Source organism: Arvicanthis niloticus, chromosome 1 (assembly GCF_011762505.2).
Source record: "Arvicanthis niloticus isolate mArvNil1 chromosome 1, mArvNil1.pat.X, whole genome shotgun sequence".
NCBI lineage: Eukaryota > Metazoa > Chordata > Mammalia > Rodentia > Muridae > Arvicanthis > Arvicanthis niloticus.
In genome coordinates this window covers 26,739,510-27,316,225 of record NC_047658.1, presented here as the reverse complement: position 1 = coordinate 27,316,225, position 576,716 = coordinate 26,739,510, and the positions used below count along the sequence as shown (strand labels likewise).

At 36.7% G+C, this 576,716-nt stretch overlaps 1 protein-coding gene, 1 non-coding gene and 2 pseudogenes across 6 annotated transcripts; 2 read left to right on the top strand and 2 right to left on the bottom strand.

Moving 5' to 3' along the window:
• Positions 1-93,243: 93,243 nt before the first annotated feature.
• Positions 93,244-449,515, bottom strand: Luzp2 (leucine zipper protein 2). Of its 5 annotated transcripts, none has more exons than XM_034524880.2 (12): positions 448,737-449,515; positions 278,857-278,974; positions 265,543-265,613; positions 260,356-260,437; positions 251,620-251,682; positions 183,408-183,470; positions 178,125-178,187; positions 146,151-146,225; positions 140,870-141,034; positions 110,139-110,231; positions 97,231-97,308; positions 93,244-96,252 (listed from the first exon to the last, which is right to left on the bottom strand). In XM_034524880.2, exons 1-12 carry the CDS (start codon positions 448,796-448,798, stop codon positions 96,151-96,153), a joined length of 1,035 nt encoding a protein of 344 aa, XP_034380771.1. In that variant the 5' UTR covers positions 448,799-449,515; the 3' UTR covers positions 93,244-96,150. The 5 variants fall into 5 exon arrangements, with proteins under 5 accessions (XP_034380771.1, XP_034380780.1, XP_076791216.1 ...); XM_034524889.2 differs by having other exon boundaries at positions 278,857-278,970; positions 448,737-449,139; XM_076935101.1 differs by lacking the exon at positions 110,139-110,231 and having other exon boundaries at positions 448,737-449,154.
• On the top strand, positions 111,348-111,446 carry LOC117699437 (U6 spliceosomal RNA; annotated as a pseudogene).
• Positions 449,350-564,496, top strand: LOC117708240 (large ribosomal subunit protein uL10 pseudogene; annotated as a pseudogene).
• Positions 492,399-492,544, bottom strand: LOC117701541 (small nucleolar RNA SNORA48). Its single transcript, XR_004605760.1, has one exon. It is a non-coding gene; the product is annotated as a small nucleolar RNA SNORA48 (small nucleolar RNA).
• Positions 564,497-576,716: the final 12,220 nt, after the last annotated feature.

The window sequence follows — 576,716 nt, the reverse complement described above, 5'->3', positions numbered from 1 at the left end:
AGCTGAGGCCTCAGTTTGTTCTTGTCAAAATGAAGTATATATTTTGTGCTATGAAATGTTGGGCCTTGGATGAGGTAACTCCATTTAACCTGCAACCTTCAATCACATAGCACAGGTAGAGGTCTCCACCTCCAGAGATTTAAATATTAATGAGTTATCTAAAGGCCAGGGGCGTAGCTAATTAAGTTATTCACTCCCCTTTTCCCCTCCCTATAAAAGTCAGGCTCCCCTGGCTTTTGGCGGGGAAGCACGTACCATCTATATCCACTCAACATGCCATGAACAATAAAGCTTTGGAAAACCAGACTCCACGTGTCGCCTGGTCTCGCCACCAGATTCCCAGCCTTTGTAATCCTGGAACCTTGTCGATGCAGCTGCTGGCCCGCCCACCGACAGCTGCATGAATGTGGGACCCTCCACAGCGGTGAGGAAAGCCCGCTGCAGAGACTCCACCGGCAGACTCCCCCCAGCGAGATTTTTTTCCCCACAATGAAACTCTTATTCAGTTTATATTACTGAATGAAAATATGAAGGGAAACCTACTGCACATAGTTTGTGTAATGTTTCAGAAACATACATTCCATACCTGAGTATCTGAGTGTGTCAGACATCACTCACTTTCTTTCTTTGTAGATGCTTTATTTTGATCTTGGTCAAGCTATCATGATTTAATTATAATGAAAGGGTTAAAAAATTTCAAAACTTCCTAGCAGACTGAACAGAACCAAGAGTGCAGGTCAGCTTGGTCGTGAGCTCTGTGTTTCAGGAACTTGGCTGACCACAAGATAGATGGTTGGTTATGAATAGGCTCTTAGAGAATAGCCCATACAAAATGTTCCCCATGACTGCTCCTTGGACCCTGTCAAACTGAATAATGGGCTGGGACTTTCCACAGGTACTCTCCAATAGCCTTCCTTCACCCCCCCTGGGTTGTGGTTTCCCCCATGAGTTGTGGTTTTTGGTTTTAAATTCTGTCTCCAAAGCCCTGGGGTCAGACCCCACTGCCCCTGCGTGGGTCATGGGTCTTGACCTCAGTATACTGATTAAAATATACCTCTTGCTGATTGCATTGAGTTCAGTGTCTTGTGAGTTAATGGGTGGCCACGAATTCCCAAGGCTTGGGTGAGGTCCTCCCTTCATGGGGGCCTTACACTACCATATGAGATCACCCAACAATGTATTGTGAAGTGAGATGACTGCAGAGTTGGAGATGAAACTTGGGGATTGAATCAGGGAGAACAGAGGGCAAGTAGAAAATCTGCAGTCAGCCTTTCTGCTTCCCTGGCAGGAGCTGCCTGTGGGTTCCCAGGGAGTGCCACCTGGGGTTGAGAGCTGACAGAGAGTGTATGTAGGGTTATGGTACAAGTTGCATGACACAAGTTCAGAACAGCACAGATCTGAACAATGCTTTTCTAGCGCTGCTCAATAAGTGGGTATTGAAACTGTGAAAAATATTTTTGTTGTTTTGCTATAAATCTTTTGGCCCTAGAGAGCTCAAACATGTAATTGAACATTAATGTATACTTTGAGTGAGAAAGTAGATTGTTCTCATTGTCTGTGGATTCACCAGATAAATGTGATACAATCTCCTCAGGATACAGGAAAGATATTCCTGGCTAACAGATTACAAATGGAACTCAGATTTTTATAACCCTTCTTATTACAAGATTTATTCATTTATAATGTGTCTTTTGCTGGCGTTTATGCATATACACTAACATAAATGCTTGGTAACTAAAGAGGTCAGAATGAGGTATCAGATCTTCTGGAATGGGAGTTATGGGTGGTTATGAACCACCATATGAGTGTGGGGAACTGAACTCAGGTCCTTACAAGAGCAACAAGTGCCCTTAACCTTTGAGCCATCTCTCCAGCCATGTAAATCATAATACTCCATCTAAAATACTGATTTTGGTACCCTGTAGATCTTCAGATGGAAACAATCTCTGTGGCTCTCCTCACCACATCTGCATGTAGACCTTAGGATTGTTAGTCTCCTTGATTTCATATACCACTTCCTTATGAAGAGCTTTTTTATATATAGTTTTACTTAGGTATCTATGTGTGACCAGTGCTGAACAACCTTTAAGATATCAACAGGCAGATCCCTAAACCTAATATAAAAGTGGATTGATATCTTCACATCCTCCCATGAAGGTGTGGGCAACTTGTAAGTCAGTAATGAATGTAGCCCAGCCAAAAAAAAAAATCATAAAGTTACTTAAAATTGTATGAAATAACTTTGTTCTACTTTTTGTAACTCAATTCCATGGTTTTTGATAGTGATATTGGTAGATGACAATGTCATTTTGCAATGTTCAAAAGTTTGGGCATAATACTTGGATTATACATAATTCATAATACATTGCAAATTCTGTGAAAATAATTGTTACACTATAGTATTTACAGACTGTTGAGAATAGAAACCCTGTATTAGTTACATTTGTAAGAAACTATCCACAGATGGATGAAAAGATGGACAGGGGTGGGATGGGGCTGTAGAAATGGTACACAGTCATGCTTATCAACATCCCTGAACTCTGCTTGTGGCACTGCATGGAAGACCTCCAGGAAAAGTGCGTTCATGCTATATTGATTTTTAGTCTTACACTGATTCTTTACTTTTGAATTGTAGACCTTGTTGAGTACCACTTCACCACCTTGTATTGTCCCTCAGTTCCTACTGAGAATCTGTGCATTAATTTTTCAGTTTGCAGTATATGATTTGCTTTCTGAACAAACAAACAAAACAAAACTAAATTTGAAAATCAGCACTGAGTCTTAGTTATTCTAGCAAATGGAAGACCATCGAAAACTGTGGCTCCCAACTGTAGGCAATCTTTGCTCCTTTGAATTTACAATGTGGGTTCATAATGGCCCAGGGTTATAGAAGATGAGATGATGGAACATCAAGTCTGGATACATCAAACATAAGGATGGCAGGAGTTGACTGCCTTCCACTTCTCATCATGTAATAAAGCCAGCTCTTCTACCACCAACCCTAGTAAGGATGTATTACCCTGACAGATATAAAGCTTCACTCCTTGTTTGACCTTATTAGCCTCCCCACACCCTACAAGGCCCTGAGTATGTAAATGAATCATCTTCCAACACCCCTGCCCTGGCAAACAGTACACAAGCACACAAATCTTGCTCTAGAGATCCTGCCCATGGGGTCAAAGGTTAATAAATACCCCTTTCCACCTCAATAAACAATTCTCTGAAGCTGTTGCCTTGTGTGTTTACTGCCCACACACTCAACACAGACCAATATCCTCCACTACACTCATCCTTGTCTGTCTTAGTTTCCCTCCATCCAGTCCAGCTCAGTGTGCAAAGGACCTGGCTACCCACTTCCTCAAATGGGAAGTAGACACAGAGAAACAGTACCGGACAAAATCTTGCTCCTTCGAAGCCAACAAGAGTCACCAGCATACCACAAAAGCAATTAGGTCATCAGTCCTGCTTCCAAATATACCATCTTAGTAGAACATTTTACATTTAATCTCATCTGAGCATATGTTTTATCAACATTTTTATAACTTATTTATTGATTACCTCATGAAACACACAGATTTGTGTGTGTGTATCTATGCTTTGAAATAAAAATTTCCATTGAAATGTCTTTACTTAAGTTACTGTTACTTAATACGAACCAGAATTACCTGGGAAAAGAGTCTCTGTGAGAGATTTTATATATTGTAATGCTTTGTGGGTATGTTTGTGGAGTAGTCTTAATTTCACTGCTATGGGAAGAAGCTGTTCCCTGTGGGTGACATTCTTCCTTAGGCAAAGGGTCTTGAACTATGTGAGTGCTCAAATCAAGATGAGCCCAAGCAAGTAAGTCACCAGTATACATTCAGATGCACTCTTGATTGAGGATGTTTTATGAATAGCTGTTTGAAATTTTGCTTTGATTCCCTCACATTAGACAACTGTAGCCTGACTTTGCGAGATAAAATAAATTTTGTCTTCCCTAAGCATTTTATCACAACAACAGAAAAGAAACTAGGAGAGTGACACATTTTTTTCTGTTGTCATTATTGAACAGCATCCTTGTATCCCGTATCTAGCATGATCATCGGTTATATGATTCAAAAGCGTCCACAAGCAAATGTTAATGTGAGGAAGAAGAAAGTTGTAAGTTTATAGGAGGATAGCAAAATTTAAAATATATGCTATTTAAACTACTCCCTAGGCATGGCAGGCAGATCACCTTAACTATACTTCTACATGTAGATGTCCAGTTTGACCAACACCATTTGTTGAAGGTATTTATTGTCTTTTTTTTTTAAAGTGTGTATTATTGGCTTCTTTATAAAAAGCAAGGTGTTCATGTGTATGTAGATTTATAGAGATATTATTTTAAAAAATAAATAACATAGTTTAAAATGCCATCATAAAATTTTCAAGCAAGTGGATGAAACTAGAAAAAAAACCATCCTGAGTAAGGTAAGATAAGCCAAACCCAAATATGGTATGTGTTCCTATATATGTGGGTATTATTCATTAAGTAAATGATAATCAAGTTACAATCTATAGACTCAGGGGAGGTTAGGAATTAAGGAAGTATCTGGGGTGGACAAATGGATTTCCATTGGGTAGAGAAATAGAAGAGATTTTACAAGTGGACCTGGAGGTGGAATGGGGAGTGGAACAGGAGGATCAGGTGGGGAGGGGGAAGGGAAGGGGAAGGGAGATAAGGCAGAGGGAGAGGATGCAGAGAGTTGGAATTGAGGGACACTGAGGAATGATATGAAAACCTAGTGTAATGGAAACTTTCTAAAATACATGAAGGCAGTCCTAGTGTGGTCTAATGATAGAAGATACACACAACTGGTCATCTTTTGTCATCAAATGAAGATTTCAATAGTGAGAATGGGTTGCATTCAGTTAAGTTGTTAGGCAAGAACATGCTATGGAATCCCAAATGACCCATGCTGTTGCTAAGTAAAAGGGTTGCTCTCTGAAAACTGAGAGCAAGGACACATTTCCAAGGTTACCACTCATTAAACATGGATAAATAGAGCTAGTGCCTAAGTGGACCTAACTGTAACCCTACATTCTAGTGTCTTTGGGGTGGGAAGGTATGCTGTAGGCTACCAAAAAAAAAAAAAAAAAAAAAAAAAAAACACCAACACCAACCCAGTCATAAAACCTTTGACCTACAGTATATTCTGCCTACAAGATATGCTAGGACAACTGTGGCATGGTTGTACAGAACTTGTGGCGACAGCCAATCAGTGTCTGATTTTACTTAAGTCTCACTCGTTGAAACAACCTATATGTGACACTGCTTTGGTACTATAAAGTCCAAAGACCTATGTTAAAACCAATCATGACTGGTCTAAAAAAAATGTATCAATAAAATGACTCCTGATGATACTCTGCTGTACTCATACATCAGTGCCTTACTCAGTCATCATCAGAGAAGCTTTCTCCGCATCTGCAGAGACCCATATCCAGATATTGTACACAGAGAAAGTGGGGAAGTATCCACCAAATCCCTTCCCTCAGAGCTCAGGGAAATCTGAGGAAGAGGAGATGAAAGAAGTGAAAGAGCCAGAGCTGATGGACCACACTAGGAGAACAAGAGCTCTGAATCAACTATACAAGGCACGTAAGAACCCACAGAGGCTAAAGCTGAAGTCACAGGGCCTACATAGGTCCACTGTTGCATATGTATTATAGCTTTTAACTTAGTATTTTTATGGGACTCCTGAGTATGTGAAGGAGTGGGTCTCCGATTTCTTCCTTCTCTTGAGGATTTTTTCCCCTTCGGTTGGGTCTCCTTGTCCAACTTCAATATGATGGTTTTTGTTTTATCTATTTTTATTTTGTTTTGTCTTGTTTGGTTTTTATCCCTTAAAAGCCTGCTTTTTTCAAGTGAGAAACAGAAAAGGAGTGGGTTGGGAGGGGAGAGGAATTGGGGACGAATTGAGAGGATTGATGGAGGGTAAGCTATAACAAAGATATGTTGTATAAAAATGAATTTGTTTTCAATTAAAAAGAATCATATGTCTGTGTTGAGTTTCTCTAAAGAGGTGTGCAAGACTGAATTGTCATACTTTTAACAGTGTAGTAGCAGTAGCATGATTATAATAAACTTACATATTGTATTATTCTATGAAAAAGAAAAACATATTTAAAAAGCCTTACCACTTATTAATTATTTAAAGCCAATTTAGTAAAGCACCCACAAGTCAATTTGTTTATGAAGTCAAACATTGTTTTTCAAAAATAGTGTTAATGTAATAATTTCTTTAAAAAAGTCAATGGATCCTAAAGATTTTATAGTACAGTTTAAGTAGGTAAAATTGATTGTACCTCACAACATCCTTCTCTGTACCTAGGACATATTCTAAACATTTCAACTTATTAAGAACTGGAAAACTTATAAGAAAACTGAGAAAATTTAAGCTTCAGATTTATATTAGCTTTGAATAATTTTCTGCCAGACTATCTTTAATCACCTCTTAGCGATATACTTTAAAAATATCCCTGGATATATACTTTGGGATTCTGTGACATGATCGTCTATTGTTAGCGAGCTAGTTATGAATGCACAGCTCATGTACCTCTGCAGGTCTGCAGTGTCAAAATCTGCATTTCAATCAGGTCTCCAGTAGAGGGGCATGACTGAATTATTATACAGTTTCCTAAATAGTAATGATTTGTTACCACTGTTTATATTAACCTTGTTTTCCATTGCCAAGAACCATTCCCATTATGTTAGGTGATTTCTCAGCTTTCGTTATGTTCCCTAAAGCTGGACTCTCTGATTGCTGTCATTTTAGAACTCACTTAAGCAAGGCAGAGCCTTACAACCCCAGCTTATTTCATATTCACCGAAGAATAAGGAAGTGTGTCTTCCCAGCCTTATACTTTCAAAGTCTCCATGTATGCATAAAACATTCTCATTTAAAACAACCTGATATTTTGTTATACAAATGGCTTGTTTTAAAAGTTTATTCCTGCATTTCTTATTTACCTTGTTTTCCTGGGGCAGGGGATAGTATAAAGAAATAGGGGTTTTAGTTACTCTTCCTAAGAAAGGGTGATGAAAGGCTTGGGCTTCTGAGCACGGCTTCACCAAATTTCATGCTCAGATCCTTGTAGATTAAGTACATTTCTGAGCTGCAGGCCTCAGCACTTCCTTTATGTATCTTGCAGTAGACCTCAAAGAACTTGCCCATCCAGAAGTACAGGTAACCAAAGCATATTATTAAAAATGTTTATGTATAAATTAGTTACTGTAGGGTCCTATTTCTACAAATAAAAATTCAACAACAGACATTTTGCTTAATGTTTTGAAAGTCATGTTCCTCTTCAAGTAACATATACAACAGCATCTGATATGGAAATTTCTGGTTTCTTTGGGACTCATTTGTGTCATGTGATATCTTTCTGGAAGCTGTCTTTTGAGAAAATGTTGTGCCGAAGCAGACACATATGATGTTTTGCTGATGCAGACACATGAGAGGATGTTTTGCTGAGGCAGACACTTGAGAGGACTAGTGATGTTTGCAAAGAGTCTAAGTAGAACCCAACAGACAGTGAATGATGCTCTTGCATTGGTTTGCCTTGCAACACTTCTCTGGTCTTTGCTGATGATACTCTTGTATTGATGTGCCTTGCAATACTTTGCTGGTCTTTCCTAATCTTCACTTGTCTTGAATTTGTGGAAAGAAACATGTCGAAAAACTTCTGGCTGCTTCTTATCACTTCCATGGACTCATGCCTAGTTGACTGAGCCTTGTGGTTTCTTCTGGATAGAGCTGCTGCTACTGATTTATTTTTTGTGTTTGTTAATAGGAATGGACTGCTGCTACTATTCATGCTTCATGTTTTAGACTGGACTGCTGATATCCTGATAACAAAGATTGGAATCATCTTAAAGAACTACTTCTAAACAGGTCCATATCCCCCTTATCCTACTAACCATCTTTCTCCCCTACCTTTGATCAGTGGGCTAGAAGTGAGGCTGAAGTGTTTAAGAACCCTTATTAAAGTAGGTTTTGGAAAATCTAAGCCTACAGCATCTATTGCTTAAAAAAAACTAGTATTAGGCATTTAACATTTGCTAGAAAATAATAGTGTACCAGGTATTTACATATATGATGACAAGTGAACAAGTCAGAGATAGTTACACATTAATGTTTATTACACTGCTGTTCACAATAGCTATCTTGTTAAACTTATATGGGTTTCCAAAAAAGCTCAATGGATATATAAAATATCACACACACACATACACACACACACACACACTCACACACACACACACACACACACACACACACACTGGAATAGTTTCATTTGCAAAGAAATCTATGTAATTTTCAGGAAAATTGATGCAACTGATGATAATAATTTTAGGCAATTAAGCCAGTCTCAGAAGGAAAAATAATACTTGCTTTCATTTGTGGTTCCTGATATGTATACAAATAAAAATCACTCATGTGTGTATGGCAGGAAAGGAGAAACATGGCTGTCTAGGGGAATGGGGGGGCAACAGGAAGGGGAAGGGAGAATGGGAGAGTAGGGTGAATGGGAAGGTATACTCAACATATGATATACACAATGTGAAAATGTCGTTGTACAAAATAGTTCTTTGTATAATGAAAAAATACAATGGCAAATATTCTGATGAAACTAATCATAGTCCATCTGATAGCAGCATGAGTGACCCATAGGCTCTTCATAAAGTTTTCCTCTTCGGTGAGAGAGATGTCAGCTAGGTGGTAAATTCAGACACAATGATTCAGCAATGGTTCATGGGCAGTTTGTTTTGTGAAAAACAGAGAGACTGCTGAAAAGAACAGTATATATGTTTGGCTTACAGGAGATCTGACTCAAAACATCAGGATCATTTGCTGTCATTATCTCTTTCCCCTGACAGAAGGCCATATGAATCTGGAGTGATTTTCAGTTTTCCAAGTTTCTCCCAGAGGAGGTAACCATTTGTTGATATATTCAGCACCAGAGTTCTTTATGGATCCCCAAGTATTGGATGAATAGAAGGGAGAAGTAGATAGCAGAAGAGAAAAGGTGGAAACAGAATGCTGCATTTTCAATAATGGATAGACTACATAAGCAGTAGACTAGGAAGGAAATAAACATCTCAACAACAGACGAGGCTGCAGCTATACATCCACAAAAGACACTGAATTCAGAACAGCAGAACTCATGTTCATCTTAACTTCACATAAAATAGATTGCCCAACATAATATATCTTAGTTACTAAGCAAGTTGTGGATTTAAGGAGATTTTTATTAATAAAGAGACTGTCCATATAAATATGTACATGTTAACTTTTTTGTATTCTTATCATAATGGAATGATTCAGGGGTCAATGGATGTTATTCAGGAGTCAAAGGAATATTATTACTTTCATTGCACATCCTTATGTAGATTAAATACAGATTAAGTCAGTGTTCATTTAACAAACTGACCCACTCTTTGTTTGTTTTCTTTGGCATGAAAAAATAAGAAAGATGTATTCCTAATGTAATAAAACCTCTTGTTTCATTAATGCTTACTGGTACAGGATAGCCACAGGATTCAGACAGAAAATACCAGGCTATATTTCATATACCTACAGAACAAATATATATGCCAGCCTGAAGACCTGACTGTAAAGATTTGGGGCAAAGAGCAGAACATATTTAGTATTGAGAGCTAACTAGTTTCATGAGAAGTACAGCAACTCTGAGCAAGGACTCCTCTATTGGGATATGACCAGGGTATTTAAACTGATACACATGGGCTGGGAGCACTGGACTCATGTCCTTACTCACACCTTTCTGATCTGGATGACCTACTCCAGCCTTCCCACATTATCAGCAAGTGCTCACTACAGAGGGTTGGAATAAAATGAAGGCCGTCTTCTATAGGACAAAAATGAAAGGATGAAAGAAATTTGAAACTAACAATACCAAAGTCAAAGATGTTGGAGGACAAACAGCAAAGTAGACGATGGTGGTGGTATCAGAATAACTGGAACCTAAACCCAAATGAGCACAGTAAGAAAACACCAAACATGGTGTTTATTAACCTGGATGGTGTTGTTTGAGATTTAGTGGGTTGTTTTAAAAGTTAGTGGACTTCACTCAGGCCTGTTCACTTAGAAGGGCTTTATGAATTGCTAGAAACATTTTTAAAAGCCATTTATAGTACTCACTGGGAGAAAAATCCATACAGTGTTGTGCACTATATAAAACCTGGTATATCCAGTCCTGTCCATTTATAGCAGTAGAACAATGAGGAGAATCGCCACTGGCAGTATCCACCGAATTGGTCATATTGGGACTATGGCTGTTCTTAAAAGCAGGAATCATTGGAGTTCAGAAGACTTAGCATCCTGGAGATGACTATTCCTGTCAAGAAAGAGAGCAATGGTCTTGTAAAATTCTGCAGGCAGATTGTTGACTGTAGAAAGGACGGCAATTGGAACTACCCTCAGAACTTTGTTCTGATTACAAACAGAATCCTGTGAAACTAAGGAAGTGACCCACTCTTGCTTCTCTGACATGTGACAGATGCCTGTGTCTTCCCCTCTTCAGCAATTCCAAGGAATATAGCATTTTAAACATTCTTGCAAAGCATAAGCATGTGAGGATGACTAGAATATAAATGCATACTAAATCGTTTACTTAGATAAAAGTTCTGAAGGAGAAATGTTTTATTCACTGCAGAACTATGTTATATTTCCTCTCCTAGTTTTGGTAATACTTTCTCTGACCTCATGCCCTCTCACTCTTACCTAAGTCAATTCTGCTATAACCAAACTAATTCTTTTACACTATTTAGAGTACCTCAAGTTAATTTTTAGCAAAGTTGTATTAAATGACTTTTGCTTAGCCTAAAACTTCTTGTTCCTGCATGCATACAAGGCAGGAGTTCTACCTATGACATTTGTGGCAGACCTGTTGGTCTCTTTCTTCACCACACACCATATTGGTTTGGTGCTCCATATGTCATGTATCCTTATGATTTATTACAGTTGCTTTTGTATCTTCTTGATTTCAGACCTCCCTCACCCAATCTTAAGTCCTATGAAATAAGTATGTCATTCTTTTGTGTGGTAGGCATGCCAGTATTCTTAAGGTTCTTTTTGAAAACAAAACAAAACAAAACAAAACATAACAAAACCAATTACGTGCAACTTTGATCAAAGCAATAAATCTCTGCACCTGGATGAAACTGAAAAAGAAACATTTTTCAGTATCTGTGCTGATATCTGGATAGTAGATGAATAATAGAACATCCATTTTTACATTTCTCAAGTTTTCATTTCTGTCCACAAATATATTGTCCTTCAATTAGTCTGTAATGTCCCAAGTTTTGAACTATTTCAACACCTCACTTTTCTCAGTGATTAGGATAATTTTACTGTGAGCTCCACATACTCAGGTGCTAATGATATTTACATCAAGTGCTAATTTTGTAAAACATTTAAATCTTTGTAGTAATTGGAGACAGTATTGTTTAAAGTAGTTAATTTCTTCAAGTCATCCCAAATCTGAAAGATTCACATTTGTCTAATCAGCATTAAATAAATATATTAGGAAATGAGGTTTTATGCCTCACAGTAGATGCATAATAACTTATTCTTAGACTACTGGATGATATGAACATTGCTATCTGGAGAAAAATACAACTTGAATATTTAATCACCTGCTGATTTTGTCTTTTGCAATATTCTACATTTCCATACAAAGATAAATAAAATCAATATTTCTAGAATTCTAGTAGTCACTGGGAATCAATTTGTTGATGTGACTCTTGTTTTTACCAATAATATAATTTTGAAAAATTTATTTTTAAGTGTGTATGTGTGTGTGTGCGTGTGTGTATGTGTGTGTGTGTGTGTGTGTGAATATGAGGTCAGTGCCAATGCAGGTCAAGTTGATGGTCATGATCCCCTGGAACTAGAGATAAATGCAGTTTGTGAACTAATGAACAAGAGTGGTTGAAACTGAACTTAGATCCTCTGCTAGAGCCACAGTGCTCTTAGCAGCTGATCCATCTCTCCAACAACTGTATAGCGCAGCACTATTTTATACATCTTTTTTGAGGGAAAACTGTTTACTATTCTTCTTTGGCTAATCTGGAGCCCATGCTTCTATAATTAGGGCTGAAGGCAGGCATGTGCTATTATTCTTGGACTGTCATCCATGTGATCAAAAATGTGAATATTCAATGTATACTTGGCAACGTTAATCTGTTGACCCAGCCCTAATGAGGCTTCCCAACACCTATGATATCAGCTTCTCTACAACAAGTTTCTTAGGAAATCAAAGCATGTGATCACTTGCTCAGTTATGATTGCATTTGTATTATGATTTGTTAAAGTGTATACTTATTAAATTGATTTGCTTACTTATTTAAGTGTCAAATAGGTGCCTAGAACATAACAGAAGGAAAAAGAGCAATTCTGAGGTTGATGAGAACATAGACATATGTGCACTTGTGATCTGTCTCTCAGTGGGTCTCAGCTTTTGCTCTTCAAAATATGTTGTTGGGTCCATTGCTTAATTCCCCTTCCATCTAGCCCATCAAAATACCTTATAAAAACCATTGACATACAAATATGCCTTTCACCTTCAGTTACCTAATTTCCCTTATCTTAATCTCAAACATACAAACATAATCAGCATGATTAGTATAAAGAACTCTTAAATTACGTGGAAGAAAAATAAAGTGAGTGAGGCATAGTGTAGTGAGAATACATTGGGTAGAACCACATATTTGAGAGGCTTTTTGTATGTTATAGTTTGGAAAGTTTCATGTGTTGGGGTGAAGGATTTTAAATCAAAACAACATCATTCACTACTAAAGATTTATTCATTTAAGACCAGATTCATCTAGAACTGTAAGTGCAAAGAGTAGTTGGCATCTCCCCATCACTGAAAGGAAAAATAAATGAATCCTGGGGCTTTGTGTTGAACCCAAATGAGTTCTTTATTGTTGGTTGAAAATAAAGGGCACAGATGTTAACTGCACAGAGAGAATGAGAGTTTGGAACATAAAAGACAAGAGGACAGAGTCATCATTCAAACCCACAATTGTCCTAGATATTATCAAACTTAAGGACAGCTTTGCAAAACAAGGTCTACTGACCTGGGAAGGAGATGGCTGTGGTTTCTCTCCTATAAACAGACCTGCATTCTTCCCAGTGGAAAAAAGATGTAATTCACAATGTTTATACTAAATGTCTGAAATATTTTCCATACTGACTAACAACTTCAGTGCCAGAAGAGGGAGAACAACAAGCTTATTGAAATACTATCCATAATTCCTGATTGTTTCACAGGTCTGCATTTAAATAAGTCAATTTTTTTTTGTAACTTGTTATATGCTTAGGTTAAAAAAGATTACTTTTTCTTTTTTTCTCTCAATTTTCTTAGATAGAAAGTTTGTTTTTTTAAATACATATTCATTTTTATTTTTCATGGTACCACATTGTTAATGTAAATTGACAGCAAAGATATTTTATTTTGTTTTCTGAAGTGAAATAAAGCACCTTGTGTCCTGTTAATGATCATATCTGTGTTTGACCTGACAGGCTGTGGTGTTTTTGGAAGAGATACATGTGGTCACCTTCTTTCTACCTCATTTTTAACAGTAGCCAGCCAGAGTCAACCTCTGTCCCCCAGATACTTTCCCTCTGCTCATTCTATGTCAACACTTGCCTTGCCATTTATACAGCAGCTCATGTCACTTAACCCCAAGTTGTCATCAAATCTTTGAGGCCGCATTTTAAGGTATCCATTGCATTCATAACTTTGTTCAGTTTTATGAGTCACAGAAAGAGGAAGAATAAGTTCTACATGTGCATAGATAGAAGATTAAAAACAAATGGGTGCAAGTAGTCGCACAAAGGAACTCTGAGCCAATGGAACCAAGCTCAGGCTGAGGTCAAGTGTTTGTTCCCTTTTGATTTCAAGCTCAGTAATGTTCCCAACTCACTTTGTATCTACCTTCCTAATCCTTATCCTGATGGTTCATTCTTTCATCTCTCAAACTGCTGATCTCAAATACTAACTTTTTGTTTTTAATCTGCTACATTATGGTGACATCTTACATACTGGCATCTAAAACTAAATCATACTCCTTATCTTGATACTCACATTACATTCCCTTTTTACCCACTAATTTATTCATTTATTCACTTTTCATCCCTTCCTTCCTTCCTTCTGCCCCCACCACAGCTCCTCTCTCCATACCCCCTCTGTTTCTACTTTCAGCATACTCCTGCAGTGACTTGATGTGCCAGGGTGGAATGATTCCAAGGGGGTTCTTTTCCTTCTCACCTGACATTCCTAATTACATTTCCGCCTTAATGATCTAAGTTTCACACCTCATCCTTCATCAACATTGGCATTCTGTTATTTTTTCAAAGGTATAGAAAAACAGAAACTTTAAATGGAAGTGTTTCTATAAAAATGAAAATGTTTGGTTAAATGTAACTCTTATGACAACTTTATATGAGATAAAAAATAACTTTTTGGTGAGAGTTTTTTTTTTTTTTTTTTTTTTTTTTTTTTTTTTTTTTTTTTTTTTTTTTTGAGAGACAATGTAAGGAAGGAGGAAAAAAAAAATCCTTCAGTTTAATGCTCCCTAAAAATAAGCATATTCCTGAGTTCCAACTAGCCTGCTTCCATTTTAGTCTGTGTCCACTGCCTGGGTCTAGTGTGAGATTCTTTATACCAGTGGCTGTCAGTCAATATGTTGTGGCCTCTTTGGGAGATCTTAGAAAACTTGTAGAAACCCTAAGTCTCAGTTTTCTGTATAAATATGGTATAAAACACTATTTCCCCTCTTCCTCTTCTCTCCCTCATCCCTTCATTCCCTAACTTATCTTCCCTACTTCCTTTCCAATACCTTCCATCCCTCTCTTCAATACCTTCTCCCTCCTCTTACCTTATTCTTTTCGTTCTTTCTTTTTTTGGTTTGTTTTTTGAAACAGAGTTTTCTGTGTAGCCCCTGGTTGTCCTAAAACTTTTTTGTAGACAAAGCTGGCCTCAAACTCACAAAGATTGCCTGCCTTTGCCTCTCAAGTGCTGGGACTAAAGGAATGTGCCACTACCTGTCCTCCTTCTTTTCTTCATGTTGTTAGAAGCTGTAGGACATACTATAAATATAAGGGGTTATCCTCTCATTAAAAAGCATCAGGACACACTTTTACTTGATTTTTAAAACATTCAACCTGAAAGAAAATAAAGATAGACAGTGAGGGCTGGTTTAAAGTACTTCATTTGAGCTTTATTGGAACCATATTTTACAAATTCATAAAAGACATGTCTTTCTTTTTGAGAGCCTATTTATATGGAGAAGGATGAAAAGCAGTTAGCACAGGTGGTAAGTGATATGGATAGCTTGGGTTTCAAAGGATGATTGCAGTGTGGGGGCTGTGTTCTACTGTAGATGTAATATATTAAGCATGAAGCTTAAGCTTTGCTGTATGGCTTTTTATGCTCTTTGAGTTCCTGTTTGTACGGAGTCATAACTCAGGAAATTCAGTTTTGACAGTTTGAATATTATGTAGCTTAAAGGACCTTAAATAAGTCCGACAACACTATTCTTGTACAGAGAAATATTGTAGAATATTTAGACCTAAACTATTCAACAGATGACCCTGTATAAGCCTTCAGCAGGTTGGAAATTGATTGAAAATGCCCTCAAGTATTATAACTTTATATTAAATGTTATATTAAACCAGGTTTTGGTATTTACCTTTATGATCTTTCCATCAACAGCCCCAGTAACATGGATGTTTTCAAGATTGTTTACCTAAGCTAGTGTTTGTAATAACACAGGAGGTTCTGAAGGAACAAATTTGTTGACATGTCCCTGGCTGCTTTTAAATGCTTCCTGGTCCTCTCTACAGTTTAAATCACCAATTCCCAAACAGACCAATAAATTAGTTATTTCTAGAAATTTATAGTAAAGAATATTTCCGAAATATGTATGTTTTTAATGTGTTCTAAAAGTCATCTATGGTATACCAGCATCCCAGAGTCTAACTTAATTTTCTTCCTATTTGGTGCATTCATCAAATTGTTTCTTAGTTTCCAGCAAAACAAAATGTTGTTATAAATATAATTAATCAACATTTTGTACTTTAAGACACTGTCTACATCGATGTTAATTGTAGTCATTTATTTTCAATTGAAAGTGTTAATTCTTCACGTTTGTCTTTAATTTTCTCCATTCATGTATTTATAAAATGATTTTCATGTACTAGTTTATAGTGGAAATAATATATGTATATGTAACCATATATAACTAGAGACATAGATAATATGCAATGTAACTCTATGTATATATTAACAATGCATTAAGTGTTACAAAGAGAAGTCTCTCTGAGAGATAACATAGAGGATTAAATTTGGAGTTTATAAATTCATAGCTACAGAAAACAATTAAGAGTTCAGCTAGTTTCATAAAACCAGTAGTTGGCTAAATAAAAACATAGTTAATCATATGTAAAAACACTGTGGCAAGTTCCAGACAGGAGAACCTGCATTAAAACATATTTCTGATACTTACAGATTGAGATGTAGGCTTAGATTTTTCAAAACCTACTTTAGTAAGGGTTCTTAAACACTTTAACCTCCCTTCTAGCCCACCACCCACCAGAGGTAGTGAAAAAGAAAGGTTAATAGGGCAAAGGGGGATGTAGACCTGTCTAGAAATAGTTCTTTTGAGTGATTCTAACTTTTGTTGTCAGGATACCAGCAGTTCAGTTCACACAAATCAGCAGCAATAGCTTGATCCACTCACAAGTACCATTCACAAATCAGTAAAGGTAGTTAAATACAGAAGAAACTTGGAGGCTCTGCTAATTCACTGGAGTCCACAGAAGCAGCAAGAAGCTGATGGAATATCATGAGAAGTTCTTTAGTGCATTTCTCTCTACTAAGTCATGATAAATGATGATCAATGAAGAAGGCAAGGCAAATCAATGCCACCAGCATAGCAAAGCCCAACAAAGACCAGCAAAATGTGGCAAGGCGAACCAATCCCAGAGACTTGTCCATTATCTATTGGGTTATATTTATACTCTTTCCAAACATTCTGTCAAGCGTCCATTCCAGCAAAACATCACATGCCCCCTTTTCAGGCAGCTTCCAGAAAAACACCATGTGTCTGTTCTCAGCAAAACATCCTCTCGTGTTTGCTTCAGGAAAACATCCTCTCATAAGACAGTTTCCAGAAAAAAACATCATGACACAACTGAGTCTCCGAAGAAACCAGAAATTTGCACCTTATTGAGAATATGGCAGAATGAGACCATATTAATTCTGGTTTTTATTTTTTGCCTCATTACCACCCAAAACTTATTATCTTGATATTTATTGTTTGGAAATGTAGATTGATTACTGATCTCTGACTTTTGCACTTTTCATGTCTTCAAACTATGTATAAAACCAAGTGCTCACTATTTAGACTAGAAGACAGAAGTGTCATTATACTTCCAATTATGATAATATCTGTGTCATTCAGGGAGAGTTTGGTTTTTAGGGTGTGTGTGTGGCATGGATGCCAATGGTGGGAAGAATGAAAAGTTTATCAAAGTATAGCGTCACCTGTGCAGCTAATGCTAGGCTCATTTCACTAATATACAGTATGAAAATAGTATCAGTCTTACTTAGAACCATAAGAAAAATACACTTTAGATAGTAGATCTTTGAAAGTCATTTTAATAAGGTATATCATTTGAACACAAACTTGCATTATGAGCTGAAGGTAATAAAGAGTGTATTTTGTTGAGAATTCTCATCAAAATTAATTTTAAAAAGAATTCTTCCCACTTCTAGGAAGTCCTTAATTCATTGCTAAAGGTCAGTTGAATTTTATAAATTCATCTCAGTGATTACTTCTGTAATATTTTCTGGATTCAAAATGAGTAAATGGAAACATAGTATTAAAATAAATGTATCATTTTGTATGTTTGTTGTGTATTTGAGAAAGAAGTAGAAGACATAAAAAAGGCAAGCTAATGCAACTAACTCAAATTTTACATACCATATTTTAAAAAATAATAAACAGTAAGCATGAAAAGATATACAATGATGATACATAATATTTATCTGCAATTAAATGAAGAATATATGAATATTAAAAAGGTAAAATAACTAATTGAAAACTAGGGGGAAAGAACTTCGGAAGAAAATTTAAGAAGAGATTATTGATTTTTTATTTTTTAATATTTACTAGTTGATTAAATTTTTATTTTACAATTTAGATTTTATAATATGCATACTCATTATTTTCACTTCCCACTTCTCTACCACGCTTATCTATACTCTGCTCAAATTCTCTCATGCTCATGTTTATTTTTTTGTGATCCATCTAGATTAAACAGGGCTGTCTTTGTGACCATGGGTATAAACTTACTTGTTTGAGCCTGGTGATCTTAGCAAACTGCACACAAGTAAAGACAGTGATTCCCCTTCTCACAAAATCTACTGATAACTAAAATTTCAGAGTAAAAGAAAGGGTCTTGTGAGCTATTTCACCCTTCCTTGATGGAATTTTTTATAGGGCTTGTCCTGTGTTGACCCACTGCAGGCATCTGTAGTTAATGTGAGTTAATGCTTACAATAACAAATCTAGGGAATGATACCTTGTTACCTTTTACCCTTTTTTTGTAATGTTCCCTCAGCCTTACCAGGTTGATTTAAGTGACTTGTTCTGGGCTTATTTTCTGCATCTTTGGTAGTGATGAGTCCTAGCATTCTCCACAGTTCATTGTAATGCAGAATTTTCTGATTAAGTCAGGAGCTGCTTTGTCTATGGGTATGTGCATACAAGTTTAAAAGTCAACTGTCAGAAACTCACTAGTATTAAATTATTGGCCTTATTTATTTCTTTTGAGAAGTTGTTTTAACCTAGTGGGGCAGGTGCTATTGAATAAAGCATGGGGACTCCTAAAGGAACTAAGAATAGAATGAACACATTATCCAGTTCTACCACTCAGGGCATTAAAAGGAAAGGAAACCAGTATATGGCATAGACACCTGCATGTCTATGTTTTCTGAAACTCTGCTCACAGTAGTGTAGTCACCCTAATGAAACTTAGTAATATTTCCAAGATACAGAACATACATACATAATAAATACGTACACACATACATGCTTACATGAAAAATAGATAAATGGGTAAATCAAGAAAATGTCATAAAAATATAAGGAGAACTATTTGAGGAAGGAATGGGATCAGTGCGTGTGGGAAGGGAACAAGAAAATAATTGAGATAAATATATTAAAATGCTTTATGTAAATATATGAAAAGATAATAACATAACTCATTAGTATCTGTAACTAATATATGTTAACAAAAGCATTAAAAATATTAAGCCAAGCATGGTGGCACAACATTTAATGATCACTTCTTTAGAGGCAAAAAGCATAAAGATAGAGTTTGAGGCCAGCCTGGGTTAAACAGTGAGTAGCCTGTGCTATAGAACAAGAGAGAAAGGCTCTGATACACACACACACACACACACACACACACACACACACACACACACACCTTAAATAACTTCAATAAACGTTAGAAAATAGAAATATAAGTCATGACCAAAAAGCAGAAGATCAGATAAACTTAGATAACATTGTTGAATAGAAGACTGTTGTTAAGCAAAATGAGAAATGATTAAAGTAACTATAAAATACACAGTTTGACATTCACATTATTCATCTTAAAACCTTAAATAGAAATGTCATTAAATATGTGGTTTATTTTGAAATATGGGGATGTAAAGCAATGTAGCTAATAAATTACTTGGTGGCCCAAATATGAGATGTACAGAGAACCCAAGGACAGTAGCACAGCCTGGAGCCCAGGAAATAATACCACTTCCTTATTGTGGATATTAGACATCTGTTTAATTAAAGGCAGGCTTGCACACAAAATGCATACCTTTTATGGACAAAGTACTTTGTATTAAATTAAAATTGTATAAAATACCCCAGGATACATTTTAATTATATGCTTCTTTTTAACTACAAAAGATAAAATAATTAGCAAAATAACAGGGCAGAGAGGTGGTGTTCAGTTGTAGCAAACAGTGTTTACAGAAAAAAAAAATACCAATTTCCATAGAATGAAATGGATAAATGTGACACTACTTTTCATAGTAATTTGTGTTTGTTTACCAATTATCCTTACCTCTGATTGTGAGCCAGAATAAAACCGACAAGCTTCACAAATGGAGGATGATGATCAAATTGATAACCTCCTAAAGCAAATGATCAGAAACCCTATGATTTAAAAAGTAGAGATATAATTATCTCTTAGCTCCCCCAAATAAAATGTGGCTGTAGATGCCTTAAGAATGAGCATTGATACTGTGCAAAATATCAAGGTTTCCCGGGCGAACACTGCATATTCCTTCAAGATCCACTACTCAGATTATCATAGTTGCATGAGCTTCTGGTGACAGGCAGTTAGCCAAATGCTATTCTAATGGGGAATTACATTTTGTAGATGTGATATGACACAGCCAGGAATAGCAACTAATTCTAAATATTAGTCTTGGCTCTAACACCATCTTTAAAAAATATGAATAAAGAATAGAAAAATATTGCTTCATAGGAGGATAGTTTTCCCACAGGGAACATATTTTATTTTATTTTTTTGAAAATAGACTCTTCTTTTATGTAATGCATCCCGACAGCAGTTCCCCCCCCCTCCACTCCTCTTAGCAGCCCCACCTTCCCTTTCCCTAGATCTAGTTTCTCTTTATTGCGTCTTCAGAAAAGAACAGGAGGCCTCCAAGACAGGACAGCCAAACAGAACCACACAACATACAATAAGATAAGGCAAAACCCATCATATGGAGGCTGAACAAGACAACCCAATCCAAGCAAAAGAGTTTCAAGAGCAGGCAAAGGCGTCAGAGGTACACTTGCCCCACTGTTAGGATTCCTGGAAAAACACCAAGCTAATAGTCACAAGGTATACAGAGAGGACCTAGTGAAGACCCATGCAGACCCTAGGACTTGATGCTTCAGTCTCTGTAAGCCTATGTGAGCTCTGCTTAGTTAATTGGGTAGACCATGCTATTCTGGTCTCTTCCATTCTCTCTGACTCCTATAGTGTTTTCTTCTCCTTGTCTGCTGGTGTTCCCCAATCTCCAAAGAGAGGTGCCAGATCTAGGGAATGCACTTTCATTTACCAATTTTAAATTGAAACTCAGTTTTCTTTTTCAAATATTTAGGATGTTACCTATCAAGAGCCTGCCTCAACACTCCCCAGCCTCACAGCTATTTAACAAGCATGGGAAATACTACTACTCATGTGTTCAGAAGAATTCCATAGCATGTACTCTCTTTCTCCATCTTTTAGTAGAAGAAAGAGGGCTTGTGAGATTATAGCTTAATGCAACTTACCCTGCAGACTAAGTAGCTTGTAAGAGAATTTCAAATATTTTTCAAAATAGTGTTAATGAGTTTAGTGATCACTAATCAGGAAATATACATGAACAGCTAAGGACTCTGGCTTCCTTTATCACTTTCATGATGTAATTCCATGTTTCGTTTCTTTTTATATGTTTCATCCTCTTTTGGCTTGGCTCTTGATTTATCATTTCCTGTAAACAGTGTAATCAATTTAAAGCCAACTTCCTGGTTATTTATATTACATAGTTCAGAAGAATTATAGTCTGTCTTTTAAATAACAGGGTTTCAAGGGAAATGCTACCTGCTTATATTCTTGGCTTTGCCTCTTCAATACTCATTTATCATTATGGTTTGCTTTAATTTTATTTTGTTTCCTAGCCGTTTCAGATTTAGTCCATAAGGAAGGTTTAGGCACTGAGCAGCTGGCATCATTGAAACTCACAAGTCTGATTTAAAGACGTTTGTTCTCCAAGCTTTCTGATTATCTATCTGTCATCAGTCATTGTGACATGCAATGTCACTCAAGCTGATGGATCAACACTCATGGAGTATAAATGTCAAATCGTATCCTTTGCTTTTATCTCTCATCCTTACAGGAATTGAACACTCCCAAGAGAAGGTAAACGGCTAAAGGTACCTTCCACATTTGATGCTTTGATTTTAAAATTAAAGAAAGAGCCAAGAGGCCAGACACAAAGCAGAACTGAAACACAAATGGGAACAGGTCAGCTTTGGAATGATCAGATATGTTTATATTAAGATGTTCTTGACTTACTACTTTCATGAAAACAAATTTGGAAAACATTAGCACAATTAAAATGCATATGGAAAAGAAAGGTTCAGTGTAACCAAATGAATACATGCCCCATAAAAAAAAAGAATCCTAAGTCTTCATAAATCTTAGAAATCCTGGTAAACTTAAAATTGTCAGTTTGAATATTCACCTTAGTTATCACCACATATTTGTGGGGACTTTCTAATGTGATACAAAGGTTTTATTTTGAGGTTATAACATAGCAGGCATAAAAGCTGTATGGTACACTGGTGTTTATCATGAAATATATTAATAAAAATAAGGTATTTGAATCACTACAATGCAAAATTATTGAAGTTATAAACATTTGTATAATAGCTATGTAAACAGAGTATTTCACATAAGATATATACTCACATGCTTAATGGTTGCTGTATAATAATCATAAAAGATGTCCATATTTTCAAAATGTAAGAACCTAAGGGAGTGTAGGGAGTCATTTATAAAAGACACTGAGGTAAATGCCAATTCTATACACCATGTGCATGTTTTGGAAATTCTAGGAGAATCAGAAAGACCCTGTGTCTGTCATTTAGCTTTCAACAGTACAATATAAGAATTAAAGCTTTAGCTCCCAACACTGTAAAATGAACTTGGCTCCTGCAGGTCTCCTAAATAGAACTTTCACATATTTATTCTCTCTTTGCCTATGTCCTCTATGGAGAAAAAAAGGATTCACAATTTGGCCAAGAATGTTTTCCTATTTGCATATCACTGATTCTCCCAAGACTCAGAAGATGGTCTCATAAAAAAATTTGGCCACACTCTATTGTTTTTCTCTTGCTGGAATTCCATCCCCCACTTTGTAATGCATAGTTGCTAACCTGCCTCAGTGTATATCCTTTCATTTTTTTCTATCGGCAACCATTTTAATCATTTTCTGTGTGTTGTCACAAAGCAGTGGCATCGTTCGTTCCATGTAATATTTGTAGACACATCATGTAGAAGTGAGCTACTTAGATCAGAGGAAATTTGGAAGACTGAAATTCAAACTGTGTCAAAACGAAAACACAAAATAAAATAGGAGGATATAGCACTTTTTGCTCTTGCAGGGCAACGTTTTCCATTTACTGTCTACAGGCAAATAACTGTTTCATCCTCCTCATTGTTATTTGTTAAACCCGTTCCTGACACACATCAAGTACATAGCTGGAAATTATATTATATGTTTACAGAAGCTTCCTTCCAATTTGTAAACTCATGAGCTGACATTCTAAAACAGCATCTTAGCTCTGTCTTGGCTGATTTGTTTTTTTCAGTCTCTCATTTTCGTAATCTAAACCCCAGATTGAGTGTGGCTACTTAAATAAACTAGGTATTTTACAATGTGTGGACACATTTCAAATGTCATCACTGTCACCCCCTTGGTAATCTTATGCCGAGTCTAATTAGTCTAATTCAAGATTTATTAGACATTTCTCCCTCCATCCTTCCTTCCCTCCCCTACTCACTCCTTCCTCCCTTCCTCATCTCCTTTCCCCCTTTCTCCCCTTTCCCCCTCCCATCTGTCTTTATTTCTTTCTCCCTTCTTCCCTTCAATGGAATGAGTTTTTCCTCCTCTCTTCTTATTTCCTTTATTCTCTCCTCTTTCACCTTTCTTTTCTCCCTCACACTCTACATTTCTGTTTCCCCTTGATTGTAGATTAATTTAAGTAGCAGGCTAAGGATGAGGTGGAATCATGCAGGCACATCGTTTCAAACACTAGGCACTACTCATGATTTTCTGAGCCATGAACATTACCTGTGATGAGTCCAGCAGTGTGGTGCCCTGATACACAGAAATCTTATAGCACCTAGAAGAGCACTCTTGTACATTAGCCCTGTATACTGCTTTATCATGATATACTGAGATGCTATCATATGTGTGTATGTATGTGTATATATATATATATATATATATATATATATATATATATATTCCTCTATCTTGTTGAAACACATAATTGAGACCTTTTCTTTACTGATGACTTTTAGGGTTTTAAAATATCACCATCATTGCAAAAGAACAATTTTAAAGATTTGTTTCGCATCCTTATGAACCTCACTGAAAAATGTAAGAAATTTATGCCAATCCCTAATGAATTACTAATTTGATTTGGAATTAACTTGATTCTCCTTGCACATTGAAAATGTCTCATTGTTTCACTGCATGTGGCTTTGCACATGGCATGTGTAGGGTTGTACTTGCAGGCAAGATTCACTAGGCAGCTGCCACAGCCCAGTAGGTGCTTAGCAACCATACATTCCACCAACATGTTTCTCTTGGAAGTAATCATTTCTTTATCAAAAATAAAATAAAGAAGATTTTTCATAAATATTCTAGATGTTAAGATCAATCCCCTTTGAAATATATATATATAAGAAAAATGAGGACAGTGAAATCTATTGTGTTAAATAATTTTGTCTCTGCTGTGAATTCATTTTGGAAATGCTGTACACAAGGAACAGCTTCCTAGAGTAACAGAAAAATAGAAAAGAAAACCACTGTTTATTAGAACACTATGTGAGAAGCTGGTCTGGGAGATCCACACTTTTATTTTTTATTTGCTTTTAAAAAACACAAGAAACCAGTGGTCAATTCTCCCTTTTCAGATGTGTGTCTGTGATTCCAGTAACCTATGTGTTCTGCTTCATTTTCAGACTCAAAAAAATATGAAATGCTGTTACCTTTTAAAATTAGTAGTAAACTAATGATTTAGATGTTTGAAATTTACATGACTGTAAGTATCCATGCTCCAAAGACAGCAGTGCCAATGAAATTGTTGTAAACATAGCCTATTACTCAAACAAATTACCTTGCACACATTCATCCTAAAGTTAACCATGCAGAAACTTACATTGTAAGCTTCTAACAAAATAATCATAGAAAAAATAATCTCTAATTCGGGAGTAAGATGTATCTAAGTTTGCATCTACCTCCTTATACCAGCAGTGTGACTTTGGATAACTTATTTTAGCCTCTTTAAAAGTTTTGCTTACTAAAAAGAGAAAACAGGAATGTAAAACTCGCAAGTCTGTTGGACAAATATTAAAATATAATGGTGTATATAAATGTTAAAATATTGGACAAATATTAAAATAAATGGTCTACATAGTATCATAAAACAGTGAATAAATTACAACTTTCATGAATATAATGAAACAGTATGGTATATATCAATGATGTAAGTGCATAAATCTGGGGTTTGTTGTACATAATATGCTTGTATATGCATATATAGTGTTTACTTGTTTATACTTGAGTTTAAAAGGTCACTAGTCCCGCTCGCCCCTCCTGCAGTCTGAGGCCTGCCGGTAAGTGCACCCAGGAGCCCCCCAGACACATTCTGGGGGATCCATAGAACCCATAGCCAGTGCTAGCACGCTCCTTCTGCTGCTCGCCCCCCCTCCGGTCTGAGGCCTGCAGGGTCTGAGTCCCAGACCAGACCTCTACCAGGTCTGCAGTAGTGTGGACCCCGGATTCCACCTGAGACATACTGGAAGGTCCGCTCAACCCAGAGCCACAGAGGAACAACTGAACTCAGAGTGTCAGACAACATACCCTGAGATATCCAAGAGGAGACACTGCACCCAGAACAGCAGACATCTAGCTGGACTGCTACCTTGGAGGCACCATATCCTGAGGCATCCTAGAGATACCACTGTAATCAGGGCAGCTGGAAAAAAATCACAAAGACATCTGGACTCCTAGAAGACCAAACAAAATCGAGACAACTGGAAAGACAGGCTTCAATCAGAGACAGAAGTACAGGTAGCACTAGAATTAACCAGATGGCAAAAGACAGGCGCAAGAACGTAAGCAACAGAAACCAAAGTTACATGGCATCATCAGAACCCAGTTCCCCCATCATAGCAAGCCCTGAACACCCCATCACACCAGAAAAGCAGGATTCAGAATTAAAATCACTTCTCATGATGATGATAGAGGACTTTAAGAAAGACATAAATAACACTCTCAAAGAACAGATAGAAACCCTTAAAGAGGAAACACAAAAATCCCTTAAGGAATTACAAGAAAATGCAACCAAACGGGAGAAGGAATTAAACAAAACCATGCAGGATCTAAAAACGGAAGTAGAAACAATAAAGAAATCACAAAGGGAGAACACCCTGGAGATAGAAAACTTAAAAAAACAATCAGGAGTCATAGATACAAGTATTACCAACAGAATACAAGAGATGGAAGAGAGAATCTCATGTGCAGAAGATACCATGGAAAACATTGACACAACTGTCAAAGAAAATGCAAAATACAAAAAGCTACTAACCCAAAATATACAAGAAATCCAAGACACAATGAGAAGGCCAAACCTAAGGATAATAGGAATAGATGAGGGGGAAGACTCCCAACTTAAAGGACCAGTAAATATTCTCAACAAAATTATAGAGGAAAACTTCCCTAACCTAAAGAAAGAGCTGTCCATAAATATACAAGAAGCCTACAGAACTCCAAATAGTTTAGACCAGAAAAGAAATACTTCCCGCCACATAATAGTCAAAACATCAAATGTACAAAACAAAGAAAAAATACTAAAAGCAGTAAGGGAAAAAGGCAAAGTAACATATAAAGGCAGACCTATAAGAATTACACCAGACTTCTCACCAGAGACCATAAAAGCCAGAAGATCCTGGACTGATATCATACAGACCCTAAAAGAACATAAATGTCAGCCCAGACTACTATACCCAGCAAAACTGTCAATCATTATTGATGGAGAAACCAAAATATTCCATGACAAATCCAAATTTACATAGTATCTCAACACAAACCCAGCACTTCAAAGGATAATTGGTGGAAAACTCCATCACAAGGAGGGAAACTACAACCTGGAAAAAGCAGGAAAGTAATCTTCCAAAAACCGTAAAAGAAGGTAGCTACACAAACATATCTCCACTGCCAATAACAAAAATAACAGGAAACAACACTCATTTTTCCTTAATATCTCTTAATATCAATGGACTCAATTCTCCAGTAAAAAGACATAGACTATCAGACTGGATACGTAAACAGGACCCAACATTTTGCTGCATTCAGGAAACGCACCTCTGTGGAAAGGACAGACACTACCTCAGAGTAAAAGGTTGGAAAACAATCTACCAAGCAAATGGTCCCAAGAAACAAGCTGGAGTAGCGATTCTAATATCAAATAAAATCAGTTTTCAACCAGAAGTAATCAAAAAAGATAAAGAAGGACACTTCATATTCATGAAAGGAAAAATGTACCAAGAGGAACTTGCAATTCTCAACATCTATGCCCCAAATGTAAGGGCACCCACATACATAAAAGACACTTTACTAAAACTTAAAGCATACATTGCACCCTACACAATAATAGTGGGAGATTTCAACACCCCACTCTCAGCTATGGACAGATCATGGAAACAGAAACTAAATCGAGACACAATGAAACTAACAGAAGTTATGAACCAATTGGACTTAACTGACATCTATAGAACATTTCATCCTAAAACAAAAGAATACACCTTCTTCTCAGCACCTCATGGTACCTTCTCGAAAATAGACCATATAATTGGTCACAAAACAGGCCTCAACAGATACAAAAAGATTGAAATAATCCCCAGCACCTTATCAGACCACCATGGATTAAGACTTGTCTTTGACATGGACAAAAACATCAGAAAACCGACATACACTTGGCAACTGAACAATGCTCTACTCAATGATAACTTGGTCAAGGAAGAAATTAAGAAAGAAATTAAAGACTTTTTAGATTTAAACGAAAATGAGGACACATCATATCAAAACATGTGGGACTCATTGAAAGCAGTACTAAGAGGAAAAATCATAGCTCTAAGTGCTCACAAAAAGAAAGTGGAAAGAGCATACATCAACAACTTGACAGCAAACCTGAAAGCATTAGAACAAAAAGCTAGTATACCCAAGAGGAGTAGACGGCAGGAAATAGTCAAACTCAGGGCTGAAATCAACCAAGTCGAAACAAAAAGAACTATACAAAATATCAACAAAACCAGGAGCTGGTTCTTTGAGAAAATCAACAAGATAGACAAACCCTTAGCCAGACTAACCAAAGGGCGCAGAGACAGCATTCAAATTAATAAAATCAGAACTGAAAAGGGAGACATAACAACAGAAACAGAGGAAATTAAAAAAATTATCAGATCCTACTACAAAGGCCTATACTCAACAAAATTGAAAAATCTGGAGGAAATGGACAATTTTCTAGATAGATACCAGGTACCAAAGTTAAACGAGGAGCAGATAAACCACCTAAACAGTCCCATAACGCCTAAAGAAATAGACACAGTCATTAAAAATCTTCCCACCAAAAAATGTCCGGGGCCAGATGGTTTCAGTGCAGAATTCTTTCAGACCTTCAAGGAAGACCTAATACCAATCCTCTTCAAGTTATTCCATCGAATAGAAACAGAAGGAACACTACCCAATTCATTCTATGAAGCTACCATTACACTCATACCTAAACCACAGAAAGACCCAACAAAGAAAGAGAACTACAGACCAATCTCTCTTATGAATATTGATGCAAAAATACTCAATAAAATTCTCGCAAACCGAATCCAACAACACATCAAAACAATTATCCATCAAGATCAAGTAGGCTTTATCCCAGGAATGCAGGGATGGTTCAATATTCGGAAATCCATCAATGTAATCCACTACATAAATAAACTCAAAGAGAAAAACCACATGGTCATATCACTAGATGCTGAGAAATCATTTGACAAAATTCAACATCCCTTCATGTTAAAAGTCTTGGAAAGATCAGGAATACAAGGCCCATATCTAAACATAGTAAAAGCAATATACAGCAAGCCAGTAGCCAACATCAAACTAAATGGAGAGAAACTTGAAGCAATCCCACTAAGATCAGGGACTAGGCAAGGCTGCCCACTCTCACCTTACCTATTCAATATAGTACTGGAAGTCTTAGCTAGAGCAATTAGACAACAAAAGGAAGTCAAAGGGATACAAATAGGAAAGGAAGAAGTCAAAATTTCACTATTTGCAGATGACATGATAGTATACTTAAGTGAACCTAAAACTTCCACCAGAGAACTCCTAAACCTGATAAACAACTTTAGCAATGTGGCTGGATATAAAATCAACTCAAACAAATCAGTAGCCTTCCTCTACTCAAAGGATAAACAGGCAGAGAAAGAAATCAGGGAAATGACACCCTTCACAATAGCCACGAATAAAATAAATTATCTTGGAGTGAATCTAACAAAGCAAGTGAAAGATCTGTATGACAAGAACTTCAAGTCTCTCAAGAAAGAAATTGAAGAACATCTCAGAAGATGGAAAGATCTCCCATGCTCCTGGATTGGCAAGATTAATTTAGTAAAAATGGCTATCCTGCCAAAAGCAATCTACAGATTCAATGCAATACCCATCAAAATTCCAAATCAATTCTTCATAGAGATAGAAAGAGCAATTTACAAATTCATTTGGAATAACAAAAAACCTAGGATAGCGAGAACTATTCTCAACAATAAAAGAACCTCTGGGGGAATCACCATTCTGGACCTCAAACTGTACTACAGAACAGTAGTGATAAAAACTGCTTGGTATTGGTACAGAGACAGAAAGGACGATCAATGGAACAGAATTGAAGACCCAGAAATGAACCCGCATACCTATGGTCACTTGATATTTGACAAGGGAGCTAAATTCATCCAGTGGAAAAAGGACAGCATTTTCAACAAGTGGTGCTGGCTCAACTGGAGGTCAACATGTAGAAGAATGCAAATTAATCCATTCTTATCTCCTTGCACAAAGCTCAACTCCAAGTGGATAAAGGACCTTCACATAAAGCCAGGTACACTGAAAATATTAGAAGAGAAGTTGGGGAAGACCCTCGAATACCTAGGCACAGGGGAAAAGTTCCTGAACAGAACACCAATGGCTTATGCTCTAAGATCAAGAATCGACAAATGGGACCTCATCAAATTGCAAAGCTTCTGTAAGGCAAAGGATACTGTCAACAAGACAAAACGGCAACCAACAGATTGGGAAAAGATCATTACCAATCCTACATCTGATAGGGGGCTAATATCTAATATATACAAAGAACTCAAGAAATTAGATGCCAAACAACAAAATAACCCCATTAAAAAATGGGGTACAGAGCTAAACAAAGAATTCTCAACTGAGGAAACTCGAATGGCCGAGAAGCACCTTAAGAAATGCTCAACATCCTTAGTCATCAGGGAAATGCAAATCAAAACAACACTGAGATACCACCTCACACCAGTCAGAATGGCTAAGATCAAAAACTCAGGTGATAGTAGATGCTGGCGAGGATGTGAAGAAAGAGGAACACTCCTGCATTGTTGGTGGGGTTGCAAGCTGGTACAACCACTTTGGAAGTCAGTCTGGCGGTTCCTCAGAAAATTGGACCTGAGGACCCAGCTATACCACTTCTGGGTATATACCCAGAAAATGCCTCAACAAATAACAAAGACATATGCTCCACTATGTTCATAGCAGCCCTATTTATAATAGCCAGAAGCTGGAAAGAACCCAGATGCCCTTCAACAGAGGAATGGATACAAAAAATGTGGTACATTTACACAATGGAATATTACTCAGCTATTAAAAATAATGAATTCGAGAAATTCTTAGGTAAATGGATGGATCTAGAAAATATCATCCTGAGTGAGGTAACCCAATCACAAAAGAACACACATGGTATTTACTCACTGATAAGCGGAGATTAGCCCAAAAGTTTGAAACAACAAAGATTCAACTACCAGACTACACGAAGCTCATGAAGAAGAAAGAACAAGTGAGGATGCCTAGGTCTTTCTTAGAAGGAGTAACTAAATAACCAAGGGAGCAAATATGGAGACAAAGTGTGGGTCAGAATCTGAAGGGGGGGTTGTAGGGAGACCATTGCGTCTGGGTATTCATTCCATAGGCAGTCACCAAAAATAGATGCTGATAGGGATGTCAGGATGGGAAAGCTGACAGCAGCCTGATAAGGCTGTCTCCTTAGAGGTCTCTCAGAGTCGGACATACCCAGAGACAGATACCCACAGCTATCCATTAATCTGATCAAAGTTCCCAATGGAGGAGTTAGAGAGTAAATTGAAGGAACCGTGAACCATACGGGCTGGTGGCCCTGTAAGGAGAGCAAGAATACCAACCAGCCAGAACTCCCCAGGGTCTAAACCACCAGCCCAGGTGCACATAGGGAGAGACACATGACTCCAGCTGTATATGTAGGGGAGGATGGCCCTGTTGGGCATAGGTGGGAGACAAAATCATTGGTACCCTGAAGGCTGAGCACTGAGGGGGGTGGAATCTGAGGGTGGGGAGGGAGGCTGGGGGTAGGTGGGTAAACACCTTCATAGAGGCAGGAGGAGGGGGGATGGGATAAGGGGTTCCTGGGTGGTGGGGGAAATATGGTAAGGGGATAAAATTTGAAATGTAAATATTATATCCAATAAAAGAGGGGAAAAATAGAAAAGCGGTTAGAACCAACGTTCTTAATAAAATGTCAGCCCTCTTAAAAAAAAAAAACTATCTTGATACTAAAATTTGTTTTGAGAATTGTATATTGCAGAATGATCAGCCTTGGTGTATCTACTCAACAAGCAAGCTGGGCAGACCTGCTCAAACCTCTGAGGTCCGTGAATTCCATCTGGAGGCAGCGAAGACACAGCATCAGAGGATTGTCAACTTGCTCTCCCCCCACTCCTCTTCTAATATCTCAACGCCCATAATCAGCTTGAAGAAGCTAATGACGAGTCAGCGCCCCTATTCCCTGGGCATGGGGACTAAGGTGGTAAATGTTGGGCTGTCTCCCTAGGGAAAAGTAGTGGTTTTGTTGGAATAGAGAGGACTAGCTAGGGTTTATTGCATAGCCATAACCTATTAGTAGAAATCTGTATAATTAATATCAAGATGAAGATATTAATTCTTAAATGGCACCAATTTACTTTGTTTACAAATTTTAAGGTTTTCATTGGCATGAGCTTCTTAGTGATATAAGAGTGAGATGAATATTGTTACTCTCATAGGCATTGTACCAGTATAACACACTTAGGAATACAAAGCTTAGACCCAGTCCTTCTTTAACTTTTTTAACTGATTTGAGATGGTCAGCCTGTGAGTTAAGGGACTATAGCAAATTCATGACTTGGAGTTTATTATAAGGGTGTTCTCTATGTTTTATTTAGAAATAGCTGAGTGGAGTTAACAGGCAACAGTCCAGATTACCTTACATGGATAGCTGGTTTTCAAAACATCAGAAATCCTTAGAATTGACATGACAAACATTTCAGTATTAATGTTCATTTTCATTAGAGACCTGTCTGCTCCGGACAGCTTCCTATGTTAAATTCTAAGAAGAAATTGAGCATCCTTGGAGTTACTCCAGTTGTGGTGAGACAGCCACTAGGCAAGAATTGCCACTTTCCTTCTACAGACAAATTACTGTCCAGAAAAGGACACACTTGCAGAATAGTCGACTGATTATATCTGCCTAGACAGAGTAATCAGCCCTTAATAATTCTGCAGCACTAAGGTCTGTCAGATGATCCTGGACCAGAAGGCAGAAGAACAGATGCTCCAACGTTTTGAAGTAGAGCGAGTGTCCAGGTGTTCAGAGGTCTCTATAAATTGGCTAAGTTTTAGAAGCTATGCTTTGTGCTTCCCACAATTATAGTCAACTCAGTCATTCTGGATTTCTGATGGGGTTGAAAACTTATAGCTATTTACTTTGAGAGAAAAGATCTGAGTGTATGGTCATCAGCTGACATTCATCCTAAAGCCAAGGAAAAAGCCAGGTTCAGAAGTAAGTGTTTTAGTTAGGATAGATGACAGAGGTGCTGGTTAGTCAACAAAAGAATGGACTGGGTATTAGGACTATCTTGTACCTCACTGGTACAAATTGGCATAATTATGCTCTAATTGTATTTTGAGAGAAAAGTTTCCTTTTAACAGGAAGGGTGATGTGTAGGAGGAGCAAAGGTGGGAGGAGTACTGAGAGGAAGAAAAGGTGTAAGAAGAGGAGAAGAAGAAGGAGAGGAGAAGCTAGGTGATGAAAGAGAGATAGAGGGGGGAGACAGGGAAGCAGATGTTCATGTATCTCCACCAGTCAAAGATAGTTGTTATATCTAGGTTGGGTAGTGGGTTACACCTCTGATTGAACAATACCAAACTTATAAAGCCTATGATTAACATTTCTTAAAAAAATGTATAAATGCAAAAAGGAAAAGGGGGCATGGGATAGGGGTTTTCTAAAGGGGGGGGGGAATGGGGAAACGGGATGGTATCTGAAGTGTAAATGAAAGATCTAAAAAAAAAAAAAAAAAAATCCAATACTAGGTAGCCTTGAAAACACATACGTACAAGTAACGTTTTACAGACAGAGCAAATTTTATTTGTGAATTTAGGAATACACACATACACACACACACACACACGTATGTATGTACGTAACAATAAAAAAAGGCTGTGGATTTTTATTGAGTGGGTAGTATGTAGAGGATTTGCAGGGAGGAAAGGAAAAATAATGTAATATAATCTCAAAAGCAGGTTTTATTTTTTTAAAGCAAACGTTTAAGTGACTGTTCTGCTCTTTTTGTAATGCTGGATTGTTGCCAATTTATGCCAATCATAATTTCTTGTGTAAATGCACTAAATAGGCATTTAAATACATAAATAAATACATAGGCATGTATAGGCCAAAAAAAAAAAAGTCACTAGTCAATGTTCAAATTCAGTAGCAATAAATGGTTTCAAAGATAGCGATGCCATTATACACTGTGATATTTATTTTTATTTTATTAGTTTTTCCGAATGTATCTTCTTATAAACTTCAAGTCTTCAACTTCTATATATAGCATAAACCTCACATAAAATATATTATTTTTTCTTAGATAAATTCTATCAATGTGTTTGAAGTACTACCTTTGACAGAACAACATTAGCTACTGCCATTACATGTAAAACTCAGTAAATTAGTTTTCATGGTCAAGAGCAGCATGTTATAAATCTCTCACTTAGCTACTTTGGATTCCACTTCAACTGGATTCCTGGATGCTGAACAACATAAGGACATTAAAATTTATATGAAGCTGTAAAGACCTACTTGAGCAAGCCCAGCTAACCTCTTATTATATACTAGTCCAAGGAAGGTCCCTAGTCACTAAATTTATTAAAGAATATCTATGATATTGACAATTCTGACTGCATTTTTTTTGTTAAATCATTTCTCTAAATCTGTCTAGAAAATGACACAGAGAATCTGTGTATTTAATGAGGCAAGATGATGAAAAATTGAACAAATATTTATGGCTGAATTTCACAAAACCATCAAGCCTCATAGTACAAACATTTAAATGAACAAGAATGTGGAAGCACAGTGGGAAATATTCTCAAGATATCTGAAAATGGGACTCTCATTTCATTTATGGTTTTATTAAAGCACATAGCTGACTCTCTCAAGGATCTTGCTCATTTCATGCTCTGTTGCTAGGGAATAGCTTTGTATGTGTCTTCTTGGTGATGAGCATCTTTTGCTAACAGATGCTCTTCCTGGTTAACCAGCAGGGGGATCTTGGTCAAAATGAAATGACTCTCCAGGGAGTGGCGATCTTTCAGATTCTCCTTGTTAGTTTTGTTTTGACACAATTCTTCAATAAAAATTTTCTGCTTGTCATTAATAATCACTTCCTATTATATGTACAATTAAAAGCTATTCTGTTCGATGATAAAGCTTTTCAGTGCTAGCCTGTCCTCACCTATAAAATGTGTTAAGAAAGATGATGATGTTGTCAAAGATTAAATAAGCAAAAGTGCACTCACTATGCAGGATGGATGCTCAGTAAAACCATCATGGTAGTTATTCAAAGGAATCACCTTATGTATAATTTATGAACTACCTACATGAGTATTACTATCTTAACAATATCCTCATACTTAGTCCAGGCCTAGAACTAAGAATTAGGTTAGATAAGGAGCTTTAGACTGAATAGGGAAAAAAGATAACTTACTTTTGGGGTGTTTTTATTCTATATTTTATAGCACTTGAGATTGAGATGAAAAACTATACCAATTTGACAGATCTGGAGGTTAAAAGAATTCCCTAAGTCATAGAGTAATGTGATATTCTATTCAGAATAAGGAACCATAATTTTTGATACCTAAAGGCTACGTTATGAATTTTCAACTATACTCATCAGAATTCATTCAATGGATGCTCTCAAATACTTTTGTAATTACTTAATGATCTCCCCAACTGTTTAGCCTATGAGATTGCACTTCTTCATATACAATATTATCAGAAATCATGTGCATAGTACACAAAATCTCCAATTTTATCAAAAAAGTCAAAGCTATATTTAATTTTCCTAATTTGTGTTTTGGGAATCATTATATCTTTAGATTAACACTTCACTATGTATTAGTATCATCAGATTTACTGTATATTTTTCCTGGAAAAATATACCAATATAATCCTATTATTTTTGAAAGCCCTAGAAAGTACTGTACTAGGGTAGTTTCAAGACTCGTTCTTTAAGTTACACATTATATAGAAAACCATAATAAGACTAATAATAAGCCAACTATTATTTAACCCTTTCCTAGTCCTTCAGACACTTGACACAGTAACATAGTTTTCCTTTTCACTCTTTCTCATGTATCTTTGTTGCAAGATTTGTATTTATGAGTTGAATTTCATCTACAAAAACATATAATTAACAAAATTCATCCCATCTAGCATTGCTAGTATCTGTATGTGATAACTATTCTTGATTGTCAATTGGACCACATATGGAATTAAAATCCAAGCAGGTGGACACATTGGTAAAAAATTTTTTCTTACTTGGATTCTTTGAGGCTCAGGAAAGCCACCTTAAATCTGGGCCACACCTTCTGATAAGCCTTTATAAAGGTCATGAAAAAAGAAAGCTTTTTACTCTGCCTGCATGCCCTTACAACTTCATTCCTTCACTGGCATTAGAGCCTACTTTGTTGGGATTCTGGCATATAAGAATGACCATCTGAGACATCCAGCTCCATGAACTGAAAAACTGTTAGATTCTTGGACTTTCTGCCTGAAGACAGGCAACAACAGGATATCCAGTTCCCAGTGAGGATTCAGTATTGATAGTCTAGTAGAAGTCCAGGGCCTAAAACCAGGCCAATGACTCATTGTAATGAACATTTGAAAATAAAGAAGTGTGGCTAAAAGTGTATATTATGGGACATACTGTAACACACTATAGCTTCCCTGACTATATTTTTTTCTTTTGTGGGGGTTGCAAAATTAGAAGGCAGGTATAATGGGACAGGGGAATGAATGGGATTAAGGTATATGATGAGAAATTCCCAACAAGTCAATACAAAGTTAAATAATTAAAAACATTCCCATGGCATATAATTATGTACATGCCAGAATATGGAAAATCTGTACAACCAGAGACATAACAGATAGTAGATGCAATAAAATAACATGCTTGTACATCAAGAATTCATAATGACACACTAAACTCAAAATCAGAGCATTAGGAAGCAGAATATTCAGGTACTGGGGACATATTAATCCATAACTAAATTAATGTCCTCAAGAATGAGTATATTTACAACAGAATGTATCTATATCATAAAAGAAGAAACATCCCAACACAATAAACTATACTTATCCCTCAAGAAATATATAAAAATAATATATGAAATCCAGAGACTGTGGAATACATGAAATGATGGTATATATATGAAGGTATCAAGTGGATTGTGAGATTGATTATCTACCTTTGGGAGGCTCAGCTATCTGCATACGTTTTACTGGTTAACTTTTCACTTAATCTGCACCAGCACTGGCTGCTCTTTGAAAAGGACTCAGGTCTGATTGCCAGCATCCACATGGCAAATCAGAACTATCTGTAACTCCAGTTCCAAGGGACATAACGCCCTCTTATGGCCTCTGGATACACTAGGTATCTATAACCACATCTGCATGGCACACAGACATACACTCATATAACACACACAAACACACACACAGATACACATGTGTGTGCATATACATACACACACATGCACACATATATACATGCACACATGCATGCACACACATACATTTTAAAAAGTAATGTGAATACAAAATAAAAAGATGAGACATAAAACAATCTAGAGAAGTGGTTCACAGCCTTCCAATGCTGTGACCCTTTAATATAGTTCCTCATGTTGGGGTGACCTCCAACCATAAAATTATTTTGTTACTTCTTTATAACTAAAAAATCTCCAACTTTTATAAATAATCTGATATGCAGACTATCTGATGTATGACCCTTGTGGGGGTTGGGACACACTAATCTAGAGCAAGCAGTTTTAACTGAAAGTATCAATGATCAAATTCAGCTAAGTTATACACATGCTCAATTAAAATAATGTATTCAATTAATTAAAATTCTAGATTAAAGTAGCCATATCCACCTAAAATATAAATAAAAACTAAAAAGTAAATAATAAACACATAGTTTATATATACACTTATGTTGTATTAACAAAAAGTAGACATTGATATACAAATCATTCTTATAGAAAAAATATCCAAATAATTATAATTAAAACATGGAATGTTCCAGGAAAATAAGGCAACTGTCAAACAGCATCCATAAAATTTCATGTCTAAAGGCGAGTACAATGGCAGACATTTGTGTTCCAGAGTGCAGCAATGCTGACTGACGCCTGTAGAAATTCTTCCTGTCTCCCCTAAAGCCAAACCTCCCAAGCCTGGGAAAGTTTCACTTCTGCTTATTTCTTACCTAGCAGTTTATAATGGCAATTCTTTCTTTTTTATTTTATAGTTTTTTTAAATTTTATTTATTCACTTTACCTCCCCCATTCCCAGTCACTCCTCCTACGAGCCCTTCCCCATCTCCCTCCCCTTTTTCTCTGAGAAAATATAGCCCTCCTCCCTCCTACTCCCACCCCTCCTGTATCCCTCTCTTCCCAACAAACAAGTCTCTCTGTAGGGCTAGGCACATCCTCTCTCACTGAGGGCAGCTAGAAGAATATATCCCACAGCCAGACAACAACTTTTGGGACAGTCCTTGCTCCTGTTGTTTGAGATCCACATGAAGACTTTGCTGCACATCTGGCACATATGTGCGGGAGGCCTAGGTCCAGGCCATATATGCACTTTCATTGGTGGTTCTGCCTCCGAGAGCCCTACGGGTTCAGGTTAGTTGACTCTGTTGGTTTTCCTGTGGAGCTCCTATCCTCTTCAGGGCGTTCAATTCTTCACCAGGGTGTTCATCTAAGTCTTCCACAAGTGTTCCGAAGCTCCATCCACTGTTTGGCTGTGGCTATCTGCTTCTGTCTGAGTCAGCTGCTGGGCCAGATGCAGCTGTCTGGTACAGATGTCTGCCCTCAGTTGGAGAGGATGTGCCTAGCCCTGCAGAGACTTGTTTGCTGGGAAGACAGGGATACAGGAGGGGTGGGGGTGGGGGAGGAGGAGGGCTCTGTTCTCTCAGAGGACAGACATTGTTGGCTCCTATCTGCAAGCATAACAGAGTATCATTAATAGAGTTACGGATTGGTGCTTGCTAATGTAATGGATCTCTAACTGGGCAGGTTATTGCTTGATCATTCCCTCATGACAATTCTTATCTCGCCAGACTGTCATGATCATGACAGCATAATGAAGCATCTAATACTGCATTTACCTTCCTGTATGAATCAGATTCCAGATGTGAAAACAAAAGCAGCAGCTTTTGATAGTGCATAGTGAGGAGCTCTAGAGCATCAGAGATCTGGGGTAGGAGGCTGAGGTCTTGCCTTGCCATTCATTTACTTCCCCGGGCTGCAAGATTGTTCCCAGTCTCTAGTAGACTCCAGATATGAAAAGAGATGGTAACATGTGTGCTTCATGTCTGTCAGTACTTCCTACAACAGAAGTTTGAATAAAGAACAAAGGAGTCTTGGGGACATAAATACATGTTTACTTTCACCAGCCATGGCCAAAGTCATGCTCCATATATCTAGTTTGCAATTCAGACATTATGTAAGACAGTGCACACTATACTGCAAGAATTGGCGATCCAGCATACTCTATAACTATTTTATAATAGGTTACTAATTGATAAATATCTCATTACTATTAACATTGATTTTGTTAACTGTTTATACTTTGCTTAACAATAGAAGATAATCCCATGAAAGAAAAGAATCTTTCTACCTTGTCTTCCTCCTCCTCCTCCTCCTCCTCCTCCTCCTCCTCCTCCTCCTCCTCCTCCTCCTCCTCCTCCTCCTCCTCCTCCTCCTCCTCCTCTTCTTCTTCTTCTTCTTCTTCTTCTTCTTCTTCTTCTTCTTCTTCAAAAGCTTGGACTTTTCTCTGTTATTTACAACTGTGTTCAGGTGTGTCTGAGTATTTCTTCAAGTTACACAGCATACTACCTAAATTTCACAGACACCAGTTTCTTCTTATCTGTAGGAAATGTAGTTCAAGTGGGAGGGGACACAAACTGGCTAAAATAATTAAAACTTATACCTAAATGTGTCTCTCCAGCCTTTAGTATTGACTGTGATTATTTCTCTTAATGCCTGTCATTGCAGTGCTATGCTGTTGATTTAATTGTACTGCTAGTTTTCATGCTAATCAATAGAGTATCTCATGTTATTATGTAATAAATTTCTTTAGGAAATAGAGTGAACAAGATAAGATGTTTATAAAAATTTAATTCATATGTAAAATAAATTATATTAATTTTAATTATTTTACATAAAAAGTCTGAGCTTGTTTGAATCTTAAATGCAATAATCCAAAACAATGAGTCTGTGTGCCTGTGATCTCCTTTTGGTCCCTGCTTCAAAGTCAGTCCCTGCTGGTGCAGTCAGAGCTGATTAATTACTGAGTCTAGGAGGCCACAAGCCATTAACATGACTGTCAGACCTCCAAACTATCTGGGATGGCCTCAGTAATACAATGAATAAAATTTACATATCATTTCTGTGACTTGCTAATGAAATTACCAGAGAATTCTCTGCTGATAGCCCCCAATACATAAAAAGAAAAAAAAAGTATGGTACAAACCATACTCACAATAACATGTATCTCTATGCCATTTGCTTTGAATAATGTTTCATGAGCACCTCTAATCCAAGTTCAGAAATATCTGATATCATAAGACATCTAAAAGATTTGACTTTGCTGAAGTCTAGCACATCCTTGAGAAGTCATAGATTTCTATACAATGCTAACAAACAGCGGCTCGCTCTGTATTGCTAACTCTGATTACACAATATAGTTATCTTAGTTACTTGGCTGTGACAAAACTCCATGACCAAGTTAATTAATAAAAGAAAACATTTAATTGAGTTTACAGTTTTAGAAATCTAGAGTTTATGAGAGTGGAGCAAAGGCATAGAACATAAAAAGCCAAAAGCATAAAACCAGACCTCATTGTAAAACCAGATACTTAAATCTAATAGGACAGAAAATTCACATCTTGATCCACATGTTAGAACAAAGAGAGTTAACGGGGAATGACTTGAACTTTTGAAACTTCAAAGCCACCCCCCTCCACACACACTCCACTGACGTCTCCTTTAACAAGGTTATACCTTGTTTTTCCCAAACAGGGGATCAAGTACTCAAACATATGAGTTTATGGGGCTTTCTCATTCAAACCACCATAATAGTACTGGGTAAAATCAAATTTAATTAATGTATTTCTGAACCTTTTTTTCTAGAATAAACAATTTTTAATTCTTTTTAACTCTTAGTATGTATCAGGCCCTTTAATATATAGAATGCACTCATTATATTTCTTTTTTATTGGATATTTTATTTATTTATATTTTGGATGTTATTCCCTTTTTCCATTTTCTCCCAACCCCCTATCCCATCCCCCTCTTTGTGCTTCTAAGAGGGTGTGCCCCCACCTACCCACCCACTTCTACCTCCCCACCCTTCATTCCCCCTTCACTGGACCAAGGGCCTCCTCTCCCACTGATGCCTGACAAGGCCATATATATATGGCTGGAGCCATGGTTTCTCAAGGCTGGCCACTCTCTCCCTACCTATTCAGTATAGTACTTGAAGTCCTAGCTGAAGCAATTAGACAACAAAAGGAGGTAAAAGGAATACAAATTGGCAAGGAAGAAGTCAAAATCTCACTATTTGCAGATGATATGACAGTATACTTAAGTGACCCCAAAACTTCCACCAAAGAACTCCTAAACCTGATACACTTCAGCGAAGTGGCTGGATATAAAACTAACTCAAACAAATCAGTAGCTTACTCTACATGAACGATAAACAGGCTGAGAAAGAAATTAGGAAAATAACACCCTTCACAATAGTCACAAGTAATATAAAATACCTTGGTGTGAATCTAACCAAGCAAGTGAAAGATCTTTATGACAAGAACTTCAAGTCTCTGAAGAAAGAAATCGAAGAAGATCTTAGAAGATGGAAAGATCTCCCATACTCCTGGATTGGCAGGATTAATATAGTAAAAATGGCCATTTTGCCAAAAGCAATCTACAGATTCAATGCAATCCCCATCAAAATTCCAACTCAATTCTTCATAGAGATAGAAAGAGCAATTTACAAATTCATTTTGAATAACAAAAAAAAAAAACCCCAGGATAGTAAAAACTATTTTCAACAATAAAAGAACTTTTGGGGGAATCACCATCCTTGACCTCAAGCTGTACTACAGAGCAATAGTGATAGAAAATGCATGGTATCGGTATAGATACAGGCAGGAAGATCAATAGAATAGAATTAAAGACCCAGAAATGAACCCACACACATATGGTCACTTGATCTTTGACAAAGGAGCTAAAACCATCCAGTGAAAAAAAAAGACAGAATTTTCAACAAATGGTACTGGTTCAACTGGGATTCTGCATGTAGAAGAATGCAAATAGATCTATTCTTATCTCCTTGTACAAAGCTCAATTCCAGTGGATCAAGGACCTCCACATAAAACCAGATACACTGCAACTAATGGAAGAGAAAGTGGGGAAGAGACTCAAACACTTGGACACAGGGGAAAAGTTTCTGAACAGAACATCAATGGCTTATGCTCTAAGATCAAAATTGACAAATGGGACCTCATCAATTGCAAAGCTTCTGTAAGGGAAAGGACACTGTCAATAGGACTAAGCGGCAACCAACAGATTGGGAAAAGACCTTTATCAGTCCTATATCCTATAGAGGGCTAATATCCAAAAATATACAAAAAACTCAAGAAATTAGACTCTGGACAATCAAATAACCCTATTAAAAATGGGGTACAGAGCTAAACAAAGAATTCTCAACTGAGGAAGCTCAAGCACATAAAGAAATGTTCAACATCCTTAGTCATTAGGGAAATGCAAATCAAAACAACCCTGAGATTCCACCTCACACCAGTCAGATGGCTAAGATCAAAACTCAGGTGATAGCAGATGCTGGTGAGGATGTGGAGAAAGAGGAATACTCCTTCATTGTTGGTGGGATTGCAAGCTGGTACAGCCACTCTAGAAATAAATCTGGTGAAATTGAATTGAAATAAATCTCAGAAAATTGAACATAGTGTTAGCTGAGCATCCAGCTGTACCTTTTGGTATATATTCCCCCAAATGCTCCAACATATAACAAGGGCACATGTTCCACTATGTTTATAGCAGCCTTATTTATAATATCCAGAAGCTGGAAAGAACCCAGATGTCCTTCAACAGAGGAATGGATACAGAAAATGTGGTACATTTACACAATGAAGTACTTACTACTCAGCTATTAAAAACAATGAATTTATGAAATTCTTTGGCAAATGGATGGAACTGGAAAAATAACATCCTGAGTGAGGTAACACAAACACAAAAGAACATACATGGTATGCACTCACTGATAAGTGGATATTAGCTCAAAACCTCTAAATACTCAAGATACAACTCTCAGACCACATTAAGCTCAAGAAAGAAGAAGCTCAAAGTGGAGGTGCTTCAGTCCTTCTCAGAAGGAGTAACAAAATACTCATGGGAGCAAGTACAGAGGCAAAGTTTGGAGCAGAGACTGAAGGAGGGGCTGTCTGGAGACTGCCCCACCTGGGGGATCCATCACATGTGCAATATCCAAAGGCAGATGCAGTTGTAGATACCAAGAAGCACATGCTGACAGGAGCCTGTTATAGCTGTCTTCTGAGGGGCTCTGCCTGAGCCTGACATATACAGAGGTGGATGCTCACAGCCAAGCATTGAAGTGATCATGGGGTCCTCATTGGAAAAGGTAGAAAGAAGACTGAATGAGTTGAAGGGGTTTGTGGCCCTATGGGGATAATGACAATATCAACCAACCAGAGCTCCCAGGGTCTAAATGGCCCAGCCTGGGAACCTACATGAAGAGACTGATGGCTCCAGCAGTATTTCTGAATCTTATATAGGAAGCTGAGTAATCCAGAGTTCATGGCCCACATCTTGGTTCATATAACATTATGAGCATCACAAAGTGAGGAGATTCAAAGATTCAAGTTCTTTAATTTTGTTTTTGTATAAAGTAAGTAATTCTATCATATGGATAATACCTCATTACCAATACAATACCAATGTTGCACAAATGTTTAACAATGATGTTGTGAAATTAAAATCATTGTATTAAAAATGTCTAAGATTAGTATGTGGTCATATTCCACACATAAGACACTTGAGAGGCTTTCTGACATAAGATGGAAACAATTTTTTTTAAATCACTTTAATTGTAATGTATATATCAAGAAAAATGTTAATAGAAAATCAATTAAGCCAGCAAGCAAAACAGAACAAAAACAAGCATAATTCTTTCTAAAAGGAGTAATAGTCTCCGTAGAATATGAAAATAGAGAAGTAGCAGGCTTAACTGCCCACCTTCTTTAGTCTTGGAATGTGCCACTGAATTTACAAAAATTTTTAAGTTCTTTCCTTCCTACCTATTTACTACAACCACACACTTTAATTGGCTGATGCTACTCATGATCTATGTTATTTTCTATCTATCTATCTATCTATCTATCTATCTATCTATCTATCTATCTATCTATCCATTTATTTATTTTTACTGATTTTTTACTGATAGTAAAAAAATAAATATTGAGCATAGCTGACACAAATGAGGAGATAAAATATGTCTAAGAAAACACAAAATTACATGATCAGCTTAAGAAACAAAATAATAATTCATCAATGGCTTTATTACTACACGCAAACAGTGTGGATACTACATGGACTGAATTCCATGTTTCGTTGGCTGTTTCTTTTTTCCTTCTTATTTGGTGCTTACGAACTAGAAAACATGCAAATATATTCATCAATTAACTGAGTAATAAATCTTAAAACATTCTTAACTATGCATGCTACCCCAGTTGTCTAGACATAGAGGAAGGAGGACCAATATTTTAAAATTATCCATGGCTACATTGAGAATTGAGGTCAGCATGGATTACCAAACATCCTGTCTCAAAAACTATAAATAAGTAGATAAATAAAATGAAACAATTCAATCCAAGTAACAAAGTGGTCATTTTCCTTCCTTTCTTCCCTGTCTCTTCTTCTTTCCTTCAAACTTGACTTGTATTCTTTTTGTCTGTCATAATATGAATCACTATTTGTCATTAGCATGTCATCTATCCTGTCTGGTAGATGGCTGTAAAAAAGAAATACATCAATTGATCACTTCATTGTACAAAATTTCCTAAGGGATGAAGATATCCTTGGGGACCTGTGGTGATGAAGCCAGCAGAAGTATCAAACAGTTCCTATCAAACAGGAAGGCTCTGAAGGGTTACTGTAAAGCTAAATTAAAGGAAGAGGTTTACATTTGGGGGATTTCGTTTTAGATTGTTAAGAGCAAGGGAAATTGCACACATATCAATTTTTCAGGATCCACAGATGATCCAATTTGATATAAGACACCTGAGCAAAGACATTTTTTTGTTGGTATTTGTATTTTTTTTACTTCTATTGTTTTCAAAACTGTTTTATCATACAGAGAAATATAGAAATTTATTTCTCTTACTTCTATTTTTCTATGCATGATGGAGGGCAGTGTGTCCATAGGAAAGTCTCTAATTTTCAGGGCCAGCCAGTGACTTAGTCCACCACCAGCTGCAGGAAGGAAGCGCTGAGACTTCAGGGCAGAGATTGGCACTGTTCCTCACCACCTTCTAATCAGCACTTTATGAAGCAAAAGTAATTAAAAGATGACTTCCAGTAAAGACAAGCTGATTGGAGAAAGAGGATAGAAGTTATTTATAGAATTTAGAATAATTGTAAGACTTTCTAATGATTAGCAATGATGATATTAATCTGAAATGAGGAACAAAACTTCCCCAGTGATTTCAACATTGCTCCTGAATTTTCAGGTTTTTGCTGCCACAGTATTAAGTCCCTTATTAGGAAAAGAATTTAAATTCCAGGAGTTTAATTTACCCTGATTATTTCATTTTACTGTTGCTTTGACTGTCTCAATCTTCTTTGTGAGGTAAATATTGTGGATTTTAATTAATAATGAGACAGCCAAGGCTCAGGTGGGTTAAAGTGAAACTGCTCAAACGTCTTTGAGAGCTTTTAGAAGGTTATTGTTCAGTACAGGTGCAAAATATCCAAGGATGAGCCAAACATGCAGAGTGATTTTGAGATAGTCTCTGTAGCTGTAATCTACTAACAATATACAAGGAAACTATTGTTAAATGCATAGGGAAATGCATATGTAGTAACATTAGAAAGGAATTCACAACATTAGTGCCTTAGACATGCAGAATAATGCCAAGAGATGTCGATGTCATTCAATCAAAAGTAAATAAAAAGCAGGAAGCATTGAAATGGTATTCAAATGACAATGGTACCAATGAAACAGGGTATATTTCCAGAAACATTGTTTCAGATGCAAAGATGTAGTGATGCCTGATTAAAGCAGATTCTGATTTGAAGTTCAAGGGATTGACTTGATATCTATTGTCTTAAAACTTGCAACAACATGATCACAGGCCTTAGCTGCTAGAGACTGCCATTCTCCAGATCAGTGATATATCTCTATTCCTTGAGCCAAGTGCAAAACTGCAAGTGTAGTTTTCAGGCAGAATTGGTAAACAGAAAAAGGGCAGGATGCAGGGACAGAACACACTTGCTCACATTTGCACTGGTCATATCATACTCTAAGTCAGAAGATCACACCAGATCCCACAGGACTCTTAACATTTTTAAAGGAATGAATACTCACTTTGTAATGTAAGGACAGGCTAGAGAAACTGGAGAAAAGTAAGGCATAGGATCTGATATGATAAAGTATCTGAAAACCATTTTCATGATACGGGGATCATGTTACATTGGTTTGAGAAGAAAATGTGTTCTAATTGGTGAATGTAAAAGACATATGTTTTTGCTTTATTATGAGGAAGATGATTATAGCCACAAGAGTTACAAAGTATTAAAGCATTCTGTTTATCCTGGAACTGATCAAGCTGAGATGACAGGGTGCTGTCCAACACAGCTTCTCAGCCTATGGAATGAACACAAATGGCCAATTGTCAGGATTAGACAGGATTCTGGATAAGTATAAGAGATAATGATGTTTTTTTTTTTTTAATTTAAACTAGCTCCTGATAGCTGGGCCTCTGGTCCATTTCTCCCATATAGGGCAGGAAATCACGGCTAAATTAGATGAACTTTTGTCATTGTTGTTGGTTAGAAAAGGTGTTGTCAATATTCTTTGTAACTTGCCATTATCCGGCACTTCTGGGCAACATTGCAGTAAGGTGCTGTTTGGGAGAGATTACCTTCTTCACAGTCCAGTGATGAATAAAATGACTGAATAGCAAGACAAGGAAAGAAACTTGCTGCATCTAAAGAGTAGGAACTCTTTATCTTAGTCTGTGGTTACACATATCCTACTAATTTCAACCTCCTATATTAAAGGTTATGACAGGAGAATATAAAGCTTTTTTTTCAGTGTAGAAGTTACTCCATTGCACATTACCCAGACACACTTCCATCTTTAATGTTGTCAGAATAGAAACAGCTTACTTAGATGTTTGTGTTATAGACAGAATGAACTACCCTATGGAGTCTAGAGATGGCACCAGACAGCTGGAATATTCAATTGTAACTCTCAAGTGTTTTACATGATTTTTTTTTGGATTGATTGTCCAGCTGTAACAAAGACTAATTAAAACTCTGCACACTTATCTGTGGAGAGTAGTTGAGTTTTGCAAATATCTCAAGAAAGACTGTCTGAGAAACTTTCTTTTAAACCTGGAAGATTTTGGATGTTAAGTAGTTTTGTGATCAGTAAATTTTGTTGTTAACACAAGAAAGTGATGCTTAGTTCTTCTCTGCATGATTGATTTTAGTTCCTTATTTTACTTTATAAAGGATCTTCACTAAGTAAAAGTAAATAAATTAAAGGTTTTTAAAAAATCTGACATAAAAGAGAAAGAGTAATGAGTGACTCTTCTTTTGTATATTACAGGACTTCAATAGAAAAGGAAAAGCTCGTTCTAGAGGACAGTTCTAATGCTTCATACTGGTAAATAAGAATTCTAGAAGGTTTGGGGAAAAGTTGAGGTGATTTTTTTTCCAGAGCACTAAATGATGAAAAATATGTTATAAGAAAGATTCTAAATCTCAGAGAAGTTTCCATCATGTCTAATAGTTAATAGAAAAACAAATGAAATTACCTTAATTGGCTTTCTTTTGATTATATAAATTATAGTGAAACAATGACCTACACTTCAGAATTTATGCTGAGTAATAGAAATTGAGTTCCTACTTTCAATAAAGAGATGTTTGAGGTCGGTGATGTGGATAGTGTCTGTGATTCACCTTGTTAGAGAAAATTAAGCCCTGTTTCTTCTGGCTTCAGATGTTAGTCAATGAAAACAAAATCAGATTAAGTACATAGCATTGTGTTGGCTCATCCACACTTCTGCTTCAGGATACAATCCCAGAACCACTGAGGACATCAACTGAAGATCAGTGAAGATCAGGCCTTGCCTGAGAAGCAGATGATGATGATCTCAAAACCAGAATATGAATTGGCAGGACATCACACCTGGAGAGTCTGAGGAAATGTCTCAGGAATAAACACAGAAAGTATAAGACTACTGTGATATGCATATATCTTAAGACAGAGGGAGATGAACAGACAGGAAAACTGAGAGGAAAGTTGTGTATTACGTGGACCACATGATACAATAGTGATTCCAAATATTACATGGTGGTATCAGTCATCTTGGTTTATGTGTGGAAACACTATGTTGTCAATGCATCAGTTTAATCATCTAATGACACATGACTCAATACTTACCACTCTTTTTCAGCTTAATATTATTGCATATACATAGATATATACATATGTAACCAACATACACAGTTACATACAAATGGAAAAATATACACATGTACCAATATGAGGTATGTACATCTATATAAATGTTTTACACATATAATATGTATGTATATTATGTGTGGGGTGTATGTGCATGCAATTCTTTTAATTTGATGTTTTTATTAAAAAGCTGAAAAGGAGAGTTATGGATATTGGATCAATTTTGGTGCCAAATCCACTGGGATTGTTCACAGCATCAAAATCTGTATTTGTAATCTACACCTCATGAGGTTTGGGTTCGAATCAAGAAATAAACATGTCTTTCATTTGAAATACATTCACTTTTTGTTAACATTAACTTGTGACTAATTCATTTTATTTGAGTTGGCATTCACACAGAATAAACTTAAACCCTACCTCTGTGCTCAAGCCCATCAATGAGGGGAATACTACTATTACCAGAAGGAACTAGGGACAGAGTAAATTACTTGGGGTCAAACTTCCTGTTTAGTGTGGGCGGTAATGCCTCCTCTGAACTAGGCCTGGCAAAATGTTGATTTCTTGGACACAGCCCCAAATACAAGTTGAAAATCTATGAAAAAAATGCCACAGAAATATGGATTCAAAAGCTTTCATTGGCTACAACATTGGGTGATACTGATTTCATGACATGACTTTCAGCTAGTTGTTTGTTTTTCTCTTAAAAAGTACAGGGCTGATTTCCTGTTTCCAGTTTCACAAGTAAGTGGCTTGAAATTGCCACTCTATCCTGTAACAAGTAAAAAGCTGAGCAAAATGAAAAATCAATATATCTCGTTAGAGCTGCGAGAGAAGACAAGTCAGAGGAGAAATTGCAGCCCCCAACATTCAAGATTCTGATGGGTGGATACAGAGAAGCACCCCACAGAAGAGACATGTCTAAGGAAACAGTGTCAAGACAATCTTAACCATGGCTCTCTGATGACTAGAGAGGAGGTGGCAGTAAGTTCAAGGATTGGTCACAGCTGCCTCTGTGGTCTTCACAATAAATGTTGGAGAAAAATTGCTTTCTGCTTCTAGTGCCGATGGGAAAGAAATCATTTGAAAGATTTGGAAGCACTCCACTCAGCCTGACAAATGCTTCTTGTAGGAATATCAGAACCTGTATTTGGGCAATTTTGCCAGTGTTTCATAGATATCTTCAAAAGAAGAAACAATGTTCTCTAGTTAAGAGAATTCTGTATCACAAAAAATTAAACAACAAACAAACAAACAAACAACAACATCCCTTGTGATTGTAAGGTTGACAATTCAGACCTATATGCTTCTCAAAGGACCAAGCCCTAAACTTAGGGCTATAGAGTCCTTCTCTTCTCTCTGCCAAGGACCAGCCTTGGCTTGGAGAAGGGTTCTGAAAGGGAGTTGTTTGAGAGTGGTGAAACAACTTGAAGTCAAGTCATGGGTCCAAATTTTTCTCGAGAAAGCTTTCCAGATGGTTTTCTTTCTGTTCTGCTTTTTCTGGAAAGACAACTGTCTCTCAGGTTTTTTGTTGTTGTTGTTTTTGTTTTGCTTGAGACAGTTCTCCAGGCAGTTCTCTCTTGCTATTCTAAAAAATTCTCTGGACAACTTGCAGATTATTAGCTCAGCTTCTTATTTTACATATCAATCCAATCATTTACTCCAGATTTCCTTTTGATTATCCTATGAACTAGCAGCTCATGACCCCAGCCTCAGAACAGACTGACTTTTTTGTTCTTCTGGCCCATAGTGCTGTTGCTAGTTGGAACGTTCCACTGTTTTTGAGTTTGTTGATCATAGCTGAAACAGTTTATTCTTATCTAAGTCCCAATTCCAAACATCTAAATTAGAGAGGTCAGAGGTCCACCCTTACCTAGGTATGAAACTTGGTCCAATCAGCTGAGATGCTGAGAGAATTTACAAGGTAAAAATATGTTTATTGAAAATGTTTTTTTTGAATCAAAAGTTTATAAGCTATTTTCAGACATGCAGAAACTAATGGATTATAAAGTATCATTGAGGTGCCCTGAATTTTTAGTACATAGACTACTTCATAGAATAAAATTGGGAGATAGCAATTATTTTATGAGAAAAATTAGGTTGGAGTTTAATATTGTATATTCATACTCCTGAAATCCCATGAACTACATTAATTAATCTACAAACCTCTGAGGTATATATATTTTCAGGCATGTCATTGAGAATCTCAGATGGATATAGTCAAATTGGGAAGTGTGGACATTTGCTAACATCAACATGGTTAAAGATATGAGCTGTATTTCTCAGAACAACTTCCTTATCTCAGTGTAGAGATTTATTGACAATTTTTATAACATTTGTAATCAATAAATGCAAATAGAGCTTTATTAATTAATATTGTTTTCTCTGTAAACAAATGAAGCGGGTAGATGCCAGTTCCTCTCTCTCTACCTCATCCGTACATTCATTAGTCTTGCCAATAAACCCTGACCTCAAGCCCATGATTAAACATCAGCACAGATGCACGGAGGGGTTAGCTATTGTTGGCCAGCAACAATAGCTTCCCCTGGATCGTGCCAAAGGCTTTCCTCTACAGCCTCATTCCAGCAGCTGAAATCCCAACTCCTCAGATCAGGTAGAGAATTCCATATTTCTCTCTGTCTATGCCTAAGGATGCCATAATATTTCTCACCCCTTGCCTTGAATTATAAGTTGTTCTTTACAGCATTCATTTAGTGATCTAAAAAGACCTACATCCTAAAAGGTCCAAGTTCTAAAAGGTTTAAGTTTCTAAGATTATTTCTCCAGAACATCTGTATTCCAGGTCTGTATCCCAGAGAGTTTATATTCTGGAAAGATCACATTGGAAAAAGGTTTACATCCTTGAAATTCTACCTTTAGGAAGGTATCCATCTTCTATGTAAATCCAGAGGACTCATAGTAGGTAGGTAATCTTCTTAAATAAATTGCTTCTTAACACCATGAACAGAAATTGAGTGACATGAGTCTGATGTGTGCTTTACATTTGATTAAACAAAAATATGACATTTTCAGAGGGTTCTGTTTTAGAAATAACGTATTATCCAAGCAGATGTTACTGATATGAAGGAACTGATATGATGGCTTGAGCAAGAATATGGAAATCTTGCTGATTCACTGAGATTTTGAATCAAATGGAACTTATGTCAAATGGTCTTTTGATGTCTACTTTATTGACATACTAGAGAACCAGGATTTCAAAATCATATTATATATATGTGCTCATAAATTAAATTATCTAGAAAAAATATAGTTTGTTTGTATGATTGTAGTTGCCACATTATAAGCTTGGGTAGTAAAATGTAACTAGTATCTAAAATATTTGATGATAAGTACAGAATTGGTGATTATTACAGGCATTCTACTATATCAGTGTTCATTAGAGGGATGTTAAATGTGGAGTGTAGGAGAAGATATAACGTTGCTCTGCTTTCTCATTCTCAGTTCCTCATTAGTCTCCTGAAGAACAATCTTTTACACAAAGATTATAGGTTTACATAGGCAGAGAGAAAAACCATCATCCTAAAAATGTAGACAACATATCATTGAACATGGAGAAATTAAGTTGCTGCCTTTCTGGAGCCTTCACTCCTAGGAGCTAGTACCCATGGCAACAGGCGGTACTCTGCATGCTACCAACAGAGTAAAGACCAACCCAGTTATAGACATTTAGATCTAAAATGGTGAATGGTTTGCAAGATTCACTAGTACAACAGTGACACAAAATTTGTGAGATTAACCAATCAATATCTGATGAATTTGAGATCTACATAATAAGATGGAACCTATCCCCAACAGTGCTTAGGGGCCAAAACTGGATAGCCCAGCGACCTTTGGTAAAACAAAATACTATTATTCCAATAAATGGATGTAGCAATACAATGACTCTTAAGGACATTCTGCTATACTCATAGATCAGTACCTTGCTCAGCCATCATCAGAGAAACTTCCTCCTGCAGTGGAAGGGAAAAATACAGAGATTCAGATCCAGAAAATATTCAGAGAGTAAGAGATCTTGAAATTCCCAGTCTTAAATGAGATGTCTTCATTCAATGTTCTGGATGTCTAAAGGTTCTGGAAACCCAGTGGAAGAGGAAGTGAAAGGGTGTCAGAGCAGGGATTGAAAACACCAATGAAGCAAGGCCTTCTAAACACAGCAGTACTGATAATAGGTATAAGCTCAAAGAGACTGTGGCAGCATGCATGGGGCACAGGTTTGCACCAGATGAGGTCTCAGCACTGAAAGAATAAGTGGGAATAAGCTCTCATATCTAACTCAGAATCTACCTCCAATGGATAACCACTTGCACATGAAAAATTAGCTTTCTCCAATACAGTCTCACTGGAGATACAAGTGACTCTTAAGTTCAGGCACCATGCCCAGCAATAGATGGCCACTACAAAATAAACTCAATGCATCTTTGAAGGTTCTTTGACTTATGTTTTGTCTGGGTTTTTGTTTTTTAACCTTACAAGTCTTTTGGCATACATTATGGTTTCTGGTTTTGTGTTTTTATGGGATTCATGTGTGGCAACATATCTGTTGTGCTTTTTCTTTGTCTCCTGTTCTTATGTTTGTTTATTTTTGTCTTGTTCTTATTTGTTTGTTTTTGTTTTAAATTATTTTGTTATTATTCATTAGATGCCTGTTTATTTCCTAAGAGGCGTCAGAAAGGGTGTGGATCTGGATCAAAAGGAAGGTGGGAGGGAAAACATAATCAGAATATATTGTATGAGTAAACTCTATTTTCAAAAAGAAATAGAAAAATGTCTGTGGTATTTCTTGCTGTATTTTCTGTTTATTGATATTATTTTGCTTATGTAGTATTTCTTTTTTTTCTTTTTATTTATTTTTTATTGGATATTTTATTTACATTTCAGATGCCATCCCCTTTCCCCATTTCCCCTCCCTAGAAAACCCCTATCCCATGCCCCCTTTTCCTTTTTGCTTAATCAAAGGCTTTATAAGTTTGGTAATGCTCAATCAGAAGTGTAACCCAATACCCAACCTAGATATATCAACTATCTTTGACTGGTGGAGACACGTGAACATCTGTCTCCATGTCCCCCCCTCTTTTTCTCTCTCTTTCTCTCATCACCTAGCTTCTCCTCTCCTTCTTCTCCTCCTCTCCTTACTACTTCTCTTTCTCTCGGTACTCCTCCCACCTTAGCTTCTTCTACATATCACCCTTCCTGTTAAAATAAAACTTTTCTCTAAAAATACAATTAGAGCATAATTATATCAATTTGTACCAGTGAGGTACAAGATAGTCCTAATACCCAATCCATCATTTTGTTGAACCTCTGTCATCTCTCCTAACTAAAACACTTAGTTCTGAACCTGTGGCTCAGCTGTTAAAGGCTAGGCTCACAACCCAAAATATGTAGTGTTTCTTTGTAACATCATATAGTAATTTTAAATTATTTGTTAGGTAATCCATGTACATATATATTCTTTTTGGTTAAATTTTGAAGATATTTTCTCACTTTATTGGGGCATGATGTCCTAATTCTTGTATTCTTTAGCATCACACTTCAATCTATGCATTAAAACAAAACCCAAAACAAAGTGAAACAAAAGAAAACAAAGAAACAAACAAGCAAATGACTGCTATATCTTGTCTCTATGGGCCAGCACTAACAGTATGTACTGGTGTGATAAAGTAAGTTTTAAATTCCATGGAAAGGATGGAGACTGGAGGTATCAGGAAAATTCGTCAGCATTTAAGCACCATAGGTAAGTTTTATCATGGTTATCATGAAAGGAATCAGGATTTAAAGAGGTTTCAACTTTGAAAACTTTATCAAGATATCTATAGGAATATTAATAGTGCAAACTCAGAGTAGACTTCAGAATCGATGAACAAAGAAGAGACTTTTGATACTTTTATTATTGTTCAGACTTAAAGTACTTATCTATCTTTCACTCAGGGAAAAAAGAAAGGATGAGCCTCAGAAGAAATGTATTCTGCAAGTTTGTCTTCTAGTACTTCCACATTGAATATTCAATATACACATTAGGATACTTTATGCTTAGAAAAAAATAAGGTATTTTCAAATTTATCAGACATTGACTTTGAACTAAAGCCAATTATGGGAAGGGAACTAAAGCCATTTATGGGAAGAAGAGATGATTTTATGTCCATTGCAGAGTGATGCAGAAGTCACACGATGATTGGATGTTTTCAGGCCTGGTTCACAGTTAAGCTAATGAAACCCCATACCCATTAAAGAACCATTTCGATTATTATTTCATGTATAAGTGGGACAGGAATTGTCATAAATGCTGTGGATATCTCCTACATTAGAAAGTAAGGGGCTGGATGCTAGCAAAGGATATGTGGATGTCCCCAGAGTGTTCTCAAGCTACCAAAAAGTAAACCAAAGGCAGTGTTACTGTTGTAGAAAGTTTAGGAGATGTGTCAAGCTCACACACATGAATTATTCAGAGTTGTGGGCTATAGTCATGCTCAGTTCCACTTGCTTATTCTCTTGGCCCAAAGGGTGATGGATCTCAGAGGACTCAGCCAATTACTTCATACTTGGATAAGTAGCAACTTTAATCTCAGCTTCTATTTCTCCTCAATTACAATATGCCAGATGTTCAGGGGCTGAGCTGCTTCATGTCATTTTGTCCTTTCCTATTATAGTAGGCATTAGAAAATAATGACTTGCAGCTATGTTGAGTAATAAGGTATCAACCTCTTTTATTTTTCTGAGTCATAGCAGTTACCTCACAATACAGCCCAATGTTGACTCAAAATCCCTTGGCTATATTAGGCTATATCACCAATGAAATTGATGATGCTATAAATATTTAGAGCTGTTGACCTAAAAAGCATTGTTAGTACTTTATAAATGTTTTGGTGTATTGAAGGATGAGGCTTAAATACAGAGGAAATTCAAAGGTATTCAATACAGAACAAATTTATGAGGTATAAGAAAAATTGAAAATCTTTGTTTTGATGAGTGAGTGTGTGTGTGTGTGTGTGCTGATTTTAGTAGACATTACTGCTCCCCCCCACCTCCCGCCTCTGTAGACTCATGTTTAAATGCTTAATCCCCACTTGGTGGACATGTTTGGGATGGACTAGGAGGTGTGACCTTCTTGAAAGAAGTGTGGTCTCATTGAAGGAGATATGTCACTGGGAGTGGGCTTTGAGGTTTCAAGAGCCCACGCTATTCTCTCTCTCTCTCTCTCTCTCTCTCTCTCTCTCTCTCTCTCTCTCTCTCTCTCTCTCATCTTGGATCTGTGAATCAAATACATGCTCTCAGCTACTGCTCTAGTACCCTGCTTGCCTGCTTGCCTGCTGCCGTGTTCCCTGTCATACTAGTCATGAACTACAGAACTATAATACCCCAAATTATATGCTTTATCAGTTCCTTGACATGGTGTTTTGTTACAGCAATATAAATGTAACTAAGACATGTGTATGCAGGTACATGCCCAAATGTACCTGAAGTCCAGGAGTTGGCCTCAGGTGAGGTTCTGTGTTTTTTGTTTGTTTGTTTGTTTGTTTTTTTAGACAGGACCACTCAAATAACATGAACATTATTGATAATTAGGATGGCTGGCCACTAATGAATTCTAGAAAATTCATGTATACACACACCCTTTCTTCCCTTGGTGCCAAAGATGACAGACATTTGCTGCTATGTTTGCTTTTATGTGGGTCAGAGCTAAGTTCCTCATGATTATGCATTAGGGACTTTACTGACTAAGTCATATACCCAGCCAAAAAATGTATGTTTAAGTATTTATTTCAATTTTAATGATAACATGTTTAGTGATTATTTATCGGCTATCCTTTGTTTCTTTGTTTGTTTTGGGGGAGATGGTAACACTATTTTCAGCTAACTAGTAGGCTGGGATTGGGTAAACTGCTTGAATCCAGGAGATTGAGGTCATTTCAAACTCACTAGTTTAATGGATACACATGATATTTAAGATTTCATTCAAGAATAACTTCTGAAAAATTTAGATTCACAGAATTTCATACCTAAATACACACATACATATATAAGAATTGCATATACATCATATATATATACACATTTATAATTAAAAAGAGCAAATGTATCTAAGAGAGTCTGCATATATTATCTATGTAGTATGTCTAAAAAGCATATATATATATATATATATATATATATTCTCTATGCAATGTTTCTTTCATAGTACAGATATATCAACTATATGTTATCTGAAAAAGAAATCAGATCCCATGTGTTTGTGTTCTAAAGAGTTAACATAGACATAATAAAGTCCATGCACTGAAATTCGTGTTTTCTGTATGAGAATTCATTAAAACTTTTGTGCAAAACTTATGTAGCTCAATTTTGGAAACAATTACAATGCATATAAGCCATATGGATACACATTTGCTCTGCTTGTGAAAGTGTAGAGTAGAAGCAATGGCATCATTAATGCAGGAAATAAAATCTGTGGCACAAAAACAGTATTAATGAGCACAGCAGAGACAGGCACTCAGAGGGAGGGGTGAGTGGAAAATGAATGAAGTAAAAGGGAAGATACAGGAGAGATATAAACAGTTCAGTAGTTTATAGCATACAGTCTCAGATGAAAAGTAGTGAGATTGTTTTGATTCAGGGGAGAATGACTATCATTGCTGGGCAATTCTGTGGTCATTATGAACATCATTGGGTGTTATAGAAAATTCTCAAGTTAATAAGAAACATAGATTGAAAGATCTAGAAAAACTTCTTCAATACAATATTTGAGGAAACTATAAAGTACTTTTAAAATAAATTAAGGTAATATAAGTGAGCGATTGAAGCATATAGGGTAACTTTTTGTCTAATATCTGGACTGTACTTCCATTTTTATGTCAACGGAGATGAGAAAAACTTTAAACATGCTCACTTCCTGGGTGTGGTGTGTGGCTCATGACTGAAGGGATTTGATTTTGTTACCCACTTACTTTACTGTGTTTTCTGTAACACTTGAGATCTCTCAAAACAGCACATATTTATCACCATAGTGACCCACAATAGAGAAAAAAGACATATGTGTATTTAATGAGACTCTCAGCCCCTAGCACTAAAACTTTCATGGAAGTCTTAATGAATCAATTTAGGTATGGGTATTAATCTACTGAGACACTTCTGAAAGTGGAAAACCACACTTACCATGCATCTGTCATCCTTGGCTGTGGATGGAAGGTAAAGCCAGATGAATTGCTTTCCTCACTTGCAGCTGCTCACGCCATGCTTTGATGCTTGTTAACAGCCAGAAGCATCTTTGAGAACAGGCAGATGTCCAGTTCTATAGGATGCTTACTGCATAGTGTGACACTTTTCTCAGCTTTCCATATATCTCTCATGGATAAATCATGGCCCAAATTAGTGTAAGCTCTGAGATTTTAACAGTTCATCAGTATAGATTAGAATTCAGACATGACACTCTGCAATGAAGTCCTTAAGACTCTAACAGGGGTATGCTTTAGGATCTATTTGTCTTACATGGTATGTTCTTTTGCCTGCTCATTCTATGTGATGTGCAGGCCTACACATTTATCATGTTAGACACACATTGTGTTATTATTCTGTTAGAGAATCCTCAGGTTTCCTTTTCTGAGTTCATGATATCCAGTTTCAACCAACAATAGATTTAACTCTCTTTAAACCTAAAAAAAAAAACCTAAGCAATAAAATCCAAAATATGTAGAATGCCAGTCCTAAACTGTTATTTCCCCTAAGATAGAAATTCGTAAAACCTCAGCAGTTGCACAGGAGAAAGGGCACGTGAAGAAACTGAGCATGTGAAGAGTCCTGATTCTATTGGGATTTGTAACAAGAGTCTGATGGTTCCAAACAGTTTCAGTCACCTGTCTTAGAACAAATTTCAAGCTGCACTTAGTGCCTTTGTTTTCAGAGTGACTGCAGCCTTCACAGACATCACATAGGCTCCCTTGGGAATGAGATCTATGCCTTTGTAGAAGAAAGCAAAGACTTTCTTCTGTCATACATGTACACAAATGCTATTTCCATATCAGGCAGTCTGTAAACCAGGCCTACATATAGATTGAAGAAGAGTGTGCCTGGTGCCCATGGAATCAGAAGAGGGTACCAGATTCCCTAGAACTGGAGTTATGGACTGTTGTCAGCTGCCACGTGGTTCCTGGGAATAGAACCCATTCCCTTCCACAAGCAGCAAGCTCTCTTAACTGTTGAACAATCTCTCTTTCATGCTTCCAGAATTACTTTGTTTCTAAATTTTGAAAGTGTTTTATTGTCTCTTTCCAGTTATCTTCTGATACCATTAGTGAGTGAGTGCATCTATTTGTCTTCCTGTAAAGATGCTTGTGGGATAAATTTAGCTGAAATGAGTTCTCTCTTCTCTAGGTAAGCAGTCTATGACCATACTAATGTTGCCACACCTCTTTTGTCACAGAAGATCTGAACTGGGGAGGTAAATAGCTCTAAGTATCTTTCCCAGAGACTCCATTGGTCATTTTACTATTTCCAAAACTCAAACATTCTCTTTACTCAGACTTTCCCCCATGTCTGAAATAGAGTCCATTTACTGTCTTCTCTGTTTCCCACTAAGGCTGCATACACATATGAGGTGTTATTTTCAAGGAGAAGCTGCCTCCTCCTTGAAAATGTGCATCACGATGATGAGCACAGCTTGAAGAACAGCTTAGTTGTATGTTAGGAAGAAATGTGTCCTACAAAGGTATTGATTTTAGTTCTAAAACTAATGCACTCTGATCCTGGAGTTGAGAAAATTAAGAATATTCTGGATATAAAAACCTTAAGTTTTGAAGAAAAGGGTCACCAAAGAAAAAAAGCAAGACGAAAAAAATATCTATGGTTAAATCAGAACCAGCTCTGTTTTTATAGAAGGGATTTTTAAAAACATAACTGGATGTGGTCATTAAGTATATAAATGTGATCAGGCTTAAAATAGTTTATAGATAGGTTTTTATAATCCTCTCTTCCGAGAGGAAGAAGAAGTAGAAACAAACATCTGTGGTATTCAAATACTGTGTTTTTATATTATATTCACCAATAAAGGGGAACAATCTTCTTAGAGAAAGTGGTGCTACAAAAATATCAGGTGCATTGTACAGCACGATCTGAAAACGTCTCTTGGAATAGGGAGAGAAATCTGTCTTTAAAATAGGTGTGGGCAAGTCATGTAATACACAGTTGAAGAGATTTCAAGGCCAGTCTCAATTAAGATAAGCAATGAAATTAACAATGATGGCATTGGATTGTAATTTATAGAAAAACTCTAGACAAGTACATCCTTGTAGAAATAAATAACAATCAGGTAGAGGTAGAGTGAAAGGGCTTGCTAAAAATATTAATAAAGGTGGAAAAATAACAGGCACAGAAACTCTATCAAGCAACACAGAAAGGTGCTAAAATTATAAATAGAAAATGATAATTATGTGTTCTTAAAAGTTCTTCTGCAGAGATGATCTTTGAATCATAGGAAATCTCTGATTTTACTGTTCACAATCCTAGAAGGCAACACCTTTCACTGCAAAAGTGTTATCAGACACACAGTACCCTTCTCCTCCTGTTATGATGCAGAGGGAAGCTATGCATTACATTATCTGCAGTGCTTCTTCTTTATGTATTTAAACGTGAGTATTAGATACAATTAGAGAAATAAGAGACCATCAATTGTCAAGGTTATGGCAAAATTGGTGACAGGGAAGCTTTTGCTCTGGATGATGGGCAAATAAACAACTAAAAGTTGTACTCAGTAGTAGGTGAAGTTCAAACCTGAAGTATAACAACATAATAAAGGAGACGGCTTGTTAAATTAGAATAGGTGAGTTTATAGTATTATCTCAATGCTAACTTCATTTTGAATATTGTTTTACAGTTACATAAAGTAACGGGACTTAGAAAGTTGGGTGAATGACAAACATGTTCATATATAATGTAGGAGTCAGGGAGTTGGATAAATGGCATACATATGTCTTTGGCAGTACTTTTGAAAGCTTTTGGAAAGCTTTAATTATTTAATAATTCAAAATGTCACTTTGTGGACTTGTTGTTAGAAGCTAATTATAAAAACCAATTTATAATGAATACTACTAAATTAGTACTTTAAAGTGAATTTTACAGATATTCAAATGTGTGTGCATTGATACACAACAAAAAATAAAAAATAAAAACAAGAAAGAGAGATGCGTATTTTTCACAACATAAAACTGCAAAAGTTCATTTAAAAATGTCTATAATGTGCTACATTATTTCTGTATTTCTATTCTGTGCTCTGTATTTCTATTCAATTATGTGGGATGGTGGGCTGTGAGAGGCAGCTGGGTACCCAGTCGAGCTGGTTTCAAACCCTGGAGACCCTCAGGGATGGTAGGAGTTTGGCTTTGCTCCTGGGACCCCTGGTTGCTTTCACATAGCCACAGCCCTCTATGGCCATCCCAGAGAGGTTTGTGGCCATTGGTCAAGTAGCACAGGTAGAGGGTGTGACTACAGGCCACAGAGCCTCAAGACATCTCCATATTCATGAGATATCTAAAGGCCAGCAGGCTTAGCCAATTAAGCATTCCTTCCCAGATCCTTCTCCTTGCAAAAGGTGTTTAACCTCAGGTCTGCTCTGAGAATATTGAGGCCCACCATGTGGAACCCTGGAGAAGGTCTTTAACTACTGAGCTGCCTTCTAACTTCCTGCCAACGAGCTCTCTGTTCTAGCCCCGGAGATCCAGCCAAGACCCAGCCAAGCAAGTCGCTCTGGCCAAGAGTCTTTTCCTCAAAGGACGCTGCCAGAGCTTGTCCCTCTTGCCCCTTCAGCTGCAGCCAATCCAGGCCATGCACAACCCTCCTCTTCCTCCCCCTCCCCCCAGTTTCGGTCCTTCCAAGGCCTCTCAGCTTTACCTGAGAGCACAAGGGCTTGAGACCAGTAGTCCCTGGCCGCCTCCTGGCCTGGCGATCCCCAACCCAAGAGCTCCGGCCCCCATTGGGGTCTCAGATTGTGTTCTCTCCACCCCTGGAGCACAGTCCTGCGGCTTCTCACAATCCCGATGTCTGCCCAGCGCAGTGTGGAGTGAACTCAATCAAATTCCTGTGTCTCTGCCTCCCTGAGCCCCAGCTCCAGCCCCTTGCAACAGTAGGTGTGGGACCCACATTTCAACCCAAAGGACCCATGCCCGCCCTCGCACGCTACAGCTACAGCCCAACACAAATATTGTATTTTTTTGTCTGAAAAAAAAATACATTGACATGTATGTGACCACATGTTATCAGTGAGGTCCTTTTTACAAGGTTTTTTTTTTTTTTCTTCAATTGGTAAAAAGCTATTTTGCTCTTAGTGATCACATTTAGTTTACCATTACTCAAAATAAAATAAAATAAAATAAAATAAAATAAAATAAAAATACTTTCTGAATGACATGCAATTATGATTTGTGTGTAGGTGATTAGATCACCACCCAGAATTTTTTCCCAAGAATTATAGTCTCCACTAATTTAAAATTAATTAATTAAACCAAGAGTGTGCTTTTAAAGAGAAAAATTTTTAAATGTTACTTTAACTATTGAATTAGAAAACGATATCCTAAACAAGAGTGTACATTACTATAAGCATTGTGTGGGCAGGGTTATTCGTTCAATTCAACACTGCAAACACATTTCAAAGGGAATTTCTTGCCACAGTGGTTATTATTACAGTTAAAAGGGTTCAAATGTGACTGTTAAAGACTATTTTGTTTTCTTTGCAGCTTACATAGTACCTTCTACTACTTACTATGAGAATGACCGAAGTGGTGAGAAAGTTTCCTGGTCATTATTGACTTGGTTTCTCCATGCCCTATAATCAAATATGTGGTGTCTTCAGCAACAGCCTCTTGCCAGCAAATTTTTGTGGGCAAGCAAGAGCAGTGGCAATACTCTCCATTGTTTTGGCATCTCCGGGACAACCTGGTACAAACAACCAAGAAGATTCATTCAACACCTGGCACTGGATTTTATCATTTGTAAACCTATAAAGTGTGGGATGTACATAATCCCCTGGTAAGGTAATTCCAATTAAACTCTTGCACAGTAAACTTTTCATATATATATGTGTATAGTTTCATATATATGTGTGTGTGTATGTATGTATATGTATATATGTATATATGTGTTATAAAACAACCAATTACTTTCTGATTGAATTTAAGGCCAGACCTACAGGAGGATACACAGGTGTAGTACTGAAGATTTGGCCTAAAACTTATGTTGGGAGTTCACCTACTACTATTATTTTGATAAATAAAGATAACATTAAACCGCCCTCAGGATTCATATATCTCTATCCATTGATTAGTACATCTCTCAGACTTCATAAGAAAACTTTCCTTGTGTAGTGGATGGCAGTCAATCCAGAAACTCACAAGTGATCAAAGTGCAGAAAAGAAGACTGAGGAATCATCCCAAAAGAAAAGGGATGGAACAGTTCTAAGAACTAGAGTTTGTGTTAGAACTTTCTTCCTGAGATTCCAGAGCTTCTGCATAAATGGACTCACTGTAGTTGTGGTGGCCCACAAAAGTTATGAACCAGACCAACACAGTCAACACTGTATAGTTGGGTGGTCAGAGGTTAGGCATCTTTACTCCTGAGTGAGGATATATGGGCAATTAGTGGCTTCATTGGGAGGAAGAGTTGTGACTTCTGATAGATCTACCACATTCTAGTGGGTGACCATACATCTGTAAGTATTTGGACAGCATAAATTGTAGTATGATGTCATAAATTGGAGATGATGAGTTATTGAACAGAGAAATGAACTAAAGGAGATATGATGTTGAAGGAGAGGTACATGGGTAGATCTAGGAGGAATTCAAGGTGAGAACGGAGGATGACTATGACAGAAATACATGATATAAAATTCTCAGATATAAAAGCACAGCATTTGTAAAAGTGTTAATTCATTGATCTTAAGTAATAAACATGGATATTATATTAGTATTTACAACATTTCAGAGGAAAAAACATCATTTCCTGTTATTCCACTCAACTTATTTTTATAAACAAAACTCTTTAGTAATAAGCATAAAATAAAAATACAAAACCCTTTGTAATAAAAAGAAACAAAACTCTCAGGTAGCATACTAGTTAATTGTGCTGTGACATAATATTTTATGAAGGCAATTCAAAGACAGAGGAGAGTTTATTTGGGGGGTTACAGTCAGTCATGGCAGAGAAAACACAACAATGGCAGGAGCATGGGAAGGCTGGTTGTACTGTGACCACAGTCAGGCAGAGAGCGGTGAATTCTGGTGCTCAGCAGGACTTCTGCATTTGAGATTCCAGCCATTGGATAGATGAGTCTTCCCACATCAGTAGAACTTTTTCAGAAACACTCAAGATACATCCAGGAGGTAGATTTCCATGGTAATCCTAAATCCAGTCAATTTGACAGTGAAGATTAATTGACACAGGAATTTTAAGTAATTCAGTGAGTTCAGTCATACAATACAAATTAGTAATATTTCTATCTATGAAATTGTCTTCCTAAAATTCCTCATTTTTCTTTGCTGATCTTTACTAAGTTAACAGATACTTAGAGTATACTGGCTAAAACTCATTTTATAATGCAAATGTTACTTTGTTTAGTTCAGTATGAATGTGAAAGATTTGATGGGGTGTGGAGGCTGAGAATGGTGAAATCTCTATTTATAGAGGACCAGGAGGTTAATTCAGCACCAGCTTTATTGGTATTCTTGTGACACTGACTACTAGGAGAAATAGAAGCTTTGGCAGCTACATTACAGTGGCTGTCATATACCCAAAGTACCTAAAATGTTCTCATTTCTCAAATATCAAATGATAGTTTTAAATACTTACATTATGGTAATAGATATGCTAATTACCAGAGTTGTAACACCAATTTAAGTACATTTGCTTCTTTATTACAACATAGAGCCTTGCTGAGCATAACAAAATAAAAATAGTATAGCTTTATTTCTCTTTCAGTCTTCAAAATGCAGTGTTTTCCTGTTTTGCTGAGTTGCAAAGAATAGTGCCAGCCATGGGAGTGTTGCCTGCATCCTAGAGTAACACCTCTCTACAGCATGGGTCGTTATGTAGTTTACCCTGTGGATAAATTGGAAATTAAAATTACTCAATCAGTTAATGAAGCACTAGGCAGAAATTCAAGGATAAATATTGTAAACGCAAGTAAAACACTAATAGTTTAACTTAAGACTAATAGTTTTAAACACCATCACATAAATGTATCAGAAAGAGTCCTGACACACAAAGTGTCTATTATAGTCGTCTGTGTTGTGATACTGGTTTCAAATTTATTACATGAATCTCTTTACTCATGCCTTGTTCAGTGACATTTATTCCTTTTTTTCTTTCTTTTTCTTATATTCTATTTTTTGTTGGATATTTTCTTTATTTACATTTGAAATGTTATCCCCTTTCCTGGTTCCCCCTCCTCCCAAAATTCCCCATTCCATATCCCCTCCCCATGCTTCTATGAAGGTGTTCCCTCAATCATACACCCATTGCAACCTTCCCACCCTGGCATTCCCCTACACTGGGGCATTGAGCCTTTCCAGGTCCAAGGACCTCTCCTCTCATAATGCCTGACAAGGCCATCTTCTGCTACATATGTGCCTGGAGCCATGAGTTCCTCAGTCAATGGTGATTTGATAGGATGAATGGGATTATTTCAATCTTCTTGTATCTGCTGAGGCCTATTTTGTGACCAATTATATGATCAGTTTTCAAGAAGGTACTGTGAGGTGCTGAGAAGAAGGTATATCATTTTGTTTTAGCATGAAATGTTATATAGATATCTGTTAAATCCATTTGGCTCATAAGTTCTGTTAGTTTCAATGTGTCTCTGTTTAGTTTCTGTTTCTATGATCTGTCCATTGCTAAGAGTGGAGTATTGAAGTCTCCCACTATTATTGTGTGAGGTGCAATGTGTGCTTTGAGCTTTAGTAAAGTTTCTTATATGTATGTGGGTGCCCTTGCATTTGGAGCATAGATGTTCAGAATTGAGAGTTCATCTTGGAAGATTTTTCCTTTAACAAGTATGAAGTGTCCTTCCTTATCTTTTTTGATAACTTTTGGTTGAAAGTCAATTTTATTCGATATTAGAATGGTTACTCCAGCTTGTTTCTTGGGACCATTTGCTTGGAAATATTTTTTTCCATTCTTTTACTCTGAGGTAGTGTCTGTCTTTGTCACTGAGGTGCATTTCCTGTATGCACTAAAATGCTGGGTCCTGTTTAAGTATCCAGTCCATTAGTCTATGTCTTTTTATTGAGGAACTGAGTCCATTGATGTTAAGAGATATTAAGAAAAAGTGATTGTTGCTTCATGTTATTTTTGTTGTTAGAGATTGAATTATGTTTGTGTGGCTATCTTCTTTTGTATTTATTGAAAGATTACTTTCTTGCTTTTTTTTTTCCCTCCTTGTGTTGGAGTTTTCTATCTATTATCCTTTGTAAGGCTGGATTTGTGGAAAGATATTGTGTAAATCTGGTTTTGTCATGGAATATCTTGGTTTCTCCATCTATGGTAATTGAGTTTTTTGCTGGGTATGGTAGCCTTGGATGACATTTGTGGTCTCTTAGTGTCTGTATGACATCTACCCAGGATCTTGTAGCTTTTATAGTCTCTGGTGAGAAGTCTGATGTAATGCCATTCAACCAGGAGTGTTTTTCTTCTTTGACACATAGCAGAGTATTCAGTTAATAGGAATGCTTGTCACTCTTTAGAATGAAACACATACACATACATACACACTCACACACACACACACACACATACGGGGAGTGTGTGTGAATATTGTTATCAGTTTGGCAGCTGAATTCTAGTTAAAGTTCTTTAATTTTATGATAACTATGTTTTTCTTTTTTACTACCAAGTGTCATTTTCAATACCTTTCATTTGTCTACTTCTGGCAGCCTTACCACTCTTAGAACACCCTAGATCAAAACTATGAATTTAACAGACATAAGCACATTTTGTAACTGCCCTAAGACACATCTCCTGAATAAAATCAAGACTCTGGGGATTCATCGTTTACAAGGAAGTTGTGGAGTTAATGCTTATCCAAGTACCTGATAGTGAGTGTGCTTTTAATTGTTCCTTTTAATAAACAGCTTTTCTTAGTATTTGTATTTTGTACAAAAATGCTGAAGTGTATTTTTCCTAACAAAACTCTTCTTTCATTGACATAGATTTAGACTTTTTTTTTTTTTAATATTTTATCATTCAATTAAAGCAAGGAAAGTGGCTTGTGCTGACCGTGACATGCTATGTCTGCTGGAAGCTTTAATTTATCATACAGATTTTCACATTGACTGGTATCAACCCAGAGAGTTAAAAACTGAAATTCCCAACTCATCAAATCAACCATGGCAAGTTGAAATTATGAGAAATAGTGTATGCTTTTCCACATAAGAACAATGTCAAAAAAATGATGATAAAATAGCACTGCAGTACATTTTAAGTGCGCTCAAGTTGACAGCTGGGATAAAAATGAAGGACCTCAAGTTTGCTGTTCTCTGATACATGTTACTGAAAGAGCAAAAGAGCACCAAGCTTACATGTATGATAAAATTTCCCAAACTCATAGATTAAGATCTCTTCTCTTCTTTCACTTATTCAATATTCCTACAGGAAGATATCTAAAAATTGTACTCTGATTACATCTTTTAAAATGCTTATGAAAGTCCCATTAAAAAAATAAATGCACTATAATGTTTGGAGTAGAATTTAGATCTGGAAGTAACATATGTTGGGTATAAATTTAGTTGTCAAGTATTATGACTTAACATTTATTCAAATTATCTAAAATTACTGGCTAGTAATTATCTTTTGGCTATGGAGACAGATATGGAGTAGAGAAATGATGTAGGGAGAGACAGATGCATTTATAAGAAGATTATATTTCTAAATTTATTGGTATGGACCACGTACTTGTGTAAGTTTATATGCCATATATATATATATATATATATATATATATATATATATATATTTATATTCTGCAGTTATTGATTATTTCCCTCATGAATAATCATCTTCCAAATGTTTCATCTTCAGACAACATTTTAATAAAATATTTGGAACACCTAGCTTTTAGTTTGTAGTCAATACTGAGAGAGATGCAGTTTTTATTGAATAGGTCAATATTTTCATGGTAAAAATAAGCTTTAACACAAATGCCTATTATTATAAAGTAACATTTTATATTTAAAATAAATATAAAAATTATATCCCCAAACTTATTTATTGATTTATTCTTTTGAAATCATTTCCAAATTCTTGTTTGAGAGACAAGAGCACTATGTTCATAGCAACTTCTCCTTCCCAATCTTCTATTGAGATCATAGTGATTGTGTATCTGCACAGTTCTAGTTAAAAGTTTTAAATTATTTAAAAAGACTTAATACAAATAACATGTTCCAAAAGAATTATTGTTATTTACATGTGTAGTGAGATCCACTCTTGAGCTTTAAAAAGTCAGGGCTGTTCTAAGCTGTGAACATATCATTGATACAACCTATACCGATTCTGTCACCATGGCAGCAAGCATGCTTATTTATGTCTTTCTCCCCCCTTTTATATACAATGATGTTTGTTTTCCCTTCTCATTTATATTTGCCAACAACTTTATTTTAGGAAAGCACTAAATTTTATGCAATTTTGTATTATTCATTGTTTTTACACCCAATTTGTCAAGCAGTGTAATGTGTGTACATATTTGTGTGAGTGTATGTGTATGTGTGTTTGTGTGTGTGTGTGTGTGTGTGTGTGTATGCATTTAAATGAACAAAGGTAAGGTTAAGTGAATGAACTAAGTTTACCTGGTTTGGGCTTTATATCACACAGTAAAATATCAAATGAATTTGTTGAAGAGAAAACAATGAAACCAAAGTGTATTCAAATAGAAAAAAAATAAATACAAGAGTGCCTAAGGATAATACATATAACTACAATCTTCCAGCCACTACAGAACTCTGATAGAGAGAGGCTATATTATTACGGTGCCCTTGACTATATGTGTCTCATAAAAAAGTTGATCCTTCCACCATTAACACATATTGGACACCACACTAAACAAGGAAATATTTTAGATACTTAATTGATAAATAACTTAGTAGATATCATGGCATTTATATGATATTACATGGTTATGTGGAATGGCTAAAATTGCTAGTGTATCCTATAAACTTTAAAATTGTAGTTCTTTAGGGCTGAGAAAGTGGCACAGTGGGGAGAGGGTTTGAGATACAAGAGTGAGGATCTGAAATCAGATTTCCAGTATGTGTATATAAATGACAGGATTTTCAGAACTCTTCTAGAACCTCACTGCTGGAGCTGCAGAAGTGATCACCTATTAGTATATCCTGAGGCTCACTAGTTAGTGTAGCTCTCAACCCAGTGAACTTCAGGTTCAGTGAGTGATTCTATTTTAAGAGAAAAATGGATAATGAAAAAGAAGAATCCTGATATCTTCTGGCTTATAAATACATTCATGGGCACAAACTTACAAGCACATGCACATACATGCGTACCACACACAAACATATAATTATATAAAAAGATGGTTCCTGTGACATATACAAACTTGATCTTAAAACATTCTATTGATTCATTAAATGTTTTCTTTGAGTCCTGAGGAATAGTATTTTACATTATGAGTCTACAAGATGTTAAATACACAGAAAATTAACTCCTTTTTTGCTCCATATTCTTTTTGTTTGCTTGAATTTTATGTTCTTTATTAGATATTTTATTTACATTTCAAATGTTATTTCTTTTCCTAATTTCCCCTCTGGAAACCTCTATTCCATCCCCCTCCCCGTCTATGATGGAGCTCCCCCAACCACCCTCCTGTTACCCCCCCCCCCACAACCACCCATCCATTCCCTTCTCCCTGTCCTGTCATTCCCCACACTGGGGCATTAAGCCTTTACAGGACCAAGGGTCTCTGCTCCCATTAATACCTGACAAGGTCATCCTCTGTTACATAGGTGGCTGGGGCCATGGGTTCCTCCATGTGTACTCTTTGGTTGGTGATTTAGTCCCTGGTAGCTCTGGGGGGCCTGGTTAGTTGTTTTTGTTATTCTTCCTATGGGGTTGCAAACCCCTTCAGTGTCTTCAGTCCTTTCTCTAACTCCTCCATTGGGGACCCCATGCTCAGTCCAATGGTTGGCTGCAGACATCTGCCTCTGTATTTGTCAGGCTCAGGAGACAGATATATCAGGTTCCTGTCAGCATGCACTTCGTGGCATCCACAATAGTGTCTAGGTTTGGTGTCTGTATATGGGATGGAGCCACAGGTGGGACAGTCTCTGGATGGCCTTTCCTTCAGTCTCTGCCCTACATTTTGTCTCCGTATTTCCTCCTATGAATATTTTGTTTCCCCTTTTAAGAAGCACTGAAACATCCACACTTTGGTTTTCTTTTTTCTTGAGCTTCATGTGGTCTGAGAGTTGTATTTTGGGTATTCTGAGTTTTGGGGCTAATATCCACTTATCAGTGAGTGCACACCATGCGTGTTCTTTTGGACTGGGTTACCTCACTCAGGATGATACTTTCTAGTTCCATCCGTTTGCTTAAGAAGTTCATGAATTCATTATTTTTAATACTGAGTATTACTCCACTGTGTAAATGTACCACATTTTCTGTATCCATTCCTCTGTTGAAGGACATCTTGGTTCTCTCCAGCTTCTGGCTATTATAAATTAGACTGGTATGAACATAGTGAAGCATGTGTCTTTGTTATATGTTGGAGCATCTTTTGGGTATATGTCTTTGTGTGGTATAGCTGGGTCCTCAGAGAGTATTATGTCCAATTTTCTGAGGAACTGCTATACTGATTTCCACAGCAGTTGCACCAGCTTGCAATCCCAACAATGGAGGAGTGTCCTTCTTTCTCCACATCCTCGCTAGTCACCTGAGTTTTTAATCTTAGCCATTCTGACTGGTGTGAGGTGGAATCGCAGGTTTTTTTTTTTTTTTTTTTTTTTTTTTTTTGCATTTCTCTGGTAGCTAAGAATGTTGAGCATTTATTTAGGTGCTTCTCAGTCATTCAATATTGAAAATTGACTCTTATAAAAAGTATTTATCTTTGACCATGTATTAAATTGTATTATTAAAAACAATCATTTAAATGTTTTGGAAAGATAGCTCAGTGGTTAAAATCATGTGCTGGCATTCCAGAGGAGCAGATTTTAATTCCCAGTACCTATGCCTATCAGCTAAAAACAAAGGAATCTAAAATAATTCTCTCTGGCCTTCATTGGCACTTGCATGTGTATGTGCATATTCACACAAAGACACACATAAAAATTTTTAAAAGGTAAATTAATATTCATTTTATCTAATTAAGAGCAACTGAAATGAGATCACTATAAAGTAACCACAGAAGTCAATGTCTTATGCACCCCAAATTCAGAATATACTTCTTTCTAGTTCAATGTCTAAGTTGAAGTGTCTTTCCTACTTTACACTAAATTCTCCATGCAGAGCAAAATTAATACTACTAAAGTTCATATTACTTGTATTGTTAAGCATAGTGTAAGCCTTTCCAAGGCAAGTGCTAAAATCACTAGCTATAGTTATCCTTTGTAACCTGCAAGTGATAGTATAACATTGATAAATACTCAAAATAATTCCTCGCAGTTCTCAAATGTACTTATAACTAAAGGATCATTTGAAAATAAAAATTTAAAGACATTGTTTTCTTTTATTATGCTTTCACTTAATAGATTTTTCTAGATACAGAATATTCTAAAAGTAGTACAGAATTAGTTAGAAAGAAATGCTCTCAGACACATTTTAGGCAGATATACTCTGCACAATGACTGGGGAGGAAAATAATTTTCAATAGTTGCACAACTTCTTTACACTGAGTTTGTCTGAGCTTCACATGAACAAGGTTCAATGAGGGTCTCTGCAGAATTGTATACAAAATGTTGCCTCCTATCCAAGGTCAACGGCAAACAGCTCAGAGAATTAGCATTGTTAGAACTATTGTGACAGGAGAGTCTGGAGCAGGTGGTGTTTCCTCACACTTTCATTACTTCAAGTTAAAAGTAAGGTGGACACATGTGACAGAGACTAATCTAATCACCTGATAGTTAAGCAGAGAGGAAAAAAAGAAGTAGGGGGTGGTGATGGCAAGACTAAAAATAACAGTGGGGTGACTTTGAAAAATCACAAAAGGTACAATTTCAGTGACTCTATTCCTTTGGAAAAAATTTTAATATTTTCATAAACCCTCTAAACATGGCTCCCAGCTGAGGAGACAGCATTCATCACAAGACCCTGCAGGAACTTTTCTTATTCCTAAGAACTCTGGTACCTACAATACTTGGTTCTCTGTGGATTTAATATCTATGGGCAGGTGACAATGTCTCCCAACAAGTCTCTTCTATTAGTCTGTGGTCTGATCAATAATCTATGCTTATTTTTTCCTCCAAATCTGTCAAAAGCTCAAGAAGCAAACATACTATTTATAAGATAATGTGACTATCTATAGTCAAGAAAAAACAAACAAATGAACAAACAGATAAGTTGAACTAAGTTTATTAATGTTAAATTTTATTGTGATTCTGCCAGGTGTGCCCTGTGTGTATCATATTTGAAATACAGAGCTGCTTTTTAATAGCTTGTAAAACATAAGGGATGAAATTACTCCAAAGATTCATTCTTAATGTCTTTCTTTCAAATAATACTCACTTTCAAAATTTAATTTAAAAATAGATAATACACTGCAACATTCAAAGTATTTAATAGCTGCAGCTTCCATATGAATAAGTTCAATGAAAATTACTCTTAGAATGAGAGATTATAATTTGCAACAAATTAACATAAATATCATTTTAAGACTATTTTCTAGCCATTATCTGACTATTCATGTGCTCACATAGAGAACTAAATTACAGTTTCTGACACTTAGCAAGGTACTGGTATCCATTTTTGTCTTTGGAGCACGAAAGGTGCCTCATTCAAAGCAGCAACACTCACAATCACTGAGAGGCTCCCTAACCACCAAGCAGAATGTACACACTCCCTAAAATATGCCACTTGCCCGTGTATGTAGTCAGTAGAACAGGAAGAAATGATGCTTCACAATCAAGATGCTGAGTTGCATTGAAATAAAAGTAAAAGTTCCACACCAATTAAGGTTGAGTTATTAAAAGGTCTTTAAAAAAACCTAACATAGCGGAGTGTTCTAGTGTAGTCTATGACAATTCGGTGTCTTCCAGATTACATATAATCAAAACGTATCTCAGTAACAGGAATGATATGTAACTGAAGAGAGCATCAGTGGAACTGATTAGTGGAACTTTGATCTAATATGTACCACCTGCTAATGTCAAAGTATTTTATGTTATTGGAAAGTGTGTATGATACCCATATGTGGTGGTTTGAATATGCTTGGCTTAGGGAGTGGCACTTTTAGGGGGTATGTCCATTTTGGAGTATATGTGGCCTTGCTGGAGGAAGTGTGTCACTGTGGGAGTGTGCTTTGAGACTCTCCTAGTTGCCCAGAAGACAGTCTGTCCCTGGCTTCTTTTAATGAAGATGTACAACTCTCAGCTCCTCCAGCACTATGTCTGCTTGCACACTGTCATGCTTCCTGCCATGATGATAACGGACTGAACCTCTGAAAGTGTAAGCCAGCCCCAATTAAATGTCCTTTTTTAAGAGTTGCCATGGCCATGGTTTATCTTCATAGCAAGGGAAACCCAAACTAAGATAGAAATTCATAGCAGGGACTGGAGTATTGCTGTGATAGGCTGTGATGTTTTTGTATGAAGGAATTTATATGGAGGATTTTGGGACTTTGAATTTTAGAAGCCATGCAATGTTTTCAGTGGGGCTCAATGGACCATCTTACTAGGAATATGGAGGGCACTTGTGCTGAGAATGATTTGAAGAGATTCCAGGGGAGAAGATTTTAGTGTGAGGCCTAGAAGACAAACTCTTTTGATCCAGATGTTAAAGAATAGCAGCCCTGAAAAACTTAGGCACAGGTAAAGTCATATATAACTTTAATCCTGTGAGACAGAAGCAAGCACATCTCTGAGTTCAAGCCCAGCCCTAGGACAAATTCCAAGTAGAGAAAAGCTTAGGTCATGGCTTGGTGGTATATGCTTTTTATCCCAGAACTGTGGATACAGAGACATGCAGATCTCTGAGTTCAAAGTTAGCTTACAGAGCAAATTCCAGGACAACTATGCTTAAGCAGTGAAGGAGTTGGAAAACAAAAAGCTGATGATAATGTTATACAACAAGGGAACTGTGTTCCAGCCCTAGCAAACAGCAGAACTTGGCAGCTTTGGCCATGTGGCTCTGGCTTTAGAGTCAAGACTAGAAGGGGTTACTGGCACAATTAATGTTGGTTAGCTGGAGATAAGATATAATGATGAGTAAGAAGAGACCAACATCACTGTGGTGAAATCTTCTGGGAAGTATTTTCTGAGAGCACAGAAAAGCTGTGTTCCAGAGATAGCCAAGGTTGTACTGCATAATGCAGCTGGACTTGGTAATGTGTAAGAATCACCAAGATAGTATTAGTTTTGAAGGGGTCATGGAAAGCAGCTGAAGTCTGGCACTATTAGAGTCCAGGGGAGGCCTTTGGTGAATATGCAGACTCAGTTGCAATTGACGGCTCAGGACTGAAGGGGTCATGCAAAGAAGTTGAGGATTGGCACCATGAAGAGAGCCTATGACAGGCTATTGGTAAAGCCTTGCTGCACTTGAAGAACTAGTATATTGGAGATGCTAGTCCCATGGTATAATAACCCATACCACCAGCAACAGTGGAATGCAGTCAACCAGAGCCTAGAGTGCTGCATAGGTCAGAGCTGTAGATGTGACCTAAGGCATTTGGGGTTCCCAGAAGATTATGAGTGGATCACAGACACTGGAACAAGATGCTGTGAAGTTGACTTGGAGAACCTAAGATGTTAAAGTTTCCAGAGCATGGGATATCTGCTGAAGAAAGCTGCTAGCAGGAAGTGGAACCAGCACCGGAGAGTTGCAGTCAAAAAAGATGAAAAAGGAGTTGCAGATCTGAAGACCACTTTTACATCAGACATGGAGATGCAGACTTTGGACTTTGCCCTTCTGGCTTCATGTCTTGCTTTGGGGATTACAGGTAAGTGATTGGATGAATCTCAAAAGAGACTCTGAACTTTGAACTTTTAACATTGTTGAGACTGCTGTAGACTACATGGACTTTGGAAGTTGGACTAAATGTAATTTTAATGCTATGACTAGGTATGGACCCCATAGATTCATGTGTTTGAACAAGCCTATGGGGACCAGGGAGTGGAATGTGATGGTTTCTATATGCTTGGCCCAGGAAATGGCAGTATTAGGAGGTGTGGCCTTGCTGGAGTAGGTGTGTCACTGAGGATGTGGGCTTTAAGACCCTTACTTTAGTTGCCGGGAAGTGAGTCTTTTCCTAGCAGCCTTCAGATGAAGATGTAGAACTCTCAGATCTGTCTGCATCATGCCTGTCTGGATGCTGTCATGCTCCTGTTTGACAATAATGGACTGAATCTCTGAACCTGTAACCAGCCCCAATTAAATGTTGTCTTTACAAGAGTTGCGGTGGTCATGGTGTCTGTTCACAGCAATAAAACCCTAAGACACCTGAATAACGAGTAGCAATGAATGTAGAGACTGTTGGCTGCACAATACTAGACATATTAAATATTTGAGGGTTTAGCCATAAACAAGCATTTATACTAGCTTCTCTAGGTTCAGAGACTATTGTGTAATAATGTACAGAAAGAATGTAAAATATGGAAGCTATAAAAGGGGGGGGGATGTCTTTAGGGCATTGCACAGCCATAACAATTGTGACTGTCTCAGCACTCTGCACTGTGCCCCCACAACACTGGACCTGGCAACAGCCAGTCATGTGTGGGAAAGGGGCCCATGGGCCCTAATCCTCCTGCTGAAATATTCTGGGTAAGAGAAAATTATTATACTTAGATGTCCAATGACTAACGAGCCCATTAAACTCCATTGGATACTGCAATACTCTTACTCAGCCTGCAATAAACTCAGTAGGTAATAAAACAAAACAAAACAAAACAAAACAAAACAAAAGATATGAGAAAGAGACCTGAAGGGTGGGGCTATTGACATGTGTGGGAGGGATATAAAAGAGAGCCAAGGTATGAGTGATCAGATCACATCGTACACATGGATGAAAGTGTCAAAGGATAAATTATATATATATATATATATATATATATATATATATATATATATATATATGAATATCTTACCACTTTTACTTTCAAGTAAATCAAATAGCAAAATTTATGGCTCTGAGTTTTCTGTGAAAGAATTTTTCTTCGATTCTGTGCTTTGTGACTGTTCTAGAAGTAGGTTAGAGCAACAGCTACCAAAATTGGAATCATCTTTTGCATACTGTGCAGAACCATCTTTAAACTAAGTGTTTCACCAGACAGAACTTCTCCACAAACCTCAGCTGTACAATGGAAAATGAAAAATGGTCTCGTGGGAGTGAGGGAATGAGCATTGGTGCTGCTGTATCATGGGTTTTCTTGCTCTGTTGAGACAACCTGTCTCATTTAGTACAGGCCACTTCTAGTTGACCAGAGAGGGCTGCTATACAGGCCCCAGTGTGTGTCTTACAAAGACTCTTTGATCATATGTTAACTTTGTGACTCTGATTCTAATCAGGGAAAGAAAAAAAGCCTAAGTTGTCTTTCTTTTCAAAAGGAGTTTTCCGCCGGGCGGTGGTGGCGCACGCCTTTAATCCCAGCACTTGGGAGGCAGAGGCAGGCGGATTTCTGAGTTCGAGGCCAGCCTGGTCTACAGAGTGAGTTCCAGGATTGCCAGGACTACACAGAGAAACCCTGTCTCGAAAAACCAAACCAAACCAAACCAAACCAAACCAAACCAAAACAACAACAACAACAAAAAAACCAAAAAGGAGTTTTCAGAAATAAAGAATAAATGAACATTTTCTTCACAAACTGCCAGTGGTAGGTTGTAATTCACATGTAGTATTTTCAGAGATATCATATAAGACACTACCTGTTGGTAACAGTTCTACTTCCATTATCTCACCTATGGAGTGTTTCTGTGATCCAGAAGTGGCCCTCTTGAGGAATGATGTTTTGTTTTAGTCATTATAAGTGAACAACTTTCAGGCTCTTTAGGAAACTGAGAAAGAAATTTCTCTCTGTTTCTGTGTGTGTGTGTGTCTGTCTGTCTGTCTATCTGTCTCTCTATCTCTCTCTCTGTGTGTGTGTGCACGTGTGTGCATATGTTTACAGAAAATTATGTAGACATTTATCTGTCATCATATTAGGCATATATTAACATATAGTCCACATTAGGGATTCAATGAGTTTATTGAGGTCACCTGAAGAGCATGAGTGAGGGTTACTTTCAGGACTGTGCAAGGCCTAAAAGTAGCCATTCGACCAAAAAGCCTCACCTGCAGCTGCATAGACAAACCCCTCTGTTCAGCTAATTTTCTACAGTCTATATGTTCTACTACCTCCTGAGACCAGGATACTACAGGCAAGTAGAAAGAATTATCCGTGACTAGCTGGGAAAAGCAGGAGGGAATGATTGAGACCATATGTGTGTCAACTGATGTTTCCTACAGCCTTAGTATGAGAGAAAATTAACAATCAAGAGGACTTATGATTTAGAATGGGTTAGTAAATAAGGCTGATCATTTCTCTTTTCTTTCTTTCTTTCTTTCTTTCTTTCTTTCTTTCTTTCTTTCTTTCTTTCTTCCTTCCTCTCTCTCTCTCTCTCTCTCTCTCTCTCTCTCTCTCTCTCTTTCAACTTTATACAAGCTAGGGTTGTCTATGAAGAAAGAACCACAGTTGGCAAGATAGCTTTATGGGGTTAGCCTTTAGGCAAGTCTGTATGGCATGTTCTTGACTTAACAATTGATGTGGCAAGGCATAGTCTCCTGTAAATGGTACCACCCAGGGCAGGTAGTCCTAGGTTGTATAACAAAGTATACTGAGCAAGCTATGTGGAGCAAGCCTATAAGCAATATCTCTCATTTTTCTGTACTTCAGTTTGTGCTTCCAAGTCCTTACCTTACGTTCCTGCCCTGACTTCCCTTGGGGATGAACTGAAAACAGTACGGTAAATAAATGTTTTCCATCCCAAGTTGTTTCAGGTTGTGGTGTTTATCACATCAATAGAAAGCATCCTAAAACAGCATGGTTATACTAATCATTGCAGTATTATAATCGCTGGATAGACAAACAGAACTGGATAAAACAGCATAGCCTTATTTTAAGCTATTTTACAAAAAAGAGCTAGCTTTCTGTATGGTCAACTATCTTATACTGCAAGTAAGCATACCACTGTTAGCTGTTCTAACAAATACTGTTAGCATAGTATTATTATTAGTAGTATGTGTCATAAATACATTGCCAGATGTTAAGCTATGGCTCAGCAAAATAAATGAGAGAGTGAGGAGGGGGCAGGGCGGAAGGCAGCTATGAAACAGAAGCTAGACCGTGGTGAATCTTGAGCTTCTTAGTCAGAAAATAAGACTTATATGAAAAAGTTGACAAAAAAGAGAGAAATAATGTCTTCATTTGCATTTTAAGCTCCAGAAGAGTCTTTTCTTAAAGTTTTAAGCTAGTATTTTGACTCTGAGTGCTTAGGAAAAAATAGTACAGTTGAATTCATGTTGCTCACTGAGGTTTTTTGGAACCTACTGACTCCTTGACTGTCTTCTGTCCCTAAACTTCTTTGAAGGGAGAGAAGAACCTGAGGCTAAGAATGATTTTTTGAGAAGAGGTTCAAGTCCAGGTTTCATAATGACCTGCTCTGTCTCCAGCTTGATGAAAATTGTTCACTTTATAAGCCCTGGCGCAATCACAGACAATACCTAGTTTGCTATTTCTCAATGACTTCCCTGAGCTTGGTGGAGACACATTTCTTACTTCTGTTGTCTGTCTCTTTCCTTGGTCCTCTTTTCAAATCATGGTTACAAAATTACCTTTTTATGAAAGTACAACAGAAGGATACTAAAACATCAATTCATTGTCAAGCTCTCCAAATTCCTTTTCCTGAAGAAAAGAATTAAAGCTTAGATCAAAGCAACTTACACAGATATGCAGTAATGACTATTAGCTTCCAAAAGGGGCTGTTACCATGGAGATCCCATTACAGTCCTTCATGAAAGTAAAAATTACTATTAGATAATAAGTGTCATCTACCATTAGTTGTCATGCTTAGTATTTGAACATATCTAGGTATGAAGACAAAGTCACGCCACATTCTTACCAAGTAGAGAGGATACACCGATTCTTCCTTAAGAAACAAAACAGGGACAAGGTGATCACACTTTTAGTTCAATATTTTCCAAACTCCTGTGGCATTTTGAAGATTGCTGGAAAATTTGTCATGAAGAATATGAAAGGGTACCATGAAGAAAAATCTTGAAATGAAAAAAATTGGTTAACTAAACAGATTCTATGCACTAATAAAATGAGGCAGTTATGGTATACTGACTATAGACAATGTCTAGGTAGCATGTCCCATCTCCATATTGTTGTGCCATACCTGAGTTCACTTTAGTACAAACAGAAATCAAGATTTCAGTACAAAATATTTAAGTGATTCTGGAACATAAATAGGGATTCTGTCTTGTAATGATAATCTTAATAAGATCAGATGTAGAAGGTTGATTATATCCCAAGAAAACATCATAATATTGTTTTTCCTGAAGTATATAAATTCTGGTTATTTCTGCCTTGGGTAAACAAACCTAACAAATTGTACCTTCATGGACTGATAACTAATCTACTATTTTAAAAGAAAAAAAATCTTTTTAGCAAAAAGGCAAGAATCTTCATTTCAAATTCTTCTTTCCTTTAGGAAAGATGTTTTCTCTCTCCCAATTTAGCTATGTATGATGCTCATTCAAACTATTTCATCTGTATTTGTGGTGATTTGAATAGGAAAGATGGATAGTTGTGCCCTGTACTTCATCAAACATTCACACCCAAGTAATTTCTTTCATTTTACAAGCGACCTATTAAGATATCCTGAGCATATTCCCTCAGGGTAGCAAAGTCCTACCTAAGGACTTCTGATTTTCAGAGTGAAGGGTAGTGTTGAAGCCACCTGAAAAAGGCAGTTTCTTTTTTGCTTGTTGAACTAACTTTATTTTTTTCTTTTTTTTTATTTATTAGATCTTTTATTTACACTTCAGGTGCCATCCCCTTTCCCCATTCCCCCCCTTAGAAAACCCCTATCCCATGCCCCCTTTTCCTTTTTGCATTTATATATTTTTTAAAAAAATGTTAATCATAGGCTTTATAAGTTTGGTATTGTTCAATCAGAGGTGTAACCCACTACCCAACCTAGATATAACAACTATCTTTGACTGGTGGAGATACATGAACATCTGCCTCCCTGTCTCCCCCTCTTTCTCTGTTGTTGAACTAACTTTAATCAAACTTCCATGCGAAGTAAAACCTGGAGATATAAAGAAAAAAATTATGCTACAATACTAGAGATTTCACACTAAAAGCTAATAGTGGGATACCATTTGCACTTATGCCTGTGATATAGGTTAAAGATGCCCTTTATGTGATGAATACCCAGGTGGAATGGTCTCCAGACGGCCCCTCCTTCAGTTTCTGTCCCATACTTTGTCTCCATATTTGTTCCCTTGAAATGTAAATATAATATCCAATAAAAAAAGGAAAAAAGATGCCCTTTATAACCAGAAGACAAGCTAAGAAAAGAAAGTGCTGGAAGCATAGGGCAGTATTGTGGCACCATTGCAATAGAAATCACTGTGAACAACCCTTCATAGTTCCAAAGACAATAGAGAACGCAGTTAAACAAATCTCCAAGAAAACCATCCCTGTTAGAGGAAGAGAAGCACCAAGAAAATGTAATAGAAACCTTTCAGCAAATGAAGACCAATGTAGGCAACCAAGGAAAGACTCAGGAGTAAGAAGCTTGTAGGAATATTGGAGAAAGAAGTCAGAAGACCTTAGCCAGCAAGGATTCTAGCTATGATGGAAATTTTATTAGGCTGGAAGTTGCTAGATGGTTTTAAAGAAAAGACCATAGTGGTACAATACACATGTTCAAGAAGTTCTTTTTAAAGAATCCATTTGGACACTGTGGCAAATGACAGCAGGAGACCAGGTGACAGAAAAGGCAACCAAGGACTACCGGAGAAGTTCAAAGTGTGAAAGCTTTGTATTTCTAGAGCTTTTTAGTCCCAGGAGAGAACCTCATTTACTCTTCTGGATGAAATTTCATGGCATCAGAAGTCTATTCACACACTTTTCTGTAATAAAAGGCATCAGGGAATGTTGAAGATGCATAGATGTTCACCAGTCTCTGAAGCTTGAATGTAGGGAATAAGAAAGGTTATAAACAAAAGTGGATGCTACTTTTCTCAAATGTGAATATAAACCAAATTTAAAACAATGGTGAATGCATATAGACTCATTCCCAGCATAAGCTCTCGGGTAAATAATGTTTTAGATTAGTATTTGATTAATATTTTAAAGATTTCTTCAAACTAATACTGAAACTATTTTTCACACTTAAAACATAAAAAAGAAATATAAATATATGGATTTTTCTTACTTTTTATTATAAAGTAATTTGAGAAAGTACATTATAATATAACATTTATATTTTAGTAGCTATGTTTTTGCCTCTTTGATTTTTAACCAGTGATAGATATTGTTGAAATTATTACAAATAAAAGTTTAGATAAATTAGTTTCATTCCCTAGTCACAGTTTCATTTATCTATTAAGAATATATAAAAGTGGCAGAGGTGAATGACATATACAATCTCTGGTGCCCTATTGTCTAGCTCTGGCTTGTTTTCAGGTCTGGAGGAGCCTTACAGGACCTCAAGAGCATCCTGCCTTCCCATGGAAAACTTTGGAGGCCCCAAAACTAACCAGCCTGCCACCAGAGCTGGGTCTGAATAGGGCCCAACTTACAGAATAGGATCTAACTGGGATACAACATGCAAAGTGGGGTCTGCTTGAGGTACAGCCAACAGAGTAGGGTTCTCTGATCTTCATTGTCTGTCCAACGGCTTAACCCACCTTCCTGAGAAGTCCTGCTGCCATCAGCATTATCTAGCCAACACCGGAAAAAAACAGATGCCTAAAGGACATCATGAGGACACAATCAACAAGACCCAGGGTGATATGGTACCTCCAGAGCTCAGCTGTCCACTACAACAAACCCTAGATATCCTAATGAAACTGAAGCACAAGAAGTGAATCTTAAATCCAATCTTATAAAGATGACTGAGGCCTTTAAAGAGGACATGGATAGATCCCTTAAGAAAATACAAGAAAGTACATCCAAACAGGTAGAGGTATTAAAAGAAGAAGCAAATAAATATAAAGAAATAAAGGAAAACATATCATACAGGTAAAAGCTATGAATAAATCTGTTGAAGACCTGAAAAGAGAAATAAAAGCAATAAAGAAAACACAAACTGAGCCAACTCTGGAGATGAAAGATCTTGAAAAGAGAACAGGTACTACAGATGTAATCATCACCAACATAATACAGGAGATGGAAGAGAGAATCTCAGATGTAAAAGATAAGTTAGAAGAAGCCAATACATCAACCAAAGAAAATACAAAATCTAAAAATTAATTATACAAAATATCCAAGAAATTTGGAACGCTATGGAAAGACTGAACCTAAGAAGAGTGGGAATAAAAGAAGAAAATAGATTACCAGCTCAAATACACATAAAACATCTTCAACCAAATAATAAAAGAAAACTCCCCTAACTTAAAGAAAGTGATGCCTAGCCTATAAAGGTACAAGAAGCTTACAGAACACAAAACAGATTGGACCAGAAAAAAATCCTTCTGTCACATAATAATCAAAACACTAAATATACAGAATAAAGAAAGAATTTTAAAAGCAGCAAGGGGAAAAGGCCAAGTAACATATAGCAGCAGACCTATCAGAATTATACCCAGTTTCTCATCTGAGAATGTTAAAACTAGAAGGGCCTGAGTAGAGGTCTTGAAGAACTTAAGAGACCACAAATATCAGCCCAAACTACAATTTCCAGCAAAACTTTCAGTTACTTAGATGCAGAAACCAAGAATGTGTGAAAAAAAACCAAATTTATGTTTCACTAACCTAGTCCTACAGAGAACTAGAAGGAAAACTCCAATCCAATGAGGCTAACTATACTCAAGAAAACCAATAAATAAATACTTTTTCACAATTAATACCAATAGAAGAGAAACACACACACTCAACAACTCCCAACATCAAAATAACAAGAAGTAACAATCATTGGTCATTCATATTTCTCAACATCAATGGACTCAATTGACCAGTAAAAAGGTACAGGCAAACATAATGAGAGTTGATCATTGTGCTGCATACCAGAAACACATCTCAGCATTAAAGATAGTCATTATCTTAGTAGAAAAAACTAGGAAAAGGTTTTCCAAGCAAATAGACCCAAGAAACAAGCTGGAATACCTATTCTAATATGTAATAAAATACAGATCCAACAAAAAGTAGTCAAAAGAGACAGGGAATGACACTTCATACTTATTCAAGGAAAAAAATCCACCAAGAGGACATCTCAGTTCTGAGCATCTATGCCCTAAGTGTAAGGACACCCACATTTGTAAAAGACACATAACTGAAGCTTAAATGGCCCATTGAACTCTGCACATTAATAGTGGGAGACCTTGACACCCCACTCTCACCAAGGGACAGATCAGTGTCCAACAGTGGACGCTGAGAAAATTCAAAGAACCTTTAGGTCTTACTTCAAAAACCTGTGGTCCATAAAATTGGAAAATCTAAATGAAATGGATGATTTTCCCGACAGATACCAATTTCTAAAGCTAAATCAAGATCAGGCTAATCATCTGAATAGTCACATAACCCCTGAGGAAATAGAAGCAGTCATTAAAAATCTTCCAACTAAAAAAGCCAAGGACCAGATGATTTTAATGCAGAATTTTACCAAATATTCAAAGAAGAGTAAATGTGAATACTCCTCAAACTATTCCACAAAATAGAAACAGAAGGAATACTGTGAAACTCATTCTATAAGGGCACAGTCATCCTGATAGCTAAATTACATAAAGATGCAACAAAGCATCAACATAATTTACCATATAAACAAACTGAAAGAAAAAAACCCACAGGATCATCTCACCAGATCCTGGAAAAGCATTTGACACCAGCACCCCTTTATGATAAAAATCTTAGAGAGAACAGGGATACAAGGGGCATACTTAAACACAATAAAGGCAACATACAACAAGCAAATAGCCAACATCAAATTTAAACTTAAAACATTTCCACCAAAATCAGGGACAAGACAAGGGTGTCCACTCTCCCCATAATTTTTCAATATAGTACTTGAAGTTATGGCTAGAGCAATAAGACAGCTAAGTAGATAAGATCAAGCATTTAGAAGTTGGGAAGAAGTCCAAGTATTGTTATTTGAAGATGATATGATATTATACATAAGTGGCTCCCAAAATTTTACCAGAGAACTCTTATAGCTGATAAACACCTTCAGCAAAGTAGCTGGATACAAAATTAACTTTAAAAAAATTAGTAGATCTCCTCTCCACAAGTGATAACCAGGCTGAGAAAGAAATTAGAGACATAGGACCTTTCACCATAGCCACAAATAACATAAAATAACATAAAATACTTTGGTGTAACTCTAACCAAGCAAGTGAAAGTGACTGTATGACAAGAACATCACATCCCTGAAGAAAAAATTAAGAGAAATATCAGAAGATGGAAAGATCTCCCATACTCATGGATCGGTAGGCTTAACATAGTAAAAATGGCCATCTTACCAAAAACAATCCATAGATTCAGTGCAATCTCAATCAAAATTCCAATACAATTCTTGTTAGATCTGGAAAGAACAAGTCTCACTTTCATATGGAAAAACAAAAACCCAGAATAGGTGAAATGATCTTGAATAATAAAAGAACCTCTGGAGGTATCACCATCCCTGATCTCAAGCTGTACTACAAAGCAATAGTAATAAAAACTGCATGGTACTGGTATATAAACAGACAGGGGGAATCAGTGGAGTTAAATAGAATCCTAAAAAATCAACCTACACACCTACAGACACTTGATTTTTGACAAAAAAGCCAAAGGCATACAATGGAAAAAAGAAAGCATCTTCAACAAATAGTGCTGGTCCCTCTGGATATCTGAATGTAGAAGAATGTAAATAGACCCATATTTATGACCACACATTGGACATTTATAAAGTTCAAATGGGTCAAAGACCTCAATATAAAATAAGACACATTGAATCTAATAGAAGAGAAAGTGGGAAACAGCCTTAAACACATTGGTACAGGGAAAGAAATCCTGAACAGAACAACAATGGCTCAGGCACCAAGGTCAAGAATTAATAAATGGGACTCATGAAACTGAAAAGCTCTGTAAGGCAAATGACACTGTCAATAGGACAAAACAGCAGCCTACAGATTGGGAAAAGATTTTCACTAACCCTTCATCAGACAGAGGGCTAATATCCAAATACATAAAGAAGTTAGATTCAAAATAAAAAATACCACTATCACCACCCAAAACATCAAAAGAAAAATGGGATATAGAATTAAATGGAATTCTCAACAGAGGAATGACTGAGAAGCTCCTAAAAGAGGTTAACATCCTTAGTCATCAGAGAAATACAAATCAAAATGACCCTGAGGTTCCACATTACACCTATCAGAATGGCTAACATCAAAAACTGAAGTGACAGCAAATACTGTCAAGGGTTTGGAAAAGGGGGAACATTGCTGGTGGGATTTCAAACTGGTACAACCACTTTGGAAATCAATCTGGTGGTACCTCAGAAAAATGGAAATAGATCTACCTGAAAACCCAGCTATGCCACTCTTGGTCCAGAGGGCCAAGAGAATGAATGGAAATACACAGCTGTCAGTTGTGGGGTGTGGGGAGGAATCTCTAGGAAGTCCTAGAGATTTCAGATGAGGGAGTCTCCCAGGAGTCAATGCCAGTAATCTTAGCTGAAATCCCAACAGTGGGGATATCGAACCACCTCCAGTAGTCAGACAGGATCTTCAATGGAGGGATGGGGACACCACCCCACCTACAAAACTTTTGACACAAAATTGTTTCTATCTAAAAGAAATTCAGGGACAAAGATGAAGCAAAGACTGAAGGAATGGCAAACCATTGACTGACCCATTTTGAGATCCATCCCATGTATAGGCACCCATCCCTCACACTATTAATGATACTATGTTGTGCTTGCAGAGAGGAGCATAGCATATCAGCACTGTGAAGTTCTACCCAGCAGCTGACTGAGGTAGATATAGATACCCACAGACAAACATTGGATAGAGGTTGGGTGTTGCTATGGAAGAGTTAGGGGAAAGAATAGAAGGTCTTCAAGGAGATGGCAACCCCATAGGAAGACCAACAGTGTCAACTGACCTGTATCCCTTGGAGCTCCCAGAGACTGAGACACCAATCAACGAGCATACACGTAAGTGGCAAAGGGCTGCCTCGTCTGGCCTCAGTTGGACTGGATGTGACTTGTAATACTACAGAGACTTGATGCACCATGGGTGGGGGTTACCAGGGATGGGGCTATCCTCTCAGAAGTGAAGGGGAGGAGAATGTGGGAGGAACTCTAGAAGGTGGGACAGGAAAGGGGAGGAGCAATTGTAATGTAATGTAATTAATTAACTAATTAAAAAGAATAAATAAGCAAAGGGATCTAGAAAATCATTCACGGCAAAGAATAGGGAAACATTTTATATTATTATTAAATCATTGCCAAACTAATACTATAGTTTCAATGGACATTTCTATCTCAAAATAGGAGAGAAATCTGAAATCTGATTGTGGTAGCTACATAAACGTAGAGTTTTTCGGGCTATAATAATAATGATTAATATTGATTATTTAGGAGCAAAAGAAACTGTAACCTACACAGTGTACACAGTCACCAAACCCCACTGAGATGAGTGCATTGGATAAACTGTCTTATGGAAAACTTGCCCTAGAAACAGAATATGCTAATGCAGGTGGAAACAAGGCTCAGTACAGCCGCTCAGCATTTCTTTCAAACATTTTTCACAACCACATTATCGAACTTACTTGGAGCCTGAGCAAACTGGGCCATTCGCAGAAGAGAATCAGGAGATGCATGATTTGCACACATTTTAGGCAAAGTAGGCCATTAAATTGACATACAGTAACGCTGCTATTCCATCTGCTTACTATTGAGGTGCGAGTTCATGGAATCCGATGCACAATTGAAACAGCAAATAGAACTATCCTCAGGGTGTCTAGAAAACAATTTTAAGAACCTCTGGGCCTTAACAAAGAGATAACCCAGGCTGCTGCAACTGGGATTCTGACCTTGTTCTGCAAGTCACTGCCACAAACTGCTTGTGTTTATCCCAGTTCCAAATAAAACGTGAAAACAGGTGATGTAACAATGTATCCTTTGACTTAAAAAAAAATCAAAGGAAAGGAGAACCTTCACAAAACATTTCCTCCTTAGGCAGAGGTCGATTTTCATAAATGTATTGATTCTAGAGTAGTGGATACCTGGAAAGGTCAGAACAAATTCCTGTCAGAGGAATATGCTATCGCCATTTGAGGGAAATGAAATAGCTCCTTCCTGGATCTTGTGATAAGATTTTTAATCTCTCAGAACCCTTGATTCCCCTTCAGTCCCAGAGGACATCATGCATAGTAATCAGCTCAGGTCCGTTATACAACGATTTAGTTATAATCAGTGCAATCTGTATATTTGTTCTGAGGCTTCATGTACATAGGGCCATTTGGAAAGAAGACCCTGCTTCTCTCTATTCAATTAACATCCCTGAATATCTGTGAGGGAGAGGGAGGGAGAGGGAGAGAGAGGGAGAGAGGGAGAGGGAGGGGGAGGGAGAGGGAGAGGGGGAGGGGGAGGGGGAGGGGGAGAGGGAGAGGGAGGGGGAGGGGGGAGAGGGAGAGGGAGAGGGAGAGAGAGAGGGAGAGGGAGAGGGAGGAGAGAGAGAGGGAGTATTTTAGGAAATTTAAGGAAAGGGAAGATGAGATGAAGGAGGAGGTGAAGATGGAAGAGGAAAAAAATATGAAGTCACATTTGTGTGGAAGAAATGTGTGTCTGAGTGACATCTATGCCTTACACATATCAATTAGATAAAAAGCAAAGATTCTTTGACTTGATGTTTTCCATTTTCACACAGTACCAATTCACAACTATGTGGTGATTAGATTTAAGTGCTCAATTTAAAATAATGTTAATATGTGAAACCATCATATTTTATTTTACAGGTTTTAGAAGTTTGTGAAATATACTATTCTTAGCTTTTACATAGCCCATTATCATCATGATACCTTGGACTGTGTGATAGACTCTAAAGAGAAATGTAAGTTGTGTATTGAAGCAGCCACACCTACCTATATGGTTTACTCACTGATGGTTGCTTTTCCACCACACTATAGGTCCCACAATGGCAGACCCTTGTTTTTCCTCCAGAGAGGCTCGTGGTGTGACACTTAAGCACATGGCTATTTTTTTTTATGGGTTCCTATCCTATCTCTCCTAAATACTAATATGTAATCTTGGAAACATAATTCAAATATTGTCATCCTTTATTTTTCCATAAATTGACTATCAATATCAGTACTTTCTTTTGCAAAGACTTCAGAGACTATTCAAATAAGAAATAATAAATAGTGTCCTGTATATATTCAGTGTACTTGTCTGAATAAGAATTACTTTCAAATTTTTAATGATTAGAGTCACAAGCATACTTCCAGTTAAAAAGAATATTTATCAAATGGCTGAGTAAAGGAGCAGACAGTGAGCTTCATAGGCCATGTGATTCTCTAATTGCCCACACTCTGAATTAGAATTGCTTTATTAAACATATATGTAACTGGGGGCCAGAGCATTGATCTGGGTGGTAATAGCACCTGCCACCAAATGTGTGTTTGATCCCAAAGTACTTTTGATGGAAGAAGAGTACAGATTTCTTCATGCTGTCCTTTGAACTTCACATATGCATATGCACTGTGGTTCAACCATGTCAATGAGTGTGTGTGAGTGTGTGTGTGTGTGTGTGTGTGTGTGTGTGTGTGTGTGTGTGTGTGTTGTACCTATACCACCCATATGTTTGCACATACACTCTGTTATTCATGCAGAAATGAGAACGTGTAATGATGTTTCTTAGGGTTACTATTGCTGTGATAAAGCACCATGACCAAAACAACTTGATGAGGAAAGGGTTTATTTGGCTTACTTTTCTACATCACTGTTCATCATTGAAAGAAGTCAGGATAGAGACTCAAAAGCCTGGAAAAAGGAGAGGATTCAAAGACCATGGGGGAGTGCTGCTTATTGACTTGTTCTCCATGGATTGATCAGCCCACATTTTTTTATAGAACCCAGGATCACCTGCCCAGGAGTGGCCCTTCACACAATAGATAGGGTCCTCCCTCATCAATTACTAATTCAGAAAATGCTGACAGATTTGTCTACAGCCCAATCTTATGGACCCACTTTCTTAAATGAGGCCTTCAACTGCTGTGCTGTTATTCTGGCTACACTGTCACCATTGGCCTCTACTAGTGCCAAGCCTCAGCTGCTTTCCCTGACACTTTAATGCCTTCAAATCAATACTCTTACAATGCCATGTTCAGCTGCCAATACAAGACACAGCATCAGCCGCCTTTGGAATACAGCTTCAGTCTGCTAACTCTGAGGACACACTTCTCAAATTTTACCTCTATGATGTTACTATCTTCTTAGTCACTGCTAACTTCTCAGCTCCAGCTGTCCAACGTCAATTGTCCCAGTAAAGCAATGGTTTTACTTCAGTAGTTCTGGTCTCTTGTTAATCACAACTGGTTAGCTTAAGCTGAGAAGATACCACAACTTATTCACATAAATGGCCTGGTAGAGTCTTGGCTTAACTTTGAAACTTCACAAATCCATCCTGCACTGTCTGTATTGCTCTCAACATATTTTCTTTTTATTTTTTATTGGATATTTTATTTACATTTCAGATGTCATTCCCTTACCCCATTTCTCCCAGCCTGTGCCCAGGAACCCCCTCCCATCCCCACTCCTCCTGCTTCTATGATGATGTGCCCCCACCTACCCCCACCTCCCACCTCCCTACCCTTGAATTCCTCTACACTCAGCATCCAGCCTTCATGGGACTAAGGATCTCCTCTCCCACCTATGCCAAACAAGGCCATCCTCCACTACATATACAGCTGGAGCCATGGGTCTCTCCCTATGTGCTCTCAGGCTAGTGGTTTAGGCTCTGGGAGCTCTGGTTGGTTGGTATTGTTGCTCTCCTTATGGGGCCACAAACACTTTCAGCTCCCTCATTCTTCTTTCTAACTCCTCCATTGGGAACCCCTTGATCAGTTCAATGGTTATCTGTGAGCATCTGCCTCTGAATATGTCAGACTCTGGCAGACCTCTAAGGAGACAGCCATATCAGGCTTCTGTAAGCATGTAATTCCTGACATCCACATCAGTGTCTACCTTTGATGACTGCACATGGGATGGATACCCAGGTGGAATGGTCTCCAGACAGCCCTTCCTTCAGTTTCTGTCCTATACTTTGTCTCCATATTTGCTCCCTTGAGTATTTTGTTACTTCTTCTAAGAAGGACCGAAGCACCCACACTTGGTCTTCCTTCTTCATGAGCTTCATGTGGTCTGTGAGTTGAACCTTGGGTATTTCAATTAGACATAGTATTACCTGAGGACCCAGCTACAGCACTTCTGGGCATATACCCAGAACATGTTCCAATATATAACAAGGACATATGCTCCACTATGTCCATAGCAGCCTTATTTATAATAGCCAGAAGCTGGAAAGAACCCAGATGTCCCTCAACAGAGGAATGGTTACAGAAATTGTGGTACATTTACACAATGGAGTATTACTCAGCTATTTAAAACAATGAATTCGAGAAATTCATAGGTAAATGGATGGAACTAGAAAATATCATCCTGGGTGAGGTAATTCAATCACAAAAGAACACACATGGTATTCACTCACTGATAATTGGATGTTAGCCCAGAAGCTTGAAATACCCAAGATTCATCTCAACACATTTTTTAAAATTTATTCAAAAAAGTCTTCTCTCACACAATCTATCCTAACCAGAATTATCTTTCCTTCCACTCCTCCCAGCCCCTATCCTTAACCTTTCCCCTCACCTAGATCCACTCCCTGTCTATTTCCTCTTCAGAAAAGAGCAGACTTCTAAGAGACAACAACAGCCAGACAGGACAAAACAAGATCTGATAAAACAAGGCGAAGCCTTCCTATTGAGGCTGGATAAGGTAACCCAATAGGAACAAGAAAGTCCTAAAAGCATGCTAAAGAGTCAGAGAGGTACCTGCTCCCATTGTTAGGAGACCCACAAAAAACACCAAGCTAGCAGATATAACAGTTACGCACAGGACCTGGTGCAGATCCGTGCAGGCCCTGTGTTTGCTGCTTCAGTCACTGTGCATCCTCATGAGCCCGGCTTAGTTGATTCAGTTGGCATGTTTTCCTGGTGTCTTCTATCCCCTCTGACTCACATGGGGCTCCCTGATCTCTGAGGGGAGGAATTCAAAGTAGACCTCCAATTTAGACTTGTTTTCTACATAATATCTTTTTCTACATAATGTTTAGCAATGGGTCTCTGCACCAGCTCCATCTGATGCTGCAGGAAGCCTCTCTGATAACATCTGGACAAGGCAGAATATCATTAAGAATCATTCTCTCTCTCTCTGTCGTTCTCTGTCTCTATCTCTCTCTGTCTCTCTCTGTGTCTCTCTCTGTCTCTGTCTCTCGCTGTCTCTGTCTCTCTCTGTGTCTCTGTCTCTGTCTCTGTCTCCGTCTCCCTCTCTCTCTCTCTCTCCCTCTCCCTCTCCCTCTCCCTCTCCCTCTCCCTCTCCCTCTCTCTCTCTCTCTCTCTCTCTCTCTCTCTCTCTCTCTCTCTCCTTCCTTCTTTCATCTTGCCAGTTGCTAGGTATTATCCTAGGTTGCTAGGTTAGCCAGTATCTGGTTCCTGGACATACAAAGAGTGTAGGGCATGGACTTCCTCTTGTATTTTGGGCCTCAAGTTAAACCAGACATTGGCCACTCCCACAAATTTTCTATCACTATTGCCCCCGTACATCTTGCAGGCAGTACGGATTGTAGGTAGAAGGTTTTGTGGCTAGGTTGGCTAGGGATGAAGGCTCCATGTGGGTACCAGCTTGAGCTCTCTACATTCAATGAACATGTGGGTGTTGTCCTTTGCAATGGGGTCCCATTGCACGTTTTTGGAGAGCAAACCACTGTTCTAGTCTCAACCTGGTTTGTTTAGGGATCTCCACCAGACCTCCTCAACCAAAAACTCAAATGAATACAACCCAGTCCCGCCAGGACAATGCATAACTCAGAAGATACCTCTATCACTAAATGGTGTATCATCATATACTTACTACACTGACCTGCAAGTTATACTGTGGCCACCTTAACTAATGCCACAAAAACAGGCCACAAGTCGTCCTTCAGAGAGAAAGCCAGGGAGTAGCAGGCTAAAGAAAAGAAAAAAACCAAACAAAAAAAAAGTGTTTTTTTTTTTCTCTCTTTTACTGAAAGCATGTATCTGGTTGGGTTTCATGGCAGCATGTGCCCCTCACTCTTTCTGTTGATCATTCCCACTACCTCAGCCTTTAGTTAATTCTTACAAAAATATATAAATATTATCTATGGAGCTTGCGATAATCATTCTTCATTTGATGACTGGAGCAAGTACCAAATTGTTCTCTTTTAGCATCTATATTAATTGTTAAATGTAAAGAACAATAAAAATATTGATAACAATGTAAGAAGTCTCACCACCATGAATCATATTTCTTAAATACTCTAACTGTATTTGAATTGACAAATAAAGAAGCTTTCAGCGTGAGATTTCAAAGTAGTCTTTGGGTTCTGTTATACACAGGCGGGCAGTATTTGCTGTTCCATTAAGTTTTCATAAGGTAAAAATACATTATGATCTTTGTAACAAATTGTTTTATTGAAGAAAAATAGGTCACTTTCAGCACTTTTTAGTTTTTAATACTTGACCATCATGTGACACAATCCAGATGAATACATAGCTCAGAGATGAAGAACATTTGCCTGGCAAATAACTATCATGATCATTACTCGCCCCATTCCATGGTCCTAATTATATTTCCACCTCCTGTGCTGCAGTTAGTGATAGTTACAATACCTGAGCTATAAAAAAAAAAATAAAGGATTCACTTATAGCAAATTCACAAATTTAATTTCAGTCCATTTATAAACCTTGTCCACCTAAAACAGCAACTGTCTGTTCCACAAACCCCAAAACAAACAAGCAAATACAAAACAAAACAAAAAACAAAAACAAAACACCCCCCCCCCCCAATATCTCAACCGGATAGAGCTGGTAATTCCGCGTGTTTGTATCAAACAAAATTGTGAGGAAAACAGCAATGCTATGCTAATTAGCTGCTCAGGGACAAAACCAAAGTCAACCACTTGTATTTTCCATGTTCAGCTATTTGAAGAAATTTTTATCCAGATGAATGCTTGAACCATCCTTTTCTGGGCACAACATAATTGATAGACACAGCCAGTGCTCATTAGGGCTCACAGGTCTGAGGCACTCGTTTATTGACATAGTTTATGTACATAAACGAAAAGACAGAGTTCAAAAGTTTTCTAATTTACAAATGAATACATTGTCTTTGATTCAAACTTAAAATTGAGTTGTTATTATATTGTAATATTATAAAATAGAGAAATTGGTTTTCTCTTGTGGAAGGACATATTAAATATGTTATTTCATTAGAAAAACATGGGGAAGTTCTCAGCAACAATCGACGGACAGTGTGTAAACTCCAAGTTATATTTCTTCACTTAACATTGCCAGTATATAACAGACTCATATCGTGTATTGTAAATATATTGAATAGTATTTTTTTTTGTGTGAGAATGGTCAATATATATCTTAATATTAATTCTTCAAACGATGTCTAGTATGAAGTTGGTAGTTAGAAAAGGTAGAACACAGGTAAGGAAAATAGTTTAAATATTTTGATTCCAATCTCAAAGCAAGGCAAAGGCTAAGAGAGACAAAACATATTAATTAAAGAAAAACCTCAAATCATATTAAAAGAAATCCTATCAAACCACTAATTAAAGTTTTGTAATGTTCCTTAAAAGTGGCTAGAATAAAACCGCTGCTCTTACAGTGTCTGTTTCAAATATAAGAGTAAATATTATGACACACAACCTAGAGAAAACCTGTAGATAGTAGAAACACAAGAATGCATACATTTCAGGAGAAATTTTTACCCTATTGATTAAAACGCATTTTATCATTCCAAGCATTGAGAAAAGCAAACTGATTATATTATCACATTCTAGATCAGGAAGTCAAAGCTAAGACAAAACACAAAACTGGCAAACAAGGTTGCTGGAACTTGGAACTCCTTATCCAGTCATTCCTACAAGGAGTCACAGATATTCACAACCTGGAGTGCGAAGAACAAGTGACTAACATCCTGTGGGATCCACAGGGATGAGGCAGGAAATCAATGCCCTAGACAAGGTTGGAAAGGCAATCTTAAATTAAAACTGAACTAGTAGTTTTCATTACTGTAGCAATGGTGAGTGGCTGAAACTCTCAGCCCTGGGGAAATAGAGCTGGGAGGATATAGAGTTTAAGGTCATACTCCACTTTGGATTAATTTTGAGCCTAACGACACATTTTTTTTGCTTCAAAGAAAGATTTTCCTTCAAAAGAAAAAGAAATATAAAAGTATAAATATATTATTCTATCAAGAGAATTTAATGTTATATGAAAGTGAGGTGGGGTGATATGGAACTGGAGATGTGGTGAGTACAGATTTTGTCTCCTGATCTTACGTTTTATCTTGGTCAGTTCATCGGAAATGAATCTATGAATTCTTTATCTTTCCTTTTTTAATGTGACCACAGACTTACTAAACTATACACAGGTGTTCTTTCCACATGTATTTCTGTGCACCAAATGAGGTCCTGGTGCCCATAGAGGCTACAAGGGGAACTGGAGTTAAAGAATGTTAGTTTTCAATATCTGAGTAGTATTCCGTTTTGTAAATGAACCGTTTCCTGAATCCATTCTTCGGTTGAGGGACACCTGGGTTGTTTCCAGCTTTATCTCCTTTTAAGAGTGAAAATGCTGATGAAACCCACAAAACTACTCTGCATATAGAATTAATGCATGGTGGTATTTTTTTTTCTCTGCTATTGGGTTTACTCAATTCTAGAGCTCAATAAACTTCTTTGAGTATACCACATATATGACATTGGATTCTAGAAATTAAGTCCTACCGATTTTCCTTATTATTATTATTTTTATTATTCTGGAATTTGTTCTCTAAAGGTTTTAATTGGGGCTTGGCAGATTAACTCTATACAGCCAGTGGTTTATTTTTTCCTATACTTTCAAAGTGTGTTTAACCAACAGAAGTGAATGTACTCAGTGAGTGTGGACTCCCTGACTTCATCCTTTGGTCAGTTTTTATCTTCGAGATGGTTTTTGAATATATTATCATTTACATTTCATCTTGCTCAATTAGGAGTTATGTTATAATTATGTCACAGTCTGGTTCTTTTGATAAGTGATATTCTCATATAAAATCCTATCTTCAAAGCTAAATCCTCATTGCTTTTAAAAAATTATTCCATGTTATTTTGCCTTAATCAAATGACCATTCTAAAATATCTATGGACACCTTGCATGTTAATATTTTAGAAATTTCCCCATCTTACATTTTTATCATCTAACATTAGAAAAAATAAAACTGGCACTTCAGACAGCTTGATTCACATCTTAAAACAATTATCAGTGAATATGCACAAAGAATTTTTCAAAATTTAAAAGATGGTATGAAAGATAGCTGTCATTCATTCTAAAAATGAAAAACCTTGTATGTATATCACATTCAACATAACTAATACACTCTGGTAACTAACTTATCATTAATAGAATTAACTGGGCATAATTTTATATCAAACAGTTATTAAGTCAATGTAATGAGTCAAGCAGTAATTATCTAAAATAATGTATTCTGATCTGCACATTCCAACTTTGGAAGAAATGACACCAGATGGTCATTGTGGACCAAACCTTCATATGTTTGCAATTTTAAAAACACCAGGACTCATAGTTGATCATCTTCCAGTTGATGGTACCAACTAGATCTTAGAAGTACTAGATATCCACGTGAAGACCAAAAAATGTTGCAGTTGTATTTTTAGCTGAAATCAGATCAATTTATACTGGGTAATTTTAGAGTAGACAGATACGCATGAGTGAAGAAATCATTTTCATTAGGTTATTGCTAAAGTTCACAATCAGCCTGGAATCTTTTGGAAACTGTGTAGTCCATATTATAAAGTTACATAAAGTTTTGTAAAAGTCGCATGCTTTAGAAATGTGTTCTTTCCATCAAGCCTGTCCTTTAGAAATGTCGACGGCAGGGAAGCTTTGGGTCTCATGCCTCCTGCTCACAGCAGCTTTTCTTCTCTAGCTGGAGTTCCATCGAAACTGGCTGATGGTTTTTCTGGGCCCCTTTTCTCACACTCAGAACAAAGAGGCATTTGTAATTTCTACCAAAAGATATAGAAAAAGACAATCAGAAGAATAAAACTAGGCACATTTAAGGTAAAAATACAGAACTGTAGCAGGACAGTAAAGGTCTATCAATGTAAATAAATACCATCTAGATGACAAGGAAAGCCACATACTAAGCCAATATTCAGAATTTTATCAAATGTAAATAACTGTGTTTAGAACTGGTACAATTTTTCAAAAGCTACCCTGAGAAAACTTAGGTCAAATCATCAGACATAATTTTATTGGACTCTAAAAAAAATTTCTGAACATTGCTATTATATAATATTTTATTATTTAACAAACACTACATATGTGAAATTAGATTCACCTTTGCAGGTGAATTTGGTGTTTATTTTTGTGGAGGGTGACTACTTTTTACACCTACTCCACTTCCCCAGTCATCTTTAATTTCTCATCTCATAAAAATTATGGACATGTTTTTAATTCTCTGTTTAATTTTTTTATTATATTATATTATATTATATATATATTTTTTTTTGCATTCTTGGTTGGCAGCATAGAGAGGGAGGAAGAGACCTGTTCTCTATCTTTGTAGGACTTCACATAGGTATATTAAAATCTTTCCTGGAAAGCATAGCAGGCAAGTGAAGTTCAGGGATCTTGGCTGAAGGAACTATACATATTTTTTAAGACAATAAAGGGCTTCCTCCATGTCTTTTAAAATCGCTTATCAGGCAGGTTTCTTCCACCAAGCTTGATGAACTGACTTTAGTGCCTGGAACTCACACGGTAGAAAGAGAGAATAGAATCTTTCATAGTATCCTTTGACCTCCACATAAGATTCATGGCATGCTCACTACACACACACACACACACACACACACACACACACACACACACACGAATAAATTAATGTTAAACAAAATAAACAAGAATTGCCCTGCAGTCCAGAGGGTACAAGAAGGACCTTCTGTATATTATGAAAATCAAATAGACTAACAAGGGAATACCTGTGTTGTGAGCTCTGATTCTGCAGTGTTGTTACTTTGGGGACCCTCTTCATGCTTCAACAAACAGGAACTACCCTCCTGTAAAACAATTAAAAATAGGCCAGGTTAATTAAATTAAACAAAGAAAGGTGATGGAAAACTCATTGTGGATTATTCACATTCAAAAGTTTCCACCAAATCAATGGATATTAAAAACTAAGGTCAAAATCCTCTCAGTTGAATGGGTTCCTAGGAGCAAGGGCTGAGTCATTTGCATCTCACAGGATGCAAATCTCTATCCCTGGCTACAAATAGGCTCAGTTCTAAGGGGAAACATTCAAAGAAGGAAAAGATTAAAGAAATATTATGCCTGTGGTGCATTTGAACCCTAAGATTTAAATCGGTCATCATGGTGAATGTGCCTGCCTGCAGGGATATCAATATTCGATGACAGGGGCCTGGAGAGACTCCTTAGCAGTTAAAGGTGCTTGCCACTCTTTAAGGGAACCAGAGCTCAATTCCAAGCACCTATGTTAGGTAACTGACATTCACATATGACTTCTGCTCCAGGAGATCCATGACCTTCCCTAGGCTCTGCAAACAAGTGCACAGAAGTCTCTCTCTCTCTCTCTCTTCCTGTCTCTCTGTCTCTCTATCTCTGTCTCTCTCTCTCACACACACACACACATTTGCAAATAATAAAAATGAATCTTGAAATTTTTTAGACAGAAAGGAACTTAAATTTTGTGTGTCTGTGTCTGGTGTCCAAGTAGGCCAGAAGGGGGCATTGGACTCCCTGGGCCTGGAGTTATTGATAGTTGTAAGCCATCTGTGGGTGCTTTGGAAAAACAGTGAGTGCTCTTAAGCTTTACATATATCTGGCAAAATACTTTGCTATATTTTAAAAGTGTAAAATTTCTGTGGCTGAAATATCCCTATATTTTATAAAGCAAAAAAAAACCCCGTATGTTCCCATTTAGTCCTAAGCAATGTAAGAAGAAAAAGAAGCTGTTGACAATGGAAGCAGCTCCACTGAGCTTTCATTTCGTATTAAGCAACATTAAGAGTGATTCCCCCCCTTCGTTCCCTTCCTCATCTCTCTGTCTACTTGTCCCTTTCTCTTCGCTCTTTTCTCCTATTAAACACAAATGTTACAATTAAGTCAGTCAGTGTCCCATGTGCTGATTCTCTGTAGTCTTTTCCATCTGTGAGACAGAGACGGAGAGTTTAATGATACACGGATACTGGACAGCTCTTGACATTTACTGATGCAGTTTCTTTCCTAAGAAAACACGTGGGTCAAGGACCTCATGTAACTTCGTTCTGTCATTTAAGATACACGGATGATGCCACTGAGATTTCATAGTTGGGGAAGACTCATGTAGTTCAGGTTTAGAATTAAGTAATTCTTACATGTTTCACATTTGAACCTCACCCAAGCATTATGTTACTTTACTTTTCTTCATCTCATTATGTCCTCCACCTTCATCAAAAATCCTTTTTATATTGTCATGAAATCATACTGTCATTTCTCCTTGGTTCATTTTAATAGCAGCAAAGATCAGTGACATGCCTGTTCCTTCAGCACTGTGCAAATAAACTGTAGCACTCCAGATTGTTTTTATATGTATATACAGCCCATCTATTCTTTGTGTGGTCTTTTAAGACAAAGGTTATGAACATGGATCATCCATAGGTCACAACCAGAGAGTAGACAGTATCTATTGTCTACTAAAAACAAATGGATGAAGTCACAGATCATGAAATACATGATCCTTTAAAATGTTCACATGCCTGCTTTCTCTGCATGACCAGATATGCTCATTTTATAGCAGGTCCATTTGCTATTGAATATTTTTTTTTATCAATATATGCCTAATAGAAAAGCAATATGGAATAACAACAGAGATCATAGTGAAAACATTAGCCACTTCATTTTTTACAGGGAGATTCTATAAAGAAACATTCTATAATACCCACGGAAAGGTATCTGACATATTGTCAATAAAGAAAAGATTGGTTATTGATTATTTGAATAACTTTGCCGTTTCATTTTCAAACAGTGAAGGGACAACTGACCTTGAGTGATGATTTAGGGCATTTATAGGGGAAATTTCTAGGACAAAGGGGAGGGACAATATTAGGACCAAGTGTGGGGATGTACCATGGATAACTGGTGACAATGTAGTAAGACTACAACTCTGAGAGGATGGGGAAATGCATAGGTCAAACAGTGATGTTTCTGAGGAATCTGGTTCTTACTAAGAGAAAATTCCACTGTAAGTTCTCTGCTAGTCCATGCTTACTTTTCAATGACAATTCATAGACAGAAGCTTTTTCTGTGTTGGAATCTAGAGACATATAAACTCTTTTTCATAGAACTCATCCCAGGAAATGGATTGTTGTCATTATGGTCCTCTTCGGTGAAAGTCTGTAAACTGTCAGTTCTCTAAGCATCCTTTTCATTGAATGACTCTGGAGATTATGTATGCAAAGCCGTTTTGTTTTTAGTTTGGTTTGCATTGTTTTATGATTCCTGCTCTCACATATATAGACTCACAGATTTTCCTTTTATCATGACTTCTGTACTATAAATACGTACAGAAGCACAACAAATATTTGTCCCGTTGATTAGCTCTTTGTGCCATACGTCAGCACTACTTGGAGTAGTTACAGGTATTCTATTTCCTGTAATTCTTCATGTGATTGGCTCAAATCAATTATAATTCTTCTGAAAGGTAAGAAAAAACATTTTATGCAAATAGTGTTTAAAGAGTCTACCTCCAGTTGTTATTTAACTAGTAAGTGTGTGAATCTGTATGTGCATATGTACATGCTTGTGTATGTCCCATATGCATATTTGTGTGTTCTCATATGAACATGCACATGTATGTATGTGTGCCTGGAATATTCATCTTTGTGTTAGCACCTTCATTGCTGCTGTAATACTGGAATTTTCTTATATAAGGGCTTAGATAATGTTCTTGTTTAATTCTTATAACCATTTAAATTATCTAATATTTATACAAATAAAGATATGGGAGGGATAAACTGAGATAAAATCCTGCTAGCTCAGCGAGGTAACTTAATTTTTCTTACTGTATACAAATATCTACTTACAGGCTTGATCCTACAACTAAAGTGCTAGCTCTTTAGAAATCTCTTTCTATCTGTGTCATTCTATGGAGCTAGTCTGCTTTTCTCTTGAGCTCTTTTAAACCCAAGAGGGCTTTTTTCCCCCTAAAATACTGTTTTATCTGAATCCTGCCAGCTGTTTCTTTCTTTTTCCTGCAAGCCCAAAGAGAAAAATTTTATCTCTTACCCAGAGCTCCTGCCACAAAAGCTCTTTCAAGCCAAGAGAGATAGATACATGCATGTGTGCGCGAGCACACACACACACACACACACACACACACACACAGAGAGAGAGAGAGAGAGAGAGAGAGAGAGAGAGAGAGAGAGAGAGAGAGAGAGAGATATATAAAAGATCCAGTTGTTTAGAACCTTCTGTCTCCTTCCCTACATCCTTGGTAGGCTGAACTATGTCACTGTCATGGTATGTGTGTATCTAAGGTGGAGTGGGAGCCTCTCCAAGCCAAGTCAGAAGTTGGTAGTCAGAAGGGTGGAGTAGCTTAAGGCAACCCAGATGACTTTGCCTTGGGTCATAGAGCAAACAAAGACCACAAGATGTCTCCTAAGCAACTTGCCTTAAAACAGGGAGATACTTTCCATTCGTTAGCAATCTTATCTATGGATGCTTTTAGGTGTATGCCCAAACTGCATCTCCTCAGGACACACGTAACTGCATCTGATTAACACAATAGCTATTTAAGCTTTTGTAGTTTGCTAACAATTGGGTTTTCTATGTACAATATCAAATATGCTATAACACATTCTTATAAATATTATGACTAAAACCAATTCTCCTTTAAGAGATACATACTAACAAATTTATGCAGGAAAAAAATGCAAAGTTTGGTAGAAGTAAAGAGCTACTATGGAGTGTTCAGAGGGCTACTGCAATGGATGAAAGGCAAGATGCAAGGACGATCAGGGGGAAGTGAGACTGAAATCAAAGAACAACTACATTAAGTTGAACAGAATCTCAGAATAGCAAGATCCACAGATATCCCTGTCGTGCTAAGGGTCACCTTTCCACACATTTTTTATTCTTTGCCCCCAGAAGGTAGTTAATGGAATTTTAAAGAATTGAGTATACCCTTGAGAGATGTGAGGTCTAAGGGATGGAGAGGTCTGGTGGGTTGGGTGTAGGGGTGTGGGGACATCCTCTTGGAGATGAGGGAGGAGGTATGGGAAAATCAAAAAAAAAATGAAAAATAATTCAGTATATCTGAAAATTTAGTTTTTAAACTACATAAATTATATTTGTTATGTACAAATTTTTTTAAAAAGAAATCATCACAAAGTGTTGTAGTTTTCAAAGGTAAAGACAATTATATACACTCACATTTCCTAAAAGAGTCCAAATTGCCAAAGAGGTGTAGAGGAAAATAATATTAAGCAGAGAGGAGATTGAGCTTTTACAAACAATTATAACATAGTGATGATGGGGAAGATGGATTAGTACTTGTTACATTGTGTCGACAGAATTCTGTGGGTACATGGTACCAATAATAAGTTAAAACTTAGTATAGTCTTGACATTGTGAGGAAATAATACTTACTTAGCATATTTCTTTTTTCCTGAAGGAAATTAACAGGGGTGAGAGGAAGGACTGTATATAATACTGAATTTTTGGGAGAAAAAGTAGATGTGAGTGTATGTGTAGGTTCAGTTTTCCTTATGTAAAATGTATAAAACATGAGTGTAATGTTTAATGTTTATCATAGAAATCTATGAGTTAATCATGTGTGGTGGTTGAAGTCTAGAATCTCAGAACTTTTGGGCTGAAACAAGAGGATTATTGTGAGTTTGTTGTCATTCTTCCCTACATGGTGAATTCTAATTCAGCAGGAACATCCTGTTTTAAAATATCAAAACAAAATAATAGAATAAATGGGGACATATTTTAATAATTTATTAAAAAGAAAACAAAATAAGGATTGTATAAAATATAGAAGTTTAATTGATAATAGTAAAAATAAAAGAAAATGATAAGATAATATTTGAATAGTTACCTTAGCAAACATTTAAGCCAAAAACATGAGAGAAAATTTTACAGATAATTCCACCGTAGTGCAAAAGTATTCTGGAGCTGCTAAGCTATGGAACAGTGTGAGATGTGGCAACAAATGATTAAGCTGAGGAGGATGGAGTGGCGTATGTTCTAAAGTTTGGTTTCACAAGAAATGACACCAACCACCTTTCTCTATGCTCAACCACACATGTAACCTTCTGTTTTCATCTTTATCTCAGTCTGCACATCTAGTCTTCCTCCTTCTTGCCCTCTGGTTTCTCTTTCCTTTATTCCTCCCTTTATTTATGTTCTTTTCCTCTCCCCCACTTCCTGTTCTTCTCTTCTGTCCTTTCCTTTTTCCTCTTAGTCCCAACCTTCTCCTACTATCTCTACTCTTCCTCCCCCTCTTCCTCTCCTTTCTTTTTCTGATCATCACCATCCTTCTCCCCTCCACATCAGGTCCATATGTCACCATTCTTTCTTTACTCTCTTTGATTTGAACAGGGCAAAAATTGAGTCTTATTAATCAACTGCTCATCCTTCTTCAGTAATCTTAAGGTCAAAATGTGTCCTTGATTAGACACATTTGTGGCTAACTTAATGAGCACACAGATACTTCACAATGAATCAATTATAACTTCTCTGTCTATATGACTTGGTTGCAGATGGTCCGTTAGGGATTTATTCAGTGAAATAATGTTGCATGTTGGGAATGAGACTTTTAAAAGGCAGAATGAGGTGATGAGCAGCCACTATTGAAAGAGTGACACACTGATGCTTTGTTTAATTTTTAACTGCTCCATATTACTAGTTTTAAAAATAAATCTTTAAGAAGAAGAGAAGACTATCCAGGTGTTGTAGCTCACAGATGTCATTCTGGCACTTGGGGTGCTGATGTGGAAAGATTGTTGAGACTCTGACTAGCTTGGGCTTCACAGTGAGACTCTATCTCTAAAATAAATAAATGCATTGAAAATGAAGAAAGCAGAATGATTTTCATGAAATTGTCTCATTTAAAACTAACCTTGAAGATTGCTATAAGCTTGCTACCACTCTTAATAATTTGATATTTCACAAAAGAGATTATTAATATAACTAAAGACCTTTCCTAAAATATTAAAATTACCAATTGATGAAATATACAACTTAACCTAAAATACAGAAAAAGAAATATCTGCAATTGGCACAAAAGCCTATTTCCTGCTCACATTGAGTTAAGAAATGAGACAAGCTAATAGCTGAAAACAAAAATGCTAAGAATGCAACAAAACAAAACAGAGCAGACACCTCAAAGTTATTTAGAAATGCAAACTAATCTGGACCAAATATTTCTTGGATATTATATTACTTATCCACTATATTTAAAACAAAACTCTCAAAAATAAAATATTAAAAACCTAAAGCTGAATCCAGGTAAGGAGTCTATACTTACTTGGAGGAGAACAACAGTGCCTATACCTCCTGGGACATCTGTATCTTCTGTGAATGTATTTCTAAGTCCCTCCAGTAACCTTAATTTATAATACAAATTTATCACATTCTCTGCTCTTATGTGTAGTATGATGTAATTCAAAATAAGGACCTTGAACAAATAACCAAAATGTGAGATAGAGTGTTACAGATAAGCAAATAACATGTGCAGACAGAGTTTGCATTGTTGCCTGAATGTTTAAAAGGCACACTTGCTCCTTGCCTGGTGTCAGCAAAGATGTCCTAGCCCAGCCCCATGGCTAGCCTTGCCAAGTCACTCTGGCGTCTATATGTTCCTTGCCTGGCCCACTGCCAGCTCTGCCAAACCTTTAATAACCTGCTGCTGTGCCCTTTCTCTCCTGCCCACCTGAGTCATTGTGGATGGAAAACACAAGGCAGCCTTAATATTTTAAAACCAGACAGCTAACACAACTGTTGGGCGAAGAATATCTTGTCTCATCCTCCTTAGCGGAGGCTACAAATTTTCGGTCCCGAGACCTACTGACCTACTTGTGTGTTCTTCCTGTCTTCTCCACAGCCGCCGCCTCCTCCTCCTCCTCCTCCTCCTCCTCCTCCTCCTCCTCCTCCTCCTCCTCCTCCTTCTTCTTCCTCCCTCTCTCTCTCTCTCTCTCTCTCTCTCTCTCTCTCTCTCTCTCTCTCTCTCTCTCTCCAACCTGGAAATCCCACCTTATCCTTTGCCCGATAATTAGCTTCTGTCATCTTTATTGACTAGTCAAAATGGGGAGAAGGATCACATGGAATCACCTGAGTACATGATCCACTCCTCTTAGGGGCAACCCCTCTTGAGGAAACAGAATTAACATCAAAATACAAACAACATCAGGGCAATCCACATCAGGCACCCAGACTAAGAGGCTGTTTTGTGCCCTTCATGGAGCTAGAGAAGGTCAAATATTATCAAATAATGGTGTGTACATAACCACAGTTGTGTCACAACTGTCTCAAAAGGAATATTTTTGTGATAGTTGAGCTATTTTTATTTGCTAAATTAATAAGTTGAAAATTATTAAGTTTTCTATATTGTTTCTAGAGCTAAACCGTAATTTAGATCACATTTGACTTGTACTAAATTAAAGTGTTATTAAATGGTGAACATGGTCATATTATATCTGTGTAAAATGTAGTTCTGAATACCTTTGGAGACCATCTTGATTCTTGCACTATCCAGATGCATGGATGGAACAAACTTACTGGAAAATTAGAAATCAGACTTTGGTATAAGGGAACACTGCCTAGAATGACAATGGACTCAGGTTCCTCAAACCAGTTGAATAGAAGCATGACTTGCATGAGAATATGAGAATTCTCCAGTACACACCATCACCAACTCACCATGGTTATCCTAAGGCATAGTGAACTCTGCCTTTAACAGCAAACTGGGATCTCTTAAATCTCTGCAAACCTGATAGGAAAAAAAAGGCTAACTTTATTTACTACTTGTAGCTCCAGGATCTTATTTCTGGATATTTCCCACCTCTAATTTCCATATATAGTGCTTGGCTGATTAAAAGGTTCCTTTTGGTCAGGAAGTCACAAGCAAGGGCAGTGGCAGCCAACTGTACAGGTGTGCCAGTAGTAGACATGGCAGACTATTGAGCAAGTATGCCAGTAATAAACATGGAAGACAACTGAGTAAACATGCCAGCAGACAACATGGCAGACAAATGAGCAAAAGTGTTAGAAGTAAGAAGAAGCAATGATTCATGTTGTTTTCATTTCCTTAGCACCTTAAAAAAGCTGCTACTCCTAGGAATAGAACGATCACAAAACCTATTGATATTAGGTCTAAATTCTTAATTCCTAAAAATGAAAACAAAATGCAAAACGTCTTTAATTCTTAGTATATTACTTACCAATAGCTGTGGGAAAATGAGATGGAGAAAAAAAAAAACAGGCTTTGCTGCCTCAGTTTTAACCAATATTATAGTATCATCTAACTGAAGCCATTTAAAAAGTGGATAAATATACTTGAAATCTGCTTCAGGGTTTCTCAAAGTGTTTAGCATGGAATATTGACAACAGACAATCTGGTAGGGTTTCCTCCAATAAATGTATTCTAAGAGTCTTTTCACAGATGTGCTAATGTGTATAACTGGATCCTGGGCATGTTAAAGGCTGGACTGGGGATCTCTAGCCATATTGAAATTGGAATACCACTGCTGTAGCTTGTACTGATAAGTTCATGAAATAAAGCCACTTACAAAAGGTGATCTGAAGACCAGCACTGTAGATCTGACTAAGATGTCTGTTTCTTTCCTTATTCTCCCTTGTGCTATCCAGTGTAATCTTTGAGCAGCAGAAATCAAGCACATGCCATCATGTACTGAGAAATTGCATCTGTTTCCCCTACGTGTCTCTAGAGTTCCAAGAATAAGCCAGAAGATCCTTTCTCCTTTCAATACCCCACTTCCTACCTTCATTCCAAATGTGAGTTTTCATTATCTGATCACACATAGCTACCCACTTTAACTGGAAATTCTGCTTCAGATAGTTTTGATTAAAAAAAATGTTTTATATTTGACTGATACTTTTTAAAATTCTTTCTCCAGTATTTTAACCAAATATATCCATCTCTGTTTTGGTGAAGTAATATTGAACATAAATAGACACTGGGGATTATATAAAATGAGGTTTCCTAAGTCAGGATTTTAAGCTTTTTAAACTTCAGAAGTAATGTAATTCTAAATTATAAACAATTTCAGATAAAAATTGAAACATAGTTATATAAACAATTTATAAATTAAAATAATTATTAAGATGACAATTGCCCTTAATATAATGTATAGATATAATCCCTATCAAAAGGATAACAGGCAGGATCATTGAAATTGTCAGGCTAATCACGTAAATTACAAGAAATTGCAATGGGACCAGCATAGTCAATTTGGTATTAAAATGGAATAACAAAGTTTGAGGATTTTAACTTTTTATTTTTAGAACTTATGTAAAACTATAGGTATTAATATAGTATGGTCCTAAGATAGATGTAGGTATTAAGATAGTATAAGCACATCAACTGGTTATCTAATGCTAAATAGTAAACTCTGATGATTTACATTTAAATAACATTACAGACTGTGCAGGTTATATTTATGTATGTAGGTATATATATTCATATTTGAAAGAGAGCAAGAAGGAATATATAGGAGAGTTTAGACAAAGGAGATGTAATTATAATGTAATCTCAAAATAACAACTATTAACTATAATTAAAGTTATATGAAGAAGTTAAAAGATAATGTGAATTTACTAAAACAATAGACATACAGAATCTGAAGCAATAGAGAGCAGAAAAATAAACATACTTTTTATCAATTAGTTCAACTGTTCTTGTGTGGGTTCTGTTCTTTTTTAGGGTCACATATAAGGCATCCTGCATATCAGATATTTACACTACAGTTCATAAGAGTAACAAAATTAACAGTTAAGGACTAGCAATGAAATAATTGCATCATTGGGGTCACCACAACATGAAGAACTATATTAAAGGATCATAGCATTAGTAGGGTTGAGAACCACTGAATTAGTTTTTGATGAAGGGGATAAAAAAAACTTATTGTATAAAGGGTAGATATTTCATAAAATATGACAGCTAGAACAACTGGCTAAATAAACAAATAATGAGTATAGAACCTTATACTGCAGTACAATCTGGAAAACATAAAAGGATCATTAGGGGCTGCAAGTCTAATTCTTGTAAATAATATAGCTATGAGCAGAGAACAAAGAAAAAGAAGGTAATTCATGTGTTTTTGAGTAATAATTTAAATTAAATTCTTTTCCTGTCAGTTTGTACATCCAATAATACAAACCAAAGTGGAGCTTGACTTTTCCTCTGAATGTATAATGATGTTGAAATTATTTTTATAATGCTAGACTGAAGTGGCTTGCCATGCTTTCATAATACTTAACACAACTCAGGATATTCTGAGCTGAGACATCTATACTCAAGAATAGTTCCCACAGAACTTAAAGTATGAGAACACTCATTTGGTCAATTGCAAGAAGGTAGAAATGTGCCATTTTTAAATGTGGCTTGCAGAAAGAAGACTTTGCATCTTTGATGCTTATGGTAATTGTTACCGAGGCTCTGTGTTTGTCTGTGCAACTTACATTCAATTCTCTAGGAAGCTTAGCAATTATTAAGATAAATATAAGCATATTGGAGCCTCACAGTCCTTAACCACAGTCTTACAGCTATGTACATATATGCACGATCACACATATATGAATGCATATATTAAACTATAATATAGTAAATAACAAATTCATATAAAATCTGTTACCATTATTGCAGGAGCTTATATAGAAATTACCATTTTAATATATAGCTAGAGCAATAGAAGAAACAGATAACTTGTTACTGGATGAAATACCATGGGGACTACATATTTCCTAAAGCAATGTTCTTTAAATTATATTCCACAGGCCACATGTCAATAAGATTGTCTGAGTTGAGATAACAGTCATCAGAACCATGTCAGAAAGTTTACAAAGTCCCTCAGCTCTATTCATTTGGGACACTCCAAATAGTTGTTCAAATGTGAATGAAGTCCCCAGGTAATTTTGTGATTATTTCTATTCGAAAACCACGTTTAGTGAAATTCATCTGTAGCTTAAAATTACCTGGTTTATTTGGAATAAACACATCAGTTGTATAGAATCCACCCATGGGAATGCTGAGCTAACATTTCTGGAAAGTCCTGTGCAGTCATATTTTCAAAGTGTTCTCTGGGCGGTATCATTCTGAAGTCACAGAGTAGAATTCTCATTTAAAACTTGAAAATTGATATTCAGACTGTGCCACTAATTCTCCCATCTTATACCTGCATAATTTATCTAGCTTGCATTATTTCTTGGTCTGTAGCTTTGATTGAACAATCTTTATACTAGGAATTACAGCTTCTGGAAGGTTGAGACACTAAACCTTAATGTCTACTCAAGTAATATGAGAGACATTGGTCTCATTGGTGTCAGTGAAGACAGTACCAGGGAACTATATCCTTATAGGAATTGTCAAAGGAGAGGACTTTATAAAGGAGAACAATAGTAGAAGGAGAGGGGGAAGGGGGGAAATAGTAACACACACACACACACACACACACACACACACACACACACACACACACACACAGAGGATTTTTGACAGGTCCACCGTTTTATAAAATGGTGACCCAAAATGATGCATAGAACACAATGAACAAACAGAAATTTTCTACTTGTCATATAAAACTGTGAATATCCTCTTATACACTATTACTTGTCTCTCAGTTGACAAACATTTGAAAACACTGAGTAATCCAAACTCAATTCTCTAATAAGGGAATCTAAGTCCTTACTTTGTGGTTCCTTATTAACCTACGGGTGAATATATTACCACTTTCTCTTTTCTATTCTATATCAATAGTGCTCTAGTATATTTTCTGTTTGTGAAAATTTTCTCCCATTGACAAAGATCTAACTATACTTCAGGCCACTGCAAAGGTGTTCCTTCCTTCTGAACTCTGTAGAAGTCAACTGAACGTATTGACTTTTACTCTGGTTAACTTTGTATCCTAAATTATATGGTCTAGATATATAATCCTATATGCAAAGATTCAGTTGCAAGCATATTTAGAAATTAGGTTTTTTTCCAAGTGCATGCTGGGAGCTAGCAGAACAAAAATATAAGTAGGAATTTACTTGTTTTCTCTTCTTTCTTTCTTATTTCTTTAGATATTGGCTTATTTCTTTCAGTCATGGATAGTCTCAGTATATAACTTCTATTTGGATTAGAGCCTGTATCTGAATCTTGTTAACAAAAATGTTTGTTAAATCTTCCATGACAGATATAAAAACCTTCATGCTAACATAATTCAAGGATGATATTTTATTTTTTGTACTTATTAAGAGGGATCCCCACAATTCAGGCTTTTATCCTTTTATCATATGAAGGTTGAGGATATCCCTTTGTCTAGCATGTTGTTCAGCAACACACATTTCTTTTCTCAGGTGGTAAATACTATAGAATATACTTTTGCTTGTTTCTTTGTTTGCCTTAACCTTTTGATTATCTATCTTGTGGTTGTAGGAATGAATGTAATGTTAAGCCTTCAATTGCATGGCAGAATCTGGCTGTAAAATCTAGAAGAATATTTACCTGTTGCTGTCCAGGGAACATCTGTGTCATCACAGGAAAGCTATCATGCTTATAAGGTAGACATCCCTCCCCCGCCCCCACCCCAAGAGAACACTCCATTATGGCATGAGCTATCATTGCCAAATGTTGTGTCCTTTCCAAACCACTTTAGGTTATTCTTACATCTTGAGGACCACACACAGAGGATCTCCTACTCTCTTCTTTTGTTGCCTGAACTTGAGAGTTATCATGGTGTCCTGGAGAACTTTGTTGTGGCTGGAGAGATATAGAAAAAAAGAAAAACATACATACTGAAAAGAAAGGAAATAGGTTTTACACACAGACACAGATTCTTGGTGTTACATAACATAAATTAGAATGTCAACATTGCACTCTTAAAATAAAATAGGGATCATTATATATGACATTTTTTAAAATGTCCCTTAAAATTCTTACCTTTGATATTAAGAAAAATAATTTATATTAAATGTTTGCATTAGTGAGGCCTAATGGAAGCTTTTCTATTGGTTATGCATATTTCTTAAAGAATAAACTTTTTTTTTTTTAAAAGTAAGTTTCAAAAGACAGGAATCTTTCCTTTTCTTTATATGCTAATCCCCAGTTTGTCTGGGATATAATGAGTACATGCTTTACTATTTCAACAAGACAGAAAATATTTTGCACCATTACAGAGGATTCCTAAAAAGTTTTGTGCATTCTGTTTCTTCACAAAACAAGCTGTTTACCTCTAGGTACCAAAATATCATTATAATATTGATCTCATTAGGAACACTAAAAAAGCAAAAAACACACTGGCCAAAAGAAACGTACAACTAACATGTGTAATTCACTCTGGTAAGATCTGGAACTGTCCTCTGGCAAAGTGTAGGTCTGTGTATCTTTGGCACAACTCATTTAAATATAATGCTGCTCTCATCAATCCACGTTAGACTTTGGTAGGAGACAGAAATATCAATTCATGTACACTGTCTCCCAAGTCTGAAGTTTTTATTACAATGGTTCCCATAGGAGAAATATATGAACATTCTAATTACCAGGGTCTAAGATGCTCAAGAGTGGAGTAGAATCTGGTCAGAGTACAAAAGCCCAGCCAGCATCTTCAGCTATTCTACATGGTCTTCACATAGCCTTACACAAGCACTCCAACTCATTTCACTGTTTCTTATCCATTAAGATGCCGGGCTTTTGCTAAACACAGTAGTTAACTAATTTCTCTTGATACATAAGTCTAACTTCATTGATATGTAGAAGGATTGAGACTAGTCTTTTTATTCTGGCCTTACCTTGTTTAGAAGACATTAATATAAACCTCCCCCTTTTTACCTTTTAAAGAACAAAAAAAGATAAATGATATGGATGACACTCCTTTGCTTGCTTTGGCAGCTCATGCACTGAAATTGGAATGATACAGAGAAGATTAGCATGACCCCTTTACAAGAATGACAAATTCATGAAGCTTTTTATATTTATAAAATCTCTCATCATCATCAGTGAGGATGAATTAAAGGAAGTTTTGAAGATGCCACAGAAATCAGATTGGTCAGCCAGGCTGGGGAACCTGAGGGGATTGCTTATATTGAAATTTAAAAAAATTGCTTATATTGAATTTAAGACAGAAATTGATACAAAGAAAATCTTTGAAGAAAAGCAAAAGGACAGAATTGATGGTTGATATGTTTCACTCTACTACACTGGAGAAAAGGGACTAAGGCAAGAGTTATCTGGAAAGAATCACACTTGGAGTAGTGAATCAAAAAATCTGGTTTCACACAACCTCTTTATCTCTAGTGCAACAGAAGAAGTTTTTCAGGAAGTACATGAATAAGCAGCTTTTATCAAAGTGTCCCACAACCCAAATGTCAAATCTAGAGGGTATGCATTCATAGAATTTGCTTCCTTTGAAGATGCTAAGGCATCTATAAACTTCCATAATAAGATGAAAATTGAGAGTAATCAGGCTAGAGTGACAAGGACCCAGGGTATTGCCTATCACAAGAAGTCAGCCATCCAAACCTCTATCTGTCAAGGTCTGTCCGAGGATACCACCAAAGTGAATTATTTGAGGGTTCTGTTTGCAGATTGGAAAACTGGTTTCTTCAAAGAGTTTGGCTTTGTAGACTTCAATATTGAGGAAGGTGTAAAGCTGCAACTGAGACCATGAAAGATGGAGAGACTGACGTGCAGGGAATCATAGAGATGGCTTGGTCTAGCTACTTTGAGAGGCAGGCATCATAGGCATCCACTGCTCCTGGGGCATAATGTGCCTTCCATTTCCTGAGAGTCTGATGCACTCTCTTGGGCAATGACGTATCCAGACTTCTTTGTGTTTTGTATTTTTGTATTTGCAATACAGGGCTGCAGAGAAATGTTTTATTAGTGTGTGTGTGTGTGTGTGTGTGTGTGTGTGTGTGTGTGTGTGTGTGTTTTGATTTTGGTCCAAATTAAAATTCCTAAACTCTGGGGAAAGAAGAATGACACTCTCATATTCTTACCTAGTCTGTTTGCTGCACTTTGAAGACAGCAGATAACAAGTGAAGCCAGGGTCATTCTGGGTTAAGTTCCTTTGGGGATGTGAATGGAAGAAGGATACTATTTTTATTATTATGACACCTATACAATCACTTATTGGTAACTTGCTTTACTACAAAGCATGTTTCCCTGTGCACCACATGCACAACTGGTGCCTGCAGAGGCCGGAAAGAGCATTGAGTCCCCTGGAAATTGAGTTACAGATGGTTATGAACCACTATGTGTGTGCAGGATCAATCTCAAGTCTACAAGCACAGTTTATGCTTTTAACCCCTAAGCCATCTCTTTAACCCAAGAAAAGCAATCTTAAAAAGAGTCAAACACGGGTTTGTTCTAGAAAAACTCAATTGAGTGACCGGCACCTGCTTCCCATACCTCCAACTTATAGATGGAATGAAGACCCAGATTTATAATAATAGAGGAAATAAGAGACACTTGTGTCAGAGTGACTCTCCCTGACAGTGACAAATGGGACAACAGCTGAAAAAAAACATAAAGAATACATTAAATTACACTAACAAAATAGCAGTTTTTAATGTATTTTCTGATGTGTTTCCTATATTACATTTCAATTGAACAATCAGTTAATGAAATCACTTTGAAATTTTATTTCAATGTATAACATCAGCAATTGTGTAAAAACAAGGATTATTGTTACTTGTCTTTCAGTTTTTGTCATGGAGATCTCACATGCCTACATTTGTTTTGCCCAGGACATGTTTTTATTTTTTACTTATTTTTATTTAATTTTTTTGGGGGGGGTTCATAAGTCTAATACAAAATGCTGTTTTTCATAATATGTTTTATACGTAAAATTTACAGATTAAAAATCTGTAAAGGGTTAGAGAGACTGCTCATGTCATTCTTGCAGAGGACTCAAGTTCAATTCCCAGCACTAACACCGTGGCTCACAAAACCTAAAGGCCATTACCAGGGGATTCAACAGTCACATGTGGTACACATAGATGCATGCCAGCAAAACATTCATACTTAAAATAAAATAAGGCTTAAAAATCCCCTAGAACATACTTTGGAAATCTTCTTGTGGTTGAAAGTTCTGGTAGCTTCAGTTTGAATTAAATGTTTTGTTTTGATAAACCCCAACTCACTTTGCACCAGACTGCATGGGAATCACAGCAGTCTATTGTTGGTTTATATATTAAATTACAATCTCCAGAGAAAAATATATTCATTATTTAACTTTTGGAAGCTAGTATGTATTTTTTTTAGTCAACTAATTACTGTTTGTTATTTTTCATTCAGCTTTTTGATGATTTATACTTAAAAAATAAATAATGAAACTAAAGGTAAGTGCTGAATCATAAAGCAACTAGACATGCATATGGCTGAAGAAATGATTGCAAAATAAATTAGAGTAATTCAAAGTCAATTTAAATTATGTCTAGCAGCTATATGAGTGAATAAACATTTACATACACTTTAAGTATTGCAATAAAATTATAATTAAAAGAGAGATCAAATTAATTCTGTTTTATCCCTAGAAGCCCTATTTGTTCTCAATAAATATTCTTTGTTCCTTCTCCTTTTCTACTGCTCCTTCAATGGTCATCTTTCATTCTATGGTATCGAATGGGATGAAGTATCACATTCCCTGAGTGATCTAAGAGAGAGGCACACATCCAGGTCATTTCATAGTAGCTTCATGACTGAAACACAACTGGCCAGATTCAGAAATAATCAGGGCTCACTGGGGCTCACAGAGACTGAAGCAACAATCAGTGAGGTGGTATGAGTCTGACCTAGGTCCTCTGCATATATGTTATGGTTGTATAACTTGGTGCTCTCGTGGGACTTCTACTGGTAGGAGCAAGGTCTGTCTCTGACTCCTTTGCCTGCTTTGGGGACCGTTTTCCTCCTACTGGGTTGCCTCATCTGACCTTGTTATGAGGATATATACCTATTGAATCTTGATATGCCCTGTTTGGTTAATACCCCTGGGAGGCTCTTTTCTGAAGGGAAACAGAGAAGGAGTGGATCAGTGGAAACAGAGGGAGAAAGGAGGTGAGTGAGAGACGGACTGGGAAGAGAAACTGTGGTCTGGTTATAATATATGAAAGAAAAACAAACAAACAAGCAAACAAAACAACAAACCAAAGAAGCTCTAAACAGTTAGCTACTGTTCTTTCACCAGGAAATCACTTTTATACTTTATGTGTTCCATCTTCTAGAACCCCTTCTTTTACCTCCTCCCCAAGGTTTGTTCCTGCAGCCCTATTAACATGTCTTCTTTAATACAGATTAAGTCAATATTTATGACATATAAAACTAGGGAGGTCTGTATGGTGCAAAAACACAGTCCAAAGAACTGAAAATTCACAATGTGACGCATGTTCTAAGGTAGTACTCCACAAGAACATACAGAAAGTAAGGCAAACCTAGCTTAGAAGCTCAAAACAGTAGTCTGCAACTGAATTTAATTTTAGTATATCCAGTAAAGCCCTAAAAAGTAAGACAGTATGAGTGCTGGCAAATGCTCATTTTGATTCATTGTATTTTTGCATGTAGATATTTCATAATATTAGAAATATTTCAAGATTTGGAGCTCAGTTGGCAAATAAGAATATTAACTAAATAAAATATTTTATTTATTATATATGTCATTTTCTAGTCTCTATCATCTGTCATATGTGATCTGCCTATGAACTATATCTACCTATCATCTAGATTATTGCCATAATAAATATATTTACCATAGATCTGCAATAAACCATTTATCTTCTATTTATCTATGAAAACATATCTAGAATCTGTCTATAGCTGTCTATAATCTGTAATCCATCTCTATCATCTGTTCTGTATCATAAACTATCTATCTATCTATCTATCTATCTATCTATCTATCTATCTATCATCTATCTATTTACTCATCCATTTATCAACCATCTATGTATCTGTCTTATCTATCTTATCTATAATACAACTTAATCACTTAGGGTTCATAGACTTGAGAAAGGAGGCAGAAGGATTTTAAGAGCCAGAGGATTAGGCAGTTTGCTATGAGACATTGTTTCCTAAAAATATCAGAAGCTAAACTTACAAACCCACCAATGTAATGGCCTAAATACTCACTAAAAAAGGACAATAGACCTGCTTAAGGCAGATGGGGAAAATCCATGATCCCTCTACCTTATACAAAGAACTATAGGAGATTTAAAAAATGAAGAGTCAGAAATGACATCTTAAGAAGATTCTCTTAACTCTTCTTAAGAAAAAGAACAGGGGATGGATTGAAGGAGCTAAAGAGGATTGCAACCCAATAGGAAGAACAATATCAACTAACTGGACCACCCAGCGCTCCCAGGGGCTAAATCACCAACCAAAGAGTACACATGAAGGGACCCATGGTTCCAGATACATATGTAGCAGAGGATGGCCTTATCTGATATCAACGGGAGGGGAGGCCCTTGGTCCTGTGGAGGCTCCATGCCCCAGCCTAGGAAAATGCTAGGGTAGCGAGGTGGGAGTGGATGAGTGGGTGGAGGAGCAGCCTCTCAGAGACAAAGAAAAGGGGGAAGACAGGGGATAGAATAGGGGGCTTTGTGGAGGGGTAAATGGGAAGAGGAATATTATTTGAAATGTAAATGAGTGAAATGTTTAATAAAAAGAAAAAAAAAAGGAAAAGAAAAAAGAAGATTCAGTTAAATGCTCTAGTGTGTAACACAGCAAATTCATTTGAGTTTTGGTTTTTATCAGCTTTTATTTTTATTTATTTTATTATTTTATTTATTTACATTCCAGTCATTGTCCTCCTTCTTGGTTCCCCCACCCACAGTTCCTCATCCCATTCCTTCTCCCCATTGCCTCCAAGAGGGTGCTTCCTTTCCCCCTCAGACTTCACCTTTCCCTGGGCCTCAAGTCTCTCAGGGATTAAGCACATCTCTCCCATTGAGGCCTGACCAGAGAGATCTCTGTTATATTTGTGCCAGTGGGTTGTGATGCCTCTGGTTGGGGGCTCCGTCTCTGGGAGCCCCCTGGGGTCTGGGTTAATTGAGACTGCTGGTCTTCCTCTGGGTCACCTTCCTCTTGAGTTTCTTCAATCCCCAATCAACTATAGGAGTCCTCGACTTCAGTCCAATGGTTAGGAGTCTGCTTTTGTTTCAGCCAGCCACTGGTAGGGCCTCTCAGAGGACAGCCATGCCAGGCTCTTATCTGTGAGCATATCATAGCATAATAGTGTTAGGCCTTGGTGTCTCCCCATGAGATGGATCCCAAGTTGGGCTGGTCATTGCACTGCCTTTCCTTCAGTGTCTTCTCCATTTTTGTCCCTGCAGTTCTTTTAGACAGGAAACTTCTGGGTTGGAATTTTGACTGGGGTTGGTAACCTTGTTCCTCTACTTGAGGCCCTGTATATTTACTGAAGGTGGACTCTAATATCGAGTTTCTTCTCCCCAATGGTGGGCATTTTGGCTAAGGACACCCCATTGAGTCCTTAGAGACTGTTGCCTCCCAGGTCTCTAGTAATTTCTAGAGAGTTTCCCCCCACCTCCCACCCTATCCACCCACAAGCTACAACCTGTATGCCCCCCACCTTCTTTGAGGAGGTGAAAGAGTTTCTTTTAAAAAGGAAAAGCCTGAGAGGGTTGAATCTGTAGTGTGCCCTTCTCAAAAAGGACCACACAAGGAAATGCTCTCAGCTCATCCATGCAGACACTCATACCCTGATGCTGAGTCGGTAAAGAGGGTCTAGAATTTTTCTTTAGTTGCTTTCAGAATTATCAGTCATGCACATGATTTTGGGGTTGTCAAGATGTAGAATAAAAGTTTCCAGTATTTTCACCAGAGCTCCAGAGAAAAGCAAATCAGGCCAGTCATTGAGGAGCAGGTTTAAATTCCCTATGGAGAGCCCATAGAGGTTACCTCTGAAGCTATGAACATAAAATAGAGTATTGAAATGTTAGAGGATATCAGAGATGCTAGAATGTATGATGTTTACTAAAGAGAGATGCATTACTATGTGGAAACATTTCAAGAGATGTACTTCCATATGACAGTATCCTGGGGGTGTGGATTCTCAAGCACATTTGAGTATAGATAATCCTGCCCTGGGTTCCACACTCCAGACATGAAGCTGTGGGGTATGATCTTTGCTTTATCAAGTTTCATTACTGCTTTGGTCTAGGCTAGCTTGTCTAGCTTCTTGTTTCTCCTTCTTGGAATGGGAGTGTTTACCCCATTTTATTGTATACTGGAAATGGGTAACCTGTATTTACTTTACCTAAATCTCAAAAGAGGCTTTGCTACTTTGAGTACTGTATGGCTATGGATGCTCTTCAATTTTTGACTAAGTATATTTTCATCATGAGATGATCATGAACCTGTGGTGTCCAAGTGTGCAATGTTATGTTTTGAATAGGTTTATATGTTGGGACACATGATCTCCAGCTAATGACACTGACTTCAGAGATTTCTGAGAATACTGCATGTGAAGACTGGCTACTACAATACTGCCAGATCTTTAAAGGTTGTGGTTCAGGCTCATTTTGTTTGCTACATGGGGCTTCATTAACTCACAGAATTTGAGATGTTCCAAAGTTTCTGCCACCTCACACTCTTTTATGCCCACATTACCATGATGGAATCAATCATACTGGCCCTGCCAGCATGGACTCCCACCTTTCTGGCAATGATGGACTGCATCTTTAAAGCCACAGGACATAAGTACTTCCTTGTCCAAGTTGCTTCCAGCAGGCATGTTGTCACAATAATAGAAATATAACCAGTGTATGTATCTCTCCTCCCATCTATCTATAACTTATTATTGAGGGATTTTTGCTACTTTGTATGGAAGATTTTTATCCTATTAAGTTTACAAAATGCAAAGTGTAAAACAAATGACAGTGCCACAGTCCTCTCCCATAAATTTGCCAAGGAAAATTTATCTTACTTTGTTTGGTTTAAAATTCAACAATCTATAATAATACTTTTAACAAAAGAAATAAGCTATATACAACTTCACAACTGTGACCATCTATGCTTAAAAAGTTAAAATCCTTCTTTATCAAAAGCATTGTGTTTAATTAAGTGGATGATTACTTTGATGTCTAATGAATATAATCTAGAAACTGGCTTTTGTCTCTATGACACAAAACTAAGAAAAACAAAGGTGAACTGAATCTGAAGAACATCAGATGAGAATGGAGTGTTCGGAACAAAATCTAGCTTCAAATTCTATAATCTTATGTAAATAACATGGGACTCAGACAACTTATTTATCTTTGCAGGGTCTGTAATTCTGATGTTTTGTCAAATGAGGTCAACCTACCTCAGTTGTGTTGCATGGTTGTGGTTGTAGTTGGAATGAAAGAAACTGAATTTAGAGAAGTACTGTACTCTTCAGAGAGCTGTTGCTGCAAAAGTTGTTGTTTATTTGAATAAAGACACTTCTGGGTGATATTGCCTCTGCCCAGGAATGACCAACCCACTTTCAAAAGCTAAAAAAATAAAACTTAGCAGATTCCCACTGAGGAAGTGTAACCCTGCCAGGCCATACAGTTCTTCAGATGTATAAGAGTGCATCTGTGGCATTAGCCCATTGAGTTCATGAGAATTTCTTATAGCAACAATTGGAAGTTATATTTTAAAAAAAGACCTCAATTCTATGCCAGAGACTCATTTTCTTAGCTTTTAATATGTATCAAGATTCTTTTCATGACAGAATAAGATTATTCAAAGCTACAGCTTCTCTAATGCAATTGGTCAAATCCTAAATATATTTTTTAAAAAGTATCAAAATTTTAAAAGTATTAAAATGTTAAGCATTTGGAAAGCCTCCATTAAAGGTATTATACTATAAATGATGACGGAAAGTCTTTTTGAGGACACATTGACATTAAAAAAATCTAGAATAGTTTATATAGCTGATCCAGCTCTATGCATTATTAGCATACATATTACACACGTGGTCATCTTAAAATTTAAGTAGATTTTCATACCTTTGTCTCTTTCAGTGATATTTGTTTTTATGAGTATTCTCTGAAGATTGAATACACACCTTGCGTTATATTTACTCAAGAATTTTTATCATTGAAATATATCTCCAGGTAGAGCAGATATGTCTGGTATGGCCTTGGTAGGGGTAGAATGACATGGTTCCCACATCTCTGGAAGAGGGTGTGGGTTTCCATGAATGTCAGTGGCTGCTGTGGGTATAAGGCTTATTTGTATAATAATGTGCATATTTTTACGTTTCTCCTTCAAAGAATGTCCTCCCTACTAACTTTAATGACTCTGTGATAATCAGAGACAACATGAGTATGGGAGTTGATGGTGTGGTTAATGTCTTTGCAAAATGGTAAAACCTGCATCTTCAGAACAACCCTAAAGGCTGTGTGAAAGAACTCTGAAAACATGAGTTCAAAACTATATAATTTTTCAACTATGCAAAATATGAGGATGCAATAGGAATTATATGAAGGGCTTCACAAATCTAAAAGAACAAAAACAGTTGTACTATGAGCCAATTAGTCAGAAAGACCCAAGGGGGGAGATAAAGAGATTTAAAGAGTGGTGACTGAAAAAGTTACTACTCAGCTAAGTTTTTTGTTTATGTTTATGAAGGCAGACAGATTCCTGAGCTCAAGGTTAGGTTGAAACAGAGGGAATTTATTTAAACCCAGGCCCAGGAAATATAGAAATGGGTCCCACCCATCTAGCTTATTGTCTGTCCTTAACAAAGGGAGACAGCTCTCTGAATTCTTTTGCAAAATTAAAAAAAATGTGTTTGCTCTTTCCTATTCATAGGATAATCAAAAGGGAACCTGGAGTAAATGACTGGATTGATATGTAAGATAAAAGACTAGGTTTATAACCTGCAAGAGAGGAGCTGTCCAGAGAAATTTTGCTGTCTGGAGATCTCCAGAGAAAGCAGAACAGGGAAAAAGCAATCTAAAAGCTGTCTTGAGCAGAACATAGGTTATCAGTTTGAACCCATGATTTGGCTTTGCCGCTTTCAAATGCTTCCTTTTCCCAAACTCCACTCCAAGCCTAGGCTGGTCCTTGGCAGTTTGTGTATATTTTAATAAAAAACAATGAAATAACAATAAACACAATTCTTGCGGAATCTTAAGCAATAAAAGAATGTGGAAAAGTATGAAAGGAAAATCTCAGGAAACTGAAATTGAACATGAGGAGTAATGCATCCTGAAAGGTGGACACAGTTGTTGTAAAGAGCCATTGTTATTGGAGGAGAGCACTGAGGAGCAGAAGCCTTGAGCAATGATGGGTCAAGACTACTTTTGGGAGAGAGATAATTTCTCCCATGAGGTCTGGATAGAGTCTGGGTGGCATAGCATAGGAAACTCTTTCTTTCAAATAAGGATTCTGAGATGAGTGACTTCACAGAATCTGTTACTTTGTTTAAGTGTCTTAATTTAGTTCCTGTATCCTGACCAACAATGAAATGGTAAGTCAATGAGTAGAGTGAAAAATTATAAAGACCATTTTATAAAATATATACAGGCTTTTTTCTTTACTCCTAGACCTGAGCAAAAGAATGCAGGTTCCAGAAAGCGGAACTGAATGTAAGATTTCAGGCCTTCACTGCCTCGGGATATATTCCGGGAGGAGGACATTATCCCTGAGTCAGAGGACACTTGCTAGATTAACATTTCTCAAGCCTCAGGGACAAGAACCCACCTGTGGGTGGGGAAGGCCCAAAGCAGGAAGACACATTCCTGACCACAAAGAGAAATGCAAGCCATCTAGGTGAAACTGAGAAATAGTTGAGCTAGTGACAGGACAAGACCACATTTTGAGAATACAGAGTGTTTTCCACATGACCCTGATTCACTTAGGTTGCGTTCCTCTGGAATTCTCTGCTATTTTTATTGTTATATTTCCTTAGCAACCTTTCACCCCCCCCCCCCCCCCCCCCCCCCGCTCACTCTCCAGGTTTGTGGTTTCCCCCTTTAAAAACCCTTCTCAGACTGACTGGCTTTGTCAATTCAACTCCTGCGTGAGTGAACCGAATTGACCTTGGCTAGCCAACTCTCCCTAATAAACCTCTGCTGATTGCATCCAGGTATAGTGTCTTGCGATTTTTGGGTGGTCATGATTTCCTGAGACTTGAGTAAGGGTCTCCTGAGTTTGGGGGTCTTCAAATGGCAAGTCTTTTGTTTCAATAAATTCTTCACAAGTATCGTTAAGGCTAGTAACAGTAAAAGTTCGATATTATTTGGTTCCGTTTGCTCTTCCAAGCACAATTTCTCTCTTCACTGACAATCCTGAATGTTCTGCTTGCCCTCATGTGGAGCTTCAGACCATTTTTCAACAGATAACTTCATGAAGACATATTCCAGGCATGAGAGTACTTTTGGGATTCTAAGGACGAGGAGCTCATAATATTTAATAGCATTTCTATAGAAAAAGGTATTACAGTAAAATATGTATCAATTGTAATATATCCTCATATTAAGCCTGATAAAATCTGAAGGAAACGTTTATATCAGAATCTCTATCTTTTCAGGTAGGTGTATAGAAATCCAGGCAATGGTTATGTCATTTCTTTTTTTTTTAATTTCTTGTGCATTTGTGTGTGTGTGTGTGTGTGTGTGTGTGTGTGTGTGTGTAGATCAGAGACCAATCTGTAAGATTTGGTTCTACCCTTCTATTACATGGGCTCTGAGGGTTGACCTCAGGTCATTAGCCTTTGTGGCAATATTTTATAGTCTGCTGAGTTAGAGTTTTATTTTTTCAAAATCAGTACTGTTCAACCTGTTGAAGACAACAGTTTGGATTTTCCAGCTTCATGGAACAACTCTTACCTTCTGAAGAATGGCTTCTAGAACACAGATACTCTCTGAGCCCTGCCTGTTAGTAACAAACTCCTTCTGCACCCCAGTTGCCTCTCTTTGACTAGACTTCTGAGTGGGCTCCACTTTAGTATTTTGGGTACATTAAGAAAATCTAGGCTTATCTTTCTGTTTTAGTCAGTTTACTGTTCATCTAAATTCTCTTTTTCTATGAAGTATAGAAAATTCAAAATACACTTCCCACTTAAAATATGAATATGAAGAACTCATGCAGCTGTGAGAAAAGTACACGTCTTTAAAAGAGTTCTTGCTAGAGGTCTAATAAAACATTGTCACATGTTTGGAATGCCAAGTTATCCTTTTTAGTAAAATGCATGATTTGAAAATATTTATATTTAAAATAGAATGCAGCCCCGTGGGGGGAGCAACAGTGTCAACCGGCCAGACCCCCTGGAGCTCCCAGGGACTGGACAACCAAGCAGAGTACACATTGAGGGACCTATGACTCTGGCTGCATATGTGGCAGAGGATGGCTGTTGGACATCAGTGTGAGGAGCGGCCCTTGGTCATATGGAAGTTTGATGCCCCAGTGTAGGGGAATGCCAGCATGGAAAGGCAGAAGTAGGTGGGTGGGTGGGTAAGCACCTTCATAGAGGCAGCGGAGGGGGCATGGAATAGGGGGTTTCTGGAGGGGAAACCGGGAAAGGAGATAACATTTGAAATGTAAATAAAGAAAATATTCAATAAAAGAAAAAAAAGAATGAACCAAGCAATTTTAAAAGTTGGAAAAACAATCCAAATGTATTCTTTTGTTTTCCAAAGTTGAAGATCTGAGTAATGAAAGATTCCATTTATTTATATACATCAACACAAAGAACACAACTCATTAAAAGTAACATAAAAGAACATGTATACCTATAAAGACTAGAAGTATGAAGTGAAAATGGGCATATTAACTTCATCAGTTCAAGAAATTGAAGTACAGCTGATGAATAAGAGAAATACCCGTGAAAGAGAAATAGATTAGAAATAAAAGAATTTCTAAATTCTTTCAATATTTCTAATGAGATATTCTATATCTATATTCTATATTCAATCTAAATTCTTTATTAGAAAGCTAGTAAGTCTATTCCAGCTTCACTTTGAGTTAATAGAACAAAGGGCAGTAAAGAAAAAAGTGCTTTGCATACTGGTAAAGGGTGAATTCATTAAGAATATGTATTCATGCACACATAGAACGTGAACACACATATATGTACACATATACATACTCACATACTTAATTATGGTATGTAATATATATGTCTCATATCAGCTAGGAGATATCAAAACAAAAGAAACTACTAGTATAAGACAAAATAAAGATTGATGCTTTTGTCAGTGAGGTATTTTCCAAGGAGTTCTCACAGATCCTAGTCAATGCAATCCTTAGGGAATGGAAAGGGCATTGGTAGTGACCATTTAAATCCTAATTGTTTAACTCTGTTTGCTTTTCCTCTAAGATTGTTCATTCTTAGCAATGAGAAGGCCAATAAAAATATCCAGTGGAATTGATTTATCTTCCATCCTATACTATTTAAATGCTCTGGCTACATGAGCCAATATAGCAGGGCCTGGAGAAAGATTGTAGTGTTTCAGATGGAGAAACCAAACACCAGAAAGAGGGATTCTACTTCTTAGCAAGAATTTAAACTTCCAGAGAGTCAGATTTATTATCAGTTAATAGTATAAAGGATTTATTTAGTTGCAAAAATTAGTTAGCTGTATTTCTCTGATACAGTAAAATATCATATTTAAATCATGTCATATTGTTCAAATATGTTTGGTAAAATATTTTTGTATTTGAAAAACATAGCTGAAAATATGAGAGTATGTTTATCTAAAGAAAATCTTGAGTGATATATGATTTGGTACTATGAAAATAATAACACATTCATCATAATTTCAATAAAAGGAAAATCAAACACAGAGGCTGATACATTGGCTATAATATTTTATAAGAATTATTGTACTTCAAACAGTTTTAGAGTACATAACAGAAAGAATATTATCATGTTACTTAATTTGGAAAATGTGTATGTAAAATAGATGATGTCATTTGGCAGTAGCTGCCACTTCTTTTTTAAGGCCTGTACTCATGCAGCAAATATTTGATTGAACTATATGGATCACTATACAGGGCACTTTCTGATCTGCATCTCTTGAATTCATTAGTAAGCACAAACAATCTAGATTCCTATTTTTGTTAGATTCAACATTATCCTTTAGCATATTCAATTAATGCATTTCAGGAAAAATAGTTAGCAGCTTACATCATCATGTCACATTTGATAAGTGTATTATCTGAGGAAAACATGGTGAACAGAATCTACCTATTTCTTTGTACACATACATAGCACATAAACTCACACACACATACACACAGAGCGAGTGAGTGAGCGAGTGAGCGAGAGAGCGAGAGAGAGAGAGAGAGAGAGAGAGAGAGAGAGAGAGAGAGAGGTGAGAGGTGAATTGATGACAGCGTTTAGCTGTATTTTCTTTTTTAGCATATTCCATTCCAGTTCACCATCGTCAGTAGTTAATTTCAAGTCACCCATCACTAACTGTGCATTTAATGAAAGTCTATTTTCTATGTGTTTGGGATGAAATGTAAACTTGTCAAATATTTATTTATGAGGAAGTCACAGCCTGGCTGATAAATTCAGGGCAGTGTTCCAAGGTTGAATTTACTATAGAATATCAACTAAACACAATAGAAAATTTTGAATACAATAGAAACTTTAAAAAAAGTTAAAGAAGGGTTGACATTGAAATGAACCCATGGAAGAAAGGCTGAAGTTCACCAATAATTGGAGCAAGGTTGAAAATATTACAGACAGAATAAAATGTCTGGAAGAATTTGAGAAAACGCTGGCTTACTTCCATGTAGCTGCTTTCTTTTCTCCGTTTGAATGAGTGAACTATTATGTTAGTTGATAATACCACTAAATGTTCATTAATATTACTTTGTGTCCTTTGTCTCATATATTCCTATAACTGGTTCATTAATAATTCTAATATATTCTGTCTTCATGACTAATCCAATCTATAAATGGTTATACAGACTTCATTTTAGCATCTATCTTTCAATTAATCATTCACTTTGCAATTGACCCAAATAATAAACATTGACATAGCTTATAACAAACATTAAATCATACATATTCTCCCTCACTGAGAAACTTAAGGTTTTAAAATTTGGAATGATTTGACTTGAATCAAGTTAACACATATGAAAGAACAAAATGAAACAGCTGAATTAAAATTTTACAGATTAATGATGGAATACATAATTGTAAAGTGTGATCTCAACACAGGTTAAGAAACTTTCAAATTATGTAGAAATTGAAATAGTTGCTAAAGTCTAAGTGCATGCTTTCAATTTGTCTGAAGACACAGAGGAGACAGAAAAAGTCAAGTGCAATCAGGTATGTTTACAGAACAGAGGAACGTATTTCACTGTCAGTTCAGAAGTTGAGCTACTGACTCTCACAGTGCTACAAAGGACAGTTCATTGAGGTCAATCAATAGTCTTCTAGCAATAATATTCTAAATCATGTTTATGCCAAAAAATCAATGCAAGTAATTTGAAAATATTCAGTCCCAATCATTTTAAAAATAGACTAAATGGATTCATTGTTTCCTCTCATTCAATACTCTTCAGGTATGTAAGTTGAAATTGTCCTCTGTCTAACCTAATCTTGTTGTGAAGCATCCTGGCTTAAAATACAGTTTCATACTCTTCATAATCTTCCTGTCCTGGTAGACTTTCTCTATCTTTCTCAGATGTCTGGTACTGTTAGGAATACTTTGAACACTGTCAGTAGCTTAAGAAACACAGACGATGTTAAAAATCATGTTTATTATCTGAATATGATTTTATTTATGTTTTGCTGTGAAATAATCTAGCTAATCTGATAATTTGTTATGTGGATGTTAAGAAATTCTATGCAGTGATTAAAATAAATCCTTTAGCACTGTGATACGTAGTCCTTTTACAGAAAATCAGTAATCATTTAATTAGTAACTTAATTATAAAAGCTATATTTTTTGATATCCTCTCTAGATAGATAAAAGTAAATTCTGAGTTCAGATTGTGAACATGTAGGATAACAATCCACAGATGTACCTATAGTCTGTACCTACAGTTACTGAAATGTTTGCATTCTCAACTGTTGGTTGGTATCACTTCATTACAAAATATATTATCTATAATACAATAAAAATTTATATCAGCTCATTCTACATAGAAAGAGCCTTACTTTCATAGGAATATTTAAAAAATTAGAGAATAATTTTGAACATAACAATAAATATAAAGAAAATATGATTTTTATTCCATATTCTATGAATTTAATTTCATTAGATGTTCATAAAAATTTTAATTTGAAGGAAAAACAATAATGACTAGACTTTTACTTTCACTGAAATGGTAGTGTTCTAAGTTGTGAGGAACATCTTTAAATACCTTGTACTATGAAATGAATAAGAAACAACTTAATTCATGAGTAATGTTAAAATTTAGTTTGCAATGATTTTTGTAATACTTTACTTTTAGAAGTATTTTAACACCATCATTATATCCATACACCATTCAAGTAAAATTCATAATTTATAAATAATGAGCATTTAATACTCTTACTCATTTTAAATTACTTATTTAGTGTATGTGTGTGAGAGTCTGAGTGTGGAGAGAGAGAGAGAGAGAGAGAGAGAGAGAGAGAGAGAGAGAGAGAGAGAGAGTCAGTGTGTGGTATATGAGCATGTGCCAGAGGGAAGAGGGAAGTATGTAAGTATGTACATATACCGAGGTCAGGGGAAGACAACAGCCCTGTCTCTTAACGAACCCAGAGCTAGGCTCACACTAGCAATCATCTCGTCCACAACTCCAAAAGTGTGATGCTATAGACACAGATGTTATTGTTAGTTTGTTGGGCCTTGGATGAGGTAACTCCATTTAACTTGCAACCTTCAATCATGTAGCACAGGTAGAGGTCTCCACCTCCAGAGATTCAAATATTAATGAGTTATCTAAAGGCCAGGGGCGTAGCTAATTAAATTATTCCCTCCCCCTTTCCCCTCCCTATAAAAGTCAGGCTCCCCTGGCTTTTTTTTTTGGGGGGGGGGAAGCGCATACCATCTATACCCACTCAACATGACATGAGCAATAAAGCTTTGGAAAACCGGACGCCATGTGTCGCCTGGTCTCGGCCAGATTCCCAGCCTTTGTAATCCTGGAACCTTGTCGATGCAGCCGCTGGCCCGCCCACCGACAGCTGCGTGAATGTGGGACCCTCCTCGCGGTGTGGGAAGCCCGCTGCCCAGACCCCGCCTCTGGACTCCCTCCCCCCCCCCACCTAGAGATTTTTTCCCCCACAAGTTTTTATGTGTTTCTAGGGATTCAAATTCAAGCCCTCATTCACATAAAACAGTTCTTTTTAGAACATTTCTCTAATACCTTTTGATTTTATTAGACATCCTAATAGTTTCCAAAAATAACTGAGATACTGCCCTGCTTATGTATACTATAAAAATAGATTTTATTAATATATATTACTTCTACAAAACAATTTTCCTTTCTATTTTCAAACATGTACATAATGTATTTTGAGGTTATTCTTCCTTATTATGATCTTTTGTTTCCTCACCCTGATACCCTAATATGCCATTATTATTTTTACTGCTGTTTCACTGGATTGGTTTGTATACTTACCTTCATAGTAGATTGCTTTTCATTATTGTCTTACAACCTCAACAAAGCATAGAACTAGAGACAGAAAGTATTTATTTGTAATTTTCACCAAGAGTGCCACATGCTATTGCTTTGTCTATATAGTATCTACTATACATTTTTCTATTGGTAAGACATCAGAAGATTCATAGATTTACTCAAGATAGAGAAATTGTGTGAGATGGAAAACTATGAGAAAGACATTGTATGAGCATGTAAAAATAGCAAATTCTAGGCAGTCAGTGAAATGGGGGTATAAAGAGGAACTAGTGAAGCTAACCAAAAGTGCTGTGGTCATGCCAATCACATGCTTAGTGATATATCATTGCATAACACAACCAGGGATTTATTTGTAAAGTATTTAAAACTGATAACACTAGAGAAATAGTCTTCAAGCCTATGAATTCATAAATGACAAAGGATTAAATGTTTGAAAGTCTCAGCAATTCCTTAAGAGTGTTGGTGCTTTATTTGGGACCATGGAGGCCAAATGATGAGACATGTGCTGTCATTTATGCTATAAGAAGATAATTTGTGTCAGATCTTGAAAATGAAAGATGGGTTACAGATTTCATATTTTAGTGAATTTAATCATTCATTTAAATGAGTTAAATGTGCCTCCAAATGACATGTGATTATTAACACACCTTTTCAAATCACTGCAATGCTTCACTGCAATACACTAGTGTTCTTGTATAAAATGTGTGACTCAAGAATTCTCTTCAAATAACTTAGCTCAGAGAGGCCAGAATCCCAGATCTTCTGGTTTGGTGCAAGTTAATTTGCCTGGCATATTCATCATCAGAATATTGGGGCCAGGCTCACTTCCTGTGTGAGGAGAACTGCTTAAAGTAAAATTCACTATAATTATAGTAACAATAAAATAAAATGGGTCTTGGCTATATCCATAAAGAACTATATGTAATTAAAATCTACCATTATGATTGAAGAATTGCAGGAAAACATTTATAAAATATAAATGCTCACAAGAAAGTATGGTGTTAACACACCAGAGAAGAGGCATTCACTTTCAAAAGATCACAGTCTGGAATATGTTTGTGACCTATATGATTGCATTCCCCAATATCCCTCATCTACTTTATATCCTGAAATTTTGTTGACATAGGTGATAAAGTCATAAAGGATTATGTGATGAGTGTGTTTTTAGTTATCTTTACTCTTCTTTCATCTCACCATTTGCATATTTCTAGAATATTCCTCTTGAGACATACTGTTTCCTGTATTTTACCTAGATAATTGCCATACAGACTACAGTAAACTTGGACATTAGGAAACATATTTTTTATAAGCAATTTAATTAACTACATAATAGAATCATAAAGAAGTGACTTATTTATGCCTATAAGATAGTGGAGACAGGAAACCCTCAATTTACATAAGAGCAATTGCAAATAAATATAATTGCCTCTTCTTACTGATTGTGTTCTCTTAACCTGTTACAAATAGGCCCAATGGAAAGGGTCATACTTTGCATTGTGCTATCTTGCTATCTCTATATTACATTTATCTAAGATTTTTCCACTCCATGTATAAACGTCACAAATTTGAAACTATATGCTTATATTTTAGTCTCCAAAACCGGATGTTCTACAGTGGCCCAGAAGAGAAATGCTTGCCCTTAGAATATGGCTGCTGTAAGTAACTTCTAAAGTTAGGTAGCTCTGAAGTCATTCTGCTTTCATAAAGAGAAGACAAAACAAGGGCACACATCTCATAGGAAAGCCTGAAGCCAGCCCTGCAGGGAGCTCAATAGTGTTACCCATGATTCCTCAAAACTATGAGTGGAAATACAATCCATACCATGACAAGAAGAAAAGCTCTCCTTTTAGTAGTCTTCAGAATTTACATCTGATGACAGTGCAAAGGATGCAAATAAGCACAAAAATTCCATAATCAGGTCTTGCGCAAGAATCTATTTACTTTTGACCCAATATGAATATTTTTCAGCAAGTTTTCCCTTTTCTTTCTCGTCATCTCTACTGGGGGTTATGCTCATGGATTTGCCTCTGCTAGGGAAGTTCTGTAGCACTATGGTAGACTCAGAGCCCCTTTAATAGTTTTCCTTTTCAGTTTTGAGTCAGGTTCTCATTAAGTCAATCAGGTAGCCTTTAACTTGCTATCTAGTCCTAGCAGGTATAGAAATTAAAACCTTCCTACCTCAGTCTCCCAAGTAACTGAGATAGCAGGTATGCAACACCACTCTGGGTCTCTAAATTATTTTCTTTTTGTCAAACTCTGTTTATAGTTCTCTGAGGGACATTCCTTCAGAGACTGTTATATAACAATGTGTCGTAGTGCAAGTCTGAGGCTGGGTTGCTCACCCATTGGTAAAAGTGCAAGCCCAAGAAGGTGAGTCCAATTCCTAGTACCCATGGTGGAAGCAGAAGACTCTTGAGTGTTGTCTTTTGACCTGTATATTCACTACATAACACACACACACACACACACACACACACACACACCCCAAAATGTATCGGAAACTATAATATTTAGTTAATCCTCATAAGAGATTTTTCTAGGCAAAATAATGTAGTCTCATATTATCAGTGAGAAATTAATTCAGAAACCCACCTCTCCCAGATCATTAGCATTGCATAGCACCGTCGCAGGCACAAAAGTTCAGTTCTAGACTATATCTTCAAACACTAGAATACTACATATTTGATTCGCTGTGCTAAATTAGCACATGTGCACACTCGTTTATTAGGTGCATTGCTCTCTGTTGAGAGCCCTATTCATACAGAATGATCACACTCTGGGACCCAATTGCTCAAGGAGGCTGTGCATTGAGAATCTGGAGCAAAGCAGTATTTAATTGGTCTGCTCAACTCCAGATTGGATCGGTGGAACATGACACTCGGCAGTTAATTTCTAACTCTAATTGCAGATTCTGAAAGACTTCCTAGTCAGTGTTGTAACAGTACAGAGAGGATGATGGGTATGGATCACGAGGCCCAGCTCTGGCTGGCCAGCTGAAGGTGAGCATTTTTATTTAGAATTCTGACTATAGGTAGGGTGCCTATGCCCTAGTCAGTGGTCCAGATTTATGTGCATATTGGCAGGATTAATTAGAGTTGAAATATTTTTTAAATGAAAGCATTAAGTTAGGAAGGCATATATTTTTGTGGCATCCAGGGAGAGTTGGAAAAGGTAGAGGGCATATATGATTCATATATGAAATATACATTTCATATGTGAGTAATAATTTCAAAAAATTAACAAATTATAAAGAAAGTTTTAGAAATATTAAGAAAAATAGGAAGTGAAGGAGACTTCCCTATTGTTTTCTTTGCACAAGATAACAAGCTTTTTTTAAAAATCTACTGTGACTTCTGAGAATTACTTAAGCCAATGGTCTCATCAATAATGTTCTGTCCCAATTGAATTTAATTTTAGATGGATTAAATGACTTAGATGTTTTGGTTGCTAACAAAATCTCTCTTGAAACATTTCAATATTTAGAGGTGGTCAAAATCCATATTTTTTTTTACTTTTTTTAAAACCAAAAATGAATTCTTATGAAGATTTAAGCTTTTACCATTTCTGAGAGCAAACCTTTGCACTCGTATCTCAAATAAGGTGCCACAGAGGGCCCACTTTACAGTTACTATTTCAAGTATATATTCTATAATTTATTACATATACATATTTATTTATATACCATCAACTTTTATGGTATTGTGATCTAAAGACATGTCATTGAACATTCTATGCATATTTTCAACCACTGAGCTATGCTCAGAACCCCAATACACATGGTTCTACTGCAACATGTGATATGTACCAATATACATTGACAGAAAAGGGACGTATCTGGTGGCAGTCATCAAACAAGTCATTATAATCTCATATGCTCAAAATAAATTCTAATTTTTCTCATATTTCATATATTATTGTGATGTAGTTCATTAAAATGCATATTTATTTCTTCATTTTTGTAGTAATAGTAAGCGTGGATACAGGCTGTATTACATTTGTCTGTAGTGTAGAAAGGTGAAAAGTGTGAGATATAACTAAGTAGTTAGCTAATAAACACAATAGGTAGGAAGAAAAAATGCCTAAAAGTTACCCCTATGGTAGGGTCAAATGAGAAATCTCCTCTGTCAGCAGTGCAGTTGAAAAAGGTTCATGCTTCTCTTAATTCTAGGGTCAATATCTTAGTTATTTTCAGTCTTGACTGTATGTCAGGCAGTTTTAATGACCCTGAACATGCCTGGGTCCTGTATTATATCTGAATCTATAGTGTTGATAGTCAACCTGGCATTTTTGAACACGCAATAATTTGAAAATAGAATCCAGTTTGAGAAGCGTGGTCTGTGATAATTGCAGGTGCACTGTACGGATAGTTCTTAAAGATTTCTTTGCCAAAGATTTTTGGCAGCTAGGAAGGTAATAAAAACCCACGTTTTCTAAGGCTCTAGGCACCAAGCAGTATGCTATTTTTACTCAGATGCCAGGAAACTCCTGATTAGATCCCTGGAGCTTGCTGCCATAAATGACTTTGGTATTTAAAAAAATAACTTTCAAAAATTAGCATGCCATCCTCTTGCTTTTATGCAGTTCTCACGACTGTAACCTTTACCCATGTAACTATAGCAGAAACCAAGAGAGTGAGCTGTATTGCAGAAAGTCCAAGACTGACAAAATTATATACTCTGGAATTTGTCTCAAGTCCATAAGCTGAGAAGCAACAAAGAAAAGTATCATATCCTCCTCTAGCCTCCACACACGAAATGTTTGTATATTCACATGCATGCATCACATATACATATACCATATACATGCAAACACACACATGTACACATGCACACACACACACATCATAGACATACACATTCATACATGCACATACACACAACCCACCAGTGTATTACTGTTGGATTAATAATTTCACGTAACATGGAAGAACATTGAGTAATGTTTCCTGCTTTTTTTCCTTACATTTTTATATTCAAATAATATACAGCCATGCTTAATGTTTTATATAAAAAGCTATGATTAATTAAAATTATATGGGTACTATAAAAATTATCTTTTCTTTTTGTTTACTTGTTAATTTTATTATTATCTTACTTTCACAATACATTGCTATGTGTTTAGTTCTGTCATATTAGTAGTAGGAGAGAATAAAATCAATGTACTTATATGATGTTTGCATATCATCTATGCTGCCAATAATGTGATGTTAACGTTCAAATGTACTACTCACACAGTTATGCAAACACTTGTATACACATATAGCCATATTCATAAAGCATAATGCTGTATCCTATCTCTGTGGTTTAGGAAAATTCTGATTTATAGTGTCTACCAATTTTAATAGTGTAAACACTACAAACTTCAGTCTATCCTAGAGCTGTCATTAACAAAGAACATTAGTATGTATATATATATATATGTATATATATATATATATATATATATATATATTTCACCATATTTCACCACTTAGTTCAAAGAGAAAATATTATAAAAACATACATCTACACTGTTTAGTAGCCTTTGTTAGTTAGAATACTGACCTTAATAAAACTAAATTTATTGTGAGTGTAGAATGAATAATTAATCAGGGCCATGATTAGTAGTGATGGGTATAAAATTCACAGATTCCACATTCACACTCCCACTTATTCATAAACCTTCAAAATGATGTTGCAGCTTTTCCGTTCAGTGTTTTTTTTTTTTTTTTTTTTTCTTTCTGGATGGCCAGCTACTTCTTCTTCTACATGTACTGGGACATTTCCTTGAGTCTTTCCCAATATTATTCATTTGAAGATGATGTTCTTAGTGGAGGGTTGTACATGGACATGCACAGATATTCATACAAGGGAAACAAACACAGAGGATCCTGAGAGACATGCATGGCAGAACCTTCCCTCCAGGCGTCTTTTTAAAATTTTATTGGATATTTTCTTTATTTACATTTTAAATGTTATCCCCTTTCCAGGTTTCCCCCTCTCACAAGCTCCCTATCCTGCCTCCTCTGTCTGCTTCTATGAGGGTGATCCCCCACCCTCTCCTGCCTGCCTGCCCTAACATTTGTCTACACTGGGGCATTGGGCTTTCACAGAACCAAGGGCCTCTCCTGCCATTGATGATCACCAAGGCCATCCTCTGCTACATATGCAGCTGGAGCTATGGGTCCTTCCATGTGTATTCTTTGGCTGGTGGTTTAGTCCCTGGGAGCTCTGAGGGATCTGGTTGGATGATATTGTCGTTCTTCCTATGGGGGTGCAAACCCCTTCAGCTCCTTCAGTCCTTCCCCTAACTCCTTCATTGGAGTCCCCATGCTGATTTTTTATTGATCAGCGTAGGAAAACCATTCTTCTTAGTTCAAACATAAGCAATGATGACCTTAGCAAAAGAGAGAGGGAAGACATATAATTTCACCATCAAGAGTCTAACTCTGACTTTGGTCCTAAAGTCAGGCTTGCATTATTTTTCACATGTATGTCCCATGAGGCCCTTGCCTATTCCCTCTCATTGGGTAGTTTCACATGTTTCCAACATTAAACTTTCATTTATATTGAGGTCATCAAATCCTACTTGCATACTCAGATGCTTTCCCTTTGTTCCAGATCAAAACATGACATCATTGAACACAATTGCACTTTGGGTTTCTGATAATTACCCATAAGTTAGCATATGGAAAGCACTCCAATTGACTTCCTTTTTAAAACCTCTCTTGCTGTTTATGTCATCTGTGTATTCAAACTTGGAGTGCCACCTTGGTTTCCTTCCTCTTTGCACTTTTTCCTCTGGAATGAAGAGATCACACAGGCTGTACACCTCAGTAAGACATTTAACCTTGAGTTTACACTAGTTACCATCAGCATTCTGGGATCCAGGTAGTTTTTTTTTTCACCATAGTCAAGCTGCCATCATGTGTCCCATGACTAAAGAAATCAGTTTCCATGGTTTGATATTTTTTTCCCTTTGTAGTTGTATTCAGTTTGTACAAAATGGAAATGGTATTTTCTATTTTTATTTTTACATTTACCTTTCTACTCAAACACAATTATCTATAAAACAAATGCTTTAGCAAAGACATGGCAAATACTTACCCTTAGATACATTTAGAACCAATAATATAGTTAATCTTTGTCTTTCGTCAAAGCTATTTACACCATCAAATCCTAAACACTCATGTTAAATTTAAAAATTAAAACCAAAGACTTGGTCACCTACCTTGTGCAGATCTATATAACTTCACAAGTGACTCTGAAAGTCTAGAACATCTATATTTATTTACAGTTGAATGCAACTCAGTGAGACATATTTTCCAGAATTATGGAAGTAAGAAAATGAATACACATTAAATCGTATTTCAAGTTAATTCTTTGAAAACACCATGCCAGGTACATCAAGAAGATAAGCTCAGACATATTATTAAGGACAAGGCAGACAAAACATACTTCTGTAACTGAAAGATGAGCTACAAACCCTCAGCTGTCACAGCAGTGGTAGCATAAAAGTATCTTCCTCCAACCAGACACCCCAGAGCCCCCAGAGACTAAATCACCAATTAAAGGGTACACATGGAGCAACCCATGGCTCCAGCCTCATATGTAGCAGAGGGTGGCCTTGTCAGGCTTCAATGGAAGGAGAAGCCCTTGGTCCTATGAAGGCTTGATGATGCCCCAGTGTAGGGGAATGCCAAGGTGGGGAGGTGGGAGTGGGTGGGTGGGGGAGCACTTTCATAGAAACAGGGGGAGGCAGGGGTTTTCGGAGGGGAATTCGGGATAGGGGATAACATTTGAAATGTAAATAAAGAAAATATCCAATAAAAGAAAAAAAAAGTATCGTCCTGAGACGATTAAAAAAATATGTACTGAAGTCAGGGATAATGAGGCATTAATGAAGGTGGAGGAGGCAGTGATAGAGGATAAGAAGGATAACTGCCTGTACTCCAGGGCAACACAGGAAGCAGGACCATGTGAGCAGGCATGAGCCATGAGACTGATGACTCATATAGTAGGCATGCTATAGTAGCCAAGAAAATGAGTGCAAAAACAAGGAGGAAGCATATAAATTATTTTATGTTTTCTCCAATAAACTTATAATTCTGTAGTAGTGTGAAGAACAATTATCTTTAAAATATGTAAACATATATCACATGTATACAATGTATGCACCATACATACATGCACACACACACACACACACACACACACACACACACACACACACACACAGATGGATAGAAACAGAAAGCTTACTTCATGAACCTCCTAGAATGGATAAAGTAGCATTGAATGTTACTACTTGAGTTTTTTTTTCTGTTTGTTTGTATTGCTCAAAATATAGACTCAAATTGTTGTTTTAGATGTGTTTTATACATTTCAGAAAAAGCCATACAAAGCACCACTGAGGAAGATTTCAAATGCTGAGGACGAAATCAGGAAGAAAACCACATCCATAATAGTTTCAAGAGAAAACTAAAATAGCAAGACATAGACATAACCAAGGGGAAAGAACTCTAAGATGGAAAATGTGCAACACTAAAGAAAGAATTGAAGAGTGCACTGGAGGAGGCAGAGCAGTCCCATGGACAAGGTTCTGTAGAACTAATATTCTTTCAATGGCTGTGTTACTGAAGTGAAAGTGATCGACGGTTGGGTGTAACCATCAAGAAAACTGTAGTGAGACTTTCTCAGAACTAGGGGGACAGTCTCAAGTTAATACAGAAGTACAGATTATTCCAAATGTCCTGAAAAATACTGAAAAAAAGAAGAAATACTGGAGCTAAAATAAGACTATATTCAAACCGTTCTATAAAGCCGTAGTAACAAAACCAACAAAGTGCTGGCATCAAAAACAAATAGGAATTGTTTTTGAAAAGAAGAGAGACCTTTAGAATGAGCCCATACAATGACAAGCAGTTTGTTTTCAATAAAGATATTGTGGTAGTTTGAATATGCTTTCTTCAAGAAATGGCACTATTAGGAGGTGTGGCAATGTTGGAGTAGGTGTAGTTTTGTTAGAGGATGTGTGTCACTGTGGGGGTTTTGAGGTCCTATGATCAAGCGCCACCCAGTGTGGAATGAGACCCTGCTCCTGGCTGCATGCAGAACCCAGTCTTTTCCTAGTTGCCTTAGGATCAAGATATAGAACTCTTGGCCCCTCCAGCACCATGTCTGCTTGCATACTGCTATACTTCCTGCCATGATGACAATGGACTAAACCTCTGAATCTGTAAGCCAGGCCCAGTTATATGTTGTCTTTTCTAAGAGTTGTCTTGGTCATAGTGTCTCTTCATAGCACTGCAACTCCTAATAAAAACAGATATCAAAAACATACATTGGAGAAGAGACAGCCTTCTCAAAGCTTGTGTTGAGAAAACTTATGCACATATTAATATGCATAAGAATGGGGTTAGATCCCTATCTCTCACCATGTACAAAACTGTTCAGTGGAGCAATGAGCTTAATGTAAGACCTGATGCTTTGAAACTGTCTTTGGAAGACATTTCAAGACAGATTCATAAACAAAGACTGACTGAAAGGACACCAAACAGTCCAAAAAAAAAAAAAAAAAGCTAATACTTGACACATGAGACTGCATAAAATGGAAGTGTTTCTGTTCAGCAAAGTAAACAATTAACAGACTGGTAAGACAGCTGACAGAATTACAGAAAGTCCTGGATAAATACTTACTTAACCAGGACTTACGCTCTAAAATATACAAAGAACTCAGCAAATTAATGCTCAAAAATAAACAGAGATGCACACACAGTGTCTGCATATTGTAGAGATGCACACACAGTATCTACATACTGTAGAGATGCACACACAGTGTCTGCATACTCTAGAGATGCACACATAGCGTCTACATATTGTAGAGATGCACACACAGCATCTGCATATTGTAGAGATGCCCACACAATATCTCCATACTTTAGAGATATGTGCATATTATATCCACTGTAGTATTAATAACAATAGTCAGGATATGGAATTAATTTAAATGTCAATAAAGAGATGAACATCAAAAAATATGGTACCTAAACACAATTAGGGTCACAAAACCACAGAAAACAAGTTTATGTAATCTTCAGAAAAATGTGTAAAGCTGGAACACATTGTGTTAAAATAAGCCAGAACAAGTAAGAAAAATAACATATTTTTTCTCTTTTAAATATTGGGTGATGTCAGGAGAGGGCTAGATAAAAGACAGATAGAACAGATGGAGGAATAGATAGATGACTTCTAGACCACAGATTGGTGATGAGAGATGCTAGGTAGCTATCTATATAAATGATATAGATACATAACTACTGTTATAAGTATTGAGATAAATGGGAAAGGCTATGGAGAAGAATGACTGACAGGAAGAGGAAACTGCAATGGAGGGTTATGATGTGTGATTATTTGACAACATACAAAATTTATATGTATGTAAACATCAAAAGAAAAGACATCATTTTGTATGTTATTTTTCAAATATAAAATTAAATTTACAAAATGAAAAATGGATCTAATTGATGAAAATCAATGCAATAGCATGGGAGACAGAACTCTTCATAGTAATAGTACAAGTCTTAATAATTTATAGTAATGTGGTCATATTACTATAGCTATTCCAGATCAAAAGAGTCAGAGTAGGCTCACTATGAGACAACTCTTTGTCAGGCACACCACCTCATTTGCTATAAGGAACTCTCTTTAATGGCTAATGAGTAAAATGTGCTAATTTCAAAATTATGTATGGGCCAAACCTTTAAATCCAGCACTTAGTAGAAAGAGACTGGCAATTCAAGGCCAACTTGGTCTATGTCCAGTGTTTTAAGCTAGCCAGGTACAGATTGTGCAAGCAAGCAAATAAACAATGTTTGGGCTGAGACTGTAGCTTCATGGGAAACTCTTTGCCTAGGTTGTACAGAGCCCTGTGTTCAATCTCTACCTCCATACACAAAGCATGTTACTTTTCTTTTATAGAGAAGAAGTCTCCATTGACTTACAAGTTTGATTTTCTTGTATATACTACACCATGTTATACAATTCAGGACTTAGAACAATACTGTCTGCTAGGTGCCTGCAAAGAGATTATGCCCTGAGCACACATAAAATACAATTTCTGCCACTATTAAGAAGATGAAGGACATAGATAAAGCATAAACATAAGAAAAGCTTTTAATGTTAATCTCTAAAATACAATACTGCATATTACATTAGCTTAGATTTATTGAAATTCATCTTAAACAATTGGATTTTTTTATTATTGGTTTTTGAAAAATAAGCAATCTACAAGCTGCTTCCTTAAATCCTTCCTGCTCTTTTCAGTGTTAAACTATGACAGATAATAAATATTTATTAATTTCAATGACAGGACATACATTAAATCCTAGAAAAATCAATAAAACGATGCTCAGTAATTTCCTCCATATATTCAAGGTCTTAAAGAACCCAGATCTGTAATTAATTTAAGCAATTTTATCTAATTTGAGTTGGAGAGAAAAGTCACATGTTCACAGAATTGAGGGGTTACTTTGCGGGAAGTCATCTGTTTTAGATGAGAGTTTGTTCCTGTCCCCAGCGTAGTACTAGGGAAACAAAGCCATGGCTTACCCTTTAATATGAGATTGTGTGAGGAGTGTATATTCAATCTTTTCAAGAAATTTACTGAGTACTTTCTCTGATGAACATAGAACAGCACAGTTTCATGTGCTTGTATTATTTGTGATACAAATAATCAAATATTTTAAACCTAGAGTGTACAAGAGGACAGAAAAACATATGGAAAACATTTTCTTTAAACTTATGAGTTTTTTTTCAACACATAATAAGAGCAAAGGTGATAAAATGAAACAGTGGAAATAAAGTTTCATAAATTGTTTACAAGATAGTATGATAATATAGCAAGAGATTACATAAAATAAATCTCTTATGCCCACAATCAGAAGTAACAATGCTAGAACAAGCAGAGTAAGAAATAAACAGGAATTAAACTCACGTGTAGCACAGAGATCACCTTTTGCACCCGTTTGCTAGTGTTTTTAGCCCTTACCTGTACAGCCTGGATTTCTGTCATCCAAAATAGAGACTAACTAGAAAGGCTGTTCCTTCAAGAGCACTGACTGAAACAAAGCTCCTCCTTCCAACAGCTCCTTCCAGGCTGTCCGTGTTTATTTACACAAAAAGCCCAATGACAGGTTTCCGTAGAGACTGACAGAAAGTGGGGGTAGAAGCCCCAGAGTCTTTTCTGATAGTCAGGTATTGTGGGATTTGATGAGACAACTTACAGATTGGTTGTTCTGAAACAGGGAGGCACATCAAAATTCCTCTTAAGAAAGTGAGTGGAAGCCAACACAAAATTATTTAATTGAAAAGCTGTGTGGTGAGGTTTGCATGTGTGTGTGTGTGTGTGTGTGTGTGAATATCTTTACATACTGTGAAATGATTCTCATGGGATGAAAGTTATATACTTAAATTTAGCATGCATGTGGGATGTTGCTTATATTTCCAAAGAAAGTTTGTATCTGTGTTGTTTATAAGATTCTAATACAAGTCTTTTTTTAAAAAATTACTTAAAATTCATTGGTTTTCTACCCTTTTGCTGTTGTTGCTGTTGTAGTAATGTCAACAGTGAGAATTTTCCATTTATGAACCAAGGTCTTTGATAATGAAACATTGCTTTCTGTCATCCTTCTCTGGGACTGCAGCCTGAGCTACTCTCTCTTGGGAGCTGCCTGATAAGTTTGTGAACTTGGTATCCTACTTGGGTCCAGTGTGGTGAGTACACATAGTGGATCTTTAAGACAGTGCTTTACTAGTCATTACTGGTAACACATGAGAAAGGAGTACCTTGCTTTTTGTCCTTGTTTCTGGAATCCTGGAAGCAATTGTCCTGGGTGGATGCAACATCTGGGTTGGATTTGATGGGATGAGACTCAGAGGAGGAGGCTGATCTCGGAAAACTGATGACAAGCAGAGTTGTACAGTCTCTTTCATTGCTTTCATTTGTGAGTCCTGAAAGAGAGGGAAGGATTGACATTTTTACCTGTGGTTCTTATTACCATTTCCCACATTGGTCTTAGTCTATGATCCATTCAACTACAGACAGGTTTTCAAATGAAATTTCTTGTCCTATTTCAATGTGGTGTCTATACTTGGTTCTATGTTTGAATACCTTGTGCACAGCTGGTGTCACAGTGATAGATGGGGAGCCTAGGATGAGGGAAAGCGATACAGGCCTTAAGCAGATAAGCATGGCCACACTTCTTGCCTGATCTATCCTCACCACCTCTCTCTCCTTCCCCACCATCCCTCCTTTCCACTTCCTTCACCTCTTTCTGCAACCTGATCAGCTAAGATTTGATCAAGAATCTCACTACTGCTATACATCTGAGAGCCATTCTTGCTACCACGTGTTGCCTCTCAGGATGATGTAGAAGTGTCTTGGGCATTGTCATGAGCTATGAATGTGGTCCAATATTAATTGGATACTGTATACATAACATCGTTTTACATTGCCAAAAGTTTGGATACCCATAGAACCCCTCAAACCATGAGCCAGACTAAATCCTTCTGTATTTAAGCTATGTTTCACCAGATACTTGGTTGCATTGATAAGAAAAAGAATGAATGCAGAAAATGGATACCCAGTTATGGGTTTCTTGCTGCTATAGACCTGATCATGTTATCAATAAGCCAGGTTGAAACCTCAGGCTAGATAATTATAAGAAACTAGAAGCAAAATTTGGTAGGTGATTCTAATGAGGCAGTAGAAAACCTGTAATATTCCAGCAGAAAGGAAGTTCATGAAACCTCAGAGGACAAGAAGGACAGTGTTAGATATTGGTCAAGAGGCCACAGGTGCTTCATCCTGGCAAATACTCTGCTGTATTCTGCTTCCATAATAAAATGTACATGTGGCTGAATTAAAAAGCAGTGAACTAACTGGTTTGATGAAGAACATTTCAAGAGATAACTATCAGGTTGTGACAGGGTACTTGTCCATTGTGTTTAGTGAGATTTGTCATAAGTCTTCAAAGAAGAAAATGCAGCAGAAGAATGTGACATATACGTAGTTCAGTGAGAAAATGCCAGCATGTGTGGTTAAAGTGGTAGGCATGGGACAGACACCAAAAGAACTGCATATACCTTTTCAAGAGATTGGCACTGCTGAGGTGAAACTATACACTCTGCATGGGGACAATAGAAAGGGATATTTTGGTTAGGCCTTCATTCCTAGGAGGTTCTAGGGGAAAGAGTGCAAAGCCATTTGCAAATATAATGCTTGAGAACAGGGAACTTCCAAAGCATCTTTTTGATGGTCCTAGGGTTAGAGGGATTAAAGTATATTTTCACTTGATTAACAAATCTCTAAGTCAGAGCAATAACTCAATTCAGATGCTAAATGGAAATAAGAATGAAATAATGAAGTCATGATTTTAAACAACACACGTAAACATTAAGAGGAAGAAGAGAGTGGTCTGTATTTTTTTCTTTAAGCTGTTCTTAAGGACTTCCCTCCTGGATTTAATTCTTGGGACTATAAACGGCACCAGGACCACTTGTCTAACATTTTGGTTCAGTTCTTTGTTGACAGTCTAGATGGATCCTACCAGAGACCATGGTCCTACATTCATCATCAGAATTATTGTCATCCTCTTTCTAACCACGCTCCACAAGGAAGAGCCTCTAACTGAACAAGCCTGCTTCTGATGCTATCAGTGTTGTGTTTACACAGGGCCAGGAAAAACAAGGACCTGATAGCACAGCCCATTATGCTGTCATCATCCTTTGGTTACACCAAAGCTTCAGGTAACTATTTACTTTGAAGTTTACTATAACACTATCACACTAACTAGAGTATGAGAGGATGTGTAGCATGCCTTCCTCTGTCTCTAGTTCCTCTGGATCTAGAAGAGAACTCGTCTCTTCTCATGTAAGCCTTGGTTTATCCTTTCCTTCCTTCTCTGAAACCGTTTCTCCCATTTTTTGTACCCTCCACTCTTGAAGTTGGGAATTTTGCAGCTAAAATGCCCAATTTTTCAGTATGCTTCCATGGTAGCTGAATAAACAATAAATTTTCTGAAAACCCAGAATTGATTTGTAAATGTTGAGAGTTTTTTTTTTTTGTTGTTTTGTTTTGTTTCTTTTGGTATAATAAACTGACACTTCATTCACTAGAAAGAACAGTGAGGACAAAGTTAGAATGGTAAAATATTCTCACAGTATTTATGTGATAGTTCAGTTTATGTGAACATGAGACACAGAATATCTAAAAGGTCAAAGGGGAGTGAAAAATGTCTCATATAAACATGATAGAGAATGGAGAAGAGCAATTCTTTTAAATGGTGGTTTTTGTCCATTATAGATTGATATAGCCTTTCCACCCGGATTTAGAGCTATAGCTTTTAAACTTTATTTGTATCTTGCTTGATATTTCTTAAAATCAATCCCTAATAATGTGAAATGCCTTTTTATAGTTCTATGTACCAAAAAAAGGTGACAGAATATTAAAGGTTACAGACAAAATTCTCTTCACACAAAAGCAATCTTACCTTATTCACTGCTAACACTAATGGATAAGCTTTCTGAGGTTTTCCATGTGACAGGCAATATTCCCATCAATTTAGTTTTTATGCATATAACTCTCAAATCACCTTTAAAATCTAAGTGCTGTGGCTGACCTCTATGAAGCATAGCACTGGGAAGGTCTGAACATAGCCAATCAACAAAAGTGATTACTTAAACACAGGGGTACTTTCCCTGGAGACTTTCAACTCTCAGAGCCTCAGAATAATACAGGCTATGGCAGGATATGGGCTCACTGCACAGGAGTGCACACGAGAGTGATGAATAATGGGACAAGGGCACAGAACTAAAGGAGAAGAAACCTCTCTGCAGCAGCTCTGAGTTCTGTGACATAAACCCATTTCTAACAAATAGAGTGTTTTATGGCTCTGAGATTTGGTGGTACTATAAGTGCTTGCAATTTCCAGATTCAGTTTCTATTATTCTATTACCTTGTGAATCAGAAAGTCTTATTTTTTGATTTGTTTGTTATATTTGATACAGGAACAAAGGTCATGTCTGATTTCAGTAATGCTCAACATAATAGCATATCACAAAAGGTATTTGAAAACTATGTAACAACTGATAAACTAAATAATTATCTATCATCGAATCAGGGAGAACATATAAGGGAAAAATAATTCAATGGCCATAAATAATAACATCTTATAAGTTGGGAGACTGCCTTGGGAACTTGAGGACTCAGTGTCTTCTTGGGATATAATACATTTTTTTTCCAGAGAAAGTGGAACAAAGACAGGATAGTCTTTAAGTGTGAATTGTATGTTCCTCTTGTTTTTTTCTTTTTACCAGATCTACACAATCCCCAAGTCTTTTGTAAAAAGAGGTTCATGTGCTATGTGAGGCAAAGGTCGTTGGAAAATGATAAATTAAAATTTTATAAAACTAATCTTGGTAAAATGAATTATGCCTGACCTACTCCATAAAATGAAAACCAGGCCACTTTGAATTAACAAATATCAATAACTTGAATAAATTAATAAATAGCCTTTCCAAAAAAACTATGTTGAGGAGATATCTACTTAACTATTTGAATATTAATTTGTTTCAGAGTTCCAAACATTACAAAGAAACATCATTAATAATCAGGTTATCTACTTTCTAATTTCTCTGTTATGACACAGTCTACATACAATGTCTGAGATGTCACATATGTCAGCTGTGAAGATGTGTGGATCATAACAATGTGGAGAAATGTGCTAAAGAGAGACAGAGTCATATCCCCGAAACAGCAGAATTTAGACTGGTTTTCAAACCTACCACACAGTGCCAGGTGTATTGTATAGTGTCAAAATATGCACACAGTATTAGATTTCCTAAAGTGTGAAATCTGAAGATCTCCAAAAGGGAACGAATCTTACCTGTTCCACAACAAAACCCAGTTCAAATTGGGTAATTAGAAGGCAATTTCCTTTTTTACAAATCCTCTGAGTTCATATCATGAACTATTAAAAATATAAGTCCACAAATGCAATGGTTTCCCTGTTCAGTATTATTGATAGCATAATCACTAAACAGTGGTCATAGCATAGACAGTTCTTGACAGAGGGTGGAGCACTTTAAGTTTAACCAAGATGATTTTGAGAATTACAGGTCTATGGAGAAAATAATATTGTGTATGAGGTTAGCAGGAGTCTGAATTGAATGTGCAAAGGCATGTTAATAACTTCTTAATTCAACTGAAGTGTGCATAAATTACACAGAGATAGACAAATGTTTATAATACAAATAAATAAGCAGGCAACATGTACCTAAGGTCTAGATCTACATGTGTATTACATACATAACAACCACGCAATGTGTATATATACAGACTATTTCTCTGTCTCTTCAATAAGTGGAGGGTGAAATGTGAGGTACATTCAAGTGTTCTTTGCAGCCATCTACCACATATTTCTTAAAAAACAATTACATCTAAAATTTTGATATTTATTATTTTACTTAACCTATTGCCATAAATACTTTAAATATTTTTATGTGCCTGGGAAATTAATACTTATAGACAAAATATATTTTATTAGTAATTTTATGTTTGGACTAGTGTTCCAAAATATGACTATACAATATATATGAAGCTTTATATTCTCTCTTATTGACATAATTATTGCTACATGTAATATTCTTGTGCACATTTCCAAGTTCTCTAATGTTAGGAGCAGTTCCAGGGCATAGGCATTTAAGACACATTTTACCAACTCAATGTCAGTGGTTCCTTCCATTCTCTTTGTACTCATTCATCCAGAGTTAATACACAATGGCATGAATTTCGCATTAAGTAAGTTTATCCATGGTATTATGAAATAAATAAATCAGTGAGATAAAAGAAAAATGAAGTCATAAATTCACAGAGTTTATTCAGTTTACTGAGGCAGAAATAAAAAACAAGGAGAACTTGGAGTCCAAAGATGACATGGAACAGTTGGGAGTTCTATACCAGTTTTGTGCAGAAAGTCTAAAATTGCAGTGGATAATCACAGGCAGTAGCAAACGTATCCCATGTTACTGAAACCAACATTGCAATGGCTCCTGGATGTGAACTTACCCTGTCAAGAGCTGCTTTCTCAAGTTCATTTTTGGCTACAGCTAGCTTTTGTTCCAGTTCAGTGAGCTGTTGGGCCTGTAACAGAAAAGAAAGGCAGTAAACCTTTCAGTAAAAAAAAAATTCAGTAAATTTTTCCTTCACTGCAAATGAATAAAAGAAAAAGAATATAGTCTGTTAGTTTAATTTTCATATTATAAATATAAAGTCACACAGTCATTTGATATGTATGCAAAAACAGCATGATCTGAGTAAATGAGGACTGAAGTCGCATGGGTTAGACTTTGTAAAGACTAACTCAAAATTTTCTTATTTGTAAGTCCTCTCTCTTACTGGAGATGTTTCTAATTCTGAGGGACTGAACGGTATCACCATGACTGGCTGTGATGATGCCTGACTGTCCATTTGACTTTTAATGTTTTATGTGGTGATAGAGCAACTGAGAATTTTAGAATTAAGTTTAAATAAAGTACCCTGTCTCGCTGTCTGTCTTTTTATAAAATATAAATATCACACAAACACTCCATGTGAAGCTACCATCTCCAAATCACTAGGACAGAAAAATGTACTCTCCCCAAACCAAGTCGAGCCTTAAAATGGACACTCTAACCTAGAGAGGTATACAGACATGATTCACAAGGGCTGCCCAGGCTACAATATTTTGTTGTGTTGTTACAGTAACATTAATATAGCAATGTCTGGTCTTTCTCTTTTTAAGTTATCCTAGCTCATCTCTTCATTTCTTCAAATGTTGTAACGGGACTCTTCAGTGAAAGTAACAGTAACTTCTTATTTGAAAGACGTATATTCTAAACAACACCAAGCTAACAGCCATCCAAACTAGCCTATACACAGAAGACCTGGCAAGTGAGAGCATGTTTCTTTCTGACTTTTTGCCTGCTCTTGGGACTCTTTTCCTGCTTTATGTTGCCTTGTTCAGCCTCAATATGAAGGCTTTTCCCTTGTCTTACTGAATCTTGTTTTGTTATGCTTGGTTGGTGTCTCTTGGATGCCTGCTATTTTCTGAAGGGAAACGGAGGGGAAGAAGATAGACCTGGGAGAGAGGAAAAGCATGGTGGGGGATCTGGGAGGAATGAATGGAGAAGAAACTGTGGTCAGGATGTATTGTATAAGAGAAGAATCTATTTTCAGTGAAAAGAAAAATGTTTATTTTAATCTTGCCCTAGCTATATGATCTTGGACAAAACAGCTGACTCTTTTAACCAAAGGCAACAACAGGGTTTTTTTTTTCTTTTGTCATAAACTGTCACTGAATAAGGAACATGAAGGTTAGAGAGGTTTATTACCAACAAATACATAGTATCTGTACTACTTCAGCTTGTGATTTTCTGAGTATATTCCTTTCAGTCTGTTGTGGTTTATATTAAGTGCAAGAAAAATTACATGTTTTTTTTTTCTTTTCAATTTGTGTTAGTAATGCTGCCCTCTTATTCCCTATGGGAATTAATTCAATTATATCCATATACAAACAGTAGGGACCTTGTAACACATACTAAACACAGATTGTGAGTACTGACTATATAATGAAGAAAAAATGTTGAAGACAAAATCCTTCCCTATCTGTACTTGTATAATGTGGGTTAGTGACAGCCATTACTAAGAAAATGAAGCTAAAAGATAAAATAGGGAAGAATATAGTAATCACTGTCCCTAAGCTGGAGAAATGGCTTATTGTTGTGAAAACTTATTATTACTTTTAGAGGACTTAAGTTCAGTTCCTTTTAACCATCTAAGCTTGTTCACAACAGCTTGTGTCTCTAGTTCCACGAGACCCAATGGCTGCTCCTGTCCTGGACAGGAACATGCACACACCCATATAAAGGTACACACACACACACACACACACACACACACACAGAATTTTAAAGTTAAAATTTTTAAAAAATAAAATTAAGAAAAAATCATTCGTGTCTTTGGTCCTATCAAGAGAGTGTTTACATTCTTGATTCTGAATGAGCTCTTGCAGCTTTCCTTGTTCATTGGAATACAGGCAAGTACTTAAGAAACCGGACATGAGATGGACATATCAAACTACCTGTTGGAGTGGAGTAGGCCTCATTATGTCTCCATGAAGAAGTCAAATTAATATTAAACTTGAAATATATAATCATGCATGTACCTAGCCAACATCACTGGTTTCCTTCCAATCCATGTGTGCTTGTAATATATCTATAAATATATTGTAATATATCAAAAATATACTCCTGGTTGATGCTTTCAGCCTTTGGGTGTAGATGGTGTCACAGTGCAGCCTATTGCTATAGATGAGATTTATTATGACAGCTCTTCTGATGAACAGAAACTTCTTCTGATGAGAAGAAGCAAATCATGAACTGGATGCTTAAGACTTCCAATGTAAATAGCCATTTTGCTTTTTAAGCAACCTAAGTTTGTTTACATAAAACACATAGTAATCAAGAGATAAGTAATGAAACAGGAGAGTGGAGGAGGGCCAGATATGGCAGTACTTTATCTGTCATACAAATATATACTTTTAGAGCGTTAAGAAATAGGGATACATGAAGGCTTGCAAGACTACATTTGAATATAATGTCTTTTGGCTCGTAATAACCAAGGTACAATTCAAAGACCACATGAAATGAAGCTCAAGAAGAAGGAAGATCAAAGTGTGAATGCTTCAGTCCTGGTTACAAAAGGAAACAGAATACTCACGGGAGGAAATATGTAGACAAAGTGTGAAGCAGAGACTGAAAGAAAAGCCATCCAGAGACTCTCCTACCTGAGGATCTATCACATATGCAGACACCAAACTAAGACACTATTGTAGATGCCAAGAAGTGCTTGCTGACAGGAGCCTGATATAGCTGTCTCCTGAGAGACTCTGCCAGAGCCTGACAAATACAAAGGTGGATACTTGCAGCCAGTCACTGGACTGAGCCTGGTGTCCCCAATGGAGGAGTTAGAGAAGAGACTGAAGGAGCTGAAGGTGTTTGCAACCCCATAGGAAGAACAACAATATCAACCAACCAGACCCTCCCCCCGAACTCCCAGGGACTAAACCACCAGCCAAAAAGTACACATGGAGTGATTCATGGCTCCAGCTGCATATGTAGCACAGGATGGCCTTGTGGGGCATCAATGGGAAAAAGGCCTTTGGTCCTGTGAACGCTCAATGCCCCAATGCCAGCATGGGGATGCGGAGTGTGTGGGTGGGTGGGGGATCACCTTCATAGAAGCAGAGGGAAGGGGATGAGATAGGGGTTTTTCAGAAGGGAAACTGGGAAAGGGGATAATATTTGAAATGTAAATAAAGAAAATATACAGTGAAAGAAAAGAAAAAAAAAAGAAAAGAAAAAAAGAAAAGAAAGGAAAAGAAAAGAAAGAAATGTATATAATGTCTTCCAGTCGTGTGAGTAGGTGTTATTGCCTTCTAGGATGAGATAGGTCTACATGGATCTCCCTTTTTCTACACCTGAGAGAAAATACCAGCTTCTGAATTTGAAAACCATTGTCTAACCTTGTCATCCTTAATACAGAGGGACAGAAGATCAAAGTTGAAGGAAGATAAGTTTTTGATCATTGGACATGGAGAAAAGGGATTGATTCTGTGTTAGTTTTAATGCATTGAGCTAAGTATTTAATCCATACAAGCTTGTTTTTTATACATATGCAATAAAAATATCTGTAGAGTAATTAATGAAGCAAAAAAAAAAAAAAAAAACAACCCATAGCAATATTCCAACACTCTATAAATAATGTACTCTATTGTCCTGCATTAGTGATTCATGGACAGGATCCAATGTAGTAATGTAGTATGCTCATTTCTGGACAAGAAAAATGAATTCCAATAAAGTAGAACATTTGGGTCCGAACCAGCTTTTACAAGCCACCACAAGGTTTTCAGCTGTTTACCTTCTTGAGTATGAGCAAGCTTGTAAACGAGAAGGATGCAGAGAGAGTGAGGAAAGGCGGTGGTAAGAGCAGCAGGGTTCACATTTACTGACAGGCTGTCCTGGTTTCTAGAAGAGCAGTTGTTATATCAATTCACAACTGTGTCTATATCATATAGAGGAAATTATTGTGAAGGGTACAACAACCAGAAGACTTATGATAGTCAGGGCACTTAGCCAGAAAGTAAACTAGTTGGTAACATTAACTGTATAAGTTTACTTGAGAAAACATAATGCAATATACATTAAAAAATGATGCCACCTCAGAAAGCCCAGTATTGATTTCAGAACAGCTTGCCTTCGCATACCATCAGTAACTGAGATTTGTGACGATTAATTTTTTCCAAGTGTGAAACAAAAAAGACTGAAAAATACATTTAAAAATCATGAACAATCAAAGTTGCCTTGTGAGATTTGAATAGCTAAGCCAGAGTAGAGAGTTAGCAGCCACTGAAGGAAGGAAGACAGCTCAGTGTCCCTCAGAGAGTCCCTTAGACAGCAGCATAACCACACCATCCATTTTCTCACAGGTACACTTCACAAGGAGCTGTAAAACGGATGGAGTAAGAAAGAGCTTATTTCGTGAATGAGGTACCAATCCCATGTGGTCAGACTTAAATGCTTGAAAATAGGGGCAAAATTAATGACTTGGTTCTCTCTCTCTCTCTCTCTCTCTCTCTCTCTCTCTCTGTGTGTGTGTGTGTGTGTGTGGTGTGTGTGTGTATGTGTGTATACTGCAAAAATAACTTAAAAAGATGTCATGAAGTGGGGATGTGGGGATTTGAGAGAAGCTGTAACATGAGAGAAAAGGATCACAGATGAGGTAAATACAGTATGCTCATGTAGGAGATGCCCAAATGAAGAAAAGATGAATAACGGTTTGGTTGCTGAAGTCATGATTTCTTAATTCACTTTCCTAAAAGTGTGACTCCAGATTCCCTCAGAACTCTGAAGCTCTGGTTGTCAGCATGCCTAAGAACAAGAGATTCTCTTGAAATTCTCTTTGTTTCCTTCCTTTTTTTTTTTTTTTTTTTGCTCAGGTATTTTAAAGCTACGCAATAATCAATGACTGGGTTGAGGACAAAAAGTGAAAATTGAAACTGGTGAGGAGAAAAGAAATTTGAACCTGACAGTGGAGTGAACACACTGTAAGTATGACTGTAAGTATGAAATTGCAGAAACCATCTCATTAACTTTCCTCCTTCTTTCTTTCCTTCCTCCCTTCTTTCCTTCCTTCCTTTTTCTTCATTCCTTTTATTCTTTCTTCTTCCCTTCTTTATTTCTTTCTTCCTTTTATTCTTTCTTTCTTTCTTTCTTCCTCCCTTCCTTCCTTCCTCCCTCCCTCCTCTCCTTCTTCTTTTGTACTTCCTTTTGTTTTAGGAACTTACTTTCACATCACATAGACAATAAAGAATAACAGCAATTTAGTGCTCAATTCATAAACTGTGATTATTTTCCTTCTAAACACAAATTAAATATGTTGGGTTTGGGGGTAACCTGTGTGATGATCTGTCTGGTGTGTAAATCAGAAAGATGTACCAATAAAGGGTTCATAACTTCTATCCTTTTGTCTGGCCTGAGCTGTAATATTTGTTACAACAGTTCTGATAGCCAGTTTTTGCTGCCAAGATCATCTTTTACGAAAGAGAGTAAAAACCCCAGAGACAAAAACCATTCAGAGGTATCCAAGTAACAGATTCTCAGATAAAAATTTAATAAATGTTATAATCCTACCCAGGAAATCTTTTTTGTTGATTTGTTTACTGGAGCCAAGAAAATAAATTGAGGTCTATATTTAATATTAAGCAAAAGATAAAATCTATAATATATTGTGTATGAGTTTGCAGATACATGATTACATGTATGTGTGTGTTTACATGTGCATATTTGTATGTGCAGGTATGTATGTTTGTTTTTGTGGCTTCCTGTAGAACAACACAAAAACAGTGCAGAGTTACTAAGATGGAAGGTTTTTTGGGGTAGGCGGGGATAAAGAGAAACTCCACTCCCACATTCTATAGAATATTTACTAAAATACAAATTAATAGCATTAAAATAACAATCTGATATGTAATACAGCACTATTGTTCTCTGAACCCTGGGCCTTCATAGTTGGATGTACCACATAAGTTAACTGAATAACGAACACAGTGTTAACACAATGAACTATGGTGTTAGTTTAGCCTTTTAAAATTTAAGGAAGCTGAGATTAATGAAATATCTTGCTTAATATCACACAGGTATAGAATTTTAAAACAAGCAGATTTAGAATTTGTATTGGTACATTCTGGATCTATAGCTGGATTTGTAATCAATAATGATGTTCATATATAGAATTCATAACTAAATTATGTGCATGTTCAATGGCACATGCTCAAAATTTACTGATATGCTTCACAATTTACAGTGTTTCAAGAAAACATAGACAACTTGGGGAACATTGCATGATTACATGTGTTTTTTTATCAGAGGGAGAATAATGACCTCATGAAAGAGATGATGGTTTTTAAGATTTCTTAGAAAATCTTACTTGGGGATTGTTTATGTATATGTATGTGTATGGCTTGAGTTCATGCTTGTCATGAGTAAGGCAGATGTCCAAAGAAGCCAGGAAAGGCTATTAGATAGCCTGGATCTGAATCTCAGGCAGTTTTGAGCCAACCAATCTGGACTGGTACAGGAGCTTGTGTCTTCTGGAAGAACAATAAGTGCTTCTGGTTGCTAAACCATTGTTCCAGCCACAAGAGACGCTCTTAACTGCCAAATAGGAATTGGAGAGCTTAATGAAGAGACACTGATGTGTTTTATACAAATCAACTTTATCTATTAGCATTTAAGAATACACCCTTTACTCATTATCCTTAAACTAGTATTTGCCTGCCATTTTTGGAACACACAGTACACCTCACCACATCACTTCTTTGCCTTCATCTCTAAGTCAATTTGCCAACAGTTATACAGCAGACATAATCACAAATGCCACCTGCTATTTCAACCTACTCCAACAGAAGTACAACACTTTGTTGTCAGTATTAAATGTGGCCATCAGGTTACCAATGTGCTCTCTCTCTCTCTCTCTCTCTCTCTCTCTCTCTCTCTCTCTCATGATTTAGTTTATGTACATGAGTGCTCTACCTGCATGTACACTTGAATGCCAGAAGATGGCATCAGATCACATAGATGTTTGTGAGCCACCATCTATGGTGGGACACTGTGAATTGAATTCAGGACCTTGGAAGAGCAGTCCTTGAGCTGAGCCATCTTAATTGCTGAGTCATATTTCCAGTTCTGCTCTTTTTTTTTTAATATTAATAATTTGGGAGCAATTCTGAGAGAGTAAGCTAACATATGTATGAGATCAAAATTGGTTTCTAAATCACACAGCATTACACCAAATCACCTTAGCATTACAGCTGAGTATAAGAGCTATTAAGTAAGTTAATGCATCAAATTATAGAATTCAAGAAGACTTTCTTTTGGGAATTCTGTTTACATATATGATTTTCAACTTTCAACTTCATTTTTTAAACATTGGATTTATTATCCTCATGCAAATGTGAATAAGCATGTGGTCAGTATGACATCTAAAAGAAACTGCACTTGAAAAATATCATTATGGCCTTGAAAGTTATTCCCTTACCTTTCAGACCTCAGGGGGAGAGCCTGTTTTACAGTGAATTATTTCATATGTGCTCTCAAAGTTCAATTCTAAAGATGGGAATATAATAAATTATTGTTTCATTTTATTAGGGAGGATTTTATTCTATATTTAGGTTACCCCCAAACTCACTACACAGTTCATGCTAGTCTCAAATTCATGGCAACCTTCTTGTTCAGCTTCTCAAATGTTGGCATTATCGTAATTAACTATGACAACTGCCTTGGAATATGATTTCTTAAAGGAGTCATTCAATCTTAGCTCTCTGTTTTGTTCATGTTTAAGCACTTAGTTAAGTAGTAAGATATATCTTGATGGGTAAGTAGTAGTCAGGAGATACTGTTGGGTAGGCATGTGTAAATAAGGAGAGTTGGTTAGAGACTGGTGAATAGACAATGGTGGAGAGGTAGATGAAAGATATAGACAACAAGTAGACAGATAGTAATAATAGATGGTGATGGATAGGTAATAGAGAGTAGGTACTGATAGATTGATGCTGGTGCAAAGGTAGCTGTAGATAAATACTTAGGCACAGTTCCTTTTAGGTAGGCACTGATAGATATGTGTTGATGGATAGATTCTGATACATAGGTACTAGTAAATTACAGATGAATTGGCACAGGATGGTATATACTGGTGAATATGTGCTGGCAGACAGGTAAGGGTATTTAAATACTTATAAATAGTTTCTTGTGAATAGGTGCTAATGAATAGGTTCTGACAGGCAGCTGCTAGTTGATAGGTACTGAGAAGTAGTTGTTGGTAGCTAGGTATTTGTTTATATGTTCTGGACATTGCTATAATAAAGGCTGACTCACTCTTCCTCCTCCTCATCTTCCTCTTCCTTTTCTTCCTCTTCCTTCTCCTTTTTCTCTCTCTCCCTTTTTCTTCTTATTCTCTCCCTCTACTAAATGAAGACAAAGCATCTATTTTCTCTCTGTAGCACAGTATAAATATGTTTATGTATAAATTTAAATATGTTAAATATTCACTGTTTTTCGAACCAACAGGAATAACATGAAACTATTACTCTTATGAAGAAAAGCAAGCAGAAGCGAATACCTAATTTAGCCCAAGTTCACCAGAGACTTGTAAATTTTCGTTTAAAAAAAGTCTTTAAGCAAGAGAGTCTTACATTTCAAGTTAGTGAGAATAAACCGATTTCCTTAAATACAAGAAACTCACATTCAGGGTATATGCTATTCATTTATGTTATTGAAAATTGTTCAGATTTTTAGAGCATGGCAGAGTAAGCAGTACTAAAATAGTCTTCCTCCTACAATCAACTGTGAGTCAGCTGTGTCTGACAGGCTGTCGATAGGAAAAACATGGAACATCCACTAAGCACATCTGTCTTTTACCTGGGGACAATTTCCTGACCAAAGTCTCAAGAGCTGTGACTCTAATGGGTCATATTTCTGGACCAATGTTAAAGTACTTCCTCAATGTTTCTGTATTCTCACTGGAACTATCAATTGCCATTCACCTATATTGATACAATATAATTAGATTGATGAGCTATTTGAGCATTGGAACTCGGTCTTTCCTGGTATAATTTGCAATGGTTTGCTATGCTGTAAGAAAAAAAAATATTTGGACAAAGGTGCCTTCATGAGCCTTTAGTCGGTCTTATAGTCTATTGAGTGGGGAAAACTTTATATATGTGAGGGTTTTCATGTGCATTTGTTCTTTCTGTGGCAAATCATGGGAAACTCCTTGCATTCATCTATGACTGTTTAGTTCCTAAATCTCCTTCATTCACAGATAAAAGCAAGTTCTGGGGCTAGAGAGATGGAACAGTAGTTGAGGGTATATGTTGCTCTTGCAGAAGTCCTAAGACTGGTTCTCAGCACTTACACTGAGTAGTATACAACCAACTGAAACCCCACCAACAGGAGAGCTGACATACTTTTCTGGACTCTGAGGGTATCTGACCTTACAGGTTCTCAAACCTATGGGCACATGCATGTACACACACCACACACACACACACACACACACACACACACACAAGCACAAACACAATTTGAAATATTATATTTTTGGTGCTGAAAAGTCCTAAGAGTTTCCTAATAGATTTTTTTTTTTTTTTTTTTTTTTTTTTTTTTTTTTTTAACAGTCAACTGGTTTCTGGTCAACATCCTGGTGAATGCTCACTCTGAAGCTGACTTGCCATACTCCCATAGATTCAGCTAGTAGAAAGACAAAAAGAGTCCAAATCAATCTGGAGAGCTTAGAGCTCTTATTTTAAGCCTGAGGAAGATTAGCATGGTGTTGGCAACTCACATTTGCAGTCTCTCATAACACTGGACCAAGGGTCCCGCATGACGGACAGCACAAGCTGTGAATCTTTCTGTCATTTTGAATCAACCTGTAAACTATTGCCAATAATGTTAAGTACAACTGTAACCAAAGGATTAGGGAAGTATGATGGGAAAAGTTCAATACTTTAATGCACTATATAAGAAATGGTTCCATGGCAGCCTCCTAATAATAGTACCTATCCTTATAAATTATATGGAGGAGTAAGCCACATTATCATCCAGGCTCAGGATAAAGGCCAGGTGAAATTCACTTAGCTGATCCACATAGGTATTTCCAAGATATCAGGGTACCATAGCCAAGCTAATTGAATAAAAATGATTGCTATGAACTGATGAGGGACAACTAAATGCCAAGAAGATGTAAAGCATTCCAGGGAATCGATGGAAATAAAGAAGTTGGTGATTATTTATCAACAAATACGAAAATGTCTAACTATTTGAGCAGTTCCATGGCTATCTCAATACAGAACTGTTTAATCCGATCCCACTTACTGTAATCATCATCCTTCTGTTTATATACTTGATAGCGTAGTGCCTCAATATATCACCAAAGGAGTAATATTGACAATTGAGACTTGTATTTATTTTGTAGATCACTGAATCAATACTTTGCAGAATAGTGCTGACTGCACAGGGCATGTTTAGTAAACATTTCATCAGTGGGAGAGCAGGTGAGCAAACATGAGGCTAAGCCACATGCTGAACTAGGAGACACGACTCTTATTTTCTGACAACTCTGTTTAATCATCTTTGCTACTGAACCAAAAGATTGATGATTACTCAATATGCACTTGAATGTAAATACCCTGAAGCAACTGATCCCTTCTTGGTACCCAGCCTTTTTCTCATCTCTTTCTCTGGCAGTTACTAGACATGGCAGACAATAGTTGTATCCAGGCTAATGGTTATAAGGGTTGATTGTTCACAATAATGACTAAGGGGCTCCTAGCATAGCAGACACAATACACTCCCAGTATTTTATAAGTTTCAGTATTAAGTTAGTTGGGTTATTTGTAAAAGTTTCCTTATTTCTTATAAAAGAATAATTTGTTGAATGTCAAGATCATCTCTATTTGTGTAAATCTGTCTGCTATAAGAATGGATTTACACAATTGTTTGTGCCCTGCAAAGAGCAGAGGCTGTACTGGATGCTTTTCCTAAACACTATTACCACATTTTATTTAAAAATTTAATTTTCGGAAAGCAACACACAATAAAACACCTGTCCACAAAATATTCTATTTTTTTTCAATATGTGTTTTTTCTTGAAACTTCATTTTTTTTGTTGTTAGTAGGAAAAAAACCACAACAATAAAAAAAATAGAGTTCAATTTGGTTCCTTCGTTGCTATCGCAAAGTGAAACCAGAAGAAGCAAAACATGGTTGAGCTTCATGTAGCTGCGGGAAAAATCATGGGGAGGGAGGCCCTAGACTATTAGGGTGCTAAGGGTGGGTAAAGGATGTTCTCCATTATGACAATGTTACCTTTTAAGTAATTGTATGCAACGTAATTTTCTTAAGAACTTCTAATTTATATACATTAAATACTAATTGGTCAATGTCATTCAAATTCTAAGTAATTAACAAATATACAGCAGCAGTCAAACAGCAGGACAGATAAAGGTTTTGAGGACAGCTATAGGTTTTGTTTTGTTTTTAGCCTTTATGGCTATATGTGAAAACAAACCAACAAAACAAAACAAAATAGAGTGAACATAGCCAATTATTGATACTGGGTAAAGGAAATAACTAGACTTCAGTTTTGAAAATGAAGATTGTAAATCCCATATTATAAAGTTCTTATTTTTCAGTTCTCACAGTTTTAAACAAGGCTCTCAAATACCAGTTGTTTGAAGAGACCTATTGCTTCACTTATCACAAGGAATACTCAATACTGTAGTCTTTTCTTCCTGTCATTTGTAGTATAAACATAAATAATTTTGGATATTGGATGTTGCCCATCACACTACAGATATTGTGAGTTTAAGTTAATTGACTGACACCTTGGTAGGATTTAGAATTACTTAGGAGACATATCTCTGGAGATGTTTATGGGGGTAGCTCCAGAAAGAAACTCCAAATGTTGTCAGTACAGTCTCATGAGCCAGGGTCTCAGGTTGCATGGAAAAGATACCTCAGGACATGAGCATTAATCTCTCTGCATCCTGAAAATGTTACCAGCAACCCAACTCTCCCAATGCTACACACTCCTCACCATACTAAAGTACATAGTCAAACTGTGGGTCAAAAGACACCTTTGCTTTCTTAAGCTTCTTTCTTTGGGTGTTTTGTCACAGTTGTGAGAAAAATAGCATTCTTTGTTCATTGGTAATTCATATAAACACCTGAAAAATGTTTGTGAATATTAGTCTCTTAGAATCTAATGAAAATTTGAGAGTTCTCAAGTTACTAATATAAATGTACTTGAAGACTGATAAAGAAACAAACAAAACCCCAAACTCTAAATAATAGAGGGCAAGGAATCATGAAAATTGGGGTTCAAATGAATGAGTATAAAACAAACAAACAAACAAACAAACAATGCAGTAAAGCAGTGTAAGGAAGAGTTGGTTCTTTGAAAAGATAGCAATACTAACAAACCTATAGCTGTTATCCAAGAGAGGGAAGACCTAAATTAATGAAATTAGAAGTAAAAAGGTAAATGTTCCCAACAGATGCCAATAAAAATCAGAAAATCATAAGTTATGTTTATAAAAGGTCTATATTCTATAAGATTGGAAAAATATACATTATTAGACGTATATGGCATACTAAAGTTAAGCCAATATAAATGGTTTAAATAAACTCATAGCCAGCAAAAAATCAAAGTATTAATGGACCCCCCCCAATAAAGTCAAGGACCAGATAGAGTTATCACAGAGTTTCTTTATAATTTCAAGAAAACATTAACATTTATGCTGCTCAAATTAATCCATAAAATAGAAAAGGTCAAGGTTCCCAAACTCTTATTATGAAGTATTATCTTGATTTCAAAAACCAGATAAGACAAAACAAATAAAATAAAATAAAAATAAAAAATTTAGATTTATATTCCTAATAAACAGAGGGGCAAACAGTCTCAAAATCATGCAAGAAAACAGAATCAAGCTCTTGTCACGAAGGCCTTTCATTGCAAGTGAGCTAGTTTTATTCCAGAGACAGAGGGATGGTTCAAAGTATGTAACTCAATATATGCTATCTACAGTGTAAACAGAGTCAAAGACAGAAATTACATGATTATTTCATCAGAAGCAGGAACAGCCACACCTCAAACAGATAAAGGTTTGTCCTCAGTACCATGCTAAATGGAGACAAACTCATGCTTCCAACCAAGAACAGGAACAAGACAATGGTATCCACTCTCTCTCTTCAATATCATGTCCGAGGTCTTAGAGCAATAGGGCCAGAGAAAAAAATAAGAGGGGTACACTTAGGAAACAAATAGAGCTATCCCTGTTTTCAATTGATATGCAAATCACCTGCTTATTTACATAAAAAGTCTAAAGACACCATTTAAAAAAAAAAAAAAAAACTCTTGGAGCTTAAAATTCCTGAAAAGTAACAGTATGCAAAGTTAATGCCCAAAGACCAGTAGCCTTCCTGGTGTAACAATGACAGACTGCAGAAGACATCAGGGAAAGAATCCCAGTCACAATAGGCATTGGCTAAACACCTGGAAACAAACCCAACCAGCAGAATGAAAGACCTATACTATGTACATTTTATGGCACAGAAGGAAGAACTGAAGACAAAACCAGAAGATGGAAAGACATCCCTTGCTAAAGAATTGGAAGAATCAATATCCTCTCTATTTTGTTAGAATGTCACACAGTGTCTTAGTATAGATTAGACTCAGTATTCTAAAACTGATCAGAATACATGGTTCTTAGTTTATCATAAAGATAATAATGATACCATGGATAATAATCTATTGTAAAGTGAGGGGTTTTCTTTCTTATTATCAGTTTACTTTCACATCATCTAGTATTTGGTCATCATAGTATCAGAGTTAAAATTGTTCTTAAACTTATTTGCCAATAATATATCCACTGAAAAATTGATGACCTGGACTACTTCAATTACAAGAAATCAGGCCAATTGCATAATTGTGTATTTATTGAATATCATTTGTTACATTCACTTAAAGGTTAAAAATAAAAATCGTCCATATATGGCAACCTGTGTGCTGATTAACCTTAATTGTGACCTTGTTAGGATTTTAGATAAGCACATTTGTGACCTTGTCAGGATTTAGACAACCATCCAGGATAATCATCACATTTGCTCTGGTTTTGAAGGTCTTCGTGAATTATACAGAAAAGGGAAAACCCACTGAGAATGTGGTAAGCATCATCCAAACTGCTCCATGTTAATTCTAAACATATAAACCGGCTATTTTCTATGGGCCAGTGAATATGCAAATTGTGATAGTTAAATATATTCAAAACAAGCAGATCTGGTCCTCAAAGCTTGATTCTGGGGCAGATGTGCTAATTGCTATGGAAAAGCCTGAGGTCAAGCTCTGCTTGGGATTTTATTACATTTACTGAGGCAAGAAAGATGGAGAGTCTCTTTCTACCCCATTAAAAGTAACTCCTGAATTATAGTACTGGGTTAAAAAAGCTGATTGAATAGTTTCTGAGGACTAGCAACATCAACTTTTTATAGTTTAAATATATTTTATTTGCACTAATTGGATTAATGACTAAAGCTGCAACAAAAGATAAAATATAGCTGAAACCTAAGCAGAAATCAGCAAAAAAAAAAAAAAAAAAAAAAGTCACAAACGTTGAAACAGTTATCTAATCTTAATATGACTTAATTAAATCCTCATTAAAAGAGCTATCAGAAAGAACGATGAAATGCAGTGTAAATGTTTTGGCACACGCGCCCCTCCCCCGCCCCCACCACTTGCCATTTACTTGCTTTGCCTTAAGAATTAAAACCAAATAAGGGGTTCTTATTTTTTAAGGTTTTAGCTTCTCTTCTCTGAAATTGAATAATATCATCAAAGGGAATTTGTAGAATAGTGCACATGTGCCAAATACGGGCTGCTTGTGGGAGCTAACTACTGCAACCATCCTAAAATGTGAATGTGTTGTTGTCAGCACTTAGGACAGGAACAAACACAACCCTGGTAAGTCTTTCTAGTTCACAGACCCAGGATCCCACCAGTGGGTGGCAGTTAGTCCCGTGTACCTCATCTGGAAGTCTTTACTTAATTAAGACACACATGTGTAAAGTTGGTTAAATAGTGAGTTGGGTTTTTTTTTTGTTTGTTTGTTTTGTTTTGTTTTGTTTTTTGTTTTTGGATGCCAATGCTGTTTGTTTCACTGCAGAGGAAATTAGTCATTGCCAGGCGGGGTGGATTTTATTCTGTCCCTTTTTGAGTAACAAAAGATACCTGATATCCAAGCAATTTCACCTGAGGTAGAGTGTGAAATTTCCATAGAAAACAAAGAAATACTGAGCTTTCCCCAAGCTCAGTCCCAGTCCCAGGGCCTCTAGTGTGCTAAGTAAATGTCACTGAGCGATATTTCCAATCCCTCCGAAAGCTTCTTGTTAAACTCTTCATTAATGGATCTTTCAAATGTGTAGAAACTTAGCAAGATAATTAACTTAATCCTTTATGAAATTTCCTTCTTAATAAGAGAGTATTAAATATTTAGCTGCATGAAAAGATTTGCCTTGGGCTTAAATGTGATGTAAAAATTCTGAAAGAAAAAAGAAAGGGAAAATTCTAATATGTATCTTTTTCCGTCTTTATAATTTAAAAAATTATTTATTTTTGCCTTTGAGACAATTATCTGGAAATTATCACGGTAATTTTGTTTTGGTTTTAGCAAAATCGGCCTTTTGTAACTCAATTAATTTTCTCTATTGCTTCTACAAGGGCGAAAAAGAAGTTAATTTCTGCTAGTTTGTCTCACATGCCAGGAGTTCCCTGTCAGGGAGGTTGCAGGCCTCAGACTGTGCCCGGGAGGGACTTTGTATTTACTTCCCTCTCTGCAATGCTACACCCTGAAGTCTGCTTGGTCAGGGCTTAGTAGGTGGTGATCTTAGCGTAATACAAAGAATTGAGAATTAATTCATTAATAATGCATCTCTTCTAAATGATACTTTGTTTCTGAGTATGGGGATACTTTGTGATGATTGACTGTATGTGTCCTTTATTTCTCCATTCATTTTTCTATCAGTTCCACTGCTGGTCATTCATTCATCGTGAGTCTTTATACTTAGAAAGCATCTACCATATCATCTCAAGTTCTTCCTCTTTCCTGACCACATATGCATCCAGTTAGGTTGCTCTTAATTCATCCGTGGTTGCTCACACCAGTGAAGCTAGTAAAAATGTTGCATTGCTTATTAAATAGATAGATTTTACATATTAAAACTATCTCAAGTTAGACAAAGTATGTGTACTAGTGTAATCCCAATTCTTGGAAGGAAAATTGGGAGATTGGGGTAGAGATCTGACTGTTTGAGACCTTCTTTCAAAAACAAAAATCTCTATCTCAACAAAATAAATTTCAAAATTTTGTATGAATAAATCAAGTGAAGAAAGTCTCTAAAGACACTTTATGGTGAGGAAATAAACGTCAGGGAGATTTAAGATGGGGAATAAGAAGCTATAAGAGAGTGAGACACCATTTCCAATGTTTGATGTTGTATGAATGAAGAGTTTGAGAAGTATTTCCTAGATAGCCTAGAAAGCTACATGGAAACTGGCATCATTTGCATAAGAAATCTCCAGACAATGGAAGAATGAACAGTAAAAAAATTGGGGGGGTTTGATTTGAAATTAAAACAAAAGATTCTTCCATTCACAGTACAGCAGGTACCAGGGATCCTTGTAAGTACTTGGAAGTATGAGGGTGGGTGTGAGCTAACAGAAGAGGAGAGTGTAGAAAAGCTTTACTAAATTTTCTAACCTTTCTGTGGTTATAAATGAATGTGCACCGTGTTGGCAGCATCTTACAGATTGTACTGTATCTGCATGGCATGGACTGTACTGTAGGCTTCTGAGTTCCAGAAAAAGTAAGATCATCTGCTTCATTCCTTCCAGCTTCCTTCCCCATTATGGAAACAGTGGAGAGGCACAGGAAGGATGCTAGAAGGATGCATTTTGACAGCCAATTGTACTTCTAATCTTGGGAGCTGGCAAATAGAAGCCTATTCAGGGATATGTCGCTCTTGCCAGTAGCATCTGGCAATTAATGCTGAAATGTGGCTTCCAGCTTTCAAAAAACTAAGGATTTCTCTGCACAGATTTAAAGACAATTGGCACCCACTCACAGTTTTCTACTACACTGTGCTAAAATCAAATGTGTATAAATGCAGTTAGAAATAATGTACACTAAGAATAATTCTATCCACATTAACCTTTCCACAAGTACTGGAGAGGAAAACTTTAGTGAGTACTAATTTTTAAAGCTGTTAACCCGAGTCCAAACCAAAGCAAGCCAACCAACCAACCAACCAACCAATCAACCAACAAACCAACAATCAACCAACAAATCAACCAAAACAACAACGACAACAACAACAACAAAAACAAAAGCCAACTAATCAAATCAAAATAAATAACAAATCCAAAAATACACACACACACACACACACACACACACACACACACACACACACACTCACCAAACAACCAAAATCATGAATAAGATGCAGAACTTGACTAAGGCAAGCTGTTAGTTCCAATTCCAGTTACCAGCCCTTGCCAAATGTCACTCAGGCCTATATATTTTTGTAAAGAGGGCATTCCCCAATCCTCTGATGATCTGGGACTATAGACCATGCTACTCATCTCCTTCAAAAGCACTTCCTCAGTTCCTGTACCTGGATAATGACTTCTCATTGTTTTTTTTTCCTTAAAAATGTTAGGCAAAGGTTTCAGTCACAACCCCACCTCCCTGATATCCCCAGAGTGATAGGCTTTGCACCTGTTCCACTCTCAACTGTGTATCATCCTACACAGCTGTGGCTAAATAAATTGGAATAGATGGGTATTAGCTTGACTTTATTAAATAATCCAACAGAGAGAAGGGAGAGCATTCCTGTGACCACAGTAGAATGCAAAATGAAACGCTGAGCTGAGAGAGCAGAGGCATACAGAATGTAATGTGTTTTCCCTCAGTAGTACACGCATTGTAAGGAAAGATGAGGCATGGGATATAACAGAGAGAAGGAATAGTTATTATGCATTTGAGTCTCTTCTGGGAACTGCACAAACATGTAAACTTTCCTAATTTTGAAGCTAAAGCTAGAAGTGTGTATAATTTGATCAATATCATTCAGTGGGGCAAAATCAGAAAACTTAAATTTTGAAAATCAGAAATCTGATTCAAAAATTAGATTTTGAATTTTCTTTATAGATCTCACCTTTAAAGTGCTTATATATTGTACATAACTTCAGAAACAAAGCCTCATCACAACGCTCTACTTAAAACTGACATAAGATCTGACTCAGGTATCATATTCATATAAAATGTGAATATGATCATTACATGAATAATCATATTTATATAATATAGGCTCATACAACATGGGAGATGAGAACTTGGCAGGATATGTCTCTGTTATCAGTCAGCTTTCTTCTTCCTCTGAAACAACTATATACTAATGAAGAACATTAATCTGAAAAATTAAGTCACCCTTGATATAATGTTTACATCTCAACTGATCACTTTTCTAAACCTCTCAAACATCTGTAAGAAGACAGAGGTAAGCCTCCATGAACTTGGCTAAGCATAGGCTTCCCCAGTAACAAAAGGAGCAATGATATCAAGAAACATGGAAAACTTGACTTTATAAAAAAATAAAAGTTTTGACTTTGAAACTCTAAATTTTCTTTGAAAATTTAAGACAAAGAAAAGACAAGATGAATAAATGGGGCATCTGGATAATGTGTGTCTGGCAGTTAACTTGTACCTGGAATTTGTGTATGAACAAGTTAATGTAATAATAAGGTATGTTTAAAGGAATAAAATGTTTCATTATATTTTCACAAATATAATGTGTGAATGTTTTGGTGTGAAAACAAAACTGAGAATATAAAACGTGTTCACCATCATTAATCTTACTAAAGTGCAGTTATAGTGTATGCCCATTACTATGAACATAAAAAAGGCAAAATTTAAAACAATGGACAAGCTATTGGTACACAACAAAATATTATATGTAAAGTTTTACTCAGTAAAACTTATTTTAAACATATATAACTGAACACACACACTTATGTGTGTGTGTGTGTTGGGGACACAGCCTCTGTGGTATGATACTAGGTTATTAGAATATGGAGTAGAACATGGAGTAGAGATAATGGCACACTGAGACTAGGAAAGTGTCCAGGGCCTCGATTTGTCTGCTGAAGTGCTATATTCCAATAATTTCCTTAGATATGACCTGTTTCCAGTCCAATGCCTAAAACATTGAACGTTCTTTAGAAACATTTGCTGAGTAGATCAATTTCATATTGATCCATTTGATAAATTCACATTTGTAGACCAGCTTCCTAATTTGCACTTAGTACTTGTTCCTGTATTTTTGCATGAACAAAGACTAACCTCTGAAACATCTAAACGAAAAATGTATTTTAAATTGTGCATGATAATAATATCAGTTTTTGAATATAATTCTCATTTTAAAGTGGTTGCATTCAACTCTAGGTATCGAAGGAAGCTTGTTACTTTCAGAATGTGCGCAGGTGTGTGGACACACGTGCAGACACACACACACACACACACACACACATGTTTGCTAGAGTTATAAGTAAGTACATTGCATTGACAGCCAGCAACAATGTGTCATAGGGTTTCCACACATAAATGCTGAAAAAAAAATAGCTTTATATATTTATTTGATGCAGTGAGAGGGTCCATATGTCCGGCACTATATCCTAAGGATTAGATGTTTTTCCCTCACATCAAAATAAAAGAGTAACTTAGTTTTATCCTCGCCATATACAATATTGCAAGAAAAAGGATGGAAAATTTTTCCTTCTTATTTGTAGGCGTTAAATGAAACATAAGAAAAAGTAACCTAGAAGTAAAGAAGGCAGCTCACAGGTGTGCACTTGCTCCTGGGAGCAAACCCTGGGCTCTGGCTCTTCACCTACTCCACCCACACCCCAGGGGCAGCTTGACCCCCAAGAGTTCTGACACATCCAGGATAACAGGAGCACAGAAACAGCTGGATCCCCCGGAGTTCTGACACAACCAGGCTCACAGGCTCACAGGCTCACAGGCTCACAGGAGGGACAGACTCCAGTCAGAGATAGCAAGGCCAGTTAAGATCAGAGATAACCTGAGGGCAATAGGCAAGTACAAAAATGTAAACAACAGAAACCAATGCTACTTGGCAACATCAGAACCCAGTTCTCAGAACACAGAAAGCTCTAGATACTCCAACACACCTGAAAAAGCAAGATCAGATCTAAAATCTAAAATTTCATGAAGATGATAGTGGGCTTTAAGAATTACATAAGTAACTCCCTTAAAAAAATACAGGAGAACACAGGTAAACAAGTAGAAGCCCGTAAAGAGGAAACACATAAACCTCTTAAAGAAATACAGGAAAACACAATCAAACAGGGAAAGGAATTGAACAAGACTATACAAGATCTAAAAATGGATATAGAAACAATAAAGAAAAGAGAAAGGAAGACAACCCTGGAGATGGAAAACCTAGGAAAGAGATCAGGAGTCACAGATGCAAGCATCACCAACAGAATACAAGAGATAGAAGAGAGAGTCTCAGGTGTAGAAGATGCCATAGAAGACATTGACACAACAGCCAAAGAAAATACAAAAGCAAATAGCTTGTAACTCAAAGCATTCAAGAAATCCAGGACACAATGAAAAGACCAAATGTAAGAATAATAGGATAGAAGAGAGTGAAGATTCCCAGCTCAAAGGGCCAGTAAACAACTTCAACAAAATTATAGAAGAAAACTTCCCTCACCTAAAGAAAGAAAGATGCCTATAAACATACAAAAAGCCTACAGAACACCAAACAGATTGGACCACAAAAGTAAATCCTCCTGTCACATAATAATCAAAACACCAAATGCACAGAACAAAGAAAGAATATTAAAAGCTATAAGGGAAAAATGTCAAGTAATATATAAAGGCAGACCTATCAAAATTACATCAAACTTCTCAACAATTTCTGGCACTCACCTGGCAGCTCAAAACTGTCTGCAGCTCCAGTTCCAGGGAATCTAACACCCTCACACAGACACACATACGGGCAAAATGCCAATGCACATGAAATTAAAATAAGTAAATTATTAAAAATAAACTGGAACTGTTTTCATCTTCTAAAAGCCAGAAGATCTTGGGCAGATGTCATACAGACCCTAAGAGAATAAAAATGCCAGCCCCGGCTACTATGCCCAGTAAAACTCTCAATTACCATAGGTGAAAAAACCAAGATATTCCATGACACAACCAAATTTAAACACTATCTTTCTACTAATCCAGTCCTACAGAGAATAAGAGAAGGAAAACTCCAACATAAGGAGGAAAACTACATCCCCCCCAAAAAAATCCCCCCAAATTAATCTTCTTACAACAAACCCAAAAAAGAGAACTACACAAACATAATTATACCTCTACAATAAAAATAACAGGAAGCAACAATCATTGGTCCTTAATATACTTCAACATTAATAGACTCAATTCCCCAATAAAGACATAGGCTAAAAGATTGGATATGTAACCAGGACACAGCACTTTGCTGCACATGGGAAACACACTTCAGTGATAAAGACAGATATTACTTCAAAGTAAAAGGCTAGAAAATTTTTTTCAAGCAAATAGTCCCAAGGAAAAAAGCTGGAGTAGCCATTTTAATATCTAATAAAATAGACTTTCAACCAAAAGTTATCAAAAAAGATGGGGAAGGATACTGTATACTCATCAAAGGAAAAATCCAGCAAAATGAACTCTCAATTCTGAACATCTATGCCCAAAATGCAAGGGCACCCACATTGTAAAAGAAACATTACTAAAGCTTCAAGCAAACATTGAACCCCACAAAATAATAGTGAGAGACTTCTACACTCCAATGGACATGGAAACAGAAACTAAATAGAGACAAAGTGAAACTAACAGATGTTATGAACCAAATGGATTTAACATATATCTACAGACTATTTCACCCTAAAACAAAAGAAAATAACTTCTTCTCAGCACTTTATGGTACTTTCTCCAAAACTAACCATAGAATTGGACGCAAAACAGGCCTCAACAGATAAAGAACATTGAATTAATCCCAAATATTCTATTGGGCCAACACAGATTAAGGCTGGTCTTCAGTAACAATAAAAATAACAGGAAACCCACATATACATGGGAATCTGAAAAAAACTTTCTATTGAAAGATAACTTAGGGAAGAAATTAAAGACTTTATAGAATTTAACAATAATGAAGGCACAGCATACCTGAACTTATGGGACACAACGAAAGCAGTGCTAAGAGGAAAACTCGTAGCTCTGAGTGCCTCTATAAAGAAATTGGAGAGATCGTACACTAGCAGCTTAACAGCACATCTAGACGCTCTAGAACAAGAAGAAGCAAATACACCCAAGAGGAGTAGACAACAGGAAATAATTAAACTCAAGATTGAAATCAGCCAACTAGAAGCAAAGAGAACTATACAAAGAATCAACAAAACTAGGGTCTGGTTCTTTGAGAAAATCAACAAGATAGACAAACCCATAGCCAAACTAACTAGAGGGCTCAGAGACTATATCCCTGTTGGGAGCCAACTTTTAGCAGAAAGTGGCTATCAGCTTTGCAGCCATCTTGAGCCATATACCCTGACACGAGACTTGTTTTACCTCAGCCTACAACAGCTGAGCACACTCTGATAACATCTTGTTTTAGATACCCAGGATCTTTCCTTGGGTGTGTGAGATTAAAGGTGTGTGACTTAAAGGTGTGAACTTAGAGATCAGATTTAGAGACAAGACCTAAGGGCATGACTTAAAGGTGAGACCAAAAGGCATGGCTTAGAAGTGAGACATATAAAAGGCTAGAGGCAGACAGGAGAGTTCAGAACAATTTGGAGTAACAGAGATTCAGACACTAGGAGTAGGAGTAGACATCAGACACTCAGAAGAGAACAAAGGGAGTACAACTAGGAACTAGGAACTCAAGACTTGGGACTTAGACTAGGAAGAGAGACTGAAGAATAAACGGGATTGAATCACACTCTGTCTGGTCTCTATTCTTCGAGTCCATCCTCACTCTCTCTCTTGCTGAACCCTGACCCACAGACCAGAGCGGCAGCTTGGGCCTGGAAACAGTGGCCTCCAAGTGTGGAGTGGAGAGGGCCGCAACATTTTTGGCCGCCCAAAGTGGGGCAGCTCGGGTCTCAACATATCCCGGTTAACATGTCAGAAATAAAAATGGTGAGATAACAACAGAAACTGAGGAAATTCAAAATATCATCAGATCTTACTACAAAAGCCTATACTTAATGCAATTGTAAAAGCTAGATGAAATGGAGTATTTTCAAGACAGATAGGCATTACCAAAGTTAAGTCACGATCAGATAAACCATATAAACAGTCCCATGCCCATCTCCCACCCCCAAATAGAATCAGTTATTAAAAGTCTTCCAACCAAAAAAAGCTTAGGGCCAGATGGTTTTAGTACACAATTCTATCAGACCTTAAAAGAAGATCCAATACTTCTCAAACTATTTCACAAAATAGAAACAGAAGGAACACTACCCAATTCATTCTATGAAGCCAGTTATGCTGATACCTAAACCACACAAAGACCCAACTAAAAAAGAGAACTTCAGACCAATTTCCCTAATAAATATGGATGCAAAAATACTCAATAAAATTCTCACAAACAGAATGTAAGAACACATCAAAATAATCATTCACCATGATCAAGTAGGCTTTATCCCAGGGATGCATGGATGAGGAATGGTTCAATATATGGAAATCTTTCAACATAATCCACTATGTAAACAAACTCAAAAGAAAAACTACATGATCATCTCATTAGGTACTGAAAAAAACCTTTGACAAAATACAACACCCCTTCATGTTAAAAGTATTGGAGAAATAAAAAATTCAAGGTCTACACATAAACATCATAAAAGCAATATACAGCAAACCAATAGCCAACATCAAACTACATGGAAAGAAACTTGAAGCAATCCCACAAAACTCAGGGACAAGAGAGATTCAGCCTTGTGATCTGAACAACTACTGGATTCTGAATGAAGAGCGTGGCCCAGCTCCAAGTAAAATACAAGCCTGGAACACACCTAAGGCAAGTAAGAGTTTCCTAGATACCCTCTGTGTGATGGTTATTCTTGGTTGTCAACTTGACTACATCTGGAATTAATGAAAATTCAAACAGATAGGTACACCTGTGAAATATTTTTCTTAATTAAATAATCTGAGGTGAGATGATCTATCTTTAATTTGGATCATTTGAGGTGGGGAGACTCTACTAATTAAAATTAAAGATTAATATCTATAATTTTATTTAAAAATAAAGATTACAATCTGGGCCATACGTTCTGGTATCCCCCTAAATAAAGTACATGGAAAAAGGAAGCTTGCTCTCTTTGCCTACTTATACTCATTCTTGCCAGCAAAATCATTCTTTTACTGGGATGAAGTATCCAAGATTACTTCTCCAGGATTCTAATGTATATTGAAGACCAGCTGAGAAATTCAGCCTTGTGATCTGAACAACTACTGGATTCTTGGACTTTCTACTGGTAGAAAGTCATTGTTGAACTAGCTGGACCACAGCCTATAAGACATTCAATCTCAATCTCTCTCTCTCTCTCTCTCTCTCTCTCTCTCTCTCTCTCTCTCTCTCTCTCTCTCTCTCTCTCTCTGTTGTTCTAATAGCTTTGTTTCTCTAGAGAACCTTGACTAATATACCCTATTACTTTGGTTATGAGAAAAGTTTTATACTCCATTGAGTAGCAATAAAATTTTCATCCTCATTAAATTTCTTATTAAGAAGAAAAAGGAAAATATTAGATTATGAGGTATTTTATTCTATTTTATGCCTACAATGCTTCCCTATTATCAATGCCTTTTCTCTCTTCCTTTGTCTCATGCGCATTCTACTGTAAAAGACTTTTGAGTTAGCATGTTCCCTTGCTCAGTCCTTGATCTTGCCTTTGTGTTATGCATATTAATGATCCTCTCTACTGGGATTTTTTATTGGTTATTTTATTTATTTACATTTCAAATGTTGTCCCTCTTCTTGGTTTCCCCTCTGCAAACCCCCATCCCATCTCCCTCCCTCTGCCTCTATGAGGAGACTACCCACCAACCCACCCATCCACCCACTCACCCACTCCTGCCTCACCACCCTAGCATCCTTTTATGCTGGGGCATCAAACTTCCACAGAACACCTGGATGCATGTTTGTTATGATTTTTGGGAAATTCTGCACTATCAGCAGGATAAATATGAGGATGTTTCAGTAAGAAAAATTTGGTGATACTCCACAGTGTAGGAAATGGATTTAACATGTACCTAAGAAATATTTAGTTTAAAATAATATGTTACCATGGCACCAGCCTTATATATCTCAAAGTGTGTAAGGATCTGCCTTCTCACAATGACCTAATCACGTAAGAGCTTCTGTGAAGTGAATCTGTATAACCCTCTTCAGAAGGCAACGCCAGTAAATTAAGGGAACTGTTAACACCAAATGCAGGTAGTTCAATGTCAACTACTGGTTCTTTTAACTCTGTTAATGTTTAGGATATTCTAAAAGTCAGAAAAATTAAAAATAAAATGCCATCAGAATAGACTAAATGAACTGCTGGGACCTCTGATTTAAAATGACTTTAAGAATCAACTCTAACATTGGGCTTTCCAGAAATACAGAATGCTAAGTCACTGCATTATTTATCTGTATTATAAAACCTGCTAGATTATTTTTTAGTATGTAAAATTTGTAAACATTCAATAATGCATCTTGGTTTAGTTTGCCTAAATCCTGGGTATTATTATAAAAACACTGAGAATCAAACCAGAAATCTATGAGAATACTTAATTGCTATTGATGTCTTATAGTCTAAGACAGTGAAATTCAAGCAGCATGTAATTACAAGGTTCACACCAGTGATGCCATTGATATAATAATGTGATCACTCTTTTCTACAATATATTTAATTTAAACAATTTTAATACAGGAAGAAATGAGAAATTCTATAACACAGAGCTAAAACAATGTCTTCTCTATAAAAGTATTCACAGGTGTATTTGCGATAATAACATTTTAGTAGACTTTAGGGACTTATAAAATAATTTACTAGTCTAATTTTTGAAGAGATTATTAAATACTTTGATATCTGTATTTTAATACTGAATACCATTAGATTTTCAGAAGTAATTTTTAAGTGTGTATGCTTGACTGGTACCTGTTTATTTTTTCTGATGCAGAAGCTGATATTCAACATATGACTTCACAGACTCAGTTTCTAGGTATACGGCAGAGCTAAGAGAAGAGATGCTCTCCTTCAGCTATGTGTGATTTCATCCACACTAAACTAAGTGTACACAACAAGCAAACATTTGTGTGTACTCATTAGATAATGGTAAAGCTTCATAGAATAGCTTTTATATAGATATTGGTGATTGTTGTAGTCTGACTTGCATATCCTTTCTCCGTTTATTTTATTTTTTGTATTGTGTACTCTTCTTGTGTTGAAAGAAACAGGATTACGCACAAATTTCTACACAGAATATTGAAAGTTATCCTTACAGGGGATCATATCATACATAGAAAATAGAGACTTCTGACCTGGAGAAAGGTTTACATATCCTTTTCTGGAAGCTGATTAGGAATGTCTGGAAGTCATGTAACTTGTGAGTTTTAAAAATTGTACAAATTAGGTGATTTAGTTAAAAGATATGTATTATATATATGTATATATATGATATATAAAAGATATAAATATTATATCTCAACAATATAAAGATTACACACACACACACACACACACACACACACACACACACACTGCAATTTCTGACTTCCATCTGAGTGGCACAGTTCAGTCACCTGAGCCATCTCATCTTCTCCCATCATGCAGGGAACCATGCACTCGGCTGTTTCACAGTAACTAAGGAATTAGCTCTAGTTTTGGTTGAAATGTTTCATCTAAAGGAACCTCAGGGCTGGAAGTGTCTGAAACAGAAAGTCTAGACAGAGACAGAGGGTAAAAAGGGACCTGGAATAGAGGACCTGTGGAAAAGGTTATTGATGAAGTGTGGTATCTCTGTGGGAACAGCAAATATAACAGAAGTAGAAGACAATTTTCCAACAAAATTTCAGGACAGAAAATAGACCTATGCTTGGGAATATTATAGATATTAATTGCTGAGTATATACAAGCTGCAGTGGTGCTTCAGTGTGAGTAGCCTGATTTCTGAGGAAGCTGAAATAGGTAATGTTCACAGGAGCTTCTTTTGTGGAGAGTCTACTCTTTTACACATCTATATGACAACAGCCATAACTTGTTTTTCCACATGAGCATTCTGGGACTGCCTTACCTAAAACACTCCTTTAGTATGACAAATCTAGGCCAAATGATTCTGCTGCTTGTATTACTACTGGTAAAGACCCCCAGTGTACAAGTGCAAATGGTAAGTCTGCACTTGTCGTCTTATCAGGGATAAAATTTACAGTTGTCTGTCTCTCCTTTTTATAAAGTGCTGTGTCTGTGGCTCAGCTTTTTATGCAATCATTTTAAGAGGTAACTAACCTCTCTTTTGTTGTGCATAGGTTAACAAACAGCCCTGTAAGTGAATAAATAACACTATGAACAAAATAGAGGATATTCATAAAGATAGATTTAACTTTGTTTCTTTGTTTTCTGAGACTGTGTCCCACTATGTAACCCTGGCTGTCCTGGAACTAGCTATGTGGAAAAGTTGGCCCCAAACTCACAGAGATCTGTCTGCCACTGCATCCAGAGTACTAGATTTAGAGGGATGCATCACCATTCCATATGTAGATCTGAAATGCTTCCTGTCATGGCAGAGGATAAACATCTAATGATGTTGCCAAAAGAGCCTTCAAATGACAGCCATTTTGTTCTGTCATCTGAAGCTGCTTTCACTGCTATTAGGATAAAGGATAGGCAAACAAGAATCTTTTAAAAAATTATAGAAAGTGTGGAATCCATGAATGTTTGTAGCTTTCTTTCACTTAATGTAATAAGAAAATTTAAGTTTGGAATAGAGATATTTTTGTATTTTTCTATATTTTAACTGGAAAGTGGAGATATTTGAAGAAGGTATGTACTAGAAATGAGATCTCTGCTCTCTTCAGGGTGCTCAACCATGTACCTAAAATGTGCTGTGACTTTTAGTTTATAATTTCAGACACTAAAATCACCTATGACTAGTATTTATGTGTTTAATTTTCAGAGTACGAAGTGAGAAGTAGGATGAGTAAACTCTTATGAACATCCCTCACCACCATAGCATTTCAAGTGACCTTGGGCGGCTGTGCACAGAGTTGGATCTGGAGTACCTCCAGACAGTTCCTGAAGGGAAATGATTTTTCCCAAGAGATTCATCATACCTGACTGCTCCTTCTGTATCAAGAAATATTGAATCACCTTAATTTAGTGTAAATTAAAGGCCCTTCCCAGAAAGAAGTCTGATTGGGAGGTGAAGGTATAAACTTAACATGATGGCCAGTACAGGAGTATGTAGAGGTAAAGCAACAAACCACAGCTCACCCAACACTCATATTTAAAGGGAAGTTTGCTATCAGAATTATTGTCTTTGTTTTGACTATGTTCAGTAACATCAAGAAATGTTACAGGCTTCACAGTTCCAATTTTTCTATCACACCTCTATAACAGCATTCAGTTTCCACTACAGTGATGAGACACAAATTATCTAAACCTATCTGAGTAGGGTGGCTCTGCAGAAGCACCAGATTGCCTATACCAAATATTTAAATTTATAGAGCTGAGGCACAAAGCTTGACATCTGAGTGCCAGCTAGAAATGAGGTTTGGAAATTGTGGAATTTTCAAGTTTTGGAATGAGAGCTTGAGGTTAGGTAGGAAGTCAATAGGAAAGGTTAAAAGGGTGATTAGCAATATCCATAATGGATATAGTCTGAAATAGGGTCAAATACAAACATAATAAAATTAATAATGTACACAATTATCACCAGAAAGCATTCCTGTATACAAACAAGAGAACTCAGAATGGAAGAAGACAAGCTTTCATAAATACTACAAAAACACTACATAAATACTACAAAAATACTTCCTAAGTGTCCAAATTTTCAAAATACATAACTACAAACTGGTTCATTTTATAGCTCCCCAAAAGAAAAAGATGCCTTGGCAAATCTGTAAACTTATGAACAATTGCAGATATTTCCAAATCTTCACTGAAATGCACATATGGGCTTCACAATTTCATTAAGCAGGAAGGCATTAAGTAGAACAGACTCCTCTGTAGCTGAGGCAGGACACATGCACAATAAAAGATTTTAAACAAATGCATGAACATGCATCCAGAACTCTTACATAAAAGTCATGACATTATATGTAATTCACTTTAAAGCTTTAGGATTGGCTTCTTGACCCAAAATTACTAAAAATAAATCTTGAGCTTTCAGTGAAATTTTAATATTTTGATATTAGCATACATTTTAGAGAAGTAAATATAACTATTAAAAATTACATGTCATCACATTTAATAAGAAATACATGTGCTCTTTTAAAATCTTTGTATCTATCTACTATCTATCACTATATTACTTATCAATCCATCAATCTCTATCATCTATCATATTAGTAGTATAAATGAAAAGATTAATGAAGCTTTTTATGTCTTATGCTTTACATAAAGCAGCATGACTTCAAAATTCATTTAGTTCTAATAAATTAATGAACTTGTGTGTCTCATACTCAAGAGCATAATTCTAATATGATATCTTTTAGATTAGTTATTCAGGAATACCGTAAGCACTGAAAACATGACACATACAATGCAAGACTGATTTTTGTTTATTTGTTTTAGAAGTCTCTCTATTATGTATCTCTGTCTATGCTGAAATTCACTAGGTAGATCAGGCTAGCCTTGTACTTACAGAGATACACTTGTCTGCCTTCAGAGTGCTGAGATTAAAATCATATGCCACTGTTTCTAGCCTCCCACATGTTTTGAAAACAAATACAATATAATAAATAACTGCTAGTACATATGTGAATAAATCGTAGCATTTATATGTAAGGTTCTTTGAAAGGTCTTGATTTCTTCTTTGTGAAATGGAGTCCATGCTTTCTCTTCATTGTTGTGTGAGGGTTAGACGAAACAGAACACTCAAAGCATCGTACAAAAAAACAAAATGTTAGTGGCTCACTATGTGTCACCTTTGAGTGCTGAGTGCCTTTAACTGAACAACACTGGATGAGTCTCAGATATATGAACTTTTCCAACCATCTTTCTTTAACCACAGAGAGTCATAGAAACTAGTTCTTCCTCAAAGCAGCCATAGCTCTGACCAATAAAACACTGTCCTCTGTGGGACACACTCTGATCTACAATGTCTAATCACAAGTCATAGACAACACAACATTCCAGAGGTGAGAGGCCAAGCCTCAGTGTGGACACATGCCAGAAAGACTTCAGGGAGATGGCACAGATAAGCCATCCTGAGCATCCCATAATCAGTTATGACATCCTGTTCTTTATTCAATCACATTTACAGAGTTGTTTATTCTTTATTGAAATTACTCATAAACAATGACAATTTTCTCCAGGTATTTGAAGTTTCATGTCTGACAGGCCCAGTTGTTTTCTTAGGGCTCTGGGGACTGTGGATTAAAGGGCACTAAATCAAAGACAGGAACAGCATATGTCACGATGTGCCAGGATCATGTGCTACATACATACAAATACCAATTGACATAATCAGCACATTTCCTGAGATTCTAAAGCTGAGAGTAAGGGCAGTATGCCTCCCCATCATTTTTCTGTTCTCAATAAAAATCACTCTACTTCCACAGTTAGTAAAATATTTATATCAGCAAAAGTAACACTCCAATTTTCACTTAAGGAGATCATTACAGTTAAAATGTGTTAAGAAGTAAATATTATATAAAATTAATCTTATTTTACTGACATATTATACCTACTTATAAAAGCCTAAATGTCTATCCTAGTACTGCAGGTGATAAAGCAGATAGATAAAAAACACAAGTCAAGAGCCTTTATTATTTATGCCTGGATAAGAATGAGCAGGCTAATTTGATTTTGGTGCTGTAAGGAATTCTCATGAACTTAATTACTCAACACAAAAAGTTCTATAGTTTTCAAGATAACAAATATGAGATGAATGTCATGGGGTTAAATCAAGGAAGCTAAAAAAAATTGTTCCCTTATCATTTAGTCTTCAAATTCTATGAGCACATACTCTTCTTTTTTGACATTTTTGCTTCATTGGTAAAAAGACCCAAGTATTTAAGTCACTGATAACAAACCTAATCTTTCCCTGTAAAGATCTGTAATTTAGTCACATCTGCAAAGTCTCCTGTGACAGAAGATAATGCTCATGAAGACCAGGAATTCAGAACTAAGAATCCCTGAGGATAGCCATTCATCTCTTCACATTCTGAATGGATTCAGATTTCTGAAGTTCAGATTTCGATTAGATAGACCTGTGATTGAAAGTGTCAGAAGACTTTTGCTAAGATTGCAAGGTCACCAGTAAAATGTATGGGTGGATACTTTCTCAAAATACTCTCTATTTTATGGAAATCTATCAATGACAATTTACCTAAATTGTTAATGATCATAATGACTTAAGGAGCTTTAACTACACTAGAATCAAATCTGCCTTTGACAACAAATGGTCCTATATTCTTTAATTAAGAGGTAAGAAAATAGAGGGAATCCAAACTCAGCCAAGAGCAAGTCTTCATTAGAAAGTCTAGCAATTACAATTAGTTCAAGTAATATTTTTGGCAGCTTAGGTGTTGGGCCAGCATTTTGGAGTGGAGTGGGAAAGATGCTTACCTTAAATAACAAGTCTTTCTTCCCATAACGAAGCTCTTTCAGCTGGGCTTGAATTTTTTTGGACTGTAAAAGTAGAGATGTATTAGTGCCTATGCTCACTTGTATTTTAAACCCGAAGTTTTGACTTTTGTCACACTACACAGGAAAAAATGTTCCAGCCTAGTCAAATGAAATCCCAAAATTTGGATAAACAACAGAGAAAACTAAACATAGTTTTGACATCAGCCATGCACATATCTGGGTCAGGAAGCAAGAATTTATGGTCTGTTGAAAAATTTATATGTTTAAAAAGGTATTATTTAAACAAACATTCTGTCTTCATCTACTTTACACCCAACACACAAAATATCTGAAATTCAGGCATGATGAACAAACCCATTTTAAGTGGCCAATGCATGTGTGATATATAAATGCAGTTGTGTCTGTTTCTATTTAATTACTTATTAAGGTCAGGGATGAGTAAGTATAAATGGACGGCCAGGTTTTAATTCACCACATTTCCAATAAAGACCAGTAAACAAATGGACAGAATGCCAAATTCTATGATTCAAGGGTGAACTGGGTTGCAGAGATACACACATTTAGCAGGGTCATTGTAAATATAAAAATGTTAAACAAACTCAATTGCTCCCAGAGACATATTGCTACACAAATTTATCTGTATAATAATAATTTATCTCGAAGGCAGAGAAGAAAACTATGTATCCTCCACCTTTTAGAAAAGACACAGTTACCAAATATTTAATGTGAGTACTTCAGTTCACTGACTTTCTACTACTGAAATAAAACATCCTCATATTTCACTGTGCACATGCACTTATTTACATGAGCATGGACAAATGTACAAAACTTAAGAAAGAATAGTCGATGCTTACTTCTTAACACACACCCTAAAATCAGAATAATGTGAAGATTAGCATGCTGTATGATCTGAGACTACGTGAAAATTCGGGAAGTGGTTCAGGGCAGCTTTACTTATAAACTCACTGTAACTGTGATAGCATAAACAAAGGCCTTTGAACTCCAGCCAGACCAAAATCCAGGATGGAGAGGAAAATTAGTCTTCCCCAGAATGAGCCCTCAGATTGGTTATCCAATGCCAAGTGGTCAGCCCTAGAAACGTATACATGCAGACAACACTCAACAGGCCCAAAGGACTGTATATATATATAATTTATATGCATATGTAACAACAATGATAAAAAGCATGGGCTGTGAATTGGAGAGGCAGCAAAGATCAGGAACACGGGAAGGACGTGAGGGATCAGAGGGGAAAGGGAGTGATATAAATAGACTGTAAAACAATTAAAAGAATATGTCTTTTAAAAGTTGGTAACAGGGCTAACAAGTTATTTTGCTTGTTTGTTTACAAAAGTATCTCATGCCAATCAAATGTTAGCCTTTCTTGATAGGGGCAGTGTTTGTGAAATGCCCTCTGATGAGATGAAAATTTCCTAGTGAGAACATAGGATTGTTAGTGGCTATTAATAAAGAACATGTGACCCTTCCACCTCTGAACCTTATACTTTTACTTTGGGATTAATAACTCCCACAACAGTCCTCCTTCAAAGTCTCCCAAGTGTTCCAAAATAATGAATACTGGTTCAGAACCTAGCTTCAGACTAACTGTTTTTCTATGATGATTCTGATTAACATGGCTATAATTACTTATGCCACTCATTTAGTAAAGGACAATCCTGTCCCAGTCTGGTACTCAGGACTCTTAGCTAAGACAAACAATCTCTCAGGAAAGCAGACTTTCTCTCACATAGAATTGATAAGTGTGGGTGGGAATTGGCAGATAGCTACTGTGTATGTATTTGTATGTATTTGTATGTATTTGTATGCATTTATATGCATTTGTATGTATTTGTATGACCAATGCCATCTTCACTCTTCCTGATAATTAGTGCTTTATTTCTCAGAAGCCACAAAGGACTAATTTTAACCATTTGTGATATCCATTTACAACCTATTTTACATAGAAGGTGTACAGTATGATTTAAAGTTTTCATTATAACCATCAATATTTAAAGCATTTTTGATAGTTGTTTTAGTAGATGAAACTAAAGTTAAATTGAGATTTTTTCCCCCATATTTTTCTGCATTTTGTGACCACATCATGGTGGTTTCCTTGGCCTTTGTTATCATGTAGATAACGTGAATTGCTCATACTCCCAGGGCATCTGCATTTCACAGTCCAGACCTAATTATCAGTACACAAATAAGCAAACTCCTTTCTAAGGCTTTTACAAAGATTATACAAAAACAAATACATCTGAAGGAATGTATCTATTGTGGAAGTCATGCTAATTTGAACCCACATAACAGGCTGTTTTAGCTTGTCAGCAACATTTAGGTAGTTAAAATTATCACAAGAAAGAAGCCTCTAACAAATGATATAACATTTGGGATCACAGTAATTTTACTACATAGATAATTATAAATTCAATATTAAATTTCAGATAATGAAGATAATGGAGTCCGCATGTGCACGAGCTAATTAAAGCTGGGAATAATAAGGGCAGCTAGAAGAAAATGATGGTGAGTTGTAGACAGCCATGAAGGAACATTTTAGCTCCTTATTTTCATTTAGGAGACAACTGTCTAATCCGAGATTCCATCTCACAAACTTACGTTCAAATAACTTTCTTTTTATGAAAGAATAGTGGTGGTGATGGCAGATGGTGTCGATAGTATTTTCTGTTTGTAATGTCTGTTTTATAACTATTTCCTCTGTACTGAAACATTTGCTCTTAGCGAGAGGAGGGAGACTCCCAAGACTCGGGAAGCTAATGATTGTTCACCAGGCTCAGGAATTCAGAAGACTCCTGGCAGCCTCAGCAATGTCATATGAGCAGTGGCAATTGCTGGGTAGAGGGGAGTCTCTAACACACTAAGCTGTCTTCAATCGTGCACCACGGCTGGTGATACAGCTTTCTCGAGGTGTTGCCTATGCTGCGGTGAGCGATCTACTGATGTAGCTGCTTTTTTTTCCATCCCGCGTCTAGTGCCCTATGTGCAGTGAATACACATTCGTTCACATCGCTCCAGGAAAAGTCACAGCACATGTTCTTCTATGCCAAATCACAGAGTATTTCATTCTTGCATAGCTATAGAGTTGAGAGTCCGTGACTCTGGGGATGAGGTCCTTTTAGCTTCTCTCCAGCCGAGAAGATTGTCATTTTCTTTCGAATAATAATGATATGTTAAATAACAAAATTTTGCACATATTGTTTTAAAAATACTGCTGTGGCAGTGTAAACATTTCCCTTGTTACCTAGAATATTAAGCTCTAATATTGTCCTATAAATATTTAATAAGCTATGGCAAACATAAATAAATTATGTGAACTTACTGCCTTTTAACCATTAAGGAAATAATATGAGGAACATAGCAATGAACATATGAGATTTAATTTTCAGAGCTGAGGGAAAATATAAATATTCTTGAATGAAGAGGGTAAACTATAAATGTAGGGACTATTTAATTTTACTATTTAATTTTCTAAACATCACTGATGTCTCTAGTGATCTCTTCTCTCATGTACTTGAATTTTGTGGGGACCCTGGCAAAATATTCACTGTCTTATAGTGTCGCGTTTACCCAGATATTTTTATTTTTGTGTTTCTTGAGATAGAGTCTTACATGTCTCAGGCCTCCATCAAAATCACTATCCCAGCTGAGAATGACCTTGAACTCCTGATCTTTTTGACTCTGTAGCCCAAGTGATGATGTTACAGGTGTCTGCATCATATCTGATTTAGAGACTTCCTATTCAAAACTTCTATTATGTGGGTCTTGTGATCAACCTTAAATCATCACACTGGGTGGCAAGTACCTTGACCTACTTGGTCATACCAATGGCTAAAGTTTTATTGTTTTGTGTGACTATCCTAATATTATACTATATCATTGTATTGACTATATCACAGTATTTAGAACTGTCAAAATCCACATTTGTCATATTCAACAATCCTAATAACATGAACAAGGTTATGTTTATTTCTGTCTAAATACAGCAAAATATAACGAAATAAAACACTTCCCTGGGTTGGGTCTACAAACTACTCAGTTTTATTTTTCTACTCAAGAAGAATCAATATTTGCTTTCTGTGTCTTAAAGCTTTCCACCCAATATGCATATATTATTGGAAACTTATTCTCTAAAGGATTATATCACATGTAAACTTTGAGTTATGGTGTTTTTTTTTTTTTTATAATGGCTTTGTCTTAGAACATATCTTGAACTCTTAGTATTGCCTAAGCTCGTGAACTTGATTTGACAAAGAGTGAGGGAGATTGTATTTTTTCCTTTACTGAAGGACTATTACAACATTTCTCTCTACAAAGAAAATTCCTCTTTTACATCTCTAGAAAGATGACAGGAAGTGAATTCAGGACAAAGGGGAGGTGAAGTGATTTTACAATTAGACCACAATGGATCTGTTTGAGCAGATTTCAACCTCTCTTAGTAAGTGGTTTTTTTTTTTTTTTTTTTTTTTTTTTTTTTTTTTTTTTTTTTTTTTTTTTTTTTTTTTTTTTTTTTTTTTCCCCAGGCATCAGGTCTTCCTGGAATGGAAAAGCGTTCAGATTTATTCCTTATGGTTTGTGGAATTTTCCATGTGCAATTTGTCTGTATGCATGCTTTCTAAGTACCCCAGGACACAGGGATTCTTGTCTCTTCTCTTTGAATTATACTTACTTGTAAACTTCAATATTACTGTACTACTATCTTTAATAGTCCCTACAAGTTATGGTTCTATATTACATTTAGGATGATCAGGTCAGAACTAGATAAAACTGACTACTGTGGTTAGATATTTGTTACTCAGAATAATGTTTGCCACTCCTTGAGTAATGCATGAGACAATCTTGCTTCACAGAAAAAACAAACAAACAAACAAACAAACAAACAAACAAACAATAAACAGGTGTGTTTGTTTGGTAAGGTAAAATTAACCCCAGAAACTTTTTTGGTGGATGTCACAAAACATAAGGAGAATTCACTGGGTATCTAGTAATTTTCTACTGGGGGAGATATGATCCATACAATTGAGATAGGAATTAGAAAATCATCTTATGAACAATTCAATGGATACACTTTTATTTTTTCATTTGTGCAGTGTTGAAATAATCAGATACATATAAAAATACAATGTAAATTACTTTCTATTTGGAGGTTTCATTTTTGTTAGAGAAAAAGCTTTTAGCTCTTTAGATCACGCAAGATTTAATTTAATATTAAGTCATTAAACTTATCGAAAGATCATATTTACTCACCTCTTCTGCATGAATCCCACACAGCTTGCTTCCTGACAATAATTTGTTTTTCAAACTTTTATTCTGAGGAAAAGAAAGAGAATTTTACACAAAAAGTGGTCAGTTATTTACAACTCTCAATTAATTATGTCATATTATTCTATGTTTGGCTCATAGATTAAAGCTATATGTTATCTAAAGAATTTGTAGGAGTTTATTATTTATTCTAAAACCATGTTTCAATTAAAAAATGAACTAATATTAGGATAGTCACTCAAAACAATAAAACTTTGGCCATTGAGATGACCAAGTAGGTCAAGGTACTTGCCACCCAGTGTGATGACTTAAGATTGATCACAAGACCCACATGATGGAAGGAGAAAACTGACTCCCAAAAGTGGCTTTCTGATCTCCACAGGCATACCTTGACATATGTATACAGCCACATGCCTGTGTGCACACATATACTCACGTGTACAGATACCCCCACTACACACACGCACACACAGTGGGCATACATAAAATTGTAAAGAAAAAATTAAAACCTTTCTCTTTACTTATGTTTCTTTATTTTTACATGTGGTTTTATAAAATAATCTCTGCTTTACATCAGCACTCCGTGATATATTCTGCAAGCATCTATTCCATGGCACCTGCACAAGAGATACCTTATTCTCTATTACAATAAAGCCACATACTCAACAGAGCATCTGTATTACCCCTGAAGACCAGCTTTAGAATCTCATAACTTATGGGTAGACTTCATACATAAAGTCTCTTCATGTTTAAAAGCTAGTTCTGATTTCAGACCTCAGAAATAAGTAATCTGTTAACCTCATAAATCTAACATTGGTAGGCAAGCACTGGTAAGTAAATAAGTAAGTAAATATTTGTTTCTCTGACTCTACCCGATCATATAAGAATGACCAGAGTTGTGTGCCACAGGTTGTGATGTTGACTGAACACGGGCTGGGGCATGCGAGGGGGCTGCTGTCCCACTGAGATAGAAGGCTCACAACTACTCACTTCCACCTGAAAAATGCAGAGAAATCTATACGAAATGAAATAGTATTACTTCCATCCCTAAAATTTAATCTTATTGTCTCTCTTCATTTGAGGCTCGATTTGACAGTTCATGAAAGAGCTAGTTTCAGTTTCTTTCTCTCACTGTTCTTACCTTCTCACTGAGTCTATGACTCCTCAGAACAAAATCCAAAATATAAGACAAGAATCTCATTGTTTACCATTGAAAATTTCACAGAGATTAGAAATTGTAAACACAGCAGCTTTCAAAGCACAGGGAATCTAACACTTTTATATCAGTCTTTATTCTTCCTTAGTGAGTGTTTCTGCTGGAGACAAGTTAGGCTGTCATTTCCTAATCCAGACAGCCTGAAAGGCCACTTGTCTTAGAGTATAAACTTCCACTGTGTACCCCGGGTCTACACTCATTTCAATTTCTTTTAGTGTTTATGAAATTTTCTGTTTACACATGGTGACAGCAACCCTCATTTCAACTGCTTGTACCAAAAGGAAAGGAGAGTATGGTCTGGGCAACGGGAAAAGCAGGTGTTTAATTGGGGATGTGGGAGGGAGGAGGGTAAAATAAAAGTAATGCTGTTTGAAGACTTAAGAAATCATACTATTAACCGTTGGCATTTCATTTAGGTTCCTTCTCACAGTTACCTGGCAACAGCCAGGTATGCCTGACTCACTGTAAAAGGGGCTGCTTGCCCCCCCTTTTTTATTTCCTGCTCTCTTTTATTATTTTTATTTATTAATCATTCCATTCATTTACATCTCAAATGATATCCCAATTTCAGATTACCCCTCCACAAGCCCCACATCCCACAACCTCCTTTTCCTCCCTCCACTTTGCCTCTATGAGGGTACTGCCCCACTCACCTACCTTCTCCTGTCCCACCACTCCAGCATCCTCCTATACTGGGGCATCAAACCAACATAGGACCAAGGGCCTCTCTTGTCTTGCCCCTGCTCCTTACCCTCTCTCTCCCCCATTTCCCTTCCCTCTCTCTTTCCAAGTGCTCATGGCCAGCCTTTAATACTCTCCTCTTCCTTTTCTTCCTCTTCCTCCTCCTCTTCCTTCTTTTCCCCCTTATCTCTGCTTTTCTCTCAACTCCCCTTCCCATGCTCTACATAAACTCTATTTTATACTATGTTGTCATATGGTTGGTCCCTCAGGGGGAAGGGATGCCTCAGCATGAGCCTGCTGAGGTACCCCCTTTCCTCACACCATACCAAGCCTCCACAAAACATATCCTGTTGAGGACAGCTCTATCAATGTTGGAACCAGCACTGCCTAAAGTCTTGGGGGCTAAGTTGTTAGAGCCCGTACTGCCCCAAGCTGCTCAGGTCCGCAGGCCTGGGTTCAGCAAGAGAGAGAGTGAGGACAGACTCGAGGAATGGAGACCAGACTGAGTGCGATTCAATCCTGTTTATTCTTCAGTCTCTCTTCTTCTCTCCAAGTCCCAAGTCTTCAGTTCCTAGTCCCTAGTTCCTAGTCCCTAGTGTCTCCAAGTTCCAAGTTCTTTCTCCAAGTGCCAAGTGCCTAACAACTAATAATTCTTCTGAGTTCTCTAGTCTTCTTCCTCAATGCCTAATTACTACTCCAAGTTGTACTCTAACCTAATTCCTAGTTCCAAGTTGTACCTCTGAGTGCCTAATAATCTGTTACTCTCTTCTGTCTGCCTCTCGCCTTTTATATGTCTCACTTCTAAGCCATGCCTCTAAGTCATGCCTTTAATCATGCCCTTAGGTCTTGTCTCTAAATCTGATCTCTAAGTCACGCCCTTAAGTCACATACCTTTAAGTCTCACACACCCAAGGGAAGATCCTGGGTATCTAAGACAAGATGTTATCAGAGTGTGCTCAGCTGTTGTAGGCTATTGTAATCAAATCTCTTATCAGGGTATATGGCTCAAGATGGCTGCAAGGATGATAGCCGCCTTCTGTCAGCTCCCCACAATATCCCTGCATTCTCTTTCTTTTTATAAAACACAACATTAACTATTTACCTAAAAACCTATACATGGGAGTCTGTGTATACTGTGTATACAGATACATATATAGTTTAACTATAATGTTCTTATCTGGACTGACAATATTCTCTTCAATAGTAAAAGACTACCTAACAAATACATCATACAGACCTCTAGTTTCCTTATTAAGCACAAACTCTGTCCTAGATATATCTACCTTACAAGAAAGCTGCAGGTATGAGACGAAGCCTAGAAAAAATGTCTTCCAGAGGAAAACAAGGCCAACTGTGCAGGGAAGAGCAGAAGAAAGTACTTAAATAATGTAGATAAAATATTTTATTTGCAGGAAAGCACAGAAAAAAATTGAAATTAGTGGGTCAAAAACACTGTTTGAAGAATCTCTCTATTATGTCTATCAGTTAGCTAAACAATATATAAACAGCAGTGGAAAAATAAAAATTGTTCATTATTGGTAGCCAGGGAAAGAGGTCAACTAACTCTAGATCTTCACTTTTCCATTTATTTATTTATTTATTTATTTTTCAAATTCAATCCCCCAGTCTCATCCTCGGTTCTGCAGCAGAACCTGCTGAACATCCTACATGTTTCCATCCCCATCTCTATTAGATCATACAAATCTTTCCCTCTTAACCATCCTCCTCAGGCACATTGCTTTATTCTTGCCCCCAAATCCAACATGGGACCCACACAGCACCCTGGACAGGGAAGCAGGTGGGCTGACTGCAGATCTTCACCTTTTTCTTTATTCCTTCATGGTCAATCCCCAGTCTCATCACAGATCAATAGAGGACCTTCTGTTCTGGCCTCACCCCACTATCTCCATTCCCAGAGGACTAAGCAGATCCTGATTGGACCTCCTCATTTTCTGCCTCTTGCTGATTCCTCCCACCTTGGCAGAAATCCCCGAGCCACTCCAGTTAAAATCCATAACTATATGTCAGCTTCTAATACCCCAGAACACATTTTACCCCATAACCTCTAGTGGTCTCACCTATCAGGATTCTGAATTTTCTACTAGGCAGCACCAAACTCTCCTAAAACCAAAGAGATCAACAGAAACCAAGGAACAAAACACCCAGCCAACAACAACAAGACTACATATCAGCACCCAGAGTTACAGAATTATATCTTCCTAACCCAAGACAAAAACAAACAACAACATAACAAACAAGCAATCCCCCACAAAGCCAAAACACCTTAAATAGTCTTTATGACTATTAGATTTTATGACTATAGAATTTCTTAAGGAAGAAATAGATAAAACTCTTAAAGTCATCTATGAAAGAAAATGAATTAAACAGTTCAAGAACTAAAAATGAAAATAGAACCAATAAATTAGGGAAAATTGGAACAGAGAAACTTAGGAACTGAAACAGAAACCTCAGAGACAAGCCTTACAAACAGAATACAAGAAATGGAAAAGAGAACCTCAGGCATTGAATGCACAAAGAAAAAATGCATACCTCTGACAATGAATAATTGCATTACAATATTCTGCCACAAAATATCTAGGAAACTTGGGACACTATGTAAAAGACAGAATCTAAAGATAATAAGAATAGGAGAAGGAAAAGAAACTCAGGTCAAATCTCAATAAACATTCTCAATAAAAATAGAAGAAAAACTTCCTAGCTGAAAGAAGGAGATGCCTATAAAAGTACAAAAAGCATATAGAACACCAAAGAGACTGGACCTGAACAAATAATTCTCTGGTGACATAATCAAAAGACTAAATATTCAGGACAAAGAAAGACTATTAAAAGCCGAAAGAGAAAAAAGACCAAGTGACATAATAAAGGCAGATGTATTGGAGTTATGCATGACTTCTCAATGGAGACCTAAAACCCAGAAGAAACTGATTGATGTCCTGTAGAGTTGAAAAGGTCATAGATGCTAGGCCAGATTGCTGTATGCAGCAAAAATTCCAATCACTATAGATGAAGAAAATAAGATATTCCAGTATAAAGACAAATATAAACATATCTACCTTCAAATCCAGCCTATAGAAGGCACTAAGGAAAACTCCAATCTAAAGAGATTAACTTTATCCAAGCAAACCTGGGGAATAAATAATTCAGACCAGCAAATCAAAAGTGGGGAAGCAGTCAAAGTTTTCTCCACAAGAGTGGTCACTGAGTCTTTCAAGTGCATGTCAGAGCAAGCCCCATCCCCAGCAGTGGTCAGCCAAGACAAAGGTATTTTTTTTTTTTTTTTTTATGCTCAAGTTTTCACTAATGAGTGTTGAGTTCATTCTTAGTTATGCAGTGACACTTGTCTTTCAGGCTCTGTTTTCAGTCTTGGAAAGAGAAACATGAATTGTGTCCTAAATGTTTTCAAATTGCCCACTTTCCTAATTAGGGAAGACAATGGATACAAAGACTAATGGACCAAAGACAGATGTTTACTGTATAGGCATTGACAAAGGATAATTTAGATCCATAACTCATCTTCTGGATATATATTCACATTGTGTATGTGAGAAACCTTATTTTAAAGAAAATATACAAAATTCTGCCCTAAATTTTAGGAAAATGACAATAATCAATACAGTTGTACAAATACACACACACACACACACACACACACACACACACACACACATATATGTTTATGTGCTTGTATAAGATTACATGGAAATGAAACAACCTGTAAGGTTTTTGAATATGCTAATGTAATGATAACTAAAAATGCAGAAATAATGGTATTCATGTTTTGAGTTTAAATGGATAAAACTTATACATGTGAACTTAAATCTGAAAGACAGTGAACATTGCTTTTCTAATGGAATTTAGCATTTCACTGGGATTTTTCAGGACCAACTATTATCCAAGTGAAAAATGTCCATATGTAAAGCATCATGGGTCAAGCTGTGAATAGTCTGTGCACACTTGTAATTGTGTGGGTATAAAGGTTCTGAGGTTTGCTGTCTCTTACATCATAGAATGTTTTTTTTTTTTTTATTGGTTTGTTTGGTTTTATTTTTCTGTGGTTTTTGTTATTCCTGCTGTTTATATTCAGTTTTATATTCTTACTTTTAACTAAAATTGAATCAGTGACTGATATTTCAAAGCTTCCAGTGCCACAAATGGTATTCTCTAGCATTCATTTTCAATGGATGTGAATCAATAACATTTGTGAATGCGTGGAAGAATGGAGGCAGAATTCTTAATGAAGACTATGTATTGTTAGTGCAAACTTGAGGATCCGTCACCACAAGTAGCATGTCTGCCCTGTATCTTCATCTGATCACAGCTGAGCATCTTGAATACAGACTTTCTAAACAGCATTTCTATGATCTTTTTTTTGCTGTGATGATTCTTGGGAATATAAAGGAAGTATTAATGTAAATATTTGATAAAGTAGGTAATAAATAGGCTCTTAGTATTGTGAGACATGGAAACTATGATGGGCAAATGTGTTATTCAGTGCTCAAAAATTATCATTAGTGCCAAGGAACATGGACTGTTGATATTTCTTCTGTACCCTATGCCAGTTTCTGGCTTGTATTTTAAGTCAAAAGTTGTGATTGTTGAGCAATTATCTACCATAGCCTTACTTACCAGCATCGTATAGGTCCTCAACAGTGTCAGCTGTGTTAATGAAGTTTGTAAAGATTATGACCTTGATCTGATGATCCTATAAATAAAAAGTGATGTTCCTAGAGGGTCAGGCTGAAGCTACTGTACTGCGTGACACTGAAGTACAAGGTAGACCCTGTGAACTGTTGATTTCAATATTCACTCACAACTGGGTGGTGTTCAGAAGTAAACTGGCTTAAGGACAAAACATCGTTACACTTTTTGGCAACCCACCTTGCACTTACATCTGAAATCTTTAGGAATGCTGTTTAACAGCACACACTGCTTCTGTTTGATGCACAAGTCCAAATATGATACAGTGGAGGCAAATCTTTTTAATTATTATTTTCATGTCTATGGGTGTATTGTCTGCATGTGTATTGGTGCACCAAATCAATTCTGTGTCCCAGAGACCAGGAAATGGTGTCTGATTCTCTATACTTTGTTCTACAGAAGGTTGTTAGTCACTGTCTGAATGTTGTGAATTGAACCTCGGTCTCTGTCATAAATCACTATGTATAAACCACTGTATATAAGCCACTAAGCCATCTTTTCAGCCCTGCAAGCAAATCTTTTTAATAAACACATCCTTTAAATCTGGGTTTGGTCTTTGATAGTAATCTTTCAGCATAGCTCACAAAGTAGCTTAAAGGAACAAAGTCTCTTGGAGTCTGCAAAACAGATAGAAGACCACAAGCCCAGTAACTCTTGTCTAGATGTAGGTAAAAACAACTATATCAACAAAACAGCAGATTACTATGCAGAATCTTCATTTTTGCAGAATATTTTCAGATAATATATCAGACATTGATCAAATATTAATAATGATTAAATGGTTCACACATGAAATTGTAGAGAGGGGTTTGTATATAATACATGGGAATCCTGTGATTAACATAATAGGTTAACAAAATAGGCTTGAGTCCAATGGAATCACCTACAATCAGAGATTGTGGCAAATAGTGAAAGGCAATGAATTTGTACACTTAATTACAAGGTGGAATGATGAAGCCTCAGTGAATTTTCATGATGAAAATTAGATGCTAAGGAAACTTAATATCATCAAATAAAACTGTACATAAATGTATTTATCACATTTCTTTTTCAATTAAAATGAAATATACAACTGTGGCAGAATTGTACACTAATTTCTCCTAAGTGCGATTAAATCTAAACTAAGGAAAAACACCTGCAATGTTTTATTCAAAATAAACCCAGACATTGCTGCGTCTTGTCGTGGAAAGTATCTTCTATTTTAGAGCCTCTTAACTCTGGTTGTACAGAGGCAACTTTAATGGACTTCTTTGGGCTCACATTTCTTTTTGTTTAAATGGTTTTCTTTTTTTTAATGGACACAAAATAGGTTTGCTCTTTCAAATAAGTCATGTTGCAAATGGAAAGCTTATATTGCATACTGTAGGAGCCATGGGGTTTGGGTGGATATGCGAAAACAGACACTTGCTCCACAAAGCCCGGCAGAAACATTTAAAAAATTCTGTGTATGCCTCAGATCGGGCTGCTGGAAAAAAAAAATGACAAAGACAAGACAGCTTACAAATAACAGACAAGGATTTCTTTTTCTTGTTTTGTTTTAGAACAATTCTAGACCAAAGTTCTAGGGGACTTCATATCTGACAAGGAGCCCTCTGGTGATACATCTGCTCTGATGATCTATTTACATCTTTACCATACTGTGGGACCCATCCTTTCCTGACATTGATGAATTAGTGATTACGTTTCAACTTATTAATTACTGCCAGTTCCATACCTTATTGAAATTGTATGAAATCCTTGGTATTCTATGGTTTGATCTAAGCCAGGTACATTTATTTCAGAATGTATATGTTGATATACTGGTATTTGTGAAGTCATCTGGATGTCTTTTACATTATTAATTTTTGATCTCTAGCTTCCTGCTCATAAGAAATTTGCAAAGTAAGGACAAAAGAAAAACAATTGGCCAGGTTCCTTTTTATAATAAATATTACTGTAAAGTTCCTTTGAACTAAAAGCAAATGGGTAAATAAATTGGAGTAAATTGACTCTTATCTAGGAGATCTCAGCTGCATGTAAGTCATGGGAAATATATTCAGGATACCTTAAAAACTTATTTCTAGCTCATGAAAAGGAATAGGTGACTTCAGAGAATTGTAGAATTATTCCAAGAATAATTCATTTGACAATGAAGAAAATTAACACACAAATTAAACTACCTGGGATACAAAATATAAAACCAGAGCTCTATACACTTAAAATGTGTTGGCTAGAACAGAATAAAAACATTCTCTATTACATAAAAAGTGTAATATGTAGCAAGAAATTTACTGAGAAGAAACACAATTATAACAATTAAAAATATATGAATAATCACTCCTCTGTTTGAAAATAATGGCGTGGTTATGTCTTTGTGTACACTAATTGCTATTTTAAAAGTTATAATTTTGAACACTGATTTAATTAAGTAAATCTGACAACAATTTTATTCAATAATATATACTTAAGGTTATCACCACTTGGCTATACTATCTCCAGAGCAGAGCAGGGACCTCACTAACTTGAATCTAAACTGCCTATAGACAGGTCACAACCTTTAGAAGTATACAAAGTTTGCTTTTTGCAGTTTCTTTAGGAATAGGGTTGTGTGCTGAACTGTTTCATTTCAGATCATAAGAGAGCTTTAAGGTGATGGTATTTAACTTTAGCATTAATGGCATCCTTATGAATGTGTTCACCCAGAAGCCCTCAATGTATACATGTGTGAAGTAATGGAAATTTGAAGATCATCTTTGGAAAAGTCTATACCTTAGAACTTCTCTGGCTTTGTAAGAATCTTATAAAGGCTTAGGTCTTAAAGAAAGGCTTGCTGCAAGAAAATGTATTAATAAGTTTCAATATATTGAGAACATTAGATACTTGTTCATTACACTAACTACTTTCATCTCCCATTAAGATCACTTCCTAATATTATGACTACAATATTAAACAGTGGCTTGGTTCTTTGGACTTAAAACTTGGATTAGAATCCTACTTCTTAGAACCTGTAACTTTAGAAAAATTTTAAATGTTCTACATTTCTCTCTGTGTTTTATAATTGATAAAAATGATTGAACTATCACAAGCCACTTTGGAAGGGGTGTATTTAATACATAAATTATGTTCAGTGGCTACCACAGAGTCAGCACATGGTACATTTTCATTTTCTATGACACAAGCATTTTCTTGACCATGTGAAAATGCAGTCATCTTGCTGCTTCAATAGGACAGTAACTCAAATGGTTTCTGGGTTTCAGCTCTAAATCTGCATAGACTATCATTGTAGACCTAATGACCCATTAAATTTCCTTCTGTTTGAATACAGAATTAGTGTAAAAGTCATTGACCTCAATCATATTTTATGTGCATCCCCTTTGTTCTTCCTTTGACACAGGAAAATCTTTTGAAGAAAGAATCTTTTGCTTCTGTTAGTAATAATTCATTTCCTTTACAAAGGAGTTCTGATTTTGATGTGGTGAATTATTTATGTCTATGTATAATCTGTGTAAAGGTTGACGTTTATTGATAACTTGAATGGATTTAGAGTCACCTGGGAGACATACTTTTGTGCTTGTCTTAGAAGATTTCTGTAGAAAGGTTTAATTAAATAAGAATACCCTATGTTTACTGTGGACAACACTATTGCATGGGCTGGATCTTGGGAGAAAATAAAATTGGGAGATATAAAGAGAAAGTATGAGCCAGCATTCTTTCTGAATCCTCACTGAGAATGCAACATTATCATGCTTTCCTGAATGAAGGACTGTACTGATACAGACTGTAAGACAAAATAAACCATTCCTTTCATACACTGATTTGTAAGATATTTTGTAACATAAATAAAAGAGTAAACAGTAGTATTGTAGAGTGAAAATTATAAAAATTATTTTATAGAATATATATGTATAGAGTCCTTTTTAAAGTTCTTTTAAGGGCATGGAAAATTTTCTCTGAAACAAGCCAGGTCAGTTTTGGGAACTGGCTGTACAGAAAAGGGAAGTAAAGACTGTAAGTCATTTAGGTATCAAACCACAATGACCTGGCAGGGCTGTGTCCAGAGCAAGTGAGAAATAGTTAATCAGAAATAGTTGAGTAAATGACAGGGCAGGGCACAGTGACATGTTAAAACTACATTTTTGAGAAGAATGAGTATACAGAGTGTTTTTCACATGACTCTGAATCATTTAGGTTGGGTTCCTCTGGAATGTTCTGATATATGTTATGTATCCTTGACAACCTCTCACACCCCTCCTCATTCCCCTAGTTTGTGGTTTTCCTTTTTAAAAAGGCCTTTAGCTTGCCAGTCTTTTGTCAAATTCAGCTCCTACATGAGCAAGCAATTTGACCATTGGCTGGCCAACTCTCCCTAATAAACCTCTGCTGATTGCATCCAGGTAAGGTGTCTTGAGATTTTGAGTGGCCGTGACTTCCTGAGACTTGAGTAAGGGTCTCCCAAGTTTGGGGTCTTCAGTATCACCCACTTCAATATTGCAGAAGGTGTTTTGGCAAATTCCCCCCCCCCCAAAAAAAAAAAAGATTTCACAATCCAAAAAGGAGCTCAATATCTCCTAAACTAATCTATGGAGGCAGGGGACCTGGTCTATATTTAGAGGTACTCGGGAGTTATACATGCAATAGGAGATGTCAGAGGGAGGTAATAGCTTTTAAATACAGGGAAGCCATGGACTAGCTAAATATGAGAACCAGGGACTAGCTAAAGACATGAGCTAAAGTCAAGAAACTAAACATATCCAACAAACCCAAAAGAAGAGAATCATGCACACATAATACCACTTCCAGCAACAAAACTAACAGGAAATAACAGTCATATGTTGTTGCAGTAAATCTCCAACCCAAATAAGACCAGTCAAAGAAAACACAACTCAATAATTATGAATATAGGTTGCATGCCTAGATTGGGCAGATTCACCACTACACTACACTATTCCCCAGCTATGAGACCCTTATAACTTGTGGGTTTTCCAAGTCACGAATTTGTCCTTCCACCTCCTGCTCCTCTGTCATCCTCCTCCATGTCGTGTCTTCCTCCCCCATTGTCTTTCTCCTCCATTGTCCTCTCTCTCCTCTCTCTCTCTTCCCACCAACTGTTATTTCTCCACCTCCCCTTCTCTGCCCAATCACTGGCTTTAGCCTTTATTTTACAAATTAAGGTGAACAGAACAAATTAAGGTTCGATAGAAGTCACCTGTGTACTGATTTACTCCTCCTCTGCAGCCCCTCCCAGGAAAGTGGAATTAACATCAAAATACAAGGCTGGAGCTATCCACAACAATATGTCTTTAATATCTTTCAACATCAATGGACTCAATTCTCCCTATAAAAAGACACAGGCTACAAACTGGATATGTAGGCAGAATCCAGAATTTTGTTGCATACAAGAAACACACTCAGTGACAAAGACAAGCACTATCTCAGAGTAAAAGGCTGAAAAGAATGCTTTCCAAGCAAATGGTCTTAAGAAAGAAGCTAGAGTTGCCATTATAATATCTAATAATATAGACTTTCAACTAAAAGTTAACAAATGAGATGGGGAAGGACACTTCATATTCATCAAAGAAAAAATGTACCAATAGGAAGATTGGATCCTGAACATCTATGTACCAAATGCAAGGAAACCCACATTTGTAAAGGGAATTCACAAAAGCACACATTGAACCTCACACAAGTGAGGAGACTTAAATACCCCACTCTCACCAAGGGACAGGTCATTGAAAAAGAAGCTAAATAGAGACACAGGAAAACTTACAGAAGTTATGAACCAAATGCATTTAACAGATATCTATAGATCATTTCACTCCCAAACAGGAAATATACCTTCTTCTCATACCTCATGGAACCTTCTGCAAAATTAACCACTTAATCAGACATAAAACAAGTCTCAACAGATACAAGAAGATTGGAATAATCCCATGCATTCTATCAGATTACCGCAGACTAAAGCTAGACTTCAATAACAATACAACAACAACAAAAACATCAGAAACCCCACAAAGCCATGAAAACTGAACAACTCTCTGCTTAATGATAACTTGGGCAGTCAAGAAATAAAGAAAAAAAATTAAAGACTTCATATAATTCAACGAAAATGAAGACTTATCATACCTAAATTTATGAGACACAACAAAAACAGTATTAAGAGGAAAAATTCATAGCAATAAGTGCCTTCATAGAGAAATTGGAGAGATCTCATACAAATAACTGAAAGTAACACCTGAAAGCTCTAGAATGGGAAGAAGAAAACGCACCCAAGAGGAGTAGATTTCAGGGAATAGTTAAAATCAGAGCTGAAACCAACCAGTTAGAAACAAAGAGAAATACAAAGAATCAACAAAACCAAGAGCTGTTTTGTTTTGAGAAAATCAACAAGGTAAATAAACCCTTAGCCAAACTAACTAAAGGGCACAGAGACAATATCCAAATTAACAAAATCAGAAATGAAAAGTGAGATATAACAACAGAACCTGAGGAAATTAAGAAAACCATTAGAACCTACTACAAAAACGTATACACTACAAAACTGGAAGATAGCCTTCAAAATAGTATAAAACATCTTGGGGTTACTCTTACCAAGCAAGTGAAAGATCTGCATGACAAGAACTTCAAATTTTGAAAAAAGAAATTGAAGAAGATCTGAGAAAATAGAAAGACCTCCCATGCTCATGAATAAGCAGGATTAACATAGTGAAAATGGCTATCTTTTTTTTTTAAATCACACAATGTTATATACTTTATTGTGAATAACATTGATTTCCTGCCATTAAGGAGATCAATTGTTTTGTTCTTATAGATGTTCTAGTCTTTTTTTTTCTTTTATTGGATATTTTCTTTATTTACATTTCCAATGTTATCCCCATTCCAGGTCTTCCCTCCAGAAACCCTCTATCCCATCTCCCCTCCCCCTGCCTCTATGAGGGTGGGGGAAAATGGCTATCTTATCAAAAGCAATCTACAGATTCAATGCAATCCCCCACCAAAATTCCAACACAATTCTTCATAGACTTGGAAAAAACACTTCTCAAATTCATATAGAAAAACAACCCAAAATAGGCAAAACAATTCTTAACAATAAAAGAGCTTCTGGGCAAATCAGTATCCCTGACTTCAAGCTATACTACAAAGCAATAGTGATAAAACAAAACAAAACAAAACCCATATACCTATAAACACTTGGTCTTTACGAAGAAGCCTAAAATATAAAGTAGAAAAAGGAAAGCATCTTCAACAAATTGTGCTAGTCTAACTGGTGATCTGTATGTAGGAGAATAAAAATAGATCCCTATTTGTCTCCTTGCACAAAGCTCAAGTCCAAATGGTTTAAGGACCTCAATATAAACCAGATATACTGAATTTAACAGAAAAAAAAAAAAGTGGGAGAGAGCCTTGAACTCATTGGCACAGGGGAAAATTTTCTGAACAGAACACCAATGGCTCAGGCTCTAAGATCAACAATTGATAAATGGGTCCTCATGAAACTTGGAAGCTTCTGTAAGGCAAAAAGACCCAGCTATACAACTCATGGGCATATACCTAAAAGACGTCCCACCATACCATAAGGACATGTTCTCCACCATGTGCATAACAGCTTTATTTGTGAAAGCCAAGAGCTAGAAACAACTGAGAAGACCCTCAGCTGAAGGACAGATACAGAAAATGTGGTTCATTTACACAATGGAATACTATTCAAGTATTAAAAATGAGGCTATCATGTTCCAGTCTGTGCCCAAGCACTGAGCAGATCTTGGGCTTCAGCTCTGCACCCAATCCAACAAAACCCAGAGGAGGCGGGGCTCCCAGGAGCTCTAACCCCAGCACTTTCTTAGTGTGGAATTACAAGGTTCCTCAAGATAGTGTGTTTAGTGGCTGGAAACCAACCCACAGGTATTAATGGATCACTTCTCACAAAGGAGACAAGGTGCTCTAGACTTAATGGCTTCACATAACAAATGGAAGGAAAGGGGCTCAAGGAAAGAGTGGCTGCTGATTGTCTGCCAGATGCTTTGTTACATGACAGGCTGTTGGTTTTTTTGTTTGTTTGTTTGTTTTTTGTTTTTTGATTTTTCTTTCTTTTTTTTTTTTTTTTTTTTTGAGACAGGGTTTCAGGGTTTCTCTGTGTAGCCCTGGCTGTCCTGGAACTCATTCTGTAGACCAGGCTGGCCTTGAACTCAGAAATCTGCCTGCCTCTGCCTCCCAAGTGCTGGGATTAAAGGCGTGCGCCACCACCGCCCGGCTTACATGACAGTTTTTAAAAGTCACACTTATCTGTGAAAAATGGCTCATGATGCTGCTGAATGGAGACTTCACAAGACTGAAAATGCACTCTGGTTTTTTCATGGACTCACCCAAACAACGCTGTGTGCTGTGTGTGCTCTTGTAAAGGCTAACATCTTAAATTCTCTTGGAGCAATCTTTAAGAGTGTAATGAACAAAGAAGAGAATGTGGACATAGGGACTAAAGACATTATTATTATTGAAGAGCTAGATGACTGTGGGGAAGGGGATATTTCCTGGATATCACCAGACACATTTATTTATTTATTTGTTGTAAGCAATGGCAGAAAAAAATGTTTTATCAACAAAAAAACAATAAAATAAGAAAAATAAGAATGAGGGTATCATGAATTTTGCAGGCAAATGGATGGAATTAGAAAATATCATCCTGAGTGAGGTAACTCAGACCCAAAATGACATTCATGGTATGTACTCACTGATACTGATAAGTGGCTATTAGTGAAAAAGTACAGAATATCTAAGATAAAACCTACAGACTGTAAGAAATGTAACAAGCAGAAATTCCCAAGAGAGGAGATTTCAGACCCAATCTGAAGGGAAAGGAAATAATCACAGGATCAGAGGGAGAGAGAGCCCAGGGTGGGGAGGGAGGGAGAAGGAAAACAGAATTAAATATGGGGGCACACAGCTGAGAAGCCCAGAGGGCCAAGAGAATAATAAATAGAAATAAGCAGCCTCAGGGAGTGTGTGTGTGTGTGTGTGGGGGGGGGGCAGCTTTCGAGAGTACCAGAGACCCAGGAGGGGAGATAATTTTAGGACTCATTGGGGATGACCTTAGCCAAAATGCCCAACATTGGAGAGTCCACCTCTGGTAGATAGACAGGGCCTCAAATGGGAGACAGGTTTACTAACCCACAGTCAAAATTCCTTACCCAGAATTGTTCCTGTCCAAAAGAACTGCAGGGACTAAAATGGAGAAGAGATGGAAGGAAAGGAAGTTCAATGACCCGCCCAACTTGGGATCCATCTCATGGGAGTTCATCAAGGCCTGACACTACAGTCCTTTGTTGTGCTTACAGATGGGAGACTGGCATGGTTGTCCTCAGAGAGGCCCTACCAGCAGCTACCTGAGACAGAAGCAGACACTTTACACCCAATCACTAAAGTTGGGGACCATTATAGTTGAATTAGGGGAAGGATTGAAGAAGCTGAAAGGGACAGCAACCCCATAGGAAGACCAGCAGTCTCCCAGACGCCAGGGAACTCCAGAGGGCCACCAACCAGGAGCATACAAGTGCTGGTCTGAGCATCCTGGCACATACATAGCAGAGGTCTACTAGGTCTCACCTCAGTGGGAGCAGATGTGCTTAATCCTTGAGAGCCTTGAGGCCCAGGGAAAGGGGAGGCTTCATGTTGGGGAGAGACTAGAGCACCCTCTTAGAGGCAAGGGAGAGGAGGAATGGGATGAAGAAATGTGAGAGGGGAACTGAGAGGAGGGCAACAACTAGAATGTAAATAAATAAAAATAATCTAAATAAAAAATTTTAAGTCAAAAACAATTTAAACTTAAAAAATGCATGAGAGGGGGAAGGGGAAGCTAGAGAGCTGGAATGTCCCTAAAATAGCAGCTGTCTTGAAGGAAGTGACTCTGAAACTGCTACACTGAGTGCTGAATATGAAAGTGACATCAACAGATTTTTTTTTTTTTTTTGAGACAGTGTTTCTCTGTGAAACAGCCCTGGCTGTCCTGGAACTCATTTATAACCCAGGCTAGCATCAAACTCACAGAGATCTGGCTGCCTTTGCCTTCTAAGTGCTGGGATTAAAAATGTGCATCATCGCACCCCAAAGAATTAATCTTAAGAAGAGTAAAATCTAGAAAGTTTCACATTATAAAATAGTAGACCTAGACATAGCTGCACATAAGATGAATTTGGTATTGTTTTATCAGTATACATACTTTATCTCTATGTAATACTGGGATGAAGTATGCTAGAGAGATGCTCTACCAGCCTTTACTGTCAGCACTAAATAATAACAGGAAAATCATCTGTTTTCTGAATGTGAGTCTTGGCATGAGCCTGCTTGTTAATTATTTGTGACTGCTATTGAAGAAAGTGTTTTGCAGCAGATATTATTTCATTGGCTCATCCTACTACTTCTATCTGGCTATATCTTAAATGTCTTCATTTCATAACTCGCAAGCATAAGCTTCACGTGTATCCACTTTATCGTTTGCCACAGAATCGCTCAATAAAAGAGAACAATGTACAGAATACTATATAACTACAGATGCTTGAAGTGTCCTCATAGCCCGTGGTTACTTGGATTTCAAGGGGAGTACGTATACAATGATTATGGATTATCATAAGTCTTAATCTTGCAAGTTGAAACAAAATCATAATTCAAAGACAAGTTTCGACCAGAATCCAATCCCTTGTCTTTTATACCTGTGTTCTTACACTTTCAGGGAAAGCTTCTCTCATCTTCCACAATAGCCCATGCTGTGGGGTTGTAATTCCCTTGTGACAGCACAGTGGATTCAAAAGGATTCCCTCTTTTCTAGAACAATAGGTTGGGAATGAAATTGGAAGAAGAAAAAGAAGAGGAGGGGGAGAAGGAGGAAGAGGAGGAAAGCAGAAAGAAAGTTACAAAGAAAAGTTTGAATGATCTACATAGTTTGTGATTTAGTAAAGCAACAGTTAGAGCAATGAAGGCACAAACTCTGCAATCTACAATATACGATTTAACTTCTAATGTAGGATGCCTTGCATCTAAAGAAATGGTAACACAGACAAGTTTACTTAGAACTTTCTGTGACCTCCATGGATCTAAAATGTATCAGTTTGATTTTGATCCATAGTATCAGTTTCAACTGGAAATTCACTATGAATGAAGAATCTTGGGCTTAAAGCAACCTGGGTGTATGGAGTCAAAAGTTGAGCACCACATTTTTTTTGAACCTCCTATTCTCTAAAATATACAGAAAACTGCTCACAACAGATAATGTAGCCTCACCATGGCTTTCTTCAGATCGTAATGATCATTTCATGCCTGGTTTTGGCCTAGTAGCTAAGAGAAACCCTTCATTTCACACTACCTGCAAATATTTTAAATTAAGTACCCCCAGTCCTTCACTGCTCCCATTCCAGCTTGCTCCATTTTAAATAATACAGATTATCTGACTGGTACAGGAAACTCACTTCCTATGCAACTCCAGTATCACTCCTCTGCAGGAATCTCAAGGACAAGACTACAAAACCTGTGAGCCTTCCTATCTATGGTAAAGTGATGGGCTATTTCTCATGATGAGCAGAATATGACTGAAGGAGGCTTTATCAGGAAGCTGCTCTGTGCACCCTTCATGAATAATAAATTCATCTTCTGGCTCTCCTTCCTAATGTCTACTACAACGACACTCACTCGATATTTTTTAAATTAGCTTTGCCCCCATGTTCTCTCCTCCTTGCTCCCTGTAAGCAACCACAGTCTGTTTCTTCCTCTCAAGGTCTTTAAGGCAGAAGTTTCCATGAACCCTCGAGATGGAGGATTCTCTTTTCCATCTAAGTTATGCTACTTTAGTATTTTTTTTTATCATAACCAAATAGAAACATATGCTAATTTATAAAGTAATTCCCTTGTAGCACACATAGAGATGAAATGGATCTTCTATAAAATTGGAGGGATTTCATCAAGTCCCTGCCCAAAGTTCTCTTCACAGTCTCATTTGCTGGTGCCATAGAACTCGTTTAACAAGTGAGCTAAGTGCGGTGCTGCAGGGCAGGTTATAGTAGCACAGAGGCCAAACGTTCTACTGTGTGATCTGTCACAAAATACCCAAAATCTTAAGACCACATGTAAGATAAGTTTGTCACAAACGTTAGAGTTCCTTGGATATTCTTTGAAGAGTTCACGAGCCATCACCGTCATCCTCCATGCCTTGCTGTGTCCACGCTGTGACTCTTGGCTGCTCATGAAGTTTTTATTTTTCAGTATTCATTCTACAACCGTGGAAGGTGAAAGGTATCAGAGTAAACACTGTCTCTTTAGAAGTAAACTGAAGTTGTCAGTACTTCTCTTGATAGACCAGTGACCATAACGCAGGCATATGTCTCTAAATAATTCTCCGTGACAAAAGTTGAGTTTGTCTTTTAAAGAGCTGAAACGGCAACTTTGAAAAGAGCTTTGGCTCTTTGTCAGGGTTTCAACACCCCTACCTTATCCTAACTCATAGCCTAGCTTTAATTCTGAAACTAGACAGCTGAAAGCAGGAAATAAACAGTACTGGAGTTAACTCAGCTAATGGACAGGTATATGAGAAGCATCTTTTCAGAAGAAAACATCCCCCCAAGTACCACACGCTCCCCAATGCTGCAGGAATAAATTACTTATGAACTCTTGTCTTTGTTCACAGGATATTTTTCATCCATCTGCTGAACAAGCTGAAAGGTCTGCTGGGAGTGTTTTAGGCTTTCCTCAGACTTAGCTTGGGTGGGTAACTGTGAGCCAGAAATTTGTGTTCTAGTCCCCACTGGCTGAATCCGAATCTTTCCCATTTGTTCCAAGATCCTGCATTTTATCCTGGCTCCCAGGATAGCTTCTTGCATGTTAAAATGTTAAGACTACATATCTGGAAGGAGTTTCTCAGTCGTACCTCTAGCCTCCCAGTCTCATCTCTCTTTTCTAATATCTGCATATGGAGAGTTTTATGCTTGTCAACCTCTGAGGTATTAGAGTTCAATTGTTATAGGAAAACGTGTATAGAAAGGCATGGGATTCCTACCTCCTGGTAGACATACAGACACTCAGAGAAGGGAATATCGCCTGTACTCAGTTCCTTGTGGGTAGACATAGTACTTGGTTCATATCTGATTCCCGATCCCGTGTTCTTTGTCTTTTTGCAGTCATCTACATTATACTGAGTAGATGAACACGATCGATCTCTAGTGTCACGAACATAAAGTTCTTCTCAGAGCTCAGCTGAGCTCTCACACCATGCGGACTGCACAGCACCCAGGCTCAATGATCCAACTCTTAACTGCTTTTCCATTTTCACTGATATTCTGGGAGAGTGCAGCTTATGACATTTAAATGGTTCATGAGTTTCATTTCTATTTATCACTCTCGGTCAATTTCAAAACATGGAAATTATTTTTTTCTTTAATATATTCAGTATACATGGTAAGTGTTGAAATCACTAAGTACCACTTTGCTTTTGAATCTTTGGAAGGCCCTTTAATCTGTACAAATATGTGCCCACCCATTTGATTTTCCCCGAGGCATGGCTGTTGCTATCTGTGTGCTTAGCACACAGCATGAAAGCACAGATCTGTAAATGGCCCATTATAACATCTGTCTTAATTGCACTTCCATCTTCAATGACTTGTGCACCTGTACATGGCCAATTAAAAGAGCAAGGGAAATTGTCTTAATAGCATCCTTCTTACAGTTAATGTTGGTGTAAGGGAGGAAAACCTATGCAACAGAACTCACAGATATGTTCTAGTTATAGCTCAGCCATTTGACAAGCTATCACTGAGGACATAGGTTTACTGTGTTGTTTCCAAAGACTCAGTTTCTCCATTTGTTATGTCTGTGTCTTCCATATGTCAGTGTAAAAGGAAAAGAGACGATGAACATGAAAGTGTATTATAAATGGGCAGTTTACTATATGCATATCACCAAATGGCCATGGCATTGCCCACAAACTTGCAGGAAGAGGAGGAGGAGGAGGAGGAGGAAGAGGAACAGGAGGAGGAAGAGGAGGACAAGGAGGAGGAGGAGGTTTCTCTTCACACACAGAGTTCACTTGTGAGTTTAAAACTTTCTGTATGTTTGTGTTTTTCCCACATGCTTAGTCCCTCTTTGTTCTGCTGAGAATAAAATAAAGGATAAACAGAAGGAGGAAGAAAAGGGCTGTTGAAAAACTGATGGGTAATTAACGTTTTAAGTATGCCTTTCCATTCTTCCAAACATTTTAATCTGCTTGAAGGGTTTAATGGTTGCACTCCCAAGCTACTAGAAGTGCAGCTGAGAACCAAGTGCTTACATCTGAGAACAGAGCTGAGGCTGCAACAACAGAGCAAGGAAATGCAGCATGATGTCCTTTCAGTTAGATAAGCACTTTCAAACTGTGAGGAGAGTGCTCAGAGAAAACCACTCCTTCAGAAAACTGTTGAAACTCAGGTGAGCTCTCAGGAACTGGGTATAAGGACAGGACACAATGGCACTTGGTAACTATTCTGATACATAAGAATGGTAGCCTTGAACAAAGCTGTAGAACCAGAGCAGTATCTGTTATATAGAAGAAAACATGAACAGTCCGGAAATTATGTATAATAAGTTAACAGAATAGGAGATTTCTGCCACAGAGTAGGGAGATACACACACACACACACACACACACACACACACACACACACACACACACACACCTTCATAAAAACACAAGATTGGAAAAACATAACCTATAAGCAAAATGTAGTAAGACAAAAAATTGCCCAAACAAAGCAATGAGACAGAAAATCTAAAAAAAAGAAAAAAGAAAAAAGAAAAATACAATTGAGTTTAATATGTGTTGGCCGTCATTCTCTTTGTATTTATTTGCCTTGTGATCTGAGATGCCCAAGAAGATGCTATCTCTTCTGTTTCTTACTCAGCTAATAATAAGGATGCAAAAATCCAAACAAATTAATACTTCATTTCTAGTAAAAGGATACCCAAAGAGAATACTCTAAAAGTTTGATACAGATAATTTGACCCAGGAAAGATTTCCTAAAAAAAAAAAATTGAGCTAGCTGCAATAAAAATAGAATATTTAAAGTAGGTGTGGGGAATGCCATGTAGGTTTTCCTCATTGTGTTAGTGATATCTATCTATCTATCTATCTATCTATCTATCTATCTATCTATCTATCTATCTATTGAGACACACAAACATGAGAGAGAGAGAGAGAGAGAGAGAGAGAGAGAGAGAGAGAGAGAGAGAGAATGTTTCTCTTTGACTTTCTTCAGTTTGAATGCCTGCTATATGACTAGGCATGTGAATAGTCAGGACCCTATAGAAGATGACTCCACAGAGAAAAGACAGTACTAATTTTGTGGCAACTACTTATGTAATGTCTCTTAAACAGTCCCAGCCAATATTCTATATGAAAATAGATGCTAGAGAGGCTTAGATTAAAGGATTATGCAAGAGGACTCAGAAAAGTCTTGGCCTCCCTTAGCCTCTGAAGCCAAAGGTAGAAACAGAGGACAACCCAGGCCCACACCAGTGGGCTAGCCTTCCTTCTTCATGAAGGAAAAAAGTAAGTATGTTGTGTGTTCAAAAACATGTCTGTTAAACTAGTAGCTGTTGCAATCACCACAGGAAGCTTCCAGTTGATGAATATACCCATTTACTGGATGATGCTGTTGGCAATGAAAATACAAATCACTCTACTTCATGTAAGGGATCCATGGCTGCTCCAACTTTTGACAAGTGTGTCCTGTGTTGCTTTCCAAGAGTTCCTTGCTGGTCTCTTTAGGATACTTTTCATATGCTAGAAGGATGTAGCAGGAACAGTGGGGCCAGCTCTATGTAAATGCTGCAATATATGCAGCCACAAAAGCATTTCCTGCAGGAGCACCTAATTGAGGACTGGCTGAGGTAACTAGAATTGCTGGTGATGTCAGCCCAATCAGGACTGCTGTTTAGAAGAGATGCTTTCTTGGGACCAACTGGTGCATGGGCGAAGGGTATTAAAGGAACTTACAGCAATGTTCAGAGAAGCATTTCTCACATGCTCCTGGGGTCTGTCTTTGACTGTGTCACCTTACCTCCAACGCCCTAGGGTCAGGTAGCAAGTAGTCCAGGACATAGGCAACAGAAGGAAACTGAGTTTCTTTAATTTATACTATTTTCTGCTTGCATTATTGTTCTAGTCCTTGTTCAGCTGTGTCAACAGGGATAAGGCCTGCCGAGTCTAAGCCATATTATCTGTAGGAGGCAATATAACTCTCTTCTCTAACCCATGAGGATTGCTTCAGTGATACCTTCCTTTTTAAGATAGCCATTTCCTCCCCACAGCACAGCTTTCTGTAGTCCGTATGAAAAGCTACGTAAAGAAAGAAAAGTTTCCTACAGATAATAAATGGGAAACGCCAGGGCAGGCACATGTGCTTAAATTTACCTGTAATCATACTGACTGTCACTTACCATGATTGTGAGTGGTATAGACGTGTAGCACATGCTGTTTTCACATAGTGGTTGATGTCTCCACACAAGTAAAAGTGATTTGAAAATGTTCTACTACTGGTACTCGGTGTTGTGATGTTGGATTCTATGCTAGACAGAATCTTCTTTCTCTTTGTCTCTCTCTGTCTCTTTTTCTCATTCAGAAGTGGGTAGGGAGAAGCACAATCCAATTAAAACCAAACACTGTCATTTAGAATGATCTTTACTACAAGTAAGAATGGCTACAGGAACCAGCTTCAGATGCAACCTTTGTCTAGTGAAACAGAGAAGGAGCAATCCCTGTGAGGTAACCATGCAGGACAAGTGGCCTTTAATAGGCTGTTTGCCCATATGGCTTCATGGAATCATTTGTGGAAAAAGAAGCTGTGAGGTCCTGTCCTTCAAGCATGCCAGGCTTTTCCTCAGAGGTAAGTTAGGACATTTACATTTCAGATAGAGACAAATCTGTCCCATGCTTCGACAAATTTGAGGGATTTGCCTCTGTCCAGCATCCATACATCACCCTGCTCAAGCTGAAGTGCCATCTCATTTGCTTTAGTAGCATATGTCAAGTGGGTATCAAGTCTGAGTATTTTTAATCCTGCATCTGTTCAAATATGACAAGCCGGCTCTGAGACTCTCAAAGGAAAATCTTGTAGCAAAGTGGAAAATCTCTTCTATTTCTAAGGCTATCGAGTTCCAAACACTCCCAAGAAGAGAGTGAAGGAGCATGGGCTAAGAGGTAAGGACACATATAACAGCAAATGAAAAAGCTATCACACAGTGCCCTTACAGCATGGCAACAACACAACATCACAGCCTCACAACAAACCGTAACAAAATTGAGAACACGAGAATTTCTTTGGGCTTGCTAACTTTTTTTTTTTTTTTTTTTTTTTTTTTTTTAATATAATTGCCCCTATTTTGCAGTTCTTCTGAACTCCTGGCTACATCTAGAAAGAAGATTTACTAGATACCTTGGTTTTAACACATGACAGTTTGCCTTTGATAAGAGCTATGCGAGTGAGCTGAGGTTAGTCACAGGAGTTGAAAGCACTGAGTTTAAGATATGCGACGGGCTCTGCAGCAAAGCACATTAAAGCTGAATGTCACTTTTGAACAGGTTTCCAATTTTCACGAAAGTTGCTGTTCTTAAGGCCAAATGGATGCTTCCCATGGTTTTTTTCCCTACTGGTATAGTGTTGCAGTATTGACTTCCTCTGAGAGGATCGTAGTAAGATACCACAGTGGAAGAGAGGGCTGAGCCAGGTTTAATGGGAATTGAAGAGGCCATTCCTGCACAAAACAGGATGATCTGGTTGATGGATTGTACTCCCCAGGGTTGTATTGTTTTTGAAAAACAAAAATCACTTGAGGTTTCTTCTTACACTGATATTTAATGAGTTGCCCCATAGAATGGATAGGTAGTAACATTAAGAAAAAATGGCGAGCAAATTTTGCATTTAAAAACATTGTTAATTTATCTGTACACTATGTGAAATGTTTTCAACTTTGGAGTTTGAAATACTTTATTTATTGAATTGATAGATGTCTCTAATCCCCAAATCTCAGACAGTCTGTCAGATTGCAGAATATATGAGGTTTGGGATTTTTGGATTAAAAGGCTAAATATGTATACACTTCTCTCTCTCTCTCTCTCTCTCTCTCTCTCTCTCTCTCTCTCTCTCTCTCTCTCTCTCTCTCTATCTCTCTCTCTGTCTGTCTCTCCACACACACACACACACTATGTTTTAGACAGTTAGTATGAACAGAAGGAACCTGTCAAAGGCCACCTAAGAAGTTCGTAGGAAAGAGTGGATGCAGCAGTGCCTGGCTTTGGAAGAACATGGAGAAAGGCTCTTCCTTTGCCTTCAGTCGTCACACAGCCCTTTCCACATGCACACATTAGAGACAGTAATTGGAACTACAAGAGAAAGTACAACAGCTAGATTTCCCTTATATTCTGTTTTTAAACTATTTCTTACTGTGTACTTATCTCAAGGGCTGGGGCATTAGATCACATAAATAAGAAAGCAAGCTAAACAGCAGCATCCATCTCTCTGGTCCCTGGCTATGGAAGCAATGTGACAAAGTGTTCTTCCCACTGTGTAGAACTGCTCCATCAACCTTCTGAGCCAAAACAAACCCTTCCTTCCTGACATTGCTTTTTGTCAGCTGTTTGATCACAGCAGTGTGAGAAGTAACCAAGACTTAAAGACAATAGCATTAGCAAAAGCAAGATGTACACATCTAATCGACACAAAGCCCTTCGTTTTTTAATGTAAAGGGGAAAGTCAAAAGAAACCTTTTGAAACTGTAAAAATGTATGGGACAAAGGTATTAGTGTAGTTGAGTTTGTTCTGACTCCCAGAACTTTAAATGTCACTTCTCCATTGGAAACAGACTATTAAATGATACTTGCCCTGGCATAAGACCTACTTCCAGTATCTCCACTTTGTCCCTTACATGATGTGTGTAAAGTGAGGGGACATAGAGAAGGGAAAGCTCTGATTTCAAAAATGAACTCAGTAGATACCCCCATGTGGGATTTCAAATAAATCTACACTTATTTTAATACCATATTTTATTTCTGAATTTATTTTAATTGTCATATTGATCATTGTCTATTTGGGGAGTAGATGTTGAGATTTTAATACATGTATGCAACTTAGAGTTGCATAAAATGGCCAAGTTCCCCTCTGCTTCAAGAGGGGAATTTGGCCATTTTAACATGGAAGGTAAAAACACTATTTTGTTTGTTTGTTCACCCGTGCCTGTTTTCTTTGTGCAAGCATGGCTAATTTTGGAACACAGATGCTCAGTTTCATGACTTTCAGTTATCTCTATTTTGAGAAGTGTAACTTATGAACCAGTCTAAACCAGTTTTATGATATATGATGTTGTCTGATTATGATATCATTGCCTGGTTATAGTGAAGGGTTTAGGAGACAGGAATCCCTGAAGAGAATCTGGGAAATACTTAGATGGCTGTTTACTCATTTCTACTAATATCAAATAAAGATGGAACCCCACTACTGTAGCACCCCAGAGAGAAGGGTAAGGACACTGGCTGTCTGAGACAGATCTGTCAGAAACAGAAAAGGGCAGCTCAGCTCCAGTGCGAGCACTAACGTCCCAACCAAAGCAAAACCAAATCTATTGCCTATCATCATTACTCATTTAGTGGACTCTGGGTCTATTCGATTTGGTTTTTTAAAGGAAGAAACTTTACAAATAGGTATGTAGGTACAGTAGAATCCCAGCTTTAACACACTTCCATGCTGTGATTAATTTCTTTCTGTTGTTGAATATTTTAGTTAATGAACATGCCACATTTGAGATTTCTTTTCTTGTGTTTGTTGACTTTTTTTTTTATACTTTTCCTTTTAGGCTATTGGGAACAAAATGCTGACATGAGTGTTGATGTATAATCCTGTGCAGAACATGTGTTTCAATCACTGCTGCACATGTATTTAGTAGTGTAATCGTGGGCCTTCTGGTTCTCTAGGTTTAGCATTCTGAGGAAAGATCAAACTGTTCTTTAGCATTATTTATTGTCTGAATTTTTTCCCACTGTGGTTGAATGGAGGTAACAGCTTCCCAACTTTGCTGTTGATGATATTTTTATCTATTTAAAGTTAGTTATCTTATGATTGTGAAACGCTTCCTCAGCATTTTCCCTCAAGTATTTCAGGTTTTGGCACTGATGTTGACATGTCTGACATATTTTGATTAACTTTTATAATTGATCCAGACTGTAGGTTGAATGTATGTCCTTACAGGGGATAAATGTGTAAGTCAAGTACAGTGAATAGTGAGCCATTACGTATCAAAAGAGCATCTGCCTCTGTAAGTACTGTGCAAGTCCTTTGAAATTATGGTTCTCAAAACCAGTTACTGTCGGCAACTGCTCAAACGTGACTATGCAAATCATAAAAGTATTAGAACATACCAAAATATATACCAAAACAAAATTATTTTATTTAATTTGTTGTAGAACACAATTGGTATACTTTTAATTGTAGTACTTTAAGAATAAGAATCTCTTGACATTTCTTTCCAGTCAACATCTACCTAATATATAGGCTTCTAACATAATAAATACCTAGAGTATGCTAGATTCCCTTTTAGCTGAATAAGGAGAAATGAAAAACTGAACAGTGAGTGGGAAGATTGGGAGAACAGACAGGGGATTCAGGAAAACTAGCTATGTGTGATAAAAGAATCTAAAATCAATGATAATGGTAAGTGGCCAGTGTTCTAAAAATAAATAAACAAATAAAAAGTATGATTTGTTGTAAGTAATGCAGTTCTATTTTATTTTATGTCTTATTAGTGTTGCATACAGATATTCTATCAGTGCAACTTAATGCATGATTGTATCCTGTATAAGTATCCTTTGTTGTTGGTGATTCATAAGTGAAGTAGGTCTTAAGGGTGATCAAAAAAGCACTTTTTCTCTAACATTGTCTAATTAACAGGAAGAAAATAAAGGAAGATACTGCCATCACAGTACATTGTAACAAACTACAAAAATAAGATTAGGTCTCGCATTGTTTGCATGTAATATGAGCAATAAAAACTCTGCACTGTGAATCAGAGGTAGACAAGTCAAAAAATGGCAGAAAACTAGAATGTCAGAGACCATCCAAAAGCTGTGAGAGAGAATTTCTCAACATCGCTTTTGGAATCAAATGCTTGGTTTTGTTCAATTCTGCCACCTCATGTCTTTCAATGTCTTCATGATTCTCCTTTGCAGAGTGGCTCTTTCTACACAGAATCTGTGGTAATCCACACAGATGGGCCAGGAGAGAAGCCTGCAGCTAGAGTTTTTCAGCTCTCAATGGATTTAAAAAAAATTGACAACAACAATTCTATTTTTCTAAATGTTCCTGCTTGGTTAGAACTATAGGAAAAGTTGATATCATTTTACATTTTGTTTTTCTTAGGTTTGATGGTAGCAACTGGTCAGAAATGTTTTCCACCAGTGAAAACAAGAAAAGAAGTACATCTAAGTTATTTGGTTACCTGGGAAACCGTTATGCCCTTTGAAAACAATGGTTTTACCTTTCAAACTGGACAGGATCTTCAGTATAGGAGTTATAATTTGTCAAGGTAAAGATGAAAGACATAAATGTAATTATGCTTTCTATTCTGGGAAGGTAACAAAGTTTAGATAACAACGTTCAGTTTCAGAAAGACTAAAGAGGGGTTTAAAAGCTACACCCCTTGGAACAGCCTCAATAACATCTGAAGAGGGCACTCTCAGAACAGTCTGCAAAGCCAATTTGAATACATAATAAGTGGGAGCTGTGAGTATTTTTTTTTTTCTAGGAAAATTTCTAGTCCTTGGTTTATTCCCCTTAGGAAGAGTGATGAGATCACACATGTTTAGTGCACTTGAAAGGCCTGAGTTCAATGGAGGTAAGTATAAAACTATAGACTCTAAACAATAAGGCATGAACATTTGAAATGTAATGTGAATTTGAACTTAAGAAATGTGAGATAAAACAAAATCAGGGGTTAGAAGCCGGGTCTGGAAATAATCATCAGTATGTCAAATGACCATAAAATGGAAAAGTGTGCTAAGTGGAATTCAAATGGACTCCTTTTCTGATTGTACCAAAACAGAAAAATTCATTATGCACTTTAATCAAGTGTTCAAATGATGGCCAAGACCATCAGAAAAGCCAGGATATAAATTATTTTTATTGATTTAAATTACACAACAGATCTAAAAGATTCTGTGCCCCAAATCATTTAAACAACAACGATAACATCATCATCATTAACAACAACAACAAGAGCCAAACAAAAACAAAAACGAGGCTTCTGGTACCAGGACTGGGTTACATTCAACTGAGTTGTTAGCCAAGGGGTCCCATGAAAATTTCCCAAACAACCAAGGCCATTGCTAAGATAGTTGATTCGTCTCTGCAAATTAACAGGGGACGCCCTATTGCCCAGGCTAGCACTTACACAATTCATTGGCCATGGAGAAGTTGAGCCAGTGCCGACATGGAACCTTCAGCCGTATGTTCTAGTGGTTTTGGTGAAGAAAGACACTCCTCTGGCTACCAAAAGAAAAGCATGACCACCAAACCAACCACAGAATCTACGATCTGTGTTTCCTGAAAAATATGTTATGGCAATGGTGGCACAAAGCTTGTGGGAGTAACCAATAAAGAAAGGCTGAGCCTTGTGGGAGCCAACCAAGGCTCTTATGAATTCAGAGAGTATAAAACAGGGAAGCACAGGGTCTGTTCCAGGTCCTCAAGTATAGATTATAGTTCTCAGCTTAGTATTTTTATGGTACTCTTGAGTATGTGAACAAATAGGTTTCTGATTCTTGTGCCTGCTCTTGGGAATCTTTTCCTTCTGTTGGGTTGCCTTGTTCAGCCTCAATGTGATGGTTTTATTTCATCTCATATTTTATTTTGTAATGTTTGGTTGTAGCCTCTTGGATTCCTTTATTTTCTAATGAGAGACAGAAAAGAAGTGGATCCCAAGGGGAGGGCATGTGGAAAGGAATTGGAAGAGTAGGAGGGAAAACTATAAACAGGATATATTGTATGGGAAAAGAATATTTTCAATAAGAGAAAAAAAAGAAAAGTAACTTTTCCTAAACATAATTTTAATGGGACATTTTATGGATCCTAATGAAGATAATTTGACTACCAGGGAATAAGAAGTTATGGATCCATGAGTCTATAAAGTATTAATGAAAAATAAAGTTAAAGTTAATTGTTTATTCTAGAGAAAATATTGAATGATTGTCATGTACTATATTTATTACTATATATAATTTGATGAACACACACACACACACACACACACACACACACACACACACACACCCTATATATAGCCTGATCTCTACAAGCTGATAGTAGATTCCATCCCAGATGCTAACATCTATTTTTCTTTTTAAATATTTTCTTCTTCCTGTTTTTTCTGTTGTTTTCTCTTACTATTATTTTTTTTTTTTACCTACTGGACTTACTTCCTGTAAAAACCTGCTCACAGTATTAACATGGGTAGGCTGATGTGACCTATGTGAGTAGATCTAAAGACTCTGGCCACAGGTATTTTATACAGACATAAAGAAAAAGAAATATTATATTCATTCTGGAAGATTTGTAGTCAACTGAAGGTCAGTTCTTGCTTCTTTCTATGTCTTCTCTGATAAGGGAGAATGAAAACCAGAGTCATGTCCCTCAATGTAATCATAGGCATTAATATTGTGCTGGCTAGTTTTATGTCAAGTGGACACAAGCTATAGTCATTTGAGAAGAGGGAACCTGAATTACTGAAATGTCACAAAATCAGGCTGCAAGCAGTAAGCCTGTCTGGCATTTTTTGATTAATGTTTGATGGAGGAAAACCTAGCTCATTGTAGGTGGTGCCATCCATAGGCTGGTGGTCCTGGATTCAGTAAGAAAACAGGCTGAGCAAGCCAGTAAGTAGCACTCACCTATGGCCTCTCCTTCAGCTCTTGCTTCCAGGTTCTAGTCCTGTTTGAATTACTTCCTTCAGTGATGGACTATCATGCAGAAGTATAAGTCTTTTAACCCTTTAAATGTAAGCCTATAAGCCTTTCTCTCCCCAAGTTGCCTTGGTCATGGTGCTTCATTATAACACAGTAACCCAAATTAATATAGATCTTGTCTGGAAGCTCTACTCTCCTGGCCTTCTTTGACTGGATTATTTCAGAAAGACTTTATTTTCTTATGTCATCCCACTGCAGCTAGGGTCACAGATATGAATTTTGGAAACAGAAAAGCAGAGTGATGTCTCATTTAAAAGTGATTCATGGAATGTTGTATACTGCCATTAAGAACAAATAGTGGCACCTTAAATCTGATAATAGTTTTGGAATAAATAACACATAATTCCCTTTAATCAATATTGACTCAGGTCCTGTAAAACCCCTGGTTAGTCTGAAAGAGTATTGAGTTTTGGATAGTTTTAAAATAACATTTTGGCTAAAAAATTTCTTATTCTTGGAAAATACAATTATGTTAAGAATTTATGTATTTAGAGAACATAGGATAAGTCTCGACCTAAATAACAGGTTACTAGAGATGGGATTTTTCTGATGCCATTTATTTGGTCCTTTCCCAGACTTTGAAATTGATCACATAACAATAATTCTAAACTATATGACCTTTCCCAGAAACTTATAAATGATTTAAAATTAAGATTGACTTTTTGAACCAGATTGCCAGATATTATGATTGACCTTTATCCAGAGCAGAGTTACAGGATCATGGATGTAGAGAAAGCTTGGACTTAAAGGTTCTAGTGGTTCTAAACTATCTGGGTTTACTTGTATTTCTGCTCATCATTTTGATTTTTGTGTTAAACTGGTTAGGTACCTTACCTATCTCTCATCTTGAAATCCTGATCTCCCTTTAAAATTGCTGTTTTAAACTTAAGAGGTAGGGGTATAGACACAAGAAGAAAGAATTGAAGAGAAAAATATTAACCTATTCTGGGAAACATCATTAAATGCCCTCAGTCTATGTATTTGAGCTATTAACCTTTGGTGAATTAAAAATAAGTTGCTATTTAAATACAGGCAGAGGAAGCAGTTGGTACTCCTACCATGATTCAACATGCCATCCCTTTTAGAAGTGTTTGCTGTCTTCATTTCCTTTATGGCCTTTTAAAAGTAGGACAGTGAGCTACTTTTCTTCCCCTTCTGTGATAAAATATGACAGAATATTTGGCGTGATATTTGAGCCAACACTTTATATATAGAAATTTCAGAGCATGGATTCCATCCAGAAATATTCTAATTATATTAATTGACGATGTCATCAGAAGCAGCGGTGAGAAGGAAGGCTTCTTTTCATTTGCATTCTGACCTACTCTCCTTTGGATTCTTTATCTGGATCATAAAAAACCAGAAAAACAGAGACAGTTACTGTTTCACTGTCACACAAGTTCACCTCAGAGTTTTCAGTGTCTTAAGATCTTTGCTACTGTCACAAGAATTCATATTGATTTTTAAAAAGTTGTCTTTTAACAGTAAGATCCCGAAAAGCAGACAGGTCATGAAAAAGATTTCTTTAGGAGTCTTGCAGTAGTCATCTAGCAGTGGCAAAAGACCCCCATGGAGATAGAAGCCCAAGATTGTTGTTTTCATCCATATTGAATTGCATCACATCAAATATCAGCAGGGTATGTGAATTGGGACATTAATGATTCATAATCTGACTTTATTTATTTATTTGAAACCATTTTAATATAGTCTGAATCTCTATAGATTAGAAGTTTTGGCTGCTTAATTAAATGGCTGTTTAGCCGCTGGTAGAAATCTTCTATTAAGAAAGAATAAAACATAGTCAATAAAACAATAATATTGATTGACAGTCATATGAATATAAAATGGAAGAAAGAAAATTGTGTTCTCTTTAAAAAAGGAATAAAAGAAATGTTCTCACTGGTGGAGAAAAGCCCTCGCTCAATGGGGTTCTGAAAGGTCTGTTTCTAAACTAAGTTGGAGTCTACTTGAACTTCACTTTATCATTTTGTTTTACTATTTTTGTTTTGTTTTTTTTTTTTTCAGGACAGGATATATATCTCAGGCTAGCAGCAGACTGGTTATCTACCCAACTCTGGTCTTGATTTCTGGTCTTCCTGTCTCTACATTACAAGTGCTTGGTTACAAGTACAATCATATAAGGCTTGTGGGCTGCTGATTAATTATTTTGAAGAATATGTACAAAACTGAAAAACTAGATATGAGGTCTCAGATATTGTAATTTGGAGAAAGAATTGCTCTTGAAATGTAACCTATAGCACAATTTTCTCATATTTAAAATTATAATTTCAATCCTTTCATAGTGCTGTAATTACAAGTCAGATACTAAATACAGAAAAATAAATCCTCAGCTACAAACAGGACCCATACAGGTAGGGTGCAGTAATATAAAAAGAAAGTTTTTTTTTTTTTTTTTTTTGGTTAAAGTTTCTTTTTTTCTTTCTTTCTTTTTTTTTTTTTTTGAGACAGGTTATTTCTGTGTATCTCTGGCTATCCTGAAACTCACTCTGTAGACCAGGCTGGCCTTGAACTCAGAAATCTGCCTGCCTCTGCCTCCCAAGTACTGGGATTAAAGGCATTCGCCACCACTACCCAGTTAGGAAAGTGATTCTTAATTTGGGTTAAAAGCACATGCTTTGTAAAAAACTCAAAATGCCTGAAACAAATTGAAAGCCTTTCATTTTTAGCATATTAAAATTTTCAGAAACAGGTAACAAACTTTTTAGCATTCCTAAAATGTCACCGTTTCAAAAATATTCCAACATCGCTCATCTACTGTCTCAGAGACAGGTCCAAATCCTTTGTCATTATCACAATATCACTGGTCTCAAAATTTTATAAATTTCCTAAAATGCTTGCATACTACAAAGCACATTAAAATGTCTGCTTCTTCATACCGATATTTGTAAGAATACAATAGAAGAATATAAAAGGTATGACCAATTTATTCCCTATTGAATTCTATAAGATACAGGTAATTGCCACCAATACTTATGTCAACTTATTGTTTTTCTACATAAAGCAAGCAGAGAATATTGTTTCAGAGGTTTGTGGGTATGAGATGGCTATTGTCTAAGCATCTTGACTCCACTGAATTCCAGCAGCATGGACAGAGAAGACAGTCGTGCTTTATGCTGACAAGGGTGACCTTGAACTCCTGATCTTTCTATCACCACCCCTTGATGGCTCAGAATCAGGCATGCACCTCCACACCTGATTTAATTTACTTTGGAAATATTTGTTTGCTATTCACAATCTTATTATGCGGCTCCAACACAGATGCTCTGATACCCAATTAAAGAGGAACAGTGAAGAAAATAAAAAGATACTAAGAGAGCATAATTACAGATGTTAAAATTATTCAAATTTCAAATTATTCAGTCTCTAAGCATATAACAAGACCTATCTTGATGTAGATAGACAAATGCATGACGTGAATTGAAACAGCTCATAAGATCTGAAATTCAAAATTCTCTCTGCCCTTAATACCTGCATCATTCATTGTAAAAGAATTCACAATGAATTTTATAAGCCTGGAAATCCACAGTGAATTTCCAGGAGGGAGGATTTTAACCTAGGAGATGTAAATTTTCCACAAGTCATTTTGAAAATATTCATTTTATATACAGCTCGTTTCTCATTCTAGAGGTTTGTAATGAGTGTTGGAGCATTTCTCTGTCTACTTCAGGTCTCAGAAAATCCTTGAATAAAGTCCCCACTTCTCTCTCTCTCTCTCTCTCTCTCTCTCTCTCTCTCTCTCTCTCTCTCTCTCTCTCTCTCTTGTATGTTGTTGTGCTGAATGAACATATAGTCAATTTGCCTCCTAAATATTTATATTTACACAAATACAGCAGTTCTGCCATTCATGAAATATTCAAACCCTGACAGTAGGTGGTTATCGTTGGTTTTTGTTTTGTTTTGTTTTGTTTTTTTGAGACAGGGTTTCTCTATATAGCCTTGGCAATCCTGGAACTCACTCTGTAGACCAGGCTGGCCTCGAACTCAGAAATCTGCCTGCTTCTGCCTCCCAAGTGCTGGGATTAAAGGCGTGTGCCACCACCACCTGGCAGTTATCGTTGTTAATGTTGTATTGCTATATATATTAAATGTGGTGGCAGTGGATTCAGGTAAAATTGGTAATCTTTTGAAAGGTTCTAGCCTGCTAAGAAGGATATAACCAACATGAAATATATATTAAATAAATTAAGAAAAAAGCTTCAGTATATTACTAATGCCTCATTTTAGATCCAATTCTTCTTTCCTTTATGCATTCCAAATGTTCTTCAGTATGAAAAAGTCCCAAATAAAAACTGCACTTGTTTCTTTACTGCCTTTCAGTTATTCTAACCTGATTTTTGTGGTTTTTCTTTGTCCATAATGTATTTGAAGTTTGCAAATCAGTTAGTTTATGCAATGCTTCTTTTTTGTGGCTTTTAATGTATTTCATTTTAATACAAATAAACTCTCCAACTTGAAAGAATTATCCCATAGCTAATGCTGTGTTTTTCTTACATATCCCATCAAACAAATATTACATTGACTCTTACTGAGGGTTAGGAAAAAAATCGTGTTCTGGCTTTTATAATAATGAAATCAGGTGCTGGAACCTTTGATAGGTAATTGATAATAAGGGTTGAGCCTTAAGATCAGAATTATTAACCTGAAGAGAAAGAGTGAGGACTTTGGTATCTCTCTTTAATGTTAGTGTTAGTTATAAATGTGAAAGAATACAGGATCTTTTAGATTATAGGCCTCTGAGCATGCTTGCTAAGATTTATTGCTTTAACTGAAGTAGGAAAAACCTAGCCACTATACTTGGCTTCATTCCCTGGATGAGATCCTAGAGTATATAACCTGAGAAAGGAAGCTGGACAGCAGCAGGCATCATTACCTGCTTTCCCATTCTGGATTTGATGTGGCCAGCTACTGAAGCTCTCACCTTGTTGACTTCCCCACTACAGTGAACTGTATCCTAGAACTATAATCCTTCATAAACCATATATCTTTATACTTTTGTCAGGGTTTTTATCTCAGAAACAAAATGAAAATAAGACACTCTTTCTTAGGAAAGACAAATTTAAGCATGAAATGGTAACCTGTCCCTATGGAGAGCAAGAAACCAATCAGAAATACACAGAAGACACCAAACAGAAGAAAAAAAAAATGGGAACCTCTTTGTGTGGGTCTTCCCTTCCTGATAATCATGGTACAAGCATCTTTACTGTGGCATCAGCTTGACTTGGGGCAAAGGGAATATGTCACTACCTCACTTTTTATTGAGTTAGCATCCTGTGGTGTGTGTCTCCACCATGTACTTACTTTTCACCATTATTAAACCTCATAGATACTTCATGGAGATATTTTTCAGGACCCGAAAAACATTCTAATCTTCACCTTTCCTTGCTTTCTCCCTTCTTTCCTTACATCTCTCTCTTTTTTAAAAATATTTTTAGGATTCTATGATTACTACTTTTTAACACAGGTTTGTTCTTTATTTAACATAATTATCCAGTGCTATTTTATTTGTTTGATGGTTAATTCTTCTTGGAGTTTGGTATATAACATCTTCAAATGGTTGTTTTCCTTTTCCTTTTTAAAAACTTCTTAACCACACTTTCAGTATTATTAAAATTAGATTTTCTTCTGGAATGCATTTTTTTCTGGATTCATCTGACAATGCTCATATGCCATCCATGCAATGAGCAATTTTTTCACTCAGCTCATACTATTAACTCTGATATTTAATCACTAAAGTCCCATATTACACTGCTGAAATTATTTGCATTATTAGAATGCTTGTCTTATGCTCTTTTGTAGCCTGAGCTGTAAAATGAACTATTAAAGTTTATACACATACAAAGTCTACACTTGCAAACACATGAATATGTATAGTATACATATACATATGCATCATACATATACAAAATTGCATAAGAGCATATTACAGTAGTTAATAACACAGTTTTTCTCCTTTTACCATCATAGATTTTACAGCCCTGGCTGCTATGAGATCCTATCTACAATACTGATTGCTATGATGCCACATCTACAACACTGAGTATCTTACACATCAGTAACTGAATACTATTTTTTGACAACTCAATATCTATCTGAAGATCAGTACTACCTAACTCAGATTATTTTATTCATTTTTAAGATTATATTATCATTACATAATTTTTTTCCTTTTTTAAACTGTACTATATAATGCTTCTTGCTCTCTTTCAAGTTATGATCTTTTTTCATTTATTATTTTTATACATATATTAGATATAATCTACTCAGTTGCTTATATGAATGTATTCATGGATGACCATTTGGTATTCAATAACCAAATGGTATGTTCAGAAGATTGTTTCTTCCACTCTCAATACTGCTTAGACTCCTATAGTTCATTATGCTGGGTTGAGGCTTTATCAGCTTTTCCTCCATTCACTTTGGCATGTTTCTAGTTGTTATCATTGTTCAGCTAATGTGTAGGCAGTTGGTTTGATTAGATTTCATGAGCGTAGCTTCTGACCTTACTAGGAGACACAGTTTCACAGCAAACTCCCCAATTTGCTATCATTTACAATCTTTCTGTCCCTTTTTCAGTGTTCCATGAATTTTAGGAGCAGAAGCTGCTTTGTAGATGTATCCATTGGACTGAAATACACAACTCTGCGTTTTGATTGGTTGTTGTTTTCTGTAATAGTTTTCATCTCTTACAAAGAAATAGAGAAGTTTCCTAGAGGAGGGCTGAGATTGGGTTACATCCTGAGGAAGGATGTTTCTTTTAATTCTTTATTCAGAATTCTCTTATGAATTTTCTATGGATAGCTTCTTAATACACCATGGAAGTATTTGAAAAAATATATAAAGAATGTAGTAGCATGATGTATTTTATTTTAATCTTCACTTTCAATAAATATTAATAAAATAAGCCTTACTTGAACAGTAGCTATAAAGGTTTCACACTGCTTTAAGAATTTAGGGCACTGAGTACTTTATTGACAAAGTTTTAACAGTTGCAACATTTCTCAAGGCAGCTCTTTCTGGCTATGAACATGTTGTGTAATGAAAAGAGCATGAGAAAATTTGGTAGAGATCCATGACCTGTTGACTCTGTAAACTTACACAAGCCACTCTTTTCTACACAAGGCTCACTTTACTTATCCAAACAGTGGAATGTCTGAATTAGACAATAAATGTATACTGAGACTTTAAACATATTTCAACAAAACAAAAATACAATTAGAACAAGTTATTTCAACTGGAGTAACTTGTAAGAACCACGCATCTGTCTATTAATGTGAAAACACTATTTCTGTTCCTTAAGGCAGAACATCATATACATTCCTGTTTAGGAGCCAGAAGAAAAATGTGAAGGCATAATACAGTAGTTATTTCTACTTGCTCATGACTGCAGAGGGAAGAAGGTTGACTCTTTGCACATCTAAACTCCATTCTCACTTTTTCATGTTTTGTATGCTTGAGGGTGATCAGTAAGCCTGGCATAGAACTACCATTTCTCTGTACTGTAAAGTCAAGTTTGTGAATGTGGGGAAGAGGCATTTTAATATGGAGGTCTGAGACCTAGAACTGGAAAATCCAACTTGGCTGATTCAGAATAAAGCCTAGAAATGAGCAGGTTAAACCATTACCCCTAGAGATTCTGATAGACAAGATCTGGAAGCTAATAGAAAACACCCTCATATGTCTCAGTCTTTGAGGCAAACATTTCCACATCATACTGCTGAATGATTAAAATGCAATATATTTTAAAATAAATAAGTGATCAAATTAGAAACCAGATGCTTTCAGAACAATTAAACAATGAATATTTTAATCCTGTGAATCCTATTGCTTTGATGTCCGCAGTCTTTCACACATTTTTCTTGTTCTGTCATTATTTTCCACCCATTTCTTTAGTTTGAATGCTTGGTAGAAATGTGGTACAATTGAGAAGAGGACAAAATCCTTCCAGAACTGTTCAGCACATCTTTCTTTCCTAATTAGTTGAAATTTGTTCTGGATGTTTCTCTGCTACATATTCAGTCTTCATGTCATGGGTAGCATGACACGATCATGGTGAATTGTTATAGATTTTACTGGATCCCTTCTTTTTATGTGCTACTTATAGCATCATACAACCTAAAGTCACTTGTGTGACTTGTGGGAAGTACCTATCGCCCACAAGTCAAGTGTTTTCCTGTGATCTAATTTGCACACAAGATTCCATGTTACAAGAGAAGCATATCATTTTGTTTACAAATGAGCATGTTTTCATAGAAATTACTATAATGGGTGATACATTCATCTAATCAACAATGTCTTCCTTCAAGCGGGACATGCCTTGTAAGCACTGTTGTAAACACTTTTGAAATTTCTCTTTCAAAACTCATAACTGGAACTTTCTAAAAACACAATCATATTCTAATTTCAATACTTAGTAATTATACATGAAACATTGTTCGTCTGAAGTGCTGCCTAATCTTCAGTTGATAAGATTCTTAATGATTTTGCATAATATGGAAGTTTAGCAAATTTTCTAATTTATCTTGATTTAGTGCTCAGTGAAACATAGAAAGGATCTTTAACAACACTTTAAAGGAAACTATGTTTGGGTGTGCAACTGTAGTTCATGTTTACAAAAAAAGATCCCCTTGAAAACACACTGCAGCTACTAGGAAAAAGTGGAGAACTTATAGTTCTTATAAATTTTATTTTATTGTCATAAAGCAACGTCAGTCTTCACATGGAAGGGCAAGGTGATTTATGTACCATTTTACAGCTCTTTTTGTTGAGTGAGGGTCAGGAATCTTACAAGGGATACTATAGTTATTCGATAAATATAAACTGACAAGTGTGAGCATTAAAATGTTGAAGGTGAAATCTCATTCATTCCATTCAGTTTGTGCTCAAGGTCTTTTTCTCAATGACTTTCTTTACTGTATGGTTAGGCTTGTATTACCTTTTATCACCTTATGTATAACAAGATTCTTGCAATGTTATTTATAAATATATTGCATTAAAGACCTCATACACACACATATATATGTATATATTTATACACATATGTATATGTACATATACATATACACATACATACATAATACACATATGCAATAGCGATAAGTGGAGAAAGAGGCCATGAATTTGAAGAATAGAGAGGGACATATTTGAAGGCTTAGAGGGAGGAAAAGGAAGGGAGAAATGTGGTAACTATACCATAAACCCAAAAATTAAAAGAATATAAAGGCTCTTAGGATGGGAATGATTGATCATTGATTAAACAAACAAATGTGCTTGCTGAATATCTGTGTGTTATTCACAGTACCTATATTGTGTTCTTCCAACTGTATGTAATTCCAAGGAACCTAACATCTTGCCTGTGTAGCCACCTACACTCAAGTGTACATCCCCACATCCATGTACAAATACAAGCACATAATTAAAAATAAAGGTTATAAAGTAAGTTCCTGGGAGATACAGAATAAATTTTCCTCAAGTATTTGCTTATTTATTTAGCATCTAGTGTCTTCTTTGGTCTTGTCATCCAGCAAATACCTGGGTATATAGTCTCTAGAGAAACTGACTTCTTTGAATATTTCTTAAAAATTTAATCATTCTAGCTAATTTGTTAGCAGACAGAAAATAAGGTCAATCTGGTGTTTGTGATATTGAACTGGCTGGTTTTATGTCTACTTGACATATAAACTAGAGTTATCTCAAAGGAGGAAACCTCAATTGAGAAAATGTGTCTATATGATCTGGTTATAAGGCGTTTTTTCAATTAATGATTGATGAGGAAGGGTCTAGCCCATTGTGGGTGGTGCCATCCTAGCTTGCTGGTCCTGGGAAGAAAGAAGACTGATGAAACCATAGGGAGTTAGCCAGCAAGCAGCACCCTTTCACAGCCTCTGCATTAGCTCCTGCCTCTAAGTTCTTGTTTTGTTTGTTTTCCTGTCCTGACTTTGCCTTGGTGATGAACAGCAATGTGCAAGTGTAAGCCAAATAAACCCTTTCTCCCCACTGCTTTTTTTTAGGTCCTGGTGTTTTGCTGAAGCATTAGACACTCTAACTAGGACAGCTATTTTCAAAGACTCTGTTTAAAATTTCTTGATTCTTGAAAAGTTCATAGTTACATATAATGAAACATGACCCATTTCCCCTCCCAGTTCTCTCACATTCACCTCAGTTTTACTGCCAATTTCATGTTTTTTTTTCATCCCAATTGAAAATAATTTACCACCAAACAAGTCAAGTCAGTGCTGTGTATCTGTTGTCCACTTCATCGCACAAATCTTACTAGCAGCCACATTCTCAGAGGAGAGAGACTCTACTTTATCTAGCAGCTATCAGATGCCAGCATGTACTACCCCCCCCCCCCCCCATGAGCAGGACTGAGAGACCTTGGTTGCCACAGCAAGGTCAAGTGACGGGATCTAGGTGGAGTTACCCACCTTGGCTGCCCGGAACACAGCAGAACTGCCCCTGGGCTTGCCTTGAGACATCTCCGGCCATGACCTGGAACGGACTATGGATTATCCCACCCATCTGAAACCAGGAGGAGTTGTGGGTTGGGTCTTCCCCTTTAAATTGAGAGCTGAACATTAAAGCTTTGGGCTTTGATCAGAGAACTTTGTCTTGGCCTCATCTCTTCTCTCCGTCCTTCCCCTTTCATTCCCAGCCCCCCTTTCAGGTGAATCCAGTTGACTTGTGGCCGCGGGCGGCTACACCAGCAGCTTCTTAGTAAGGGCTGGACTGGGGTAAATCGTCCTCATCTATTCTAGAATTTTGCCTGGCTGGCTCTTCTGCAGCTATTCTGCAGGCAACCACAGTAATACAATTTCCTTGTGGCTTGTCAGGTTTGCTTTCTGGGTTATTCACTTCTTTATTTACATTCTGAATTCTCTCTGCTCACCTCTTATCCTCTATGGGAATAAAACTGTTGGCAGTGGTTCTCTTTTACCTAGCAGTTGCCAGAGGTTCCTACAGGAAACTCACATGCCCCCTTCTCAGGTCAGCATTTCTGTTCTCTTCCTGGGCTCTTGAAGTTGTAGTCCAGGATTCCTCAGTTTCCGTCTTCCTCTTACAGTGATCACAGAGCTCTGCTGTCTTCCTGCTTTCTGATCATTATAAATTCTAAGTGGAAAGCTGCACACAGCAAACCAACAACAAGCCTACAGCAAACTGACAGTTTTTAATGACCTTCCTTACTCTGACCCTCTTGCAATATCCTTCCAGTTCAGCTTAACCACTCACAGGGAATGGCCTCTCATCCACCTCTCCTCCATAAAAAAAAATAAAAACATCCATTTTAAACTTTGTTACTTGCCCAAAGCATAGAACTACCTGAGGCTTACAGAAATGCACCACTTCAGGCAGCAAGGTAAGTGATACCAATAGCTATATCCCTACCACAAACAGGATATGAATGTAAAGCATCTAAAATGCTTGACATCAATAACTGGTATAATGAAATTACACCCATTACTGATTCGTAAAATTATCGAGATGTGTCTTAAATCTGCATGGAAAAATTTGTCTTTGTATTTTTAGCGGGGTGATAATCATAGCAAACTTTATTTTCTATGGGTTAATATGTAGAAAGACTTTTTAATGAAAAGAAATATTAGTGGTAAAATTCAAAGCTATCTGAAGCAGGTTCTAAATGGCTTGCTACTTTTACCACTGAATAAATAAAACTTCTGCTGTAATGGCATTGTGATAGAAGTGCTCTCTCATTGTGACTGCAATCATGTAGAAACATAGAAGTACATAAATGCATAAATTTATATTCAAATTCTAGTTTGAGGATTAAGTTTTCTCTTTGGCCTTCATCAAAACAAGTCATCAGGAGAATTTTGTTTTTTTTGTTTTAGTCTTTTTTTCTGTTTTTCGAGTTTTCTTGCTTTTGAAATGTCTCTTTTTAAAAATGTGTATCTGAATGCTTGTATGTATGTCTCCACATGTGTGGAACTGACTCAAATCTACAGACCTCAGATCTGGAGAAACACTGGATTTTCGTCAGCTCATTTTTGTCCTTGGCAGGGTGTCTGTGGGATTCTACTGCAAGTGACAGGGTGGCCAGGTATATCCTTATTTGTTTATCTCACAATAAAGTTTGACTTTCTAATGACACCAGTTATCAAGACTAATATACAGACTGAAGCTTTCAAACATAACTAATATATGTAAGAATGCACTTGGAAACACAGACAGATAACCTGTGATCCCATAAGATATTCAGAGATAGCTCTATAAACTATGGGTACTTTAAAAATAATTTAAATTAAGATTTAATTACTTTTCATTCCATTCTTTTCCTTTTTCCCTCCATACTTTTCTAAACACTCTCCCTTGCTCACATTTGAATTCATGACATCTATTTTACACAGACACATACAGAGACAGACACACAGACACATACACAGATACACAGACACAGACACAGAGACACAGAGAAACACACACAAACACACAGACACACACTCCTAAATATATCAATATATTCTGCCTAGTCTATAAAAGTGACGTGTGTGTGCATGAGTGCGCGCGTGCGCATGTGTGTGTGTGACTTCAGTGCTGACCATTGGTATCAATAACTAATTAGGTAAAGGAAAGAATACTCATCCCTGGGACTTCTGGCATTTCTTAGTTGTCCCAGAGATTGTGGTCTAGGGTTAAGTTCCCATGAAGTTTCCATTTTTTGTATTAGCCATGCTGATGAGACTTAATGGGTGTAGCTTCTCTGACATTTCTAGGAGACAGAATGTCACCCTGTGATTTTATTTTCACCTATCTTTCAGCCCAGTTTGTTGAAATGCCCTTATTCTCTGCCATAATCATTCTTCACTGTGATAATTTCTTTCTCTGCAATGCTCACTCTAGCTGTAAGATATTTATGTGCAGTGTGCCACAAGTGTATTGTACTATAGTATCATTTCTTTCTAACACTAAGATATGATTTCTTTGACAGAAGATTAAGTGGTTATGGATGACTTTTTTTCCACTCATTTCTTGAAAAACCAGTGCTTCTGAACAGAATGATTTTATGTCACTTTAAGTGCTTCTATATATTGATAAATCCATTTATTTTGTGTTGAGTATTTCAGAATACTGTTTTATCAATTGGACATAACTGTGTGGTCATGGTCAGGCCTTTCCTGGTTTCCATCTTAAGTATCTGTCTTAAGTATCTTAAGTAGAACAATTTCTTTTACAATTGTTTACTATATCTAAGTAACTACTAGTGCATCTCTGGCTCAGAGATCATGATGAGAGAAATAGTGGATAAATTGTAAGAAAAAAATAAGAAAATCAACTATGATGCAGTCTTCCTTATAAATGCCTATATAAACAAGTCCAGGACAATAACAATATCAATAGACATATTAACATGGATAGGAAAATTTTCTTGGGGGCCCACTCCTTTAAAAAGAATTATATGCAACTAATAAATGGTAGGAGAGAGAGATAGAATTTATCTTCTCCCAGGGATGAACTCCCCTTATTGATTATTTAATATTAAACCAGTAAGCCCTGAAACTGTACATACAGAAACAACAAAAACAGATTCAGCAGGTTGTACTTACAGACGTGTGTGCACATATGTGTGTGTGACCCAAGTAATCAAAGAAAAAGAGGCTATTAGTTTGAGAATGGGGCTATAGTATGATGGGTTAGAGGCGGGAAAGAGAAGGGAGAGTGATGTAATTCCATTTTAATTAAAATGTATTAAAATTTACAGAGAACATTTTTAATGGTTTCTATTATTATAGCTACTGCCAAAAGCAACTAATGAGAGTGGCCTTACCAACTGTTTAGAAGGAGATTATGATTGGAAGAAAAATTAAGCCATACACACTCCTAGGAGGAATGTTACATGGTTCTCTGTGAATTAACATTTGGAGGAAGCACAAGTACACCGAAGTGTGTGCCTTCTTTATGGCTTCTAATGATGTACACATACATGATCTCTCAGTTCACTGCAGACAGTATGGCTTCCCCTTCTTTCAGCTGGAATCTCAGTGGAACCCAGAGACCATCAGATATTCAAAGTATGTGAAACTGTGGTTAAGCATCACGCACCTCAGTGGTCTGTTAACACAAGCTGAGGAGAAGTGATATATTCATACAGGAAAATAAATTTTTTTTCTACAACTGCTACTAGAAATGTAAAATGCATTCTACTGAAAGTGTTCCTTCACTTTTTCTTTCTAGCTAATACTGATACTGGTATATATTAAAAACTAGAGTCTTCTGTAGTAGTAAAACATTTCAAAAGGTAGGGCAATCAAGAGTCCTCTGTAGAATACATATATACATTTTCAAGTTTGTGAGCATGGAAACAAGACTCACTAGGTACACATACAGCCCTACATAGCATGTAGTGTTAGACAGTCACCATGACTATGCTATTGGATCACATATGAACTATACTATTCATAATGAATCAGCATATCAGGGAAATTCCAGTTGTAAGGCTGGTGACAGAAATGTGGTTAACAGTGCACTCCTACTTAAAACAGTTTATCCTGAACCACAATGCTGTACATATAGGGGAGTCCTCTATGTATTCAGCTCTGCATTTCTTCATTATTTTGATTTCTCTTGTATTCTAATGAATGTTGTATGATTTTTCTCATGGGGACACAGCAGCAAAAGGCTATGTGCTATAAACAGACTGTATTGGGATGGTTAAAGTGAACGCATTCTGGGGTATTTTCACAGACTGAAATGGCATGGTGCATCCTGCACAACGTATCTCTGTCAGTAAGCAATAGGTGACTTCAGAGAAGGCCTTCAGGAGATGCCAAATGAGTAAAATATATCTGTTTCACTCTTAGCTTCCAAGAGTGAAATAGCTTTCGTCATTGATGAATAAAAGTTATGAATTTTTCTAATTTAATGCCTATTGTAAGAAGTGTCACTTTCTATTATTGTACCTAATGTCTTTGGCATGTATTTTATTATATTTCAGAGGCAGTGATCCACCTCTATGTAGGAAATGTTTTACTGTGGAAGCATCTAAATGTTAAACAACCATAACACTTGAATTTCCGATGTGTGCTGTTGCTTACTGAAAATAATAAAAACCACTTTGTTTTGAGTCATCTTGATAAAATAATCTCTGTGAGAAATAAATAAGAAATATTCCAGCTGTCAGGCTGGTGACAGGAATGTGATTAACAACTAGCATCACACTTTATGTCACAAATGCTTGATGGTCTGTAAAGTATAAAGTAGGAACAGGAATTTAAGGTAGTAAACTGAAAAATATCACATTAAATAAAACACAATGAAAAGGGAAAGTTTCAAACTTTATTCACAATTATAGTTGTATGTTTCTATAAAGGTTTATGGACATAAATGTCAAAAGGACTATGCAAGGAATTGCATGGTACTAATATCCATGAAGAACTGTGTAGACATGTGGCCAGAAGTACCATTCACTAAGAAATGTTCTATAAAATATCTAACTGCTTATGAAAGCCACATCCTCTTATTTTCCACAGGTCACCAAGATTGCCTCATATATAAAGATGTTCATGAAAGTCCCTTGGGTGTGAGCTGGGGAGTTAGCCCAGAAGTTAAGAGCACTAGATGAACTTACAGTGGACCCAAGGTTGATTCCCAGCATCCACAGGAAGTCAACAACCTTCTGTAATGTCAATGCTGGAGCATCTGGTACTCCCTTCTTGCATCCCTTGGCATTACAGTCACGTGTACATTACTACAATGCACATGTGCAAGTTCACATGTGTGCATGTGCACACACACACCTGTGCACGTGCACACACGTGTGTACACACGCACACACACACACACACACACTCACTCACTCACTGCTCACTCACACACAAACACCCATATATTAAAAAGCAAAGCAGATTATTAAAAAAGGGGAAACCCTTGAATGAATACAGGATACTCAGCAGCAGTCATGTTTAAGCATATTTTACTCCACTCTCCATCCCATTCCTTGACTCTAAGATTGTTGAAAGCTTTCTTTCACTGCTCAGTCTATCTTCCATTCACTTTTCTCCCAGAAACAAATCTCACCTGAGTCCTAGATGAGTTCTTTACACTTTTATACATTAGTTTTGCAAAAACATACAGATATTTTCATAGGCACATCACATAAGCAATAATCACATAATGTATAGTTAAGAATCAGGAAATATACAAAAATACATTTCAAAGACTCAGGCCAGGCACAAAGGTAAGAAAAGGCATTTCTGTGACAGTGACATTGACATTGAATTCCTAAGAAAACATGGAACAAATATCTCTCACCCAGCTTACATTTAGCAGAAGCACCATATTATTTACTAAATAGTTAAAAAACAAAATAAACACTTAATTTCCACATAATGTATGCAACATTAAGCATCTACTTTTAAATAAATAGAATCTGTGAAGATTCAGGTTAGTCTATTAAGATTTAATATATACTTCTTTTTTTGTTTTTTTTTTTAAACTTTTTATTCACTTTTTTTTGTGAATATCACATCATGCAACCCAATACCACACATCTTTCCATCTCTTCGTATCTGTGGTCTACCCTTGCAACTTACATCCAAAATAAAATAAAATGAAATAAAATATAAATCAAAAACAAAAAGAAAGAAAAATCTCATCATTGAAGCAGTAGTGTGTCACAGTGAGTCACACAGTATGCACTTTTGTCCACACTCCTTTACATGCAAATGTTCATTGCAATGAGTCAATGGTCTGGTTTGAGGCTTATGGCTTGTGCTACATTATCACTGCTAATTTAGAGTAGAATTCTGTGGTGCTCATGGCTCTACCCAAGGAAAACACCCACATCTACAAGTCTACAAGATTGGATACTATGGTCAGTCAGGAAGATAGATGACTGTCAAGCTTCTACTAACTCTGCAAGTTGCTAAAATCCCATCAAATATTTGGTATAGAAGCAACATATGTCTTGAAATTTTCAGCTTGGCTAATATATCTAATTCTCCTTTTAAAAGCAAAGAAAAGTTTTATATATGAACCTTCATAAAGAGGAAATAACTTGAGTCGTCTGTCTTTGTGACACCAAGAGCCCAAAATCATCTGTAAGACATACAATCTTGTCATCTTTGACAAAATTTTCTGAAAATTTTCCCATGAGTACTAACTCTTGTTAGCTAATACTCTGAGAGTGATGGAGTTGAAATTACTGCCACCAAAGGGTGTTATAGGGTTTTCTTTCCCCATGGCTAAATATCTCTCTTACGTCAGATTGTCATGTGTGCCTGATATTTTTCTAAAGCACAAATTCAATGAGTTTATGTAATCTGTCTGGAGGGTCAAAAGGTTCACTAATGAATCTCATGGCCATATAATTAAAATTTGATTTGAGGAATTTGACCAGAATACATGTACATTTTGCCCAGTATATGACAGGCAAAACTCAGAAGAGAAAATATTAATAGTAAAAAGAACTGTGATACCTTTCTACCTCCACCCTGTACTGTTTTTTACTACATTTCATTCTTCTTGTTTTTGCTGAGGACAGCATCTGTGCCCAAGGCTGAAGAATTAAGGAGTACCTGATGGATTTCTTTATCATAGCACATTTTCAATATCCATATTCTAGAGAATTGACTTCATTTTTAAAAGCTTATATTCATGCCCTTTGTAGTTCAATTTGAAAATATGTACTTTGAAGACAAACAAATATTTTGAAATCTGGATTTAAGATTTGAGTTCTACACTAATTGTATAGATTTCATAAGATTTTTCATTTGTCTGATCTGGTTCCCCATTATAAAGTTATATGTATCACATACCTTTATATATGTACCAACAGCTTTAGTAATAAAATATTCTTGATAAGCTCTTAAAACATGAAGATGTGAGCTGTACAAGACTATCACTGTTTCCTAGTGCAACATGGCTTATTATACTGTGATGTACATTTACATATAGGGTTGCTATTTTAATAGTAATAATGCAGAATAACTCCCATTTTAAGAGAATGGTGGTTTTCTGACCTAAGTATTGCTAATCTAAAAAACCATAGAAAATGGAGAAAATTTAACTCCACATGACTCCTTTCAAATCCCATAATCACAGAGCAGTTTTTTTGAAAAGAGATTTCATACATTTTCTTATATTATGGGATCTACGCCACTTTTATAGATTTATTTTTCAGTTATGCATATGTGTATGTACACGAGTGTGTGCCAGTACCTGTAGAAAACTGAACAAGGCATCAGATCCCCTAGAACTGGCATTTCAGGTCATTATGAACTACCAGACATGGGTGCTGGAAATTGAATTTGAGTCCTTTGCAAGAGCAGAAAGCATTATAACCACAAAACCATCCATCTCTCCAGCCCCAGATTTCTGCCTTTAGTGCTGTTTACTTATTTGTTCATTCATTTATTTGTTCATTTGCTCATTCATACATTCAGCCTCTTTTGTTTTGGTGTGTGTGTGTGCATGTGCTTGTGTGTCCATGTGTGTATCTCAAGCACCCTGGTTGGCTTTGAACTCCCTAAATAGCCTATAATGACTTTGAAGTACTGTCATCCCTTCCTCTACCTCCCAAGTACTAGGATTCCAAGCGAAAAACACTGAACCAAATAAAATATACTTTAAAAATGCTTATTACTTACTGGCTTAATTTTGGACAACAAATAAACACAGAGGGAATTAAATACAGGGAAATATTCACAAATACAGATATGTAAACTTCAAGTTAGGAGTTAAAGCGATGTCTGGGAGATGTTACTTATCAACTACAAAGTGTAAATATTGATAACACCTGTGACAGTGACCACTCTCCTGAGAAGTGAGATAAAGTCTGTAAATCATTTAAAATATCACTAAATGGCAAAGCCAAATCTGAGGATAGACATCTAAATTTTACCCATAGGTTACAAATTAGGAATTTGTAATAGGGACAAGCCTGTTTTGTGGTATTCTTATTTCTTGATTTTTTTTTTAAAAACCATTTTAAAGCATATACGTTTGTGTTAATTAGTATTAATATATAAAATAAAATATTTTCTTGAATTAATGTGATGTAAGTGAAAATGCATTTTAATTACATATTGTCTCACTCAAGTTTCTTATAATCAATCTTCACATTTCTTGAATCAGCTCCAAGGGATTTAAAGTATCCTTTCCTAGTTCATTCCACTAGACTATAAAGTATCCTGGAGATCTCTATTAAAAGGAGACAGAGAAGTAGGAGGGGTGAATAGAAAGAAGAAAAGGAAGGAGGCAGAGGACAGAAGGAGGAGGAAGTAGAGAGAAGAGGAAGAGGAGGAGGAACAGGAAGAAGAAAAGAAAGAGGAAAGGGAGGGGCAGGGCACAGGAAGAGAGATTGCAATTCTTATTGCAGGAGATATATGGGTTGTGTTAAGTTTCCAAAGCCTGGTCATGATGAAATAACAATTTCCTAGAAACAATCTACTCTCAAATCTAATGTAAATGTCTCCATTGGTTTGGAGAGTAATATTATTAGGCTAAATAGAATTTTAATAAATAGTTCTTAAACTTCTATCTAAAGGTTGGCCTTAATGTATTAAACCATCCAATTCTATGACTATTCTTAAAAACACCTAAAATTGATTTCTTGATTAAAATTTTTACTTAATATCTGAAACATGTTACAATGTGTTTTAGTAGGCATCAGAATTACTATAACATATTTTTAAAAAATTTATGCCCAATATTAAAAATTATGAAGATGGAATTCTTTTTACATCTATTGAAGTATCTGTTATTAGTACTATTGACCTTCATAATTAAATTATTAAACAATGACATAAATTAATCAATGTATCTGTCTTTAAAATGTGTTAGGGACTTAACTATAAAGAGTTGAACACATTTTCACTTTAGATTAAAATGTATAATTTTAATAAGAAAGAAAGATTGTCATTTTCAAGCTAAAATCAATATTTGGTAAATTTAGTAAAAATACTTATTATTTTGTCTCCACATAGATTTTTTTAACAATAATTAGAAAACCTAATGTTCTGGGATTTAAGTTTCTGCTTTGAAGAATGCCAGGCTGCACCTAACACAAACCATCAAAGACTTTGAGCACAAAAAGATAATCCAGCTTTTGGGTCACTGACTAAATCAGGTGGAATTGGAAGAGGGCATTCTGTAGGAGAAGAGCTGGAAAAAAAGCAGATTCTGTATAGAAAATTTATTTCAGAATGCAAGGAAAGAAAATTGTATGCATCAGAAAAAAATTTTCTCCTATGAAAGGTTAGCAGTCCATAAATATATTCTCCAGGACAGAGGTAACATCTTGTTGCTAGGCATTTTTTTTAACATAGTGTTTCATACCTACCCTAATTCTGGCATTAAACCTATGACTTATCTTCTTTAGCCTCTCCAGAACAATGGCCATATGCAAGGGTAGGTATGAAGTAACAGTTTGGCAATATCATATGTTTGCTGTTGTGTGGTGTTTTGTTATTTTTTAAATGAAGTTTATCACTTAATGGGCATGAATTGTTTCTGTGAAACTTCTGATAAGTATACTGTATTCCAAAACTGATACCAAGAACCAAGTGTGCAGCTATATTTCCTCATTGATGAGTGAACCTAGCAGATAGATAAACAGATATTTCAATTATGTGTCAATATGATTATCTACAATGAATAATATTGTGGTAAAGGAGAAATTCATTTTCCTGAAGATAAAGAGAAAAATAGAATAGAAAATTTTTAACTTACAATGAATGCTTTTAATCAGCCTAAATACAAGAATATTCAAGAATGACTTATTATGCATGATATAGCAAGAGCTTTACAGTATTGATCATGTATTTGCTTCCCATAATAAGCACTGACACAGGGACCGGTGTTGTATACACTTTGGAGATGGCAATCTGAAGTATAGAGAAGCTCATAAAACACCTTGTGTCATGAAGAGTTGGATTCAGACTTGGATATAATCCACAGCCTGTGTACTTGACTACTTATATGGAAGCATGGAGAAGTTTCTCAGACCACAATATTTCAAAAACGAGAGGCCCTTCAAAACGCAGTGTGACTCACCATGTCTGGGTGAAGCTTCAATGATAGAGATGCTAGAATACAGAAAGGAAAGAAAGGGCAAAAACAGACTGTAATACAGGATAGGGGATGATAGAGGCCATTGGTTGCATGCCACTTCATCCCTAACATTCAAGGGCAAATATGGTCTGGCAGTGGGCAGTCCAAGGTGCAAGGAGCATCTATCTATCTATCTATCTATCTATCTATCTATCTATCTATCTATCTATCTATCTATCTATATCTACTATCTATCTTTGAAATCTGTCTTGTCTGTCAGTCAGTCTGTTTGCTTGTCTGTCTGTCTGTCTGTCTTTCACATTTGATATGTAATGGTTTAGGTGTCCAGATCAGAAGACAACTCTGTAGTTGCAAAGCTGGCTTTCTCCTTCTACTATGTGGGTTGCAGGAATTGAATTTTGGTTGCCAGTCTTGACAGAAAGCACTTGTCTTGCTGAGCAATCTCACTGACCATATCATCAGGTTTACAGTAAATAAGAACTTTATCTTAATCTTGTATATTTATTTATATTATTTGAGTCAGAGTCTTATGTGTAGTTTCCTAACATTCAAGGGCAAATATGGTCTGGCAGTGGGCAGTCCAAGGTGCAAGGAGCATCTGTCTACTCTATCTATCTATCTATCTATCTATCTATCTATCTATCTATCTATCTATATCTACTGTCTATCTATCTTTGTGTAGTTCATAGTAGTTTTGAACTCATGGTTCTCCTTTTTTAGTCTCTGGAGGACTGAGATTTCAGGTTATACCGTCATTATTGGTTTCATGAATATTTCAAAGATATGTATGTACCTCATTAATCTCGACAAAAGCTTAATATTATCAATGTAGATTTCTCTGAATGTAGATGCTACTTGACAGGCAAATAAGACACAGGAACCATTTTGCCCTGATTCATACAAACTCACGGGAAGAAATCTAATTCAACCATTTTGGTGACTCATTCTAGTTGCTTTGAAGATGTTTTCTCACCAATATTAACATTATTTCCATGGAATTTACCAAGAAACAAACTAAGCATATGTTTAAAGGGTAAAGAGAGGCTAAGTAGCTGATTTGTGAAACAAAAAATAGGAGCTGAGTGTCTACTATTGGCTCCTTATGTGGAATTGCATCTGGCAAACTCTCTGTGACATTTAAAGGCCTAGAAGGTTGATGCATTTGTCTAACGGTAAACAATGAGCTCAAAGCAGAAAGGAAATTTAAGATGTTATTTTCAAAACAGTGAGCTTTTTTTTCTTATTTTACAGAAAAAAAATCCCATGCTTTGAATATTCACTGTGCAAATTTAGATTTCCTTCAGATACCTTCCCATGATTCATCCTAATGTGATGAAAATTATATATCATAAATTTATAGCAGCAAATCCAGCAATCCAGTGTCAACTGAAGAACCCCTTCTGTATCCTGAGGAGCTGTCTTGCTAATAATATAAGTCTTCAGATACTGGGTAGATAGCGGTATGTGGCGCTTTCTACCTTCTGTCTGCTTTATTTTATGTAGATATTCATATCTCATGTCTGCTTAAATTTCTTTTTTTTCCTACCCTTGTTGTTTTTTCTTCTTAGTTTCCATTGTTCCTATGCCTGACTTACTCTGAGCTACCAGAGTTCTGAGAACACCGGAAAGCAATGTAGATAAAAAGAACGTTCTAAGATAATTACATGATTCTGTATCAACAGCAGAAAGGATAAAGTTGCCTTTAATAGTTACACAGGGTTGTGAGGACAGAAAGTGTGGGTTGAAAACATATTTAGGAACATACACACAGAAATTAATGAAGCCCTCTTAGCTGTGAGTAAGCCATTAAAAGGCATGGAGAAGCAGGGCAGACAATGTAGAAGATATAATATTTTCTCGGAATTCACAGGTTCTGCATTATGAGCTAGGAAAGGAGCCATGAAGACCAGTACCGGTGACTCTGCCATTAATTCTAAAACCACAGTTGATCTATAGGGAGAATTCAAAACTGGAAGAAAATAGGTCATCAAGGATGAACAAGAACCCAGTTATAAAATGAATCCTGTGAACACAATCTGGAAACTTTGCCCTTGCGTTGCTAACTTTAAAGTGAGTGCCATCATTATGGAGAATGGTACTTATTGTCATGAAACTCAGCTCAAGACAAAAGTTCAAAGAGGAATAACTGGAGCCAGAGATCTGGCTATGGCTGACACACATAAGGTAAAGATAGGTATTGTGGCTTTTGTTCCAGAACCATGGGACATCATATCCAGACCTTTAAGGAGGAAATGCAGTTTCCCTGAAGAACTGTTCATGACTCCTGCTTTGGACTAACTGTTCATACATGTTCTCTCAAGACACAGATATCTGAGAACTCATGTTCTCTGCATTTCCATGCAATAAGATGTTGTACTTCCATGCTTGTGTGTGGAAAGCATGTGTCTGCATTGCAATGTGATCTTGAGGAATCATTAAAAGACCTCCATTCAAAAACCATGATTTCCCCCGATGTAGAATTATAAGGAGAGAGTTCTAGACAATGTAGTGAATATTTTACATATGCAATGTCCTCATTTTTACTTTGTATCAGTGTGACTCACTCATGTAGTGGCTCCCTAAGCAGCATCATACTTCACATTAGGACACACAAGCACATGTACACACATAAGCAGACACACACACACACACACACACACACACACACACACACACACAGAGACTCCATTTCTCACAAATGCTCTCATATGTGCTGCAAGAAAATGCATTATACCTACATGTATCACATTGACACACAAATGTATAGATTAGTCAAGCATATAGATCAAACACACACTCTACACATATATACATAACACATAAACATACAAAACATAGAAAAATATACACACATACCATATGCACATATACTCAAACATACTATACATAGAAACATACATACACTTATATCTAAATATACCATATACATATAGACATACAGCACATACTAATATACACTATGTACACACACACTCACATGAATATATATTTATATATATATACCTATAAAAATTATAAATCATTTTTTACAATAGAAAAGGGGTATTAACTTAAAATATATTTTGAATTATAGTTAAAATGGCCTCATTCTCAGAAAGCTACTTCTGAAGTCAGGCATGAAGACACAAGCCTATTACTAAGGATGCTGAGGCAGGACACTCTGGATTTGTAGCCAGCTTATGATCTATAGGGAGACCATGTCTCAGACAACAAATAAACAAGATGAGAACTGCAATTCTATAAGTGCCTTTCTGGTCCTGTTCATTTTCTCCACCTTACTTCAAAAAACTGCTGTGCTATTTTTACACACTGTATTTCTGTCACATAGTGAAGAACTCACCGACTAAGGAAAAAATATGACTTCTACTTATAGCTGATGGAGGAAGCACGTCCTTGGAATTGCAGGTGGCAGGCTTAGGTGAGGTGTTAAACAGAGAAGAGACACATCTCACAGTTCCAGAAGAACATTAGGTTGGTGGCCATTTCTAGCATACTGTTACACACTAGTTCATTGATTCAGAGACTCTACAGGGCACAGCAGTCATTTCTCACACTGTATTAGAAGCCGAGGAAAATACAACTGCCCAAGCTAGAAAACATTCATCTCTGTTCACTTAGCTGTTTCTTCACGTCTGATTTTCATATTGGAAAAATTTTTTGAGACAAGTTTAAATGCAGACACCTTCTAAATAATAGGTCTCCCATAGAAACAGGCCTGTCCATGGAAAGCCTGACCTACAGCTCTTGCTTAGCTGTGAAGGTGCACTTTTACTGCAGTGTCTTTGAGATTTATATTTTCTCTATCATAAAAAATCTGCCTTAGTCATTTTCCCATAGGGAATGCAATGACTGCAAACCAATTATTTTTTCTCTTATCTCAAATTAGGCCATAGGACTTCTGAATTGGTACACTATTTCTGAGAAACATTTAAAAATAAAACTATTTCTTAGGTAAGGTCACCTCTCTTAAACTCCGGCCCCCTGCCTTCTTATACAATGCGTAGTTGGCATAAGTAGGAATTCAAGGACTCTTCTTTCTGTAGATTTTGTTAGGGTGCATGTGTGTGGAAATTTCTAGCCAGACCCAATTGTGCCCACTCAGATCTTCACCTTTATACACATGCTTTGCAGACAGAGACTCTGTTTCATTTAATGGTGCTATAAATTTTCACCAGATAAAAATTTCACATTAAAAAGAAAGTTTATGGATTAGAGTTCGAGAACGTCAGAGTTTGAGAACCTGTTGGTGGTGTGCAACATCTGTCCAGGTTTTTCAAGGTGTGAAAGCCCCTCGTAGAAGTAGATAAGAAAGACGGACAGGCAGGTTGGGTGGAGGAAGGGAAAGAGAGAGGGAGGAAGGGAGGAAGAAAGGAAAGAAACAAGAGAGCAGGAGGGATATTGCACCTTAAACTCTTTTCTAACCATCATGAAATGTTCATTATACAGAAGTCTAGTATATTAACTTCACTCCTAGGTCCTCAAGTCCCTATACTAATGATTCAGCCATGAAGTCTTCAAAACCTGCATTTAGGAAGACACATAATACTATGAGAGCACAAAACCTATAATATGTCATGGAAAGTTTCTTTTCTGGTCATGTAATTGTTGTGTTCTATAGACTGCTTGTATTTGTATAGTCATCTTTTCATCCTTAGATTTAGGACTCTCTCTCTCTCTCTCTCTCTCTCTCTCTCTCTCTCTCTCTCTCTCTCACACACACACACACACACACGCACACCCAGTCACGTATTTCGTTTGGTGCCTATGTTTTCCACAATTTACTCTATCCATGAAGGTTTCCACTGAGGTTTTAACTTGGCTTATTGGGTTTTCAACTTCCACCATCATTTCAGTTTGAGGTTGGTTTAGTAGTAGTGCTCTTTACTGGATTCTATGTTCACATATTAGATTAACTTCCACGTATCTTCTCATTGCTCCCCTTTATATAGCCATATTAATACTTTTTGAGCTGTTACATGTTTGCATGAACAAACGCCACCCCAGGGTTAGCACACCTCTTATGTTCCTTTCCTCTATGGTCTTCCACACAATGGCCATTCCTCATTGTGCTACCAACAGCTGGGGCCCAAGGTCTTGGTATGGTGGAGTCGTTGGCCTCTGGGGTGAGGAGGTACAGGGCCTATACTAGGAATAGAGATCCAATAGGAGTGGGTGGCTTCTATGGTAGGAAAAGAGTGGGCTTAGTGTGAAGTGTAGATTTGAACCATCCCAGAGGAGCCTGGAAGCATGGCAGCACAATTCAAGGAGAGAATGAGCAGAAGGGTGGGAAAGGGCAAGGAGGAGGAAGTCAGTATGAGGCAGGGAGTGCTGAAAAGCAGAGTTAATTCTATATTTTCACTCAGCTCTGGGAACTAAAACAGTTTCCTCAAGGGCTGATGCAAGTGAATTCAATGTGTCATTTGGTATCTATGTACGTATAGAATACAAAATATGTTTTGGAACACTCACATATACGCAGATACACACACACACACACACACACACACACACACACACACACACACACACACACACATATATATATATATATATATATATATATATATATATATCAAAAATACTGTATAAGTAAGTAATAAAGACAAGACTCTGGACTTCTCTGGAGTGCACACTTCTAAGGTAGCAGCATGTGGTGCATGAAGCCTCCTTCCATATGAAAACATTCTCTGTGGCTGCTTCAGAGGATGATTCTCCCAATGAGTATGAGTTTGGTTTGATGGCTTCAGACAAAGTGTCTGCTTTTGTGATGAACCTATTAGAGATTCTGGTTCATTATTGCTGAATAATATCTTCTCTTTGGCTTTGAGATGAAACGTCAGCAGCACTTTACCTTTGTGAGACAGAATCAATGAAAGCTTATACAAGATGAGATGCTTAAAGAAATTTAATGGGGTCAAGAGCATTAAACACACAGGCATGGGGTGCTCTGAAATTCATTGTCATTGCCTTGAGCATTCAAACGTAGTCCTCAAAGACTCTATTATAAAGTAAAAACTTTTACCAAATATTACAAATGTTTGTAATATGTATATCGATAAGAATGAACTAAATAAAGAGAAAAAGAAAATGAATATGACATATTTTAAATGCACTCAGGGAACATAACATTTAAAAGTACCTTATAATACCCTATAAAGAAAGTTCTGCATCTCTATTCATGAGGTCCATGTTATGTTGTTGCTTGCTCCACAAGACAGCACGCTAAGTGTAATTCCCTGTGATACGTGGCTAGCTTATGGTTAATACAAAGTATTGTGTATCATGAGGTCCTTTTTAATAATGCAAATTGGAAAACAATGGTGGAAATGGAAGTTTTCTTGTTTTCTTTTTTTACCCGTGGCTTTAGCATCTTCTACATGTCCATGCACACATATATGCATGGAGCTGGGGGAGTGGAATGAAAGCAAGAGCAAGGCAAGAGGGAGAGTGCATTTTAGAAATATTTTGGTGCCCAAGGGCCTGAGACTGGTAAGAAAACTTATTCCTTATTCCAGTTTGTGTTTGTGTATTTTTGTGACTGTGTTTGTGTGTGTGTGTGTTGTAACTATCAAACATAAATCACAAGAATACAGTATTGTTTTGAAACACCAATTGGGATAGATTTATCTTAACTTAATGATGATAAAATCTACATGTTCATGCATGCATACACACATGCATGGAGTTCAGGGGAGGAAGTGAGAGCAAGAGCAAGAGGAAGAGGGAGAATGCGTATTAGGAATATTTTGGTGCCTAGAGGCCAGAGACTGGTAAGACTTGTTCCACTAAGTGTGTGTGTGTGGTTTGTGTGTGTGTGTGTATGTTTGTGTATGTTATAACTATCAAACATAATTAAAAAGTAAGGATAAGGATACAGTATTGTTTTGAAACACCAATTGGGATAGATTTATCCTATTTTAATTATGATAAAATAGTCTAGATATTAGTGCATGTTTAGATTTCTCTGAGGTTTACATAAATCTATAATTACCTTGTCAACAAACCAAATTATGATTAAATTAAAAATATTTTGACAGAAAGAGAGAGAGGAAAGGAAAGTGAGGCAACTGATAAAGTATTTCAGTCTCTGGTTAAGTCTAAAGAATGGGAACATTTACAAAGCATGTTAGGATGACTGAGCTCAGAAGGGCCTCCCTGACTGTGTTACACCTATCTGTAATGACTAATCCCAGAAAGGCCTCCCTGACTGTGTGTCACATCTGTGCTGACTGAGCTCAGAAGGGACTCCCTGACTGTGTCACACCTCTCTGTGATACCTATTTATCACGAAAATTTCAAGTTTTATCCTGAAGAAATGAAATGCTTGCTAACACTCATTAACAATTCAGTAACTTCAGCTCAGTCTCATTAATAGTCACAGTAAGAGTTCATAGAATTTGCCATTGTTTTGTGTCTCTTTGTTCTACCCTGAACCACTCCCTCTTGAGGCTCAGGAGGCTCAGGAGGCTCAGGAGGTTCATAAAACATCCAAGACCCAGAAAGTGCTGTGCCATGATCTCTGCAGTATGCAGGAAGTAAGCAATTCTCTAAGAATAAGAAAGCTCTGTGGAATTTCCCCCAAGGCAGACAGGGAAAGCTGGTTGTGAGTCATTACCTATGCTAGGTTGGGATTTCTGAATGAAGAATCTGCCCAAGTCACAAATTGACTTATACACAACTCCTCTCCTATGGTCATGCAAGCAACCTAGATATAGTCATTTACTCCCCAAGCTACATTTGAGCAGAATCATTTCTTTGCCCTATTTTTGTCCTATCTAACTGGGGTGAATTAGAATAGACTCCCCAGGAAATATCATGTACCAGCACCATACAGCACATTTAAATTATTTACAGTAATGACAGCCTGATTATTATGTCAGTGCTGTCTCTACCTACTAATTTTTCTGCTGCTACTTATGAAATAACCAAAATTTATGTATTAGTCAGTGTTTTATTGCTTTGAAGAGACACCATAGCCATGGCAACTCTTATAAAGGAAGGCATTAAATTAGGACTTGCTTACAGTTTCAGAGATTAAGTCCATTGCCATCATGGTGGGAAGCATTGCAGCATGAAGGCAGGCATGGTACTGGAGAAGTGTCTGAGAGTTCTACATCCAGAACCACCAGGCAGGCAGCAGGAAGAGACACTGAGCCTGCCTTGGACTTCTGAAACTGCAAAACCTAGGCCCACCCAGTGATACACTTCCTCCAACAAGGCCATACCCTACTCCAACAATGTCAAACCTCCTAATCCCTTTCATTCTTTAATGACCAAGCATTCAAATATGTGAGGCTATGGGGCCATTCTTATTCAGACCACCATATTCCATTCACTGAGCTCCAGAGACTCATAACCATATCTTAACACAAAAATGAATTGCAGTTTAACTTCATATGTCCTCATAGTCTATTACAGTCTCTACATGGTTTAAGAGTCCAAAGTTTAATGCCTCTTCTGAGATTCAAGACAATCTGAATTGGAACCCTTTGTAAAATCAAAATAAAAAAGCATATCACATATTTCAACATACAATGGCACAGAATGTATGTTACCATTCCAAAATGGAGGAAAAGGAGTTTGGTGAAGAAATACTGGACCAAAGCAAGGGTAGAAACTGCTGAGCAAACTCCAAATACTGTATCTCCATATTTAATGTCAAAGTGCTCTTCAGATCTCTAACTCCTTTCTGTTGACTGCAACACACTTGTATCTCTTGGACTGGTTCCACACTCTGTTAACAGCTTTTTTTTTTGGGGGGGGGGCAGGTATCCTATGACTCATCAACATCTTTTAAGCTTCACTTTTACAACTTCACACAATGGCCTCTCTAAGACTCCAGGAGGGATATCTCAAACACATTCCCGTCCTCATTGGCTTTTCTTAGTCACGAAGTGAAGTTTCACAATGCCTGTCTAATAATCTTAACCATAAAGCTAGAACCATGTATCTGAAACTGCCAGTTTCTTCTGCTTGCTGGGGCTGGAACGTGACCCCATTGTTCAAATACATTTTTTTTCCCAGCTTTCTGTTTTTTTTTTTTTTAATAGTTTCCTTCATAGTTTAAACTTTCCTTTAATACCCTTTCACTAACTTTAATTCCTTTTCACAAGTTGGGATAGTAGCTGTGTGGCTCTTGCCCTGAAGTCACCATTACTTTTATTCTGTCTAGTATCAGGCTTCTCTTTAAATGTTTTTTCTCTTGAACACTGGGGTTATCTCTATTCCCTGGTGCTCTCTTTCTCCTCCAACTGTATATTTTGTAGGTCAATTTTAATCTAGCAACATGGATGGTCTGGATAGGGATCACATCCAAAGACCTAGATCCGTGTGACCTGGCTTGGATACAGACATGCCACACACCTTTAATCCCTCTGTCTGGAATACAGACATGCCCTTAGTACACACCTTCAATCACAAACAGCAAATCTGTTTTTAAAGGAAAGAGCCATGCAGAGAGGGAGAGTGTAGTTCAATGTGTGAAGTTCAGTTGAGGCCAGGCAATGAAGTGGAGTTCAGTTTGGTAAATTCAGTCCAGGAAGTGAAGTTAGTTAAGTCAGTTCAGTTCAGTCAGTTGAGGCAGTTGAGTTGAGTTCAGTGAGTTAGTGCAGTGGAGTTCAGTTTGTGCAGTTCAGTTCGGGTCAGCAGAGGCAGTTGAAGCCAAAGAAGAAGAGGGAGCCAGAAGATTAGAACAAACTGCCAGTGTTAGTTTGAGGCCAAGCAGAGCAATTCAGTGAGAAGCTTAGAGAAGTTAGTTTGAATCAGTCAGCTTGGAGAGGATTTTGAGCCAGAATAACTGAGTTGATCAAACCAGCCAGAGATTAGAGGGAGCTGGAAAGGGTGAATTTATGCAGCAGTAAGCTTGTGAGATGACAATGATATCTAGTGAATAAAAGTAACATTTATAAAATTTTGTATTTTTCCTTATTCAATTTGCTTTTATTTTCATTATAGATCTGTATAAAAATAGCCATGTGACACAGTCCATACCAGGCTACCAGGCTGTCTTGAAATCTCCTCTGTTGATGGCATTAATCCAAAACTTTTCAATTTAGCCTTAGGAAGATATATATTGCACAAAAGGAGAAAGGTAAACTATTACAAGGATGGTCTCTAGGCCACTTACTAATATTCTTCACCTCTGAAACACCTTGAGGCTGTCATCAATATTGCTGTCAGTACCACTGTCTTCCATGTCATCACGAATATGGCCTCTTAAGCCCCCTCTAGGCATTCAACTGCCTTTCTAATCCAAAATCCCAAAGTCTACTTTTCACCAACAAGAAGCACAGTAAGGCCTGTCTCAGCAATATCCTGCTCCCTGGTACCAATTTGGGTTTCAAAAGACCAAGGCAGGTCTAATGTCTTGTTCTCTCTTTCTGCTGTGGATCTGGATGTAACTCTCAGCTACTTCCCTAGCACCATAATCATTTATGCCTGCATGCTGTCATGCCCCTTGCCAAGATGGCAATGGACTAAATCTCTGTAAGTCATCCCCAATTAAATATTTTTTTCAAAGAGTTGCTTTGGCTATGGTGTCTCAACACAGCAATAGGATACTGGCTAAAACAACTGGGTAACAAAACAAACACATTCTATGGTCCTAGAAGAAAACACGACAAAGTTCATAAATCATTTGGTTAAAATCACAAAGTGTGATATTTCTCCAGAGATCCCTTGTCTCTCCCAAGGGGTGAGCTTCTGCCAGAGATTCCCAAGATAGAGTTGCTTCAATGCCTATTTTATTTCCATATAGTGTTGGCATTCCTTTGCTTTACCTGGAGTTTTTCTATCTTCAAATCTCTCTTCCTTCCTCTTCATACTACTTCTTACATTGCATATGAATCAGATCTCTTTGTCTCTCTCTGTCTCTGTCTCTCTGTCTCTGTCTCTCTGTCTCCCTCTCTCTGTATGTGTGTGTCTCTCTTTGTCCTCTCTTTTTTTGACCTCGTACCCTGTTCCTTTTGTGTGTGTGCATACAGTGGGTATCCTCATTGTATAGGTCAGGGAACAACTCTTTAGAGGAAGTTCATTTTTTTTTTTTCAGTATTATGGGCCAAGAGATTGAAATAAAATCATCAGACATGGGGGTAAGTGCCTTGATCTGTAGAGTTATGTTGCAAGCTCTGGGCTTCTTTATAATAAAGAAATTTGTGACTAATTTGAACCACTTTCAGTGTCATTCAGGATAATTTTTTTCATCTTAAAATTCTTAATTATTACATGAATAAATATTTTAAAAGCTAACTATCAATACTGATTTGGGTGATGGTTCAGTCAAATGTGTGTATTATTAAGCAAGTTTTAATTCAAAAGTATTTAACTGGTAAAATAATGGTTAATTTGTAGAAATCCATGTAATCACATTTTATGTTAATTAAGAAAGAAAAAGAAAGGGAACAATGGCAGTTGTTCTTATAGTATTTTATCCTGACAAGAAATGTGTGACTGACATTAGTGTCTCTTTTTAGGTACAATTTAATTACTTAAAATCAAATAGATATATAGTTATAAACAATTAGGATGGTAAATGATGGTAAATAATAGATATGGAAAGATAAGTAGGTAGATAGGTAAATGGATAGACAGATATATAAATGATAGATGATAGATAGAGATATATAGATGATAGAGACAGATTATATCTAGATATAGGCAGATAGATTAGATAGATAGATAGATAGATAGACAGAATTGCTCTGCTTTTCTTTTCCTAAGGTCATACCCTTTTTCCCTTCCAAGTACTGATAGATCACTCAATCTTAAAGAAGGAACATAGTGTTTACTCTTCTAAGTAATTGCTTCAAAACATTTCCAATATCGTGTTTTAACCGTAGAAAATCAGAAAACTGTATAGATTTGTACATGACTAACTGAATGTAAGATCTGCCTCTCTTTGACATAAGTAAAGACAGAGATAAATTTTAGTAGCACTGATTAACATGCACTTCTTTTATTGATTTTGAGCAACTCTATATATCTGAAATTTATTTACTCGAATGTGCATGTGTATTTCACATGTATACATATGGGAAACATTAGAAGAATAAATCCCCATAATTTTGTAATCTTATTATTATGAGCTATTGAAAGTGGCCCAATCCACTAAAATTATGAAAAAATGAAGTCAAGTTAAGGAATATTTATTATTACTCAACAAACATTTATCAACTGTCTAACATGGTTGAGGAAATGCATGGAGGATATAATGTTGAAAAATTAGCACTCATTTTTGTAGTTAAAAACAATCAATGTTTGTATTGTTAATATAAATGCATTAAACACTTAATATATATTAATAGGTAGATTTCATGCAATGTGCCCTTTACTACTGAAGAGTGTAGAGGGACACATTCCTATGAAGAGTCAATCAGTGAGATGCAAGGATTTCTATTATGCATGGATTTTATGAGGCTACAAGTTATCATAAATTGTGGCTTCATGGACTTTTATTTATGTATAGTACAGAAATAATTTTTATGATATTGAAATCGTGTTTTCATTACAGGGGCTCTGAGTAGTAATTTTGTGTTTGTGATTTTTTAGCTTTTTTCCCTAACATTTCACATATGACGTTCATTCATTTGTCCTTCTGTTATGGAAGACACACTCTTTCTTGCTTCTTAGGTTTTCTGGTTCAAATTTCGCATAAATTTTCTTTATTTCTTTTTAAAGATTTATTTTATTTCATATATGTGGTTATATGGTTACTGTTTTCAAACACAGCAGAAGACGGCATCGGATGACCATTACAGATGGTAGTGAGCCACCATGTGGTTGCTGGGACTTGAACTCGGGACCTCTGGAAGAGGAGTCAGTGCTCTTAACCGCTGAGCCATTTTTTCAGCCCAAATTTTCTTTTCTTAAATCTCTAATAATTTGTAAACCCTTAACTCTCCTGTATTTAGTCTGTGTGCTTGAGGAAAGAGTAACTGAGGTTGTACTAAGAGGGTAAAGGCTGACACTATTATGGGTGCTATGATGTATCTATAGACAGAAGCCTAGAATGGGCTGTCCTCTGAGAGGCCCAACCAGCAACCGACACAGATGCAGATACTTACAGCCAACCATTGGACGGAGGTCTGGGACCCTTATGGAGAATTTAGGGGAAGGATTGAAGAAACTGAAGGGGAGAGAACCCCATAGGATGATCAGCTGTCTCAACCACACTCCTGGGAGCGCCCAGAGACTGAGCCACCAACCAGACAGCATACACCAGCCAGTCTTAGCACCCCACCCCCCAACACACACACGTGGGTGTGTGTGTGTGTAGCAGAGCACTGTCTAGTCTAGCCTCAGTGGGAGAAGATGTGCCTAATTGTCCAGAAACTTGAGGCTACAGAGAAGGGGAATGCCTAGTGGGGTGGGGGGAGCACCCTCTCAGAGGCAAGGGAGGAGGAAGGAAGTGTTGGAGAAGAAAGGAGGCAACGGCTGGAATGTAAATAAATAAAATAATTAAAAAAAACCTCTTCAAACTAAAATAAAGGAAAATATATACAAAACTTAAAAAAAAAGGTAAAACTATGACAAGCTGCGACACAAAAACTATGTGTGTGTCATTAGAGTGGGTCATTAGAGCAGTGGTGGTGCTATTCTGGGATGCACAGATGCAAACAGATGGAAAGTACTACAAGGGGGTGATGCAACCTGGAATACCAAACTGAAAGCAGTTTTTAGTCTTTTTCAAGACACAAAAAGTTGGACACGATTGTTAGAAGTTCCCTGCCACCACTGATATAGAGATAACAAATATAAGAAAGAAACATACAACAGGAAGAGTTATTAGTGGTAACAAAGACACAGATTCAGTGACTCTGCTTGAGTTGGGAATCACAAATTATTAAACTATGATTTACCCTCTGAAGTCTGGAATTTATCATGGAAAGGAGTTTGACAATCAAGAGGTAACCGAAATGTCAATGTTTTTCCAGATGCATTTCTCTGATAACTCCGGTATCCTCTATAATAAACCCTCCTTTCTCAAGGGAAATCTATTTGGTTTAAGTTGAATGAACCCTACAGAACCTAAGGACAGAAATGTGACTAACTAAATTATCCATTTTCCAGGATGTGTTGATTGTTGCAGGCATGTCAGTAATTTAGAATCTTGGAGATTTCTGTTAGAGTATGCCAAGAAAATTTTTATCACTCCCTGGTTCTATGGTGGGAGATGTGAATTTGGGTATTTGGAACTTTTATTTGGTTGTAAAGAAACACAAGAGGACATAGACAATGTCTGTGAATACAGGATAGTGCACACATATACTTTGGTATTTATTTATAAAGTTTTGGTTACTTGAGTCATTACTGAAAAAATGTTTGTGCCCAGCAGAATGTTGAGTCAAGTGCCTCAAAGTCAACCTCAAAAAACCTCAAAAAAAAAAAAAAAAAAAAAAAAAAAAACCATAGTGACTGTAATTGCTTACCTTTGTTGAGGGATTTTCAAGTTCTAAGTGCCCAATATGTATTGTTTTCACATGTTCTAAAGTACCAACAATTCTAAGTATATGGAAGGTAAAGTGTCTTAACAAAGGACATAAAACCAAGGCTTCCTGTTTACTTACAGACATACACATTTATCAGATAAGAAAAAAATCATGCAGATATGGTTGTAAGCACAGATGGATTCCAAAACTGATAGATTCTAAGATTCTACAAATGCAAGTTTCTCACTGGAGTGTTCTGTAATAATTCACATAGTGGAATTAGTTGCTCACAACATGAATTTACTTCTGGTGTCTAATGCAGATTGTGAATGAGAGAGAGAGAGAGAGAGAGAGAGAGAGAGAGAGAGAGAGAGAGAGAGAGAGAGAGAATGAGAATGAATCAGCATCTGTTCCTTACCTCCACCAAGTCAAAAAACTATGCCCTTGCCAAATGGAAAGTTCTTTCTATAGCGTATGTGATAGAGACAGTTTTCAGATTTATGTTTCTGTGTATTACACTTTGGCCATTTCGATTACATTGCTTTTACTGAAGAGCCTCTTTCCACAGATACTTCCAGCCTTGATTCAAAGAGAAAAACACATCCTTTTCTAGTTAGCTTGCTTGAAATTGCACCCAGCAACAACAAACCACCAAAATTTAACACTTTCTTCACATGAATGACTAGATATTTTATCTACAAGAAACAAGTCATTGTTCGCTGGTGGTTGGTGAAGAGCATATATTCAAGTTCCTTTTTTCCCCCAAAGATACCCAGACTTACACTCAATAATATTTCTGATCCTTACCTATTAAAAGTTACTAAACTGCTTTCACCCAGCCACCAGAATACGGAAACAAGTGGAATAGTTAAAAGACTACCAGTTCTGTATTCACATCCATGTGAAAACTCAGAATGTGAACTAATTTAGAACTAGAATTTATACACATATAATTAATGATAAAAAAATAGTGTCATAACAGAGTAGAGTAGGTACTAAAGTTAAGTCGTGGATTTTAATATACAAAAAAGATAATACATAAAGACTGTAGACAGAGGAGAGTCCCTATGAAGGCACAAGCAGGAACTGGAGTGTTACTACCCCAAATCAGAGAATGTTCTGGAAGGCCATGAGACAGTAAATCCTAGGAGGAAGCGGGAAGGGATTATGTCTCAAGCCTTCAGGCAGTCTTGAACTACACTGATTTTATTTTTGACACGTTGCTTCCAGATCTTTGAGGCATCTAAGTTCTGCTTGGTCAGTGGTCCTTTCCCTTGTAGCTCAAGGGATATTTATGTGGATGATTCATCGGATGCTTTAAATGCTAGGTACAAATTATACATAATAATGTGCTGATCAAAAGACATCCCAAGGGAGGAAAGTCACCATGAATAAAGTTAGAAGGCTGTGAGGAAATATTATTGAAGTATCCCAATCACGTCTTGGACTCAGGTTATATGTGAGGCAAAACTTACAACCTATTCATCTACAGGCAGTATGGGAATCCATTAGGAATAGTGACCTGAAGCACTCCATCACATTATAAAATACCTTATCCCCTCCACAGCACTGTGTTCACTGAGGCAAGAAGATGGAATGATTACCTTAGAGAGATTTACAGCCACATATTTACAGAGCTGAACTGAAGTGGGTTTTCTTTAATTTACTAGAGTTCTCTCTATAGCAGTGTTCATTGACATTTAGGGTTGTTGTTTTCTTTTTTTTCTGTTCGCTTAAGAAACTTAAACTTGTTTGTTTAAAAATAAATATTTACATGTATCATTTCTTATCACTTTAGGACAAGTAGAAACACTATGATGGCAATCATTGACAGGCGCTTCTCTGCATGTAGAGAATGACAAATTAAGAAATAGGCTTTAATATTCAAACCTACAGAAAGTTTCTAATTATCTTGAAAAATAAAAATCATTTAAATGAAATTCCTTTTATTTCCTAAGCTCATATGAGGTAGTATCTCTTAGCATTATTTTTATTCTCTGTTAGTGCATAACAAACTCAACTTGCAATTAAAATTCTCAAACTTCTGGTAAATTTCTATTTGCCTTTTTCTGTGTATTCTTTGATTAATGCACAATTTTCCCGTAACATAAAAATTACCTCGTTCTGTAAGTCACGGATCATTTTGCTCTTTCTTTCCACTTCAGTCTTCAAAAAATTAATCTGAAAACAAATAAAATATTATGGATATATGTTCTCAATTCATTATCATGTTTTTTACTTTATATCATTTTGAGGTATACTAAAATTATTATAGTGTTAATGTAAATACTGAAAAAGAAAGGGTTAAAGTCTCTAGTAACAAAAACCCTCATTTCATCTTTGTTCAATTTGTTCATATGAAAAGCATTCTCTTTGCAATAAAACTTGTTTTACATTTTCAAAAACATAATTTTTATTATAGTGAAATTCATTATTCATGTTTATTTTACTCAATGTTAATTTATATACATTATTTTTAATTAATTATGAAAGTAATTAAGTTTTGGTTACTGATATAAAAAAATTAATCAAGGTGATGAAAACTACTGTAACTGATATAACTCTAAATGTAGTAAATTAAATAATTTGGGCTTCTATCAATAGCAGGACAGTCTAACATTCAGCTTCACCCTCTACATCCTTCCATTCATGATGATTTCCGTTACAATATTTTTCAGGTAGTGTGTATGAGGAAACCACAGCACAGTAAAAATTGCCCCCAATTTTGACTGCAAAATATAGCAGCATCCGTTGTCTTTTCTATTGTGTTTTAGCTAAGGCTCCCAGAGTCAGCTGCTCTGTAGCTCAGGCAGATGGAAGTTGTTATTGACCACCATTTAGGCTGTGATAGTTTAAATATGCTCAGATGATTAGCAAAGAGAGAAAAGGTTTCAGAGAGACGGAATGAAATCAGCGTATATAGATACCTGATAGATAGAGTGGTCATAGGTCATATAGATAGGGGGTGTATAAGAATGATTCCAGATGGAGTCTCTGATACCTTCAAGAGCTGAAACAGATATACTACATTCTAGAAGATTCATGGCACTTGACTCCCGATCTTTGCTTTCCATAAAGGGATGCTGGAGACTTACGTTACCTGTAAGTGCCCCGTCCTTGAGAAAAATCAGTTAATATAGTTTTGTTACTGAAAACTTAAGTCAGCCCATTTGATAGTGATGATATATATAAGGCAGGACATGCTTAAGAATTACCATGGTCTTTAATTCTCAAGATAAATTTGAACTAAAGGGATGCTCAAGTAACCGAATGACCATTAACCACAGGCACTGTCCCATTAGGTAGAGAATTCAAAGCCCATTAGTAAAACAAAAGAATTACCCAGTATGCTTGATGAGTAGGTACACCAAGGCTGTGTATTTTGCAATATACAATTCTAAGAACAAGTTTTAGTATCAAGAAAAAAATTTTTTTTCCTAGAGGGTTGACATTTTTTTAAAGATGTTGGTTCTAACAACTTTTCTTTTTTTCCCCTTTTTAAAATTGGTTGTAATATTTACATTTCAAATTTTATCCCCCTATCCCATTCCCCACCACCACCCAGGAACCCCTTATCCCTTGGTGTATCTACTCATCAAGCATACTGAACAGACCTGCCCAAACCTCTGATGTCCTGGAATTCCATCTGGATGCAGTGAAGACACAGCATCAGAGGCTTATCAATTTACTCTCCCCCCCAATATCTCAATGCCCTTAATCAGCTTGAAGAAGTTAAAGAAGAGTCAGTGCCCCTATTACCTGGGCTTGAGGACTAAGGTGGTTAATATTGGTCTGTCTTTCTAGGGAAAAGTAGTGGTTTTGTTGGAACAGGGAGGACTAGCTAGGACTTATTGCATAGCCATAACCTATTGGTAGAAATCTGTATAATTACTATCAAGATGGAGCTATAATTTCTTAAATGGTACAATTTTTTTTTTTTAAAAAGAATTACCCAGAAGGTCATGATACTATTTAAAACTGTATATGTCTGTAGAACCTGGACGTGCCTATTGATGGACAGATTTTATAACTAGTTCTATGTATGTATTTTGTTGGCAACAAAAACTTTAAATCATGAAGTAGCAATCTTAGTTCCATATATAATCTTTACCACTGATGCCAAGCCCTCATATATTGATATTCAGTACATGATAGCTAAAATTCACTCTGATTAGGAATATACTGAAATAGATTGCAGTATCAAGCCTATGAGTTTTTAAATACTTCACACAGCCATAAAATCTTGCGAATATAAAACTCAAATATATTCAGAATATTTAAAATATTAGCATTTTGAGATCGCTGGCTTAGAATCCCAGCAGGACTTAACTTCCCTGCAGAAATAAGCATTCCTAGTATTTGCTTCACTAATGGTTTTCAGAGAAAAAATACCAAGCATTTGCAAGAACAGTAAGTCTTTATTTGGTTTGCTGAGAATAAAAGCTTCGAGGCAAGTTCGCTTTAGAATTGTGTCTCATCCAGGACAAGTTAAGCCATAAAAGTTAACAAGAGTCATGAAATGCATCCAAACACCATTAATATATTTAATTATCATGGTCATACCTGCTAGTTTGTCATCCCTGCTGTCTGCCAGGCTTTGGCAGGGCAAACCCAGAGCTGAATGATTTCTCACTGAAACATGCATGCAGAGATAAAAACAAATCCCCATGTCTTCATGAAAAGTGTGTTGGAACATGGTTGTATGAAGGTGGATCTACTGATCAAATAATATGAATTTTCAGAAGTATATTTTTCTTGCACATTTTATAATTGAATAAACAATTTGTCATTGTGTTTCACAGAATTTTATTTTGAACCAGGAAAAAAAAAACCCTTCACTTATTGTAACACTTTTTGGGAGGGGGCAGGAAGAGAAACATACAATTTTTCATTTGAATAAAAAGGGTATAATTTAAAATTCAATCAAGGTCACCATAAAAATGTACCATCCCTTTAAATCTCAAGTAGATTACCTGGGGAAATCACTTTTAAGCTCATCTGGAGGGAGTTTCTAGAGAGGTTTTATGGAGAAAGGATGATCAACCTGAATGTGGGTTGTACCACCCTATGAGTTGAATAAATAAAGAAGAAATAAAACACAGATGGCTGAAAAGACCTTAAGAAATGTTCAGCTCCTTAGTCATCAGGGAAATGCAGATCAAAATTACTTTTAGATCTTATCTTGTACCAGTTAGAATGGCCAAGATCAATAATACAAAGACAGCTCATGCTGGTATGTATGTGGGGGATTGGGTGCACATTGCTGGTGGGAGTGCAAACTTATACAGCCATTATGGAAATCAGTGTGGGGGTTCTGCAGCAAGATGGTAATTAACCTACCTTAAGGCCAAGCTATACAACTCTTGGGCTCTAAATCCTACTACAGAGACACTTGCTCAGTCATGTTCATTGCTACTCCCTTCATAATAGTCAGAAATCAGAAACAGCCTATATATCTGTATTAGTTTGGGTTTTATTGCTGAGAAGAGATGCCATGATCAAGGCAACTCTTATAATGAAACATATTGAATTGGTGATGGCTTAAAGTTGTAGATATTCATTCAGTTATTGTCATGGTGAGAAGCACAGCGTTGTGCAAGCAGACTTACTGGCTGGAAGAGCCAAGATTTCTACATGTTGATCCAAAGGCGCAAGGAGGAGCCTATCTCCCCCACACATCCATATTTGCTAATTGCTATCAGGGCATGAGAACACTGTTCCCATTTGCATGTGAGTTATGACTTTCTGGTAATGATGTTTTGGGTTTTGGTATATGATCATGACATCTGTAAAACTGATACTTTAAATTTTACTTCTCCAATTGGGATGTTTTTACTTCCTTTTTCTGACTAATTACATTGATGAGGACTCCTCTGTACCATGTTGAGTAAAAATCATGAAAATGAGTATTCTTGTATTGATCCAAGTGTCAGAAATCTTTTAACTTCTTCATGTAAAATATAGTATTAGGTTTTAGATTCTGTCAGTGATCTATATGTTAACAGATAGTCCCCTGTTTCTTAACTTGTTCAGTTTTTCTCATGAAGTGACCTTGCATTGTATTAAGTGCTCTTTGTGCATATCTTGATCATGTAACCTTTACCCTTTACAATGTTCATATTTATGCTTCCATTATTAATGTGAATATTTGAGACATCCTTGAATTCCTTTTTATAAAACAACTTTTTAAATCATAAATAAACTTTTTAAAGCTTGCTGATATGATAATTTTGATATCGTTTTGTTTAATATAATTGTAACACTGTTCATAAGACAATTTCTTGTCTCCCAGTACACACTGCATGGCCTTATTTAGCTTTGTACAATACATCTGGGAAAATTCCATTGTTCCTTATTTATTTAACATTAAGAATAACTTAAATGAATTGGTATTAATTCGTTTTTATTACCAAATATATTTAAAGAAATCACTCAGTATTTCTTTGGAAACTATTATTTTTATTTGAATATCTCATTAAAATAAATGATACTGGGAAATTTTGTCTATATTTTTATAAATTAAGGAATCACTTATACATTATAAGTAATGTGATTATAATAAATTACAATAACTTGCAATATAGTATTAGTATTCTTGGATATGTAGAATTACTTATGTCTAAACACATCTTATTTCTGTAATATATAATATTTTTTATCTATTCAGAATATTTATTGGAGATTTCTTACATATTTGTAATAATTTACACTATTGATTGTATTTTTAAAATATATTCTCATTTCCTCTGCATTGGTATTACTTACATATTGATGGGTTTTGAAGCTGCACTTGTAAAGTTGTACTGCTTAGGGCAGAATAGTCTATAATGACTTCAGTTTTCCCTGGGTTTACAAAGCTATTGCTTGTCATGTCTCTGGTCTGTATTTTTGCTTAGTATTTTGCCAATTATTTTCCTTAAAAGTTATTTTGTATGCATTTTTCTAATTTGCTCTTATAAATAGTAATATTTTCCATTTAAATGTAACGAAATATATATATATATAATTTCCCATCCTTTTAATTTTATTTTGTCCTATTTAAGATTCTGTGTTAATGTAGTTAAACTATTGTAATTCAGTGTGGTTTCTAATACACTAGAATTTCGTTAGTTTGGAAGCTTGCTTACTTTCCTCCTTGCATTTAGTAGTCCATTACTAGTTCTGTTGTTATGTGAGGGTGACTAGCACATATAGTGTTCTTACCACAGCTCATGCAGAGATTTGATCAGTCCCCTGTCCCAGAATGGCCCAAGTTGTCATTTCTCATGAAAATTCACTTGCATAAAGAGTTCCCACTTTGGAAATCTGAAGTCTGAATGGAAAGCTACTGCTTTATGTGTTATCACCATCGCTTTCCTTTCATCTCCTTCTTATCACTTTGCAGGGAAGATCAAAGAAAACCAAAGGAGTCCTTTCTTTTTTGCACCCAGAGTCATCTCAGGAAAGGCTTTCTTTGAAGTTGGTCACCTGGAATCATTGCTTTATTCTCTGAGCTGCTCTTTTAGTAATGCATATATTTCATGATTTTGCCATCACGTTGGGAATGAATGTGCACATTTTTCAAACTTCAATACAGGAATTAAGCAAATTGTATAGTTTTCACATCATCCCACTATCCTAAAACTAGCAGTTTAAATTGAATTATTTCACAGCTTATGTTGAAAATGATATTTTTACTTTATAATATTCCAACAAATACAATGTCTAAATATATGTATTTTGCTATAATACAATCGTTTGCTTCCTAATGGAGGATCATCAAAAATGTGTTCATGTTTACTTTTTATATGTCCAAGTTAATATAAATATAGAAAGGTATGTGACTTTTAAAATATTTAAAACAGTTATAGTAAATAATAAAAAGAACCTGACTGAATATAAGAAAATACAATGCCTTACCAAAATTGAATTGTTTTGTAATTATTAATGAGGATAAATTTGAAATGCTTAGTCAGTGATCACTGTTAGATAAGTGATCTAGCTCAATACTATAAGAGGACCCTTTTTGACTTAGAATCTGAGATCAACTTCATACAGTTCATTGTCAGCCTGTAAGAGTAGCTTATAGAAATCCATGTATAGTATCTGAATAGTGTTATGAAATGATTTTGATTAATAATGTCTTACAGCTGAAACATTAAAACATCCTAAATGATTAAGAATAGACTACATTATTTGAATCTTCCCTTGTCAGATATAAATCCTATGTCATCCTTGATAATGTTTAAGATGACATTAGGAGGCAGTAGTGGTAATGATAGCCTATAATTTCAATGTTAGTTACAATTCATTATCCACCCTGCTTAGAACCATGTGTGAACAGAATCATAATTACCCAATGAATAGTTTTATAAGTATCCCAAGTAGTCAATAAGAGAGCCTGAGAAAAATGAAATGATGATATATTAATATGGAGTTAACATGGTGAATGGAGATGGAAGGACAGAATATCACTTTCATGTCTTCTATAGTCTATATACAAGATGTAATTATACTTTTAACATAATCCTTATTATTTTAATGTTATACACTGTTTTGTTGATCAAGTCCACAAAACACATGATCCAATAAAAATTATCCTCAGAATAGCATGATAATGCAGTTCTTGCTAACAGTTTCAGATTTAGTAAAAATGTTAGAAGGATAGGGAGAGTGATGTTAAGGCTTTAAAATCCATGAGGGAGGTACTGAGAGCATGTTGGCTGGAACACTGGGACCATATTCTGCACCCATGACATTTCTACAATTGGTTATTCTGTCTTTGTCCTGTGCTCTTTCAAGAGTAACAGTGTTCTCCTCAGAATTCTGTCTGCATAAAATGTTGGAATCGGCTTGGTTTGTGTGTTAGTAGCTCTGCCCACTAGCAAGAGAGTTATTTACCTCCTGTGAGTTATAACTCTTTAGGAAAGAATCAATAAAACAATATGGCTTTATTACAAGGGTCTGAGAAAATAGTGAGTAGAGTATGTCTGTTCTCAAGGCCATCGCTTTCTATCAGATTAAATTTCCCAAGATAAATTCAAATAAAGTCTGTGGTCAAAGCAGAAATGGGATTGCAGACAGAGTCATCCAACAGTTATTGAGGAAAGGAATGACTAGGCAGGTGCTAAAAATTGTCCATTCTTTTATAACACATTTGGTGTCCAGATAGCCAAGCATTAGACCAGCCAACATAAAATCACTGTGTGTTTTCATGCCATCCAAGTATGTGTTATCTTGACAGATGGAAGAGATAATGAGAAATTCTTAACAGGAAACAATCCAGCACACAGCAGAGCAGACCATCATTGTGAGAAAGGCTGCCCTTAGGAGTCAGCTTGTCTTGGGTGACAAACTGAACTCAGTTTCAGAAGCAAAGTTCTACACTCTTATCTAAATTGTTAGAAGCTTTGCAAATAAAAGGTACACTACAATGTTTAGTTAGAGTGCCTGAGATTCCAGTAATTGGCCAAGATGGATACCTGAATTAATCTTGTTTCTAGTTTCTAATTATAAGGTTTTATTTTATTGAGATTGCAGAGTCTGTTCAAAGAAATATGTGCCAACCAAGGACCAGTCTCATTCTGTCTAGCCCAATAACGTACTTGAAATACTCTTCTCTATTTTCTTGCCTCCCTCAGTGTATCCACAATAGGTCTTATACTCTCAGGACCATGCTTTCAAATAACAATCAACCAGTTCAAGAATTATGTCCTTTAGCACCTCTCCAAACCACTCCAGACCTGCCCTCTTGACCTTAGGGGCAGATTCCCACAATGCGGAGTAGGTCTTATGTCTTGTGGTTATTGTAGTTGTTCACCCAGCCCACCCTAAGCCTTTTTTTTTTTTTTTTTGCCTCACCTTTATATTGCCTCTGAAATCACAATGGGGTCTCCTGTCCAGTTCTGCCTGGTGGCTATCTCTAGCCTTACCCATGTGGGCCCTGAACATGACATAACCAGTGATGGTAATTCCTCTTTTCAATAATGTGTTTGAATCTGTTGACCTCAAAAAACACATTTCTATGGCACTATATATTATATTTTCAACAGCAGATTCAGGCACTGGGTATGAGATAGAAATCTTTGTTTGTTTGTTTGTTTGTTTGGTTTTTTTGTTTGTTTGTTTGTTTTTTCGAGACAGGGTTTCTCTGTGTAGCCCTGGCTGTCCTGGAACTCACTCTGTAGACCAGGCTGGCCTCGAACTCAGAAATCCGCCTGCCTCTGCCTCCCAAGTGCTGGGATTAAAGGCGTGCGCCACCACTGCCTGGCTCCGAGATAAGTGGTACAAAAGTGAGTCTGGGAAATATAGTTGAGATCTGGAGCCCAGCATTGCTTATGGAGCCTATTTTCCTGTCTTCGGTGAATATCAGTGGTAAGAGCCAAAGTGTGAAGGTCATTAGGACATCATCTTGGAAAGATGTGGGGATCAGTTGGCCCATTAATCTGTCTTACCCTATGAGTAGTTTTTAGGATTAATGACTAAGCAGATAGTATGGGCCTTCCACTGAGTGATCCAGTGCCATGGCTGTCTGAGACAGCTTAACGATCTGCATAGACTAACTGGCTTATCAGGACAGCTTCCATCCCAACCATGAAGCATTAATGTGAGCCTGAGTCAGTTCCTTCCCTCATCTGCCTCCTGGTTTATCCCTTATAGAGAATAGTAGGAGCTAGAAGACCCCCAAATTAAAATTCGTCTTTTCCTACAATAAATTGTGGCAAAGTATTATACAGATCAAAATGACTGAAGATTCTGTTATGGTGATTTTAGTTTTGCTTTTTAAGGTGTATCTTTATAGTGCTGTGAGAAAAGGAAGAAATGAATTCTCAGTCCCCAAACTAATAGGCAAGGAAGAAACATAAACACACTCACTGTGGCCTGGTGTTTCTCTGCTTTCTCAGATGTCTCTTTAAGTTGATTCTGCAGGGCTTCCTGAAGAGACTTCATTTCTTCCCTAGGTTAGGAGAAAAAAGAGGAAAGGGTGATGTCACATGATTCTACTATTTTCCAAGAACTTCACAGAAAGAAGTTTGTATATCTATCTAAACGTAAGGAGCAGTTAATTATAATTATGAAAGGCTACAGAGATACAAAAGATGCATTTAAATACTCTGGTAACAAGGGGCTTTCTTTCATGAAAATACTAAAAGCTGGTTATATTTAAAGGATATTGCCTTGTTATTGTCTTTTATAAGAATCCCACAGTGTGAGTCATTGTGAGCAATGAAATATGTTCAATTAACCTAATGTACTAATTTGAATTGGAAAGCTAATTTTACTAACAGCATGTGGGGCATGAATATGCTGGGTCAAAAGTCATTATAGAATTCTAAAAGAAATTATTGTAAATTTCTGATCATCTTAATTTATTAATTCTATAGCCTTTTGGCTTTATATTCCTGAGAATTTTTTTATGGAATCATAAGAGAAAGAGATTTAGTTCTAACTGTGGTTTCACAGGCACAGGAAAGACTCTACATGATTCTACATGCATAAACATTGTGCCTCAAGATCATTAGTATGCAGGAAATATACCTTTAAAAAACAGGAATTGGTGGAAAAAAACAAATATCACGCTGTGTCTCATATCCATAATGTAAGTCAAGAATGTAAGCATTGAGGATATGAATAGATGATAGTAAGGCAGTGAATATGAATGAAGTATGGTGTGTGTGGTGTGTGTGTGAATGTGTGTGTGCATGTGAATGTTATGATGGAAGCCATTATCTTATGACTTATCTAGCTTAAAATGGCTATTTTCTGTATTCCTCTTAGGAACTTAGAATCCATGCATATTGAATTAATGATATTTACTTTTTAACTTGATTTTTATCACCCAAAATATCACCTCAAAAATATTATAGTATGTGTGTGCATATGTGTACAATAGAGTGCACATACATGGTATAGGACCATGCCAGAGAAGCTGTTCAAAATTAATAGCAACAAAGAAGAGCACAGTTCTATTCCATGAGAACCAAAACTAGTTGAAGTTCTGCAATCAATTGTGGGGAAACTATCTCTGTTAATTTGTATAAGTGGTAAACTTCCCTTTCTGTAATTTCTTTATTTAAAACTGGTCACAATAATATATCCATTTTGTATGTTTGTGGCAAAGTTTAAATGACCTAATAAACTAAATGTTTAGCACAAAGCCTGGAAATGTGAATTACTTATTCTACATACATTAAACAAACAAGCAAACAGAAACCCAACCTCATCGAGACCTCATGTGCTTTTTTTTTTTAAAGCAGGATGCCCCACAAGATGGAGTGTTATGCTTTTCTCTGTTGGGAGTATTCTGTGTCTCCTAGATTTCTGCTCTAGGTACTGTGATCATGCAAATTTGAGAGAGAGAGAGAGAGAGAGAGAGAGAGAGAGAGAGAGAGAGAGAGAGAGTCAGAGTGACTGAGAGACTCAGAGACAGAATACATTGGAATCATTCATTATTGTCCTGTCCAAATTCTTAATTCATAGTCTAAAGCTAAATTCTAGCTTTCCTGGGGAGAGTTACATATATGAACAGTGTGGAATACCAGATTTTTACGAAGAGATTTTGTAACATAATAATTAAATATTATGATAATATATAAATATTAATGACAAAATAACATAAAATATCATATACAATAGATATACATACATATATTATCTATCAAATCAAAAGATGGTATCTAATCAAAGTATGATACCTGAGGCTTATAAAAAACTGGTGTACAAAGGGGTGCAGGCTCACCTGTAGGAAAGCATTATACTACCTCTACTGAGAGAGTAAAAGGGAGGGAAGAGCACTCTAGGAAGGAAGGAAGAAAATGGTCTTCAATGACATGTTTGAAATATGAATTATATGTTCAATGAAATAACTTACTTTTTATTCTAGATTTCATGTTCAAACTATCCATTGTTGGTTTCAAACAATGAATAATATATTTAATAAAATGATATTATACAAGATGAGGGAATAAAAATATTTTGTATTCTGGTATCTAGATCTGAATAGGGAACAAGACAAAACATCAATGATACCTGTTAGTAAAAGTTGGAGGAAAGGCCTAGAGGGAAAAGGCTAGTAGTTTAAATACTTGTTCCTCATGCGGAAAGACTGAGGTTCAGTTCCCAGCACCAATGCTGTGACTCACAACCATCCATAACTCAAGTTCTAAGAGACAAGCTGCCCTTTTCTGACTTCTAAGGGAACTAGGTATGCACGTGGTACACATAGATACTTGTAGCAAAACACTTATGCAATAAAATAAAATACACAAACATATATAAATAAATATAACATTTTAAGCTGGTGGAAGCAGAGAATTTTGTGCATATCTATGTAGAGTGTAGCTACTAAGTGTGATGGACAGGTAGGCCTCACACCTACTAACCAACTGTCACCACGTTTTCTTCTGTCTTCCTACATCAGCCCACTGTTCTCACAGACTTACAGTTTCTATGCTATGAGAGAGATGATTCCGGGCTTGCTTGCTTCAAGAGGATTTGACCACACAATTAGGCCTGGCTGCTTCACAGCGTCTTTGGCACAGAACTAAATCCCTAGTTCTAAGAACTGGTGGGTCCTGTGACACAGTGAGATTGTTCATATGCTTGGCTATATTAGTATAGGTTTCCATATTGTGCAAGCATTGGGAAGCTTCTTTGTGTAGTGTTCATTTATATTTCTCTCTCAGCAAGACATGAATTTCAGGTGGTGATGAACTGGTATATCGATCAGTAATTTACAGAGGAAAAAGCTTGCCACTCCCCAATCTTCCAGTGGTCAATACTCTTTGTTGCCTCTAATAACCTTTCCCTCTACACAGCAGAGAGAACAAAGTGTGTTTTCCCATTTACTCTTAACACATTTCAGGACACCCCCAGGGTCATTTCTCTGCTTCTATCATTTTAGTAATGATATGGTGTTGATTAATATCACTCTATCAATCCAAGGGTCTTCTGAGGATATTCTCCAGGCTGCTATATATTTCTAAAATCAATAAAAATTGAGTATTCAAAAGTCAATATAGGTTCACCTATCATATATCTGTTAATGTCATTTTCAGGTACTTATCAGCAATTTACAATCTATTATTTTCTTCCACCTCTTTCACATACACTCATATACACATATTTTTTAGTCTCTATTGTTACAAATAACTACCTTCTTACCTTTTCATATAGCTATAGATAGATACCTCATGTCCTCTAGATTCACATAAAATTTGTTCCAGATATATAGAAATACTCTACTAATTAGTTATTTGTTCATGAAGGGAACTCCAGTTCATTCAATTTTTGTTTGAAGAAGTTATCTGCTGCTATGGATAAAATTTACTGAGATTTTTATGCTGATTTTAATGGTAGACACAAAGTGAGTTATTTATTTTCAACAAGTTTTCTAACTTTGTATAAAACTCTGAAATTTCAGTACCAGCACATCTGCTTTAGCTCATCTTTTTATTGGAACAGATGCTCTGTCATCTGAAAACTTGTGTGTAATGCAGAAGTGTAGATAATTACTTAAATATATTATGTAGACTTAATGCCATTCTCCTAGTTGGCCTAAGGCATCCACATATTATTATAAACAGACACAGATACCTAAGTCAAAGCAAAGTACTACACTTTTTCTCAGGTACCTTACCTGTACCTTCCTATGATAAAGGTTAAATTTTCTGACACAATATGATTCTAACAAAATTAAGTCTTCATTTCCCAGTCTTCCCTGTTTTCTAGAAAATATGGCTTCCCTACTGTTGACATCTTTTCATCCTAACTGGAGCTGGCATAACCATTCTCCTGAAATTATATGTTCCCCTCACTGCAGAGCTACCCACTATGAGGTCTCAATGTTGGACACTGAGATCTACTCTGGGGCACCCCTTAATAAATTTGGCCTCAAACCCAGTTCTCTCCAGCTTTGTTAATCACTGACACCTGATTTGAATTATTCAGATTATTTTTGTTTTTTCTTTCAATTTTTTTGTTGAAATCATTTATTATGAAATCATTTGTCAAAGTAATAACTTCCACAATTCTTAGTTTATTTTAACCAACAATTATGCTTTTGTTGACATATTTTTCTAAAGAAAATACATTGTTGGATTATTACTTTGTTGTTCAATAGGTATTAAAAACTTACTTTAAAAAAAATGAAATCTTATCATTTTGACCAAATTCTACCAACTCCAAACCCTTCAACCACCGCAGTAAAATGGGAAGATTATTAAATGCCCCACTTCTAAGAGGTCAATGTTTTTAGATTCACTCAAACTCTTTTTTTTTTTAATAAAACCATTATGAAGATAACTACCTTTGTTTTGCAGATGAACCAAAACACACAGAGGTTAAAAGTCCAGTCTAAACATCACCCAGACAGTAGGTGGCTGAGGTGATAAATCGCCAAGCCTATAGCTCATTGTAGTTGCTAAAATAAATTGTGAAAAAAAGACAATAAAACAAAAATATAAAATTATTTTAATATTAACATCTAATAATGAAAAGCAAAAACTCATCATTGTAGATAATAAAGAGTAATGCATGCCACAGATAGTTTAACCACATTATTGACCTAACCTGAAAGCATGTCAATGTCAATGACAGGTTTCAGAGTTAATATGTAAGATCAGCAGTGGAGACCAAGGCTGATGACAGGGCTAAAAATCAGAAACTCGTTATTTGATATGTGTAATATATTTTTTTGCCTCCTGATCACAAAGCTAGCATAGAATTATGTGAACATTAAATTTGAAAAAAGTTTTTAATTCAAATCCCAAGAAAATAAGTCTCAGCAATTTATTTAACTGCTTCTAGCATAACTAATTTGCCCAGTTCCTGACTGAAATGTAGATCTATGGCATGAGAGAACTATTTACACAAAGTCCACTATAAATCTCATATGCACCCAAGTGTACACAAGAAGATAAGTTGATGCATTGCAGTGGGTTTTGATATACTCCCTGACTGTATTTAATAGTATTGTAAAAATAGAGGGGTGGGGGTAGGGAAGAAGTATTAAATTGAAGGAACATAAAAAGAATAGAAACTAATGTAGAACTCCCTTCTTACCTTTGTTTCTGGCCTAACTCCAGAAGCTTCTGAACATCACTTTTAGAAGATTGCTCATCATTTTTCAAAGACTGAAAGAGAAATGAGGAAAAGATACCTTAGTAAGATAAAACATTGCCATTCACTTGTATTAATATTGTCTATATTTAGTATCAGGTTTGAAGGCAGTTGGTTTATTGAATGAAGATATAAAAATTAGTCCCCTTGAGTACTGATGGTGTCAAGGCTGCACACAGGGGTTCCTGATGCACAGTAGGACACGTTCACCTCTTAGTACAGAAATAGGTTTCAGCTCAGGCTCACCAGATATTGGAGAAAAGAGTAATAACCTGTACATACCTCATTTTCTTTTTAAAGAAAATCTTTAAAATGTTTATTTTTGGTGTGTGTCTGTGTGCTCACATAATGTGTGTGTTGTCAAACATGGCACGGTGCAAGTGTGCAGGACAGAGGACTGCTTTGTGCAGTTAATATTATTCCAGATTTACATGTGCTCCAAACATGAATCTCTAGCCACCAGGCTTAATTGGCAAGCACCTTAACCCACTGAACTATCTCAGGTACTCCTCAGTCTCTTTATAAATAAAATTAAAAAATACCTTCTCTGGTTTCTTTAATGTTTGTTCTATAATTTGAATCAGTTCTTGTATTGTTACAACAGGTGAAAGGCCTCATAGAAAGCTTGTCTGCATAGGTCAGGGAATAACCTGATTGAAGTTGAAACCAGTCAAATGCACATGCTTGTTCATTCATATCTATGTCTTATTTCTAAGTAATGTGTTAGGATGCATAAAAATAAAGGACCACGTGATTTTATGACTTGTCATTATACATAGGTATTAAGAAAATAATATATGATGCTCCAGTCATTATTACTTATGTACTTGTAACTTAAACATTCAGAGGCCATAAATTAGACCAGAAATGTTCCCCTAGCTCTTCTGATACAAGAATCTTCCATATTAAACCTTCCCTAATAACTTTCTTATTTATACTAAGTAACCTGATAATGTAACCTGTCATATTTGATATTAAAAGTTTAAATACAGGGGCAATAACAGTTTCTACAGAGTACCTGTGAATGTTGGAAAATGACAACAGTGTCACAGTGAGTGTATTGTTCCTTAATGTTTATTTAGCAGACACCTACCCTGAATTATGCAAAGACTTGTAAAGCATGCTGCTGCCTGAAGAGTGTTTCAGCCTGGTGTTCAACAGAGAACTTTAATACAGTGTTAGCTTTACCAAATATACCTAGGGAATGAGCTGACAAGGACCAATTGAGAGTCTCTCTAGGAAGTATCTAGTAAGCAGTGCTCTATGTATTTAGGGAAAACAGTTTCTCCTAACAGACAAAGAGGGTAGTATAAGAAATTAAAGTGGGAAATCTCGACAATCAGAAGATTGATTGTTCAATGTACATCATGGATCCACTTGGATAGATTAAAAAGTCAGCCCTATGATCTCTTCATTTAATAAAATAGTTATAAAATGCACAAGGGGGACATTTTCATTTACGAGTTAACTCAGATGAGAGGAAGTAGAAAGACATTTAAAATGTGTTACAGATTATTGAACATCATCTACATTTTGGGTGTTTTGAAGAAAATGCAGACTGAAAAGTCAGAGGATTCTACAAAAAATTGTTTAAAACAAACAAAACAAAACAACAACGGAAACAACCTAGACATAGCAGTAGGGATATAAGTAAGTAAAGTGTGTAATTAAAGCTATAATTTAATAACTGGCTACACACATAGTTCAGCAATAAGAAACCTATGGATAGATAGATGACAGCAAGGGGATAACCTGTGGAAGACCTATTTCACATAGTTACTTTGTCTTCAGCAACATCCAGTATACAGTTATTTCATGATGATTTTGACTCTGTTAGTGATAGGAAGGTATATTTTCCAACTAATTACCTAGCATACTTATTGATCAACCTATGTTCTCTTTCCACACAGGATGAATGAAAGTTATGAAGAGTGATAGCCTGGAAATCTGCCTTGAAAAGTTAGATTTCCTGCTTTTTTCCCTTACATTAAAAACAATATGATTATACAGAACAAACAAACAAAAAATTAAGCAGAACCTGGAGACAGTAGTTAAGAGCACTCCTCTTGTAAAGGACCAGGTTTTAGTTCCAAGCATCCACAAGGAGGCTAACAACTATCTGTAACTCCAGTTCCAAGAAATCTAACACCCTCTGCTGGCCTCCACATGTACTGCATGCAAATGTTGTCCAGGATATGTGCAGGCAAAACATTCATTCATACAAAATTAAATAGACAAACAAAGAAATACTTTTAAGAAATAATAAAGACCTCTCCCCAGCCAGCCTGCTGGTGTGTGCACCCCGGATCCCGCCGGAGACATTCTGGAAGCTCCACGGATCCCACAGCCAGCATTAGCTAGCACCCCCCTTCGGCCCATCTCCTGGATCTGAGGCCTGGACCAGAACTCTGCCAGGTCTGCTGTTGTGTGGACCCTGGATTCTACCTGAGACACACTGGAAGGTCCACTCAACCCAGAGCCACAGAGGAACAGCTGAACTCAGAGCGTCAGACAACATATCCTGAGATATCCAAGAGGAGACACTGCACCCAGAACAGCAGACACCTAGCTGGACTGCCACCTTGGAGGCACCATATCCTGAGGCATCCTAGAGATACCACTGTAATCAGTGCAGCTGGAAAAATCACAGAGACATCTGGACCCCTAGAAGACCAGACACAAGCGAGATAACTGGAAAGGCAGGCTTCAATCAGAGACAGAAGCACAGGTAGCACTAGATTTAACCAGATGGCAAAAGGCAGGCGCAGGAACGTAAGCAACAGAAACCAAAGTTACATGGCATCATCAGAACCCAGTTCCCCCATCATAGCAAGCCCTGAACACCCTATCACACCAGAAAAGCAGGATTCAGAATTAAAATCACTTCTCATGATGATGATAGAGGACTTTAAGAAAGACATAAATAACACTCTCAAAGAACAGATAGAAACCCTTAAAGAGGAAACACAAAAATCCCTTAAGGAATTGCAAGAAAATGCAACCAAACAGGAGAAGGAATTAAACAAAACCATGCAGGATCTAAAAATGGAAGTAGAAACAATAAAGAAATCACAAAGGGAGAATACCCTGGAGACAGAAAACTTAAAAAAAGATCAGGAGTCATAGACACAAGTATTACCAACCGAATACAAGAGATGGAAGAGAGAATCTCATGTGCAGAAGATACCATGGAAAACATTGACACAACTGTCAAAGAAAATGCAAAATACAAAAAGCTACTAACCCAAAATATACAAGAAATCTAAGACACAATGAGAAGGCCAAACCTAAGGATAATAGGAATAGATGAGGGGGAAGACTCCCAACTTAAAGGACCAGTAAATATCCTCAACAAAATTATAGAGAAAATCTTCCCTAACCTAAAGAAAGAGCTGTCCATAAATATACAAGAAGCCTACAGAACTCCAAATAGTTTAGACCAGAAAAGAAATACTTCCCGCCACATAATAGCCAAAACATCAAATGTACAAAACAAAGAAAAAATACTAAAAGCAGTAAGGGGAAAAGGCAAAATGACATATAAAGGCAGACCTATAAGAATTACACCAGACTTCTCACCAGAGACCATATAAGCCAGAAGATTCTGGACCGATATCATACAGACCCTAAAAGAACACAAATGCCAGCCCAGACTACTATACCCAGCAAAACTATCAATCATTATTGATGGAGAAACCAAAATATTCCATGACAAATCCAAATTTACACAGTATCTCAACACAAATCCAGCACTTCAAAGGATAATTGGTGGAAAACTCCATCACAAGGAGGGAAAGGAAACTACAACCTAGAAAAAGCAGGAAAGTAATCTTCCAAAAACCGTAAAAGAAGGTAGCTACACAAACATATCTCCACTGCCAATAACAAAAATAACAGGAAACAACATTCATTTTTCCTTAATATCTCTTAATATCAATGGACTCAATTCTCCAGTAAAAAATTCTCCAGTAAACTATCAGACTGGATATGCAATCAGGACCCAACATTTTGCTGCATTCAGGAAACGCACCTCTGTGGAAAAGACAGACACTACCTCAGAGTAAAAGGTTGGAAAACAATCTTCCAAGCAAATGGTCCCAAGAAACAAGCTGGAGTAGCGATTCTAATATCAAATAAAATCAGTTTTCAACGAGAAGTAATCAAAAAAGATAAAGAAGGACACTTCATATTCATCAAAGTAAAAATGTACCAAGAGGAACTTTCAATTCTGAACTTCTATGCCCCAAATGCAAGGGCACCCACATACATAAAAGAAACTTTACTAAAGCTTAAAGCATACATTGCACCCTACACAATAATAGTGGGAGATTTCAACACCCCACTCTCAGCTATGGACAGATCATGGAAACAGAAACTAAACTGAGACACAATGAAACTAACAGAAGTTATGAACCAATTGGACTTAACTGACATCTATAGAACATTTCATCCTAAAACAAAAGAATATACCTTCTTCTCAGCACCTCATGGTACCTTCTCCAAAATAGACCGTAAAATTGGTCACAAAACAGGCCTCAACAGATACAAAAAGATTGAAATAATCCCTAGTACCTTATCAGACCACCATGGACTAAGACTCCTCTTTGACGTGGACAAAAAACAGAAAGCCCACATACACTTAGAAACTGAACAATGCTATACTCAATGATAACTTGGTCAAGAAAGAAATAAAGAAAGAAATTAAAGACTTTTTAGATTTAAATGAAAATGAGGAAACATCATATCAAAACTTGTGGGACTCATTGAAAGCAGTACTAAGAGGAACAATCATAGCTCTAAGTGGTCACAAAAAGAAACTGGAAAGAGCATACATTAACAACTTGACAGCAAACCTGAAAGCATTAGAACAAAAAGAAGCTAGTATACCCAAGAGGAGTAGACGGCAGGAAATAATCAAACTCAGGGCTGAAATCAACCAAGTTGAAACAAAAAGAACCATACAAAATATCAACAAAACCAGGAGCTGGTTCTTTGAGAAAAACAAGATAGACAAACCCTTAGCCAGACTAACCAAAGGGCGCAGAGACAGCATTCAAATTAATAAAATCAGAACTGAAAAGGGAGACATAACAACAGAAACAGAGGAAATTTAAAAAATCATCAGATCCTACTACAAAGGCCTATACTCAACAAAATTGGAAAATCTGGATGAAATGGACAATTTTCTAGACAGATACCAGGTACCAAAGTTAAACGAGGAGCAGATAAATCATCTAAACAGTCGCATAACTCCTAAAGAACTAGACACAGTCATTAAAAATCTTCCCACCGAAAAATGTCCAGGGCCAGATGGTTTCAGTGCAGAATTCTTTCAGACCTTCAAGGAAGACCTAATACCAATCCTCTTCAAGCTATTCCATCGAATAGAAACAGAAGGAACACTACCCAATTCATTCTATGAAGCTACCATTACGCTCATACCAAAACCACAGAAAGACCCAACAAAGAAAGAGAACTACAGACCAATCTCTCTTATGAATATTGATGCAAAAATACTCAATAAAATTCTTGCAAACTGAATCTAACAACACATCAAAACAATTATCCATCAAGATCAAGTAGGCTTTATTCCAGGAATGCAGGGATGATTCAATATTCGGAAATCCATCAATGTAATCCACTACATAAATAAACTCAAAGAAAAAAAATCTCATGGTCATCTCACTAGACGCTGAGAAATTATTTGACAAAATCCAACATCCCTTCATGTTAAAAGTCTTGGAAAGATCAGGAATTCAAGGCCCATACCTAAACATAGTAAAAAGCAATATACAGCAAGCCAGTAGCCAACATCAAACTAAATGGAGAGAAACTTGAAACAATCCCACTAAGATCAGGGACTAGGCAAGGCTGCCCACTCTCACCTTACCTATTCAATATAGTACTGGAAGTCCTAGCTAGAGCAATTAGACAACAAAAGGAAGTCAAAGGGATACAGATAGGAAAGGAAGAAGTCAAAATTTCACTATTTGCAGATGATATGATAGTATACATAAGTGACCCTAAAACTTCCACCAGAGAACTCCTAAACCTGATAAACAACTTTAGCAATGTGGCTGGATATAAAATCAACTCAAACAAATCAGTAGCCTTCCTCTATTCAAAGGATAAAGAGGCTGAGAAAGAAATTAGGGAAATGACACCCTTCACAATAGCCACAAATAAAATAAATTATCTTGGGAGTGAATCTAACAAAGCAAGTGAAAGATCTGTGTGACAAGAACTTCAAGTCTCTGAAGAAAGAAATTGAAGAAGATCTCAGAAGATGGAAAGATCTCCCATGCTCCTGGATTGGCAGGATTAACTTAGTAAAAATGGCTATCCTGACAAAAGCGATCTACAGATTCAATGCAATACCCATCAAAATTCCAAATCAATTCTTCATAGAGATAGAAAGAGCAATTTACAAATTCATTTGGAATAACAAAAAACCTAGGATAGCGAGAATTATTCTCAACAATAAAAGAACCTCTGGGGGAATCACCATTCCGGACCTCAAACTGTACTACAGAGCAGTAGTGATAATAACGGCATGGTATTGGTACAGAGACAGACAGGACGATCAATGGAATAGAATTGAAGACCCAGAAATGAACCCGCACACCTATGGTCACTTGATCTTTGACAAGGGAGCTAAATCCATCCAGTGGAAAAAGGACAGCATTTTCAACAAGTGGTGCTGGCTCAACTGGAGGTCAACATGTAGAAGAATGCAAATTAATCCATTCTTAGCCCCTTGCACAAAGCTCAACTCCAAGTGGATAAAGGACCTTCACATAAAGCCAGATACACCGAAACTATTAGAAGAAAAGTTGGGGAAGACCCTCGAATACCTAAGCACAGGGGAAAAGTTTCTGAACAGAACACTGATGATGGCTTATGCTCTAAGATCAAGAATCGACAAATGGGACCTCATCAAATTGCAAAGCTTCTGTAAGGCAAAGGACACTGTCAACAAGACAAAACGGCAACCAACAGATTGGGAAAAGATCATTACCAATCCTACATCCAATAGGGGGCTAATATCGAATATTTACAAAGAACTCAAGAAATTAGACACCAAACAACAAAATAACCCCATTAAAAATGGGGTACAGAGCTAAACAAAGAATTCTCAACTGAGGAAACACGAATGGCCGAGAAGCACCTTAAGAAATGCTCAACATCCTTAGTCATCAGGGAAATGCAAATCAAAACAACACTGAGATACCACCTCACACCAGTCAGAATGGCTAAAATCAAAAACTCAGGTGATAGTAGATGCTGGCGAGGATGTGAAAAAAGAGGAAAACTCCTGCATTGTTGGTGGGGTTGCAAACTGGTACAACCACTCTGGAAGTCAGTCTTGCGATTCCTCAGAAAATTGGACATAGCACTACCTGAGGACCCAGCTATACCACTCCTGGGCATATACCCAGAAAATGCCCCAACATATAACAAAGACATATGCTCCACTATGTTCATAGCAGCCTTATTTATAATAGCCAGAAGCTGGAAAGAACCCAGATGCCCTTCAACCGAGGAATGGATACAAAAAATGTGGTACATTTACACAATGGAATATTACTCAGCTATTAAAAATAATGAATTCGAGAAATTCTTAGGTAAATGGATGGAAATAGAAAATATCATCCTGAGTGAGGTAACCCAATCACAAAAGAACACACATGGTATTTACTCACTGATAAGCGGAGATTAGCCCGAAAATTTGAAACAACAAAGATTCAACTACCAGATGACATGAAGCCCATGAAGAAGACAGAACAAGTGAGGATGCCTAGGTCTTTCTTAGAAGGAGTAACTAAATACCCAAGGGAGTAAATATGGAGACAAAGTGTGGGTCAGAATCTGAAGGGGGGGTTGTAGGGAGACCATTCCATCTGGGTATTCATTCCATGGGCAGTCACCAAAAATAGACGCTGAGAGGGATGTCAAGATGGGAAAGCTGACAGCAGCCTGATAAGGCTGTCTCCTTAGAGGTCCCCCAGAGTCGGACATACCCAGAGACAGATACCCACAGCTATCCATTAATCTGATCAAAGGTTCCCAATGGAGGAGTTAGAGAGTAAATAGAAGGAACCTTAAGGGTTGGTGGCCCCGTGAGGAGAGCAACAATACCAACCAGCCAGAGCTCCCCAGGGTCTAAACCACCAGCCTAGGAGCACATATGGAGAGACACATGACTCCAGCTGTATATGTAGGGGAGGATGGCCTTGTTGGGCATAGGTGAGAGACAAGGTCATTGGTACCCTGAAGGCTGAGCAGTGAGGGGGGGTGGAATCTAGGGTGGGGAGGGGGGCTGGGGGTAGGTGGGTAAACACCTTCATAGAGGCAGGAGGAGGGGGGATGGGATGACCTGGGTGGTGGGGGAAATATGGTAAGGGGATAAAATTTGAAATGTAAATATTATATCCAATAAAAGAGGGAAAAAACTGGAAAAGCGGTTAGAACCAACATTCTTAACAAAATGTCAGCCCTCTTTAAAAAAAAAAACTATCTTGATACTAAAATTTGCTTTGAGAATTGTATATTGCAGAATGATCAGCCTCGGTGTATCTACTCAACAAGCAAGCCGGGCAGACCTGCTCAAACCTCTGAGGTCCGGGAATTCCATCTGGAGGCAGCGAAGACACAGCATCCGAGGATTTTCAATTTGCTCTCCCCCCACTCCTCTTCTAATATCTCAACGCCCATAATCAGTTTGAAGAAGCTAATGATGAGTCAGCGCCCCTATTCCCTGGGCTTGGGGACTAAGGTGGTAAATGTTGGGCTGTCTCTCTAGGGAAAAGTAGTGGTTTTGTTGGAATAGATAGGATTAGCTAGGGTTTATTGCATAGCCATAACCTATTAGTAGAAATCTGTATAATTAATATGAAGATGAAGATATAAATTCTTAAATGGCACCAATTTACTTTGTTTACAAATTTTAAGGTTTTCATTGACATGAGCTTCTTAGTGATATAAGAGTGAGATGAATATTGTTACTCTCATAGGCATTGTACCAGTATAACACATTTAGGAATACAAAGCTTAGACCCAGTCCTTCTTTAACTATTTTTAACTGATTTGAGATGGTCAGCCTATGAGTTAAGGGACTATAGCAAATTCATGACTTGGAGTTTATTATAAGGGTGTTCTCTATGTTTTATTTAGAAATAGCTGAGTGGAGTTAACAGGCAACAGTCCAGATTACCTTACATGGATAGCTGGTTTTTAAAACATCAGAAATCCTTAGAATTGACATGACAAACATTCCTGTATTAATGTTCATTTTCATTAGAGAACTGTCTGCTCTGGACAGCTTCCTATATTGAATTCTAAGAAGAAATTGAGCATCCTTGGAGTTACTCCAGTTGTGGTGAGACAGCCACTAGGCAAGAATTGCCACTTTCTTTCTACAGACAAATTACTGTCCAGAAAAGGACACACTTGCAGAATAGTCGACTGATTATATCTGCCTAGACAGAATAATCAGCCCTTAATAATTCTGCAGCACTAAGGTCTGTCAGATGATCCTGGGCCAGAAGGCAGAAGAACAGATGCTCCAACGTTTTGAAGTAGAGCAAGTGTCCAGGTGTTCAGAGGTCTCTATAAATTGGCTAAGTTTTAGAAGCTATGCTTTGTGCTTCCCACAATTATAGTTAACTCAGTCATTCTGGATTTCTGACGGGGTTGAAAACTTATAGCTATTTACCTTGAGAGAAAAGATTTGAGTGGATTGTCGTCAGCTGACATTCATCCTAAAGCCAGGTTCAGAACTAATATTTTAGTCAGGATAGATGACAGAGGTGCTGGTTAGTCAACAAAATGTTGGACTGTGTAGTAGGATTATCTTGTACCTCACTGGTACAAATTGGCATAATTATGGTCTAATTGTATTTTGAGAGAAAAGTTTCATTTTTACAGGAAGGGTGATGTGTAGGAGGAGCTAAGGTGGGAGGAGTACTGAGAGGAAGAAAAGGAGTAAGAAGAGGAGAAGAAGAAGGAGAGGAGAAGCTAGGTGATGAAAGAGAGAAAGAGGGGGAGACAGGGAGGCAGATGTTCATGTATCTCCACCAGTCAAAGATAGTTGTTATATCTAGGTTGGGTAGTGGGTTACACCTCTGATTGAACAATACCAAACTTATAAAGCCTATGATTAACATTTTTTCAAAAAAATGTATAAATGCAAAAAGGAAAAGGGGGCATGGGATAGGAGTTTTCTAAGGGGGGGGAATGGGGAAAGGGGATGGCATCTGAAGTGTAAATAAAATATCTAATAAATGAAAAAAAACTTTGAAAAAAAGAAATAATAAAAAACAACATTAATAAAAAATAAATGTTTTAACATAAAATAATAAAATAAATATATAAGAAAGACATGTTTGATGTGTTGAGGCACTCTGCCATCTGGACAGTACATGCCTGTTATCTTGAATTCAGAGTGACTGCGATTACTTTCAACCTATTTACCCAAAATTGGGCCTAATAACATCATCTTATTGAAGACAGGACATTTTTTAAATTCAGCTCTTCAGCTCAGCAGCTGGTAGAGTACCTGCCTAGCATGTGGAAATCACCAGGTTCCAGCTCCAGTACTACTTAAGTGCACATAGTATGATGCACAATGTGATCCCAACACTGAGGACCTGGATGCATGAGAATCAGAAGTATGTATTCATCACTGACTCCATAGCAAGCTCAAAGCCAGCATAAAAGCTACAGATGCATCTTAAAAGCAAACAAACAAAATAACAGAATTTGCCTAAGGTTGGTGAGAGAGGGTAGCTGCTTGTAATTAACTCCAATTTAACTCATCAGTTCACCAAGAAAAAATGCAAGAGTACCATTTTCTATATTTATATAAAAGAATGATATCATACAATGCCACCAAAGAATTTAGTATATGGTAGGTGAATGCAATGTGCAAAGTCAGGCATCAAAGTACTATTCGTTGTCATACATTAGGTGGGATAGTTTCTACAGGCTGTTGCTAGTTCTCTATTTAGGATGCATAGACATTTTGTTCATATTTTATTAGGAAAGGTCACACAACACATAGTTATATATTTACTTTAAGTTTGAAATCCAATGTCACCCTTTGTTTATGAAAATGACTTACCCACATCTTGTGGTCTACTTAAGTATTTGCTCTTCATCTTATGATCAAAGCAATATCATGCTAATTTTGTGGAGAGTTTGCTCAAAAAATGTATCAAGATAAACAGTGGAAAACATCATATGTATAATGTACCACAAAGCAACAACCAAAAAAAAAAAAAAAAAAAAAAAAACATTTTCAAAGTTTTAACAACATTTCAGGGAAGATTTTTATCCTTTCAAAAAAATATAGTGCCATAAAAACTTTTCTTAAGCAACATTCTAGTTTTTAAGGAGACACTTGGATTTAGGAAGCAGTCCTGGGAACACTAATCACTGACCACTCCAGGGCATTTCACCATATGCTGGTAATATGATATACTCCTGTGCCAGTTGTTCTTTCCCCCAAGAAAAGACAGGTGTCTTGATTATTCCTCCCAGGCTTGTTTTTCTGTTAATTTTCTTCTCAGTAATCTGTGTCTTGGCTTAAGAATAAAACAAATCAATCTGTCACCTCTTGAATCCTCCTATTTAGTTTTTAGAAATTTGATGCCTGGATGCATAGCACTATTTCCCATGAACTACCTAATCCCTCTACCTGTCACCATGTCCTACAGCACAATGGCTAATCTTCACTCTTTCAACATGTAGCACAACTTCTGCATTATGAGTTTAAATGATAAGTTCAAATGCAGGAACTGCTCATTACTTGCCTGTATGCTTGTTCTAAACACTGCATTGGCAGCTATAAAAAGATTAGTTTTTATGTATAAATTAAAAATGAGCTATGGAAAAATAACCCAACAGATGAGCTGGACCAAAGTCAATGAATTAGTGGCTGACTGTGTCATCAAAACATTATGGCATCAACATGTCAGGAAGACCTTGAGGATCAAGATAATATACAGCCTAATTTCTGTGGTATGTGGAAAGGCTCTGAAGCAAAATATCTTACAGTTAAACTCTAGAGTCCTTAGTGACTTTCCAAAACAAATAACTTTCTCTAGACAATATTGCTTATGCAATCAATATCAAGTGTACCATCTCCTATATTTATTAAAAGAATTACATCATGGAATGCCACTAAGGAATTTAGTATATGGTACTCAGTGGATCCAATGTGAAATGTCATACATCAAAGTACTGTTCTTTCCATCAGAATGTTGAGTCTCATAATTTTTTTTTTTATACCTTTGTGCATGTATTGTGCCTTCTGGTTTTGTGTTTTTAGTGGATTCCTGTGGGGTTGGACATGTGTCCATGTTTCTTGTGCTTTTCCTGTGGCCCCTTCCCTTCTCTTTGTTTTTGACTTATTCTGATTAGCTTGATTTATATTATACTTTATTTTATTATTCTCTTTAGATTCAGTTTGTTTCCTCCCAAGAGACAGAAGGGATAAATCTTAATGGGAGGAGAGGTAGGTAAGAACCTGGTGGAGTCAGGGAAGGAGAAACCTTAGTTAGAATATATTGTATAAAAATATTTTTTAATTTAATAAAAATGTATGTTATGTGAAAAAACAAATTACTATCAGATGTTTTTAAAAGATTTTTCACTGGGAGCTGGTGGCATGTGCCTTTAATCCCATCACTTGGGAGACAGTGGCAGGCAGGTCTGGTCTGCAGAGTGAGTTCCAGGACAGTCAAGGCTACACAGAGAATCCTGGTCTTGAAAAACCAAAAAACAACTGCCCCAAAAGATTTTTCTTTTATCTGAAATAGACCTTTCTTTTGTTTTGTCTTGTTTTAAACATGGTAGTATGTTTGTGTGACATTTATCCATTTCTATAAAGAAGTTGTTCAAAAGATATTTTAGAGCTGTCCTAGGGAAAATCTAAAATTCTCTTCCAAATATCTCAGTCCTACAATACCTTTCCATCATTTTATAATAAGAAGAACACAGGGGTCAAATTGATCTTGGAACCTGGGAGGAACTGATGGCTTTTTGCCAAACACACAGTTTTCTCCTTTTAATGTTTGGAAACTGCAGGTCTCTGGACCATTTCAAAGCCTATTTCATTTCAAAGCTCAAATAATAATAAATAATAACTAAAGTGGTGTAGCCCAGAGATGTAGAGAAAATTGTTTAAAAATGCATATCAGTCCAGTGGGGATGAATGGACTCCTCTGCTGCTGAAAACATTAGTGTCCAACTCACCTGAAGGTTGACTTTGATCCCATCCAGTTCTCTGGATGTCTTTGTCAGCTGCCGCAGGACTGTGCTACGCTCCTTAAAGACTTCCTTCAGCTGCTTCTGGAGCTCTTCATAGTCCTGTCTAACACAGAGAAAAAGGTGTGAGAGCCCTCTATACATTTCCTTCTGGCCTCAGGCATAACTAGAAAGCCCGAGAGTTTCAGGAAACTAGACTTAAACTTTAATGGGCATTTCTATATTAAAGACTTCATGTATGGAGAGAACTAGTCAGACTGAGGGTTCCCAAGACTACTTCTATTGACGCAAATTTAGTTTACCAGGTTTAATTTAGAAAGGAGATAGTTTCCCTAATGTTACTATATTTTTCTAGGGATTTAATATTTGTTGCAAGAGAAGGAGTTTGGGGAAATAATCCCAGAAATTTAGGTAGGTTTTTATGCTAAGAAATACACTTTAGGGTAGAGCCAGATAGAAAGCAGCGGCTCTGATTTCATCCTTGTTCCACAGAGGAAAAAAAAAAACCTGAGGGAAATGGACCCTCTTTCAAATATGTCCAAGAACCACTATTTCTTTTTAAAGGCATGATACAGAAAGGAAAACCATCATGAAAGTCAGGAGATGAATGCAGAAATTTTAGTGAGCCTTGGACAAAAAGATGAAGTTTATATACAAGGCAAAGCTTATCATGAAATATGTGTGATTTGTCTGTGTGTATTTGTGAGCTTGTGGGGCAAAAAAAGTATTTTCTAGTTGAAAACAAACAAAAACCAACCAACTCCCCCTCCCCCAAATCCTATGCCTAATAGACTGGTTAATTGGAACACTTAAGAGCAAAAATGTCTAAAGAAGACTTCCTAAGAAAACAAAAAAGATATATAATAGTAAATATGAATTAGTGAGAAAAAGGGAGAAAGTGCTTGTAAATTATCAGTGGCAATAAAGTTATTTAAAGGAATAAATGTCAGCTGTGAAGTCCTGATGAAAGAGTAAAAATCTGGTTGCTAACAAGAAAATGGAGAAAGAGTGTGGAAAGACACACTAGTCTTTGGAGTAAGACTCAAGCATAGGCCTGGCTTTCATATATCAGAGATAATAAATTCAATACTAAACCTGCTCTTGTAAATTATTTTGCTTTTATGTACTCTTTGGATGGATATGACTATTAGTAATGATGCTGTGTTTCAGATTTTAGCAACTTTTGGAACTAGCTCTTCACCAAGAAGTCATAGAGCGGTCTACAGTACAAGGTGGTTGTATTCAGAAATGAGTACCAACCTTTCTAAATGTTAGTTTGTCTGTAACAACAACAACAATAAAGATACTGGCTTCACAGACACTTTTGTGTTAAATTGTAGTTTATGCAAAGCTTTGACCCCCAATGCAAAAAAATGAGGTTTTAAAAATGAGTAATGTCTTTATTCCTGAAAAAGTTCTTAATAAATCTCCTGGGTCTTCTTCAGAATTATAGAAGAAAAATTGGCACTGTAGAGTTTATCAGTTCAGTGTTTAGCAAATTTAGTTCATCTAGAGTAGGTTTCAGTAACAATTTTTGCCTTTTTAAAAAAAAATTTGCTAAACAAAGGTGTTTACTACCCTTCAGTTTCTTATTGTCAAAAGGAAATTGGAGTGGTTCATGGTTAAGAAGCACACTATTCCTCAATGACCCGGATACAGACCTGATCAAAAAATGATTAGTCAATAATCATACACTTAGAGTGTCACCAGAGTTCATAGGTCAGATTGACAAAAATCAAATAACAAAATAATAATAAGAGTCCGTCTCAGGTTCACCCAAATGTACAGTGTCATTTCGTGTCTGTGGTTTCATTTATACAATAAATATGGCCCCAGATTATCATATAGTATATTATACATCAAATTGATCAATAAAACACATTGACATTGTTTTGCATGAGAGATGATAGAACTCATTCCATTTTCAAAAGAACTCCAGGAGGTAGGCTTTCCTGCTAGCCCTATTTTACAGTTGAAATAACTGAGTCAGTAAGATAATAAATCACTTTCAAGGGCAAGATACTATTATGGAAGTGGTCTATCAGTCAACTCAGAGCTCCCTGTCTCAGCCACTTCTCTAAAAATATCCCGACTTCGGAACAAGAGTGCTGATCTGGCTATGAGTTTAGAGCGAAATATTCATCATGCGTTCCATAAAATTTATAGTCTACTGCTTCTTCTATATAACATGTATAGGTATTCAATATTGCTTTTGCTTGTTTCTTATGATTTTTATTAAATTAAATTATGAGCATCATTTCCTTTGATATTTTAATATAGTTTGCAATCATTTTTAATTTTATTATTATATAAAGAGTTTCAAACCTTCATGAGAAAATGCACCTCAGGCCGTTAAACAGTCTATTGTTCAGTACATGCAACAGTAATTATGAGCAAGATACAATTAATTAGAGAAATATAGCCAGGAATTTTACTCAACTAATCACCACTTTCTAGTTTCAAACATTGTAACTCTACAGGGTACAAATGGGCAGAGCTGACCACAGTGTGTTCCATTTACAGAAAGTGATGTTTATCTTCCAATAATTTTTTCTTTAAAAACAATAAAATAAAAAGGGGCATCCTTCACCCATGTTCCATCATTGACTGCATGTGTCCTGGAAGTCTGACCAGCTAGCTGCTCAGATAGGTGCTATTAACCATTCCATTCTGTGTGCACTTCAGGTGCTCTTACTATTGCATGTTTAAAATTCCCACTTCCCTTTCTCTTACAAAGTAATAAAATTCAGGTATATGGCTATACACAATTTCTTTGACTATTTCTGGACAAATAATATTCTCATAGGTGAAGACAGGGCATTAAAACTATCAAGTTAATTTCAATATGTGACAGTAAGCTTGCAGTCTCTGAAACATATTAGCTTATCCAAGGATTTGATATTTATTTTATATTTTGACATAGAGAGGACACTGTCTTTCCCTTTAAAAAAAAATACACGCAAATGTCACAGAACTGGAATCTGTATTACTCACTATAATATTGCTGTGATGGTGACTATGACCAAAAGCAATTTGGGGAGGAAAGGGTTTCATTCTTTCTATAGTTTGTAACCTGTCACCCAGGGAAGTTAGGGCAAGAATTCAGGGCAGAAATGCAGAAGCAAGAACTGATACAGAAGCCACAGATGAATTCTGATTACTTCTCTTCCTTCACAGCTTGTGCAGCCTACTTTTTTTTTTATGGCACCTAGGACCACAACCCCAGAGGAAGCCCTGCTCACTGTGAAATGGGCCCTCCTGGGTGTTGATCACTAATTAAGAAAATATTTCAAAGACTTGCCTTCAGACCAGATTTATAGAGGAATTTTCTCAGCTTTGGTTCTTTGTTCTCAGATAACTCTAACTAGTGTCAAGTTGACAAATACTAGCCAACACAATTTTACAGCTACCTTGCAACATACTTCTCAGCTACTTTGTGAGACAAATAGTTTCATTTTTATAAATTTTTGCTTCCATTTCTCTGTATCAGTCCTGCTCCCTTTTAAGTGAGGTTAGATTTTGCATTTGTGAAGACTGTCACAACAAAGTACTGCAGAATGGATAGTGATGAAAATACAATTTTTGTGTCACAATTATGGAATCTTGTTATAATTTCAAGCTGGTTCAAGGTAGGATTCTGAAACTGTGTGGGAATATTCCCTGCCTTGCACTTCTCCTAATACAGAGAACCTCTTCTCCCAGTTTTTTGCCCATCTTTTTGTTTTCTGTGATTCTGTGTCCAAAATTTTTCTTTTTATAAGAATCTATTCCTATTTATATTCCACCATAACAAATGCATTTTAATTTGTTTTTTATAAAGAGTCTAACTGCAAATGAATTTACTTCTAATATATCAAATGCTACAATTTTGATATGTAAAAAATCATAATAGTTTTCTAATATATTTCTGAACTCATTTTTCATATAGTTTGTGGTAATTGTCTTATGTAGAAAATGTATGTATATGATTTGATATTAAAATATCTCTCTTCATAATTCATAACTATTATTTATTTATCATTTATTTCTTAATTACTATCTACTGTTTAATTATCTATCCACCATCTGTATGTATGTATGTATGTATATATGTATCTATCTATCTATCTATCTATCTATCTATCTATCATCTATCTATCTATCATCTATCAATCTTTTATCTACCTGTCTACCTATTATTTATTTCTGAATTCATCAACAAAGAACCAACCATCTATCATCTCTTTGCTTATCATTTATCAATAAATCTTTTATCAACCAGCTACCTGCCTATCTATGTATCAGAATCACCATCTATCAAACAATTATCAATTAGTCAATAGATAAAGAAAGAAGATGTATTTTTTGTTGTATATCCTGATTCACTTATAAAAAGGTCTGTTTCAAAGAAAAATGATAAAACTGTATATTATATCATCATTCTTCTAAGTTGGTCTGCTTGAACTCCTCCATTTCTTGTCATATTAATATTGTTTTGTTTTTTGATCTTCTCAATAAATTTTAGAATTATGTTAGACACCTACTGGGAGTTTAATTGAAAGTGCACTCACTAAGTTGTATTAAGGACTTAGATAACATCTGTGCATCTAACTACCTAGCAATACAGATAGTCTGTTATTTTGCTCATGTTTATGCTTCAACACCACAATGAAATTATTATATGCTATTGCTGCTCTTTTGTTGAACTTATCACTGTTGTGATTACTTTTTTGTTTAATTGCCTGTAGACACTCCTGTTTTTGAGAATATGAATTTGGTAACTTGTTCTTGATTCAAGTCACTGTATTTTACATTAGAAGCTGTCTTGGTTTTCAGTTGATTTGAGGGAGAAACCATGATTTGTTTTAGTTGTTTTGTTGTTGTTGCTGTTTTTGTGCCATGAGACTCTACACAACCCTGTCATTGGTTTTGTTGTATTTCCCTATTTACTTAGTGATTGCGTACCATAACCTGCACCTGATATAGCTTCCAAAACAATGTTGAAAAGAGAAAATGAGAGAAACTTGTTCTTCCTGATCATTTACAAGAGATGTATCACATGGGGACCATTATGGACTGTAGAGACTTGTAAAATTTTTAGGAGGAATCATTTTCTCAGGCTACTTGTAAACATGGATTTTACTGCGGTACTGGATATACTCAAAAATAAACACAATCTCAGGAAAACATCATTAACCAATTAAAAGCTACATATATCAGAAATCTAAGGAAAAGAAAATATAGGAGAAGCACCAGCTTACACCTACTCATTCAGCACACTCACTTCCCTCCCAAAACATGGCCAGGTTAGTGACATCCATTTTTTATGATAGTTTGCCAAGTTTTGCTTCAACAACGTGTGGTAGAGCACATTACAAGCTGTCTTCTCCGATATTGATAGATAGATTTGCATTTCTCTAGTATTTGCAAATTTATGAATAGTGCTTTTGACTGTTATGAATAATGCATATTTCATATAACTTGTCTTGTTGAGATGTGAATATAATCATACCAGAAAATAGCTAAATGCCTAGGAATAAAATACCAGCACCACAAAATACTCACATAGTCACACATTTGTTTAGTAACCATGGCCAATAAGTTGAGAAGTTTAAGATATGAAATAGAACAGGTAAAGACTTTTTTTCACTTCATATTTTTGACTCTACTGGCAATTTTAAGATTGTTTTTAAGTTCAGTAAGTTCAGTGGCTCTGAATTATTGCTTTGGTGCACATAACAGTGAAGCTTATAAGTTGAGCATGTTGCATTTACATATTTTCCCTCCGGGATTTGCCCATAACTCTTAACTGTTTTCAGTAGCTGTACATTGTGTATTACAGATTTGTAGCTGATACTCACATACTACTTATATGAGCACCAACTGAAAGTCTTAGTTGGTAAGTAGGTCACACATTAGTAGGTACTTACAGCCTTTAATACTTTTTCTCAGTTACATTTATCATCACAAATTCATAGTTCTTTATCACTGATATCATGGGTTTTTACCACTGAGATTTATCTGAGAGACATATAGAAATATTCTAGAGTGGTTACCAAGGTTAACTTTTAACCATCCATTTAAAAATATTGTGAATTAGATGTTTGTATATGATTTTGTTTATTGTAAGGGTTTATTAAAACCTTTATTTGGAGGATATTTGAAGCTTGTAATATATGAAATATTGCTTGTGTAATGGTGATTTCTCTTTATTACCTTAATTTAGTGCTAAACTCAAGGATCTATTTATACTTCACTCTTTAATGGAATTTTAATATAATCATCTTCTTCCAGATTGCTATGCAGATCTTCCAATACTTTTCATAGATGTTTGTGATAAGCTTTCTTTTGCCTTCGTTTCATTCTTTTGTATTCATGCAAAAAATGTATTTTTGGATTCTTGATCATTTTGTTGTAGCTGTTAATAGGATTTAGGTGTGTCTTAGTTTGTTGATTCTTTTCCATTCTGTAGGTGCTATTCCTTCACAGGTCTTTCATTCTTTGACTTTGCTGTGTTATCTGCACCAGCGGATTATAAGCCCTACCCCATCCAATGGCCACACCATACTCCTGTGAAAGTGTGGTGCACACAACCCTCATGATTTTTGGGTCATTCTGTGTCTATTATTTCTCACAGGCTGATGGGTGTATGCAAAAAAATATTCTCTTAAATTAGAGCTTCTAAAATTTTTGATACACAAGGTCTCCACCTGAGAAACCTACCTTTCCCCCTGAGAATCTTAATGTAATCCTAGTCGAGAAGCTCTACTAAGCACATGTATGAATTACAGAACTGTTGGTAATATATCATAAAAATTATTTTACAACAAGTATTTTACATGTTTACAGTATTATTAAAGAATATGCACATTTGCATGCTAATAGGGTAGACACATTGCTCATTAAACTATGTAAGTTTCTCCCCTTCTGTGAGGCCCTGAAGGTTTTCCTACCTTATGTTTAAGGACTTATTATAGTACTCTGTTAATGAATAATTATTTATGTAGTTCACAATTCAAGACCTGAAGCAAGCAATGGAACGTCTACTTTAACCTTCTCTCCAGCATCCAGATGATGTTATAGATATATCCCATCTTCAACTGTTTATTAGAATCCCTGCCAACTCACCTCACTGTCATGACATTTGCTTACTCTGGTTCCTTTTCTGTAATAGCAAAAATCTTTTATGGCCTCAATCTGAACTGCTTAAAGATCTTGAGAACAAAGTGCTCTCCTTACTGTAATCGTATCTGGAGTAGTGTTCTTAATTAAATACAGATTGTTCAGTTTGACATCACAGCATGAAACTTCTAGTAATTTTAGGCTAACTCAAGGAATTAACATTTACACTTTTCATTGATTCAGACATGTCATCCAGCCTGTTTTTTATTCAGATGGAAACATCACCTTATTGCCCTAAAATGTGGGTGGTCATCTCCACAAACTCTAGCCTATAACCTATTCAGTTTTATGAGCAAACATATAATATGATTTCTATTTTATAATTATTTGTTAGATTTTATATTTTTAAAGAATGACCACACAGCCACTTACATAATAAGTTCCTAAACCCATTTTTTTTTTTTTGTTTTGTTTTTCGAGACAGGGTTTCTCCGTGTAGCTCTGGCTGTCCTGGAACTCACTCTGTAGACCAGGCTGGCATCGAACTCAGAAATCCACCTGCCTCTGCCTCCCAAGTGCTGGGATTAAAGGCATGAGCCACCACCGCCCGTCTTTTTATTCCTAAAGTCATGATTTAATTTGACATTTTGAAGTATCATTGTTGCCAGGACAACAGTAGTCACCCAAGGCAGGCTCTTATATTCTATTAATAATCTCTTGTTTCTTTTCACTTTTTCTTAATATTTTAAGTTTTGGATGAATATCTTAAGGTTTGATTTTATTCAGATTGTGTTTTGCTTTTTTTTTTTTTTAAATTCACAAAGTTAAGTCACATATCTTTGGTGTTATGCTTCATAAAATCAAAAGCTCTGGATAAACATATAAGATATAAAAATAGTTTTCCTCAGGGTAGAATAATGATAACAATGAAAGAAATACAAACTTTTATTCTCTTACTTTGAAATATTTCTGTTGTATTTAAAAAGTATTCAGCATAGTAGCTGTAAATTTAGATCAGTTTTATATTTATAGCATAAATGTCCAATATATATATGAGAAATTTACATATATCATTAAATGTCTATAAATTTTCTTAGAAATATAAGTAGCTTTATAACTATATCATAAACAATAATGCATAGAGCCATTTAAATAATGACTACAAGTTTAAATTGCTAATAAAATGAGGTTTCAATTGTATATATCTTTGGCTAAAAGTTGCCCCAATTATAATACCACTACAATAAAGAAAGTGGTTTTAATTTGCTTTCTTGTTGCTATGATAAAACAGTAATTAAAACCAACCTGGCAAAGGAAGGTTTTACATGGCTTACAATTCTCTGCTATAGTTCATCATAGAGGGAAGCCAGGGTAGGACCTCCAGGCAGGAACCTGAAGGTAGGAACTTCAGCACAGACCATGGAAAAACATTGTTTATTGGCTTGTTCTTAGTCTCACATTTAGCTGTCTTTCTTATAACAGTCCAGGTACAGCTTAGTGGTCTGCCTATTCCTATCTATCTATCTATCCCTTCATTTGTATATTTTTAGGAGAATAAAATTTTATCAGCCATGTATGATCCTTAGTCAAATTACTCAGCATATGTAGATAACACATAATATGCACAGAGATGACCTGACGATGATACAGGACAACACTGAGGGGACTAATGGTTGAGGAAAGTCACCTTCATATGCAACTATCACAGACAGTTCATAGAATTGAGGATATTTGTCTTGGACCTTAAATGATACAAAGAATTACTAAACAGAATAAACAGAAGTGCAATTCATAGGAGAGAAAACATTAAATATGAAGAAAATCTAGTTGTGAAAAGTGCCATAAATTGACCAGTCATGTAGTTTTAACTGCTTTTGTCATTCCTATTAAGATACTAGGATTTATTCCAATCATAGCCAGTTACCATCGGAAGTATGGAGAAGACAATATGTGGGAGGAATACTGCAGTAACTAGTAATTATACATGCAGTTCCCCAAGCATACAAAGAGGGCAAATGTGAGACAAGAGTCATAATGTTGCTTCTAATGCAACTGTGCTGGGCAGAGTGTTCATATGGAGTGTACCTGCTCAACAACAGGTGGTTTAAAGCTGAAAGCTGTAAATGCATTCATTTTTACATAGAATAAGTGATATTTTAAATATTAAACCTAAAGAAAAACAAAAGGAAATAAATGTCTCTATGAAAGCAATTGAGGAAGGCATTTCATCTGTGTGAAAGACTTGGGAAAATTTAGAAGAAAATTTATCTTCTATGTATGCTTACTATTTGAATATTTCTCTTTGATATGACACTTCACAAGCAGGCAATGTTTGTTAAACTAAATGAGATACTTTGTCTCTTTCAGACTCTTATAAAAATACACAGTATACCCAGAAAAACTTCCAGTTGCATTCATTCACTCAAATCAATGAAGGACATGGATGCCTTAATGACAGACTCACTTGTTTCCCTGAAAGTACACCTGCTCTGGAAAAGGTCTCTTGAGATGTTTAGTTGTGTTTGTATGTGTTTTTTGTATGTGCATGAGTGTGTGTATGTTTGTGCATGTGTGCATGTGCATGCTTGTGCATTTGTGTGTGTGTCTCATATGTTCACATGTGTGGTCATGCATATGTGTGCATTTGTTCATGTAAATGCATGTGTATGTGCATGAATGTTGTGTGTGTACACATACATATGGATGTTTGTATATATGTGTGTGCATACATGTATGTGCATATGCATCCATTCTGTGTATGTGGGTGTGTGTATATTTATATGTATCCATTTGCTTATTTATTGTTGGCTTGTTTCATAGATCCCTTTTGGAAAGAATGACACTTGAAGTGAGTGACAAGTTCATTTTAAGAGGTACAAAAATGTTTATAGATACTTTGTTAGTGATAGGTTGAGGAAGATTCTATGCACACCAGTGTAAAATGGGAAGAGAACATATATTTCATAAAAAACATATCACAGCAAGCTGACCAATGTGATCTTAGTAGATACCTTATTTTATCATGAGAAGCCCCTGGATATTGGAGCACACCTGGGATTCTGTCTTGCTCTTTACAGCTGGAGCACTACCAACATGTTCTATACTTTCATAAATATTAGTAGAATTTTCTTCTTGAAAGTATGTTAGGCAAAAACTGTGCTTCTCCTTTTTTTTTTTTTTTTAACTATGACTGATATTTGGCCATAGCTAAAGTATGCCTTCATATGCTTTTATTTAAAATATGCTAAATAAAATTCTTGATTATAAGAAAACATAATTAATTCTTTCAAAGGTAATGGTTGGAGAGTGGATTATGTTACATAATGTTCTTTATGGATAACCAAAGCATAAAATCCTTTGTAATTAAAAAAAAATCACACCAGAGAAAGTGTATCAACTATTTTCAAAAGCAGTAAATATTTTCAGAATGACTTGCTTAGGTATCACCAGACCATTCATTACAGAGAAGTATAACCCTCTTGACACAAAATTGATATCTTAGTTGTTTCGTTAATGCTGTGTATTTATGCTAAAACACCTTGTCCATTAAGTAGAGGAACCAGTGGCTTTATATTCTGTCTGAGATGTGAAATGAATCTTCTGCCTGGTTATGGGTAGGAATGTTATCAATTTAGACAGTTTCTGGTGCTGAATTATTTTCAAATCAGCTCCTTGGAAGATTATGTTTAGTCAGAGAATGAGAAAAGCAGGGAGAAAAGGAGAGAGGGATAGAGCAGATACTCTAAAGTCAGAAGTAAAATGAGCTCCAAGGCCTGTGTTATACCTCTGATTCTACACAGAGGACAACACCAGAGGCAGTTTTGGAGTGATGACATGCCCACCTTTCATTTGTATTCCTCCTTTTCTATTCCAGACTTCATGTTGATTCAGAAATCCATTCTACCAAAGACCATGACAGGGCCTATGAAAACACTGAATGGGTCTAGATCTAGCAGGGGATAACCATAACTTAGGCAACAAAAAGGGCTCTCACTGGCAGGTGTTTCCCAAAGGAGAGGAAGGTGATAAAAGGATTGGATCCTGGCTCAATTATGCTTAAACCTTTCTGTTCTCAGGATCAGAGCAGGCAGCAGTTGAAAGAAGACAGAATTCCCAGAGGTGGTTAGGCCAGAGCCTCCTCTCTATGCTTTACTCCTGAGAATAAAGGCTTACTTAGCTAGAGCCTCCCACAGGTCACATTTTGTCTTCCCAGACAAATTTCAGGCAAACTGATATAATATACACACACAAGAACACTAACAAATAAAAGAAAATGACAACAGAGTTTATATGACTTTCTCTATATTTTAGGACATTTAAGAGTTGTATAACCTATGCATCACATATTGGAACTTTATTGCAAAAAAGGCTTAATCTAGAAAGTGTTCTAATGATTCCTGAAAAAAAAAATCATTTTTATTTGATATTGTTTTACATTTCAGATGTTATTCCCTTTCCCCACCCCCATCCCCACTAATCCCCTATTCCATCCCTCCTCCTCCTTTTTTGCTTTTATACCGTTTAAATTACATGCAAGTATTAAGGTCAGTTCTAGGTTGAGGAACTAACAATATAATAGATACAAATAGTCAAGGAACAAGCAAGACAATAAACCCAGAGGGTCAAAGAACGTGCAGGACAATAAACAGAGTCCCGTGATCACTCCTCTGATCATTATTTCTGAGGGCTTATCAGGATGACCAAAATATCTGAGCCTACTTCCCTGTCCTAGCCCAAAGTCATTTTTATGTCTGAAGCCTACTTCTTTGTTCTAGCTTAAGATTTAGATTTCTGCCTGTAATTAGTTCTTTGTTCTAGCCTAATGTCAGATTTCTGCCTGCAGTCCATTTCCTTGGCCTATGTCAGATTCCTTCCAAGCAGCCCATTTCCTTGTTGTTGGCCAATGTTAGATTTCTGCCAGTCAGCCCCTAAAGCTCTCCACATCTCCCTTTTTTTATTTCATTCGTAAGACTGAGCCTGTCTTAGGTCATTCTGACAAGAATGCCTTCCTTACCCATCATGGTGTGTGGGGAGCCAACGGAAGGCGGATATCATCCTTGCAGCCATCTTGAGCCATATACCCTGATAAGAGACTTGATTACAATAGCCTACAACAGCTGAGCACACTCTGATAACATCTTGTTTTAGATACCCAGGATTTTCCCTTGGGTGTGTGAGACTTAAAGGTGTGGGACTTAAGGGTGTGACTTAGAGATCAGATTTAGAGACAAGACCTATGGGCATGACTTAAGGGTGTGACTTAAAGGTGTGCCTTACAAGTGAGACATATAAAGGGCGAGAGGCAGACAGAAGAAGTTAGTCAGTTATTAGGCATTAGGTAGTAGGCACTTGAGACAGGCAACTATTATTAGGTATTAGGCACGTAGCACTTGGAGAAAGAACTTGGAACTGGGAAAGAGACTAGCAACTGGAACTAGGATTAGGTGCTAGGAACTAGGGACTTGGAACTAGGGACTTGGAGAGAAGAAGAGAGACTGAAGAATAAACGGGATTAAATCACACTCTCTCTGGTCTCCATTCTTCGAGTCCATCCTCATTCTCTCTCTTGCTGAACCCTGACCCGTGGACTGGAGCAGCTTGGGGCAGTGCGGGATCTAACAGTTTAGCCCCCAAGGCTTTTGGCACTGTGGGTTCCAACACTGATAGAGTGGTCCGAGACATTTTGGCCCCCACATGTGGGGCAGTTCAGGCTGCAACAATGGTGGCTGCCAGAATGATTGGTGAAACAAGCTGTTGCTGAGACAAAAAATGATGCTGAACTGTGATCTTGCTGTGTGCCTTGACAAGGGTGACTGGGAAGCTGTATTGTTCCTGACCCACCTTTACTTGCCTATATCCCAGATGGGACAAGCTGCCTTGCCTCAAGTTTTTAGACCTTGTAGGACAGAGAATCAAAAAGAGAAATTATAATGACTCTTGTGTTTTTCTTAAAGGTGACCAGTTATTCTAACTCAATCATGTACTGATCTATAAATCAATCCAATATTGAAAATAACAGTCTTCATTTGGAAGGCTGGTTCTGGACATTTTCAGAGACATATTTGGAAGTTAGTTGCAGTTCTCTATGATGCTATGATAGCAAGAGATAAAGTTGGGACAGGATCTGGATTTCAAACAAGGGTTAGTGCATGTGTTAAGGCTCTATTAATTGTCAAGCTAAAATTGGTTTTGTCTCTTCTACAATATTTATTGTAAGTTGCATTGACTGTATACTTTCTAATTGTGTTAGTATATTGAAACCTGGCATGTCTGTTACAGGGGTCTATCAACCAGCTTTTGTCTTATTGCTCTAAGATTAAAAAAATAATTCTTAAAGCAGAAATCTGTGGTAAATAGAATATGCACATGACTACTCAGCTGTGTGTGTGTGTTTGCAAAATATTATATTGGAAGTACATATATTACCAAAACATGTGCTTCTCTTGCATTTCCTCTCCCTAACAGTTTTTTTTTCAAAGTCACCATACAAATGTCTTTTGATATTCTGTGGAGTTACATCCCCAAAATACTCATAGTAAGTAGAAAATATCATGAGATAAAAATGAATTCAGAGCAAAGCTTCATGGTTCACACCTATAATCCAAGCCCTGGGGAATCTCTGAAGGATGGTTGATTGCTTGCGGCCAGCCTTATGAGCTACATAGAAGAACCTGTCAAAGAGAATTTGCTTAGCACTTCAATCTACGTGGCCAATCAAATGTCAGGGCTTAGCAGCTCAGCAATGCGATGCCCTGCAGAGCATCCCTGTTTCATGCTGGTAACTATGTTTTACTAGGCTATTCAACACCTCTAAGAACCCTGCAGAGCATCTATGGCTCATGCTGGTGTCTATGGCTTATGTATCTATTCATCTCTAAGTACAGTGTTGTATCTCACCATCACTGTAAAGATTGGAAGTCAAAATCACAACTAGATCTTCTGGTAACTCTGTGCTGATTTTAAGCCATTGTAAAATTAAGAAAGTCAAAGATTTAACTTAGTCATGGGACCCCAATGTTGTTCATCTCTAAGAATTCTGTGCTTTTTTTATGGTCCTCTTGTGACACTGTTATTTTTTGTTGTTGTTGTTATGTTTTTGAGATTATAATAGAACTAAAGCACTTCTTCTTTCTTGTCCCCCATTCAGACCCTCTTCTATACCACCTCTCCATTCTGCTTCAGATTCATGGCCTCCCCCACCTCCAATAATTATTATTTCATGCTTTGAGAGAGATGTTTAAATCTAAGTTAGCCAGATAAATTTCTTTATTGATTCAATATGTGTTTTACTTATTTGCCTGCCTAGTCACTGGACAGTCCTATCTTTCCATTCTTATGGAGAAGGACACAGGTAAGCAGGGCATGCTGGCATGACCTCTCACAGGGCATTGACAGGGTATTCGACAAAATCTGGGTCCTTGTAAAATGCATTAAAGCATTACTGATGCAGATGCTGAATCCTTTAAATTCTTATTGTTAATACCTCATGTGATTTTCCTTTCCTTCTAAATAAGAGAAGATATTTGCGGATGCAGAAGATGCTTTGAAGGAGAAAGGTGCTACTCAGAAAGCAGTGGGAACCAGGAACTAAAGGAACAAACCAGACAAACAAAAAGTACAAATCAGCAGGCTGAGCTACAGACTTTCCTAAGCAAGGCTGCTGAACACCCTTTGGATTTTGAGAGGACTTCACAGTTGTGCCTACATATCTCCATCACTTTTCCCAGTTTCTAGTGTTAGAGACATTTAGGGAAGCATTCAAAGAAAGCAGGATCACCATGGCAACTGGGACCGTTACAGAACTGAGAAGAGGAAGGAATAGAACACACAGCAAGGGGCCAAAGGGAAGCATGCACTTCATCTTCCAGAACCTTCTTAGTAGATGCAGGCTTCCCCTTTGGACAAGATAAAGAAACAGAGATTTTAAAATACACATGAAGAGAAAGTGAGGAGGCTTCAGAACGTCGATGTCTTATCATTTTTTTTTATAACAACAAAAGTGTTAAAATTTTGCCATTCAATAAATACTAAGATAGTATTTTTCCCTGTCTGAATCTGGTAAAAAGAGAATAGTGGGCTATCTTCTGTCTCCACGATTTTATAAAAGCAGAGTCAGACATAAGTGCCAGTGTCCAGTTAGCTTTACATGCCTTAAAATGTAATGATTCCTTTGATCTGAAAAATAAATGGTCCATCATTACACATCTCACTGTGGAAATGTTTGCATTGAGCTAAAAGGTGGTCTCTCTCTGGAGGTTATAAAGTCTGCTTAAGGTGACATACTCTGCATCTTCTAAATAAACAACCAATGCTTCAGAGCATTTTTGTGCTTTTATCTTCAGCATTATGAACATGTATTTTGCTTAAGGAGACAGTTTGGCCTCACTGTTTGCATATGCTCTTTCCAAATGAAGTATAGTCATGTCCATTTAAGATTATGAATCCAAGAGCCTTAGTTCAAACAGGTTATGAGTAGCTAATCTTGAAAAAGTAAGATATAGCTTTCCAAAGTTACAGATGCTGGAGTAAACTTGTGTTATTCAAGGTGAGTAGTCATGGCACTCAATGCAATATTGTCACTACAGTACTCTGTGTTCTGGACCCAGAACTTCTGTTCTGAAGCCAGGAATGCACACCTCTTTGTGTAACCAAGATTCGTTCTCTAAGAATTTTCAATAGAAACAATTTTCATAATAGGTGTCATTATCCATGGCAATGTGTCTCGATGAACATAGAGAGGAAACATCAGTTTCTAGATATGTGGTTGGGGTTTACACTCTATGGGGTTTACACTCTAACATTGGTTTTTGTTTTACAGGAAGTCATGAACAATGGTTGGGAAAAAGATTAAGGAGAAATCATGTCCTACTTTTACTGTGAGGACAGCTCTGTGATAGAGTAGGTGCTGGGCATAAGTAAGACTCTGATTCTTGGTCGCAAGCACTGCAAAAAAGAAAAAGAAAAAGAAAAAGAAAAAGAAAAAGAAAAAGAAAAAGAAAAAGAAAAAGAAAACAACCCCCCAAACACACAACCTCCCCAAACAACCCAAAACAAAACAATAACAAAAAGAGCAAACACACACAAACACACACACACACACACACACACACACACACACACACACACACACACACACAAAGAAAACAAAAGGGGAAAAGTGTCCTGATGTGTCCCTATGTTATAGCTCCTTCTTTGTGTAGCCTTTCACTTCTGAGTCATGTCTAAAGGGGCAAGAACACTTTGTTCTAAAGAATCAAAGATCTAAAATAGAACAAAAGAAGATACAAGACAGTTACTTTTAAAATCTTGACTTCCCATGGTAGATATTTTCTAAAAAGTTGCCTGTTTTATATATTTTTTTAATTAAGTAAGTATGTCTTAGACAGGAACTCATCCTAGGATAGTCCTTTGTACGTCATACTCTTTGTAATCAAGGATAACCTAGATCCTCCTGTCTCTATCTCCTACGTGCTAGAATGACTGATGTGTACAGCATCTTCTTTTTTAATAAAGTTATAGGAATTGAACTCACAGGCTTTTTGTGCTAGTCCAACACTCTATCAAATCAGCTATCTTCCCAGTCCCAAGTTGTCAATACCCAGCCAATATGCTCCTTTTTAAATGCATTCAAATGTAACCAACAGAACCTCTTCAAAGGCACAAAATACAATGATTTTGTCCTTGCCTTTGTTCTCTTTGGTGAAGTATAATATAAAACACAGAAAAATTCCTCTCTCTTTTTAAGAGTAATGCATCAAAGAAATCCAAGGTGTAAGAAAATTAAAAACTCTGGTTTCTATTATAAAATGTTCAATTATATATCTTTTTGCTTTATTAAAATGAATATTGCATTAATTTACTTTTATCATCATCAATTTTATTCTATGCTTTTTGTGTACGGAAGTAATCATAATTTTAAGATTAACTGGTTATGAAAGAAAACTCAGAACCTCTCATACTATGTATTGATTTTCCATGAGTTACAAGAATTAAAAAAACTCCCTTGTCATTTGTGAATATTTATTGCTTTGATAATCTATAAATTTTTATTTTAAAATTTATAGAGAATAATCTCACTCTAATTGTGTGATGGTTCAATAAATTAAATCACCTAAAACTTTATATAGTCTTAAAATGATATTGCTTACCAGGTATAAATAACGCCAAGAAACAATATGTGTAAACTCAGAGAGTACCTGGGATGAAAAAAACCAAGCCTTACATCTTTTCAAAAATGATGCATGCTTTGCCTTACAGAAGCTTTTCAGTTTCATGAGGTCCCATTTGTCAATTGCTGATCTTAGAGCCTGAGCTCAGGAAATTTTCCCATTTGCCAATGCGTTCAAGGCTCTTTCCCACTTTATCTTTTATTAGGTCCAGTGTATCTGGTTTTATGTTGAGGTCCTTGATCCAATTGGACTTGAGCTTTGTGCAAGGTGATAAATATGAATCAATCTGAATTCTGTATGCAGACTGCCAGTTAGACTGACGCCATTTATTGAAGATGCTTTCTTTTATTTCCCCATTATATAGTTTTGGCTTCTTTGTCTAAGATCAAGTGTCATAGGTATGTGGATTTATTTCTGGGTTTTTGAGTATATTCCATTGATAGACATTTCTGTCTCTGTACCAGTACCATGTGGGTTTTTGCACTATTGCTCTGTAGTACAGCTTGAGGTCAGGAATGGTGATTCCTCCAGAAGTTCTTTTTTTGTTCAGAATTGTTTTGGCTATCCTTGGTTTTTTGCTTTTTCATATAAAAAGTTAAGAATTGTTCTTTTCGTGTCTGTGAAGAATTGTGTTGAAATGTTGATGGGGATTGCATTAAACCTGTAGATTGCTTTTGGTAAGAGGACCATTTTTACTGTGTTAATCCTACCTATCTATGAGCATGGGATATCTTTCCATCTTCTGAGGTTTTCAACTGATGCAGATACTGCAGCCAACCATTGGACTGAGGTTGGGGACCCCTATGGAAGAATTAGGGGAAAGATTGAAGGAGCTGAAGGGGATAGCAACCCCATAAGAAGATTAACAATGTCAAATAACCAGGTCCCCTGTGAGCTCCCAGAGACTAATCCACCAAACAAAGAGCATACATGGGCTTATCCAAGTCCCATGGCACATATAAAGCAGAGAACTGCCTTGTCTGGCCTCAGTGAGAGAGGATGCACCTAATCCTGTAGAGACTTGATGCCCTAGGGAAGGGTGATATCAAGGGCAGCACCCTCTCAGAAGCAAAGTGGGGGATAATGAGGTGAAGAACTCAGTGAGGGGACACAGGGAGGGTAGGCAACATTTGGAATATAAATAAATAAAATAATTTAAAAAATGATGGATGCTGCAAAACTGTAAAGTGAAGGGTTTAGGCATGGCCCACAATGTAAATTCAGAGGACTTGGTGCAGATCTGTGATAGCTCCTGGCACACTACAAAAATTTATTGTTTATTCTTTATTTTATAAAATATTTTAAATTACATCTTCTTAAAAAGAGTTCTTAAAAAGAGTAAATTTACTCTTTTTAAGAACATGTAATTTAAAATATTTTATAAAATAAAGAAGAAGCAATAAAAACACAATCAATAGAAGTAGAATATTATCATATAAAGTGGTATAGCTGTTGTAAATTCATATAGACATCTATAACTAGTAATTTCCTAGAAGAGTCACATACATTTGTGATATATACAGTATTTACTCATTTTATAGGTAAAATCAGTGCTTTCATGATCCCTTAAATTAGGACTTTGCAACAACACTGTTCTTAAATTTATTTGGGGTAACAATCCACAGAAATGTAAGATATATTTATTTGCATTGAATAAACAACAAATTAGTATGCTACAAAATGGGTAAAACTTGTGAATTTTATGTGAGAAAATTAAAGTGACCAAACAGATCAATGTGCAATTCTGCCACTAAATACATGTGCTACAAACATTCGAATGTCTTATGTCCTAGACCCTTTTGGTAGTATATATAATGTCACAATGAATGTAAGGAGACTCTTAAGGATGTATTTCTTTCTTTACTAATTTGTTATGAAAAATAAATAAATCAAATGATAGACAGAACATACAATTTTTTTTTTGTTCTGTTTATGTATGTGTTTATTTTGAGGTGAGACCTGAATAGTTTGCTCAGACTAGCCTTGAACTCATGGTCATTCTGCTTAGCCTTCCAAGAATCTAGAATTGAAAGTAGCACATCTCTGCCCCAGTTCAGAACTCTGCATAGTTGTTAAGGGCTCTGTCTTTCTTGGGAGCTATACCTGTTATGAATTTTGTGTTTTTCAGTACTTAGTGTCCAATGCTATATTTCTAGTTTTAAATATCCAGAAACTTAATGAATCCACGTCCTAAAAGTTCCAATGGGAATTGATTCAAGATGATTCTAACTATAGTGGAACTTCCCATGCATGATAGGCTTGAAGCTGCTGGCCTATGTTTTCCCTGAACAGAATTCTGCAGGGATGGGTGACTGTGGGATTTTTCTCTCTTCCACCTACTTAAAGAAGTTTCCATTTTCTAGTTTATGCTCCTCTACATTTCAAGCCACGCCTCTCTTCTATAACTAGATGGAAGTGTAGGGGCTTATGGAATATGATAAATTTCTGATTGGACTAAACTTGTATCTCAGATCATGGCATCTGCAAGATTGATGTCCAAAGTTTCTTTGTTTGACATGAGATAACATAATGGAACCTAAACCATGCATGCATAGTATATAAAGCCCATTTTAAATGCTGACCCCCATTCCACTTTTCCTTTGAGATAGATCAAAAAGTATATTAAACTCATAGAAACAGATATCAAGTGAAATTTTAAAGAAGACATGAGAGCAAATAAATTGAAATCTTAAACAATGTTATATACTTTTTTCAACTTTGACTAATGTTGCAAAAATCCAAAATGACTCAACGAACCTTCTTTTTAGGACTTGTATAGTGACCTGGAAAGGAATCTGTCAAGTTGAAGAGTTCATAACACAAGTAAGCTTTATAGGACATAATTTATTTAAAGCAGATTTAAAAGAAAATACAGAATTGAGAAGTGAGGCTCTTTTTTAAAAAGGATATTTCAAAGGCTATGTTTTAAAAGTCCTTTGACCATGAAGGTTTGGAAAAATACTCCTATTTTCAAGAAAGTGCAAGTCACCAGAATTTTAATTAATAGCCATTAATAATTAACAATGAATGCAGTTATTAAGTTATAGCAAAATGATTATCTAAGCAATACAGAAATGGAGGCTTAGCAACTTCAAACACTGTAATTCTATTGAAGAAAATCTGTGATTCCAAAGCTAAGAGAATTGATTTCTCACACTGGTCTCCCTTTAGGCTAGAGTCTTAGAATTCCTGCAAAGAGTCAGGAAATATCCCTTCTTACACATATCTTTATAGCTTCTAAAAATCAGAAAAAAAAGCCTGTTGTAGAATTCAAGAAGAAAGAATCCATTTAAGTCAGACACCAAGTGGGAACCAAAAGGCAAACAAAATCTGAAACAATAAAGGGGAGGGAAGAATAGGAGGAGAGAGTAAGCTACAGGGGAGAAATTCTATGAAAGGGAAGAGAGAGGAGAGAAAAAGGAGGATCCAGAGAAGAGGAGAAGAAGGTTGAGGGGAAGGGAAAAAGAAAGAAAAAGAAGGGGGAAAGGATTGAAGAAGGAACACTGAATGCATTAAAACAAACTTACATTAAAAGCATAACCGAGTTCTAAAGAACAGCAGACATTCTAGTCATTTGTTCATCTGGGTGCTGAAACTATTACTGCAGCCTGCTGTGCAGAGTGAATCAGGACAAAGAAGCAAGTACTGGGAACTTGAACCACATCTTCCAGCTGCTTTGTATTCTCTCATTTCTTACATTATATACCAACCCCAGTATGTGGATATGAGGTGGGGAGAAAGAGTGGCCAGCCTGGGTTGTGAGCGTAGCTCTCAGAAATGAGAATGCATGAGAGGTGAAAGCCAGAAGCACAGCTGACATGAGGGTGCTCTTGCTGCCTTGACTTTAGTGATCTACAATGGAAGTAAGCGGGAAGTGCAAAATGTCTGAGCTACTGCATCCCATCATTTCTGTCTGGAAATGGAATCTAGGGAATCAATCATATCATGAATGTAAAGGATAAAGGGGATTTTAGATGTAGCCTCCTTATGCAAAATAGTTCAGAAGTAAGAGGAATCTAGTTACTGATGTTCAGCAGAAGATTCTCATTCTCCAGCCCAAGTCCCATTTCAGACCTCAAGGACAGTCACAGATGATCAGGAAGCAAGTGCTACCTTCTCACCGTGGTATGGATTCCAAGGCTAATTTTGAGATAGTGGCTACCGAATACAAAGCTCACAATACCTACATCCAAGAAGCATGTAACTCTATTTGTGTTTTACAGATTTCTCCAAGGGGATAATAATGTGTATTTTGGAGAAATAAGTGGAACTGTGACACTTGGTAAAGAATCTGAGTTTACTTTTGGTTTTGCAGCTCTTTTTATTATTACAAATTTAATATTGTTAAAAATTAAAAAAAAATATTGGATGCAACTGACATCTAGATACTAAAAAGGAAATCTTCACTGTTATCAACCCGAAGAAGAAGAAGAAAATCCCAGAGAGCAAGTAAAAGGCCATGGTGTTGAGGGTGAGCATATAGGTAAAACACCTTTCTTTAAAGAGAAAAGCCAAACTTTTATTCTTCTCTTATCTCACAAATTATATCCCAACCCTTGTTTTCCAGCCTTCTAGTCCCCCACCATCCACCTCTTTTCTCCCAGATCCATTGCTCCTCCTCCATTTCCCTTCAGAAAAGAGCAGGCCTTCCAGGAACATCCACTTAACATGGCCCAACAAGATACAATAAGACCTGGTACAAACCCTCTTATCAAGTCTGGGCAAGGCAACACAGTAGGGAAAACAGGGTCTCTGTTGCAGGGAAAAGACTCAGAAGAACACCCCCCACCCCATCCCTACTATTAGAAGTCCCACGAGAATGCCAAGCCAAGGACTCTAACATATATGAAAAAGTCCTAGCTCAGGAACAATGCAGGTTCTCTGTTTGTCTCTTCAGTCTCTGTGAGCCTCTATGAACCCTTATTAGTTGATCTACTTTTTCAACGTGCATCAAATTTCAGGGGAGTCTGATGTCGGATGGGTTCTTGTTAGTATATTTAAATATGATATAATGTGGAAAAAACTTTCCTGCTGTAATACTATCTCTGGTGCATAAGAAAGCATAATTTCATTGAAATTCAACTCATAGAATGTGATCTATTTTTTCCCAAGAAGATGGGTTCTAAAGACAGGCTATCTCTGCTAGCTTTAGGGCTTAAAAAGGACTTAGCCTGGTCTCCTCAGTCATACAGATAGCATGGAGTTATTTGAGCTATTAACTGCCTAGGGTCCTGGTTGAGGAGGCTTGGGGAATCCCCCAGCTGTACAGGTAATGTAAAGGGCTATTTAGATTAGTAGCCACTTCTGGTCCAGATTGTAGGAGCTTGATATGGCCTGGCCCAACAGATAATTCACATCACTGGGCTGGTCATCACCTCCAATCCCTAGCCTTCTGGATCAGAGAACAGGTTATACATCCATTCCTCTGAGAGTCCTCTCCTGTGTGCTTAACTTAACATTCCTAGCTTCCCTGGAGATATGTGGGCACAAGGGCCTTTGTGCTCCCAATACCCTGCTACTCAGTAACTTCTGTTCTCAGCACTGACTGGAGTGAGTCAAATACATTTAAGCCCTCAGGCCAGCTCTGGGGAATGATACTTGGATTTCATTGAGTCTCAGAGCATTTGTGACATACATGTTAGTGGAGAATTTGTCTGAGCCTTAGTAGGCAGAATGTTCCACACCAAGAGCTTTATTATAGAAAGTGAAAAATTGAGTTAGCAAGCTTGGGTAGGAGCTAAGTATATATGGAAGTCTGTTTTTGTGTTGAATTTACTGTGGCCCTGAACAAGTTGTGCTTCCTTTCAGACTCAGTGTGCTCAATGCAAAATGCATGTAGTGAAGCCATCTGTTTCACAGGCATATTGTCAAGACGAGACAGGAACTGTAGGGAAAACAGAACATCATTGAACATAGGAATTGTGCACATACAGTCACCAATAATGTGATTTTTATCAATAAACTTTCTGAAAATGATGACATTTAGCTCCAAAGTTTTGGCAAACTAATTGCATAATAAGAAAAATATTATCTCTATAAAGGATGTCCTTCAAAATGGAACCGATTCATGTGAATGAAAAATCCTATAGTGAAGCATTATGTTCCTGTTCTAATCTCAGATACATGAAGCATTAGCCATGGTCCAGTATTTAGCGTAAGCTGCTAGTCCAAAAGGCATTAAGAGAACTTGCTAAACCTATATTAATGTACCGAACAGCTCAGAGGAATGGCAGGGAAACAGAATGAGGTTCAAAGCTAGAGTATAAATAGTTGCCAATTTTTGATTAAGGATGAGGAGATAGAAGCTTGGTAAATTCATAAAAAAATGAAATTAAAGAATGGGTAAATTTTGGAAGCCATAAGCACTGGAAACTGACAGTAGATCTGGAAGCAAGCATATGAGACATATGTTCCTAAAATAGTCGATTTTATACTGTGAATATCAGTGGGCTGCATCAAATTTATCCTTTGACAAATGGGCTTCGGCATTTAGAGTAAGAGCAGAATGAGAAAGTCGTTTAGAAGAACACTTGGTGTAGTATTTAACAGAATCATTTCAACAGAGAGATCTTTGTAAGACATAGTAGAGGTCCCTATTATATTAGACTCCATAATTGTCATTGAGCATTTGCATAAGGGATCTAGGATGTTGTTTTACAGAACTGTCCCAAAAGCTAAGGACTTCCCAGCATTAAATGTTATCTCATGGAGAATTCCAGAAGCAGCAACAACAGACTGCAAATGACTAAGTAGGTAACTCTGCCAGAATTTTGTATTGTAGAGTTCCATTTTCCCCTGAATGCTACTCAAATCAGAGCTATAAAATTTTTTAAAAGCTACTTTCTTCTACTTCACTGCATTTAGAAAACACAGGAATAAGATAAAATTCTTCACGTGCAATAATCAACATCATATTTGCTTTACCAAATTCTTTGACAAGGAAGAGTGTTGTAATCCCTGAGATAATAAAAAATAATTTAATTACCTACGGTAGCCTCACCACAGGAGTAAGACATGTGAGCAGAGGGAGACAGAGGCAAGAGTTAGAAAGTGGCAATCAATGATCAGCTGAGCGTTACACCATAAAGAACTGAGGATTTTGCATTTGTCTTTAATGTGACAAATTTGTCATGTGTTTTATGACACTAGAGGGACATAAGCAAACTCTTTTTATCTCCTATAGGGAACAAATGACAGAAAGTTTATTGGGCTTACTTCCAAGAGTCTTGTGGAATAGCTATTTGAGGAACATGGTTAAATTAAAGGCAGCTCACTGAAAGCATAGTCCAGCACCTATGACATTCCTTAAAGCTAGAGCGCTGAAGCTGTAACACTTATGTGTGTGTAGTGGGGTGTTGACAGGTTGGAGCCCACTTTCCTCCCTGGTCATAATTGCTTATATAATCTTTAAGAAGGTAGAACTTTGTGAGTGTTGCCAATTTCAGAGACTCCCTGAGACTCATGACTTCTCTTGTGTCTTTATGAGCCCACAGTTAGAAATTCTTGAGTCTCATTGAGCTTCCCTGCAAGGTGGAATATTTCAATACAGCCAAAAATTGCTAGGATGCTCTGCCCCTAAGATTTATCTGTACACCGGAGCATCCGTGAGTGATGTTTGAAATATTTGGTCAAAGAAAGTGAGGAAAATTCATTTTCTACAATGTCAATAGCTTCTAAAAAAGAAGATCAAGCTAGAGATATGTGAATTTAAGGTAAAAGTATGCCCTAGAAAAATGTGGCAAAAGGCCAGAAACATTAGAGAAACAGCAGCCATAAATAAATAAATAAGAACTGTGTCCCGTTTCTCCTGTAGCTCTATATCAATGTCTAATGTGCAGTTTCTCTGCAATGCTGCAATGTCACATGCCCCATTCTCATCCCTCAAAAATACTCCATTCTGAACTGTACCATTATTTGTCTGAGTGATATTTTTGAGTAAAATTACAGAAGAAAAATAATTATAGAGAGGGAATAGAATTGCTATGAAAATAGAAATCAATGTTAATTAAGGAAGTATAAACTACTTTTAAAGAACTGTTAGTAGAAACGTTAGTGGGGGTGGGCTCTTAGTATGGAGTTCTTTACGTTTAGGAAAAGGAGTCTGGGTGAAATTTAAAGGTGATAAAAGTAACTCCAGTGAGTCAAAGTCAGGGGCAGTTACTATTTGCCACGTGAGCTAAGCCAGGAGGGAAGCTGTCCCCAAGGGAAGCTGAACTATGCTCCTGAACTGCTCAGCCAGAAAGAAGCCAGTAGCTTGAGGCACTTGTACAAAACTTTGTGTGGAGAGAGAAGAAATAAAGCTGGAGGCTGTAAAATCAAGAAGGCACAAGAAAATCTGAAAGGTTAATTGAAATTGGAGCCAGGATAGGGAAATGTTCAATATTCTAAAGGCACTAAAAAGATCATTCTCTGCTATACCTGTGGAATTTGCCTTTCAAAAACTTCATGGATGTCTTTGTGATCCATCAAAGGGAATAAGAAGAACATAAGCATAAAGACATGTTTCTGTTTTAGAGCAAGAGGACGTGTGAATGCAGCAACAACAACAACAAAAAAAAACCCACACTGTTCAAGACTACTGTGTATATCTCATGGGCCACTGTATTTCTGAGAGTTCACTCACAACAAAATCATTGTCAATAGGCATGCTATTTTACACCTACAAAATGTATATCCTAGGCAGTCACAAATCAAATCATTCATCCTGCTAGTCAACCCTCAATAAATGTGACAACTATTGATACAGGAAGTGGGACAAAGGACCATAGCGCACATTGCAACATGAGGAAACAGCCCTGTGCTATGTGTAGTGCTCATATGTACAGTACTAGCATTGAGGAGTCTGAGGAAGGAGGATTTCCACAGGTCCAGTTAGAGCTTCATAGCCAGACCTTGCTTTAAACAAACAGAATGAAACAATGAAATCTGATTGAAAATAAACAACCTTATTAGGATCAACATAGCTTAAAAAACAAACAAATAAACAAGGGACTCTATTTCAGATACAGAAATCAGGGAAGGTCATCTGAAGGTGATATTCAGAAATGAATGTGTCTTATGCAATTCATGAAACAGGGTCTGTCCATTAGTCCACATGAGTATTGATTGCATGAAGTCAGGGTGTGGAGTTGGTCAGAAAGATGGGAGAAGGAAGTTATAGCATTGACTTAAAGAGTAGATTGCCACTGAGAGACCTGACATGATTGGGAACTGTCTTAGGTTTTCTGTTACTATGATAAAAAAAAAAAAACAACCAACCAAACAAACAAAAACCATCTTGTTGAAACATTACTCGGGGGGGGGGGGGGAGGGGGAAGGTCTTATTTCATCTTACAATGTCCAGATCATACTGTGTCACTCAGAGAAATCAAAACAGAAGCTCAAGGCAGGAACCTTGAGGCAGGAACTGATGAAGAAGTCGTGAAGGAATACTGCTTACTAGCATGCTCCATTTGCCTTGTTCAATCTACATTTTTATAGCACTCAGGATCACCTGTCCAGCTGTGGCACCATCTACAGTGAGTTTGGCCCTCCCACATTAAGCACCAATCAAGAAATTCACTTCAGGCTTGCCCACAGGCTAAGATAATAGGGTTTTTTTTTTTTTTTCAATTGTGGTTCCTTCTTCCTAAATGACTTTAGATTGTGTCAAATTGACATAAAACTAACAAGTACTGGTGCCTTTGTGACACTTCAGGATGTCACCCTATAAGGACATAAAGTCCATGCCTTTCATTTGCTGCTCCTGTAGTCTCAGCTCCTTGATATTTCCACCATTCTGTAAAATAAAATATTATCCACAGCTATATCAATTTGACATGATGTGAGAAAAGCAGATGGGGAATCTCTAGGAAAGAAATAACATGTTAGGCAAAAACAAAGGCAGGTTTCTTTAGAATAATAGCAGGAGACTATGGAACATAGTTATGAGAACTCTACAAAAAGTGACAAGAACCCAGATAAACTAGGATTAGAAAAGGATAAGCCTGAGTCTGTGTTAAAATATTTAAATATTATCATTTGTGTAACCAGGGACAGAAGACAGAAACAAGCAGTGAAATGATGCAAACAAACAAAACTTTAGAACGATCATCTTAGAAATCTAGAGATAGAAATACTCTAAACAACATCTTCAAGAGTTCAGAGCATTTCCTTTGAGGAGAAGGAGGAGAAAACAACTGAAGAAAGAATATAATAGATGTAAACTTTAACCTGCAGCTAATGTTTCCATATAGAAAACGAGACAAAAGATGCTAGCTCCTTTGGGCTGCTGCCAAGAGCATGAGCTGAGGCCAAGATCTTATGGAGTAAAGACAGAAGAGGACGTTGGCTCTATATGGGGCTTTGGTTTAGTGCATCAGTGATCCATATAGACATCATAGAATAAAGAGTGATTGATCACACAGCAGCTTGTAAAGGAGAGGAGCTGAGACAGTGTAGGACAGGAACAAGTGCAAACAACAGTGAGGATGGGAAGGGATGTTTGAGTACCAATGAGAAAAATGATGTAAGGAAGAGAGACTTCAAGTATCCCTGATTATAGGAAAGGTGCCATGCTCAGTCTTGCCAAGACAAAAGAACTCCTGTGGAACACAATATCCTTCTAGCAGAGGACTCTGAGTATTTTGACCAGGAAATATTATGATGTCTTATAATTTACAAATAGTAGTTTGTCAGTTCACAGTGCATCATTGCTAACAGAACATTAAGTGGAAAAGAAAAAGAAAATAACAGAGAAAAAACAAATAAAAAGAAAGGGAGAAAGAAACAGATAAAATATAAGAGGAACTGAATGACTCAAAGAGAATAACTGTCCAGAGTAAAATCTTGCCTGCAGGCATGCGTAGGGAAGGGCAGAGAGCTGCCGAAGCCCTTCTGGCAGAAAAGGAACAAGACTCATTATTTTTACACTTTCTGAAGTCGTTTCCACGTCCCGTGCTGCTTCTTTAGCTGTACTCAGCTTGCTTAAATGGCAAACATGTCAGAAGGTTTTTAAATCTCTTTAAAAGATTGCCCCAGGGCAGAAATTTCACAGCTCATCCTTCTCTGGGCCCTGGATGAGCCTCTTTGGTGGGAAGGCAGTGAAGTCCATCCCAGACCTGTAGGTATGAAGCCTTCCCCTAAGCACACTGTTGTTATAATTGAAAGAAGGAGCCTAGGGACTGCAGATACTGCAGTCTAGAGCAGGGCTGGGGTGGGGCAGGGGGTGGGAAGAGAAGCTCAACCTCTCTGTTTCCGTTCAAGTGCTTTCTTGGGCTTACTAACTCCATTTTTTTTTTTTTTTTTAAAAAAACAGTGGATTATCTCATGAAGTAGAAAAAAAATTGTTATGGGTAGCAATAAACTTATAATCAAGACTGTTGTAATGACTGCTAAGGAACTTTATTCCCATGCTTGATAAAGCAGGAGGAAGATGTTTTTACCTCCTTTTGCAGAAAAAGAAATCACAATTTAATGATATTGGCTTGTCTAAGATCACAGCTTGTATTCATGTTCTTGTGTATAAACACAATCTGGGGCTACTCTGTGCTGTATCCTATACCCAAAAGTGTTCTTTGAGGTTTGGATAATTGTCTATAAATCAGTAAATTTCTCTTGTTTAGTAACTTCCATGCAGAAATAAGGAGATTAATCTTATTAAGGACACTGCATATGTGATTTTTCTCATTACTCTAAAAGCCTATGCTTCTAAGAGTCTGCAATCTCCGGGCCCTCTCATTCCTTCATAGAGTCGTTTGAAGTTGACTAACTTAGAATAAAAACACAAAGTTAATGATTTAAGAAGTACGCAGGTTAAGAAGTTAGAGAAAGAAAGGAGTCTCAGCCTTTGATACCTCTTGTTTTATCTCTTCTTTTCTTTTTCCTTTTTATTTATTCTTCTCTCATACAATACATTCCTACCAGAGCCTCCCTCTCCTCCCAGGGCCATGCTCCTCAACATGCCATCTCCTCTAGATCTGCTTCTTCTTCATTTCTCTTCAGAAAAGAGCAGGCCTCACAGGAATACCAACTGAACACAGCATAAGAAGATGCAATAAAAGTAAGCACAAAGCTTCATATAAGCTTTGATCTTAAGCTGGAGAAGGGAACCCAGTAGGAGGAAAAGGTTCTTTCAATCAAGCCAAAGAGTCTGAGAACCCCACTCCCAGTATTAGCAGTACCATGAAAAGTCCAAGCTAAACAATCCCAGTATGTATGCAGAGGACCTAGTGCATATCCATACAGGCTCCATGATTCTTCCTCTTCTTTAAGTCCCTAACTATCTTTTGTTTAGGAACAAAATGGGTATGACATTCTCAGTGTAACCTTTTAGGCCATTGGCTACAGTTGGAGTCTTAATGTGTTTTGGATTGATGAATTTTTTTGTTGTTGTTGTTTCATTTTCACATAAAGGATAAGTCACACATTAAAATTAATAAATTTTCATCATTAATGATTATTGAATCGATAAACTGAACATAGAAAATATTTATACTAATATGAAATATTTTAATATTCATTAGTCTTTCCCTAAAATTCATAGTCTATTTCAATTTTTTCAACACATTAATTCTCAATGCATCACAAAGCTAATATGGTATGAATTTTTGAAATCTTTCTAGAAATGATTTACATTTTTGAAATAAGTAAGGCTCATGGCAGACTCATGGATACTAGAACCAAGAGGCAAAAGACTAAATTCACATAATAGGATTTGTCAGTTCTTTTAAGTGAGAATTTTCATGAGTTAACAGTGAATTGCCCTTGTACATGGTATCATAAGAAGCCCATTTCAGCATAAGCCAAGACAGCATCAAGTTAATGAGAAATGGACATTTCTAACATATTTCACAATGCACATTTAGCAGCTTTTACCCTAAATGCTATGAAGTCCATATGAATAATACATCATAATGTAAAAAGAATGTGCAAATTCCATAAACTTTAGTTCATGTTTATATGGCTTTTATAAAAATTAAAAAAAATATTACGAGTATGGATGGCTGCAATTATGGGAAACCTTGACTCTATGATCACAAGAAGCCTCCCATTCTGCATAAGGCGACTCTGAGTTAGTTAAGTTCATCACAGAAAAGAACTGGGAAATTAATACATATGCAAGTTGAGAAGCCAGGACTTCTTGATTATTAGAGGATTCTTACTCTTTGAAGTATCCTGCTGTCCACCTTTCTTATGCTTGGATCAGGATGAATAGTTACCGCAGTTAACTCACCACCCAGTCAACACTATACAGGAAGCAACAGATTAAAGATGGGTGCACACTTTTAAGGATTTGTATTTTGTAATTTTAACCAGGGCTTTCAGACTTGTTTTTAACTTTCAGACAAGTTGCTGCAGGGATGTAAAAAGGCAGAACACTTCACACTCCCTTTCAGGACATTCTCTACTGAGCTTTTTAAACTTCTTGAGCAAAGATTAAATTGCAAATTTGAGTACTTACAGGATTATGTTGGAGTAGAATTAATCCTGTCTCCCATGTCACACATCCCCAAGTAGTATAGAGGTTGGCTCTACTGACTTACCAAGTTTGTTTACTTTCAAAATTTTGATTTTTAAAAAAAATCTCCTTGACACTGACCATTTGCTGACAATCAATAGCCTACTTGCATTTTATATTCCAATATTTATTTCAGCTCACTCTTAGTTTATGTGATTTTAAAATTACACTAATGTAGATATTTGAATTTTCTTTTTCCCTTCATTCGTTTTATCAAAATGACCCTTTTATCATTTTATCAAAATGAACCTCGACCCTTGCATAGCATGTATAATCAATCACAGATAAGCATCTGCCCTCTAGGAATCTATTACTAACTCAGTAGATGCTCAGCAAGTTTGTGTTCTGCCTATACAGTGCCAATAACACAGACACCACCTTACAGCCAGGGCTTGATATTCTAGTGATAGGAACCATGGCAGCAGAGATGGCAATCTCAGCAGGGAAGTGTGTGGAGTAATTGCAGGTCATGACAGGTGCGTGCTGAGGAATTGCTTTTCTGAGTGTGACTTCAGTATCTTATGGTTCTCTTAAAGGTCAGACACAGGATCTAATAGTTAAGACTTTCTCAAAAAGAGCAAATAAAGTGAAACATGGAAATAGGAAGTAGATAAAACATTTAGAATAGCCATTTTAAAAAATACTTAGGAAAAAAAAAATCAATGAAGTGTAACACTATAAAGAGATTTCGGCTGTGGTTTTAATTGAGAACCTTCTAGGACATGTATGCCTGTCATTGAGAAAGGGTTAATTGCTAGTTGTGAACAGAACAGTGACTAGATTAAAATTGTATAGAGGATAGACTGGCTTTTTTTTTTTTCACGCCCTCATCTCAGTTCTTCTGTTTTGTTTTGTTGGGTCAGAACGAACTGGTCTATATCATTATTGTCTTTACTTAAGGTAAGCATGCACTGATTACCGAATATGTTACAAGAGAACTGGTCACCTAGTGAGGAAAGTGAGCAGGGATGTGAGTCAGTCAGCACTGCAGGTCTGAACCCAGGGGCAGACTCACCTCAGCCCCGTGACACCTACTGTCATCCCGTGATAAAAGTCTCTCCAATTAACACGAAGAACGAATCCTCTCTGCACATATTTTATTTTATGACCCATAAAATGAAGCCGTTTAGTATTGGGGGGGGGGGGTCTGCATATAAGCTTACTGAAAGTGTTCTTTTGATTAGAAGCTAGGAGTGAAAAACACCCTTCATGTTTGTCCCCTAATTAGAGGACGTGACATATATCAAGATACAGGGGATGAAGAAGGATTTTTTTTTTTAATAGAGCAAGCTCAATATCTGGGCACAAGTGGATATCCTTTCAGAGAAACATTTCAAGATGAACAAATCTCTCTCTCTCTCTCTCTCTCTCTCTCTCTCTCTCTCTCTCTCTCTCTCACACACACACACACAAAGTAAATTTGCTTCTCATTTGTCAAGTCTAAATTAACATTGGGAAACGTCCCGTATTTTATGAAAATCATACCTCTGAACTAACCTTCTCCTCTAATGTATTTCAGATTTAATCAGCATATGTTAAATTAGCTGTCTACCTAAGCACACGTCCACTTTAGGTATTTGACCGTGTTTTTAAGTAAATGATTTCAAGACCTGGTGTTAGCTATGAAGTAGTACAGACATATTTGGGGACATATATTGTCTGATACAGTCAGTGCTTCATGATGCATTTTTGTTTCAAGACAATGACAGTGAGCAAATTGGAGTGCAGGAAAAGTATTCCAGGCCAGGTTTGGATGGGGCGGAGTGTAGTATGGTGGCTTGGTAGACATGGCTTTCAGAGTTAAATTGCAGTTCAGTCGAAATTAAATTCCTAAAATTTGCTTCACAGCTATCTATCTACCTTGATGAAATTAGATCATCATTATTGCTGCATTACTTTTGTTCATTCATATGCAGATAACATTTTTAAAAATGTATTGACACCTTACCACATGCTAAATGTGACTTAGAGAATAAAATCCACCCTGTCCTTGTCTTTATGAGGTGATCGATTTTTAGCAAGGCAAAAGCAAAGAAGCAAATAGTGGGTGACTATTTATCTCCTCATCTCCTTATTTTAATCTTTCTCTAAATAGAGATAACCTCATATGGATATGAGTTATGGGTATGTAAATGTGCTTACATTTTTATTTAAAACTTGCTGTAAACAAGAAAATGAACAAACAATGAGACAAAGCATATGGGACAAACCTGCATGGAAGGATCAGGGATGCTGCTGCTGCTAAACTGTCATTTAGAGTGTGAGAAAACCTGCTTGCATTCAAGCAGACAGCAATGAAAACACAGGAGAAATCTCTGAGCTTGGAACACACCAATTTAGGGACACACAATGGTCAACTACACCTTGAAAGGATACAAGGTATTCTAAAATAACAGGCCCAACTGCAATACATCAGACTTGGGAAGGTGTCAGTTTTCTGTTTTAATTTCATTGTCTGTTACTCTAAGCACAAAATAATTGAATGAAGTATTACATGTGGTGTCCAACATTTTGAGGGCTTGTCTTAAAATTTAGGGAAAACTTAAAATTGAATCTGCAGGAGGGTCTTGTAGTGGAGCCTGGCAGCAGAGGCAGCAGAGGCTTGAATTAAAATGCTCACAGTGGAAAGAGGTAAAACATGAAGATACTTGATGTATATTTTAGGAACAGAAGATGGTTGTGTATTCACTGTGAACTTTTTAAATCCATCTTTTATAATATCCTATAGTTACTTGCTTTCTAAAGTCAAATAGAAGTTTAATGAACAGAATAATAAGGGAAACTAAATGCAATTATGTGAGATTGCACAGTCCTGATTACAGTAACAAGTCTTATTCATCTTTTTACATATTGGGATTAAGAATCACTGTCTTGAATGTGTTAAATTCCCATCCCTGGACAGATACTTTGTAAGGACTGTGTGTTATCAGCAGAAACATTTAGTTTCTTATATCCTAGCTAATGCTTAGGGATCTGAAAACAAATCTGCGAGACATCCACTGAAGGAAAAGAACTCCAACAAACCATGAATACATTATTGATAAGACTTTCATAAGTACAGCAGATATCCTTTTGCATTCAGGGAAAAGTTTCAGCCTACATAAACTACATTTCCTAAACTTTCTTTGATAATCCAGCATTGCTTCATTTTTTTTTTTTTGTTAATCTCTTTCAATTATGTTAGGAGCTATGGGATAAAAGATATGGGAAACTAAAACCTGCTATTAATATTTTATTGGCTTTTATATGAAGTAAGATTTTGAATAAGTGCCAGTTTGATGCACTAAGGGGTACAGGCTCTTTTCATGCACACATACCCATCTGAGTTCCATCAATGGGTCAGAGGTGAACAAACCCAATAGTTGTTCTCTTACTTCTATTGCCACACTGTAAAGGATGATGTCCCCCACAGAATACCCCACATTTATATACACAATTAATATTAATAAATAAAAATATGTATTAGGAAATAAGAGCATTTGTGGAACAGGGATATTTACACATAAATGTTCTGATAGTTTTTGAACATTTCCCTGGATTACTAAAAATTCTCTATTCTTGCTACTTTGACAGCTACCTGGTAAAATTAACCATAAAGAACAAAGACAGCAAATTTTGTTCAAATTTGCAGCATTGTTAATTAATATTGGACAAAGAAGTAATATTCTTTTTATCCATGCTAGTTCCATTTTAAAAATCTTCCATGTTGACTAATCTTGCATTGAAATTAATCTATGTTTCTGAAACCGTATACATAATAGGAAAATTCCTGAATAGAACAACTGTGAAAAGATTTGACCCTGTGATTACTTTATGGGTTTGTAACAATAACCTAAATTGTTAATGGTCCCTAAAACATCCAATGTAGCTATTAGAAAAGTTCTTGGAATAGCGGCAGGGTTGAAAATCTACATTACAAATATCAGATATGCCAAACTCTTTAAGTATGTTAGAGGAAGCTGGGTCTATTCCTCATCTAGACATTGGTTTGGGTCTTAAAATTAGTGTTCAGGTAACCCAATTTCACTTTAAAGTGTTTATTGATTTATCTTGAACCTGAGCTACAGCCCAATTTTCTCGAAGTGATCAGAGGAGAAAATCAAACATCAAGGTCATTTCTACTGTAAAGATGGTACTCCATCACAGTCTCCAAACATGGAGAGGCGAAGTTCAAAAGCTCAGACAGCTTTCTGGAAAACAGCCCAAGATCCACTTAGGACATGATATGTGTTCCATGTGAACAATATTTCTAGGTAAAAATTGAGTTTATGTCTTAAATATAAAATCATGACTTTATATTTCCCATGATACACGGGGAAGAAAGAAAAGAGTATCTCAGACTCTCTCACATATATGTTTTTAAATCAAAATTCTGTTTTTGGTTATGACCTGGGAGAATCCCAATTCTCCCTTACATATGAAAATTTAAAGGTGTAAGAAGTAGGTGAGGCAGGAAAAGGGGAAGCTCCAGAGACCAGGAGAGAAATAGAAAATCCACTTTAAATTTAATTACTATACTGTGTCCAGGGGTGGAAGGCAAAAGGCATGAGAAGTCTCATGTGAGCTTTACACCCAAGGGAACCTTTACAGTTACTGCTGCTCTGTACCCAAAGGGGTGGCAAACAGGGCCAAGTATTGATGGGGAGAACAAGAGAGGACTCCAAACTTTTAAGTGAAACAAAAGGAAAATTGAGAGTTTTTAAAGTGTATGTATAAAAATAAATTTATACACAGAGATAATACTAAAAGGTGATTGGGGCAGGGTACACAACAATCACTACACACAGAGAGCTGACACAGGAGGATCAGAATTTTTGAGGTCTACTGTGTATCTTAACTGAAATCTAGGAAGCCCTGGAAATAACAGCTAGCTTTGTGAATATGTTGTCTTTCTCACTTACCTTCTGTCCTCTAAGATGTAATCCTTAATTCCTGTAACATAGTTTGCATTCTACCTGCATACTGATAGAATTATACAACTGTCCATTACACAATTTGCAATGCTGTGCACATGTATACATCTAAGAATCTGTATGTTTGTGGAACAAGAACGTGGTGTTTATTTATTATTTTACAGAGTTATTTTGACTTCAATTATGGTGTGCATGAGTGTGATGGATGTGCAGGGGTTGGGAAGTTGGGATGTAGGGTATATGTGCATGTGAGAGAGTGCAGGTCTAGAAGTCATCGATTCCTATGGAGCCAGAAGGTGGCTATGATATGGTGATGTGAGTGCTGGAGACTGAATCTGAGTCTTCTGGCAAAGCACTGAAGTTCTTAACCACTGAACAATCTTTCTAGCCCCTGAAATGTGATTTTTTTAAATTTTCGCATATTTGTCTTTAACTTCTTCATTGTTCTTCTAATAATTCAATGTAATAAGTGCAAAGCATCTTAAGAAAGCTTCCCATGTGTTTTCCCACTTTATTTTCACAGTGCATTTCATGTGACAGCTGAAGATGGGAGAGAAAAAGGACAAGTCAGCAGTATAACCCTAAAAATTAAGTGACATTGGAGTGAGGCTGATGCAGCTCATCCTGGCAGTGCCCGTGCTATGTTCTGTAACATGAGCTGTCTTTCTCGCCACTTTCTCCTCAGGATACTGTGCTCTTGCTTAATTTACTTTATTTATTTTTAACTGAAGTGATCCCTTCAAGCTCATTCAGTAATGTATAAAACACAAATCTTTAGATCCAAGTTTTAAGGGCAGGAGTGTCACTAGTAAAATCTTGGGTGGTACTAAACTCTCTGTGATCAGAAATGGATCTACATTTGAATATTTTCTTCTAGGTCAGGGTAAAAATGCAGTTATACAAATGACTTTTAATATTATGATATATATATATATATATATATATATATATATATATATATATATATTCACTAGAAATTAAATCATCTCAGAACAAGACCCATAACAAGAGCATGCTTCAAGGAAGGTGCTCACTTCTATCTTGCTGCTTATCTTTAATGTCAAAGATTCCTTTAGTGACTTCCATATGTATAATACAGTGTTTTGATTTTATTTTTACTAGCTCCTCTACAACTTTCCCCTGTGTTTTAAAAGCTGCACTGATATCCTTCTCATGAAGTAATGACTTGGGGCAGGTAAGGAAGAGCTCTCTCACAGTGAGTGATGCTCACACTCCTTCTGTGGGACAGTGAGTGATGCTCACACTGCTTCTGCGGGATCCCTCTGATGAAGACTATCATGCTTGTCACTTCAGTCTCTGTCTTGTGAACTGAAGTTCAAAGGGAAAAAACAGCATCTAATTAAAAATTCTAAAAGGCTGATTGATTAAAACTTCAGTGAATGTAGATAGTTGGACTTTTGCCAGCACAAAGTACAATTATCTTTGGTTTAGTCCCCTAAATAGTCATCTCTTGTCCATTGCTGTGTGTGACCTAACATTCTTGAGACTGTAAGGTAAATATTTCCATATTGTATAAACTTGACATTTCCATTTATTGTTCACTCATGTTTGGCATAAACTTTTCCCTTGAGAACTCTCTGTGTGTATATGTGTGTGTATATGTGTGTTTGTGTTATTAATGTTGAAATCCAGAGGTCACTACCATAATAGTAAGCCTTCATTTTTCTTGCTTAGTTGAGCTGCAATGGTTAAAGGTTGATTTTATTGCATCTATCTCTATGTCATCTATCTATCTATCTATCTATCTATCTATCTATCTATCTATCTATCTATCTATCCATCTATCATCTATCTATACTGTGTGTGTGTTTGTATCTGTCTGTCTGTCTGTCTGTCTGTCTGTCTGTCTGTCTGTCTGTCTGTCTCTATGTTCCTGGAGGTCAGAGAAATAACTGTGGTAAGTAGTTTTCCTTAACTGAGTTCTGGGGATCCAACTCAAGTTGTCAGTCTTGGCAGTACATGCCTTTACTGACCAGCCAATCTTTCTATCCCTGATAGCATTCTTAAATCCAGTTGCTCAACTCTATATTTTAAACAGAATCCTTCATTCATAAAGTCTTTTGCTCATAATTTTAGAATCAGATATCCAAAATCTTACTGTAGTTTTTTTCCACAAATACTTGGGAAACATTACATAAAATATAACAAATTTCATTTACTCAGATACATCTATTCAAATTATCATTCACATTATCATACAGAGGTAGGCTTACAGTTTCCTGTGAATCATTTATTCTTGCTATCCTAAATGAGCATCTTTAGTTTGTAAAAGAAATTTACCCATTTGATGAGTGAATTTAGGACAATACTTTGTGGAGGGTGTCTTTCCTTTGGGGGTTTTTATTTTTGTTTGCTTTTATTGCTAATTTGAGACAGCCTTTCACTTAGTCTGGGCTAGTTTTGAACTCTTGATTTGCTTTCCTAGCGTTCTCAAGGTTGGACTTACAGGTATGTGCCAGCACAGCCAACCCTTGGATATAAACTATTTGTGAAGATGGGGCTTTTTGTTCATTATTAAAATTTTTTGAAAGATTATGTAGTTGAATAATTTATTTCCCCAGTTATGGCTTTTCTTTAAAGAAAATTATAACTGATGTCTGAATTCCCCACGACTATTGCTCTTGTTTCATGTCACTATAAAACATTTGTCTTTTCTTGCTGCTTTCTAACAGAGAGAACAATCAGTTATTCTTTTATATCAGCCTAGACTCAAGTCCAATCACTTCAGTCCCTTAGGAACTTTTAAAACAGAATGTGTAATATTTATTTTAAAATCTAGATCGTTAAATAGAAACCTTTTAAATATATCTTTTAGAAGTGTTTAAACAGACATGTAAGAACTTTGGATGGAGTACACTTGGGGGCGTTTTCATAGCCATTTAATGTAGAAGTATGGGGGTCTTTTCTTGTCTCTGAAGCCAAACACAGTGTTTAAACCCTCCTAGTTCCATGTTAATCTTGTCAGTATTTATGCTGTTTTTTTTAAAAAAAATTGATTTTGGGCATGTTTCATGTATTGTCTTACAGCTTTTGTTGTAGTTTTCTCACAGTTCCTTCTCTGAAGGTTGAGTTTCTGTTTACTCTAGCATTTGGGATTCCTGTTTAACTGCCTGTGGCCATTGCTTTCTTATAAACCCTATTTAGATATCGTGGGGAAACTCTCACGCTGGTTGTAGAACAGAAAAGATACATTCTGGAGACTGACCTCTCCTATTGGGACATCTACCTTTACCTCCTTTGTGGTGTGTACCCAGACTGGGCTTGATTTGGCTTACCTTCAAGAATAATTATTTTGACTTAATTTCACATTTCTAAGAAAAGTTCAAAGAACAGTGTGGGAGATCTGTAAATGCCCTCTATCTTGGCTTCCTGACAGTCCTTCAGTACATTGGCAGAAGCTCTGTTTTGAAATGCTGTGACTGATCCCATATCTAACTGACATGTGAAACTAGATCTCACCAACTGAAAAGTACAGGCTTTTTACTTCATATAATGAGCTGAACTCAGTGATCCTATTGAAAACTGCAGCGTGCTGTCTAGAGGATCAGTGTTTTTGGCTTTGTAGTCCCATTTGTGTTGAAAATGACAGGAGTTTTTCAAAGCTATCCAAAGTGAGCACAGCACCTCTGCCACATTGGCTCTGGAAAGCTTTGCCTGACTAGGGGCAACAAACCCAGAACAATCTACCCTTTTAATTAATCAAATCGCAATGATTACAAAACTAATCGATCTCCTTGACTTTCCACACACGGTCATCTTGTCACAGAAACATCATCTCTGACCTCTCTGCTCTCACCACAGGTGAGGGGCTGACTTGCACAGGTAGAAATCTTAGGGCCTTAGGGTATTTCCTGCTGTGTTACGCTTCTGTTGCTTGGTTAGGCTGCCAACATGATGAATGGAACAAAACATGATTAAAATTCCTAATTTGAAAGCATCTCATTATTGAGTCAGAGCCCCAAATAAGAGCTCATCTCATCTTTTCTTCTTTTAGATAATATGCAGCTTGTTAACTCTGTCAACTCTCTCTTCAAAATACATCTCAAATTCAAATATTTCTGTTATTCTACTGTTCCTTTCATATTGCTCCTTCTATGTTTCTCAACTTGGCCACTCCCAAGGCTTTATAAATATTAGCAGATACGATAGGTTTACCCTGCAAATGCAATTAACAACTTGATAATTCCTCACTCCTTGTAACAACATGGGTCTTTAGCTTATGTAAGACTATAAAGGTGTGATAATTTATGACAGGCCATAGGAAATTTACTATAATTGGTATTTTTATATTCTTATTGTTAATTATCACATACTTGCCCTAGAAACAATACATTCCTGAGCAATAGTAGAAATCTGATATTAACAGATTTAAACACTGAACCATCAAAAAGGCAGCATACACCAGCTGATATGAGGTTCCCTAACATATATACAGCAGAGGACTACTGGGTCTCTGTTCAATCTGAGATAATGCACCTAACCCTCAAGAGACTGCAGGCATCAGGGAGTTTAGAGGTCAGGTGGAGTGGAGTGGGGTGGGGTGGGGGGTGGGGACAGCCTCCTGGAGACAGGGGCTTGGGTTGGAGGTACAGGATGTGGAATAGTTGGAGGGTGGACGGAGGCAGGGAATAAAATCTGGATTGTAAAAATAAATAAATAATAAAAAATTAAAAAAAATAAAAATTTCTCAATTTTAAATTTTACTTTTTTTTTTCAGTTAGAATACAGACTTTCCCATCATGATGTCAAATACTTGAGTCATCTGTTTTCTTTTCTTAAAAAGAGTGAAAATCTGTGGAGTTCCAGACAACTTGTTTGATTATCATTAATTTTACAGCAGTGCGGATATCCTTCAAGATTTCAGAGTATCAGTGTCCTTATTTGCCAAACAAACATCATCTCCAATGAGGCATTCACAGGAGACAGAAGGATAACAGAAACTTTGTTTGGCACAGCCCTATTCTCTGAAGGCATTCAGAAACTGTTTCCTCCTTTTGTCTCTGGTTTGTAAGAAGTATACCAAAAGCATTAACAAGTTGAGGGGGAAAATATATCTATCACTCAAGATATGATAAACTCTAGGTGGGTGCTAGTTGCTAATGTACTTTGGACCCTAATCTTTTTTCCTGAAATCTCCTACTGTTATGTCCCAAAGAAACTTAGGACAAATGGCTAATCTTGGGGCCTTAACATAGCAAAGTGCATGCTGGCTGCTAGGCTCTCTCAGTACCATCTGGTACAGAGTCCAAGTTCCTCTGTTCTACTCATCCTCATCTTCTACCTTAAGCCTCTTCAGCTCCTGAGCTCTGCTTTTCTTCCTTCAGCTTTCTCTTTTCCATATAACTTGGCCCTTTCAGCCATGCCTTTGCTTCGCTTTTCTCAGTCTCTTGGTCCCCACTTTCCTCTCTTATCTTCCTCTCTTTCCCCTCGTGACCTGGTCTATTCTGCTAGTTATGTTCAATCTGTCCTCTTCCAGATCTTGATAAGCCATCTGCACTCCTACTACCCTAGACCCAGTAATCTTGCTTTGCTCACTTTACTGTTCTACAGTACCAGGATGGCACTTCCTCACTTGCCTATGCAGGACAGTCTATGTTCAGATAATTAGAGTGACCCTTTGTGAATCAGATTAAACTTGCTCCTCTGATATATATGGTATAATATTTCATTGGCTTACTACATGAATGACAAAAGCAAACCCATATTCATCAACAATGCTCATATAATCTGTTCCTCATTGGTACAATATTTCTGACTTGCCTCCTGAGATATTCCTAACTTTGTTGGAGATCAAAGGTTTATACAATGTCACTACTATAACAAAAGTGCAACAAATCACTTAAGATTTTTCCTTCAGATGATTAAATTGTGATGCATTCACATCACAAAAATGAGTCAGATGTCTGAAAGAATCCATGTGTATATAAAACCTTTAAAAATAATTGAATATTAGATAGAAGCAAAGTTAGATATTTTAATATGTAAAATTAATTTTTGTGAAAGATCAGTCACTTTAACTAATTTTCAAATTATGAAACTCTTCATTTCTTTCTCAAAACATTGGATATTTTCAGAATACTCTGTTTCTTCATTTCTCATTCACTTTGTCAGAACACATCATATTTTCCCAGAGAATATCTTAAAATTTCATACTGGATCTAATCTCACTATTATCTTACAGACAGAATGTTTGTCTTTTCATCATCTATCTGTAAACACCCAACATCTATCAGAGCCCACAGGAATTCCCTAATTTCAAGTTAGCATCTCCTATACTACTCAAATATCGAATATGAATCCTTAAAATATATATGTAGAATCCACAGTGTAAAGACACACATGCTCATGAAAAGAGTTAGAAACCACTTTGTCACATCACAGAGTATTGTTAGAACTCTATTGCAATATGACACACTAGTAAGTCCTAACTTCCTAAGAGGCCATTTGGTGAATACATTTGAACCATGCTAGCTTTAGACTTTGGAGTACAGATTCTGCCACTGATAGCCTCTGCAGCTTCAAACTGTTGGCTTGTTATTTTAATATATATGTATATATGTATATATATATATGTATATATGTGTGTTTATATCTATATATGTGTGTATATGTATATATATGTGTATATGTGTATATGTGTATATGTGTATATGTGTATATGTGTATATGTGTATATGTGTATATGTGTATATGTGTATATATGTATATACATATATATGTGTGTGTGGTATGTGTGTGAATTTTTTTTGTGTGTCTCTGTGTACATATGTGTTGAGCACAGGTTTACATGTACCATGTGTTGAGGTTAGAGGACATTTTTTTTGAAATCAGTGCTTTCCTACCAAGGAAAGCAGAGGTTGATATCAGTTCTTCAGGCTTGGGAGGCAAACACTTTTACCTGATGAACGACTTCACCAGTCCTATTTGTTTTTTTTCTTTTGAAGGGTCATTTTATGTAGACTTGGCTTGCAAAATTAATGGTCCTCCTGCCTCAGTTTCCAATGCAGTAGGTTATTGGTGTAAGCCATTGATTGCTATAATTTTGGACTACACACACACACACACACACACACACACACACACACACACACACTGTATCTTCAATTAATGTTCTCATGACTTCTGTGAATTCTTTCAATTGTTAAGTGAAAGACATATCTTTTGTCCTGCTCACCTCTGTGTGTGCTTGTGTGTGTAAGTTCGGAATGTGGTACTTAGATAACTACAAATATAAGAAGTTCATCTGGATGTTGTAAAGTTTTAGGAACTTTGTCATGTTCAGATATAACATGTTATATACCAGAATAATGAGACATTCTTCTGTAGTAGGATTTCAAATGATTACTAAAAACACTTATCAATGGGGCACATGATCTGTTTGACTTATGGTCACTAGAAGTCTGATGTAGTCCAGAATATGCGTGGAATAAATAACTGCAGATGAAAGCATATAGATCAGTAAGGGTTGTGTGAAGAAGAAATTTTAAATTGCTCTCTGGAATACCTTAGCAATGAAAAATCAGTATAAGATGGTTAGCAGAAGCTGGAAGGTGGCAAGATGCAATCTAGCTGATTATCAATCGCAAAGAGGAATATTATGTATGCATATATAGTATACTTTCATACTTTTATAATGTCCACACATTACAGCATGTAAGTGATCACAAAGAACACATAACTTTGTAAATCCTAAAACTTATGTCTGTTATATTCTGAAAGTCACTTGGTAGTGGCCAAAACTTTGAACGATATAGGAATTAATATGAACGTCATTATCTCAAATCTGGAAATATTACCTGCAACTTGATTCCAGACTGTGGTGAAGCCTTTTTGCCTGTGAGAAATGTCATTTTTTTTTATCAAACCTTAGTTCTACCATATGTGCCTCTTAAGAGTGAGATTCTGCTTAGAAGATAATACTTGTGACATCTATATACACATAGAACAGATGGAAATAATCTAAAATCAAAATATTCCAATGACTCATCGAAATCCTGAGCAGAGGAGACTTTCAGGTCAATTGATGCTTAGAAGTGGTACTCCAATGTAAAGAACCTTATGAAAAGTTACTGTCTGAAGATTCAGATTCTGAGTTGTGTATGAAAGGTTCCTTCACATTAGAAAAGTTACCTTACATGGACAGTGCTAACAACGTAGGAGACTTAACCAATTTACTCCCAGTGAAGTGAAACTGTCCAAGCACAAACATGATTTACTTTTTAAAAGAGTGTAGTTTCTACAGAGGATAGGGACGAATAAAAGCTAAAATTCAGATTCACCCTACTTGGGGTTTATTAAACAAAAACATCACCTACTTGGTCATAATCTTGTATGTTTGAGGTGCAAGGGTCAGATTCTGTTGGGAACCGTGTTGTTTCCAGCCTTGGTTGCCATGTATAAGTGAATAGGCCCATAGAATGGGCACATGTTTTCTTTCATGAAAAGAAACACTTTATAAAAAGGAAGACAATGTAAGTTACTATGGATGCACTCTCCATATTATGTCTTTCTCCCAACACTGACGTTAAGATTTCACTCTTTGCTGTATAGGACAAGATTATTGACAGACTTGAAGCACAAGCATCAAGAGGTCCTCTTTGGAAAGAAAAAAAATAATGATTGAAAATCAATAACTTAGTGACTTGGCAAAGATAATTCTTGGGGAAGTTTATTAAAAAATCAATTGGAGTAGTCCTACGAAAGCAGATTTTGCAGGATAGATGTTCATAACATAGGCATTTAAGTGTTACTCCAATATTCTTTAGAGTTTCTACCCAATTTTAAGAAAATATATTCCACTGACCCTCAGCCTCTGTTGTGGACACTTTGATCTCCAACTACAGAATTGGAGGGCTACTTTAAAAGTAGCTTCTAGAAGCTTTCTCTCATGGTTTACAAGCCAATAAAAATTAAAGTTCGCATGAAAAAATTCATGCATTAGTATCACATGATGGTTACGTATGTTTCCTGTGTTACTGTGTGGTTGATGATCAGAAAAGAGGCCAGCAGAGATCACCACTTCCACAGAGACACAGTGTCTGTATTACTCAGAATGCTTTAGAAAAACAGAATTAATAGAACGAACGAATGAACGAATGAATCTATCTATCTATCTATCTATCTATCTATCTATCTTCTATCTATCATTTATCATTTTATTGCCTCTATTAATCGCTTTCTCTATCTACACACACACACACACACACACACACACACACACACACGATTTATTACAGTGCCTTACAGGCTAAGTTCTGACTGTTCCAATAATCTCTTGATGTAAATTTCAAGAATCTAGTAGTTGTTCAATATGAGATGCTCTCCTATAGAAGTAGGCTCTACTAGCAGTAAAGGAATAAATTTGCCAGTGAGATTGAGATCAAGCAGAAAAAGAAAAAAGACTTTCTTCTTCCATGTCTTTTGTGTAGACTGCCACCAGAAGAGATAGCCAAGTGTAAAGATGAATCTTCCCACCTTAAAGGATTTGGATTTCAGGTGATTCTTCCAACTTCAAATGATTTAATCAAGAAAATCCCACGCTGGTGTACCTGGCCCCCTTTGTTTTAATTAATTACATATATAGTCCAGTTGACAAGCAAAAATAGCCATCATGCAGCCAAAAGTTACAATGAATACCTTCTTAGAATTCAATATAGGAAGCTGTCCAGAGCAGACAGGTCTCTAATGAAAATGAACATTAATACAGAAATGTTTGTCATGTCAATTCTAAGGATTTCTGATGTTTTGAAAACCAACTATCCATGTAAGGTAATCTGGACTGTTGCCTGTTAACTCCACTCAGCTATTTCTAAATAAAACATAGAGTACACCCTTATAATAAACTCCAAGCCATGAATTTGCTATAGTCCCTTAACTCACAGGCTGACCTTCTCAAATCAGTTAAAAAAAGTTAAAGAAGGACTGGGTCTAAGCTTTGTATTCCTAAATGTGTTATACTGGTATAATGCCTATGAGAGTAACAATATTCATCTCACTCTTATATCACTAAGAAGCTCATGCCAATGAAAACCTTAAAATTTGTAATCAAAGAAAATTGGTGCCATTTAAGAATTTATATCTTCATCTTGATACTAATTATACAGATTTCTACTAATAGGTATGGCTATGCAATTATCCCCTAGCTAATCCTCTCTATTCCCACAAAACCACTATTGAGCATCCTTGGAGTTACTCCAGTTGTGGTGAGACAGCCACTAGGCAAGAATTGCCACTTTCCTTCTACAGACAAATTACTGTCCAGAAAAGGACACACTTGCAGAATAGTCGACTGATTATATCTGCCTAGACAGAGTAATCAGCCCTTAATAATTCTGCAGCACTAAGGTCTGTCAGATGATCCTGGGACAGAAGGCAGAAGAACAGATGCTCCAATGTTTTGAAGTAGAGTGAGTGTCCAGGAGTTCAGAGGTCTCTATAAATTGGCTAAGTTTTAGAAGCTATGCTTTGTGCTTCCCACAATTATAGTTAACTCAGTCATTCTGGATTTCTGAAGGGGTTGAAAACTTATAGCTATTTACCTTGAGAGAAAAGATTTGAGTGGATGGTCGTCAGCTGACATTCATCCTAAAGCCAGGTTCAGAACTAAATGTTTTAGTCAGGATAGGTGACAGAGGTGCTGGTTAGTCAACAAAAGGATGGACTGGGTATTAGGACTATCTTGTACCTCACTGGTACAAATTGGCATAATTATGCTCTAATTGTATTTTGAGAGAAAAGTTTCATTTTAACAGGAAGGGTGATGTGTAGGAGGAGCTAAGGTGGGAGGAGTACTGAGAGGAAGAAAAGGAGTAAGAAGAGGAGAAGAAGAAGGAGAGGAGAAGCTATGTGATGAAAGAGAAAAAGGGGGGAGCCAGGGAGGCAGATGTTCATGTATCTCCACCAGTCAAAGATAGTTGTTATATCTAGGTTGGGTAGTGGGTTACACCTCTGATTGAACAATACCAAACTTATAAAGCCTATGATTAACATTTTAAAAAAAATGTATAAATGCAAAAAGGAAAAGGGGGCATGGGATAGGCGTTTTCTAAGGGGGGGGAATGGGGAAAGGGGATGGCATCTGAAGTGTAAATAAAATATCTAATAAATGAAAAAAAAACAATGAATACCTTAAACACACAGGATAATTTAAAGTGGACAGGAAGGTAAGAAGGGAATAGTCAATGTTTAGGAGATGAAGGACTTAAGAACAAGTCATTAGCAAAGTGTCAAAAGTGCAAGAAAATGTAATAACTATCAGACAGTTCTCATAAGCAACCTTATAAATATTTACCACAAACATAGCTATTTAAGAACTTCACTAGCCAAGGCATATAAAGTAAGGTGATAATGATTTGGATATGCTGAATAAAAAAATATAACATACGTAAATTACATTTCATTTTAATACATGCAGGCATGAAGTCTAGGAAAACAGCAGTGTTGGTTCTAGAGCTGAAGTTGTACATACTGTAGCAAGAAGGCTGGCTCATACTTGTAATGCTGGCAATTGAGAGCCAAAGGTAGAGGGCACACAAATCCAAGGGCAGCCTATGCCACACAGGAAGTTATTAGCCAGCCTGAGTCATGTAGTGAGATCTCGTCTCAAAATACGGAGGAGGGATATAGCCCAGTGTCAGAACATTTGCATGTACAAAAGCCTTGGACTGATCCAGGGGAAGTGGGGACCTAAGTGAATCTCAGACGTGTGTAGAGGTAGTTTGATGGCAAATAATGGATTCTCAAAACAAACAAGGGCTGGCATTACAAAATCAGAAAGAAGAGTTAAAGGTGAGCCTTCTTGAGTTACAGTGGAACAGGCACAGATGGTTGAGTGAGATCAACGGGTCCCTCCTGACACCTTTCTCACTAAAGTAATTGATGACGAGAGTAATAACCTCAGCAAAGCTCTAGGATCTAGAGTATTCAAGAGGGGAAAAATGAGTCCAATATAGATACATTCTGCTAATTTGGTTAAAATAGAAGACAACAAGAGGATTGAATCAGGTAAGAAAATAAATAAATAAATAACCCAAGTATCTTAGCAATAATAAAGGAAAACCATGATAGCAATCATTAGCCATAAACAAACAAAGAAAGAGGTAAACAAACTCAATAATTTCCTTCAAGAAAGTTAGCTAATAATATTGCCAACCATCCAACATAACATTGATGTGTTTCTTTCCATATAAATGATTTTCAATTAGTGAAGTGTTCACTGAATAATTACATTTAACCTCATTTCATCAGGTTAAAAAGAGCCTACTTTCTAAGAGAGAAAAAAGGGTGAAGGGGCTGTCATACACTACTTAGGCACATCCTAGAAAACCAATTTTAATAGTTTTAATGAGTCTTCATACAGAGGGACTTTCCCTTGAATGCTATTGCCAATACAATCATTGGATGAACTGAGAGTTCATATTTTTTTTCCTTGTAAGTTTCATTTTATTGGTACCAACAAATGTCTCACCAAGTGAACAAAGGAAAATAAAGTTTTAATGAGGGAGAGGGGGAGGAAGAGGGAGTGGGAGAGAGAGAGAGAGAGAGAGAGAGAGAGAGAGAGAGAGAGAGAGAGAGAGGAAATTCTCAGATAAAGAAATAAATGCATCAGCTTTTCCCGGGGTGAGGGTGAATATAGTTTATCCAAGAGACAGAAAGAAAAATGTTCAGTGTGCTTGGGAGGAGGGGTGTAATGAAATGATACTGGAGAAAGATTCTCAAGCAAAATGACACCCACTTATCATGTGAATTTCCCTGCACTTTTCATCTCTTCTCCTTTCCCTGACTTCTTTCTTTCTCTACTTTCTACCTTCCCTGCTCCCAGATACCTAGCACATGAAAAAGCGAGAGTGCCTCTTCTTTGTTATTATTTACCTTTAAAATAACATATAGACAATGTGAGTGCATTCTAGTCTTCAAAACATGCTTTTACCTTAATGATATTAGCCATGACATAAATTAAAAGTAGTCCACATGATCTCATTCATCTGCCTTTCCTGGTGACCTTGGTTGCCCACCTAACCTGGGATTTTAGGAACTATTGGATCCAAATATATCCAGACAGATCACAAAAGCCTCTGATGTGTTTAGGGGAAACCATTTGTTCTCCTGACCAAAGAAAAACCAAAGCCATTGGTTCTTCAAAGTCATCCCTTGATAGTGTCTGAGATATGGTTCTTCTACATAAGCAGTAAAAAGTCAGTTTCCACCTATGAGATTGCAAAGTAGGAAAAGAGTGTAAGAATCCAAAGTGGCAAAGCACTGAGGTAGAAGCTACACCATTATCTATAGGACACACCCAGACTTCTTGTCTAATTCAAACCCTATGTGTTAAGATATTGAAGTTTTAGGCCTGACAAGACGGTTCAAGAGTTAAGAGCACTGTCTGTTCTTCCAGAAGTCCTCAGTTCAATTCCCAGGAACCACATGGCAGTTCACAACCATCTATTAAGGGATCTAATGCCCTCCCCTGGCATGCAGGTGTACATGCACACAGAGCAGTTGTATCTTAAGTATGAGCGTGTGTGTGTGTGTGTGTGTGTGTGTGTGTGTTTGTGTGTGTGTATGCACATGAGTAAAATTGTCTATGGAGGCCAGAAACATTGGATTCACCATAGCTGGAGTTACAGATGGTTGTGCCCCTAGGGATATGGGTTCTGGCAACAGAACTCACATCTTCTGCAAGAGTTCTTAACCACTGAACCACATACTATTTTTGTGTAGTGACTTTCAGGTTTGTGCTACTAAATACAGGAGGCAACATTTCTTGAGATTTTACAAGGAGCCAGATTTGCTCTACGCTTAGTCCTGCACCATGCTGAAGCTGGGACAGCAGAATTTATATTTACAGACAAAGAATCTGAAGTTCACAAATAGAGCCAGGCCATGAAATCTATGAATGGGATAGCGAGCTTTTAGCTGAGGTTTGTGATGCTTTAGGATTTCTGTTTACCATTCCAATTCAGAATAACCATGATGTCCTAATATAAAAGAGTGATTCTTTCCAATATGGCCTATAGAAACAAGCTGATGTATATATGTGCATGCAGGTGTACGTGTGTGCGCGCGCGCACACACACACACACACAAGGGAAAGAAAGAATGTTGCTAAAATTAGCTATACATATGGTCTTGGTGACCAAAACCAAGTAAATGTCCTTGTTTACTTCCTATAATAATCAAAAGAAATAAAACAGCTTGCTAAGTTTAGTAGCAGTGAAATTGAAAATTATCAAGTGACATAATAAGTAAATATGCACGCATGCAGATATGTATAAACGGATTGTGTATGTCTGTTTCTGTGTGCGAGTGCTTACTTTTTGTGCAAGTTATTTTGTGGGGAAAATAGCATGGCAGATTGTTAATGGGCTTAACTAGCATGTAGTCTGATAACTGGATAAATTGGACACAGTATGCTCCTGTCTGCTTTGGAACCTGAAAACTATCGGAACATTTAAACACAAGGATGGCAGATGTTGAGTCCTCTTCTCCGAAGGCCCTCCATTACCAAGGCTTTTTTCCCCCAGTTCTCAGAGTAGGCAAGATCCTCTTTTCTTTCTACATTTTAAAAGAACAGGAGCAATATTGAGATTGCATGTTAAATACTATAAAATTATGCAAACTGTTAGTTGACTGGAAAAGAGAGCCTGTTATAGTTTGAATGTTAAATGTCCCCTATAGGCTGAGAAGTTTGAACACTTGGTACCTAGTGGGTGGCACTATTTTGGAAGGTTGTGAGCCCCGTGGAGGTGGAGCCTCTCTGGAGAAAAATAGGTAAGTCAGAAAGGACATTGGGTTTACAGCCCAACTCTTTCCTATGCTTCTAAGTCACCAAATACATGCTCACACAGCCTCAAGCTTTTGTGGACACAGTCTCAACACAGTCTCTTAGCCATGCTTTCCTGCCCCCTTGGACTATCATCTCTCAAATGTGACCCTAACAAAACAAAAACAAAATAAATTGAAAAAGAGCTTTCTTCAGAATTCAAAAGGTCCCATGTTTTCCTTGGCGAGTGTTAGAGTGTCCTATGTCCATTTGCCTATAAGTATGGCTGACTTGGTCCTTGGCATGAGTCTCAATACTACATAGCCATCCCTGCTGGATGTCTCCATGACATGGCTCTTTCATTTACACTATAAGCTACATGTTGGGAAAATGCACATAAAACAAATGATCCACTTCAAATAAACCTGCTGCATTTTTGCCATCTACCTTAGTTACTTGCAGATGGCATCTTTAGCTGTTCAGGAAGGACACTGGGAGCTGGGAGTTTCTGCAGTATTCCTCTTGATGCAATAAGAGCCCTTAGGAGCGTAAGAGAGGAGGCTGCACTCCGCAGCACATAAATGCAATCAGCATGTGAGTGAGGGACATGCCCGTTGCCATTACTAGGAGCATGAGTATAATTAAAATACATTATAAACATGTACGAAAGTCTCAAAGAATTAATAAAATTATGATAAAAGAGACAAATTCAACGAAACAAAAAATAAATCTAATATGCTGCCAAATCTGTTTAATGAATTTTTCCCAACTTGTGAAACTCAAACTGTTGAGGTAACATCTTCTTTCAAGTTCCTTAATGAAGTGCATATACTTCAGCACAGTGAATTTTCAAATTGGGGTCATTTAGCTGGTTAAAAATATCCATATGACCTTTAAATGGCTTCAATCACTTTGTAGGTGAGAATCAGTTAAGTGAAGATCACCTTAATCAGCGTCCACAGAGACTTTCTTATCTGAGTAGGGAAGATGAATTATTTCAATGTATAAAGGAAACTGTATGGGAGGTAATCCATTTTGTTAGAAATAAGTTCAGAATGTCTGTAATTGAAAAGCAATAAAAATCATAAATTTTACAGCATTTAAGTTTTTATTAGCAGCACCTACACGACTGCCAAGGTTATCTGTTCAATACCCCAAGATCCTTAAATCAAAATTTAAAATCAATTGCACTGTGACTTGACACTTAATCTGCAAGAATCACTTTAGCACCAATGACATTGATATTTTGCAATTTGCTAAACATTCACCTAAAATATAAAACAACAACAAAAACAAACAACCCCTCAAATATAAAAATATATATTATTATTAGATAAAAATCTAAACTCTTATTTAGCTTGATATTTAAAGTATGAAACAAGGCATACTTCATACATGCCTTAGTGTTTGATATGTTAACTATTGAGCCACTAATCATGTGTATGGGTTTGAGTGAAAATGACCTCCATAGACTAATTTATGTGAATGTTTGATCCATAGTTGTTGAAACATATTGGGAAGGATCAGGGTTTATTGGAGACAGTGTGTCAGCTGGTGTTGCTCCCTTGCCTTTGCTCCACCACCACCAAGGACTCTACTCTGAACCCTTAAGCAAATTCCAATTTTTCTTTTTGTTTTTTTCGTTTTTTTCTGTTTTTTTTTTTTTTTTTTGTGTCTTTTCTTTGATTTGATATTTTCTTTATTTACATTTCAAATGTTATTCCCTTTCCCAGTTTCCCCTCTGGAAAACCCCTAGCCCATCACCCTTTCCCCCTGCTTCTATGAGGGTGGTTCCCCACCCACCCACCCAATCCTGCCCTGGCATTCCCCTACACTGGGGCACATTTTCTTTAATAAGTCACCTTAGTTATAGTCTTTTGTCACAGCAATAGGACAGTAATTAAGACAACATGTTTGAGATAGGAGTTCCCTTTATTTTGGGAAATGTTCAATTTTAATTTTACTTCTTTACCTGTTTGCAGTTTAAATTTACAATACAGAAATGACTTAGGAGTCATCCACCTGAAATGTTATTAAAACCTATAGCTCTGCTTTCCTCTGTTTTGTTTTTGTTTTTTTTTGTTTTTGTTTTTTTTTTGTTTTTTGTTTTTTTTTTGTTTGTTTTTTTTTTTTGGTAAGAGAGAGAGAGATAAGAAGCCCACTTCAGCAAGAACCAAGAACCAATTTGTAAAGCGAATGTTAACTGTTGGCAAGACATTTAAACATATTCATAGGCAAAGCAACCCATTTCCCTAAATAAGACCCTCTCAGAGCTATTTCAGGCCAAGACCTAAGGAAAGGACTCATGACTAATAGTGAAAGAAAGAGAAGGAAGATGCGTGTAAATTAGAATTTGAAACAGAGAGAGAATATTAATTATTTAATTTATGCATAATTCAACAATACTATTTAGAAAACAAATATTTGTACAGAATTGTAAGTATTACACAAGACAAAACAAAAACAAAAAAAAACCACACAGACAAAACTGGAAGATATTAACAGGAGGAGAAAAGGGAAGGAAAGTTGCGATTGAGATATAGAGTGAATTAATAAATTAATATGTAATAGTAATGATAATAAAGACTAGTAAAATACAAATGAGACACAGAGAAAATAATAAAGTGATAATAATACAAGTTCAGAAAAGAATTCTGACATTTGAAGGTAGAAAATATCCAACACAAAGAAATTGTGTCTATGAAATCTTAGAAAATCAACAGTTGTGAGGATAATAACAAAGAAAGAAAACAACTGTAAATTACATAATTAGAAAGATTGATTTTTTGTATGAACGTAAAACAATTCAACTAAGCATTATGGCACATGCCTACAGATGTGTTAATTACGACTAACATTAATGATGAATGTACTGTGGTGGAAGAAAAAGTGAGAAAAATTAAAAACAAACCTAAGGACTATTAAATTGAAACAAGATAAAAAAAACTAATCAAAAATCAAATGAACAGGAGAGAGGAATCAAGTCCTTGTCCTTAAATCTGCTTCACAAGTCTCTCTGGCTGAGCATGTCTAACATAATGGACACAGCCATTGTAATGTTACCTGAATAAGAGACAAACTCAATTTTTAAAAATGTCATCATTGTTGTCACCGTTGTAGTTGTCGTCATCATCATCATCATCATCATCATCATCATCTCAAGAAGACTATGTGAGCCATGGATAGTAAGAATCTCCTTTATAGTATAAACTAATTTAATGTAATCAATAGCCCATCTTCATCTCTCAACATGCACAATGGATCTCATAAAACATTTCAATTTTATTTGTGAGAGGAAATCCTTTGAATAATAAAACATATATTCCAGAACATTTTCACTTAGTATTTAAATTTCAGATAAACATCCATTAACAGGTTATCCTTAAAAGAATCAATCTAGAAGCCAGTGAGTTGCCTAGTAGTTGCTAAGGCACTTGCGTGGGCATTTTTCTTTACATCTTACTTTTGTCTGACTCCACAAGTCTGTACTTAGCTTTGCTTAATAAACTCCAACTTTGCTTCCTACAGACATGTCATAAATTTTTTTTGCTCCATAATAAGAACTGTATGATAAGAACATATGGATTAATGAGTTATAAAGTATATATAGTCTTTCAGTTCAATTTCATTAAATTACTTGTATTGATTTAATTTAACATAATATTTATTCAGTATCTTATCTCTATTCTTAGTTAGTGTTATTATTTTGTTTCATTGATTGATTGTTTCTTTAGACAGTGTCACACATAGTCTAGAGTACCCTTGTCCCCTAGTGGAAGATGAGTTTGTACTCTTGATCCCTCACAACCCCAATATTTACTTCCCATGTACAAGATTACAGTCATGTACCACAAAGTCTGACTATTTAGTACTATTGTTAAATGTTATGAATTATCATTTTATAATGATTATTATGTTATAATTTCAAATCTTCATTTTTATATTTTTTTGTAATAATTGCTTGGATTTATTTTGCAAACAATGATTTTCCTAAGCTTTTTCTGCATACTTTCATGTACTTTGAGATTGCAAAATTATATTTTGTTATTAGTGTATTATGTAATGTTGATAGGGGTATAATATAATTTGTACATCATCGACTTTGATAAATTTTGTTTTTTATTAAGTGTATATGCATTCTAAGATTTTATTAGTAATTTTGGAGAAAATTGTGGGGGAAGTAGACCATGCCACTGGACAGAAAACTGGTAAGGTTGAGTGAGCCCGAATACTTTTAGACTCAGAATTGAGTATGGTTAATGTGGGGTCAGCTCCTGGCCAAATTACCTGCTCTGGAACATGGAACCATGACACCCCACTGAGAGGACCATGGTAATCATGTAGCATAAACACCTGGAGTTCCATGCTAATGAGGTATCTAGATAGGCTCTGAGTGTTCAGCCTTTGCATTTCTCCCCACAAGACATGTCATTCCTGGCTTACCCTGAGTAAGGTGTATACGTTTACATCCACCAACAAATAAACAGTTTGGACAAACAAGGACCATCTCTTCATCAAGGATCAGGGAGGCAGGAGAGCCACTCCTAAATCTCCCAGAAAAGGTCTTCTCTCTCTTCCCTCCATAGTGTTCACACTCATTTGGAACCAAACCAGGTTCCAACCCATCCCTAGCTCAGCCTTCCACTTTCTGCCTGGTGTGGATGCCCTGAGGGCATAGACTAGGGATTCACATTCCCAACTCCTAAGGGTTCACCAGTGGTGTCTGGGTACACAGGAGACTGGAAATTCTAGCAATTGTTCCAGATCCTGCTGTTTCCAACCAGAGAATACTGAGAACCTCCATTAAGGACTGTGTTTTGCCTCCCCTGAGTCATTTGTTGGTGGCTAGCGGAGGAGGAGGTAGACACAGCCTGATAGAAAGGCTTTAATTACAGATTCCATTATAGTTCAGATATATGATCTGTTTTAGAATATGTTTCTTTTTCTGGATGGCGGCTGAGGAACCAAGGTTGCCTTTATTTTGTGTAGCATGTTACTATGGTAATTAATAGAGGTTATACGAGAGGTTAATGTCTTAAGTGGGTGTATATAAGAATATCCATTCACTCTCCACAAAATGGAATTCATCCTTATTACAGTTACTAAGAAGCCCTTGGATTTTCACAGACAGGGTAAGTGTTCCACTGTGGTGTTAAAAGCCTGGAACAGGTTTCCTCTTGTTTAAGACTAATCCTCAAGCCATGGGGTTCAGACTCTACACCTTGCTTCTCCAATTGTTTGACTCTGATAATGGAGTTGATGTGTACTGCCACCCACATCCTTCAGAATGTTCCTACTCCTGTTTCTGATGGGTCTCCACCTTGCTCTTAGTTAATCTTGATTATTATGTGAGGACTCTCTCAGGCATCATGCCCGCAAATGCTTCTTAAAACAGAGCTACATTAGTCTCATGTGTTTCTGCTGCTCAGTGCTTATCACTGCTACTATACTTGCATGTAAACACCACAATTATGAATTGTCTCTTTCTCATTATGCTCTGTTTCCTTAAGGCAGTAATCACATGTCATTGATTCCAATGTCCTTAGTGTCTAGCACATGATAATAAGCAAAATGACACCCCCTAAAAAGCTTACATGGAAACAACGGCCATGGCATCTTGATTTCTGATAATCCCCTCCACTTCAAACCTGCATATTGAAATGACAATAGGTGTAAGTCAGGGAACATACATGTAGGAACAGAACAAATTGGGAAAATGTGTATTTGGGATTTAAAAGTGTACTGCTCATTTTGATTTTTTTCATGAAGTCATAAATTTACCCACCCTAAGTATTTACTTTTGAAAGCAGCTGTTACACAAAATAACAAAGTAACTGACAGAACTAGAAAAGATAGTTCTTGGGTCTAGGGCATTAGTAATAAAAGATAGCCAGAACTTGAGAAACTAAAACATAAATGATTTCAGTCAACTTTTCCTGATAAGCATCATATACTTGATATGAAACCTTTAAAAACTGCTTCAGCTCAAACAAATTATGGGTGGATCAATTCTTTAACAGCCAAAGAATAAACAAAGATCAAGGGTTACTAGTGACCTGTCACACTGCCCACATCCCATTATACTGTATATTCATGTAACATTTAATATAGGCGTACCTGTTTTTCATGTTATATTTTGGAACTAACTCTGTGTTTTAGCACACTTTGTGTTATCACTATTTTATGATTACATTCTTGAATCTTAATTTAAGTGTTTCATTAAATCAAAATTCTCCCCTAAAAGGTCACTTTTACATTAAAACTGAAGCAGTTATATTCCACCAGGAGCAAAGACTGGTGAATTTTGTACTGTGCTGTATAATGCCCTGCTTTAATGTTTCCATATCGAATACTCTTAAATTCTGTTTTTTAATAATTAAACTGACTTAAAGTTTTTGTATTTTTGTAGAAGTACGTATTTTACCAATTATACTGGAAAAGAATATATTTTAAAGTTTGAAGGTTGTCAAAAGTAATGATTGTGATGTACACGATTTTAAAGTTGTAAGGGGATAACAACTAGACTATAAAAAAAGATTAAGGACAACAACAATAAAAAGTTGAATGGGCCATTTCTACAAAATTATTCATTTTGTGAGTGGGATAAATCTATGTTGATACTGTGAAGCTTGGTTGAAATAAGCAATGGCATTATCAATGTGAATTATTTTATATAACAAAAGGTAATTTTGATATTCATCTTTTGATTGAAAATGTATTTCTTGCCTGAAATTTTAACTGAGCATGGCAAAGTTCATTGCAATTACAGTACAAACTAAAAAAAAAAAACAACTTAGAAAACTACATAGATTTTCTTCCCTTGGTTATCACAGCTGGTTTTAGCCTATGTTATTTTCATAGATGTTTTTGTAATGGTGTGCTTATGTTCTATCTTGAAACTTGGCCTTTTAGGAGATTTATTTAATGTTTGAACAGCAGTATTTGTGTATTCTTATCAGATACTTTGGGATTTAATATATGATGACTTTTATTTACTCATTTTAATTTTAAATGCATAAAATCATTCTGACAAGTTCATGTTTTTTTGTTTTGGGATGGGTTTTGTGTCCTTCTCTTGAATGTCTTTGACTTTGAGAAAACTGCATGTAATTACATTCCAAGATGTCACACATATCAAGCTACTTTCATATGTGTCCCTCATGAGGGTGATACAGTAATGACCATGACCGACATGGGCAAATCAATCGACACAGTATCATATGTCCTTTGATGCTTAAAGTTACTTACTGGGCATCGCCATTCTTCAGGTCCCTGCCATTTCTTACTAAACTGGAACTCAACAGTCTTTGAATCACTCACTGTACTTCAAATCTTTCTAATAATTTCAATAGTTTTATGACATTTTATTGAAGGAGTTGAAATAGTGTTCCCTGGGATTAGTTGAGTTCTGTTGTCCCACAATAGCTGAGATGCATGGATCTGAGAACTCCAAACCCTTAGTTACTTGGTTTACATTCTGTGTGGTCTCTGGAATGTTGTTGTATAGTAGGAAATTTTAGGTTCCATTTTAATCGGTGACTTCATTTGTCTATGTGATATGTAATTTTTTTAGGCCTTGGAACACATCTGCCTTTTAAATAAGGATGCTATTTATGGGTAATGCTGCTAGAATAACTGTCCTGCCCATGCAGGTATTTTTGATGCTTGTTGGTGGACACCCATGATTCTAACAGTGGAGTCCTATTATTCCTTGATGAGATAATAGATATAAACTGTAAAGTATATATTTTCATTATTTACTATGATCACCTTACTCATTCCTTGTACTGTAACAATAATAATGATTTGGGCAGAGGATAGTTAAATATTAACTATAATTTGACTTACACAAAAAGATCCATGCCACTTTAAAAAAAAACTAAAATTGTTCCAGATTTATTTTTAACATGGGTGATAATGCTTATGGCATCAGAACACGACAAGTCCATTCATGATGTCCCATATGCTTACTTTTCCTTATATTCCTCAAAATATCTGAATATATGGATATCCCAGTTTTATTTTACATCATAGGCCCCTGATGCATGTACACCTTTACATTTGTTTGAGAATAAAAATTGTGAGACATTACTTCTTTGCTCTAGCCTAAGATTTAGATTCCTGCCTAAAATTACTTCTTTGTTCTAGCCCAAGATTTAGATTCCTACCTGAAATTACTTCTTTGTTCTAGCCTAATGTCCGATTCCTGCCTGAAGCCTACTTCCTTGTCCTTAGTCAATGTCATATTCCTGCCAAGCAGCCTATTTCCTTGTCCTTGGCCCATATCAGATTCTTGCCAAGCAGCCCCGAAAGCTCTCTGCCTCTACCCCCACTGCCTTTTTTTCATTAACAAGACTGAGCTTGTCTTAGGTCATTCTGACAAGAATACCTTTCTTACCCATCATGGAATATGCATTATCCAAAGCAATGTACTTCTGTCTTAGGTTGTTAAGGCTCTGTGCAGAATCTTACCTGTCTTTTGCTTGTCAGCCTATTTCTTTATTTCATTTCATTTCATTTCATTTCATTTTAGGCTAGAACAAGGAAGTAGACTTCAGACATGAAAATGACTTTGGGTTAGGACAAAGAAGTATGCTCAGATACTTTGGTCATCCTGAGAGGCCCTTAGAGACTGATCACAGGAGTGTTCACTTAACTGGGTATAATGCCTTGCTTGTTCTTTGACTATTTGTGTTCATTGTCTTGCTTGGTCCTTGACTATTTACATCTATTGTATTTCTAGACTCTCAACCTAGAACTGACCTTAATACATGCATGCAATTAAAATGGCATAAAAGCAAAAAGGAGGAGGAGGGATAGAATATGGGCTTTTAGAGAGGGGAAATGGGGAAAGGGGATAATATCTGAAGTGTAAATAAATAAAATATTCAATAAAAATTGTGAGACAAAAATCATAAGGAAGTCAATGTGATAATCTATACCAATCAAGTATATCTTCTCACTGTAATCCTGACAGGACACAGAATATGTACAGATATCTAACTTCCACATTACCAGTCAGAGGCTCTTCCTGTCATTTTACATCATGGAGTAGTAGTGTTTGATACTGACATAGATTACTTGTTATTTACAGATATAAGTCTTCTACATAACCAATCAGCAGCTTTCCTTGTCATATATACATCATGAGGCACTACCCTTTGATATTGACATAGGTACTGAAAAACCTATGTACTGTAGAAGGTGTGTCACTTCTACAGGCTCTCTCTGGTACATTCTTATGACTGACTTCAATTGTCTGACTATGAAATCAACATCAGGCTATTATATGTCATATTAATGATGATCACACTATATATTCATCATGTTTAACATTGTGTTTAAATTGTCAGCAGAAGTGTTTGTCTTAGATATATGTGCATTCCTCATAGAATAAACCATGCTGAATTTATTGTCACATTTATATCAAACATCAGATCTATAACTAAAGAATCAGCATGTTATGATACTTTTACATTTATGTATATTCATACACGTATATTTAGGCATGCATATGTACATATTTATTCAGATAATACATTCTGCCAACTTTTGATGTACAGTATTTACTGATGTGGATATGAGTTAATTAGGAAATGCTTTTATAATTAATGAGTGAATGAGCATTTAGTTGTCACTCAGTTGAGAAAACAAGAAAGCACCTGCTAGATGAAAGCTGTGAACTCAGCAAGACCCTAAGTCTATTAATGTGCCTCCAAGAAAAACAAGAAAGAAACCGGTTCTCATTTCTGTGAAAACCATGGTACATTATTAAGTTTAAGAAATGCTTTGACCATAGAAGAGAAAAGCACAAATGGCCAAATATCAGCCAAGATATTATTTCTAAGAATATGCATGTGACTCAAACGTTTACCATGGGTATGTGTATGTGTGGACATGTATGTGTGGGAGAAAGATGATTTATGAAAATTACTTTTGTTCTGTGTGTAACAACATGCTGCAGAAATGTGACACTCAGCGCTTCTACTCTCACAGTAATCTTTTTTTTTTTTTCTGTAACTGCTTCAGCAAGCACAAACCATCATCAGCTCTCCAAAACGCGAAGACTGCAAATTTCCAGATATCAGCTATTTCAGGGCTTTAATTGTTTGATGATCTTTGCTTAAGAGTAGCTTACTTAAATATCTCAAAATAATTAATAAAGTATGTTTAAATATGCACACACTCATTAGTGTGGGGCGCGTGGTATCTTGCTTGAATTTAGAAAGTGAGCCTTACTTAATATTCAGAAGAGTGAAAAGTTATCAGTGTCTGTCATCCAATGGAGGATATGGTCTTAAGAAATATTACAACACAAGATTTCCTCAGCCAGTGATCTGGTTTGCAAGTTAAATCACTAAAACTTCAAAGCCCTCCTATTTTGCAGCAAAAATTTTAAATTAAGATTATCTTGAGAAATGAGTGCTTAGAGCCAGAACATGAGTTATCTCTCTGCTACTAAACAGTACTCTGACTGCAAATGCTGGCTCTCAAGAATGTTCCTTGCTAGCTTGTTCTCATAGCAAATAAAACCAGTGACATAAATAGCAAAATATTTGACCATACTTTCATGTTTGTGGTTTATTTTTGAGATTACATTTTAATTACAATATTTCCTTTCCATTTACTTTTTCTAAGCTTTTCCATATACCACTGTCTCCTTTATATCAAAGTCTTGATCTGTTTTTCAGTTAATATATATATATATATATATATATATATATATATATATATTGGGTCCATATCATATAGCATTATTTGTATACATGATTTTAAGACAGACCAATTGGTGTTGCTTTCCTCTGGGGAAAGTGTTCTCTCCCCTTCCAGTTTTACTTAATAGACTATATAGTTCTTTGTGTAAGGTTGTGACCTCCTGGTCTTTTCCCCATGAAGGTTGACATCTTTGTTGGTGTCCTTTTTCATCCCATGATTGACTGTGTTTGAATGATCATGTTGATGAGTCTTTATGGGTGTAGCTTCCGATGTTTCTAGGAGACATAATTTCACAGCCACATCTCAATACTCTGGCTCTTACTATCTTTTGGTCCCACCTTTCATAGTGTTCCAGCCTTGAATATAGGAGTGTTTTGTGGATACATCCATTGGGTCTAGGCTCTACAACTCTTCATATTGTTTGGTTGTGGTTTTCTGTCGTGGTCTTATTCTTCTGAACTTTCCTGATGAGGACTATGTTTATCTATGGGTATGAGAACAAATGGGTATAGGTGGTTGTTAGAAAGTAAGCTGATTTACTAAATTAGTGGTTGAAGATTCTCCTACAACAAGCATTATTTCACTAGCACTGATTAGCTAGCTAGGTTTCCAGTGCCAGGCATAATATGAGTAGGTTTTAAGATCGGTTAAAGAGCAGTTGGTGACTGCAAAAGTATGTGTGCCACTACCATACTCTAATAGTTATTATGCTGGTCACTGATGTGGTTTCTAGGGATTATAGTTAGGTGGGATTGTTGGTTTCCTCCCTCTTTTGGAAGTTTACATGATGTCTTCTGGTACCTGAAAGCTAGTCCTCAGGGAGGGTGCATCTAATGACATGTTTTAGGACATCTAGTTAACATAAATTAGAGCTTGTAATGGTTTGAATAAGAATATGTCCTATAGTCTCAGGTGTTTGAAAAAGTAGAGCTCAATTGGTGGTGGCCATTTAGGGAGGTTAAGAAGTGTGGCCTTGCTGTAGGAAATATGTCACTGGGGACAGCTTTGAGATTTTAAAGCCATGTATCATTTCCATTTCTCTTTGCCTCCAGTTTGTGGTTCAAGATATGAGTTCTCCATTTGGTCCTCCACCGGCCATGACAAATGCTTCCCCTATGATCACCCTTATTCCTCTGGAATTCTAAGTGCAAATAAACCTTACTTTTATAAGCTGTGCTGGTCAATGCGCTTTATGTAATAATCAAAGGGTAACTATTGAGACTCTGTCTCAAGTGTAAAAAAAATGTAATAACCCTTGACAGGCATCAATTCAGTTGATGTCAGTCTTATAAAGGAATGTATGTTTTAGAAAAAGTCTTCTCAGGAAATAATCACGAGGACAGAGTATTTCGGAATTAAAATATTTCTATTCTTTCACTTCAACTTCTCTTGTCTTCTTTTACTTTGCTGCTGTAGCTTGTTGGAGACACACTTGCACATGTTCCAGGTTTTCCCTGAACTTCCTCTGTATCTAGGGTTACCTCACACTTATGTCCTATTTTCATTGCTATTACTGTGACAAAACAACCTCACAGAAAATAATTTAGGGAAGGAAAGCTTTATTTTCCTTCACGATTCCCGGTCCCAGTCCATTATTGTGAGGAAGTCACAGCAGCAGAACCTTGAGACAACCTTCACATGATACTCACAGTCAAGATCAGAGAGAAATGAATGCATGCAGACTTGCTTGCTTGCTCATGTTCAGCTCAATTTTTTTATTTTTTCATAATTCAGACTGGACTGAGTCTAGGCACATTGACTGACAATCTCTTACAATCATTTTTATAGTTTCACTCAATGTAAACAATCCATTGTTAAAATTGTCTGCCCATGTACCATCAAGTTGAAAATTAAATCTATCCATCACAAATTCTGGTCCTCTTGCTTCTGTCTTTAAGGTGGTAGGATTAAAAGTTTGCCCCAGATTGGATGGTTTATGTGAAGCTTCGATGGAGCCTAGGACTTTTGGATGCTAGGAAAACAAAGTTTTAGTTCTTTAAAATTTCACTGTGTGCCAGGCAGTAGTGGCATATGCTTTTAATCCCAGCACTTGAGAGGAACAGGCAGGTGGGTCTCTATGAGTTCAAGCCCAGCCTGGTCTACAGAGTGAGTTCCAGAAGAGCCAGGGCTACACATAGAAATCCTGTCTTAAAAAACAAAACTAAACTATCCATTGTAATTAAATTTGTTTGTTGGGCCTAAATATGCCATGGTATGTGTATGGAAGTCAGGAGACAGTTTATGGGAGTCAGTTCTCTCTTACAACCATTGGATCCTAGGGATTGAATTCAGCTCATCAGGCTTGTCAGCAACTGCTTTTAACTGTTTTTAACTTGCCACTCATGAAGTTGCATTTCTTTTAAAATAAACTTATAGCGTTAAAGTAAAAGAAAACACTACTGATATATGTAGAAAGAAGAATATATAGTGTCTTTGAATATAATATCCATATAATCGGGAATATTGTATCAATAATAGGAATAGCAAAACCTTGCCTAATGGAACAGTAAAAGTCAATGTGCCTTAATATTGCCAAGAGTATTCATTTACTTATAGTAGGAGTTAATGCTTATTTTCTTTCCTGCAGAGAGGCAGACAGTAAATATGTTAGGTGGGAAGCACTAAGGATTACAATGTGGCTCTACTCTGAACAAATGCCAGAGACAGGATGTAAACAACTGAGCTGGCTTTCCTTCAACAGAATCTGCTTTACATAAATAAGCATCAGCCCAGATTTGGCCAAAAGAACACAGAACATGGCCATTCCTTTGTCTGATGGAACAACTGGGTATCCTCCATTGTCCTTTGTCACTCACCATCTGGGGCTTTGAATTGAGGCTCAAAAATTGTTTTAGTCATGAGAGAGGAGAGCAGTTATTCAGCCGTGTGAAGTCTAACAATTAGTTTTATTTTCATCAAAGTTCAGAACAATATAGCTATCTTTTCTGAATAGACTTAAATTACCATTTTGATATTGTTTAGCCTTCATCATTACATTAGTTATAGAGTAGCCTTTCTTAGGAATAATTGACTAAGGCACAGTAATAGTTGAATGGACTCTATCATGGCGGCTGTGTCATGTATAGTGGCTATACATGTTATGGTTAGATGGTGTCCCCCTATCTTCTGAAAGCTGATTGGAGGAAACCATAATATCGATGAAAGTATCTGGGTAACTAGAGAATAAATTGCTGATTTTGCATCTACCCAGAAATGCTACTGTGATATTACACTTAAGAATGAATTTTCAGACTTCACAGCTGTGTAGCTTAAGTATTTGCTCCTGTTTATCAGCAGGTGTTTTACAGCCTGCTGATTGCTCAGGATGTTGCAATCACGGTTCCTGAATTTCTGCACAGGTGATAGGGAGGCTCAGTTGAGAGCATATAACCTCTCCCTTCTTCACTGAATTCAGATTTTTCCAGGCTGTTTTCATGTCTGAGCATTTGCAATAGAGGATGATTAGGAAGCTGCCATTTGTTCACTGACAATGAAGCCCTCTTCTGTGGTCAGCAGCAGGACAGTGGTCTTCTGAGGTTGGTACTTCATAATAGAAGGCAAAACTCCGAAAGCCTGAAGTATATTGTTCAGTATTGTCAATGTGCATGTGGCAGTCGATACACTAATTATCCAGTTTTCCTACTAAAAATACGTCAGAGTCAATTGTTGGAATGGTCATCTTTCTACAAAACATCACCCTTTTTATTGCTTCCTCATACTAAAATGCTTTCTACAGATACTGTCTTTGTATATTTTGCCACCCATGTAATAAAATCTATGGGTTAAGTTTATCTCCACTGTCAACAAAAAGATCTGGTCATGTAAATGCTAACATGTATGTGAGTAACAGAAAATACATTCAGCATAATGCTTTTTAGTATGTCCTTAAAGGGCTGATCATTTCCTTTCAACAAAGAGATGGTATAAGTGAATGTTGTCATCGCTTGCAATTGTCCAGAAACAAAACTATTTAAAGTGAAAAGAGGTGGTGCCTTGATATATGTATATATGTATTGTTACCTTATCAATACAACCAAACTAATGTGGACATTGATCATCTCACATAATTTTCAGTTCCCCCTCTTTCTTCCTTTCCTTCTATCCTTCTTTTCTTCCTTCCTTCATTCTTTCCTTCATTCTTTTTTCCTTCCTTCCTTCCTTCCTTCCTTTCTTCTTTCTTTTCCTTTACCTTCTCTTCTTTCTTTCTATGCATCAATCATTTCTTAGTGGTTATCAGGGCAATAATGTTTTAATGTTGATACTTCATAACATGACATGTGAGTATGTTTCAGTGAAAACCAGCTCTCCGGTGTTAAATCTCAATTATATATAATCTTGGAACTGCTCGGCATAGCTTGCAGTTGCTCTTCAGGTGCTTTGCTTGTGTGGGAGTGTTTGTCCTCTTGTGTCTTCTGATTTCATTTAGCATAGTTTCTTTGGTTTAATCTATGTTGTTACTAATAGAAAACAGGGTTTTTTTTGCACTGGACTGAATAATATCCTTTATGTCTCTGTACTTATAAGTATATGTAAATATCCATATTATGCATATACATATTTGCATAGTCTCTGTTTTCATTCTTTCATTTATGTGCATTTGTTTCTATATCTTAAGTATCATAAAAATGATACTGATTTTTGAAACACTGATTTATTTTACCTTATGCATATATACACACACATGTGCACATACACACAAACACATATACTATACCATACACATTTACACATATAACACATAACACACACATTACAAATACCACATCGCACACACATACCACAGACCTCACACACAAACACACCACACAGTCACACACACACACACCACATACAGAACACTGCACATACACACATATCACATACACACACAAACACCTACACACACAGAGAGAGACACACACAGAAAGACAGAGAGAGAGAGAAGTGGGAATATTAAATCATAGCATAATTACACTTTTTACACTTTTAATGTATTGAAGAACATCCATACTCTTCAATACAAATGTCCATTCTTATCAAGTCATAAGTTTCAAACTTCCTATGAAATAATTTTTAACTTAACTCTTTGATTCCAGACACCAATTGGATATGAGGTGGTACTAAACTGGGATTTGATTTACATTTCCCTAATGATCATGATATTCATATGAAAAATATTTTATCCAGCTTTTGTACATTTTCGCTCTTTATACATTAGATTCTTAAGTTGTTTTGGTCATTGAATATTCATAAGATATGCTATTTGTTTTGATTTTCATTTCATACATTTCCCTTTCATGTTGCTGTCTGTTTTCTTTATGGTACAAAAGCCTTATTGTTCATGTTTGCTTTTAGCTGTCTTGCTTGCACATCTGAAGTCATAAAAAAGCACTTCCAACACTGTTGGCAGACTTCTCCTTTACTTTCTCTTGGTAGTTTTACAGTTTCAAGTCCTAACTTATTCCACTAAATTTGATTTGATGTTTTAAATACAATGAGAGATAAGAGTACATTTTTCTCCTTCACTACATATCTGGGTTCCCATATTCATTTTTAATACCACATGCTTACCCTGAAAACCAGTTCCCCTCTTTTCTATTTCTCTTTTTTGATGGTTCTGATCTTACTCTCCTCACTTTCTCATTTCAATTCAATCTTTTTGGACATTTTACTGTTTTAGAAAATTATGCTATATATTTTAGCATGTGTGTACATGTGTGTGTCTGTGTGTATCTGTTGTGCATATGGAGGACAGAGGGACATTTAATGGCGTCAGTTCTTTCTTCCCTTCATTTGGATTTTGGAGATTGAACTCAGGTCTACAGGTTTGAGAGTAGTTATCTTTATCCACTGAGCAACTCATAAGCCCCATTTTGCATTTAATTATGCTTGTTCATAACAATAGTCAAAGCATAACAGCAATATTAGTCCTACCTTTAAAAACTTATTTGTACCCATTCTTCACAGATCTTCATATATCAGCTTCATATGGAAACACAATAAAATCTAGCATTGCTAAAACAGTCCTGAACAACAAAAGAAATGTACACAGTCTTACTATTCATGATCTCAAACTATACTACAAAGATATAGTAATAAAACCAGCATTGTATTGCAATAAAAACAAACATGTTGATCAATAGAATCAAACTGAAGACCCAAACATAATTTCACACATCTATAAACACCTGCTTTTTGATAAAGAAGCCAAAAATAAACACTGGAAGAAAGAAAGCATCTTCAACAAATGGTGCTGGTAAAACTGACCATATGAAATTAAAAGAATCCAAATAGATACAAATTTATCATGGTGCACAAAACTCAGTGTTAAGAGGATCAAAGCCCTCATTATGAAACCACATGCATTGACCCTGAGATATGGAAAATAGTCTTGGACTCACTGGCACATTCTGAACAGAACACTGTTAGCACAGGCACTAAAACCAACAATTAATAAATGAGACCACATAAAACTAAAAATCTTTTATAAGGCAAAGGACAACATAATTTGGACAAAGCGTTATCCTATAGAATGGGAACTGATTTTTGCTAATGCCACAACCAATAAAGGACTAATATCCACAATATATAAAGAAATATATATATGTTGGTATATATAAATAGATACCAACACCATCCCTTCAAAAAAAATCCAATAAAACTTAGGTGCAGACATGAACAGGAATTCTCAATAAAGGAAACTCCAATGGCTGAGAATCATTCAAATGTTCAACACCATTAGTCTTCAGGGAAATGCAAACCAAAGATACTTTGAGATTTCATCTTAAATCTATTAGAAAGACTAAGATCAGTAATACAAGTGACAGCTCATGATGGAGAGGATCTGGAATAAGAGGAACCCATTCACTGCTGGTGAAAATGCAAACTTGTACAGTCAGTATGGGAATCAGTGTTGTGGTTATTCAGAAAGTTGGAAATTCATCTACCTCAATACACTGCTAAGCATTCTTGGGTATATACCCAAAGGATGTGTCAACTTACCACAAGGATGCTTGTTCAGTTATGTTCTCTGCTGTTCTATTCACATAAATTGAAAACAACCTAAATCGCCTTTAGCAGAAGGATGGGTTAAAAAATGTGGTACATTTACATAATGGACTTAAAAATAATGATATCATAACGTCTGCCAGAAATTGATGGAACTAGAAAAAAATCATCATGAATAATGTAACCCAGACCCAAAAAAATAAATATGGTATGTTTTCACTTATATGTGAATATTATCCTTTAAATAAATAATAATCAAGCTACACTCAAAAGACCTTTAACCAAAAGATTAGGTACAGAGAAGAGGACTAGGAAGATCACATGGATTTCTCTGAGTGTGGGAAATAGAACAGATATTATGGGTGGACTGGGGGCAAAAGGGGTAACTAAACTCTGAGGGTCAGGGAGAGACAGTGACAATTGAGAGACATTTGAGTGTGTTAAAGAAACATAGAACAGTGGAAATTCCAAAAATACATAAAGATGATCCTAAAGAAGTCTTGTAATGATGGGGGATAGAGTCTCAACTATCTGATTTTTGTCACCAAACAAAGCTTCTAGTTCCAGGACTGGGTTACACCCAGTTGAGTTGTTGGCCAAAGGTGTCCCATAAAAATTCCCAAACAACTTGGGCTGTTGCTAGGAAGATATGTTGCTCTCCAAAACTGACATCAGGGCCCCAAATGCTGAAGATAGCACACACCTTATTGCACACAGAGAAGTTCAGCTGGTGCCTACATAGAACTTTCATCCCTATGTTCTGCAGGCTACCAAAGAAAAAACATAAACAGCAACCCAGCCACAAACCCTTTGATTTATAATCTGTGCTTCCTGCAAAATATATTAAGGCAATGGTGGCACTGTTCGCATGTTAACATTCTTACGCCATGCCCAACAATAACTATCAACTGCCAGGTAGGAAACTGGTTTGCTATCAAAAGAGTGTTGGACTCTCCCATGTTCTCTAACCCCCTCCCCATTCTTCCCCCTCTCTCTTTCCATTTTCCCTTTCTGTTCTTTCCTTCCCCTCCTCTGTCTCTTCATGTGTTCCTGCCAGCCTATTCTCTCTGTTTCTTTATGTCTTTATCTGTCTCTCTACCTCTGTCTCTCTGTCTCTGTCTCTCTCTCTCTCTCTCTCTCTCTCTCTCTCTCTCTCATTTTCATGTCCCCTCTTTCTCTGCCCCTACTTTCTCTTAAACCCCCTTCTCACGCCACTAAATAAACCTCATTTTATACTCAACCCTTCTTGACTGATATATCGGGGAAGATTGCCTCAGCATACCCATCCCCACTAAGGTACCCCCTCCTGCTGCACCTTACCATGTTTTACAAAACTGGAAAGGTATCCACTCAATGTCCGATAGCCCAGAGACCTAGAGTAAAATCAAATACTACTGTTCTTCAAAAAGAAAATGTAGCAATCTACTCAAAAATCACTGCCTTATACAGCCATCTTTTGAAAAGCATCTTTCTGCAACAAATGAGAACAAAATTCTAGAGACCCACATTCAGATATGAGAGAGAGAGAGAGAGAGGGAGAGAGAGAGAGAGAGAGAGAGAGAGAGAGAGAGAGAGAGAGAGAGAGAGAGACTTTGGACTTGGAATGCTCAGATCAAAATAGGAGACAGTAGGCTGACATTAAATAGGAGGTTCCTCTCCTCAAAGCCCAGGAAACACTGCTGAGGAGGATACACAAAGTGTGTAGAAGCTAGAGGGAATGGAGGTTACTAGGAGAACAAGGCCCTCTGAATCAACTGAGCATAGCTCATACAAACTCACAGAGACTAAAGCAGCAAACATGGGGCCTGTGCAAATCTGCATCAGGTCCTCTGTGTATCCTAATTTTCAGTTTAGTGTTCTTAAGGCACTCCTTAGTATATGGATGAGTAGGTTTCTGCTTCATATGCCTTCTCTTGGACTTTCCTTCTGTCGATATGCCTTATCCAACACTGATACAATGGTTTTTGTTTTATCTTACTATGTTTTATTTTTTATATTTTGATGTCAACCTCTTAGAAGACTATTCTAATGAGAAAAAGAAAGAGAGTGATTCTGGACAGGAGGGGAGGAACAGGAAGGAGTCCAGGGACAGGAAACTGTAATCAGGAATATTGTATGAGAAAATAATCTACTGTCAGTTAAAAAGAAAAACCAAGAACAAAAACAAACAAACATCTCTCTGTGTACTAGGTTCTATTGAAACCACTTTTTCTTTCTGGTTCTGGGTGACCTCATTCAGTATTACATGATGGAATTATAATGATATAAATACAGTTCTCATCATGAAAATCTCAAAAAGTTTTAAAAATTAAAGTAAAACTTTGCTAAAGAATACTTATTCTCTTTTTCTTAAAAAATGTAGTGTCTTTTATGATTTATTTATTTATTTATTTTTTAATTTATTTATCTATTTATTATAGCAGCAAGGTGGAAATGAGTATACAGGAGACAAGTTCCAGAATTAGCCCTTTCCTTCCAACATGGTGGTTCCCAGAACAGAACAGAAGTCATATCAGGGTTGGAGGTAGATACACTCACTGTCTTAATTTTCTCCCTGGACTGTGACACTTTTATATACGTTTAGATCAACAACAATAATAAAAGCAATTTCCAAATGAGAAATCTCCAAACAATGATAGAGAAAACTTTCCTACATGTGATGAAAGTGGCACTGAGAAATAATTATTGACTTCATATAAATCTTTAATTTTTAATCTTTTAAATCTTTCCATAATTCTAGGAAGTGAGTAGCATTACTTTGATGTATAAATTTAAGCTCAACAGGATTGATTTAAAAATTCCTGAGATTCTCACATTACTTAGCATTTAGGTTGGAATTTAAGCTGAAGACTGAGTGATGGCTCAGTCCATGGAGTGGCACTATTAGAAGGTGTGTCCCTGTTTGAGTAGGTGTGGCCTTCCTTGTTGGAATAGGTGTGTCACTGTGGGCATGGGCTTTAAGACTTTCATCTGGCTACTGGAAGCCAACATTCTTCTAACAGCCTTCAGATGAAGATGTAGAACTCTCAGCTCCTCCTGTACCATGCAGACATGGATGCTGTCATGTTCCTGCCTTGATAATAATAGACTGAACCTCTGAACCTGTAAGCCATTCCCAATTAAATGTTGTCCTTTATAAGACTTGCCTTGGTCATGGTGCCTGTTAAATGCAGTAAAATTCTAACTCAGACAGACTGAGTAGTCATTAAGCTGAGTCTCTATATTTTACTGAGACTCAAAATTGCTTGGTCAAAACATATGAGTGTTTTGTTGTAATTGTTAAACAGATGAGTAGTGACCTGCCAACTGCAACAAGAAAAAAGAGAAAAAAAATATTTCAGGAGCCTACACGATGACTATGTGGAGAAAAGTACTTGCTACACAAGACTGAAGACATGAAATTGGTCCCCTTAACTCACATGTGAGAACCAACTTTACAAAGTACTCCTATAGCCCACACAGGCATACCAACTCCTGAGTGTATCCAGGGCATTTCATGCTATGAGTGGATCCATAACCTAACCTCACATGCTAATAATAAAGATAACAGCAACAATAACAATGATGATAATAAAAGTTTAAATATATTTCAAAGATTAGTAAATATATTTATGTGGGTTTCTTTGTTTGTTTGTTTTGCTGTGTGTGTGCATCTGCGTGTATGTTTGCAAATGTAGGAAAGACTAGGGGCAGACAGCTAAGGAGCAGCACTGCAAAGACTGCCCCATTTTGAGATTCATCCCATATACAGCCACCAAACCCGGACGCTATTGTGGATGCTGGTAAGTGCATGCTGACAGAAGCCTGATATGTCTGTCTCCTGAGAGGCTCTGTCCAAGCCTGACAAATACAGAGGCGAATGCTCATAGTCAAACATTGGTCTGAGTGCTGGGGCCTGAATGGAAGTGTTGGAAAACAGACTGAAGGAGATGAGGGGATTTGCAGCCCCGTGGAGGAAGCAACAGTGTCAAGTGTCCAGACCCCTTGGAGCTCCAGTGACTGGACCACCAACCAAAGAATACATATGGAGAGACCCATGGCTCTGGCTGCATATGTGGCAGAGGAGAGCCTTGTTGGTCATCGGTGGGAGGAAAGGCCCTTGGGCCTGAGGGTGTTTGATACATGATTGTAGGGGTATGTCAAGGAGAGAAGATGGAAGTGAGTGGGTAGGTGGGGGAGCACACTCATAGAGGCAGGGGAAGGGGGGATGGGATAGGGGGTTTCTGAAGGGGAGACCTAGAAAGGCGAAAGCATTTGAAATGCAAATAAAGAAAATACCCAACCCAAAAAAATATCATTTCTTTTGTCTTTTAGTGACTGAACTTTATCAGGGTTAAAATTGGTCACATATAACCAGTTATAAACTAAAGTTCAATACACTGAGTTTACCTGATAAGTTTTGTTATGTATTTTGTTTCTCCTTGAGATTCTAATATAATTATAACTTTTAATCATTCAACCTTCTCTCTCAAAATCCTCCCATATACTCTTCCTTGTTCTCTTTCAAATTCACAAATTCTGTTTTCATTAACTGATACATGTGTGTACATAAATATGATGAGATGCTTGTTCTGCATTGTGTGTATGTTCTCAGGGCTGAGCATCTGATAATGGATAACTAATTGGTGTGCTTTCCCTGGTGAAGACTGTGCCTCTCACACACAGCATTTCTTAGTTTCATATAGTTTTGTGTAGAATTGGGTCCTCATGGTCTTTTTCTGTGTATTTTAGCATAGGGAAAGACATTATAGAAAACCACAACAAATCAAAATGCAGAGTTGCAGAGTCCAGTTCTAATTGTTATATCTCTGGCATATTCCCACACCAGCTCACAGAACATTGCACAAATGAGAATAAAAAAAATGGTAAGAGCCAGAGGGCCAATCTTGCTATGAGATTGTGTCTTTTAGTGATTCTAGAAACTACACCAATAATTCTCATCAACGTGACTACCTAAACATGATCTGAAGAAGGATAACAATAGATTTGATCAGTACTAATGGCAGTACGCAGTGAAAGTATGCTACCTGTGGTAGCACAGTATCTATTCTGAAGAAGATGAAATTTAGGGATAGGATGGTAAAAACTGAAAGACTATAGTGTGCAGGTGTTAGTGAATGTGCCGTGAGAGTGCAGATGAATGCCCCCCCTCTCCTGTGCTGAGTGTTATTGACAAAATACTGTGGATCTTCAAAAAGTATGATTGAAAATTAGTTTTCAAGATGTCAGAAAACATTGTAAATTGTGGACAGAGCAAGTCACAACCATAATGAAGTAACAAATGAAGAACACTTGTATATGGATGTTACCAAGAGTCTCTCTTTGTTTGTGAGACACAACTCATCATGTAGTTTTGGCTGGTTGTGATTTGGCACAGATCTATCTGTCTCTGCCTGGGATTAGAGGGATTAACCACCAAGTCTGGCCCTAAACACCACTAATTTTACAGTATTAATATTTATAAATATGGACTGAAGTTTTCTAATATTTTACATACTCTCATAGTGTGTCAGCAAGAATAAGTAATTGGTTCTTTGAGAAAACTGCTAAAAGTTGAAATTAGCGCATTAGACTAGGTGTTATTAGTATGAACAGAATAGTGTGAACACAATTAAGACTGTGACCACTGGGCCAGTGTTATTATATGACTAGAACCCAGTTTGTGAGTATGGTCAGTGAAACTCTGTGCATGGCAAATAATTTAATCCACATGCCAAATGGTTAAGAACACAAAAATATGTAAATGTGTGTGTGTTTGCACGGATAAAAAATGAATCATTCTATAATCCAATGACACAAGAAACATAGTGCCAAATTTCATAGATTTTTATAGAATGATACCATTGTTCAGTAGTCAATAACATAAACTTAATTGTAGTTTTATTTCATAAAATTATATGCATTACACTCTCTTTTTTGATTAGGAATAACTGACAATTTTACTTATGACTGGCCAGTCCCACCAAGGAATGGGATACTTCTTCATTCCTGGCTGTGATGCATCACCTGGAAACTCTTGGAGATTCTGGAATTTGTGGTGTCCTGTGGTAAATGTTTCATCTTTCATTCAAGTCCTAAGATATGTCAGTATGGGTTTCATTCCAATGAGGACACAAATGCCAGCCAAGCAGGAATGAGAGGCCCACCCCAACCCTCACTAGAAGTCAGCTAAGTACTGATGTGTAATGAGTATTTGTGTCATTTTCTAATACTGACAACATTCTCATTCTCTCTCTCTCTCTCTCTCTCTCTCTCTCTCTCTCTCTCTCTCTCTCTCTGTCTCTCTGAATCTGTGTGTCTGTGTGTGTGTACCTTCTAAATACTGTTAGCAGATGCTGGCTAAAATAACTGTTTTCACCTGCCCTTGAATTTTCATAGCACAATATACAAAATATTCATGAATCAAAAAACAAAACAACAAAACAAGCAAACAAAAGGAAACCCACATATCTCGAAAAGATGCATGAGACTCAAATAAAGACAATATAAATGTCAAGATAACCTGGATACTATTTATTATTTATGCAGAACTTCACTAAAATCAGCACAATGTGTTGAAGTGCTTATGAGTACATATCGAGACTTACTAGCCCCTGTGCCAAAAAGCAATCAACAGTGGTTTTAAAAGGACATTTACTGTGTATGGTTTATCATCAGACAACAAGCAAGTCTAAGTAGAAATCAATAAAAGCCAGAGAGCAGATAAATCTTCAAATAATTGGAAATTAACCAAAACACTTTGCAGGTAACAGACAAAAGATATGACAAAATATGCTGAAGAATAAAAATAAAAATATTACATGTCGAGCTTTTTAGGACTCTAATAAGAATGGACTCAGGGGGGAAAACTCTTAAATTAAGAATCAAAAATTTCACCAAGAAGACATAGAAGAAGAGTAAAGTAAGCATGAGAAAAGAAAATGAGGGGACACACTTCCACACCCTGCTCCTGGGAAGGCAAGGAAAAGAGCAAATTCAATGCCAGTCTGATAACTTATCAAGACTTTGTCTCAAAATAGTAACAAATAAGCCAAAGTTTTCTTAGAATATATTACACCTCGATTTCAATGTCCAGTACAATAAATAAATAAATAAAATTAGATGCAAGGGTCCTGCCCCACCCCCAGCCTTATGGTTAATATCAAATGTAAAAATGGAAAATGACAATTATTTGGTAACTGAAATTATCTATAAGAATTGGCAAAACTCCAGGAAGACTGAAACACAGAGAATAATTAGTCACCAATATCAGAAATAGTTTAGAAAGCATCAGGGCAGCAGCGGCTAACCCACAGATAGTGCAGCATCACAGACTGAGCTAGTTGTGCAAACCAGCAAGTTTGTTGAAATGACACCACTCTACTTCATCGACCGTGAAACAGAGGTGACTCATAGTCATGCTTGTACAAACACCAGTCTAATTTCTAGCTTCCCAGAGTAATCTTCTAACTACAGAATTTCTTATTGCTAATTCTTCAAAAAATTTTCTTAAAAACAATGCTCACCTTACTTCTATGTGACCAACAACAATATTAACATTTATAAAATCAAATCCAAAAGATATTGAGGCTGTGATACATATAAGGGAAAATGAATAGGATAGGCTTAACAAAAGGTAAATTGTACCTATGTATTTCATCATGTTAGAAATATATATATTTTTTAACAAATTAGGGAGGTAGATTGAAATAAAACATTAAGAAACAAATTTAAATGAAGAATAATGAATACAATAAAAAGCAAAGTAAAAACTCTAATATGTTGAAAATGAGAACTAAAAAGCTAGAAAATGTACAGAAAATCTGAAGATACTATGTCACAGGGAGAATAATACATTTAATCATAGGATAATATGCCCGTATATCTGAGTTTGATGCCAGCCTGGACTACAGATTGGGTTTTAGGACATATAAGAACCTCCCCCCCCCCCCCAAACCCTGGAAGCGGTTGGGGATAGAAAACAAGCAAGCCAAAAAACCCAAAGAAACTGAAACAAAACTGGAACCAAGCAAAAACAATAAAAACTTGGGTACATAACTGAAAGACGTGTGATTATTAATGTACCACTGTCATGATGGGCCTGTTTAGGAGCCCAGATCTCAGCACACTTTCCTGGTTATGTTGCACTATATATTTACAAGACTGGAGATGTCTGGTGTTCTTCTATATTTCTCCATATTTACCTATAAGCATATCAAAATTAAATTTTTTTGTGTGTGTATGTATGTATTTATGCATGTATGTATGTTATTATGTATACACATGTTGTGTGGGTACCTATATGTACATGAACATGCATTTAAAAGGCAAATGTCAGCAGACGTTGGTTGTATCAGCCTTTATCTTTTTATTTTTTTGAGAATAGACCTTTCATTTGGACTTTATTGATTATGCTTGCATGGCTGGCCAGGGAACCACATGGATCTTGTTGCTGCCTCCTAGTGCTAGGATTATAGGTCCATGCTGTTACAAACAGCTTGATGTGTGTGTGTGTATGTGTGTGTGTGTGTGTGTGTGTGTGTGTGTAGTATGTTTGTGTGTATATAGTGAGAGACAGAGACAGAAAGAAAGAGAAAATGTGACAGAGAGAGAGAGAGAGAGAGAGAGAGAGAGAGAGAGAGAGAGGATTGTGAGGATCAGAACACAATCTCCAGTATAGAAGCATTGATTTTTACTTTCTAAATTGATTAGAGAAACCTCTTCTAATGCTCATGGAGGTTTCCATGAATCTTAGCCCCCATGTCTCTGTCTCTCTGTCACTCTGTCACTCTGTCTCTCTGTCTCTGTCTCTGTCTCTCTCTCTCTCTCTCTCTCTGTGTGTGTGTGTATGTGTGTGTGTGCACATGTTTGTGACTGTGTGTTTTCTGCCAAACTAGATTGCCTATGAGATTTAGTACACTCGGATTTTTACATGGGTTTTAGAGGTCAAAAGTCAAGTTATCATGCTTTTGCTTCAAACACTTTATTGACTGTTCGAATTACCCTGCCTCCTCCCCAATGTTGAATTTACAAAAAATAGACCAATTAAACATACTTTTGTAATTAATAGCCAAATTAACTATGATAACACGTGAGATTTAAAATTTAGTTACTGACAAGTTATAAACTCTTGCACATAGCATAAGAGCACAAATCTAACTGTTGGAAAACTTGCTTGGAAAGATAATTGTTGACTGCTATGTAAGTTTCACACTTTCCTTCAGAACGAGAAAAGAAATAAGTACAAAGCAAGTAAGCTTGTGATCTTAGGAAAATACACTCAAAGAAGATTTAAAGAAAGAAAAAAAGATATACAGGTATAAGTGGTAGATGCAAGAAGAAACTATGGTATTGTGAGTAATTTTAGATACTCCTAGAGATTAGTAGTGTGGTTGGCTTTTGCACAACAGAGGCAGAGTCCAATACACTCTGGAGTTTTTCACAAAATGCAAAAACAACATGATTGTTCAGTAGGGAGAAAGCGATGCCATGAATCTGAGCATCAGAAAGATCATAGTGCCTACAACAGCACGGATCAAGCACATACGAAGGAGGCACCAAAACCAGACTAGTCCTGACTCAGCTGCAGCCTCATGATCAGACTGAGAAATCTGTATTTTACTACTGTTGATTTTGAAAAACTTTGGCAGAGAATTTTGGAATCATATGAACTGAGTATTTTTAAATGTGTAAATATTATAAAGTGCATTGTGAACTGAAAGAAAGAAGAGTGAAAATTTGAATTATTAAAGAAAATAGTTGTTTTTTTATTAAAGAATAGAGAAGAATTGATGACATTTAAGTGGTCTAGATAGTAGGATGTAGAAAAATGAAGAACAAAGTCCTTGAATTTTTTGTTCATATAAAAGTAGCCTTGCTATTTTTAAGAAAGGACATTTCAAAGATAGAGTGACTAAAGCATGTATTATATGTAGATTTATTATAATATAATAAGAAACATTATGGTACTGGACAATGAAAGAATTCAGTGTAGCACTATAGATTATGGCACAGTTCAGAATACACACAGAAGAGAACATTAACCAAGGCAAAGGGGTCAGAGACAGTTTCTAAACTCTTAGAATGTTTCCATTCAGCACTTAAGTTGAGGGGAGCTCCACTACTGCAGAGGAAGCATTTTCCAGAAGGTCCTGAAAACAACAAGAAATAGAGGCAAAAATAGATTTGCTGAACAGCAAGTAACTGTGTCACAATCAGCCATGTTTTCTCAATAACAGCCTGCTTCTTAGCATCACCTGCTGTAATTTCTCTGCTTTCTATGTTTTAATTAACCATTTCATGATAGTAAGATGGGCTAAAGGGAAAAGTCACTTCTACCATGCCTGATGACTTGGTTCGATCCCTGAATTTTACATGCTGAAAGTAGAGTTCCAACTCCCCAAAGATATCCTCTGACCAATTCATGCACATCATAACATGCATGTCCCCTCACACAATGTCTTAGTCAACATTCTATTTCTATGATGAGACATCATAACCATGGCAACTCTTATAAAGGAGATCACTTAGTTGTGGCTGGTGGGTGACAGTTTCAGATTCAGTCCATTATCAGTATGACAGGAAGTGTGGTGGCACACAGGCAGACATGATGCTGGTAAAGGACAGAGAGAGAACCTAGGCCTGGCTTGGGCTTCTGAAACATCAAAACCTGGTCCCAATGACACACTTTCTCCAACATCACCACACCTCCTAGTGCCACTTCCTGATGATCAAGAATTTAAATCTATGAGGCTATGAGGGCCACTCTTATTCAAACTATTACACATAAGTAAATATTAAAACTTTCGATTAACCACTTTGTGTTCTATGCTTTCTCAAATCACTAGGTCAAAATATTTATTGCCCATTATTACATTGATAGTAAGGTAGACTCTACTAGTTCTCAGCCGTTGTCTGTTCTTCCAATTCCACATATCCAGGTGGAATTATTATTTTTACAATAATGTAAATTGAGACACAATAATGGCAAAGTTTTTCATAGTCCTAGCAAAAATAATGAAAAAAAGTGAAATACAGTTAACTACAAATTTATCATTTTATTCTCTACTGTCATTTTGCTATTATGGCTTAAAATACCTTATCTTAGGTAATTTTAATAAACTGAAAGAATTGGAAATATTTGTTTGTGAGAGAAAGGGGAAAAAGAGAGAGACACACAAAGATAGTGGATGAGAGAGAGAGAGAGAGAGAGAGAGAGAGAGAGAGAGAGAGAGAGAAGCTGTGCTCTAATTCCTAATTTTCCCAAATGGATACACAGAAACCCCAGTATTGCTATTCCAAGGTCCATCAAGGAGCAGCTAAAAACTAGCAGGCAGTCTTCTGCCATGGACAGATAATGTTGGTGATGGATTTGCTTCTTTAGTCAAAACCAATGAGACTTCATCTAGGTAAGATTCCTGATATTAATATGCTTTCTTGTTATTATTAAATATATATAACAATCCCTAGTCATTAGCTCAGATTTCTGCAGAACTATGAAGATGTACTAACTTGTAATAATGCTGTATAGACAAATAGATGATTTCTTAATTATCAATGATTATTCTATAAGAATTTCTAAAATTATTTTAGCATTTATTAAGCTCTTTTATAATAAGAGCTATTAAGTCCTCTCTGATAATCAAAAGTCCAATGAGAATTCTGCCAGTCTTCAAGTGTCATGAGTTAATTACTTCTGTGATAGCAAGAAGGCATTTACAACTTGGACAACATTCCAAGATGTTGTAAAACAATTAAGCAAAGGTCATAAAAATGGAAATAAGGATTTATTACAGGTGTGAGGAAGAAGATAAAATATGACTACATGTATTTATATGAAATTTTGTTAATACCATAGTCACAAAAGTATGGTTGTGAACTTCTTACACAATTTATGATTTGAATTTATGTTTAGACTTGTGAAATTTTAACCATGTGATTATGTATTCTGAAAGATATATGAGTGCTGAGGACAAAGAGATAAAACTGAATTGAAGAAGAACTTAGTAGTAAAGTTGTAGCATTGGCAGTAAGAGCACTGGAAGCAAGGGATCTGTTGTTACATAGGAGCAGGAGGAGAGAGCAAGACTAGATGAGAGTAGAGAGAACCTTTTAGAGAGCAAGCAGAAACTTTTGAGCCAGAAATGAAGAACATTTTAAAGAGAAGAACTTTTCAGAATAACTTTCTTATAAAACTTCCATAGGAAACTTTTTAGAGAGAACATAGTAATAAAGATTAAAATCACTTTTCAAAGTGTCCCTCTTTTCTTCCTGTGACTTCAACAAGCAAGCTGGAAGTTATAGCTGAGCAGTTCTTGCAAAAATAGAACAAAGGCTACTTTACCTGATTCCCTGTTGTTTTATGATGAGGTACTAAACTAAAGACTGCAGCTTCTCACCTTAGAGGAACTTGGGCAGTACAGCTACAACAGCAAAGTGACTTAGAGTTAAAATAGCTTTTTTTAAAATTAAACATCAACCCTAAATATCTCTCAAGACCATGTCTTGCCCCCATCGAAGCTCTTTCCCCTCAGCTACCTCAAGAGAGAGCCAAGAAGAAGTGCTGAGGCTGGCTTCAGGCACCCTTATGCTTGTGCTTTAATATTCCATTAATAAAGAGTATAGGAAACTTTAACATCGATGTTTATCTACACATGCTTACGTGTACATGGGAAACTCTGATTAAGACATAGTGCTGAATATGTATCTAATGATTGAATGGATAAAGCAATGTATGAGTGTACCAAAGTGTCTGTGTCCTGAAAATAGACTATAAGTTTATGATAGTTCCAAAGTAAATTCAGAAGAATGAAACCACATGAGACAAATAGCTATTTCTATGATAGAGATCCACCAGTTATTGCACCTAAGTTGTATATCTTGGCTCTCAAATTTTTATATATCGACCAAAGTGAATCTTATGGTACATGAAATAACTAGATCTGGATCCAAAGAAGCCAGAATCAGATCCTTCATGCTAGATGTTTCTTATTCCAATATGTTCCATTTATGAATATTATGTTATGTATTTCCTTTATAAAAATAATTTATAAGAGGCAGAAACATAAGCTGGAAAAAAGTTAATAGGTGCTTTAATATTGTGTTAAATGTTGAAACTCTTAACCCAATTACAAAAGAAGTTCCCTAAATAATTCTTATTATAGTCATAAACTGGATCATATTATATTTACAATGATTACCTGTTGAATTATAAAATGTGTCCATCTAGAATAATGTGTATACAGATGTATATACATACCCATACATACACATGTATACACACACATATATGTATATATATATATATATTCAATGCTTTACAAAGGTGAATCAAATAAGTCCTTCAAAGACTTCACATTTACTATAAGTAAAATCTGTAGAAGTAAGACATAGTGAAAAATTTTAGGCACCATAAGACATAGCATTCCAAGAAATATAGCATAACAAGGTCAGAATGAGAGTTCTCATTTATTTGATTCTAATCTTGAGAGGAAAATAAACTAATATTTTATTAAAAATTTTTAATATAAAATCTTTACAAATTAACTATGTTGTAAATAATGTTGTCTATGTCTTACTTTATTAATTTTGTAACACAGTAATTAGGCTAATATTACAAATTGCAGAGGAATGAGAAAGAGGAAAGATCTGATTACAAATTATCCAAACATTCTTTCCTCATATATCATCAAGGTAAGGTTTCATAAAGCATAGATAATATGTGGGCAAGAGAAGGTGCCTCAGTGGGTAAAGCACGCAGAACAAGCATGAAGACCTGCATTCAAGTCCCCAGAACCTACCTAAAATGTTCACCTTTAACCCTACTGTCACTGAGCAGAAATAGAAGGACTGCTGGACTTGCTGGTTATCATCCTAGCTTCAGGATCATTAAGAAGTCTTTTCTCAAGAGTACAATGTAGAAAATATTAAATAAGGGCACATGTTGGCTGCTATACATGAGCACATATACCTTCACCTACACATATGCACACAAACACACTTGTGCACACACATACTCGCACACACATACAAGCATGAGAGAAAGAGAGAGGGAGAGGGACGGGGGAGAGAGAAAAAGAAAGAACATGTGAAAATAATGCACCATGTGGCCAGTTTAAGCAGACCTTAGTTACCTCTTGTAACAAAAGTGTTTTACAACCCAGGCTGGTACCAAGAGTATAGGTTGCTTTCCACAAACTAGCAGCAAGACCCTATTGCTGAACACAGCATCCATATAACACATTGACAATGGAAAAGTCCAATTTGTGCCTTCACAGAACCTTCACCCCTACATTCTAATGTTTTTGGTACAGGAAAGTACTCTGCATGCTACCTAAAGAGAAATATATGTAAATAGGAACCCAGCCACAATCCGTTGGATGAGCAATGGTGTCCTGTCTGCAAGACGTGCTAGGGCAATGGTGGCACAAAGCTTGTGGGAGTAACCAATCAATGTCTGATTTGACTTTAAGCCCACTCTATGAGATGAAACTCATGCTTGACATTGAGGTGATCAAGAATCTGAGACTAATAGGCTAGAGACCCAAGATAAAACCAAACACTACTGTTCTAAAAAAATAAAAGTATCAATAAAATGTTTTCTAATCATATTCTTCTATACTTGTAGATCATTGTGTTGCTCAACTATTGTCAAAGATGCTTCCTCCTGTAGCAGAAGAGAAAAAAAATATAGAGACCCATATTTGGACACTATGCAGAGAATGAGAGTTTTTAAACACATCCTTAAATGGGATGCCTTTATCAAATATTTCCTTTTAGGGCTCGGGGGGCCAACCCTACTGAAGAAGAGGCAGAAGAGTTAGAGGGAATGGTTACCAAGGCCCTCTAAAGCAACATGATCAAAACTCATATGAACTCACAGAAACTGGGGCAATATGAACAGGGCCTGCATGGTCTATAGGATATGAGGTCCTTTGTGTCTATATTATGGCTTCCACTTTGGTGTTTTTAATAGGATTTCTGAGTATGCAAATGAGTGAGTCTCTGTTTTTTGTGCCTTCCCTTTGGCCCCTTTTCTTCTGTGTTTGTCTTGTCCAGCTCTGATATGTTAGTTTTATTTTATTTTATCAATACTCCATAGAAACTTGATTGTTTTCCAACCAAACACAGAAATGGAGTGGATCTGGGTAAGAAGATAGGTTAGGAGGAGATGGGATGAATAGAAAGATGGAAAACTAATCAGGATATATTATGTGGGAAAAATTTATTTTCAATAAAAAGGAAAAATGTGTTTTATAAGGCATTTCACATGTCATTTATCAACCTAACATAGACCCAAGGAGACACTGGTTATTTCCACTAGTGGTTATTTGCTTCTGTCCATACATATACACATAACCTTGATACTTAAGGATTTTTTTCCTTGCTGCACATTTTACAAAATATTTCTTTATAAGGACATATCTATGAGAAAACTGTTCTGCAATTCCACAAACTTAGTGTTTCTCCTGACTTTACATTTTTTTAGTTTCTGTGTCACATTTTTGTCCCTCGCTTGGATAATATTGAAATATTCCAAATACATTTCCATATGGAAGGCCCAGATAAAGATTCCTCTGACATGAAAACTAATGAGTTATACAGTCTCATAGAAACTGTCTTCTCTTTAGAAAATGAGAGTCAAGATGGGAGTTTTTGGGTCACTCGAAATAGCTTAGAAACATAAGTAGGGTATCACGTTCAGTGAGTGACAGGTTGAGAACATCTCATCTCCTAAAAGGCAGATGTTCTCTATACATCATCATAAGGATTCATACTGCAAAGTTCAGCTACTGAGTTTACTGATCAAGTTCACCTCTCATACTATGTAGGATGAAATATCCTGGATTTTATAGAAATATTTTTTCTTGAAAGCAAATGTGGTATTAACAATGTAGACATTACATAAAATGTTATAATATGTAAACCTTACTATAGAAGATAGGAAGTCTCTGTAATGCATAATGACCATGACATATAGTTATCCTGTCCATATTATGATTGATGAAAAAATAGTTTTATACTATGTATTCTGGCATAAAATAACCATGCGTCCTATGAAAGATAATGGAAATAGATGACTACTTTTCAGTAATCGACTTCATGTCTCCTACAATGAAGAATAGCTACTTATTTAGAAAGGAACACCTTCAGCCTCAGAGAAAACAGAGGAGGGCCTGGGTGTGCTCAAACAACTAAGACCCATGTTTTAGTGTAATGCTCATAGTAACAGTTGGTATTTTCATTTTTTGTTTACAGTTTTAATTGATTCCAGGTTAGGGAGAATTTAATTATCTCATATTCCAACACTCAAAATTTGAAATGAAGCCTATAAGGGATACATTGGTGAATTATGATTCTGATTCAACTAATAGGAAAATATTTCACATGAATTTTAAACATACTTCGATTTAAATATAGTTGTAACTTATTGTTTAATCACAATTTTAATAGTGATACTATTTAATTTCTCAATAATGTAGGGGCATGTATTTCTTTATGTTACTTCACAGTTATGTACAGCCATTCCTATACTGCTGTCACAGTCCTTCCTTTACATTTTTGTTAAAGTCATGGAACTTTAAGGGAGTCCACATAGTGTTTTTATTATTAAGATTTATTCATAGTATCCATAACTCGTTAAATTTTGCTCATAGTGTTCACAAAACCATGATTTTTAAAATTTCCATAGTGGCATGCTATAAATAGTGGTTAGGTATACAAAGAAATGGAGAAATAGAGAAAATAATAATTTTGTTAATTATCAGATTAAAATGTCTGGCTCTTTTCACAAAAATAGGCTAAGCTCTTATGCAACATGATTAACAAGCAAAGCAGAAAATTGGAATTTCTAGTTTTTTTTCAACTTAGTAGTTAAAAACTCAATTAATTAACTACAGTTTACAGAATAAAAATTGAGCAGCAAAGAGCTAGAAGAATCTCATGTCATCGCACGGCCACAAAATCTTAATCTCATTTAAACCCCATTTTCAAATAAGTTGAGTCACAGAAAGTTGAAATTGAGGTTCGAGCTCATGTGTATGGGACACTCTGAAAGAAGAGGATTCACATTTGCAGTTCATCTCACCAACAAAGTCTGTGCTGTACTTACATGTGAAAAGGAGTAATAGATATTTTTATTTGTGAAAGTCTGGAACTTTTACACAGGCAATTTCAGTTACTCCATGTGCATGCATAAGATTATGGTGGCCAACTTTACTTTTTATGTGCTACTCACTAGTCATGAATGCTGCCCTGTGGAACAGGGAAGAGACTAAGACATAATAAATTACACAATGGGCCGAAGAATTATGGAGGGGAAGACAAGAGTAGTCAATCCTAGGCAACACAAAGGAGTTTTTGGTGGTTGAAGTGGCTCAAAGATGGAAAGTTTTTGTGTAAGTGGAGAGTAACCCTTCAGAAACCATCCGCTACCTCTCAGAGGTGGCATATGTGGTGGGAATTAGCTCAGAAACTGATCTTGGGAGTGGGAACTGTTAGCAGATCTCACATTTGTAATTGTGGAAGCTCGTCTGCTTGATTCAGTTCAGAAATAAACTCATTTCCCACCAGAAACTTGTTTTCTAAGCCTTGAGTTCACAGGTATGTATTTCTCCTATCTTTATCACTTTATTGATGGTTGAAAACATTTTCCAGCTCAGATGGAGACCCAGTATTTGACAGTTAAACACAGTGGCTAAGCCAGTTAATAAAAGATGAGGCTATCTGTCAACCATCCGAGTCACAGACTTAGAAAGAGATGCATAAGTGTACTGAAGAGCTTGGAGTATGAAAAAATGTGGCCATGTGGACACTCTGGACTTGACTGTAATTACTGGACCCATCTCATCATTTGTTCCTGCCACACTGGCAGCAAGCCTGTCTCTGAAATTGCTGCCTTGGAGGCAAAGACATCCCATTGTGCTGTCACCAGCTGCAACCTCTCTCTGTTTCCTAAGGATCAACTTCTGACATACAAAACAAAGGAAACTGCCTGATTCCTGATGATCAAAACCTTCGATTTCTCAAGATGAAGCAATCATCTGCCTTGTAGTCTTCTGCCAGCAAAATCACATCTCTCTTCTCTGACTGCGATCAGCCTTCTTCTCTGAAAGCATTTGAAACTGATATTTAGTTTTCCAGGATATGAGAGAAAGGGTCTATTTCCATATTAGTCTCTCCCCACTCTCTCTCCCATCCAATCTGCCTGCCATTGTGCATTCATTTCTAATTCTGCTTGAAGAAGTAAATCACACTTCCGTTCCTCTGAGAAGCCATTCCTCACACCTTCTGCTTTTCCATTCCCAGATGTAGGAAACTCATCTGCATTTAGACAATTTCAACAGGATACAATCTCAGGTAAATAAGCTTGTAGTTCTGTCTACTCACTTTCTGTACAGAGCCTTGTATGGTTTGGTATATGGATTACTTCTGTCCTACTAAGGGTTGTCATTTATTTATATTTTTGACACAAGGATACATATTAAAGTAAGAAACTTGTGGTTATATTTAGAAACATCAATTAGTTATTAAGAGGTTATAAATTTGAAGGAGAGCACATGGGGATATATGGGAGGGTTTGGAGGGTATTGGTTAAACTGTTTACCAATATGACTCTATGCAGGATGTATAGGGAAAATAGAAGTTTGTGCAAAGGGATACTGAAAAAAAATAATGCAGCTGCATGTTTTTACCTCTGATGGGACACCGAGCACATTTCTATACCTCAGAGATTTGCTAATATTTGACACTAAATGTCAAATTAAAGACCAAATGTCTTTCAAAAGTAAAAGTCTCTCATCTCTGTAGACTCTGTCTCCATTTTAGGCATGCATTTTCCTGAGTACAGTCATCTTTAAAGCCTTAGACTCCAATATCCTAGGGAAGCAATGGACTTCTGAACATGCAGGGTTCCTGCAGGATAAGGATTTATATTAAAGAAAATAAAACCAGGTCTAGTCACATGTGGACCTACTTTAGGGCAACATATTCATAAGTAGTGTGTTAGGATTAAGGTAAATCTCTGAAAAAGTGACAATCCAACTAAAAGGAATACATGAAGAGTTTATATAAAAGTTGTTAAAATGGTACTGACAGTTAAATATTTTATGTATAGATTTATGCATACATCTATGTGCATGAATACCTGCTCATGTAATTTGTAATGTATATTTTGATACTTCACTTTATATCTACCCTTAACATTCCTTGATACAAACTATCATTTTCCTGACTCCATTAATTTCACTTTTACCAATTTCCCTGTTCAAATAGCATCTGCAGGCCAGCAAGGTGGCACAGCTAAAAAGGCTCTTGCTGTCAAGGGCAATGGCCTAAATTAGATACACAAACTTACATGGTGGAAGGAGAGAGGCAGACTCCAGCAAGCTGTCCTCTGACCTCATGCTTATGTTGCGACATGTGTACTCCTTGTCCACACACAAAAATGTTAAACATATTTCGATATGATGGCAATCCTTTATTGAGGATACCACACTATCCTTGAAATGATACCACACTTTATCCAATCATTTGTGAATAAGCAGCTAAACTAACCTTACAGTGCATTTGTTAATAATAATGGATATGCAAGTACTTCAGGAGTATGCTGACTGAGAACCACACCTTCACACACATTTGAGTGGTATAGCTGGGTAATATGATAGATTTGTTTTTAATCTTCTAGAGAAATGCTTGCCCTAATTTCCATAGTGGTTATACTGATTTAGATGCTCAACAATGATTAACTGCATGCTTATAAACTGGCATCTTCACCAGCATTGATTGTTTTCTTGATGATAACCATCTTGACTGGAGTAAAATGGAGTATCTGTGTGCATTAACATGGATTTCTTTCATGGATAACTACTTTTATAATATATTTAGTAGCCAACTACACTTCTTATGAGAGCTCTATGCTTAGCTAAGTTAAACCATGCTTAACATTGGTTGATTATTTTTCTCCTGACTTTTAATTTTTTAATTACTTTTGTATTCAATTCTGGATATTTCACTCCTGCTGACTTGAAACTCATTTATAAGCAAAGTTTCCTGTCTTGATTAGCCATAACTTGATCATAGCGTGCAACCGGACACAGCCTCACAATGCTTTGACATTTTACTGAAAAATAAATTAGAAATTATTTGTGTTATTTAAAAAAGATCTTGTTTCCTCTATGGTGGCAGCACTGTGGGCCAGTATCAGCTCTTTGTAATGTGAAGGTCCCTGCAATTTCCTGCCCTACAATCTCTGTCTCAAATATCTCCTGGTGATTGCTGGACCTAAGGGAAGAATTTTAATCATTTCTAATAGTCTCCAAGCAACAGAGAATCTTTCTAAAAAATTTTTTATTAACAGAAAGATTCTGAGCTTACTACTCATCAATGGAGTCCTGACTAAATTTTCTCAACATAACACCAAGCCATCCTATTAACTTTGACATTCACTTCCCTCTATAATCAACATTATATGCACCATATAGCTTCCATTGTCTGCTTAAATTGACTATGGTGCAGCCATTCACTAAACAGTAAATGGCAAATGCCACATAGATCCTGCTACTGGTGCAGAAATCCTGCTTGTCTGTAAGATGCTAGATTTAATGCACCATTTTTAATGACCAACTTTCCTATTCAAAACTCACCTCCCCCCCAAAGATACTAATTGGACTTGGACTCTAATTTTATTACATTAATTTTATATGGAATTGTATACTTCTCTAGGAAGTTAAGGATGATTTCAAAAGTAATATTTTGTTTGATACAAAGAATAAAAGTAAAATTCAAAATGGATGTGAAATAATTAGATTGATCCCTCAAGAAAGATTGAATTATGTACAGTCTACTTTAGTCTACAATGGGCAAAAGACAGATATATCCAGATATCCTGTGATTTTATAGTACTACCATTTTTAAAAATTGTTCACAGAATATTTGGCATGGTGTGTGTGGGTGTCTCAATAACACAGAAGAATGCATCTGCAGCTCGAATAACACACCAACATGCATGTAGATGCTCAAATAACTATCTAAGATGGACGTGAAGTCCTCAATCACACCTATTGTATATGTGGATCCTAAATACGAATACCACAGTGTGGATGGGAATCATTCCAGAATGTATTCAGTCTCAATTCCTACTCCAGCCTGGATGTGGATCTGGGAATAAAACTCTGCATAGATGTGGAGCCTCGTGCTTGGACTAGGGCAATTATTTTTGCTAAACACTCTTTCTCAACAACCAACATTATTAAGCAGCTCCACGTGGCTGGAGACAAAAGTGCGGCAGGTGCTGAAGTCTGTTCCTTGTGCTGATTCTGAGATTTCCGCAAACCCAAGGATCTAAATATTAACGATTTAAATCCCACCTTCTCATGATATCTCTTCATGGAAATTAACAAAAGCTATCTTTTCTTGCAGCACTAAATTCTGTCGTGAGAGGCTTTTTGGAACGTTCAGATTAAGGCAGACTGATTTATCCATAGCCATTCTCGTCGTCCTAACTGACGTTTTTTGTTTTGTTTTGTTTGAAGCACAGATTCATTTCTTACAATGTAACATTTCTATGTTGAAGCTAGATATCTTAAAGACAAAAATACCCCTGAGTGCCAAGAAGCTGACAGCCGTACCTGCTTTTGAAGGACATTTCATCCTGAAGAAGCAGAACTGTGTCGGGGCTGAATTCTCATAAACTGAGTTACTACTGACCTGAGCCTAATGTAAGCTGGTGACCTGGAAAAGCTTCCTGTCCTGGTGCCAATTAGTTCCTCAGTGTGTTGCTTCTGGGCCCCGGCTCAGAGCACCTGACATTTGAAAGCAATTAGAGGGCAGCCGGATCTGTAAACGGCACTCCACGTCAATACTCAACAGAGCTGAACCTCTGTACTCCAGCCTTTGCAATAGAAACCATCAGCTCTGCTCGCAAACCATGACCTCCAGTTTTTCTGAGAATCTGAAAAAGATTGCCCTTACATATTGACAAAGGTTAAATCTGACTCGGTGAAGAATTTGAGAGGGGTTTCATTTCCATCTGCTGAAAGCTATCTACTGAGGATCAGTAAGTGGATTCAAAAAATCTATGAGGTCAATTCCAAATTCCTCTTTAAACTGATCAGGCTCAATGCTCAGATAATGGTCCTTTAGTTAGGAGAGTTTAACATATGACAGGTGGGCAACGCGAATGTAATCTTCAGTTTTATTATAGCCAGTGTGGGAGAAACGGAGTAGGTCTGCTGAAGAATTGGGGAGAGAGCTTTTCATCCGCCTTGTACCAGGCTATGTCATTTAGGAGTAAAGTATTTTTTGAGTACTCCGAAAATGCTGAAATGAACACCAAAGAGTAGCAATAAAGATGCCTTATCTAAAATTTCTAAGATTTATTCTCTTACTGTTTAAGTGTGTGTGTGTGTGTGTGTGTGTGTGTGTGTGTGTGTTTCTGAGTGCAGTACCTATAGAGATGGCTTTGTAGGCCCTGGAGACATAGTCACAAGTGAGTCATAGATTCTCAGTAAGAATACACACTCTCAATTGTTGGGCCATCTCTTCAGCTCCCTCTGTACCCTTTCAAAGTTTGTATTTATGTATATGTATGTGTGTTCGTAAGAGTGAATGTCATGTGTAGGGGAGTGCCCTCAGAGCATCAGATCATTTAGAGCTGGGCACACAAGAAGTTGTTATCCTCCTAATATCCACGGGAATGGAGCTCAGTTCTTATGGAAGAGCAGCTCTGAAATCTGGAGCCATCTCTACTTTCTTGTGCTGAATTATTTTTGAGTCGTAGAACCACAGATATATAAAGTAACTCCTGAGTTTTCAATCCAGTTAGTCAGTGCCTTTCATACATTATCATGAGATTGAATAAATGCTGCCAAGTCTAGAATTGTGAGTGGATTCTTCACAGTGCTAACAGAGATCTTATACGATATATACGCTTCCTCTGTGACATTTCTATTTTCTCTTTTATTTCAAATTTGTCACTTTCAAATGCATAAATTAAAATATAGTACAAATCAAGTAAAATCAAGTATATATTTTCATTCAAGTGAGAATTAATAATTAATTTGGGATAATGATATGTCTATTCTTTACTTTTAATAATTTTTCAGGTGTCTAAGTAGTAGCAGATATATACAGGGTTAACAAAACTACACAGCAACTCGTACATTTTGAAATACTATTTAGTGCATGGTTTCTACAGATCAGTCTTCCAGAGATGGCTGTAACAACTGCCCTTGCAAATTTCTCCTTTACTATATTGTTGCCAGTCTTTCTATGTAGAATTTAAATTCACTCCTCTTTAAATGGACTTGGCTTTTACTAACTAATGTGGTAAAGCAGAGGATAGTATGTGGTATGTCTCCAGGTAGGTAGCTCAAATTGGTGGAGCTTATCTGTGTAACACATAGAATACTCATGGTTTGAAAACCTCCTGAGTAGCCATCCTTAAGGTTGTGAGACAGCCAAGGGTGTGATGGCTGAATAGACATTCCTTTTGCCTGGAACTGCTGAGGTTCTCAGGATCTGAATGTTTCACTGTTGCTAGACAAACCAAACCCAACTAAGGGATATTCCACTGCAACATCATGGAGAGAAAGCCAGTGGATTTCTCAACAGACTCACAGATACATGAGTGATAACCATGATGGAACACTACAAGAAATGCGTACAATTGATTTCTGGCCACCACTTCATGAGAAGTTCCAATGAAAGACTATTCATTTCAACCAGGCTGCCTGAGAAGTTATGATTACTTTGCTAATTCGTTACAAATAATAGAAATAATGGCACAGAATACATACAGATAGAAACAGACATGCATATCCATGATTAAATAATTGTGAGTATTCAAAAACTGTATCAGGAGTACACTGTTAGCTTAATTTAAACATTAAAGAGATATTTAAATGAAAGTACATATAAAGTACATAAGGTACACATAAGTTTAATTTAAGACTCTGAGTCTTAGAATAGAACTTAAATGAGATGTTTATAGGTGAAGAAGAAAAAGGGATGGTGACGCATTTTAGTAAGAGTGTAATTAAAAGAGAGAGAATGCATGTAAGAATAAATAAAAGAAGAAATGAAGACAAAGGTAGACTGAAATTGAAAGTCCTACAATAAACTGGATTTATTTGAGAGTGATCTAGCTGGTATATGGCCTAAATAGGTGTGAGAAACCAAGGGCACCCCTGGAAGGGTTTCCTGTCCAATCCCGGGGGTGTATTGCATGCAAGGTCTTCTTTAGAACTAAGGGAAGGTCATACCTACAACTCAGTCATTTAAACCATCAGCTTTTCTATGAAGTTTTGAACAGGAATAACCTGCCTTTGAAAGTTAAGTATCAGACTCAAAATTATTCAATTAGAGGAAAAATATGTGAGAATCCATTTGAAGTAGCAGAACACTGAAGAAGGATCCTGAGGAAAAATATGTGAGAATCCATTTGAAGCAGCAGAACACTGAAGAGGACCCTGTTGACTATTGTAACTGATATCAAAAGGACTCAATTCTTAAAAGCATAGCACATTTTACTGAAAGTCTCCTCTATAATTCTAGTTCTCTTTGCATTATCTTCGTTTCACATGGCTTTTGCTTTTTAAAGGAACATTTCACTGTTATTTTCTATACTATATGGTACTTATATTGTCAAAATATTTTATTTCTATTGTGAACCCTTTCAATCAGAACAGTAACAGTGATACTAGCTTTCTCTCCAGCAAACTCCATTGCTTCAGGAGTGTTACCCAGCTTTTGGTACAAATATTAAGGTCTAATGTTAGGAAGACCATGCAAAGGTAATAAGCATGGTGAGGTACTCTGGTCAGAGGAATTTTTGCTTATTTATAGTTCTTACAGCCATGTTTACTGAAGAATAAATGAGAATAAAAAAAATAGCACAAAACACAAGCTTCTCCTTTATGAGCACACCTCACTGTGCTGACTCCCTAAATGGCTGCATTTAACTGCATCTTAAAACTGATGGCGCTTAAGCAAGAAGGTTGTTAAAAAGAAGTCAAAATCTCAGGCAAAATGTGAAATGCTTCTTAAACTCTAATTACAAAGATTCATGAAAGGAATAGCTCTGACTGGGAGAAATGCTGCCCAACCTAGCAGAAAGAACTGTTATCAGACAGGCTGAAATCTAAAGACCCTGGCACAGTGTCCCAATTAAGGCAGTTAATGTTTACTTAGAGAAAAACCAATAAAATTCACAGTGAAAAGTGCTGTCAGCTCAAATATCAGTGTACACAGAATGCTCTGGGTGAGTTTTCCAGGTCCTGTCTGTGATGCTTGCTTTCCCCCATGCTTCTTTGTTAGTATTCACAAACTGTAATAAGTGAGCCCATTTCCAAACAGTCATCATTGGCTGAACTAAGTGTCCTTTTATGTCCTTGTAATAAAAGGACAGCACATCCTGAGCAATGAATGATGGTTGGAATTTCTTTAGTGGATATCTTAGAAATAAAGATGTTCAATAGTTGCTCCTCCCTTTCATTTTATTGAATGCTACATTTTATTGAATGCTACAGCATTTGTTGGAGATGACTGAGCAAACATCACAGAATGGCATCTATTATGATCACATCCTTTTGGACAGCACTGAGGCTGAAAATTACGCATGACTCAAGGTCGTGAAATTGATCTAAGTTTGATATTTTGCTTTGGATTTAGAAATTTCATATTTATCCCCTTCACAGAACAAACCTAATGGCAAAGCCAAAATTAGACTGAAGTTAAGTCAGAAGGCCATAGTCTCTACAAGTTCTTATTTCAATAATTTCTGGTTGTCTGTGAAACTATATGGAGAGAAACGGTAATTATTACTAAGCTTTCTGAGCTTCCAAAGTGAGGGAAGAGCAGTGACTGACTCCGCTTACACTTCACATTGTCAGTATATAACCATGGAAGTCAGATAGGCATCCTGGAGCAATTTGCCAAGCACCTGAGAATCAGTTTTGGCACAGCTGATTTTGTCACATGTCTTAGCCCTTTCCTGTGGGTATCACCCTGTTCAACTTGTATTTTGTTCTCTGATTTTGTGAAAACAAATATAGTATCCGGTTATTTGTTTTCAAAGACTAAATATATTGCAAGTTTGCAGTGGCATTCACATTATATAGTTCAAAAATAATTTATCTTTCTTACATGTTGAATCTCTTCACATAACAAATTTAAGAAGAAATTTTACTATTTCCTCTTATTTCTTTTTATTTCTAATTTTACTTAGATAGTACCTAAGATGCTACTGGGAAAAATACACATTTTAGAGTTGGCTTTATGTGGTGTGAACATAACTCTTTTATTTTCCACTTTGAATTTTTTATTATGTTCAAAAACTAAATTAGACTTATATTTAGTAAAAAAGGACATATATAATATTCAATAATATCCATATATTTTAAATGACTTTTAAAAGATTAAAACTAATCATCATAACTTAATATATTAAACATTTTTCAACTATTTTGATTGTGTCACAAGGCAATGGTGGTAATATGGTCAATTAAATTATGACAATAATAAATATATTTTTCTGTATTTATGGTAAACAATAAGGTACTATCACTAGTAGCAATACAGATGTTTAAATAAGATTCACTTCTGCTACATCATATGAATGGTCCAACCTGCTTTACAGTATTTTAAATTCTACTAAAATTGTTCATATAAAAGGATTGATTCAAAAGAATAAGGAAATGATGTTACTGAAATTATTCTACAAATATTTATATTTCTTGCCCTAGTGTTGAATTGTGAATACGTATACTAGCAATGCAAATATTTATACATGTGAATCAACAGAGAAAATACAATTCTATATAAACATAAAACAAACTCAAATGGTTGATATGCTGAGAACCTAGATAGAACACTGAGTTTTCTAGGGAAGCATTTGACATTTCTAAACTGTAGTCAGTTGAGCTAGTGTCATGTCCTATCCAAGATTCCACGTTAGAATTAAACAATGTTCAGTTCAGGATTAGGTAAGTTGAAAGGTTCCTGTAAAACTTCTAATTATCAGCTGTGTCTGAGAAAAAAAAAATTAGACCATGTGTCACAGTCATACTAGACAAGGAGAGGAGATTTTTATGTAATTTTATGTAGTATCTTGTCATTGCTGATAGCCTAAAATTACAAATCTACTTCAAATACTTGGAAGAAAATGAGATTTCTCTTTTAAAATTTACAATCCAAATTTTAGTTTGAGGGGAGAGTAATATTTGAACTGATGACACAGAAAGCAGATGCACTTGTCACCAAGCCTAAGAATCCAAGTTCAATCCCTGGAACAGACATGGAGAATGGAAAGAAACAACTCTTCTAACGTTTCCTGTAACCTTCATGCATGTGCCTTGGCATGCACTCTCACAACACACATGGAGAATAATATCACTAAAAGCACTTTTAATTAATTTTTAGGTCATCTGAGATTTTCTATTCTTTCTTCAGTTCATGCAAGCCCAACTAGAATCTGCCCCAGTCACAAAGGAAGGCACATGGAGTCTGAGATTATGAAATCTTGAATTACATACTAATAAATCACAGGCAATGAAACAAGTGGGCAGCAGGAACCATTGAGGAGACAGTTTACTTTTCAGTATTTATTGATAAGAACATCAAACATGAAACAGTTCCTAAGGAACTTATATACACACCATCTTATCTTCACAACAGTGAACAAGAAAACAGATAATAAGGTAACAAAGAATGAGTACTTTACAATGGGTCATACAATAAAGACAGAGGTCAAAGAGAAAGGCAAGGGTCATTGAGATCTTAAAGACAGAAATTGACTAGTGAGATGTTTGACCTGACAAACTAGAGACCAAGGGGCTACTAGGCTTTGGCTTGGAAACTAGATTGTGTTCTCATGCCCCAAGATGACACATATAAGGGAATGACATTCAGAATGCGTAGGGTTTATTGGGACAGAATAGAGGAGAGAACAAAATGCTTCCATTGTCAAATTAATCATCTATTTGCAGAAAATTGGCCTTAGCTGGAGAGTGAGCAGGGCAGTTTGTGGCTTCTGTTTCTGCAAAGCTCCAAGGTGACTTGAATAATGTTTGACATAGATAGAGAAAGAAAGTGAATCTGTTGCCAGGAATCAATCAATCTCTCTCTCTCTCTCTCTCTCTCTCTCTCTCTCTCTCTCTCTCTCTCTTTCTCTCACACACACTATTATGCTCAAGGAAGTCACTTGCCCTCTACATCAGTGATTTATTTCACCAATAATCTGAGATCCATCAGAAATACGGTAGCTAAATGAGAACAGTCATGCATAGTGATTACTCATGAAAGACTTAAATGATACAAATGTGCAGCCGAAAGGAACTACTATCAACATTTGTATTGTTCTTAACCTTAAGATAGGAACCTCAGACCAGCCCCCTGACAGTTCATATCTTAATCATATGAATGTGGTGGTTTATACACGCTCAGCCCAGGGAGTGGCATTGTTAGAGGGTGTGACCCTGGTGGAGTAGGTGTGTCAGTCAGTATGGGCTTTAAAACCCTCATCCTAGCTGCCTGGAATTCAGTATTCTGCCAGCAGCCTTCAGATGAAGATGTAGACCTCTCAGATACACCTGCACAAAGCATGCCTGGACACTGCTATGATTCTGCTTTGGTGATAATGGACTGAATCTTTGAACCTGTAAGCCAGCCCCAATTAAATGATGTCCTTTTAAGTGTTACCTTTGTTATGGTTTGTGTTCACAGCAGTAATATCCTAAGACAATGAATGTCTAAATAAAAATTTTTTAAAATGGACAAGAAAAAGACATTTATTTTCTTGTATTAATGTAAGCCTAAAGCTGGAATTTGGAGGATGGGTCATTTTCTGGTGACTTGAGAACCCCCTTCTCCTACATATCTTTGAGGCAAAATTTTACTTTTCTATCAAGACTGGTCACAAAATCATGAGTTAATGTTGTCTTGCCTCAGCCTACAGAATAGCTAGGACTATACTATGTGTATCATCTTCATCTCACTGAACCCGTCACTGTAGACAGACTGCAGAGCCAGATTCTTTTTACAAAGGCAAATGTTTTTGTGTTCATTTTTCTTTTGTTTTGTTTAACTTTGGTGATGTTGATAACGTTTTTAGTAAATGGAAACGTTGGAAGTTGCCTATCTATCTACACTTATGCTCAGTAGAGTTGTGCTCTTCTTTAGTCAGAGATGCTTCTTATTGCAGTGGGTGAAAGTGAGGGACAGTTTCATGTCCAAGTCTAAGACTTAGAGGCGGGAAATCCTAAACACCAGTCTGAACACAAAAATTCTTATGTAGGAAAGGAACAAATGTTTCTTCATATAAACACTGAAATACTTTTTAGCATCCTTCTCCGTGTATGTGTGTATGCATGAGTGAAATCAAGTGTATGTATGTGTGTGTACATGTGTGTGTGTGCATGTGTGTGTGCCCTTTCCCCTGTGTCTCTTCGCTCTTCTTTTCTCTTTCTACTTCTTATTCTCTTTGTGTTTCCTATATTTCCATATATTGTAACAGATTTAAAGTCTGAAATGAGATATTTAGGTGAAACTGTCACCTTATCCTCCTTTGTAAAATAAGCCCCTCCACAATTGGACCTTGCTTAAAGTTTTTTAATTCTCTCTCTGTCTCTCTGTCTCTCTCCTCTCTCTCTCTCTCCTCTCTCTCTCCTCTCTCTCTTCTCTCTCTCCTCTCTCTCTCTTCTCTCTCTCTCTCTCTCTCTCTCTCAAAACACAAACATTATTTAAGCTTTCAAGGGCATGATAATACCAATGTGTGTGTGTGTGTATTCAAAAATTAAGGCAAAATATAAATTGTGCTTGTGGTGACAGAGACATATACCCCTACTGAATTTTCAAAAATCATATTTGAGAGAGTCAATAAAGCAAAGTGTTCAATCCTGTTTGCTCAAGCAATTGACATGAAGAAGCTTTTAAAAGTAATTAACCTCAAATTCCACATATAACTTTAATATAATGAATACATTTAAATAAAACCTACTTTGAATAATTAACATTCTAAAAAACAGGTTTTAAGACATAATATGTCCCCAAGGACATTCTGTTACTTAATTCTCTGTAGGCAATTTGGGACTGGGTTTCCAGTTGTAGTTAACAATCAACTGTAATTTCACATAGTTGAGTTTTAATAGTAAGGCATCAACCTTAGTCCTTTTATAATTTTCTGACTAATACAAAATGGAATGTAATATTGAGTCTTAAGGACTCAACACAATTTCACTTCTGTTAAACACAGAGATCAAGATTTATTTAAGAAATAAAATCAGTTTTCAACCAGAAGTAATCAAAAAAGATAAAGAAGGACACTTCATATTCATCAAAGGAAAAATGTACCAAGAGGAACTTGCAATTCTCAACATCTATGCCCCAAATGTAAGGGCACCCACATACATAAAAGACACTTTACTAAAACTTAAAGCATACATTGCACCCTACACAATAATAGTGGGAGATTTCAACACCCCACTCTCAGCTATGGACAGGTCATGGAAACAGAAACTAAATCGAGACACAATGAAACTAACAGAAGTTATGAACCAATTGGACTTAACTGACATCTATAGAACATTTCACCCTAAAACAAAAGAATACACCTTCTTCTCAGCACCTCATGGTACCTTCTCGAAAATAGACCATATAATTGGTCACAAAACAGGCCTCAAAAGATACAAAAAGATTGAAATAATGCCCAGCACCTTATCAGACCACCATGGATTAAGACTTGTCTTTGACATGGACAAAAACATCAGAAAACCGACATACACTTGGCAACTGAACAATGCTCTACTCAATGACAACTTGGTCAAGGAAGAAATTAAGAAAGAAATTAAAGACTTTTTAGATTTAAATGAAAATGAGGACACATCATATCAAAACATGTGGGACTCATTGCAAGCAGTACTAAGAGGAAAAATCATAGCTCTAAGTGCTCACAAAAAGAAAGTGGAAAGAGCATACATCAACAACTTGACAGCAAACCTGAAAGCATTAGAACAAAAAGAAGCTAGTATACCCAAGAGGAGTAGACGGCAGGAAATAGTCAAACTCAGGGCTGAAATCAACCAAGTCGAAACAAAAAGAACTATACAAAATATCAACAAAACCAGGAGCTGGTTCTTTGAGAAAATCAACAAGATAGACAAACCCTTAGCCAGACTAACCAAAGGGCGCAGAGACAGCATTCAAATTAATAAAATCAGAACTGAAAAGGGAGACATAACAACAGAAACAGAGGAAATTAAAAAAATTATCAGATCCTACTACAAAGGCCTATACTCAACAAAATTGGAAAATCTGGAGGAAATGGACAATTTTCTAGATAGATACCAGGTACCAAAGTTAAACGAGGAGCAGATAAACCACCTAAACAGTCCCATAACGCCTAAAGAAATAGACACAGTCATTAAAAATCTTCCCACCAAAAAATGTCCGGGGCCAGATGGTTTCAGTGCAGAATTCTTTCAGACCTTCAAGGAAGACCTAATACCAATCCTCTTCAAGTTATTCCATCGAATAGAAACAGAAGGAACACTACCCAATTCATTCTATGAAGCTACCATTACACTCATACCTAAACCACAGAAAGACCCAACAAAGAAAGAGAACTACAGACCAATCTCTCTTATGAATATTGATGCAAAAATACTCAATAAAATTCTCGCAAACCGAATCCAACAACACATCGAAACAATTATCCATCAAGATCAAGTAGGCTTTATCCCAGGAATGCAGGGATGGTTCAATATTCGGAAATCCATCAATGTAATCCACTACATAAATAAACTCAGAGAGAAAAACCACATGGTCATATCACTAGATGCTGAGAAAGCATTTGACAAAATTCAACATCCCTTCATGTTAAAAGTCTTGGAAAGATCAGGAATACAAGGCCCATATCTAAACATAGTAAAAGCAATATACAGCAAGCCAGTAGCCAACATCAAACTAAATGGAGAGAAACTGGAAGCAATCCCACTAAGATCAGGGACTAGGCAAGGCTGCCCACACTCACCTTACCTATTCAATATAGTACTGGAAGTCTTAGCTAGAGCAATTAGACAACAAAAGGAAGTCAAAGGGATACAAATAGGAAAGGAAGAAGTCAAAATTTCACTATTTGCGGATGACATGATAGTATACTTAAGTGAACCTAAAACTTCCACCAGAGAACTCCTAAAACTGATAAACAACTTTAGCAATGTGGCTGGATATAAAATCAACTCAAACAAATCAGTAGCCTTCCTCTACTCAAAGGATAAACAGGCAGAGAAAGAAATCAGGGAAATGACACCCTTCACAATAGCCACGAATAAAATAAATTATCTTGGAGTGAATCTAACAAAGCAAGTGAAAGATCTGTATGACAAGAACTTCAAGTCTCTCAAGAAAGAAATTGAAGAACATCTCAGAAGATGGAAAGATCTCCCATGCTCCTGGATTGGCAAGATTAATTTAGTAAAAATGGCTATCCTGCCAAAAGCAATCTACAGATTCAATGCAATACCCATCAAAATTCCAAATCAATTCTTCATAGAGATAGAAAAAGCAATTTACAAATTCATTTGGAATAACAAAAAACCTAGGATAGCGAGAACTATTCTCAACAATAAAAGAACCTCTGGGGGAATCACCATTCCGGACCTCAAACTGTACTACAGAGCAGTAGTGATAAAAACTGCTTGGCATTGGTACAGAGACAGAAAGGACGATCAATGGAACAGAATTGAAGACCCAGAAATGAACCCGCATACCTATGGTCACTTGATATTTGACAAGGGAGCTAAATTCATCCAGTGGAAAAAGGACAGCAGTTTCAACAAGTGGTGCTGGCTCAACTGGAGGTCAACATGTAGAAGAATGCAAATTAATCCATTCTTATCTCCTTGCACAAAGCTCAACTCCAAGTGGATAAAGGACCTTCACATAAAGCCAGGTACACTGAAAATATTAGAAGAGAAGTTGGGGAAGACCCTCGAATACCTAGGCACAGGGGAAAAGTTCCTGAACAGAACACCAATGGCTTATGCTCTAAGATCAAGAATCGACAAATGGGACCTCATCAAATTGCAAAGCTTCTGTAAGGCAAAGGACACTGTCAACAAGACAAAACGGCAACCAACAGATTGGGAAAAGATCATTACCAATCCTACATCTGATAGGGGGCTAATATCTAATATTTACAAAGAACTCAAGAAATTAGACGCCAAACAACAAAATAACCCCATTAAAAAATGGGGTACAGAGCTAAACAAAGAATTCTCAACCGAGGAAACTCAAATGGCCGAGAAGCACCTTAAGAAATGCTCAACATCCTTAGTCATCAGGGAAATGCAAATCAAAACAACACTGAGATACCACCTCACACCAGTCAGAATGGCTAAGATCAAAAACTCAGGTGATAGTAGATGCTGGCGAGGATGTGAAGAAAGAGGAACACTCCTGCATTGTTGGTGGGGTTGCAAGCTGGTACAACCACTTTGGAAGTCAGTCTGGCGGTTCCTCAGAAAATTGGACATAGCACTACCTGAGGACCCAGCTATACCACTTCTGGGTATATACCCAGAAAATGCCTCAACAAATAACAAAGACATATGCTCCACTATGTTCATAGCAGCCCTATTTATAATAGCCAGAAGCTGGAAAGAACCCAGATGCCCTTCAACAGAGGAATGGATACAAAAAATGTGGTACATTTACACAATGGAATATTACTCAGCTATTAAAAATAATGAATTCGAGAAATTCTTAGGTAAATGGATGGATCTAGAAAATATCATCCTGAGTGAGGTAACCCAATCACAAAAGAACACACATGGTATTTACTCACTGATAAGCGGAGATTAGCCCAAAAGTTTGAAACAACAAAGATTCAACTACCAGAAGACACGAAGCTCATGAAGAAGAAAAAACAAGTGAGGATGCCTAGGTCTTTCTTAGAAGGAGTAACTAAATAACCAAGGGAGCAAATATGGAGACACAGTGTGGGTCAGAATCACAAGGGGGGGTTGTAGGGAGACCATTGTGTCTGGGTATTCATTCCATAGGCAGTCACCAAAAATAGATGCTGATAGGGATGTCAGGATGGGAAAGCTGACAGCAGCCTGATAAGGCTGTCTCCTTAGAGGTCTCTCAGAGTCGGACATACCCAGAGACAGATACCCACAGCTATCCATTAATCTGATCAAAGTTCCCAATGGAGGAGTTAGAGAGTAAATTGAGGGAACCGTGAACCATACGGGCTGGTGGCCCTGTGAGGAGAGCAAGAATACGAACCAGCCAGAGCTCCCCAGGGTCTAAACCACCAGCCCAGGTGCACATAGGGAGAGACACATGACTCCAGCTGTATATGTAGGGGAGGATGGCCCTGTTGGGCATAGGTGGGAGACAAGATCATTGGTACCCTGAAGGCTGAGCACTGAGGGATGGGGGAATCTGAGGGTGGGGAGGGAGGCTGGGGGTAGGTGGGTAACACCTTCATAGAGGCAGGAGGAGGGGGGATGGGATAAGGGGTTCCTGGGTGGTGGGGGAAATATGGTAAGGGGATAAAATTTGAAATGTAAATATTATATCCAATAAAAGAGGGGAAAAATAGAAAAGCGGTTAGAACCAACATTCTTAATAAAATGTCAGCCCTCTTTAAAAAAATAAACTATCTTGATACTAAAATTTGTTTTGAGAATTGTATATTGCAGAATGATCAGCCTCGGTGTATCTACTCAACAAGCAAGCTGGGCAGACCTGCTCAAACCTCTGAGGTCCGTGAATTCCATCTGGAGGCATCGAAGACACAGCATCAGAGGATTGTCAACTTGCTCTCCCCCCCCACTCCTCTTCTAATATCTCAACCCCCATAATCAGCTTGAAGAAGCTAATGATGAGTCATCGCCCCTATTCCCTGGGCATGGGGACTAAGGTGGTAAATGTTGGGCTGTCTCCCTAGGGAAAAGTAGTGGTTTTGTCGGAATAGAGAGGATTAGCTAGGGTTTATTGCATAGCCATAACCTATTAGTAGAAATCTGTATAATTAATATCAAGATGAAGATATAAATTCTTAAATGGCACCAATTTACTTTGTTTACAAATTTTAAGGTTTTCATTGGCATGAGCTTCTTAGTGATATAAAAGTGAGATGAATATTGTTACTCTCATAGGCATTGTACCAGTATAACACACTTAGGAATACAAAGCTTAGACCCAGTCCTTCTTTAACTTTTTTAACTGATTTGAGAAGGTCAGCCTGTGAGTTAAGGGACTATAGCAAATTCATGACTTGGAGTTTATTATAAGGTGTTCTCTATGTTTTATTTAGAAATAGCTGAGTGGAGTTAACAGGCAACAGTCCAGATTACCTTACATGGATAGCTGGTTTTCAAAACATCAGAAATCCTTAGAATTGACATGACAAACATTTCAGTATTAATGTTCATTTTCATTAGAGACCTGTCTGCTCCAGACAGCTTCCTATGTTAAATTCTAAGAAGAAATTGAGCATCCTTGGAGTTACTCCAGTTGTGGTGAGACAGCCACTAGGCAAGAATTGCCACTTTCCTTCTACAGACAAATTACTGTCCAGAAAAGGACACACTTGCAGAATAGTCGACTGATTATATCTGCCTAGACAGAGTAATCAGCCCTTAATAATTCTGCAGCACTAAGGTCTGTCAGATGATCCTGGGCCAGAAGGCAGAAGAACAGATGCTCCAACGTTTTGAAGTAGAGCGAGTGTCCAGGTGTTCAGAGGTCTCTATAAATTGGCTAAGTTTTAGAAGCTATGCTTTGTGCTTCCCACAATTATAGTCAACTCAGTCATTCTGGATTTCTGATGGGGTTGAAAACTTATAGCTATTTACTTTGAGAGAAAAGATCTGAGTGTATGGTCATCAGCTGACATTCATCCTAAAGCCAAGGAAAAAGCCAGGTTCAGAACTAAGTGTTTTAGTTAGGATAGATGACAGAGGTGCTGGTTAGTCAACAAAAGGATGGACTGGGTATTACGACTATCTTGTACCTCACTGGTACAAATAGGCATAATTATGCTCTAATTGTATTTTGAGAGAAAAGTTTCCTTTTAACAGGAAGGGTGATGTGTAGGAGGAGCTAAGGTGGGAGGAGTACTGAGAGGAAGAAAAGGAGTAAGAAGAGGAGAAGAAGAAGGAGAGGAGAAGCTAGGTGATGAAAGAGAGATAGAGGGGGGAGACAGGGAAGCAGATGTTCATGTATCTCCACCAGTCAAAGATAGTTGATATATCTAGGTTGGGTAGTGGGTTACACCTCTGATTGAACAATACCAAACTTATAAAGCCTATGATTAACATTTCTTAAAAAAATGTATAAATGCAAAATGAAAAGGGGGCATGGGATAGGGGTTTTCTAAGGGGGGGGGGATGGGGAAACAGGATGGTATCTGAAGTGTAAATGAAAGATCTAATAAAAAATAAAGATTTATTTAAGAATCTAAATATGGTGGCTCATGCCTATAATCTCAGCATTTGGGAAGCAGACACAGGAGGATCAGAAGTTCATCCTTAGCTACATAGCTGCTTTAAGTCCAGTCTAAGCTATTTAAGACTCAGTATCAAAGGGAAGGTAGGAGAATTTATTATAGGAAATTTGGGGTCTTTTAATTGTTATAGAAGTTTTAAATTAAGGTTATAAAAAACACCCTAATGATTTGTGGGATTATAAATTATTTTTAAATTGCTTGCTATGCCTAGAAGGTAAATTTATTGGTTAGAATTTGTATAAAAATCAAACTCTTCAGATACATTAAGAAAAAAAAAGAAACAGATACATTTAATAAGTGGAAAATTTTAAAAGAAAACAAAGCAAAATAAAACAAAAAACCCACCAGGGTTTAGAGATCAGAGAACAAAACTGAAGAGATGAAACATGAGATGAAATTCTTGTGTTTGATATGAGAGAAATGGGTTTATCACTGCAATGAGACAGAGCCAGGGGACGTCTTCTGGGTTATCTTCTCATTTCTAAAGAACAGATATCTGTCTTTGAGAGTACTTCATTTATCTGGAGGTTGGGGTTAGATGGAGATTTTGTATGTCCATAAAAGGCATGGAAGAAAATGAGGAATAATAAAGAATTATCATGTTGATTTAGTAAGCATAGTTCATAAAAGGAAAGTTTAGTATGCATTGCAAAGGATAAATGAAGGTCATTTAAATTCCTTTTCATGGACAATTAATGACAACAATTTTTAAAAACACTAAGCAGAAAACGTATCAGAAAGAAAGAAAGAAAGAGAGAAAGAAAGAAAGAAAGAAAGAAAGAAAGAACAAAGAATAAAAGAATCTTTGACAACATAAAAATGGTTAGTCTTAATCTCTCAGCTATAAGACATCTGGGAACTAATAAGAATGTTTTATCAACAAAGGCCAGGAAATAGAAAGTAATACTATTCTTAGTTAAAAGAGAAACATTTGTTTAAAGAGAAATGTAATAAATAAAACATTATGAAATGCTGAGATGGAGGCAGGAATGCTAAGGTAGAACAATTCTTTCTGTTGATTTGAGCAATGTCATGGGATATAAAATGATGACTCAAGGAAGCAGTAGCAATAAAACTCAGTTTGGACATGACAGGTATTGATCCACTAGCCAGGCCCAGCAATGAGATATGCTGATGCCAACTGAGCAAGTTTGTCAAACAGAGTTTCCGTGGATGGACACATCAGAGAAACTGCAATGCAGAGGCTAAGGGATGAACAAATGTTGCCTTACTGTAGGAAGGAGATGGCTGTTGTTTCTGATTCAATCCATCTATTCACGAGTATACTATTTTTGTATTGTTCAGAAATAAGACTACGCATAGAATCTCCTGTGGTGATGCAGCACTATAACCCAGTACTCAGGAGGCCGAGGCAAGAAGATGATAATTTCAGGATTAACCTGGGATTTTCTTGTTTTAAGACAAATGAAGGACATTTCTCAAAGTAAATGAACATCGATAATGAAGAACATTTTATAAATTATAGGAAGTGAGGTGCTGATAGGAAGAATGTGAGAAATGAAGACACTCTTGCACTAAATTCTAAAAAAAAAAAAAAAAAAAAAAAAAAAAAAAAAAACCTTTAGGAAGAAATAAAAGAGAAAAATGATGTATAACTTATCAAAACAAACTGCACAGAGAGCCCCATGAATGTACTAACTGTATGTGACAGCTGGTATAAATCATGACTCTTCATGTCCAATCTCTAATCCACTCTGTGTGCGATCCTGAAAGGATAAGACATTGACAAATAGGAATACCACAGTTTCCTTCCCAGAATTTTCAGAAGGTTATAACTAGATTATTTTGTGTCCTGTAGTTAGACTTAGCTCATTTTAGATTACTATAAGCAACATTGATTCTTTTCTATGCAGAATGCTAAAGGTGATTATGAAGTCACTGGTCAGTTGGATAATTAATTTCTCTAGTATTTCTTCAGAGGTTTTAGCTTAAGCCACTTTTATCTATGCAAAATCATAAGCAGTAGCTAAGTGGCTATAGACGCTGGACATGCTAAAGGCATTATTAAATATTTAAAGCTTATACATGGACACAGACATTTACATACATACATATAAATACTCTCCCTACATACATATAAATACACACTCTCAGATATACATCTACAGATACACCCATATACTCATATACACATACAGGTGACATAGGCTTGTTAATTATTAAAGTTAACAGTATAACACTTTCCCTAAGGAGTTCTAAATGACTTTTGAAAGGCCATTACTCCCAAAACATCACCATGGGCTCTATGCTTATAGTGAGGCATTAAGTCATTTTTCTGTAAGTAACCACTTAGGGAAGCAGTAAATCAAATGTGTAATTGCAGAGGGGAAGGTGTCCAGCTGTCTCCTACTTTGCTGTGCATAAATAGATGGTTGCTGACTTTAACACAAAAGCCAATATTAAAACGTAAAACTACAGATTTCAGATATCAGTAAATACTGAAAGACACTTGATTATCATGCCAGGATTTAGGTTAATGACTGAATGTGGTGAGGTAGGGGTGAGGTTGAAGAGAAGACAGTGGGAGAAGGGCTGGATAAAAAAAATGGCATGTCTAATATGTTCATTACAGTCAAGTTCAAAGATTGTTGTGTGTGTGAACAGATGGGTGGTATGTCAAAATTATCTCTCTATGTCATAATTTCAGATATTTCTCTGAAAAAAAAACACATGGACCTTTACTGTGGAGATAAATATAAAGATGCAGTAGAGGAATATACATTCAGAAACAGACCAAACATGCATCAGAGAAATTATTAAATTCTGTCTGAGGCATTGTCTACCATCCCGACTACACTATGACAATATATTGTCTCCCATATACATGAGACAGCCTGTCCTTAAGTCCTCACTCTGTGGCTAGTTCTCTGGATGGCTTCACTTCTCTCGGCAGCCATTCTTTATTGCTATGACCACTTTCTTCTTTAAGCTGTGGTATAACTCCATCTTCACTCTCATTGCTGTCTGCTAGAATTTCAACCCTGCAGGGTACTTCCTGGTCTCTCAGTTGTGAAAGCCATTCTGTTTGCATAGCTCTTGCTTTCCATATTGTCTGAAAATCCAGACATGGAAATCATGATCTATCCCCAGGATGAGGACTTCATGACTCTTGGCTTTCCTGTCCTCTGCCTTTCTGAGTGGAAGCAGAGACATTAATCTTGAAGCAGTCCTGTTTTGTAGGAATGTTTAGGTTCCCCTTGAAACAGACTCATTCTCAAAAGTCTTTAAAGCAAATTCGTGTTTATATAACACCAAATCCGTGATGGCTGCAGTGCAGTACATATTTCCGTGACAGTCTGAAACGGAAGCATCTTTCCTGGTGATGTGATCGGGCTTCTCATTTTGCTTGCCTGTGTCCTCACAAATGTTTCATTTCTGACCAAACTGCTTACTTGTAAATAATCTCATTTTTAAAAAATTTTCTCTTGATTCTTACTAAAATGTTAGCTAAAAGGAGACAGTCATCACCACTGTTGTAGTTTGAATATGAAGTATATCTTAAGGCTCATGTGTTAAGACAGCTGATCTTCACCCTGATATAGGCCTTGATACACATATCTTCCTGGACAAAGTGGGAAGGACCTTAAGCTTCAATAGTCTGACTTCTTTCCCCTCTATCCTCTGCTTCTTGATCTGCCTGATATGAGGTTTAAAAAGTTCCCAGTTGTTCACCCCTGCTACCATGGGGATGCCTGCCTCTGCAACTTTCCAGCTTTAAACTGTCTCTCCTAAAACTTGGAGCCAAAATAAATCCATCTCCTCTTAAACTGCTTCTTGATGAGTAATTTGTCACAGCAAAGTAAAAGGTACTGATTTTACCATTGCTTTAAAATCTACGAATAACCAAAGTGGGCCAGCACATAATAGTTCACTTTCCTTGAAGCCTCTGGGTATGACCAAGACTCACCCAGAGTGTTTGTCACAGCATCACAAGAACAACTTCCAGTTAAGTGCACTCGGACTTTGATTTGCATCTGAAGTCTTTTGGCCTTAGCTATTATTGCTGACATTTTTATTTCCTAACCTTCTCTAGAATTACCAGCAAAGCTCTACTCAGACTATTTAAAACTCTATCTAGTTGCATCCTCCAGCCTCTTTCATTCTCATCCTATAAACTGGTTCTAATGATTCCCTATATATGTGTCTGTATATAAATAGATAAATGAAAGCTGGATTTTAAACTGTATATAAATATTAGATTATAGAATAGTGATATATAGATATGTGAGAAATTAGATCTAGCACTTCCAGAACATAAAACTAAGTAACAAAAACAAAACCCTAAAATTAAATGGCTTAAAGTTTTCGGTACATTTACTATTTTGTGTTAGACTCCATTCATAGGCAACATCTGCAAAGTTCAGCCTCATGCATCTCACAGAAGACAGGTTAGACATAGTTATTAGATAAATAATGAGGAAATAGACAATGGATTGACAAATAAATAATAGAAAATAGATTATATATATATGTTAGATTGATAAAAATATATAAGTAGAGACAGAAGATAGATAATACACAGATACAGGAAAGGTATGAGAGATAGATATCATAAAGAAACTAGGTGATGAATACATGATATACACTATGTATATAAATATATATGCATACACAAATTTATATATATACACACACATACATATATGATACACATATGTGTATATATACACACATATATATGATAGACATATGTGTATATATACATACACACATATACAATACACATTTGTGTATATATATACATATATATACACACACATATGTGTGTGTATGATGTGATTCTATTTTGATTAAACCACATTAAAATAACCATAAAAGCAATATGTGGTAGGAGATCACAAAGCTTTAACTGTAAATATAACCCTGCAATAGGACAGTGGCTACAGCTCTGAAGGAAGTTCAATATGAACCTTGTGACCACTAGAACATTGACTCAACTGTGAACCTCAGTTTTCCCTTTATGAGATGATATACAACACAATTAGCACATGGCATTATTTCTCCTAAAGTATGTAAAATAGAAACAGCAAACATAAAGTAAGCCCCATTTATGGTAATACCCAATGAAGGTTAGTAAATATAAACAGATCTTATTTCAGCAATCTTATTGTCCGTGCTATAGTTTAAATGCTACATAGAGGTTTGTAAAGCACAAATATGGACAATTATTTTTGGTTGTTTTGTTAATTTTTCCCTATACTTTTAATGATTTTTAAAATTATTTATGAGTATATGTGCATATTTTTGTGTGGATTTGTGCACATGCGTTTAATGCTTGTGGAGGCAAGAAGAAAGTAGTGGATTACCTGGAGCTGAAGTTGCAGGTAGTTATGAGCTGCCCATGTGAGGTTTGGGAACTGAACTGGGTCCTCTATCAGAGCAGCAAATGCTAACTGAAACATTACTCCAGTCCATTACTAATAATTGTATTCAGTATAAATGGTAACAACTGGCTCTTTTGCTAGGAAAAAGCAGATGAAGTCAAGGGGTAAGAAATATTGTGTGGAAATCCAGTTTGCAAAACCTTGAATTATATCACTGAGTTATAAAAAGGTTTGTACAGTTGGCTTCTTCACCATTGCCTAATGTATGATATAAGAAAAAGCTAAGTCATAACAATAATAAATTGATTTCCACTAATATTTTGGCTCAGAAGACATAGATTAGTGAAAATGAATACAGTAATGAAATAATTTTTATCTATGAAAGAATTCTGCTTATAATGCTAGAACAATTTGCTGGCCAAAACTTTTAAAAGCTTCCTTTACAACAATATATAGTACACTGATGAATGCATTTTGCTAATGAACACTTTTCAATTCATAAACATGCCATGAAATTTATAATTTCGTATGGAAGTCAAATTAGAGAGGCTCATTAAATCTGCAGAACCAACATCAAGTGTTGAATAATTCATCAGCTGTTTCACACATTTGCAAAAATGCAAATTTATTTTATTACTGAGCTCAATTTATTTATTTATTTTGTTTTTGTAAAAGGATTATATTTTTCCAGTGTGAGACTCCAAAAGTTTAATTGTAAAGTGATTAACATGGAGCTTTATCTAATTAAATCAACAGAAGGAGACTGGGAGTGACAGTCGGCTAGGTGCACAAATTAAGGAACTGTCCCCCTGCATTAAACAGAGTGTATTTATCACAGATGAGCTCTCAGACTGTTTAGGAGCTGTGACAGCAAGAGAAAGGGAAGTGAATCTTTGGGTATTGTAGACAACAGATACACAGCTGTTTCGCTGATAATTGTCTGATCTACAACTTTTGAACAATTAGAAAGGATTTATAAAATGTTGTTCTTAGGCTGAATAAGAATGTGATAAAATTAAAATAAAAATCTCCCCAGTAATATAAGCACTTTCCCAGAACTGTGTAGAGACACAATGTTCAGTTACATGCACAGACTTCTGTGGGTTGTCTCATGGCATTTAAAATCAGGGATCTCAGGAGGTAGTGAGGCTTACCAGGCAAAAAATAACAGCCAAAGTAGCTTTAATTTTATTTTAGAATCATTAAAACATGAATACTTTATATTCATCCTAATTAATTTTAATTAGTTTCTCTTATTACTTTTCCTACCTATAATCTTTTCTACGTCTTGCTGGTCTCTGTGGAATGTTATGTATTAGATACAATGACAGATACCATTCTTGCCTGTAGATATTAAAACAGTAGTCTGTATGAGAACAAATACTACTTCTTTCTTGAAAATATAAACACATTTAGTACTTTTGAAATGTATGAAGAAATTGAAAATTTTTATATAACAGTTTTTAAAATTTACACATATTTTCAAAAGATTTTCTTATAAGAAAGTATGGTTTTCACTGCACCACCATGTTCTAGACAAGTGACTTATTTTTCTCAACTTATTTATTTATATACATTTGTGACATCTCTCAACTAACTCTCAAAGGACCTCTACCTAATACTCACATGAGGTACTTAATCTGAAGACAGCAATTGGTATTATTTTCAAAATTATTTATTTCTACCCAAACTGAATAACAGAAAATAATATTATTACTATGAATTTGAAGAGCAAAGAATCAAAACTTGTGAATAATTTTGTCATTTTCTATGCTGCAACGGTAGGTAGGTGTCTGTGCTCTACAATGACAGGAAAGTGCAGAGCACAGTAAATTTAAGAGGGGCCACTGTGGCATTTGACATCATTAAATACCTGGTGTCAATTGTGTCATTTCCTGTTTTTGTTGTTTCAATGTGGCTACCTGAAATACATGTTACAATTCACTCAGTAACATTTATTCTTTCATCTTGTAAGCTCTTTATTGCTCACTGTAGTAAAATAATATAAAAATTAACTTCAAAGGAAAGATTCAATATTTTCTATGTGTCTACTAATGCATATAGCCTTTCAAGATAATTCTATTTTCTAGTTCAGTGGAAGTACAACCTTCCAAATTTATGTAATAAAATACAATATAGCACTAAAATGGTATTCTAATCCATTATGTTTGAACACTCTTAAGCACCAGAAAAATAAAGAGAAACTGAATAGAGATTAAGATCTCTGGATTAGAATGAGACAATTTAAATTTTAAAGCCTGCTTTTTAATAACTGAAGAAGTAACATGGTTTCTAGTTATTTCTCCAAATTCTTTCTGCTTTATCATATAGCATTATAGTACCTTTGATAATACCAAAATAGGAAAACAGAATGTGCACTCTAAATCTGATAAATTTTGAATGACTACAGTCAGGTCAAAGCCATTGGTTCACATTTCTGAGAAAGAATCTTAAAACAAAAGCAATAATAACAGCATTATGTTTAAAACTATACTTTCCCCTCTTTCTCTAGAGTAAGCAAAAGATGCAAGACTTTACTGTCAGTATAAATGCATGCTGTGGATATCTGAGCTCATAGAAGAACATGGACCAGAACTGTATCTGCCAACCATACCAGGTTGAGATGGCCAGTCTTGGATATAACCTTGACTTCATTGGAATCAACTAAAACTCAACTTGCAGGGCATTGCTCTGTGAGGGATTTAAAAAAATTGTCTACCACAGCACCATTGTTCTAAATCTGGGCAGCACCTTCTACTGGTAGCCCACATAAAAGGACATGGAAGAAAGAATTTTGTTGTTGTTGTTGTTTGTTTTTTTTGTTTGTTTGTTTTTGTTTGGTTTTTGTTTTTTTTTTTTTTGTTTGTTTGTTTTTTTTTTTTGCTTTTTTCTTGGTTGCCCATACTCTTACTGCTAAATTCATCTACTCTGGTGCTGAGTCACTCCTTCACTGCTATAGAGCAGACTGTGGTGGCAGCTCTCTAGGAATCCAGCAAGACTTTACTGTCAGATTGGGTCTGCGAAGCATCCAGTCACATGGACTGAGCAATTACTGGATTCTCAGCCTTTCAACTGTGAGTTAGCCATTGTAGTATTACTCAGACCACATCCTGAAAGCAGGTCTAATAAGCCTATATATGTGTATACATTTCAGTCTATCAGTTCTGTTCTTTTAGTGAGCCCGGACTAATACTCTAGTACACCAGGCCTGCTATGACTTATTCCAAAGTTCTCATCACATGAATCTCTCTGTTGAAGCCCTTTTAAGTTTTTATTTGCAGATGAATGAAATGTTCAAGATATGGCTATGAGTCAGCCTACCTGCCAATTTTAAATTCTTCATTTATAAGGTGGATGCGTGAGCAGAAATTGTTTCAATTATTTCAATATTTGCAATTTTGAGGTGAGATAACTTAAAAAAGCATTTGAGTAATGTACTTGTTAAAATGTCTACCACAGAATTTTTATTTAATTTATTATTTGTTTTTATGTAAGACTTAAAGGTCTTTCTATTGCTTTCTTTATAATTTATACCTGATGAAATAAGTTATTCCAATATTTTATGGTATACTATAAAACTTAGTTAATTTGTATTACAATGGATATTTTATTATTACCAACTCTAAATTTATAAATAATTATGAATTAAAAAGACATTGTGTGTTCTCTTGTACACTTGGAAAATACTCAATGTGTTTACCTAAAAGGACTACTTTTCTAAACCACGACCTAGTTTCTAGACCTGGAGAAGGCTTTTAAGTAAAACATTGGCTCAGCTCAAATAACAGAATAGAATATTCTTATTAAAATAAAATGAATTAATGTTTTCTTGAATTTATAGTTAAAACAATATTCCTTCAATTTGTGAGCTTAATGTTGTAAAATAAACAATCTTTGAATGTTATAATATGGTTTGATTTTTGCAGGACTCTGTAAAAATTCAGAAATAGTATTATTTGTACAGCAGATGTATTTTTCTTCATATTACCAAAAAAGAAAACATAATAGTACATTTGATAATAATTACAAGAGGCAAATTTAAGTCCATTTGGGCAAATATTTAAGGAAAAAATATCTCACGATTTTGGCAAACATAAATCATTTTCAAAGTTTAAAAAATGATATAATAATTATCTTCTGATTTATAGTAAAAGATTGAGATTTAAGTAATAACTTAATAAATTATATAGTTTTCTAAATAAATTTCTTATAATATTTATATATAATGTAGCAACATCTGCTCAAATATTTAAATTAACATACAGAGTGAGCATATCCCAGTTACTTCTTACTGTATGGCTCTCTTTACAGAATACAAAATAAAAGTTAGTTTTCTATAAATCATTAAGACACTTCTCTCCCTACCACCTTCTCCTAAATTTATTTGAATAACTATTTTCTGTCTGTGGTTTAAGTACTTTTATTTTTCACTTTGTTATTTACAAAAGAGAAGTCTTTGATATTGGCAATTAGGCATTATCTTTAAAACTGTATTTTTCCTTTGATGCATGTTTATAATGAATTCAAATCAGTCTCCTTAACCCTATGCTTTTAAACATATAATCACTGTACTTATAATTCAAAGTAGGTATCTCAGATTATAAAGAAAATCAGCCTAAGTGGAATCTAAGTATATATACTATATTTATATACATAAATTATTATATGTATATATATATATATATTTCTAGTGTGATTGACTTCAAAATTCTAATGAGGCAACTACATGATTTTCAAGTTAAGTGCAGTTTTATCCATATTATTAACTGATTAATACAGAAAAGTTTTATTATAGTAGGCCAACTTACAAGGAACGTCTTATTTGTGTCATTGCTATAAAATAGAGGTTATTAATTTCTTTTTTTTATTATATATTTTTTTTATTAGATCTTTCATTTACACTTCAGATGCCATCCCCTTTCCTCATTCCCCCCCTTAGAAAACCCCTATCCCATGCCCCCTTTTCCTTTTTGCATTTATACATTTTTTAAAAAAATGTTAATCATAGGCTTTATAAGTTTGGTATTGTTCAATCAGAGGTGTAACCCACTACCCAACCTAGATATATCTACTATCTTTGACTGGTGGAGATACATGAACATCTGCTTCCCTGTCTCCCCCCTCTATCTCTCTTTCATCACCTAGCTTCTCCTCTCCTTCTTCTTCTCCTCTTCTTACTTTTTTTCTTCCTCTCAGTACTCCTCCCACCTTAGCTCCTCTTACACATCACCCTTCCTGTTAAAAGGAAACTTTTCTCTCAAAATACAATTAGAGCATAATTATGCCAATCACAAAAGAACACACATGATATTTACTCACTGATAAGTGGAGATTAGCCCAAAAAATTTTGAAACAACAAAGATTCAACTACCAGACGACATGAAGCTCATGAAGAAGAAAGAACAAGTGAGGATGCCTAGGTCTTTCTTAGGAGGAGTAACTAAATAACCAAGGGAGCAAATATGGAGACAAAGTGTGGGTCAGAATCTGAAGGGGGGGTTGTAGGGAGACCATTGCGTCTGGGTATTCATTCCATAGGCAGTCACCAAAAATAGACGCTGATAGGGATGTCAGGATGGGAAAGCTGACAGCAGCCGGATAAGGCTGTCTCCTTAGAGGTCTCTCAGAGTCGGACATACCCAGAGACAGATACCCACAGCTATCCATTAATCTGATCAAAGTTCCCAATGGAGGAGTTAGAGAGTAAATTGAAGGAACCTTGAACCGTAAGGGCTGGTGGCCCCATGAGGAAAGCAACAATACCAACCAGCCAGAGCTCCCCAGGGTCTAAACCACCAGCCTAGGAGCACATAGGGAGAGACACATGACTCCAGCTGTATATGTAGGGGAGGATGGCCCTGTTGGGCATAGGTGGGAGACAAGATCATTGGTACCCTGAAGGCTGAGCACTGAGGGGGGGGAATCTGAGGGTGGGGAGGGAGGCTGGGGGTAGGTGGGTAACACCTTCATAGAGGCAGGAGGAGGGGGGATGGGATAAGGGGTTCCTGGGTGGTGGGGGAAATATGGTAAGGGGATAAAATTTGAAATGTAAATATTATATCCAATAAAAGAGGGGAAAAATAGAAAAGCGGTTAGAACCAACATTCTTAATAAAATGTCAGCCCTCTTCTAAAAAAAAAAAAAAACTATCTTGATACTAAAATTTGTTTTGAGAATTGTATATTGCAGAATGATTAGCCTTGGTGTATCTACTCAACAAGCAAGCTGAGGTTATTAATTTCTTAATACAGACTTGTTCAATCGAATTAAAGTTCTATAGCCAGTAGAACATTATGTGGAAATGTATTTAAAATAATAGAAAAATGATAAATTGTCTAAAAATAATTTAATGTGGAAGAAGGCAACCATGTTCGGAAGAGAACCCGAAAGTTAAGCATTGGCCCAGCAGTTGCACATTAACACACGATGAGATCTGATCTTTCTTGTTTCTTTTTGTTGCACCTGTATTACGGTGTATGAAATGTGATTTTCTTTCTTGTATACAACTTGTCTAATATTTGATTACATTTCCTGTACAGTGCTTCATGTCTTTCTCCTTTTTTTCTTATCTGTCCTAACATCTCCACATCTTCCAATCGAACAGTTAAAAGCAATAAGTTATAAAGCTCTTTCTACATGAAGTGTATGAGGAGTGTGGACTGTTGGATTCTCTGCTGACTGTTTTAGATTAGAAACCCTTAAGGCACAGACATCTGTAAAAATTGAAAAGCTTCATTAAGTAGAAATGGAGAAATATCAGAATGTTGATGATAAACTTCCTTATAGCTGTAAATTTCAGTGTTGCTTCTTAAAGGAAAATATCTGTTGTAGTCTCTACTGAAGAAGGCTTTATTTCTGAGTTCTCTCAGGAAAATCACCTTAGTGTGTTGAGATGTAGGAAGACAATTCACCAAGTTACTGTTTAAACTATTGATTAACTTTGAAACTGGAAACCGAGTATAAAAGCAATTTTACTACACGAAACCATTTGTTGTCTCTTACACAAATAAAACTGTTAACTTTGTAATGATACAATGAAACATGAAATATTCAGTTGTCTGAACCATAAGAAGGAGACATGGTCTATTAGGCGTATTAGGTGTAGTATATATCCTAAGATCTAAGGTAGAACTACCTGTTTCTAAAAGAAAGTCTTCCTCATGCCTAAGAAAGTTCTGTAAATCATGGAAACTATTTTAAATGATCTCCTGAAAAAAAGCGGATGGGTTTACTTGCTATCATGATTTCCTGGTTGTGAGGTGGGTGCTGCCCATCAAACTCAGTTTCTCTGCAAGGTCAGCAAGTGTTCTCACATGCTGAGCAGACTTCAGCCCCATGTTCGGACTTCTTAAAGATAAGATTTGGTGGCAAGGACTTCACAAGATGTGTTCGTACAATGTCTTTATTTCATCTTCATTTTGAAAAAAAAAATAACTTTGTTGAAAACAGATTGTTAATTAAACCATTTTTTTTTATTTCAGTAATTTAAATGTGTTATGCTGTTCCAAAGTCTCTCTCTCCTTGTCCTCTTAGGGATCATGTAACTCTGCAAAAGGGAAGGTAGAAACATTTAAACAGCCACGGGCATGGAAGACACTGAAGAAACAAGGCCTTAGAGATACAGCCTAGCTGATGCACATATGAATTCACAGAGACTGGGGCACTGGGCCTGCACAGCTCTAAGTAAGCAATTTGGGGTCTAGATGTTGAGAAAAGAAGTGAACTCAAACAAGCCCCCATCTCTAAACGAGAATTTATCTCCAATTGCTTAGGTTTTGTCCAATAGAATCACAGTGGGAATACATAGGATACTTAGGTCCCCAAGCACAGCAGGAGACGGCCAAAACAAAATGAAGTCAGTGGTATCTTTGGAGTATTTTTGTTTCATTACGCCTTATCTGCTCATTTTTTCTTATTACCTTATAGGTTGTTTTCTTATGTGTTACGGTTTCTGGTTTCTATGTTTATGGAATTTTTCTGTGTGTGTGAATGTGTGGGTCTCTGTGTCTATATGTGGGTTTTTTTCTTTTTGCTTTTTCTTTGATCATTTTTTATTTGTTTGTTTGGTCCTATTCTGTTTTATTTGTTTTTATTTAATTTAAATCATTTTCATCGTCGTCATCATCATCATTGTCATCATCATCATCATATGTGTGCTATTTACTAATGAGAGAGAATGGGTATGGATTTGGTTGAGTGGAGAAGTGGGGAGAGTCTGGGAGAAGTTGAGGTAGGGGATCTCGTAATAAGAATGTATAATATAAAAATCTATTCTCAACAACAATACTACTACTACTTAGAGCAGCCAGTCACACTCAGAAAATCAATAGATAAAGGATGTGTTCAGTCCATTTCCTCCTATTGGTAGAGTCCAGGATCCCATCACAGGGAATGGCACTGCCCATAGTGGGTAGGTCTTCCCTTCCATATTAACCTAAAAGAACATCCCTCATAATCATGCCTAGGTATGGACATAAGTGAAATAATCCCTGACACATTAATCCATAAGCTTGTCGGGGGGGGGGGGGATGCTAGATCCTGTCAAGTTCATAATTAGCACTAACCATCACAACTTCACAACTGCTTTTGGTGATAATCTTTTTTTTTTTTTTTTTTTTTTTTTTTTTTTTTTTTTTTTTTTTTTTTTTTGATTTTTCAAGACAGGGTTTCTCTGTGTAGCCCTTGGCTGTCCTGGAACTCATTCTGTAGACCAGGCTGGCCTCGAACTCAGAAATCCACCTGCCTCTGCCTCCCAAGTGCTGGGATTAAAGACGTGCGCCACCACCGCCCGGTAACCTTTGCTTGTCTTATTGGTTTAGAACTATACATTGAATCACTTTTTGAGTTGCCAGGACTATCTTTTTAACTTTGGCTATACTTAGATGTTGTGTCCAGAATCAGATCCAGTTGGAATCATCCACCTTAGAGCACATTAACATTAGTCCTGACCCCATAATTGAATATTTTCATCAAATTTTCAAAATTTATGATCATAGAACAAAAACTTGCTCACTTGTTTGCTTCTGGCTCTGTCTGTGTGCTAGAGTGCTGGCTGAGGTTGCAGATTTCCTCCAGAAAGTATTGATTTTTCTCTTGGCCTTATTTCTTCCTTGTTATTAATATTTAATAATACCTGGTATTTTATAGCAAGATTTGCAGGTTGTATTTTACAAATATATTGTTTAATCTGAAGAGTAAATTATTTAAGTATTTCACATCTAGAACCTACAGTAAACATATTATAAAATAACTTCTAATATGAAGTTCATTGGGTTTTATACCCAACATTTTGGCCCTATTTAAGGAGGTTTGCTATCTGACTTTATTTTCTCAAGTGTGGGCCTCATATTTTCTTTGTTTGAATATAACATTTTACAACATGATATAATCTTCTTGTTACTGGACATTTTATTGCTTAGGTATCAGTTCACCTTTTCTTAGTCTGTTCCATTTTGATAATAAAACGATCTTTCTTTTAACTAAGATTGATATCATTAGCTATAGAATTATTTCCACTACTTTTCACCCTAAACATAGCATCTCAGATAGGACATCAGAAAACTTACATATTTTTTTTCACATGTAGGAAATTAGTGTGTTGACTTTAGAGCTGGTTTATGATGAAGTGACTGTAAAGTTTTTTTCACTGTTGGAATTGTTTGGCTGTATTTTTGTAATACTGTTTAGTCCTGGAGTTAATGATTCTTCCAGCTGTGTGATTTGTTTTTATTTTATTTTTTTTTTAGATTTTAAAAATATATTCTGATAGCTAATAGCAGTAGTAGAACTGCAGCATCAGTAAATATTTATTTTACCATGTGGGATATTATATTTCATTTCATTTACTTCAGTACATTCTCCAATAAAAGGCAGTAGCGATGTTCTTTTATCAACAGGTTGTTTTTCTTCTACCTAGCATAACCTTTATAGATTAATCTTCACTTCTACATCAGAATATCTACCTGTAAGCCTTACATACATGCAGAAAGATTCCCAAGCTCTTATGTATAGGTACATAAGCTTTGCTCAGATTCACATATCACAGTAATGACAATTTAACTACTAAGTGTGACTGCCATTAAGCTTCTTTTGGAAAAGGTGGTTCATGTCCCACAATACACTAGAATTTCACAGGATATTTGGTTGAATGAATATCTTCCTACACTTATAGCTATAATTAAAATTTTTCTCTGTGAATTTATATTTATATGGTGTGCCTCAACAGTTTTCTAAATCGCTAATATTCCATACTAATTAAGTATAAAACTTGATGAACTATAGGTCTGACTTCAAACTGCTTCATTTCTCTCTGTAGATTATTGTACATGTCATTGACTCATTCTGAAAGCCCTTAATTTAAAACATCCTAACCACCAAGGGGAAAGTCTAATTGCTTATGCTATAAAACCATAAATTTCTAAATATTTTCATGTAGCTATTCATCAGCAATTACTTGTCACTGAGAATAGTAATACTAAGTCTGACACATCTCAGTGGCTACAAAATAACTAGAATATACAATTTATTTACAATTACCTATGTCACATGGGACAGAAAAAAATTCTCAAAATGTTGACATAAACAGTAAACTTAAACAGATTTAACATGTTAGAAAAACACATCATATATATTTATATTATATATGAACTAAAAATGTATTTTAATTTTATAAAAGAATTGCTAAATTTCATCCTTTATTTTAAAAGGGAAAGTTATATATCCTTAATTTGGCATTGTTCTCCACACAACATATTTAAAACATATTCTATATATGTCTTTAGAAACCTAAAGAATAAACAAGACTGAGCCCGTCTTAGGTCATTCTGACAAGAGTGCCTTTTTTACCCATTGTGGAATATGCATTATCAAAGGCAATGTACTTATGTCTTAGGTTGGTAAGGCTCAGACTCTTACCTGTCCTTGGCTTGCCAGTCTGTTAAATTAATAACTCTGGGGTCATTTTCAGTTCCAAGTCATGTACTTTGGCTGCCAACATGTTGATGTTGTTAAAGACAAGTTTTAACATGATGGGCAGGAATAAAAGTATTCCCAGGACAAAAGGGGCTAGTTAGCATAATAAAGCTATATATGCCATTCTTGAAGCTTGACTAAAATGGAAATACTGACCTCAAGCCATGGATAATTTTATCAGCATTATCTGCAGCATCAAAGCTCAGCAGAGCAGCATTCTTCGAATTCATAAGCACACTATGCAAAGTTAAAACATCCAGAGAATAATTAGAATTATGCCAAATACCCAAAATGGGGAGATATGGAGAGTTTTGGGGGCTTCCTGGTAGGAATCTGACATTGGTTAAGGACAAGTAAATGGGCTGCAGGCAGAAATCTGACATTAGGCTAGAACAAAGAATTCCAGGCAGGAATCTAACTCTTAGGCTAGAACAAAGAAGTAATTACAAGCAGGACTATAAATCTTAGGCTAGAACAAAGTAGTAGGCTTCAGGCATGAAAATGACTTTGAGCTAGGACAGGGAAGTAGGGTCAGATAGTTTGATCATTCTGTGGGAGTGACCATGGGACTCTGTTTACTGCCTTGCTTGTTCTTTGACTATCAGTGTTTATTGTCTTGCTTGTTCCTTGACTATTTGCATCTATTGTATTGCTAGTTTTTCAACCTAGAACTGACCTTAATAATTGTATGAAATTAAAATGGTATAAAAGCAAAAAGGAGGAGGAGGGATGGAATAGAGTGTTTATGCTGGGGTTGGGGAATGGGGAAAGGGGATAACATCTAAAATGTAAATAAATATAATATCCAATAAAAAGAAAAGAAAACTAAAGAATAATTCAGCATATTAGCAAATAAGCTTGTATCTACCTGTGAGATTTAATTTTTAACTTGAAATTCCCAAATTATCCATTTGAATCTTCTCTCTTGGCACCTTTGACTTCATACAGGGGTTTAAATTCAGCCTTACCACATTAGCACTGCATGTACAAAGAGACACCAAGACTCAGATCTTGTGAACGTCAGAGAAATATTCCCAGGGCAAATATTTGCCTTGTTTAACCTGAACAAAGCCTTTTCTCCTCAGCAAAACTTTTCAACTCTTTAAGTCCCAAGAGAGCAGGAAGATGCTCATGAAAGTAGCACTATTCTTCATCTTTCCCAGAAAGCAAAGATAAGCTGCCACTCAGGAGAGTGAGCTTTCTGAACAAAGTAAATATCAAAAGTGATTTTAAAATTCACACACAAAGTGATGAGTTCCATAGGGGCACTTTCTCGCTCACACTGTTTTGTTGGTCCTTCTTTCTCTCATCTGACTCTGTTCTGTTGGTTTCCTCTCTTTCCTCAGTAGCCTCCCCTTTGCATGCTAGTGACATGAATCTTATTAGTTGATTACTCTTTCCCTGCCTCCTTTAAGGTCTCTTTCTCCCCTTTCTCATCAGGCTTACTACAGTTTAATGAACCATACCCAACCCCCTTCCCCTGCCACATGCATACAAGTAAAAATAAAATCCTGTGAGCTCCATGTAAGAAGAAAAAATAGAATTTATACTAGAGTCTGGCTAATTTTTTAAATAACATATAATTTCATGTCCTACTCACTGTATTGAATATACCATGATTTCATTATTTTTTAAAGGTGCATAAAATTTTATTATGTTTATGCAGAGTATTTTATTTATTCATTTTTTCATTGGTGAACATTAAAGTTGGTGGTATTTGTAACCATTGTGAATAGAGTAACTACAAGTGTAATTTTCTCTATGGTAAGCCTCTATCATCTTCTGGTATGTTTTCAGAGATAATATAGCTGGGTCAAGTAGTATTTATATCTTTAGTATTTTAGAAAACTCTGTAGTATCTGTACCAATTTATATTACCACCAGCATGGGTTCTCTACCCCCGTGTCTACAACAGAGTTTCTCATTATTTATTTTAGTCATACCTAGTTTAACTGAAGTAAAATTGAAGTTTTAGAGTAATTATACTTTTCCATTTCTCTGATATTTAAGAATGTAGATACTGTAAGATAGAAAGATCTCCCATGCTTATGGATTTAAAATCAATTATTGTGAAAATGTCTATATTATTAAAGGTGGTCTACAGGTTGAATGCAACCTACATTGTTGAATTCCCTCAGATTCATGTAGAACTATGAAAGTATCCAAGTAAATAAAGCAATCCTAAAGAGAAAAAGACAACTGAAAACACCACAATAGATAACCTCAAATTCTGCTACAGAGCCATAGAGACAGGATAACATGATACTAGAACAAAATGAATATAATAGATTAATAATGAAATATTTATCAGCATTACTGGGTAGATGGCTCAGTTTAATTAAAAGAATCTGAATTGAATACCCAGTATTCAAGTTGAGTGAATATATATATATATTATATATATATAATATATATAACTATATATATATATATATAAAAGTTATATATATATATATATATATGATAAAAGTAAATATTAAAATTTATTCCTTGGAAATAAAATAGCCTCTTCAACAGATGATATACACAAAATATTTAATTGAAGATTTGTTTCTCATCCTGTACAGAAATCAACTGAAACTGGATCAAAGACCTTACTTAATATAGGAGCTGAAATGTCAAAAGTCCAAAATGAAAACCTAGAAACAATACCTCAGGACATGCCTGGGCAAGAACTATCTGAAAATGATTCCAGTAATAACACAAAGAATTGCCAAAATTAGATTATATAAGATTTAAATTTTTCTGCACATCAAAACAAGCCATTTCTAGAGTAAAGAACCCATTTACAGAAGATAATCAACTATTCTTGAGAAAGAGAATTAATATCTAGACTACAGAAAAGAGCACAAAAATAAGCACCAACGTTAAGCAAATCTTACACACTGTTTCAGAGTGGGCAATATAAACTGCTAATAAATATTTAAAATAGTATTTCAATTTAATAATTTAAAAGAGACATAAGTGATACACATGTTGTAGGTTCAGATATACAGAGATGAGTCAGATTATAACTCCTTTTTTCCTGAAGTCTGGTTTATACAGAACTCACTGCAAGGGAAAATCGAATTTTAGAGAAAGAAGATACTGAGATGTTTTATTTCATACATATGCTAATTATTTGAAGTAATTCACTCATAGATATTGTTGCTTAGACAATGAGAAACATAAGTTTCTCAGTATGTACTTTTAAATAGTTCTTTCAATATAGTCATAATGCCTTACTGCCTTTTAACACCCAATATGTCTTTTCCTAGTCTGTGGTCTAAATGATGCAGAAATAGATAACACAGGCATCATCACACCATCAATACTTTGCTATAGCTGTCCATTACCTTCCAGTTACCCTGACTTTATTTCTGAGATGTGAGAATAACAGCACATGTATTTAAAACAGCTTAAAATTGTGAAAGAAATATTAATGTTTTAAAATTACAAAATACTTGGGAAAGCATGGAAGAGTTAATGATAAAAAATTACAGGAAAATATGCTCAGTTTCACTATGAAGGAAGGAAAAGTTAACAATCCACTATCATTTTATATCATTGAAAAAAGAGGAACTAACAAGTGTTTGCAAGGATATGGAGAAAGATAAGTTTGTATATCCTGTTGAAAAGAACAAAGATTAGGGCAGACATTATGATAAGCACAAAGAAGTTTGCCAAACCATTCCAAATTAGAGCTTTCTTGTGATCCACTGACCTCTATTCTAATATATAGCACAAATTGATTCAACAGTAATGCAGAGATATCTGTTCTCCTGTAAAACGAGCATTTTCCCCAAAGGCCAAGATGAAGTAACTGAGTGTCTGTAAGAAGAACCAGTAAAGTCTCTTTCATATTGATACTTGTCTGATATAGAAAAAGAACAGATATTGCTATTTGAAATAATATGATCAGTGTTAAAAAAAATCACCAAGCCATACACAGGATAAAACAAACAAAAGGTTCTATAGTATCTTGCCAATAATAGAATATAAAATTAATTGGACAAATTTTCTTGCAATTGTATTTTATAGATATTTGAGGAATGTTGGTATTAACTCTTCTTCAAAAGTCTGGTTTTTAAAAGTCTACACTAAAACCATCTGCTTCTGGGCTTGTTTTGGTTGAGATAATTTCAATAACTGATTATATTTCACTGTGGGTTGTAGGTCTGTTTAAATTGCTTATCTGGGTTTGGTATCTGCAGATGGGATGGATCTCTAGGTGGGACAGTCTCTGGATAACCTTTCCTTGTGAGCACAGGAACTGCAAGGGATGAGTTAGAGGAAGGACTGAAGGGTTTTGTAACCCCATAGGAACTATAACATAATCAACTAAGCAGACTCTCCTAAAGCACCTAGAGATTAAACCACCAACCAAAGAGTACACATGAAGAGACCCTCATGTTGCTTATGTAGCAGAAGATTGCCTTATCTGGCATCAATGGGACGGGAGGACTTTGGTTCTGTGGAGAATCAATGTCCCAACATAGGGAGATGCTAGGGTGGTGACAGGGTAGTGGGTGGGTGGGTGGAGGAGCACTCTCATAGAAACAGAGGGGAAAGAAGGTGGGATAGGGGGTTTGTGGAGGGGAAACCAGGAAGGGGGATATCATTTGAAATGTAAATGAATAAAATGATTAATAAAAACAAATAAAGGGGATCTCATGAAACTAAGAAACTTCTACATGACAAAGAACGCTGTCGTTCAGACAAAGAAACAGCCAGAAAAGATTTATACCAACTACACATTTGATAGAAGACTAATATTCATTCAAAATATATAAGGAATTCAAGATAGCAGATACTAAGAAAACAAATAACAAAATTGAAAAGTATAGTACTGATCTGAACAGAATTATCAATAGAGAAAACTCAGTGGCTGAGAAAACAAAGGAATGCTCAACTTTCCTTGGCCACCAGGAAAGTGCACTTACACCTGTCAGAATGGCTAAGATCAACAGAACAAGCGAAAGCTCATGTTGGCTACAATATGGAGTAAGTTGAACACTTATCCATTGTTGGTGTGAGTGCAAATTTGGATACCCACTATGGAAATTAGTGTGGACAGTTTTTTTTGGGGGGGGCATGGGAATAGATTTACCACAAGAGCCAGCTATACCACTATTGGCTGCAAACCATGTTCATTGCTGTTCTATTCCTAATAGCCAGAAATTAGAAACAATCTAGATGCCTCTCAAGAGAAGGCCTGAAGGAATGTGGTTCGTTTACACAATGGAATAGTGCTGAATCATTGAAAAAGTGACATCTTGAAAGCTGCAGGAACTAAAAAAGTGAACCTGAGTTTGGTTAGTAAGACCCAGAAAGATAAGTATTATAAGGGTCTTGTTCAACCATCATCATGGAGGTCCCCTCCTGCAGCAAATGAGAACAAATGCAGAGACCCAGAGCCAGACATTATACAGAGAGAGAGAGAGAGAGAGAGAGAGAGAGAGAGAGAGAGAGAGAGAGAGAGACTCTTGCACACTCAGCCCTAAATGGAATGTGTCCATCAAGTCCATTCCCTCAAGGTTCAGGGAAACCCTTAGAAAACAATAAATAAATAAATGAACCCTAGCCATTAGAGTAAGGGAACTGTCGTTTTTTACCAGCTGGGAGAGAGAAAATCAGTTTTCTTCAACTGGGTGCACCAACCACTCAAGCACAGATCTTCTGTTCAAAAGATTTTGACCAACTTATAGTGAACTGCACATTTTTGTTTGTTTTGTGTGTGTGTGCGCGCGCATGTTTTATTTAGTTATATGTTTCTATATGAGTGATGTGCATTATATTTTATTTTCTAAATTTTGGTAATTTTGTTCTTGAATTAGATTTTGTTTGTTTTTGAGAAAGAGCTTAAAGTTGGGTGGATAGGGAGGAGGAAAAGATCTGAATGAAGTTGAGAGAGTAGAAGAATATGATCAAAATGTATTTAAATTTAAAGGATGTTTCAAATAGTAAAAATAAAGAATATAAAATACAAAAAGTTAAAAAGTATCAAGACAAGGCAGCCAGAATGGCAGCTACTAGTGATAGGGAAAAGAGGAAGCACAGAGGGTAGAAGAAAAAGTAATGTCGCAGTTCTTTGGGAGCAATAGTTTGCAAATGTACCTAATGGGGAGTAGAGTGGATGATATTACATTGCACACTGTGAATTTGTCAAGACAAGAGATTTTTATTGTATGTACCACATGCACAAGTTACTTGTGAGGTGATAGATAAGGGCATATTTAATATTTGGCAATGTTAAGGATCTTATGTACTTATTAAGTAAGATATAAGCCTTTATTCTTTAAATATAGATGAAAATGAAAGCATAAAATACATGCAAACACAGTCACACTCTGACACGCTCACAGGCATTTCAGCCACTCATTCATTCATTCATTCATTCACCGTTTCACTTAATGTAACTGTACTAAAAATAAATTGGATGATCTAAGCTTATAAAGTTGATGTTGCTTGTCTATAACATTCTATTGAATCAAGGAATAATCAGGATTAGCACAATTTACTTTATGGAATTATGCACAATTGGATTTTATTACATCATTTTTTCTTAACCGAAAGCAACAGAGGTTATTCTGAAATCTTTGGCAAAGTTGCCTGGAAAATATTGCTCAAAACCCTGAAGTGTGGAAGGAATTTAAATGAAGTCATCATATAATGGAGGGAGCAGTACAACAACTAGTCATTTTGTGCCACCAATTAAAATCTCAAGGTCCAGTTCAGGAATGGACTACATTGTATGGAGTCAGTGGCCAAAGGAGTCCTATAGTAACCCCAGCCACCTAGCATCACAGAGCATTGCCAAGGCTATTAGTTACTCTCCATAACCTGATGGTCAGGTTTCATAGCTGAAGAAACAACTTACTTATTTTATTGAATACGAGGAAATCAAGTTGTTGCCCAATCAAAGCTTCACCATTACTTAATAGTATTCATGGTCTTAGAAAGTACTTTGCTCACCACCATAGGAGAAGGATGATGATCAATATCACCCAGATACAAGTCATTTGACCTACAGCAGAGACATGACTGCAAGATATGCCACTACAATAATTACACAAATATGAGAGCCAACCACTCTTTGATTGGATTTCAAGGTTTCTCCATGGGGTGGACCCAATATCTGACAATGATAAATTGGTCAAGATCCTGACCTTTCCTAAGTAAGTCACGTGTCTAGGGAAAAACCTACCATAATTATTCTGGAAGGAATGTAGGAATAAAATAATTTCTGGGGGCATATTGCTATATGCACAGATCAGTGCCTTTTCCATCCCACATCACAGAAGTTTCCTCTTGCAGTAGATGGTAAATAACAAAGTGATGCACGACTAGCTAATGTATAGAGAGACTTTAGAGCACTCAGCCCCAAATGAGTTGTCTTGTCAACTCCCTCCCTTCGAGGCTCGAGGATCTATGCAGAAGAGGATATGAGAAGATTGTAAAGCCAAAGGTGATAGGAGACTCCAGGGAAAAAGAATTTTTCAGATACAACAGGACTGATATACATATGAATTTATAGAGATTGTGACAGTATGCAGAAGACCTTCATAGGTTGAAATCAACCAAAATTCCATAAAGGGAAGTGGACACAAAGTCCTACCTATAACAAAGATGCTGTTGTTTGTTGTACTCTGCTGGGGAAGAGAACATAATTTTTTATCCATGTATACATACATACATACATACATACATACATACATACATACACTACACACACACACACACACGCATATATGCATGTGTGATATATATATGTATATATATATATATATATATATGAATAATATGAATATATATATACACCTTGGGGGGGTGGGAGTCCGGTGGCGGGGTCCCACGGCAGGGTCCTGGGCAGGCTTTTCATGCCTCTGGAGGAGGGTCCCACATTCACGCAGCCACCGCGGGCTGGCCAGCGGCTGCCTCAGGAAGGTTCAGGCCCAGGAGACACGTGGAGTCCAGGAGTTTTCCAAAGCTTTTATTGTTCATGACGTAGTGAATGGGTATAGATGGTTCGTGCTCCCCCCCAAAAGCCAGGCTCCCCTGGCTTTTATAGGAAGGGGATTCGGAGAGGGAATAACTTAATTAGTTATGCCCCCCCTTTAGATAACTCATTAATATTTAAATCTCTGGAGGTGGAGATCTGTTAATCACTCCCTTTATGTGACTGAAGGGTGCAGGTTAAATGGAGTTACCTTGTCCAAGGCCCGATATATACATACCGTGTTCCAGGGTATGTTGGTACATGCCTAGCATGACTCAGCCAACTATAATGGATTCCATTTGGTTATTGTTTTGGTTTGGTTTGGCTTTGTATGCTTTTGAGTGTGAGTCTTTATTTATTTGTTCACTATTTTATTTATCTGTTTAGCCTTGTAATTTTTTTTCATGTTTTCTAGTTGATCTGTTTTGATTTTACATATTTTAAATTTTTGTTGTTGATTTTTTGTTTTATTTTTATTTTTTGAGAGAAAAAGGACCAGAAGCTCATCATTTATGGACATGGGTAGAGCTGTCAGGAGTTGGAGAAAGCAAAGAATATTAGCAAAATGTATAGTATGAAAAAATATGTTTTAAAAGATGAAGTAAAGTCAAAACAACTATTAGTATGTTTTATACATGTGTGTCTGTGTGTGTGATGCATGTGTTTAGATATACTTGTGTGTGCGCACAAAGTTACAGATGACCATGTGTGCTCAGAAGCCAGAAGAGGATGTCTTTGACTCTCAATTTGCAAGTGTTTGGAAGACACCTTGTTTGCTTGGTGGATCTGGAATTTTTAACTTTTTTCCTCATAATGGGATAGTAAATACTCTTAATTGCTCAGCCAACTCTTCACTCACCCTCAATTTGATTATTGTTTCATTCAAATGTGGATAAGATGCTAAAAGTAATAAAATTTCTTCTGAGGATCAATGTATAGGGGACATGCATAGACCATTTCTATCTACCTCTTCAATGTTAGGTGGAGAATGAAATCCAGAAAAACCACTCCAGGAAACAAAAGTTGGCCCAATACAGGAGGAAGTAATCTGTTTAGCCTATTATAGAAGGTTTCAATGAGACAATACTTAGAAAGTTTCACTGGTATATATAGTCCCAGACCCTAGGTGTCATCTGGCCTCCTGCTCATCTGGAATACATTCAGATGCGTCACATCTAGACATAATTTGCATTAGAGATTATTAAAATACTACAGAAATACCTTTTCTCTAAAAAATTCTAGCTCCCTAATTAGCCAATAGTATCCATTTCTCAGTTAGATTTTTACTACCTAATTTGAAATGATGTTCATCATTTACTTCTTCACTGACCAGAATAGACATTTTAAATATGCAAAAATGAGACTTCAATATCAAGCTTGAACATATCCCAGAGCTTTACGTTGTTAGTGTGTGAATGGAGGGGGCATTTATTTTAAAACATTTCTAGCAGTCTACCATTCATAGCAATTACCCTCAGGAGAGGTCTGTCACTGAAATAAGATTGGCAGTTCTCTCTAAAACAAGTGAAGTTAATTCATGGATGTTCTCTGATATCTCCCCTTTCCAGACCCTGCTTTGTTACTGAGACTTGTAAAAAAAAAAAAAAAATAGTCATTAGGAACATCCAATTCTCACAAAGGTGTGTGTTTTCTCATATATGTATGTGTATATTTGGGCGTTCTGGTTACAACATGGTGATCCCTTCTTACTCCTCCATTGGGTACAAAGATAATTTAATTTCTTTAAGCCTTAGTGAATACTTATATTGATGCTAAACATATACCGCACCATCAGCAGGAACATTCTGTGGATTTACTGAATGTTATGTAATTTGTCTCACTTAAAGTTGTACATTTCAGCAGTTTCTGAACATAGCTGCATGTAAATGCAGTACTCCTGGTGACAGTCTCTCCCTTTGCTCTCTGTAGGCACATTACCCTTTTCCAAATGAAACGTTGAGCTCTCCATTTCTCTTGGATGCATATGGCTTTTTGGTAATACACATATCCTGGGATATGTTTTAGCTAAGTCACACTCACGTACACACAGTCATGCTGTTTGAAAATAAACAGAATTTCACTGCCAGCTTTGGGAAGCCATAGACCTTTGGCATGGGACTTTTGTTTATCTGTGGCTTCCAATACAGATGTTGGAAGTTTCTTGAGGAATTTAGAGAGATTCAGATCATCCTGTTTACAGATGCCTTTTCATGTTTTACAGAAATCAACCATACTTTCTTCTTACCATATCAGCTTTTTAAAAAGTATGTTAAAGATAACATGTGTGTGTGTGTGTGTGTGTGTGTGTGTATGTGTGTGTGTGTGTGCTATCTTTATATATATACAAAACATACACACACAAATGGATACAATTAGGGTATATTTCCTAAAATAAATAAGCTAAGTCTTCTCCCTTGATTTATTTTTTGAAGCACTAACTTCTTAAGTAGTACATACTGGCCTGAAACTTGTGATCCTCTTGCCTCAGCCTCCTCAGTATTGGAATTACAGGCATCCCCTATCATGCCTGATTCTCACCAGTATATTTAAAGACATAAATTTTCAAACAAGAAAAGATATCCAACAGAGCACATTGTTATCTCCCACACAGGTCACAAGCAACCAGGTGATGTGTGCTCTTTTCTGTTCATATTTATTGTTTTGAAGTGCACTATATTTTGCTGTTGTGTCATCTTTTCTCCTTTCCATTTTTTTTCTTTTTTTAATCTCTTTGTTTTGTGTATGTGTTTATGTTCATGTGTGTGTGTATGTTTTGATAGCATCTTTTACTTTAAAGGAATAATAATAATCCCCAGATCCCCAGAATAATTGAAAAACTCTAGCTAAAAGCATATTTTCTGTATTGTTATTGATTTGTATTGTGTTTTGCACTGATCTTTTTTCCCCGTCTGCTTTTATATCATTTTAATCATTTTATATCATATTAATTATTCAAGTATTAAGGTCAGTTCTTGGTTGAGGAACTAGCAATACAAAAGATGTAAATAGTCAAAAGAACAAGCAAGGCAGTAAGCAAAGCCCCAAAATGTGTAGTAGGTATAATACCTCAATGCTCAATTTAAAAAAAAAAAAAAAAGTACTTCAAATGATAAGAACAATCTACCTTTAGAATGAGAGTGACTGTTATTCATGATTAGACAAGAAAACTACCACACTTCCAAAGACTTTTGCATAGTCATGATTAGTGTCCAAATAAGGGCCATGTCTGAATGTTTGCCATATTACTTGATTGGCTATAATTATTAAGTTGGTGTCCTAGGTTGTCATCAACTTGATGACCTTAGGGGACTAGAAGAATGACCAGGTTACCTAAGGGTGGGTTAATTGTCCAAGATTGGAAACAAACTCTCCTGCTGATTAGAAACATTCCCAACTGAATACAGCATTTAGTAATATCATGTCTGTTGGTTCAGCAGATGCTGCATGAAAACTGCTTCTTTCAGTGCAGGCACACTGCCCCCTTATTTGTCTTTAGGGCTGATCTTGTAAGTGCTCTGGCAACACACAGCTAATCCCTTTCTGAATCCAATCATCCCCTTACCATATGGGCTGCACTTTATATGTGACCTACTCCTTGTGATGTTGAAAGTCTACTCAAGCTTATCCTAGTTTACCAGGAGAGCATCATGTATAAAGTGTGAATTAATTGGAAAGCCCGCTGTTCTCTTCTGTTCTCTCTTTCATCAGTTTCCCTTTTTATCAATGTTAATGTTCTTGTCATTTTAGTTACCCTTGTGAACTATATACTCTGTTCAAAATGGAGTCACAACTTCACTATACCTCCAGTTTCAAAATATATGCCTACTCTCTTTTACACTGTTCTGCTTGATTAGAGATAGCAGGAATTCTTACTCTGATGATCTAAAGAAATAGTTGTGTTTGCTTCTTCGATGAAGAGGAACAGGTTGGATAGAGCATGCAAAGTGGAGCTGCTCAGTCATAAATGTAGAAGTTTTGGCTGTATTTACCGCTTACAGTAGGCTTGCTCTCTGCTCACTTAGTTATCAAGGCTCTCTTTTTATTCCTCAGCTCACACAGCACCATGGCCATTCAATGGCATTCTGCTTTGTTTTAAGTTGTACGGCTTCTGCCATCTTTATCCTAAGGCGTAGTCTTTTGGCATGGGTAATCTATTGTTTTTAAACAAGCCTTTGGGTATATGAAAGTTCAAGCTTTTGGCTAAAGAAGAAAAATAAGAACAATAAGCATAGTACATTACATTGAAAATATAGCATCAAAGCCTGATAAAGTGGTTATATCCTACATTCATCACCCAGGAAAGTTTTCCCAGTATCTTAATCAGGCTTATAAAGAGAAAAGAGAAAATGAACAGACAGCAATGTAGCTGTGGAGACATATGCCATAAAAATACAACTCAGTACAGTAATTGCACCTACCTACAGTGATTATTCCTTATAAATTCTGTTGGCTGCATGCATGCATCCTATTTATGTGTGCATATACATAGATTATATATATTTATGTGTCAAAATACTTATTATATATCAACTTTGTACTCATAAAATTTGTATATGTGTTTAACTATAAAATACATAGCGTCGGTGTATATGCACCCATATATATTTTCCTTCTGAAGTTTTTGTTAAAAATAGAATATACAGAAAATATTCTTTGTAAATAGGCCAAATTGATACAGTACCTCCAAATTTTAAAATAGCCTGGCACTAAGAAATCACAAAAGACTTTCTTAAGGACTTGTTTTCAGCAAGAAAATGACAGGAAAAAAAGAAAACTATTTATTTTTGCCTCACAGAGATGATTTGTTTACAGGTAGAGATAGTTTATCTGCTCTATTTTATCTTCCTTCAGATAAAATAAATAAACCAATGTACTTTATCTAAAGCTCCCATTGGTCATAGAGCTTAGGGCATGGTTAGTGTTCTTTAAGCTTTCAATGTTCATACCAGGGAAGGAGCATGATGTGAGTTTGGAGTAGGAGGAAGGGAATGATAATGGATTGAACACTTGAGCTTATATAGGTATTGTGTCTGACAGTCTTAACATTCAGCAAGTTAGACTGCATTAGACTATATTTTTTATCTTTGCATTGTAAAAATAAGAGAAATTATTTAAAATAAATGACCACAAATAAATGATAAGTGGTAGCTTTGGAATCTATACAACAGCAAAAGATCAATGTTTTTATTGAAAGTATTCACTGAGGCTACCGCTAGAAACCTTGGAAAACAGAGAAAAGGCTAGCTAAATGAGATATACCACACAGCAGTGTGAAGCATTGCTATGTTTATATACTTTGTGTCAGAAGACCAGAATATTTTAAGTTCTAGGCATATTTTTAAACTACTTCATAATAAAACAATTTAAGAAAATAGTCTGAGAAGGAAAGAAAATTATTTTATACCTTAGAGGTTTCATTTTAAATAAAACTTTAGAATAAGTCTGTAGGCAAGTATTTAGACAAATAACTGAATAGAAATGTATCAATTTTACAGTAATATAAGAGCAACTGAGCAAATAAATGAATACAATGTAACTGTTTAATTCAAGGATGCATCAAGAATACACCCACATATTGATATTCTCAAAGATATAGTAGTTATGATTAAAGCACACAGATGACAATCTGATACTGATTACAAATGGCCAATACCAGTGACCTAGTTAGAGTAGTAAAACAACAATCATTTTGTTACATAAAAGCCCATCAAGCAATTGGAAACCAGTGACTTTACTACAGTCGTTATGTCATTCTTACTGATTTATTTTGGGAGCTTAGGAATCAAAGTATTATAGGTAAGAAATACTGATATAATGAATGCTAGTACTTTAGTCTCCATTGTAGATTAAAGTTAAAAAAATAATTAAATTAAAAATGTATTTCTATAATTCTTTATCAACTTATGGGAATGATCATAATTTTTATATAAAGTTCATTAGATTAGATGTTACCAGAAAACATAATGAATATATTAAGCTGATCACCTAAAAATCCACTTATAAATGACTACATCTGAGAAGTAGTATAAGACATGACCTCAGAAAATATAGGCCAGACACCAGGAGTAAACTTTGTCTATAATAGAATCCAGTATCTTATGGTCTTTCTATAGGTTTCATTGGCAGTAACAAATCCTTATCAACATAAGGATTATCTCAGTTAAACCCACAAAATAGGTAATAAAGGTGTTTTATAAATAAAATAAATAAATTAATCAAGACATGAATATAAAATAAGATTTGTGGGAACTACTGTAGTTTAAAATGTATTTAATATATGCCAAGCAAGAGTAATATTTGAACTCTGACAAAAACATCAATATGTATGCTTTTTATATCAACAAGGCCTTAAACAGAGATTACATATTTAACAATATGAAAGTATTATCAATAATAATTACATTGTGATTTTATGGTTTTAAGTATTAATGAATCATGTTTAACATTTAGCAATTGCTATGAAATATTTCAGTAGATTTTAGAGGGGGGCATGTTTAGGGGAAACTTATAAATATAGTTTAAAAATGAGGGCAGGAGAGATGGCTCAGAGTTTTAGAGCACTGACTGCTCTTCCAGAGGTCCTGAGTTCAATTCTCAGCATCCACATGGTGGGTCACAACCATCTATAGCGAGAACTGGTGCCCTCTTCTGGTGTGCAGGCATACATGCTTATAGAATAGTGTATACTAAGTAAATAAATCTTTTTTAAAAAAATGAAAGTTATAGGTAGCTATTAAAGTTAATAAAGGCCCCCATGCTCTTGGGCATTCTTTTATGCTAATGAGTTGCACTATCAGCTTCCTTGGTCCTGAAGCCCTGAACTTGTTTGTATGACATTCCTACGATTATATCATTGATTTTCAGATATTCTGAGTAAGTTCTCCACTTAATCTATGCTCATATACTATATATGAGCTACTAACTCTGACCATACGGAGACCATTGACAACCATCATTACACAATGATCTCAGCTCTGGTTCTGTTAATACTCATCATTAAAACCCCAAGTCTAACTTATAGTATTATGTCTTGGCTACTTTGTAATTAGTAGGGAGAGAAGTGTGTATTTTAGGATTACTCTGAATAACATTTTTGAAGATGCTGAGTATTGCACTAAACAAGAACGTGTTGTGTAGCAAGGATAGATCTGTGATGACTCCAAGCATCTTACCTTAACCATATAAGTTCTTGTAAGTTTGATTTCTAAACATGGCAGCATGTTTGGGTGATGTGATATTAGGAAATCCTGAAGAGCATCTAGGTTGGAGTTTTCATATGTTAGGATGATAAATCTTCATGTGGACAAAAGGAGAGTCAGGGAAATAGAATGTGGAAGCATCTATAGATTTTATGTAAGATAAGTAATGACTGGGTTAATTAAACCAAAAACTGCCAAGCTACCAAGAGGAACACATGGAGGAGAAACATCAGTGAATCCCAAAGTGGAGGAATCTGCCAGCACAAAGAAAAGTGATGATACATGGTGTCAGGAAAGCTCCAGAGGAGACAGAAAGATGGTGTTCAGAACTGTTCTCTCAGTCTAGCTGTAGCAGAGACTCAGTGTACTAACACAGCAATGATCATTACAAAGTGGTGACCACACAGATCAGAAAGCCCAGTTGTATAGAACCTGAGCAGTGAGGGAAGCCCCTGCTCAGACTCAGCAGAGAATGAGAAAGTGATGGGAAGCCAAACAAAAACTAGCCGAATCTACACAAAGCTAAGAACCAAATACATTTTTGTGGTCCAAGATAATCATATAGTTATGATTATATTTCCAATACAATATGCTTCTATTTGGTATTTGTACATGCATTATAGAAACATTTATGAATGTATGTGAGTGTATACTGTATACATAGACAGACAGGTTGAGATAAAATGTAGTAGACTGATGTTTTACCATGTCAGTGATAATTTAATAAGTCCAACACTTTTGTCTGACAACGGCTTCAAGTGTCAAATGGAGACAGTCAGGTCATGTATGCTAATGCTGAGAATTAGCATGTAACTTATGTATTTCCAAGTTATGGAAATGTAAAGAATATATGATGAATTTTTTCATTGAATTAGCAGCATGTACATTGCACTTGAATATTTTAATAATTAATTTAATTATTTCATATAATTAAATAATTAATTTAATATTAGAGCCAGGGTTAATTAATAGCTAATTGAATGTACACTATTAAAATTTAAACCCAGAATGTAAATGGGGAAGAAAGCTAAGTACAAACCATGTCTTCTTCTATTTGTTGCCAAGACACTATTTCCTCAACTTTGTAACCCAGAGAATCTTAAATGTAATTACTATTATAAAGCAAAGTAGAGATGTTCATGGACTGCCTGCGACAATGTAGTACATGTACATGCAAGCAAATACTGTTACATTTAAAATGAAAATGCATGATGAGCTCAAGGCTGCATGACAGAGCTCAGTAATCTGAACTCAAAAATAAGAATTCAGATGGGGACAGAGCCTGATAAATGTGTTCATTCCACAATTCTAATTATTGGCTAGCTACAGTGTACATGTTACCTTGCCAGCTCTCATGAATAAACTATAATGAAAACAATCTTATGTCTGTTAAAGATGGAAAACCCACAAAATTATACTTAAAAACAAACACAATCAGAGATGGGCATGTACCCCATGGTGTGTGGAATGAACATGTCGTGATGTTTTCCAACAAGCAGGGCAGGCCCAGACATCTCTTCAAAAGTGGTCAGGGAAAAGAATTGGGTTTATGTTAATTCTAGAGTGTTCCAAGTATCTGCAGCTTAACTCTGACAATCCAGTGTTCTAGCAAACAAATCAATCCCAGTTACAAATATCAATGCTTGTCATTTTTCTCTTACTGATAATTTAATGACTTACAGATAATTTAATGACTTATTAAAGAAGGAAGTTTTCTTGGTTAAGAGTTTCAGAAGTCTCAGCCTGGAATCAGGCTTTGGGTGCTTTAGGAATTCAGAAAGCCCGGGAGAAGCAAATGCACTCACTTCATGGCCAGAAACAGAGAAGAAGAGGAGGAAGTGGCTGAGTCCCACTATATCCTCCCAAAGATAAGTCTGAAGGCCCCATGTCTTACAAGTTCATCTGTCTCCCAACCATGCAATGTTGAGGGAGTAGCTTTTAACAAGGTCCTTCAAGAGACCCTTGAGATCAAACCATAGGAAAATTAATGTCAGTAGGGAGAAGATACACATCTTACTGAGAAGCTATTTCACTGTATGTCCTTATGGTAGTCAAGGTTTACTGACAGTTTTTAAGCATATATGAGCAGAAAGGCTTTGAGGGGTTTTTGTCTATGTCAGAGCATGAACTGTGAGTGAAACTTCACAGGAGATATCCATGGTAGAGAAAACTCAGTGCAATATTCTAATGAGGACTAGTGAGTGGGTTTGTCTTCAAGTAGGTCATTATCTGTCTGTTTCCTATGGTTACAATCAGCATTTAAACCTGTGTATGTCACCAGGTTTATTCCAGAAGTTTACAAAATATGGTTTAATTAATCATGTTCTTTTTTTTACATGTTCTTTACTGGCTAAATTAACTTGGTAATTTCTGTATATTTATTCTTTCTTTAAAAGTCATTTACAGTTTATTTAGTATAAAGATCCCTATATTAAAGAAATCAGTGTATGTCACAAGCCAGTGCTTCTCCCATGGGAATTACTTCACTCATTTAAAGTCTATGCATGTCTTCTGAAGCCTGTAGTACCCGCTTGGAACAAACTAAGTAAACTGGTTTTGACTATAAAGATTTTTTTTTCCATTTTTAATTAGCCTTGAGTTTTTATGAAAGGAAGCTTTTCTATTTTGTCAACAAAAGCAGAACGCCTGCACCTAGTAAGAACGTCAGGCTGAGACATCCTCAATAGCAGTCAGAGAGATCTCAGCAAAGACATGAAGCCAGGAACGGAAGCCCAGCTGGGTCAATCTCTGAAATCCTGCTGCTGATCTCTATAGACACAAACCCAAATCCTCCACGGCTGACCAATTATAAACTGCCCCCTATTCAGGTCCATTTGTACTCCGAGATTTGCGTTTGAAAGTTTTTTAAGACTCTTCTCTGGGAACTATTTGAGCTTTCAAGATGAAGAAATTGCAGCGGAAATGAGGCAATGACCCAAAAGCAGAGCTGCTGAGTGACCCAATTTATAAGGAAAGAAGGACGTGCCCGGATAAGGTTTGTTATTCTCAAGGCTAGGTTAAGTGTGGATTGTGTGCATTTGTGTGTGGGAAGGAAGACAGAACTATAGAGCAGAGAGTGTCCAAGAACACAGAGAACTTCGCAGAAGATGCCAATAAATTGGAGAGAAACAGAAAGTTTCTCAGGCAGATCAGCAGTCACTAGAAGGGAAAGACATACAAGCATATACAAGCATGCTAACTGAAACATTCTAATTCAGTAGTATACAGTAACACACTGAGAAATGACCAATTATACAGTCAAATATTAAAAATACCCCCAATACAGGGTTGGAGAGATGGCTCAGTGGTCAACATTTCTAGCTGCAGGGAACTGGAGTTCAATTTCCAGCATCCTTGTCCAGTTGCCCACCAAGGTGTTTAACTCCAGCTCCAGCAATCTGACTCTCACTTCAGGCATATGCACACATACACACATACATACATCAAACATACATACATAGATACACACACACACACACACGCACATACACATTACATTAAAAATTAGTCCTTTTAAAAAAGAAAATTATAAAATATGCTGCTATTTGTTGAAAAGTGGTTATCTTTCTATACTTGAACTTGAAATTGGAAATATATTAACAACTAAAAGTAATTTAACTAATATATAATGACCAATGCACTTTTGCTTTCCATTTAAAATTCTAATGATCCATATTCTTATGGACTCATCTCTTACGCCTTGACTATTGTCTGTATGTTTTCCTAACAGTGTCCCAAGAAGAGAAGCCAAATGAAGAAAAAAGAGTAACACTTTTAGAATGTATTTCTTAATTTTGTTAGTTTAGTTTAATATTCCTCATTGAAAATTAACTTGGGCTTTTAAGGTTCTAAGTCATAATGGAGGGTAGTCTTTGATTTTGTTAATTCCTTAAATAACATAGACAGAAATGCCTTCCAGTGTCAAGAGAGTTCAGCCGTTGCTAGTGACTCTTAATTGGCATCTATCTTCATCAGTGTTTTATTGCTGTGAAGCGACACCATGACCAAGGCAACTCTTATAAGAGAAAACATTTAATTGGGGACTTGTTTGGCACCTCAGAGATTAGTCCATTACCATGAGGTTAGAAAAACATGGCAGCAGGCATGGCAGACATGGAGAGATGGGGCAAGAGAAATAGTTGAGATCTATATCCTATTTGACAGAGAGAGAGAGAGAGAGAGAGAGAGAGAGAGAGAGAGAGAGAGAGAGAGAGAGAGAGAGAGAGACTGGGTGGGCCTGGGCCTGGCATAGCTTTTGAAACATCAAAGCCCATCCCCAGTGACACACTTCCTCCCTCAAGGTGACTCCTCCTAATCCTTCTAATTTTCCCAATGGTTTCTACTCCTTGGTGACTAAGCATTGTATATTGGATATAGGAGCCTATGGAGCCATATTTTTCAAACCAGAACAACTAACATATGTCCAGCCAGTTAGAAGAAAGCATGTCTAAGACCACACAGTGCAAATCAGAAGCTCATACCCAAGACAAGCACCAATATCAGTCTCGTCTCTTTGATGGGACAGCAGCTCAGCAGTATGTCCGTAGATACATTGGCCTTTTTCTCTTGTGCTCATAAGATTTTTGGCTGATGTCAACATGTTACTTCTCATGAAAATAGAAATGTATACTTCATTTTAACAAGACTTTGACTTTAATGAAGCCCGGTTTATCACAAGCATTTAGTTACTCATAAGTGTCACAAAATAAGATTATCTTCTTGAATGTTCTTTAAGCATGATTTAGAAAATTATTAAATTTATTTATTAAATTATTAAATTATTTATTATTTATTTATAAATTAATTATTTATTTATTAAATTATTAAATTTAATTTAGAAAATTAAATTTAGATTAAATTTAATTTAGAAAATTAAATTTAGATTAAATTCAAAGTTAGATTTCTCTTAAACTCTATGTAAACCTGTTTTTGTGAGTCCCTGAGTGATGTCAGAATAAAAACTGAATGTATTAAGTTTGTGCAGAGAATGCTTTTGTCAATATTGGGCAATATGCATTGTAAGCTAGCTTCCCTCTCAGTGTCAGCAGTCACAGAAGTGATTAATTGATGTTATTGTTATTAGTTGATTTATTAAATTTAGAGCACTCCATTAAATGGAGAAGCCATGGCAAAACAATTATTTTTGGAAACCAAAAGAAGTAGATTAACTCAAATACAATGAGTGACAGATTTCTAAAATAATATTTGTCTTCTGTAAACATAGAGAGAGATAGAGGGGAAGAATAATAAAGAAAAGAGATACCTTGGGCTACTGACTAAGACAATGCCAGTAAAGAACAATGGCAAATGACAGATATTATACAGTATGTATAACTTTGAAATTGTCATTTTTTCATAGCTGAGGACCACTTGCAAGGTAAGCTCTATACCACTTCTTTATATATACTTTTCTTTCTTTGACTTTATATCGTTGAGCAAACCAACTACCACTGACTATGAATCCCTACATGCTGGCACTGTCCATTTCAGCCAACATAGTTCCCTGGCGTGGTACCCAAATCACCACAAGTGTCCACACTAGTTTCTTTCTATTCCAGTGTATGGTTTTTCTCTTTTTACTTATTAAATGATTTTGGGAGATTATTTTACCTTAAGAATATTTTAGATTAAATTTCGGTGAACAAGCAATGTGGGTTTTGGGTTAGTGTGAGTTCTAAATATTGTAAAATATTTTAAAGAATAAAATTGTAAAATTTCTGAGTTTAAGATAGATAATTATTGCACATATCATATTTTTTAAGAAATGAAAAACTATATTCCTGAGAAGTGGTCATTTAACATTCATACAAGTGATGTGCACATATGATCTATATTTCCTGGACTTTTCCCAGAAGGTAGTGTTGCCTTGTGTAGTTTTATTTTATTTTTTCTAAGTGGTGTTCAGTGTCATCATTTTATGCTTCCTTGAAAAATAACCATGCTATACTCATTTGTCATCCATCACCTGACTTTCTAGTAGATTTTAGTCCTTGTGTTTCACTCATTCTTCTTACCAAATCATGTAATTTATTGCTATTGTTTTGCTTTGCTGTAAACATAACTTAACAATGGATCATTAAAAAATGAAAACTGTAGCTGGTTAATGCTTACAACGGGATAAGTTTTCAGTATTCACAGACCATGATGTACTTCCCATTTTTTTTGCTGTGTCACTTTCCATTCATCTATCATCTGTCTGTCTGTCTCTGATCAACTATATATATAGTTGTCTGTTTCTTATCAACTACACATATATATATATATATAATATGATATATACTATGATGTATATGATGTGATCTATCTATCTATCTATCTATCTATCTATCTATCTATCTATCTATCTATCTATCTATCTCAGTCATCTGAATGTATGCATGAAAAACTTTATATACTCCATTAGTAGATATGGAATATTCAAGCCTTTCTTTCTAGAAGCTTGAGTACTTTCACTTGAGCATTTAGACCAAACATTCAGGTTTTGATCACATGGGTACTTATCATTTCTTTCTTTTATAAAATGTGATTTTGATTCTGAATAGCTCAACTCCTTGTTTAGCTATTAGTTTTATAAGTAAATTGTGCTTCAAATATAGTCAGCTTTGAGACAAATTTTAATTCACTATACATTTTGTTGTTGTTTTCAAACAGGGTTTTATTCTAGAGACTGGCTTGGAATGGATTACTGAAAGAAGGCAGCATGGGTAGAGACCATAGTAGGTGATTGTCAACCCACATTTACATAATCCTGAAATTACCACAGTGAACCAATCACAGGGATTGTAAGTGGACAGGGATTTCTGTCAGCTCCTTTCCAGCATAATTTCCTAGTCAGACAAGAGAGAGGTACAGATTGTGAACACAAGCAGAGGAAGCATCCACAAAAAACAACAGAAAAACTTCCAGATCCTTGGGAACATTTCCCTTGTAACTATCTCAGGACCCTGAGCCCTTCAGATGAGCATTGTAAACTACAGGCTCCACATGCACATGCTTGCAGTCAAGCAAGATAAGTTTCAAAATGATTCTAAGAAGGCGTCGTGTTTAACTCTATCATCCCCTTATTCCTTATTGATTTGTACTTCTGTTATTAACCATTTCATAATTAAGGGATATTCTACTCTCTTATGACTGTAATATTTATTGCTTCCATTTCAGATGCTCATGAATGAAAAACAGGTCATCAACTGAATTCTGAGCAGTACAGTTTCTGATTAAGGAAAATCATGTTTCTCAGTGTCATGGACATTAGGTAAAGGGTTGATAGTATTATCTATACTCCTTTTAAGTGATTTGAGCTCCTAATTAGAAAGAAGAAAAACAACTTTTTCAATTACATGCTCAGAGTCAATAGAATGGACTCTTCCTAAAGAAGATCATTTGTCAATAAAGAAAATCCTTACCAACATCTTGCTTCTCAGCAGCTTCAGGTCCCAAAGGGACTCGCCATCCATCTAGGTGGACTGTGCATTCCTACATCAGTGCTGTGGACCAGGGGTGGTCATGACTCAAACAGTAATATGTGTGCACAAACTATTTTCCTTAAAAGTGTTTTAATACAATATTTTATGATGAAAAGTAGCTTTAGCGTGCTCATTTTTTGGCAGGAAATGACAGAACTGGCCAGCCTGGATTCAGAAATGTTTCCAGTATCCAAGAAAATGAACTTTAACAATAGACTCTTATTTAATCTCAGCCTCTAGGCAGCAGCTGTGTTTAAAGAAAATTAAATTCTGACTCATTCATGAGATAGTGGAGGAAGCCTCACTCTGCTGTTCATTGTTTTTGTGACACACCTAACTCCAGGACTTTCAAGGAGGCATGACACAACCTGACTGTATTAAGATACCTTTACACTGCATATTTGGTACAAATATATGATTAAAACCTTTTACTTTTATCTAATATTTTGTATTCCAATGCCCAAGGTCATAATATTTCCCTTAAAGCTATGTTTCTTGTTGAAAAAAGTGAATCCATTCTAAAGCCATTGGTGTAGGCTTATCATAAATGGTAAACTCACTAACACTGGAAATATTAAGGGAGTTGAGGGGAAACACTTAATTAAAATGTTTTATTTTATGTTGCATGTACCTGTGAGTGCTGTTTACCAGAGATCAATTGCCAATCCAAACAAAAGATTTGACAAAAATGAGAACTTTGCCAATGTCTCCAGTTCATTGGAATTTGTAATTAGAGTATTTCACTTTAGATTATTTAAGACTCCACTTTCAACTGCGTAAGTGTGGATTGATCTATTCTCCTAAAGTATCTAAAGATCTCCACAGACACTTTCATTTAAATTTTTTCTCTCATTATTATTAATCATTTCACTCATTTACATCTCAAATGATATCCCACTTCCCAATTACCCCCTCCACCAACTCCTCATCCCATAATATCCCGCTTCCCAGTTACCCTTCCACCACACTCCCCATCCCACAACTGCCCTCCCTTGTCCCTTTTGCCTGTATGAGAGTATTCCCCAAGCCATCCACACTCTCCCACCCCACCACTCCAGCATCCCCTTACTCTGGGGCATCAAACTCCCCAGGACCAAGGGCATCCTCTCCCATTGTTGTCAGGCAAGGCCAACTTGGTTCCTTTCCACAAGTAACTCTTGACCACAGCAACAATGTTTGGGTTCAGTGTCTGCAGACATGATATATCAACAGGTGAGGCCATTCCCCAGTTGACCCTTCCTTCAGTCTCTGTTCCATTTTTGTCCTTGTTCTTCCTTTGAAAAGGAACATTTCTAGGTTGAACAAACTTTGAGATGGATGGGTGGCTCCGTTCCTCGACCAGAGGCAGAGCTTATCTACTGGAGGTGGTCTCCACAGGTTCTATTTCCCCCTTCTCTGTGCATTACAGCTATAGTCAATTCCATTGGGTCCTGGGAGCCTCACATTTTTCTGGTGTCTGGGACCCTCCAGTGGCTATCCCCAGTTCCTTATCCCCCCTGCTATCTATTTTTATTTACTTTCCTGATCCTCTGTACCTCTCTCATGTCTCCTTCAGATCCTGATACTGCCACCCTTATTTCCTCCTCCTCCTTTCTCCCTCCCTTGTTCCCCTCTCCTTCCATCCCCCACAATTGTTGTGTTCCCCCCTCAATACAGGCTTGAAGCATCTATCTCCTGATCTTTCTTCCTTCTATGCTCCATATGGTCTGTAGGTTGCATCATATACTTTGTGAACTTTTGGGTTAGTAGCCACGTATTAGTGAGTACATACCATGTGTGTTCTTTTGTGTCTGGATTACCTCACTCAGGATGATATTTTCTAGTTCCATCCATTTGCATGTGAATTTCATGAAGTCATTGTTTTTAATCACTTCATACTACTCCATTGTGTATATGTACCACATTTTCTGTATTCATTATAGATACTTTCAAGTATATAAAATTCTAAAAGCATATTCAATGTGATTTTCTATTTTATTTCTTCTAACTTTTCATAGTGTCATCTTGCTTAGTAAAATCATACATGTTGCTTGAGAAAAATTAAACTTGACTTTAAATAAAGTTACTTATTTGAACACCACAGTTCATAAGAAAGTACAATATTAAACATATATAGGAAGATAGGATGTAAGGAACATAGACATTTCTTAAAATCAGGAACAATTAAAAGGCAACTTATAACAAAAGAACATCATAGAAAAATGCTAATATAGCTTATCCTGAGATAACTTGTGGGGGATAATATCTCAGGTACCATGAGATGAAATGGATGTTAAAATATCAAATATAAATCAGCGAAGTATTATTTCATCTTAAGATTATTATATGGTACATTGGAGAGAAGGTTTAGCAAGTAAGAGAGTCATTGTTTCAGAGGACTCAAATTTGCCATCTCAAGAGCACCTAACACTCCATCTCCAGTGCATCAGATGCTTCTTCTGGCCTCTGTAGGCATGTACATGAATGTGCTTAGACTGTCAATGCCCATGGACACACATACACATAAATACAAATAAAAGAATCTTAAGAAATACCCACAATATTACTGTACAATTAATGGGAACAAGATAGGACATGCTAGTTACTGTGCATTCAAGTACAAAAATTGGGGGTAAAAAGACTTTTCAATGACCTTTAATTATCTAAGTCATAAATGTGGATGCACTTTAAAATACAGATATTTTACTAGTCTTTACTAGTCGTTGTCAGTAACATGAAGACCAGAAATGTAGTTAAGAGCTAAGAAGCTTCTTATTGCCAAATGAAATGCTGTGTGTGTGACTTCTGACTACTGCCTTACTTCTTCTTTGAAAGCCAATGTACAATTATCAGGATTAGAAATGACCTACAGGTCACCTCAGATGTCACTCTGGTGACTAGGTCAAGCTTTTGACAGAAGCTTTTCAAGTACTAAGAAGGCCATGAGTCAAGACACCATCCACAAAGGACATGGGAACACCCAAGGAGTGCTCCTCACTTATATAGCAGAGACTGACAAGCATAGGCTCCACAATGATAGGCCTGTCTTTGCACCATATAATCATGTAATTATGTGATAAGTGAAGCAGTGTATTGACTCTTTCAGAAGAGGATGCCAACAAAACAACAGTTCAACAATCTAAGACAGACTTAAAACTTACTGGTCTGATTAAGGCTGTCATATGCCTGATGAGAGTTTAAAGTTATAGACATCTGATTCTGCATCTTTATACCGCAGTGCTTCTTTGGTGGTCTCTGCATAATACTTATATATCCCTGTTGCCATCTAAGTTCACCAGCGAGAAAGTCTCCTGACAAGTTAGTTCAAATATTAAACTATCCCAAACAGGTCCCTCTGCATTATCTAACTTCTTGTGTTTTAGTTAAAACCACAAACAAACAAACAAAACAAAAACAAAAAAGGCTGTGTCTCAGTGGTAAGTAGAAGAATGCGTACTACAACACATCTCTATTGTAATCCATTCAGGAACATGTTTCATCTTTCAGAATTCCTGACGGCATGAGCTTTTCTGGTATTCAGAAGATGAGCCTTTTCAGAAAGGGAAACCTGAATAGATAAAGAAACAAGCCATCTGCTTTGAATGGCCAAGCAGCTGTTAGCTCTTTGTGATCCGCTTCTCTGGAGCAGAGTTATTAAACTTCTAACTCCAAATATATTTCCTCTTAATTAAACCACGTGTGGAGACATTTCCGTGGCAGTGGGCTTTTTTTGTGAATAGTGAGGTGGACAGCGATAGAATGATTAATGAAGAAGGTAGACTATATGTTTTCATAGCAAAGTTTTTGTTCTTTAACCTTGGAAAGCATTTTTTAACATTGCCATAGAAATTCTATGCTTAGCTTCATTTTATCATTCTGCTGTCATTATCTACAAGTGCCTTGCTATAGACAAGTCTAGTTTCCTAAAATGTTACAGCAGTCACAGTACTCACTCACATATGTATTTAAGTCCATAAGCCTGCTGCTGAGTAATTGAAATGCGTTGTGGCCTTCTTCTCTCTAAAGTTAACCATATAGGTGCTGGAGCGAGCATTGCTGCCCTTCAGCGTACTGCAGCCCTGAAAACCTTAGGCATTACAGGTTACTGACATAGATCTCTAGCAATTTGTAAGAGGAACTACTCAATACCATAGCATATTAAAAATAAGCATTTATATATGTATACACTTCACTAAAATACATAACATGTAGGTATTAGTATTGAATAGACATTTCTGGCTTAGTTTTTTCTTCTATATCAGAATGTACACTCTGCTTTTGTTACCTTTAAACAGTTTCAGATGCATATTCCTGTCAGGTATTCCAGTTTGTTTACTAGAAATAGATACTAGGAAAATAAACAACCCTCTCGGGTTACATATTCCTAAAATATTAGATCAAAAAAATTTTATTTTTAAATGTAAAGCAAATTAGGGATGGCTCTTTCAGCACAAAAGTAATAATTTATTTGTCAAAGGTTTTTTTTTATTATTATTAATGGAAAGCTAAGGGTATTGTACAACCTCTCAGAAGAAAATTGGGAGCAAAGGGCAATTTATTAACTGTTACCTATTAAATCAATCCTTTTTCCATGAAATTCAAACCCACAGTTACCAGAAGTGGCTTCTTTAACATTGCTTCCTCAATTTTTCGGAGTGTATTTTCTTAAAGATCCTTTAAATAGTATTGATAGGCATATATGGAATACCTCAATTTAAATTTCCTGTAAATCCCACCTTAATGCATTTCTCTTTGTTCCCACTAGGGCCATCATTCAATAGATTCTAGTTCAGGTCTGAGAGAGGGAGCTATGTTCTAGAGAGGTAGTACTTATGACAGACTTTTACGTTTAGGATTGACTATTCTGACACTATAACAAGAGCCAATTCTTCAGACAACTTTAGAGAGATATAGTTCCATTGCCCATTAAAACATGGTATATGCAATGCTGACCTCTGTGTGCCAAGTGAACTGCATTATGGATGTCCTGACAGTGTGTAATACGTTACTTCAAGATGTGCATGGAGATGTGTGTAGCCAGTGAGCACAGTAAAGCAGCTGGTGCTCCCATTAAGGATAGTCATTATTCAATATTCTGACAGATCAGATAGAACAGGAGGAGGAAGAAAGACAAAGTGCTTCTCTCTCCTTGATATCATCATTCCCTGCCCTTGAATATAAGCACTCTTATGTCCTAAAATTTGGGAATCAGCTGACTTCCTATCAAGCAAGCAGAAAGGCTTGCCCTTTGTAATCATGGTAAATTGTATAGGCTCTCCTGATTCTTTAGAAGATGAGCTATGGCAAATGGCAGATTCAAGGACCACACAGCCTCCACAACCCAGAAACTCAGTTCCTATTGTAAATCTCTCACAAAAAATACATAGGCATACACACGTGTGCAAGCATGTGTACACACACACACACACACACACACACATGCACAGAGAAAATATCAAACATCAAGCTTTTGTCCTAAAAGTCACGCTGAACAAAGTAGATGTATTACTAATGTATTATGTTTCAGTTTGAGGGCAAAGCATTAGATTTTGTGAGGAAAAAAAAACACATTAGGATGTAGCTCCAATTATTGAAAACAAGGCAAGACTGTGGAATTTTATGGGTATTATTTCAGTGATATGCACACGAGGCTCTAATCTAAGTGAATGTTTTGCCACTATGAAATGGATTCAATGGCAGGCTTGTATAGTAGAACTCATGTGAGATAAGTAAAGGGTAATGTTGGAAAGGGTCAAGTGGGGGTGGAGTTGGGGAATGGTCAAAATGAGAGGATGGAGAATTTAAACAAAAGTAAATTTAAACGACTAAAACATGGAATTCTGCTATTTTGAATGCTAACTAAAAGCCTAAATGGATAGTAATGATTTCCCTAACCACAGATTATTAAATAGAAACATAGTGCCAAGGGTAGGTTATGTTCTCAGGAAGTATAGTTTCAGAGACCACCCTGAAAATATAACTGACCATTGTCTTTGCTTTGATTACTCACCAGAATTAGCTATGAGACCCTATTCCTGAGTGTTCTTTATGCTTTGCATTCAGAACACAGAGGAATCAGGCTGGAATGCTGTCCTTACTGCCGAGCTTGTACGCTATAGGGAGATACTCTGCAGGCTACTTCAAGAGAAAAGTGATCAATGGTCTTACTGTGCTATAAATGGTACAAGCTACACTACAAGAAAGATGTGACTTCTGGTACAATATTACCATGCCAGGTATTCATATCTGGTTCTATAAACCAGTTCAAAAGTCCATGTATGGAACATTACCCTAGAAGAGAGTTTATTATTATTATTATTATTATTATTATTATTATTATTATTATTATTATATGGACATGATATCAATCTGCCTTTTAAATATTTGTTATAGTTCTTTCAGTATTAGCCAGATAAGCTTCTTTTTGTAGTGAGTTGTGATTACTGCAGAGACCACACAGCCTCCATAACCATAGATCAAAGCGTTAAGAAAAATTGACTGTTGATTGCTTAGCTATAAACAGTATATCTACATCACCCCTTTAAAGGCTCAACATTGAGGGGAAAGCAGAAAGAGTTTAAGATCTACAGAATGGGAAGAAGTGCTGTAAAGAGGTGCCTGGGGACATGATATGGCTATGGCCTTGTGATATGGTGTGGCTCATGAACTCACGGCCTCAGTGGCTGACTGCATAAGACTTGCCAGGATTTGTCAGTATTCCATCATGGCTTATAAAGCCTCACCCCTGCTTGAGGATACAGTTAGTGATTAGTAGGGGAGATGGAATCATGTGCCTGCCTGGTACATTGCCAATGCATTGTCTCCATTCAAGTAAGTAACCACCTTACTTGTGCTCATGTAGGAGACACTAATCAAATGCAGTGAGCTGAGCACAAACAAAACATGGCGCTAGGAGGGATGTTTTGGGGAAAGGAGGAGAAAGACAGGATTCGGTTGGAGAAATTAGGGATTAGAGAGGATAATAGAGCAGATAGGAAGAAAGCACCTTAAAGGTATTGCCTGTGGAAGAATAACGTTACAGAAAAGAAAATGACAAATTGCATTTCTCAAGCTAGGATAGGTATTTCCTCTAGAATGTTCATTTTAAATTAGACTTCATAGATTACTTGGGAAAATGGTTCTGGCCAGAGTTTCTCTCAATGGGTGTTTGTGTGGTGCTGGAAATGAGATGCATGCTACTGACAACACATGCTTATTATGTGCCTCTAGGACCAAGAGAAATGACTTGTAGGCACATGACTCATGATTTGTGGGGAATTTAGTCATTCATAGTAGGGAACATGAGACAAAATTTATGACTTTTAATGTTGGTGTTCCTCACACAATTGAGGCAAATAAGAGTCTGAATTGAATAGACCCATTATAAAGTGCAGCCTTTGAAGTCCACTTCCTCTAACTAGGGCCCAATTCCAAAGTATTTTAAGATCTCCCCAAAATAGCACTACAGTCTGAAAAGTAAGTTCAACATACATGAACCTATGAGGGGCTTTTCCCATGTAAAGCACAAGAGGTTACTGTAGTGTAACCAAGTAACCAGATTTATCAGGTAACCAGGGTAAAGTAAAATTCCCTGATCACTAAGTCATGCATTTATCTTTACCAGCAAGGGACTTGGTGACTAAAGCAAGAAGAATGCCTGCTTCTTCTTCAAAGTGAGCAATGTAACCAAGATTGGGGGTATACATAATTTTTGCCTATACCCCCTTCAAAGGAAAAAGAAAGAAAGAAAGGAAGGAAAGAAGAAAAGACAAGAATTGAAGAATTGTTTTCACTAGATGGAGGTAAAAATGTAAGTTTAAACACCAGCTATTATTTAAATTACCTTCTCAAAACGGTCGGGTAATTAAGTTGTAAATGAGTCACCCCTCAGGACCACCCACTCTCTCACTTCCAGGGCAAGCTTGTAAAGATTATAGAGAAGAACCTAGGCGCTCCATTAGTCTGCTCACAGAAAGGCAAATGTCTAACTCTTCTATGTGCATCACTTAGGAGGTATAAGAATGTAAATTTCCAATTGATTAAGAGAATCTTACATATTTGTTAAGAGAATAAAGTCATTATGTAAAGATTTTAAGCAGTGAAAAAGGCCAGTGGAGGTTTGTTGTTGCTGTTTGGCTTTTTTTTTTTTTACAAGTAGTACTTTTACTATGACCTGATAATAAGGGACTGTCCAGGTGTTCAGCCGTCTCTATAAATTGGCTAAGTTTTAGAAGCTATGCTTTGTGCTTCCCATAATTTCAGTTAACTCAGTCATTCTGGATTTCCGACGGGGTTGAAAACATATAGTCTCATAGCCAATCCTGGCTATTTACTTTGAGAGAAAAGATCTGAGTGGATGGTCATCAGCTGACATTCATTCTAAAGCCAAGAAAAATGCCAGGTTCAGAACTAAGTGTTTTAGTTAGGAGAGATGACAGAGGTTCTGGTTAGTCAACAAAGTGATGGCACTGGTACAAATTGGCATAATTATGCTCTAATTGTATTTTTGAGAGAAAAGTATTATTTTAACAGTTAGGGTGTTGTGTAGGAGGAGCTAAGGTGAGAGGGAGAGGAGGAGAAGAAGGAGAGGAGAAGCTAGGTGATGAGAGAGAGAAAGAGAGAGAAAGAGAGGGGGGCATGGAGGCAGATGTTCATGTGTCTCCACCAGTCAAAGATAGTTGATATATCTAGGTTGGGTATTGGGTTACACTTCTGATTGAGCATTACCAAACTTATAAAGCCTTTGATTAACATTTTTAAAAAATTGTATAAAAGCCAAAAGGAAAAGGGGGCATGGGATAGGGGTTTTCTAGGGAGGGGAATTGGGGAAAGGGGATGGCATCTGAAATGTAAATAAAATATCCAATAAAAAATGTTTAAAAAAAGAATAGCAAGTACTACTTTTATTATGACCTGATAATAACTTGGATATCTCTTTAAGGAAGTGACATTTGACATTACTATGAGGAATCCCTATAATTTTACTTCTTTTCTCAGTGGTGATACTGGACCATAGGTTTTATTTCAGCTTCCTTTAGGGCTAGCTCCTGTGGTTTACCTATTCCAATGTGGTTCTTTGGGACATGCTGACTCTAGGCTGTTTCTATACCTGGTCTTAGAGAAATTTAGCTCATCTGTCTTTCTGGATCACAAAATGAGGATATGATCCAATATACCAATAACTGCAGAATATGATATGAACACAGTATTCTGAGCTGGGTTAGAACTGCCTGGTGCAGCTCTGACCTTGGTCTTGTCTCTTCTTAGGAAGATAAAGCCACACACAAAGAAGAAACTATCCAGGAAGGGGTCTAACTGGCTTAGATCTGTTACCCTGGAAGCAGGATGCCCTTCCATGGCATCTTTCCCAATGTCCTCTGCAGTATGTCACCAAGGATTCCAGTGGGGAAAATGGGGAAGGAACAATCAATAGCCCATATTCTTTGGACAGATTTCCTGAGCAAAGCCTCCTTATGACTAATGCAAGCTTTATTTTCTACTCTTTTCCTAACAATAGTGAGTAAATCCATTCGACAATACTTGCTGCATGCCAGTGTGCCTATCTCACCATTCAGAACAGTGGTAGTCTGGAATGCAATGAATTCAACTGTATGCCATCATTTTCCCTGTTTACCATGGTTGAGGTTTGTTATTCTGCAGATGAAGGTAATCCTTTTGGGGTTGTTTGCTAGTGAGCTTTGCATTGACAGAAAACACACACACACACACACACACACACACACACACACACACACACACACACACAAACCATCTAACTTTCTGAGTAATCAGCTCTAAGCTGCAGTATCAGGGTTTCCTAAACTTCGTTTGGCCCAGATTCCAATTCTTATATGAACAGATTCATTCTGCTTACCTCAACATGGATGAGTAAGGCACAAGCAGGAAAAATGCAAGTGAGAGAGAATGAGCAAATATTCCCACTCCTTTTCCGGTGTTAAGAGTTCTGCTGCTATCATTCAGCAACTTACAGAAAGTTAACTTTCTGCACACTCTGCAGGGCATATTTGAAAATGTTGCAAGCTCCTTATATATGTGCGGCTTCTGGCAGAAACTCCATCACTACACCTGGTTTGTCTTGCAGGGATAACTTCATAATGCTCTTCAAATCCAATCATAGATATAGTTATCCCTATGCCTGAGTTTGATCTGCCTTCCTTTCTGCCTATGGCAATTCCATTTCCGGTTGTACACTAGTGAGTGGAGTAGCACGTGCTACTCATTTAATTCTCTTGGTCATGATCCCACTGAAATCTGACAGCTGCCTTTCTACCAGATTTCCCACTTAGGAAGACTCAGTACTCCAAAATCCTCTAATTCAAATTTCTTGAAAATTAAAGATTTCCAGATAATAGGAATTTTATTGTTAAAGTCACATAGCTGCGTAGCTTCTGAAGTAAAATTAAAAGCCAAGAAATGTGATTAGCTAAAGAAATGAAATAAAAATAAAGCATTTGTAAGATTGCCTAGCATCTGCAGTTGCTGCAGCAAGCTACCTATTGAAGGAAGCCAAGTACTCTGAGGACTGGATTGAAAAATTCTTAAAATTCATCACCCACTTGAGGTGGTGTTAAGTTCTATCACCAACTTAATAAGCTCAAACATATTCAACAAACATGTTCTTTAGTACATTTAATACATTTCCAGATGCTTGATCAAAGGAAAGAGAGAAAGAGTTTTACTGGCCACAGATAGAAAGGATGTCTTAGGGTTGTATTCTGTATTCACCAAAATTATGACTTTAGACTGTGTCAGGGGAAATAGGAAAGTCAGATATTTTTCTCTCTCAACTAATGAAAGATATTTAACATTTATGACTCCAATGATAAGGAACTTATATGCTAGATTTTTACAGTCTTTGGCTTAACTTTATATTCTGCCATTAACTAGCTAGCTAATGCGAGTCTCTTAACTGTGCATTAGGAGAGATAAATTATGTAATGTACTAATTAAATAAGATGATAGCCTCTCTATAAGTACTATAATATTTTTATTCTCATTTATTAAGAATATTTGTTTAGTAATAAATATGAAACATGAAAGCATAGTTCCTCCATCTTAAAGAGTCATTTCCTTGTAATAATCTTATTGTTTCCTAAGTTAGTAGAACCTCATGGAAATTGTGTTCATTTAACATCTGATATTCAAAGACAATTAGACTATCATTTTAAAATTCAAATGATGAAGCACATCTTGGTATGCAAGGCAGTAATCCCAGCCAGAGAACAATCTAAGCAACTTAAAGAAGGAGGATGAAGAGGATGCAGAGGAGGAAAGGAAGAAGAGAATGGGAGAGGATGGAAAAATAAGAGAAGGAAAAGGAGAACACAACAAAGAAGAAAACAGGACATTAAATGTACTTTAGAGCCCATACAGTGTCTCAGAGTTTTTCTATCTTGAATGATCACATAGTTTCACAGCCAGACACTGTGACTTCTTTATATATTGTGTCTACGTAAGATCTATACTCATCCCACTTGAATAGTTTGATGGGGTTAGTGAGATTGGTAAAACATACTACATAGGCCTGGTACCCTGAGCTTGATTCCTGGAACCCAAGTGAAAAAGAGCACTAACCCCAGTATGACCTCAAAACTTACCCTACCTCACCCCATATGTTTCCTACATACACATACAAAGACACACATCTACACATACACATACACAGCTACTACTGCTATTACTGATAATTTTTCAAAGAAGCCATTTTTATTTTGCATACACATCTATAATTCAATGCCATATAAGCAGCATATTTCCAGAAAGTACTAAGTAGTTTTGTTGTTGGTTTTTAAAAATGTATTTGTTATTCTTTAAAATAGGACTTCAATGTGGTTATTTTATCAATACAACTAAAACAAACATCCACAGACCATCAAAGGCTGCATAACTGATAACATGAAAGATTGAGATTCAGTTTCATGTGGGTCATCTCTGTTAGGACAGCCTTTGCTTGGTCTAGCCTCTGCCTGGGATAGCCCCCTCTGCTTGGGCAGGCTCCTCTGCTTGGGCCAGCTTGCATAGACAACACTTTCTATTGGAATTTGATCTCAAACTATACCACAGATGCAAACCTATCCTGAGGTATGGGGTCATTGGTATTTCCTTACAAATCAATCAGACCAATAATAGCCATAGACAACTGGGTACTGTCATTTCTAAGACTTCATCTTAGTGCCTTTACTCAAAGTGACATTTCTCCAGAAATTTATTTCCCAAACAAAAATGTGAACTGAAAGTCCTCTTAGCTTTGAGAGAAGCTAAATCTAATTAATAGTCATTTATTTCTGTGGCAAATCTCATGTCTCTTTTGTTCCTGTTCCCTAAAGTAATGAATTCTCTTTTCTTCAGATGGCTGCCTCCTTCATGAAGGACCTTGGTTACATAACTGAGATCCCAGACAATTAAAGTTATTTCCTGTACTATTTATTTATTTATTTATTTAGCCTTTGGTAGATTATTAGTAAATATTATTTTAATGTACTTATTTACTATAGATAAACCAATGATCAAGTTATTCGCTTTAGTGGTCCAAGGAGTCATTCATAGCTAGCGATCATGGTACTCAGGGCATTAAACTGTAGTAAAAGAATATACTTCAAAAGGTATGGCCGTCCAACAGAGCAATATATCTCTCATGAGGGAGTGCTCCTTGCCCCTTCAATGAAGCCATCTTTCTCTTGTTCATGTGCTTTCCAAGAAGTCATCCACAGTTAGAGTTCACCAGTGATTTATCCATTGCAGATGCACAATGCTGAAATTCTAGTCTCCAAAATTATGACCTAATAAACCTTTTTTTTTTTTTTTTTTTTTTTTTTTTTTTGCTTTTTAAGGTGTCTGGCTTCAGAAACTTTGTTACAGTGAGGTGGAAAAAAAGTACACACCATTCTTCTCATTCTGTTATTCCACAGATGAGGAATCAGAGACAGCTCTTTACTGACTGCCTTTATGGTTTTATTCCCTGTATGCCTCTGCCAGTTTGTCATTTTTATTGACAGAACAAAAGGAAGAGAAACATCCTCACTGTATTCTGCATCAGTGACACTGTACATGTCTGATGAGTAGGGCAGTGTGCACCACTCATCTTTAAAACATTCTGCCTCCATAAGACTATGCTATTCCCTAGCCGTATGAGCTTGTTATTATAGCCTACAGCCAAGGAATCCTGACTGTACTCGCCCAAGGCACCATTCTACCACACATCAAACACTCCCTCAGTTCAGACCATGCTTATTTCTCCACTTAACATTCTGTTGGTAAGCTCTTATTTTTCCCAGTCCATCACCTTTCTATCCTTCTCTGGAAGAAAAACTGTCTATGTTCATTCTCTGAAGGGTCACTGAGACACAATGGCTACTGACATCCTGAAAGAAAAAAATCACTTATGTCTGCCTAGAATTTAGTGTGTACTTGGTGATGATAAAATTAATTGATCAATCTTCTATGATACAACCTATTTTGGCCTTCATTTGTAGCAGAAGATTACAAAAAAACAGAAATATTTTTAAAATTCTTCTACCATTAGAAACACAAAGCCAAGGTGCATGTTTATGTATGCATGTAAATATTAATATATCTACCTTCATATCAACACAGGCAGTAAACACTATAGTGTTTAATAATGAAACATTCAATTATTAAATTATTAATTACACAATGTATTTAACTAAACAATTTATAATTAAAATACTTAATTATAAAACATTAAACATATAAACACACAGAGACACAAAGTTTGACTTGTGATAAAATTGTCCTTTAAACTGAAAATACTTGTAATATACCTAGGCCACTGAACACCATGGCTGAGCCTTAAGTAATTTTAGAACAAAATGTTTTATTTAAATTGTTGAGAAACCACCCAATACCAAGCCAATGCTGAAAACTGCTGAATAGCACATGTAGTCTATTAATGGCTTGGCTGAAACTGCAAACACCAAGTGTGCTAGTACCCACCTTGAGTTTGTGTTAAAGGGTGATGTCTCTTAAATGCATACCAGCTTGGCACTGAGGTGATGGAGAATATCATGAGTGTTTGCCATTGTCTTAAGGACACTGTGTATGTATATTCACACTTGGTAAAAGAAGGGTAGGTGACAATGCAATATCTCAATCCCATGGAAGCTATAGGACACCTTGATCACTCATTTGCCAACCATGCAGAACTAACTAGTGCTTCATTTTCTATATTGTATTGAAATTTAGGAGAAAGAAATGGATTTATACCTTATATAAAGCAACTATAGGTTGATATTTAACAGCTACACAAAACTGTATTTTAACCAATTAATTAGGCAAAGTGTAGAGGCAGGTGACCTAAATTTATAAATAGACAGAAAACAAATGTATGACCAAAGCCAGATTTGCTAAACACACCAACCACTGCATAGTGCAATCGAATTTAATACTGGATACTGGAGACCTTTGCTTCACCTTAAAATATGAATCTAGGAAGTCACCATAAAGAAACCCAGCATGATTTGTGCTCCATAAGCTTGTCTCTGCTTCTTTCTGTGAAATATCCCTGAAACTATTTGCTCTCTTTATTCACCAACTGTCTACATCCAAAGCAACTTTGACATCACAAAACTGGAACTCAGAGCTGACATTTGTGCCACGCAACTGTCACCACTGGCAGTCTTCTCATCTACAAGATGAGGTTATTGCCAATTCCTGTATGAATGCGTGACTGTGTGCAATGTGAATATGTATGACCATGCATGAAATATTAAAATTAAAATATAAAAAATTATGATATGCCCCTTTCACAAGAGTCCCACTGCCCTTTAAGGTTCTTATTAATAAGTACTTTGATGTAATGAATCTAAGATACAGTGTATGTGGGGGAATTGGCACAGTATTAAATTTTCATGCACATTGCCCCTTAAGACGGAAGGCAAACATGAGATATGATCCAGCTGGTAATGAAATTAATCTGATTAACACATCACAAAAATGGCCAATAAAAGTATAAATGGAATATGGTATACACACACATGGAGACACACACACACACACTTTACTTGTGTATAATATATAGCTTATGCTGTATAATTTTATGTAGGGGCTGTTATTTGGGACAGAACCCAGGAGTCTGACCATGCTGTACCACTACGGAACATCCTCAAACATGCAACTGTTTTTATTATATAGATATACACAGTACATAGCTCCATGTCAATAATTTGATTTTGAAACCAAACCTTACGAAAATCAACATTGGGAATAATGTGTCAAGTCTATAATGGGTTAAGTCTATCACAGCAGACTATAATGCTTTACTGTGCCATCTCCTGGTCAATAGTAGAAGTGCAACTCCAGAGTTCTTAGGCTTCATCTTTATCTTGCAGCTACAGTGTTTGCTGAGATTAATTTTTCTTCTCTTGTTGTTTCGCACAAAGTAGTCAGGCTCCAATTCAGCTGAGCTATAGACAAGTCTGCCACGCTCCATGTGTGCAAAATGAAAGGTGAAATCTCCTCCTAAATGCTTCCATTTACATTGAACCCTGCGTGAGCAAGTATGTCTCTGAGTCTTGGTGCTGGTGCCTGTTCCCACCAGTCTGCACAAGTTTCCCATCAGCCCCTTTGTTTCTGATTTATCTCCATTGAATCTAAATCACACACATTTTATGGCAACCATTATTGTGTCGGCACTCCAAACTTGCTGCTTATGCCCATTAAATTATGGGTTCACATGGCAGCTCTTTATTAATTTTGTGACCTTAAATTTACTAACTTTTCTGATACTTAACATCTTAATCTATAAGGTAAGGACTCCATGAGGTACTGAAGAACCAATTAATACAGCAACCCTAGAGAAATTCAGAGGAAAATTATTACACAGGGCATTTAAAAAAAAAATGCTATTTTAAGAATTCCTGCAGGATTAAAAAAAAAAAAAAAAAAAAAAAAAAAAAAAAAAAAAAGAATTCCTGCTTGACTCTTAGCCCTGCCACAATAACACCAGCAGGACTCAGGAACTGGAGACGCGAGAGTCACAGCCCTGTTCAAGCCTCATGGTTAATGTTAGAGCAGCATCTGTACCCAGAAAGGGGGACATTACAATCATTGTGAGTTTTGCAAAACAGTCCACACATGAAAAGACGAGTCTTTACTAATCTTCTTTTGCAATAAAAATAGAGTAAAATAAACACCTTGGAAAGAATCTTCTGCCATTTTTAATAGGCATGGTAGAACATATTGCAAGAAAAGTTCTATATTTTTATTTCTTCCTTTATTGGTTTTACCCTTTTGCCTTTTTAGCTTATTATTTTATTTCACGTTTTTTGGAGGAAAAAACAACAACAACAATAATAAGATGCAAATTCAATGTAGAGTCATCCCACTGGTTTACCAGCATGGAGCACAGTACCCTTTAAGCACAAGAGCACAGTCACTATGATCCGGATTTACCATTAGCAGCTCAAAGGCTGGCTTTTAAGATGATCAATCTCATCCCAGTGTGCCTCAGCTCCTTACCTATAATCTAGGGCCACATCAGGAACCACCTCAGAGATCAACTGTGAGGATTAACTTGGTTGAGCATAATCACTACATAAATTATATATTGTTTTATTTCCATACAAAAGGAGGAAATGAATACTGCAGACAAAAAGGACAATAAAAAAACAAAGGTTAAGAATTTCATTTGTGATTTAACTCAGCAAATTCCTGCAGAAAATACATTTTCCCCAGGATGAAAACCAGTTGTGTCTATGACAGAATATGAGATCGTACTCAGTAGGGTAAAAATCACAAGTGCCTGATACAAACTTCCAGATGTCTTGTGTCAAGAAGACACAAGCTCATGGGAAGAAGAACATGTCTTGTGTCAAGAAGACACAAGCTCATGGTTCTTGGGTGCAGGACTTGGGAATGGCCATCTCCATATTGCCGATTGTGCTGATGCAGCTAGTCATGCCTGGGGTTAGAGCTCACCCTTTACAGTGCATCTCAGCGATTCACCTCACCCTTGCCCTTATTTTCTAGCATTCCCCTTAAATCCATGTAAGTCACCTCACAGCATTTAGCTTATCTGATCTTTTTTCCTCTTTGGAGAACAGCACATGAGCCAGAGAAAATGCTTCATGCAACTAGACTGCCTTTTGGTGTGGGATAACCTATTCACTAATTAAATACATTTATACACAATAAACAATTTGACTTTTGCCACAGACTACTAAAGTCCCCTGATTTGAAAGTCAATTTTCTCCTTTAGTTAACGCCAATGAACTCAAAGAGTTCCAAGCTCTATGGTCTCCAGCACTGAAGCTGTGATTTCTAGATTTTCATATTCACGGGAGGCTTCACATTGAGATGGAAATCCACTGCCTTCTCCTCAGAGAACTGATCTTGTATGTCCAGTACAGGAGCTTAGATCTGTCTATTTCAGATTCACTCCAGGAAATGCTCATTCTCACACAGTGAAGAGTATATTTTGAGAAACACTCATCAGAGCACACATCCATTTTCTGAAAAGGAAAGATGAAATTGCCTGGAAATTTTTGGATTTCTAATAAAAGCTTCATTTTGTCCTGTCTTCAAACTAACATATTTCTTTGACTTATTTTAAAAATATTTTAATGTCACACATCTATCTCATTCTTATTAGGAGTATACTTCTTTTCAATGTGGATAGGTGTTTTGCTGTATATATGATTGTGCGTTTTCATGCCTGGTCTCCTTGAGGCCAGGAGAAAGTGATAGGTACCCCCGAGAATGGAGTTACAAAGGGCTGTGAGCTGCCATATGGGTTTGGGGAATTGAGCATAGGTCCTCTGGAGGAGCATCAAGTGTTCTTAAGTATTGCACAATCGCTCCACGTCCCATTAGCAGGTAATTAGAATACTTTTATTTATTTTTGTGTTCTATGTGTCTTTATGTAGAGATCTGATTCTATAAGTAGCATTGAGATTTCTCTAATAGAATCTCAGAACAACAGACTGAGGTCTGAGTACTATCCATCTGGAAGAAGGTGGGCTAATTACTTAAATTCACTCAGTGTATATTACCCTAGGTATATTGCATGCATAGTGTGAATATTGCTAAACCACAAGGGTTAAGTCACAGAAAGTACTTGGAAATTGTCCAGAGGCTTGATTTATTCTCAGTCATGCTGGTTGGACTTGTAGCCCACAATTCTCAATTCTATAAAGTAAACAGTTGAAATAAAGATCTGTGCAGAACATTAAGAAACAAGGATTCAATATAATTCTATAACATTCCAGACTAGAGTGTCAGGAAAAGAGCAATTTCCCCCACTTTTCCTGTGAACTTACTTGTCAGATGAGCTCACATTTCTCTCTGTGGAAGAAAGAAAAAGAGCTAGACTCTCAATAATAACTGGCTCTTTCAACCATATCTGCCTTTTGCCAACATGTCACTTCGATTTTTCACACATCTTCTTGTTTCTTTTGTAATGCAGAGATTTTTCCCATTTCCTATCCAATGCCAAAGGCTTAGTTACTGCAAAGATCAGCAAGGAATGATCTTCAGCATGCAAAAAGAGGAACTTTTGTATTTCTAAGGCAGAAAGACCACTGTTTGTGAACTTTTCTTTTGATTCACACCTCTCTTTCCCATGCATATGGCATTATAAAAGCTCTCCTGTGTGACACTTTCCTGGATCATTTGATAACACTCAGACAGGGCTTAGCTCTAGGAAACTACTTAGTAGAAACAGTCCAGGGCCTTCACTGTGTCTAAACTTGCCTCTATGTTTGCTTTTCCTCACAGATGATGCATTCCTGTGGGTTTGCCATTATCAGGTGAGCTTGAACAATTAACTATCCTCAAGATATTGATGGGGCATTGTTAGGATATTCTTTTAATCAAACCTTTTTTTAAAAAAATTTAACTACATTGGTAACAGAATTTTGAGGTTTTAGACTTAAACTGGATCATATAACCCTGCTTTGGTTTTCTTTGGGGCTAACAATGGACATTTAAACTTAGTATTTCCAAATGAGACTGGTTAAGATGATAAAGAACTGGCCCCTGTACTATACTCTCAATAGTGTTCTTTACAGATAAAGAAGAAATGTCTTCATAGTTCAAGGTAGGCTTGAACTTCAAAACTTCTTTCCCACTAAGACTGGCTCCCTTGTGTATACTAATGAGAGAAGGGTGTTTAAAGATCACTTTCTAAAATGCAAGAACACTTTGATAGAATAAGCCTTGCCAAAACCTTCTAATCATGTAATAATGGTGGTTGTGTGTTGAGTTGTGTTTCTCTCAGCTGGACATTATGATTTGCATATATTATCATAATGAATCCTCTTGACAACTTTATGAGAGGGGCATTGTTATTACCTATCCATTGACCAGAGGAAGGTGGAAAAGACATGTTAATTGCCATTCTAAATCCCCATGATTCTAAGGCTCTGATTTTGTAATTTTAGATTTTAATTCTATGTAATAGGGCAAACATCATGGTTCCTTTTACCATCGACACCACCATTAATGAGTAAGTGCTTCTCGACCCTAGGAGGATGCCTTAAGTAAGATTATGAACATTAGGAATTCTCACCCTCATCTTGGCTGAAGAAAGGTACAGTCCCCATGGGAGGCATGAAGAAAATCTTCACTAATCCTTACTGACATCTTACTTAGCTAGAATACAGAGGTCTGATGTGGCAGTGCATCAAATCCTCACAAGATTTTCTAAGCAAGAGATGTACAACCGGAAAGAAGGTCAAAGGTCAAGGTGGGAGACTGAGTGCCCATAATCTTTAGTTATTTGATTATCAACACTGATGAGAATCTAGGGTTCAATATTTTCTTTTTAAGAGCTCTCTCATGTGCAGTCTGCCTAACAAATATGTTTATTTCACATTCCTATCAAAACCTCCAACATTTCTTTCCCCTGAGCATAATATTTACATACATCAGACTATAATTTTGTCATTTGGGCTGTACTGGTCAAGAATTTTGAAGTCAATTTGATAAATATATTTATTTTCAGTTTCAATAACTTACTAAATGACATGTTACTTGTCTGAGATGTGCTAACCTGCACATCAGATTTGTTCCCTTAGCAAATCTACCTTAGCATTTTCTGAGGGACAGGATATAGTTACATGCTACACACTGAAATACACTTAAACGTGTTTTAATTAACCAGTCTTGATATTGCCATAGAGTTAAGCTCTGAGGAATAGTTACTCAAATTTCTAGGATACACATTTGTTGAAAGTAGTTTTAATAATTAGATTTCAATGTCATAAAAACATCGCTTCAAAAATATTGCTTTACATTAGAGCATAAGGGTCAACAGTCACCACTTTAGGTGTGTCTTTTCAGGGTTAATTGTGTGCAACAGTGAAAATCATTAACAACTCACCTTCAAAACCTAAAGATGACCTTGGGTAGTTTGGGGCTAGCTCTCATTTCTAAAATTAAGTGAGTACAGAGTGAGGAATGGGCTCTTCTCTTTGCTGAAATTCCCTTTACCTATAGCCTCTGTGATTCAGGATTGCATGTGGTTAGAGACATCCCTTTAATATTACTTTATATCACACTGTAAGTAGGACCTTCCTAATGCATTGACGGTACAAGTTGTTCTCCTGTTTCCTGATAAGAAAAGAGAATTGTTGAGCAGACTGACATGATAGAGGAAACCCCTTAGGAAGTTCTAGGGTTTGTCTTATTTTCTCTCTGAAGCCTTAGAGAAACCTCACTTACTCTAAGCCTCAATTTTCCATCTTGTAAAATGTAGAGCTTTGAACTAAACAGAGCCTTTATTTGCAGCTTGTCTCTCAACAGAAGACTCCTTGAAGTACACTTGAAGGGATTAAAGCACTCCAAAACAACAGGAAACAAGGCAGACACAATTGCAGTGCAGACCCCAACCCTGGTCTAATGACATCTCCCAGTGTTTTGAGCTCATTTGCAGAAGATATTGACTATTTGGTTGACCTTCAGTTTGTGTCTGAGAAGAGTCATTTACTGTCAATAATTCTGTGTCATCTTTACTTATGGAACAAAGCTCATATGAGTTTTTGTGAATGTTTCCTCTCGGTCATAGGCTTAACACCAACTCTAGATTTTACTTCCTCTTGCTCACGCATGACTTACTTACTGTTCAATAGTGTACACACATGACACATGTCATTGGAAACAAATATGAACTCATGAGATTTATAGGCTAAAAAAAGGGTAAGTTTTTCATGTTTATTTTTAAGCATAACTATTCACACCTCAGGAATCATGTATGCAGACTAAGAAGTGCACCATGGCTCTAAAGCTTCTTTGAACACTGGTCACAGCAGGAACCTTGCAGGCATGGAATAACTCAGCTTCTTTTCTGTTACTGTTTTAAAAATGCTTTTTATAATATTAATTTCTTCATGTGACATTTTTCTATACTTTTTGTGAGTGTTTATAAAATTTAAATATTGCCAATGGATGATGAAAACGATAAACAGTAGGACATGAAATTAGACAAATTCCTAAATCTATCTACCTAAGAGATGAAACAATCTCTTAGTTATTCATTGGCACCTGTGCTCATGGCGTTGATCTCATATTATGATTTACATACTGTACATGTAACTGATATTATAATTTATACAATATATTGAAATTACATTCTAAACAGAAACCCACGTAGCTACATATTCTCTTTTGTGCTAAATCACATTCTATGTGATTAAATATCTTTAAATTTTATAACATTTAGCAAAGTTCACAGAACCAACCATGCACTGTGACAGCAGAATGATCTTGACAACAGGGGTCCTGAAACCAAACATCATTCACTGCACCCCACCTCGATTCCTTTTCTCTGCCTCTCATTCTTTCTTTTATATGACAAGAGTGTCATGCTAAGTTGAAGCCATGTGACTGATCTTCATGTGAAATTTACTTTATTTTTCCATTAGTACAAATATTGCCCCATTAAAAACAATCTGCGCTTGTGGATGAGCCATACCTCCATGATGTTGAGACTGAAGATAAAATACCCCTAACCTTGCTGTCATCAGAAAGCAGATATTATAATGAAAACTTCTGAAATGGTATGGTTTATTATCTCCTAATTTGTATTTGGACCTTTATATAAAACTATGGCTGTCATTTATTCAGTTTTGTGTAATATACAATTTTATGTATGCATGTCTTGGTAGACGATATATAGTTATAACTAATCCACTTTATTGGCCAAATGACTCAAGTGCTGAGTGACTGACAATACCCTCATTTTGTGTAAATAAAACCATCACAGAAAATAATGAATATAGGTTCAAATGTCTTCTCCTTATATGAGCTTACAAGGGAAATATTTTAAAATACTACCTGTTATTTGGATAACTTAAATAAATGAGCCTTGTCTATTAAAATGACACTTAGCAAATCTTCTAACAGTTATTCAAAAACACACATCGAATGTCACAAATCATACATAAAGAAATCTCACTTAACACCTCAGAAGTCCCAGGCATCTTTTGATTCCACGTTGGAAAGTCAAGTTTCAATTGCATGTATTTTGCTTTGGCACAATTGCACAGTTTTTTCCATAAACGTTTGAACTCTCGCTGCCACTGGTCATAAAGAAAATGTGATCTACAATGATTCTCTAAAAAAAATGACAGTTTAAAAAGTGTTATTGGAAACAGGTATGTAGGGATGGAACTGCAGCCTCGGGAGCAAATACATTCTTTTTCACAGACTCCTGTTACAGACACTTCTCTGATGCATTTATATAGAATGATTCAAACCTTAGTGTGTGAAGGAGTTGGGTGAGAAACTCATCATACCTCTCACCATTTTATCATAATTAAAGTGAGACTCCTTCCTAAATCAAATGCATTTCCTTAAAAGGGTTTTTGTGTATTCCTGAGTTTGTAGTTGTCCTGTCTTCCTTTCACCTACACAACAGCTTCATCTTGAATTTGGAATAGGGCACAGAAGAAATGGGAGCATTGGACATCCACAGTGTATAGTATCATCTGGAAATAAAGTTCTATAGAAGCATCTTTTACTGCTGCTGATCAAGGGCCCAGAGGAGACCCCATAAGTGACTCCTTTTCGGAGGACAGTAACCAACCATCTGCTCAAAGTTGTTCCTGATGCAAAACCATCAGAAGTAGTTAGGCTTTCACTCTTTCCTTCCATGCTATGTGTTACTCCATCCCAAGCCATTTGGAAGTTCACAATCCAAAGGCACCAGGAGTATGGACACAGCATAAAAGGACTAAGGTTCAGCAGCAAAAGCACAAGCCTCCTCCAGCACCCCATGGTTTCTTGTCAGGAAGAACTTCTAAAGGAATGTTCTCCCACCATTCTCTCAGTCCCTATGCGTCCTCTTTCTGAACTCTACATATTACCTTGGAATAGCAATTTAGTCCTCCTGCAGAATGAAACTATTTGAAAAGTACAATCATTCTATTCCAAAGCTATTCAACCTTCTCGTGCATTAGTGTTTTTTTGACCACATGCATTTGTGTACAAGTTAAATGGATCTTTGTATTAGCTACATTTTCAAATCATTAGGTTGACTATAGTTCTTGAACTTCTACGTGCTTTCTAAACAACAGAGACAATATGCCAGGAAATTAAAGTCTTTTTTTTTTTTTTTTTAACTCCATGTGGCTCACTAGGAAAATAAAAGAAAGTATTTTTCAGTTGTTAAAGGTGCACATTCAGGTTTCTTTCAGAACAAATGAAGTCAGTCTAAATCAGGATTGTTGCTATTGTTCATGCCCATGGGATCATGGGATGTCTATTTATAGGATGACTAGTTGTACAAAAAAGGGGAGAGCAAGCAAGAGAGACAGATGTCAATCCTTCCTACTTAATAGGCAGACTTATCTGAGAATTGCCACCCCTGTAGTTAGAACACTAATATAAAGCACTGTTTTCCTCCAACTACAGCATCTGTTTCGAAGCAGTCATTCTTTTACTTGAGGAGAGAGGTGAACACCAGGCTTCTTGCAGAAGAAAAAAGCAGTTCTGAGGAGCTCTACACAGAGAGACACATGGCCAAGTACATGTACTTGCACATCAACAGTTTCAACTTCACATTCTCCACACCTTAGAAGGAACTTTAGAATCAACAAGTGGCAATTGTCATCCTATGTGTATTTAGTCACCAAGAGTGTCAGCATGTGAAATGCAATTGCCTCACAGGAAGAACCACTAAGAACAGCAGCTAACAGGAAACCCAGGCATAGGTGGTGTGACTGAGGCACACCATGCTGCTCCACAGTACATTAGGCCCATCCTGACTAATGCAACTGTCTTGACAGAGTTTTATAGTTTGGGTTTTAACCTATATGCGTGTCTTATGACAATGAGAACTGCTGACTACTGGAAGGAGAATGACCTTCTGCGAGATTTCTATGAAGTCCATTCTCTTCTAGTGACATACAGAGAGCATCACATTTATTTTCAATATGTTCACCATCAGAAAGTAACCTGAGATCTAGTGCAGTATATTGGCCCAGAGCAGCTATGTAAATGGATTGCTAATTATAGAAATTGATTTTTCCATGTTCATATTTATTTATTTATTTATTTATTTATTTATTTTGGTAAAAAGAAAATACCAATGCTGTAGAATGTCCCTGTCTAATTTCAACTCAGAATAACTTAATATTTTGTAATTAGTAAGTTAACTTTCAGTATTAAAAGTATCTATAAAAATTAACACTTTCATAGATAGGGAAGCTGATTGTTATTGCATTATAGAACTACTAAGCATGGGAGAGAGACTATAGAGCTTGCTTATTCAAATAATAACTGCTTTAAAAAGAATCTCAGGAGATTCTTACTGTCTTCCATGCCACTGTAGGTTGAGGTTCCCTTGTTCCAACATTTACTGTTTAGTGAGTATGTTGAGGGGCGTCTACTTAAGTATAAACTTAAAAAGTGCCCTCTCTTCAAAGGAAAGCATAAGTAATTATTAAAGCAGAAGATGAGAGCAAATGACAAGGACTCAAAGACAAACTTTATTAGGCTGTGGTACTTAACAGTATTCAAGAGCTCTTTAGTTAGGAAAATTCTCTTAATACTGGAAAGCAATGTGGACTTCTTTTTCAAACATACACATATAAACTGAAATGACAAGCAAGCCTTTAGAAGAACTAAAATTTAAGTTTGATTTCAGTCTGGTAAAGTCACTTGGGTTTTCTGTTCAAGGAAAGACCAAATTAGTCAATATTTGGAGCTAAACGGAACAATTTCTGTTTGAAAAGTTAGGTTAGGCAGGCCTAGAAGAAACATGTACTAGAAACAGAAACAGTAACTCTTCATCTTACTTTTAAGAACTTGCAAGCCTGCTTCGTTTTTTTTTTTTTCTCTCTGAATCTTGCACACTTACATGTATTTCTACGTTATTTATGGTGAGTTATACAATCAGATACTGTCTCCATTCATGTGGATTTAAAAGAACCCTCATCCTGTGGGTTATTTTATTTCATGGAAGCCAAGGGAAAGGGGTTGCTGCCAGTCGGATGCTCAAGGCATGCAGAAGAAATTCAGTCCCAGGCACGGAAACAGGCCACCCTTGTGCTGTGCTTGTGATAGAAGAAAGGAAACCCATCTCCATCTCTGAGACTGGATCCCCAGCAGTAGTCACAAAGCACTTCTCAGTCAGTGTGTTTGAAATCTCCACTAAAAATAGGTCCTCTGTACTGGGGCTGAAATTCGCATCAGCGGCCAGTGATGGAGCACAGTGCCCGATTGTTTCCACTAGGTTCTTTTCTGCTTCAGCACTGTCTTGCAACTTTAAATCTGAAGCCTGCTCAAAACACAGCCAAAGTAAGTCACCTGCCACCCAGCCCACTCAAGACCTCAGTCAGGCCACTGTCACCAGAGGAGTTCGGGGCACTATTGTACAAGGCTTAGCACCTTCTGCTTTCTCTGGCTCCCTCAACATTAGAATCTGCTTCACAGGGGGTCTGAATTCCACAATTACTAGGAGGGGTCCAGTGTAAACACGCACTCTGGGGAAATTCCCTTCTCTCCCTACTTCCTCTTGATGTCCTACTTCTGCCTGTTCACTGTTCTTGACTACGGAGCTCCCCAGGAGTTGGGAATGGGTAGGTTTCTTTTTCTTTGAAGGAAAGCTCTTGGTCCCCGAAAGGAGGCAACCCTGGTACTTTTTTTTTTCAGGGTATTAGGGGAATTATAGAAGGTCTCTGCTCTATCCAGGATTCTGAAGCTTAATCACTCAGCTAGCATAGTGCTTAAGTGGGAGGCGCCTCTCCCCGGAGGAGCGCAGCCTCCTGGCTTGGGGCCTCATGCTCCTGGACTCACCTGGTGCTGAAGACAAGTGCAGGCAGCAGGGGCAGCAGGTAGTGTGCAGCGTTGAATTTCATGTCGCCGCCAGCTCAGGTACTCCTTCACTGGACCCTGCTCTTTTGCTTCCTCTGGTCAGTTGCTGCTCAGTGTCCTGCTCTCTTCCCCCGAAGCCGGGCGCCCTCTCCAGAGACCCACAAAGACACGGATAGAGGCTTTGTAAAGACAAGGACCAGAGTGCGAGTATCTTCAGGAGTGATGTCACCCGGGAGCCCTGCCGGGATGGTCCAGGGCTGTGCTCAAGGCGCACAGGGCGGGTGTAGCCGCGGGAGGAGGAAAGGACCCGCGTCCAGGTCGCTGTCCTGATAGCCAGCTGTACTTGGTCACTCCCGTGCGCACTGGAGCGGATCTCCTCTTCCCCGCTCCTACTGAAGACAAGAGGGGAGGGCGGTGGCAAGGACCAACCTCTTTCTCCAGTAATTGAGCTGGCGTGCTCCGCAGGGTGAGAGACAATTCGCTGGGAAGGACTCCAGACTCTTTAGGGTCCAGAGCAGGCGTCTCTCACAAGCTTGCTTTCGCATAGATGTTGCTTGGAGAGTAGGCTTAAAATACTGCTCTGATTAGATGCGTAATGGCTTGTCTGCTGCGGATGGAGTGGAGTAACATCCCATGCAGACTAGAAGCTGGCTACCCAGATGAGGTTAGGGGTCTCTGGCATAGAAAGGGACTAGGACCAACTCAAAGTCCGAGGCTCTGGGTTCTGGTGCGTCGGGGTCGTCCTCTCTTCTGGTCTCTGCGTCTGTCAGCTGCTCAAGGGTGTGCAGCTGGCAGCCTGAGTTCATATACCTTCAAGGGTCGTTTTGCTGAGTAAAAAATCATGAGCAAGAACACAGAGACATTGGTCATTAATTCAATGGTAGGGGTATTTTCTATAGTTTCTAAATGTTGTATACCAAGTAGCCAATGTTTAACAAGCCGTTTTTAGGAATTTCAATCAGAAAAGGGAAATACCACAACTTTAATGCAATCTACCATTTTGCAAAATCTTCTCAAGAAGAGAGGCTGACCACCTACAGAGATTTGAAACTCTAGGATCTTTACATCATCGTGTGTGTGTGTGTGTGTGTGTGTGTGTGTGTGTGTGTGTGTGTGTGTGTTAGAAGAAAGTGTACATGACAGTCCTCTCAAGAATCACTGTACTTTAGTAAACATTACAATTTTCCTACCACATACGTGATGAAAACAAGGACCATCAGTATCTGGACTGGACTTTTCTTTCCTAAACAAAGAACTAGTTATCCCTAGTCCTAAGACAACCTTGCTGCTGCCATGGGCATCATGCCTGAAGTGGGTCTACACTAAAGAATCAAGTACATGGAAGACCCAGAGGATGAAGGTCAGCAGGTGCCATCCCAAGTGTTCAGTTGGTGGTCCATGTTCTGCCCAGGCAAGTCACATAAGTAACGTTTTAAATAGGAATCTGCGATAAACTCAGAATCGGAGACATATTTGTAAATACATAAAATAATACATTTGTTATCAGACTGTAAAAAAGGGTGGGAATGCAATACATTAACCTTCTAATTACCGTTTTGTTCCAGTTTTCTTTTTGATGAAGTTTAATTTAAGGGAACACCTATGGAAGAACTTGGCTGTAAGGATCTCAAGAAATCAAAATAGGTGTGTTAATGTTTTCAATGAATATCAATACTTTTGGCAATAGTAAAATCCACAACAGACACAAACCAACACCCTTCTGAACTGTTTCTCTTTTAGAAGGAAAAACAAACACTAAACAAATAAGAAACAAAACAATAGTATTATAAAAAACCTAGACCCTGGAATTCAAGAAGAAGGAGATCCGTGGAGTCTTGTTTTGTTCTGCTCTGTAGCCCAGTCAAATCTCAAATGTGGAGCAGCTGCTTGGGTGCTGTCCTGCTTATTTTTAAAGATGATAAAAAAAAAGTTGTATACTACCAAGGGCGTGCCACTTTGTAATAAAAACAAAAATGTGTATAGCAGGAAATAACATTCATTTGAGGGATGCATTTCTACTTATATAGGAAATTTGGGTTAAGTAATTTAATGTCTTCACCACATGAAGCCAGTGTGGTCATTTCCACTCTTTTTCATTTCTGCAGTCATCTGATTCAGAGTGGTCAAGCATCTGACATGAGTCACTAAGTAAGTTTGAAAGTCTTGACATCACTCCATGATTTCAACTTTCTTGAAGAAAACGTATGTTGGGATACTATAATGCAAGTCTCCTGCACAGGTTTTATTCCTTTACTATTAGTCATGCAACATGTACCAATAATAGAAAAGCTTCAGATTATTCACTAAGGAAGTGAAGAGTTACTGATGCTTGCACCGGGTCCTCAAGCCCTGCTGAAATCTGCATAGGACTCCTATAAGAGTCCTAGGAAGGGTGTTAGAGCATCAAGGGGCACTTGACTAAAGGTGGCCATGTGTGGGATTGCAAAATTAGAAGGTTCAGAGTCTACATTTAAATAGAAACATTTCTTAGCAGATGCCATGATCCTTGGGAAATCCTGGGAGTGTGAGCCTCCTATTTCTATGACATTTTGTTCATAATTCAGAAGGAAAATTCTGCTCTAAAATTGATTCAATGTGTCAGAGAGTCAATGTGATTTCTGAAAATGCAGTGGGGAGAGCAGCTTCATGGAAACAACCTCTGGTCTATGAAGACTTTAGGAAAAGTCTTCGTAACACCTATCTGCACCCAATGGAAAACATCAAGGAGTGACTATAATGACTTTATACAAAGTACTGAAACTTGGAGTCAATGAAAATACTATTTTGAAACCCTTCATTGAGATATAATTTTGATATGAGAAATGTTACCACTCTAAAGTGTATAATTCAGAGTTTTAAATATTTTCACTATAGAACAAAAATCAGCACAATTATAAAACTCTAGAATTTTTTTTTACCAGCTATAAAAACAACCACAAATACCCAGTAGAATTCACTCACCACTGCTCTCCTTATCTCTCTTCCCATTGTTGTTAAGTCCCATTCTTATATTTGTCTCTGTGACTTCACAGAGCTCTTTAACAGCTCAGATTGTCCAGCACTGTTAATCTTATGTAATCTGTATTGTTCACACTTATGTTTCAAGTTTCATACATTCATGGCATGGCTTGTACCAATACTTCATTCTTTTCTGTTGCTGAATGATGCTCTGCTGAGTGGACATACCATGCTTGGTTTGTTAATTCAAAAGTGACAGTTAGCCTTTTAATCTATTATAAATAATTCTACTGGAACAAGCATAAATGATTTTATTTGTGAACATAGATTTTTGTATTGGATTGGATATATAGTGGGCAATCCGGCAATCATATGTTTAATATTTTGAGAATTTGTCAAACTGTTTTCCAAAATACTAAAAGTAGTGCAGAAAGATGCCAGTATATCTAGTTCCTTTTTGTTATTATAGATGTTCTAGGTAGTGTGCCATATTATGTTATGGTGACGTAACTGCTCATGGTAAGCATCGTGTTTCATAGTAAACATCTTTCCATAGATTTAATGGTCATCTTTATACATTTTTGGAGATGTAGTTATTTATAATTTTGGCCCATTGATTTACTTGAATATCATTTTAAGTTTTAAGAGCTGGAGGGGTACAAAGTCTAGACTATAAAAAAAAGATTAAATAAAAAAATGGAAAAAAAAAGTTCTATATTTGCTTTGAATTCAATCAATCTGGGGACAATTTGCAAATTTTTCAAGTGAACAGTTGATATCTTCTAAACAGTTTCATTTTCAACACAGAAGTTCATTATGTGGCACTTTTCCGTTTTATTTTGTTTATCATATAGCCAAGGATGACTTTGAACTTCTGACTAGGCTTTTACTTTTGATTAAATCAAGCTATTATTTCCCATTACATATACCTTTGGTATTATATTCTTTTGGTCTTTACAAAATGTCATAATATATATCTGTGCTTTTTCTGAATAGTATGTTGTTTTAAACTCTGAAGAACAAGCTTATCTAGGTAACCATACCTAGATAACACCTAGATAATACCTAGATAATACAGACACCATCATGGGCCTTTAATTACAGCTCAAGAGACTGAGGGAAGGGGATAAGTTTGAGAGCAAGGTAAAAAATTTAGCAGGACTTTCATCTCTGAACAAGGGACAAATGGCTAGGGGTGTACCTCGGTTATAAAGCACTGACCTGACATATGTAAGGCTTTGTGTTTCATTCCTACCCCATACTTTACCTCTCATCCATTTAAAATATATTTTTACAAGTTCATAGGCATGGTCAAGTACATTTCATTGTACAAGGTTATCAGTGGTCCGACCTTCATTTGTTGAAAAGGTTATTCAGTTTCCAGTCTTACGACCATGTTGTTTCTTCTTTCTCAAACTAGTAACTTTATTTTCTCTCAGTTTTGGATAGGATGCTACGCCTCCATTTTGTAAACCCTAACAGCCCCTGGCATTTCAGTTTTAAGCTCATTGTTTAAAATCCTATGCTTTTGTTTCGGAGTCGGACATGTTGTTTTTATGGGTTTTATTCTGTACAGTATGGCTATGGATTGGAATTATATCTTCAGCATGGAGTTCTTCACTGAACTTGTAAACATATTTTTCTGGCATAGCTTGAGACATTTTAATCACATGAAAGCCTTTTATGATGCTTTCTCTGTCTTCCATGTGTTCGACCTGAGAGTCAAGCCTTTCTTCTGCCTCTGTCTCTTGTATAAGCAATCACTTAGTTATGCAGCTTTATATACATATTTATTTATGCCACTCACTCTGTTCAGTAGAGTTCTGTCCCTTGGTCCTTCATCTCTTGATTCACAAATAAGCCTTTGATCTTCAAGGGAATTCACTCAAGTGTGTCACTCTGGCTGAAGCTCACTCATCTGAAGATGTCCGAGTATCCAAAGCCTCTTGGAGATTACTGTCAAACATATACTCTATGAACCTAACCATTCTAGCCATTCTCTTAAGTTTTGGTTCTAAATTCTTTCATCTTAAAGAACATTTTCCCCAATCCATCTGTAGAATTTTTCATGATAATTTGTTTACAAAATGTTCTCTCTCTCTCTCTCTCTCTCTCTCTCTCTCTCTCTCTCTCTCTTTCTCTCTTCTCCTTCCCTTTCTCCACACCAGATGAAAAATAACAGTCATGTCCCATCAAGGCATAGATTCACTCTAGAGTCTGCTCCTTAGCCACTGGCTGAAGAGATGGCCCTCCCAAGAGGCCTTGTGAAAATTTTGCCTTGATATTGCATTTATACCACACCTTCCTGTCCATCATTAAACTTTAATGTGTTAAAAATAAACAGAAAAATTCCTAATTGTTCTAAGGATTAAGAAAGTTGATAGTATTGTATAAGATTATAACTTATAAAAATTTCTGTGAACCAATGTTACCTTTCTACAGATGGGTATATAAAATCTGGGAAAGGAGAGCTAAAAGAAAAAAAAATCGTTTACATGTTTTCCTGAAAACCTGTTTTCTAGTTTTGGCCTCATTGTTTTATCACTTCTAATTAAAGCTATTGACAAGAAATCTTGTCTAATGAGACCAATTATCCATTTAGAAAAAAAGTTAAAATTGTCCTGAAAAAATTAAGAGAAAAAGGGTCAAAAGAGAATTCTTATTATTTGTATATAAAACCATAAAATTGCTAATAAATACAAAATAAATAGTGTTGAAAGTGCCTAGCCCAGTGTCCTTGAATTTGTTCCTGAATGGCTTTACTTTGTTGAATTGCATCCCCCACAGTCTTTCTAGTTCGTGTGAATAATTTAGAAGCCCTTGAGTGGCAGTTCTGTGCAAGGAGACGTCTTCTGACCCGTGCATTCTCCCCGGGTCCTGGCTTTGCTAGCACTACTGAGGGTGAATTGTTCTGTGATGAAGTTCATGCATAGGCAACCTCAGTTAATACCTTTAACTAATTAGTTTGGGATATGAAGGCTAGAGATAAGGTCTTAATATATAGACCCAGCTAACTTAATTCCTGACAATCCTCTTGCCTCAGTCTACCATGTGTTAACATTATAACTATGGGCCACACACCTGCTCCTAGATGTTAACATTACATTCACAAGATTGGAAAGCCTTTGTCCAAATGCAAGGTTTGCACTGTAAATTTCAACTGCTTTAGGCTGTCACGCAGAGGATCCTTCAGGGCTCATCACTCCCAATGAGGTCTTTATAGGGGAAATCTTTTGATGAGCATAGAAATGCCTTTCTACATGACTGTCCTTCGGCTACAAGGCTTTTGAGTCTTTCTGTGGCTATTTTCAAATACTGCCATATTTTTAACATGTTGATTAAGAAATACATTCATTTTTTGAATAATTAAATTATGCCTACATTTTCAAATGAGTGATATCTTATTTCATAGGAATAAGTATATGCTTTATTTTTCAAGAACATATTTTTTTCTGTATTAGTGGTTATTTTAGCATAGAAACTTAAGCTTACTTCCCATTCTGTGATATTAAAAAAAAAAAAAGAAGAAGTGTTCTTTGAAGACAGCACTGCCTTGCTGACTGTGACACTGGTCATTTTATTTGTCAAAGACAGCTTCTCATCACACTCAGTTTTAATTTGGTTGAAAATTAATGATGAGACTTCTGCTTCTAAGCATGAAGGAATAATTAATATCAGATTTTCTTGACTTCTGTACAAAATAAAAAAAAAACTGTGAAAGAATAAAATGTGACAGTTTATAAACCAGAAAACTAGAATAGGGAGATCACAGAAGAGCCATGTTCCACCTGTGTCTACTGAAGCCTTACGACCACTGTGGCATAGGGAGGAGAAGGAGCACAGAAGTGTCTCACTAAGGAGCTGAAAGTCAGATCATGATTTGTGGAATGCACACAGTAGGGAGAAAAATGACTACAGAAAATAAAACTGCAGAAACTACCTAAAAGCCTGCCTGGAATTCATTGTAGGTTTCTGGCCAAAGGCCACGCGATGTGAGCAGCCAGCTGGGCTTTGCAGTGTTAGCTCTGCTAACCTGCAGCTGGAGTGAGGCTGAAGCAGGGTCAGACTAGTAGAATTCTCACAATGCCTGGAGCTAAGCTGAACTTCTTTCCAGGCCATGGAGAGACATCTAAGAATATGCACGGATGCTTCAAGTGTTGAGTTAAAACACCAGAAAGACTGTTTTAGAACAGAAACCATTCCTTAGTGAAAAAAAAAAAAGCTATCTTGGAGCTAAGAACTGATAGAAGAGTCATACTAACAATGTGAAAAGGAAAATAAAAGATAAGTCTGTGTGACAGTAACAAAAAGAGGCTGATTTATAAAGAGAACTCAACATTCACTAGAGAACACTGTCAGGATGCAGAATCTTTATGGTGGGTCCGGTCAATATCAAGCATGTGGCAGAGCTTTGGGTGACAAGGAGGGCAGGGGATGTAATCATAAAAAGAGAGTAGCAGTGAACAAACCCCAAAGCACCAGACTTTGAAGGAGCAGTGTACAGAGTATAAAGCAGGTAAAGCTGGCACACACACACAAAAAAACCATACAGAATCTCTAGAGCTAGGATAGATAAAAAATGAAGATAAATGTATCTTAATAATGAAGATACATGTATCTTAATAATGGAGAATGATGAAGAAATATGGGGAAATATACATAAGAAGGCTTATTAAAATATAGGTGAAAATGTTTAAACAGACTGAATTGAGGAAGCATATCAAGTTGTCTAATACACATTTGGAGTTCAAAAAGATTAAGGAAAATTATTATGAAACAGGCATTATATGAGACATTTTAGCAAGCTGTCAGCATGTTTTTAAAAAGTAACTTTGGCATATTGGAGAAGTTTTACCAAACTTGAGCAGGAATATTCTTTGTAAACCATTGTTAGATATGTCATAATCCAACATCAAAAAAGGATGAGCATTGAATTGTAACTACAGAAGATGAGCTCCTTCATGACAAGTAGGCTGGCAACAACAAATTAGGTGTGGGGTGACAGAAGTATTTGTAAAATGTTGAAAGGTTGTTAGTCCAGAAGTTTTGGATGAACACAGATATTTCTCAAATATGAGAAAACCCTATTCCCTAATATGTCAGACTCCAAAGAATTCAGTAGCAGTATGCCTCTCTAAAGCTTAGGATAGCTAACGTTGTTTAGGCTGAAAGGAATAATAGAATTCAAAAGCAATATTTTATAGATTAGAATGTGAATGTTTGGAAATTGCATATATGTGTACATACATATGTTTCATTTTTTAAAAAGGAATCTCAAAGCAGTTATGTAGTGTTGTAGTATATGAATATGCACCACACGTATATAACAGCAGTCGTGCAGAAATGGTGAATGAATTATACTGTTGGCTATAAAACATTATCTCTAGGCAGAGTGCTATTATGACACAGAAATTATATGAGAAATTTTGAGCAAACTGTCAGTATATTTAAAGAAAAATGTAACTTTGCATATCGGAGAAGTTTTTACCAAACTTAACTAGGGCTCTACTATGTGAACCACTATTAGATATGTCATAATCCAACTTGACCCATGAATGCGCTAAATAGTCACCAGAGTAAATATGAAATCAAAGTGAAATGAATGCATGAAATATTCCAAACTAGAGGCAATAACCAAAATAGAAATAGAAATCTCAATGCAAGTTAGACAGTAAAAAGAGAATAGAGGGCAAATATAATCTGTGAAAGAACTGAAAATTAAATAATAAAATGATAGAAATAAAGCTGTATCACTAAATAAAGCAGATGAACATTAATACAAACTATCAATTAAAATGAGAAGCATTCATACAACTTAGATTTCCTATAAGACACATTTTTTTAAAAATATAAAGCCGAAAAGGTGTGAGTGGCAAAATTAACAACAAAATTTTTTGATGTAGAATTTCCCCAGAAGATTATTTTATACTATATATGTGTATATACATATATGTATATAGCAATAGTTAATAAAAATGACTTCATGAATTTGAAAGATAGCAATGAGGAGTGTATGGGAAGGTTTAGAGGGAGGAAAGAAATGGAAATGATGTCATTGTATTATAGCCTAAAGGAGAAAAGAAAAAGTATTTATAATTCTGGAAGATGAATGCTTGAGCACTTCTTCCATAAGATTGTGTTAAACAAAGATATGCTTAAAACATTGGAAATTAAAGGATGAAAACACAAGGCAAGTGTTCTATAACTTAGGAACAAGAGTTGCTTCATGTTCTGTATTTTATGTTAAGTTGAACAAGCTATAGTTGTATGAGAGGATGGAGCCTCAAAAGAAAACATTTTCAGAAGACTGGAGTATAAGCTGACAAGCCTTGAAGGCCTTTTCTTTTCTTTTCTTTTCTTTTCTTTTCTTTTCTTTTCTTTTCTTTTCTTTTCTTTCCTTTCCTTTCCTTTTCTTTTCTTTTTGTTTCTTTTCTTTCTTTTCTATTCTTTTCTTTCCTTCCTTCTTTTTTTGGAAGGGTCATGGTTTATTACATGGAAGAAACATAATATATAACTATTTGAAATGCATACATCCTGAGGTAAAAGAGCAGTCTGCAATATACTCAGACTCATTTCTGTAACACACACCCCTTTAAATTCAGAAAGAATCCAAAGATCAGTTTTAAATCTTTAACTCTAATATTTTTCACTTTTATTTGAGTATGTAACATTTTTTTTCCATAATAGCCACATGGAAATGCTTTTAAATAATCATTCAAACTTTGGGAATATGCTATAGCAGAAGCAATTGTTTTCACTTTACATCCAGATCATTGTTCCCCTAATCAGGTTTCACTCTGACACGCACAATCCCTCCCCGATCCCCTCTTCTACTCTGAGAAGGTGGAGGCCTCTCACATGCTGGCACCTCAAGTCCCTTCAGAGCTAGGCGTATCCTCTCCAACATAGGCCCAAGAAGCCAGCCCAGTTAGGAGAACATATCCCACATATAGGGAATGGCTTTTGGGATAGCTGCTGGGTGGAACCTCCCAGAGGACAGTTATGGTAGGCTCCTGTCTTCAAATATATCAGAGTATCATTAACAGAGTCAGGTATTGTTGCTAGGCCTTAGAATGGGTCTCAAGATGGGCTGGTTATTGGCTGGCCATTCCTTCAGTCTCTGCTCTATCCCTTGCCCCTCTATTTCTTGGAGACAAGATAAACTTAGGGTTGATAGCTTTGCGGATGGGTTGTTGTCCTTTGCTTGGGCCTTTTTTCTTGTTTAGCTTCTTTGGGTCTGTGGAGTGGAGTTTGGGTACTCTGTATTTTATAGACAATGTTCACTTATATGTTCACACATACCATACATGTCCTTTTGGGTCTGGGTTATCTCATTCAGGATGCTATTCTCAAGTTCTAATCACTTGTCTGTGAAATTCATGATGTCTTTGTTTTTAATGTCTGAATAGTATGCCATTGTCTAGATGTACCACATTTCTTTATCCATTCTTCAGTTGAGTGACATCTAGGTAGTTTTCAGTTTCTGGCTAGTATGAGTAAAGCTGCTATAAACATAGTTCATTAAGTGTCTTTGTGGGATACTAAAGCACCTTTTGCATCTATGCCCAGGAGTGGCATAGCTGGGTGTTGAGGTAGAACTATTCAAACCCTAGAACTATGTACCCAGACAGCTGTGGTCATATTCAACTGTGAAACAGTAGGATAAGCAGTTCAAAACAATCTTCAGCAATATAGTGAATTTGAGGCCAGCCTGGGCTACATGAGACTCTGCCTCAATAATTTATATATTACAGTAATGTTTCATGTCTCAAAACTTAGCAGATGGTAGCAGGGCTCTATTTCTACTTAAAACTGTTGGAATTCAGCTTGTTGTATTTAATTTAGCTGATTTTTCACATTTTTACATTTCAACTCTACTTTTGGCATTTCTAAAGTACAGAAAGACTTTAGTGGTAGGTTTATTAACCACTATTCCACCAACAGATGCTCATTGGCAAGATGTCCTAGATTGTACCTAATGTTTTAATATTTGCTCAGTGAGTTTTAAAAAGAATTTATTTAATATATCCATATATTTTGGAATAGAGATTTTTGTTTCCAGTGGGTACTTAAGAAATATTATCTCAAAAAAAAAAAAAAACAAAGAAAGAAAGAAACAACAACAACAAAAGCAAAAAACTAGTTGTTTTAACTAGAATTGCACAGGTAATAAAAACTAGTGTTTATAACTGCATTTGTGATCATTTCAACTGCAGCATAAGTCAACAGTTGACTAAAAGGAGGCTGATCTAAAATGGTCTGTTTTTTAGTGTGGCCAATCTCTATTTTCTCTTCTTTATTATTTTTTCTTAACATCACTCTCTTTTTTCAAAAGGAAATTAGTTCCTTTTACTCAACCAGTCCACTTGATTTAAAATTTGGCCTTATCTAAACACAATGAACAATTTAAAATCTATGTTCATTTCTGTATGTTTGTAATTAGCTTAATATTATTCAAACTCAACCTGTCTTAAATATTGGATCTGTAATGACAAGTTATAATCCACCAGTATTCACAGATGCTTTTTAACTTACCAAGCTTTTCCAAACTTTTCAGTAAAAAATAGTGTATTAGTCAGGGTTCTTAGAGTCACAGAACTTATGGAACATCTCTATATATTAAGATAAATTATTGGAATGACTTACAGTCTGCAGTCCAACTAACCCAACAATGGGCAGTTTGAATGGGAAGTCCAATAATCTAGTAGTTGTTCAGTCCCGTGAGGCTAGGTGTTTCAGGTGGTTTTCTGTATAAGCTGAAATCCTGAAGAAGTAGTTTCCAGCAGATATGCAAGCATGTGAAAAAGAAAGGGGCCTTCTTCCATTGTCTTCATGTAGGCTTCCAGCAGAAGTCATGACCCACTTTAAAGGTGTGTACCACCATGCCTGTATTTGGAACTTGCTCTGTCCCAGACTGGCCTTGAATTCAGAGATCTGCTTGTCTCTGTATGCTGGGATTAAAGGAGTGTACCACCTGGCCCAGCCTAAGTTTTTCATGGTAACTATGCTTCAAGATCTGGGTCAAAAGCATGGATGTGTCATATCAAGAAGTGAGTCTTTTAGCCTCAATATCTAGATCACAGGTGTGACCTTTATTTCTGGATTGTAGTTCATTACAGATGTAGTCTGGTTGACCACCAGAAATAGACATCATAGATACATATATAGTATTTTCAGGACTCTGTCCATTTCTGTGTTATCACTGTGTAGTCTTTTGGAACTCCCAAAGATCAGACATGAGAATGAAGAGGCCAATGTAGGAACACTGATGGGTAGCAATAGCTGCCCATTATTTATTTCCAGAGACATTTCTATTTCTCACTTGCCATTCTTTCATCATCTCCATCCCCATAAAGCCCAGAACTTAAACTTTTCACATGGCCATTGCTTCAGAAGTGTCAAAGGACAATATACAATGATCACCCCTCACACTGACAAATTGGCATCTCATCAAAAAGTCACACATATTCAATACTCATCACATTCTGCAAAAACTAAAGCCTAACTTTTCATGATCAAATGCATCTAAGGGCAAGGGTAACAACTCTGGGTAAAGATCAACATGACCAAATCACTTGCCATTTGAATGCACTTTGTAAATAGGAAATTACTAAATTATTCTGTAATGTTCAGTATTTCACAGCACATGTAGAATGGTCAGTGCGGATTTGAGCATAATGTGTCTAAGTTCCTATGTAATGTCTGGGATGATGTTTACTCTCAGTCTGCATCTGCTCTTTGCCTTTTGACTTTCTTTACTGACTGGGAGTATAAGCATATACTGAATTACCCTTTGGAGAAATACGACTACTTCACTGATTTGCGGCAAGAACGTGGATGAATTCACACTGTTGATCCAAAGCAAACATGTTCCTCAAGGGTAGCTGAGTAATCTGTGTGCTATGTTGGCCAAAATATAAGCTTAAGCATGGTCTACTGGGAAATCTAAGAAACCATGCCTAAAGGCAACAACATCCAAACCCAACCACTATGCCACCACACTATATTACAGACCATACTTAAACTTCCACTGCACCTACTTTTTATGGGTTTTGTACCATCCCACTTAATGAGCATTCCAATTCTCATGTTCTCTTTAGCTACTTAATGAGGTAGATCTTTCATGGAAGATCTTGTTGAAGATCTCAGCCATTTTAAAAATGTATTTTCCATACACTTTCCCTATCCTTACAACCCTATTTTCTTGCTTTGGGTTTTGAAGCTATGAATGTTAACATTTTTCTTGCATTTAAGCTCTGACCCATTGGAATTATCTGAGGCAAATATTCCTACATTGTACTTTAGCATTTCAGCTCCCAAATGTGAAAGGAACTGTTAAATCCAAGTAACATTTAAGTCTCTATTTAGTTCAAGTCTCTTTTCTTTCTGTTTAATAATATATCTCAACCTCATAGCCATTACACTCTGCTTACATGGAAATAAGACTTATGGAAATAAGACTTCCCACTAAACAACTATACAGATTTATGCTGGGATCTCAGCCATTCACTGCAAAAATCAATCAGATTCAAATAGAGAGTATACCTCTTTGAGAGAAACTTATTGCAGAAGTTTTTGGTTACAATTGCATAAAAATGTAATTGGGTAATAAAACCTGGTCTTACAGCACTTTGAAGCTCTCCAAGTATGTAGCAAATAAAAACAAACACCACTGTTATAGTAGATATAAAAACCTAACCACAAGGATGTAGGTGACATCCAAGGTTACCTGGGACACTAGCAAGATATCTGAGATACAGGATACAGAATGATACATACAAGTGGAGTATTATAATTGCCCTGTCAGAATCCTGTCTGTTCTAACTGAGAACTGGCTATGCAAACATCTTTTAGAAAAAGCAAAGAATGCAGGGACTGTTAACATAGCATCTTAACTCAAAGTTAGAAGCAATAAGCTCTTGCTATTTTTCCCTTTGTTTGTTTTAGTGTGGGTTGAGTTCCACATAAAGACAACAATAACGTTCCTTACTTAGTAGACGCCTTTCTTTAGTTTCAATGTCAGTTTAGAGAATTTTGCCCACCTTTAACTATATATATTTCAAAATCTTCTCATCAAGGCAAAGACGTTACTGTTCTTAAGGTCACAATGAAACTTGATGGAGAATGGAAGTCAATAGAATGAACATTAGGTTCTCATTAGGACAGTAGAGAAGGAAGAATGCTAGTTTTACTTATGAGTCCCCTTCCACATTCCTGACTTACCCTCTCAGAAATGAAAATTTTCTGGAGTGTCAGGCACCTGGAAAAAATGTTCAATATTGTTCATGTGCCATGTCACTTTGCTTATTTCTTTCCTGAGAGTGTAATGCAGGATTTCTCATAATCTAAGCAAGTGGCTATCAGTGTGCTTTAAAATACCTTCTGTCCTTCTTTTGTTGATTGACAATCTTAAAGTTTTTCAAATGGGAGGTGTAATAAAAGCCATTTTTCTGTGACTTTCCCTTGAGGGAAAAGCCATACCTCTTAAGGGCTCAATTCTCTGTGCCATACAGTATTTAGTACCTTCATTGTCTCTCTCTATATATTACCTTGTTCTTTTTTGAGATATAGATATTCTTGTGAAATATATATTGAAGTATAATGTAGTATGCAATGATTTTTAGTTCATATGATGGCACTTGCATAATCTTAAGCAAATATACTTAACTTTAACTATAAATGATAACAGTAATATAATTCTCACCTTAAAGTTAGAGTGGTAAAGAATGAGTCCACAAGTAAACTGTTGGATACAGTCTTGATTACTGACTTCCTAATTGTAAGGGACCTTTAGATGTTTTGTTCTGAATTCCTCTTCAAGGTCTGCATCTCCTTCCTCTCTGCTGAAAATATCAATTGCATATGAGTCATCCGTGTTCTCTTCAAAGAGAACTGTCATTGTGAGCAGAAAGCTGTTTTACCCAAGTTACCCCCTTGGTCCATGGTACAACAATTGCTCAGAGATGGTTTCCTGTGTGGACAAAAGGATATGCTTCCTTTCTCAATTGGGGAGGATTCTACAGGGACAACACTCAAAAAAAAAAAAAAAATTCCCAGTGCACCTGCTGAGGTTTTTGCTCCAAGTAAGCTGAATTTCCTAGCCTTTTTCCAATCTGCCTTCCTTTCTTCATTCCTTCTGATTACCCCTTCTGAGTTCTTACACACACACACACACACACACACACACACACACACACGCATGCACGCACGCACGCACACACACACGCACACGCACACACACACACACACACACAGAGAGAGAGAGAGAGAGAGAGAGAGAGAGAGAGAGAGAGATGCACACACAGTTATGTATCATTTTGCCTCACCCTATTTCTGAGGAAACTATTCTAAGACACTCCACTCCTCATCTTGATGGGGGGGGGGGGCAGTGACAGCCAAGTCTAAAATAAATAATAAATAAATAAATAATAATAAAATAGTAATGACTTACTATTGTCTCAATTACTTCATTTATAGACTAGAAAAAATATTTTCTAATGCATTGATTTTTTTTTTTTTTAGAATTGAAAGACTTGCCTTGTGGTGGTGGCTCATTACTTTAATCCCATTACTTGTGAGGCAGAGTCAGGCAGACATCTTTGAGTTTGAGGCCAGTATGGTATACAGAGTGAGTTGCAGGACGGCCAAGGCTACACAGAGAGAAGCAAAAAGGCAAAACCAAAACCAAATAACAACCAAAACAGAAAAGAATTGAATGACTTATAACTCATTTTGTTGATATTATTCTCTTCCTTTTTGCTTGAATGATGAAGACAATTATACCTCTGGAATCTCTGGAGATCCAAGAATATGATAAAAATAGTTAAGTATTATCAAGTGCCATGAGATATATTTCTAATCATTAATAAAACACACAGAGAGGTACCAAACAAGGGTCTGCTTTTGTGATCAGAATCTATTAAGAAAGGAAAAGTTTGTTTCCAGGTTTGTAATTAGAGAGATATCTTATCTAGTATACATGATATAGAAAAGAACTGAAAATCATGTACTGTTTTGTCTTCTTTCTTTTACTGTTCATTGTGATACTGGACATGTCATCTATCCTGATGAACTGCAATTATTTGCTATCTACTTGAGACATATATTGAATGATAAAGGAATGAGTTGATCATTCAATGATGAAACATTTGCAAACCTGTTGGAGCTTCTTAAATAAATATAAATATAAAATGCACCATTTTACAGTTATTGTTTGTAAGGAAAGCAGTCTAAAATGAGATACCAGGATAAATATTTCAATAAAAGAAGGTAAAACAAGATGTGTTAATTGTCCTTGCCATTTGAAAGACAGAGAACAAAGATTTCACTGACCAAGGTTGCCTAAGCACTGTTTATGCAAAGATGAAATCTGTGATTATAAATCATTTACACAAGTAGATGAATTTGTGGTTTCATGACAGTGGATACCATAGTCTACAGCATGCTGCCTGTGGTCAAGTCTTTGTAAACTCCAGCTACAAACCAAACTCTGTACTCTGAATAAAATGCTTTCTTCTTCTCTTTACCTTGGTACCCTATCTGCAGAAAGCATAATGATATCTCTGTAGAGTCATAAGTATTAGACACAGTGATTCAGATAAGTCACAAACAGGAGAAACTCAAGAGATGGGCATTCTTACTGTTTGTGGCCTAACAATATCTAAAAGATTAAAAAAAATAAATCAGCACCATGGACAAGTAATGCAATATTTTTGTATAGATGTTTGAAGAATTTTGTGAGATCAAGAAACAGCATGCCAAAGGTCACTATCAGGTTGTTCTAGGACATCTGTCAGAATGAGGTATGTGAACCAGAGTTAAAAATAAGGCCCATGACAACAACCCATGGTATCCAGTCAGTGATAGGATGGGGTCATAACTTACATTTTTAAGGCTACTCTATCCCCAGAAGATTTGTCTATTGATTTTCATGTACATGTGTGGCTTCTGTTTATGAGTTAAGCTGACCACTTAGCATTTTTCACAATAGCAGATCTTCCTAAGGAAGGAAAAGACATCTTTCTGATAAATGATAGCTATCTTTTTTAAGAGAAATAAATAAATTATTCAAAGGAAATTGTATGAAAAATTTGGAGAAATGCCACTAGCAAATGGGTATCACTCACTAAGTTCTTCAGCAAATTAAGTTCTGTTTCTAGAAGAAAAAAAATAGCAATGAGCTGTCTCAATTTATTTTAAATCAACCAGATGCAAGTCACATATAAAATAAATTATACTAGCATTGTAATACATGACAAAAAAATAAAAGTGATAAGAGTCTATTCTCATAGCTTTCCTCTATGAGTTAGGCTCACTGATGCTATTGGTTTGAAAACTTTGGAAGAGAATATCAGATTGAAATTTATAAACATCTGTTAGGCTCATTGGATTATTAGAAGATTTATATAAACCTATTATGTCTATACACACTAACAATGGCATGTTATGATATACTCCAAAGTCACTTTTTATTCATTAAGATGTCATATCAGTGATCTCTTCACTTCAGACTATAATAGAGCCCTCACCATTCTCTAGAGCCTGAACTTCTCATCTCAGTGTGATGATTTAACTCACGCCTGTAAAAAACTACTTTAACAAAATGATTACCAAACACATACTCTGAGAGCAAAGATTGTTTAGCATTAGATAAATAAAAGTGTGCTTTTCAGAAATAACATTAAAAAAAAGAATTAAGGGAGTCAGCAAATAAGATTGCTCTAGGAAAACAAGCCGATATACAGCACAGTTTAGAGTATCTCAGTGGAGATTCTTAAAAGTCTACCATTCATTCCATTCTTGTTTTTTTTTTTCCAATAACGAATTAACAAGGGTCAATCATTTTCTTCTCTACGTCCATCAATCATTAGATGCTATAGCCCTGTGATGACAATAATGACAAAGAAGGCAATTATATCAAAATCAGAATTACTTGTGTGGGAGTTGACAGCTGATGACTTCCAGCCATGATACCTCCTAGAAGCTAGTAAAACATTTTATTCTGAGACCAGATCTTGAACATAGATCACAGTCTCCTTCATGTTTCATTGTCTCCTCTGAGTCCTTACTCTCCTTTTCGAGAGTGTCCCTTTTGTCCTGGTTGGCCTCAATTATCTCAACACAATCCATCCCCCTGTCTCATCATCATTAGTAGTCATGACGATAGGCATTTATTGCTCTACACATACAAAATTTTACATGTAATTCCAAGTATTTTAGAACCTTTGGCTTCAATACTTGGTCATATGCATATGATTCAGAAATCAGTAACTTGCCTTCTTCTGAACTATATCTCCCATACCACCAACAAGTACAACCCTGTCCTATCTGTTCTCAGTCCTTGAAATTTGAAACTGAAAGCCAGCTGATCATTCATGCTAGAGGCTGGTAGTTATACATCCTTCTGTATCCCTAGCCTCTAAGTCTATGTATACTGTCCCCTAGTGTTAGAAAACTACTTTAGAATAATTTAGAACACCATGTTTACTCTTAATTCCCTGTCGTAACATTCTGTCATTCTGACTGAGCCACCTCTCTTCTTATTTCTCTTTCAATATCATTTGTGCCTTAAGATTGAGATCATGTATAGAAATGCACTGAGCCATTGCTGGCACCAAAGCCTTTCTTCACACCTCCCTGCCTCTGTGTCACCATCGTTCTTGATATTAGACTGCATAATAATTACAGATTTCTTGCTTGGCCAATTCTCCAGAATATAGATATTTCATAAATATACAACTTACTTTGTTTCTGCCCTAAAAACACAACAAATCTTACCCAAGCCAAGCTGTGAACATACAAAGATACATGTAGAAAAGTATGTTTCCATAACATTGCAGAAATATATATGAGAAAGGACAAAAGGAAGTGACAGCCTTTCTCTGAACAGCTCACTTTTCTTACACATGAACGTTTGTTACCCTTTATGAATAGGCAATATTACTGATAAAATGACAAAAATTTGAAAATTTCCTAAAATCCATGATTTCTAAAATTCAGTATTATAGTAAATTATGATTTTTAGTAGGTTTACAGAGAAACATTTATAGTTTGATTTCTCCTCTAAGTGGAAACTCTGCAACAAGTGTTAATTATAGTGGTACCATATATGGGACACTCAAAACAAAATCAGTTATTTATTCATTTGAATGCATAGATTAACATCATCTCTAATTTGGAGATACTTTATAATATTCTTGACAAAATCATAACCATGAGATAACTATAAACCAGTTTTCTTTAAAAAAAAAAACAAATATGAATGTATTCAATCCTATAGACTGTCCCTGATGCTGGAAATATTTCCATATACAGTATCTCTTTGTGTTACTAGAAGCCTAATGGAGGATTAATGTAATTTATGAATTGACAATTATGTGTTTGTTGATTAACTGTTTTTGTAATGGAACAGAAATCAAACCAGGCCAAGAGGTTTGAGAATGCCATGCTGGAGAGCAGTCCCATTAGACAAAGGAATTGAGTTTCTAGGTGTTTGTTCATTTTTGCATCACAGAAAAGAGGCAGCTAACTTAAAAACATTATTTTCAAATAAGATCTTGGATTCACAAATACTATGAAAATCTTTTAAATAGTGATTAACAAGTGCAGCTATTAAAAAGCAATGCAAAACAAAAAACAATAACAACAAAAGAACATTCTTAGACTCAATCTACTAAACATATCACACGACAAATTCACTTCTACAATCCAACATTTACATGATTTTTTTTTTTTCAGTCTGCTTCATTTTCACAGTTCCCCAAGAAGAGGAGCTCAGAGTCCTTGATGGCAGTTACCAATTGATGCAGAAGAGTCTAAGTACAGAAGGAGACTTGTTAGCTTTAACATAAACTCAGCCTGTGGACAGTGGAGACATTTGTGCCTAGGATGAGAAATGCCCAAAGGCTTCTCTATGCTTTAGTGAAGCAGCAGGAAAAGGAAGAGAAAAATTATAAGAAATGAATTTTTAAAATTAGCAGCAGGTTTTAATTTCTATGTTCCTCAATATTTTTGCCAGGAAAAAGAAACAAAAGCTTTGCACCTGTTTGGGGAGACACACACTTAAAGACTGTGCTCTTTTGTTTAATAACATATGTATGTACACTAGGCAATGCAACAAATGCTCAGACATTGTCATAGTTCTACGAAAGCTAACAGAGAGCACTGAACATTATCTAAACCTGACTGCAACTACTTTGCATTTATATAGCTCTAAAAAGCATATTTTCACCATCACTGAAGAAAGCCACCATTATAAACCGCATTTTGCAAAAGAATAAAAATTAAAGTCACACAAAGGAGCTAAGATCATTAGGATCATGGAATTCTAGGTACAGATACTTCAGAGATTTATCCAGCTCACATTCTTGCTTTATGAATGAGACAAGTGGGTACTGAACTAAACACAGCACTGTTTAAGCTAAAAGTAGTGCCTGTGTTTTCCAGCTTTGAAATTTTCTAGCTACCACTAGCTTGCAGCATGGACATTTCACATCTATTGAATTACAGACCTTCAAATGCTTGGTAAACAGAATGCACCTTTAAAAAGAATGAATGCACTTCAGTATTTTCTCTTCTTTATCCACACCTCTTTCTGAAGTCTGTCCACAGCTTCAGAAGTACACAGCTTATATAACAGTACTCTGGTCCCTGCCTGTGCATTTCTTTCATTTTTGACTATAGTAGAATACCATCATACAAATACATTCTTCATAATAATTTCTCTGATCGAGAAACTATTATGTTTCAAAACATAGAGGAAAGATGGTTCTTTGCTAGTTAACGGTGAACAAAAGAGAATACACATTTGGACCCTGGCAAGCAAAAATGATAACCATGAGAAAATTTAAAAATACGGTAGGACTATTTGATTAAAATAAACAAGAAATATTCACAATGACAATGAGCAAGGAGACAGCAGAACACCACAGGCTTGAAAGCCATTGCATACACATAACAGCTGGAAACAACTTCTCAATACTCAAGGAACACTGAAACACAAAATGTCAATGAATTCAAGATTATATTAAGCTAATGCATTTTTTATGGTCACAATATTACAATATTTGAAAATTAATTAATCACTGAAGGAACACAAACATGAAAAATTAAACAGAACACTTCATCAACTAGGTTTTGAAGAAGAAATAAAAAGCATATTTAAAAAGAACCTGGAACACATCAAACTTCTAGGATGTAGAAAATCTGAATCTAAGAATAAAATACACAGTGATAAATATGTATATTAGAAGAAATAAAAACCTGCAAACTAAATAACCTAATTTCAGACCACAGAGAAGTAGAAGAAAGAGAGAAAACTAGATTAAAACATAGCAGTGAAATGAATATAATCTTGAACAGAAATCAATGAAATAGAAACCAGAAAGAAAATGAGAAAAGATGATGAGACAACTGTGAAGAGATAATTAGGCAAACCACAGGTTATATGAAATTTATGCCCCCAAAGAACAAGTATTCAATAAACTAACTTAATATAAAATAAGATTTTATACTTAATATGACAGATCTAAAGGGTCCTGTGAGACTTCCATGAATAATTCCATGTCAACAAATTAAATAATTTGTTAGAAATAGAGAAATAGGTGATTTCCTAGAATGTACAGGCTAGTAAATCAAACAGAAATAAACTATCCAAACAGACCAATAATGATGAGGGTTATTGAGTTGTTAATTGCTTTTCTTTCAATAGAGAAAACCACAGAATTATATAAATGGTTTGCTTGATGAACTCCTTTAAATATTTAAAGAATACTGACAAGTCTTCTTGGTACTTTTATTGAATTGCAGAAAATACCACCAAGCCTGTCTTATGAGGCTGGTATTATCTCAATATTAAGGCCAGTAACCTAAACACAATTTTAGGACAATATCCTAAAATAGCATAACTATGTAAGTTTACAATAAGGTGCTAACATGCAAGTACCACAATGTGTTGAGAAAAATGCATAGAACGTCTGCCAGGAATTGTCTATGGGTGAAAGGTGGTTCAGCATGCACACCAGTTACCCAGATATGACACAGTTAATATTTAAAAGCTGGTAACATTATATTCTCAATGAGTACATGAAAATAAGTGATAATATTCTAAATTATTTCATTGTAAAATGTATCTGAAGCATTTTTATAATAAATATTAAAATGAAAAATTAAAAAATAAGTTCATTGTAAAATGTATCTGAAGCATTTTTATAATAAATATTAAAATGAAAAATTAAAAAATAAGTTTAGCAGAAAACTACATTCAGAAGAGCATACATCAATATAACAAAATTTCAACTTGACCAGCTCGCAGCTGTTATACTACTCAGTGTTAAAAGGGTGAAACTGCTAACCATAACTTAAGCACCAGGCAAGAATTCTCAGACTTCAACACAGAGTTGGAGATTGTGGCCTGAAAAGAATAAAAGTCTTCTATTTTGAAAAGAAAATTAATCAGACGCATGTTATTCATAGAGAGAGATGATGGCCTTCCCCAGAACATTCTAATGACATCTGACCCCTCAAAAACAAACAAACAAACAAACAAACAAACAAATCAGAAAGGAAAAAACAAACACAGAGATTTTTTTTTAAAAGTAAGTTTAGTGAAGTTGGAAGCTACAATATTAACATGTTACAATATTATCTGTTTCATTTTGGTACACTAACAACTACCAAAACATTACAAATATACATAAATCCAATAGACAATAACATTAGAAATAGTTTATTGGGAACAAATTAAACTTAAGAAAGTAAAATTCTATATACCAGACATTGTAATATGGTAATGCTAGAAACAGAAAGGTAAAAATACAAATTGTGACCATGTGCCTGAGTTATTACTGTTATTTAAATTCATCTTACAGCAATCTCTAGGTCACTTCACTAGTCCTTGTGAGCATTGCAATGTTATTTCCTTAGATGTAAAAAAGCAATCACAGGACTTGTTTGGAATGTCAAAAGATCAAAAGGCTCATAACAAAGCACAGGGAAGCAAAATAAAGTAGGGGATCTCAGCATTTCAAATTTTAAACCTTATTATAAAGCTAAAGAAACCTAAGCAACATGCCACTGCCATTAAAACATAAACGTAGTGCTTCACTACGGAGAGCCGAGATACAATCTCAAGCATTCTGCTTTGCCTTCTTTTGCTATGATAAACACTGTGACCAAGAGCAACTTAGGGAGGAAATGGTTAATTTGACTTACATTACCAAGGTCACCACCCAACATAAAGGGAAAACAGGACAATGACTCCGGATCTTGTAGCAGAAACTAAGAGGTTGAAATAAAGAATGTGGAAGAATGCTTCTGACTGCCTAACTTGCCCTGATTTTTTGTCTATTTTTCTTACACAGCCCAGGTTCATCTGTCTAAGGATCATATCACCTCATTTGGGCTGGGCCCTCTTACATCAATTTGCAAGTAAGAAAATGTATGGCCACAGGCTGATCTGATCTGATTCCCCATTTGAGGCTCCCACTTCCTAGTTGGCACTAGTCTGTCCATTGACACATAGTTAATAGATATTTGACAAGGGCCAAGAACACACACGAGAGACATAGAATAAGTGTTCTCACTGAGGATTGCTGTTGAAGATGGAGACCCCCAGTGCAGGGAAGAAAAGTGAGCCCTTGTGATAAATGTTTACAGAACTGACTCAGATTATATATTTAAAAATAAAATCTGAAAGCAAAAATGAAAAAAGACCTCTTGGCATTGGTCATGGTAATATTCTTTTAACATGTTACAGCAAAGCACAGGCAAAAACAACAAATTCTTGCTAGCATCACATTTTACTGAAACTTCCTGCACAATGGAGGAAAGAAACTGGTAAAGACAACTAACATGGTGGGAGAAAACACACAGCCACACACTCAAATTATGGGAAGATGTCGTAAAATCCAATGCTACATAATGTGACTGAAAATGGACAAAGTGGCCAGAAAGCATTTAAAGCAAACAAAACCACACAAATATGGCCAGTTACAGTAATTTTCAGGGAATGGCAAAGCTGCAGGGAATGTTACTCATGCTCGTGAGGACAGAAAAGGAAAGTGGCCACAGGAGGTGGCCAGCAGTGGTGAGGTGTGAAGACAGGAATTATTACATTCACTATGGAGCACACTATAGAATTTCCTTTAAAATCAACAATGGAAGAACTTCGTGACTCAACAATCCCAGCTCTAGTTACATATCCGAGGATATTGAAACCTGTGAACTGAAACGACAACTGTCCTCCATGTTCACTACAGATCATTTAGTTACCAACTATGGAAATAAACAAAGTGTCCTTGGACAGAGAAAGAGTTGAACATGTAACCAGATAATGTGCAATATACTGTCCTCCAGCCCTGGGTGTTTCAAGACAATATGAGTGAACATGAATACACTGAGGTCAGTGAAAAAAAATCCAGATCTAGAAAGAGGATCAGTCCATGTGAAATGTTGAATATTGGCCTCACTGAAGCAGAAGCAAAGTGGTGGATCACTGGGGAGATGCAGATTTTATCAGCAGATCTGAATTATAAGACAGAGAATTGTAAAGACTGCATGTTTGGCCTGACATAGTCAGCAAACTGTATTGTTTATAAAAAGCATGGAGAAATAGAGGTCAATTTTACTTAGGATGCTCTGGTTCTGATGAAAATAGCTCTACTATTATTTCCTTGAGTCCAGATGCTACAGGAGTGTGAGGAAATCCATTCATGACCTGAGGAATCAGGAGGCAGATTACAGGAGAGTATTTTCTGATGGAAACAGAAGAAACCAACCATGATAAACCCTATTCTATACAAACTGATAATCTGCCATAGCTTCACCAAGTAAAACAGCCATTCTTCTAGCAAGTCTAGAAGTTTCTAGCCATGAATTAACATTCAAGAAAACTGAAAGTACATCATTTTTAGATAGAGCTGAAATTCTGCTCCCCGCAAGTTCACAAAGCTATTTCAAGAAGGAAAACCATCACCCTGAACAACGTTTGAGTTTGTTTTAATGTATCTGGTATTTATGTTTTTTAAGGAATTTCAATAAGGACTCACTTGTAAATGTTCCACAATAGTACGAATACATGGAGAAAACTGTTGACAAAATATCCATATCCCAGGTACCAACACAACAGAGGCCCTCTGCCTCAGCTCAGGCCACGTACAACATCATAGCCCTTGGGGGTAGCCCAGACTGAGAACATCAACATGGCTTCAGGTGGTAGCACAGATAATGGACCTCAATATATCTGCAAGACCATCTGTAGAAACACAGGCCACAAGTATCAACATGGTCACAGGTTACAGCAGAACCAGACACAGCCTCTGTGGCAACACTGACATGGACAATACAAATTTAACTCCTTTACTTCTGATTTTTCCCCTCCCCCTTCCCCTCTCCCTCCCACTCCCCCTCCCCTCCCCCCTCCTTCTCCTCCTCCTCCTCCTTCTCCTTCTCCTCCTCCTCCTCCTCTTCTTCTTCTGCTGCCGCTGCCACCACTTCTCTTTCCTCTTTTTTATTGGGGAGAGGTCACAATGGTCGAAGGCCAGAGCAAAAAATGCAACCAGCATGCATGATGTAAAATTTCCAAATACTCAGTAAAAATATTATTTAATATATTATTATATATTTTATAATATATTATAAAATATTATTTTCCAAATAATCAGTAAAATATTTTATTGGAAAAAATGGGTATTCCATTGCACCCTGCTTCAGACAAAACTTTTCAATTAATATGTTTCCGAGCAGAACAGTATTTATATGACATAATCAGATATTTTTAAGCAATACAAAGTGTTATTATGACATATAAACTTGTCTACAACATATATCTGGGGTCTTAACTAGTTATTAATTTTTGATGTCTTAGGTATGGCATATACCATCATATCTATCAGAATTTTTAGAAATGTTTTTTAATTCATTAGCTTTTGGGTTACAGACATGTATTACAGAAATAAGCTACAGGATTTTTTGTGTTGTTTATATTTGTTTGTTTATTTGTTTTCTATTGAAACAGTTTCTCATCATGTTACCTAGGTTAGCTTTCATTCGGTGATTTTCCTCCTACAGAGTCTGGAACAACCTAGCTTTAAAATAATATTTTTACATAGAAAAGACTATTGCATTGAAGAATGCTCTAGCCATGGGTACAAAGGAAAGTAGCTTATTTGCTGACTCAATACTCATATATTCAACAAAGTTTTCCTCCTTAGAAATATCCCTGTCCTGGACCTATGGGTAAACATGGGTAAAGCAGATTCCTTGCTGATTTCTGACTCAGCAACAACTGGGACAGTATTAAATGACAGGAGAGACGTAGAACAATGGACAGGCATTGGTGTTGCTTATAGCTGAAGAGTGATTCCTCTAACTACTGAGGTCAGATGGTGACTGAGAGACCTGGAGAGCAGGTCCATCTTGACATTCTGAGTGGGAAAGAAGAGGTATGGGATATTGGTTTCATAATCATTAAATGTGTTTTGAGCCTTATGTAGTGTGTCTTGAAAGATTCCGGCTTGTTTTGCACACATGGTTAAGATAGATTTTTCACACGAATGTTCAGTGTTTCAATCATGTTTTGTCATGGTCAGCCTTATCATCGAGGTCCTCAGTAATTGATGGCTTTATGGTCCTCAACAAGACTTTGATTCTTCCTCCAAACAAGTGTCTTCTAACCAAATTTCTCTGTTGATTTTAAAAGTGAACCCGTGTTTTCTTGTTAACATGTTTCTTTATTCTGTTTCCCAGTTGATTCACCTGCTTCAAATTTCTTCAAATTTGATCTCACTTCAACGACCATTCTAGTTTCTCCTGTTCTTTGCTGTCTTTGTGATTCACTGGAGAGATTATACTCTAGGAACAAGTTCTTCCTACCTTCTTCCATTATTTTTGTTCACATATGTGTGTAGTGTAAGGCCTTGATTGGCATTTCTAGTAGCACTCAGTATAAAGTTCTCCATAAAATACATCATAACATTTTGATAATTTGAATGCTTTATAATGTAAATATAACATAAGTACTCATGAAAGATCAAGTGGGTCATAAACGTTTGCTATTTTAATGTGTTCTTTCCTTGATAGAAGATACAAAAGATTTGAAAGTTGCATAGTATCTGGAGTGGCTGTTAGTACATTTTAGCTTCTTTTATTTTTTTTAATGATTACTATTAACTATTTTAAGTAAATTCTTCTCTCATACAATACATCTGCACCACAGTTTCCCCTCTATTCACATCTCTCAGTTTCTCATGCTTCCCCCAGATCTACTTCCTGTTTCCTCTTCAGAAAAAAGCAGGCCTCCAAGAAACAGCAGCCCTACTTGATAAAAGGAGATACATTGTTGCAAGGCAAAGGCCCTTATATATATATATGGAGAAGATACCCCAACAGGAGGAAAAGAATCCCAAGAATGGGCCCAAAAGCCAGAGATAGACCAATTAGGAGTACCACAAATACACTAATCTAACAGCCATAAGATATATTCAGAAGACTTGGTGAAGACCCATACAGGTCCCACGGATGAAAATGTTCTGATGAATGAAAGAATAACTGCAAAAGTAGGCCATTATCTTTCAGATTTTTTTCTCATTTCTGTAATATCACTGAAAGTCGGGTACTTTCAAAAATATTTGAAAACTAGGTTGTAATTCTAACATTTATTCAAAATAGCTGCCACACAATGAGTACAAAAAAGCCCTTTCATTTTCTGAAGTTTATGTTAAGAGACATCGGAGTGTCAGGAAGGCATAAGTACAGTGACAAATTCTAACTCAACAAGGAGGAAAAGGAAAGTCAGGCATCATGGCACATACCTGTAACCCCAGCACCTGAGACACAGAGGCAGAAGGATGAGGGTCAAGCTCAGCTTCAGCTACATAGCGAGTTTGAAGCCAGCATGTATTTACAGGAGATTCTGAAAAAGATAGAAAGGAAAATAGGGTGAAGGTCATAAAAGATAGAGATTGTGTTAGCTGACAGTTTGATGGCTGTGCTCTAGGCAGAGGTCTGCTCATGAGGATCACAAGCTCAAGCAATGGCTCAGAAATGATGTCTTTTTCAGTGATGATGGGGATAACCAGTATGTGAAGACAAGTGGTGGGTTGGAAGGCAGAACTCACAGAGTGAGCCTGTTCATGAATGACTGCATGAGAAACATAAAAACCAAAAATTGTGCAGACGTCTCCCTTGTGCTTCAGAATCTTCTCAGAAGAAGCCTCTACTGTAACTCACTTATTGGAGCTGATGCTGACAAATTTTAAAGAAGCTCAAGAAAATCCAGCACCTCACTGTTCCCAGATGATTTTTCTGCTGAGCCCTAAATGGAAACTCTATGATGAGAAAGAACAAATGGCTTCAAGTAGTCATCTAAACAGTCTACTCTCCTGTTAGCTTATTTGAGGGCGTGATGAGTCTTGGCCCTCAACCCTGTGTTATTAGTTGTGAAGCAGAGGTTCGCATTGAAAAGTAACAAGGTCAAGGCCTTCATACAAAGTATCATTTGCAACTTGCAAGTAAACATGGGGTTCTCATTAAGCCTAATTTTAGGGGTGAGAGTACAGAAAAACCCCATGGCTAGAATAAAGTTGGGGCATATCTAAGAACACACATTATGCTAGGCCATCTGTCCCCATAGGGGATGAAGCTATGATTACAAGGACTCCAAATTACTATTATAATATTTATTATAGGCTCATTTGCGGTGATTCCATTTGGCCTGCAGAAACAGAGTTATGGGCAGTTGTGACCACCATCAGTAAAAGCTTAATGAGGATAAAATTGGTCTCATCAATTTCCTGTCACCACTCAGCTTACAAGACTCAAACCCTGCTGTTTATGTAACACTCCTGTCCTGGTAAGGATAGTCTAGATGCCTGTCATCCTTGAAATCTTTGAGAAAAATTGCTAGACTCTACCAGTGTGGGAGAGAACAATGGGGCCAAGGCTTGTGGAAGCAGATAATCCACTCAATGACTGAGATAGTATGGGTTATGTCAGAGACCACTGTTTGTTTCTTCCTTCTTGTTTTTTTTTTTTTTCTTATTACTCATTAAGACTATCACTTCCACACTAGATAATTATATTTGTTTTTGAAACTTACCATCACAACTAGGCTGTAGTCAATGAGAATGGGGAAGGGGGTCATTGAAACTTCCTCTACTTATAAAAGTTCCACTTTCCATTCTTTCTGCTAAATGCTTGAAACATAACCATAAAGACTGGGGTGTTGCAGCTACAGAGAGATCCTAGGATCAGAAGGCAGACACGCCAGGAGCACTGCTTCCTTAGAACACCATCAGCTACTTTGTTTTGATCCACTCTTACTAAGCATGTCCTCAGAATATGTCTCTGTGTCTCAATTCCTTTGCAGTAATCTGCATTTACAGTCTGCTGCTTACATAATTAGGTGTGGCTCCTTCTAATGTAGAACCCTGCCCCACATTGGTTTAAAGAAACATAATTTGCTGGCCTCATCATTACTATTTGGTTTTACCCTTCTTTATAAATGACCTTTTATTCCTTGTTTATTATGACATCACATCTCCAAATAAAACAAATAACAATATCAATAGCCACCAGAACTATCCCATAAACTATACCTAATATCTTAATTCAGGAATGTAACATGGCCCTACTTCACATTAGCTACTCTATATATAGGCTTTGCACTCAACACCTACTTTGTGAGCATACCATATTGCAGAAATAATAGCCATTGTTGTGCATTGAATGCTTCTGTTACCCTAAAATTCATATGCTGAAGCTCTAACCAATCCTACACAATGGCACGACCCTAAGAGGTGGAACTTTTCAGGATATGTTGGTATGTAATGAATAAATGAGAACTGAATGGGTGTGATGGGATCCATGTCCTTGCTAACATAAGAAGAAAGAACATCTCTTTTGTGACACAGAAAAAGGAAGACCCACATGAGCATTCAATTCAGACTGCAATGCTGAGATGATCTCACTACATCACAGGCCATACTAACACTGCAACCATGGACTAAAGGAAAAGGAACACCTAACATCTGAACAACCCAGTGCTTAGTATTCTGATATTACTGGGTAAACAGATAAAAAAAAAAAAACAAAAAACCTGCCTTCTTTTGCATGTCACTTCTGGTATCTTCTCTATGTATATCTTTTCTTTCTTTCTCACAATCTTACAGCCAAATGTGGCCTTACTGTGGGAATCTACCTGTTTTGTTGTTGCTGCTGCTGTCATTGTAACCAGTAGTATAATGGATACAGGATTTTGCCAGCCCATTATGCTGAACTTCTCTTCCTTGCACATGGTAGGCCCTGAAACATGCCCTGTTCTGAGATAACCAGATCAATGATACACAGCTGAGCATCTAACATGTGAGAAGTTAAATATTATAACATGTACTCTCTGACCTCATTAAATTATCTTCCTGAAGCAAAGAGCAAAAATGTCCTTAGGATTTCAGTCACTGAAACTGATTTTATTTCCACATCTGGAAGAGGTCTATCATGTATGCTGTATGAAGAATATATCTTTGAAGGCCTGATATGTAAGAATAAAATTCATAGATTGGGTGAGTGAGTGGAATATAGATTTGGTCATTGAAACTCTACAGTGGTTAAATTTGATCTTGAAGTTCAGTTCTGTATTCAAGAAAAGACTTGAGATAAAAGGATACATCTCTTTTCTTTTGCTGATTCTTCTATGTTATTTTCTTAAAGAAAATTGGAAATTAGGAAAATGCTAGAAATTACAGAGAAATACTAGAACATTTGGGCCACTAATTAACTCCATTTAAAACACAATGAAGGTGGATTTTACTGCACTTAAGAACTAAGAACAGAGATGTGGCTCACAGAATAGATTTTGTACTTGAACCTGAGTTTAGATCATGACTTCATAGCTCCCTAGTGTGACTATGAACAAAGTACCAGACCTCTTCATAATCCTTAGATTGTCCAAGTTAATAATTCTGCTTATTATTTGTGTTTGTAGGGCACAGGAGAATACAGGGTATAGGGAGAATTCACTCATTAAATATATGAGCACAGAGTTGCTGCTCTCCATTAATGATTGTTTTTAAATAGGATCTTTTGTAGCCCAGGCTAACCTCAAACTCACTAGCCAAGGATGACCTTGAATGCTTGATATTTCTGCCTCAGTCTCCTGGGTTCCAAGATCATAGACAGAAACCACAAACTCAGTACTAAGTTATTTACTTTTTATTAAAATAGAAATCTGTGTGTGATGTGCCATGGCAACGTAACTGACGAAAATCTACTTTATATGTGTGAATAAGAGCTAATGTTACTGGAGGCTAAATAGCTAGCTAGCACAACAGGTAAACATGTTTATCACCAAGTCTCATGGTTTGAGTTCCATTCCTAGAACCCAAATGATGGAGAAAGAGGACAAGCCCCTATATGCTGACCATATGTATGCACACACTACACAAAAATTAAATGTTTTAAAAGATTGTTCAGTTGTGAATCTCTGTGTTAATTAACATCTACTGCAATAAAAAGCTTCTGTAATGAGGACTGAATGATGCAGTCATGTATGGGTACAGCAATAAGTGATTAGGAATCATTTTATTGCTGCATTTCTTCTGCAGTAGTAATAGGTTTCATGACTTATTTAGTCACAGGTTCCTGGTTTCATTATCAATGCCAGGTCCCCTCCCTCAAGGGCCAGGCATCTATGCTGAAGAGGAGATAAAAAGATTGTAAGACCCACAAGGGGTGGATTGCTTCATGGAAATGATGTTTGCCAGACAGAACAGGGATGATGTACATATAAACTATGGAGACTGAAATGATGCACAAGACCAGTATACATTCATTCATGTCAGACAAAATCTAGCACAGAGAAAAGCAAATTGGTGTAAAGTCTCATCTTGAACCAAAAAGCTATTGACAATTGATATCTATTGGGAGAAGTAAAATTGTTTTTTTCCAATAGAATAATAGTGATTATATCAACCACACTCCAGGGAAGGCCCCATGTTTAGGAGTAGTTGGCTAATATAAATTGGACTCAATGTTTGTATGTGGGTATGTTATATTTTGTTTGCTTGTTTTGGTTTGAGTTTTCTTTTTGTTGAGTGAGAGAAAGAATGTGAAGTTAGGTAGGGAAGATCAGGGAGAACTTTTGGGAGGAAAAAGAATATGACCTAAATATATTGCATAGAAACACATAAGAAAAAATATTAAATTAACAAGTTTCTCTTCCTCTCTATTTTAATGTAAAGATATATTTTATAGTCCCATTGCAAACATTTTACCAGTCTTAATAGAACTTTTAATATAAGCCATTCTTAAAAGAAAACCAACCAATAGAACTCAGGTATTCAGAATCTCAAAAGGTGTATACTAGAGAAATTCTGTCTTTTGATGTTTTCGTCTTTTAACAAATTGTATGTGTTTGTGAACTTCAAACATAAGCACTGAATCCACATCATGCCCTATCATCCTTACCTCTTCCAACTCCTCCTTTATCTTTTTTCTCCTTCCCACACTCATGATATCTTTTAAAACTTTTTATGGCTACATGCATATGCACACATGTATAATATAACCAAGTGATTTCATTTAGTCTTGCTTGTATGCAGATGTGTCCATGGCTGTTTGGATGTTTCCAGGGCAATGATGCTGTCCCTATTGCTTGCCTTGATAACAGTGAATGTGTGAGCATTGGGCAGGCATAGAGAACTGCCCAAAGTCAAACAAACAAACAAACAAACAAACAGCAAAAGCAAAGAAACAGATAACATTTAAAATTAGCTTCAAGGATGCCTTTTATCAATTTACTTTCTATGTTAACATTAATGTATATGTGATTTTATCTAGAATTTGTGAACAAAAGTCCTTAAAGTATCTAAACCTTCTACTGATCCTTCTGCAAGGCTGATTAACAAATTACAACCTCAATGACTGTAGGGTATTTGGAATATTGCAAGTACAAGGCCAAATTACCTTGTGCTATTTTCAGCCCCCTAAGTAGCCACTTATTGCTTTGGTCTGTGGCAGTGATAACATCTTTGTGAATATTATGTAAATACATTGGAATATACATAAGACACCTAGCTCCCACCAAGCAGAAGCTAAGAATAATATCAGATAGTACATGACTCCTGAGGCAGAGATTTTTCCCACTTCACCATAATTCACATATCTAATTCACCACCAAAACATTTGAGAAGTGCCTGACATGACTTTCTTTGCTGTGTTACCATAAAACCTCATAAAACTCTTACTATGTTGGAATACAGAATTTGGTGTAACATGAATCTGTGTTCACAGGCTATAGTCAGTCATATTTGATGCCAAAATAAACTATCTCTTATCTTCTTTGAGATGAGAGCTGTGATTTTTCCATCAACACCTTCTTAGATCTTGGTATCTGTTATTGTCCCCAAACTTTACCTGTGAAGAGTCATTCACCATCTCTTGAGCCATCCTGCTGGCAGAAGTGAGTGCTCTTACTGCAAGTTTCAATGATCACCTTTGGCCCTTGCCTCTGAAAGAAGAAAATAACGAGGAACTCAAACGCCAAAAGGTCCTCCAGAACATGTTTGATGCAGCTACTTGAAATGAGTAAGAGGTCCTTCTATGTAAATATTTCATCGCTCTAAAGTAAGCTCTATGTAAATACTTCAAGCTCCCTGTCTGCAATATAATTGCATTTAAAATGGCAAATACATAGATCTTCCTACCATTAAGTCCATACACATCAATCTTTCCCTACTTCTAGTGCATTACTGTCTGTCAGCCACTCCCAGATACTGTGCAGATAGAGGATGTATTATGTGAATCTTCACTGGGATTGGGGTCGGGAAGTGGCAGGTGCTAAAATATTCTACTAGTGCTCTATCTGTAACTCTGCTATTGTTCCACTGCCAATTAAAGCTAGAGACAGAGGCAGCAAAAAGAGAAAAGAAAACATAAACCAAGGTGAAAATGAAAGACTCTATGAAGTATTTTCCACAGTTAAAATGTGCTATGCTTAGTGGTACAGACCTGTCATCCCAGAACTCAGGAGACAAAGAAGAAAGATTACAAGTATGAGACTAGCCTGGGCTACCTAGCAAGGCAGTGCCTCAAAAAAAATGCCCTTAGAATGTCTAGATATTGAATTATTTATTATTTAGTGACACAAAGTAGGAACCAATTTTATTTGTGCTGGGGAAAGATGAAACAAGGGGCATTAAAGGTAAGCAAAAGCAAGTCCTGCTTGAGGAAAGATTTGGGACAAGGCTCTAAAACAGTATATGACCCAGGCAGTAGGTTTTATTTATGTTCTTCACCCTAATGTCACTGTTATTGGCTTCTCATTCTTTCAGATCACAATTCTCCACAACCTACAAGAAAGGATACAGCTACTTTCAGTTTTATTCCCTTTTTTTTAATGTTTATTTTTTAGTCCCTTGCCAAAAATAAAAATTGTGATAGTTTTCTTCACATATGCCCTTGTTTTATTCACAGCAAACAAGGACAAGACTCCATAGGATGAAGGTTGAGTCTTTTTTCATCACCCAAATACTATCTGATACTGACTGTAGAAGTGACCTTTGCCAACAAGGTAAGCATGCCACAAGCTACATAATATACACCATCATTACACTCGGGTCTCATGGCTCAGACATTTGTTCCTAAGATCCTGAAACCTACCTAGAAGGGAGATCATATACAGATCTTAAAACATCATCTGGTGATTCTGAAAATGTGGATACAACATCCTTTTCACTATTTCTGTCATTAAATGCAACCAAAATATGAATACCATTTATAAAGCAAATATAAGAAGACACTGAAAAGTCTAAGGAAGGCAGACTAGCTAGGGAGTCTATCTTAGCTTGATGTAACTAAGACAAGATATCCAGGAAAATCAAACTGAAAGGAAAAAATATTTATTTTGGCTCATAATGTCAAACATTTCAGTCCATTGTCAGTAAGGACTATCAATGGCTTTCAGTAAACACCCTGTAGGAACAATCTGTGAGCTGCATAAAATGGGTGTTAGTATCTGGTCTTCATGATTGAGAAACAAGCTGTGTTGTTTGCCAAACCTCATTGTTATTTTTTTAATTAATAACTGTCACTAACCAAAAACAAACTATAAAAATTAAATGTTCTATTACTTGATACATTACCTAATTATACCTGAAATAACTAAACATGTTTAAAGTTATTATAAAATTGGTCTGTATTACTGAATATTTTGTGCAAAGTTTCTATTCTTTTTTATTATTTATTTATTTATTTATTTACACTCCAGATTTTATTTCCCTCCTGGTCCACTTGTTCCATACCCCATACCTCCTCCCGGCTCCATTTCCATGAGATTGTCCCCACCACCATCCACCCTATTAGTGAATATTTTAATGATTAAAGTTATTTTGTAAAGAAAGTAATGCCTAAAATGATATTTTCTCCAGTATCTCTTGGAGAAAATAAACAGATTTTTCCCCTCTGGTTGGCTTTGGGTAAATTTGCCTCAAAATGTAAAATGAGCTAACAAAATGTGCTGACTTTGTATAGTTCTTCCTTACTTCAAATACAAATTATCTGGTAGATATTTTTGTTTTTATATTTTTAAACATGCAATGATGAAGAAGGATTTCATACTCACTGAAAGCCTCATGTTCATATTTAAAAGAAAAGTACACATTTTACAATGTGAAAAGACTTTAAATGTTCTTGAACAGTAGTTGGAGTTGAGGAAGTATGACTCAGTTAAAAGGACAACCCAATTATATACATGGTTGTACTTCCAAATCCTAAACCCAGTCTACAAGTACATGCCTATAACTGCAGTACCCTAGAGACTGACACAGAAGAATTAGGCTACACAGGGAGGGTTTGTCTCAAGAAAACAAACAAAAAGAAATAACAAACACAGTCTGTGATATTTGCAAGGAAAAAATGTTCAAGAGCATGTGTCACAGTGATGGGTTCCTCAGTGACACTGCAAAAAAAGGGTATGGAAAAACTTTCTGGAGATGTTAAAGGACATTCTCTGTGATTAATGAGACTTCAGAAATAAGCTGATATTTGGCACTTGAATTTTATAGCCTGATTCCACCAACTCTGGCAGACAAATAAGGTGCTTGCCCTAGTTTGCATGAGTCAGTTTTATGACATAGTCTTTCAGTTACTGCTACTCACTGATTCTCTCCCTGATCTCACAAGCTGTGTTTCCCAGTGTCAATCAACTGTGGAACTTGACCTGAAAAGCCTGTCTTTGTTTCTCCTTCCTTCTCCTTCTCCATCTTTTTCTTTGCCATTCTTCTTCTCCCTAGCACCTCCCCTTTCTCTCTCAAGTTTTTCTTCTTTCCCATGCTCCTCTGTCACCTCTTGCTTTTCTCATGTTTATCATTTTCCCAATGCTCCTTCCCTTACGTATATCTCCCCTCCTGCTCATGCTCATCTTCTTCCTCTGTGTTTCTCTCTTTTCTTCTTTCTCCTCAACTTCTTTGGAGATATACTCTCTCATATATACTGTGAAGTAAGGTTTATGCATGAGATGAAAAGAGTCATCTCCCACTTCATGTTCTCCTTTTAAATCCCCATTAACACAGCATCTTTAAGGTTCACAAAACCTTTAAACTGATAAACAAAAACTTCTAGTCTTAATCTAGCTGGAAGACTGAATAACAATTGTCTTAGTTTTCATAATGAATAATGCTTTAGGTTTTTTCAATTCTGTAGGTCACCAGAGGAGAGATACTCATCTTTAGTTTACTGTGAATCCATTGTTTGTACTTGTATTAAAATTGTTGATAACTGTTCAGTCTTTATGTAGCCTGTGGTCATTTTAGGGTATAATGTCTTACACATGGTGATAACTGCATATTCAGAAGAAATTGTAATAAATAACATGGATACTATGTACTATTCATGGCATCTCAAAATTACAATTTGTGGAATGAAGAACAAAATATAAGTGTCTATTTCTTACCCCCAGAAACTCCTTCATGGAAAGTCCCCTCCATGCTCTGCCCACTGTTACTCACTACTTAACTCCAGGCAGCCACTAATCTGCTCTTACTACATATTTTGTTATCTCAGGAATCTTACGCAAATGCAGTCGTGCACTGAGCAGAATTTGAGGTCTTGCTTCCTTCACTTAGCATATGCTGGTGATTTGTACAGGTTTGCTTTCTTCTGTTGGTGAGTGGTACCCTGTGGTTATTGACCTACCACTGTTCTTTTCAGACCCATCTATTCCATAAAAATAACTATGGTGTTCCTATTTTTGAGTCTATTAAGAGAAGAATTTTCTCTATCTATTTGAGAAATGTCCTTTATTTCTCTGGAACAAGTCCCCATGTGATTGATTGTTGGATCAAAAAACTGGTAGATTGTTTTGTTTTTTAAACAAAGAATTCCTTTTCCAGAGAAGAGGTACCAAATCATACTCTTACATAAAATGTGAGAATGACAGTGTTGCTCTACATTTTCTTAAGGATAGGTTTATTTTTGTGACTTTTTAAATATTTCTTAGTTCCAATAGCCAGTATAGTGACATTTTACCATGCCTTTTGAATGAAGTTTATATAACTAATAAAATTTCTAATCAAGTGATTTTGTGCTATCTATTTTGTACAAGCAAGGTTCCTTCTGACTTTTGTCCATTTTACAATTGAAAATTTTATTATTGGGTTTTGAAATACTGTAAAATTCTAACCAACCCTATTTTATAATTTTTATAGTGCACAGCTTATTATTCTATTCATTGTATACAATAATTTAAAATTCAAATATTTTATTTTTAAAGAAAACAGTGTTTATTAAATCTTAGGCTCAAACAAGGAACTCAAACAAGGCTGGAACCTGGAGTCTAAAACTGAAGCAGTGGCCATAGGGGTTTGGGAGAATGCTGCTCATGGCCTTTCTCCTCATTGCCTGTGGTTTCTGCTTTGTTAAGAATATTTTTAATTTATTTATTCATTTGCTTAAATATAATAAGCCAAAACAAAAACTATCTCATCAAAATAGGACAAGATAAATCAATAGGAAGAGATCACCAAGCGAAGGTACCAGAATCAGAGACCTACTTGTTCACACATTCAAGAGTCCTGTACATTTAGTGAATGTGAAAATGAAGGTTATAATATATATATATATATATATATATATATATATATATATATATATATAAAACCAGGTGCAGCCATATAGACTGCTTCAGTATTGATGAGTTCATATGAGCTATGTTCAGTTGATTTAGAGGGCCTTGTACTCTTGGTGTCCTCCTTCCTCTTTGGCTAGCTCCTACATTCTTTCTGCCTATTCTTCTGCAGGGTTCTCTGAGCTCTGATGGAATTTAGAGCTACATGTTTCAAGGACTGACTCTGTCTGTCTGTCTGTCTGTCTGTCTGTCTGTCTCTCTCTCTCTCTCTCTCTCTCTCTCTCTCTCTCTCTCTGTGTGTGTGTGTGTGTGTGTGTGTAATGTCTGGCTGTGGGTCTTTGTATTTGTTTCTGTCTGTTACAAGAGGAATCCTCTCTAATGATAGCTGAACAGCACCAACCTATGACTATAGCAGACTATCATTAAGGGCCATTTGATTGTTACAAAAACAGGAGTATTTGTTTTACCCTAAGTCTCTGGGCTATCTAGTCTCTGGTTGTTGGTCACCCTCTTAATGTTGGGTATAGTTTTTATTTAATTGAGTGGCCATAAACTGAAGTCAGACTTTGGTTGGTTAACTCCATAAGCTTTGCACTTATAGGTATTATCTTCAGCAATAGGGGCTTGTTTGTTCAGAGGAACCCATTGTTTTAGCCACAGAGTGAGTTGTTTAGGGATTTCGATGGGACCCCTTTGGCTAATAACACAGCTAGTTGTAATTTAGTCTGGTCCTATAAGCTTTGTTTGGTGACAAGAGATAGCCACTTGGGGCTCTGTCTCCCTCATTATCTGGGGACTTCATAAGGAAGATTCCATCGCATTAGGTTTGCTTACTGCTTAAAATGCCCTTGAGTTCTTGCTGTCTCTCCCTATATTCTCTCCTTCAACCCCATCTCCTCTCCCCATCCCCACTGGATCCTCTTCACTCACACCCCAGTCCATCCATAAAATCTAATCTGTTTCCCCCACACAGGGAATAAAAATAAATCTTAATGCTTTTAAATTAAAACAGACTGATAAATTTCTTTGAAGCAAAAATCATAGTTCTTGTGTCAATACAAAAAAGGAAGTTTTTCATAATTTGAAAGAATGCTACTTTTCCAAAAGGTGCACAGGCTTATAAAATAAAATAAAATTTTAAATTTATCATCCATTTTGACTAAAAATTTGAAGCTTTATGCAAGATTCATCTTTACTGCCCTTGGTTGACACATACATACTTTGTTAAAAGTATGTTTTGCAATGCCATTTCAATATCCTTAGGCAGGTATAGGCATAGTCCCTTGTGGTCTCCCATGCGACCTCCATTGAACCACATATATTATTTTTGCTCTTTATATCCAGTGTTCAATATTGAGAATGTGAGATTTGGGACAATGCCTTGCATCCCACTGCTGAGAGTCCTGCCATCACTGAATTCTTCTAATGTAACTTAGAGAGGAGGCTTTCTCTTTAGTTTCTGGAGGGAGGAAGGGAAATAAATCTTGTTTCCCTAGTTGGTATTTAGTAATATGTCTCAGGCATGCCTTCTATGTCTCTCAGTGGCTATAAGTATCCTGGCTTCTTATTCAGCTTTGTCTAACATCATCCTGGTGGGTGTTCTGCATTCCTCCTCACAGTCTGCTTGGGTTCAAAGCCCAGATTTGCCATTCTAATGTGGGAGTGTGGAGAAGTGGCATTTCATCAGCGCCATTTGATTACATGGAACAAAAATGCTTCAATTATTTTATTCTGCTATTGGGCTACCCCGTTGGGAGCAAGTAACTCACATTTGCCTCTTCGTATTTGTAGATCAGATATTAAAAGAAAACTCAATAATCTCACTGAACTGCATTGAGGGTCTTGCTATACTTTGGATATAAGCTATCTACAGGTACTGGCTGATAAATTCTTGATCCTGTGCTCACCAGTGTTCTGTGTTTATAGGTGGTTGGATGATAAGACCTTTGGCTTCATTAGAAGGTTAGTCTACCGATGACTCAGCTCAATAGGCTAATGGAAAGTCTTGGAAAATGTTCAAGTTAGGACCTGGTTTGTCCCTGGGTTGTGCCCTTGAAAATATTAGCTATTTTGCCATAGGCTTCTTTCTCATGTCAAGAAAAAAATTATTTTACATTTAAGTGAGGAAGTAAAAATAGAAGAAATGACATTACAGAAGTAGAATTTATGAATATTGTACACTATCCAAATAATCTATCCAAAAAAATAAAAATATATTCTAAAACAGTAAGCTTTTAGTCAAAAAATAAAATGAAAACATATTATATGCAGTATAGTTACATTAAAATACAAGTCTAATATCCACACTAAAAAGGGATAAATGCAGACCGGAATCAATGATAAAAATCAAATAAGATCCAAAACCTTCTGTGTAAATGGCAGACAGCTGCTTGAATGGTAAACTGTGAAGAGCTAAGACTTTAGACAAAGGTGCATTCAGGAGTCTTCTGACCTCTGACTTTTCTCTGGCTGTATTTATTGCATTTGTTAGTTTCACAAGCAGACAGAAGGAAAAGAACCAGAATCCACCTCAGAAGAGGCTGAGAAGCAGCTCTTCTAACTTGCTTTCTATGTTAGAGAACACATTGGATATATTCATCTCTAGACATAAAATTTACCCAATTCCTGTAGCTTTTTACTGAGATGGAAACATCCCAAAAGCCAAACAGTGTTTGATTGTCCACAGACCAGAAAATCTCAATAAATTTATGAAATAGTAACTGCAAAATACAATGTATTTCATGTTGAATCAAAAAAGGTAAAGAAAAACATGAAACTGTTTAAGCTTTGTTCTATGTATGTTAGTACATGTACATATATGATTAATAGTCCATGTATGTCTATACACACAATCAAATAGAAAACTAAAAGTAAGAATAGACTAAGAGAGTCAAGGTGAGGTCTTAACTTGCCTTTGTTGGTTTTGATGAGAGAAGGGTCTCATTAACCCATAAATGAAGACAGGCATTTTGTGCAGAGACAGATCAAAAGGCCAGTATACCCTCAGAGCCCCAGACAGAAACTCAGCCCTGCTGACAGTTTATTACAGTTCAGTGAGTTCTATGTTATACTTTTGACCTTCAGACTGGAAAATAATGGATCTATGTTGTTTTAAACAACAAAAATTCTGGCAATTTGTTACAACAGTCACAGAGAGTGAACATACTGTCACAGACAACATCAATAAAAGAGGCTTGCAAATCCAGCCCAAGTGCTGTTACAGGACAGAGGTGTATGTTCAGATTTAATGACAGGTAGAAGTTTCCCAGTAGAAAGGCACTAGCAGAGAGAGAAATATAGAAAAGAGGACTATGTAAGAGTAAAGGTAGTATTTAAAATATCATTAACTATAAAAGCAGATAGCAATGGCAACTTACGGTTGAAATCGCATCACTAAGCACATGGTCACCATGAGATTGAGGCCAGCCTGGACTCCATAGTGTGTTAAATACCTGTGTGTATGTGTAGGGGGCACATATTTGATAATACATGTCTATAATACAATCCTAGACATTTTCTCTCCTTTATGCTTTTTTATTAAATGCTCTTGACAATGGTATAAGGTATTCTAAAAGTAATGAAGTACTTAGATTTTCATTGCTTTATCATTTTTACCATAGAGAATATTAATGTTCTACTTTATAGTATCTTTATCTATATCTTTCATATATTATCTGTCTTCCATCTACCTATCATATACTGTTCACTCAATAGAGTGATCAAATATGAGTGATCAAAGCCTTGAAATACAGGGTTTAAGTTTCTTGAAACAGGATGCTCCCATGAGAAAAGTTATATGAAGTTTCATACTTTCAGAACCAAAGAAAAAAAAAAAAAAAAAAAAACAAAAAACAACAAGGCAATTTTCAAATACATTTCATCGTTAGAAGCATCAAGCAGGTAGGTTATATAAAATTGGAGCAATTTCTGCAATAGAAAAGCTCTCTGCCAGTATTTTTTTTAACATTTTATTGATTCTTTGTGGGTTTCAGATCATTCACCTCAGTCTCACTCATCTTCCCAACCCCTCATATCTGTCTTTCATCTTCATTTTTGTAACCTCTCCACCAAAAATAAATAAACAAGACACAAAGCATAGAAAACATCTCATCATGGAAGCTGTAGTGTGTCAGTGTGTCCTACAGTATGTCCCTCTGTCCATACATGTTCACTTGCAAATGTTTATTGTAATGAGTCATTGGTCTCATTCAGAGTTCAAGATCTCTGGCTTCTGTGATACCATAAATATTGGATCATTGCCAGGACTCCTTCCCAGGATATCCTATTGTTAACCTGTGTCATGGAAATCCTACAGCTTTGGATCAGCAGGACTGGCCCTTTCAGAAATCCCAAGCATTCACAGTTGATAGAGATTTGGGGGTGGATCAACTCAGAGTCCTGGACCTGGGCCTGGGTGGTATCTAATCTGGTCAGCAAGCAGGCTCTTCCTTATCCATGTCACCAGGATGAGCTCTCTAACACTACTCTGGCTAGGCTACCCAGTGCCACTATGTGTAGGAGGCAGGGTCAATTCTCTATCTCTCGTGCTTTTGGGGCTAGCTTTCTCAACTACCAGAGGCACTGGGGGTTGGAGGGTGGTGGCACATAACCCCTATACCCATGACACTTCATGACCGATGGGTGGCCAGCAAACTCTCCTGCATTCTCATCCTCAGGGCTGCTTCACCTGCATTCTAACCATCCAATAAGGCCAGCTCTACTATGTTGACCAGGCAAGGTACAGAAGGTGCCGGGCCCCCTCCAGACTACTGAAGCTGATGAGGGTTAAGGAAGGGACAGTTCACCTGCTCTCTTGCCCTTAGGATCAGGTCAGCTCTCCCAGCTGTCTCAGGTGGCAAGGACTGAAGGGCAGCCTTCTCACCTACCTCATGACAGAGAAGGGGCAGGGACAACTTTCTCTTCCTTACTTCCTTGGGGCCAGCTTACCCACACCCTTGCCATCAGGGCCAGCTCTACTCTTCTGTCCAGTCAAAGTGCGGAGCCAGATGTCCTGAAGGCTGCTGCTGGTGAGAGGTTGGGACAGTTCTCTAGAGTGCTACTGCTAGTAAGGAACAGGGCCAGTTGTACACAGCTCCTGAACACCCATGTGGTCCCAGGCAGCTGCTCCAACCAGGAACAACACCATGTTCTCTAGTGGTAATATGAACCACTCACAGACACCAACCTGTGCCAAATAGCCATTGGCTCAGACAATTCTTAGGGACAGCTTGGTTTGGGATTTTGCCATAATGGAGCTAGTCACTCACAACAGGCTACTCCTCTCTACCCTTGAGTCTCCAGTTCCATCTCTCTTAATAATGCTCAAGCTGTTATACTTCTTCTCTTCCATGTGACCACCACATACTTGCACACTGTGATGACTCCCATTGCAGGCTGGACACATGGCTGGCAGCCTGGGTGACATCTTCCTTCTGTGTAGTGGCAGGTGGGTGTCTATGGCATACCTGTGTTGTGCAGTGGAAGGCAGGCCTGTGAATAGCATGGCAGTCAGTCTTCCTCCTCCTGTGCTACATTGCCTGGATATGATTTGATTTGATTTGATTTGATTTTTATGAGTCCTAACATAGGCATAAAACAACCTTGCAAACAAGCAAGGCATCAAGCTAGAATGAACAAGGCACTGCCATCTGCACTGTCCCTGACTGATATAAGAACACTACCACCAATAGTGTCTCTTTGCTCATTGCCAGAGGGAGATGTTGGTATTTTTAGGTTTGTGCTGGAATAAACTAGTGGCCTGTTCAATTAATATAGTCCCTAAAGGTTTTACTCAGTTGTCACTAGGTCTGACAGAGAGGTGGGCAATACATTTCACAAAGGAAGCAAGACAGCTCAAGATGATTCAGTTGTGTATCAGCAGCAGTCTAACCTCACAATCACAAAATTTTAATTAAGCTGGGCATGGTAGTATGTGGGGCAGAGGATCCTGAAAGGGTATCTGGGTTTCTGGTTGAGCACTGGCTAGAAATGGCCAGAGACCCAACAGGTATCCCTGCAAGGAACAGCATGTATTTCACCATGTTCTCAAACTCCAGGCTCCTGACCGGAGGCTGAAGACCTCCATTGATCAGCACCTTTCAGTCTAGTAAGGCAATGCCCCTACCAGCCCCTCCACAGGTAGAGGGCATGACTACAGGCCACAGAGCCTCAAGAGATTTCCATATTAATGAGGTACCTAAAGGCCAGAGGGCATAGCCAATTAAGCATTCCTTTTCAGACCCTCCTCCTTACAAAGGTATTTAACCTCAGGCTTGCCCTGAGGACATGGGGTACAGCTTCATCCACTTTCCACCATGGCAATAAACCTTTTAAAACCATGGACTCCCTCTCATTTTTGGGTCTGCAGTGGAAAAGTGTGGAGGGAACCTTCGACTAGCGAGCTGCCATCTAATTTCCCAACGGTGACCTCTCTACATTCCAGTCACACGGAGCCCACCAACTCAAGCAAGCTTGCCGGAGCCAGTCATGACCCAGCCAAGCGAGTCCCTGAGACCAAAAATCTCCACCCCGCTGGGCACTACTGGAGCTTCTCCCTCTCACCCTTATCTGCTGTGGGCTGGTCCAGTCTGTATGTCCCCACATCTCAGTTCTGAGAGTCTAAGGACAGAGACCAGCCAGTCTCCATCTAGCCACTTTGGCCCGGAGACTCCCAACCAAGGAGCTCTGTCCCTGCAGAAGTTCAGGCTGAGACCTCCCCACGCCTGGCAGAGCTCAGTGGCTTCTCATAGCCCAGCACCGAGTAAGGTGAACTGAGTCAAATTCTGCACTTCTATTCTTTGAGCCAGGGTTCTAGCTGCCTGGGGGACAGACACTTAAGATCCACAACTCAGCCCAACAGGACCCATGCCCACTCGCGAGCTACAGACCCAGAGTAGTACATGACTTCAATCTTGTACTTGGAAGGCAGAGACAGGCAGATCCCAGTGAGTTAGAAGTTAACCTGAACTATATAGAAAAACCCTACCTTACAACAAACATGCATGCACACACAAATGTACGCATGCATGCACTCATGAACACACAAACAAAACCAAAACTAACTGACCAACCAAGCAAATTATACTCCCATCAATCAGCCTAGAACCTGTTACATGGCTGTGTTTGTTTTGTTTTTCTGGGACCTTTCAAAGGCCTGATTTAAAATACACTTGCAAAGAAAAATTTCCTCATTTAATTATTGGCTGAATTAAGGCAAACATACCAAAAATAATTACACACACACACACACAGAGTTACACACACTGAAGACAGTGATGAATTCTAAGGGTGTAAAACAAGGGAAACTCACATCCTCCCATAATAAAGGTAGAAAGAGAACCCTTAAAGAGGAAAGGAGCAGAGAGAGCTCTTGCCACACACAGCTTCAAAACTGAGGTGGCTCAGGGAAGATCTTAGTAAGACTGTGGAGTCTCAGCCACTTGACACTGATCAGAGAATTTTTTCCATCTCTAAATCTCCATTTTTGCTTCTCTAAAACAAATAAGGTTCTTAAGGTAAAGATTAGGGTCAATCAGTTATATAATTTATGTTCCAGGCATAAATTTCAAATAACAATAAGGAGTGAAGTATGCGTTTGTATTGGCTTTTACTCACTTAAGCAACTGAATAATTTACAGATGTAATTATCAAGTGAGGAAAGGAGAGAAATTCAAAGAAACAAAAATTGAGTGTTTTCTCTTTTTTTTTTCTTTTTATTAAATCTAATAACAGAGCAGCACAGCATCTGCCTTCATGGCTGGCTGGGTATGAATACCTTAATAGGCTAAGACACTCATGCATTCTGAACTAGCCAAGTAGGCTCTGCTAAAAGCCACTCAAGTGGTATCCCTTGGTGCTAGAGATGGAGCCAAAATTGTTCCTTTTAGCTGTGACTTTTGGAAAAGAAAACCTTTGTGTTGATGGCAATGGGGAAATAAAGGATTATTCTAATTCCCACTTATTAAAATCACAATATTGCCATTCCCAGGATAGGAGACAGCAGAGAGGACACACTGTCTGTGGTGTTTTCTTGTTTGTGTATGAGAACCCAATTCTATTTGTTGAATAATAACGGTGCAATTAACCAATTTGGGTATTGAGGACTTGTCTCCTAAACTGAGCCTGCAAATAGCTCTGGGAATTCAGCATCTGAAAACAATTTCAGAAAGAAAAACACCCTTGTAAGGCGACATTTGGTTGCCTAACTTTTTTTTTTTTTTTTTAAACTCAGCTTGAAAATCAAACTGAGTGCATTTGGCTGCCCCTGATATAACACTTTTTTTTTTTCTAAAAAAAATAATGCTTTTTTTTTCAACACTAGAAGTGGATTCATCAAAGGTTTCTGGCTTGATTTCACAGTTAGCTTACAGTTTACCACACATTGTTAAGTCCACTGAAATTCCAAAGGAAAGTCTGTATTTGCTTTTTATATCTTTCTGAAATCACATTGCTTAAGGAAAGTAAATGCAGCATCAAAAATAAGCTATGGTACACCACATGAAATAGAAATTTGCACCTATTAACTTCCCAAAGTGTAGTGTCACACTGTATGATCAGTCTTGAGAGGTGAAGGAGTCAGACACAGAGCTCAGTCTTGCCTGGTATGGTCTTAAGCTGTCAGATGTGCTGGTGTACAGAGTCAGGGACTAGGATGGAACCATCAGATAGGAGAATAAGTCTCCCAGCTGCTGCTGTCCTGTAAGTACAGCAAACTCTTACTTTGGAACCTGAGGAGTATAGGCTGATTGACTGGCACATTTACAAAGTTTTGTACAAGTAGAGAAAAATGTCAAAATTAAAAAAAAGTATGTATGTCTCTGTGACAGTAGGCTATTTCTAATAGACAACAGGAAGACAGCTAAGGATACTTAAAAATTGTTGCAAAGATTTCTTTTCAATTTTAAAACATAGGATATCATACTATCTTTTTTTAAATTGCATAAAATGTCATTGCACACTGTGACAAATATGCATCTTAATAGCAGAAAAGGCCATGTACACATACTCACACAAGTAGTGGGAACGTGATGGCCAGTGTCGGCCAGCTTTGCTGTTACTAATTTATAGAAGAGGGTCTACTTCCTCACTTAATAAATAAAATCAAAGTTTCAAACTTAAGAACAAAGGAATAGAGAAAAGGAATGTATACCTTCTACGGAATATTGTTTCTCTTATTTATTCCCATAAATGGGATAAAGGAAGCAACCAAGAAAGATCAGAAACCTAACAATGTTATGCTCTAATATGGTGAATTTCATTCTTTGAAATCTTGGAGGACATATGATAAAATCGATTTGCTTGAGTTGACATCAGTGGTCATTAATTTTATTAATAAAAATGGGTAAGAAAGAAGAGCAAGAATAATGTGCTTTGGAGTCATTCAGTGACATTACTAAGTGAAGGGTGAAGTCAGACAATGGCTGAGTGACTTATGACAACTGCAGGCCTGCACTTGGAGGGAAAATCAGATGAGAAGTTCTCTGTAAGAACATAGTTCACCATCTGGGATAGTAATAGGACAGGGAGCAGATAAGGATCAAAAACCTTTCTTCATTGGTCTGAAGCTGGCCATTGCAATGGGTAAGAAGAATGCTAAATGCTAGATTTAAAAAAAACCAAAAAATAAAAAATAAAAAACCCACTCTTGTAGTTGGTCATTACTGTAATTCTGTAGGATGAGGTGCTCAAAAATCTATGAAAATAAGTCATTAGAGTTTTAAAAAATTACAGTAGTTACAAGAATCGTCACATTCAACAAAGGGAGGAGTTTTACAGAATTTTTGGCCTTAGCTAACATTTAATGCTTATTCTAGTTTGCTTTCTATTGCTATCATTAATAAACAGCATGACCAACAGCATCTGAGCAAGGAAAAGGTTTATTTCATCTTACAGCTTACAGTCTATCATTTAAGGAAACAAGGGCACAAACTTGAAACAGAGGCCATGAAGGAATGTTACTTCCTGGCTTCTTTTCCATATCTGGCTCATTTTGCTTCCTTATGCAGTCCAGGTTTATCTGCTTTAGGGTGGTACCACCCATAATGTGCTGTGCCCTCTGGTATCAATCATTAATAAGGAAAAATGCTCTATAATCATATCTTACAATTCAGTTTGGTAGAGACATTTGTTTCAGCTGAGGGTCTCTTTTCTCAGATGATGTTTATTGGTGTCGTGTTGAAAAAAATCAAACCAGCATAATGTCTCATGCAAAAATTAATCTTTGTATGTGTGGAAAACTAAAGAATTGAGATCGTATTTTTTAAAAGTTATCATCTATTTAGATGTGATCAAATGCTTCCATAAGCTTGAGGGCCTTATAGTTTTATTTGTAACTGGGACAAATAGATGACAGAGAGATTTCAATGTTCTTCCTTCCAGTATCATTGACATTTTCTTGAATTTAAGTCACCTGTGAATCAAAAATAGAAAGTCCATAAGAATAATAAGTATAATCAGAAACCACAAATTTCACCTTGGATGTGAAAGAAATGAAAGCATGATAATTTATAAATTAGACTTCATATTCATTGTGTATATATTATGACTTTTGGTTTTGTGCTTTTTCATAATTCCTGAACATACAAACAGGTGGATTTCTATATCTGTTTTTTTTTTGTTTGTGTTGTTTCTTTGGCTCTTTTTCTTCTGTTCTTTATTTTTTTTAATTCTAATTCATTTGTTTTTGTTTTATCTTAATATGTTATATTTTATTTTATTATTATCCCTTAGAAGCTTTTTTGTTTTCCATGGACAGAAATGAGATGGATTTGAATGGGAGGAAAGATATCGAGAAACTCTACAGTGACCAACTTAACTTCCCTCCTAAGAGTGCCACTGCATATGGGACAAACATCCAAATGAATCTATAGGGGTCTTACCTATTCAAATTACCACATTCAGTTTCCCAGCCCCAAAAGGCTTGTAGTCATAACATGAAGCTACATGCATTTAGTCCAACTTCAAAAGTCACCATAGTCTATCACAACCTGAGCAATGTTTAAAAGTTCTAAGACTCTTCTGAGATTCATACATTCTCTTAACTATAATCTGCTATATAAAATCAAAATAAGATGCTGCTCATGTACTTTCAAAATACTGCAAAATGTAGGGAAGGGAGCACAATCAGGAAATAGTGAACCAAAGCAAGACTGAAAATCAGCCGAGCAAACTGCAAACTCTGCATCTGATGTCAAAATGGTCTTCAGAGCTCCAACTCCTTTCAGCTTTGTTGACTGTAACACACTTCTTTCTCTTGGGTTGCTTCCACTCACTGTTAGCAGTTTTCCTTGGCAGGTTTCCCAGGGCTCTGGCATCTCTAACATCTTGGGGTTTCCAAGTCATTTCAGGCTTCACCTTCACAGATTCATGCACTGGCCTATTTGGGGCTCCAAGTAGGGACAACTTTGCCACACACCTGGCCTCAGAAACTTTACTTAGTCTCAAAGGAAAACTTCTTGACTCTAGAGCCAGAAACACATGGTTGAAGCTGTTAAATCCTGCTGCTTGCTGGGGCTGGAACATGGCCCTATTGTTCAATTACTTCTTCATCAGCTTTCTGGTTTTGATGATTTCCTTCACTGCCTAAACTGAGCTGTTGTGGAACGTGCTGAGTAGACCAGGCTGGCCTTGAACTCAGAGGTCTTGCAGGTCTTCGTCTCCTAAGTGCTAGGATTAAAGGCATGTACCACCACAACTGGACCTAAGCTTTTCTTTAATTCCTTTTCATTATAGATTATTTTACACATGTCCTCTATAAAGGACTATGTTTCAATCCAAATCAAACACCTGTGTCTTCTAACATCAAGATCTGGATAAAAGACATGTTTTTGTCCTGCCTCAAGATCTGGAACAGCTGTGCCCTCCATTTCTGGGTTGTAATTCATTTGACAACCAAAAACAGCCATTGCAATACACTCCTTGTAAACTTGACAAACAATCATATATACTTAGGTCCAAATGAAAACAAGAGTTACGTCATAATAACACCTAACATGATATAATGATTTCTCATACATTGGCAAATGCACAAACAATGGACAGGTCATAATAGTGCCTAACATGATAAAACTATCCCTTATATAACAACTGTAAACATGTTATAAATTTAGAATTGGTAGCAGTGTCCCTTGGGAACATGTTTTTACAAGATGGAAGCTTAACTGGGTCAGATCTTGCCCTGAGATCAGCACTCCCTTAATTACATTTAATATCTTTATCTGTTTATCTCCTTGAAGAAGAATTTAGCTCTATTCCTCCTGGTACCCTTTAATCCATAAACCATACATTTTATATTTTTTCCTTTCTGTGTTAGCTACATCTGATTAAATTGCTACTCATAAGTGTGAACCACAGGAAAGAGACTACACTAGGCTGTTGTGAGATTTCCTTTGCCAGTGAAATTTACTTAATCTCTTCACTTCAGCCTTATGCAGACTCTTGGAACAAGGGCAAAAAGCAGCCACATTCTACACTAAAATATCAAAAAAATAATTGCTAGGCCACACATACTAAAATTCATCTCTTCTGAAATATCTTGAGTCAAGCCCCCATAGTTCAAATCATCCTTAGCACCATGGTCTTTCATGTTCCTACTAGTATGACCCATTGAGCCCCACAGAAAACATTCCACTGATTTACTAATCTAAAGTACCAAAACACACTTTTCTCCAAACAAAATCATGGTCAGGCCTATCACAGCAATAACCTAGCTCCTGGTACCAACTTCTGTATTAGTTGGGTTTTTGATTTGTTTTTCTGTGAAGAGACAACATCACCAAAGTAACTTTTTATTGGGTTTGGCTTACACTTTTATAAGTTTAGTCCATTATCACCATTTTGGGAAGCATGGCTGCCTGCAGAAAGTTGTAGTGCTGGAGAAGTGGAGAATTTTATATCTGATCCACTGGCAGCAGAAAGGGACTGAATTCCTCATTGAGTAGAGTGTAAACACAGGAGACCTCAAAACATGCCACAACAGTGACCTGCTTCCTTCAACAATGCCAAATCTCCTAATAGAGCCATTCCCCATGGCCAATTGTCTAACACATAAATCTATGGGTTCACAGTCATTTTAACCACCACAATCAGGAAGAAAGTAGTTCTAAAGCATTATAAGTATATGTACAATATAATTTAATAAAATGTCATGAAAAATGCACCAGTGCAGACTCATATATGTATATATGTGTTTGATACATATGCTTGCATACCAATAAGTACATTCGTGAAAAATGTCAACTTCCTCAAACATTGTTGAGAGTATAAATTGGTGTGAATTCTGAGATAATTTGTAAGTATATAATACTCATTTTAATGTATTATACTTTGAGTCATTTTTCTTATACACAACTAAACATTTGTCAGTTATGCAAATATAAAATGATCTACTATAATATTGTTTATGATAACAGAAGATAAAAATATCTTCAGTGTCTTTGTGCTAAAGAATGGTGAATATAATATGGTATACCAAATTAATAGAATTATGCTGCCAGTAATTTAAGTAAAGCCATCTAAACATACCACTATGAAAATGTTATAACACATTCTAAATTAAGTTTTAAGTTCATATACAAAGTAAGGAGTTTAGTTATAGCATTCTTATAACATGACATTATACTTTATTCTCAGTATTCCCTTTCCTCACTTCCCTCTCTGTGTTCCAGGTCCATGCTGACTGACTTCCTTTTTTTTTTCCTCAGGCAGCTATGTATGATGCTGTCATGCCGCATATGTTCTATCACTCACTCTTCCTCCCCTATCTGAAGATCATGTCTCCCAACCCTGGGATCTCTCTCTTGTTAATGAAATATATAGTGTGCACAATGTTTCACTCTTTGTGAAAAATTGCAACTACAGCATTTAAAAATATATAGAATGCTTCTCAGCATGAGGTCATTAACACCATTTGTTTCTTGAGCCCTATGTGTTAGACAAAGCAGGTGTAGTGTTAATAATAGATCTTGTTTTCAGTATTTATAATGGGTTGGTATTAGGAACTTATGGCCTACAAAAAGACTGTGTTCTCAACTGAGTTCATTCACAGAGATAGTAATGAACAGCACATTTTCATATGCCAACCTACTGGTCCAGAGCCACAGCTCAAACTATTCCTTTGCAAGGCTTTTAAACTAAGAGCTACTACTAATCTGCCTGAATTACTCAAAATGCTGGGTGTTGAACAAGCACATAGAGCCTCTAAAAATTAGTCAAAGCAGCCTACTCTGGAGTGATTCATCCTGCCTTCTGCCCAAGAGAACACAGCACAAGTGCTTACATGTTCTACATTTACTCCATGTGGGAGTTAGAATCTTGACTGTTCCTAAAGGCCTGTCTGTAGAATAAAGGCTTAGTTGCATTGTCTTGGCATTGCTATGGGGTTGTGAGAACTTTAAAAGGAGGGGACTAGCGGGAAGGTTTAGGACACTGGCAGATGTCACAAAGGCATTATTGGGGAAGGAAAAATTCCAGCTTCTATCTCTTTTGGTTCTAGCCTTGCAGTGAATAGCTCTGATTTTGTTTATTTGTTTGTTTGTTTAGCCCACTCATCCCCATGATTTCTGTCTTGACACAGGCCTCAAAGCAACAGAGAAGATAACCTAGTTCTGAAGCCCATGATAAGTGATCCAAAGTAAAACTTTGTTTAAGTTGATAATCAATCGCAGATATTCTGTCTGTGATGGAGAGTGATTGACACATTCTCTCTGATTGTTCTTGTACTCTGGTGCTTTCCTGTAGAGAGAATATCTTGTGTATTGTGTGGATATATCACCTGTCAATTAAAAAGCTTATGACCTATAGCTTAGGTGGGAAATAGAGGTAGGACATCCAGGAGGAGAAAGAAGTCTGGAGTAGAGGCAGGCAAGAGACTGGGCCAGGAAAATCTAACAAGACATGTGCATGGTACCTGAACACAGGTAATCAGCCATGTAGCAGAAGCTAGGTTAATATAAATAGGTATCTTTAGTTATGGTCTAGTCAAAAAAGAGCCTAGCTATATGGTGAATATATTTGTAAATATATTTTGAGTCTGAGTCTTATTTCTGAAAGCACAGGGCTGGGAGGATGAACCAGGGTTTAACTACAACACTTTCTTGTGTGGTTGTGGTATCATGGTATGTCTTCATCTCTTGAGAACTCTGTAAACAAAGACAAGCGTATTGCCCTGAACTCATGCTCCTGAATTCCTGGTGTCACTGTAATTAATAATGAAATCTACAGTTTAAAAGAAGATGGAGGCAAACCCTTGTTGTCATATGTCTGACATCATTGAAAAAAATCTACATTGTAAATACCATCTCTTCAAAAATATGCTGTATAATATAGCATGGTAAATGTCATATGATCCCCAAAATTTTGAAATATATGAATAGTACCTACCCTACTCTTGCTTTCTGTTGCTATGATAAACAACATAATACAAAACAACTTAGAGAGAAAGAATTTATTTGTATTATGGGTTACAATCTGCCATCATGGAAAGCCAGGGCAGGAGTACAGTCAGGAACCTTGAAGCATGGACTGAAGCAAAAATATAAAGAACTGCTACTTACTGATTTGCTTCCTCTGGTCTGCTCAATTGCCTTTCTTATTGAGCTCAGGCCCATCTACCCAGGCATGACACCACCCAAATTGGGCCCTCCCCATCCACTGGTCAAGAAAATGCCTATAGATATATGCCAGAGTTCAGTCTGATAGAAGCAATTACTTAATTTCATTTGCCCTTTTCAAGTCTGCAGTTTGTGTAAAGCTGGCTAATGCTATGACAGTACCTAAAAATTGTTTTTGAAAAAGTTGCTGAGTGAAAAATGAAAAGAATAACAAATCCCTGCAAAGCCTAAAATGAAGAGCTGGGTACTGTGTCACATAGTGCAAGAAACAGTTGAGACCTTCACAATAAAGACAGAGAATTTAATGGGAAAAACTACAATATACAAGTAGAGGAAATGACAGGTGCTGATAAAGGAAAGATTAGGGTCGTTTGTGTAATGGCTTTTCATAAAAGGAAACCATTTTTCCAAGTGTATTAGTCATTCAATCTGGTGACTATTAAAATCTCCACTCAATAACCTTAAGAATTCATAAGAAAGTTATAAGGACATAAATAGCTGAACCACGCATGATGGTTTTAAAAAGCGATTCCATGGGAGAAGTGTAGGTGGCTCAGTAGATAAAGCATTGTGTTCTGAGTGTAAAGACAAGAGTCCAAATCTATAGCACCCTCACAAAGCCAGGTAGACCTAATGGCTGGCCTGTAATCCTATTGCCTATAAAAGGCAGAGGAGCCCCTGGACAAGTTGTCCAGCTAGCTCAGCTGAATTGGTACACTTTGCATGAGATGTCCTACCTCAGTAAATAAAATAGAGAGTGGTCAAATTAGGTTCCAGACTGACATCAACTCCTGGCTTTGATGTGAACACACATGTGAACATACATGCTCAGACACAGGGGAAACATGGCTTGGTGATTAACACTGAGAAGCATCATAACTTTAAATTGTTAAAGTGCTGCGAGAAGTCACAAGAGCAGATAAGCTAAATGATGAAACTGAGGAAAGGTCAGAAAAAGACTTCTATGTGTAAGCAAGTGTCAACGGAATGTTCGTCAAATCAGGGAGAGATGCCCACTCCACTCAGCAGTGTTTATCAAGAGCACGAGGAAAGCGTGCATCTTTAACCTGCGTCATTCATAGAGAAGTTGTGTGCCAAAATGTAAATGTAGCTTTTGATCATTTGGAGAGAAAGTTGTGGAAAATCTGATAATATTGGAGAGGTTCCAACTGTGCTGGCAAAATAAAATGAAGATTCTGTGTTACTAGACCTACTCTCCACTCTCTCCCTAGAATAAATCTCATCAGAGCTTTTAGGACTCAGAAGAGCATTAAGACTCTAGGAGACATAGCCAGTGAAAAGCGTCCTTTCATTTATATATCCTCTTTCCAGGGGAGCAGAAAGTAGGACAAACTTTCATAGATGAGTAACTGAGCTGCAGCAAAGAGATTTACCCATTACAGTATCTGAATACAGCCGGTAGCCTAAGGCCGTAGACCTCCTGTGTATACAGTGCTTCATTTTTCTAAACAAAGGATATCAGAGCTTGTCCCAGCACAAGCCTGGCATAAATTGAGTGAAAATGATCCAGCAGAGTTTTAGGACCCACCTCACATTTTAAAACATAAAAAATAACAGCTAAATCACACTCATTTATAGAGAAAAACTATTATTGTGTAGTCATTTGGGACATCACGGTGCGGCATTGGCAAACTTATTTATTTAAAAACTGGTATCATTCTGGTATTGAAAGAAATATCTTGTAGATTTCAAATAAAATATGGATATTAAACAATTTGAAATTTGTGTTAGAACTAGTGTAAAATGGTTTATAAGAGCATTTGTGAAGAGCATTTTAATGAGAAAACTTCACAATGTATTGGTTTAACTTATTATAATAAACGTAATGGTCAGAGTAGGGCTGGATTGCTGGAGTTATAAACTGTCTCCTTTGTGTTGGCGTTTTTCTTTCTTTTAGTACGAAGTGCGGTTAAGTTTTCCACAGACAACTCCCTATTAGAGGATAAGAACAACATGCAGCAGCAAGGAGAATCCTGTATTAGTTTTCTCTGCAGACAGAATAGACTGTCATCAGTGGGAGAGAGATTCCTTCACAAATATCTTTCAGCATCAGTGGTATTGGAAGAATTCTCACAGCAAACAATCAAATCAGGATTGGTTATTCTTTATTCAGTTCCTCTATTATATTGAATTGGAGTATGTGTATCAGTCTTGTAAATTAGGTTGGGTTCCTTTACAGAGAAGTTCCATTTTTTTCTTGCTGTTCACATCTCCCTAAGTGCTTATAGCCTTGATGCATAACAATACTGAAAAGGGGAAGAAAAATCCCAAATCCCTTTGTACTAATGGCAAAAATATTGGGATAAGCATATTGCAGGGCTTTTTTAATTTGCATTTTATTTTAAACATTCTCTTTAGCACAAAAATGTTCTCTTGCTTTTACTTTTGAAATCTAACACAAACTTAATAACATTCATCCAAGCACTGGAGATATCCCGAAATAGAAGATTACTCATGTGCTATTTTATTTTAAAGATGACCTTAGATAAAGATCTCACTATCTTCTATACTTTCCCATGATAAAACAGTACTGACATCAGGCAGGCTACTGAGGAAATTTCCATAGCTCACAGATCTAGTAGGTGATATGGCTATGAATTGAGACTTCATTCAATGACACTGATCACATGTATAGAATAGTCTTAATGTTGTGGTTATGTTTTCTTTATTACCACTGTGCTATCCCCAAGGCTTTTCATCTTGAAAAGGTACAGTTATAGCTGATGCTCCTAATCTAAGCCTGCTCACTATCTCAGTTCCTCCATTTGCCTCCTAGACTTTCCACAGGTGGTGTTGTCCCTAGTGCCTTATCTCTTCTAAGGCATATCCGATGCTATTAAAGGCTAAAGAAAAACTCTAAGTACCTCCTTTGATTAATCAAGCCTCAGAGTTGTTCCTGGAACTGCCTGTTCTGATCAGGTTTGCTCTCAAAGTCATTGGTAATAAGCATTGCTGTGACTTTAAAGTCAGAATACTAATGATGAGAAATGGAAATGAGCGTGCTTTTAGCTCTCAGTGAAATCTTATTTGGAATAGTTTGCTAAAATGTTGGCTGTCTTCTGAAATCTCATGACAATTATGCAATGTTGCCTCGTTCTTAAAGGTTGAAATGTATTCTATAGGGGAAGAGTAGTAATTCTTCCTTAGCCTTCATGTGTTTTCAGTTGCAACTGACCCCTGAAGTAAATGATAGATCAATAATGATAAAGGAGTATAATATATACTTATGTATACACGGGGGACACCTGGAATACGGAACCTATCAGTATCTTTGAATTGTACCCTAATAGATGATCTCCTACAAAAAAGTACAGTATTTTCTCATTTAAGAGATTTACAATATAATTTCATCATTTTCTCCTTCCATTTCCTTTTTGCAAACCTCCTAAATCTCTCCTTGCATTCAAATTCATGAATCATTGTTATATGCAGATTAGTATGTATATACATACATACATAGTCCTAAATCTAAACTTCAGTCAGTCTGTATAGTGTTACTGGCATGTATACCTTTGGGACTGACTCCTTTGGAATTGGAAAACCAATTGGTGTGCTCTTCCCTGAAAAAGACTTTCTCTTGTTCTCAGCAGGCTTTAGTTGGCTGCATTTCTCTGTGTATGGTTGAGGCTTCCTGGTATTTCCTCAGTCCATCTGGCAGTCTATTGTTGGGGTCCTTGTTCAACTCCTGTTTAGACAGTCATGTGGTGAGGCTTTAGAATATAGCTTCTGACACTCCTCAGCAAACTCCCTGAGACTCTTGATCTTATAGTCTTTTTGCCCCTTTCACAATGTTCCCTGAGCCTTAGGTATGGGAATGTTTTATAGATTTTTTTTTTGATGTTTTATAGATCAAATGAGACTAGTCCCCACAACTTGCATTTTTACTGGTTGTGTTTTTTTTTTTTTTTCTGCAATGATCTCTAATGCAACAAAGTGCTTCCTTAATGAGCAATGAGAGCTATATTTAGGTGTGGGTGCAAAGACAAGTATGTAGAGCGTTGTTAGTGATTATGCTGGTTTAATAGAATGGTGGTTTAGTAAGTTCTCCTCCAACATCTGTGACTGAACCTGTGGAGATGGCTAGGTTTTCAGTATCAGCCATAATTTCCCTTTTGTTGAGCAGGTTTTAAGTACAATTAGAGACATGTTGGTTTCCACCAACATATATATGCCACTAACACAGGCTTAGGGTTATCTTGTCAGGCTGACCATTGTGGTTTTGGGGTATCATGGCTAGACAGGTCTGTACCACAAAGAAAGGGAGCTATGGACCTCTAAAGCGAGAGAGTTAGGGGCAGGTGCATAAATTGCAAAAGTTAATCAGAGCGGCTCATTAATGCAGATATTTTCTGATCTAATGTCACTTTTCCAGATCATTCCTTCTCCTTGTAAGAAAGGTGAGGTGGCATAATTTTATCTCTTTAAATATGTTTCTAGTATTTTGTAATTCAGAAAATAGTAAAATGCAGGTCTTTTGAATCTGTTACTTCTTTTTTAAAATTTATTTTTTTACATTCCAGATTTTATTCTCCTCTGCCCCATCCACCTATTCACCTTTCAACTGTTCCACATTCCATACCTCCTTCCCACCAACCCCCCTGTCTCCACGAGGATGCCCTCGCCAACCCCCAACCACACCTGACCTCTAAATTCCCTGGGCCTTCAGTCTCTTGAGGATCAAGTGCATCATCTCTGATTAAGACAAACCCTGCAGATCTCTACTGTATATGTGTCAGGAGCCTCATATCAGATGGTGTATACTGACTTTTTAATGGCCAAGTGTTTGAGAGATCTCGGGGTTCCACATTAATTGAGACTTTTGGTCCTCCTACAGGGTCACCCTCCTCCTCAGCTTCTTCCAGCCTTTCCCTAATTCAACCATATGGGCCAGCAGCTTCTGTCCATTGGTTAGGTGCGCATATCTGCATCTGACTCTTTCAGCTGCTTGTTGGGTCTTTCCGGAGGGGGGATCAAGATAGGTCCCTTTTTGTGAGGGCTCCATAGCCTCAATAATAGTGTCAGGCCTTGGGACCTCCCCTTGAGCTGGATCCCACTTTGGGTCTGTCTCTGGACCTTCTTTTCCTCAGGCTCCTCTCCATTTCCATCCCTGTAGTTCTTTCAGACAGGAACAAATATGGGTCAGAGTTTTGACTGTGGAATGGCAACCACCTCCCTCCTTTGATGCCCTGTCTTCCTACTGGAGGTGGGCTCTATAAGTTCTCTCTTGCTACTGTCAGGCATTTCATCTAAGGGATACATCTTTGAGTCCTGAGAGTTTCTCACCTCCCAGGTCTGTAGGGCATTCTGGAGGTTCCCTCTCATCTAACCTCCTGCCTCCCCAGGTTGTCTATTTCCATTTTTTTCTGCTGGCCCTCATTTTTTCCTCACCTAATAACAGGTCAGATTCCCCTTCCCACCTCCACTTTACCTCCCAGGTTCCTCCCTCCCTCCCCACTTGTGGTTGCTTTCTTCTCCCTCTCCAGTGGGGACTGAGGAGTCTTCACTTGGGCCCTTCAATTTGTTGACCTTTTTTAGTTCCGTAACAACCCAATCAAAATATGGAGCATAGAACTAAACAGAGGAATCTCGAATGACTGAGAAGCACCTAAAGAAATGTCCAAAGTTTTTAGTTATCAGAGAAATGCAAACCAAAACAACCCTGATATTCTACCTTACACCAACCAGAATGGTTAAGATCAAAACCTTAGGTAACAGCACATGTTGGTGAGGATGTGGGAAAGAGGAACATTCCTCTATTGCAAACTGGTTCAACCATTCAGGAAATCAATCTGGAGGTTCCTCAGAAAATTCAAAACAGATCTATCTGAAGACCCAGCAATACCACTTTTGGGAATATACCCAAAAGATGCCTCCACAGTGTTACAGGGGCACATGTTCCACTATGTTCATAGAAGCCTTCTTTGTGATAGCCAGAAGCTGGAATCAACCCAGATGTCCACAACAAAAGAATGGATACAGAAAATGTGGTTCATTTACACAATGGAGTACTACTCAGCTATTAAGAACGAGGACATCCCTAGTTTTGCAGGCAAATGGAGGGAACTAGAAAATATCATCCTGAGTGAGGTAACTCAGACTCAAAAGGATATGCATGGTATGTACTCACCAATAAGTGGATATTAGCCAAAGAAAGAAAGAGAGAGAGAAAGAGAGAGAGAAAGAAAGAAAGAAAGATTACAGAATCTATTACTTCTTAATTGTCTTCAGCTTATTATTTAGCCCTAGCTCTGTGTGGCACTTTCTAGTCTCAAGGAATTCTAAAGGAACAGATTAATCAAAATGCACAAATAAAAATAACACTAAAGGGTTATTTGCCTGCCCAAAAGTAGATTAAATATAATAGTAACATTATGTAGTAATGAATATGCATTTAGGCACTTAAGTATAAATGTATTTCACTCACATGTAATAATAAGAATTAGTATATATTAATACATTTGTAGCTTATTTATGTATATGCATTGATTCATAAAATTTTGTGTGTTCTAATTTATTTACAAGTGTGCAAATATTTAAATGAATCTCTGTAACATTTAAAAATAATCTGATGTTGGCTTACTTTTGGGGTGACTTTACTGAGTTCTACTATCAACCATCCTTCCAACTACCATTCCACCCCAATCCCTTTCAACTCGCCAACACTATGTAGTAGAGAAAGAAGGTTAGTGGGGGGAAGGGGGCATTGTCATCTTTAAACTACTTCCTCCTGATTAGGGGCATTGGGTAACTTGGTTCAAGTCCAGTCTCCATTGCCAGGATATCTCCCACCCAACTAAACAACAAAATAACAATCCAGAAATAGCAAACTGCAGCAGCAGGGACCAGCAGTAGCAGGGACCAGCAGCAGCAGGGACCAGCAGCAGCAGAGACAGAAGCATGGGAAAAAGCAGGTGCCAGAGGACCTTGAGGGGTATTTGCATTCATACCCTTTCAAGAGTCCTCAGAATTCCAAAGGTAAACTATCTGCACTTAGTAAAACTCATGCCTTTCCTAGAGCAGGAGACAATCACAGTTCGTGGCTTTGGACAATATGAAGCAGCCCCAGATCCCACACCTGGGATTAAAACAAAAACAAATTCACATAACATAACTGAGTTTTAAAAAAACAAAATTCTTACTACAATCTCACTTTAATTTGGGGATTAAAGTGAGTTGACGGAGTAAAGAGAGAGAGATAAAGAAGCACTTAAAACAAGTGCACTCACATCAAATAAACCTATACTTTTTTCTAAAATCCATTCTATTCTACATAGTTTTTATATTTACTTCTATCAAAAAATGAATATATATATATATATATATATATATATATATAAAATATATATTATAAAACTTGTAGGCACAAAGGAAGAACATTTCTTCCCAGAATTAACTAATCTCAATATTTTATATCTTCACATTGTGCTGGCTTTTAAGCCCTTACACTGCATATTCTAGTATAAAAACTAAGTTTATTTGAATAGGACCAGTCTACATTTTTAGAGTTTGAAGTGGTATTGTGCTATCTGTTATAAATGATTTTATAAAACACCATCTTTAAATTTAACTTTCGCAATTGTATATTTATAGTTTTTCAGAACCCTTTTTAATATGTTTATGAGTGTTTTACCTGTATGCAAGCAAGTCTGGGTACTAGTCCCATGGCTGTTACCTGTAGCTTCCAGAGTTTGGTGTTCTTTCAATCCCCTGGAACTGTATTTACAAACCATTGAGAGACACAATTGGGAGGGCTGGAAATCAAATCTGAGTCCTCTGCAAGAACAGCCAGTGCTCCTAACCTTTCTTCAGTGACACCTCTTCCTGTTTATGAAACACCTCTATACAAATGTTAACAAATCTGAAAGGATCTGGGTTTGTTCCAGATCATCAACTCTATGTTCTCAGCACAGAAGAGATGTATTTCCCCAAGAGGCATAAAAGGCAGGGGAAAAGAGCTAAAGACCTGGAAATGGAGGACTCTGGAGAAGGGGAAGACAACAGTGAAGAAGGAGAAAGGAGTATTTGTCCCAGAGGACAAAGCACTCTCTGGGTAGAGAGAAGACAGACGTGGCCCATATTAAAATGGAAGTTTATAAAGGGAAATGTGAAAATCCTGTGTAAGGATGCAGTGTTTAATTTTTTATTGGGTGTGTTAATTAGGGAAGCTGAAGGGAGCTTTTTGTTGTTGGACTTTCATACTTTGATATCTGGACCTTGGTAATTAGCCTCGGGAAAAGGAGGTGGCCAAATAAAAAATAGACCTTGCTGGTTAGCTTTGAAAATGTCATCTAATGGATTTTATCAAGGAAGAGGAAATGAGGAGATGGGCAAGGCCCATCAATATCCACTGTGTTTCTATTACCATTATTGAATCATTTATTGTACAGATTAATGTGGTTTATTGTGTGACATGCTCTATATTACTATGTTGTGCTCTCTTCAATTCCATCCTAGCTAATACCATCTCATTTCTCTCTAGCCAATCTGCTTACTTTGAACATGGAAAAAAAGAAATTAAATATAAGCACATTTTTCCATAATGCTGCTTGCTGGCCTACCAAGGATTGTAATTAGTCAAATGACTTTATTGAGTCAATGAAACATCTTGCTCTCCATTGAGTATACAGGTTTTTATATATGTGGTAAATGAGTTTTAAATCATCTCTTTGGCCTTACTGTGTAGAAGGCATAATAATGGTGGGGGTTAATTCTCCCCAGCTCCAGAGACCTGAACATTGATGTCCCTTCCTAATCAGCCAGGTCTTTCCTTTCTGTTGTGAGTGCTCCAAGACAGGCTGATGCTGAGCCTGACTGGGTGAATTAGTGGTCACCATGACTGGTGAAGGTGTGGTTACCTGGTTTTTCAGTCAGGGGTGATATAGTGAATCTTCATTTCGTGTATAAGGAAGATGTGGTTTGAATGAAAATGGTCCCATAGGTTCATAAAGAGTAGCACTATTGGCAGCTGTGGCCTTGTTGGAGGATGTGTGTTACGAGAGACAGGGTTTGGGGTTTCAAAAATCCACTGTCTTTTTCCTTCTGCCTGAGCATCTGGATGTAGAACCCTCACTTCCTTCTCTAGCACCACGTCTGCCAGCATGCGAACATGCTTCCCACCATAATGCAATTGGACTAAACCCCCGAACTGTAAGTCTCTTCAAATAAATGTTTTCCTTTATATGAGTTGCCATGGTCATGGTGCCATCTCACAGTAGTAGAAACCCTAAGTAAAAGAGAAGTATTCTCAGGATATTTATGAATTTTACCTGAGAACCATGTGCTCTCTTGAGTTCATGCTGGTTCTCCCTAGAAACACACAGAATAATTTACAGTAGGGAAGGTACCGAAAGGAGAAGAATGAGCCTGTCACCAGATGCTAAAATTTACCCCTCCCCAAAATATCAACGTCAGTTTCTTATGAGATTGAAACATTCCATCCTGCACAGAAGGCGGGCAAAGGCAAACAACTCAAAATAGCCTCGGGAAGTCCCTGAAATTAACCATATTCACTAGGCCCCTTCCCGTCTAAATCAATAAAAGCTGAGAGTCCCTCTCAGAGAAACCAAACTGCAAAGAACACTCACAGATAAGACCCGGAAGAAGTAAAAAAGACCAGTTGAGGCAAATGGAAATGACACTCTCTCATATATGATGTGCTGCCTTCAGGCTGTGAAGCGAGCTCCAGGACCCCAGGTTTGTGAGCTCTAACCCATGCTGGGGTGGGTTTTGGTGATGCAGCTGTCTTTGAGTCATTAATAAAACTTATGGTTCCCCATGTTGAAATTTGTATCTGTACTTGGGTCTGTTGTGGGCTCCTTATCTAGGATGAATAGGCATATATGTTATATCTCCCTGGGAAGTTTTGTCATTCAACACAATGCCACTCTTTTAACCTAGAAAATAAAAGCTTCTGCTAGTATAAAAAGAAAGGAAAAACCTCGTCTCATTTATAGTCAGAATTCTTTTAATTTAAAAAATGAGATGTTTTATGTTATTTCACTGGCTTATAATATTTTTTTTCTCTTAATTTACAGTGCAAGACATGGACAGTAGCTTATTTGGAGTATGGGGGAGTCAAATGTTATTGTTGCTAATCGCGCTAAGATTCCCTAGTTCCCGTCTGTGGTTAATGATCAGAGACATAGATAGTACTTCTCTTTTTTTCAGTCAATCCTAGATCACAGACGAAAACACCTTTGACCCCTGATTTTTATCAGATTATACCCATACCTGGGAGCAGAGATTTGAATGAGCATGAGTAGATTGATAGAGACTGGATAAATTCACATTTGGTCTGAATTTTTAAAAATCTATGTATATATTTTGCTGGGATAGAAGAAATTAAATAGGTGAAAGAGACATCTGGGGCTCCCAGCAGAAGAGAAGAATGCAGACAAAATGCACAAGGGTATTTATTGGAAACATTGGTCATTGACCCTTCATCCTAAATTCAGGATACCCAAATGTCAAGATGTTGAACTATTGGTAAGAAGTTTCATTTCTCAAGATTAAAATGGAATAGGTTTTAACAGGTAAGTAAAAGACAAACAAGTAGAGATAGTGAATGTAAGAGTAGAGTCATCTGAACACAGGAGCTCAAGAGTACCAGGAGGGTGGCGTTTGAAAGCCAGTGAAGATGTGCGTGTAAGCCCCAGGACATATGAAGCTCAAGACAGACATCTCTTACTCTGTTTCTGATGGTTTCACTGCACACAGACAGCTGCATCTTCTGACCTTTCAGGTGTATGTATTCTCCTTCTTCTTTCTCTACAGCTGTCTATAGTGAGTGGTCAACACCTCCTTAGCTCCTTCCTTGGTGGTCAGTTGTTACTGGATTGGAAGAGGATATAAGTGATTGAATGAGCCTAGGTACCATATAATTGTCTTCTGGGGGTAAAGTAGTTATTTATATTGTATCATTTTAAAAGTTCTTCATACACCTAACTCACCGTCTTTAGTGAATGGGTCTTTGAATTTACTCAAGTGATTGCTGCTGTGTATTTACAACAAAAGTTAGCAAATGTCTCATCATTTCTTTTTAGTCAGCTCCCCTTCACATCCATTGAGGCAGTCACTGGTCTATTTTTTTCTAATTTTATGCTTCGAAGTTTCTTCCAGATGAAAACATGTGTACACTGTGGGTATCAGTTGTTGATTCCTTTTGAATGCTAATGGTTCAAGCAACACAAGTGTTCCATCTTCTTAATACCACATATTACCTGTACTCCAACAGGATGAGTTGAGCTTGTTAGTTTCCACTTTGTAGGGATTATGAGTAGAATTGTAGAGATTTTACATATATGATTCTGTATGAACCAAAGTGTTCGGTTCTATTAATAAAATATCTCAGAACACATTGTCAATACAATCTATTTAGTGTATTTAAGAACCACATTGAATGTGTCAATGTTTTCCATGAAGATCTAGTGATTATATGTTATATGTCAAAATTCATGCTCTCTTGAGATAGTTGTCAGTCTGAGAGATGTGGGTGAGGTTTTTTGTATTGTTTGTTCATTTATTTGTTTGTTTGTTTGTTTGGGGTGTGTGTGTGTGTGTGTGTGTGTGTGTGTAGCAGACATGTTCTTATGCTGTAGCTTTGTTTCAGGGCTGTGCTTTTCCATTGAAATATCTGTTTATCTGTGTAAAAAATTGACCAGCTTTGTTCCGTATTTCTCCTTGGAGATTCTGCTCTTTTGCCTATATCTGGGAGACTCTCAAATGGCAACCATTACAACTGTTGAACTTTTACCATTAAAAAATGCATCAAATTCTCATTAGTAATGTAAACTTCTATTCTTTTTTAATTTTTATGTTATAATTGAGTTGATTTTCTAGAAAATGTGTGAGTCCTGCTGTTGACCTGTGGGAATGTCAAAGAGGCACAAAACTGGGATTCGTCTTCCTTTGTAAACCATTGGGGAACAATTTAAGTCTTCATTGAAAAGGGTTCTTTAGCACTCCATCTGCTTCATTCTGCTGATGTCGGTAATCCTGTGACTAATTTCCTTCAGGAAGATATTTTCATAATTTATTCATTTTTGCATTGGTATCCCTTACCTGAAATTCCGTTATTGATGATATCATTTTATTTCTTAATATGACTCCTGTAGTTTCTCCCTTTTACATAGAAAGACAATTGATTTGAATGAAGCAGCATATCCTGGGTCATTCATTAGTAACATCAATACATTTCTAGCTTTCACTTTTATTACTGAGTTGTTTTCTTAACTGTCATTCTCAAATTAAACTTCTAGTCCACAGTCAAATAGAACTTATTTTCTTATTCTTTGTATTTTTTTCCAGCTTTAAAGTTTAAATTTTATGTTTGACTATTTTGTGAGTGCTGGAAACTGAATCTGAGTCCTCTTTCCCATAAGTCAAAGCCATGGGTTTTGGCAAAGGCTCCAATCTTGCCCCATATTTCCTGCCTCTGAAATGGAAACATAGTCCTGGGTTGGAGCCTGCTTATGTCTATAAGAACTATGCCTTTAGATTCAACTTGGAACCCCAATGAGTCTGAGGCAAGTACATTTTATCATTGTCTTTATTTGTATGTTCCTATCCAGAGGTCTCATATGAAAATTTATCAAGGATGGGAATGAAGACATCACAAATGACAAATTGCCAGAATTTTAATGTTCTCTTCATTGAAATATATTAATAAGACAGAGTGTGTTCAACCAAGCATAGCGAATTCAAGTACAGACAGGTTCATAGGCAATGATGCAGATTGTAGAATATTAATAGGACTCTGTTGGGAGCTTCCTCATAGCAAACTGCCCCAGACACCAGAGGAAACCTAAAATCTAACTGTGGGTATCACAAAATAGACTTTGATGCTTCTTTCTTCTAGTGACTATAACACAAATAAACAACAACAACAGCAGCAACAACAACAAAACCCCAGAAGCTTAAAACTCTATCTCATATTGTGGCAACCTTCAAACTTGTCATTCAAGAATTACAAGCTAGTAAAGCTTGTAGTCTAGAAACTGAAATGTGTTGAATTGTGACTTGCCTCTACATGATCTGATATTCATGGGGATAGAAGTAAATGGAAATCTGTTTAATTGTGAGTTTCTGAAGCATTTAAGTCAATACATTTACAATATAAGCAATGCTTTGATTTTTAAAATCAAATTTAGACAAAATCTCTTCTATTAGCTGATGCTTAGAAGTTTTTTATATTTTTCATTAAAATAAGAAATTATCCTCTTTAGCACTTTGAATGTTTTGTCTCTATTTGATAAGATAACCAGTTGTGTGTCTGTGTATGTGTAGGTTCATATTGTGTATTCATGTGTGTGTATCTCTAAGTCTAATCTGGGTGTAAATGTATTTGTGTGTAGCTGCATATATTATGTTGTATGTTTGTCTTTCTGTATGAATGGGTGTTTCTTTGTGGCAGAAATTTTCCTGTCCAATCTATTTTCAATGGGAGGCAAGGCCAGTGATTAGATAGGGAAAAGGGAGGTTGAGGTAAGGTGGGTAAAGAGGAAGAGGCAGGGAAAAATGCAGGGGAGAGTGGGGAAGACGAAATGGCAACAGATATGGACCCACATGGCCACAAGTAGCATAGGTAGATATGAAATCTACAGGTTAGGATAACTGGAATAACTTGTCTAAATTGTGTGGCCATCTTAGGATTTGAGTATTTGCTGATAAATAAATCTGGCTAACTATAAGCTTTAGAGTTTTGATTTACCAGGTTATAGGGTATTGTGATATCTAACCATGAGGATGGCGGTTATTGGGTTATTACAAAAGGTTGGCCTAGTGCTGTGGAGGTGGTAGGGTTGGCATGGGGGCCAGGCCAAGAGCCATGGAGGTGGGCAGAGGCAGCAGTCACATCAACGTCTCGGGAAGGAGTCCTGGCTGGTGCCACAGAGACCACCTGGCAGTGATGAGCTTAGTGCGGGAACATGGTGGGAGCCAGCGGCATGCATCATTTCTAATGTCTCCCCCTACAATTTTTTTGTATGCTTGTGTCTATGTATGTATATGTACTGTGGCAGGTATATTGTATGTACCTGATTGTCTGTGAGTATATTGTTTATTTGACTGTGTATATAGCCATTGCATTGTATGTCTGAGCATATATGTGGTTGTGTATGTGTGTGTGTGTGTGTATATATATATATATATATATATATATATATTATAATATTTATTTTTCTGTTGCTGTGATATCACACTCTTATAAAGGCTACTTGAAGGAGAGGGGATTCATAGTTTGAAGTTAAAGTCCACTTTGATGGGCAAATGACAGTAGCAGAAGGTCAAGACAGTTTAGATAATCGCATCCACAATCAAGAGGCAAAGGACAATAAATGCTTATGCACAGATGACTTTTTCTGATTTATACTATGTAGGACCCCACCCCATGGAATAGTGCTGCCAATAGTTAAAGCATCTTTCTCATCTCAATTAATCTAACAAAAATAATTCCTTACAAGCATGCCCAGAGACTAAGTAAACAATCCCTGAGAGATATGCCTTTTTTTAAACTAGGCGATTGTTGATTATGAACTTGATGATCAATACTATCTCATCAAAGTATGAGTGTGTGTGTGTGTGTGTGTGTGTGTGTGTGTGTGTGCGTGCGCGCATGTGCACATGTATGCATGCATGTCTGTTTCCCTATAGGATTTGCTAAAAAAAAAAAAAGAAACAACAAAGAGTAAAAAAAATAAAATTGATATTGAAGACTTAAAAGCAAAATAAAACAAAATCTTTGATTTCTATTTTTACTATGTTTGTGGAATAAAATAATGACAATTTTGGTATAAGAATACTACCTTTTACAGCATAATATCTTCTCCTCAAAAGATGAAAATGGGTTTGATAGTTCATGAGTTAGAGGTGCTTGTTTGCTGCACAAACATTAGGATATAAGTTCATACCCCCGCATCCTTATAAAATCTGGGCATAGTCCTGCACTTGACTAGAATCTGAGCATGGAGGGATATGGACACAGGAGGATCTCTATGGCTTGCTGACTGCAGGCAACATAAAGTACCAGACTCAGAAAATGAAACTGCCTGAAAGAAACAAGGCACTGGACACCTGTACCTGGTCCCACACAGAGGCAGGAAGATGTCACTTAGGAATTCCAAAACCTATGACTGGGTTAACAAGGTGAGATGAACTTGGCAGATAGATGAAGTTAAACATACTGGCATGTGAGATTTAAATAATAAAATAATGATCCAATTACATCACCAGAGTCCTCCTAAGAGGAAGGTAAAAACAGGCAGTTGTAGTAGGAGATGGAATAACAAATGCTTAGGTCATGATCTAGAGAAAATGGAAGATTGTGGATTCCTTGTTTTAAAGACAGAAGTAGGAGAAGTCAGAGAAATACTGTTCCCTGTTAGAGCTGTAAAGGACTATGAAGTACATTGTCTACTGGCTTCCACAGAACAAAGCAGACTTAATAGTGCCTGGAGTTTAGCTGAGTGAGGCTGACTTGCACCTTTAAGCTTATACCTAAAAGGCATTAGTTCTTCATAGTTTTCATCCAATGTGCTTGTGTCAGTTTTTATAAGGAAAAGAAAATAGCATCAGCCTGATAAAATTTGTAGTTTTATTTATTAAGTTCATCCTTCATTCCCTATGTATAATATAAGGCTTCATTTTCTCTCTTACCTTAAACCCATATACCCAAGGTACATAATAATTACATTAAGTCTCACATAAAATACATTAATATTCATGCAATTTTAAGATAGAGTCAGTTTTAAGAGCAAATGATTCATGGTGTGGTTTCTCTGTGTTGCCTACTCAGCTCCTTCCATGTCCTGAGATGACAGGATAGTGTCACCAAACTAGGCTCATTTGGTTATTTTCCCTTTTGTAAAAGGACCTCTATTTCTTCTCCTGGAAAAGAGCTAGGTGATTACATGTTCTAGAATCTGGTAAACATTAATCTTGCGTCATTGACAGGTCACGCTCCTAAGCTGGTAGATTAAACTTCCTTTGTTTGGGGAGTATTTCTTACCTCCAGATCTCTAGGCATAGTTGTTATTTCCCGTTTTTAGGTAATAGTTTCTGTTTCCTGCATTTAAGTCACAGTTCCTACTTCCTGTTTATTGCTCACATTTCCTATTTCCTATGTTCAGGGTGATGTATCCTCTGTTTCATCGTAAAAAATGGTATTTTTTTAATAATTAAACTGAATCGTGTTAAAGCTTATCTTTAACAACATCAACATGTTGGCAGCCAAAGTACATGGACCCCTAGACAGAATTAGTAAATTAACAAACTGGCAAGCTAAGGACGGGTAAGATTCTGCACAGACCCTAACCATCCTAAGACAGAATTGCTTTTGATAATGCATATTCCATGACAGGTAAGGAAGGCATTCTTGTCAGAATGACCTAAGACAGGCTCAGTCTTGTTAACAAAATAAAAAAGGGGAAGAGGTAGAGAGCCTTTGGGGCTGCTTGGCAAAAAGCTGACATGGACCAAGGACAAGAAAATGGGCTACTTGGCAGGAATATAACATTGGCCAAGGACAAGGAAGTAGGCTTCAAGCAGGAATCTGACATTAGACTAGAGCAAAGAAGTAATTTCAGGTAGGAATCTAAATCGTAGGCTAAAACAAAGAAGTAATATCAGGCAAGAATCTAAATATTAGGCTAGAACAAAGAAGTAATTTCAGACAAGAATTTAAATTTTAGGCTAGAACACGAAGTAGGCTTCAGACATGAAAAGGACACTGGGCTAGGACAGGGAAGTAGGCTCAGATACTTTGGTCATCCTGATAAGCCTTTAGAAACAGCGATCATGGGACTGTTCACATAATTGGGTTTAATGCCTTGTTTTTTCTTTGACTATTTGTGTTTTATTGTATTGCTTGTTCCTTGACTATTTGCATCTATTGTATTATTAGATCCTCAACCTAGAACTGACCTTAATACTTGCATGTAATCAAAATGGTATAAAAGCATAAAGGAAAAGGGAGGATGGGATAGGGGGTTCTAGGGAGGGGAAATGGGGAAAGGTGATAACATCTGTGTTGTAAATAAATTTAAAAATCCAATAAAAATTAAAACCTTTTAAAATACAAAAAACTGAAATAAACAATTATGTAGATAATTTTTCTATACTAAAATTATAGCAGTTTTCAAAATGTGAGACCTTTGGGGCAAAACTTAAGAAGATATAAAAGCCCTGACCCAACCTTGATTTGGTTTTCTTTGCATGAACCTCTATGGCTTTAGGTTGGGCATGGCCAGGTTCCTCTGTCCACTTCACCAGGCATAGTGTTTTTCTACCAGTTACTGAGGAACTGTCAAGAGTTCAAGAAGTTGTTTAGGTTATTTCAACTGACTATCCATTAGTGTGCAAACATTTATATTATATTTCTAGACATCCATAGTTTATATTGATGTTTATCACATATGGTGGGAGGCAAATATATATACTAATATTTTTGTGTGTGTATCCCAAAATTCATGTACATAAAGTTTAGCTATCTTGGTGAGACATTGTGATATCTACCCTGACTCCCAATTTGACTCTTTATGTTTCTGTACATTGAATTGAAAGGGCCAGATATACTCCCTACAGTGTTATTTTCTCCCACTTGTTATTGCCATAGTCTAAAATTCCATGTTTGGAACTTTAAGACACTGCTCTCAGCATTTCCCATTCACTCTGAAGCATAGAAGTAAAACAGAAGCAAAAACATCTAATCATATCTTATTATCTTCATCATTTTGATGTTGAAGATACACCAATCCCCCAAATCTGCTTCAGGCTATTTACTTCTATATGAATTCTATGGAGAGCCTTTGATCTGATGAAATTTGACTGAATTTTAAATTAAAGAAATAGAGACTGTCTAACATTCAGCATTGCATTGACATCCCATATAAAGTGCATATCACAGTCAAATAAAGGAGTCTCTGGTGACCACCATGACCCTGTGGTGAATAATCTCAGGAGTTCTAGCACATGTTCAAACACAGATCTTTCAGAAATAACAGTACCTTAGGACATTGCTATAAAGCAAGTCAAATATAAAAATTGACTATATTTTTAGCCTCTTTTTCTTTGATGAAAATGTTGCTTTAAGCCTAAAACTAATTGACAGGATTGAAATTTGTACATCCTTAGAATTAATTTGGTCTGAGTTATAAAACTGTATATGTATGCTGTTAGGAGGATGCTTGCCAAGTCTGTAAGAGAGTCCTGAAATTCACCCCTGATATCACATAAAATAGGAAAAAAAAGGCACATGGTTGTAATTCTAAAAGAGCAATGGGGGTGGAAGGAGAATTAAGATGTGTGTGTATGTGGTGTGTGTGTGTGTGTGATAGAGAGAGAGAGAGAGAGAGAGAGAGAGAGAGAGAGAGAGAGAGAGAGAGAGAGAGAATCAGAAACAGAGACAAACAGACATACAGACACAGAGCACAGAGAGACACAGAGACACAAATCAAGAGACCTAGACATACAGAATAAAATCCTAAGAACAAATACTCTGTATATGTGAACTGTAAAGTACCATACTACCCACACCCCCAGCTACGTTGCTCCAAATGTCTGGTTATTCATGGTAAATTCTAGTCAGTCTTACTTGTCTTACTTCACATTATTCATGTCCAACAACTCACTCATGTCTCTTCAGATATATAGGTATCTTCTATGAAAATAATGCTAAAGTGGATACATTTTATTGATCTTGAAGTAGATGATGATCCCAAAATTAGAAGCAGTACTATGGATATCTTTAAGATGCCATTATTAGTCCTTGTTTCTTAGTTTTTTTGTGCTTTTTAACAGTATTCTCCTAGAAATCAAGTATAGCATACATTGTGTTTTGTTGTTGTTGTTAGCAAGACTAAACTATAAAAGCTAATTAACACTTTCTATATCATTTTAGTATGAGAGAAGATTACCATCTCTTCATAAGAACACTACTAACACTTGGGAAGATGACTAAGCAGAGAGAAACTTAAAACTCAAAAACTGAATTCTGGAGTCTCATAGTTAAGGTTGAATGAAGGACGCAGCTATTCAAATATTATAGAAAGGTTCAATGCTTCTCCCTCATCATAAAAATAGCAGGAATTAAGCAGCAAAAGCACACAGATAAAAAGCCAAATGAAAAAAAAAAAAAAAAAAAAAAAAGAAAGGAAGAAATGAAAAAAAGAAAGAAAACAAAACAACAAAGAAAGAACAAAATAACCATGAGTGTAAAAACTCTAAATGTAAAGGTGAAGTCTAAAATGTAATCTGAAACCTGAGGGAATTCTAGAAACATCACTCTGGAATATCTGTTTTCACTTAAGCAAGTAATGGGCTGAAAATTATATTCTTCCTTTCAGAAAGATCTTCCCCAATTGACTTCATTTGGATAAAGTGGTGATCACAGTGGAGGAAAGGGATTGACTTGTTATCAGCAACATAGCTAGAGGCTTATGTTGTTTTCAACTGTCTGTACATAGGAGGCATGGATACACTTCTTTATCCTCTCTGGTTTTCTTGGATAGTATGATCAGATCGTGTAATTATAAAACATGGTTCTAATCGATAAGTTTATCCACATGAAGCACAAAAGGCCTTGCCCAAAGCCATTGTTTGGTGCAAATTCAAATTACCTTAAGAGTCACTGCATTTAAAAATATTGGTGCTTCTTTTAATAACTCATAGTCTTGTGGTGTGGATAGACTGAACAAACATACTTTTCTCATTCTCCTTGTCCTCATCTATGGATTCAGACAAGAGAAATAAAATTGTGCCTAAACAAGTAAATACATTTTCCACAAATATTATTACCCAAAAGGCACAGTATAACCACTGTACTCCTAGCATTGATGGTGGCTTAGATATGAACAGTTTCCACATGATTTGAAGGCTACAGGAGCATAATATCCATGGACTGTCAGTAAATACTATGCTATTTCTGAAAGAGTCTTTCTGATTAGTGCTCTCTGCTATTCACAAGTATCTTAGAAGCAACAGATATAGAGGATGCAGAGGGACAAATGAAAATTTGAATTAAAGTGTGTGTGTGTTTGTATATGTGTATATTATATGAATTAATAACACAGTGAGTTATAAGCTCTTCAGTAGTTATGGGCCATCTAGGAATAATTCAGCCTAGAAATTATTTATGTAAGACTATTTGTCTTAACTCAAGCCACTCTTGCAATTTTGAGATAGTGGGGTAGAAGCAAGGCTGGAAAGCAGAGTGCTCCCAGCTTACACCTTCCCTTTGGTCTCTTGTTTCAATACTCTGCCTCAATTGGTGATCCAAGGCCAGAGAAGCTTCAGCATAGTGTTTCCTTCTGAACTGTACTTCAAAAGTGGATCTTTTCATTAGAATTAATATTGATAAAATGCACAAACTACCAAGAACAATATAGAGGTAGAATTTGTCTGTATTGAGTCTGGTGACATTCTCTATAGAAATACAAAGAAAAAATTAAAAGACCCTAGCAGTCAAAGCAACCGTAAAGAATCAGGAATTGTGAAGATATTTGAATATCTGATTTAAAATTATATTTTATTTGTATTAATATAACATAATTTCACTGACACGACACAAGAGTGGTCAAAAAGATGATAGAATAGAAGATTCACAAAAGACTACACATCTACAGCTATTGGAACTTGACAAAGGTACCAAAAATATAAATTTATATTTAATTAACTTTCAATACCTTTTTATAACTTGAAAATGGTGAAAAAAAAAAAAACCTGGGAATACTCTTACAGATTGATGAAACTTTGTGCATATCTATAACTTTATTCAAAGCCTACTTTAAAAAAACTAGAGATTTGAAGAAACATAGGAGAAATATATGGGTCAGAACAGATAATCTGAATGACTACAATAATGACTGGTAAAAGGAATTACATGCAATTGAGAAGCTTCATACAGCAAAGGGAAGTCTTAACCAACCACAGGATCAGACAGTGAGTGTGGCAGAGAGCTTACCAGCTACTCATCAGGCTGAGATTCACATCTAGAAGACAAAATGTCTTCTAGACAAATGACAAAAGTAAATAATTCCATAAGTAAGTAGGCAAATGAACAGGTACTTTAGGTGAAGTGAAATAGTCAATAAAGACTGTAAAATTGTTCATAATTTTTAGCCATCTGAGAGAAATGAAATCCACACTGGCATTGTCCCCACCCCTCTCCACTCTGAATTGCTAGCAAGAAAAAAAAAAAATACGAATGTTGTCCAAGGCACAGAGAATAAAGACTCATACAAAAATTTGGGAAAGTAAATTAGTCCAGGCAAGAGAGAAATCAGTGTGAAGTGTTCTTCAAAATCAAAAATAGAGCCACGATATGGCCCAGCCGCAACTCCAGGGTCTTCACTCACAAAGCATGGTCAGTTTCCTTGGGAGACACCTGCATGTTCATATTTATTACAACGTCCCTTACAACTGCAGTCCATAAGTCAGCATCGGAAGCGTATGCACAACACAGCTTCATCAGTCACAACGAAGAGTGAAATCACGTTGTCTGTAGAAAAGTAGAGACAGCTGGATAGCATCATAGGAAGTGACACTAATTACACAAGAACAGGAGGCTATGCCATATGTGCAATCTAGAAAGAATTTTTTGAATCCCATTAAATTAAAATTTTTGTGTGGATGTATAAGGGGAAAGGGAAAAGTGATTAAGAATGAATGAGACCAAAAGGGTGAATATAACCAGTGGTGATGTGTGTGTATCCAAAAATGCTTTTCTTTATTTATATACACTGTAGGGTCTTTCTTGAGCACAGACTAATTAGGGTGACCATATAGCAATTTTACATAATATATATAATTTTAAAATATATACATATATTTTAAATAGATAAATGAATATAATATCTTCTCTACACTGGACCTTTTTTACAGAGAAAATGACCAAATTGCCAAATATTTCTTTTCTCTGGTCCTCCTGGCTTGTTATAAAAAACACAATCATGTAATAATTTAGAAAGCCAGCAAATGCTACACTCTTGGAAGACAGGAAGCTATGTGTGATGTTCTCTGGAATATAATGGGCCTCAAGTATTTCTCAATTAGATAGAAACTGAAGTCCAGGAAAATGAATTGTCAGACTTATATTAGGACTGCTTACATTTAAAACCATTCTCCTCCAATGCTTATTTCATAATGATCTCCATTTAAATTTAATTCAAGGAAACATCAGTCCTTTAGATCTATATCAACAGCTTCAGTTATGGGAAAAGCTAATTTCAGAGCTAACTTCTGTGTTCTTCTCCCTTGTTCTTAAATTCATCATCTGTGTGTGTCCTGTGTGGAGTTGGAGGGAGAATTTGGTTAGCTACTTCAGTATACAAATAGAATGAGATATAAATACATTTCTATTCTCATTATTTAATTCACTATTATTATACATCTGAATTCTTTTGATTTCTTTTCCAAAAAAATGGTGGGATTTACTCTGATCTCGAAGTCTAATATCTGCAGTCCAAGCACGGGATGGTGGAGTCTACTGACTGTTCCTTCTAAAATCTGCAGATATTCTCTGTAGCTAATCTCCCTAATGTGGTTTTTGCCATTCACATGCAATATTGGCCTCACACTAAATTTTTTTCATGTGTTTTGAATCTGAGCACATTTTTGTGGAACATGTGTTAGATTAAGAAAGGGTAAGTTTGGGCTGAAGAGATGGCTCAGCCGTTAAAGGCTAGGCTCACAACCAAAAATATAAGAAAGGGTAAGTTCATAAATAAAAACTAAGGTTCAAAAAGATTCAGTGATTCAATTCAAATGGATTCAACTGAGAACTAAGATTCAATTGAAAAGATAAATATCTACAATTTTTGTACTATCTACCTTTGAGATTGATAATCTTGGGCATACACAGTATAGACTGGATCTTCCTTTGAATTGGCCACAATAAATGGGATAGTTCTATCCCTTTATCAAAGAACATACTCAGTGGCTGTAAGTGCATTCTTTATCCTTTGACTTAGATTATTACCAAGGCTGGTGGACAGGCATGGGGATAGCAAACAGATAAAAATTAAACAGCTTTACAATATTAAGGAGTTGCTTGATAAATATTATGAAATTTTCATTTATAGTGAAAATTTCTACTTATTGTTGCAAGTGTTTGTATAACTCCATTTATCAGTGCATTTTTTGGTCTCTGTAGACACATTACAAGCTTTCACTGAATTTGGGCTTTGGAAGAATTGCAGGCATGAGACAAAGTGTGATCCTGTTAAAGTATTTGATACAATCTCTCCATTGTGGACAATTTAGTTCCAAAGAAACAACATTGGCTCTATTGTGCTCTCAATAGTCTGTGTCCAAATAAGAGTCATCAGTCAAAAAGAAAAGAAAAGAAAAGAAAAAGCTTTAACAGGAGTTTTGCTACATTGAGGAAGCCAGGAACTGGCTTATGGCTGCTTACTGTGATGCAGAAGCAGGGAGGTGGACAGAAAATAAAGCCTGTGACCTCTCATCTTGACTTTTTATATGGAAGGGTGTGTTTTGGGTCTTCCTGTTTAAGAGAGAAGTGCGTTTGCCTAATGTGTTTGTCTCTGATGTAGACGAGTGGGAAGTTTCTGTTTCATGTATTACTAGCTTAACTAGACTGAAATACTAGCTTCAGCAGATAGAATAAGCATTACCCTATGCATTCACCTACAATTACTAGTGGCTATATCAGATGTAGGACATTGACACAAGGGAAAAATGCAACTAAAACAGGACCATTGACTTAGTCCCAAATATGGGTGGGGCACTCAGCAGTGTTTCAGGTTAGGATGTCAGAGGTGAGATTTGGCATTGACAGGTGTGTGAGGCAGACTACTAGATATAAAGAGGACTAACATCTCCTGCCATAAGTCAGATGTACTTGGGGGACGGGATCAGATGCTGAGAGTGGAAGGTTATGTACTTGGGGGACGGGATCAGATGCTGAGAGTGGAAGGTTAGTGTCAATTCTATTTTACCTAGAGTGCTGGGTTTGGTCTGATCAGAGGAGAATTCTCAGTTCCTGGAATATTTGATGCTGTGGTGAAAAGGAGGTTGGTGATCATCATACAAGAAGCTATGAAATATGGCAGAATCAAAACGTGAGTGCATTCTGCTGAAGGCTGGAGTCTTTCTGAATTCATATCTTTCAACAGATTAATAGTAAAACCATCCATTTGTTTATTCACTGGCACTTACTGTTGATCACAGTGCTTTATTCTGTGGCCGGGCAGTGGGCAGTAGAACACAGAGCAAACAAACATCCCTGCCATTCTCAAGGAGCCTGCAGTCTAGAGTGAAAAACCTATAATGAGCAATTTGTATTGAGGTTTTCAGAAAATCATAACTTCACAAATATGAGAGGTACGATGATGGGGATCAAAGGAGAGCATACACAGAAGTTTGGTAAGCAAGAAAATATTAGGGGCTGTCTAGCTGTAAATGACAAGTCATGCATGGAGGTGACATAGAACAAGTGATATTAAATCAGATAGAGGAAGCAAATATACAGATTGCATTTATTTCACTATAAATTTGAAGTAGTTCTGACTACTAATAAACAAACAATGATGTGGTAGAATTGGGATACCCTGTGCCTATTACAATCTTCTTATTTTGCTGATGTAAAGGTGGCATTGTAAAAGTGTTTAATGAGAGTCGTTCTATTAGTAGTTACCCATTTCAAATTTTATTATTAGGAGAATTAATTTTTGAGCAGGGATCTATTTAGGACACTTCTCAGAACTGTGATACTTCTTTGAGATTCTTCTGGCCTGCAGAACCTCAGTACAGTGCAGACATGCCTGAACTGAACTGATTTGCAACAGGCTGTTGACTTTATCTGTAAGTCTGCACTGGTCTGGCTCCATTAGACTGGGTTTATGTTATAGAATTGTTCTTCTCAATTATCTGGATTTTTTTTGTGCCATGACTATTTACTAACTGTTTAGAAAGATCAGCCAGTGTGACTCTCTTATAAGCTGTTCAGTTCATTTCTTCTCTCTGCCATATCATTTGGGTTGGAAACAAAATCTAGGGTTGAAAAGAGTAACATATGTTTCAGATGAACTCAGTGTTCTGTAAAGTGGAAAGAGCTAGCGAATTTATAGTTACTATAATTGGAACTGCAAGCAAACACTACATGGTGGGGCTAATTTAAATGTGTTTCCTTTGTACACTGCATGTAATAATAAATAACAAGAATATGATTATATATATATATATATATATATATATATATATATATATATATCATTACATAAAGTAGTAAAGGAAGGTCAGTTAATTTTCACTCTTGAATAAGTTGCTGATCTTCAGTTTTGGAGTCTAAACTGGGTTGTTCATGTTAAGGGAAGAGTGTCTAAGATTTATCTCCACAAAAGTTTCTATTGCATAAGGTACACTTTACCCTTGTCACAATGCACCCCTGGTTTATAAAGCACACACTTATTTCCAAGAAGATGTTTTAAATAGATATAAAGTTAGCAACTGCTTAATATGCTTATACTATGCTATGTTTCAAGGCTAATGTTCAAACTCTGGAATAGCTTCATTAATTTTTAGAAAAACAGGTTAAAAACTTCAAAGGCCAATGAAATCATGGTAGACCAATATCTACTCAGATTCTCACAAGGTCGATCAATGACTGTCTTCCTTAATTGCATATCCACAGCTTTTATAACAGTATGTGGCTCCTGAAAACAATGAGGATATTGAGTGCTATCCTCATGAACTGTTAGTGGAAATGAGATTTAATTAGTATGGTATCATGGAAACAAACGGAGAGGATTTTAAATGCATATTAATCTATATTTGTGCTTCAAATGTCCATTGTTTCTCAGTTAATACAACTTTCTTGGATTGATAAATTTTTATGTCGCCTCACCTCTTACCTTCATCTTTTATGAACACATAGTGTACTTGTTTTTATTTGAAAGAAATAAAAACATTAACTCAAACTACCTGAAACTGTATGTCACTTCAAAATTTGGGAAGCACATTTAACATATCTTCTACCCTGAACTGACTACTGTATCTCTCTATGAGAACATTAATCTTGTTATTCTTGCTGAGAGCCCCTATACGGTGCTCTCTTTTATTTTAATCATTAGATTTAAATGGAGGATGTTTGGTGATATCAGGAGCACACCTGAAGACAGTGCCTATGTTAGAGAGTCAGAGAGTGGTGGTTATATAAGCTTTTCCTGGAAAAAGAGAAGAGACATCTACTGACAAGATAGAGTGAATGACTAGATTCAAGGAATGATTCCTCCTAAGCCTTAAGTGGTCTAACAAGGAGTTTATTGGGCTCCATTACAGAGTATATATGAAAGGATTCTCACAGAAGTCTGTGACTCCAAATAACTGCACCATTTAACAGTCTCACTCCAAGATTGGATGACTCTTCCTGGTAGCTTTATAGAGTGTGCTAGCCCTCAGTCAACTCTTCATCGTATGTATATTGCTGACTGGTCCGAAGTCATCATGATCATGTACAAATGGGGAGGAATTAAATAGAGGTGGCAAGAGGCATGGGAAGGGGAGACCAAAATCTCAGTAGAGGGTTTAATGTTCCTGAGCACCCCTTCCTTTCATGAGGGAATGTTAGCGGGTTGGCTTTTAAAAGTCACATGTAGCTGAGTGGTGTGTTATGTTTCTTAACTCCTAGAACTTGGGAGGCAGTTTGAGGCCAGTCTGGTCTACATAGTGAGTTCCAGGGCTGCCAGGACTACACAGAGGAACCATGTCTCAATAAATAGATAGATAGATAGATAGATAGATAGATAGATAGATAGATAGATAAATAGTATATAATTCTTTTTTAAAGTCCCTTGTAGTGTCACAGGTGCTTCTGATTAAGATCGAAGTGTTCCACAAGAGTGGTTTTCAATGTTTAATTATCACAGTGCATGTCAAGGATGCGTAATTAAGTTCTTCATTTGTTACTTCATGTAATTGACACCCCAATATATATTGTAGTATACATACCCACACATATATGTATGTATGTACACATCATAATAAGTAAAAGATACTAAATGAAAACCCTTTCCACAGGGAACTTCTAACTTCTGAATTCCAAAATTTCATCCAGTTTAATATTTTCCTTGTCAAGATACCCAAATAATCTCATAAGATTAAGTACAAACTTAATTACTCTGTGTAACAATTTAAAAATAAAAATCACAAAATAATACTTATACATCAAGTATGCTTCATTTTTTTTTTAATTCCCTATAAGGTCCTACTTCAAAACACTATGGTTTTATTTTTCTAAACTATGATTTTATTATGAATAATTAAGGAAACAATCCCCAGACTTAGAGATGAGAGACACAGCTTTTGAGTCTTCAGTTCTGAAATCAGTTTAATCTTAGACACATAGTTGAAGTTCTTGAGTTTCACCTACTGGAAAAAAAAGTTTTCAAAGGAAAAGTAAAACTTAACAGGCTCATTTATCTCTAAAGTTTGAAGGAATCAGCTGAAAAAGCTCTGAGTTAGATGCTCAGTCTCTTGCCCTCTTTTCCTCTCTACATTCTTACATAGTGTTCTAGTAACATTTATCAAAATTTGAGTTCTGCTTTCCAGAAGGAAAGTGAAGATCTATTGCTGCCCAGCTTCAGGGAATCCAGTGTTCTCCAATAATCACTCATAGTGACACAAATATCTTAAGCCCATGAACTAAAGAAAAGGAACAACCAGAAGGTTAATAGGGAACAGGGCAGATGTGCTGACCATCTCTGCTTGACCCTACTTTTGTTATTCTGGCATGTCCAACACCTTCTGCTATATTTTTCAGTGGGGCTAGGTGTTCCTATACAAAACAATTGCACATTCCAGGTGTACTTTGCCTTTTTGGATAATAAAAGACAATTTTAATTAAGAATAAGTCATCAACATAGGATTTCCCAATAAAGACAACTATATATTAAAGAATTGTAATACTATCCTAGGAATGGTGTGTTTGTCTCTCTCTGTGTGTGTGTGTGTGTGTGTGTGTGTGCACGCAAGTACGTGTGCACGTTTGCATGCATATATGTGTCAAGGAGAGAGACTGAGAGAGACACACACAGAGACAGAGAAAAAATGGAGACAGACACACACGAGAGAGAGAGAGAGAGAGAGAGAGAGAGAGAGAGAGAGAGAGACTGTGTCTGCAGTGATGATGCCTGTTGACATGTCTGTGGGTCTTTTAAACAATCAATAAGATGGGCTTTATTTTCTGTGCACAGCCATATCCTGATCTTTGAACAGTGCTGTGTGATATTGGCTTGTGTGCATGTCTGTGGTCCATTGCCTTGACTGATGATAATAGATGTGAGACGGCTAGTCCCACTAAATGTGGCACCATTCCTAGGTTTCTGGGTTGTCTAAGGTAGCTGGCTCAACAGCATTCCTTAATGATGTTTGCTGCCTTGGTTTCCCTAGACAATCGATAGTAAGTTATGACATTAAATAAACCCTTTCCTTCCCAAGTTGCTTCTGCTCAGTCCTTCATTGTAACAACAGAGAAGCAAACTAGGACGTATAGGCAAGTGGAGGGGATAAACTGCAAAGCATAGCCACAGTCTCACAGCATCTAAAGCAAGGCACCATTGTCTTGTGTTTTCCTAAGCTCTGAAACTTTTACATGCATACTCATGTTTAATCCTTAAGAAAACTCTAAAAACCAATTTATATAATGACCAGTGAAAATAAAGGAAAGTCTATAGTGTGAGTAGCTCACTTAGGCTCACAAATTCTAATGATAGCATATCTCTGGATTCATGTCTGAGAGAAAAGCACCTGATTTCTATTTGAACAACCAACAAGACTGGTTTAATTTGCTGTGCACAGCCATGCCCTTATCTTTATGCAGTATTGTGTGATATTTGGATTTTTGAAAAACTGAATGTTAATATCTGATTAGTCGCGGTTTCCATTGACAGTATTTGCTTAAATCAACACAGCTTTTATTGCCTATCATGAATGCTCCATATTTCTGATATGCTGTACATCACTCATCTGGGGCTTTTGGTAATATTTTTGTGTTACGAAATATCCATCATTAAAAAATTACTATAAGAAGAATAAGCTTCACTTTTATGAATTCAGAAGCAAGGATACTATAATAAGAAACACTGAGTTGTGATTCCTGGAAGATAGTAAAGTCAAGGTCTAAACAATTTCTATTAGAACATCTGGCTTCTGCTTGCTTCCTCTGTCTGAAGCCCTTTATGCCTTTCTCCTTTGACACCAGATCCTGAGGTAGTTCATGCCTTATGACTAATTACTCTTTGATATGTCGTATATTGAGGAATGGGTACATTAGTTCCTTTTGTTGTACAATTTTGCAACTGCTTTATGAAATGAGGATTGATTTTATGTATCAACTTGGCTAAACCAAGGTGCCCAGTAATTGTCAGACACCAGTACAGATGTTTCTCTGAAGTTCTGAATTAAATGTAACTAAAATTTAAGCCAGTGTGTTATAAGCAAAGTGAAATATCTTTTGTTATGGAGTGAGCCTCACATAATATGCAGAATGTACCAGTTAGAAAGAATGAGGTTTTTGAAGCCCTGCTCTGGACTCGGTAGCACCTACATGTGACATCATCTCTACATGGTCCTGGAGTCAGCCTGTGTAACACACTGGGATTTGTCAAGCTCAAAACATATAAAGCCAACTCCTGAACACCTTAATCTCTTGATAGAGAGATGATAGGTAGAAGATAGATGATACTCAAGAGTGAAAGTGTCAGAAGATAGACAGGTGCTAGAATATAAATAGACACATAATAGATAACAGTGATAGATGATAGACAATTTAGAAATAGAGTCACCAATGATTTTTCTTTTTCTTTAGAGAATAACTCTTCAGGCAGTGTTTGATCAGGCTTCGATCCAGTCTTTCTGTATGATCCTTTGAATAAGAAGTTTTTATTTATGTATTTATTTATTTATTTAACCCTTATTTCTTGGCTTCATATGACTGGACTCCTGAGGAAAACCCAAGTCTATTATTGTTCCAAAATTTAATATATTTTGTGGGACATATTGCTTTCTCTAACATATTGTTTTATTAAATCTCCAAACTTTGTAGTCCTGACCACTTATATTATAGCTCGATTTGGTTATTTTCACATAGATTTTATGGTCATTAATGGCAATATGTAAGAGTTAAGACCCTTAGGTTAAGCTTAAGAAATTATACATAATTTCTTCAGCTAGTTTACTTAATCAGGCAAGTGAAACATCAATAAAAATCTTCCTTGTGTTTTATTAGTACCATTCTTCTCCTAGGCCTTAAATATCGACTGCACTAATGTTGTAAATCACATCACATAATTATTCTTAAATGCATTTATTACAGATAAACTAAGGTTGATGACTAATATTCAAGAAGGGTTGTAAGTTAGATAATAAGATGAAAGAACCAAAGGTCGCATTTGTTTCTATGGTTAGGATTAGGGATTGGTTCCAGTCAACTATATTCATTTGCATATATATTTAATTACAAGGTTTGCTATCAACATGGATACTATCACAAGCTGAGGCATTCCTGTACTAGGATTGTCTTATCTTAGATTTCTTTACTAAAGCTGTCTCTTTCAGCAGATTAGCTTCAGCTAACAACATTTTAAAATGATGCAATGTGAACTGTTTCCAACCGAGTCTATCTTTTTTTTTTTTTTAGAACATTTATCACTATGGACCATGTTGTCACAGGCTCTTCAGGGCAGCAGAAAGCAAGGTTTACACAGCCTCCCACTCATCTGCCTCAGCATGTGGTGCTCACCCTTTGCCTGCCATGATCTAAAGACTTGAATTGAAAAAAAAAAAAAAAAAACATGGTTATGATTGTCCCTCTTCATAGCAGTCTCTCATCCCCACAGCTGGTTTTATGAACTTAGGAAATGCAGCAGGAAGAGACGTTTTTATGTTACTGGACTGATCTCCCCAATTTATGCCATTGGGCACAAATAGTTAAGTCCTGTTTTGCTTTGTTTCAGATATGTTTGCAAACATCTGATTTCACTACCCTGGCTTTCTCTTAAGAAAAACAAACCACTTATCTCTCTCTTGCTAGAAGTCAGGCTGTTTTCCCAGAAGAAAATTAACATATTATGTAATCTTTACTTCCTGGATCACTGGCCCTCCAGGACAAAGGGAACAGAAAATGGTGGTGGTGGTGATGGTGATGGTGGCAGTGGTTGGGTGGGGGCAAATACCCACAGATTAACCTCCAGGATTAGCTTCAATAAGGCAGCTCAACTTTATTCTAGGTGAACAAAGGGGTATCTAGATCTTGAGGAGTGGGCATTTTCATCTTGCATCCAGACTATAGGATCAGCTGTTAATGCAGCTGTTCCTACTAAAAAGGCTGAAAACCCAAGCCATATCTATCATTTTTGGTTTTAGTATAACTTGATCAATCATGCCTTGCTGGACAGCTCCTAGCCCCTTATGGAAGTCAAATTCGGTTTTCAACATCTGTTATGTTACAGGATCTGAGGGAGTAAGTTAAAAACACACCCATTTGACTGCCTCTTCCTGTTCCCATTCCTGCCTTTCTCAGGGCCTTCCTCACAGTAAGGTTGTGCCTTTTCAGCAGATTTCCAATGTGGATATTACTGGCTAGGGTAGAGCCTGCGACTGCTTCATTTATAGAACCAGAAGTTCCATTAACCTGCTGGGAAGGTTCTTATCTGGGAGAGTAAGCTAAACCTATAATTTCTCCACAGACTATCCTCAAAGGTGAAGTTCCTCCTCTTCTTCCTCCTCCTCCTCTCTTCTTTTCTTCTTTTTTTTCTTCTTCTTGTTCTTCTTCTTCTTGTTCTTCTTCTTGTTATTTTTCTTGTTCTTGTTCTTCTTCTTGTTCTTGTTTTTCTTCTTCTTCTTCTTCTCCTTCTCCTCCTCCCCCTCCCCCTCCCCCTCCCCCTCCTCCTCCTCCTTCTTCTTCTTCTTCTTCTTCACAGTCCAGTCATTATCCCCTTACTGGTCTACCCTCTAGCAGTTTCTCATCCCATTCCTTCTCTCCTGTATCCAAGAGGATATTCCCACCCATCCCCACCCCCACCAGACCTCCCTTCTCCCTGGGGCCTTAAGTCTCTTGAGGGTTAGGCTCTTCTCTCACTGAGGCCATATCAGGCAGTCGTCTGCTGTATATGTGTTGCGGGTCTCATATCAGTTAGTGTGTGCTGCCTGGTTGGTGGCTCAGTGTCTGAAAGATCTTGGGGTTTCAGGTTAGTTAAGACTGCTAGTCTTCCCATGAGATCACCCTCCTCTTCAACTTTTTGAGTTGGAGCAAATAGGTTGTGAGAAGAGAGAGCAATCCTAAATCCTACCCATCTCAAAATGAAGTTTTCGGGGGTTGGGGCACGTCTTACACTCACTTTCTAGGACAGCCCTCTGGATCACATATCCACAATACTATTCATGATATGAGTTTTTTTTTTTTTTTTTTTTTTTTCAGATGTGAAGGTCATCTCAGGACATGAAGCAGTGATCTTTCTGGAATAAGACCATGTAATGATGGGGATGTTCTTAGATTTTAAGAATGATTGTCAATCCTAGTAAAAATGGAAAGGCACATGGAAAGTAGCCCATTTAATTCTGTCCTCCCTCCTAGTATAGAATGATGTAAGCAGTTTCTTCTGAAACTCTAATGCCTGGAGATATATCTGAGATGTCACAACCCTAAGGAGAGAAACTGTTCACTGTTTTATTTCTAGATGTGGCTGATCTGAGAGAAGATATCATGTATTACATTGATATCTAACATTCTTTTGTAACAGTTTTAAATTTTTCTATTTTTTGTTCAATGGCACAGCATGTACTTCTACCTTTTAGACATCTTTTAGTTAAAAATTGTATTCATTTCATCCAAATCTCCCTTGCAGATAATTGTAGAACTCAGCTAGCTCTTTCTTCCTTGGAAGGAGATAAGGTATTGTCTGGTAGACTGGTCGCAATAGAGAGCCGAATCAGAGAAAGTGAATATTTTAAGTCTAAAAGGGAAGAGGAGGCTGCGTTGCTAAGGTCAGAGGCATTTTAAATCATAAAATTTTCAAATTATTGAGAAAAAATATAGTAGCATTGTATAAAGTCCAAGGGGTGTACTAGACACTAACAATAAATAAACATCTCCCAGGACTTAGAGAACATTCTGAAAAGAGAAGTCAATGCCACAATGAAGGCCAAGTGAGAAAGCTATGCAAACTCCTTGTAAGGGCTAAGAAACTTCAGGCTGGCCGGTGCTTTTGGAGTAAATCTTCCATCAAGGCAGACTTTTTAAGAGCTGTGTGGAGTTCTTGTTAAGTTTGACTATACTTTCTAGGTTTTTTTTTTTTTTTTTTTTTTTTTTTTTTTTTTTTTTTTTTTTTTGCCTGAGTCTTATATTGCATGGTAGACACAATGCTCATTGGCCTCTCATAGCTTCAAATACAAGACCTCCTGACTTTTCCTAAATTGCAACAGTCAAACCATCATTCTTTCCCAGTAACTGGCACAGGACTATGTATAGGCCAGAGCAGTGTATTATACACCGGTCTGCTCATCCATGCCCCTTGGCAAGGCAAGTAGAAACTAATTTTCATTTTTCTGGAATTGACAGGTTATTATAACATGTGGGTAGATGAAGCTGTTAATTGTGTTATCCTAACTGGAAACCTTGAGGGGTCCATTTTCTATTCTAGCACACAGAGATGATACCATGCATGTGGAAGGGAAGCCCCAGCCTCCAGAATGACAAACAATGAATTTCCCTTCTTTATAAATTACTTAGTATGAGGTATTTTCCTATAGCAGACCAAGCTGGCTGGGACACTGCTTCATAAAAACAAATCAATTGTGTTTCCTGGGAGTCCCAAATGAACTTGAACTGGACCTTGAAAATGTCTTTCAAAAAATCACAAGGCTATAGCAATGAATAATTTATTTTATAATCTGCACAGATATAAAGGAAGGGACATTCTTTCCTTTAAGCTAACTCATCCCTTTTGCAAAAGATATGACATATCCAGATGCAGTTGTCATTTCTATAACACAATATGAAATAATCATCCATCATTCTCACTCCAGAACACTGTCATAAATAAGATTTGGTTGGCCTTTCCAAGAAGCATATAGAAACATTCTCAGAAATGAGTTATTATCTGTTTCTACACCATTTGTCAAGATCTCCTGGGATCTGAAAACAAACATTAACTGATGCTTCAATTGGGTTAGGAGCTCAAGCATCAGAGAGGAAGAGTGCCAGCTAATGTAAGCAGAACATTTACTCAAAGGTTATCAAGTAACTTCAGAGTCTGGGAGAGACAGAGAACCAATCAAAGCTTAGTGCATTAGTAGATCAATGCTCAGATTCTGGAATAGCCCCATGATAGAGCAGCTTTCATCCCTGCTGACACCATGCATGGGCACTTGCCTTCACTCTTGCTGGTGACATCAGGTCAGGGCTCCTATGGATCAGTGTGGTTTCAGAATCTGAAAAGATCTTGATATGCTCACATCTTTGATTCAATAATATAGTACTCAAAATCTTGCATAAATTCATATTAGAAGAGGGAAGTGTTTCATGTCAATTACCCTTATGGTGAAAATATATTGAGATACTAAAGAAAATAAATGGAGGACTTTGTTCTAAGAGATTTTCTACTCAGCATTTTTATTCAGAAGTTAGTTAACTTCCCTAATAAGAACAATATTGATTGTAATTCATGAAGATGTCCAGACTCATGTCATCTCCACATTTGTCTTCTGGGAACAAGATAGCATTTATGATAGTTGCTTGTGATGATTCTTGTAGTCTCAGTGCAACAAATGAGCACTGAGTGTGGTAGTCTGATTTCATTGTCCCCACCATGATACTAAAGGAGCTGAGTGTATACATTGCACAGATGTCACTCAATACTCAGCCTGCTTCCAGAAGTTCTCCACCCCTAGCTTCAGATGCAAGGTAACAGCAACAGGTTCAATATAATGAATAGGCTGTTATTTTAGGGTAGCCCATATCTCTTTAATCCAGGTACTGCATCACTAATGATATTCCTGAAGACCTCTGAAGGAAGACATGGACAATCCATGAGCCTAGTCAATGTGAGTGACTGGCAAATGGGATGATGTAACAGACAGGAGAACTATATGAGGGTATGGAAGGCAGGGAAGTCACAGACATCTCAGCCAGCAAGTTTGTCATTAGAAAGATTTTCCAGGTATTTTCTGTATCTCTCCTGGCATTCTTACAGTTTCTCTTTTATATTGACCATGAGTTCTACTTTGAACCTCAAAAAAAAAAAAAATACAGTGGGGGGGGGTTTCTTGGGGGAAAATTGGAGGTAGGGTGGAGAAGGGTATGACCAAGCTACATTTAATTAATATATGGAATTTTAAAACAATAAATAAAACATTATTAAAAATTACAAGGCACAGTGAAAAAATGGTAGGTATTGATCCCAGCCAGCAGAAAGAATAGGTGGTAGTTGTACTGAATTAGAAAGATTTTCCTTGCTAGGCAGAGAGTGATGTATTTGTAACTGTAGCACTAGAGAGGCAGGGTTATTGAGGACAGGTTGGGGTAAAGGTGAGACCCTATCTCTGCAACAAAAACAAAACAAAAGCAAGCAAACAAGATACCACTAACTTTTATTTTCTCTTATTTTAACATTTAACTACTACTTATAACTATTTAAAGTAAAAAATACCAGTTTTTATTTGTCACTAACTTTTGCATTGTGCAATATTACTTTTAAATGTTTCAAATTCTATTCTTAATATTTTAATAAATAAGATATTTAGATGTCAATTTTAAATAAGAAAAATAAAGATGTATAAAATCCACTGACAGTGTACAACATGTATTAGGAGCTTATACCTATATATATTATGTCTATATATACAGTGTCTTATACCTTTTATATGTATATTCATGGAGCTATATGTCATGTATTTTTTATAGAACAGTAGAATTTTATCATTTCAACTGAATCCTTTTCTTCTTTCCCTCCTTCCTTCTTTTCTTTTTAATAAACATATATTTACAAGGCTCCTGGTTAGTGGATCACTGGAGGAGAAACAAGCCCTGATTGAATACTTTTTCCATTTTCCTTCCCTGTAACTATTTCTGTATCAGCAGTTGGCACTGCAATAATATCAAGTGAAGAACAAAAAAGCCAATGGAGTAGATTGGCCTGTTCTTCCTGTTTTCTGAGTTGAAATAGTTTCACCATCTAAAACAAAGAACCTGTAACATATATGCACACAACTTGATCTTTGCAGTCACTGACCTCATAGGTCTGCAGAATCTGTTGGCAGAGCATCACAGGCTATGCATGCAGACTCCAGCAACAGGACGTCATAACTGTTCATATCCTTTTACCGTTTGGATGCTTATGCTTATGCTTATCCATGGTCAGTCAAAAAGCTTCAAGTTCAAAAAGCATCTTAAGAATTTCAAGCTGGCAACAGTGGGACAAACAGCCAAATGAGCATGATTTGTGTTTGGATTCTTATCATTTTTCTCTGAAGCATTCATTTTCAGTAATTAACACTAGAATATATATATATATATATATATATATATATATATATATATATATGTGTGTGTGTGTGTGTGTGTGTGTGTGTGTGTGTGTGTATATATATTTTCACACACACATGACATCCTCATATACTATGCTATATGTTATAACTTGCACCAATATAACCACATAGAGATTTAATTTAATGTTCATTTTAGTGGTATTGAGAGGTTGAGCTTTTGGAGACAATTAGGATATGCAAATAGGTGAAGCTATTTTGAGGGAGTCCCCTATTTTTATGACCCAAGAAGGCACATAGAATATGTCACATGTAGTTTTATGTGACTGAACAAATACTTATTTCCTTCTCTCTAGCTCTGCATCTTCTAGTTCCTGATATACTGCCACATTATCATTTTCTTAGCTCTGGAAATTAGAAAAGATTCACACACAAATAATCAGAGTCAAGTCTTGCACTTGAGAGTTCTCAGAAATCACACTTATTTAGCACTGGAATCCAATCTGTGGCCAAATATTATAGAGAAAACCCCTAAACAACCTTTCAAATCTTGGAACGTGTCTTTGGCATCTTTTAGTAAAAGAGACCATTATTAGACTCAACTAACCAGATTTCTCAATGCCCTGACATGCCGCAAATTCAAAGAACTTAGGGCTTCTCTCACTGTATTTTCCCTTCTCTCCAAGATCTACACCATGGTCAAAGGATGCATATTCCACATGGGGATTAGGGGATGGTATAAGTAAGTAGCAATGGAAGTTGTTTGGTTATATGTGATGTGTGTCTACTTGGTATGTTTTGTGTGTGTGTGTGTGTGTGTGTGTGTGTATGAGGGAGAGAGAGAGAGAGAGAGAGAGAGAGAGAGAGAGAGAGAGAGAGAGAGAGAATCAATGTGCACATTTAAAAATATCATGATTTCTACAATTTGAAGATATTTCTTGCTGGGTTTGTAACTTGAAAATATCCTTGAAGACTTTCTCATGATCCCTCATACTATGTGATCATCAGCATCAGCTTTTTTCTTCTTCTAATTTTAAATCTGAAATGCCAGCAATCATGACAAATGCAGCATTGATTTATTAACAGGCTTAACTTAGAGAGAAAAATGAACATTATTACATTAAAATGTCATGCAGGTTTTAAAAATATTCAAATGAAGGAAAATAGTAATTTTAGATCAAGGAAATCGAGTCTGTATTTATTTCATATGTGATACAGGGAAAACCTAGAGGATAAAGATTGATGATTTAGGTTTTGTTAATTATATTATAGACAATAATAAAGTGGGCAAATCATTACTACCCACAGATATTTGTCTCAGTTTTCATCTTTTTATTTTGTTTTTGTGTTTTGGGTGGCTTTTAGTTTTGCTGGTTTCAGTATAAAGGTTTTTGATCCATGAGACTCTGTAGCCTGAGAATGACTGACTGAGCATATTCAGAGAGCCACACAACTTTGGGCACTGGCCCATCTTGCTGTGGTACATCTGCAGCTGGCACTGTTCTTGGGTAGTGGGTGGTTGTTCTGATCTGGAATTCCTAAGGATGCCTGCTGCCTGGTACAGACACCTGAATGTATGACAGTGGCAGACTCCCAAATCATAGGAATCTGTAACTACACAATTCAGAGGGGTCTGAGGAAGTAACCAGAGGATACCATGGAATGTCTGAGAGTCAGTATGTCAATCAAGCTCTGCAGCTGTCACCAGTCAGGGTCTATGTCTCACAGAGCTGACTGAAGCCACCACCGCCAGATGACTAAACACTTTAGAATTATGCAGAATTGAGAGGCACTTGTTAGTTCTTCCATCTTTGGCTTAAATCAAACTTTAGGAAAATCTGGAGAAATATGTATCAGATGGACAGACTTCTGCTGTAGCTTTGAGTATGAGTGGGGTCAGCATCAGGTCTGAATGCTATACAGGGCTGTTGTTTAACATGCTAAAGTATTACTAGGGGTGTTCAAGTCTCTGAGTGCTAATTCCTGTATTCTTCACAACAGTCTTACAAGAAGAATTAAGTGCTATTATAACTTGTCTCAGACACTGCAATGTTCATTAGAGAAGTTAAGTATGGAGGTAGAAAAATGGTAGAAAGTCATTGTTCAACATAGTGTAGCACGATAGCAATTTTGATTAGTTTCCTATGATCCCATAACCACTGTGCTTTCCTGGTAAAGCATGATGAAACAGCATGATTGTACTTTCCCTTTCTTCCAAAGGGAGACTTCATGTCTTAAATTAGAGAGTCCTTTTGTGACCTTTATTGGAGTTTGGAAGCAACGTCTTCCAAACTTTTACCTAGGATTGCCACAAGGGGGCAGCCTTAGAACTCTGAGGAAAGATATCCATAAATTGGCCTTTGGAGTAAATTCAGGCTATCTCCCTCCCTTTAGCCCCAGGAATGCCAAAGCTTTCTGCCAGAGCCACGAAGGACACCATTACCTGAGATCGTGTTTAGAATGTGAACACTCATTGCACATCTGATATCTATATATATATATATATATATATATATATATATATATATATAGATATGTAGATATGTAGATATGTAGATATGTAGATAGATAGATAGATAGATAGATAGATAGATAGATGATATCAAAACTCACCTGTCAATCCAGAGATCTGCCTTAGATCTCCATTAATCAAAAAATTTAGAGCAAATGCGTTGTTTGTTTTCTTACACTAAATATCCATTTTATTAAATTAAGAACATTATTTTTTCTTTTTTAAAGTTTCTTTATGCTTTGAGGGCCACAGCCCTGACATAGATTATTTCTGATAGCCCTGTCCTATGAGTGCAGAACAAAGTCCATGGTGAGTTTGTGCAAAGAATACAAAAGAGAACATCAAAGTGCATTGCATTTATTAGAGACAAAGTGTCTCTGTAAAGGTGATTGCGGTGATTGATTAATAATGTAAAGTGTGAATTGTGCTGTGAGGAATGGTCAAGCATCCTTAAATGCTTTAGAGCTGCCATGAGAGACATTTTCAAGTGATGCTTATCACCATGGCAATGGCTGAGCTAAGAGAAACAGGGAAATGAATGTTGAAGTTGTAAAACCCTCATCTTCAACAGGTAGAGTGACAAGAAGATACCTTGTCATGCAATTCTGTACTGCTTGGCAGAAGGAAAAACACAGCAACCCTGTGTGTTCTGTAATCAAGAAATTCTTTAAGAGTCTGGCAGAAGGTCAATGGCTCTCTGAGTTTAACAAAAAATTTAGTCCTAGACCATTATAGTTTGCTATTGCTAAACATACTCATAATGAAATTTTAAAATGTTATGAGAAAAGTGACATAGTGTTTTACATGGAAATCACCATGCAGCATTTCTCTATATTTATCTCACATTGTTCTCTACGAATTTATAACTAATGGCCACATTCCTGGTGGCAGCATATACCTTGTGGCTTTCATTTTACATATCTGTCAATCAGAATTCAAAGTGGGCCTCACTGAGCTAAAAATAGGATATTGATTCTCTTTCCTGATCCAGTTTATAAAGGCCATACATACATATTTACAGTACTGGTGATGGATCTTATCCCTCATGCATGCTAGGTAAATATCCTACTATTACTATATCCTAAACCCTTAGCATATACTATTTTGAATGTGCCAACATCTACACAAACTGTCCCTTTGTTCTGGACACTTATGTCTGAGATTTACTTCTGCCTTCACTATCTTCAAGTCTACACTATAACAACAACTGTGTTGATCCCACTTCATTCATTATTTCATATCATTCTCATTTGTTGTGAGTTGAGTCAGAAACATGTTTAGCTGATGTTAAACATATTTTTCTCATTTTTTCTTTTTATGTATTCTTCTCTCATATATTACATCTCGAGTGCAGTTTCCCCTCTCTCCCCTTGGCCTACTCTATCCACACCAGCTGCCCTCCACCCACCCACTCACCTCCCCACACCCCCCCACACACACACACCCACCAGGCTCCCTTCATCTTCCTTCAAATGGAGAACAGGCCTTCCAGACACATCAACTAAATATGGCATACTAAACTACAATAAGACCAAATACATAGTCTCACATCAAAGCTGGAAAGAGGTATCCCAGTAGGAAGAAAAGAATGCCGAAGGCAAAAGAGTCAGAGACAGCCTCCATTCCCACTGTTAGGAATCCCACAAGAACATTGAGCTACACAACTATAACACACCAATTCAGCCACAAAACATATGACTCGTCATGCCTGCAGCCTGTGCTGGGATTGGAGCTTAGCATATTCATCAGAGAGACTAGAGAGACTTCATATGGTAACTAATGAGAGCAAAAACAAAGTCCCATAGCCAAATACTAGGCAGAGCTTGGGAATTCCTGGGGATTGGGGGAGGACTGAAGGAGCCAGATGGATTAAGGATAACACAAGAACATGACCCATAGAATCAACTGGCAAGGACTCAAATGAGATCACATAGATCAAGGAGCCTGCATGGGTCTTACCTTGGTCCTCTGCAAATATATAACAGTTATGCACCTCACGTGCTATTAATCAGTTTGTTCCAATTCATGTGTAAGTACATTCCTTTAAAGTAGAGACTTCTTTTTTCTCCTTCACTGTTGCTCTCCCTTGTATGTGGCTTGAGTGTGGAGATGCTATGGTCATATGGAAGGGAGATAATGGCTTAAAAAGTAAAAGGAACCAGGAACTCCTAAGGGGCTATAGTCAGAAGAGATGGTTACAGTTAGCTGACCGAAGTCAACAGCGACCCTCAACCACTTTCTGGTTTCTTATATCTCATGAGGTTTCTTCTTCCCACATGTCTACATGCTGTGTGATCATTCAGTACTTAAATTTCAACAGAGGCCAAACCAAATAGGAATTCCCAATCTTGAAATTTCAGCCTTCAAACTTGTGTGCAAATTACCCTCTTTACTGTGCAGAGCTTGTTGTTTTAAGCATTTGGTTATTGTAATAAGAACAGCAGTAATTCTAGATCAACATAACTATTGTATCCCATTGCAAATGATGTAGACTGATCCCCCATGTTCCCAAAGATTGCACTTGAAGATCCTTTGAATAAAAGCCAGCAAGTATTTATCAAATTTTATGTGTATGTATATGTACATGTGTATAAATCCTTGTGAGTGCAGATGTTCATAGAGTCTAGCAACATGGGATCCCCTGGAGACGGAGTTACAGGAGACTGTGAGATGCTTGTGGTGGGTACTAAAAACCCAGCGTGGGTTGTCTGTAAGTACAGTAGGTGTTCATGAACTTAAAAGAGTTGAGCTTTCTCTCAAGCCCCTAAGCAATCCTAAATGCAAATATTGCTGACATAAATATTTATGCGTTGCGTGGTGGTACTTGCATCAAGTCACTCAGCAGGGAGCTTAAAATGCAGAATCTCATGCATAGCATAGTAGACCATGAACATGCAGTCTCTGAGGTGGAATTTAGGGACCCACGCTTTTTTTTTTCATTTTTTTATTTTATATTATATTTACATTTCAGATGCCATCCCCTTTCCCTATTTCCCCTCCGTAAAAACCCCCTATCCCAAGTCCCCCTTTCCTTTTTGCTTTTATACAATTTTTTTTAAGTGTTAGTCAAAGGCTTTATACGTTTGTTAATGCTCAATCAGAAGTGTAACCCAATACCCAACCTAGATATATAAACTGTCTTTGACTGGTAGAGACACATGGACATCTGCCTCCATGCCCCCTCTCTTTCTCTCTCTTTCTCTCTCTCATCACCTTGCTTCTCCTCTCCTTCATCTTCTCCTCTCCTTACTCCATCTCTTCCTCTAGGTACTCCTTCCCCCTTAGCTCCTCCTACATATCACCCTTCCTGTTAAAATAACACTTTTCTCTCAAAATACAATTAGAGCATAATTATTCCTACTTGTACCAGTGAGGTACAAGATAATCCTAATACCCAGTCCATCATTTTGTTGACTAACCAGAACTTCTGTCGTCTCTCCTAACTAAAACACTTAGTTTTGAACCTGGCTTTTTTCTTGGCTTAGAATAAATGTCAGCTGAAAACCTTCCACTCAGATCTTTTCTCTCAAAGTAAATAGCCAGGATTGGCTATGAGACTATAGGTCTTCAACCCCGTCAGAAATCTAGAATGGCTGAGTTAACTGAAATTATGGGATGCACAAAGCATAGCTTCTAAAACTTAGCCAATTTATAGAGACCGCTGAACACCTGGAAAGCCCCTATACTACAGAACATCGGAGCAACAAATCTTCAGCCTTCTGGCCCAGAATCATGTGGCAGACCTTAGTGATGCAGAATTATTAAGGGCTGATTACTCTGTCTAGGCAGATATAATCAGTCGACTATTCTGCAAGTGTGTCCTTTTCTGGACAGTAATTTGTCTGTAGATGGAAAGAGGCAATTCTTGCCTTGTAGCTGTCTCTGCACAACTGGAGTAACTCCAAGGATGCTCAATTTCTTCTTACCATGACAAGAAGCTGTCAGGAGCAGACATGTCTCTAACAAAATGAACATTAATATAGAAATGTTTGTAACGTCAATTCTGTGGACTTCTGACGTTTTGAAAACCAACTATCCATGTAAGATAACCTGGACTGCTGTCTGTTAACTCCTCTCAGCTATTTCTAAATAAAACATAGAGAACATCCTAACAATAAACTCTAATCCATGAATTTTCTATAGTCCCTTAACTCACAGGCTAACCATCTCAAATCTGTTAAAAAAGTTAAAGAAGGACTGGGTGTAAGCCTTGTATTCCTAAATGTGTTATACAGGCACAATGCCCATGCAAGAACTAATATTCATCTCATTTTTATATCAATAAGAAACTCGTACCAACGAAAACCTTAAATTTGAAATCAAAGTAAATTTTGTACCATTTAAGAGATTATAACTTCATCTTGATACTAATTATACAGATTTCTATTAATAGGTTGTGGCTATGCAATAAATCCTAGTTAATCCTCCCTGTTCCACCAAAACCTCTACTTTTCCCTAGAAAGACAGTCTAATATTAACCACCTTAGTCCCCAAGCCCAGGGAATAGGGGCGCTGACTCTTCATTAACTTCTTCAAGCTGATTATGGGCACTGAGATATTAGAAGAGAGGTGGGGGAAAGAGTAAATTGATAAGCCTCTGACACTGTGTCTTCACTGCATCCAGTTGGAATTTCAGGACATTGGAGGTTTGAGCGGGTCTGCTCAGCTTGCTTGATGAGTAGATACACTGAGGCTGTGTATTCTGCAATATACAATTCTCAGAACAAGTTTTAGTATCAAGAAAAAAATTTTTTTTCTCTTTCCTAGAGGGCTGACATTTTTTAAAAGATGTTGGTTCTAACAACTTTTTTTTTAAACTGGTTATAATATTTATGTTTCAAATTCTATCCCCTTACCCCATTCCCCACCACCACCCAGGAGCCCCTTATCCCATCCCCCCTCCTTGTATTTCTATGAGGGTGTGATTTTCCAGTTTGTATGATGTTGTTTCCATTAACATAAACTGCCTCCTAAATTTCTAAATCCTTCCATTTGTGTTATTAAATCTCCTATTTTTCTTTTTTCTTTCTTTTTTCTCTTTTTTCTACTTTTTTCATCTCTTTTTAAAAAATTGGGTATTATATTTACCTTTCAGATTTTATCCCCTTATCCCACTTGCTCCCACCACCCAGAAACCTCCTATCCCATTCCCCCTCCTTATGCTTCTATGAGGCAGTGCCTGTACCTACTCCCCCACTATCCCCTTCCCCCCATTCTGTGTTCATTTTTTCTGTGTTCATTTTTTAAGAAATTCCTCTCCCACCTATGCCCGACAAGGCCATCCTCCCTTACATATACAGCTGGAGTCCTGGGTCCATCCCTATGTGCTCCCAGGCTGGTGGTTTAGACCCTGGGGGGCTCTGGTTGGTTGGTATTGTTGCTTTCCTCCTGGGGTCACAAACCCTTTCTGCTCCTTCAGTCTTCTCTCTAAGTTCTCCATTGGGGACCCACACTTTTAACAAAAGCTCTAGGGTATTTCTAGAGTCAAATCTGACCGACAACAGAAGATGCAGAAATTGTGTCCTAGAACACCCCATAGTGTTTTATTGAACTCTTGAGAGCCATGTGGATGTTTCTAAGGAAGAGCAAATATATAAAGGCATTTATTATCTCCCTGATCCTAGTCTACCTTAAATGTCAGAAGGGATTGTAGATGAAGACAATGTTCTGTGGCTGGAGAATTGAGTCTTAGGCTTGAGACTGTTTAAAATTTCATGTGTAGGGCCAGTTACTGATTACTTTTGGCTTTGATGGGCAATGTAAAGTATTCTATCACACCATAATTACACACACACATTGTTTCTTTAAGAATCTAATTATATCACATAGGCCTATAAAAGAAGTTAAAACAAAGAAAAGCAGGCAGAGAGTAGAGATGAGTTCAGGTGGGCAGTGTGATGACTTCTCACTGAGTCTGGGGCCATGGTCCATGTGGACAGGTCTTTCATCTGTCCTGGTACTCAGGGCCTGACTTAATGTTTGACAGCAAGGTACACACAGAAAGGCATCTCAAAGATGTTTATTAGCTGCATATCCAGCACAGCATCTTGAGGCAGGATTGGTAGAGTTTAAAATCCCCTAACAGGAAGTCTATTCGGTTATTCTTAAGTAGAAAAAGCTACTTTGTGCTTTGTCCACTACCACCCTCATTTTGTTATCTCTACTATACCAGAATTAATGGCACTGTTGATCCCTCAGTCATTATTATGCTGTTCAACTTATCATCGGACACAGCTTCAAGCATCATGGGCAGAGTGAAAGGCAAGATTGTGTTTGTATGTATGCAAAAGTATGAACAAGCAGAGAAATGGGAGTGTGATAAAAGGCCACCCTCTTTGTAGGACAGATTGAGTTGCCTACTTCCATATATCCTATAGTGGAATCTGCAATGGTTTCTCTATTTCCTACCAAACCTGCCCTTACATATCTGTGCACATCCAGTGTTTATCTGTAGCCCTTATTCTTATACCAGATATTTTTGAAGGTTTTTTTTCTCCTCTGCATCTCTTTACATGCAAAATTTATATATGACTACAAATAAAACATTTACTGAAGAAAACCTATTTTGAAATGATTCTGTAGTATATTCATAACTTTGATATTTACTAAAATGGAAGTTAATTTGCAGAGTGATAAGATGGATATACTTGTCTGTTTTTACATGAAGTATTAAGCCTTTAACAAATATTAAAAACTGTGAGAGTATCTTCAATGTTTTTAGAGTTCATCTTTATTTTATTTTGTAATAATTTTACTGAGAATGCTTGCTGCTTCACACAAATGTATGGACAAAATGGCAGAAGTGTGTTTAGAAACATTTCTTATATTGCTGAAAATGCTTATCTAATTCCAGGCCAAATTTCATTTAATGGTGTGTGTGTGTGTGTGTGTGTGTGTGTGTGTGTGTGTGTGCGTATTTAAAGTTCAAGTCAGGAACTCAAATAGCAATTCTTCAAAATCAAGCATTCTGTAACAATATAATCTAAAGATAACTACCATGATACTTATACACTGAAGAATGCTGGTAGGAGATTATTAGCAAATTATATTATGTAATTAAGCTAATTGGTATTTCTAGAGGAACAGAAAACTTCCTCTGTACAATAAACTCCTTGCAGTTCATAGCACAAGCTCACCTTCTGTCTGAGCTAAGGTGTTTCAGGTGGTATTTGTTGGCACTGCTTGGTGTGATGGCGTGCACAGTGTAAAATAAATATACGGAGTGCTCAGAACCAAGGTTGTAGGGAAGTTGTGCATACAGCATGGGTGAGCACTGTCAGAAATACCACAGACATGTTGCATGGCTGGTTTTGAACTGAATTCTGTCGGTTGTGCCTTCAGAAATCTTTACTATTGTCAGAAATCTTACCATACCTACACTCAGTTAGCAATCCTGGTATGAGGCCGTGAGCCACAGTCAAGAAACATTTATCTAAACAACTGTCCTCCTCTGACTAGAAGGATTCTATCCTTGGAAGTCTTCTGACCCCTTCTCTGAAGGGTACAGAGATCAACTTGCTGTCAGTATGGGTTTTTGCCTCGATGTAGATGTATGCCTACTTGTGATGCTTTGTATATGCTCTGCCCAGGGAGTGGCACTGTTAGAAGGTGTGACCCTTTTGAAGAAGGTGTGGCTGACTAATGGACTGAACTTCTGGAACTGTAAGCCAGCCTCAATTAAATGTTGTTGGGGATGCCAAGAAGTGCTTGCTGACAAGAGCCTGATGTAGCTGTTTCCTGAGAGACTCTGCCAGAGCCTGACATATACAGAGGAGGATGCTCACAACTAACCATTGATCTGATCACAGGATTCCAAATGGAGGAGTTAAAGAAAGGACTGAAGGAGCTGAAGGAGTTTGCAACCTCATAGGAAGAACAACGATATCAACCAACCAGACTCCCACAGAGTTTCCAGGGACTAAACCACCAACCAAAGAGTACACATGGAGGGACCCATGGCTCCAGTTGCATATGTAGCAGAGGATGCCCTTGTGGGAGGAGAGGCCCTTGGTCCTGTGAAGGCTCAATGCTACAGTGTAGGGGAATTTCAAGGTTGAGGAGGAGGGAGTGGGTGGGTGAATGTGTGGGGGATCACCCTCATTGAAGCAGGGGTAGGGGAATTCTGGAGGGGAAACTGGGAAAGGGGATAACATTTGAAATGTAAATAAAGAAAATATCCAATAAAAGAAAAAAATGTTGTCCTTATAAGATTTGCTTTGGTTATGGTGTCTGTTTACAGCAGTAAAACCCTAACTAAGACAGAAGTTGGTAACAAGGACTGGAGTATTGCTGTGATAGGCCTGACCATGCTTTTGTTTGGAAGAATGTGGATTTGTGGACTTTCGATTTGAAAAGATGTGGAATGCTTCAAGTGGGGCTTAATGAGCTATCCTAGTGAGAATATAAAAGACTTTGTTACTGAGAGTGATTTGAACTGTGCGAACCTGACCCAAGAGGTTTCAGTGGAAAATTCCAATATGTGGCCTTGAGACTGTTTTTGTGGGATTTTGGTGATGAATGTGGCTGCTTTTTGCCCTTGTCTGAAGAGTCTAGCTGAGGCTAAGATAAAGAGATTTATATTAATTACACTGACAAAGAAATCTCAAAAAAGCCCAGCAGAGACTTTGTTCTCTGGTTAAATCTCATGAAGAACATTTTGAACAAGCATAGCAAACTTAGAAAGGAAAAATATAAAATATATGGTTCAAGTATTAAAAGGGCACCAGAAAGTGAAATGGAGCTGTCCTGTGTTCAAAGATATTAAATTAAATTAAGGGAATAGTGACCTTGAGGTGAAATCCCACCCAGCTAAATTTAGGTCCAGGCATGGTAGTACTAGTCTTTAATCTCAGGAGGCAAGGTAAAACAGATCTCTGAGTTCAAGGCCAGCCTAGAACAGAGCACGTTCTAGGTGAAGAAAAACTTAAATCCAGGGTTGGTGGACTGCACTTTTAATCCCAGTGCTTTGGAGACAGGTAAGCTGATTTCTGAATCTCTAAGCTCCAAGTCAGTCTACAGAGCAAGTTTCAGGACAGCCAAGCTTAGACAATGAAGGAGTTGAAAAACAGAAAGTTAGTAATAGTATAATAGAACAAGGGGGCTATGTTTCAGCTCCTGCAAGCAGCGCAATTTGGCAGTTTTGGCCACATGGCTCTGGCCTTAGAGTCCAGAGTAAAAGGGACTACTGGGACAATTGATGCTGTTTAGCCAGAGCTAACAAATTAGTGGTGATTAAAAACAACAACAACAAAAACAAAACAAAACACCCTAGCATCACTGAGGTAAAATCTTCTGGGAAGTGTTTCTGAGAGCACTGAGAAGCTGTGTTCCAGAGATAGCCAATGTTGTACCTCGTGTTGCAGCTATACTTGGTAAGAGTGTAAGATTCACCCAGGTAGTACTGGTTTTGAAGGCATGAAGGGTCATGAAAAACAACTGAGTCTTGGCATTGCAAGAGGCCATGGAAGGCCATTGGTAAAGGTGCAGCTTCAGTTGCAGTTTATGGGCCAGGCCTGGAGGAGTCGTGCAAAGGAATTGAGGCTTGGTACCATGAAGAGAGCCTATGAGAGGCTATTGGTGAAGCCTAGTTGCAGTAGAAGACCCCAGTGTATTGTAGATGCCAGTACCATGGGATGATCACCAAGAACAGCAGCAGCAATGGAGTGGATCAACCTGAGCTTACAGTGCTACAGAGGGCAGAGGTAAAGAAATGACGCCAGCCCTTTGGAGGAGACCGGAAGATCATGTGTTGATCCCAGACACTGAAACAAAAAGCTGGAATACTGAAGTTGTCTTGGAGACCTCAAGATGTTCTAGATTCACCTGAAAGGGGGACTGGGAATGAAAGGGGGATGGAGGGCAAGAAAAGATGGAGCCAAGACAACTTATTCTGATCAAGGTTCGGAGTTTAATGTTCAGCTCTCAATTTAAAGGGGAAGCCCCACCAAAACCCTTCTTGCTTCAGCTGGAGTGGGTGAGGGGAACCCATCCTGGAGGTGTCTCAAGGAAAGCTCAGCGGGCAGTCTATTCTTCTAAATTCTTGTAGCAGGCTGTACATGCAGCCAAGGTGGGTAACTCTACCTAGGTCCTATTGTTTTTGGTCTATAGTGGTAAACAAGGTCTTTCAGGCCTGCTCAAGGCTGGGGGAAGGGCACAGTGGCCTTTCTGCTGAGGAAAGCTGCTAACAGGCAGTGGAAACAGCCCAGAAGAAAGAAGTTTGTTGCAGTCAACAAAGATGAAAAAGGAGTTGGAGATCTGAAGATCCCTTTGACATCAGACATGGAGATGCAGAGTTTGGAGTTTGTCTTCTGGTTTCTTGTCTTGCTTTGGGGATTAAAGTTAAGTGATTGGATGAATCTCAGACAAGACTTTGAACTTTGGACTTTTAACATTGTTGAGACTGCTATGGTCTAAAGGGATTCTAGAAGTTGAACTAAATGTATTTTGCATTATGCTATGTTTAGGTGTGGCCCCACAGACTCATGTTTGAATAAACCTATGGGGAATAGGTAGTAGAATGTGATGGTTTGTATATGCTTGGTCCAGGGAGTGGCACTATTAGAAGGTGTGGCCCTGTTGGAGTAGGTGTGGCCTTGCTGGAGTTAAGTGTATCACTGTGGATGTGAATTTTAAGATGGTCCTCTTAGCTGCCTAGAAGCTAGCATTCTGCTAGCAGCCTTCAGATGAAGATGGAGAACTCTTAGCTCCTCCTGCACTATGCCTGCCTGGATGCTCCCATGTTTCCATCTTAATTATAATGGAAACTGAACCTCTGAACCTGTAAGCCATTCCCAATTAAATGCTGTCCTTATAAGAGTTGCCTTGGTAGTGTCTCTTCACAGCAGTAAAATCCTAACTAAGATACTGTTCGTTCATCATGTACCTGCCAGAACAGTATTCTCTAGCCTGGGTGTAAGGGCAGTGTTATAAATAGGCAATGCATTAATATTTCTTTAATGTCCACCATGAGTTACTTATATCTTAGCCATACTAAACTTATCATTATTTACATCTTAACCATCCTAAACTCTGGTTTAACTGAAAAAGCCCTTCTATTGCTTATATGAAATATATCTAGAAAGAGCATTTCAGAAACAAAAAGGAAAAGAATAGCAATTCAATACCCTAGAAGCCAGCAAGAAACATAATCAGTAGCTTCCTTACTTTGGCAAAAGGTTTGAAAGAATGATGGTAACTGATAGGAAAATTAGAGTTGATTATATTTAGGCATACAGACATTAAACTTACTGTAAGTAAGATATTTAAAGATTATCTTCCTTTTCTTTCCATCATAATCTTGCATACCTGCCTTCAGTTTTGAAACACTATTGCATGTAATTCATTCATAAAACATCTGTTCAATGAACTGTATGTAACACAGTATTAAGAGAAGAAAGGGAAGGAATTCTTTCCTTAGCCTTCTAATGCAATGTTTTTGTGTCCTGTTCTTTCCAAACACATATTTTATAATAGATTTAAGTTGAATAATATATTATAGAAAGAGTAGATAGTAATAGAAATTTTTTGTTGTTGTTAAAAAGAAAAAAGAAAAGCCAAACTTCTATTATTCACATAACTCAAGACAAATATAGAAAAATTAATAAGATTGTTCTCTCCTTCTAATTTAATAAACATACCTTCTTAACAAGGTGAGTGTTGGGGTTTTAATGTAGAATTTATGGAAAACTTGATTTTAGTTCTAGAACCTTAAAGGTATAGGGCAAGTTGAATGATGGAGTCTAGAAAATAGCAGATTTCCCTTGTGTTTTGCCCTTTCGTATCTCAGATTGTCTTCATTGGCACATTTTGTATCCCTGGGAGTGATGTAGTTGACATTTTGAGTGTGGACATTAGGGAGTGTAATGCTGGAGAGGAGGCTCCAGAAGGCTGTAGAAACTGAGTGAGCTTGTATGTAGTAATATATAACTCAGTGGTTCAGGCCTCTAAGATTGTCTCCAAGAGTTCTATATAAGATTGATAGCTATATGGTTCTGCTGAAATATGAAAGCCAGAACCATAGTCTCTGACCTGCATCTAAAGGCAGTGTTACATGAAGACATCACATGAATATTCTTTCATGTCCATCATTACTTACTTATTATTATTCATATCTCGGCCATTATGATCTCTGGTTTAAAGCTAGAATAATTAAGCTTGAATTTCTGCTTCAACATTTAATTACTGTAAAAATTTTAGAAAATTTCTCACTTGTCTCTTAATTCAGACTCTATCTATAAGACAACAATAATAAGATTACATAGAGGTTACAGTAAGGGTGATATGAGTTCACTTTTATGAAATGCGTACTGACTGGTACATGACGAGCAATATAGATATCTATTTAGAGGATGCTCAGCATCTGAAAATGATTGTGTATGCCTCATGATACGGTGCAAAGATGATGCAGGTCCATGCCACACTTATCAAAGTGATTAACTTGTAGAAAGTACACAAATTCTAACTAGAGATATAATCTTAAAATTAGAAAAAAAATTGTGAAAAAGATCAAATGCATTGTAGGATTTAAATCCACAGGCTTTTTGCATTTTTTATTGTGTGTCTTAAGCTTACATAGGGATTTTACTCTGATAGCCAATGATTTTTTATTCTACCATCTTTACACAGCTTATAAAACATGCATTTCCTTTCATATTTATTTGCCTCCATTTCTTTTAAAAGAAATATTTATGTTTTACTTATGCTCTGTGTGTTTGTGCATGTGTGAATGGATATCATGTGTGTGTCATGGTCACAAAGTCCTGAAGAAAGCATCAGATTCCTTGGAGTCAGAGTTACTGGTCATTGTGAGCCACCTGATGTGGGCTCTGGGAAAAGAACTCCAACCCTCTGGAAGAGCAGCAAGAGTTTGCAACTACTGAGCCACATCTCCGGCTCTACATACATCTTTGTTTATGAGCTCTTAGCTACACACATGGTGCATTCCTCATTGTGAGCATGTTTGACATGTTCAGATCACTGCAAAGGCATGGATGGATAACAAAAGATGTGTCTATGTGGCCCAGGAAACTGAGTTGTTTCTTTAGAAGCTACATTGTCCCCGGGGGTGGGGGGGGAATGCTCAGCAAACTGATATCCCCTCACAAAGTATAAGTGAAAAATGGCACTTAAAATTGGACCTAATATTTAAATCATATGCAAATATATATGCCAACAGTATTGCCCTGTTCTAAAAACAAATTAAGACCTAAATGAGAACAAATGCATTTATTTACTGTGATATTTATTTTGTTCCACTTTAAGTGAAGAGAAATTAGTTGTTCTAGCACAAGTAAAAACAGCAATCTGTCCCCTTAAAATTTCTAAAATTTTTCACTTAATCTAAAACTAATGCTCATAATTTATAACAATACATTTGAGCTTGGAAATACATGACACATATAACTAAAAATTCAAATCAAGAAGTATTATTTATTGTTCATTTGATAGACATAACCTGGCTCTCTCTTGAAGTAAGCTTAATTATGAGAATGCACCATTAGTTTATGCTGTTGTTACAGATACAGCTAATCAGTCCACACTGAATTATTAGTGAGGTTGTTCATCTAGAAATGTGTAGTTATAAATATACACTTATATCTAAAGTTTGTGAATTTTACAGAGTAATATGTTTGCTGCCAATTATTGTCCCTTGTATAAGGGTATATTGAGAATTTGATGAATTCTAATTCTGTTTAACATATGTTTACATATGCTGAAATAAAGACAAAAGATGTGATTCCTGATTTAATACAATCTTAGATACAATTTACTCAATGAAATCTGACATATTGCTCTTGTGATAAATATTTATTTATCATGTATTTATTAACAGATGATTATTCAGTATCTCCACAACTTATTTTTTAAGAAAAAATATGACAATATTGAAACACCTAAAAGAGGGCTTAAAACATCACTAATTCTCTGCATACTTTATGATACCTTTTTCTAGTAGAAGTAATTTTTCTCAATATTTTGATTTTTTCATTATATCTTTCTTCTTTTTTTAATTTTTTTATTGGATATTTATTTATATTTCAGGTGCCATCGCCTTTCCCCATTTCTCCTCCCTAGAAAAACCCCTATCCCATACCCCCCTTCTCCTTTTTTCTTTTATACAATTTTTTTATGTTAATCAATGGTTTTATAAATTTGGTAATGCTCAATATCAATCAGAAGTGTAACCTAATACCCAACCTAGATATATTAACTATCTTTGACTGGTGGAGACATGTGAACATCTGCCTCCATGTCTGGCCCCCCTCTCTCTTTTTCTCTCATTACCTAGCTCCTCCTCTCCTTCTCCCCCTCCTCTCCTTACTCCTCCCACCTTAGCTCCTCCTACATATCACCATCCCTGTTAAAATAAAACTTTTCTTTCAAAATACAGTTATAGCATAACTATACCAATTTATGTCAGTAAGGTGCAAGATAGACCTAATACCCAGTCCATCATTTTGTTGACTAACCAGAACCTCTGTCATTTCTCCTAAATAAAAGACTTAGTTCTGAACCTGGCTTTATTTTTCTTGGCTGTAGAATGAATGTCAGCTGAAACCCATCCTCTCAAATCTTTTCTCTCAAAGTAAATAGCAAGGATTGGCTATGAGACTATAAGTTTTCAACCCCATCAGAAATCCAGAATGACTGAGTTAACTGAAATTATTGGAAGCACAAAGCATAGCTTCTAAAAAATAGCCAATTTATAGAGACCACTGAACACCTGGACAGTCCCTATACTACAGAACGTTGGAGCATCCAATCTTCAGCCTTCTGGCCCAGGATCATCTGACAGATCTAGTGATGCAGGATTATTAAGGGCTGATGACTCTGTCTTGGTAGATATAATCAGTCGACTATTCTGCAAGTGTGTCCTTTTCTGGACAGTGATTTGTCTGTAGATGAAAAGAGGCAATTCTTGCCTAATGGCTGTCTCACCACAACTGGAATAACTCCAAAGATGCTCAATTTCTCCTTAGAATCCAAGACAGGAAGCTGTCAGGAGAAGACAGGTCTCTAATCAAAATGAACATTAATACAGAAATGTTTGTAATGTCAATTCTGTGGATTTCTGATGTTTTGAAACCAACTATTTATGTAAGGCAATCTGGACTGTTGTCTGTTAACTCCTCTCAGCTATTTCTAAAGAAAATATAGAAAACACCCTAACAATAAACTCCAAGCCATGAATTTGCTATAGGCCCTTAACTCACAGGCTAACCATCTCCAGTAAGTTTAAAAAATTAAAGAAGGACTGGGTCTAAGCCTTGTATTCCTAAATGTGTTATACAGGCTCAATGCCTATGATAGTAACAATGTTCATCTCACTTTTATATCAATAAAAAGCTCATACCAATAAAAACCTTAAAATTTGCAATCAAAGTAAATTGGTGCCATTTAAGAATTTATATCTTCATCTTGATAATATTTGTACAGATTTCTACCAATAGGTTATGGCTGTGCAATAAGTCCTAGCTAATCCTCCCTGTTCCACCAAAACCACTACTTTTCCCTAGAAAGACAGCCCAATATTAATCACCTCAGTCCCCAAGCCCAGAGAATAGGGGCGCTGACTCTTCATTAACTTCTTCAAGCTGATTATGGGTGTTGAGATATTAGAAGAGGGGTTGGGGGAAGAGTAAATTGATAAGCCTCTGACACTGTGTCATTGCTGCATCCAGCTGGAATTCCAGGACATCAGAGGTTCAAGCAGGTCTGCTCAGCTTGCCTAATGAGTAGATACACCAAGGCTATGTATTCTGCAATATAAAAATTATCAAAACAAATTTTAGTATCAAGATAATTATTTGTTTGAATTCTGGAATCGAGTCTTCTGGGTGGCCTGCCTCTGTCATGTCTAATCCATATAATTCTGGGAGTTTCTATGAGGGTGTGCTCCCACCATCCTCCCATTTTTGCCTTCCTGCTCTCAAATTTCCCAACATCAGGGAATCCAAACTTTCGGGCACCTAGGCCCTCCACTTCCACTGATGCCTAACCCCTTACCCTATTCCCCCACTCCAATTACTATGAGGGTGTGCTCCCACCATCCTCTCATTCCCACCTCCCTGCTCTTGCAATTCCCCAACACTAGGGAATCTAAACTTTTAGGTACCAAGGCTGTCCACTTCCACTGTTGCCTGGCAAGGCCACCCTCAACTACCTATACAGGTGGAGCGATGAGTCCCCCCCCCACCCCCCCCTTTGTGTTCTCCGGCTGGAGATTTTAGAATGGCTACTCCAGCTTGTTTCTTAGGACCATTTGCTTGAAAAATTGTTTTCCAGTCTTTTACTCTAAGGTAGAGTCTGTCTTTGCACTGAGGTACATTTCTTGTATGCAACAAAATGCTGGGTCCCATTTATGTATCCAGTCCATTAGCCTATGTCTTTTAATTTGGGAATTGAGTCCATTGATGTTAAGAGATATTAAGGAACAATTAAGGATTGTTGTCTCCTGTTGTTTTTGTTATTAGAGGTGAAGTTATCTTTGTGTGGCTATCTTCTTTTGGATTTGTTGGAAGAGGATTACTTTCTTGCTCTTTCTAGGGTATAATTTCCCTCCATGTATTGGAGCTTTCCTGCTATTATCCTTTGTAATGCTGTGTTTTTGGAAAGATATTGTATAAATTTGGTTTTGTCATGGAATATCTTGATTTCTCCATCTATGGTAATTGAGAGTTTTGCTGAGTATAGTAGCCTGGGCTGGCATTTGTGTTCTCTTAGGGTCTATATGACATCTGTCCAGCATCCTCTAGCTTTTATAGTATCTGGTGAGAAGTCTGGTGTAATTCTGATAGGTCTGCCTTTATATGTTACTTGGCTTTTCTCCTTTACTGCATTTAATATTCTTTTGTTTTTTGCACTTGGTGTTTTGATTATTATGTGACAGGAGGTATTTCTTTTCTGGTCTAGTCTATTTGGTGTTCTATATTCTTTTTGTATGTTTATGGGCATCTCTTTCTTTAGATTAGGGAAGTTTTCTTCTATAATTTTGTTGAAGATATTCATTGGCCCTTTAAGTTGGTAATCTTCACTCTCATCTATACCTATTATCCTTGGGTTTGGTCTCCTCATTGTGTCCTGGATTTCCTGGATATTTTGTGTTAAGAAATTTTTGCATTTTGCATTTTCTTTGACAGTTGTGTTGATATTTTCTATGGTATCTTCTGCACCTGAGATTCTCTTTTTCATCTCTTGTATTCTGTTGGTGATGCTTGCATCTATGACTCCTGATTTCTTTCCTAGGTTTTCTATCTCCAGTGTAGTCTCCCTTTGTGATTTCTTAATTGTTTCTACTTCCATTTTTATGTCCTGGATGGTTTTATTCAATTCCATCACCTGTTTAGTTGTGTTCTCTTGTAATTCTTTAAGGGTTTTTTGTGTTTCCTCTTTAAGTGCTTTCACCTGTTCATCTTTGTTCTCAATTTCTTTGAGGGTATTATTTATGTCCTTCTTAATGTCCTCTATCATCATCATTAGAAGTGATTTTAAATCTGAATCTTTCTTTCCTGGTGATATGAGGAATTCAGGACTTTCTAGTGTGGGAGAACTAGATTCTAATAATGCCAAGTACCCTGGGTTACTGATGCATATGTTCTTGTGCTTGCCTTTTGCCATCTGTATCTCCTTAGTGCTACCTACCCTGTCCCTGACTGGAGCCTGTCTTTCCTATTATCTTGGTTGTATCAGAACTTTGTGGGGTAGGTCAACTACTGGGTTAAGCACTGGGGCCCAAAATCTGCTCAGTGCTCAGGAGCAGACAGGATGCTGCCCAGGTTAAAGTTCTAGGAGCCCTGTTTCCTCTGGGGGCAGAGCTGCTGCCCAAGATCTGCTCAGTGCTCTGGCCCAGACCAAAGGGAACCAGTGCTCTGGGCCGGGAGTGACTTCCTGGGTCCTTGTGGGTCCCAGTTACTCCCTGTTTGGGGAGGGTCTTGCTGTCTGCTTACATAAGATACTGCCTGAGTTAGAGCACCTGGGATCCCTGCTTCAGTGCTCTGGCACAGACCAGAAGGCTATATATATATTTTTTATTTTGTTAGAATTTTGGTTTTTGAAAAATGTGCAGGGGCTGGGGAGACATTGCCAGTTGTCTTGGCAATGACAAGCATGAATGGTTTTGCGGAAGACCTATGGCCACTTGATCTTTGACAAAGGATCTAAAACCATCCAGTGGAAAAAGGTCAGCATTTTCAACAAATGGTACTGGTTCAACTGGAGGTCATCATGTAGAAGAATGCAAATTAATCCATACTTATCCCCTTGTACAAAGCTCAAGTCCAAGTGGATAATGGACCTTCACATAAAACCAGATACGCTGAAACTAATAGAAGAGAAGGTGGGGAAGACCCTCGAATACCTGGGCACAGGGGAAAAATTCCTGAACCGAACACCAATGGCTGATGCTCTAAGATCAAGAATCTACAAATGGGACCTCATCAAATTGCAAAGCTTCTGTAGGGCAAAGGACACTGTCAACAAGAAAAAACGGCAACCAACAGATTGGGAAAAGATCATTACCAATCCTAGATCTGATAGAGGGCTAACATTGAATATATACAAAGAACTCAAGAAATTAGATGCCAGACAAGAAAATAACCCCATTAAACAATGGGGTAAAGAGTTAAACAAAGAATTCTCAACTGAGGAAACTCGAATAGCCAAGAAGCACCTTAAGAAATGCTCAACATCCTTAGTCATCAGAGAAATGCAAATCAAAACAACCCTGAGATACCACCTCACACCAGTCAGAATGGCTAAGATCAAAAATTCAGGTGATAGTAGATGCTGGCGAGGATGTGGAGAAAGAGGAACACTCCTCCATTGTTGGTGGAGTTGCAAGCTGGTACAACCACTCTGAAAGTCAGTCTGGCAGTTTTACAGAAAATTGGACATAACACTACCTGAGGACCCTGCTATACCACTCGTGGGCATATACCCAGAAGATGCTGCAACTTATAACAAGGACATATACTCCACTATGTTCATAGCAGCCTTATTTATAATAGCTAGAAGCTGGAAAGAACCCAGATGTCCTTCAACAGAGGAATGAATACAAAAAATGTGGTACATTTACACAATGGAATATTACTCAGCTATTAAAAATAATGAATTCGAGAAATTCTTGGGTAAATGGATGGAACTAGAAAATATCATCTTGAGTGAGGTAATCCAATCACAAAAGAACACACATGGTATTTACTCACTGATAAGCGAAGATAAGCCCAAAAGTTTGAAACAACAAAGATTCAACTAACAGACCACATGAAGCTCATGAAGAAGGAAGAACAAGTGTGGATGCCTAGGTCTTACTTAGAAAGAGTAACAAAATACCCAAGGGAGCAAATAAGGAGACAAAGTGTGGGACAGAAACTGAAGGAGAGGTTGTATGGAGATCATTCCACGTGAGTATTCATGCCATGTGCAGTCACCCAAAATAGACCATGATATGGATGACAGGAAGGGAAAGCTGACAGCAGCCTGATAAGGCTGTCTCCTTAGATTTCCCCCAGAGTCTGACATACCCAGAGGCAGATACTCACAGGTAACCATTAACCTGATCAAAGGTTCCCTATGGAGAAGTTAGAGAGTAAACTGAGGAGCCAAAGGGTTGGTGGCCCCATGAGGAGAGCAACAATACCAACCAGCCAGAGTTCCCCAGGGTCTAAACCACCAGCCTAGGAGCACATATGGAGGGACACATGAATCCAGCTGTATATGTAGGGGAGGATGTCCTTGTTGGGCATAGGTGGGAGAGGAGATCTTTGATACCATGAAGGCTGAACACTGAGTGTGTGGGGGGGAATCTGAGGGTGGGGAGGGGGAGTGGGGGGGGTAGGTGTGTAAACACCCTCATAGAAGCAGGAGGAGGGAGGATGGAATAAGGGGTTCCTGGGTAAGGGGATAAAATTTGAAATGTAAATATTATATCCAATAAAAGAGGGGGAAAAAAAGAAAAGCGGTTAGAACCAACATCCTTAATAAAATGTCAGCCCTCTTTAAAAAAAAAAAAAACTATCTTGATACTAAAATTTGTTTTGAGAATTGTATATTGCAGAATGATCAGACTTGGTGTATCTACTCATCAAGCAAGCTGGGCAGAACTACTCAAACCTCTGAGGTCTGGGAATTCCATCTGGAGGCAGCGAATACACAGCATCAGAGGCTTATCAATTTGTTCTCCCCCCCACTCCTCTTCTAATATCTCAACGCTCATATTCAGCTTGAAGAAGCTAATGAAGAGTCAGCGCCCCTATTCCCTGGGCTTGGGTACTAAGGTGGTAAATGTTGGGCTGTCTTTCTAGGGAAAAGTAGTGGTTTTGTGGGAATAGAGAGAATTAGCTAGGATTTATTGCATAGCCATAACCTATTGGTAGGAATCTGTACAAATATTATCAAGATGAAGATATAAATTCTTAAATGGCACCAATTTACTTTGATTGCAAATTTTAAGGTTTTTATTGGTACGAGCTTTTTATTGATATAAAAGTTAGATAAATATTGTTACTCTCATAGGCATTGTGCCAGTATAACACATTTAGGAATACATGGCTTAGACCCAGTCCTTCTTTAACTTTTTAAACTGATTTGAGACGGTCAGCCTGTGAGTTAAGGGACTATAGCAAATTCATGGCTTGGAGTTTATTGTTAGGGTGTTTCCTATGTTTTATTTAGAGATAGCTAAGTGGAGTTAGCAGACAACAGTCCAGATTACCTTACATGGATAGTTGGTTTTCAAAACGTCAGAAATCCACAGAATTGACATTACAAACATTTCTGTATTAATGTTCATTTTGATTAGAGACCTGTCTGCTCCTGACAGCTTCCTGTATTGAATTCTAAGAAATTGAGCATCTTTGGAGTTACTCCAGTTGTGGTGAGACAACCACTAGACAAGAATTGCCTCTTTCCGTCCACAGACAAATTATTGTCCAGAAAAGGACACACTTGGAGAATAGTCGACTGATTATATCTGCCTAGACAGAGTAATCAGCCCTTAATAATTCTTCAGCACTAAGGTCTGTCAGATGATCCTTGGCCAGAAGGCGAAAGAACAGATGCTCCAACGTTTTGTAGTAGAGGGAGTGTCCAGATGTTCAGCGGTCTCTGTAAATTGGCTAAGTTTTAGAAGCTATGCTTTGTGCTTCCCACAATTATACTTAACTCAGTCATTCTGGATTTCTGATGGGGTTGAAAACTTATAGCCTCTTAGCCAATCCTGGCTATTTACCTTGAGAGAAAAAATTTGAGTGGATGGTTGTCAGCTGACATTCATCCTAAAGCCAAGGAAAAAGCCAGGTTCAGAACTAAGTGTTTTAGTTAGGATAGATGACAGAGGTTCTGGTTAGTCAACAAAATGATGACTGGGTATTAGGACTATCTTGTACCTCACTGGTACAAATTGGCATAATTATGCTCTAATTGTATTTTGAGAGAAAAGTTTCATTTTAACAGGAAGGGTTATATGTAGGAGGAACTAAGGTGGGAGGAGTACTGAGAGGAAGAGAAGGAGTAAGAAGAGGAGGAGAAGAAGGAGAGAAGCTAGGTGATGAGAGAGAGAAAGAGGGGGTAGACAGGGAGGCAGATGTTCATGAATCTCCACCAGTCAAAGATAGTTGATATATCTAGGTTGGGTAGTGGGTTACACCTCTGATTGAGCAATACCAAACTTATAAAGCCTTCGATTAACATTTTTTTAAAAAATGTATAAGTGCAAAAAGGAAAAGGGGGCATGGGATAGGGGTTTTCTAAGGGGGGGGATGGGGAAAGGGGATGGCATCTGAAGTGTAAATAAAATATCCAATAAAAAAATCATTAAACTTTTGGATGATTACCCAAAATATTTCATTGTAGGAGCAGATAATGTGGGCTCCAGGCAGCTGCAGTAGATCTGCATGTCCCTTCGAGGGAAGGTTATGGTGCTGATGGCCAAGAACAAGGTGATGAGGGTGATGAGCAAGGCCATCAGGGACAACCTGGAAAACGACTCAGTTCTGCACAAACTGTTGCCTCACATTCGGGAAAACATGGGGTTTGTGTTTACCAAGGAGGACCTCACTGAGATTAGAGACATGCTGCTTGCCAATAAGGTGCCAGCTGCTGGTCGAGCTGGTGCCCTTGCCCCATGTGCGGTCACTGTGCCAACTCAAAACACTGGACTGGGGCCTGAAAAGACCTCTTTCTACTAAGCTTTAGGCATCACCATTAAAATCTCCAGAGGTACTATTGAAATTCTGAGTGATGTGCAGCTGATAAAAACTGGAGACAACGTAGGAGCCTGTGAAGCCACACTGCTGAACACACTGAACATCTCCCCCTTCTCCTTTGGGCTGATCATCCAGCAGGTGTTTGATAATGGCAGCATTTATAACCCTGAAGTGCTGGACATCACAGGGCAGACTCTACACTCTCACTTCCTAGAGGGAATCCACAATGTGACTAACATCTATCTGCAGATTGGTACTATCTGCAGATTGGTACAGACTGTTGCCTCAGTGCCACAATCCATCAACAATGGATGCAAGCAGGTCCTGGCTTTGTCTGAAGAGACTGAGTACTCATCCCCACTTGCTGAAAAGGTCAAGGTCTACCTGGATAATCCATCTGCATTTGTGGCTGCCACCACCACTACTGCTCCTGCTACCTCTGCAGGTCCAGCCAAGGCTGAAACTAAGAAAGAGTCAAATGAATCAGATGAGGAGGATATGTTTCTTTGACTAATTCCCCCAAAGCAGTAGAGTCAGCCAGCTTAATTTGAGAAAGGTAAAAATAAAGGGTTACTTCTCTTTGAAAAAAGAATGCAATTATTTTAAAAATAATTATTTATGCTTTCTTTAATAGTCAGTTTTCTTCTTAGGACCCACATTGAGCAGCTCACAACTGCCTGCTCCAGGGGATCTGTAAGCCCTCTTACAGATGCAGTGGGCACTGCACTCAAGGGCAGGTAACAACACTGACACATTCCTACACATAATTAAAAATTGAGTAAATCCACATTTTCTGTATCCATTCCTCTGTTGAAGGACATCTGGATTCTTTCCAGCTTCTGGCTATTATATATAAGGCTGCTATGAACATGGTGGAGCATATGTCCTTGTTATATGTTGGAGCATCTTCTGGGTATATGCCTAGGAGTGGTAAACCAGTGTCCTCAGGTAATGCTATGTCCAATTTTTTGAGGAACCACCAGACTGTTTTCCAGAGTGGTTGTACCAGCTTACAATCCCACCACCAATGGAAGAGTGTGTCTCTTTCTCCACATCCTTGCCAGCATGTGCTATCACCTGAGTTTTTGATCTTAGTTTCTGACTGGTGTGAGGTAGAATATTAGGGTTGTATTGATTTGAATTTCCCTGATGACCGAGGATGTTGAACATTCCTTTAGGTTCTTCTCAGTCATTTGAGTTTCCTCAGTTGAGAATTTTTTTGTTTAGCTCTGTACCCAATTTTAAAAATAGGATTATTTGGTTGTCTGGAGTCTAATTTCTTGAGTTCTTTGTATATATTGGATATTAGCCCTCTATCACATGTAGGATTGGTAAAGATCTTTTCCCAATCTGTTGGTTGCCATTTTGTCCTATTGACAGTGTTCTTTGCTTTATAGAAGCTTTGCAATTTTATGAGGTCCCATTTGTCAATTCTTGATCTTAGGCCTTTGGTGTTCTGTTCAGAAACTTTTCCCCTGTGCCCAAGTATTCAAGGCTCTTCCTCATTTTCTCTTCTACTAGATGTTGTGTACCTGGTTTTATGTGGAGGTATTTAATCCATTTGGACTTGAGCTTTGTACAAGGAGATAAGAATGAATTGATTTGCATTCTTGTACATGCTGACCTCCAGTTACAACAGCACCATTTGTTGAAAATGCTGTCATTTTTCCACTGGATGGTTTTAGCTCCTTTGTCAAAGATCAGGTGACCATAGGTGTGTGGGTTCATTTCTGGATCTTCAATTCTATTCCAGTGATCTTCCTGTCTGTCTCTGTACCAATACAATGTAGTTTTTTATCACTATTGCTCTGTAGTACAGCTTGAGGTCAGGGATGGTGAACCCTGAAGTTCTTTTATTGATGAGAATAGTTTTCCCTAATTGCTTTCTCAGACTGTTTATCTTTTGAATAGAGGAAGGCTACTGATTTGTTTGAATTAATTTTATATCCAACCACTTTGCTGAAGTTGTGTATCAGATTTAGGAGGGGGTCACTTAAGTATACTATCATATCATTTGCAAATAGTGATATTTTGACTTTTTTATTTCCTATTTGTATCCCGTTGACTTTCTTTTGTTGTCTGATTGCTCTGATTAAGACTTCAAGATATTGAATAGGTAGGGAGAGATACATTTACACAATGGAGTATTACTCAGCTATTAAATAAATGACTCCATGAAATACTTAGGCAAATGGATGGAACTAGAAAATATCATCCTGAGTGAGGTAACCCAATCACAGAAGAAAACACATGGTATGGACTCACTGGTAAGTGGATATTAGCCCAAAAGCTTGAAGTACCCAAGATACAACTCACAGACCACATGAAGCTCATGAAGAAGGAAGACCAAAGTGTGGGTGCTTTGGTCCTTCTTAGAAGGAGTAAAATACTCATAGGAGCAAATATGGAGACAAAGTGTGAAACAGAAACTGAAGGAGGGGCCTTCTGGAAACTACCCCACCTGGGTATCCATCCCATGTGCAGTCACCAGGGCAGATGCTGTTGTGGATGCCAGGAAGTGCATGCCGACAAGATCCTGGTTTAGCTGTCTCCTTAGAGGCTTTGCTAGAGCCTGATGTATACAGACAGAGGTGGATACTTACAGCTAATCATTGAACTGACCACAAGGTTCCCAATAGAGGAGTTAGAGAGAAGACTGAAGGAGCTGAAGGGGTTTATGGCCTCATGGGGAGAGCAACAATACCAACCAACCAGAGCTCCCAGAGTCTAAATCAACAGCCTGGGAGCATACAGGGAGGGAACCATGGCTCCAGCTGTATATGTAAGGAAGGGTGGCCTTGTCAGGCATAGGTGGGAGAGAAGGTCCTTGGTCCCCAGAAAGCTGTATGCCCCAGTGTGGGCAGGGAGTTGGGAGTGGGTGGGTGATTTGAGGCATGCCCTCGCCCTCATAGAAAGCAGGAGGAGGGGAGATGGGATAGGGTGTGGGGGGGGGAGGGATGGGGAAAGGTGATAACATCTGAAATGTAAATAAATAAAATATCCAATAAAAATATGCCCAGCTGCCTCTCATATTCCACCGCCCCGCCCCACATATTGTAATACAGAAAATATGCAATTATACATGCATGTATACATATCAATACACAAAACAGAAGTTTCCTTGAAGTAAGACTTTCTAGATAAGCACATAACTTTCAGATGATCATTCCTTAAGTAATATCCTTATTTTCAAGGCAAGATACATTTTAAACTAAATAAACCAGTGTAATTTTAAATTAGATAATGCCAATTACTATATAAATAAATCCCTAAATAAAAGGTCTCAGATATGTTTGTATTTTACCATATATGTTAGAGGATGACTGCTCCCTTAGTTGTCTCTTCTAGGTGTTCATGGCTCCATCTTGTAACTTTGGTACAGATATTTTTCTTAGTCAATGATTAACAAAAGGAGTAGCAGAATTTAGAAAGTTTTGATAAACCAGGGCTGGAAATGAAACAATCAATAAAAATTCTCAAGATCTATTTATTAAGATGTAACACCAAGACAAAATCAATAGGATACTGACATTGACTACCTAGAATATTACAAGTATGGAATGCAACTATGTCCCAGGAATAAGACTAAAATGTCTAATTGGTAGTGGAACAAAATGATAAAATCTCAGGATATTTTAAAAGTTAAATAAATAAATACTATTAAATAAAAATTATTATTAATGAACTGCTAAATATAGCTTAACATCTTCCTGACTACATGTGGATTTTTATTAGAACAAAAAGGAATGCCAACAAATATATACATGAATTTTGCATTGATTTTAAAATTCATGACATTATAATTAAAAGAAAAGATAACAGAGAAAGGTTGATAGTTAACTTGTTTATTTAGTTAGATGCACTAAGAAGTGCCCTGCAGATCAGTAAAGCACACTTTTCAGTATGTCTAGTTTGGATTATTCACCCCATTAGAGCACTGAAGACAGACCTTGTGAATTTATTAGGTTATCTATAGGGGCATAGGTTCTCACAGAGCTGTATAACCAAGAATTCCCCATTCAGCATAAGAGGCAAAGACCAATCGTTTTAAATTTGCTTTTCACCATAAGCTTACCTTTTATTATATAAGAAAAAAATCACCCCCTCCTAGTATGTTTAATTTTTTATATTTAACAGTCCACAGTTATTAGTATTTCTAAAATCATTAAGTTCCCAATATATCCTTCATGTGTTTTCTTACATTACATCATTCAATTTGCTCAGGATATTTTCTATTCTTACATTCAGTGTTATTACATTACAGCACACATCATTACAACTACATTCACAAACACACACAAACACACACACACATACACACATGCGCGCACACACACATACATCTTTAGGTTTATACTTAAAGAATAAAAATGTGTATTTTCAATAGCACAATAACAGGCAGTTTGTTTTTCTTACGTTTTTACATGGGGACATTTTCAGTACAGAGCAGATATGCTTAGAGTAGCAATGGAAAGTTTTAAAAGACTCATTTCTTATTGATTATCAAAGGATTTAGAATCGCATGTAGTAGCCAATTTTCAAACAATGATTTTTCATGCAAAATATTTTTTTAAAATGCTACTTTTATGCTAATTGAGCTCTTAGGTGTAAACATATTCTCTAACCTCAATCTGAAGACCATGGTTCCTAGACTTTGCATTGTTGCCTTGACCTAAGTTCTGTTGCTTTGTCTCCTCTCAATTGGCTCATGCTGGTGACTCATTTCAACTAGTAGGGCTGGTTCAGAATTTCTTGGGTATGAGTACACAGCATTTCAAAAATAACCTTTTCTCATGCTATAGTAATAGAAAAAAATGGATAATCAAAGCCAGGATTCATATTTTAGCTACCTACCTAATTCACTGCAGTATTTATTCACAGGAACAAAGGGCTATACAGTTATCAACCTTAAAAACTGAAAACATTATTCTAGCCTTCCAGGACTCCTTCCCTATCAAAAGCATTCATACGTAGAAATATCAGTTCTTTTCTCTGTGCATGATTTCAGGCCATATGATATTTTTATTTTTACTGTGTTTGTGTATTTACATGTGGGCACATGTGTGTGGACATGTGTTCTAGTATGTATGTGCCCCAGCCAAAATGTGTTGAGTATGTGTGTGTCTGTATATGTATGTGCCTATGTGTTTCACGTGGAGTTGTTTATATCCTTCTACAATGTAGGTTCTGGTGTCGGTGTAGGGAGGATCAGGTCTTCAGACTCAGCCATCATGCAGGTCTATATTACTTTACATATTTTTAAATTTATTATCTCTGATGTATAAGCTCTATATGATTGTGATGTAAATGTAACAGGATATCTATTTTAAGTCTATCTTTTTCAGGGATCACCAAGTGAGCCAGCTTGACTGCTCTAAGCTTCAGTTTTGATAACAAAGCCTGGTTTACAAATGAATTGTGTCCAAGGTGTTAGAAAATATACATCTACCTAAACGTTTAAATAACATATAATTAGAAAAATTTCAAATATTTTATGTGAAAACTCTTTCTTTTAGTCATAGGTTTATAGGAATTACAAAAGCAATCTTCACATATAATACAAATATTTTATATTAATTTTGAACTTGAAGTTATGCTTGTTTAGTATGTATTTCTGTTGGGACTATTTTCCTATTTCAAGAAAAAAGGTGAACAGTGGATGACCCGGCTTGTCATTGTTCTGATTAATTTTGTGACAGTGATAATAGCAAGTCCAGGACTCATCCATGTGCAGTTAGCTGCTGTGGCCTCTACATCTCATCAATACTATGCTCAGGTTATTTTTCATCTTGACACAAAAGAATGTCTTTTCAGATGCCAGTTGAAAATTCCTACAGCCAGACTTGGTAGAATGCTTTGAGAGAAAACCAATTACCTGTTGTCTTTGAATCCAGGTAATTGGAAGGGATTGGTTTATTCCTCAAAAGTCTAAACATTAAAAAAATATATTGAAGTATTATAATAGTGAGTCTGTCTGAAAATATTTAACTTGTGGAATTTATAGTTTATGGTAGTGAAAAGTATTTTCATTTACATTATTTGTTTTCTCTTCTTCAAACTGAACTGTGATAGCTCTGTTGATGTCTTCAAAATACAAAATGATCTTAGAGGTAAAATACAGATGTAGATGATCTATTAAAACAAGAATATGAGTGTTTATGAGTAATGCTAACAAAGGCTCTTGAAACAGATGGCTATAAGCTATTGTAAACAGGCAGCTTTTGTGGAAATTTACCAGCCTGAGTAGTCATAGACCTTGTAAATAGTCAGCCTTGGCTGATAGTACCAACTTAATTAAGGACAAGTGAAGCATAGGCAGAGTCATAGTGACCTATCCCCTGAACATTTACCCAGCTGATACCCTGTTCTGAAAGATATCTGTACTCTCCTCTGGACACCTATGCTCCTATGTCATCCCCTTCCCCACATCCTGCATTTTTGTGTTTATAAACCCTGTGTTAAAAAGTAAAAATTATGATTTGATAATTTAAAAAAAGAAAAAAATATAAATTCATGAAAACATCTTGAAACTATCAAAATCAAAATATTTTAACAATAATAAAATGTGAATTTATACGTGGGCACCTAAACCTGGGTGAGTTTCTGATCATTAAAAGTTAGTTCACTCTGCTTAGAGCAGTTTCTTCACTATATAAATAAGACCCTGACATATATAATGCTTTTGATTTGCTGAAATGTTGAATATTAATTGAATTATAAAATAGCAGAATAAGAACACACACACAGACACACACACACACACACACACACACACACACACACACAGAGAGAGAGAGAGAGAGAGAGAGAGAGAGAGAGAGAGAGAGAGAGAGAGAGAGAGAAATTGTTTACTTTTTAAAAAATTCCTGTATGTCTTCTTATCTAGGCAAGCTTCTCACTTGTCAAACAACATCTCAAGGCCCATTTTCAGCACTCAATTTCTTATATTAATCATTGAAACTCTTACATTTTAACCTTGCAGCTTTGGTAATTGTTTTTTAAAGACCAATCGCAAGTCCTAGCAACTTGACCTGAAAAACTATGACTCTGTTCTGTAAAGGTTATGCTTTCTTGTAGGTTCTGAGTTTGATGAACATGAATTTTATTTTCTCAAACGTTGTTTCATTGTTGTGGGATACCAACTTAAAGATAACAAATGTGTCTGGAAAGAAGAAGGTGAAATAGACTTCAGTTTTGTATGTAAATACTTGCTTTATTATTTTCTACATGATTGATATATGTCATAATTGAAATTTGTAAGACAATGTAGTGAGACAAGAGGAATAAACTGGACAATGAGATTCTTTTCCAGAGTTTGCCTTAATATTGGGTTTTAGAGCTCTTTGTCACACAACTGTGGAAAGGAACTCAGACACATTGCAGTTTGTTGTTGAGGAAGAGACTAGCTGGCTGCTAAAGGGAGGTGGTCTTTAACTAGCATAATTGTGTAATAATGAAAAATACACACTACGTCAGGAAGACTGTGGCTGGCATTACAATTCCGGTTTCATATTAATATTCTCAGAGCTTCAAATAAAATAATATTATAAACCCAACTGTTCTAAACTCTTTGATAGCTTTTATATAATAATATATTATTTACCCTTAAGATGCTTATGTCATTAAAAAGACTAAATAAATTAATGAGTTAGTCAGTATTAAGTTTATTTTAAACTAAGTTTATATCTCATATAGTTATAGGACTATGTACTTCTTATTATTTATTGTGGCCTTTATTTAAGTAAGATATTTTACATTTATTTTTATTTATGAGTAGGTGTGTTTGTCTATGTGAAGGTATGTGCATGTGTGAGTTCAGGTTGCTGAAGAATAAGAAGCCAGAAGAAAGCGTTCCTTTGAGCAAGAATGACAGGATTTATAGGCTCTTGAACATGGGGACTCAGGTCTTTTCTATTAAGAGTAAAAGCTCTTAATTGCTGAAGCATCTCTTTAGTCCTCAATTAAGTGTGCACACACAGAGAGACACAGACACACAGACACACACACACAGACACACACACACTCACACACACACACACTATACATATATATATATATATATATATATATATATATATATATATATATATACACATATATATATATATTTATATATATCACATCTCTGATTTTACTTATTGTATCACCTGGATGATAAGTTACAGATGATAGGACTGACCTTTATCTATTAAATAAAATCTTGACAATTAATAATAGTTTAGTCCCTATAAAGAAAAAAATGTTTAATTGGGTTAAAATGAAACTGTAAATTATACAAACCATTCTTACTTCCAAAAGTCAACTGAAGGTATGAAACTTTGACAAGCTTTCTTTGAGCAGTGTTACTATAAGCTTCCATTTCTAATAGAATTGTTTCTCAGCCTTCAGTAAAATCTATAAAGTCCTTTAGTGTCCAGTCATAGGTCGATAATTCTGAAGTCATAAAAGTTTGCTATAACTAATGTCAAATTGTTGCATAAATTAAGGTTGGTATATCAGGATTCTTTTTTATTACTTACGTGTAGCACAGTTCTCACAAATCCATGGTGTGGAAAAAAGACAGATAAAGCTCTGACATATGTTTGTGGTTTAAATTTAACTAATTTCTTTGAATGGCTTAGGACATGGACATGACATTGTAGTGGAATTAGTAGTAATGTTCAGAGCTCATGTGCTTCAGAAGCTGTGTTAGCCAGGTTGTCTAGCAGAATAGAACTGATAGAATGGACACGTATGTATATATGCATACACATTTGTGTATATGCTATTTATTAAAGTGGTTTATAGGCTGAGGTCCAGCTAGTCCAACAGTGGCTGTCTTCTAATGGAAACCAGGAATTCAAGAGTTGTTTAGTCAACAAGGCTTAATATCTCAGCCAGACTTCAGTACATATCAAAACCCTGAAGAAATAGGCTGTAGTACCAGTGAAGGAATGCCTTAGCAGCGGGATATATCAACTTACAAGTGAGAACAAGGGCAAGCACACTGAAAGCAAAAACGTCTTACTTCCAGGTCCTTTATATAAGCTGCCAGGAGATGTGGCCCAGTGTTAGGATAAATCTTCAAACATCAACTGATCTGGATTTAAAATAAGACTTCCTACCAAATGATCCAACAAACTAAAAATTTAACACAGGTATATCCAGTTGCTAGGTTTTTTTCTTTCTTTCTTTCTTTTTTCTTAATTCCTGATGAGGTTGACAGCCAAGAATAGCTGTTACAGTACTATTATTATTATTCAACATTATTATATTAGTATGATTCAACAGAGAAAAATCTTGATTCATATGTCACTTGATTCCTTCATTTCTTTAGTTTCTTACCTCCTTACAGTTAATGAGGATTTATTTAAGAGGTGTATATTTTACTTGATCTCAGCTATGTTGGCAAAGGTGAGGTTAATGAAAGTAATCACCTAGTTCTATTAAATATGTTGCACAACTTTCTGCCTACTATCTGAGTATTGCTCTATTGCCCTTGTGGTCACTAGATAATGCTGGGTCTAGTAGGCAGAATACGGAGTAAGAATGAATGGTTTCTCATCAAAAATGTAAAGGATCCCAGGTGTAAATTCAGTATATCACTATGTGGCCTTACCTATCTGAATGGGGAAAGAATTTTTATAGGGAAATAATAAGGAAAATATACAGAGAGAGAGGGGAGAGAGGAGGAGAGGGAAAGGTAGAAGAAGAGGGAGAAGTAGAGGAAGAGAAAGGGAGGGAGGGAGGGAGGAGAGGGTAGAGAGAAGAGGGACAAGGAGAGGGAGAGGGAAGAGGGAAAGGGAGGGAGAGGGGAAGGGGGAAGGGAAGAATGAGAGAGAGAGAAGAGAAAAAGGAAAGAGAGAGAGAGAGAGAGAGAGAGAGAGAGAGAGAGAGAGAGAGAAGAGGAGAGGAGAAAAGGGAGGAATGAATGACTATAGAATAAAAATAAATCTACCTGGTTAGTCATGTGTCTGTACCAGGAACAATTTTGAGTTTTCTTGTGTCTGTCAGGCAGGACCAGGACTAGGCCTTTGATTGACAACTGCTGGGAATAGCTAAGTTTTATGAAGTGCTGAGAAAGCTAATCAATGACAGTGACTTGAATAAAGATTTTATGGATTTGTATATTTGCCAGGATTCTTAACTGATACAATTTCTATAAATACCCAATACAGCTAGATGCAGCCATCTGGGATGAGTGGAGAAACTAATACACATTCATTATCAATAACTTAAAAATAAACCATGAAAAAAATGCTTTGCATCAACATCTATATTTCAATGGTTTTTAAATAAAGGGAAATGATATTTTTAGTGCAATAATGTTGAATGATTAATTATTCCACAGAGAAATGTAAGGCCAAGGACAAGTGTGTGTTTCTCCATTTAGGTCATGAATGTTTCAAGAAGACACACATTAGTGTGAAGTCTTGTCTCTTGTCCTTAGAAAGAATTCACCATAAATAGAAACATCAAAATTAATATTTTAGATGGATACATGAAATCAGCAAAATGTGTTTGTGTGTATCTGCAACTATGTATTAGTGCATATGAGTGAGAGAATAAAGGATGAGAAAAGGAGAGGGGATGAAGAAGGGAGGGAGGCAAAGAAACAAGTAAAACACAACTCAATATACCTCATGCTTCTCCATAACCACCAGTGCAGCCACCTTCACTGGAGACTCATTTACAGACCTCGTGAGCATCAGGCTACTCGTAGGTCATTATAATGGGATAACAGTGAAAATGTGTGGGAATTAGAATTCTGCAAGAATATGATGAGATTGAATACTCATGTACTGGGGGTGTGCACACTAGTTCATCTGAACAAAATATCAAATTTTTAGTTATTTTGAGCCAATATTTGAAAATTGTTGTTATTAAGTATTCAATTGCAGAAACATTTCATTACTCTATAGTCAAAACTAAGAAATATATAACACATTTTGTGTATCCATTTTATTTTTCTGTTGATGGACAGCAAAGCTGAATCCTTAACCGTTGCAAATGGATTGATCATGAACATGGAGATACAGCACATTGCCTTAGATTAGTATAGACACATAAGGCAAGCTATCACTATGTCTTATGATACATCTAATCTTAGTTTTTGGAAGAACTGCCATATTGATTTTCAATAGCCATGAATTAATAATATTCCATCACGGGGGACACTTAGTCATAACTCAAGTCTATTTGGTCACTTTGCTTTGTGTTTTATCCCTTGCATTAGTTTAAGGGAATAGTCTTTGACAGTAAATATCTATTTTGCCCATTGCTATTCTCTTTTCACTAACTACCTACGCTTTAAGTCTTTAGGTTCTAACTCATATGTAGGGATTGTATTTTATAAATAAACCTAGATTACTCATCAACACAAACATGTAATAAAACAAGAGCTTTATAAGTAAGAAAATATGTCACTATTCTTGAAACAGCTTCTGGTCTTTATTCAGGGGGAACAAGTGCTATATAAACCTTGGAGAGTAGGAAGGGGTTTTTCTTAGGGTGAGTGTACATTGGCTGAGGCTTAAGGAACTGGGAAGACTTACTTGCGTGGAGAGGCATTCCAGTTACCAGACAGGAAAGGAAGTTGAACCTGTAATTTCTGCCAAAAACTATGTGATGTTCTTCAGGAAGAGGATGTGAGGGTTGGGTTCCCCAGATAATGTCAGGCAGGGAAGCCTCACTGAGGAAAGGAGTCCTCCATTTTGTCCTGAGCTCAGGGGAGCTGCCCAGGTATAATATGATCTTAATTTTAATATCCTTCAACAACTCACTTTGGTTGTAGTGAATTTTCTGCTGTGGATTTCTGGTAACCCAACTGTTTAGTTATTGTCTTTAGAGATGTTAGAATTTCCAAGAAAGGAGAGAAGCTGTGCCCAACTTCTAGAATAGTTATTTATAGTAGAAGGACTATGGGGCACATTGCAAGGAAAAATGATTGAAAGTTCCATTATCACATAGCATAGGGGCTTTATAATTTATTAAAGATATTTTGTAGGAGGCCTTTTTTGTCTATGATCCAAAAATTGTCTTCATCATCTGTTGCTTTCAGAACAGTGTTGGGTGCTTTTGAAAATCACTGATATTCCGATAATGTAAGTAACTTGTCAACTTGTTCCTTAAGAAACTACATTTTGACACTGACCTCTCATCTGGACAATTTCTGGGAGGTATGTGGCCCCTGTGCAGTCTGCATGGGAATCTTCAGTACCTGGAATTCTGTCTTTTGAGGTTATATACAATGATCCTTGGTATAGCATTACTTGCATGTAGTAATGTAGATACTTATACAATGCAGCTTGGGCAAAGGCTGATTTGCTTTGGAAATGGAAATAGAGTCTAGCTCTCCAGATCCATCCCAGTAGCGGGAGCAGACACCCAGTGGGGTCTGCACCCTTGGAGAGACTGTATCCTGAGCCATCCCTGGGAGGCCAGTGACCTCAGGGAGGCAGGTAAGGCCAGTGGCACACAGCCCCATGCACCAGACCCACAGCTGGGAGTAGGAAGCTCTCAGGACTCCCCCACAGGTACCTAACCCCCCCTGCAGAACTCCACTCCCCTTCTGTCCCTCTCCAGATCCATCCAGGTATCCTGGTAGTGGGAGCAGACACCCAGCGGGGTCTTCACCCTTGTGGAGACTTTATCCTGAGACATCCCTGTAAGGCCAGTGTCCTCAGGGAGGCAGACACCCAGAGGGTTTGTACCCTTGTGGAAACTGTATCCTGAGACATCCCTGAGAGGCCAGTGTCCTCAGGGAGGCAGGTAGGGCCAGCTGCGCACCTCCCTAGCACCAGAGCCACAGCTGGGAGTAGGAAACTCTCAGGACCATCCCCCCCTTCCCCAGGTACCAAAACCCTGCCCTTGTGGAAACCGTATCCTGAGACATCCTAGAGAGGCCACCGACCTCAGAGCAGTAGAAGCCATACCCAGAGTCATCCTAGAGGAGCCACAAAACCCAGAGCAGCGAATAAGCAGTCACCTTATCCTGGGACATTCTAGAGGAACTACTGCACTCAGAGCAGCGAATACCTAGTTGGTCTGCTCTCAAGAAGACACCTTACCCTGAGA

Excerpts from the sequence above, each read along its gene's own strand:
- Luzp2 (XM_034524880.2), bottom strand. The coding sequence starts at position 448,798 with ATGAAATTCAACGCTGCACACTACCTGCTGCCCCTGCTGCCTGCACTT. Across the intron at positions 278,975-448,736 it reads GCACTTGTCTTCAGCACCAG|ACAGGACTATGAAGAGCTCC; the intron begins GTGAGTCCAGGA and ends TCTCTGTGTTAG. Across the intron at positions 141,035-146,150 it reads AGAAAGCAGCTCTTGACAGG|GACTCACAAATGAAAGCAAT; the intron begins GTAAGTTCACAT and ends CCTCTCTTTCAG.